This window comes from Dipodomys spectabilis, unplaced genomic scaffold (genome assembly GCF_019054845.1).
Source record: "Dipodomys spectabilis isolate Male_0828 unplaced genomic scaffold, ASM1905484v1 ptg000079l, whole genome shotgun sequence".
Classification (NCBI taxonomy): domain Eukaryota; kingdom Metazoa; phylum Chordata; class Mammalia; order Rodentia; family Heteromyidae; genus Dipodomys; species Dipodomys spectabilis.
In genome coordinates, this window is record NW_024870756.1 from 641,999 (window position 1) to 1,188,016 (window position 546,018).

Genomic DNA, 546,018 nt, shown 5'->3' on the forward strand with positions numbered 1-546,018 from the left:
TTACAGCATCACCATGCAGCATGGTGATTTTCAACTTCATTTTTCTGATGGGGTCCAGAAAGAGTCAGTTGCTTGTTAAAAGTCATCCAAATAATTATGTGGTTAAAAGCGTAATTGTCCTCAAGCTTAAAAGAAATTGTAGACATAGGAAGGGGAAAACCTGAGTTGGTATACAAACATACACAATTCTGAAGAATCATCATGACATTTGTATGGGTCAGCCCAGTTGAAATTGATAGATAACCTTAACACATTAAAAAAAAAAAAAAACTTCCTGCCTCAGTCTAGAATCACTTTGAACCTTTATCCTGTAGAGAGCTGATAATGTGTTCCTTACAGAGGAAGAATTTAAAGAAAATAATTTTGTTGGTATTGCCTACTATCTTCCTGACCTTTTTTTTTTTTATGATGCTTTAATCCTTGAGATGAAGAGGACAGAACAAAACCTCTAAGTAAGAATCTTGAATTTTTTTTTTATCCTTTCTATTAACTCTGAATTTTTCCCTTTTTTTTTAGTTTTTTAATTTTTTTTTCTGTTTTTTTTTAATTTAATTTAATTTTTTTTGTGCACATACTGTACAGAGGGGTTACAATTACATGGGCAGGATAATGCATACATTTCTTATCAAGCATTGCAGCCTCCTCCTTTGTTTACCCTTCACATCCCTTCCCTACCTCCCCCCTACCCCCTCTACCCAATCCTCTCCTCTCCCCCCCCCCAGAATCTTGAATTTTATTTTAATCAAAACTACAGTTTTCTATCTGAGAAAGGCACCCATTCTAGCTTTAGAAGTATTAATTTTTTTTCTCAAGCTATGTGCTCAAATGCCACTACAGAACATTTACCACTTCCTCAAAATGCAAGGAAGCAGACAGTTAAGAGAAAAAAAAAGCACGAAGCAGCAGTTGTTTATCACAACTTTGCTTTAGCGAGGCCTGAGATTCTGCTTCTCATGACACAGAGTTGTGTCAACTGGGATATTTCTGGTAAAACTGAAAGCAAGAAAAGCCGGTATCAGCCCCTGGGGACTGTGGGTAGGTGGTGGAAGGAGCTTAGGTGCCATCCTCAAGTGACAGATGGGTGAACCTTTCATCTGAGAAAGAGGAGGAGAAATGTTGGCAAATCAAACCTCAACCTTGGACTGGTTGTGAAGCCGTTGTAAGGGAGACACAAGAGACAAGCACAAAAAGAGGAATACTGAGCAGACAACAAGAAGGGCACGGATTGTAACACACTGGCTACTTCACTGGCTACTCACTCAAACCGGAAGCAAAATGTCCCTCAAATTGCCAAAGAACTGGGATTTCAACCTGAAAGCGGAGGCTGCAAAAATAGGTATTGTCTGGATTCAGATCTTTCTCTTGCCTTTGGGGTTCTTACACCTGAGTGCCCACCATTTGCATGTTGGTCTAAAACTCCCTCTTAAAGCCGGCCTGAGTTTTGGAGAAAATTTGCATTCAAGTTGATATATGAACTTAGGGTTTCCAAATGGTGAAAGGAGGCTCATTTTCATTTGGAAGTGAACTCCTTGATATGTAGGACTAGGTCACTTTGGATTGTCTTAGGCTATATAACACATACAAGATGGAGGTTTTCTATCAGAGCAAATTCACTTCCTTTTGATTTGGAAACTCATCCATATTTTTGAATGGCTTTCAATAGGAGCATAAACACTTGCTGTCTTTTGCCGTGCTCAGTTGGTGAGCAACTTCAATGGTGAGTGTCTTGTTTTGTGTGCCCATGGGCTCAAGGTGGACCTACCTGTAGCAAAAAAATTGATAAGGAGAACAAGATGGAAGTGTGTCGGCATTTTAAAGTACAGTAAAAGCAATTTTAAAGGAAGAGACTCAGAAGAGTTTTTTAGAAATATGTTTTTGATTAGTTACCTTAAGGGATAATTCTGGTATAGTCTACAATTTATATTCTTTCCCTGATGATGGTTCTATATTAGTTTAAATCTAGTATTTGTTGTTATGAAGTTCTTTATGTAGATTTTTTTCTATTATTAAATCATAGCAATTTAGAGTATAGCAATTGAGATGAAAGTATTTATTATATATAGAGAAATAATACATGTATATATATTAAGATAACTTCCTTGCTCTTAGACATAGATAAGTGTTAAGGTATTTCTAATAATGTGGAGGAGTTTTACTAGGAACGAAGCTTAGATCAGACCTCTAATGGTAGTTGTTGTGCCATAAAAAAATGATCTATTGAAAGATCACAAACGGAGAATGTTGATGAAGGTTTCAGAGAAGATTTGAAGGGAAAATGAGAATAATCAGAAAAGCCATTTATCTAGTGGTCAGGGAAAACTGATGTTCCCTAATCAGGTGGAGTCTTTGTGTTCTGAGTCTGATCAGAGAATAAGAAGGTACCTGCCTCTTACCTAAGCAAAAGCATTTTCTCTTAATCAGCAATCCCGATGTGCTTGGCTCATGTTCATTCTCTGTCATCAAAATTCATTTTCAAGGCAAAACCACCATGGCTCCATTTCTTTGACAATGTCCTGTTTCCTCTTACATAAGGTCATCCTGCCCCTTTTCAGTTTAAAAAGGGAAAATGGAGAAGACGAATAGTTGCTATTTTTCAGGCATATAGAAAATTATCACATTAGATTCTTAAGCCTGGGATTAGGTTGGGTGGATTTCACAATTTCTACTAGTTTCTCTTAAAATGTGGTTCCATGGATACTCTGATACAGAGTTACCTCCATTGCTGGTTAAAACGCACATATCTAGGCACCATCCTGATTTATGAAATCAGAAACTCTGAAAGAAGGCCCAGGATTCTACTTTTGAACCAGTTCTCACCCAATGAAGCTTTTCTCTGGGTACTGTGAGCTAAGGGCATAATCTCACAGTTGTCATCTAGCATACAGCCTAGTGCCTAGGACAGCAGGTCAGACAGTCACTATTTATTGCTGTATAAGGTTTATGAGAAGATGATGTCACTTACTATTACTTAATGAAAAAAATATAATGATTTGTTGTCCCCAAGGGACAGGACTGTAGCGAAATGTATTTTATGTGTGTCACATAAACTGGGATCCTTATGATGATCTGAGTCCTCTCGTAGGAAAGAGTCCCTGACTCATTCACAGGCTCCCAGGACTCCTCCCTTCATGCTGTGTCCAGGTGCAACAGTAGCAACTATCTTCAAAGAAGCCACCTGCATTTGAAATGCCTGTGGAACTGGGGGAAATCAACGGACCAGTGGCTTTTCCATCCTGGGTAGTGAGTTGTAGAACAGGGTTTCTCATTTCTCACCTGGTCACTACTGATATTTGGGGTTAGGTAATTCTTTGTTGAGGAGGAGAGGTTCCTGTGTATTAAAGGATATTCCACACTGTCTTTGGCCTTCATCCACTAGGGTTGGTAACACTTCTCTGCTACTCCTACTGTGACAGCCAAAATGTTCTCTAGGCATTGCCAAATGTCATCTAGAAATAAAGTGGAGGTAATATTTTTTTTTTAATTTAATTTTATTTTATTTGAGAACATACTGTACAGAGGGGTTACAATTACATGGGCAGGATAATGCATACATTTCTTACCAAGCATTGCAGCCTCCTCCTTTGTTTACCCTTCACCTCCCTTCCCAGCCTCCCCCCTCCCTCCCACCCAATCATACCCCCCCACGCCCCCCCCACCGACATTGTAAAGCTGGTTTTGACATGACATTTTGTACTTCTCATTGTTGCAACAGGTCCACCTGAATCCTTAAACGACTTGTTTGTCCCCATCTCCTCCACATGTTATACTGACATCAAATATAGTGAAAGCGGGGGTTACACTGTGGGGGAGGGACATACAAAGCAACAAAGAAATAATCTTATAAATGCGTTACAAACACATGCATGAAAGAAACAAAAACATTAAAATACATATTTGAGGGTTCGTTTTCCTAACATCACATTATCTGACTTTTTCCGCTTGACTCATACCTATACTAGATATTGCAAATAAGGGAAACCATGGGACCTATGTTTCTTTGCGCCTGGCTTACTTCACTTAATATAATTTTTTCCAAGCCTTTCCATTTCCTAACAAATGGGGCAATGTCATTCTTTCTGATGGAGGCATAGAATTCCATTGTGTATATATACCACATCTTCTTGATCCATTCATCTACTGAGGGGCATCTGGGTTGGTTCCATGTCTTAGCTATGGTAAATAATGCTGCAATAAACATAGTTGTGCTGGTAGCTTTAGTGTGGCCTTGTTTGTGATCATTTGGGTAAATGCCCAAAAATGGGATTGCTGGGTCATTGGGGAGCTCTATGTGGAGTCTTTTGAGGAACCTCCATACTGCTTTCCAAAGTGGTTGAACAAGTTTACATTCCCACCAACAATGAAGTAAGGTTCCTTTCTGTCCACATCCCCTCCAGCATCTGTTGTTGTTAGAGTTCTTGATTTTTGCTGTTCTAACTGGAGTGAGGTGATATCTCAATGTTGTTTTGATTTGCATTTCTTTTATGGCTAGGGATGTTGAACATTTCTTCATGTGTCTATTGGCCATCCTTCTTTCTTCTTCAGAGAAGCTTCTCTTTAAGTCTTTCGCCCACTTACTTATAAAGTGGAGGTAATATTTTCTCTACCTCAGAACTATTGGAATATATGATCACCAAAGGGGTACAATTATAAGGTCAACAATAGAACCTACATATCGCCTACCAATTTGCTTTCTAGCTTCATTTTTAGAAGGCTCTTATAAAGATATGACTTCAGAAGAATGCACTGTATCTTCAGAATAATACTGGGACAGGCATTTGCTGGGGAAATAGCAAGATGCTGACCCATAGTGTGGCCCAGGAAGAGGCCAGACTTTTCCTTGGTCAGCTATGCTTCCAGTTCCCCTACATCCTAAGTGCTAATCCAGGGCTGGAGTAAAAACCAAAGTCTCTGAGCATTGGGAGGTGGCGGGGGGGGGGGGGCATGAATCTGTGTTACATTTTCATTTCAGAGAAGACCCTACCCTTCGCTGGCAGGACTGCCCCAAAGACCACCACCATAAGCTTGGAGGGTCTTGTTGTAATCATGGAAGAACATGACCCTGCCTATCTTGCATCATAGAATACATGCTGGAAGGAAAAGGGAAAAGTAGAGACAACACTTTTGACTTGAGGTGGGACCAATCATGTACATTTCTTTGAATCTTTATCCTTTTTTAGTCTAGCCTCACGTGGTGTTCATCTGCAGTCACTCAAACACTTTACTCTTTTATGTATCTTTCTTTTGGGACTGAATAGTCATTCCTGGGGGTAGGTTCTGGGAATATCATCTTTTATCCCTGCAGCCTAGCACATCCAGTGTCTTACATGGGGGTATTCTATTGAGAGGATATTGACATCCAAGAAAAGCCCCTCTACTCTGTGGTCTGTGAATGTTTACCTGGAGCCCTATTGGATGGATTTTAAGACCATTTACATTGAATCAAATCAAGCACATCTTCTTTTCTCAGTTCTCTTAAATCAAATAGGGGAGAACAGGGCCTGGTAAGCATATAGTTATGAGGTACATAAGGAAAGTGACAATGGAATGGTGGTTGTTTTTAACCTTTTCCTCCTTGAAATTTAATACTGTAGGGAACAAAACTTTATTTGTTATTGTACTCATCTGGTAAAGTGAATGAAATCAAAGTGGGATTTTTCTCACTTGATTTCTCAGTTGATATCAATTGAATCATTGTTTAACTGACCTGGGTCTATTTTTGCCTTGTAGAAAATCACAGTAAAAGAAATAAAAATATTTGTTACTTAAACTTCTATAAAAAGACTTATTTGTAAAACCACAAGGACTTGCACAGTATAGCTTATTCTTTTTGTTCAAAGAAACCAGACTTGAAATTATAGTTTAAAATACACTCATAAATTCATACACATAGAACTGAATATTTTTTTAAAAATATTCAGGAGATGGTGGCTTAATTCTATAATACTAACTACTCAGAAGACTCAGATCTGGGAGATTGTGCTTCACAGTCAATGAGGGGAGAAAAGTGTACTAGACTCCCTCTTCAAAATAACCAGCAGAAGGCAGGGCTATAGGTATGGCACAAGTGATAGAGCACCAGCTGAACAACTCCACTACTACCAAAAAAGTACAATGAATTATTTTGAAATAGGTATACAATGTGAACAGGCACCACAAACACAACAAAAATAACACATGAACAATACACATATGAAAATATACTTAGTATAAATGAATATATACTTAATAATAGAATACAAATGAAAAGCATGATGATATACTTGCTCATACCAAATTGTTTGCAATAAACAAACCTGACAATTCCATATTTGTCTGGAATGTGGAGCATTGAGATCTCTCATTCACTGAGGATCCAAGTATTTTGATGAGATACTTAGTATGGTTTACTTAAGTTGATGATGTCCAAATCATAGAAAGTAGCACTTTCTTTCCTGAGACTATTCCCTAAAGAAGCTGTGTAGGTGATCAGAACATATGTGTAGAAGTTTCACAGATGTACCGTTTGTACTAAGTAGGAGACAGGAAACAATTCAAATGCTTGCCAATACTAGAGTGGGAAAGTCAATGCTAGTATCTAAGATGGAACGCTGCCCAGAGCAAAGTGTAATTAATTATAATTCCACACATAAATGAAATTGAATAGCAGAAACTTCATATTTGGCAAAAAGAAAGCCAAAGAATAGAATGGTATTCATTTATATTAAGTTTTAAAATAATGTATATATATATATATATATATATAGGTGGATAAATTGTAAAGACAAATTGACTGACATAATATTCAGGGTTATTGCTACTTCTGCAGGGGGACCTCCAAGTGCACCTAACTTTACTAACAGGCACGTAAGAGTTTATTGTATTATTGTATGTCAAATGAATTAAGAAGCACTGATAAATTAAATCCTCAATAACCTGTAAATATTTACAGCATTTTTGTAATAGTTAACTATGGGCAAAGATATACATACGTATTACTGTTTTGTAAATGTTTTAAACAATGAACAAGTATTAACTGTATTATTGAAAGTGTCCAAAGCTAAAACTCACTCCCGAATGATTTCTGGCTGTGGATACCCAAACCAATGACATCTCAACTTAGACCCAGAGACTCGGGCACCAAGAACCACCAAACTTGTTTTTGTCGATCCAAGCATACTTGGATTTTTATATGGACTCAGAGTCTTACAGATGCCACATGTTCTTTGGAAATCCCAAAGCCAGCTTCAAAGTCTTGGTCTAGCTGAAGAGGATCCACCACAACAGAACTCACACTTGGTGTTCTGTAAGATTCCTGATCTTGAGTTCCCAGGATACAGGGTTTTCTTCAAAGAGCTACGTGGCTTCATGTAGTCACTGGAATATTGCCTTCCAAATGGGAATTCAGAGCCTCCCTGAGCCAAAGTGGCTGATTTATGCATGCTTGGCACTTCTGCCTTGGTGAAAGCTTTCTTTGCATTCATTGCCAAATTTACCATGTACTAACCCAAATCAGTGTGAATTCTAGACCCAAGGTGGCCTATTTACTGTGGCCTAAGCCATTGTGCTCTGAGTAGCTCCTAGTCCCTGGTGGCAGCTAAAGGTCCCATGCATGCAGTCAGAGTCTGGATAAGAACACACTTTCCTTTGAGATGAACATTTTGATGCTTCCAGGACCCACACTCTGTCCTTTTTGCTAAAGACATAGCATTATTCCTTGTTTGAGTAAAAATGACTATTCCTCTGAGATGATCACTGACTTAAATTTAGGCATAAGTTAAATTTTTTCCCATGAGGATGTGTCTCCTATTGTCTAGGTCTAGAGACTTCTTACTCCTTGAGGAGTCAGGGTGGGGGGGACAGGGCTGAGGTCTTCTCTGGGCCTCAGGCAGCAAGAATAGTGAGGAGCAACCTACTAGTAAAGGGAAGACACACCTGTTTACTACCTATTTACTCAAAACAACCCTGCCTTCAGACAGCAGGCAAGATCTGCACTCTGTGCTATATTGGGCACTAAGTGTGCTGGAATTGACAGAGGTAAGCCCAGTAGTTCTGAATCTCAGTTGAGATGTCCCTAGCCTGGCTTAACCTAGCCAGAAGTCACTTGTAGGAATGATGGTGCTGTCTCTCTGTCTCATGTATCTTCAGAGTATCCTATAGTAGAATCATATGGAAACTATATACAGTTAGAATCTAGTCCTTTGAGTAAATAGTACTCACTTTGAGGGTGTGGGAAAGATCCTAGGGACAGATTGAGAGGAATAAGTTGATGATGGCAGTCCTTTTACACACAAAATAGCTTGATAAAAAAAACCAAAGAAATGAGTGCTCCATGTGATAATATCTGGGTGTCTAATTAGATATGTTGACATGCAAGGCATGGAGGGTATAAAGAGTTAAATGAAGGCTCGGTTGTTGGTCACAGCATGGGGCTGAAGAGTACTGGGGAGGGTGAAAACACATGGAGGGGGCCACAGTAAGACATGGACTGTTTGGAAGGATTTTATTATAGCAGTTGGCATGAAAATTCTGAAGAATCCCCAAGAAGGAACTGAGATATGAAAGTTACAAGGACAGATCATTTACATTTCTTGTCTTAGCCTTTACTCATCACAGTTTACTCTTTGAAAGCCCTTAAAAATCTATATATCCATATATATCCATGAGTGTGTAGACATATATATTTATACATGAGTGTGTATACATATAGATTTATATGTATACACCCCTTGGGTTAGCAACCAAATATAAAGGTAGTCCTGCTTTCCACATCTCTACAACACACAAGTAAGTGGAGGCACAGACAGGGAAAAATACTACAAGATCATGATAGGAACAGCTGTGCGGGCCACAGGAGGAGGCAGGGACCTGGAAGTCTGATGCCACCACTCTATCCCACTGTTCCTTTCTTTAAAATATGTATGTCCTTCAGCAACTCTGCACTTGCCATGGTTCCCATACTGATTTTTTTAGCACATAATCTACTTCTTAGGAGAAGCAAATTATCTATCTATCTACTATCATCTATCTATCTACAGCTTCTCTTGGAGAGATATTAAAATGTAAGGTGAAAGTCCTTGTGATGTGACCTTGGGCACTGGTCCACTTGTCTTTTGCCAGACTTTCCCCAGGGATACCTTTCTCACACAGAAGCTTTCAGCTACCCCCATTCCCCCTTTTTTTTCTATTGTTCCTCTTTTTATTGTCTACTAGAAGTTATTTTCCCATTCTGGGCTCAATTAGTGCTGCTCAGTTTCTACCATACTTGGCTAACAGTGTAGGTTTAATGTCTACTGAGTCTACTAATCACTGGAAAGGCAGTATAACAGCTGTATGTGCATTTATAGATCTCAAGGCTATGCATTTCCTTTGAAGATGATACCTGTGAATGTTTCTCAACTTGCATCTATGAGTCATATTCCTACCAACTAACAGATTACTTGTTTTTTTGTTTTTATTTTATTTTTTTTTTTTTATTGTAAAGCTACTATACAGAGGGTTACAGTTACATGAGTAAGGTTATGAGTACACTTCCTCTTGAACATTGTTACCCCCTCCATTGTTTTCCCCCTACCATCCCCTCCCTCCCTCCCTTCCCCGAGGTTCTTTTTTTTTTTTTTTTTGATTGTGATTAAATGATTACATAATTTCAAAGTCACAAGTTCATTCTAACTTCCCTGGAGCAAATTGTCTACCACAGTCTGTAATATATAACAGTGTTCACATGTTATATACCATATTTGTGATCAGCAGCATGAGGATATTTAGTAGTGGTTCAACCAGATGAGCGGGAGTTCTTTGTTTCTTAAGTCCTGTTAGTTTTGTCGTATCACTAACCTTTTGGATTTAGCATCCACTTATGAGGGAGACCATGTACCGTTTGTCTCTTCGTTCTTGGCTTACCTCGCTCAACATGATTCCTTCTAGCTCCATCCATTTCCCTGCAAATGCCATTATTTTGTCATTTCTAATGGCTGCATAATATTCCATTGTGTATAGATACCACAATTTTTGGATCCATTCATCTGTGGTGGGGCACCTAGGTTGTTTCCATATCCTAGCTATTGCGAACAGTGCTGCAATAAACATGGAGGTGCACGTGTCCTTGTATATTGGTTCCTTTTGTTCAGGGTAGATGCCTAGAAGTGGTATGACTGGGTCGTAAGGGAGGTCAATCTTTAGCTTTCTAAGGACCCTCCAGACTGCTTTCCAAAGTGGTTGTATAAGTGTACATTCCCACCAGCAGTGTAATAGGGTTCCTCTTTCTCCACATCCCCTCCAGCATTTGTCGTTGGCTGATTTGTGGATGTGGGACATTCTGACTGGGGTAAGGTGGTATCTCAGGGTTGTCTTTATTTGCATTTCCTTCACCACCAGGGATGATGAACATTTCCTCATGTGTTTCTTTGCCATTTTTATTTCTTCATTTGAGAAGTCCCTCTTTAGTTCCCTTGCCCATTTAGTAATTGGTTTGTTAGGTTTGGGAGGGATTAGTTTCTTGAGTTCCCTGTATATACAGGATGTTAACCCCTTGTCTGATATATTGCTGGTAAATATTTTTTCCCAATTAGTTGGTTGTCTTTCTAGCTTAGTTGCGATAGATTTAGCTGTGCAGAAGCTTTTTATTTTAAGGTAGTCCCATTTGTCGAGTCTCTCTCCAACTTGTTGTGACCCTGGGACTCTGTTCAGGAAGTTCCTTCCTGTGCCTATTAGTTCAAGTGTCTCTCCTACTCTGTCCTGCAGTAGTTTCAGAGATTCAGGTTTAATGTTAAGGTCTTTAATCCATTTTGAGTTGATGTTGGTGCATGGTGATAGGCTGGGGTCCACTTTTAGTTTTCTGCATGTGGCTGCCCAGTTTTCCCAGCACCAGCGGTTGAAGAGGCTGTGTTTCTTCCATTGTATGTCTTTGGCTCCTTTGTCGAATATCAGCTGGCTGTAGGCCTGTGGATTTATATCTGGATCTTCTATTCTGTTCCATTGGTCTTCGGGTCTGTTTTTGTGCCAGTACCATGCTGTCTTTGTGATTATAGCTCTGTAGTAGAGTTTGAAGTTCGGCATGGATAGCCCTCCCATATTGTCTTTATCCCCTAGAATTGTTTTGGCTATTCTAGGTCTTTTGTTGTTCCATATAAATTTTTGGACTGTTTTCTGTATTTCAGTGATGTACGTCATTGGGATTTTAATAGGAATTGCATTGAATTTGTATATTAATTTTGGAAGTATCACCATCTTTACTATATTAAGTCGGCCTATCCAGGAGCATGGGAGGTCTTTCCATTTCCTAGTGTCTTCTGCAATTTCTTTCTTTAACTTTTTATAGTTCTCATTAAATAGTTCTTTTACATCTTTGGTTAGGTTAATTCCTAAATATTTTATTTTTTGGGAGGTTATTGTGAATGGGGTTGCTCCCTTTATTTCCCTCTCTTCCTGTGCGTTATCAGTGTATAGGAAGGCAACTGATTTTTGTGGGTTTATTTTGTATCCTGCTATTTTGCCGAAGTGACTTATGATTTCTAAAAGTTTGGGGATGGAGTTTTTGGGATCGTGGAGGTATAGTATCATGTCGTCTGCAAAAAGGGATAGTTTCACTTCTTCTTTCCCTATGCGGATCCCTTTAATGTCTTTTTCTTGCCTTATTGCCCTGGCTAAGGGTTCTAGGACTATGTTGAAGAGGAGTGGAGACAGTGGACATCCTTGCCTTGTTCCTGTTTTTAGGAGGATTGGTTGTAGCTTTTCCCCATTAAGTATAATATTGGCTATTGGTCTGTCATAAATGGCTTTTATTGTTTTTAGAAATGTTCCTTCTATTCCTATTTTCTCCAGAGCTTTTAGCATGAATGAATGTTGAATTTTATCAAAGGCCTTTTCTGCATCTGTGGCGATAATCATGTGATTCTTGACCTTGGCTCTGTTGATATGCTGGATTACATTTATTGACTTACGTATGTTAAACCATCCCTGTGTCTCTGGGATGAAGCCTACCTGATCATAGTGTATTATTTTTTTTATGTGTTTCTGGATTCTGTTAGCTAGAATCTTGTTAAGGATCTTTGCATCTGTGTTCATCAAGGAGATTGGCCTGTAATTCTCCTTTTTGGTTGGGTCTTTGCCTGGTTTGGGGATGAGTGTGATATTGGCTTCGTAGAATGAGTTTGGGATAGCTCCCTCCTTCTCTGTTTCTCTGAAGAGCTTGAGGAGTATGGGTATTAGTTCTTCTTTAAAGGTCTTATAGAATTCTGCTGTGAATCCATCTGGTCCTGGGCTTTTTTTTGTTGGAAGACTTTTGATAGCTTCCTGTATCTCATTATAGGATATTGGCTTATTTAATTGGTTAACTTCTTCTTTGCTCAGTTTGGGTAACTTGTATTTCTCTAAAAATGCATCCATTTCCGCCAGATTTTCTTCCTTTAGAGAGTATAGCTTTTGAAAGTAGTCTGTTAGAATTGTTTGGATATCTTGGGTACGTGTTGTGATGTTTCCCGTGGCATCCCTAATCCTATTAATATGGGTTTCCTCTCTTCTTTTTTTAATTAATCTTGCCAACGGGCCATCAATTTTGTTTATTTTTTCAAAGAACCAGCTTTTTGTTTGGTTTATTTTGGTTATGGTTTTCTGATTTTCTAATTGGTTAATCTCTGCTCTCAATTTGGTTATCTGGCTTCGTCTAGTAGCTTTAGGTCCCATTTTTTCTTGTTTTTCTAGCTGTTTTAGTTGCAACATGAGATTATTTACTTGGTCTGTCTCCATTCTCTTGATGTGGGCACTGAGGGCAATAAATTTGCCCCTCAGGACTGCTTTTGCTGTGTCCCACAAGTTTCTTTGTGAGGTGTTTTCATTTTCATTGAGTTCTAGGAAATGCTTTATTTCTTCTCTGATCTCTTCTGTTACCCAGGCCTTGTTAAGGAGTGTGCTGTTCAATTTCCATGTATTAGAGAAATTTCTGCGGTATGCTTTGTTATTGAGAGCTAGCTTGATTCCAGTGTGGTCAGATAGGATACAGGGGATTATGTCGATCCCTTTGTATTTGCTTAAGTTCCTTGAATGAACTATGATATGGTCTATTTTGGAGAAAGTTCCATGAGCTGCTGAGAAGAATGTGTACTGTGTTGTTTTAGGGTGAAATACTCGGTAGATGTCAGTTAATTCCGCTTGAAGTATGGCCTCACTTAATTCGGTAGCTTCTTTGCCAATCCTCTGGTTGGTAGACCTGTCCTTTGGTGAGAGTGGCGTGTTAAAGTCTCCTAGTATTATCGTATTGGGATCTATTTTATTCTGTAAGTTTGAGAGCATTTGTTTAACATATCTGGGTGCACCGATATTTGGGGCATATAAGTTGATGATGGTTATATCCTCCTCTTGGATTGTTCCCTTTATTAATATGTAGTGTCCGTCCTTGTCTTTCTGTACTGATTTTAATGAAAAGTTTATTTTGTCAGATATCAGGATAGCTACACCTGCTTTCTTATTGGGGGAATTTGATTGGTAGATCCTTTTCCACCCCTTCACTCTGAGTTTGTTTGTATGTTTGGCTGAGAGGTGGGTCTCCTGAAGGCAACAGATGGATGGGTCTTGTTTTCTGATCCAGTCCTCAGTTCGTTTTCTTTTAATTGGCGAATTCAGCCCATTTATATTAAGAGAAAGTATAGAGAGATGCATTGTTGTCCCTGCCATTCCGTTTTCCTAAGTTTTTCTTCTTTCCTTTCCTCCTGTGCTTGCTCAGTTAGACTTTGAGTAATGCCTGTTTGGGGCAGGTCCCAGTTCCTGGTTGCTTTCTTCAGGTTGTGTCCCCCCTCTTAGAATTCTTTGTAATGCTGGCTTAATGTTTATGTATTCATTTAGTTTTTCTTTGCTATTAAAAGTTTTCAGTTCTCCATCGAATGTGAATGCTAGCTTTGCCGGGTATATCAGTCTGGGTTGGCAGTTATTGGCTCTCAGGGCTCGTATGGTGCTTTCCCAGGCTTTTCTTGCATTCATTGTTTGTGTGGAGAGATCTGCAGTGATTCTAATTTTTTTCCCGTTGTAGTATAGCTCCTTCTTCATTTTTGCTGCATGCAGGATTGTTTCCTTATTATTCAGATCCATCATTGTTACTATTATGTGCCTAGAAGTGTTTCTCCTGGGATCTTGCTTGTTGGGTGTTCGATAAGCTTTTGTGATGTAGTTAAGATGGTCGTTTTTGAGGTGGGGAAAATTTTCATTGACTATCTTGTTAAATAGGTGTTGCATTCCCTTGCTCTGGAATTCCTCACCTTCGTCCACTCCGATTATGCGAAGGTTAAATTTTTTAGCATTATCTGCTTGCTCTTGAATTTCCCTTTGGTTTAATTTGAGTGATTTTTCCATATCTGTCACTTTTTGGTCCAGTTGGTGTATTCTGTCTTCTGTATCTGACACTCTACCTTCCATTTCATTCACTCTGTTGACCGTGGCTTCTATTGTGGTTTGCATGGTGGAAATGGATCCCTTTATGGATTCAATGTTGGTTCTCAGAGTACTGATCTCACCTCTCAATGAGGTGATATCAGTATGCATTACCTCTAATTTGGCGTTTATCTCACTTCTTACTGAGGTTTGTGCAGCTTCTATTTTTGCATCCAATTTTTGTTTGATATCCTGTATATCTTTTGATAGTTCATCCTTGTGCTCTTTCAATTTCTGATCCATTTCTCGCTTTATTTCTTGAGTCATTGCCTCCAGCAACCCTTGGATGTAGTTTTTGTCTTCCATTCCTGCTTTGCTCCCACTGGGGCTCTCCCCTGCGTGGCTGCTGGCTTTTGAGGTGAGCTTGCTGTCCTGGGTAGTGGTAAACCTTGTGATTTTTCTCTGTGATTTTCGCATGGGGGTTCAGGAGACTGCTCTTCAATCTTGTTTTGGTGTGTCTGTCTTTGCTTGGTTGCTGATTCTCTATTGGTAGAGAGAGTCTGTGTCTGATCTGGATTCTGTTGGGAGCCTATTTCCAGCTGCTATTCACTTAGGATTCTCAGTTCTCTGCTGTAGCAATTCCCGCCTTTGGAAGGGTTGAGCAGCCTAGACTGCTTGTGTTTGCTCCTGCGGGTGCTCTTGGGAAGATCAGATGCTCTGGATGCACTCTCCCAAATACTGGAGTCTGCTATGGGCTCCTGATGTGTTTTTGTTTGTTTGTTTTGGGCTGGTTGTGGGCTTGAACTCTAGGTTTGGGTGCTGTCCCTCAGCTCTTCAGCTCAGGGCTGGCACCCTACCATTTGAGCCACAGCCCCACTTCTGACCCTTTTTGCTTTGTTCAGGCGCCGGTCCCCTGGCCTGGTTCTGGCCCCAGCCTGGAGCGCGCTCGTTAGGCCTGTGCTAATGTGTATACCACCTTGGTTATGCAGCCTGGAGGACACAGTTCAAATTTCTTCTACTGTTGGTAGTCTTGACCCAGGGGCACTGTTCCTGGCTTGAGCATTTAAGCTCCCTTCCCGGGGCGCTCTTGCTCTGGCCTGGCCAGCAGAGTGTGCTCCACCGGCTGGTGGGGCTCTCGAACAGTTCCCAGTTTTAGTGGGTCCTGTGGTCCGGGTGTTGGGGTAGGGAGTCTAGGTCAGGGTCTGGGGATTCCCTCCAGCTCTGGTCTCCCTTGATGGATTCCCTGTCCCCTGATGGGTACTCACCCTGTAGGTCGTCAGTTGTTGTTGCAGTCCGTCAGTTGTTGTTGCAGTCCGAGTTCAGTTGGGGTGGTTGCGGGCTGGGTTGGGCGGCCCCCCGCCGGGTCGTTGCGATCGCGATTGGGCGGGTGGTCTGCCGACAGGTCCCTTTGTGGCGCTGCTGGTGCCGGGCGGCTTTGGCGGGATGGAGCCTCTCCGCTCCGGTGGAGAGTGATGGGTGGGGTGGGATCCTCCTGGAGACTCCCGGCTGGTAGGTTTCTCTGTTCCTGGCGATCCGCTGTTCTGCAATCCGGTACCTGGTGATCTGCAAGCAGCCCCCTGTGTCTCTGTGGCTCCGGCAGCCCCCGCCGGGCCGGCTGGCCGGCGGCTTGGCGCACTGCCGCGCGGCCAGTAAAGGTTGGGGGAGGGGTCTTCGCTCTTCTCTGTTCTGAAATTCTTCTTTTCCTCTCTTTCTTTTTTTGTTATTTTCCACCTCTGGTTTTTCTCTGAGTGTTCGTCTTTTTGTTGTTGTCGGTCTCTTGGGGAGATTAAAGGTTGGAACTCGAACTCTCTTTTTGGTTGGAGAGAGCTGTGGCGTTTCCCTACTGCCCCGTCGCCATCTTGAGAACTCCTGTTTTTTTGTTTTTAATCAAAGGATTTGCTCTTAGTAAAAATTTGTAGCACCAGACTTCTAAGCTCTTATGGAGGAACCTAACTTCAAATAGGTTATCTAAAGACTGAGTTGCCCACTGACAATTCTTGTTAGAAATAAAAAGTAATGGCCTTTGGAACCTACTGCTAATCAGCAGCAAATCTAGGGCATGTGTTTAACTTGTACAAAGAAGATTCATGGAAAGAAGATGCTGATGAGAAGAAAATGTTTCATGCATATACCACATAGGTTAAGTGCTTAGCAAGCATCTGTTTCCTTTTTTTGTGGATGATCACATTTTCAGCCTCAACTCAGAAGAACAACCAAGATTGGACAGCATTATCCTGGTGCCCTCACAGCATAGGGCTCACAAGCTGTACTTTAGCATTATGCTTTCTATTTTTATCTTTACTGCAAGTGATCATTTCATATTTTTTCCCTAATTGTGTTGGAAAAATGAACACAGACCTCTTATGCATAACACCATGTGAGAAAGTTGTTTAAGAATACAGTGCACAGAAATAACTCAAGGATAGCTGTGCTTCCTCTTTTCTGACAAGACAGTGCAACTTACCGTGTTCCTTTCCTGTCTTGGCTGCCAGGAAACTGAGCTCAATTTGAAGCTTAACCAAAAATGACTTCTATCCCTTTGAATAGCACACTTATATTCTTTGCCTTTGATAAGAATTCATGTGTTCATTGAAAATGGTTTCCCATTTTCCCCTGAAAATCTCCTTAAGCACTTTCTTTAAATAAGGGAGTATAAATACACGTAATATATCAATCAACATGGAATCCTTCATCTAGCCTGTAGGTAGATTTCATGTGTTTTAGTGGCAGCTGGACATCACAAAATTTTAATTATTTTTTGTCAGTCTTGGGGCTTGAATTCTGGGCCTGGGCGCTGTCCCTGTGCTCTTCAGCTCAAGGCGAGCGCTCTACCGCTTGAGCCACAGCACCACTTCTGGTTTTCTAGTGGTTTATTGGAGATAAGAGTCTCACAGACTTTCCTGCCTGGGCTGGCTTTGAACCGTGATCCTCAGATCTCAGCCTCCTGAGTAGCTAGGATTATAGGTGTGAGCTACTGGCACCCGGCAAAATTTTAATATTTTAAAAGTTAATGTCTAATGTCTTAAAAGCAAAAACCCAAAAATATACTTCAAGTTTTTAAGTCTTTAATATACTATTTCCCTTTTTGCATTATTCACTTAGAGTTTTAAAAAAAATGTTTTTTACTATTATTAATTACACAAAAATGGGCTTTGGTATGAAATTTTCACACTTGCATATGATGCGCTTTCACCCCTTTCCTCCCTATCATCCCCTCTACCCTAAATAGATCACTTAATTCTTTAATGCAGTTCTTCTTCCTCCTCCTCCTCCTCTTCTTCTTCTTCTTCTTCTTCTTCTTCTTCTTCTTCTTCTTCTTCTTCTTCTTCTTCTTCTTCTTCTTCTTCTTCTTCTTCTTCTTCTTCTTCTTCTTCTTCTTCTTCTTCATCATCATCTTCTTCTTCTTCCTCCTCCTCCTCCTTCCCCCTCCCCTTCCCCCCCTCCTCGTCCTCCTCATCCTCCTCCTTCTTCCTCCTCCTCCCTCCTCCCTCCCTCCCCCCTGCTCCCCCCTCCTCCTCCTCCTCCCCCTCCTCCTCCTCCCTCCCTCCTCCTCCTCCTCCTCCTTCTTGTTGCCAGTCATGAGGCCTGAACTCTGGGCCTGAGCGCTGTCCCTCAGCTCTTCAGCTCAAGGCTAATGCTCTACCACTTGAGCCATAGTACCACTCCTGGGTTTTTCTGCTTATGTGGTGCTGAGGAGTCGAACCCAAGGCCTCAGGCATGCCCAGCTCCCCTTTTTTTCTTCTTAATCTAGATACCACACATGAGTAAAAATGTGGTGAATGTCTTTCTAAGTCTGGCTTATTTTGTTTGACACGATGACCTCCAGTTCCATCCACTTTCCTGCAGATGAAAAAATGCACTGTATATTATGGCTAAATAGTACTCCATTTGTGTACCTATAGCACATTAAAAAAAAAAAAAATAAAAACTATCCCTCTGTTGACAGGCCATCTAGGCTGATGACATGGCTTAGCTATTGTAAACAGTCCTTAAATTAACACATCAATACAATATTTCTAAGAGGTGTTCAAAGAACATCAGTGCGCGGAGGATCATTTCTTCTAGTTCATAAATGCAAATGAAATTCTATGAGCACTCCAACTTTTTGTCTGGAGTTACACAAAAGAATGGTCCCTTCAGGCCAGTGATTTCATCCATAAAATATCAGGTGACAAGTGAAGAGTACTCAGTTTTTGCTATTCCTGGGACTCAAACTCCTGGGCCCGGGTGTTGTCCCTGAGCTTTTTTGGGGGGTTGACTCTCAAGGCTAGTGCTCTATCACTTGAGCTACAGCTCCACTTTTGGACTTTTTCTTGTGTATGACTCTCCTGCCCAGGATCTGAACTTCAACTCTCAGCTCTCAACCTCCTGAGTAGCTGTGATTACAGAGGTGAGCCACTGGTTCCTAGAGTGGCAGGTGCTTTTTAAATAGCATAATCATACCTTTATCTTTCTTTCTTTTTTTCTCTTTGGCCAGTCCTGGGTCTGGGTTCTGTCCTTAAGCTCCTTTTGCTCAAGGCTAACACTACCATTTAACCTACAGCACCACTTCTGGCTTTTTCTGTGATTAATTGGAGATTAATTAACTGTATTTTCCTGCCTTGGTTGGCTTTGAATATCATTCCTTAGATCTCAGTGTCCTGAGTAGCTGGGATTATAAGTGCAAGTCACCAGTGCCTGGCTATATGTTTATCTTTATGAAGAAAGTTTTCTCAAGGTCATCAGCACCACATGCTTTTCATAAGCTGTGAGGTATCTGTCACCAGAATGGTGCCTGACTCGGGCAACACCTGACTTCCGCTCTCCCTTCCTCCCTACACTATTTATCCACTTCTAAAGGTGCTCAGCTAGAGCTTTCCTGCAGATGGTCTACTCGTCTGCTAGAATTCTAGTCTTTGGTGGCTGAGCCATTTGCTTTGTAGGTTTAGTGTTTCAAAGTGAAAGAAGAAGTACACTGCAGAGTTCCTGAGTCTGATGTAGAATAAATTTCAATACTTTAAAATAAATTTTACAAAGTTTACAAAAATAACTTTCCTGGCAAAATATAAATGAGTTATGATGGAGTAAATCAGCTGTGGTATTGTAGTTAGAAAGCTAGCATTAGAGCAGACTTGCCTACATTAGAATCCCAGGATTTTGTGAGTGATAGAACCTTGGAATTCAGCTTCTTCAAATGGAAAATGAGCACAATTAGGGTGGGAATGACAGGAGACCATCCACATCATCCACAGCAACATATAAGAACTTTGTAAACATTAGCTATCATCATCACTATCCTGTATATTACTATAATGTAGGTCTGCTATCAACCCCTTCCAATCAAGTCCTTTGTGAAAGTCACAGCCAGCCATACTCAGATTTTGTTTGTGTTTGTCAAGTTGCGTTCTTTCTTTTAGCTATGTGCTCTTTACAACATCTATAGCATCTACAACATTCCCTGCTTGACCTTGGTCCCTGGTTCATGTCTGACATGCTGGTCTGCAGTTGGATGGTCAGAGCATCTTACTCTTTATACTCCCAATTCTCGTATGTCTACTTTTCCTTTAATGCCTGTGAATTTTATCACTTTTGTTTGCATAGCTATCTTTGTTTTCTCTTATTTGGTTTTGTTGTCAGTTCTTCCTTCCTTCCTTCCTTCCTTCCTTCTTTCTTTTTGTTGGTCAAGAGGCTTGAACTCAGGGATTGGGCACTGCATCTGGGCTTTTCTGCTCAAGGCTCATGCTCTATCATTTTGAGCCTCAGCTCCACTTCTGATTTTCTGATGGTTAACTGGAGAGTCTCATGAACTTTCCTGCCAGGGCTGGCTTTGAATCATGATCTTCAGATCTCAGCCTAATGAGTATCTAGGATTGCTGGCATGAGCCACCAGCTCCCAGCTCAGCTCTTTCTAAAATCAATACAATGTCCAAGTTGTGACTTCCAGTAAGAGCGATGGCAGAATACCTGCTACATACAGAACATCACTGTCTCTGATGTTGTGAACAAAGCAGCTCCTCAAGCTTACTTACTTTGGTAGAAAGAGTGATCCTGGCCTGGAGAACCCTTCTCCATGACTCAGGTGCCATAGCTCCAGAGCTTTCAACTGTTTCTTGCTATCATGTGCACCCCTGGCCTCTGAAGACAGGTTGAGAGCTGTTAGCCTGGGTCTCTTTGGGACTCAGTGTTTACCTGTTTGTAATCACTTAGATGTAGGTTACAGTAGCAGCAGAGTAGTTTTCTTCATTTACTGTAAGAATCCTCCATCTGGCCTGCTGTACATATACAGATTATTATTGTTGTTGTTTTTTCTAGTCATGAGCCTTGAACTCCTATATCCTGGTGCTTTATTGGAGATAAGAGTCTCATTGACTTTCCTGCCCAGGCTGGCTTTGAACCGTGATCCTCATCTCAGCTAGTATTACAAACATGAGCCACCAGCACTCGGCTCAGATCATTATTTTATTTGCTCATTTATTCTTAAACTTCGATCAGCATAAATTAACTGCACAAAGGGATTTTACTGTAATATTCATATACATGTATCTAATTCCTGCTCTCTTCTCCTTTGCCAATACTGGAGTTTAAACTCAGGGCTTCACATTTACTTGGCTTACTTGCTGTTCTTGTGCTCTGCTACTTGAGCTACTACTTCTAGCCTGGCCTTTTCTGGTTATTTTGAAGGTGGAGTCTTGCAGACTTTTCTACTTGGGTTGGCTTAAAACTGTGATCTCCGTTTTAGCCTTCTATGCTATCAGTGCCTGCCAGGATTCTTCCTCCTTTCCAGCCATTTTTTTCATATGTACATAGAATGTAATTTTACAGATGATGATGATGATGATGATGATGATGATGATGATGATGATGATGATGATGATTTGGTGGAACTGGGAGTTGAATTCAAGGCCTTGTGCTTGCTAGGCTGTTACTTTACCACTTGAGTCATACCTTCAACTCAGAAGATCATTGCTTTTAGAGATGGTTGGAAGGGAACAGCAAAAGCCTTTGAAACAAGGCTTCTATCTTTCTTGTTCTCAATTCTGTGGTGGCCAGCCAAGGATTATTTTGTGTTCTTTCCCTCTAGCTACTATTCTAGGTTTTATTCCAGACTGCTGATTATTTAGAACTTAGAAGTCCCCTTTGCTGGTGGGTAAGGCATCTGATTCGGAAGCATGTCCAGAATCAGTTGTATAGGTGTCTTTGGTCCAATCTCAGCCCAGGTATTCTGTGCAGTTCCTAAAGTCTACCTGCTTCATCTTCACATTGGCACTGATCTTCTCACTTCAACATTCCAAGTCATTCATTTCAGTCAGGGTGAGCAGCTGTCTCAATTCATTGAAACTTAGTTTTAGGACTTGAGACTCTCAGTGTGAAAATCAGGAAAGTCACCCTAGATTCAGCTCTCCTAACCTCCGTAAATACCATGACGTTGACAGAGGCTTCTCATGTATCCTGAATTGAATTTTCCATGAGGACACCAGATTGTAGGTAAAATGGAATTGGGGAAATACCTTTTAACTAGGAATTTTTGTTCTTTCTGGTGCCCGTGGTCAGAAGTCCTTCCAAATTCTGCTTTAACTACTTGCATATGTTGTACTAGCTTCTTCCACCTGTTTTAAACAATCTTTTTTTTTTTTTTATCCTTGCTCACATATTGGCAACTACACCTGTCAGTAAATTTTGGAATCCTTTCCAAATTCTTGTCCGCATGGATCCTATCTTTAGCTCCTAAGTTTGTTATTGCACTGTATGTTTGTTTGTTTGTTTGTCTCCCAACTCTGTCCCCTCTGCCAATCACCATGCCACCAGTTTTCCTTCTCCTGGAAGGTCTGACTGAATTTCCCAGTAGGAGTAGTCCTTCTGGCTGCCACATTATACCACTTTGTTAAGCTTTCTTTTACTCTGGTTGGCACATATTTTTGGATAACTATTATGTGTTGCATACTCATGATGTAAGAAGGATGAAACCTTTAAGATTTTGACAATCTCTTAGAGAGTCCGAGTAGACTCCACCAAAGAGAATCGGATTTAAGCAGCGTAATTGGCCTCATGACAGGGTTCATTCTGTAATCCCAGTTTTCCTTGCTCCATGTGAGCCTTATAAGAGTTAAGTTTATACTTGTATTCAAGTTCATGAACTTCCAAAAAACAAGCCTTTTTCCAAGACCAGGCTGTCATTCTCATCAAGAACCAGTAGAGAGCGCGCACTGATAATGTACTGTTGCTTTATTTCTATGTATAAACTTGTTTCATTTCCATTATTTCTTTCCAGAAAGACTTGGATTTAATTAGTTCTCTCGCCTTCACAAAACCATCCTCATACCTCAACCTCCTATGGTCCCAAACGATCTACATTATAATGCAAGCCATTAATGTGATCACCCTTTCACCTTCACAGATTAAAAAGCAAGGTTCTAGAGTATATATATGAAAGAAAAAATTCTTAAGAAGCCAGACCCGAATATAGAAGGTAGGGTAGGAGTGAAAAATTTACAGCCCTTAAAGGAAGATAAACCTGGATTTGATCCCTAGCTCAACCTATAAGCATCTCTGACTTGGTCAAGTCATTTAAATTTCTGGGTTTCAGTCTTCTAATCTCCAAAATGGGGGAGGATCTCTGCAACAGAGTTGGTACATAATACTTCTTCTATTTAGCTCAGTTACTCACAGTCAGAAGTAAGCCATATTCTCCTCTGCTATTGTCCCATCTTTGAAATTTTCCTCTCAGGCTTTCCATTTTGTAACTACCATATCTTAAGCATGTAGCTCACCCACTCCACAGTTCTCGAATATCACCTCAATAAGCCACCATTGCATTTGTCCAGATACTTATTCAATACCCATCCCCCAATGCATCCTTCTTTCCATAGAATCTTCTTCTTCTCAATTTTTAAATTGTTATTATAAAGGTGATATACAGAAGGGTTACAGTTACATGAATCAAGAAAGGGTACATTTCATTTTGGACAATGTCACTCCTTTCCTCTCCCAGTTTTCCCCCTCCATCCCCACCCACAAGTTGTGTAGTTCATTTTCAACATAGTGTCCAGTGAATACCATGCACCCTTTGTTCCTCCATTACCGTGCCTTCCCTTATACTCCCAAAGGCATATAAAGGAACAAATAGAACAGCAACAACAAAAAGAAAACAAAAACTGCAAAAAAGGAAAAAATATCTTGTTTCCATTTCCTGGAATTTACTTCAATAAATATTATTTTGTATGGTCAGATGAACATAGGCATTGTGCCTTTCTGATCGTCTCCTAAGAGTATCCTCGTTTAGTTTCACTGTGTGATTGCCTAGAGACCTGTGTATTATTGTTCTGATGTATTTTTAGATCTGGCTTCTGTATATGAGAGAAAACATGTGCCATTTCTCTCTCTGATCTTGGCTTATCTCACTTAATATGATTTGTTCTAGGTCCATTCATCTCCCTATAATGGACATAATATTATTCTTTATAATGGTTGTGTAAAATTCCATTATGTATAGGTACCACATTTTTTTTTTTTTTTTGGGTCCGGTCGTGGGGCCTGAACTCTGGGCCTGGGCGCTGTCCCTCAGCTCTTCAGCTCAAGGCTAGACTCTACCACTTGAGCCACAGCGCCACTTCCGGCTTTTTTCATTTTGCTTATGTGGTGCTGAGGAATTGAACCCAGGGCCTCAGGCATGCAAGGCAAGCGATCTACCACTGAGCCACCTTCCCAGCCCCAGGTACCACATTTTTTGGATCCGTCCATCTATTGTAGGGTTTTCAGGCTATGTCTATAACTTGTCTATTGTGAATAGTGCAGCAATGAACATGGATGTGCAGGCATCTTTATGATATCCTGGCTTGTGATGTCCTGGGTAGATGCCCAGGAGTGGTATGTTTAGATTGTAAGGAAAATCTATGTTTAGTTTTTTGAGAAACTTCCAGAGTGGTTGTACTAGTTTATATTCCAGCAGTGCAGTAGGGTTCCTGCTAACATTTGTTGTTCAAATTCACTATGTTGGCCAATCTAACTGGGGTAAGATGGACTCTCAGTTCATTTTTTGCCATAGATTCTTAACTCTACCATTAACTTCATTGCTGACCAAACACCCTAAGAACCTCTGGCCCTGGAAAACTCCAATGATCCACTCCTTCAGTGCCTGCCACTGGGAAGCTGAATATTACTAGAGAAAATCAGACATCTGGGATGTCTAATTTGCAGCTGTGATCATAGGTACATAATCCACAGAGCCAGACAAGCTCACAACACCTACTGTCTTAGTTAATTTGTGATGTTATAACAAAATGTCTGAGGCTAGAATGGAAATTTATTGCTAACAGTTTTGGAGGCTGGGAAGTACATGACCAAGGTGTTAGCATGCTTAATATAAGTGTTCCTGATAGATGATGCAGACATGGCAGAAAGGACACAGAACAAAAGGGGAGGGGGTGAACACTGTGACCTCACATAACCGAAGAGCAAAAAAGAGTGAACACACTTCCTCAAGGGCTTTTTATAAGAGCACCCACTGGAATTTTGTTTTCCTTTTTCCTAAATTTCTTATGCCTATTGGAATGGTTAATCTTGATGATCAACTTTATTGGATTGAGATGAGTTTAGGAGATTAGGAAAACACACTTCTGGGTGTGTTTATTAGTATATTTCTAGAGAAGATGAAGCAGATAAGACTTGCCCTGCATGTGGGTGGAGTCATCCCATAGGCTGGGGATTTAGAAAGGATTTAAAAGGGAAAAGAAGGGAATCTTTGAGAATGTAGGCATTGTCTCTCTCTGTTTCCTAGCTTCCATGGCGTGAGCTTCTCTCCTCTACTATGCTTTCCTTTCCATAAGGGACTAAACATGTGAGAAAAAACACATCTTCCTTTAACTCTTTAGCCCACTTATTTATTGGGCAGTTGTTTCTTTGAAGATTTGTTGTTGGGGGATTTAATTTTTTGAGTTCCAGGTATATTTTAGATATGAGACCCTTGTCTGTTGTATGGCTAGTGAAGATCTTCTCCTAATCCATGGGCTTTCTATTGATCTTGCTAGCTATGTCCTTTGCCATGCAGAAGCTCTGCAACTTCATGCAATCCCATTTGTCCAACCTACCCTTGATTTCTTGTGGTTCTGGGTCTCTATTAAGAAAATTTCGGCCTGTGCCAAGGGTTTCTGTTATTTCATCCTGTAATGTTTTCAGGGTGTCTGCTTTGACTCGGAGGTCTATGATCCATTTGGAGTTGATTCTGGTGCAGGGTGATATATAAGGATCTAGCTTTAGTTTTCTACAAGTAGTTAACCAATTTTGCCAGCACCATTTACTGAAGAGGCTGTCTTTCTTCCATTCTATTTTTTTTTTAGCTCCCTTATTGAAGATTAGATGACTATAGGTCTTTATGTTCATTTCTGGGTTTTCAATTCTATTCCATTGGTCCTGAGGTCTGTTCTTGTGCTGTTTTGATTACTATGGCTAAACAACTGCCCAATAAATAAGTGGGCTAAAGACGTAAAGAGAAACTTCTCTGAAGAGGAAAGAAGAATGGCCAATAGACACATGAAAAAATGCTCAACCTCTCTAGCCATAAAAGAAATGCAAAACAAAACAACATTGAGATACCACCTCACCCCAGTTAGAATGGCTATAATCAAGAACTCTAATAACAACAGATGCTGGAGGGGATGTGGACAGAAGGGAACCTTACTACATTGTTGGTGGGAGTATAAACTTGTTCAACCACTTTGGAAAGCAGCATGGAGGTTCCTCAAAAGACTCCACCTAGAGCTCCCCTATGACTCAGCAATCCCACTTTTGGGCATTTACCCAAATGATCACAAACAAGACCATACTAAAGCTACCAGCACAACTATGTTTATTGCAGCATTATTTCCCATAGCTAAGATATGGAACCAACCCAGATGCCCCTCAGTAGATGAATGGATCAAGAAAATGTGGTTTATATACACAATGGAATTCTATGCCTCCATCAGAAAGAATGACATTGGAAAAAATTATATTAAGTGAAGTAAGGCAGGCCCAAAGAAACATAGGTCCCATGGTTTCCCTTATTTGCAATAACTAGTATATGTCTGAGTCAAGCAGAAAAGGTCAGATAAGTTGATGTTAGGGGAATGGACCCCAAGATAAGTATTTAAATGTTTTTTTTCTTTCATGCAATTGTTTCTAACATATTTATAAGATGATTTCTATGTTGCTTTGTATGTCCCTCCCCCACAGTATAACCCCTGCTTTCACTGTATTTGATGTTGCTATAATTTGTGGGGGGGAAGGGCAAAAGCAAATCGTTTAACTAGGGATACAGGTGGATCCATTGTAACAATGAGATGTACAAGTCGTTATGTCGAAAATGAACTTTACAACTTTTTTTGGGGGGGGGGAGAGGGGGAGGAGGACTGGGTGGTGGGGTGGGGGGAGGATTGGAAGGGATGGGAAGGGGAAACAAAGGAGGAGGTTACAATGCTTGATAAGAAATGTACTCATTATCTTGCCCATGTAATTGTAACCCTTCTGTATAGTATTTTCACAATAAAAAAAGACAAATGAACTTTATAGCTTTGGTGGGGGGGGGAGGATTGGGTGGGGGGAGGTGCGGGGAGTATGGGAAGGGATGGAAAGGGGAAACAAAGAGGAGGCAACAATGTTTGATAAGAAATGTACTCGTTATCTTGCCCATGTAATTGTAACTCCTCTGTACGGTATTCTCACAATAAAATAAATAAATAAATACGTAAATAAATAAATAAATTACAAGCGGGGGTGGGGGGACAAAAAATACATCTTCCTTTCTCAGATATTTTTCTGTTCTCAGTTATGAAAAGTTTTATTGACCATTTATGTACCTGTTTATTTTCCCCTCAAGGCCTTAACATTTCCTATCATCACTCACACTTTTGTATGTCACAGGGAAAGATGTGTACAGTTAAATGAAAATTGTTTCATTTTCTTGTCACAATAGCTGCTATGTACCCACATCTTTAGACATGGGCAGAGGGACCCTTCTCTGGAGACATACACTCTACAAGGTCTTCTTGTCTCACTCCCACTCATAGGATAAGGAATGTAGCCAAGGAGACATGTCTACCTAGACTCTGTGCTCTGCCTGCCCATTGTACCATCTGGGGCTGTGAGAGTCTGCACACTGTGACCAGGAGCTGTGTCAATGAGTACATTCCTGGAACAGAAAGCCAATGATATTTTCCTGGATTATTGCAGTGGTTGTTCCATGGATGGTTGATCTCTGAGAGGCACTAGAAGGGGCACTAGAAGGCACTGGTCTCCAGTGACCATGTGCATGCACATGAGGTCATCACAGTGAGGAGTGGATCTGGAAATCAGGAAAGAAGAATGGATTTTAAAACAATCTTTACATTCTTGCCACAGGCTCTCCAACATCTGTGCTGGTCCTGGTCACCTCTCACATGGCTGTCAGACTAATGAAGCATTGCTACATGCCTTTCTTCTAATCCAAGTCACTCATCATCCATACCAACAGTGGGTGGCTTTTCTTTCCTGTCTCACTCAGCTGTACTGCAGTATTGGATGCAGTCAGTTCAATAGTTTGGGCCAATAAAATAGTTTTTGCTAAAGGCTTCCTCGATTCCCCATCTCCTAGCTACTCTTTCTGAGATTGTACGACAGAGTGTCATTGACCAGACCTGAGAGCTCTGAGGTGGCCCTGGTAGTGCTGGGATTGATGATCTCATCCTTTCCTGTGGTTTCAAACTCTACTGGCTCTTGTGTCATTGGTTCCTGCCTATCTTCTGGGTTCTATACAGCTCAGCATTTTTACTCAGATGACATAGGGGCTTCTTGCTTCCAACCTAACCAGCACAGAATCCTGAATTCTGTCTTCACACCCCATTTACCTGACCCCAGTAAGTGGCTTAGCTACTCACCAAGTTGCTGCCAGGAGTTGACTTCTGCTCAGCTTTTACTCTCCTACAACACTTCCAATCCACAGAAAAGAACATTGGTACTATCACCAATGTATATGGTTAAACTAATTCTTTCCACTATTTTGATGCTGCAAATAAATCCCTCATTTCTTTCATAGTATCCTGTAGTAGTCTGCTCTCCCATGTTCCTGCCATCATCAGTGTTCTGTATCACTCCACAGACTTTAAAAGTGAAATTCAAACTAGGTTGTCTCTTCCTTAAAGCCACCAATGACTCATATGAAGTTCATCCCCAACTATGGGCTAGGTCACAGCACTTTTCTCCCAATCCATTGGCTGTTCTGTTGGCCAGCCATGCCCAGCTTCTGGCTCATGAAACAGTGCTTGGGCTATCTGGAGGCTGTCTGTGATTCTTTGTGACACCCTTCCCTAGATTTTCCTGAGGCCTCTCTTCCACTCCACTAAGAACTAGTCCAAGCATTATCACTCCTGACCCCAGTACCTAATGCAACTACTTCCCACCACTTCAGTTTCTCTATACCCCACTACCTCACTCTGTGTTGAGTTTAAAATGATCTCATTCACTTATCTATTCATGTACTTGGCTGAAGGCTCTCTAAAGTCAGGACTTTTGTCTATTTTGTTCACTTTTAGATCAACCCAAGGCAAAGAGAGTTGTATCTAGTACATAAAAAGAATTCTGTAGAGTACCTGGGGATCTGACCTGTACCTCCTAACTATCCTCCACCCTAATGAAGACCAAAACATATTTTAAGTTTTTATTATCTTTCTTCTTGCTCTCTTTATTCTTGACTGAACAATAGTTTAATGTAGGGAGAAAACTGTGACTTTCTTATAGAGAGAGGACTAGGGCTTTCAGCCTCTGGAAATTTGAAACAGCACACGGGTGATGAAGCAGTTAGCTGTTTCCAAGAAAGGTCCAGGCCCTCAGTCACAGGATTTATACTCCTGAATAAGATCACAGGAGGGTACATCCTGCTCTTACAGTCGAAGTCTTCCTGATGACTGAAACTAAAATGTGGGCAGAGAATCCCTGCATTTCAGATTTAGAAGGTAAGGAGGAAGGTCCTTGATCACCTTCCTCCATCTTCCCCCCACCAACTGGGCAGTGGTTCTCTTCTTTACCATCCAGGGAGCATTTGAATCAGGAATATAGAAGCCTTTTTATATTGGTGATATAGGTAAATGAGCAATTTACTTTGTGTTGTTCTCCTTGGAGAAAAATCCAGTTTACACTTACTAGTGTGCATGAAAAGAGTTAACTACTTAGGGTATACACAAGCAAAAATCTAAGTACCTATGTGATTTTTTTGTTTCTCTTGTATGTTCTTCCACCACAGTATAACCCTTGTTTTCACTTTATTTGATGTCAGTGTCCTGCATCTTGTATATACATTTTTCTAATTTGGGGAGGGGAAGGAAAATAATAAAATGCTGAAATAAGGATACAGCCTGACCCATTGTAACAATGAGATGTACAAGACACTATGTTGAAAACCAACTTTACAACTTGGGGGAAAGGGAGGAGTTGGGGAGATGGGGATGGAAGGGATGGTAGGGGAAAAACAAAAGAGGAGGTAACAATGCTCGATAGGAAATGTACTCATTACCTCACTCATGTAACTGTAACCCCTCTGTACAGTATTTTTTACAATAAAAACATAAAAATCTAAGTACCAGCTTTGTAGTGTATTCAGTTAGTGTAGGTGGATAGCTAAGGTGAGGGAGCAAGGTAAACCCAAAGATAGGAAACAAGAGGAAGAAAGGAGGGAAGGTGGAAAGATAGGAGGAAGTCAGGATCGCCCATATAAAAGAATACAAAGGCACACCAATGAAGGGAGGAGGAAAAGGTGTAGAATGTGAAGTGGGCAGACAGAGGCACCTCCATCTAGTTTTGTAGTTTAGGACGACACTATTTAAAGCTCTATAAGTCAACTTCTAATAGCCACAAAGCAATAGTGAATTGGAGCTTATCAACTACACAATCAAAAGTAATTACATTTTTAGTCCCCTGTTGGTGACAACCACAGTTGCAACTCTGGGCTGGCTCACTAAAACTTCACCCTACTATCCCTTTAGGCAGAGAAGTTGAAAATCTAACTAGAAACTCCTAGACTCCCTTGCAGCTTGGATTCTAGAACTAATCAGCAAACTACTCAAATGAGCCCTGGATGTTGGAAGTAAATGGAGGATATCTTCCTGTAGCTTTTTCCTTGATGGTGCTGTTGCTGTGCAAGATCAGAGCCTATGAGACTTCCCCAAAGCAGAGCTCCAGGGTCCTATCTTCAGTGTCCTGGGGACCCACCTCTGTAGCGAGGTCTGGTTTATGCAGTTTTCCCAATGGTGGCCTCAGAGGGATTGGCTTCTTGAGAATGTACCTCACAGGGATAGGAGCTCACATTTTCAGCCTCTCCAAATATTTGACAGGAATTTAAGTCCTTGAAAGAGAGATCCTACTTCCTGCACTGAACTCTACCTAATATACCAGCATATGTTACCTAATGCTCCATTCCATGAATTTCCTACAGAGTTCCTTGGGCTCCAAAACTTATATATCACTTCTGACCTTTTTGATGTCTGTGCATGGGTATCATTTCATTCCATGATGGAGTAAGGAAGGCTTGTCTTTTTCAAAACCCAGAAAGGCTGTTGGACTTTTTCACTCACATGGTGGTAGAGGCTGTTAGTCTCACTGCTACATCTTACTTCTAACTCAAACTTCATTGCTGATCTGCCAAGACTTTGGAAGGAAGACAGAAATAGGAGTGGCCAGGGAAACTCAAGTGTGCAAGACTGGGAACCAGTGTAAGGGTGAAAAGGAAAGGTGGATACCTGGCATGAATAAAGATGGCTAGAGCCACGTGGGCATTTTGTAACCTTAGGGGACAATAAAATACTTATTATTCTTCAGATAACAGTAGCTTTCCACTTCCTTTTCTTATACTGGGCCATGGCATTTCCTCCTTTCTGTCCCAAACAGTATTACAACTGTGAATTACAACTATCCCAACATTTATACCAGGCAAGGAAAGCCATTAATGTTCAGGGACTGGTTTTCAGTGACCCCTTACTCTTTTGCACTTGTATGAAGAGTTATTCATGTGTACTACAGAGTCTCAAAAATGTCTGTTATATGCCAAAGGTCAAAGCCACCACTTTTAAGTTTTTAAGTACAGAAAAAAATCCTCCCTCTTCCCACTTTTTAAAAATGATCATGGGGTCAAGTATGATCTCAGTGATGGAGAGATCCTTGATTCATTACACTGATGCCCTGGTTCTAGACTCTTGAATCTATAAGTGAAAAGAATTTCAAGATGACTTACACAGTAGTAGAAGTGTGTTTTTAAAAAGAGTTTTTGTTTTATTTTATAGTCCAGTTGTGGGGCCTGAACTCTGGGCCTAGGCATTGTCCCTCAGCTCTTCAGCTCAAGGCTAGCGCTCTACCACTCGAGCCACAGCGCCACTTCTGGCTTTTTTTTTCTTTTTGCTTATGTGGTGCTGAGGAATCGAACCCAGGGCCTCATGCGTGCAAGGCAAGTGCTCTACCACTGAGCCACTTTCCCAGCCCGAGAAGTGTTTTTTTTTTAAGAGACAAGATGAAGAATAAATCAGTAGAGAGAAAAGGAAACATGCATCAAGTGAGCATTCAGAGTGCAAGAATTAGGGACACAATTGATGATTCTTCCATTGTGTTATTTGTATTAGCTAAAACAGCTTTGGAGATTGTATCTTTAATTTTCTCTCAGATAGGTGATTTCTTTATACTAGGTACTTGGTAACATTCAATCACTTTGTTGCAATGGTTTGACATTATCACCCAAGCATGAGACATAGGGTCTTAGGTGATCTTAACAATCAAATCATCTTGTGACATGGGTGTCCATTTCTTGTAACTTTTATAGGCAATCTTTTGGTCAGAATAATTGCTGTTTCTGACAACTCAAGGCCAGAGAAATTGCTTTTGAAATTCTTCCTTAATGAAGAAATGGATAAGGACTGATGGGTGGGGGGTACTTAGAAAAAGAATATATATATATATTTTTCTTTTTTTTCCTTTTTTTTGGGGGGGGATCTGGTCATGGAGCCTGAACTCTGGGCCTGGGCACTGTCCCTCAGCTCTTCAGCTCAAGGCTAGCGCTCTACCACTCGAGCCACAGCGCCACTTCTGGCTTTTTTTTTCTTTTTGCTTATGTGGTGCTGAGGAATCGAACCCAGGGCCTCATGCGTGCAAGGCAAGTGCTCTACCACTAAGCCACCTTCCCAGCTCCTATATGTATTTTTCTTAAAGATCAGTTAGTACAATGTTTAATCATGTGGTCCTAGCAATTTTGTAGTCCTAATGCATGATTCTGGCTTGCTTTGAGTCTCATGCCCTTGACTTTGGCTTATGTTCATTCCTATGTCAGCTTCCCTGTGCTAGATGCCTCTCTGCAACCAAGATTAGTGTGATAATTTAATGACTCTCATCCTCAGATCTTCCCTTTCTGCCAAAGGTGTTTGGGAGATGTTACAGATAGAGGAATATGTAGGAAATATGTGGTTGGGAGCACAATGTGGTTTCTTTTCCAAGCTCACAGTTTTGACTTTTGCTAGTCTGGTCTTCCTGGTCTGGACCATTACTAGAGTAACGAGTATGAATGGAAATTCCTAGAATTGCTTCTTGTTGACTGAAGCACAGGTCTCAGCCAGACATAAGACAGCCCCTTGTTTTTTCTTGTGTGAACTGAAGCTGATAATGGCCACTAGAGGACAGCAAACCCAGTCAATGTGAGTGAAGTGAAAATGACAGCTATTTTGCTAGTTTCAAAATAAGAAATCTACTGTCAAAATACTAGAAAATAACATGGATTGGAAAATATTTGGAGAAACCGGAACTTCTGTGTACTGTTAGTGGAAATGTAAAAGAGTATATCTACTATTGAAAAACTATTTGAAGCTCCTCAAAAAATTAACAGAAAATCACTATAAAATCTAGAAATTCCACTTCTATTTATATGCATGCACAAGAACTGGAGGCTGGGTCTTAAAGAGAGATTAGTATATCATGGTCATATAAACATTATTACTAATAATTAAAGGTAGAAATAATTAAAGTACCCATTGATAGACGAATGATTAACAAAATGTAGAATAATAATATGGAGTGTTATTTTGTCTTTAAAAGGAGAAAATCTTGTAATATTATGGGTAAACCTTGAGGACATTATGCTAAGTAATATAAACCATTCACAAAAAAGTTAAGTATTATATGATTGCATTTATGTAAGTACAAAATCAGTTACTTGGCTGGAGAAAGAGAAAATGGGCAGCTGCTGTTTAATCATTCAAGAGTTTTGGTTTAGCTAGATAAAGGAGTTCTTGAGATGGACAGTAGGGATGGTTGTACCATGAGGTAAATGTATAGTGTACAGTTAAAATGACTAAGATGTATTTTATGTTATATGTATTTTACCATAAGAAGAAATTAGAATTGGGTTAACAAAAGTAACCCAAGCCAAACATTACAAGTAGTTTTTTATGTAATAATAAGATTTTCCCCAGGACCAACAGAAAAAAAAAAAAAAGATCTTATATGGCTAGGAACCAGTGGCTCACATATATCTGTAACCTTAGCTATTTAGGAGGTTTGAGGATCAAGTTTCAAAGCCAGCTCTGGGAAGACTATAGAATGCTTTGCAAGCAGGAAATGTGAGTCTTTCAACTTTGTTCTTTCTCATGATTCTTTTGGCGATTCAGATTTCCTTGAGATTCCATGAGAATGTTAGGATAGATATTTTCTTTTTCTGTAGAAAATATCATTGGGGGCTGGATGCTGGTAGCTCACACCTGTAATCCTAGCTACTCAGCAGGGTGAGATCTGAACACAGTGGTTTGAACCAACCCCCATAGAAAGTCTGTGAGACTCTTATCTCCAGTTAACCAGCAAAAAGCCAAAATTGGAGATGTGATTCAAGTGGTAAAGCACCAGCAAGAATGGGAGACTCTGAGATGAAAGCCCATTACTGCTACATGAGCGTGCGCGTGCGCGCGCGCACACACACACACACACACACACACACACACAATCTTGTACTATTAGATGGTCAGCTGGGGAGATTCAGAACTGCAAGTGAGTCCTGGGGGTCTTGATATCAGTCTTCTACTTCCTCTTTTGTGATTCCTTCTTCAGCCTCTGCAATGGCTCTTACAAAGTTTACTTTGCCCTTCAATGCCACCAGCTCAAGCAAACAAAGACTGGTGTTCCTTAGTTTTGTGAGAACGCTGAAGCAGTGGCAGCTGAAAAGAGACCCATGGGGCAAAGGCCAGCGTGTGAACTTCTGGAGAGCCAGGAGCAGGCAGAGGCTCTGGGTGGGCAGAGGCCTTAATGTTTTTGTGAGGACCATGGGTGATTAAAAAAGGGAAACCTCCTGAAGCATTTTTCAGACAGCTGATAAAGTTTGACAGCTTTGAAGCAGAATTGGAGCTATGGTGTCACTGGAAGAGTTACAAAGGAAACTGGCTGTACAAAGCCTCAACCCAAGACTGAGAAACGTAGCTTGAAATGGACAGAAATACCAGCAATGCATAATTTTATAGTAACAAGTAAAATGTCACTAATTCCTTACGAGTAGCTCCTAAACAGGACATTGACTTTGATTATTTTACTATGATTATGTTTCATGAATTTTCAAATGATTTCTTCTGACAAGCTACAATTATTTTTTTTAAACCCAGAATCACAAAATCCACAGAAATGGAAAATTTCACTAATTGCACAGCTATAATATGGCATGGGGAACACACCAGATATTTTTGTTGGGTCATTTCCTTCATCTTGGAAGTATCATCTGTATACTTACACAGAAATACCCCAAGTAAATACTTGACCTGATGCATAAAAATTTGCAACTCCTCCAATTTTTAGTACTTGAATTTTTAGTAACAGAGAATATTCTCTCAATTACGTTCCATTATTAGTTTCAGTTATGTTATTATTATTTTTCTTCTTTTTTTTGAAATAAGGTGTCTCTATGTAGCCCAATGCCCCTTCTTCCTGAGTGCTGGGATTACAAACATGCACCATCACAATTGGTGATATGTGTGTGTATACATATATGTATATATATATAATCACCAAGTGATATATATTAATACATATATGTGTTATATATGCATATATATGTTATATATATTCTTTATTTTTTGCCAGTCTTGAGGCTTGAACTCAGGGCCTGGGCACTGTCCCTGAGCTTCTTTTGCTCAAGGCTAGCGCTCTACCACTTGAGCCACAGTGCCACTTCTGACTTTTTCTGTGTATGTGGTACTGAGGAATTGAATCCAGGGCTTCATGCATGCTAGGTGAGCACTCTATCACTAAGCCAAATTCCCAGCTCCTATATATACCTTTTTTTCCTGGTCAGTCGTGGGGCTTGAACTCTGGGCCTGGGTGCTGTTCCTAAGCGCTTTAGCTCAAGGCTCTACCACTTGAGCCACAATGTCACTTCCCTATATATTCTTTAACACATAAAAATGCAGTCTTCTGCATCATTTTAACTTTTAATAGGTTCTAATGCTGAATGTGTCAAATAAAAATCCATAATCTTCTAAGAACCTTCGGCTTATTAAAAATTCTCTTAACTGTTACCTGGATGAGTAACTTATTAGTGTTTTCTGTACCTTTCGTTGCATTCTTGGAATATTCTAGTCATGGGGTAAATGACTGACAAGGTAAGCAAAAAAATCTCTAATGTTATAAAATATGTGGTCTATTTACTTTACAACATGTGTTCACAATTGCTTTTTTTTCTTTTTTTTTTTTATTTCTTTTTTGGGTCCGGTTGTGGGGCCTGAACTCTGGGCCTGGGCGCTGTCCCTCAGCTCTTCAGCTCAAGGCTAGCGCTCTACCACTTGAGCCACAGCGCCACTTCCGGCTTTTTTCTTTTTGCTTATGTGGTGCTGAGGAATTGAACCCAGGGCCTTGAGCATGCAAGACAAGCGCTCTACCACTGAGCCACCTTCCCAGCCCCAATTGCTTTTTTTTTCTACTCAGAGTTTTTTTTTTTAATAGAAAACTTGCAATGTGAATATTCTACGTGCAAGGTTAACTGTGTGCTCTCTCTCATATACACACATATATACCATCACTTCAGATTTCATTTTACCAATTTCAGATTCCCCTTATAATTACCTATCACAAGGGGAATAATGAGAATAATGAGAATTTTCCAGTAATTATTACTAAAAACAGAGCTGTTACTGGGAGACCACATTCTACCCCCTGCATCCTCCCAAATTCCAGGTGCCCTTTCTTTCTGGCCTTCATGGAAGAAGCCCTCTGGTGCTCTCTCAGCCTCTGCTGCTTCCTCCACTCTTTGTATGTGAGTGAAGTGTGATCTTACAGGAAATTCTCTCCACACTGGAAGCACCAGGAGTGCCTCATGATTCCCATTCATTACTGATTAAATGACAGCACAGGGGAGCCAGGGCTCCTCTGGAGCAAGGGAAACAACGTGCTGTGACATCTGGGTAGTATCATTGGCTGCTGGCCAGAGGAGCAACTAGCAGGTCTGCGAGTACAGGCTGAGAAAATGGGCAAGTTGAAGTTCAGGGCAAGAGATGATTGTTTGGGAAAAAGAAAGGCTAAGAGAATATTGAAAAAAAGATTTTATTATGCAGATGTTTCAAACACCACTATCAAAAGTGATTTATAACAAATTACCATGTGCAACCATTAGGACAATTCAATAATTTACTTGCATTTTGTCACATTTGCATTGATCACTTTCTTTATCTTTTCTTCGCTGCTATATGTTAAACTAAAAGTAAGATACCTTGTAATTTCCTTCATTCCTAAGTCTACATTTTTAAGAATATGTATAATCATTTCTTAACCATGTTACCATAAATATGTTTAGCAAAATTAATTTATAATAAATATTTTTTATCATCTTGTTCTATCCAGAAACTTGAGGCTTCACCCTCAGTTTTTCTCACTCAAGGTTGGAGCTTTACTACTTGAGCCAAACCTCTACTTCTGGCTTTTTGCTGGTTAATTAAATATAAAGGTTCCTTGCCTTTGTCTTCCCAGGCTGGCTTCAAAGTTTGATCCTCTACCACTCTCAACCTCCCGAATAGTTAGGATTACAGAGCTGGGCTACTGGCATCCAGAAAATTATTTCAATTTTTAATGGGATCCTTTCATCAACTTGTATTGGAGATCCATTTTATTTTAATCTCTGTTCATTGGTCATACACTTGGGTGCGTTCAAGTTAAAAATGATCATTTCCAAAGACCAGGAAAGGCCCCAGGACTTGATTGGAGAGACTCATCTTAGACTGGACATTGATTGTAGTTGCCAGTTCTGAGGTGGTATTACCCAGGCGGGTTTCTTACTCTGAAATACAGGGCCCTCGTTCATGCTTATAAAATATAACTATACCAGGTGCTGGTGGTTCAGGAGGCTGAGATCTGAGGATCATCGTTCAAAGCCAGTCCAGGCAGAAAAGTCTGTGAGATTCTGATCTCCAATTAACCACTTGAAAACTGGAAGTGGACTGTGGCTCAAAGTGGTAGAGTGCTGGCCTTGAGCTCAGAAACATTGCCCAGGCCCCATAACCAACAAAAAAAACAAAAACAAAAACCAATATTATGAGCACCCCATTATGAATGCTAATGGCTGATTTAGTAAATCTCCCTACCCCCCATGCTTACCTACAGTATGTGAGTAACTTTGACAATGGAGGGGCCAGAATCTCTCTTACTGCTCTTAATTTAGCACATGACTTATTGAACACATAGTGATGGCACTTACTAGGCCACAGTTCTATTTCCTTCCATTCATGCCCAGGGAAGCAGTTAGCTTCCACATAGACAGTTATCCAGCCACACTGTAAATGCAGGCTGAATTAACCACCCGATTGCCAAATCTCCATTTGGTTGTGCGCTGAGGAAGAGGCAATATTCAGTAGGAAACACACACAATTCTGCAAGCTTCTTGTTATTACACTTGGCTTCCTGTTATGCAGAGATAGGCGGAGAGAGCTGGGGGAGGTGTTGTAACCGAAACCCAGGGAGACCCAGAAGTAGCCCTCTACATTCCTAAGAAACACCAGACACCAACACCCAGAGGAGAATCCTCTCTCTCCCTCCTCTCCTTTCACTCCTTTCTCTCCCTCCCCATTTGTATCACCACCCTTCATACCAAGACAGCACACTTCTTAATTTAGACATAGTCATCCGTGCTACATTCCTTGCAAAATGGACTTTGCTTTCTTCGCTTGGCAAGTAAGCAAGGACATTGGTTAAAGCTATAGAACGTGGGACAAGTAAACCTGCTTCATTCCTGGGTACTGGGATAGGCATTCTGGGATCAGCTTGGAGATCTATCTATGAGTTAAGTTACCTAGATTTGTTTCAAGGATGACTATTCAGGGAAGGTGTATGGGGTTTTATTTCAGAGCACGTCCAAGAGTCCCAGCTTGTTTGCTTCTTTAAGAGGTGATGTTTTGTTCCTGCCAAAGTTAAAAATGAAATGTAGAACTGCAGAAAAAATCCACGAAAGTAATCACACAAATTTATTCTGAAGCCCAAATGACAGGTTATAAATTAGGAAGATTTTTCAAAGTCCCTTTACTTTCACCTCCCAGTACTGAGAGTTTTTAAATGAGAGGAAATTTGCTTTAGAGAGACACAAGGTATTAAAGAAAGCAATCCTGGAGGTTCTAAAATCAACAGCTCTAATTTTCTTCTTGGTTGAAATTGAGGGACTTCCTGTCTGACCTCGGGAGCGTCTGCACGGGTATGAGGATGTGTTCAGACACAAGTGCATGTGTGCACTAGGGAGTGTGGAGATAGAGTGGAGAAATGGTGTATATATGTTTCTTATACATTTCCAGCAACCCTTTCAGCTCTGCTAAGCAGATGGCTCCCTTCTCTGCCCTAGGGGCTGCTGCATGGGCCTGAGCCCTGGGCCCAAGTGCTGGACTTGCACTGAATTAGCTCAGTCCTCCACTGCCTACATCTTGGCCGCACTGGGTTTGATTAGCATCGTTATGTTTCTTCCTAAGAGCATGGGCAGAGAGCTGGTAAGATGTATAGCAGGATTACCTCACTTTTTCTGTTGGTTCAGCACAGCCTTGGTGAGGGCTTGAGGTTTCAGTACCATTTCTCGGTCACTGTTTTTTCTAGGTTTGCTGAGCATTGCAGAGGACACTTAGGGCGGAAATAAAAACAGGAGTTGTTTATGCACAATACTGAGGCATGCTGGGTGAGGCTGAGGCAAGGGTTCTATAGTCAGAATGTGTCCCTGCAGTGGACCTGTTGGAAATTAAATTGTAGTGCAACAGTGTTAGGGGTGGGAAAGGTGGGGCCTAATAAGGAGACATGGGGTCTCCTTGTGCATGGAATTATTTCCTTATCTAGGGAATGGGATAGTTTTCATGAGTGTGGGCTATTATAAAAAGTGAGTTAGGCTCCCTCTTGCTCTGTTGCTCCTTCCTCTGGACCACTCACCTTCTCACCGTGGTGTGAAGCGACACAAAGTTCCTTCTGGATACTGGCGCCATGCTCCTGAACTTTTCTACCTTTAGAACACTAAGCTTAATGAATCTCTGTTCTGTATAAATTGCTCAGCCCAAGGGCTCTTTACAGGAGGGGAAAACAGATGAAGACCAGGGGCTCCATGTAGTAGGTTAGGGATTGTGGGTGTGTTCCCGGCCTAGAAGAAGGGTGGTGCCATATCTGTCCACTCTGCTCTTACTCTCAAACCATGCTGATTCACAGTATGGACACCTATCTACACCACTAGCATCCATGCTAGAATACTTGGGCTGTGTGGCCTAAGGATGGATATTGGACTGTGAAATCAAGTTTCTAGCCAGATAGGTAGAGCAAATCATTTCACCTCTCTGGGCTTTAAGTACCTTGCTTCAAAAAAAAGAGATGTAATATTAATTATTACATTAATTAATATTAATTATTTCCAGAAAGAGTATTTGTGAACATAAACAAGGCTAGATATAAGGTGCTTGAACATGGTTGGTACAATAAATTAATATTATGTTTATTTGTATGAGGTTAGGATTTTATCTTGTACTGGCCACTCTGCTTGAACAAGAACAAGAGAACATACCTACAAACTGCCCTACAAACAGGAAAAATTGTCAGTGTTTGTTGTAATTGCTCTTCAGGTCTGTGAGCTCTTGGGCACAGAGCTGGGTCTGGCTGATCTCACACCCCCAGAACTTGATACGATTCCTGCCAGGTGCTCAGGCAATGAGGGGCTCACTTATCGAGGCCATGCAAAACTGAACCAGAGGTCTTCGCTTCTTTCTCCTCTTAGTTTAGCCAGTGTCTAAGGCCTGTCCATCTGCCACAGGGCTGCCTCTCAAGATCTTTCCTTCTCCATCAGACTTACCTAGACCAGACTGTCTGATTTGCACCTGACAAATGGTTCATTGTCAACCTTTTTTCATCTTTCTCTTTCCTGTCATCTCTGAATCTTTTCCTTCCTTCTTCTCATTTAATATAAAAGCTACTTCATATAAAGATCATATTAATACTAACTGCTCCTATTTAATTCCTATGTTTTAAAAAGCAGGCACTCACTGGGATATATCCACTTGTTGGCTAGTATAGATTAAGTTTTATGAAATAACCTATAATCCTGAGGGATGATTCATCCTGCCGTTCCAGGATATGGAATCCTGTGTGGTTCCATGACTTTATCCTGTCTGCTCCTCACTGGGTGCTATGTGAGGTGCCAGGATAAAAGGATGAGCAAATTACAAACATGAAGGCATCAGCTTTGTATACTGAATCTGCAAGTGGGAAAGAAAGACAGGGTAAGAAGAGTACCTACCCAGTGATTCATACTGTGATGCACATAGATATCCAGGGAATAGAGGACAGAACCAGAGGGCAATCAAGTCTTGCTTTTCTGTGCAGGCTTTTCATAGATGTAACTAGAAGTTCACCTCAAAGAATAGATAAGAATTGGTAAAGATATAGACTTGTGTATAGGTTGGGATGGGTGAGGAGGCCATTCTAGCAAAAGCATTTTATCAGCAGTTAAATGCAGGATGGGAAAATTTGGAACAAGGACTCGAGACTCCACAGTAGGGAGTCTGCCCTTCATCTTAAAGGAGGGAGGTGCTGGTGGTCACTAGTGGCTTTTAGGCAGGAGAAGAGGAAGAACTTGTGCATTAGCAGGATCACACTCTAAGCAATGTCGTCTGGGCAACTAACTGGTTTGGTTGGTTAGTGGATGCCACTCATAGCATTCTCTGTAGAGTACAGTTGTTAGTGTCAAATACGGGAATAGTAGATGAGAAGACAGATGACTGTAAGCTCAGCTGTCTACCTGGTCAGCTGGACAATCTAACTGCAAACAGCTGGACAGATGGGTCTGAAACTCAGGAGAGAAGTCGGGGGTGAAGCCGTGTAAACTCTTTCCCTTTTGCATATTCACTGAAATGTGGTTCCCAAATTAGTGTATAGAGTATTTAGAAAACATCTAGACTCTCCTTCATCTGTGAATGCTCCTGACAACTCTCCCACCTATTCAGAGCCATGAAAAACAGAACCTAGAGTAGACAGTTGAGACCCAGATGGGAGCAAAACTCCCAAGGAGACCCTCGGAGATTTTGTGATTGGTTATTTTCAGACTGTATGTGGGGTGGGGAGGGGTGTCATCAGAAGACAGGAAGACAAAGAAAGGAAGTGATCATGTTTCCTAGCTGACTTCTCTGTTCACACTTCCTTCTTTAATGGTCTCTTGTTCTGTGGAGCAAAAAAAAAAAGCAGCTAACTTCCACAGCAGAAACCACATCCTAGTAACATGTTAGCAATTCTTCAATCTTCTTCTTTCCCTTCTGGTTCACTCCCTCATCTGTAGTCTAAAATTGGCACTATGCACAGTCCAATTGAGTAATTTGTCTGTGTTTTATTATGGTCCTCTCTTGCTCTGCAACATGAAATGGCTCCCTGTTACCTCTAAGATCAAGGCTGAAATCTCCATCTTCCACCAAAATCTGGGCCCTGAAGTCTGGCTTCCTGATTTGGTGAAACAGTTAGTATCCTTTGTGGTTCATTTCAGCCCATGCTTTGTAATGATAGCACTCACATTCCAGGAAGGGCTAACCTGTCCAACAGAATCTATGATGATGGAAAAATATTCTCTTTCTCTGATGTCTGATACTGTAGCCATGCATTACTCAGGGCTCTAAAGCACTTGCAATATGGCTAGTGACTTAAGAAATGAGTTTTAATTTAGTTTATTTTAATCCCTTTGACTTTACACCGCCACTTATGGTGCATGGTACAGCTGGCTAGGGGCTTATTCTTTCTTTCTCTACATTGTCTTTATGGATAGATTTCTGGTTCCATCAAGGTCCACATGTCTCACTTGCTCCAAAAATGTTCTGCAAATGTTAAGCAATTGTATTCTCACTTCGGTCTGCTTGTTCACCTGCAGCTTCCTCTGCAGCCCAAACCTGGTTTTGACCTTCCAGAAAGGCTAAGAGCTTGCACTATGCAGTCAAGCATTGGCTTAGCCTTATTATTTCAGCATGAGAAACATTTCCATGAACAGTAACAGATCTTTTCATTTAGTTCAAGGGGAATAAGGTTCACACACAGAGAAGAGAGGGTGCTCAAAGCAAAGAGACTTGGAGATGAAAGTGAGTGAACACCAAGGCCCATCATCTTTCTTATCATTAGCCCTGGCCAGTGAGCAATGTTGATGGTCAAGAATGGAGCTGTGCTTCATATGGAACAGAAAGTAAAAAGATAGTAAAATGTTGACTGCTTCTCTGTTTTCTAAAAGTCTCACATGTGAAACACACCTTTCCTTTTTTAAATTTATTTTTGTTGTAAAGGTGATGTGCAGAGGGATTACATTTAGATAGGTCAGGTAATAAGTACATTTCTTTTTTAACTGTGTGTAACTAACCTCTTTCTAGTATGTGTAAAAATCTTTTCAGGATATTTTTTCTGACCTGGAGAGATCTAGAGCTGTATCCAGTCCTTCAAATTTCCTTCTACTTATTCTCTTCCTGACCAAACCCTTCTGTTGTTCTTTTGGGTCGCTTGTACAGTCTTTGAGTAAGGAATCAACTCCACCGAGCATCCTTGAAAACAGCAGATAGCCCAGGAGCAATATCTAAAATAAAATTCTTATTGAGGTTCCAGGGCACACAGATACCAAGTGAACCCTTCCTATCTGCATGTTGTAAAGTTGTCATCAAAATATGCAACCATTTTTCACTATAATCAAATAAATGAACTCTTGTGGTGATAGTCATCCAATGAGAGGGTGATATTTGGCAACCTATCTAGTTCCCTGGTGAGAATTGAGGACTGCAAACTGGAAGCCAGGAATAAGAGTATACGGAAGGAACACAGTTACCTTGTGAGGGTCCAAGGAGCCCTTTAAAGATAGATTACCAAGTTCTTTACAGACAGCATTGGTACTCAAGGGAGGGTTATTACCTAGGATGAAAACTCTGGACCCAACTGGAATCAGTGGAAGAAAGATTATCATTCCATATACATGTACAACATTTAAACGTAAGACACGAATGGGAATAAAAGTGTGAACATAGGCCTGAGGGAGATAAAAAGACAGAAATAAGTACATTGTACTATTTGCAGTTATTATTTTATCCCCCTTCGGTTTATTCCCTTTTGTCACTGTTTTTGATTTTTGTACCCTTTGTCACACATATAAGTTTATCTGATTTGGGGAAGGGAAGCACAGAAACATTAGGACAGAGGGTAGATCAATTCAGCAGTGATACTCACTAGACACTATATTGGAAATGGCCTATACAGTTTGGGAGTGAGATGGTCAGGAGGGGGAAAACTGGGAGAAAATGAGGGATGGGGTGATACTGTTCAAAAAAATATATTTGTTACCTGACTTATGTAACTTTAACCTTTCTGTACATCACTTTATAATAAAATTTAAACAAAAAAAGGAATGAGGGAAGAAAGCAAGTTTGCCTATGGAGTGACATTCTGAAGTAATAGAGAAATGGAGGAAGATTCCAAAGACCCTCTTGATAGCAAGAAATGAAATCACCTCCAAAGACCCTCTTGATAGCAAGAAATGAAATCACCTGTTGACAAGCGTAAGATACAGACTGCTGAGTGGTTTGTGAATTTAGTTTGATCTCCACAATGATTTCCACATAATAATGAATTAATATTATAAGCTAATGTAACAAGTGGAGAAATTGATTGAACTTAGGAGAAATTGCATAATTTGCCCAAGGTCAAAAACCAAGTAAGAAAATTAAAACAACAACAACAACAACAGTAGCAGCATAAAAAAACAAGGAAGAACTGATCTCGAATTGGGTAAAATGAACTGGGGTAGTTGATAGCTTCCTTCATCTATGTCATGAATGTCCCAGGGATTTTCAGAGGCTGGGTAGAATGATTATAAAAAGGGGACTTCCTCCCTTCCTGAGAGAAGAATGCTGACCCTGGATTTTTCAAGTGAGGAGCATCAGCACCAGGTCAAGGAACCAAGGGACTCTCAAGTGATTTCAGGATCAATGTTCAACTGGCTAGAAAAGAAGTCAGAAGGAAGCACTGAATGAGGTCCAGCGTGGTGGATGGTAGCTGTGGAAGTAAGAGAAGGAGAGCATCGCTCTGAGTGCGAATCACCACAGAGACAAGACATAGAGGCACAGATTGGGACCCAAATGGATGACAAGCAGAGCTCCTGTTGGAGGACAAGAGTTGCTTTTACCACAGTGTAGAGAGGGGTTCTGGCTTCCAGTGCTGCTTCTGAGTTCTGTTAGTAGTGACAATCTGAGGGGAAAGGTCCTAGGAGGGCACCAGACAAGGTTATTGGTCCAGCATGAAGTTCTCAGTGGGCAGGGGACAGAAGGTCACTCAATGATTCGTAGCAAGAAAATTCAAGACACGCAAACTCCCTGCCCATTGGCCACCGGAACAGAAGCTGGAGAGTTTCCTGGGGCTGGCTGACAGTGAGGTCCCAAGGCTGGCTCCTGCTTGGAATGGGCGGCTGTGGAAGAATGCTCGGGCAGCTTCCGGCGGCCTCTGCAGCTGCGTGGCCCTCACCCTGACCCCTCAGAGCCAGGCCATTATTTTCTTCTCTCTCTTGTCAGATACCAACTCCCACGCAGGAAAAGGAAGCACCTTTTGTCAGATGCTGTGGCCACTTCCTCTTCGGCAGGCTGCAGCCAATCTTTGTCTTTGCAGAATGTGGGGGCAGGCAGCAGCAGCAGCTGGACGACAAGTGCGTGGGTCTGGGTCCAGCCCTGGTCAGGAGCTGGACCCCAGCTTGGTTTCCTTCCAGGGCCTGTGTGTGTTGGGGGTGGGGGTGATTGTCCTTGATTCAGATCTGGACTCTTAAACTAAACCTGGCTATGACCCTACCCAGCTTCCTCTTTTATCTCCTCACTCACTCTTTGCTTACTGCTTCATGTCCTTCAGTCTGTCTCCCTATCTGTCTCTCTCTGTAGCTCGATCAAGAAGCGTGATGACCGGTGAACATATGGCGGCCTTTCATCCATCATCCACCCCCAACCCGCTGGAGAGACCCATCAAGATGGGCTGGTTGAAGAAGCAGAGATCCATCGTGAAAAACTGGCAGCACAGGTACTTTGTGCTCAAGGCCCAGCAACTCTACTACTACAAAGACGAAGAGGAAGTGAAGCCACAGGTACCAGTTGGGTATTCTTTATTGATAGACTCTCCATCGCTAGGTTTGGCTCAAGGCTGGGCCCAATTAGGCTCTCCAGACCTTCTCTGTAGAGCTAGGCACATCCATTTCTGGGGCGGTCGCTTTTGCTTCTTCACTACTTTTTCCATTTCTGAACTGTAAAGATGACATAGAGGTCAGACAAATACAGTGGACATTCGTAAAAAAATCACTAAGTCAAGGCTTATAATGTGGTGTTGTCATTAGTAGGAGAAAGTGTATTGGGTACTTGATTTGGGGGCTGTTCTATATATATATATATATATATATATATGTAAATAATACTATATATTATGTGTGTGCTATTCATTATGCATAAATATTCATACCAGACACTGCTCTAGGAATTTGAAATAAATATTAGTGAGTAAAATAGGCAAAAATCTCTCTGATAGGAATTGAGAATATGAGGAGAAAGAAAATAAGCATACCATAAGAAAAGTTTGTAGTTTATTAGGGTAAGATTAGTTCTATGAAGTAAAAATAAAGTGGCAAAGGAAGAGAGAGGTTTCTCCATTTTCAATTAATTAATTAATTAATCAAGTAATGCCTTCACTGGGTTCGAATTCTGGGTCTCGAGCTTTTGCTTGTAGTGCTCTTTCAAGTGGTGCTCTATCACTTGACCCACATCTCTACTTCTGGCTTTTTGGTCACTAATCAGAGATAAGAATCTCATGGACTTTTTGCCTTGGCTGGCTTTGAACCACAATCCACAGATTTCAGTATCCTAAATAGCTAGGATTATGGGCATAAACCACCAGCATCTGGTGAGGTTTTGTAATTTTTAGTGAAGTGGTTAGAGTGCCCATGTGAAGAGGGTGACATTTGAGCCAGGACTGACGAGGAAAGGGAGTTAGCCAGATGTATCTCTGGGCCAAGGACATTCCAAACCTGGAGACCATCTGCCCAAAGGCCAAGGGGGAGATGTTGGTTCTCAGGCAGATAGCTTGACGAGAGCATGGTGAGAATGGTAAGGACTGAAAACCAGAGAGGAGGAGGTTAGAGAATGAGGGCAGGAGCCCAGGTTGGGGTGCTGTAGACTCTGGGGAGGACTTAACTAGATAATACCTCAGGAAGGATAGCCGGAGTAGAGAGGTCATGTTTTTTAGCTAATGTTGAAAAAGGGTGATTCTTGTTACTGTGTTCTATTTAAAAAAGTAGGGGGCCTGAATCAGGAGGCATGAAACCATTGAGGTAAGTGGTTATGATGATGTCAAGAATCTCAGTGAGAACTATGGCCTGCAGGCAAACGGTCAGGCTGGGAATGTACTTTGAATATAGAATGAGCAGGCTTTCCTGACGGGGTGGATGAGGCTCAGGGGTGACTGCGGCTGGGAGAATGGGCTTTGATCATGGGTATCCTCCTTATTCCATAAATTCTTCATGGTCACTGCAGTGTGTAAGGTGGGAGGAGGCACTGTTAACAATGACCCTGGGATCCCAGGTGTAAGCTGGGTGTCTCAGGGCAACTATGACAACTGCATACTTACGTGGAGCTTTTGTCTATGCGAGGGTGGGCTTGACCAGAAGGTACTTACAGGAAGGACAAACTCTGGGACCTTCTGGAGCCAGAATAAAACTCAAGAAGGGTGAGGCTAAGACGTGTGGATATTGGGGGTAGATGAGCATGTGAGTGGAGCCAGAATGAACCACTTTGGAAGAATTCTTTAAAGGGAGACCTGAGGATCTGTAACATCAGCGCGACTTGGGCAAACCACACCCTTTGCTTGAGAGTGTATTGAACATCTGACACTGGAGACCTGGAAGGGCCTCAGAGACTCTACCACACACACCTAGTTTACTTTCTGATATACTGTGTGTGGTAACCAGACTTCCTGTCCTCTCTGAATGACCCAGACTTCATCAGAGAGGAGTAAGTTCAGGCTGAGGCTGTGGCTGGGTGTGTTAGGACTGTGTAGGAGGTCTTTTTACCTGTGGAGAGTAAGAGGATAAGCAATAACATTTGAAGGCCAGCCTAGGCTGCATAGTAAGACCTTGTCTCAAAAACCCAAATAAGAAACTTTTAAAAAATGTACTCAGCATGTTTGTATTGTTAAGTTAAAATATGAATTTATAAACTGATTATGATAAGGTTTAACTTTAAGCCTACTACAGCTTTTATGAGTTAAGTAGATTACCTCTATGTGTCTCATATTTTATGTTAGGAAAACAAGATTGTTCAGACTACTTGAAATAATTGTATTAAGTGTTTTCTTGAAGCTAAATGTTTACTCTGTGACTTCTTGAAAGGAGCCACTGTTTTACATGTACTGATTAAAGTAGCTTTTTGTGTGCTCTGTCCTTCTAAAAGGATACCAAACGTACTAACAACAAAGAAAACCTGGAAACAGCCCCTTCTCCACCATAAGAAAAACAAACTAATCATAAAGGCTAAAATAATCTTTTGAAGGTTCCTACTTCTTCCCAGTGTAGGAGGAACAAAGTCAAGGCCTTCTTAGGATTAAATTAGCCCAGAGTAATTAGGTAAAGCTTTGTCTAGGATGATAAGGATGATTTATTCTTAACAAATCTATTAATGTAACACATTAGATCAATAGGTCAAGTGAGAAAAACCACAGACCCCTCAATGAGTGGCTGAAAACAAAAAGCATGTGATAAAATCTTGCCATTCATTTCAGATAAAAACAAACTAAAAATGAAAATTTTAGGAATAAAATGATAATAATCTCTAGAAAGAATAAGCATATTTTTTGGTATGTTAATACCTATATTTTGATTACAAAAGCCATACATGTTCATTGTAGGAATTTTAGAAAATGCAGAAAACTAGAAATAAAAATAAAAATTATTGAGTCTCATCAACAAGAAATAGCCACCTTAATCTACCATCACCTATCCAGAGATATTTAGAAAAAACATTTAGAAAACCATATCATTTACTTAAAAATAACCATACCATAAATATTACTCCTTAATATTGAATATTATTCTACAATGGAATTAACAACAAATAATCTATTGTATGGATGCCCAGTAATTTAATTAACTAATTACTTGCTTTTGGGAATTTGAGCTGATGTTGATATATTATTGTAAACAAATTAAGTACTTGTCCAAATCAATTTCATACAGTCATGGTTCCTTTATTAAGATAAAATGATCTATGTTAATCATAAAATCATGTAACACTTTTTTGAGAATTCCAAGACATTGGTAATATCTAGAAATGAAGAGAAAGAGGCATGAGCTAAATTTTTGGAGCAAAGTAACGATGCATTCCCATGTTATTTCCCTACCATTTGTGATTCTGGTAAATTAATCACTGCAATGTAAAAAACATATTTAAAAAATGTAACTATCTTCATAATCTCTGGGTAGATAGAAACATATTTTTATAAACATCGACAAAGCAAAATGAAATTTCAAATGATGACAGCAAAAGTATGTACTTCATTTTTGGAAAACAAATACTCATAAAATATTTAAAGTGTTTCAAATCCATAAGAAAAATCCAAACAGTTCAGCAGAAAAATAGGAAATGGTATGAGTAGAAAATTATATGTATTCAGTCTCATTAATAATTAATGACATACAGTATAAGCTAATGAGATACCAGTGTTTCCTTATCGAATTTGGATAGCGCCCTTAGACATTTTAGTGAATGGGGGCCAGGAACAGGAATTCCCATGCATCACTTGAGGAAATGAAAATACAACTTTTCTGGTGAACATTATGTCTTTTAAACATAACAAACCCTTTGCCTCCCATTTCTAATTGCAAGAATTTAATCTCATAGGTAGTTTTCTGTCAGTGGTGTGTGCTGCTAAATGTTTTACAACTTATAACAGAATTCTCTGGTGGATGAGTTATGATTTGTGTGCAGTCTTTGGCAATTTCTGTGGTATAAAATATTCCCACTATGATAGATTCAAACTACCAAAGTGACATTACTAAATTCAAGATGTGTAGCAGCAGAATATTATATAGAATTTCTGCTACATGGATAAAACAAAAGTAACCACAATTCTAGAATACCAGAAATACTAGCAAATAATAAGGAAGTGATTTATTACTACTACTACTACTACTACTACTATTATTATTATTGTGGTACTTGGGATTGAACTGAGTTGCATTTGCTAGGCAGTTACACTACCACTTGAGCCACACCTCCAGCATTTGTTATTTTTGAGGTAGGGTCTTGCTCCAGTTAACTAGCATAGTAGGTGAAAGTAGCTATGGACAATGTGAAAGTAGTTATGGACATTTCCTTCCTCATCAGTGTCCTCACCCTCATCCTGACTGGTGCCCCTGTCCCCTAGATTACCTTCCTGTATCCATTTATGACCTCTGAAGGTCTCGTGCTTAGTATGAGGAAAGAGCATCAAATTCGTAATTTATGTCCACGTGAATGAGATGAATTAGAGTTGCTCCTTCTTTCATCAAGTGGGACTTGGAAGTTAACACCTTGTCTGTAATTTGTAATCACATTGACCACAGTTTGAATCATAGCTTTCCTTTGAACTAGCTTGTGATCTTGAGTCAGCTGACAGATGTCTCTAAGCTTTATTTCCTCATCTCTCTATTAGGGAGAATACAAATTCTTACAGATATCTTAAGGAGATAGAGATGTGCTGCAGTATTCAGGGCAATCAGCAGGGAGTCTGGAACTTAATACCTGCTCAATGCATGGAAATTGTGTATTGTATATTTAGTGTTTTATTTTTATTATTTTCTGATGAAATGACTTTGGTGATCAAATGACAGTTTAAAGAGGAAATGAAAGGAAGCAAGTACCTCTGAACTGGACTTTTCTTCCCTCCCTAGCAGCATCCTTTTTTTAAAAATAAAAATAACAGGACCTTCTGGCATCACAAAATAGCTTAGCACCATCCCCAAATGCAAAGATAATGCATCACTTCCATATTATATTTACTGTATATTACTATTATTTATTATTATTTCTGCTGTTGTATTTTCTTTTATCCATGTGGTAAAAATTCTGTATGATGCCATGTTGTTTACATACCTCAACTCTGAGTTTAGTAATATCATTTTGATAGTTTGACTCATATTTATTCTCTAGGTTAATTTTGGTTCACAGATGACAGAGCTACTTGTCTGAAAGGCCTCACTTTTGATCTTTCAGGGCTGCATGTATCTACCAGGAAGTACGATCAAAGAGATTGCCACAAACCCAGAGGAAGCTGGGAAATTTGTCTTTGAAGTTATTCCAGGTAAGTGCCAAAAGATGGGGGCAGAGGTATGCTACACTGCCCTGTTTCATTCAGTGAGTCCTTCCAGCCAACAAACCAACCAATCTGTTAAGAATGGCTCTGCAGACAGCTCACAAGCCTATGCTAGTTGATTAGGTAGTATCAGGGTTGGCATAAAGCCCATAAACAAAATGAGTGCTCATTCATTCAGTTCTATTGAGTATTCTGTAATGACATGCTTGGAGCCAGGTACTACACTGGGACACTGATGTGAAAAGACATCATCCCGACTCACTTGGAGGAGCTCAGAACCAAGCAGACCAATCACAGGATATAAATTGTACTGTGGAACTTTGCTTTGAGTTTGTGGAGGATGGTGGGAAGTTAGCAATCTCATACTGGGTACAACAGGACCTAATGAGAAAGGAGAGATGGACTTGTTGTATTTATTGAGTACGTGACCTGTGTGTGTTACCTTCTTCCAAGAATTGGCTGTGCTCCTGAATCTTCCATACTGGCCACTTTACTCTGTCTCTTGCTTAGACGCAAGCCCTAGCCCCTCCAGAAACTGCCAGGCTGTTGATTTGGCTGTGTTGTCTTGAAGCTATATCCCATGTTACAACAGAGAGGGTAACAAGTGTCCTTGGGGCCTTTTTCCTTTAGCATCTTCACATAACTGAAATCTAGTGGAGATTGGCAACAAAGCAAGCACATGAATAGATTGTGTGGCTTTCTGATGGGATAAATACTATGGGAAAGAATTAAATTGAAGAGAATGTCTTGGCTGAGATGGGGATGGTGGCAATTGCTTTGTCTATTATAAACAAACTGGAAGAACACACTACATTGAGAAACTAGCATCTAGGAAAATGCCTGAAAGTCCTGAAGGAGTGAACTAACTGCACATGAGAAGGAACAGCATCCCAGGGAAGGGGATGGGCCAGGGCTCAGTCCCTGGAGCCTGGTTTGCATGTTCAACGAATGCTAAGGAGTCCAGGGTGGTTAGACTGGAGTGGTGCTGAGAGTGGGGATTTTGCTAAGATGTGGACAAATACAATTACAAGGTACTTGGTTCTTGTGTTGAGAATAGAAAGCCACTGGGGGACTCTAAGCATGATAGGACTCAAAGTTGTATAATTCTGTTGAATTGACAGTAAAGCATGGGGGCAAGGACAGTGAAGGGAAACCAATGAAGAGACTTTTGCAAAAGTTCAAGTTGAAGACAGTGTTTTTTTTAATAGGGTTGTTTCTGACAGAACGAAAGGATGTCCTAGGAAGTGTAAACTGAAAAGGCAATGTTTTGACAAAGTAGTAGACTGGAACGCACCTATGGTAGGGAAGAATAACATATGAATTATATTCAAGGTCAAATTTGGAAGCAATATGGGCTACTGGAGTCTCTACCGGGAGGAATGAAACCTTGCTTTGAACTTACAATAACTTTCTGGGTACCAACGGGCAGGTGGCTTTGCATGTCTGGGCTTCAGTTTTATGATCTGTAAGATGGGGATATTATGTCTCTGTGCTATTTCAAAGGGATCTTATGGTTCCTGCAGCATTTTTATTAGTAGTGCCCTAAGCAGTTCTTGGATTCCCATTTTACTTTTAGCTCTCAGGATTTTCCTGAGCGGACAGGGATCCCATGGGCTGACCCCTCTGGTCAGAATTGCTGAGGATCCAATGACAAGATAAATTGAGACTCATTTTCTCAAAGTTTTAAAGAAGGTGAGGTTCAGTCACACTACAGGTCAGTCCAAGAGACTGGAACCAAAAGGAGCCAGAGAGGTCTTATTCCCTAAATCCCATGTTTGACCCTATATGGTAGCTCAAATGGCTTATTCCTGAGCATATGGGAAGAATGGGTTGAAAGTCATTTTGCAATGCAGTGACCTCTTATCATTAAAAGAGATTGTTTTCCTGACCCTCCTCAGGCCTCCTTGTGTTTTTACCAACCTCAAATGATTTCAACTTTATAGGCTTCCACTTGGAAGGAGGCCTATGAAAGACAATGTTCTAGTCACAGATCCATTACTAGATGGCCTATAATTGACATTCTTCCTTTCCCTATTTTCCATTTTGGGTCACCTTTCTGCATTCTTTTGGTCTCTGCTGCTTTGCTATTTTCTTCATCCTTTTGTCCATTTGAGAAAATGGATACCCAGGGAATACTGCATAGATCTCTACCATAGTTTTAAAGGGAAGATGCTAAACAAAGTCCTACCAAGCTTTATGTGTCCATTAACTAGATATTGATAGCCTATTGTTTTCTAGGTCTTTCATCACCAAGAGAATGATGATCTGAACAAGAAGCAATAATTTTGTGAGAAAGGCATACCTTTGCTCATTGCCCTTTCCACCTGAGGCTGCTGTCTCTCTCCAAGTCCCTACAGTTGAGTTTAAGGCTAACTTAGAAAGTATGTTCTTGTCTGGGTGCTAGTAGTTCATGCCTATAATCTTAACTACTTAGGATGCTAAGACTTGAGGATCACTGCTCAATGCCAGCTCTGGCAGACAAATCCCAGAGTCTCTCTCTCTCTCTTTTTCATTTTTGGTTGGTTGTGGGGCTTGAACTCAGGACCTGGGCACTATCCCTCAGCTCTTCAGCTCAAGGCTAGTGCTCTACCACTATGAGCCACATGCCACTTCCAGTTTTCTGGTGGTTAATTGGAGAGAAGAGTCTCGTGGATTTTCCTTCCCAGGCTGGCTTCAAACTATAATCCTGAGATCTCAGCTTCTTGAGTAGCTAGGATTACAGACGTGAGCTACTAGACCCTTGAGCCTCTTATCTCTAATCAACAAAAAGCTGAGGTGTAGTTTGAGTATTAGAGTACTGGGCTTGAGCAGAAAATGTCAAGCCAGAGTGCAAGGACTTGAGTTCAAACCCTGGTAAAAATACTCCCCAAAAAACAAAAAAGGAAGTGCCCATGGTGGGCATGATGGCCCAAAATCACTTGCATGGGCTGATCCCATTTCTGCTAATGCTGAACTTGACACTGTGTACTTTTTCTTCCTTTGGGTAAGAAATGGCTTCTGTCCCATGTGGAAGTAGCTTGCAGTCAAAACCATCTCAAGTGCAAACCACTGTATTCAGTGATTGGTATATAGAATGAGTGCTTTGATTAAAAAAAACCATAAGGACGTAGAGATTCAGATCTACTGAGGACAGTTAGCTAATGAATACACTATTGACTGGTAAGGCTTCATTGACCCAAGACAATAATTGAGTTCAGCCTCCCTTCCATTCCCCTTGCCTGAGTCTCCTGCCATTTTAAGGCCTTCACATTTGCTACTCTTTCCTGCAGCCTCATGGGACCAAAATCGTTTGGGACAGGACTCTTATGTCCTCATGGCCAGCTCCCAGACAGAGATGGAGGAGTGGGTTAAATTCCTGAGGAGAGTTGCTGGTATGCCTTCTGGAGGTAAGGACCTCTTTAGGCCTTTCTGGGCAGGTTGTAACATCTGGGGAGGAGGAGGGAGTTCTGGACATGATCTCTCCCTGAACGTGCTCGAGGGACAAATTAATAATGATCTTGGAACCATAGTCATGACCAAGACCTCTGCTGATTATGGAGAAAAGGGTTCAGAGCTTCTAGCTTTCCTTATGGGCCATCTCAGAAAGCCAATTCCAAATCTAAAGGCTAGATGGCAAGCCCTTTGCCCTTGTTAGCGAAGGTGTCAGCCAAAGCTGACCCTTGGCTTCCTGGCAGTGCTTACACAGCACTTTGGGTTAGCCCTACCATGGGGCTTTTGGGGGCTGAGAGGGTGGATAGCAAAGCTGTAACTTATGCCATTCAGCACAGGAAATATCAGAATGCTCTCCAGAGGATGAGGTGAGGCCAGAGAAGCCTTACAGGCGTGCAGAGAATTGTGCATTGAACACTTGCCTGGGCTACATACCTTAAATGTTCGAAATACTGGGAGGGAGTTTCAATAGTTCCACACAAGGTCCTGGTTGCAGGGGAGAAAAAAACAAAACACCTAAGCAACAACGAAGACAACAAAGCCGGGTGTTAAAAAAAAATCCCTGGGCTGGGTGCTGGTGGCTCACACCTGTAATCCTAGCTACTCAGGAGCCTGATATCTGAGGATCAGAGCCAGCCTGGGCAGGAAAGTCCCTGAGACACTTCAATTAACCACCAGAAAACCAGAAGTGGCACTGTGGCTTAAGTGGTAGAGTGCTCGCCTTGAGCTGAAGAGCTCAGGGTCAGCACCCAGGCCCAAAGTTCAAGCCCCATGACCGGAAAAAAAAAAAAAAGAGAAAAAAGAAAAAAAATCAACACACTCATGAGTCTAGTAAGTTTTCCCTTCATACATACATGAAATAAGTGTTATGTATGAGCCTACCATGAGCCTACACCATTTTCTATCTTTTTTAGGGACACTTTGCCTTGCATCAACTCCAGGATAACTATATAAATACATAATTATTTATTGACTTTTCAGCCTTTTATTTTAGAAGTCATTTGTGGAAGCTTTCGTGGCTTAAATATTAAATATTGATTTGGTCTCCCAACAATTTCTTTCCAAAATTATATGAATACCACAATAATTTTATGGAAATTTGAAAAAGCCCGTAAGCCATTAGAGCTATTTTTATGCTTTTTTTTTCTAGCCAGGGTTCCTATATACATGTATTTTCCAGAATGATGAGCAGAATATATGCAATTTGTATTTTATAACTTTTAAGAATTTATAACTAAGAATTTCTCCATATTGCGATAGAATTTTAACTGATACAAACAAGAGATTATTTAGTTATAAGGGTTAGAAATAATATCCAAAGATCTTAAAGGAACAGAAAGGTAGATTCAGTGCTAATGAGGCCAGGTATGGTGGTGCACTTGTAATCCCAGCAACCCAGGTGGCACAGGCAGGAGAATTACAGCCCAAGGTCAATCAGGACAAATGTGCAAGACTATTTGGGGAGCAAGACTATTTGGGGCACAAACTAAAAGCAAAATGTCTGAAACTCACAAATTTGAGGCCCTGAGTTCAAATCTCAGTACTTATCATAGAAGGCAAATAAATAAAGAAAAAAAGAAAGCTAAAAGAGAGGAGAGAAGGCAAGACTTTGGAACTCACCAGGGACAGGAGCTGAACAGTGGAGCAGGGAGTTGGAGCTTTTCTTGTTGATTTCTCTGGGGCCAGTTTCTCATTCTGCGTTTCTCTGCATACCTGCCTGTTTTCATCTTGTCAGCAGCCCCCATCCTGCCTGCACTTGTTCCTTACATTGTTGTGCCAACCCCAACATCTCCCACAGGCATCAGCTACATTGGCAGCCTCATTCCAAACTCCTGGGAAAGAAACTCCCTCACTCAGCTGAGGTTGGTCCCTCTGGATACTCAGAGGCCAGGCAGCTGTAGCTTGGGAACCATCCATGAGGACTTCTAAAGTGACCTGAGAGGGACTGCTACCGCCTTCTGTGACATCTGTACTGTAGTCCAGAAAGAGTTACATAGTTACATTAAACATCTTACAAGTTCCAAACACACATTTTACTGTGCTCAGTGGGCCACTTGAAGTTCTATTTTTAATCTATTAAGGCCTAGTTCCATGTTCTTTTAAAGCTGGATAATCTTATCTGTGACCTTCTGTATTGACCTGGACTTAGAGACTGAAGCTGTTGATGCTTCCTGCTCTCCTCAGCTCTAGGCTGTCTGACTAAGAGCAGGGGATAGGGCTTACCTATGCACCTGCTCAGGGTCTCAATATTGGCAATGTACTTTCAGTAGGATCTGAGCCTTCTGCAAGGCCTGGCTGGACCTTGCCTTGGTGGGCTGCATCCTGTCCTGGTACAGGGGGAATATTTCCCTCACCCCATCTCCAGGCTACTACCCTGAGAAGCAAAATAAGCCTAAGTCCTTTTAGGTAGTGCAGAGTCCAGGGAAGGGAAGTTCATTCAGCAGTGTTGGCTCTCGTGTAGCATGCTGGGTGTTAAAGTTACTCAATGAAAAAAAAAAAAAAATAAAGTTACTCAATGAAACAAAATCGTAGATTCAGAATAACAAGATGTTTTGACCCAGTAGAGCCCCATTGAATCAGATATTTGCCCTTCCTGTTTGTAAGTCAGGGAATTCTAGTTCTGAGGGAAAAGTGGGTGGCTGTCTGAGGAGGTTGGCTGATGATCAGGGCTGGGGCTCCTTTCCACAACACCATTCTTATTACCTCGGGATCAACAGAATGCACCCCCTAAATATTATAAAGTTACTGTTACACGTTGTTGCTGCCTATTTCTGGAACTTTATGCGCCTTTAGGAAATGTTTCCTACCCAGAAGCTGCCCACTTCTCACTACCTTAGAGACAAAATATTTTCTTGACCAAATTACAGCATTCACCTGCAGACACTTCCAGGCTTTCACCTCTGGTTCTTATACTCTGTTCACTCGGCCAGGGTGAGCTTGTTAAACCCTTCACTGCTCAACTCTTTCCACTTCCAAATTGTTTCATTTTTTCACTCTTAAGTAAAAATCAAGGGCCTTATTCTAACGTATAATGCATAATCACTCTCATCCATAAGTCTCTATCCTTTTTTCTAGAATCTTCTTCCATGTTCATTTCACTCCAGCACCACCAGCTTCCTTAGTGCTCTAGACTTGCTCCTATACAGGGCCCTGGCACCTGTTTCCTCTGCCCAGTGTCCTCTTGTCCCATCTGGCTGCATGGTTTGGTCCCATGTTTTTCTTAGTGATTGGATCTCTAAGCCTTTTTCTGATGATTCTATTTAACTCTATCCCCTTCTCTCCCTACCTCAGTCCTTGTTACCCTTATTCCTTTTCTTCCCAACACACATTCTCTTCTAACATGCTAAATAATTTAGTCATGTTTGGTTCAGTTAGTCTCTTCTCCCAGGCATGAAGGTTTCTACCTGTTTGGAAGAAATTGACTGTTTTAGTCAGCATTGCATCTCAGAATGCAAAGAGTACCTGCATTACAGACACAACAAATCCTATTCAATAAAGAGTTGAAGGAATGCCCCTTGTCCACAGCTATATCATATTCTACTTCCCCGGGCACTCAGCTCAGCTCACTAGACAATGGATTCTGTAAATGAGTTGCTCCTTCTAGAATTATCTTCTTGCAAGCAGTGGTGAGCTTTGGTGAAGCTCTTGATGGGTTGAAAACCTCTTTAGAAGGTCTCATAAAAAGCTAGATGTGGTGCCACATGCCTCTCATCCCTGCTACTTTGGAGGCCGAGAGAAGATCACTATAATTCTAGGGTACCCCAGGCAAAAGCTTGAGATCCTGTCTGTAAAATAAATTACAAAACAAAATGACTTGAAATATGGGGCTCATATTAAACCCAGAGAAGCTCTGGGTTCAATTCACAGTATGGCCAAAAAAATCTGATAGACGCCTTGGAAGCTCTCTAGATCTGATATCTAGACACAAGCAATTGATATTTCCAGGCATCTATAGTTCATCTGTATACCTTAGGTTAGTCAGTACCAGTGTTAAAATTATAAATGCTTCCTTGGCAACCATTCTGCAGAACTGATGTCTCTTCCTGCCCTCAACCACCTTTTGGCTCCTTTCATCCTTGACTGGAAAGATGACTGCAGGGTCTCCATGGCTCTCCCAGTTTCTTTTGATTGCCATCCTCCTGCCCCATAGCTGATTCTGGATATTCTCCATACCTTGGTGTGCATCACCTTGGTGTTTGACCAACTTCTCAGCAACCTAGCTTTTCACAGTCCTGTAAGCCCCTTCCCAAGAGGCTTGGATAAGAAAGTTAGACTGTCTCTTCCCTAGAAATTCAGGATGTGGCTCCTTGTTTTCTCAAGTAGGAGGAAGGGAACAGAGGCTTTCTTGGTCCATGTCTCATAACTGCTCCGTGCTGGCTCCTGCTCATTTTTTTCTGAACCGTGGGATCTGAACTTTCTCTTGTCTAGTCTCCTCTTAGACTGAAAGCTGGTTTCTATCCCACTTCTTGAAGGGAGTCCACATTGCTTTTCATTCTTCCTCCAGTGACTTCCATCTGATATTTCCTCAGGCCATTTCTGAGGATGTTCACAGTACATTAGATTGTTCATATCTTTGCTCTGCTTCTGGCAGTTTTAAGGTCCTGGGGGTAGTATTTTAAGACTGTGTTTGGCAATACACATAGAGCATGTAGGTATTGAGTTATTCTGTACCTGGAGTGTCTCCTCTTCCCCGAATTCTTGGAAATTGTTTGCACGCTTGTGTGTGTGATTTCATAGGCCTCCGTGAGTTCAGCATGCGAGTTGTTTTGTCTGCAAGATCCAATTGTGTTTTAACAGGGATGATTTTTAAACTTATTTCCACTATTCTTTCCTGTTTCCAATGCCCTTCAGCTAATAACACAGGGAAGATATTTATTCATTTAGCCAACAAGTATTTCTTGAATATATGTTACTTGCCAAGCCCTACACCCAGCCTGGGAGGCAAACCAGAAACAGTAAGAAAAGAGATAAAAGACAAAAAAATCCCCTTTTCAGGGTGCTTATAGTCTTCTATCAGAAGTAGAAATTAACCCCAAAGCCAAGGCAAAACATAAAATTACAGTTTTGAGAAAAGTGCCATGCAAGAAAACACATGCCATGTGGGGGGAAAATCTTTGTCACAAAAGTTGAAGAAGATTTTCTTGAACTAATGATTCATTGAACTCTGAAGGGCCAGTAGAGGCTAACCATTAGAGAGGGAGGGGAAGGAGTAGAGTTTCAGCAGGGTACAGTGAGTATGTGGGTCCTGTGATATGAAGCACAACAAACTCTGTAGGGCGAGGAAGGTGGCGAGAGTAGAGATAGATTTGTCAAGATATTGGTCTTCATCCTAGCTGGTGGGGGATTTGCAATCAAGAAGGTACTAAAATCAGATTATATTGAAAAGATCATTCTTATTGTACAGAGAATGGCTTGGACTAGAAGTAGTAGATCAGAGTGAAAGAAGGAGACTAGCAATAAAACTAGACAAGAAAGGGAGGACAGATGGTAGTTTGGACAAGCATGTTGATAGTGGAGTTGGTTTGCACAGCACTCCAGAGTTAACATTGCCAGGAGTGTCAAGAGAGAAGGTAGTTTCAAAGATGACTCCTCGATTCCCTCTACAATCTTGCTCCTCTTGACTATCTGAGATGCTGGAAGGCCAGTCCAGGGCTCTGGGCTGTGTCTGGTTAGGTCACAACACTGTTAGCGCAGTCTTTTCAACAGGAGGGGAAGCATCTCCATTTACCCAGCAACCCACCTCTACGATCATTATCTCTGCAGGCAGTGCTGAGCCCTGTGCAACTCTGAAAGCATTTCCAGGGAAGGGTGGGCTGGCTTCATAAACGCTAAGTGAAGTTCTGTGTTCCTGCCAGACACTGATATATGAAGCAATGCTGGGAAGGGCTTGTGTAGGGGATTTTTTTTTTTTAAACCCACCTCTGAGATATCTCTTGAATGGCAGTTGACAATTAGTGACTAAGTAAAAGGAGGCACTTATTTTTATTGAGGCCCTGACAGCTTTATGTTCACTCTTTTAAAGCCAAGAGTCATATGTATAAAGGTGAGCAGGGAGGAGAAAGTGGGGGAGTAGGAAGGAAGAAGCCAGGAGGGCTGGGCAGGTGCCGGCAGATCCCATGTTTCCTGCCAGGGAATCAGACTGAGCAGTATTTGCAAGCATGTGCTGATCTGGAAGCCAGAGAGGACGGGGCTCCAGTTCAGGGAGGAGAGGCTCCAGGCTGGCTCTTACGCTGTGAGTCCTGGCCGCTACCATGCCTCGTATTCCTAGGATGCCGCGCTGGGAACTGGGCTGTGGCTTTCCTGCCCTGGTGCTGCTCTTTTGCTGGGATTACAGAAGGAAAAGCCCTAGGCTCCGTAAGAAAGGTATTTCTTTTCTGTTTTGTAATTCAGTTCTAATACTTTCCGACACTTCACCTTAGCTGCTTGTCACTCTCCTCTCAGAGATGGGGGACGAGCCTGGAACTCTGAGCCCTTGCAGAACAGAGACCGGTGTTGGGGTGACAGGAAGAGGTTGGGCAAGGGGTCTCTCCAGGTCTGGAGGGGTAGGGAGATCGCTGGGGAAAGGGCAATTGGCCTGGATGCAGAAGAATTTGAGAACTGCTAAAGAGGAACAAGACTGGAAGGAAGTCACAACAGCTCTGTGTATTTTCACTTCCCTATACCAGCTCAGGACTCTAGGATTTCTAGACAATCTCAGGAGGAACCTTCAAGGGTAAAGGTAGAGGGCAGACTGGACAGCTCTATCCATGGTAATGTCATGTCATCCTTAAGTGGTTGTTCAGGATGGGGTCCCTTTAGTCCAATGCTTTAGCTCTGGGGGATGGAGAAGAACAAGAAGAGTATTGTACCAGAGGAGGTGGGGATGGCATGTCTAGCGTGGGAAGAACCTGTCCCTCTCCATGAGATAGGTGATACCTGAAATCTTTAAACAGAATTAACTAAACATAGGTTCCAGGGGTAAATATGACCTTAAGAAAAATTCCTAATCTGAGCCTTGGTTTTATTATCTGCAAAAATGGAACAGTGTCTGCTTGGTAGGGCTCTAGTAATGACTGGGATGTCACACATGAAAGCATCTAATTAACTTAATTAAATTGGTTAATCATTATAATTATCATATTACATTTAACGATGATAATAACTATGTCCATATAGTTATAAAGAACTAGTTAAATTTCATAACTGTTAGGGTGGAAATGCCTCTGTGATAGGGACTAGATTTAAGTTGCTTTTGTTTCTGCTGGTGTGTGTGTGTGTGTGTGTGTGTGTTGGTAGTAGGGTTGAACTCAGTTTCTCTTATTCTCTCTTGCCATTCTGCGCTACCACTTTCACTATATATCAACTTCTAGCCTTTTGTTGGTTAATTGGAGATGAGTCTTATAGTCTTTCTGCCCACTCCACCTCCATCCTTGGGCTGGTTTTGAACTGTGTTCCTCAGATCTCAGATTCTTCAATAGCTAGGATTTACTAGCATGAGCCATTGGTACCCAGTATGGTTATAAGTTTGTCATGAATGAGGTGATTAGAAATGACCCCACTGCAAGAGGGCAGGCAAAGCTGTGGAGCAAAAGGTCCTTCAAAGCAGGGGTCAGGTTAAGAGCACATGACACAGAACTAGGAGACTTGCCTCTGGGAGGAAGAATGATTTTTGAGAAACAACTGCCCTGCTTCGTCTTCCTTTGTTGGCCTCTGTTTTGTGTACTTGGGCTTCCTCTGTTCTTTATTTTCCCGTATCAAGCCTCTTGAATCAAAGGCTGGAGATAAGGATCCAGAGATCTGAAATCAATTCAATTCAAGATCAAGACCTTGAAGTTTCTTGGATGTTTAGGATTCTAAATTCCTCATATGTGATCAGACACAAATATGACTAAAAACCTGAACTAGACAAACAAACAAAAAATAAACAAGGATACTCTCTCTGTCATGTACAGTCATGAACACTGTTGGTTCTCATGTGTCCAGAGCACACAGTGGTGAATTCTTGTCAGAGGGAATAGCGTTGGCTGATTTCTAGAATGGAGATGTAAGGTTTGAGTGATGTTTAAAGCGGTGAGAGTAAGAGGAAGTACATGCAGATGGCGGGGGGGAGGTCCTGGTACTGTCTAACATTAGATGGGAGGAGGGACAGTCACACATTAGAGGGCAGGGTGAGAAGGAAGAGTCATCTGAGGAGGGTGCATGGGAGCAACCAATGAGGTCAAGGAGGAACTGAGAGAGGTATACCCAGAGTCATGTGACAAGTGACTGAGGAGGAGTGGCTTGTTGTATCACATGCTGCTGATTGAGCAGTTGAGATGAGGACTGAAGATTTAACTTTTGGGTTTAAAAATGCAAAGGCCATTGATCTCCTTGACAGGAGCAGGTTGGGAGAAGTGCTGAGCAGGGAGAAGGCATGGGGTACAGAAAGAATGGGAGACGGCAGGTAGTCATAGCTCTTTGAGGACTGGTCCATCATGTGCCAATCTCTGTGCCTGGAGATAAAAATAGAAGGCAAGCCAGACGGCCTGTCTGCCTCTGAGGAGCCCACAGTCCAGTGGAAGAGAGAGGAAGAGACGTTTAAATAAATCATCATAAAGCAAAATGACAGGTGTGCACCAGGAGCTCGATGAGTGCAGAGCAGAGAGGGCCCATGCCTTCTGAGAAGGCATCTACACCTAGGAAGTTTGGTCTCCTGAATAAAAAGGAGGAAGAAATCATCAGACGGAAAGGTTTTCAGGGCAAAGACCACTTTTTATTATTTGTACCATAATCTCCAGCTACCAAGGAGCTGGGCCCACAGCAGATTTGCTGAATGAATGAATTTTGGTGGGAGGAACTTACAAGGAACTTAGCTGCAAAAAGGCCAGAAATAAAACAACAGAACAGTATAATGATTTAAGGCAGCAACAGTGGGAATAGAGAGCCAACCAAATGTATATGTATTTAGGATGTAAAGAAATATTTGGAAGGAGAGGGAATCTAACTCTAAGGTTCATGAACTATGCTAATTGAGTTAGTTGAGTGCAAGTACCTTGTATTAGTGCCTTTGTATTCTCAGTGCCTATGAGAATAAGTACATGGTGTGATGAAGATTGAATACTGCTTCCTGTGAGGGAGTTAGAGGAGAAGCAGTGAGTTAGAGGTAGGATGAGTGAGGCTAGAGAAGACCCTGGGAAGTGGAGACACTGGAGAGATACCTAGAGTAAGATAAAGAGAAGAGAGAGGGAGAGAGATGATATCCAAATGTGTAAATTCCTATGAATTTTCACCAGGAGAGCACCCAGATGGGAAGAAGAGACCTCTGAGTCAGAACCCAAGGCAACAATACCTCAAAGGACCGAAGGAGTAGGCATAGGATAAAACACAGCAAAGGGGACTGAAATAAGTCATCAAGGAGAGGGGAAAAGAATGAGGATGGGTAGTTTGGATGGTTTGATAGCCTTGTGGGGAGAAGGTCTTAAAAACAACAGGAAATAATGCTATCAGTCTTCATATAAAGCAGTAATTAATGTGGAATTATCAGAGGCTGGACTCAGCCAGGGAATTTCAGCAGAAATCTTAGCAAGAACCTGAGATGGGGGGATATAGGCTGATGGAACTAGACTGATCAATATATCATAGTCTGTGAGGACAACCCACTGAACTAGACATATTTTATTTTTTATTGTGAAAATACTGTACAGAGGGGGTACAATTACATGGGCAAGATAATGAGTACATTTCTTATCAAGCATTGTAGCCTCCTCCTTTGTTTCCCCTTCCCATTCCTTCCCATCCTCCCCCCCAATCCTCCTCCCACCCCCCCCCCCCGCACCAAAGTTGTAAAGTTCGTTTTTTGACATAACGACTTGTACATCTCATTGTTACAGTGGGTTTACCTGTATCCCTATTTAAACGATTTGTTTTTCCCCTTCCCCTCCATAAATTATATTGACATCAAATACAGTGAAAGCAGGGGTTATACTGTGGGGGAGGGACATACAAAGCAACAAAGAAATAATCTTATAAATGTGTTAGAAACAATCACATGAAAGAAAAAAACATTTGAATACATATCTTAGAGTTCATTTCCCTAACATCAACTTATCTGACCTTTTCTGCTTGACTCAGACATATACTAGATATTACAAATAAGGGAAACCATGGGACCTAAGTTTCTTTTTTTTTTTTTTAATTTAATTTAATTTTATTTGAGAACATACTGTACAGAGGGGTTACAATTACATGGGCAGGATAATGCATACATTTCTTACCAAGCATTGCAGCCTCCTCCTTTGTTTACCCTTCACCTCCCTTCCCAGCCTCCCCCCTCCCCCCCACCCAATCATACCCCCCCTCCCCCCCCCCCAACGACATTGTAAAGCTGGTTTTGACATGACATTTTGTACTTCTCATTGTTGCAACAGGTCCACCTGAATCCTTAAACGACTTGTTTGTCCCCATCTCCTCCACATGTTATACTGACATCAAATATAGTGAAAGCGGGGGTTACACTGTGGGGGAGGGACATACAAAGCAACAAAGAAATAATCTTATAAATGCGTTACAAACAACATGCATGAAAGAAACAAAAACATTAAAATACATATTTGAGGGTTCGTTTTCCTAACATCACATTATCTGACTTTTTCCGCTTGACTCATACCTATACTAGATATTGCAAATAAAGGAAACCATGGGACCTATGTTTCTTTGGGCCTGGCTTACTTCACTTAATATAATTTTTTCCAAGCCTTTCCATTTCCTAACAAATGGGGAAATGTCATTCTTTCTGATGGAGGCATAGAATTCCATTGTGTATATATACCACATTTTCTTGATCCATTCATCTACTGAGGGGCATCTGGGTTGGTTCCATATCTTAGCTATGGTAAATAATGCTGCAATAAACATAGTTGTGCTGGTAGCTTTAGTGTGGTCTTTTTTGTAAACATTTGGGTAAATGCCCAAAAGTGGAATTGCTGGGTCATAGGGGAGTTCTATGTGAAGTCTTTTGAGGAACCTCCATACTGCTTTCCAAAGTGGTTGAACAAGTTTACATTCCCACCAACAATGAAGTAAGGTTCCTTTCTGTCCACATCCCCTTCAGCATCTGTTGTTGTTAGAGTTCTTGATTTTTGCTGTTCTAACTGGAGTGAGGTGATATCTCAATGTTGTTTTGATTTGCATTTCTTTTATGGCTAGGGATGTTGAACATTTCTTCATGTGTCTATTGGCCATCCTTCTTTCTTCTTTAGAGAAGTTTCTCTTTAAGTCTTTAGCCCATTTATTTATTGGGCAGTTGTTTCTTTGAGGATTTGTTGGGGACCTAAGTTTCTTTGGGCCTGGCTTACTTCACTTAATATAATTTTTTCCAAGTCTTTCCATTTCCTAACAAATGTGGCAATGTCATTCTTTCTGATGGAGGCGTAGAATTCCATTGTGTATATATACCACATTTTCTTGATCCATTCATCTACTGAGGGGCATCTGGGTTGGTTCCATATCTTAGCTATGGTAAATAATGCTGCAATAAACATAGTCATGCTGGTAGCTTTAGTGTGGTCTTTTTTGAGAACATTTGGGTAAATGCCCAAAATAGACATATATTTTACTATGAGAACCTTGATAGAGAGAAGCCAGCATTGATTATCTGCATGAGGGCTGGTGTGGAGAAGCGTTCTTTCCTAGCTTGATAAAGACCTAGACTCACATGGACTATTTATATCAAAAGAGAAAAATGTACGACACAAGGAGTAGAGGTAAAAAAGATGATAAGGGTAGAGTTGACTATTCTAGAAAGTATCACCTAAAGGAAAGACAGGGTTCTTTCTTCTCCTGAGACAGGATCACCAGGGAGGGCAAGAAAGAGGGACAGAGATTGTGGGGAGGGAGTCCATTCATCTCCTCTGCCTGTTTACCTGCTAAGACAGGAACAAATGATGATGAGCTCAGGGGGAGTGGTGAAGATCTGAGTTAACAAAGATTGATTGCAGTTACAAATTTCCAGGATATGGAGATGCCTAGTTCCCCCAGAGCTCTCAGTAATCTGAGGTGTGAACACTTGATTAGTGGGGACTGGCAAGGTGGAGGGAAAAGTACTGTTAGGAATGAATGTACTGGTGAGACGTGGGCACTACTGAGTGTGACATGGTTGGGGAGAAATCTCTGACATCTCTGTTCTCTATATGACTTGGGGTTATTGGCCTTCAGTGGGACCCAGTGAGCTCCCAGCCCAAGATTTAACATCTATGTCTCTGCGGTGTTCTTTGGAACCTCATGAGCTAAGCCCAAGCTTTAGCTGCTCCAAATTATATCTACCTATTTCTCTGGGGGTACTCTTCAAAAGAATTTCACAAATGTCACATGATCGTTTCAATTATGATATGCTGATACTTATTCCACACTATGTTTTGGTGTGATTCTTCTATTTTTCACACCTGGATGGAAAACTAATTGAATGCAACAAGTAGATCTTCTATGTCCCTTGTCTGTGGAGTCCATTCCATGTTCCATGTAGTTGCTGCTGGCACATGGTAGGACACTCAGTAACGTAAAATGGATCCCCTTTCTATGGAGATGTTTCAGTTACTAGTGGTTCAACTAAAGTGCTAAAACAACCATTAGTCATGGAAAATACTTGCTTGAAGACAAATTAATTCATTAAATAATTCAGTAAAGTTTGCTGACCATCTGCCTTGTGCTAAGCAGTATGCTAAACATTAGGAATGAGAAGATACCTTCCCTATGTCCCTTTATTCAGGGGCTTTATATTCATACAAAAGACACAGATACAAATGATGAATGTAGAATATATGACAGAAGATGGAAGCATAAAGAAAGGATATAGTTTCTGCATCTGGGGATCAGGGAAAGCATGGCAGAGGTGATGCTATTAAAGAAGCCACAAATAGAATTGCAGCAGACAGAAGAAGACAGAGCAGACTGAGCAAGGGGAAGCGCTTGTTGAGGATACAGAGACTGGAGAGCATTGAATTTGGGGAACATTGAAGGTGAAATTCTTTGGAGGCATGGCAAGTAGTCTCACCAAAAAGGTAGGTAGGTGTTGGGCTAACTACAGGGCTACGAATCTGTAAATTCTCACTTAAACCAGACAATAGCCAGGCAGCTAAGTTTGGGATTAAATCTAATATCTCATGATGATGGAGGGGCTCCAGGCTTTGAGGGGCAAATTGATAAATGCTGTTGATGAAATAGAAACCTACTCAAAGCTCAGGCATGGTGCTCAAGCAGACCATTGGTGAGTTAAAAACTAAGTAGTTGGGGATGGAGAGTTGAAATGACAAAAGAGATTGTGGCCGATATAGGTGGATGAGGAGGCCAAGAGAACACAGGGTCTAAAGATCTGGGTCAGCAATTTTCAGGTGGGATCCATATTAGTTGGCTTCTCGATAGAGGTGGACAGCCAGAAGGAAAAGGGAGAAAGGAGAAGGTGGGGGGGGGGGGCAAGAGCCACAGGGAGAACCTAGAGACTTTGCAAATCAGTGTCCTAGGATATCGCTGGGTATGGCAGAGCCCCAGTGATGACAGAGGGGAATGTTCAGACAGGACAAAACTGAAGCCATGGTCAGTCTTACAAACCTGCAGGACTCGGAGGTCATTGGGATCTGGTGGGAGAAGAGGTAGGCAGTAGTTCTCCTCACTTAGAAACTAATCTCATTACACGTAGAGGTAGGGAGATTACAGAGCCAAGTGCCTACTGGGCTGGGGTGGTGCTAGTCCGTACTTGCTTTGCTGGAGGCCGTGCAGTTTGGAAAAGAAATTTTTATAAAGCAATTTGCATACCCCCAGTTTATAAAAATGTTCAAACCACTTGACTCTGTAATTCTACATGTGGGAATTTGCCTTAAGGAAATAGTTCAAAAGAATGAGGCGTCTATGTTCCTTCATCCAAACATTAACAATTAATTAAGCCATTAATTAGACATTATGTATTTGTACTGCACATGTTCCAGGATCTCTGCTCGGCAAACAAGCATGCTTACTGTGGGGATGTTTATGAGACTAAAACATAGTGAACAACCTAAAGAATTTGAACTGCCACAGGGGTTTAACAGAGCAAGAGACAATCATGCACTAGGCTGTTTTGCTTCAATACTCAGGGATACCCAGTAGAAATCAGAATGGCCTGCCTGCTGCGGTGGGTTAGGCCACATTCACAGAACTGTGCTGTCTGAACTTGATTTCACAGAGTCCCTAAGAGTCAGAGTCAATGACAGTGAAGTGGGTATGATAGTGTTGCCACCTCATGGGGCTCCTGTTGAGACTAAATGAAGAAAAGATGTGCAAAGTGCTTGGCATACTTCCTAGCACATGAGTACTCAGTAAAAACCAAGCCAGCTGTTTTGGTTTGCTTGCTTTATGGTTTTTGTTAGTCCAGGGCTTGAACTCCTGGCTAGCACTCTACCATGTGAGCCATAGCTCCTCTTCTGGCTTTTTGGTGATTCATTGGAGGTAGGAGTCTCATGGACTTCCCCTGCCTGAGCTGGTTTTGAACTGTGATCCTCAGATCTCAGATTCCTGAGAAGCTAGATTACAGCTATGAGCCACCAGCATTCAACAAGCTGTGATTTCATCAAATATGGGAAAATGTGGGTCAATTGAAAGACACTGACAGAGGCTAACCAAAATTTTCACTCCTGGAAATATTATGAGTAATTTGTCTCCCAGGTTGTGTCTGCTATCCTTGCACTCAAATCTTTTCTTAATGAATATTTTTATTATGTTTAAGTAGTTGTACAAAGGAGTTGCCATTCCACAAATCACTTTTTTTTTGGGGTCCGGTTGTGGGGCCTGAACTCTGGGCCTGGGCGCTATCCCTCAACTCTTCAGCTCAAGGCTAGTGCTCTACCACTTGAGCCACAGCACCACCTCCGGCTTTTTTCTTTTTTCTTATGTGGCGCTGAGGAATCGAACCCAGGGCCTCAGGCATGCAAGGCAAGCACTCTACCACTGAGCCACCTTCCCAGCTCCAACAACTCACTTTGTGAATACAATGCATCTTGATCAACGTCACCCCTTTCCACATTCTCACCCACCCCTTCCCTCACTTTTCTTAATTTTTAGGACATGTATTGAGATTGTTTTGCCACTTAACAAATCAGTTTATGTATATAAATGCATCTTGCTCTCTGTCATCCCTTCAACATTTTCACTCCCTTTGATGCGCCCTTCCCCTTATTTTTCCTCAATTCCATGGTATATACAGTGAATTCTTAACTGCATTCTTCCTCCCCTTTCCTCTTTATTTTGCTAAATCTCTTCCCCTAACTCTATCAACCCCACCCCTGCTTGGATGTACCCCTCCCCTCCCATTTCTTGATACTTATTTCGTTTGGCTTTGCAAGTGACATAGAAAAATTCAGAAATGGGCCAAGCACTTTGACTTATCAGCTGATCTGAGGAAAGTCAGAACGATGGACAGGTTTCATTTTCTTTTTTCTTCCCAGCCGTGTTTGGTCAGCGCTTGGATGAAACTGTGGCCTATGAACAGAAGTTTGGCTCTCACCCGGTGCCCATCCTGGTAGAGAAGTGTGCAGAGTTCATTCTTGAACATGGTGTGAATGAAGAGGGCATCTTCCGTCTGCCTGGGCAGGACAACCTCGTTAAGCAACTGAGAGATGCTTTTGACGCTGGGGAGCGGCCCTCCTTTGACAGGTATGCTGTCCTTGCCTGAGGTGTGATATATATGCTGTCTCTTCTACCTCTCCCTGCTAGCTGAGCTACAGATGCACACAGACATATTCAGGAGTTCTGGCTCACAAAAGAAAAAGGTCTTTTGTTCTCACAGTTCTGAATTTGGGACCTGGAACCCAGCTAGGAGAGCTTAGGTAAGAGACAATGATCTGAACAGATTCAAGTGATGCTTCAAATATAAGGGAAGAGGCTGAAAGAGTAGGGAATACAGAATCTGAGACCCACCCTTTCTAGGAAAGCCTGGAAGAGAAGACTATACAGACAACGTGGTTAAGAATCTACTATATCCATGGCACTTAGGGTCTTCCTCTGTGTTCTAGAAGAATGAACATTTCAAATTAGTCTCCAAGACTATAGCACTCCCTGACTTACCTCAGTTCTGTGCCTTCTGTGGGGAGCATATATGACTGTGACAGCCTTGTGTTCTCCCAAGTCTCCTCTGTGGCGGCTGCCTACCCTCTTCTGGACATGTCAGGTGTAACGACACTTCCTTTCAACTCTTCTCCTCCTTCCTCCTCCTGCCACTTGGCAGGGCTTTCCCACTGGGTTGTGCTGAGCTGCTACACCCTCCACCCCTGTGCCTATTATGCAATGCCCATTCTGGGGTTACCTGCAGATACTTGTCCTACTGGCATCACATCCATTGCTCTTTCCAAATTACCAACCCACAAGGCAAGATTTAATATGATAAGCCTAAATTCCATTTCTTTTCAAACACTGAAGTCCCCCAAAGCTTATTTAGGACAGAGGGGAAAGCTGTAGACTTGAGTATTGGGCTTGTGTGGTCGTTGTCGGTGTTTCCCTTCTCCACCACCCTGCTTCTACCCCAGCATGGCCCATCTTTCCTCTGTAACATTTCTGAGGTCTATCTGTTTCTGTCTGTGCTCACTGCTATAGTCTCAGTTTGGAGCCTGCTCCTGGGCCCTAAATAAAGAGTAGATCTCATATCTTTTCCCCCATGACTCTCCAAGCCTCCTTCCCTTCCCCCTCTCTCCTGACCTGATCCTCACCATCTCCCACACACCACACACAGTTCAGATGAACATGATCCATGATTGGCCTCCCTCTCTGCTACCTCTAAGCCAGACTGGCTTTCTGAGAGTCAGTCTAACATGGGTCACTTTCCCTTCAGAGATATTTGTGCTGGTTTCATTGACCTCTTGTTTGGTTGTAGGGTTTGGAAACATTTACATCAGTTATAGACTCTTTTTTTTTTTTTTTTGCTGGTCCTGGGGCTTGAACTCAGGGCCCGGGCACTGTCCCTGAGCTTCTTTTGCGCAGGCTAGCACTCTACCATTGAGCCACTTCCACCTCTAGCTTTTTCCAATTATGTGGTACTGAGGAATCATACCCAGGGCTTCATGCTTGCTCGGCAAGCACTCTGCCACTGAGCCACATGTCCATCCCCATAGATATCTTTTAACCTCTTGAAACAATACATTTTAGAAATCACTGAGTGGCAGAGGGGGATTGGGAGGACAGAGCCCCTTTCTGATGTCCCCATCAGCAGGTCAGTGGATGCTTCCTTAGATCTTCTACATTGCCCAAATTGTGTGTTCCACCAGAAGAATCCCCCATTGGCTCACTAGTATCGAATCTACATGGGGACTCTTGTGTTGGAGATTCTAGCACAGGTGTGGAAAGTTCTTATTAGAGATAGAAATGTAAAGTTAGCATTTTCCTTATCAGTTCTGTGTTAGGCATGGGTATTTCCCATACCTATACTTCTGTGAGAAACAGGCCAAATGGATATTCCACATCATTAGCAGTCCTCTCCAAAGCAAGGGCCATCGGAGCCTTCTGAGGGGCCTAAGGTAACTTCGGGTGAATGAGTTGTTAAATTCAGAATCCACACAGTGCCTAGTGCTTGAATGTATACATCCATTTGAGGCTTTTCTGCTAGGTTGGAGGATAGCCAATTCAGGAAAAATGATGCTGGAAGCATCGAAAAGACTATCAGAATGACATCTGAGTCAGTCTTAATTTGGTGGGGCATAGATATCACATAAAAATGTGTAGAACCAACTGTAGAAGTTCCCTTGTGTTAAGAGAACTATGAAAACTTAGAACAGGGAACTCTTGACATGAGAGGTTGCTTCCGCCAAAAGAAATGAAGTTTATACTGAGATCCAATAACAAGAATGAGACGTTAGCCAGGTCATCAGTTGGCAATATCAGGCTGACAATGTGGAGGGTTCACAGTCCCAAGTGTGTGTGTGTGTGTGTGTCCGTCCGTCTGTCCTTTTATTATAATTCTGACCCATCTTATATTCATTTGTATCTTTGTATGTGGCTATAATCACTTTCTCTTTCTAGTGTTGAAGATTTTTATTGTCTTTAGTTTCTTCTGATCAAACTTATTATTTTTTTTAATGGATGGTATTTTTTTTTTTTTTACCAAGAATCCAGTTCTGACTTGTCATTTGTGTTCTTTTCCTCATCTCAATCCCTTGTTTCCTTTGTTCATTCTGTGTTTTCTCTGTGTTGGGGGCTGGTCCAGGCAGAGCATCAGTGAACAGAAAGCTGGAGGCAGAGCTACCAGATAGAGGCTGGAGCAGGATCCTGGGAAAAAAACCAAATGACCTTCTGAATAGGGCAGTTAAAGGATAAGAGGGGCTTCAAGGGTTTTGCATGAGTTTGGGGCTCCTATATTGAAGAGATTTTGGAAGTTAATTGGATGTGTGTTAGAATCCCTAGACTGGCTTGCTCATGGGGACATGAAGAGAATGCCACTCCTGCAGATTGTCAGCTGATTGTCTTTATGTCTATTCCTTGGGAACTTCCCATCATGTGTTGACAACTTTTCCCAGCTAGCTCTGTTCAGAGATATTTTTAGACAGCAATTCAGCAGGGTAGGACCTTTCAGAATCTCCATGTTAAGGGAACAGTTCCGCCCCAGATTTCCTGAGGGCAGCCATGGAGCGTAGGCAGGGATCTGTGCCAGCTCTGTGTTTTCTTTTAGAGGTAGAAAGTTCATAGGCTATGAAGGAGGGGCAGAGAATGGAGAGAACTGTCGAACAACAACTGGCTACCAAGAATAAAAACAAAATATCGTACACAAAGCTCAAGGCAGAGCTTTATAGACAAGTTCTGATGCTTTTCTTTCTCTTGGCCCAAATATCTCTCTTTTCCTTCTGCTGTCCAAACCTACCTCCTGTCCCTCCTCCCAGAGGAATATCATCCCAGTCGGCTTTCATTCCCCTTTGCTGAATGGTCCACTACAGACAGACAGATATATGGACCATAGAGCTTAAGAGCACAATAAGCCAAGCCATCTAGGTATGTGTAAACCCTCTGAGTTCCCATAGTGACTCAATTACCTGATGCACTTCTCAGAACATGTTCTCTTTGTTAAGCAGTATGTGAATGTACGTGGAGATTCAGATTTATTTTCTCTTATAATGCTGCAAAATAAATTCAGTTACCTCCAAGCCAGAGGTCAGCAAACTTTTGATAATGGGCCACATAGTAAATATTTAGATTTTTCAGGCTAGAGATCTTTTGCCACAGCTATGAGCAGTGTGTGCTCTTACATTTAGGAAGCATAGTAGAATTGCATAGATCAATGAGTATGTGGGGGTCTAAAACTTTATTGTGTTGAATTTCATAGAACTTCCACAAGCTGTGAGACAATTTTTAAAAGTATTTTTCCCTCGGCCATTTAAAAATGTTGAGAATCATTTTCCGTTTGCAAGCTACATAAATACAGGTGCTGGTCCAGCTCTACCTCTTAGCTGTGGCTTTTCAGACCCTGCTATGAGTTGGAGAAGCTGAACCACAAAGCCTTGCTTCTTTGCATCAACCAGATACTCATCTGAATGTTGGCTCAGTCCTTGTAATGAGGGACAGGACCTCCTTTCCTCCTCTCCAGGAAGACACACATGCCTTACGCTGTAACTCGCCACTTTTCAGATTTTATCTGGGGTGTTATTTTATCTGAGGAATCATCTATGGCTTCCCAGTTCTGGCTTGGGCATCACTTTCTTTTTTTTTTTTTTTATTGTAAAGCTACTGTACAGAGGGTTACAGTTACATGAGTGAGGTTATGAGTACACTTCCTCTTGAACATTGTTACCCCCTCCATTGTTTTCCCCCTACCATCCCCTCCCTCCCTCCCTTCCCCGAGGTTCTTTTTTTTTTTTTTTGATTGTGATTAAATGATTACATAATTTCAAAGTCACAAGTTCATTCTAACTTCCCTGGAGCAAATTGTCTACCACAGTCTGTAATATATAACAGTGTTCACATGTTATATACCATATTTGTGATCAGCAGCATGAGGATATTTAGTAGTGGTTCAACCAGATGAGCGGGAGTTCTTTGTTTCTTAAGTCCTGTTAGTTTTGTCGTATCACCTAACCTTTTGGATTTAGCATCCACTTATGAGGGAGACCATGTACCGTTTGTCTCTTCGTTCTTGGCTTACCTTGCTCAACATGATTCCTTCTAGCTCCATCCATTTCCCTGCAAATGCCATTATTTTGTCATTTCTAATGGCTGCATAATATTCCATTGTGTATAGATACCACAATTTTTGGATCCATTCATCTGTGGTGGGGCACCTAGGTTGTTTCCATATCCTAGCTATTGCGAACAGTGCTGCAATAAACATGGAGGTGCACGTGTCCTTGTATATTGGTTCCTGTTGTTCAGGGTAGATGCCTAGAAGTGGTATGACTGGGTCGTAAGGGAGGTCAATCTTTAGCTTTCTAAGGACCCTCCAGACTGCTTTCCAAAGTGGTTGTATAAGTGTACATTCCCACCAGCAGTGTAATAGGGTTCCTCTTTCTCCACATCCCCTCCAGCATTTGTCGTTGGCTGATTTGTGGATGTGGGACATTCTGACTGGGGTAAGGTGGTATCTCAGGGTTGTCTTTATTTGCATTTCCTTCACCACCAGGGATGATGAACATTTCCTCATGTGTTTCTTTGCCATTTTTATTTCTTCATTTGAGAAGTCCCTCTTTAGTTCCCTTGCCCATTTAGTAATTGGTTTGTTAGGTTTGGGAGGGATTAGTTTCTTGAGTTCCCTGTATATACAGGATGTTAACCCCTTGTCTGATATATTGCTGGTAAATATTTTTTCCCAATTAGTTGGTTGTCTTTCTAGCTTAGTTGCGATAGATTTAGCTGTGCAGAAGCTTTTTATTTTAAGGTAGTCCCATTTGTCGAGTCTCTCTCCAACTTGTTGTGACCCTGGGACTCTGTTCAGGAAGTTCCTTCCTGTGCCTATTAGTTCAAGTGTCTCTCCTACTCTGTCCTGCAGTAGTTTCAGAGATTCAGGTTTAATGTTAAGGTCTTTAATCCATTTTGAGTTGATGTTGGTGCATGGTGATAGGCTGGGGTCCACTTTTAGTTTTCTGCATGTGGCTGCCCAGTTTTCCCAGCACCAGCGGTTGAAGAGGCTGTGTTTCTTCCATTGTATGTCTTTGGCTCCTTTGTCGAATATCAGCTGGCTGTAGGCCTGTGGATTTATATCTGGATCTTCTATTCTGTTCCATTGGTCTTCGGGTCTGTTTTTGTGCCAGTACCATGCTGTCTTTGTGATTATAGCTCTGTAGTAGAGTTTGAAGTTCGGCATGGATAGCCCTCCCATATTGTCTTTATCCCCTAGAATTGTTTTGGCTATTCTAGGTCTTTTGTTGTTCCATATAAATTTTTGGACTGTTTTCTGTATTTCAGTGATGTACGTCATTGGGATTTTAATAGGAATTGCATTGAATTTGTATATTAGTTTTGGAAGTATCACCATCTTTACTATATTAAGTCGGCCTATCCAGGAGCATGGGAGGTCTTTCCATTTCCTAGTGTCTTCTGCAATTTCTTTCTTTAACTTTTTATAGTTCTCATTAAATAGTTCTTTTACATCTTTGGTTAGGTTAATTCCTAAATATTTTATTTTTTGGGAGGTTATTGTGAATGGGGTTGCTCCCTTTATTTCCCTCTCTTCCTGTGCGTTATCAGTGTATAGGAAGGCAACTGATTTTTGTGGGTTTATTTTGTATCCTGCTATTTTGCCGAAGTGACTTATGATTTCTAAAAGTTTGGGGATGGAGTTTTTGGGATCGTGGAGGTATAGTATCATGTCGTCTGCAAAAAGGGATAGTTTCACTTCTTCTTTCCCTATGCGGATCCCTTTAATGTCTTTTTCTTGCCTTATTGCCCTGGCTAAGGGTTCTAGGACTATGTTGAAGAGGAGTGGAGACAGTGGACATCCTTGCCTTGTTCCTGTTTTTAGGAGGATTGGTTGTAGCTTTTCCCCATTAAGTATAATATTGGCTATTGGTCTGTCATAAATGGCTTTTATTGTTTTTAGAAATGTTCCTTCTATTCCTATTTTCTCCAGAGCTTTTAGCATGAATGAATGTTGAATTTTATCAAAGGCCTTTTCTGCATCTGTGGCGATAATCATGTGATTCTTGACCTTGGCTCTGTTGATATGCTGGATTACATTTATTGACTTACGTATGTTAAACCATCCCTGTGTCTCTGGGATGAAGCCTACCTGATCATAGTGTATTATTTTTTTATGTGTTTCTGGATTCTGTTAGGTAGAATCTTGTTAAGGATCTTTGCATCTGTGTTCATCAAGGAGATTGGCCTGTAATTCTCCTTTTTGGCTGGGTCTTTGCCTGGTTTGGGGATGAGTGTGATATTGGCTTCGTAGAATGAGTTTGGGATAGCTCCCTCCTTCTCTGTTTCTCTGAAGAGCTTGAGGAGTATGGGTATTAGTTCTTCTTTAAAGGTCTTATAGAATTCTGCTGTGAATCCATCTGGTCCTGGGCTTTTTTTTGTTGGAAGACTTTTGATAGCTTCCTGTATCTCATTATAGGATATTGGCTTATTTAATTGGTTAACTTCTTCTTTGCTCAGTTTGGGTAACTTGTATTTCTCTAAAAATGCATCCATTTCCGCCAGATTTTCTTCCTTTAGAGAGTATAGCTTTTGAAAGTAGTCTGTTAGAATTGTTTGGATATCTTGGGTACGTGTTGTGATGTTTCCCGTGGCATCCCTAATCCTATTAATATGGGTTTCCTCTCTTCTTTTTTTAATTAATCTTGCCAACGGGCCATCAATTTTGTTTATTTTTTCAAAGAACCAGCTTTTTGTTTGGTTTATTTTGGTTATGGTTTTCTGATTTTCTAATTGGTTAATCTCTGCTCTCAATTTGGTTATCTGGCTTCGTCTAGTAGCTTTAGGTCCCATTTTTTCTTGTTTTTCTAGCTGTTTTAGTTGCAACATGAGATTATTTACTTGGTCTGTCTCCATTCTCTTGATGTGGGCACTGAGGGCAATAAATTTGCCCCTCAGGACTGCTTTTGCTGTGTCCCACAAGTTTCTTTGTGAGGTGTTTTCATTTTCATTGAGTTCTAGGAAATGCTTTATTTCTTCTCTGATCTCTTCTGTTACCCAGGCCTTGTTAAGGAGTGTGCTGTTCAATTTCCATGTATTAGAGAAATTTCTGCGGTATGCTTTGTTATTGAGAGCTAGCTTGATTCCAGTGTGGTCAGATAGGATACAGGGGATTATGTCGATCCCTTTGTATTTGCTTAAGTTCCTTGAATGAACTATGATATGGTCTATTTTGGAGAAAGTTCCATGAGCTGCTGAGAAGAATGTGTACTGTGTTGTTTTAGGGTGAAATACTCGGTAGATGTCAGTTAATTCCGCTTGAAGTATGGCCTCACTTAATTCGGTAGCTTCTTTGCCAATTCTCTGGTTGGTAGACCTGTCCTTTGGTGAGAGTGGCGTGTTAAAGTCTCCTAGTATTATCGTATTGGGATCTATTTTATTCTGTAAGTTTGAGAGCATTTGTTTAACATATCTGGGTGCACCAATACTTGGGGCATATAAGTTGATGATGGTTATATCCTCCTCTTGGATTGTTCCCTTTATTAATATGTAGTGTCCGTCCTTGTCTTTCTGTACTGATTTTAATGAAAAGTTTATTTTGTCAGATATCAGGATAGCTACACCTGCTTTCTTATTGGGGGAATTTGATTGGTAGATCCTTTTCCACCCCTTCACTCTGAGTTTGTTTGTATGTTTGGCTGAGAGGTGGGTCTCCTGAAGGCAACAGATGGATGGGTCTTGTTTTCTGATCCAGTCCTCAGTTCGTTTTCTTTTAATTGGCGAATTCAGCCCATTTATATTAAGAGAAAGTATAGAGAGATGCATTGTTGTCCCTGCCATTCCGTTTTCCTAAGTTTTTCTTCTTTCCTTTCCTCCTGTGCTTGCTCAGTTAGACTTTGAGTAATGCCTGTTTGGGGCAGGTCCCAGTTCCTGGTTGCTTTCTTCAGGTTGTGTCCCCCCTCTTAGAATTCTTTGTAATGCTGGCTTAATGTTTATTATTCATTTAGTTTTTCTTTGCTATTAAAAGTTTTCAGTTCTCCATCGAATGTGAATGCTAGCTTTGCCGGGTATATCAGTCTGGGTTGGCAGTTATTGGCTCTCAGGGCTCGTATGGTGCTTTCCCAGGCTTTTCTTGCATTCATTGTTTGTGTGGAGAGATCTGCAGTGATTCTAATTTTTTTCCCGTTGTAGTATAGCTCCTTCTTCATTTTTGCTGCATGCAGGATTGTTTCCTTATTATTCAGATCCATCATTGTTACTATTATGTGCCTAGAAGTGTTTCTCCTGGGATCTTGCTTGTTGGGTGTTCGATAAGCTTTTGTGATGTAGTTAAGATGGTCGTTTTTGAGGTGGGGAAAATTTTCATTGACTATCTTGTTAAATAGGTGTTGCATTCCCTTGCTCTGGAATTCCTCACCTTCGTCCACTCCGATTATGCGAAAGTTAAATTTTTTAGCATTATCTGCTTGCTCTTGAATTTCCCTTTGGTTTAATTTGAGTGATTTTTCCATATCTGTCACTTTTTGGTCCAGTTGGTGTATTCTGTCTTCTGTATCTGACACTCTACCTTCCATTTCATTCACTCTGTTGACCGTGGCTTCTATTGTGGTTTGCATGGTGGAAATGGATCCCTTTATGGATTCAATGTTGGTTCTCAGAGTACTGATCTCACCTCTCAATGAGGTGAGATCAGTATGCATTACCTCTAATTTGGCGTTTATCTCACTTCTTACTGAGGTTTGTGCAGCTTCTATTTTTGCATCCAATTTTTGTTTGATATCCTGTATATCTTTTGATAGTTCATCCTTGTGCTCTTTCAATTTCTGATCCATTTCTCGCTTTATTTCTTGAGTCATTGCCTCCAGCAACCCTTGGATGTAGTTTTTGTCTTCCATTCCTGCTTTGCTCCCACTGGGGCTCTCCCCTGCGTGGCTGCTGGCTTTTGAGGTGAGCTTGCTGTCCTGGGTAGTGGTAAACCTTGTGATTTTTCTCTGTGATTTTCGCATGGGGGTTCAGGAGACTGCTCTTCAATCTTGTTTTGGTGTGTCTGTCTTTGCTTGGTTGCTGATTCTGTATTGGTAGAGAGAGTCTGTGCCTGATCTGGATTCTGTTGGGAGCCTATTTCCAGCTGCTATTCACTTAGGATTCTCAGCTCTCTGCTGTAGCAATTCCCGCCTTTGGAAGGGTTGAGCAGCCTAGACTGCTTGTGTTTGCTCCTGCGGGTGCTCTTGGGAAGATCAGATGCTCTGGATGCACTCTCCCAAATACTGGAGTCTGCTATGGGCTCCTGATGTGTTTTTGTTTGTTTGTTTTGGGCTGGTTGTGGGCTTGAACTCTAGGTTTGGGTGCTGTCCCTCAGCTCTTCAGCTCAGGGCTGGCACCCTACCATTTGAGCCACAGCCCCACTTCTGACCCTTTTTGCTTTGTTCAGGCGCCGGTCCCCTGGCCTGGTTCCGGCCCCAGCCTGGAGCGCGCTCGTTAGGCCTGTGCTAATGTGTATACCACCTTGGTTATGCAGCCTGGAGGACACAGTTCAAATTTCTTCTACTGTTGGTAGTCTTGACCCAGGGGCACTGTTCCTGGCTTGAGCATTTAAGCTCCCTTCCAGGGGCGCTCTTGCTCTGGCCTGGCCAGCAGGGTGTGCTCCACCGGCTGGTGGAGCTCTCCAACAGTTCCCAGTTTTAGTGGGTCCTGTGGTCCGGGTGTTGGGGTAGGGAGTCTAGGTCAGGGTCTGGGGATTCCCTCCAGCTCTGGTCTCCCTTGAGGGATTCACTGTCCCCTATTGGGTACTCACCCTGTAGGTCGTCAGTTGTTGTTGCAGTCCGTCAGTTGTTGTTGCAATCCGAGTTCAGTTGGGGTGGTTGCGGGCTGGGTTGGGCGGCCCCCCGCCGGGTCGTTGCGATCGCGATTGGGCGGGTGGTCTGCGGACAGGTCCCTTTGTGGCGCTGCTGGTGCCGGGCGGCTTTGGCGGGATGGAGCCTCTCCGCTCCGGTGGAGAGTGATGGGTGGGGTGGGATCCTCGTGGAGACTCCCGGCTGGTAGGTTTCTCTGTTCCTGGCGATCTGCTGTTCTGCAATCCGGTACCTGGTGATCTGCAAGCAGCCCCCTGTGTCTCTGTGGCTCCGGCAGCCCCCCGCCGGGCCGGCTGGCCGGCGGCTTGGCGCACTGCCGTGCGGCCAGTAAAGGTTGGGGGAGGGGTCTTCGCTCTTCTCTGTTCTGAAATTCTTCTTTTCCTCTCTTTCTTTTTTTTGTTATTTTCCACCTCTGGTTTTTCTCTGAGTGTTCGTCTTTTTGTTGTTGTCGGTCTCTTGGGGAGATTAAAGGTTGGAACTTGAACTCTCTTTTTGGTTGGAGAGAGCTGTGGCGATTCCCTACTGCCCCGTCGCCATCTTGGTCCCCCCTCTCCTTGGGCATCACTTTCTACACATCTATCCAATGCACTTTCCATACCAGACAGAGTCTCATACCATGGCACCAGCCACACAATTTTGTAAGGATTTGATAACACTTGTGTCCCCTCTGTGGCCTGATGAAGCCAAAGGTCCCCAAATGTCCCTTGGGATTTACTACTGAAATCCCAGTGCTGTCCAAAAGCAAAACAATGGTACTAAAAAAATGTAGCAATGAAAACTACACTGCCTACTGATTGAATGAATTATGGGGAAAATACATGACTGGATCTCATTCATTATAAGCGCAGTGGGAGATTAAAGATAGAGGTGCATTAAGGATATAAAGAGGTTAACACGTAAACATCACAGACTAATTTGACAGTGCTGTGAGGTACTGAGTGACTTAAAGAAAGTAGAAAGCAACAAAGACCAAAATAGTCAAAAGAGGTTTCATGGGAAAGTGGGCCTTGACTTTACCTTTAAGAAAATGGGTTGGGGGCTGGGAAGGTGGCTCAGTGGTAGAGCGCTTGCCTTGCATGCCTGAGGCCCTGGGTTCAATTCCTCAGCACCACATAAGCAAAAAGAAAAAAGCCAGAAGTGGCGTTGTGGCTCAAGTGATAGAGCGCTAGCCTTGAGCTGAAGAGCTAAGGGACAGCGCCCAGGCCCAGAGTTCAAGCCCCACGACCGGACCCCCCCCCCCAAAACAAAAGAAAAAGAAAAGAAAATGGGTTGGAAGATGCAGAGAAAGAAGTGTGCAGGGTTGTTGCACTAAAAGTACAAATTAGCAAAAAAATGTTTGGCTGTGATGGCACTCAACCAAAACTGTCCTCTGGAGCCCATGGTTCAACGGAGTAGACTATGTAGCAGGTGGAAGAGAAGAGAGTTATGGAATTTCCTGTTCAAAGTATGTTGCTTATTTTCTTCCAGAGACACAGATGTGCACACCGTGGCCTCGCTGTTCAAACTCTACCTCCGAGACCTCCCAGAGCCAGTGGTTCCTTGGAGCCAGTATGAGGGGTTCCTACTCTGTGGGCAGCTCATGAATGCAGATGAGGCAAAGGTTAGTGTCTCCTTATTTAGTTGTTCTGCTTTAGAAGAAAGCAGCTGGTTTCAGAATACTATTGTGGTAGGTGACAATGGGTCAGGGATCCCTATGCACTTTGGTGAGATTCTTTATCTGGGACTTACCAGCAAAAGATGGTAGGTGGTGCTGATGGTGGTGACCAGACTCCATACTTCATGAGATGTCATAATCCAGCAAAGAAAAGGATTCTTGAAGGGATAGCTGGGGTTAGGATAGATGGAGAGGAGAATGATGGAAGGTGACACTGATCAAGATTCATTGTACTCATAAATGGACATATTGAACTGAAACTCCTTTGTATAATTAGTTAAAGATGATTTAAAATAAATTTAATAAAATAAAAAAGGAAAGGAATGGAATGGATCTTAATCACTTATGTCAGACTCACTTAAAAAATAATAGTAGAACTGGAGTTGGGCACCTATGGCTTAGTCCTATAATCCTGGCCACTCAGGAGGCTGAGATTTGAGAATCATGGTTTGAAAAGCCAGCCAGACAAGAAAGTCCATGAGACTCTTATTTTCAATTAACCAGAAAAGTCAGGAAGTTGAGTTGTCGCTCAAGTAGTAGAGCATTAGCCTTGAGCACAAAAGCTCAGGGACAATGTTCATGCTTAGAGTTCAAGCTTGGGGACCAGCGATGATAGATAGATAGATAGATGGATGGATGGATGGATGGATGGATGGATGGATGGATGGATAGATAGATAGATCTGGATGCTATTGGCTGATGTCTATAATCCTAGCTACTAAGGAGGCTGGGATCTGAGGAATGTGGTTTGAAACCAGCCTAGGTAGGAAAGTTTGTGAGACTCTGATCTCCACTTATCCACCCCCTCAAAAGCTGAAAGTAGAGCTGTGGTTCAAATGGTAGAACGACAAAAATTAAAATGAAATGATGGAAAAGGTACTGTGGTCTTGATGAGACCCACAGGGATACAAGGCCAAGCTGGCCAAGCTGGAGGGCAGCTCCAGTTCTGTGATGGACATGGATGTCACATGTGGTTGCTCAAGGAATGCATGTGCCCTAGAGAGGACATACAGGGAACTGTTCTTCGATCTTTTTCAGCTACTGTTGCTCATGGGTCAATAATCTCTGTCTGTAATATCATGCCTGAGAGTGCAAGCACTTAACAACTAGAGAACTAACAACTGATGGTAACACCTTCATGATGTGTGTGTGTGTGTGGGTGTGTGTGCGTGTGCATGTGTGTGTGTAGGTGTGTGTGTGCACACGCTGGAGCTTGAACTCAGGTCTAGGAATTGTCCCTTAGCTTTTTCACTCAAGGCTGTCACTCTATCACTTGAGTCATCTCTACTTTCAGCTTTTTGGTGGTTAAGAGTCTCACAAACTTTTCCACCTATGTTGGCTTTGAACTACGAACCTCAGATATCAGACTCTGAGTAGCTAAGATTATAGGCATGAGCCACCAGTACCCACCTTTTAATTGAGATTTTTAACACCAAGGCCCATAAATATATTTATGCCATTTTGCTATTATAACTAAGTGCAGTTTTGTTGTTGTTGGTCCTGGCAGTGTCACAAACTCTCTCTAGCAAGCTGGTATACAGCAAAACCTGTGATCGTTACCACTTAGATTTAACTTTGATTTTGCCATTTGACATAATGAAATTAAACTTATTTAGTTAGACCAATTGAACTCCCTTCAATGATGGAACTGTTGTATATCTGCAATGTCTAATGTGATCACCACCAGCCATATATGGCTATTGGGCACTCGGAATGTGGCTCATGAACCTGAAGAAGCAAAGTTGTACCTTTATTTAATTTTAATTTATTTCAGTTTTAATAACTGTTGTATTAGACAGCACAGCAACAACTTAATCTAATTCTCATATCCACTGTGATATGAGTTGTTAGGTGACCAAGGAAGGTAACACACTCGAGTGACGTTAGTTGCATAGCTTGCTTCACAGACTACATAAAAGTACATATGAAAAGATAAATAGTGCCTATCTCTCCTGTGAGAAAACACAGATGAAAGCATCTGTATCTTGAGTAACAGTAGGAAACATTATGATTTGAGTAGGTCCTGGCACAAGAAATAAGGCAATCTTACATTTGGAATTAGAACAGAAAGAGAACAGTAATGGTATCTAAGATGTTACAGTTATAAACAAAAATCAGATCACATAATCTGATAGAAGACACTTTATATAGGAGTTGTAAATTTTTTAGGGGAGGAAAAAGAAGAAGGAAAAGTCTTCATTAATACAGATGTATCAGTTCACTTTTGTGAAAGCAGCAACACATTAGAGAATAAGGCTTAAAATTCAGCTGCAAAGGCAGATATTCATCTCACCCCTCCATTCTGGGGAAAGAAAAGGAGACACTGAGATCCTTTTGGCAATATTCCTTCCCCACGCTTTCCCATGAGAGACCTGCTTCTTCCAATGTCTCCTAGCCTCCACCTACTTGAGATTATTTATTTATTTTTTTATTTTTTGGGTCCGGTCGTGGGGCCTGAACTCTGGGCTTGGGCGCTGTCCCTCAGCTCTTCAGCTCAAGGCTAGCGCTCTACCACTTGAGCCATAGTGCCATTTCCGGCTTTTTTCTTTTTGCTTATGTGGTGCTGAGGAATCGAACCCAGGTCCTCGAGCATGCAAGGCAAGCGCTCTACCACTGAGCCACCTTCCCAGCCCCTACTTGAGGTCTTTGACAGTCTGATATGTTCCCCTCTAGAAAAATCTGGCAGTGATGGTCTCTGGAAGGAGTGAGACATAGCAACTTTTGCAAAGAATCCATTGTCTCAGAAGAAGAGACTTCTCACCACACTTCTCTCCAGCACTCTCTCTCGGCTAGAGAGATTACATCACAGGAGTAGGGATGGGATGTGAGTGAATGAGATTTCAGGGCATGTTTTCATCATCATGGCAGCTCATTGGTGTCCAGGGAGTGCTGGGCTCTAAAGAATGCCTGTAGTACTCTCACAAGCAGGATAGTATAGATGGTGATTTCAGACCCAACAGGCAGCTGTGGATGAAAAGAGCAAAGAGTTCCCTGTCGCCTGCATTCCTTGAATGAGGAGACCTGACACTCAAAGCCACTGCAGAACTTTCCTCTCTCTTCCCACTGGGCCAATTCAGCCCTGTGGCCCAGCAGAACTCAGCAAGGCCACAGTGCTTGGAAATATTCACAAAGAATCTTCCTTTCCTCATGACTTTCTAAAAAATTCATTTTTATTTTCTTTAGGTAGTTATCCTCACAACTTTGAAAGTGATTCTTAGATAATTGATTGTCATCTAGTTCTTGTTGGATCATTGCATTTTTGCATTAATTAACCCAGGGTTTGAGAATGTAGATTGTCAGAGAATCTGTGCCTTAGAGAAGCTCAAGTTTGAGAGTAGGGTGGATAGTTTAATTACAAAGTCTGAAAACTATAGTATATAAAAGCTGAGACCAGGGCTGGGAAGGTGGAAGTGGTAGATCGCTTGCCTTGCATGCATGAGGCCCTGGGTTCGATTCCTCAGCACCACATAAGCAAAAAGAAAAAAGCCAGAAGTGGTGCTGTGGCTCAAGTGGTAGAGCGCTAGCCTTGAGCTGAAGAGCTGAGGGACAGCACCCAGGCCCAGAATTCAGGCCCCACGACCAGACCTCCCCCCCCCCAAAAAAAAAGCTGAGACCCTCTTTATACTATTTCTTGCAACTTTCTGAGAAGCTATCATATTTTACATGTTTGTATAATTTGTTGTTGTTTGTTTTTGTTTTATTGTTTGCGGTGGGGCTTGAGCTCAGGGCCTGGATGCTGTCCTTGCACTCTTTTGCTTGAGGCTAGCACTCTACAACTTTGGCCATAGTGCCTCTTCTGGTTTTCTGGTGATTAATTAGAGATAACAGTCTAATGAACTTTACTTCCCAGTCTGACTTTGAACTGTAATCTGCAGATCTCAGCCTTCTCAGTAAATAGGATTATAGGTGTGAGACACCAACTCCCAGCAATATATATGTGTATTTTTTTGTGTATTTTAAACTCACAAATCTGTAGGAATAGGGTGCTGGCCAATGTGTTGTATTCATATAGATTTACCAATTCTATTCCCAGTTCCCCTTCCTGGTGAATAACAACAGCTCTTAATATTATCAAAAATCTCTTCCCAGGCTCAACAGGAGTTGATAAAGCAGCTCTCCAACCTTCCTCGTGACAACTATAGTCTCCTGAGCTACATCTGCAGGTGAGATGCCACATCAGGAAACATTCACTGGGTAGAAGAAGAAAGAAAGACTCTCTCTGAGATAGCAGATTCCGGTCTAGGACTTTGAAAATTCATCTCTACACACATAGTATTGAGAAAGCTTTCTGTTTCCACAAGATAATTTCAAGACTCACTCATAACCTGATTGACACACAAAATGAAACACACCCCTTCTCAGTGCTGTAATCCTGGAATATGCAAGGCACTCCAGATTCCTTATATCTCTGGTCTTTCTCACTGGAGACCAACCTAATGCTTTGAATGAATTGATTTTGAGCTACCCTTTCTGGGACAATCTCTGTGCTGTCCCTGGAGAAACACCTAACAGACAGATTGACATAGGTCAGCTGGACTGGGAACCTGGGTCTTCCTCTCACACTGTCTTCAATTTTGTCTTTCATTTTTTTGAAAGAATAGTGACATATAGTTCCCAAATTAGAACAGTAGTTTTTGACCTGATTTGAAAACTAGGAAGATACAGCAAATCATAAACAAGAAATAAACATCAACTTCAACCCCTAGTCCAGCAATGATACCTGAATTCTTGAACATATGTCCTTCTAAATGCTTTTCAAACATAACTATAAAGTTGGTAGAGCATTTTGCTGAATTGGAATAAAAGCAAGATCAGCCTTTGTGTGTGTGTGTGTGTGTGTGTGTGTGTGTGTGTGTGTGTGTGTGTGCGTGCATGTGTGTGTCCTTTTTTTGGCTACTGTTATATTGTGAGCATTTCCCTGTGTCATAAAATAAGATTATATTTGGCTTCATAATTTTTCATCATTTTGATGTGATGATTTATTTCACTAACATTTTCTCCATATTTGGAGTTTACATTGCTTCAATCTATCCATTTTTTACATCTTTTGAAAAATATCTAGAAATTCTCTTTCAGTTTCTTTAACAGTGAATTTGAGAGATTCACGTCTCCAGTGAATTTTTAGTTACTGAGCACCTGCTGAGAGTTAGAGATACTTGTTACTCTAACTGAAGCATAGAGCAAAGAGGCCTTATCTCTAAGACTTCTCACTGATAACTTACTCCTCTCTGAAGACAAGATGCCTATAAACTCCTATATAAAAATATGCATATATATGGAGGCACTATACCTATAAAGTCTTTCAAAGTCAGGATCTAGGGGCACTCAAATACCAATTTTAGTTCTTCTAGTCACCTCTTAGTTCCCTGAACTGGATCTAGATACCTGCTTGTCTGATTCTCCAAACTCAGTCACTGACGTGCCTTCAGCAGCTTGGTAACCTGTATCGTTTCTCTTCCCTCCTTGGTCTTAGATTTTCCAAATGAAATATAAACTCCTGTGGGCAGAACAGTCCAGTTCGACTCTCCAAATGGGAGGGAAAAAAATTGGAATCCAATAAATACACCATTTGTACCTGGAAGTGCTTTCTTCTGGCAACTTCCTGTTTTCTATAAGGGATTTCTTGGCTAACCACAGGTTTCTACATGAAATCCAGCTGAACTGCGCTGTTAACAAGATGAGTGTGGACAATCTGGCTACCGTGATTGGTGTGAACCTCATCAGGTCAAAGGTTGAAGACCCTGCTGTGATTATGAGAGGTAAATAGGCTGGTTCGCGATGATGAACAGAAAAAGTAACAGTGACAACACTGCCCCTTGTGTTCATGCACTGCTCTGCAGTTTTCAGTCTGTATTTCATTTTCAGCTGATTATCTCCACCGCATAACTAGTCTTATGAGATGAAATTTATGGGTCAAGGATTTTTCTAGTGATCACAGAACACAGTAATCTTACTCTAAAATAGTTACTGAGTGTTTCCTAGTCTTTTATTATTACTGGTAGGTATCTTTAATGAGATAGAGCCCAGAAGATCTCAGAAAAATGTCTCCATTTCCCCCCCCCCCCTGTTAAATGGCCTATTTACCTGATCAAGAGGTTATATGGTACAGTGTAGACTGAGAATAATCTTAACAACTTTTTCATTAGCATCACTTCTGTACCCTTCCTCTCTTCCAGCCTTCTCATCATAATCTACTAAACAACTAGGAAGGGTCCTATAAGGGGATAAAATGAAATCTTTTGGAGTGTGTAGGGCCAAGTCTGCAGCCATCTCATTAAGTTCAACCCTGGAGAGCTATCTGCCTCCTATCTCTGGTCTAGCATAATACATCTTTTGCCTCTTTCCATCAGGAACTCCACAGATCCAAAGAGTGATGACAATGATGATCAGAGACCATGAAGTCCTTTTTCCCAAGTCCAAGGATGCACCACTGTCTCCCCCTGTCCAGAAAAATGATCCCAAGAAACCACCAGTGCCACGAAGTTCTGTAGGCTGGGATGCTACTGAAGACTCTCCAGTTTCCAGGACAGAAAGTGTCACTAACACAGTAAGACTCACAGAACTTTCCTGCCCCCTTTAGTCAGGTCATTCCACATAAGGCTACTCTGGGCTGGCAACTTGGGGAGTTATGGGTGATACTATGAGAGTGGGCATAGCTGGTACAGACCTATTCAAACATATCTTGGAAGCCCAGTCTCTTTCAAAATTTAGTCTCTGTCAGAAATGCTCTGGAGGTGAGATTAGTGGCATGCCAATTGTTCAAAGACTGACTAATGGGGTTTTCTCTGAAACCCTATGAGAGAGACCTCTCAGGCATGGTCTAGGGAAGTTCAGTGGAAGGAAATAGATAAAGCATTGCAGATACTTTGGTGAGAGTTGTTGAAAACTCTGGGTGGAAGTCCAGAGAGGACTGGTTTCCTGCTGAAACCCTGAAACGTGATTTCTTTCTCAGAGTTATGTGATGTGTTCGTGTAGTATTTCTCATTCCCTGATAAGCTTTCTCGGCAATGTCAGCCCCTCATTTGTACAGAAGGCTTGGAACTCACGTTCCCAATGTCCCCAAACTCTGCAGATTCCAAAATGTAGACAACTTGAGTGCAATAATTTGCAAAGGTCAAATACTTATATGTATTCATAGGAATTTTTTTTAAAGTAAAGAATGTGAACTTTGTATAGAAGCTTAATTTGTCATGTGTGGCCAAGGAATGTGTTCAGTGTTTCTGGTCAACTAGATAAGTTACCTACAGTGCTCTTGAAGATGGGAGTAAAAGGTAGTAGTTTTAGAGATAATAGTTTTTCTTAGTTGATGCTTATCTAGGTATATTTTACTAACTGTTCAAAATGAAACTGCAATTTAGAAAAGCCTGTTCTTTATGTAATGAAATCACACACACACACACACACACACACACACACACACACACACACACACACACACACACACACACATACACTCATACACACACACTCATATACACATGCAAAGTCCTTGCTATGCTCATTTAATAGATGTCTGTTATTCATTGTTTTTTTATGGGCACCCATTGTGCTGGGAAATTTAAATGTATCACCTCTAGAGTCTTCCCCATAAATGACACCCTTATCTACATTCTTTGAGAATCCAAAATCAGGGAGGTTGACCAGTTGTCCCAAGATAGCAGCACTACAGTTCTTTAGGCAAGATTTAAGTCTAGTTCCTTCTTTAGGGATCCAGATGCTTATGACAGGGAAGAAGTAGGCTGTTATTGCTGAAACAGGTAATGAATTGGAAGGCAGAAAGAGAGCTTGAGCCCCCTGTTTTTCCCATTTTATGTTTTAAGTTCATTTTTATCCTCTTTGGTGTTTTTTGCCTTTACAATTTACTCTTTAAAGTAGTATATTCACTTGGTTCAAAACCCCCAAAAGATAGAAAATAGGCTACCCTCAATTCTGTTCTCATATTCTCACACACAGTATCCATCCTTGTTGCCTGCCTTTAGAAGTTTCTTATCCTTCTAGTGTTTCTTTATGCAAATATAATTGTTCCCTTACTTCCCTGTTTACACAAATATACTAGTTTTCTCTCTTTCTGTGTATCTGTCTCTTACTTTTTTACTCTTGCCTTCTCTACTCTGAATCTTGCTGTAGGGGACAGGAAGTATTGGCATATGAATTCAGAGTTTTGTGCTTATATTTTGGTACTCTACCACTTGATCTGTTCTCCCCATCTAGCACTTGAATCTTGAATATTTTTAAATGTAACAATCTATCTTGGAGAGTTTTTCCATATCTATGCATAAATAGCCTACCCGTGTAACTTCATTTTTGGCCTGTATGTATATAGTGTTCCATTGTTTTCCTGTACCATAATTATTTTCAGTCCTACACAAGGCTTCAATATGTATGCAGGTAGATAAATTTCTGGGATAAATTCCCAGAAATGGGATTGCTGGGTCAGATAAGTAGACTTGAATATGTAATTTTAATGATAAATATTGAAAGAGTTTGTGCTATCTTGTACTTCCATAAGAAAGCAATGTATGAAATAATGTTTCCCTGCAATATCACAACAGAGTGTATTGCTAAATTTGAGGGTTTTACCAGACTGATAGGTAGTAATGATTTTAATAAGAATGAGTTTCCACCGTTATGAAAAGCTTTTTTTTTTCTTTTTTTGTCGGTCGTGGGACTTGAACTCTGGGCCTGGGTGCTGTCCCTCAGCTCTTCAGCTCAAGGCAAGCACTCTACCACTTGAGCCACAGCGCCACTTCCAGCTTTTTTTCTTTTTGCTTATGTGGTGCTGAGGAATCGAACCCAGGGCCTCAGGCTTGCAAGGCAAGCACTCTACCACTGAGCCACCTTCCCAGCCCATGAAAAGCTTTTTTTACATCTATGAGCCAGTTGCATTTTTCCTTTGGTGAACTGTCTAATCTTGTCCTATACTTGTATGTTGGTTGTTAGTCTTTTTCTTTCTAATTTTTATTAACTTTATATAATATGGAGAATAGCTACTAGGCGTATCCCTTTATATATTAGGGAAAGTTGCCTATGGTAGACATTGTAAATATTTTTGTCAGTTTGTCATTTGGCTTTGGGATCATTTTCATTTTACTGATTTAGTATGGGGTGATTGATTTGCTTGTTTCACTATTTTTTTTTTATTTGGGAGGTCATGGAAATCAGATCAGTGTCAGTTAAATTTATTGAACTTTTCTATATAATTCCTGGGCTGTGTGTCATAGTTACAAAGACCTCCTTAGTTATTCTTTCACCATAAGCAAACAAATTATTTTAGTCAGCACTTCATCTCTAGAGGATGAACAACTTTTAAGTGCAATATTCTTATGAAGAATTTCCATACAGATAATAAACTAAGGTGACAAGTAATGGTCTTCTGAGAGTAGCAACTATGCACATTTTCTTGCAGTGCTCTAATTCTTAATCTTGGGGACATAATATGTGAGTGGGAAAACCTATGTAACACTATGAATATTTTTTTCTAGACAAGTGATTTGGATGCTACTAGTCCCACTAGAATACAGCCAAGTGACCAGCAACAAGAGGACAGCAGCAAAGCCCCTAGGGAAAAGCCAGGAGATTGGAAGATACAATCTCGAAAAAGGACTCAAACTCTCCCTAACCGGAAATGTTTCTTGACATCAGCTTTTCAAAGTGCTAATAACAACAAAGTAGAGGTCTTTAAAAATGAGTTTTGGTCTTCAGGGGCCAAGGCAGGGGAAGGGCACAGGAGAACCATGTCTCAGGACTTGCGCCATCTTTCTGACTCCCAGAGGACTTCCACCTATGATAATGTCCCTGTCCTGCCAGAGGTCTCTGGGAGCACAGCAGGTGTTCCGTCTTCTTCCTCTGCTTGTGACTCCAGAACAAACTCTGAAATGGGGCCTGGAAGGAAAAACTCTGGAGAAGAAGAACTGGATTCTTTGCAGAGGATGGTCCAGGAACTACGGAAGGAAATAGAAATACAGAAGCAAACGTATGAGGAGCAGATAAAAAAGTAAGTTCCATGCAGAGGAGCACTAGGAAGCACTTGGCTTCCATCTTTTGGAAGCAATGGGGAGTCACATTATGAACTGTTTAGCAAAGACAATAGTCCATAGTAGTTGGGTCTAATAAGGAAGAAGGTGAGGAGTGCTTAAATGGCTACTTGAGTGAAAATCCTAAACTTATGATTAGATTTATGAAAATTCAAATATCTTGCCTAAGGAGCTTAACCAACAATTTCCAACAATTTCCAAGTGGTTCCTTAAGACTCAGTATATTTTAATGAAATCAGAAAAACTTACAGTGGTTTCATATTAATGTCATTCATTGATTCTTTAAATATTTTTAAAGCATCTCCAATGGGCCAGCAATAATCTAGACCTTGGGAACAGCACTGAAGAAGACAAGAGAGGAGTCCCTGTTTTATAGAGAGCTTTCTTCTAGTGAGAGTGGACAGGAATAAAACACATGTAGCAGAACATGTTATATCAGATGGAAAAAACTAAGTCAGGAGGTTAGAGAATTCAGGACGTCCATTTTCTAATGTTAAATAGAGAGACAGTGGTGATTAAGTAAAAGGCTAAAGAAGGTGAGGGAAGGTCAGGCCCAGATTGAAGAACATGCCAGCCAAAAGAAGCCAAGGTGCAGAGAATCACAAGAAGAAAGCAGGTCTGGTATGTTCATGCACAGGATGGGTGGAAGTATCTGGAGCAGGGGGAGACAAGGACAAGGAGGAAAAGTACAGGAGTCCAGGACCAAGTGGGGTTATCTTAACCATCAGAAAGCCTGTTTAAGACGGAAGCATCTGAAGTTTCCACCTGACATGTTTCAGCTACTCACCAGTTTCCTATTAAACACAGGCTACAGGGGGAAACACAAGTGGGAGCCCTTAAGCAGCTAATGCCCCAGTCTCATGCAGTTCCTAAGATGCTTATACTTACAATCTGCTCTGTGGAGTAGGTAGTATCTTCTTGGGACCTTTTATGACATTACCGATTTCTCAGCAACTTCTTTATCATGAGAGATAACCCCAACCAGTTTTGCCCATATCCACACTAGTAATAAGGCCATGAAATGCACCTTCATGGATTTCCATATTTATAGATACTTCATCTATAAGAATGATTAAAGAAGTCTTCACCCACTTAGGTACCTAAAAGGAAGATTATTGTTAGCCTGTACCCATTATTCCTACAGATCTCTGTCACCCTATAAGCAAAAGGCAGCTCTATTGTCTGAGACCCTGAAATCGATCATTTGTGGAATGATGAGTTCTGTGAAAGTTTGGCTATGATCAAAGCTATTACAGAGAAAGCTCCCATTTCTTTCTAGCAGAGGAGTATCATTGATAGGAAAAGAACCAGCTGCACCAGAGGTGGATGCTCTTGATCAGAACAGCTTTATGTGTAAGAAAGATCTTGAATATCCACAACAATTCTATAGAGTAGGTAGCAGCTTCATTTCCCAGGAGAAATGGAACTCAGGACGTATAAAACCATTCCTGAAGGTCATGTGACCAGACATTGATGGAGTTGGGATTTTAACATAGGTCAGCCAGACTCTAGAACCCACACAAACACTACCTGTCCACTAGAAGTAGTGCTTAGGTTCTAGCATAATATCTCACCTGGGGTTTTCTCCCAGCCAAAAGGGTTGGAGAACTTGGAGAAGAAAACTAGATTTGGAATGTAAAGGTCAAAAGGAATGAAATTAGTTTTGCTCTAAGAAGAGGTATAGAGGGACAGATAAGGCTCTGAGGAAAGGCTGTTACATGCAGAGTATGTCAAGGTCCTTAAAGATAATATCCGACTGAGATAAGGGCTAAAATGGGCACTCAAGTTTGAAGGACACATGTAAGTGGTTTAAGGAATAGGGAGGCAGTATTCAACAGAATGAAATTCTGAGGCAAATTTCCAATCATACCACCTGAATCCCCCAGAAATGTTGGGAATCTGGAATATGGATGTGGCCTCTACAGATTCTTTTGAACAGGACAGATGTTAAGTTGCTATAGGGGTAGACATACAAATCTGTCAGAAATGATCCCTTCTTTCAAAGATCTTATTATCTGATTGAAGATAGAAAACATGAAATGACATGCAGAATAGTAACTTAAGAGATGCCATAAGATGGTGTAAATGACAAAGGCGAGGCCTAGACCTGCTCTTTGAATCCAGATTGGCTGGAAAGTCTTCTGCAGGACAGAGAAAAAGGCATCCGTTGGATTTGGGTCTTGTGTTTTGGAAAAGAAAATGAACAAGAGCCTCTAAACAAGAGTATAGAGTTGCGAAGGGGAAAATCTACAATTAACACCCTGTTCTTTCTTTCATTTGTTTGTTCTTTCATTTGTCCATTCTTTCTTTCTTCTTAAGTCCTACTTCCTTTTTTATTCTCTTTATTTTTTTTAATTAAATTTAAGTGGTTGTACAAAGGGGTTGTCATGTAACAAAACAGTTATGAATACAACTTCTCTTTCCTTTGTAGTCTTGAGAAGGAAAATTACGATGTTTGGGCTAAGGTGGTAAGACTCAATGAAGAGCTGGAGAGTGAAAAGAAGAAATTTGCTGCATTGGAAATCAGCCTCCGCAATGTGGAACGCTCTCGGGAGGATGTCGAGAGGAGGAACAAAGTCTTGGAAGAAGAAGTCAAAGAATTTGTAAAATCAATGAAGGAGCCCAAGACCAAAACAGATGTTTGAGGGTTCCAGAAGTACTGCTAGGATAGCCTGAGACAGGCCCAGCATTTGCTGCTTCTCATCTACCTGAATGGAAAACCAAAGTACTCTCTGAGAGTCTTGAAAAGGACATTTGTGGGGAGAAACACATTTCGTAGTAAATAAATCAGAGGAATTTTCAGAAGATAAGGGTCAACAGAGACACATAGGGACACGTGTGACACGAGGCTTTTACACATGAGGCAATTGTGTTATTTCTGTATGGTCTCAGACAGTGAAAATGGAACTTCCCAGGGTATATTGGCTAAGGTCCAATGAAGACCCTTGGGGAAGGACATCTCAGGATTCAGGTCGAAGTGTGGGCCTGGCATAGAGTTAAGCTGAGGCATTATTTCTTTATTTTTTTTGTGTGAAATCATTTGCCTGTTAGATGCTGTAAGGCCTGCTCAGAGACCTAGGGACAGGTACTCAGCTCTGAAGCAGTCACTTACAGAGGTAATGATTGAGAAGCTGAACCTGCTGGAGCCAGAACCCCGTCCTCACATCCCCACCCTCCAAGAATTCCCAAACTTATTATTAGACTGAAAATAAGCAAGCCATCAACTTTATTTATAAATGGATAATTGTATTTAAATAAAGAGAAGAAGGAAGAAGAAGAGGAAGAGAAAGAGGAGGAGGTGGAGAAGAAGAAAGGCTATTTGTAATCCTTGCAAAACCTTCTTAAGAATTAGTAAAAGACATCCTGCCATTGGAGCAGGTACATCGCTGTCAGGGTATCTGGCTTGGTGAAGGGTGCATTCCACTTTTCTTTCAGTACCCCCAGTTGTGTATGGAGAGCCTGGGAACAAAAGCTTCCAACTGTACTGTGCTCTCCTGACAGACTCATTATGTGTTTTCATTGGATGTCAGTAATTCTTTTGTTTTACCAAAATGTGAGGGATTTTACTCTCACAAGGGTGAGGAACATTCATACTGCAGATAGTAAATGGCCTTCAGAGTGACTTGATGTAAGTATACATCTCATTGGCTCTTGTCAGAGCTGCCTGTGGCCTGTATTGATAATTTTTTGAATGATGTTTAATATTCAAATGGCAAAACAAGTTCCCTATCCTGAAAACTCAACAGGCACTAGACTAGAAGGACTTTCCCAGCAGATAACTATTATTCTTCATCGGAGGCTCCTGCTCAGGCCCCTTAACCCTGGATAGATTGGTTGAAGCTTTTATGTTTTCTGTTAATGAGTTGTTAAAAAAGCAGTCCTTAGACTTGCTAGCATCAGGGTTAGAACTGTTATCTTGCAGATATTAGTCTCTTAAATATCTAGGATTATGGGCATGAAATACTGGCACCTGGATTCTAGATGTTATTTTTTTATTTCTTTTGCTCAGGCTCTGCACCACCACCTGTAACCCCACACTGATGGGGTGGGAGACAACACAGAGCTCCATCCTAGAGTCTTGCTTGCAGAAGATTAAAAGATGGTCATTTGGGATATTGTTAAGAAATGCAATAAAATATTTGATTTCCTAGGTTCTACTTGTTTTTAATTACAGTTACAAGCATGGCATCATTTGTTGGATTCCTGATTTGGGTTGATGAGTGCCCACAGTTAGTTCTCTTAGCATGGATACATACATATGTTCCCTACAGATGCCTAATGTTTGACTCATTGGGTGCTAAGTGGAGTGCAGTGTGGAAGTGGCCAGTACCACAATTCCACAGGAGACAATTGCCTGAAAGTACAAGAAAGCCCTGAGGTCTATGTTCCAGGTCCATGGTGGGTCCAAGAGCACACAGTGACAATGCCATGTTGGAATCCCATCCCCCTCCTAGTCTGGAGATGCCTCTGATCCTATTCCTTCCACCCATATTCTGAGACAGCAGAGAGTCATTGGAGCTTCAGAAGCATGGGTAAATGAGAATGTTGACACTTTACTTCACGTTCCAGAGTTCTAGTTCCTCATGAGTCCAAGGAAGGGTCAGGGAAGATTTGGGATATGGTATCCATGTTCCCAGTGCCTCATAAAGGTAAGCACAAGTTAGATGATAGGATAGCTCCCTGTGTCACTGAGGCCAAGGAATCAGTTTCAGAAAGGCAGTCCTGGAGAATGATCTCTGCCAGCTGTTGGTCCCAGGGATTTCCTATGACAATACAGGACTGTATTTTTCTAGCCATGCCCTCATCTCCATACCCTCCTCTACTCACATGCCTGGAAAATTCTGCAATCTGCACTAAAAACTGCTTCCTTGACAGCATTCTTTTTTTTTTATTCCCAGACTCTAGCACCCCCGTGCACTTACACACACACATGCGCGCGCACACACACCCACACACACACACACACACACACACATATCAGGGCATGTTTCTCTTCACTTCAAGGCAGATATATGGTTTCCCACTGAGTTTACACTCTACATGGGACAGTTTGTACTAGGACACTATCTGAAATAATCTCCTCCCAATAGATTTTGGTCAGTGTCTGAAGCATGAAGAGACCAATGTGGAATTCTTTAGTACAGAGCCTGCTGCAAAGGATCTAAGAAATAAACACGTGTTCTTATTTTCACCAACTTCCCTGAGCTCTGATCAGAAAGGGCAGAAGCTGGAGATGACAGTGCAGCCTCGGGCTGCTGAGAAGGGGCAGGGCAAGGAGCACAGTGCCACAGCGACAGCTGGCTGGGCTCCACTGGCTGGGAACAGGAAGACATGTGGACACTAACATCTGGTAAACTTCCGCATTCCACCACTTCCTGTGCAGATAGCAGCAAAGAGCAGGCCATGTGCTTCCAGCAGAGCAGGGCAAACACAGATTCATCCTATAATTAAAATGGATGCCTTTTACAAGAATCATATGAAGTCTTCATCTTGCCACATAAGGCAAGGAGGAGAGAGACCTGGTGGACCTGTGACTGCCCCCAGCCCAGGCTAGCATTCAGAGCTGAAGGGCTTATGGCTCAGATTTCCCAGAGCAATTTCTTTCTTTCTTTCCCTTCCTTCCTTCCTTCCTTCCTTCCCCCCTCTCTTTCTCTCTCTCTCTTTCTTTCTTTCTTTTTTTTTAAATTTTATTTTATTTGTGAACATACTGTACAGAGGGGTTACAATTACATGGGCAAGATAATGCATACATTTCTTACCAAGCATTGCAGCCTCCTCCTTTATTTACCCCTCACCTCCCTTCCCAGCCTCCCCCCTCCCCCACCACCCAATCCTTCCCCCCCTCCCCCCTCCCCGACATTGTAAAGCTCATTTTTGACATGACAATTTGTACTTCTCATTGTTGCAACAGGTCCACCTGAATCCTTAATCTTTCTTTCTTTCTTTTTTTCTTTCTTTCTTTCTTTCTTTCTTTCTTTCTTTCTTTCTTTCTTTCTTTCTTTCTTTCTTTCTTTCTTTCTTTCTTTCTTTCTTGCCAGTCCTGGGGCTTGAACTCAGGGCCTGGGCACTGTCTCTGAGCTCCTTTTTCTCCAAGTTAATACTCTACCACTTAAGCCACAGCACCACTCTGGCTTTTTCTGTTTATGTGGTGCTGAGGAATGGAACTCAGGGCTTCATGAAGGCTAGGCAAGCACTCTACCACTAATCCACTTTCCCAGCCCCCAGGGCAATTTCTTATGAGAAGTGAGGAGGGAATTTCAACAGGGATGTGTAATTGCAACTCTCACTTCCTCTGATACTGGAAAACTCTCTTCGAGTCACAGAATAACAACATTGGAAGATGCTCTGGAGTATATTTAACCCGCCTACTCCTTCCATGGGCAGGAAATGTGTGGCTGAGACAGTGACTGAGCAGTATTCCCCTGACAACAAGGAAGGGAGCTAACGGAAGTGATGGGGGTGGGGGAGTGTCTCCTGACCCACAGCTCATATTCTCTTTGTTTCTTTTCACGACTTCCTTCTCAAAACACCAAGTTTATGTTAGTATGAATCAAAATAACCAATTACCTCTCGGGAGAGTAGGGAATCAGTCTCAAAGTGAAACGGAAAATTTTCTTGAGAAAAACAGGTTCTTTTCCTGAGGTTTTCTCCAATTATTAGTGATCTAAGTTCTATAATTCTAATCAGGGAAAGCCAAGTCCAAGCTGAGTGCTTCTAGAATATAAAGCAGGCGACACACCTTATTTGAGATTTTTCATCTGCTTGTGCTATCAATTGATGTTCTAAGACAGTGGCGCTCAGTCTTGGCTACACAGTAGAATCACCTCAGGAGGGGTAAAATAGAAATTCGGATGCTCACATCCTATCCCATACCAATTGAAGCAGAGAGCTGAGAGAAGGGATTCTAGGAATTCACTTGGTTCTAAAACTGCTGAGTTTGCTCCAAACCCATGCTAATAATAACATTGAATCCATGTGCTCCTCTTTCCCATTTGTAGTCATGGCAACTCTCCCTCTCTCTCTCTCTCACTCTCTCTTTCTCTCTCCACCTTAGCTAGCTTATTATGTGTTCAATCATTTAGAAGAAGAATGTAACTTTGTGTGTAAACAAATCATCCAAGAATGTTGAGATGTCCTTGCTTAGAAGGTTGAGTGGATTCATAGGCAAAGAAGGTAGACACTTGAGGGCGTGGTTTAAAGAGTTCTGGCAGGTATTGAGGAAAGAATCCCTAAGAGTGTCTTTTGTTACTCAGCAGCAAAGTAGAGCCACCTACAGGTGAAGACTTCTCCATGGCCCAAAGTCCTAACCATCTGCTTATTCTGAGGAAGGACTGGAATGGCCAGGTGTCACCAGGTCCTTGCAGGAAGTCATTCATGGTCTGGCAAATCAACTGTACTCTCAAAAGATAACTCTGAGGGACTAGGATATCCATGGAGTTTCTGATTCTTTGTGGCAAAGGAAGGATGAGGCTAATCTTTTAGACATCCATGCTGAATTTCCTCACTTACTCTCAACCCTTTCTTTCCACTCAGAGAAACCTTCCCTCTTCTTTGGAGATTATGATGGCCAAGCAGGGCACATTGGATAAGCCTAAAGGATGTGCTTTAGACAGAGAAAAATGTGCCTATTCCACATAAAGAACTCAGTAGGAATAATGTATTGGGGAAGAAAATAGGGTCATACATTCTCGATCTCTTCTTCATCTGGGATGTGTCATGAGTTAAATATAAGCTCTGTTCTGACTTGATGTAGAGTGTCTTCAGCTTTGTTTCACGTGGTCTGACTGTTTTCAAAACACTGTTGTGGGTTAGCAAGCAGAGGAAGCATTGCCACATGACCACTTTGAACAAGGCCCGTCTAACAGTGCATTAACATAAACTTGCCCTTTGCTTCTTGAGTTTAATCATTGCTCCTGGCAAAGATACAAAACTCTTGTTTTTCTTAGAAGTTGTTCCTTCCCAGGCTGTGAAAGAGTGCAGCAATTTTCCTGCTGGTCCCCTTTCAAGGGAAAAGCTAGATGAACACATGGCTCAGCTCAGCTGCTCTGGAGCTTCAGGACAGAAGCATTCTGTGGAAACTTGAACTTAATCACTAGGAAGCAAGTGGACTGCGTTAGGTACTGTGCATATTTTAGGACTGGATACCATTACCCCTTACTATCTTCTTGAGATTGGTTGATCCCAAGGCTCTTTGTAGATTCCAAAATCCATGGATGCTCAAGTCTATTAGCTATAGTGGCTTATGTGTATATATCCTACTAATATCCCCTAGTATACTTTAATTAATCTCTATATTACTTATAATATCCAAGCCAGTATGGATGTTGTTGTTATACTGTATTGTTTTGGGAAGAATTAAAAGGAAATTGAATGTGTATGTTTATTACAGGTGTGTTTTGGGGAGGGTAGGTTCTGTCTGTAGTTGGTTGAATTGTGAGATGTAGAGCCTTTGGATATGGAGGAGCAACTATATTATGAAAAACCGAAAAAAGAGAGCCTCCATTAAGAGAGTCTTTACTCTGTGTCACTCTGCAGTTGCTTACCTGCTGCAGTGCTGAGTACTAAGCAAAATTAATGCTCTCAGCTGTGGGCTATTGCTTTTATGTTCTCATAATGGATTTCATGTTATTGATCCAATGATGTGAAAGTCATGAATTTTACTTGCTGTTCATATTTTTTTTATTCATTGGCAGTGGTTCTTGTGTGTCCCCATGGCTCTTCTGAAAGTATTAGAATACACTTCCCAAAGAATTTGAGAGTAATTGGAGAAACAAAATATACAAAGAGCACATGGCATTTGATAACTGTTATGCCAATCTGAAAATAGTTGACTTCCATAAAAGATAATCTGTATAATGAGGCCAATGCTATGTTTGCATGGATATAAGAAAATTGTACCCATGATAGAACAAAATGTTATAACAGCTGTTCTTCTTTTGTCTGCTGGGAACAACAGAGCACACCTTGTCATCCCAACTACTTGGGAAGCGCCGATTGAGCAGATCATGGTGCCAAGCCAGCTGGGGTAGAAAAGTCCTGTCCTGTTGAAACCGGACATGGTGTTATGCATCTGTAATCCCAGTGATGGTGGGAAGCCTAAAATAGGTGAATTATAGTCCAGTGTACTTCTGGACTGGGACCCTGTCTCAAAAAGAACCAGCACGTCAAAGGGCAAGAGGTAGGGCTCAGGAGTGCCTGCTCAGCAAGCATGAGGCTCTCAGTTCTCTTGTGCCAGAAAGAGATAGTACAATTATTGAGTATTTTCTACCCTGTAAGTATGGAATTCTCTGCTTTACCTGGGATATCTTATTAATACTCATATACAACTATTAGGCAATTGACAGTATCATTCCCCTCTTAAAGATGGGGAAATTGGTTTAGAGAGGGTACATAATTTTGCCCAGGTTTACATTCCTTGTGTGTGTGTGTGTGTGTGTGTGTGTGTGTGTGTGTGTGTGTGTATGTGTGTGCCAGTATGAAAGCTTAAATTCAGGGCCCCCCCACTATGACTTGGCTTTTTTACCCACAGCTGGCGCTCTTCTATTTGAACCATGCTTCCAGTTCTACCATATTAGCTGATTAATTGGAGATAAGAGTCTCTTGAATTTCTCTGTCCAGGCTGGCTTTGAATTATGATAGTCAGGTCATCTTGAGTAGCTTGGATTATAGGTGTGAGTCACTGGCATCAGGCTAAGACACATTTTTTCACTTCAATGTTTTTGAAATTGGTATGCATCTTACAGTTGATTGGCATATTTCATGTGTAAGACTTTATGCATTGATTGCTGTTTGAGGGAGAAAATACAATAAATGATGACAGGAACAAGCAGCAAAACCAGATCCCAGATTCTTACCACAGATCACCCAGTCACAATGGCTTCAGTGTCAGAGGAATCGCCCTACCTGTGTCTAAGTAATGAGCACAAAAACAATAGCCAGCTTCCCTCTGAATAGCTGTTTGACAAGATTAAATCTGCTGAGCAAGTTGATCAGTTCATTTAGGTTGATCAGTTTATTTGCTATAGAGGAATACTAGTGTTTTATTCCCACTACTTAGAAAGCCTTGTTTTTTTTTTTTTTCTTTCTCCAGGCTTTATGGTTTAATCCTAACAAAAATCCCAGGGCTAGATTGGAATTCTTTTTTGATAGCAAAGTTACCTGTTTCTGCTGTTGCTCTTGCTTTTGTCAATAAGTTGACTCTGAAAACTACTGTGTGTCCACTGGAAATCTTTTTTATTTTTTTGTCGGCCATGGGGCTTGAACTCTGGGCCTGAGCGATGTCCCTCAGTTCTCAGCTCAAGTCAAGCGCTCTACCACTTGAGCTACAGCGCCACTGCCGGTTTTCTGGTGGTTTATTGGAGATAAGAGTTTCACGGGCTTTCCTGCCCGGACTGGCTTTGAACTGCAATCCTCAGATCTCAGCCTCTTGAGTAGCTAGGATTACAGGCTTGAGCCACTGGCACCCAGCTCAGAAATCATTTTTGTGGCAGCTATTAGGGCTGTAGATGGAGCTAAGGCAGTTTAGAGCAAAGTCAATACTTCAAAACAAAATCTTTAGCAATTGAACATATTGGCTATCTGACAAATTGGCTTTTTAGTGAATGAATCTGATTTTACATACTAATAGTCAACCTTGGCCAACTGGACACAGAGAGGTATCAGAAACTATCATGCAGTCAGGAGAAGGAGAGCAGCATAATTTCAGTTGCTGGCCAAGGGGGGAAAAAGGTCAGGATCAGGAACAAGGCAAGACAGGCCCACTTCCTGGACTAAGGAGCGGAAGTGCTGAAGAGAATAACTAGGTGTGTTTGGAGGATGCAGTTGGAAACCCCATGAAGAGATCACAGGGAGGCAGAAGGCAAAGGTAGTGTCTCATCTGGAGCTGTGTGTGTGTGTGTGTGTGTGTGTGTGTGTGTGTGTGTGTGTGTGTGTGTGTGTGTGTGTGTGTGTGTGTGTGTGTGTGTGTGTGTGTGTTGGAGGGTGAGTGCCTCCAGGTGGCTGCTGCAGGAGCAAGGGGCGACTCTAGTCCAGTCTGCATCCTGTTCTCTTGAGGCCCCACCCCAGAGGCAAGGGCCTGTTTCCTTTCCACCAAGACTCTCAGCTCACTAGGCTGAGCTCCTGCAAAGCTGCAGCATCCTGGAGGGGGTACAGTTTTCAGCTCATCCCAAGGAGGCTTATGAGCTGAAATGGCAGTGTAGCACCTCTAGAATGGGGAAATGCTAGTGTGTCACAATTGTCCCTTGTAGCTAGGTAAAAACTCATGCACATAGGGCCTTCAGGGATTCTAAAATCTCAAGAGATGCTCTAAGAAGCCCATCTGAAGATATCACTTTATTAATTTGCTTAAAAGGAATTTTTATTACTATAATAGATGGTAATGACTACTATCATGATGATAATGGTGATGATGATGGAGCTTCAAGTGGCTTCTGGAGCTGCTCAAAACCAGAACCCCAGGAGCAGCCAGAGCCAGCCATAGGAAGGAAGCAAGGGGCATACAAATGGCTATTCTGCAACCAACCTGCTTCTTATTCAAGACGGAAAACTTTTTTGAGACATCAGGCCTTGTCTTCTTTTTTCTTTTTTGATGAGACAGAGAAATATTTATTACATGCCTGGGCACACCACAGGGAGAATGAAGTAAGCATGCAGACCCAGCTTTGGAATATAGACATGAGCTTTAGAGGTAAATTGAAGAAGAGAGATGTGCAAACTGAAATAGTCTCCACAGGCAAAATGGATCCTTTTCTCCATTCTGGTCCTGTAAGGGGTTTGAATGAGTTATTCTGCCAGCACTTGTGGGAAGCAATCTGGTTTCTGTGAGATGATTCTTCCTGCTCCAGGATGCAACTTGATCGTCATAGGTAATTGTCCTCATGGGAGGGGTGGTCCATCCTTCTGGGTTCTGCTGTTCTTTTCCTTGGGTTGGTTTCAGTTCCTGATCATGATGATGTCGTTGATTAGACTTGTCCTTCCAGGTCTCCATGGTGATTGGAGGGCAGAAAGAGTCAGACTCAGAGACAATGTAAAATGGAGTCAGGGATGCCAAGATTTTCTCTTGGTTTAAGTTAGCTATGGGTCCAGTGCTTTTTAGCAAGAGTGATTTTTTTTTTATTTTTTTTGAACTCCAGGCATCAGGCTTTTCTTATGGTGCCTCAAAGGGCTAGCTATATGTGTTTAGCTATTTGCATGAAGACTAAGGTATTGTACTTGAACTACAGAATGAAGCATTCTCCTTAAAGCAGACTGTGTACCCTATTTCCCTGTTGCATTGTAGATGTCACAGTGAGATCCACAACCGTGCTGCATATTCCCAGCACAGAGGGGGGTGGAAGGGACAGAAATTCCTCCCAGTTACAGTGTGCACCTCAAAAATGAGAGTCTGGACCTTAGTGAGAGCATTGAGTGTCTGAAATAGCCTAAGAAAATAGAATCTTCCAGCACACAAGTCTACTATGGGGAGCTTCCTTGCATGAAGCAATGTTTAGGAATGAGCAAATACATCCCAAGGAACCACAGGACCTGTATCTACCATGTTTCCTCCAGGCTGATATTGAGGAAACAGCTGGACATGCAGAAGCAGGTCAGGTCTTTGGCTAGAAGACATAATGCTATAGGTAGCAGTGTTCACTGACAAATATGTGTCCTCCAAAATCTCCTTTAAATATTGTTTAAAGCCATCGTTTCAAAAGAGCCAAGGTGGTGGACAGTTAATTTTCCATTTCTGTAAAGATTCCAGAGTGAGATTTATCTGAATTGGATTCCCAGTTCTACTCTAAGTGCTATCATTTTGATGTTTGCATTTCCACCATTAAAATTGTAAAAAACAAAACAACAAATAAACCTTGGTGTAGCCTTTTCATAAAGCCATGACAGTGTCCCACATATTAGACAGCACTAACAACAGAAATCTACTTTCTCACAATCTGAAGGGCTAGAAGCTCAACATCAAAGTGTGGACAGGTTAATTAGTTAATTATTTCTTCTGGGACCTGTCTCCTTGGCTCGCAGTTGATCACCTTCTCCTGTGCCTTCACATGATTATTTCTAGGGTATTGTTTCCTACTCTATTCCTGTAAGGAAGGAAGCACCAATGACCTCATTATAGCCTGTTCAGAGGTCTCCATCTCTCAATAGGGTCACATTCTGAGGTCCTGCCTCATCAAATGACCTTCAAGTGACACAGTTTGATACAGAACACTTAATAAGCACGTAGTATTGTCATCTAGCTCTTCAATGCAGAGGAATCTTCAACTTTCAGAATCTCTCTTGCAATTCAGGTAAGAGTAATAGCTTCATAACTAGGAACAATAGGTTGATGTTTCATTTTTCATGTTCTATGAAAGGAGGTAAGATCAGAGTCCTGATGCCATGTATCCTAGACATGCCATGAGATGTTTACTCAGTGGATGAGAGAAAGGTTGGCTTTTAATGACAACATTCAGCATTTTATTATGAAATTATTTTTCAGCTATGAACATTTTTATTGGTTCATTGTGGTGCTGAGGCACTACTGACTTTGATCCAAGAACCCTGAGTGCCTAGCCTATGCTCGCCTAGCTATTCTGTGATGGGTTTGTGGGGATATGTCAGGCAAATACGATTTTTCTAAAACTGCTCTAGGGGTCTGGGCTGGACCTGGAGGCAGCACAGGGTCCCACTGAGCTGAGGCTCAAAGTAGATCTGCAGCCTCTACCCCAGGAAGCCAAGAGGCATCTTGAGCTCTTCATGCTGAGCTTCTCCATCACAGCATCCTGACACCCAGAAAGTCAGGGTTAAAAAAAACACATCATCTAGGGAAAGAGGGAGGGAAAACTCTTATTAATCCTTTGTACAAACCTGCTGAAGGAAGAGAGGGAAATGGACATTAGTCCATGATATGCAAATATGTATAAATGCATTCATTGAAATAAAGTAGGTTTAGTGGAGAACTCAAACAGTGTAATTCCTTAAAAAGGCAAAATCATAGTTCAACAACAACTACAAAACCCCAGCAGGAAACTGGCACTTGAAAAAGGTGAGGTGGAATTAAGAGGAAGGGGAGTAGATTAATGAAGAGCAGGGAGGAGGAAGACCGCAGCCAAGAATTCAATGTATATCCTACAAAATTAAGAAAAGCAAGGGAAGGCGTAGTTTGGGAGGGATGGGTGAGACAGTTTAAAGGGGTGACATTGATGAAGATAGATTGTATTTATAAACTGCTTGTTGAAGGGTAACTCCTTTGCACAACTACTTAAAGATAACAAAAACTAAGAAGAAGATGGGACAAAGGGTGATCAAATGTAGCAGTGACACTCAATAGGCACTATGTTGAAAATGAACATATAACTTGTGGAGGAGGTGTTGGGAGGGGAAAACTGGGAGAAAATGAGGCAAGAGGTGACATTGTTCAAAAAGAAATGTACTCATTACCTGGCTTAAGTAACTGTAACCCCCCTGTACATAACCTTTACAATAAATATAAATAAATGTAAAGAGGAGGAGGAGGAGGAAGATGTGGACGGGGGGAGGAGGAGGAGGAGGGGGAGGAGGAGGAGAACAACAAGAAGCAGCAGCAGCTTAGATCTGAGAATCTCAGTTTGAAGCCAACCTGGGCAGGCTTCAAATTATTAGGCTTCAATAGCCACAAAAAAAGCCAGAGATGGATGTATGGATCAAGCAGCAGAGTGTCAGCTTTGAGCAAGTAAACTTAGCGACAGCACCCAGGCCCTGCATTCAGACCTCAATACTGGCACAAAGCCAAAGTTGACTTCAAATTCTTTCCTAGTGGCTGAAGCTTTGGGGGTTACCAGTGAAGATACGTTTTATAAAGAAATAGACAACAATTGTTCCATAAAGAGTCCACAGAAAATTGTCAGTGCGTAGGGAAATGTCCTCATGAAGATCAAGACGGAGTGATGTGTCTGGTGTACTGTAGGCCTGGCTGTTAAGCCCAATATGAATTAGGTAGGTCAAATGCTGAATCAAATCATGGTGGTCGTCTATTCCTGCCGCTAGTGGGAGCTCTAGACTCATGGCTTTCCATCCACCCACTGCCAACTAGGCTATAGGTCTATGGTACTTTGGTGGGGCCCTAGACTAGATTTGGAGGCTGAAGTCAAAACCTTCTACAATGTTTTCTGTGGAAGTCCTATGACTTCCTAGGGCTAGTTTAACATAGAGGCCTGGGACCTTTCCCCTTTAGCCCCTAATCATTTTTATAACAGGGATTTAGAGCTAAAGATGGGGGTCTAAGACCCAGATGCCAGGAAACTATATATCCTGCTTCTATGTAGTAAACTAAAGCCTGCCTGGGACCTAGACAAAAGATACCTAAGATCAATGCCCTAAACTTCCAACCTGGCTGAATATCTAGGGTTTGTACAAAACCTTCATTAAAATAATGAAGTGATCTTGGAGAACTTCCCTTAAATATACTCCATGGAAACAAGACTTGTTGTATATGTAGACATCTTCCACCCAGTTCAGAAGCATTGCATTAACATAGTCATCACTAGTGACAAGGTTAATTTATTAATGTTGGTCTCACATATGAATCTCACAGAAGAGTAGAACACAGATTGTATCTTTCTGTGTCATTGATTAGACCCAAGTCATAACATAGGTCTTGGCATCCAAAAATAACAATTCTGGTGGTTCCCAACTGGTGTGCCTTTGCCTACTACCCCAGCCATCACAAACACACAAGGGCACTTCACTATTTTAGTTTTTTGAGGGGAATAGAGTGATACTTACTATCTGTGGGAATTCAGAAACGTCAACCAGCCAGAAGTAGTTTTCAATGTCTCCAATCTGCATCCCTTTCAATCATACTGAATTTTCTGGAACTGAGGATATAGGTGTGGTATGATAAAACATAGTGACACATGCAAATCATCGTGGAAGGGAAAAGGAAGGTGGAAATGTTCAATGTACTTCCAGGTGGAAAAACTACATAACACTCAACAGGAGTATGTGTCCTGTTAGTAATTGTGGTTATTTGCGAATGAAATCTTGAATCTATTGTTTTTCTTTCAGTGTACATCTGTTTTTACAAACAGCTAGCTACTAAGTTAAAACATAAATGCTTCTTAAATTGCTTTGACTTTAATTAATAACTGGTGGAACTATATGTTTCTTTTGAGCCAAGAATACCATAAAATGCTTTTTAAGGAAACCGTGAACTGAAAAATTTTAGAAACTTCTGGCTTGTTATTTGTGGATTGACTATTAGACTCAGGATTATATGCCTTTAATTAAATATTGTCTTTTTTAACTCACAAAGTAATCCGAAAGAACAGAAAAGAATCTTTGAAGAGAAAACATTACCTAGTTTGCTTCTTCCCTTATAAGGAGCTCTGCTATTGAGCTCTCTTTTTGAACACTTACTATTTAGTGAACTCATACTTTTATCCAGATTTTATTTATTTATTTTTAATATGACCTCAACATTCCCAACAATGTTTGATGATTACTGTTCATATTTATATATGCTGAAGGCTAAGGAAAAGAAGATAATATCTAGTCATGGTAACAAATAACAGGGTGATTTTTGTTTTGGTTTTGTTCGTGCACTGCTGTTTGAACTCAGGACTTCTAGGTTAGTAGGCAGACACCTCACTTCTCAAACTATGCCCTTAGCCCTTTCTCCACTTAGTTATTTTTCAGATATTGTTTTACTTTGGTGCTGGGGCTAGCCTTGGTCTGAGATCCTCTAATCTATGCCTTTCAGGTAGCTCGAATAATAGGCAGGTAGCACCATGCCCGGCTTACTAATAACACATTTATTGAGGACACAGTATTTTTTGAATACAATACTTTCCTGACAGTTACGTTGAGTTGGGAACGCAATTTGAGAAGTACCAGAGTCCTGGCTTGGAGATGGCATCACAAATATCCTAGCACTGACCTAAAGCATGCATTTTACAGCCACAAGAGAATGACCAAGGGGGTTTCTCATAGCTTCCTTTGAAATCCTTTTGTAAGAGTTCTAAAAGAATTTTCTTTGGCTTAGAGATCATGAAGAAGTAGACCCATCCAGAGGGTATGTAGTCATCATTAGGAAACACCACCTCTGGGGGCTGGGAAGGTGGCTCAGTGGTAGAATGCTTGCCTTGCATGCACGCGGCCCTGGGTTCCATTCCTCAGCACCACATAAGCAAAAAGGAAACATCACCTCAATAAAGATTCTGCCTGGTTTCCACACAATGTTATGGGCATTAGATTTAAAGCAAAATACATTTTCAACAACAATAGAAATAATTAGTTTGGGGAAATATATTCAGCAAAGCAGCTCCAGATTGTATTTCAAGCACTAGCTTTTTATTATTATATACCAGATATGTAATGATTGTTTTCCCTGGTTTAGCAAACCTTGAAAATTACAGGCTCTATGAGAAAGACAAGAAAGGAAGCAGCAATAAGAAGGAAAATAAATAAAAATCTGAAGGTCATGACTGACACTATTAAAGAAATAAACAAAATGTTCTGATAGAGAACAAAAACCAATTTGAAAATGAGAATTATGGGCACTTACCAGAAGGCATGTCAGAGGCAAGGTTTAAGTAGGTATGGAAATTAAATTCTTAGAAACACAATTCCAGCACATAGATTTTGTGTGATGGTTTCTTGAGACAAGGTTTCACGAGGTGAACCAGGTTGATCCGAAACATGGCAAGGCCCCTGCCTCAGCTCCCTCCTAAATGCTGGGATTGCAATTGTGCACCACCACATTTAGCTCCACTACATATGGATTTCCAAAGGGATTGGAGCAGGGCTGCAATAGAGGATGCACAGGATTGCTGTTGGGATAGGCATAAATGGAGCATCCAATGCCAATAGGGGAGTTGTATGTGAGAAGGTGGTGCTGGAGTAATATTACAATGAGAAGGAAATGGCAATAGAATGTTTTAGAAGATGGAGGGAAAGGATCCAGAACAGAGGAGCTAGGCTACCCAAAGTGGAATCATCAGACTGGAACCCACAGACAATTGGCTGCATGGAATCAGGTCCCAGATGTGACTAGAAAAGAATGGATTGAAATCAAGATGCTGGCTATTTTTTCCTTTTTTTATTGTCAAGGTGATTACAGAGGGGTTAGAGTTACATAAGTAAGGTAATAAGTACATTTCTAATAAGTACGTTTCTTGTCAAACTTGTTGCCCCTTCCCTCATTTTTTCCCTCTTACTTTCCCTCCCCTTCCAATCCCTCCAAGTTGTATAGATCAATCCCCACATGTTGTCTTGGGAATATTCCCCACCACCATGTCCCTTGCCTTGACATTCTGTTGTTCTCTTCCCTTCCCTAATTCAGATAAACGTATATACACTACCAGGGTACTAAAATCAAATTCAGTGACAATAGGGGATATACCATAGAGGGAAGAACATACAAAAGAAACAAGGAATCACATAGTAATTTGTAAAGAAATGGAAAAACTTGGAAAAAATCATATTAAGTAAAGTAAGCCAGGCCCAAAGAAACAAAGGTCCCATGGTTTCCCTTAATTGCAACAAATAGTATGCGTCTAGGATAATCTTAGCAGATAAGCAGAATGGCTCAATGGCTATGAGCATATGACCATAGGATGATGCTAAGCGAAATGAACTCCAAGACATGGACACAAGGGTTTTTCTTTGTTGTTGTTGTTGTTAATGTACTAAAATGGTGGCATTTTATACTAAAATGTTTCGAGCTCTTCCTCCTCCTCGTCCTTCACCTCTCTCTGTCTTCCTCTCACCCTCTTCCTCTTTCTCTTTCTCTTCCTATGCCAGTCCTGGGTCTTGAACTCAAGGATTCGCACTCTTGCTTAGGTTTTTCACCCACGTCTGGTGCTCTACCAGTTGAGTTTTGCTAAGAAATTGGAGATGAGAGTCCCTTGGGGGCTGTATAATGGGACAAAATGAGGGGTAACACTATTCAAAAAGAAATGTACTCATGACTTTACTTACATATCTGTAACCCCTCTGTACATCACCTTTACAGCAAAATTAAAAAAGAGTCTCTTAGATTTTTCTGCTCAAACTGGCTTCAAACAGGAATCCTCAGATCTTATACTCCTGAGTAGCTATGATTACAGGCATGAGCTACTTGCATGCAGCTTGGGAATTTCTTCTAACATGCTACAGATTCAACTAGTGTTGGCTGATGCTCATCCTTAACCATTCCTTTCTTTTTAGTCCCTCCATAATGTGGCAATTGGAGGGGTTCAAGAGCCAGACTAGGAATTCTGAAGAATAAATCATTCCTTTAGAAAGGTTCATGTGACGAATAGAAGCTCTGGATTTATTGTTATTACAAAATAAAGCTCTGAACTCCTGTGAGCTACTCTGTTTAACTTCTCTGGTCTCCATATGGTATCAAAGATAATGTAGAGGGATCCAAACTATTTTCCCATAAGAGAGAAATTCCTATATCCTACTTTAGTCTTGGAGAACATTTCCAGCAATATCTTCTTTATCCCAATCTTTTACATTCTACCTTCATTGGAATTAAATTCTCTATCTTTACTCCCAATTTTCTGTTTGTCAGTATGTTTAATCCTAGCTCCCTTACTTTGCCATAGGGATGAGCTGTATCAGGGTGCTGTTAGCAAATCATGAGTAAACAAGGAATCTGTTTTTATCCACTTCATGATGTTGTCATGAGGATTAGAGGAGGTGCCACCTTTGGAATGCTGCCTGGCACTTACTAAGAGCTTAGTGTTAGCTACTATTTTTTATCTTAATTAATTTTGATCCTGTCTCATCACTCTGTAGTATTCTGGAGTCTTATGGGTCACCATTTCCTGTTCACTCCTAGGCACGCATACTTGTACTCTATACAGCACAGACAAAGAAAATTCATTTTTGAGGGGGTAAAGCCACAGCAGTTGATGGGATCCACAGGAAGAACATAGCTTCTGGGACATGAAAAAAGAGTGAAATATTTGTAATACTCTTTTTTTGAATACTCTTAACTAAAAGAACATAGAGATGTTGGTGACAGTTGGAAGGATTGTTGGACAGTCTCATGGTCTGCATATTAGGAGACTTCAGAGTACCTGCATTCATTCCCCAGAGCCATCTAAGAACAAAGTGAGGAAGACAGAATCATATAAATCTAGCCTTGGAGCTTTGCCTTGGGAATACCATGAAAGTGACACGCACAGAATCAGAGAACATAAGTTGAAGGATGCTGGATCTGTGAAGAACAGATCAAATGATGATAAACTGGGATAAAGTAAAGAAAGGAGTCGAGACTCCTTAGACTGGTACAATAGATGAGAGAGAGAAAGAGAGAGAGAGAGAGAGAGAGAGAGTCGGAAAACAGAAGAGTTGATTCCTGACCAAGTTACAGTGTGATAGATCAAGCAGCGTCTGTGACAAACTGAAGACCAAGTAAGTCCAGTCCTGTCTGCCTATGCCACACATTGCAGTTGTGTACCTTGTTTGACAAATGTATTTCTATGAAGCTGTTTACTGATCTTTACTTTTCTAGCAATATTTGCAACTCCTCGCATATTTCTATTACACATTCACTGATGTATTCCACCTATGGAAGCATCACCATAGAGGTATGGCTCAGCGTGCTAAGATCCCTGCCTCTTCTTGGACTATCTTTGAGGAGAATCTTCAGTGAAGATGGGGAAATGCCAGTGCCTTGACCTGTGTCTCTGTTGAGGCTCTCACAGCTGCTACCACTTTGTCATGTTAACCCAAAAGTCATAGGCATAGTGGCATTGAGAGAGAGGATAGATTCCCTTGAGTCTGCACCTCCGGGTCTTGGGTGGAGAGACATGTAGTTGACAGTAAAGAAATGGCCTCCTGGTGTTCACTGGAGGAACAATGTCCTCTAGTTTCCCAACCTGAGTCCTCCATTCCTGATCTTTCTCCTCACTCCACATTCATGGTTCTATCTGATGGATACCTTATACTTAATTTTTCAAACTGGAACACTTGATGTTACCTTTCAGGCATCTTTCTGCCCTTCATCATTCTTGGTTAGTTGCCATTATTACCAGTCTCACTTCATACGGTTACCATCCAACCAGTTATCCCCACTAGAACACAGGGGAACCATCTGGTGTTCTCCACATCTGTCCTCTGTTCCTAGCATGGCCTTTTCCTCAGCCTGTATTATTTCTGAATATGTCTCTTGAAACCTGACCTCAAGATCTTACACTGATTTACTGCTTTTATAACTTATTTGCTGGGCTTCCTACTCCCCTACTTTATCTCTCAACTAGTAAGTAGGATAACTCTGGGGGTGGATGGACAAGCTGGGTCTCAGTAAGTAGCTCCTGGATCTGCAGTACAAGTGATTTACAGCTGTTTTAGCTTTTAGAAGTCAGCAGATGGAGTTATCAAGAATCAGAGCTGTGGAAATCTGACAGGCTGAGCATCCTTACCGGAGCAGGATTATCCAGATATCCACAACTTTTAGATTAATTCAAGAAATTTACTTCTGCTCCAATCAGACACTATTTACTAAGTAACTATCATGTTGTAAATCCTGGGAAAGGCAATAGAATTGTCAGGCAGCAAGTGAAGCCAACATAGACCATGCCTCAATGGGAAACTTAGTGGAGTGAGGAAGCAGATAGATTTACTGAATGTTACCACAAAGGTCAAGTTGAGGTGGACCATCTAAAAAATTAACCTACGCCTCAAAAAACAGTAATGCCACAATGAAAGATCTAAAGTGAGAGTGAAAGGGAAGAAAGACCAAATAATGAGCTCAATAACACAATGATAAAAATTGTTAATGAAATAAAAGAACAGATGCTTAAAAACTGGACAGATTCCAAGAGAAGTTAAACAAACAAGAAGAACAATTAAATCAATAATACAAACAAACATGTAGATGAACTAAAAAAATCAGTAGCAGTTCAATACTTGAGAGAGGTATTCAATAAAGAGATGAAAACTGTGAAAAAAATCCTGGAAATGAAGAATTCCATTACTCAAATTTAAAAAAGCCTTGGTAATCAAAAATAGGCAAAAGTTTATAATAGGCTGAAGAATTACTTAGAAGATACCAAAGAGACCCCCTGGACTCCATCAAAAGTTCAAATCTACACATAATTGGAATAGATAAGTAAGAAGAAATAAAATCAGAAGCCAAATAATGGCAGAAAATGTCCCCAACTTTGGAAAAAAAAACAGTGTCTGTTTGAAAGAAGCTTACAGAACTCCAAAAAAAGTCAAAGAAGGAACACCCCTAGGCACACTTTAGTAAAAACACTAAATATCCAAGGAAAAGAAAGAATATGAAGAAGCAAGTGACATTGGCAGTCCAACAGCAGATTTCTTGACACAAACACTAAATGCAAGGAAGGAATTGAAAAATATTTTTCAAGCACTGAGAGATGAGTATTGCCAAACTAGACTACTATATCCAGCAAAACTAGCCTCCGAAACAGAAGAATAAACATAAGCTTTCATGATAAACAAAAACTAAAGGAATTCATGACTATTAAATCAACAGTGCAAAAAATACTTAAGGGAATCCTACCCTCAAAACAAGATAATCAAACACAGAGGACTATGGGAAAGAATAAACCTTACTAGAAGCATAAGTGAGCAAAGTAGGAAGAAATTAACAAAATGACAAGAAATACAATACATGTCTCAAAAGTAACATGAAATGTCAATGGAGTCAACTCTTGTCAAAAAAGTGTAAAATAGCAGCTTAGGTTAAAAAAAAAAAGGAAGATCAATCTGTTGCCTGCAAGAAACATATTTCACTGTCAAAGACAAACATAAGCTTGGGAGAATAAAGTGAAAAAAAACTTCTATGCAAATAGTCTCTAAAAGCAGTCAAGAATAACCATATTTACAGCTTGTAAAAGACAGACTTTACACTTAAATCAGCCCTATGAAGCAAAGAGGAGGGTTACTTCATATTAACAAATGGAAGGAACCATGAAGAGAAAGTTACTGTTGTCAACATATATGTTCTAGATACTAGCATTCATTAGACAAATATTTCTGGAGTTACATGTGCTGATATACCCCAACAGAATGGTAATAGGAGATGTCAATACCCCATTGTCACCAATAGATTGGTCACCAAACAACTTAATAAAGGAATATCAGAATTAACTGACATCACAGACCGAATATACTTGGCAGACATCTGCAGAATATTTCACCCAGTAGCTGCACAATCCACAGCCCATGAAACTTTTTCCAAAAGAGATCATATCCAGGATATACAGCAAGCCTGAGCAAATATCCCTTGTACTCTGACCATAATGAAATTAAACTAGAACTGAATGACAAAAGACATTACAGAAAAATTTCAAATAGATGGAGACTGAACAACACATTATTGAACCATATGTGGATCACTGAGAAATAAAGAGAGAAATTTTTATTTTATTTTATTTTATTTTATTGTGAACATACTGTACAGAAGGGTTACAATTACATGGGCAAGATAATGAGTACATTTCTTATCAAGCATTGCAGCCTCCTCCTTTGTTTACCCTTCACATCCAGCCTCCCCCCTCCCCCCCTCCCTACCTAATCCTCCCCCCCCACACCACCAAAGTTGTACAGGTCAATCAAAGAGCTCAAAAGTAAGACCTGAAGCTTTAAATGTACTACAAGAAGATGTAGGGAAAACCTTGGAACATATAGATACAGGTAGCTTTTTACTAAATAGGTAAGATACCCAGAAGATGGGAGCAAGAATTGACAAATGGGATTATATCAGATTAAGGAGTGTCTGTACAGCAAAAGAAATAACCACCAGAGTCAAAAGACAAAATGGGATAAAATTCCCACTAAATATTCAACAGGTAGAGGATTGATACCCAGAATATACAGAGAACTCAAAAAATTAAGCAGCAAGAAAACAAGTAATCTGATCAATAAATGAGTAAGTGAACACAATAGTGTTTATAAAAAGAAAAAAAAAGAAATACAAATAACTAGTAGATATGTGAAGAAATGTTCTACATCTTTAGCCATAAAGAAAATGGAAAACAAAACACTATGATTCCGTTTCACTCCAATCTGCATGGCAGCCAAAATAAGTAAATACATGAATAAATAAACAAATGCAGACAATGATGCAGGGGGAAAGGAACCCTCGTGCTCTTTTGGTGAGAATGTAAACTAGTACAACCATTATGGAAATTAATCTGGAGGTTCTTCAAGACACTAAAATTGGATCTACATATGACCTCATTACACTACTATTGGGCATATATGTGAAAGAGAGTAAGTCAATAAACCAGAAAGACACCTGCATACCCATATTTACCAAAACACTGTTCACAATAGCCAAACAATGGAATCAACTGAGGTGCCTAACAACAGATCAACAGATAAGGAAGACATGATATATACATACATGTATATATGTATATGTATATGTGACAAAACAGCACCATATTGCCTATAAATCTACAAGTGAACACAATGGATGGTAAAAACAAAAAAAACAAAAAATATACTTGGATATGATCAATTAATCAATTAGTTTTAAAAACGTGGCACACAGTCTCAGTGTGGCATAGATGAATCCATAACATGGCACTGGGACTTTGGGTTAGACTAATTCACCTGGTATACAAGGATCAGAGGAATAGTGCTATGTTCCAACCACTGATTTTTAAGTTCTTTGTGAATAATAGCAATATTGATAGATTTAAAATGTTTAAACTAGTTATAAATGATTGATGGACTGCATCTTATTGGTAATTTGGGTTATTTCCAATTCAGTCTTCTTTCATATGGCACTTTGAGAATATGAACATATCAGTTAAATATGTCTCATAATGTCTTCTATGGAAATCTCCTGCTCTGTTGCCGAGTTTTCATATTTGGTCTTTGTCTGTCAAGCCAGTTAAGGAAAGCCACTTCCTCAAGTGTCAACTGTGGATCTAAAAACATCTCCCAAAGATAAGCAGTTGTCATAGCAAAGCACAACAAACCTAAGGTGATAGATCATGGGACTTGGTTATTGTACTTGCTGTGTGAATCTACACTGCCTTCCGCCTCAGCCTGCTCCACATGTAGCTTTTCAACACCAGGTCCTGGGCTGTCTCAAAAGCACTTTGCTTCTCACTTTGCAACTCCTCAAGCAGATGGCATCCATCCACATCATGTGGATGCCTACTTATTAAATAATTTTTCTTGGCAGCACTAATTTGTTAAAAGTCTGGATTTTATTCAAGGATACTCATGAAGGTTTAGAAAATAAAGGTTATAGAACCTGGAGGGTTTTGTCTGTCTGGTTGCCTGCTTGCCCTCTGCATCATTTAGAAAAATGTTTGGAGGAGGTGGTGCTGTGGCTCAAGTGATAAAGTGCTAGTGTTGAGCACAAAGAAGGTCAGGGACAGTGCCCATGCCCTGAGTTCAAGCTCCACAACCAGCAAAAAAAAATGTTGTGAGACAAATCTTAGGACAAGGGTTTACAAATAAGTTCTGGATTCATGAGCTTGAGTCCTGATGTGAGAAGCTGAGAAATCCAGGTCTTTATTGAATCCAGGTCCTTCTTTTGATTGGTAAGTTAAGTTAGTTAATTCTTTCATGAGTGCCTTTTTCCAAAGCACAAAAATATCAAATACAACTGTGAAATCAAATAAATAGAAATGGCAATTGTCTATAGCTATAGATAAAATATTTTACTTAGCCATCTTGGCATACTAAGTTAAAAAATAATTGCCATGCCTATATTAACTTAATCTACTGTTGAATATATCTTAATTTACTAGCTAAGCTTTAATCACTGGAATTGGGAGAGAAAAGAGTGGTTATCCTTCATCTCCAACTAAGCATTGCTTTAAATCAGAGAAACTAGTATGTGCTCCTTATGTTGGGGAATAGGAATCATATAAAGAACTTGAAGTTCAAGCCCCACCTAGGAAATCTGAGCAGTAATCAAGCTGGTGTACTGGAGAGGTGAGCAAGAAACATTACCTTTGAGCAGTGATTGACTTGCTCCTTTCAAATCCGTCATGGAGAGGAACCCAGGCAAGATTCCCATGGGCCTGCTATAGACAGTGTACAGAGAGAGAATTTGCTTAAATCCTAACTGTGGAAGATTTTTAGAAATGCCAACAATGCATCAACATCCCTGCCATCAAGACCAGAGTCTCTTTCCCCTCCCCTGGGTGCTGAATCGGCCTTGGTGACACTTCTACCCTCTAGGGTGTGGAGGAAGGGATGGTATAAGGCTTTTGAGGCTAGATGATGAATGTTCCAGCCTCTCTTTCTCTCAAAGCACACATTTTGGAAGGTTTCTGCTACCATACCAGCAGTGAGAACACCCTGACCTAGCCATGTGAAGAGTATGGTAAGAGCAGAATCAGGCCTAAGGAGCCCATCCCAGGTTCTGTCACATGATGAAACTCTGGTCTTCCTTTTACCATAGGACAGCTCAGAGAGGAAGCCCCTTCCTATTCTGGACCAACCCCAAATTTATGGGTTTTTGTAACTGTCCCAATCAATGTTGGGATACAATTTCTTATACACTGAAAATTAAAAATAAGATGTCATCCAGTCAAATTACTAGAGGACCAATGAGACATTGGCACACAGGTAACTAGGCTGCACTTGGGGTTTCCTGGACATCACAAGGGTCAGCAATCAGGATCACAGGAATTGAAGGGTTTCATTTATTTATTTATTTTTACTAGTCCTGGGGCACTGTCCCTGAGCTTCTTTTGCTCAAGGCTAGCACTCTACCACCTGAGCCACTTCTGGCTCTTTCTGTGTATGTGGTACTGAGGAGTCAAACCCAGGGCTTTATGAATAGTAGGCAAGCACTCTACCACTGAACCACCTTCCCAGCCTGGAATTGAAGGTTTTCAAAGAACTCACACAAAGTGTTAAAGTTCCTCCAGGCCTAGAAGAAATTGATCTATGATAATCCTGAGAAGAGACAGTGATAGAAGTTGGGCCATCAGAGTTCAGAGTTCATTGTGTGTGTGTGTGTGTGTGTGTGTGTTTGTGTGTGTGTGTGTGTGTGTGTGTGTGTGTGTGTGTGTGTGTGTGGTGCTGAGCCCTTGGCACTTGCTCAGTTTCCTTGCCTATTGGCACTCTACTTCTTACGTCATTCATTTACGTCATTCATTTAGCCTGACTTTTTGGGGATGGAGTCTTGAAGACTTCTGCCCAGGATGGCTTTGAACCATGACCTTCCTGATCTCTGCCTTATGAATATCTAGGATTATAAATATGAGCCAAATGAATATTTTAAGAAGAAAGCAGAATGATTTAGAATTCAATCCAAGTTTGGCTCTTTTCTGACTCTCTGATTATGCCCTCAGCCACTGTGACTCAGCTTCCCACATATAAAATGGGGAAGAAGATATGTTAGGAATGACTGCATTAGCCAGTATCATGATCAAGCAGAGTTCAGCATCATATCTCAAAGCTGTTCTTTAACAATGAGCCCTGTTTGGCTTGATTGAGATTGTATGACCAATCATTCAGAAGGGCAAACAACTTCATCTGCCTGTAGCTTCCCGTTTCCCACACACAATCCTGTAATTTGCATAAGTTCTCATACTTAGCAAAAGAAAACCAAAATCCAGTGAAATCTTAATTTCAGACAGTGAAAATGTTTTTAGTACAAGTATGTCCTGTGCAATATTTGAGATATACTAAACAAATTGTTCACTTTTTTAGAAAAATTTTTAGATAAAACTTTAGCCAGACATTCTACAGTTTGAGTAACCTGATGCCTGACCTAAAAATATACCAAGAAGACAGGCTTGATCCTTGGGAACAGAATGCAAAGACTTAACTCCACTGTTTATGCCTCATTCAGACTTACTTCGCAATTGCATTTTTGGGGGGTAAGAATTGGAAGAAAAAGAAAGAATAAAACACATAACAGTCACAGCAAAAGGCGTAATGGGAGCTAGACTCTATAAATATTATGTTAATTAAAATGGATGGGTCTAAAGCACAAACAAAATAACTGCAGGGGGCTGGTGTCTGTTTTGGCTGAGTTTCTTAATATAGTAACTCAGTTCCCATCCTGTTAGCACTCATTCCTTATCAAACATTGAACTGGGGTATAAGGAAGTTTAAATTACCAGCAATTGGAGATGTTTTCTAAACACTTGAACAGATGGTTTATTGCCTGAAAAGCATGTCTCCTTTCAGAGAACAGAGTGTTGAGTTTGATAATTTCAGGAGAAGCTTGTGTCATAGTTCTTTTATTGACTTTAGGTTTAACACATTGAAGACCACATTGTCCTAGGCTCTGTAGCATCCATGGAGTTTGACCATGTTTGGACAAAGACTCCATTTGTAGTGCTGTCTCCTTGCTTCATAGACACAAAAGCCTAGAGACGTTATTGACACAAAAGCCATTGAACAAAAGTCTAGAGACTCCTCCTCTACAAATTCTTACCAGTGCAGAAAAAGAGCCATAACGATGTAGATGACTTTTAAAAATGAATATCACTTGAGAGGGTACAAGTGGTTAAGTTGGACCTACTACCACTGAATCATTAGTGAGTGTAACAAACAGATAATGTCCTTTTTTGACAATTTTAGAGGTGTCTAGAATTCACTACAGTATGATTATATCAATACCTAGCTTCATGTCTTTACTCTCTCTTAATTTATAATAGCCCTTTTATTAACTTATTTTTTTCATGTGGGTACCAGTACTGGGGCTTAAACTCGGGTCCTGGGAGTAATCCTTTAGCTTTTTTTCCTCAAAACTAATGGTCTACCACTTGAGCTTTTCAATGGGTAAACGGAGATAAGAATCTCACCAAAAAAAAAAAAAAAAAAAAGAATCTCATGGACTTCTTTGTACAGGTTGGCTTTGAAATGAAGTTCTCAGATCTCAGCCTCCTAAGTAGATAGGATTACAAGAATGAGCAACTAGTGCCTAGCTTTTTATTTAGAGAGTATCATCTGTTTTGTAGAATGTTTTTCATGTGAATCAATTGGATATGTGTTTTATATGGTAAGGTTGTTATATATTTTAGGGAAGAAGACTAATAAAAGATTTTCTAGTCATTCCTATGATGTTCAAAGAAGTTGGCTCAGAATTGTATGTCTGAAAATTTTCTGCTGAATCTTGATTTGGCAAAAGAACTTCACATGTCCTGTCAAATAGTAGTTTTTTTCCATTTTATTAATGCATTGATTCTATAAAATGTAATCAATGTATTAATTGTACAAAAAGATACATTTCATTGTGATATTTTATACATGAATATAATGTACTTTGATGATACTTATTCTACTACTCTCTCTTGTCCCTGCTGCCCCTCCTGCTAATCCCTTTCTTTTTACACATAGCCTTTCTTCTACTTTCTCATCTTTTTCTAATGTAGGTTCTACATTTCAGAGAAAATAAGCAGTACTTTTCTTTCTGAATCTGGTTTATTTTGCCTAACATGATCATCTTCAAGTTCCATCCACTTTCCTGCAAATGGTATAATTTCATTCTTATTTATGGCTGCATGTGGCATATAGCACATTTTCTTTATCCATTCATTCATTGATAGGTACCTAGGCTGCTAAGCCCATGGTTTAGTTATTGTGGATAGTGATGCAAAATAAACATGGATGTGTGTATAGGTATTTATACTATATGTTGACTTAGATTGCTTTGGGTGATATAGCAGGACCTGTGGTAACTCTAGTTTTGGTGGTTTTCTTTGTAAGAACCTCCATACTGATTTTCATAGTGACTGTGCTAACTTGCATCCCCAGCAGTATTAAGGGGACCTCCATACCCTCATCATCATTGGTTGTTTGTTTTGTGTTTTGTGATTGGGGTAAGAATGAATCTGTGTAATTTTAATTTGCATTTTTCTGACAGCTAAAATTATCGAACATTTTCCTGTTTGCTTATTGGCCATTTTCACTTCTTTTTTTACATTTTTATTGTTATTATAAAGGTGATGCACAGAGCAGTTACAGTTACATAAGTCAAGTGAAAAGGACGTTTCTTTTTGGATGGTGTCACCTCTTCCCTTGTCCTCCCCCAGTTTGTACCTCACATTCACTTTTAATTCTTTTCATCAAAGAATCTTCCATTGAACTGAATAGTCTAAAATTTTAAACTATTTTCAAAATCATGTTTCAAAGTAAAAGCAGATTGAGGTGTCTCTGAACTTCCGGGGTGGGACTGTCGAGATAGGAAGAGTTACTTTAAGTCTGCATGAAGGAGGGGAAAAAGAGGGTAAGAACGATTTCAAGCTGACAGTACTAGAGAGTGAGTCCAAGATAATCACATAATTCCTTTATAACCATCCAAATTAACCAGCTCTCACCTGCTCCATACAGTCCTCTTAGTTATAAACAGTCACTTCTGTGCAAAAGAGAGCTCTCCTCCATGTGCCTAGAGTCCCATGCCATGACTCCCCTGCATGTTCTCATAACACCACAAAGATCAGTTACCATTCAGGCATCCTCACAGAACTTGGAATACAAGAGCTTTGAGCATAATTTTCTGCATGGTTTGTAAAAAAAAAAAACAACAACAACAAAACTACCTTCCAAGACAGCTTGCATGTATATGTCAACCCAAACAATCCCTAGCTACCTCAATAGAAAAGAAACCTCAGAACAGGCCACGGATCCAAAGTGACTTTGGATCTGCACAGGTCAGCTCACCTGTGCAGAATCTATCCAGGATTCCTACTGTGAGAGAGAACCCCAAGTGAAATTATTTATAGAAGAATAAACAAGTTGCTAATGAACTCAAAACTAAATCCTAATAATGGTTTTTCACACCTCTTTGGACCAGATCTATGGTGGGTATTCTGCTCCCTCTTCTCAAGGACTAGAAGTCTGCCTCACCTTGTCAGTGCTCATCCAACGGCAAGGGCTATGTTCCCAGATACCTGCCTGCCAGATATTGTTTGCCATCCAGGATACTGGAGGAATCCTCTCAAAAGAGATGTGGGAATAAAGGACTCATCTTCTAGAGTGATCTGACTCCATGCCCTTCAAATCCCACATTTTACAATGAGAATGAATTTCCTTCTAGAATAGTCATTAGGGTGTGTCTGTCTCGCAGGACTTTTGCTATTAAGGGGGAAGCTCCAGCTGATATGGAGTTCATTTATGTCTACCCACCTGTAGGAGTCCACTGTGTCTAACCACATGCCAGATATATACTACCCATTTCCCATTGTTATAACTGATTTCTCAGGAAGTCAGAGGGCATGGGATGGACATCTGGTCAGCATCTCTGATGCTTCTTGCTGCCTCATCATGTGGCAGAGGTCATCACATGATGAGACAGAGCAAGCACGTCAGAGACAGATCACTTTTACAATGAAAACATTTAGATCTGTGTGAATGGCCTACATTCTACCATTTCTACCTCTGAAATTGAGAGAAGTGTTCAAATCATAGCACACACCATTGCAGGGAATGAGGAACGGTGGGCTCAGAATGCGAAAAGGGCTGCCATAAGCCAGAAGGGCTATCATGAAGATGGGAAGCTAGACTTATATGGTAAAGCCTCAAGTGTATGGGTTGGGAAGTTATGAGATACCTGGAAAGACTTCAGTTCCATTTAAGGAAGAACCATGAACAACATTCTGCTTACCATGGTGCTTTCCCAGTGACTCGCACACATGCGACCCAAACTATTTGCTAAACTGAGTGCAGTTCAGATTGAGTCCCTCCAAACATGTAACAGGTACTCTTAAGTGAGTCCCTTTCTCATTACTAATATTTGCTTAGAAGTTAAAAAGTACATGAGTAGGTTTAAGTAGACCACATTGAATAGCTTGTAAAGATTCCTTCTTAAGCTTAAATTCTATGAGGTCCAATAATTAGTGACCAGCAAAATTTAGCCTAAATATTTCCCAGTAAGAATTTCTTTTCCATATGCTCAATTCAGAATTCAATGAAGACATATTTCCCAGTTATTGACAATGAAAAGCCAGTTTTATTTTCTGTGTATATTTCTGGCATTCATGAGGTTTATACATCATGTGAAATGCAATAACAATGCAAAAGCAGAATCCCCTTCTTTAATAAGAGCACTTAGAAGCCCAAGAGAACTTACCACTTCATGAGGACATTCTCTACTACTACTGAATGGAGTTTCGATGTGTATGCTGTGAAGTGGATGTGTCAAAGCAAGGAGCAGAGTGTCCAAAGGGAGACTTCGTCTCAAAGAAAAAATAAAGTGCCAATAATTATTGTCAAAATATTTTTTCCGTTTTATTTAACAAGATGATTCCGAATGTACACCTTTTGTTTATGAACACAGTGTAAACTATTTATTCCCATCTTCATTTTAGTCTAGTTACTAAGTAAATTTGGACATGATTAATTCTGTTTTATCCCAAGAATGTGATTGTGCTTCAGCAGGTTGGCGTGTCTGAACACGCACTGAGATTCCACATGCACAGAAGTCTCTTCTGTGAGGGGCTGGCATCTGTCTCTACTACAATCAGGCCAGGCTTTCACAAAGACAACAATAAAAAAGCAGTGCTTGTTGTGTGTGATAGAAACATACAGGCCACAACAAACGATATTCCTTCATGGAGTTATTAATTTATGAACACATTTCCACATGCAAAAATATCCTTCTACCACTACATTTGGTATCATCTACTTTCCTTCCATGTAATGTGTGAACTCGAGGGTCTCTGTTTGAGGACAAGGAAATACATCTGTACACATCAGCTCACAGATCTGCAAAGTATAATCCACAGTGTCTCTGAGAAAGAACTCTAGCCCTTAAAAAGGGTAATGTCCCTTCTGAGGAGTATATAAATGACAACTATTTTTGTCAAAACATATTCTCCATGTGAACATATATTTTACACAATCATATTTTTTACTCAAAGAATATACATTGGAAAGAATATTAAAGCATTTATTGACATTCTTGAAAGTTGGTCTTTTATCATTAATTTCCAAACCAAATATGATACACTGCAAAAAATTGGCCTTTGCGGTTGACCCTTTGATAAATCAATAAATTAATATTTTGATATTTATAGAGTCATATGGACTCATCCAATCAAATCTTTGAACTGACGGCTCAACAAAGACAATGGGAACATCAAGAGAAGAGAAACCTTCTTTGATCTATCTAACTAAATGTCATTTTGGTTCATTGAGCAGCAATTGTATTCAGTCATACAAAATTTACCTCACATGATAAAATGACAGTATCAACCTGTGGAATGACATGACATGACATCTATTGATAAAGTGTTTTATAGAGCATCTACACTTCAGTGAAAATTGTAATATTTACTAGAAGGGCTCACAGCATGCCTATAAAACACAAATACATAATGTTATGGCAAAACTCCTTGAAATAACAGAACAATTTGTTGCAAAAAGAAATGAAAATTCAGGACACATAATAGTCCAAGTGAGGCATACTCTGGGGAAAGGGTACTAGTCGTAATGCACAGAAGACTATTCTCTCCAAAAGTGACTCACAAACATAAAAATAAAATATTTCATATTCTACACTATATTACAAAAATAAATATGTCAATCAATAAATAGTAGGAAGCCTAGAAACCTTTACATGATGGTTTTGCTTGTGGGCTGCCTCTGCTACAATTTTCCTCAGGAGTCATTAGCTGTATCAACTACAATGACCATAATTCAGCTAAATGATAAAGAAAGAAAAGACAAGTATGGACCAGAGTGAAACCTCTATGACCAAAAAATAATAAGGAAGTTCTCCTTTCCTAAGGATCCAACTCTTCACTAGCTTCATGTTGAGGCAGAGAAGTAGAAGGGTTGCACGTGTGCTGTTGAAACCGTGCTTCTGTTTATGGTTTATATCATTTGTTTGGTGATAAGAAGAAAGCATGAAATCATAATTCAGCTAGCAATACTTCAATAAGTAATCCGTAATTTTTCTATACCCATTTCTAAAGAAGAACATCACAGAAATGCAGGCTGATATCTGGACAGGGTGACTAGAAAAACATCTGCAATATGTACAACCTAACTGCAGGCAATCAGGATGGCCATCTCTCTTCGATAGCAGAGTGATTACAGATGTGCAGGACAAGGTTTCTCCAGCAGCCTGGTAGAACCAGGTGGGGCACAGTGAGGTACTGGGGCTGGCACCTCCAGCATCAGCACTTATGTCAAGAGCACTGCTAGGTGTTCAGGAAGTTTGCAAGCCAAATGTGCATCACATTGGTACCTTGCAGTGGGCCATGGTAGGACCATGTGCAAACGTACAAAGCAGGGCTTTTTCCCACATTGGACTAAAGGCTATAAAGCATTTATCAGCGCACCATTATCTTATAAATATATTACACATAAAATAAATAAGAGCTACCAGAAATGATCCTGTTTAGCTGAGATTTTTACTATATGGCTATTGAAGTGTCCTTTGGAAAAGGTAAGTACCGTGGAATCTATGAATATATAGGGTGTACCATGAAGTATAAAGGATGTACCATCTTCTACTGAGGGCTCCCAGTATGTCTAGTGATGCAAACATAGTGCATGTGTATACTCATCCTCATCATAGAATATGAAGGCTAGCCTAGAAATGAAGGATTTGGAATTGCATGGCCATCTCCAATTACCACTCAGTGTGTTCCCAGTGATGGTTGAACCATCACTCTTCCAGGGTAATGGATTCTCTAAGACTCACCTTCTGGGCACCAGTGTATGTTTAGAGCTGAGGTTCAAATTCAGTTCAAGACAGTTTTCCTTGCCTCTGTTTTCTAGAGCAGCATAAGCTTATAGCCCTATGAGTTTCATGCAATACGCGGGCAGGTTTTATTTTTATGGGAGGAGGACAGATTTCATAAGAAAACATTCAGCAGGGGTCAGGAGTGAGGGGCAATGTCCTAGAAAACACATTCCTGATTCTAGAATTATCCCTATTGCCTGACTGGAGATTCCCAGATGGATTGAGGCCTATTCTGCTCTGGTTCCTCCAACAGAGGCCATGATCCTGAATGGGAGCACTGAAACTGCAGCCACGCTCAATGTTCATCTAACTTCAGTGGCCTGATAGACCGCTCCTGTAAGGGACACTTCCTACACCCTCAGCCTTGGTCAACTCCAAATGAAAAATTACAGCATTGGAAAATTGGAATTGCTGTAGTGTTCTTACCATGAGACAAATTCAATTTCAAAATTCAAGCTTAACTTTCAAGTCATTGGTTTGCAAAATTTTCCATTAATTCATGCATTTAAAATGTATTTTTTGGAGTCTGATCTCCTTTTCTTATACTTAAGTATTTTTCATGAGAAATCCCTGTCATAAAGGATCTTAGTAAAATAAAATCAAATTACACATTGGGGAAAGTAAAAGAAATATCAGATTAGTACCTCTTTATCCTGATTGAAAATGCTTTTAGGGATCCCCTGATAGCCCACAGCATGGAGGCAGGGGGCCCAGGAAAATGGAGAAATATGTGAAACATGAGGGTAAGGAAGCCCAGACATGGGCAAGAATGAAAACAAAAGTAAAGAAGCAAGGAAGACATAGTATGATGTGAAGAAAAATATGTTAAGGAATAATGAGTTCAACAAACAGGCCCCTTCTGATTTTCCTCTTCTTGGTCTTTGATTATTTTGTTTTTTCCAAAAGATTGAATTCTTTCCTTAGAACAGCTTATGAGTTTACAAATATATCTGTAGCCTTTCTCCTTTCTCCCTCTTCACTTCTGTCCTTTGCAGCCAAAAAAAAAAGTCCAATGCAAATGGCCTTGCTTTCGGTTATCTGAGGGGCAGAGCTCAACCTGAGTTCCCTTTTGGCTTCCTTTCCTCACCATCCCCTGCTTTCTACAATACATAACCCTCATGGGCTCATTGCTGTTGACCCTCTAGGACCACTTTCCTTTTCAAAACTGGTTTCTATGACCACCCCTCCCATGCATGCGTCCTCCTTTACCAGGCCTGCAGCTCTAAGCCATAGCAGAAACTCAAATAACAAAAACTACACTGGAACATCCAGAGAACTTGGGAAACATAATGTTAGAACTCTTAAATTCCTAATGCAAATTTTCATGACTTAAATCATCAGAGATGACTGAACACATGGCATTAGCTTTTAATATATTCACATTTCAGTGAGCCATGCATGTATGTGAGTATAACCTGCTTCTGTTGAACCAAAAGATGCTCATCAGTTCATGCACATACATATAGACATACGCAAATTAGTGTGTGTAGATAGCATATTTTTGCTTAGGGGTTGTTGTTTTCAAATTGTTGTGAAAGGTAAGTAGTGTGGGCCTGCCATTTGCTGTTACATGTAGCATTGTCAAGAAATGCAAGCCTAAGAAAAACAGACTGGAAGACTGGATAGCTAAATATGTTCTTCCTGCAACAAACTCACTTGTCCATTTCCCAAAGGCAAGAAGCCTCTATTATCTGTACACCCTCATTAAATAGTCTTATTAAATAAACACAAAATATACACATTTACAGTTATTAAATAAGTCATAGGATTCCTCTTCTATCTACAGCCACATTCAGAGACTGCCATGCCTTCATATTTGAACTTGTAGGTGACAACACCTTTGTCTAAATAGAGGATGGAGATGGGCTCCAGCTTTGTGGGCACACAGCAAGCTTTGGAAGCTTTCTGGGAATTCTTGAGGTGAACTAAGGCCTGGATAATCGCATGCTTTGTGGGTGTGAGATGCTCTGCTAGAGGATAATTACAAACACCACGGCATTCATAGGCTTCATATCCAGGAGGAGCAATGATCCAGGAGTCCCAGCCAATCTCCTTGAAGTCGATGTAGAGCGGGGTCTTCTTGCAGTAGTTTCCTTTGGCATTCCTTCTGATTCGAGCAGTAGAATCATAGATGATGTTTGACCTCATCTGCAGCAAAGCCTCTTCTCCTGGTTCTCTGGAAAAGTCATCCACATCCAAGTTGCCCATCTCCAGAAGTTGCTCGTGGGTGATCATTTCATTCATTTCTTCCTTTCTCTCCTTGTCACTACTTTGGTCATCAGAAAACACAACAAGCAAAGGGTCATGCTTATTCTGAGTACTGGTGTCTATTTCCAGCTGTCCTCTTCCAGCATCCTCAAGTTGGTCTTGAGTGCTCTCAATGTGGACCTCCAGCTGATGAGTGGAAGAGCCTAACTTTTGCCAACGTCTGACGGCATCTGTGACATCAAATGTCTCCCACTCACTGTTGAGTTCATAGACCTCCCCCGACACTAAGACCAGCATGCTTCTTTCATCTGTGTTGTCCCCTTCACTCGGTAGCACTTCAAAAATAGTAATTTTTCTCTCCACTCCATCATACATCAGGCGATCTCTCTGCACCAGTGTGTACAACCTGAGTTCTGCCATCATGACCTCTTCATGGTGAGGGATAGACACATTGAAGAGGAGAGGGTATTTTCGGAGCCCATTAATACTGACTGGTTGAGAAAACAGATCTGAAAAGAAAGATGTACAAAAAAATCAAACTCCCAGTATGTGGCATAGAAAACCAGGTGGCTAGTTATGTAGGAAGAGAGCTAATCCATGCAAGTAGCTTGACACTGGATGAGAAGAGAGGACCAACGAAGACAAACAAAATGTTAGCATTCTATGACACCAAAATATGATGAAGAATTGATATTAGAATGCTAAACTGCATTGTGATTGCAAAACTAACATCGAAAATGAATGCCAAAGGGTTAGAATTTTTTTAAAAATGTTCAGCCTTAACTGAATATGTTACCAAAGAACTGGATAGATATTGGCAGATGATCCCTCTATTTTTCTAACTAGTAATGTTCAAAAGTAAAAGGAATTTTATTTTTTGTGGGGCTATTACGAATGGAGTTGCTTTCCTGATTTCAGCCATGCTTTTCTCATTGTTGGCATACAGAAAAGCCATTGATTTTTGAGGGTTAATTTTATACCCTGTTACTTTGCCAAAGTTTTGAATCAGCTTGAGTAATTTGGGAGTGGAGTCCGTGGAATTCTTTAAATACAAGATCATGTCATCCGCAAAGAGGGAGAGTTTTACTTCATCTTTCCCTATTTGGATCCCATTTATGTTCGCATCTTGTCTTATTGATGTAGCTAGACATTCTAATACTAAATTGAAGAGAAGTAGAGAGAGTTGACACACTTGTCTCATTTCTGAGTTTAGAGGAAATGGCTTTAGTTTTTCACCATTAAGTATAATGCTGGCTGTAGGTTTGTCATATACAGCCTTTATTGTATTGAGTATAATGCTGGCTGTATGATGTTCCATGGTTCCCTAGTTTTTTCAGAGCCTTTATCATGAAGGGGTGTTGGATCTTTTCACTGTATTTGATGCTGGTATAATATGGGAAGAGGAAGAGGCAACAATGCTTGATAAGAAATGTACTCATTACCTTGCTTATGTAATTGTAACCCCTCTGTATGGTATTTTCACAATAAAAAAACTTATTAATAAAAAATAAGAAAATGAATAAAAATTCTGAAGTTACAATAAAAAAAATAAAAGGGAAGTATCAAAATAGTCTCTCCAAAATGAGGAAAAATCCAGAGTTGGGTATCCTTAGTGGCTATTTTATACTTACTATTTCTTAAAATAGTTAAGGGCTTATCCCTGAGGTGAAGTTATATGGAATGTATTTTGCATGTTTTTCAGTTGCTTCTAAGTACCAACAAAAATCATGTTGCACACTGGAGGAAGAAATTTTGACCTATGGACTAAATTTAAATTCATTGGCCTGGTTCTCCTAATCAACTATTAATTACATCTTATTTAACCTCTTGATACAAGCACAGCTCCCATTCAGACTTTACAATGCAGAGAACATTTCAAACACTCAGTTAATGTTTGTTGACCAGCAGAATGAAGCTGTAAACTCATCTTTGAAGATTAATACCTTCATCTTTTGCAAAAACATGACTCAGACTCCCTGCTGTATCTGAACCCTACCCTGAAACCTCCAACAGAGACAGAACTTCAAAGCTATTCATTAGTTGCTGATTCTGCCTTTCAGGTATGTCCTTGAAATGTCATTAATATTTTGGGTTAAAACAGCAGTAGTTTGGGAACTGTCCACTCAGTATAAGAATAGAGGACACACTTGGAGAAAATTATATTAAGTGAAGTAAGCCAGGCCCAAAGAAACATAGGTCCGATGGTTTCCCTTATTTGCAATAACTAGTATATGTCTGAGACAAGCAGAAAAGGTCAGATAAGATGATGTTAAGTGAAATGAACCCCAAGATAAGGACACAAGTGGTTTTTTTCTTTCTTGCTATTGCTTCTAACGTATTTATAAGATACCACATGTTTTTTGTTGTTGTTGCTTTGTATGTCCCTCCCCCATGGTATAACCCCTGTTTTCACTGTATTTGATGTTGTATAATTTGGGGAGCAGAAGGGAAAAAACAAATTGTTAAACAGGGATGCAATGAGATGTATTGCAACAATGAGATGTACAAGACGCTATATAGAAAAAAGAACTTTACAATTTAGGTGGGGGGTGAGTGTAGTTGTGGAGATGGGAGGGAAGGGATGGTAGGGGAAAAACAAAGAAGACAACAGCTCTTGATAAGAAATGTACTCACTACCTTGCTCATGTAACTGTAATCCCTCCTCTGTACAGTATTTTCACAATAAAAAACTTATTTAAAAAAGAATAGAGGACACACTACCTTTGGATAAGGAACTGGAGAAGACCAAAAATGGGAGAGTAGCCGGGCACAGGTGGCTCATACCTATAATTCTAGCTCTTCAGGAGCCTGAGACCCAGGGGTTGAAATTCAATCAGTTTGGGCAGGGAAAGCCATGACACTCTCCAAATAACCACCAGAAAGCCAGACGTGGAGCGGTGGCTAAAGTGCTACAACACTATCCTTGAACAAAAAAGCTCAGGGTCCAGGCCCTGAGTTCAAGCCTCAGCACCCTTCCCACCTCTCCCTCCACCATAAAGGAGAGGAGGCTGATAATCCCTCTAGGAGAAAAGTGCTCACTGCAGTGGGAGAAAGGTTACAAAGTCAAGGAAGTATTTGGTAGAAATGAATACATTCCCTATTTTGAGCCTGATGATGGTTTCAGTAGAATCTTATATATATTAAGACTTATCAAATCATACACGTTCAATGCATAGATGTCTCTGCAAAGGCAGACAGTGCACAGTCTATCCAAATTCCACACACGAGATGTTTTTCAAATGTCTTTTATGATTCTTACAATGATCCCACAATGCATGTTCATTTTGTATCAGAAGAAGTCCTACACACACACACACACACACACACACACACACACACACACACACACACACACCTGATTTCCCAGATGATAACAGAAGATTTCCCAGATGATAACAGAAGGGTGAAGTAGAACTAAGAATTGAAGGCCTGCTTTTCCCACCTTGGATGTAGCCCTTGTTTCCTCAGATGGAATAACAAGCTTGAAGTCTTTTTGGTCTTTATCTCCTAGGGGAGCTGCACTGAGCAGACTCAACGTGTCAGAAGAAAGTTAACAGCAGCTGCCAGGGTGAGCCTAGTGAGGGGATACATGTCCTTGAGTTGCGCATTTCCTCCCACCAACTTGAAGAGGTACATGGGCTGAATGGTCCAGGGAAGCCTGATCCTGACCCAGAGATCTCCGGTACTAGCAGCAAGCTTGGTGAATTCCATACCCTGACCTTCATACACGAAACAAGAATGATAGCTCAAACCTGAGCTATGGATGGAAGGCTCAGCAGAATGAGGGAGGCTTCCCACAGGTGGAGGTTACATTCAACTCAGTCTTCCCTCCAAAAGAAATCTGTAATCTTAGCTTGCCTTTCCCATTAGGAATGCACTACTGAACAGAAATTTTGATGGGTCATTTATTAAATCAAATTAAAATTGAAAGAAAATATTGTCTTGAGGATTCAAAAATACCTACTTCCTAGAATATTAAACAACATGGTAGCCATTAAAGTTTCTTTAGCACTTAGTAGTCTAATCCCTTCTTACTGGTATTCTCTTATGATTTAGTCAATGTATTATGTAGATACCGTTGCTCCCATGTTACAGGTGGGGATAATGGAGGCTCATATATTTGCCAAATGTTTATCCAAACTTCCCAAGTCAGCCAGCTCTCAGAATCTCAAGTCTTGACCAGTTTCTTTTACCAATGTTTTTCTGCTTTCAAAGAGAACTAGCCAATATTAGTCCAAACCTCTTTTATGCCTGCTTAAGGCATAAATGGTAAATAATTTTTAAAATAGTTTATTTGAGCCCACAGCTTCTACCACAGATACCAGAAATTTTTTTCCTACTAGTCCCACATTAAAAAGAAAAGACTAATTTACTAGCTTGTTAGGTCTAGTTACTGAATCGAAAGCTCATGCCATGCTCTTCATAATGGCATAGAAACAATCATCTGAATCATTGATTGTGTTGTTTATGCTTCCTGAAAACTGACTAGCTACCCTGATGCATCAAGGATAACACAACCTTTGGAGAAATTTCTAAAATGTAAATTTCTATTCTCCCTGAACATTTCTTAAACAAAATCACGTTAGAAACTCAGTGTCTAACCGAAAACACAGATCTCTAACTTCTCCCCCCCCCTCCCCCCCCCTCCCCCCCCCCCCCCCCCCCCCCCGCTCCGCCCCTTCCCTCTCTTTCCCATTTTCATTCTAAGTAGAAGCTGGTGGGTTTTGCAGTCAATTAAAATCCCAAATGAAAACCTAGGCCTAACTGGAAAATGGCAAACCTATTACAGCAGACCAATATTTTTCTTTGATTTCCAGATTAAACACTTTGTAAAGATTCAATTGAGTGGCCTTGTGTTAGAAATTGTTTTTAGGCCTTTCATCCATATGAATCATTTTAGAACAAGATGTTCACTGTTTCTGTGTCTGTGGGATGGATTCATCCTATTATCTTCAGGCATAAATTTGCTTATTGTTTCATGAGAAAAATCCAAGCCAGAGACTATCAAAGAAAATGCAAGCTTACCTTCATTCTTAAAGCTCCTGATAATGTTGGCAGAGGGAACGGAGGTCCTATCTGTGGCGAATTTGTTGTAGAGTTCCAACATGTATTCTGGTGGGTCAACCTTGGCTGAATCCTGCATGGGAATGTCAGACAGGTTCAATGTCTTGAGAAACTCATCCTTCATGCTCTGTAGAAGTGTGTTAAAGTCAACACCATCTTGCTCTGAGAAGACATCTTCGAAGAGGGGCATATCTTCTTCTAGGGGTGACTGATCAAGCCCTATGATGGGACTACCAGAAACAGAGTGAGTCACCAGGCATAAGGCAGCGCTCAGCTGCAGGACCAGAGAACCCATGGCTCTGCTCAAGCCTCCAGGCCAACCCAGGAAGGTTTAGCTCTCCTGGCCTCTAAGTGGCAGTTTTATCTTGCAGGGCGTAAATGTCTCGTGTCGCTGGAGACAAGTTTGGAAACTCTTCCTCTCTTTCCCCCTCCCCCTGCCATCTTCCTCTCTAAACCCCCTCCTCTCCCTCCAGCAAGTCAGGTTGCAGTAATTGGATAACAAAATCCCTTATAGGGGCCTAGCCTTTCTTATCTCCCTAGTATAAACTTGTTCACCAGATTTTGTTTTTATCTCACAATCCCTTTTTCTCTTAATGAGCATTTTGTAAACATTTCCACATTCTGACACTGGTTGAGAGATAGGGCACTTTTCTCCTTGTGAAGCTTCTGCTACTCTTCCTTTTAATTCATTTCCTTTTGGCAAAAATGCCAAACTGCTGCTTTTATGGGGTTCATTGTCATACATGGACACAGTAGATGCCCAGAAATAAATATAATATTCATTAGTGGTTACATATGCCAATTCCAGTCATGGGCTTACATTCTCAAATACATGCTCCTGAATAGCCAATATTTTTTCTGGTAATTGAATTTATATAATTTTTTTGATGTGTACACTTTTAGAACCAAGACAAGTGTGAGATTCATAGCCAATAGCCTCTGTCCTCCATATTTGATCAGGATAACATGACATTTTGAAAATAAAGTAAGTGCTTAATTATAATGGCTACTAAAGTTTATTAGATGCTTTCTTCTTGAATATTTTACATATATAATCTAATGTCCTTCTAATAACTCTATTCTTATTCCCATCAGATACTTGGACCATAAAGTTTCAGTTACATACAAGTGATAGAACAACAGATTGAACCCAGGTGAACTGACTCTTAAGACAAGAATGTGGTCCTGCTTGTAAATAATTATTCCCTTGCACAAGGGCACAGGTAATAGTGTCAAAAGGCTAATTTATCACACAACAGCACTGCATTGTGAAGGAACAGTAAGGAAGCAGGTAGAACTTTGCAGCTGGCTGTAAACCTCAGGTCCTTTGTCCATGTACTCACTCATTTATAGGACCCAAATCTCTGCCAAATTCAGCTTCACAACTAAATCAGGTTGCTCATCAAAAGACTCTATCAGCAATGCTACTAGGCTTATGACAAAGGCCAAATGCCTCAGCCTGGGGAAAATCTTGTAGAACCGATTGTCTCGTTTAGAGAAGACAGATTGTCTCATCACTCTGTCTACCCTCGTGGATGGCAGTAACAACTATAGTGCCATTATGGGGACCTGGAAACAAGTGTGTAGGATGACTTTACTGCTAGAGCAGTGACACTGATGCCTCTTCTGTCTTGGTTGGTACACTGCCTCTTCCCCACCCAGACAGCTTGATGCTGTGTCCTCAGGATATTTGCTACACTGGGATACTGTCTAATTTCAAAGGGAAATGTTCTTACAGTTACATTTTTTTCCAGGCTCCCCTAGGAGTCTAGTCACTTTCTGTTTCTTTGCTCCTAACATGTAAAATTTGAGTTGCTACAGAAATATATTTCATTTAACTGCTTGTTCATCGTGCATTTGACTAGTAGCAGGTGCTGATCTAATGTCTATTCTGATGAAAAAATTTGCTTCTATCGTAAAAAGACAATTGTAGACTAGATATAGATGACAGCCTGAATAGGCCCATTCATGAGTAGAAAGGCCATTATGTGATATATGGGTGGTACATTTTAACGTGAGATTTCTGACAACTTGCCAGCAAGGCCCCTGTATCGGGTCCTGATCTGAACAAGCACCGGTTTATCTTCATATACAGAGATGTCAATGCACACTCCAAAACTCTGAATGGCAGGCATGTGCATGAGCTGCCACACGATGAGAGAGCAAGTACTGGTACTTACAGCCCCCAGTGCAACGGTTTCAAAGGTCAGGAAGAGAGACATGCATCTTGTGTTGCAGAGTTCTAGTACTTCACATTCTTGAACGGAATGAAAAATGTAATGGAGATGTCACTGACATCCCTGTACTTGTCAGAGAAACTGTAGACAAATATTTGGGTCACTTCATCAAAATCTTTAAGTTTTAGGTTGATTGAAAGATAGAATAGAAAAAAATGATTATAACAATGTCTTACCACCTAGAATATCTTGAAGTGTTTGGTCAAGGTTCTTAACGCCACACATGTTCTGGGATGGATGAAGCAAGAAGCTGAGCTTTGTGTGTGCAGGAAGGAGAAACAAGCATCCTTCCCCTTCTGCAGTTTTACTGCAGGTTCTCTTTTTCCCATGCTTTTCTCTAGAAAGCTTTTCTTAATGACTCCCATGTGATGCTAAAATGTCCAAGTATCTTTTCCCCATCTTGATTTTCTTTTCTGGATACAATCTATCCTACTATTTTGCTGATGAGCTCATTCTTTTAGATCTGACCCATTTGAAAGGTATCACTATTTATCCAAAGTGACTGAATGAAGATTACTATGTTGCTGAACCAAATGCAGTAAAGGTAGGTGGTAGCATCTTAAGGAAACTCACACATGAAAGAGCAAAACACTAATTAGATCATTGCTTTTCAATCCTGCTGCAAAATACTCTTAAAGTTTAGGGCTAGTTTTCAAAAATGAGCTTCCTAACTAAAGGATTTAACATTGATCTTCCTTGGATTCTCAAAGGGATCTATGATCCTATCCAGACAAGGTTGAAAGCATTAGACAACATCCTTTGGAACTCTGCTATTCTCTATGAGGCTTGGTCAGAACAAATCTTAAGTTTCCTTGATTGACAAGAGGCCAAGAAGCCATTGTACACAACTCTAGGTTCTTGAAAGTGCTTGCATCTTATATCTTACTTCAGGACATTACATTATTTTTACTGCCTACTTAGAAATTATTGAGACTTTGGGGGGACATTCCAAAGCACTTGTGATAATAAAAATACTTTTTGCCAGATGTTGGTGGCTCACGCCTGTAATCCTAGCTATTCATAAGGCTGAGATCTGAGGATTGTGGTTCAAAGCCAGCCCAAGAAGCAAAGTCCATGAGACTCTTATCTCCAATTAACCACCTGAAAACTGGAAGTGGTGCTGTGGCTCAGAGTGGTAAAGTGCTAGCCTTGAGTACAAAAGCTCAGGGACAGTGTCCAGGCCCTGAGCCCTGAGTTCAAGCCCAGTGATTGATAGAAATGTGTGTGTGTGTGTGTGTGTGTGTGTGTGTGTGTGTGTGTGTGTGTGTATGTGTGTGTATTCAACAGAATATATATATATATATGTATATATATATATATATGTATATATACTGAAGATATTCTCTATGAAGGACAGCCAAGTAGAAGCTTCTGTTGTAATGGGAATGCCACTGCCACAGTCACAGGAGCTGCATGTAAACACCTTCCAAAAAGGTTCAGCTCAAGAACTAAAATTTTCTTTATTGTAAAAGCATTTTAATAATTTTAATTTTAGAAAATTATTCCAGATACAATGTAACACATTTATTATTTACCTTTTAGCAAATTTCAAAAATAGCTCTAAAAAGCTGCTTTTGTATAGGTAGTGGATAAAAAAGGTATTTGAAAGGACATTATGAGTATTTTCACATGTGAACAGTAGGTATGTATCATGAAAACTGGGACATGCTCTGTATAGTCCAAGATGGCATAACTATTACCACTGAATAGAATGACTGATGTCTACCTTAGTTCAGTATGAAGAGCAGCTTTTAAAACCATCAGTTCTTTCCAAAAGGAGAAGAAATTAGTTCATACTGTCATAAACTCAGTTACTAAATGTTTAAGCTAGAAAATCACTGTTAGATGTGCAAAAAAGGAGTTCTTTTGTTTTGTTTTGTTTTTTTGTCGGTTGTGGGGCTTGAAATCTGAGCTTGGGCTCTGTTTCTGCAGTCTTCAGCTCAAGGCTAGCACTCTAGCCACAGCGGCACTCCCGATTTTCTAGTGGTTTATTGGAGATAAGTGTCTCATCGACTTTCCTGCCCAGGCTGTCTTGGAACTGGGATCCTCAGATCTCAACCTCCTGAGTAGGTAGGATTACAGGCGTGAGCCACTGGCATCCAGCAGAAAAAGGAGTTCTTAGTTGGATTGAACAGTTGTCTCAAACTTTTCTCATACTTAAGAGACCATATGTAATTCTTAGTGCAGAATATAACTAGTATGACTGAGTTCATTAAAGAACTGAAATATCAACTAATTTTAATGTATACCTTCAAGTAACTAGTAACTACTATACAAGACAGCAAGTAAGGATTATATTTAATAAGAATAAATATGGGAATAGAATTGTTAGTAGTCAGAAAAGAATAGCAACTGTAGGTAATACTACAGTGTTTTCCCAATGAATTTCCTAACTGTTATTTCTACTAAGAGTATTTGTTATTATATATCCCTGTCAGCACTTGTGTGGTTGGCTTTGGGAACTGTGGTTGATCTGGGAGGTTCTGTCTTTTGTGTTTCTCCCTCATTCATTCCTATGGTTTGCAACAGTGCATGCAGACAGTCTGTGGACAAAAGAGATAGTTTGGATTGGCTCCCACACTCTATTTAAAGCTATTTGATCCCAATAAATCACAATACCCAAGAGCTAAAAAAAAATACTGAAGGATAGTAAAGCAGACCTACCTAAGTTCATAAATAGAAAAAAATCAATATAGTAAAGGTGTCAATAATTTCCTAGTTCATGCAGAAATTCAATAAAGCTTCATTGTAATCCTAAACAAAACTTGCAGTAGAACTTGAAAATTTATCATAAAATGTCTATATAAAGGCAAAAGATTTAAAAATTAGGTAGGGTATATCTGGGCACAATGGCTCATTCCTGTATCTCCAACCACTACTTAGCTAGGAGGATTACTGTCCAAAGTTGGACCCAGGCAAAAGGCATAAGACTGTACCTGAAAAACATAACTAAAGGAAAAAGGGCTGGAGGTGTGACTCAAGTGGTAGAATGAAATGGTCATCTACCTTAGAAAGCGAGAGCCTTTGTATTCAAAACCACAAAGAAAATTCCTTGGAATCATGAATTATCCATTTCCTTTTAAGTAAAGTTTGTGACATTCGCCCTCCTGCCATGCTTATCACCTGGCATGAGGCAAGTTTTACTTGTTATGAAATATTATATTATGTGTACTGTGTGTGTGTGTGTGAGAGAGAGAGAGAGAAAGTCATGGAGCTTGAACTCAGGGCCTGGGCGCTGTCCCTGACCTTTTGCTCAAGGCTAGCACTCTGCCACTTGAGCCACAGCTCTACTTCTGTTTTTTTCCATGTATGTGGTACTGAGGAATCGAACCCAGGGCTTCATTCATGCAAGGCAAGCACTCTACCACTAAGCCATATTCCCAGCCCCTATATATATTTTTTATTTTTTAATATTTTTATTGTAAAGATACTGTACAGACGGGTTACAGTTACATGAGTAAGGTAATGAGTACATTTCCTATTGAGCAATGTTACCCCCTCCTTTGTTTTTCTCCTACCATCCCTTCCCTCCCCACTTCCCCAACTCCCCCCTCCTCAAGTTGTAAAGTTCTTTTTGTTTTCAAAATAGTGTCTTGTATGTCTCACTGTTACAATGGGTCAACCTGTATCCTTGTTTCAGCATTTTGTTATTTCCCTTCCCCGCCCCAAATTATAAGAATGTATAGTAACAACAGGGGTTATACCATGGGGGAAAGACATAGAAAAGAAAAAAAACAGCGACAAAGATAAAATCTCTTGTGCCCCTATCTTGGGGTTCATTTCACTTAACATCATCTTATATGGTCATATGTACATAGCTTTTGACCTTTTCTGCTTTTATGCTAGACGTATACTAGTTATTGCAAATAAGGGAAATCATGGGACCTTTGTTTTTGGGGTCTGGCTTACTTAATATAATTTTTTCCAAATCTTTCCATTTCCTAACAAATGGCCCAGCCCCTATATTATCTATACTTTAAGAAATATATCTATTGTTCCCAAAGCCAAGAGAATCTCTTTTGAATGTGCTTCCAGAACCAGACATGCTAAAAATGAGAATGCCCACTGACCTAGGATATCCTGGGAATGGAATAGACTGTCCATCAACATGCTCTCAGAGTCACCAGAGGTGTTTGACAGCTGTGCTAAGCAATGACACAGAGTGCAAAAGACAAAGACGTAAACCCAGCCAGGGCACTGTGCCACCACACAGAGATAAGTCAAGCCCTTTAACACCAGGGGCTGCTAAGGGTTTATTCCTCACTCTTAGCCAGATAAGCTGCCATCCACGCCTCACAGCACACTCATCTAGAAAGCAGCCAGGACGAACGACTAAGAGACGTGAACAAACACAATTATTTTGCTGGGGAAAATGTGCAGATCTCAAGTTGTTTTGATTGTTTTGACTTCATTTCCAAGAGAAGCCAGCAAGCACATACTCCAGAATGCTGAGTTTTCCAAGCATGCCCACCCAAGCCCTATACTCACTCTTACTAATACCAGTCTCTTTGCACTCACTACCTGAGCCCCTCATTGTATAAATTAGCATTTATTTCCCCACTTTCCAAATGTATCTGAAATTCAAAGGGTTACCTGAGTTGTCCCAAGCACATGGTTGAGGAAACTTCAAGTGACATTTGCCACTTCTCACTCTTCATTCTCAAAAGAGCCTTTGCTAGGCTTAGTCTATCAAGCTAGACTCAGAAACACTAGATGGAATGTGATATAAACCTGTGCCTATATTATGGTTACACCATGTATTGGGAAAACAGGGCTTCTCCATAGGGACTAGTGCTGACAGTTTTTCTGAAGGCTGAATTAAGTTTCTGGTGATTTTAGATTTCTTAAGTCAGAAGAACAGGCACCATGAGTTCCCTTTTTCTTCTTCCTCCAACTCCTCCTTTTGTTTTAGTATGAAAAAAATGGTCCCTCCCTTTTGTTTTCAGAATTCAGTAATATACATTTGGAAAGAACAGCACACATCGCACACATTCTTTCTTTGAGCAATCATTAATGCAACCTTGTCTATAATACCAAGAGAAACTACACTCGTGGTAATGAACTTGAAAAAGTGTCCATTAAAAAATCATGGACAAAAAAAGTAATGTGCTTTCAAGAGTTAGCTCAGCCAAATGATTCTAGGAATGCTGGGGCCACAGTCTAAGGTAGTATCACTGTGAAGAATGCTGCAGCTGAACCTTGCTTCCCAGTTCACAACCCATGAAGGCAACTTTGTAACTTAGAATCATCAACGACTTTCAAAGCTGAAAGGACTAGCAGATCTCAGCCTGGCTAGCCACAGGACACTGCAGGAAGAGAGAAGAAAGGAGACAGAAATAAATAGGACCTTCCTTATCAAGGAGCAGCCACTTTTCTGACTACTTTCTCTTAACAAGTTCAGAAAAGTGTATGCCAAAAGAGCTTCTTGTCTGTTGAGACAGACAGATGCACCAATCATTATGAAAATAGAGCTTGCTGTAGCTCACTCATCTTCGTGAAATGCCATCCACAGAACAAAAGCAAAAAGAAAAAAACCTTAAAGCTTTAGGTAACCATCACTTTTAAATAATGTTGAAATGGCAAATCTATTCACAGAAACAGCCTTCTGATTCCTAAACATTACGAATTAGTGCCACTGTCTTTAAACCCTTAGTGAACTGTCAAGGACATTTTTTTCCTTTCTTTCCTTCAATGGAAAAAGGTCAAGATTCAAGAGTCAAATTCCATTGTAATCATGTGATGTCATAAGACAATAATTCTGCTTAAGCAATCCTTGAGCAATAGAAATATGTGACTGGATTCCCTTTTGTTGCTGTTTTTACTTCTGTACTTTTGTACATGTTTATCTGTTTGGAGGAGCAAAAGGGGGAACACAAAAATGATGGGACACAGGGTGAACTAAAGCAGCAGTGACACTCATTGCTCCACTATCTTGAAAATGAACTATACAGCTTGTGTGGGAAGGAGCAGAGAATAAGAGAACTGGAAGAAAATGAGGGAAGAGGTGATACTGTTTAAAAGGAAAAGTACTTATTACCTGACTTGTGCAACTGTAACCCCTCTGTACATTTCCTCTATGCTAATAAAAAAGGAAAGGCAATGACAAAGTACATTTTAGTTAAATGCCTTCAATTAAGCTTGCTGTGGTACAGTTTACATTGTGTACACATCCAGGAGACTAGAGCCATGTATCTGATCTTTCACATGGCCTCCAAAATTATTAATAAGTGATCTACCATAGCAGCATGGATAATTATTCCTGAGAGTTTTGTGTAATCAGTATTGATAACAGCACCTAAAGTGAATTCTGGTGAGGGATTAGCAACAGATATTGTCTGGCTATTAAAAAGCCAGACAAACAGCTATCTGGAGCCTGGATAGTTGACTTGTAGGAAAACTGGAGGATTATTTTATTTCCCTTTAAATTTCTGCAGTCTCCTTGATTCTACCACCCCTCTACACAGCAAGCATAGGCTTTGCTAGGATGAAATGTCCAAGCAAACTTAGTAATACAGACAAGTAGCCGAATTTGTGATAAAATCTGCATCCCCAAAGCTATTTATTCCAGGCTCAAGAATGGGTTATTCTCTGTTGCGTGGTTGGCATAGTTCTGAGTTGTATCAGCTTCCCCAAGATAAGGTTAGAATGTGTGTCTTCTCAATAACACAGACAACTTGAGGGCAGAGGTATATTCCATTTACACATTCCTACAACCCTGTAAGAAGCTTGGAATATAGCATATGCTCATTCAAGCAATAAAGACAGGTAGGTGTGCATCACCTGTTCATTTCCTTTAGGTTCCATAAGGTACACCACTGCAAATTAACTTAAAGTGACCAAATTGATCTATATTTAAGTTAAGGAGGCGGACATTCTTTTTTTTCTTTTTTAAAATTTTATTTTATTGTAAAGATGCTGTACAGAGAGGTTAAAGTTACATGAGTAAGGCAATGAGTACATTTCATGTTGAGCATTGTTGCCCCCTCCTTAAAACATCACAATCGTCTTCAAAGCTGTGTGTACATGCTAATCATAAAAGTACTTGCACCAATTATTTCTCACTATCTATCTACTGTCCCATGCCACCTCCCCCAATTTTCCTTCACTGATAATGTCACTTTCCAAAAGATTAGAGATTTTTTCCCCCTCTGGATGCATTTTCTCTTGGATGGTATTTTGAGATTATCTAAGTTGTTGATGAGAGGAGGGAGAGGGGGAGGGCAGATGCCCTCAAGTTAAAAAGACACATTCTCCCAGACCAAAGGCCTTTGAGAAAGACATCTGTGGATTCTCTTTTTTCTTAGTGCTTAGCATCCTCTTTCTTCTTTAACAGACTGAAGTTGGATCTAGAGAAATGAGATAGTGAGAGAGCTGCTAACCCTGGGTTCTTTCCCTCAAAACTGCTTCTAGCCAGAGTATACATTTCTCTGCCTGATCTAGTCTGTGTCCCCAGAAGATTACATTAGGTTGGAATAATTTTATTTCCCAACAGAAACAAAGTGATTTTGGCTACAGCACCCTGCTCTATATAAATGATCCTCTTTAGAACTTGTGGTGATGCCAAACAGCTCTGAGAGGAGCCAGAAATCTTGAGCCTCAGGCAGACACAAACTTATCATGGCAAATAATTCACCATTCATCACCACCACTCAAACAGATGCTTGTTAAGTACCTGCACTATGTATTTCACAGTGGAATTAGGCTGGCACGAAAGGCACATAAGAACCGTAATTAAAAGCTATTGCTTATTCGGGTTTTGCTATGTCTCTGGCATTTAGGTTTATGCTTTGTGGTCATTGTTTTATCAATTTTTTCCAAACCCTGTAACCATGGTGCTATCATCTCTATTATATAGATAAGGATGCTGTTCAAAAGTCCAGGAAGATCCAGAAGCTGATGGCTCACACCAATAATCCTAGCTACTCAGGAGACTGAGCTCTGAGGATCACAGTTCAAAGCCAGCCCAGGCAGGGAAGTCTGTGAGAATCTTATCTCCAGTTAATCACAGAAAAATCTGGACATGGTACTGTGGCTCAAGTGATAGAGCACTAGCTTTGAGTCAAAAGGAGCTCAGGAACAGCGCCCAGGCCCAGAGTTCAACTCCAGGACCAGAAGAAAAATAATTCCAAAAAGAGTAAGATCGAAGTATGACAGCAGCCCTGTTCAACCACACAAAGCCAAGTTGTTCAATTAAACCACTCCACACCTAAGAGGGCTGACTCAGGAGGGGGAACATGGCAGAAAGACACAGCTTGGAGGGGGAGAAGGCACAGCAAAAGATTGTTATATCTGTTTTGAGGTGTAGGGAGATGAGAGTGACACAGATTTGAAAGAGTAGGTGAGGAAGAGAATCTTTACAATTAATATCCTCAGTTTCCTCTGGAAAGTAGGAAACAAACAACTTGTGGTATAAGTAAGTGTAAAGGTTGGGATGGAAGTTGTGTAGCTGCTACTGTTGCTACTGACAGTGATAATGATGATGATCTGCTGAAACTGAAATCCAAGAGAGAAATCTGGGGGGCAGTCTCAATAGCAACACTAGTGACTCACAATGATTTTGTGAGTAGTATGAGTCAAAACATATAAAACATTTATAAATATGGCTAGAACATAATTTCCCCTGTGAAATTCAGAGTAACAACAATAGAAACAATCCTGCTAGAATCTTCACCAGACTTCCCAAGTAGGGCTAACCCCACTTCTACAGTTGTGAGAACCAACTGTGACTTGAATTCAGCAATAATCAAGTACTATTACATATGCCAGCATTCAGATGCCCTGGACCTACAGAACCACAGCAAGGATGGCAAATACTTTGAGCTGCTAAGTACGGAAAGCTGAGTGTACAGGTGAAGATTGAGGAACAGAATGGGTTGCAGTCTCATTATAGTGTGGTGAGGTCTCCTAGAAAGCAAGCCTTGAGAGGTGAAGAAGACACTGTAGGGGGGAGCAAAGTTTAGATCATATTTTGTAACTATCACTGGGAGTGTGTGACCTAAACCTTTTCCCTCCTTTAGTTTTGACTTTATCAGAAAAACATGTGGGCCTGCATATTCATTCACCTGAAGTTGCTGAGTTTGATGTTTTTCCCAAGTAGTATTTGACTAGTCAAAAAAGCATACTTAAGACAGGAGTTAGAAATAATACTTCATAAGGCCTTAGAAATAAGGTTCTTGTGGGAGGACTTTGGGAACCTTCCATGCCTTTCTTTTGAGCCTATGCAACACGTGGTCTTTGAAGGGCTCAGTACTCCATGGCTTGGAAATGCCTGTTTTTTTCCATTTGCATTTAATACTCCAACCTCTGACCTCACCAGGAAATGAGACGCAAACACTGGGAAGGCTGAAGGACTCCAGGTCATGATGAAAATCCATCTGTGGGATGAAGCAGCAGTGCCTGTATTTGAGACATGGCTTTACAAGGCCAGAAGCCAGACCTTGCTTCAGTATATGGCCATGGTTCTCTCCTGGCTGCTTTCTGGGTGTGGTGATAAGATTCCACAGAGTGTCTGTTTGGAAAGTTACACATTCATTCACCATCAGAATTTCAGAGCAGTTGACATTTAGACCTTTGGATGGGGATCATTTCAGAATTGGGCTATGTAGGGGGGGCACAGTGGCTGATTCCAGAAAAGGCAGAAATGAGGATGTCAGATTGGAAACTAAATTTAGTCATCATGCACATGCTCATCACACTCACTGTATCTCTCCTCTCACAGAATTGTTCGCTCATGTGGCAGGCAGCGGCTGATAGCATTTATGGGCATCTTCATGATGCGTTTCCAGAGTACTTTGGAATGACTTAGCAGTGTCCTTAGGTACCATGACTTTGGAGACTCATTGTATCATTCCATTTGCCCAAAGAGCAGAGATAGATGCCAGGATTGTAAGATAACCTCAAAAGGAGTGGCCAACACACATCTTACAAACAATACTTACAGCATGAACTTTGGGAAGGGTAGTTATCACCAGACGGGAATCCAGTGGTTCACATGTTGGCATTGTGTAAGCTGGTGGTGGTTAATGGTTTATCAAGAGGTATCCTATACCAAGATGACCTGAATTATAGACACTAGATTATATTAGTCAGGGAAGAATTATCACATATTTCATATGTCTTCTCTACTGATATTTCTCATTACTATTCAGTTTTAATGAGTTTATATCTTAGCTTTTTACTAACTGATGGTTGGAGACAGAACCATTAGCGCCCAAGAATTGAGGTTCTTGGTCTAGTAGGTTGAATATCATTGATCTGGGTCAGAGATAACTGATGAAAGAGAGAAGTGGAGCCTCCATCTTTCCAGAACTCTTGGAAACACAAAGGAAGAGACAGGGGGCAAACAATGGCAAATGTTGTAGCACATGGTGATTGTTCTGTATCCTTAGAAATAAGAATGGAAGATGTGGAGAGAATTTAATAATTCAGCTATTTTATTAGTCTTAATCTTCTTCTCTGTCCATGTTTTTCTCTAATGTTTTTTAAACACATTACACTGTGCATTAGATACTTGAATAAGAAATTCTCTGTAGTTATTATTTTCTCTCCAGACCCTTAAGGGTTTTATATTATACAAGACTTAAGAACATAAGGATTTTTGTCACAATAAGGCCACCTATTTGCCATATGTACTTGAACTGATTACTGAATCTATGATTCTGAAACTTTTTCCTATCTTTAAAAGTAAACATCAAATACTACATATCTTATAGGATTGTTGTGAGACTACATTAGATAATACCTATAAAATATTTTAAACCCAATTCTAGTCATTGTATGCACTTTTCATCATTATGTAGTACAAAGCATTTTTCCTTTATTAATACATGGACTCACTTGATATTGGTAACTTCATGTGAATCGTCTTGATCTATACTTTGCTCTTAATAGATTTATGTTGGTAACCATAAGAGTTAAGGAGACTGCTCTCTTTGGGAGTGCAAATAAGGAAAGATAAAAAAAAGCAACATGGCTTACAAGTTTTAAGTATATTTAAGCCAAGATTTTCCTTTATTGCTTGGGAAGTTAAGGGTTCTTTATATAGAGGATGGTTAATAAATGGTAGCATAATGAATTTATATGTATAAAATATTTGAAATGTAAGAAATAAGCAGTTTTTAACTACTCCATTTCCTTTGGTTATAGAATTCCACTTGGAATTCTATACCTAAGATCAAGCTGCCACAATTATTTCAAAAGGCAACACCTAGCAAATACCTATGGCCTGAGCTGACCTGGATGGCAACTAGATTTGTTGTCAAAAACTTTTTTTCCTTCCAACTAGTGATTCACATCAGAAAATAAGGTTGTGCAATGCCTAACATTGATGGGAAGTTTTCAACTGTATTGGAGAGAGACAGACAGACATAAAATGAAGAGAAGTTACAAAGCTCTCCAGGTGAACATAAGCGCAACATGAGAAGCTGAAGGCAGCTGTAATCCATCACCTCACCCCCCCCCACACACACACTAGTTTTAAAACCACTAAGCATAGCTATAAGTTTGGTCCCTAACCTGGTACAGAAGAAACAATAAGCCATGATTATTTTCATGATCACTGAAAAACAAACTTGGATCAATATAAACATGAATTTAAAACACAGATTAGCAAGATGTTTAGTCATCTCTATGGACAAAACCAGACTAGTGATTGGCAGGGAATGGGTGGGATAAGTTGGGGTAGGGGTGATGGCTAAAATGATGTGAGAGTTCTTGTAGTGCTGATAGAAACGTATTGACTGTTGTGATGGCCACAGAACTCTATTAGTATACTGAACATTAAATCACACCCTTTAAATTAAATGGTAAGCTGCATGGTATGCAAGTCACACCTCAATTCAGCTTTTAAGAACAGCCTGATTACAGCTCTATTTACCCACTCTCAATGCATGATGTGTGGGGTGAAGGGCATTCCCTAATTAGCCTAGAAATGGTGGTCCACAGAAGCCCATTTGGGGCCTACAAAAGCAAATCAACATAGGCAATCATGGACAACAAGCCAAAAATCCTACTGTGTCCCAATTCCAGTTAGAACTAAGGTGTCTCTTAAAAGTTCAGGAATGTAAGATGGTTGGTACTTCCTCATCAGCATAGTGAATGAACACCAAGCAGGAAGACTATCAAAGCATGGTGAGACTGTCACAACTCCTACAAACAACTGACTACCAAACCAAAAATATACTCTTTTGTTTTCTGGGTAGCGTACACTAAGGAAGTGCTCTACCTCAACACTCTGAGAAAAGGTCTATGTTGCCCAGGCTGACAAACTCCTGCAAATACAAGGATTTCCTGCCTAAAGAGGAAATTTTCATAAAACTATAACACATGACAAGTATTAAGATAGTCACTGTTCCCTCATACAATATCCAAAAGCAGTAAGTCACTTCACTTGGAATAAATGTCGATAAACACTTCACAGTCTTAGTTACCTAAAATGTGTTGGGTGTGAAATAGATACTCAGGCAACTAGTTCTTAAGGTCTTGCTGAGAACAGGTCTTATCACTTAATATTGTAGTATGAAGTCAATTTATGATCAGAGCCAACTAGCACAATTATGTCCATTTTTAAGGGTATAATGGATATGTTCTTTTAAAACATACATACTAGCTTTAGACTGCAGTTGTACTATGATTGAGATAGTTACCTAAAATGTGTTGGGTGTGAAACAGATACTCAGGGAACTAGTTCTTAAGGTCTTGCTGAGAACAGATCTTATCACTTAATATTGTAGTATGAAATCAATTTATGATCAGAGCCAACTAGCACAATTATGTCCATTTTTAAGGGTATAATGGATACATGTTCTGTTAAAACATACATACTAGCTTTAGACTGCAGTTGTACTATGATTGAGATATTAGTTACTATAAAAGTATGTTTTTGAAAAGTAAATGTAGTTAGGCAAAGAATTTATGAAATGAATGAAAGTTAGCTACTCTGTCAAGATCTTAATCTGATTTTTGAGGAGGGTATTAAGCTCATAGAAGTAATGCAAAGCTATGTATGTGTTTAGGGTTAGGGTTTCTTACTGGTAACATTTATAGACAAAATCAAAGCATATGCCTGTTGATACTGTGTTAAGATCAACAGTATTTTTTTAAACTTGTCAGTATTTGTTTTGAGAAGTATTGAAATAGATGATCCTTAATCATGTTGTTTTGTACTTCACCAGGATGAGATTGTAAAGTCCATAATCCTGAATTTTTATGTGTAATGAAACTTTATAATAAACTCCCTTTGGTATTAAAAAAGAGAGAGAGAGAGAAAGAACAGCCAGGCATTGGTGGCTCACACCTGTAAATCCTAGCTCCTCAGGAGGCTGAGATCTAAGAGTTGCAGCTCAAAGCCAGACCAGGCAGGAAAAGTCTGTGAGACTCTTATCTCCAATAAACTACACAGAAAAATCCAAAAGTGGTAGTAGGGCTCAAGTGGTAGAATGCGAGGCTTGAGCACAGAGAGGCTTAGACATAGAAACCAAGCCCAGAGTTTAAGCCCCAGGACCAGCAAAATAAAAAAGAAGAACAACAAAGGAAAGGGAAAAAGGAGTTTGTTTTATAAACCTTTAATTCTACCATGAAGAGAGACAGCTTCTGTAAGTACTTTAGTGTGTGACTTTCTTACATTTCCATGTTATGGACTCTGTTTACTAGGCCATTTTTAAGCCTAACAATATAACCTGAATATATTTTATGTCAATGTGCATTTATAAAAATTTCATTTAAATTGCTGCTTAATACCATACTTATTTACATGCAATTAAAATTGTTTAGCCAGTGTGTTATAAAATATTTAAATTGTTTCCTAATTTTTACTAATAATTGCTAAAGACTAAAAATTAGCGGGGAGAATTTATGACAGAGTGAGTGAACACAAAACATTGCCAATGATACAAGTGGAAGAGCTGACTTTACCTTAAAAGAAGATATGAGCTATAAAAATGTTTTTATTGGGGATGCAGTGTCTTCCTCTAAAATTTAAACCCAACTCTCTGAGACTCCACGTGCATTTCTCTATACCACATCTGCATCTCATAACTAGTAGTCTCTCCAGACTGTCTTCCTCATTAATAGCAGAACACTGAAACTTGCCTATCAACTCTGGGTTGGTGGAGGTTTAGACTGAAACAAAATTCTTTTTTCCCACTATTACAACTATCCATTTAAAGAAAGTTATCTGCTAATGTAATTAGCATAAAGGAGTTAATGAGAAGGGGTTAAATAATAATATAATTACATAATATATAGTATGTACAATAGAATATGTAATACTCTGCTTTGTAGCAGCCTTTGTCTTTCCCAAAGCCCCTGCTGCATCATAGGAGAATATTTACTGTTCAGACAGAGAAGCTAAGAGTGAAAGGTGAGACTTTGTTTCCCTGGACAGACTCAGCAAGTGCAAGGCAGAGGCAAACTTCCAGCTCTTCAGCTGAATCTGAATCTTGAGTTTTTCCCACTAATAAATTATCCAAAGGAATGGATCATTGTAAGCTTTTCCTTCCTTCTTCAAGAACAGGAGTCAAGCACGTGACTTGTCTACTTATTAGCATTAATACTGCTGTGAAGCTGGAGAATTTGGACTCCTTTGCTTGTGTATGACAGCTGCGAGAGGACAGTCTGTTCCCTTAGCTCCAAAGGAATGATGCTCTGTGCAAAGTTCATTAATGAACACAAGACAGTGTCAACTGTTAACTTATTTTAAACTCAACTTTAGGGAAACTCAGGTTAAAAATAATTAAAGGAAGACAAATTGGAAAGGTTAAAAAAGAAAAATAGATTTCATAATTCTTTTATGAAATGATACGAAGAAAAAGAAGAAGGAGGAGGAGGAGAGGAAGAAGATGAAGGGGAGGAAGAGGAAGAAGATGAAGGGGAGGAAGAGGAGGAAGAAGAGGAGGGTTTAGAAGAGGAGGGGGAAGAAGAGGAGAAGGAGAAGGAAGGAAGGAAGGGAAGAAAGAAGGAAGGAAGGAAGGAAGGAAGGAAGGAAGGAAGGAAGGAAGGAAGGAAGGAAGGAAGGAAGGAAGGAAGGAAGGAAGGAAGGGAGGGAGGGAGGGAGGGAGGGAGAGAGGGAGGGAGGGAGGGAGGGAAAGAGGGAGGGAAACAGAGAAAGGAAGAAGGAAGGAAGAAATGATACCCGTGAAGCTAAGTCTAATCCTTTCCACATTCTTCCCTATGACCCTACCCTCCACTTCTTGCCCACAGGAGGCTCACACCCTTTCCATCACAGTGAATCAGTTTCTCTGACAAGTCCTTGGTTCTGCTTCTCTTTCCAGCCTTTCATCACCAAATATTCGAGGCACACATTCCTTCAGAGCCTGCAGCAGCCACTGCTTCACACAAGTGGCTGCACATTGCAGATGCACACCACAGTCCACCCAGAGTGGTGGAGGGGTTATCGCAGACCAAATTCCTGAGGCGGTCACTTCCTCTCCTTATCACGGAATTGGGGATTTTTATGAGGGCTGGGTGGATGTAAGCATTTCCAGTGCTCCGGCTAGCCTATTAAGTATGACTTCCTGGCAATACAATTTGGGAGTGAGCTCTCCTCTGTGCTAACAGAGAGTGCTTCTAAAGAGGGCGATCTGACAAGTCTAGAGATATTCAGTCAGGCATTCAGTCACACAAAGGCCCACTGACTGCCTACATTGATCTGACCCAAACTGGCACAGTGGAGATGATGAGCAAGGCCGTCATGGGTGGACAATGTGCAAATGTGCAGAGTGCTGTGGATCCTGAGCTATCTGGCTGTACAAATACCAGGGATTATCTTGTCACACTCATTGGGCTTAGAATTCATCTCACACCTTTCCATGTCTGGATTGTTCAGCCAAGGTTAGGCCTCAGAGCTGTTCCAGTGTCTCTGGTGGGAGTTTAAGGATGAGAGTCAAACCACAAAGAGAGTCAAACCACAGGGTCTTTACTGAAAAGTTGCTTCTGTTTGTTCTGAGCCAGGTCAATGCAGATTGGGAATATCTACTTGGAAACATCTTTTGGTACAAAACTTTCAGGATAACATTCTTCAACTTAGTACTTTCAACTCCATAATTAAGAAATGCAAGCAGGAGAGAGCTACGATGGAATTACTCTTCTCTTCTTTATCTTGCAAAAAGTAGATATGCTTTTGCTAGTCTTTTTCCTTCCCTTCCTAGACAATGTCCTTAAACCCACTAGATGGGGACAAATCTATGTGCCTGTGCCAGGAGGATAGAGTCAGAGTGAGACCACCCAGCAGGGTGGGGTGTGAGCAGATGATGAGTGGGTCATATGGTATGAGAAGACAAGCCAAGGGGCAGAGCCGGAGTGTCCCAAGAAAGGTATCCCCATGGGGCAAAGGATGTAGTGGCAATGGGAGGTTGGTTGCACATAGAATGATTGCTCAGATATGGAAGAGAAGAGAGCATATAGTGTCACTAGCCAAACCAATCCCTGAGGTGCTGGGTTTGGATCGCCAGAGGTCTTGCATATTGGAGTTTCTGTCTGGAATCAGTGGGAGTGGTTTGCACTAAAATGGCATGGAGAATGGGGCAAAGGCTGCCCTCTGACTTGTCATGCACCAACAACAGTAGCCGCGACTCAATAGTCTCTTGAGACAGTAGCTCACATATAGAGCTACTTTCTGGAAGATATCCCCAGCTCCCTATCACCAGCCTATTAGTGCAGGTGAATGGATTCAGGTTTTGAGAGTTAAGAGAGAGATTAATTCACAGAAGACAAAAGATGATTCGAAGTGTGTGTGTATTTATAAGATAGGTAAAAAATACCATGTCCCTTGTTGGAGTGTGTTTATGTGCATGCATGTGTGTATGCATGCACGTACACAGATACAAACATGTGGTCTATATATCATTTCACCTCTTGTCCTCCACAGACCTCTTTGAGTCACAGCTCTTTCTTCCTGTAGAATTGTCTCCATTGGCCTTATAAGGAAGCACTGAGGGTTCTGTTTCTTCTTAAGGCTACAGGACATTGAAACAGTAGGTGCCAATAGGCATAGCCCAGGGTTATATTTCCATAGTGACTCAGCCACAGTCATTCTTGAAAGCAGGCCCCAGAAGGAGGTTCATTATTCTACAAGCTTTCTCATGAGAGATGATGGAAGACAGACTACCCTCTGCTGCCCAGGGGCGCTCTGAGGATCAGAAACTCTCAGGTGCTGCTTGGTGCTTGCCTCAATGCACTTGCCTACTCTGCTTATCCTCCGCTATTTCAATAATGCACTCTTCAGATGCTCCTTCTGTGTAGCTCAGGAAGAATCAAGAGAGCTACTGTGTAAGTAACCTTGGTGTCCTGTCCATTAATCCACCCAAAATGCTTCTCAGAACATTCCAGCCAGCTTTTGAAGTCCTAAAAGTTTCTCACTCAAGCCAAATTACCCTATTCTTAAGCAGTAACTTGGTTCATTCCCATTTTCCCTTCTTTGATCATTGAAAATGTCAGCCCTGGTGAGGGCCATGAATTGGGCAGGGATCTGGGGATCATGGGTACCACTAGGAAGTGAGGTGGAAATGATGGTGTTGGGAAGTGAGATGTACCCAAAAGGAATATGCATGGGCTCTCTGACAACTTTAATATTGAATGGAGATGAGAAGTGCAGCAAAGGGGAAGGAAAGATTTTGCATCTTGGACAAAGTCCTGCATGCATTTTCCTGGTGGTGCCTTGAATATATTTCCCACATACCATTGTTGTTGTTCATTCCTGATAATGCAGAGAAAGGAAATGTTGGTAAGAGATGACACAGAATTTGTGTATTCTCCATAGAGCTAAAGAAATCACCTCGTCTGTCTGGGCTTACCTTGTCACCTCTAAAATGAGGGATGGTGACCTCTTCAGCCACTTTAGGGAAATCATTTGAATGAAATGTTTGTAATTTATGCACAATGAAACTATGCTGTTATCCACACAAAAAATTGTAATCTTATTCTGTCCAGCAAACTCATCTTCATTTCCCTTTGTGTTTCTTACTAGTTCATACAAAAGCACACTATTGGGCTTGAGTCTTACCTTCCTTGCTCCTACACCCACCTGGTGGACACTTCATGAATGACATACTACACTTAAAGGGTGGCAAACAGAAAGGAACTGGGATGGTTTTGATCAAGAAAACATTAAATAAAAAATAAAATAAATGTTGCTTTGTATGTCCCTTCCCCACAGTATAACCCCTGCTTTCACTATATTTGATGTCAGTACAACTTGTGGAGGAGATGGGGAAAAACAAGTCGTTTAAGGATACAGGTGGACCTGTTGCAACAATGAGAAGTACAAGTTGTCATGTCGAAAAGGAGCTTTACAACGTTGGTGGGGGGGGGGGGGGAGGATGGAGAGGGAGGCTGGGAAAGGATGTGAAGGGTAAACAAAGGAGGAGGATGCAATGCTTGATAAGAAATGTACTCATTATCCTGCCCATGTAATTGCAACCCCTCTGTACAGTATGTTCTCAAAATAAAATAAAATAACATGAAAAAAATAAATAAAATAAAATAAAATAATGAACAAAAATAGACAACTAAATTTGGAAAAGTAAGAAAGAGAAGAATAGCAGCTAAGGTTATAGAAAGGTGGCAGATTTCTGATATTCTACTTTTAGCATTGCCAATCAGGTGTCAAGAAGGAAAAGCACAGCTTAGGTGAGGACACCAGGCAAAGTACTGGCAGACAGGAACTACTAGATATCAAAATGGTTGAATGTTAAACCGTTAAAAGGGGGTTAAAAATAAAAACAAAGAAAGTTTACTCAAACAGAACCCATACTGGAGGACGTCCTGTGCAGGTGCAGTTACAACCTCAGGAGTGCAACACAAGTCCTGAATACTTCATGTTTTTTATTTTCTTTTTCCTTGTTAAAAATTTTATCTCCTAGCATAACTCACACACCTGACACATTGACAGAGCACTTCCATTGTACAAAAAACTACAAGTCTGCCTTAGAAAAATGCAACGTATTGGGGCTGTGCCCAATGCAAAACAGCACCCAGCAGCTATAGCCTGAGGATGCCACTCTAGGTCAACAGTAAGGCAGCAGCTCCATGAAAACACCAGCCAAGTAGCTAGGCTGAGCTCCCTGATAGAAAACAGAGTGAGCCACAGCAGTAACTCCCCATGTTCCCACTGAAGCAAGGTAGAACAAGCCTGCCAATCATATAATCCACCTCAACCCTGAGAGGTTGGCCCACATTGACCCAGTGAGTCTGAGTGAGTGCAAGCAGAAGAGAATTTCAGCTGAGGCATGACACATACGTATGCATGAGAGGCAGTAGCTAATCAGATGGGCACCTCTTAGCCTGGGAAAATCTGAAACAGAGTGGCAGGGCTGTTTCTACTCCCAGAAAACAATAGCGTTAGAGACTTCCCAGTAACACGTTTTATTCTGGAGCTTGGACACACAGCACACAGCACAACCTGAGCAAGGCAAAGCATAGGCAGGCACAACAGTCAGAGTGCTCTCTCTCCAACTAGAGCACCTACTCCTACAGAACCAGATCCTAGGGTAGGATCTGAGACTGGAAATCTGGATCCATTTTGAAAATACAGCCCTGCTGCCAAGAAGCCTTAACTTCCTCAGAGATGGAAAACTGACTATTTTGGGAGTTGATGTGTGTGTGTGTGTGTGTGTGTGTGTGTGTGTGTGTGTGTGTGTGTGTGTGTGTGTGTGTGTTTCTTGGTATGTTTGCTTTTTTAAAAATTTCTTTTCTTTTTATCCTCTTTATTTTCATAACCACCTATCTAATTTTCCCCGACCTTACTCTGTTATATTTATCTTTTCTACCTATTTGCAACCCCTAGCACTATCACCACTCTCCACAACAACTGAATTAAATACCTTAACACAAGTATGTTAGCAATGTGTACTCATAACACCCATTCCCCTTCCTGCCATCTTTCTTATCCATATCCCTTCTTACCCTTCCTATTCTTAATAGATTAGTTGTAAACCATTTGGTACTGAATAAAGCCTCATCCCAGTGTGCATGGCATGATTGGTTGTGTAGATAAAGCTATCAATGGTATCTTATTGCATGTAAGTATTTCCTTGGGTCTTGAATTGGTACAGTTATTAAAGTTGAGATATAGCTCCACAGTAGTAGAGAGAAATAGCTCACCAACAATTAACACTCAGTCTCTTGACAATTAGGAGATACCCCAAAGGAAGTCATCAGACAATTAAAAGCTCAAATCATAAAGAGTTTTCAAATGAATAAGATCCAATCAGGAAATACAACACTTCCAGAAATCAACAATTATGTAACAAAAGATCAAAATAATAGTAGAGAAAAACTCTCATGCTGGGCTCAAAGAACTTCTGATAAGAATATTCAATGAAATGAAAAGAACACTTACAAGCAACTGCACAAACACAAAGAGCATAAGCAAAGACAGTAATTCAGTGAGAACACAGAAAAAAACTAAATGAATTCTAAGTAAATACAAATAGATGGCTAAATGAGCTCAAAGACAATACAGCTAAACAACAAAGAGATTGAAAAAGACAGATAAACAAATTAAGATATCATTGCAAGACATGAAAAAGGATCTCCATAGAGATAGAAATATTGAAAAAAAAAGCCCAAGGGGAAATCCTGTAGATAAAACATAAACTGAAAGTCTTTCCAGAAAAGTACATAATATTGAAGGTAGAATTTCAGATTTCAGACCTTGAGTTATAGAATAGAAACATACAAAATGTAGAAGAAAATAGAGGGAAAAATTGCAACAATGAGATGTACAAGACGTTATGTCGAAAAACGAACTTTACAACTTTACAGGGGGGGAGGGGAGGATTTGGAAGGGGGGAAAAGGGAAGGTATAGGAAGGGGAAACAAAGGAGGAAGCAACAATGCTTGATAAGAAATGTATTCATTATCTTGCCCATGTAATTGTAACTCCTTTGTATGGTATTTTCATAATAAAAAAATTTTTAAAAATTAAAGAAGTATGAAAGGAAATCACGGAAACAGGATGCAATTGAAAGACCAAATTTATGCCCAAATGGGCATTAAGGAAAAGAAGAGATGGTAACTAAAATGATAAGAAATGTATACAACAGAATAATAGTGGAATAGTCAAATTCTTCTGTCTTGAAAAAGAGAAGCCTATTCAAAGACAAGAAGCTTTCTACAACAGCCAACATACCTGGCTAGGGGAAAACTTTCCATGAGATTTTATGGTAAAAACAAACACAAAGAATAAGACAAGACTACTGAAAGCTACCAAAGAAAAAATAGTTTAACAAAATGAGTGACAGGGAGTTGCAATATGTCTTGAATAGGAGTGGATAATGAAAAGGTGTTGGGCATATGGAAAGAAGAATAATGGGTGAACACTTGTAATAATGTACATACTTGAACGTGTAACTAGAAAAGTTGATAAGACAGGTAGAGATAGGATATGTAGGATTGGAGTGGGAACAGGTAGTAAGAATGGTGGAAAGGATGATATTGCTCAAGACGCATTGCACTCTGTTTGTGTGTGTGTGTGTGTGTGTGTGTGTGTGTGTGTGTGTGTGAGAAAATACTGTACAGAGAGGTTGCAATTACATGGGCAAGAATGAGTACATTTCTTATCAAGCATTGTAGCCTCCTCCTTTGTTTCCCCTTCCCATCCTTTCCCATCCTCTCCCGGCACCCCCACTCAACCTCTCCCCCCCCCCCACCAAAGTTGTAAAGTTCGTTTTCGACATAACGACTTGTACATCTCATTGTTGCAATGGGCCCACCTGTATCCCTATTTAAACGATTTGTTTTTTCCCTTCCCCTCCACAAATTATAACAACATCAAGTACAGTGAAAGCAGGGGTTATACCGTGGGGGAGGGACATACAAAGCAACAAAGAAATAATCTTATAAATGTGTTAGAAACAATTGCATGAAAGAAAAAAACATTTGAATACATATCTTAGGGTTCATTTCCCTAACATCAACTTATCTGACCTTTTCTGCTTGTCTCAGACATATACTAGTTACTGCAAATAAGGGAAACCATGGGACCTATGTTTCTTTGGGCCTGGCTTACTTCACTTAATATAATTTTTTCCAAGTCTTTCCATTTCCTAACAAATGGGGCAATGCTATTCTTTCTGATGGAAGCATAGAATTCCATTGTGTATATATATCACATTTTCTTGATCCATTCATCTACTGAGGGGCATCTGGGTTGGTCCCATATCTTAGCTATGGTAAATAAGGCTGCAATAAACATAGTCGTGCTGGTAGCTCTAGTGTGGTCTTGTTTGTGAACATTTGGGTAAATGCCCAAAAGTGGGATTGCTGGGTCATAGGAGAGCTCTATGTGGAGTCTTTTGAGGAACCTCCATAGTACTTTCCAAAGTGGTTGAACAAGTTTACACTCCCAGCAACAATGCAGTAAGGTTCCCTTCTGTCCACATCCCCTCCAGCATCTGTTGTTATTAGAGTTCTTGAGGATAGCCATTCTAACTGGGGTGAGCTGGTATCTCAATGTTGTTTTGATTTGCATTTCTTTTATGGCTAGAGAGGTTGAGCATTTCTTCATGTGTCTATTGGCCATCCTTCTTTCTTCTTCAGAGAAGTTTCTCTTTGAGTCTTTAGCCCAAACATGGATACACACAAAAGAAATTACATTTTATCACCATAGTATTAAATAAAAATACTTAGTAGGAGAGACTTTTAAGTGAAAATAATATTTTGATATCCTTTCTTCAAGTAAATGATATAATAAATTACAACACAAAACAGAAAAATTCTGTACAAGACTGTAAAGAGGTTAAAAATAAGTGAAGTTCTGGGAGGAAAACTTTTCAACAAGGCAATAATAAATTTGTTTAAATTAACTTTAAAAATTAGCTTATTTTAGTTATGAGGGGGGATTTAACTGAGACATCTCCACATTTACTCATACTATATTCCAATCAATTTCATCCTCACTATTACAGTCCCTGCCATCCTCTCTCTCCCTTCAAAAAGCATCCCCAATAAGTTTCCTTGTTCTAATTTCATAGCTGAAAATAATTTATTTTGATGGTATTCAACTTCCTTCACCCTCCCCATCAGCCCAAATTTCTCCTGCTAGTCTTCATCCTAAGTTAATTTTTTAAACAGCCTATTTAAGTAGGAGAAAAGCAGAAAATCAATTCACAAATAAAATGATCTTATGAAAATGCTTACAATTTCATAATAATCTAGAAAATGAAAATAGCAATGCTGCCATTTTCTGACTCACAAAAACTGACTGTATCTCAATAATTACCAATGAACGTCTTGAAAAAATGACATTTCCTGCTGAAGAGTAGGGGGATTAATGCACTATGCTGGAACTTCACAATAAAATTAATATGTACAAACGCAGAATGATAAAGTAGATCTCAAGGGAAGGGATGGGTCAAGGGGAGTGAGTGAAGATGTTGAAGCAGTGACACAGATCAAGATGCACTGTATGCATAAACTGCCACATTAAATGAAAAAGATACAACTTAAAAATAAAGTATAGTGGGGGAATCGCTGGATTGGGAAGGGTGGGTGAGAAAGTTGAAAGGGATGATATTGATCAAGAGGCTCTGTATTCCTAAACTGCTATGTTCAATGGAACTCCTTTGTACAACTACCTAAAGGTAACAAAAATATTTTTAAAAATTAAATGGCCTGGGCTGGGAAGGTGTCTCACTAGAGTGCTTGCCTTGTATGCATGAGGCCCTGGGTTCGATTCCTCAGCACCACATAAGCAAAAAAGGCTGGAAGTGGCCCTGTGGCTCAAGTGGTAGAGCGCTAGTCTTGAACTAAAGAGCTGAGGGACAGTGCCCAGACCCAGAGGTCAGGCCCACAACCAGAAAAAAAATTAAATGATGTGAAGGCTTGGGGGGAGAAGTATGAATGGCAGGAATGTAAATTGTTGCTGCCACTATGGAAATCTGTGTGGAAGTTCTCAGAAAACTGAACATAGAACTTTCATAGCACTGTTGGGCATATATCTGGAGGACTGTAAGTCAGCATATAATAGAGATACCTGTACTCCCATCTTTATTACAGCACTACTTACAATGGACAACCTATGGAATCCACCTAGATGCCATCAAACTAGTGAATGGATGAAAAAGGTTTGTCATATATATACATAATAGAGTATCATTCAGCCATGAAAAAAATAATAAAATTATATCATTTGCAGAAAAGTGGATGTAACTGGAGATCATCATGCTAAGTAAAAATAAGCCAGACTTGGAAAGGTAAACATCACTCTTTTTCTCATATTCAGAATCTATACCTAAAAATTTAAAAATGACATAAATGTCAAAGGGAAATGGTTTGGGAGAAACCAATGGGATAGTTGGGAGCAAAAAGAGATGGTGAGAAGAGGTGAATATGATCGTAGTACATTGCATGCATGAAGAAAAATGAAATAATGAACCCCATTAAGTTGAGTGATTTCAAATAGAATAACTGAAGATGATTAAAGCATGATATGTATACATATAATCCCAGCTACACAGGAAGCAGAGATCAAGAACACAAGATTCAAGACTTGCCTGGTTAGTTCTGGGCCTTGAGTTAGGGAGACCCTATCTCAACAAACAAGCCAGTCATGCTGGTCTATATTTATAGGTCTAGTTACATGGGAAGATGTAAATAGGAGGGTCATGGCCTGAGACCAGTACTGAGCAAAAACATAAGGTCAAGGCCTAAAGTTGAAACCCTATACCATCAAAGTGCTTGTTTGTTCCCAGTGCTAGGGATGGAACCCAGTGCTTCAGTCTTGCTAGGTAAGTACTCCATCGCTGAGCTACATCTCTAGCCACAAAGCAAAATTTTAAATAAAAGGCAAAGTTATTTGCATGATGCTCATTTGCCTGCTGCTGTCTATTGTTAGGTCACAGCTTTTACCTTAAAGAGTCAAACCTAGAGAATCCTACCCTGTAGTCTGGCTTCTTCCTGTTCTCTTAGAATCTGAGGATAGCAGGCAGTAAAACACCCATGGCCACCAGGAGCTTATGTCCCTGCTTCTGTTCCCACTGCAGGGAGAGATGAGCCTGGAATCTCCACTTCTTGGTCATGAGCAATGACAGTTCTCATCAGCCAGGCCAGTCTGCTGGCAGCTGACATCCTTGATAGTTGGTTAATCTGCAGCAGAGCTTAGCATCTGACTGTAATTGGGTTATTCTGTTATCTAGATTGAGGATTAGCACTTCTAATGATTTGATGGAGAAAAATAGCTCCTAAATCCCCCTTGACAAGCTCTTCCTTTATCAAGAAACCACTAGAATCTCACACACTTAGCAATTCACAGAAGTGTCTGTGTTAACTGAAACCAGATAGATCCAGGGCCTGTTCTTCTACCTGTCTTCAAGAGACTAGAGCAGCAATGACAATCTACCTGCACATGCAAGTTTTGGCATGGACCTGAACACTCATGGAACCCAGACACCATTGTAGTCCTCATCTCCTGGAGACAACCATTTCTCATCCTTTACTCTCCACAACTCCAACCCACCTATTTCCCACGCAAGAGCAAAAAATGATTTTGCAAAGACTCTCAGGTAGCTTTTCATTGAAAAAGATGATGGAAGACCTTTGCTGCTTCAGCCTGCAAGATTCTGGTCAGCTTATCCCTTGCTGTCTCTTCAGCTAAACAGCCATCCTTTTCACAGCCTCTGAAAGACACTCCCTTCCCCTACCCTCCTCCCTGTCCAGCTAAGAAACCATGTTCATATCTGTCTCCTCATTCCTAGTATGATTCCACGCACATTGTAGATCCTCAACTCTATTTGGTAAGTGAAATGAATCAAGTTGAAACGTAAGAAAAAGAAACCCAGTAAACAAAGGTAGATTGTGTCATGAAAAGGTAGAGTAGGCCTTGCAGAAGCTAGGACACCCCAAGGGACAGGGAGTACTTAAGGGTTGGCAGTAATGGACTTAAGCCCGTAACATGTCAAATTCAATTTCAATAGGAGAAGCAGTTATGATTCCCAATCTATCTCAGAAATATGACAGCAAAGAAAGGCAGGGGGCATACTTGGTATAAAAACGGTGTTGGTGCCAGGAACAAAGGATATGAAGCCTGACCAAAAATTCAGGCTTAGGTTTGATACTTCCTCAACTCAGGGAACTAAAATAAAATTAACTACCAATGCATAATAAATTATCAAAAGCATGAACACAATTGATACAAACTTTATTCCACAAACATAGACGTCTGGAAGGCTTGGCTGGGTAGCTTGGTAGGGTATCTACTGAGGTTTTAGTCAAAATGTTGTCCAGAGCTGCAGTCATCTGAAGGTGTGACCAGATTGCAGGATCCACTTCCAAGATGGCTCCTCACATGGTTATTGAGACAAAGTCAGTTTCTTGCTGCAAAGGTCTCTTGAGGTTTGAGTGTCTTCCAACATAGCAGTTGAGGTTTCTGTAGAGTGAATAATCCATGATGGTAGAAAGCAGAAGTCATCAAGTTTTTATGAACTAGCCAGGAAAGTATCATACTATTATTCCCACAATGCATCAATGATTGCACAGATCTGCCCTGTTTGGTGTTGGAAGGACTTACCTAGGGACATGAGTTCCAAGAAGCAAGGATCATTGACAGATACCTGAAAGCTAGCTATTGCACACCCTCCTCTCATCCATAAGAGAGAGAAATGACTGAGTCACCCATTCAATCTGATCTTGATGACCAAAGGAGAGTGCAGAAGGTAGCCTTGGGAACACACGATGGAATGTTTGGGAGGTGTTGCACATGAATAGCATATATGCAGAGAACTGTTTTAGATCATGCCTGTGTTTGTGCACAAGTTGTTTCATGCATATGTGTTATGTTGTAAAATTATCTTGTAATAACTTCTTCAGGTCAAATTTTATTTATTTATTTATTTTATTGTGAAAATACTGTGCAGAGGGGTTACAATTACATGGGCAAGATAATGAGTACATTTCTTATCAAGCATTGTAGCCTCCTCCTTTGTTTCCCCTTCCCATCCCTTCCCATCCTCCCTCTGTCCCCCCCCCCCGTCACCCAATCCTCCCCACCACCCCCCCAAAGTTGTAAAGTTCGTTTTTGACATAACGACTTGAGGCAAGATCCTTCTAAGTAATAGGAATATGGATCCCTTATAATGAGCCACCTAACTCATAATGGCACAATGGGGTGTTGTAAGGGAAATAGGAAGAATATTGTCCCTCCTCTGTCTCCTGTATTCCTAAGTCATCACATAATTTTGCCAAGTTATAACCCTCAGAGGTCAAAATGTACTCCAACAGAACTGCAGGGAAGGTTGTGTCATCTCATGATTCAGATCTGCCAAAAGCTTACAAAAATCAGATTTCTGTTTGGCACATCATTAACTTTACCCAAATCTTGACTTAGATGTAACACCACTTGGATACATTCATGGAATGGAAAAAAAATCAGATTATTTGAATTTCTAGTCAGATAAAAAGTATAATAATAAGAGCATAAAGCTGTATAAAAGGTAAGGATAATGGCTACTTATTTACCCAAATGGATTTAAGGGAGAAGTGGAGTTAACCAGGTCATGGAAGGTTGAGAGGACATGGAGATGCTCCTCAGAGGTGTGAGGAGCAGCTAGATGACTGCATTTACTCAGAGTAGCTTGAACTAGACTGGAGAAGTATGAGAACATGGGGTACTAGACAGAAAGAACAGACAAGGAAACTAAGCTTGAAATAGAAGGGCTGACAGGAGTACAGTGGAATTGATGGACTAGAAGGTAGGATCCTGAGTTTCTGAACACATCTCAGAATGATGGAGGTAAAGGGGTCTGAGAGGAGAGAATCAAAAGGGTAGAGGCAGTCATAGAAAACAAATCATGGCGGATACACTTTGTGTCACTCTCTGTGGAAAGCACTGATTTAAAATAAAATGACAAAAAGAGAGAGTGTTCTATGCCCTAACAAAAATTCACTTACTGATTTATGTTTTGTATTTGCTTGGGGATCAAGGAAGCAGTCCAAGTATGTACAACCATGGGCAAAGCTGATTTGAAAAAAAAAAAAAAACTCAATTTGATGCTCATTGACTTCTGCAAAAGTGTGAATACAGAAGTCTGCACTTCAGAACATGTAATATGAGAATAAAGAATTTTCTGGTTTATAGCAGACAATGAGTATATTAAGGAGAAAATCAAAGCATGTTTAACAAACACCAAGCAGGACAAGGGATCCCGACAAAGGAGTCTTGCTCGTGCCAAAGGTTCCAGGATGCAAGATAAAAAGCAAACAGCTTTTCAAATGTTTGGTTCTTATTTTTCTATTATTAATCTCCTACCCTCAAATCCAGAAACAAAAACATTAGTGATACCTCTGTTGCCCTTAAGTAATCATTGGGGGTTATAAAAAAAGGACATTTTTCATGTTCAACATACTATCCTGTTCGGATTTTGTCTTCCTCATTCACGTTGCTACTGAATACTTCACTAATTTATTTGCCACTATCTTTTTCAAACGTTTACCAGATTCTGCTCTGCTAAGTACTCCAGGAGATACAGACATGAATAAGTCATTAGTGAAATCCATCCATTCATTCATTCATTCACATAACATATCTATATTATATATATATATATATATAGATATATATTCACATAACCTATTTTATATATGCACATATACATGTTAAACTGCATTCTCTGTGTTGGGTACTCTTCTATGTATTTTACATTAGAGATGTAGCAGACAACAAGACAAAGTCTCTGACCTTATGGAATATACAGTTAAGTGGCATAAATTTGCAATATATTGGCATGATCACACACTAATACAAAGATATATTTGTATGTGACTGTGTGTTTAGCACACACAGTTACTCACAAAGACATAGTGTTGTACAAGAGAACTATGATATTTCCAAGTAAAAAATCATACTGACTGAGGATGAAGGATGAGGAATGGCAAATGCCATTCAAATTTAGCTTCAAAAAGGGACAGGGGGAAGTAGGGTAAGGAGTCTCCAGGCTTGAACCAAGTATGGAGTTAGCAGTGAAGAGGCCGTTGAAGGTTTGGTTAGCATCGTGGGATAAGTTGGAAGGAGGTGGAAGATTGGGAGGCAAAGTTTATTGGCAGTCATATTATGAAAGTCATGGACTAAATTTTGAGAAGTACTGGTGGGAATGGAAGAGTTTGTGAAGTAGGGTAAAATATCAATGCTTTCTGAACTTTCTTTCTTTTCTTTTGGCCCAAGTGTATTCCTTAATGGCTGGATATATACCGAATATTCCTCTTTGTACCAGGAATGTCAATTTTAATGTGAGGCTGCATCATTATTTATTAACAAACTTACATGTCAACATTTTAACAAGCATCCAAACACCATTTGATTAACAATTTTGTTTCACCACAGCTTCATTTATATGACATATTTTATTGTAAAAATATTACATTATGCCAGCACTCAGTGGAGATCCCAGTTAACTGCAGAGTGTGACCCCAGAGGCTGGTTCTACTGGAAGTCATCTGAGGGAAATAATTGAATGAATGTCTTCCAGATATCTAAACCCTTTCACTACACATGATAGGTAAAAGAAGACCTTAAAGGTGGTGGAGGTCTTCTGTCTCTTCATGGTTTTCTAATTCCTTGAGGCCTTATCTTCAGATCTCTTTTTAGCCTGTCTCCTTATTTGGAGTCCTATCTAAATGCCCACTTTTACAGATCTTTCCATGGTTAGAAGTTCACTTGGAGCCAGTGGCTCATGCCTTGGAATTTCAGCGACGTAGGAGACTGAGATGGAAGAATCATGGGGCAAAAGCCTGTCTAAAAAATCTAAAAGCAAAAAGGGCTGGGCATAGCTGAAGAAATAGAGCATTTGCATAGCAAATGCAAAGTGCATCAGTACCACAAACAAGGAAAATAAAAAACTAATTTGGGATCATTAGCTGGTCCTTCTACTCCATGACACAGCTGCCTTGTAGGTAAACTTAGGAAAAATGGAATGGGGGTTGGCTGGGGCTTAAATGACCACTAATCTATATTTGCATAGAAAGAAACTCCAACAAAATTAGTTGTTCAGCATAGTTATCTGGGAAACAGAAAACTATAAGTGCAGACAAAAAAACAGAACATGATCTGGGCACCAGTGGCTCACGCCTGTAATTCTAGCTACTGTGGAGGCTGAGACCTAAGAATCATGGTTCAAAGCCAGCCCAGGCAGAAAAGTCCATGAAACTCTTATCTCCAATAAAACACCAGAAAACCGGAAGTGGTGCTGTAGCTCAAATGGTAGAGTGCTTGCCTTGAGCTGAAGAGCTGAGGGACAACGCTCAGGCCCAGAGTTCAAGTCCCATAATCGACAAAAAAAAAGCCACTGGACCCTTGGTCTTTCAACCTAACAACATGAAGTCACCGAACTCCAAAGGGAAGCATATTCATACTTCCATGGAGGGAAGATGGGGAGCTCAGTCCTGACAGGCCTTTCTGAAAATGAGCCATGAGATTTCAAACAGCTGGACTTTGTCTCTCAAAAAGAACTCTAATCAGTACAGAGTTAAGAGAGGAGCATGAATGGTGCTATTGGCAATAAGAAACAAATGAAATCCTGACCATGAATTGATTAGTAAGTCCTAAGGTTTAGAAATGAATGGAAATGTATTTGTATTTGTTTTGTTTTGTTTAATGAATTTTACTGTTTCTGTAAAGGTGATGTAATTTTTTTTATTGTGAAAATACTGTACAGAGGGGTTACAATTACATGGGCAAGATAATGAGTATATTTCTTATCAAGCATTGTAGCCTCCTCTTTGTTTCCCCTTCCCATCCCTTCCCATACTCCCCCCTCCCCCTATATGATCCTCCCCCCCCACCAAAGTTGTAAAGTTCGTTTTTCAACATAACGACTTGTACATCTCATTGTTGCAATGGGTCCACCTGTATCCCTATTTAAACAATTTGTTTTTCCCCTTCCCCTCCACAAATTATACCGACATCAAATACAGTGAAAGCAGGGGTTATACTGTGGGGGAGGGACATACATAGCAACAAAGAAATAATCTTATAAATGTATTAGAAACAATCGCATGAAAGAAAAAAAACATTTGAATACATATCTTAGGATTCATTTCCCTAACCTCACCTTATCTGACCTTTTCTGCTTGACTCAGACATATACTAGATATTGCAAATAAGGGAAACCATGGGACCTATGTTTCTTTGGGCCTGGCTTACTTCACTTAATATATTAAGTGATGTAATTTTTAAAAAGTTTTGCAAGTCAATCCCTCCTGGTTTTGTTTCTGCAACTTTCCATTACAGAAGCCAAATCACATTTAAAGATCCCTCCTTGCTTTCAAATTTGATGTTTCTCTACAGCTTCTCAAACTCCCTGAGCCTGAACGTTAAGGGTTTAACATTGATTTCTTCCCCGTTGCCAATACCTATTGAGAGACAAAGCCTGTCATTTTGTTAGTCTATGAAAGCCACTCTTCTATTTTTCTTATTCAGTCAATGATGACTTGGTCTGTGCTTGGTGGTTTCAAACTACTGACAACAATGGAGATGACTCTGGCTTTTTCTGGGCCCTCAATGATCTTCACAGTCCAACTCTTTGGTGTCTCTACGGCTCATTTCCTTAAGCCCTGTCAGGACTGAGCTAGAAAGATAGGTATCTTCCCTCTATGGATCACTCTAGTGCCCAGAATCACCTTTCCAACCCCTCTCTCAGAAGGAATACCTGCTTAGAATGCCCTGTGAGATTTGGCCTAGCCACTGCCTGTCTTCTTTTCAGAAAAAAATTAAGCTAGTACAAGAAAAGGGCTGAATTATTTCCCTCATGTCTCAGGGATTCCAAGGTTTGTAAAATGGTCATATATGAAGAAAAGCATCCCAACATGAAAGGTGGCAGGAGAGACAAGCCACATAGTGGGGGGGGGGGGGGAGGAGTGGAATCTGAAAGTCAGCTAGAGGCAGTTGTTTGAAGAGCTGAGGTCAGCTTGGTGGCTGGGCGTAGGGCAGTACAAAGACAACCGTGTGGTTGAGTCGGGTGAAAAGCTGGAGAAGTATACATCTCCATCAGACTAATCTTGCACCTCAGTCTAGGTCTTTCAGCCTTATGTGTTTGTTCCAACAACCTTCACTCATTAAAAAATCAGAAATTAAGAGGTCAAAACAGTGATTGTTTATCTGACCATTTTATGGGTTCTACAGTTTAAGATCTTTACCTTAATGGCTAAGGTCATGGGTATGCCAACCCACAAAGACTTGTTCATAGCCTATGTTTGTCTTGGAACCAGTGGAGGTATTGGAAGAAAAGGAAAATACTCAGAGATAGTGGGGGAAATGTGATAACAGTAATTACATAAACTTGCTCTCCCTCCTGCCCTCCCAGCCCCCAGCTGAAAGGTATTTCGATCATGGTTAACTATTCCCAGAGTCCTTTTCCATAGCAATAGCTAAAAGGACTATATAAATAAATCAGACAGAGAAAATCCTACTGTGCATGCAGTTGCATAAGGCCTTAAAGAGCAACAACATGAAATACCTTGTAAGTACATTTTCTAATTTCAAACATGAGTGATTATATTCTCGCAGTCAAAATCGTGAAGGAAAACTTCTCACCTCTTCTTGATCTCTTTGAAGGAAACCCAGAAGCAGTTTTATTGGTAATTCTCTCTATTTTAGAACATCTGAGTGAAAAGACTTATCCACAGAAACTAATAACTAATTTCTTAGAGGTCAAGAATCTTTGGAGATTTGGTAGATACTGATATTTCCAGGTCTTATTTTGCAGAGTTTATCTTAAATAACCAGTGAAGGCAAATTTCAGATATATGGTATCAACTTGAATAGGGTAGCAAAATAGTCTTTTCAAAGTGTTAGCAAAATGATCACCCCTCTGTACATTATCTTATAATGATAAAATATTTAATAGATGTATTAGCTTAAATTAATTGAAAGTCATATGGTCTTGCCCTCTGCATGTCAACTATCTCTGGGACTGACTTCACCATGTTAAGTCAATAGCTATTTTTTTTGCCTTGGAGGATGTGTCCCTCATCTTTTATTGTTGCAGTTGCATGTGGAATATTGCATAATATGCTGCGAAGTTGGGGGAGAGGAACAGTTCCTCTCAATTATCACTGACCTGGTCAGTGCTCTTGAGCTTGGTGAGCCTTAAATACACCACACAGTAAACCATGGGATGTGGGCAAGAGTGTGGGTTGCTGCACTTCTCCCCTCCCCCATTCTGTTCCCATCTCTTGTTCTCTTTTATTTACTCTCTAATGCCTGAAATTCCTTCAGTAGAAAAGGCAGGCCACACAGAGGGGAAATGATGAACAAGAAATAATTACATTTATATATTTTCTATTTCAAATTAAACTGTAAATATGGACACATTATCAGGCACAGAGAGAAGCTAAAGGAAATGAAATCAATAAGCTGTTAGTTTCCAGAAGGGTGGTAGATGAGTAGCATTTAGGGCCAGGCCAACCGTGTGAATTGGGGTTTGTACCAAGAGCTGTATCAGAGAGAATGTCCAGTAGTCAGAAGTAGAGAGGGAGGTACAGAAAAGAAGACTAAGGATTATGTCAACCTTTGTATTTTGACCCAGAATGGTCTTGCCCTATATGCAAGATTAAGTAAACAATTGGGTCACCTAATATTTAGCCCAGAGACTAAAAGCAGAAGCCACATTACAAAATATCCTTGAATAAACAATAATGTTTCTCCTTCTGAATAGCTAGCATACTCCATTCAACTATGCTGAACCAAATTGTGCCCCAAAATACATGGCTAACTCATGTAACTCATGGGCATGAGAGAAAATAAAACTTATAGATCACTTGAAGATGGCTGTGATGTCCATAGAGCTTTAGGCTCTGGACTCTGAGTTCATTTGCGGCTAAGGAGAGGGTACATTGATGTTTGTTCCCCTTTCAGATGGTAACTTCCATCCTTGTGATCTTCTTCCTAACTCCATCTCTGGCCCTGTTGGTGAGTAGGGTGGTGAGGGCTCAATCTGTCTAGAAATAGAAGTATTTCAGTAGTGATAATCAAGGGTGACATCCCTATAAACTTTTGTGAGTACTTCTTAAAACCTGCAAAAAATGGGCAAAGTAGAGGCTGGACTGTCAACTTTTTTCACTGTTGCTTCATTCCCCAGAACACCAAAGATAGCTTTCTCCTCGATGGAGCTGATGGGACTCAAATCATCCAGGTTGACGCTTCCCGAGGTATAGTCAGCATCCGAGACAACAACGCATTTAGTGAATGGGATGGACTCTTGGACTACAAAAATGTAAGATGTGCAACATGTTCATAACACTGCCAAAGAAAGCTCTTTCTGGTCCAAAACATAGCTTACTCCTTTTCCAGGGAGAAGTGGAGATTGCCTACATTGGCCTTCAGTATGTTTAGGTACTTGATGGGAATGCATGTCTTTAGGTAAGGGACCAGCTTTTTTTTTTTTTTAACAGATGTAGTAATTTCCTTTTGAACCAGATCCTACTCTTTGGCCTGGGCATTAAGAATGTCTTTAAAGAACCCCATTTCCTACAACTGGGATGTAGCATAAAAGTTGTCCTGGGTCCAGATTATAATGTTTGTTTCTTTAAAAAGAATTTTGCATTTTATCTTAACAAATCTATCTAGAACTAGTCCCTCTGCTTAAGTAGTAAGACATAGCTGATAGATGCAGGATCAGGGAGGGAACATCTATGCCTTGGGCTAGCTCTCTGATAGAAATGCACCATAATCACAAAGATATCACAAACCATCTCTGAAAAACAGCACTGACAGCTGCTTTCCTGCCTGACAGGAATCTGAAGGCTGAAATTAAATTAAAGCCACACCTTTTCTCTGGCACAGAGATCCACTGCTATCCAGCTCCTCTTCATCCATATCTCCCACTCTTCTCAGCCCACAGAGGAACAGACACCTCATAAACAGTCATCTTTTCTACTCCTGCCTCTTCCTGTCATGTTCTTTCCCTTGATCACCTCCCTCCCTCCTCACCAGCCCACTCAAAATTCCTCAACAAAATGTCCCCAAAATGCTCCAAGAGATTTCCAACTCCATTATTATGCTATGGACACTTTTCCTCAACAAAATATTCCACAGTGGGCCACGAGGTGGCAGAAGGCAGTCAAAACTCTTGCTGGAGAGAACTCCCTGCATGCAGGTGCATGGTGGACACAGTTAGATCCCACTGCAGAAGACTGCTGCTCTGATCAAACTGAGTGAGCTTAAATGACAGATCCAAAACAGCATGGGGGAAGGGCTTGGTCAGGACCTGTGCTAGAATCTAAGTCTAGCCATCCTAACCTAGGAGTATTCACAGACCTCTGTAACTTGGACAACGCATTCTCAAGCAGAAAGCATTTCATCGCACTCTCTTCTCGTGACAACTCTGGGCCAGGGAAGGGGGACTTGGAGGAATGAACCTTCTCCAGCAAGAGTAGCAGGAGACCGTTCCACAGGGGCCCAGGGAGCAGCAGGGCTCTGTATGTACTGCCCATCCAGATGCTGATTCTTGGCTCTGGAGTCTAGGGCAGCACAGTGCTGAGGCTCTCTGCATTATAGCTGGAAGAGCAGTAAGGTGCCAGCATAACTGAGCGGGTGCTGTTAATATTAATGACATGTTTCTACTGTGTTACTTTAAGAACCTCTTGGTAGCTAAGCTGTTTAGCAAGATGGTTTGTGTACTGGCTAAGATGGACCAAGCCATCTTCCCAAGTTTGGATGACATCAGCAGGGCCCTGGAAAAGAAGGTAAAGTGATGCCAGTTCACTCCAGCCCTTTCTTGCTGTGGTCTCCTCCTTCTCTTGGGTGTCTGAACTCAGTCAACTTCCTATAAGAATGCAGGATATGGGACAAGGGGTGTGGGAGAGGGATTCTGTGTGTGTGTGTGTGTGTGTGTGTGTGTGTGTGTGTGTACCGATAGTGAGGCTTTGAACTTAGGGCATTGCTTGGCTTTATCACTCATAGCTGGTGTTCTATCACTCAACTTGGGCCTCCAATTTTAACTTTTTGCTGGCTATTAGGAGATAAGTCTTCCAGAAGCACTGACTTCAGCCTGCAATCTTCAAATCTTAGCCTCCTGAGTAATTGGGATTATAGTTAGCCACAGGTACCAGGATCAGGCTTGTTCTTAATACCTATGAAATCATACCATCATCCAAAGGACTCAAAAAATTAAAGTACAATTTAAATCACATAAAAAAGTAACTTATCAACATGTATATTTGTATCTGTTACTAGTGCTTGAATTCAGGGCCTGGGCACTGTCCCTTAGCTATTGCACCTAAGACTAGCATTCTTCCACTTAAGCCACAGCTCGACTTTGGGATTTGGGTGGTTAATTGGAATAAAAGTCTCATGGACTGAATGTCTTTGAACTGTAGTCCTCAGATCTCAGCCTCCTGAGTAGCTAGACTTATAGAAGTGAACCACTGGCCCCAGTATTTGTCACAAAATCTTAAGAAAGAAGTCAAGAGTGTTCCATTCAAATATAATAAGTGTACCAAATAATTTTAAATTATTCTATATAATCACCAGAAATAAGGCAGCATCAAAGGGTAAAAACAAGGTAAGAAACATCCTGTGAACATAGGCGTTTACAGATTTTTCTAGAGTAATGTTGCCTTCTTGTGGTGAGATAGGATATTGCTGTTAAAGACTGTACCAGACAGTTGGCCCATGTGTGCACTGTCAACCTTTACTGCTGAGCCAGCCTAACCCCAATCCTAGCAATTCATTTCATCCTCCCCATACACGCTACTCTGTGCTGTCTCACTGTTTCTTGTGCATCTATTCCAGGCTTCCAGTCATTACCCAGCCACCCATGGCTTGACCTACACTGTTATACCCAGCCGGGTAAAGAATTTAGCCCAGTATGGAATGCCCATCAAGGACTTGTGCAGAGCAGTCCCTGCCTACTTTGCCCAGCAGCAAAAAGAAGGTTTGCTAACAATGTAACTAGAAACTTAAGACCAGGGACAAGTCAAAGTGCAAATTGCAGTGAGAGTCTAGTCTTATTACTAGTGGGAGCTTGGGATGTATTATTAACAAGGTAACATGAGATGTATTCTCCTTCTTGGAAAAGGTGGCTTTTTGACATGGGGGCTCCTTGAAGGAGGAATGAGCTTATCAGAAGGTCAAGGTCAGTTATCTCATCTGAGGGACTGATCGGTCGGTGGATAGTCCCTGCCTGAGCATCAGAGGGCCCAACATCCCATCATTGCTGTGCACCAGGCTAAGGGGAGGGGTCCTCAGTCTCTTTCTCAAGCATTTTGAACTTGGAAACTGAGACCCTAATAATTGTGTACTATACTGGGAAGAGGGTAGGGACATCTTAATGGCTGGCACTTGAGCTGGGGATGCAGAGGGGCCAGCCTACAGAGTTATCAGGTTAGGCCAAAGTCTGTCTACTACTGATCTAGTCAGTAACATCTCTCCATTGGTATGTTAGCACTCATTTACTTAACCTTAGTATACACTCCACAACCTCCTCCTCCCAGGGGGAAAACAGGAAGAAGTAGAAGGACCAGAAAATCAAGAAAGATCATTGAAAGTCAATAGAAAAAAAACTGTGAGGCGTCATTGACCCAGTGTCTACCAAGAGCCAGCAGGAAAGGATCTTCCATTTCTGCCCTGTGGTCTCTTGCTATTAGATATACTGAGTACCACATCCAGTGAGGTACAAAAATAGGTATATTCGGGGCTGGGAAGTTGGCTCAGTGGTAGAGCACTTGCCTTGCATGCTCAAGGCCCTGGGTTCGATTCCTCAGCACCACATAAGCAAAAAGAAAAAAGCCGGAAGTGGCGCTGTGGCTCAAGTGGTAGAGCACTAGCCTTGAGCTGAAGAGCTGAGGGACAGCGCCCAGGCCCAGAGTTCAGGCCCCATGACCAGACCCAAAAAAACAAACAAACAAAAAAAAAAAAATAGGTATATTCTAGGCATGATTGATTGTTTTCATTGTTCCATGTCCCTTATTTATTTATCTATCTGTTGCATGAGTTACATTAATCTTTTTTAAATTTTATTTTATTATAAAGATGCTGTACAGAGGATGATTGTTTTTTGGTTTTTTGTTTTGGTTTGTTCTTTTACAAAAAAATAAAAAAAACCTCTTTGTTTTTAAAGGTACTGCCTTGGCAGTGGACCCTAATTCGTGTTTTGAGGTCCAGCTTTTGTCCTTTATGGGAATCTCCATCTGTGGTGAGATTTCTGGACTCTGACCCTGTTAGTCAACTATATGAAGAAAACACTTGCCTGGCGTGGCTGCTGGCTGGGCTGGGGTAGGTGCCCAGGGACCTGGTCTACCTTCTGCCTGTGAGAAGCTGCTCATCTCAGACCTCTTCCTTCTGCCTTTCTAACCCAAGAGAGAACAATAAAGCTGCATCCATCATTGGTGTAGTCCACAGCTTCTCCTTGCCTTCCCTTGTCTTCTCTCAACACAGACAGCCATGTGTACCCCCAAAACAACACAAACAGCATGGCACAAATGATGCCTCCCCTAGGTTGGCTCCTTTGTAAGAGTCTATTGAGGCTAACCTTTGAGGAATCTCTTGAGAACTTTGACAATCAATATATAAACCAATGAAGACATTGATTGGTCAGAGGATAGACTGGACTGTCCAGACAGAGGCTGCCACTTTGTCTCCCCAGAACTGAGATTCTCAGGAAGCCCCTTCCCTGAGTTGACCCAGCTTGAAGACTAAGAAACCTGCCAGAAGTTTGAGAGAGCTCTACTTAAAGATGATGACACCCTGGTAATTGTCCTAATTACAACTTAATCAAGGACCTGGTGCTTAGCCCTCATTTTTTACCTGCCCCCTTTCCCCCTTCCCTTTATGAGGAAAGTCTGGCTTCCTTCTCTACTTCTTCCCTGTATAGTTACTTCGTGTCTCTGTGATCAAAATACCTGAAAGAACAACGTAAAGGGCAGAAGGATTTATTTTGGGTTCTGGGTTCAGAGGGTTCGGTCTATGGTTACTTGGCTCTGTGTGCTTAAGCAGAGCATCCTGGCTGTGGAAGCATGAGGCAGAGGAGGTTCCTCACCTGACGGTGAGCAGGAAGCAGACAGACTGGAAAAGATACCTCTCCCCAGTGACCCAGTTCCTCCAACTAGAGACTACCTCTTAGAGTTTTCACATCCCCCTAAAATCAGCACCACCGACTAGGGAACAAGTAGTCATCACATGAATTTGTCAGAAGTATTTCATATCCAATCTGGTGTCACCCCTCACCTCTCCAAAACTCCCATTGCTTACAAGCCTTGGGGAAGAGCTAGCTGGCCCTGAGCTAGCTCATCTGCCCCATGTAGAACTTCCCAGGGTCCATTTTCTGCATACTGCATCCTATTGCTTCTCCAAGGTATCAGGTGCAAAGCTGTTTAACCTGCCTTGAATGTATTCTTTGTTTGTGTTCTGTCTCATGCTTGGACTGGAGACCACCATCTCCCACATTTAGCCTGTGTCCCAGCAGTTAGTCTTGAATATCCTGCTCTGTCAGTGTAGGTGGGGCTTGTCATACAAGCAGTCACCCTGCCATCCACAAGGAGAGTCCCCCAACCTGGCTTTCGATACAAGACTTCATGGGCTAGAGTAATCACTAGTTGTGTGTCTGTATTTCTTGAGATGGCTATAAATGGGACAGGCCTTCTTTCTATTCATTGTCTTTGAAACGTTACAAATGCATCAAATTTTTCACTGAGGTATAACATGGAATGGAGAAGTTAAGAACACAACTCTAATTTTATCTAAACATATATCCCCATGGAGCCATCACTCTGAAAATACAGATCACCTGAGAAAGTTCTTGGGTGCCACTCAAGAATTGCACCTAGGGTGCAATACCCTAGCCATACTCCTCAGCTCTAAGGGAATGGTGGAGGCAGTTGGGAGCATGTGAAGATCTCTCAGCAAAGATCAAACATGGGATTCTTGAGGTGGAATCAACTTCTGAGTATGGGGACTAGACTCTCTCACTGTAGTGATAAATTTGGGCCAACAGGAAAACAGAAGCTAATAAAGATAACAAAAGGACAAGATGGTTAGCTGCTGTCAAAGTGTTGCATGGCAAGGCCATGCTCTATGGGTGGCAGAGGAAGGCTGAGGGATGGACTGCACCACTAAAGGCAGTGACTGGTAAATTCTCTTGAGTCCCTTCCCAAGGGTCCTTCCCTTCTACATGCTTCAGAACAAGTGGAAAGGGCCCACTTTGAAGCCAGGGACTCTTTTACTACTGTTTAACCTCATGCTAAGGAATGGGTTTGCCATCTTAAATAGATATAGACCTCAATACCCCAAATAACTCGATTTGTTTCTGCCTGTGTAGTGAGCCCTTAATATTAACATTGCTGCAGCCTCACGTATCTTCTGAGAGGTGAGGGGAATCTGAGGATAGCATCTAGCAGGTAGAAGTAGCAGTAGGCCAAGCAGAGCCCATCAGTAAGTATCAAATAACACTCAGTCCTTCTAGGTCTGAATTTCTGAATGAAAGTGCAGGAATGGGAGCTGCTAGGAATGGCGAAGGCCGTAGAACTGAGAAAAATGGAGGCAACCAATGCACAGTGGGGTCCTAGGGCATGTATGCTCACTGAGTTAGCTCTGGCCTTGTACAGGCACATATCTATAAGGAATGGTTTATAGGCAGACTCCTCCGAGACAGGGCTGATCTCTCCAGCCAGCTTAGTAACATGACCAGAGATATTCTAGCAACTCAAATGGGTTGCTGACAATCCAGGACAGGACCTGAGCATCCAGTGGGATGACATAATTGATATTTACTTTCCTCACCCTTAAGAAAGGTCTGTACGGTATTTTCACAATTTAAAAAAATGTTAAAAGAAAAAAAAAATGTCTATGACAAGAAACTGTAAGGGAGATGGAAGCCTGGCTTCATGTGACTTCCATTTGGACATGGTCTTTTTAGGTACCTGTCTGATATATTTCGCTTAACATTCCTATGGTATTCAGCCTAAACAACAGCAGGGATAGGTTGACTGAGAAAGAAAAGGTAGTTCAGAGTTCTGCTTCCAAAATGGAACAAATATTATAAAAAAATAGTATAAAAATCAATAAAGATAATATATCTCCAAGTAGTAAATATCAAAGCACACCACTAGTCTTTTTTTAAATACGTTTTTTATTGTGAGAATACTGTACAGAGGAGGGGTTAGAGTTACATGAGCAAGGTAATGAGTACATTTCTTACCAAGCATTGTTGTCTCCTACTTTGTTTTTCCCCTACCATCCCTTCCCTCCCATCTCCACAACTACACTCCTCCCTACTCCACCTAAATTGTAAAGTTTGTTGTTCGACATAGCGTCTTGTAAAACTCATTGTTGCAATGGGTCCACCTGTATCCCCATTTAAACAATTTGTTTTTTCCCTTCCTTTCCCCAAATTATACTAATATCAAATACAGTGAAAACAGAGGTTATACCCTGGGGGAGGGACAAATAAAGCATCAAAAAAATCACATGGTACCTTATAAATACGTTAGAAGCAATAGCAAGTAAGAAAAAACCACTTGTGTCCTTATCTTGGGGTTCATTTTGCTTAACATCATCTTATCTGACCATTTCTGCTTGTCTCAGACATATACTAGTTATTGCAAATAAGGGAAACCATGGGACCTATGTTTCTTTGGGCCTGCTTGCTTTACTTAATATAATTTTTTCCAAGTCTTTCCATTTCCTAACAAATGAGGCAATGCCATTCTTTCTGATGGAGGCATAGAATTCTATTGTGTATATAACCACATTTTCTTGATCCATTCATCTACTGAGGGGCATCTGGGTTGGTTCCATAGCTTAGCTATGGTAAACAATGCTGCAATAGTTGGGCTGATAGCTTTAGTATGGCCTTGTTTGTGATCATTTGGGTAAATACCCAAAAGTGGGATTGCTGGGTCATAGGGGAACTCTATGTGGAGTCTTTTGAGGAACCTCCATACTACTTTCCAAAGTGGTTGAACAAGTTTACATTCCCACCAACAATGCAGTAAGGTTCCCTTCTGTCCACATCCCCTCCAGTATCTGCTGTTATTAGAGTTCTTGATTATAGCCATTCTAACTGGGGTGAGGTGGTATCTCAATGTTATTTTGATTTGCATTTCTTTTATGCTAGAGAGGTTGAGCATTTCTTCATGTGTCTATTGGCCATTCTTATTTCCTCTTCAGAGAAGTTTCTCTTTAAGTCATTAGCCCACTTATTTGTTGGGCAGTGGTTTCTTTGAGGATTTGTTGTTGGGGGATTTAATTTTTTGAGTTCCAGGTATATTTTAGATATGAGACCCTTGTCTGTTGTATGTTAGTGAAGATCTACCAGTCCATGGGCTTTCTGTTGATCTTGCTAGCTATGTCCTTTACCATGCAGAAGCTCTGCAGCTTCATGCAATCCCATTTGTCCAACCTTTTTTTGATTTGTTATGTTTCTGGGTCTTTATTAAGAAAATTTCGGGGAAAAAAAGCAACTACAAAAGAAAAAAAAAAGAAAAGAAAATTTCGGCCTGTGCCAAGGAGACCTAGGGTTTCTCCTATTCTGTCCTGTAATGTTTTCAGAGTGTCAGCTTTGACTCCGAGGTCTTTGATCCATTTGGAGTTGATTCTGGTGCAGGGTGATATATAAGGATCTAGCCTTAGTTTTCTACAGGTGATTAGCCAATTTTGCCAGCACCATTTGCTGAAGAGGCTGCCTTTCTTCCATTCAATTTTTTTAGCTCCCTTATCGAAGATTAGATGGCTATAGGTCTTTAGGTTCATTTCTGGGTTTTCAATTCTATTCCATTGGTTCTGAGGTCTCTTCTTGTGCCAGTACCTAGCTGCTTTGATACACCACTAGCCTTAACAGCCCTTACTGTTTCCCCACTTCAACTCTTCTACCCTTGACAAAGCAGTCAGAAGATGACTCATGTGAGCCATAGGGTCATTCCTAGGGACTTGTTAGGTTAAACTTAACTTGAAATAGGAGCTGAGAGGAATCTTTCTTTCTTGTGATGAAGCTGGGGGGCAAGACCTTGGGGTTGACAGTGTGTTGGCGCTTGCCTCTTAGAGAAGAACTACTGTAAGATGCTGAGGCTGACAGGTAGACAGGAGAGCTGAGATATGGGAAAATGGAGTCTAGCCACCATCAAGCATCTGGTTCCAGCTACACGAAGCAGAATATCCCTTTTGATTTTAACTAGTTACATGAGACAGTAAACCCTTATCAGCCTCAGTAAGTTTAATCTGGATCCCAACACTTGCAAACAACAAGGTCCCAGTTACAATATACTACCATTTGCTTGTCACTTTATTATATATTATTCACTGTTGTTATAAAATGTCTTCTATAAATGCCTCACTTCCCCACTACTTTTCGGGGGGGGGGGGGAAGGAACTAGAGAATGAACCGAAGGCCTCATGATAGCTTGGCAAGCATTCTACCATTTAAATCATACCTCCAGTGCCTTTTCCTTTATTCTTTTCCCAAGCTGACTTAGACAATGATCCTCCCACCGCTGCCACCCCATACCAATAACCAGTATGAAAGATGTGAACTTCCATACCCACTTCGTTTTCTGAGATAAGATCACTAACTTTTTGCCTGGGTGGCCTGGAACCATGATCCTCCTATCTCCTATCTACCACCCAAGTAGCTAGAATTAGAAGGTATGCACAATCACACTCAACCGAAAATAACTTTTAGCTTTGTACTAGGACACAATAAACACTTAAAACTATTCTCATGGATGCCTATCAAGAAGTAGAAGAACAGAAGCTAGATGTTGATAGGTCACACTGTCATACTAGCTATTATATTGAGAGGAACACAATTCCAGCCTGCGCATATGCAAAATCTTTTCTCAACTAGTAACTGGACACAGTAGCATGAGCCTGTCATCTTAGCAACAGTGGAAAACCTTAAATAGGAATAAGGTCTTTCAGGTATATGGCTGAGGGAAAAAAAGTGAGACCCTATCTCAAAAATAACCAGTGTAAAAAAGGTTTGGAGGTATGACTCAGCACCTGTCTAACAAGTATGAAATCATGAGTTCAAACCCCAGTACTGCCAAACCAACCAAACACACAAAAAGATATTGATGAATAGTATTTAGAATCAAAGTAGTTGATGGCAGACAGGACTTCTTGTTAAAATATGACTGGCTAGGCACCGGTGGCTGATGCCTATAATCCTAGCTATTCAGAAGGCTGAGATCTGAGGATCCCAGTTTGAGGATCCCAGTTTGAAGCCAGCCCCGGCTGGCTCAAAAATTGGAAGTGGTACTGCAGCCCAAGTGGTAAAGTACTAAGCTGGAGCATAAAGAGACTCAGGGACAGCACAAAGGCCCTGAGTTCGAGCCACACACAACCAACTACAAACTAAATTAATAAAATAAAATATGCCTTTGTTCTGAACTTGAAGGCAGCTAGCCAGACTCTATTGGGACCCCATGATTTAATCTGGAAAATTCCCCACATAGCACAGTTATTTTTTGAACTTGGAAGTTGCTTTTCTGTTGTCTGTTTACTTAGATTCTCAGTTAGGTTGCCATTTATATTAAAATTTTCAGCTAGGCATCATTCCTAGATGTTAGATATATTCCTCCCTCCTTCCCTGTTCGCTCAAGGTCAACACATGTCTTAGTAGTGTTTAGTTAGGTGGAGTCTACTTCTTTGGAGAGTTAAATGTCATTGCGTAAAAAGCTGTGAATGGCCTTAAAAGCTGAAGGCTTTGTTACAGGGGAGAATTTCTTTCATTTGGGCAGTCAGGTTGTTTGCTTTAAGGATATGCATTTCCTTCCTTCTTGTCAGTCAAAGTCATCACCTGACCCCTGCTGCACCCAGGCTACCCAGTGCATTGGGACAGAGAAATGGGAAGCAGATTTGGTAGGAAAATGCAGCCAGAGATGGAGACTCAGGCCCAGATAGTTCATCTGCGGGTGACTCAGCTACATTAACAGAATTTTCATACATTATGCACCTTATTTGAAATGCTGGTGATTGTGTTCTATACATCAACATAAACATTCCTTGGCTTCCCCTTGTTGCTTTAAAAAAGAACAAAACCACTCACATATCTCTGTAAATATAGTCTGTATGCTTTATTATTGAGTCTCATAATTAGGTGGGATACTGAGAAAAAATTTAATTTGGCATCTGAATAGAAACCAGAGGCATATCTCTCTGAACTGATGGAAATGGTAAGCTAATCACCTAAACATGAGCACCTGCACAGATGGAAATTCCAAAGATGCCCAGCAGCCCAGCCTTTGCACAAACTCCAGCACCAATGGTATCTGAAAAGGAGAAAAGGTTTTCAAGAAAGGCTTAAAAATATACTAGGAGAAAACAAACCAATGCTTTTTAAAATGTATTGACATTACCAAAGATTTTAGTTATATCTGCATTGCCATGAATCATAATATATTAAACAAGATTGACAAATTCCTGGAAGTATTGGCTAAATCCTGGTTGATGGTATGATATTCTGTTTAGGTGGTATAGCTTTGTGCCTTTATAAGTGATCATGAGCACTTACTTTAATTTGTGGGTAGCAGAAATACAATGAATACTAATCTTTTTCTCTTCATCTACGTTTAACTATGCTGGAAGGTTCCATCATCATCTGTTGAGTCTGGCTACTCTTCTACATTTAAACACTTCATAATATTCAGTAATGACTCCAGTCCACTATGTTACCTGGAAGGATCAAGACTTTTCTTCTCTTGCAGTATATTTTGCTTATTCTTGCCTGCACTAATCTGGTCCTAGATTCTAAGAGCCTTTCTTAGTGTATCTTCAAAAGATGCCATTCTAAGGGCTCAGAAAATTTTTTTTTCCTTTTCCTTGATACAAAGGATATTTTGCTATTCCTTCAACTTTTCCATTAGACTATGTGTCCCAAGGAGGTGGACTTTTAGTCATTTTGGTATTCCTAACAATGAATACAATCACCATACTTAATAGGTACTTAACTCCTCCAGTCATCTACACTGAGTCATATTTTGACTTTTTGTGTGTTTCACATAGCACCTGGCAAAGTTCTGGTTACATAGGATCTTTCAGAAAACATCTGTAAGAGGAATGATTTATTAGTACTCACGTGATTCTTCAACCAATTTCCCCTCATACAAGGGGATGTGTTCACAGAGTTGCTTAATGGGCGACCCAAACAAGAACCAGTCCACCTTGGCGATCAGAGATTGCAGTGGGTTGTACTTGACCCAGGTGTACTCGCTGGAGGTAATGGTTTTCATCATCTATTCCAGCATAACAAAACACAGCATGAGATAAATTGGTAACTCTAACAGATCTTGTTTTAAGTTGTGAAGGTTTTTCTCCTCAAATTACTAGACAGAAGACAGCCAAGTCACCCTCTTTCTGACCTCTCTGTCTGTGGATGAATTCTGTTATGTGTCAGTGTTATTTTACTGCTATTGGCAATGAAGCCCAAAGTCCACCTCTAAAGGAGACATAGATGCAAAGTTAGGAGGAGGCTAAACCCCAGATGTCTAGCCCCTGTGCAGTGTTCATGTTCAATTGTTCACACAACTGTATGATTTCTCTTTTCATCATCATATCATCGAATATTATACATTTACTCCTATTTCCAGAATGTATGGCAAGCTCAAGGATTTAAGGATGTAAGGCTGGAAATCCAGCTGAGGTATCGTCCTCCTCTTTCATAGATAGATGGGTAGACAGACAAAAAAAACAGACAGATCCTTTAATGATGTGAGTACATGATCCATGGCAAATCATAATAGGTTCTTTCTCCTTCATTTCTCCACAGTTACCCATATTGCTTAGCTCTGACTCCAAATTACCTGCTTCTCATACATGTACCGTTGGAGTTTGTCCAGAGCAGGGATGGCTTTATGGTCCATCTTTAGGATGTAGCAGGCTCTTCGGGAGAGCACCCTGGAGGCGATGTAGCCCTGAGGAAGCAAAAGCACAGTTACTAGCCCTCTGCAGTTCCTGGGTTCTGAAAGTAATGATACTTGAACCTTGTGCAGTAAATGAATGTCATTGTTTTTCAATCTCCAATCAGCTCTGTCCACTCATCTTTGATATGGTATTCTAATATGTTGATTTAATCTTTCAGCCTCATTTGAAATTGTGCCAATTTACACCTACACTTAATGCTACAGAATCAAGATCTGAAGTTGAGAGTTTGAAAGGCTGAGGTATGGCAGCTGTCTCTTTCAAGTGACTTTATTCAGCCTCATCTGAAATTGAGAAATGAATATTTGTCTGGAAGTACTAGAGCTTGAATTCAGAAACTCATGCTTGATCAGCAGGCCCTCTTCCACCTGAGCCAATGTGGCAGCCTTGAGAAATGAAACCTTCCTTAGAACTGTGCTGTATATCATATGAACTAGTCATTGTATGGTTATTTAAACTTCAATTCAATTCCATAAAAATATTATAATAATGTAAGATAAATAAAATAAAAATATAAGAATATCTCATCAGACATTCCCAGTGCTCAGTAACTGCAAGTGGCTCAGCACTCCCCTATTAGAAAGCACAGATATAGAACAATTGCACCTGGCAGAAAATTCTGTTGGCTAGTACTAACTCTGGAATTCTCTAGAACTCTCTAGAACTCTATACCTATTGTACCCTCAACCCAAACATGCATGCTTCATCTGTTCTCCCTTCTTTACTATCTTCTCCCCATCTTTTACTCTATCCGTTCCCCACTGCAAACTAAAGCAGGCTGGAGAGGGATGTGATGGAGAAAGCTGGGATTGGAAGAGGAATGGAGGGAGGGTGAGGGTTTAACTCTGTCCACTAAAGTTTCATTTTGAATAAAAATATTCTATGCAGAGTTTCAAATAATTATATGCCCTTTAAGGTTGTACCTAACAGAAATCTTTCTAGCTCCTATTTTTCAATTTTCATAAATTTCCAGTTCTGAAAAAAAAAAGTCTGAAAAGAAGGTTGAAAGCGGCTTAAACCAAATCATTACCATTTGATTTTTTATGCTACTTCTTGGAATTTCTAGGCCAAATGTTTAAAATGATTTTACTACCATTTCCTTTTAAACTGTATCTTTCAGAGATTCACTTGTTTTAAATGTGCTAAGGAACTTCCAACACTAGTGGGAGATAGCCTGTGAAGATTTTACTAGGGAAAAAAGGAAGGGGGACAAGATAATCAAGTTTAAGCATTGAGTGAGATAAGCAACAACATACTAGTATCCATAGTAGTTAGTACTGGCACCCTGCCACAAATAAGAAGTGAATGAAGGACAGGTTTCTTAAACTTTTGGTTAATACTTGGAAGTAGTGCTGTAGCTCAACATGGTAGAGCACTAGCCTTGAGCAAAAAGAGCTCAGGGAGAGCACCCAGGCCCAGGCCCTAACTTCAAGCCCCATGACCAATAAAAGAAACCTTTTGGTTACTAAATTTTAGAAATGCCTTCTTAGAAAGAAGTACGAAACTATCACGTATACAGAATTAATGTGTGTGGATATATGATATATATGTTCTCTGGATTTCTGCTATTTTGCAATCTTTTTCTGCACAGTTTCATATTAGAGACTCATATTTATTTATTCATTCATTCAGCCAACACATTTTTTCAGAATCTATATGATGGCCATTGCTTTGGTCATTTTACTACTTACTTTCAGGGTCTGTAATGGGACAATCTCATCACCTTTCCAATTTCTACCCCAAAAGATCATACAAATGAATATTTTTCTTATCTTTTTCCCCTTAGATATAGTTGTGTTAATCAATCCCTTGGTTACTTAGAAGTTTTGAAAAGCAGAAGTGAGGAAAATGTTTTTTTGAATTGTAAATGTCTTAGAATTCAAATATATGGTAATAATTATTTCTTTGCTTTTTAATAAAGCTGTCTTGAAAAGTATAAAATAATCCCTTAGCTGCTTACGTGTTTATAGTCAAAAATTGTGGTAGAAGAGCAGGATCCTGCATGGATATCAACAGTGGCAGTATTTTCTTGGTTGTCAATTGTCACTGTCTCTTGAATGTTGCCCCCACTGTTGCTTGGGCTGAAGACATTATAAACCTAGAATTGATAACAAAGATATGAATTTTTCATAAACTACATACATTGAAAGGCAGCCTTCCCAGCAAAATAAGACATTCTACTTGCTATCAGCTATACTGAAGGCTCACTTTTCCACTGAGATCTCAGTCCAAAGCCCATGCTAACATAAGAGTACAAAGCTTTTTCCACCCAGTCCATGATGCTATATAAAGAAGCAGGACATCAAGGGAGAAATCAGATTCAACACCCTGTAAAGCCATGGGTTCCATATGTGAAGGTGTCACACTTGGAGAGAAATAACAACCCCATCATTTCCATTGTTGGTGATTTGTGGAATTCCACACATTTATGGACTCTTTATAGCCTTTCAGATTATTTTCATCTCCCTTTTCCTCTCCCAACATCTCAAAGGAAACAGCTCACCTCATATCCATGAGATTGTAGCCCAGAGATGGTCAGCACCGCCAGAAATGCCACCTGAAAAACAGACCAGCCACATCCATTCCCTAGGGGGTAGTCACTGAATGCAGGAACAGTAGGGGGCACTGGAAGCCTAGGGACACTCGTGAGTGGCTATGGAGGCTCCACATGGAAAATGCACACAGTCACTCACTTAACAGACATTTTTGAGCTCATGCCATCAGTCAGACATGTGGTTTTCCCTCTGCCACCATTTTCTAACTCTTCCACATCTTCACCAACTAGATAAGAGGAAAGCTTTGCCTGGCACAGGTGGCTTGCGTAATCCTAGCTACTCAGGAGGCTGAGATCTGAGGATCATGGTTCAAAGCCAGCCCAGGAAGGAAAGTCCATGAGACTCTCATCTCCAATTAACCACCAGAAAACTGGAAGCAGCGCTGTGGCTCAAGTGGTAGAGCACTTGCCTTGAGCTGAAGAGCTCAGGGACAGCGCCCAGGCCCTCTGATGGACCCCCGTCCCCTGCAAAAAAAAAAAGATAAGAGGAAAGCTTGGGACAGATGAGGCAAGAGGAAGTATTCATTTTACAGTTGAAATACAATGGTGTGATTCATGGTAGCTTTGGATTATAGTGACTGTATGTGTTCTGTTTGGAAATTCAGTTTTTAATTCCTGAAGACAGACAGAGAGTAAAACATTTAAAAGACTTATGAGGGAGACAGACACAAGGAGTCTTTAAGAGAAACTATGAAAGTAGGATTCTGGGGAGCATGGTTGACTTTGGAGACTAACATCAAGAAAACCCTCCATGTTCTGCTATAACCCATTGCTAAGTGATGCTGTCTAGATGTGCTGGGCTTATAGGCTGTGAGTTGAAATGCAGGTACTTTGGATATTTTGCTGTGAGAGTGACACTGGTTTGGTAATCTCTCTTCTGAATCTTGTACTAAACTTCTCTATCATTGCTTGCTACTGATGGAGGGGGGTTGTGAGAAAGACAGATATTTTTAAGGACTGTCAATGAGGTATTTCTACCTTCCTTTGTGTTCCTCTCCTAAAGTTTCTGTTCTGGTGCATGGGGTTAGGAGCATCTAATTAAGTCCTGTTTGCAATTATCCAGCATGGTTACATATGCAGGGACATGTCTTCTCTACCCTAGGCCAGCTCTAGGAACTGCTGATATTCCCATATATTTATTCAATAAGAATAAGAGTTTGAACAGGATGATGGACTAACCATTTCCATAGATGACCAGAAACGGTTTGCTACCCAAATAATTTCCCACCCAACACCACAAGTAACAACACATTGTGGTTATTAGTTTGTACTTTAGGTTTGAGTCTTCTCTTGGAAAATTAAGAGACCTCCAAAGATTTTTGCTTTCTCTCTTAGCAGATGAATAACAACAAAAGGCAGAAACTGGGGGAAGAGACTGCATTCTAGTCTACTGTTCATGGGCAAGGCAGTTCGTAACCATAGAGGCTAGAACCAGATGGAAGGGTAAGGCAGCCTTAGGAAGAATTTTAACATGATGACGTTATGATGTTATGATGGCTCTCTGCTTGCTTGATTGCTCTGATAAGTAGGGCCTAACATAGATAATTTGCATCCTAAATCACAAGGTGGGAAAAATCACATTCTTCTGTGCCTCACTCTCCTCAGTTATAGAATGAAGATAAGGCTACTTGGCTTTTAAGGTGAATGCAACAAACAAATCATATTATCCATGTGAAATTCTTAGCTTAGGACTTAGAATGTATTTGGAAAACCATAGCTGCTGTTATTACTACTAATAGTATTATTTTTCAATTACTGTAATTCAATTGGAGATAAGAAACACAATTGTTCTAAAATGCCTAAAAGAAATTATTTTTCAAATAAAAATTTTCTACTTCCAATTTTTTTCTTTATATTCTCTCAGCAAGAATCTCAAAAAAACAAACAACTGACACAAATATCCAACTTAATATTCAGCTCTATTCCTGCCAAGCACACAAAGCTTAAAAATATGCATAGTATTTGCTAAAGGCCTCTAAAATCCATGATATACTAGACATGAGCATTCACTGCAAGAGAATCCACCACAAGAGAATCAAGAAACACAACAAATACTCACAAGGATTTTCATTTTGTCTGCAGGGAAGAAGGTGCTAGAGCAACTGAAGCAATCCAATATGCCTTCTATCCTTTATATTGGTTTTAAGACATGGAAATTTCTTTTCTCAACGATGACATCAGAAAGATCATGACATACACACACCTTAGCAAACTCTGGTATCAGAACTGAGCTCCTGATATCAACACAGTTCATTAGTAATGAAAATTCACCACTTGGTCACTCTACAAATATTCCTTGCTTATCTGCTCTATGCATACTGGAGATTTCTATTCCACCCTTTAAAAATATTGCAAAATACTCATCCTAAACATATAGGCAGGTAAGCACATAGTCCTAGAATCTCCTTCTGAATGCTAAATCCTTTCTCATAACTGAATTGGGCCTCCACTCTACACTTTTCATCTCTGTCTTGTTTGTTGGTTCATCTACCTCAAAGGGATGACATGGATCAAGATATATTGTATTCATAAACTACTTTAGTGAATGGCCACTGCTTCGTGCAACTACTTAAAAATAATAATTTAAAAGAAAAGACTAGATATGAGATGTGAGACCAGAGGTGGACAATGTCTGGGAGCTCTGCTTTGAAAACAAGCAGCCTCTGATTTAATTTCTTCTTCCCTTTTAGAGTTGGCAACAATTTTCAACAATTTACAAGGAACAAGGTGCAGAATTACCAGGACAAACCAATTTATAATGAGCCTTGACCAAATGTCCATGGAATCTATGTGCTTTATATCGCCAGTTACCTTTAAGAACTTGGAGAAATTCTCAGGTATAAGAAAGAGATAAACATTAATTTGTATAAAGTACCTAGCATTACAGTTAGAAAGATTTAATTAAGATTAAGATGGGATGAAGAAGGAAATTTTTTAATGCCATGGTAAATCATAAAATATTGGGAATCACCACCATGAGCAAAGAGATAGCACAAACAATATTGTTGCTGAAACAACTTCCTCACTACTATCCCTTAGAAATATAATAATAGAGATTTTAAAAGATGGACATCTTAGGGTGGAGGGGTATACTGAGTGCTCTCCTGGGGTAGATATAAAATATGCAGTTTTATCAAATCTTTCTGAGATCAAAGCAGCAGAAAAGCTCTCAGTTTTATAGCACACCTACAATTGTGTTGTCATATGTGACTCCAGAGACGAAAGAAAGAAAGAAAGAAAGAAAGAAAGAAAGAAAGAAAGAAAGAAAGAAAGAAAGAAAGAAAGAAAGAAAGAAAGAAAGGAAAGAAAGAAAGAAAGAAAGAAAGAAAGAAAGAAAGAAAGAAAGAAAGAAAGAAAGAAAGAAAGAAAGAAAGGAAGCAAGCAGTCAAGTGTTAGGCATGAATGCTGATGGAGGTATTATGCCTTCCTCTCTGCTTATTTCCTTCCTGACTTAATAGCTCTGAGTCTATAGATCTAATGATGATAGTAGCATTTATAGAGCTTGTGGTCCATCTCAGCTTCTTCTAAACACTGCATACATTGATTTATTTGATCCTTACAGCCCTTCAAGTCACCTTCTAGTCTGCTCTGTTTTACAGATAGAAAAACCAAAGGACAGAGAAGTTAACTCCCTGCCCCCAAAGTCACACAACTGCTAAAGGCCAGAGTTGAGATTGGAGCCTAATCTGACTCCACTGTCCACCCTTTCAACCGTAAGAATTGTGTCTTTTCCACTTAGTTGCTGGGTAACTGTAACTTCTTGCCTTGCCAAGATGGAGGCATTTGCCAGGAGGCTTCTCTTTCCAGAATGTTGCTTGACAGAAGGGACAGATTAGGAAATTGTCAGGCCTACCTACTAGCAACTCAATAGCAAAAACTTTAACAGCAAGAACGAGAAGCTGTGTGTGTGAAACTTTCTATAAAGGACTCATCTAAAAGTTCTCCTGTCCAGCGTGGATATGACAGTCCTATGTTGAGTGTACCTTGGATCTTCGGTGTAGGAGGTGGTCTGAGAAAGGGTTGCAGACTTGTGAACTTCTAACACTTTCATGGTGTCTTCTGATTGAAAGAGTTGTTTATAATCTCCCCTCACATGCACACAACAAAGCTATTCAGGAAGCTGAAATCTGAAGGTTGTGGTTTGAAGCCAGCCCAGGCATGAAAGTCTATGAGACTCTTACCTCCAGTTAACCATAAAGTGGAGCTACAGCTCAAGTAGTAGAGCACCATTCTTGAGTGAGAAAGCTAAGGGTCAGAGCCCAAGCCTTGAATCAGAGTGCGTGCACGCATGCACACATACCCTCTCCTCCCTCTGGCTTTTGGCTTTGAGACAAGTATTTCACAGTACGTAAGGCAGTGATATTTTGAAATAATTCTTCAGTGAATGTGGGTATGGCTATTTATCCACTCTCTTATACAGCCTTTATTCTGTTGATGCAAACAGTACTGACATAGATGTTTTTGTACATGTTTACATGCTTTGGAGCACACACCTTGCTCAGGTCAATTATCATGTTCTGGCATCAAGTTTACCACATTTTGCCAAGATATAATGCTTTCATACATTTTTGATGACCATGAAGTGATACCTATCAAGATGATAATTTATACCTACCTAATGAGAGCCGTTCACTATCGTCATATAACTTTAAACCATTCAAAGTTTTTTTCTCTATAATTTACTGGTTTCTAGCCTCTGCCCAATTTTCGAATTTACAGGTATTTTAATTGTTGTGTAGGAGTTCTCTTCATGTTCTGAATAAGAATTCTCAAATAAATAATCTGCTACTCCACAGTTCATCATGCAACCTTGTTTACGATGTGATTTATTATTTAGACATTTTTAATTTTAATACCAAAATAAGCAATACAATCTTCTATAATTTGTGCTTTTATTCTTGCTTTAGAAATGTTTCTGATATCTTTAGTGTATTTTCCTACAGTTTCTTGAAGTATTGCTTCTCATCTTTAATTTTACTGTTATCTTTGAATACAGTATGAGGTTGCAATCCAATTTTCTTTCTATTTAGATGCAGTGATCTCTGCATCTATTACTAAATAATTTATCTCTTTTCCAATAACATAGTTATAATCATGTTGTTTCTCTGTAAATAGAAGCCTGATCATTGTCTGTTTCATTACCCAAATGACAATAATGTCTTAATTTCATTGTCCCTATAAGTAAATTTGATATCTAGTAGATCAAACTGCTCCAGCTTTACCGTGTTTTCAAATTTATCATAGCTATTCTTGTGAGTTTTTTCTATCACTTATTTATTTTCCTTTTAATTGACTGTATCCTGGTCCCTTAAGAATTACTATTTTGGGGAACCCTGTTACATTGTTGGTGGTAGTATAAACTTGTTCAACCACTTTGGAAAGCAGTATGGAGGTCCCTCAAAAGGCTCTACATAGAGCTCCCCTATGATCCAGCAATCCCACTTTTGGGCATTTACCCAAATGTTCACAAACAAGGCCATACTAAAGCTACTAGCACAACTATGTTTATTGCAGCATTATTTACCAGAGCTAAGATATGGAACCAACTCAGATGCCCCTCAGTAGATGAATGGATCAAGAAAATATGGTATATACACAATGGAATTCTACACCTCCATCAAAAGAATGACACTACCCCATTTGCTAGGAAATGGAAAGACTTGGAAAAAATCATATTAAGTGAAGTAAGCCAGACCCCCAAAAATGTAAGTCCCATGGTTGCCCTCATGTGCTGGGTGCTGAGCTCTTCAGCTCAAGGCGAGTGCTCTACCACTTGAGCCACAGTGCCACTTCCGGTTTTCTAATGGTTCATTGGAGATAAGCGTCTCACGGACTTTCCTGCCCAGGCTGGCTTTGAACCATGATCTTCAGATTTCAGCCTCCTGAGTAGCTAGGATTACAAGTGTGAGCCACCGGTACCTGGCTATGTCTTACTATTTTTAATGAAACCATTAAGTATATATTTCCCTCTAATTATATCTTATTTTCATCCCACAAGTATTTTGCCAGTTTTCAATATTTTTAATTTCCACTGTGCAACTCATTTATTTGTTTTGTATAATTAATATGGGCTAATAAAATGATTGAAATTAAATAAATAAAATCAGTAAACTTAAAAAATACAGAAACTTCAGAGCAATAGCCCTTATAAACGTAGATAACAGGGATCTTGAGAAATGTTAAGCTATTGTGTATGACAATAAATAAAAATAATAGAACATGACAACCAAGAAAAGATTTTCCTCAAATATAAAGTTTATTCAACAATTTGAAAATCACTCAATATACTCCAACATATAATAAACCACAATGAAATAATATGAGCATTATGATGACTACAGGCATGAATCTGAAAAAAATCAGTATCCACTGATGAGAACAACTTTTATAAACCTGGGAAAAGAAGGAGCTCCACATGTTGAAAAAGGACATCCGCAAAAAAGATTTTTAAATTCACCCAAAACTAATAAATTGGTCTTCAGTAAAGTTAAAACTTTTGTCTCACAGAGACAACATTTCTAAAATACATATTTGATAAAGGACTTACTACACTTAAAACAGGTAAAGAATTTTCAAATTCAGTGACCAAATAAAACCAAGTTTTAAAACAAGTAAAAGACTTGAGAAATTGTTTGCAACAGAAAATACACAGATAGCAAAGTCACACTGAAAAATTCTCCACTTCACTAGTGATTAAGGAAACAATAAAAGGTAATTACATACTATTTCTTATTTATTCACCTCCCTAAATACTTGCCTGATATTCCTTTAGGAAAAAAAATATATCAAATTTAAAGGTGCGTCAATCATGAAAAACCTAATTGAGATTGCTTTTGTAGACAAACACTAATAGCCACCAACTAAAATATTAATTTACTGGGAGGAGCTCAAGGTTACTGGAACACATGGGTGGGGAAAAGAGAGAAAATCTCCCAAACGTGCAGAGTAACATTGGACCAAAGAGAAAGGGCAGTCACAATCAATACTAAATCAATATTAAATCCCATAGTATCTCCAGCTTGTTGTTCATGATAAGTTGGATAAATATGGCTCTATTTTTCTCTATCTGTGATTAGATGAGATTTTAATGAACATAAAGTGAATCTGAACAAATGCTGTAAGATCTCCTCACAGACATGGAACCCATCCCTTCATGTATACCACCTAGATCAGCTGCTCCCCAGGCTGGGAGGGGGGGAAGAGGGAAGGCACTGCTCTTCCACCTGTACGTCCATACAAGCCTGTCCTAGATGCTCAGCAATGGCTCATCTGCAGCATGAAACAATGTAAGCACTCCAGCTTGGAGTGGTTGACCTTCTTCTGCTGGTGTCTACCAAAAAAGGATCAAGCGCAAGCTCCTGGGTGATGTGAATTCATCATACCACTTCCTCCCATTCCACTTGAATGGGTTGCAAGTCCTTTCAGAACCTCATTTTCCAAGTCTTTCCATTTCCTAACAAATGGAGCACTGTCATTCTTTCTGATAAAATTATATTAAGTGAAGTAAGCCAGGTGCAAAGAAACATAGGTCCCATGGTTTCCCTTATTTGCAATAACTAGTATATATCCGAGACAAGTAGAAAAGGTCAGATAAGATGATGTTAAGCAAAATGAACCCCAAGATAAGGACACAAGTGGTTTTTTCTTTCTTGTTATTGTTTCTAAAGTATTTATAAGGTACCACGTGATTTTTTTTTTGTTGCTTTGTGTTTCCCTCCCCCATGGTATAACCCCTGTTTTCACTGTATTTGATGTTGGTATAATTTGGGGAGCCGAAGGGAAAAAACAAATTGTTTAAATAGGGATACAGGTTGACCCATTGCATCAATGAGATGTACAAGACGCTATGTCAAAAAATGAACTTTATAATTTAGGCAGGGGTCAGGGGAATGTAGTTGTGGAGATGGGAGGGAAGGGACCATAGGGGAAAAACAAAGGAGACAACAATCTTTGATAAGAAATGTACTCTCATTACCTTGCTTATATGATTGTAACCCCTCTGTACAGTATTTTCACAATAAAAAACTTATTTTAAAAAAAGAACCTCATTTTCTTTGTACCTTGCTTTGGTAGTCATACTATGTGGTGTCTTGTTATTCATCAGACCCCAGTGCAAAATGGACCCCTGGTTGAAAGAACAGAAAAAGTTCTTACTTTTATCCATGGATCCTCACTTTCCTTCAACTTGTAATGATATTTTTATTTGTTATTTAAAGCAGACGTAAGTATCTAGGCTTAATGTTTTCTGTGTTAGGGCCTTAGAGCACTCCACTGGTCACATGTCCACATAGCCAGAATGGCCTTTCATGGAAATGTCAGTATCTTGTAGTAAGCATTGCTTCTTTTACATCCTCACATCATGCACAGCACTTCTTCTTAAGTGGTGCATTGCATTAGCTGTATTATAATGAATTGCTATTACTTAGTTGGATTCAATATGAGGAAATGGGTATCAGATTGCAGGCCCAATAATCCGCTGCTGAACAATAAACATGCCTGGCTAACATGCAGGAAGTTGGTATCCATTCAAAACCCATGGAACTTGGAAGAAAATATTGCAGAAAAAGTCACAAGGGCTGTGCTTTTGCTAAGTACTTCCAGGAGTGCATGGCATAGCTATATAATCGAAGCTCAGCCCTCCTGAGCAGCTATGGGATCCAATGTCTTCATCTGAGGATGTGTTTTCCCAGAAATCAAAAGATGCACATGCGGGCATATATTCTATTTCTATTTGAGAGGAGAAAAGGAAGCCAGTTCATCCTTCAGAAAACAAATTGTTCTCCACTGTTCAGTGGGGTTACTTTGTCCTCTTGTCCCAAGAAGCCATGGATTACAGAGAGGTGAATTTACTCAGAACTTTATGCAGGAAAAATTTCTCCAGTCCCATTTACAACACTGAAAGACTCATGGTATCAACTACTCCAGGCACTGTATGTCATTGCTCCTCTGTCAGCAAATCCAGGCTTGGCAAATGAAACTAGATCTACTTATTCAATCATCGACAGAAAGTCAGAGTCACACATACATTTGAAAGCTGATGTTCCAGAGGAAATGACAAAAATTAAAGAGCTCCCTTGTGGGCAGGGACATAAGAGGGAAAGCAAAAGAAGAGGTGACATTGACCAGAACGAATTACACTCAATTCTCCGATCTCAGCCTCCTGTATAGCTAGGATTAAAGGGGTGAGCCACCATTGCCAGGCCATCTTTTTTTTTAATTATTGTTATTGTGGAGATGATGTACAGTTACATAAAGCAGGTAAAGAGTGCATTTCTTGGTGAACAATGTCACACCTTCCCTTTTTATCTCCCAGTTTTTCCCATCCTTCCCCACCCACAGGTTGTATAGTTCATATTTAACATAGTGTCCAGTGAGTACCACTACAGCTCTTACTCATCCTTTGTCCCTCCATGTCTTTTACCCCCCTTTACCCTCCTAAAGACAAATAAATGAGCAAACAAGACAAAACAGCAACAAAGAAAAAAAGAATTATATTCATTACCTGACTTATGAAATAGTAACCCTTCTGTATAACACTTTAATAACAATACAATTATATTTTTAGAAAAGGAATAGCTCCCTCAGATTTGTCATAATTGAAAACAATTCCTCTCCTACGCAAAACCAGATACATAATAAATTAGAAATTTTTGAAATGAGAAGCTTTCTAACAATAATTATTACAAAACTGTTAAGGTGGCCAATACATTAGCATTGTTTGGAATCAGAACCTTTCCAGTAATTATTATTACAAAACTATTGATATGGTTCTATGGTATTTTTACATATGTTATTCCTGGCCACATGTACAGCTAGAAAGTTTGATGAAAGCCTAGCATCTCCCAAGCACCCGGGCTTCAGCAGCCATCACTGCAGTCTGAGCTATAGGCAGGTGACCCAAGATGCAAGAGAGCAGATGTTTTCCCAGACGTGAAATGTATTCAGATCTCATAGTGAGCTATCTGACTTGAAGTCACCACAAATGAGTTCATCCATTTCTCAGAGAAGCAATAAAAACAAAGAGGCTGAGACCATCTCTGCATGAAGAGGCTTCCCACACAAACAAATGATAGTTATGAGGGAGAATGAACTAAAAACAGGAAATCCTAAGTGCCACAAAATGGAGTAAGACTTCTAGAGAAGATGAGATTGCAAAGGCACAGGTGATCATACCTGCTAGACAGCCGTTTTTGGCCTAGAGAAGACCAAAACTTGAATAAGAGTGCCAAAGAGTATGTAACTAATACGCACATGGGAATGTGTCCAGCTCATAAACAATCCCTCTAAGTGGAGAGATTAAAATGAATGTAAAAAGTCTGGTTTCTGGGGAAATCCTCTGGATCCCTGAGCTGAACAGGTTGCATGAGGAATGCATCTTGTTTGTTTAAAATAAAGGCAGTTTTCTCTTTGCTTGACATGTCAGGGTGTGGAGTAAAACCCAGTCCTGATGTGTGTGTGTACTGGGAGGTAAACTAATGATAGGGGCTTCTGCATAGCAGGGCCCAGCACTCGCCTCTGGGCAGGGCAGACCCTATTTACCCAGGGTAAATATGGTTAAATACCTATGGTTTGACCCACACTTACCCCAGGGCACTGGATCCATGATACTAGCGGGGACTCCTTTAGTGTGTCATCACAGCCAGGGTAGGGCAGCAGGTCTCCAGCACACATCTAAACTATAATAGATCAGTACCATGAACTTTGCATCCTCTGCCTTCATCATCTCCTTTGTGATCAAGGTCTTCAAAATTCTAAAAGGGACCTAGTGAGCATTAAGCATGAGCCCTTTCTAGTTCTTAAGGAGGTGACAATATATCTACATGTTCTGTGTTCTTCACTGAAGAGACACACAATGAGTGAAACATAGCTCTCAGGATGAGAAAGAGCAAGGGACTTACACTTGTTCAGGACACTGGACAGAACTGAGGTGAGAGGAACCACTAAAACATGTACACACACATACACACATGCACACACATGTACACAGACTTGCACATACACATCTACTCACATATTACATCTCTATGTACACACACCACACAAACTCAGACATAGTCACACACTTGCTTACATAGACACTCACATAGCATACAAAGTACAAGAGAATAGGATCTAATTTTAGAGCTATTGAAATAACAGTACTATACGAGGAAGGAGTTTTTTCTCTTTTAACCTTAAAGCCAAGAAGGAAAATTGACTCTGTGAAAGAAGGTAGAACAGAATATGGGTCTTTAGAACCCTAGATCCAACCAGCAGCTACTGAAATGGATTTTCTAATGCAAGGAACATGCTCAGAGGTACCATGGTTATTGTTCCCTAAAAAAGAAAAAAAATGATTTCATTACGGAGATCAAGAAAAATAAGGCTATTAAGAAAAATCAGGTTTTTGTAACTGTAACCCACTTGCTCATCACCTTTTCAATAAAGATATTTTTAAGGAAGAAAAATCAGGTAAGAAAAAAGAGCAAACTATGTTTTGTGCTCGTTTAAATTGGGGAAAATCTGTATACAACATGTGTGGATTTATTCCCTATAGATTTCTTAGGCAATTGGATGTATGAATGTGAGTTGTCCAGCTCCAAGAGAGATACCTTGAATTAATTCTATCTGCCTAGCTATCTACCTACCTATCTACCTGTCATGGAGCATGCACCACACAAGCACTACACAGATCTACTATCGAAATTGTCAATTCTATAGTAGAGGCCCTGTGAAAATGTTTACATGTGGTGTGAACCAAGATGACCACCCAAGGCTGGGCCTAAAGGCAGCGCATGTGCTACTTCCTGTTGACTTCACTATGCTGTGACAGTTCTGAAAGTAGGTGAAGACTTCTTCACACATGCCTGAGGCTTACTGATGTTGTGCAACTGGAGTAGCTCTAAAGGTATTTGTCAGTGAATTTTCTTTAAATCCCTATCTTAGTGTTTATTATTTTTGGAAGAGAAGCTGATTTTGAGTCAAGCTATAGAAATCTGTAACCCGTTCCTCTGACGACAGTCCATGCACACAGGACAACTGTAACATAGGAAAGCTTCTGAAGTGGACATTTATAGGCCAGCAATTAATGAAGCAAAATTATCCACCTCAGCAAACTTGACTCACCAGAATTAGTTTACAATTAAAAAAAAACAAACTTAGACTTCATTTCACTTCCAAAAGCACTTTGATTGGCCAAGTGATCTTGAGCACTTACTTGATTGGCCAAGTGATAGTTTCTACCCCTTTTTTCTGATGAAACTTTTTACATTTTAATTTAATGTGATGTTTTAAACATAAATGCCCAGGAGACAAATAAAAAGATAGATCTGTCAGTTGAAGCTACAAGAGAAAAGGAAGGAAGCATCCAACTAAAAGATGTGGAGGAAACTGGTAGAGGGAGCAGTATCTGAGCTGGAATTTGAAAAGTGAAATGCAATTTGCTAGAAAGGCCAGGGAGCAGAATTCTGACACAGATCAGAATAAGAACCAGCAGGTGGAATAGCACAGCGGTGTGCAACCTCTCAAATACTGCCAGAATGTGGAAACTCTGGTTAGCTGGAATATAATGCAAACAGAACAGACTCAACCTTTCTATAGAAGACCCTGAATGCTATTCCCATGAGTTTCAGCTTTATCTTTAGTGGACAGTTAAAAGCATGGTAGTGTCATGTATACTTGCATGACAAGATTTAGGAAGACCAATCTAAGGGACAAGGAGAGAATGCACGAAATATGAAATATCCATGACTTGACTGGTCAATAAACAGCATGAGCTGTTAGCTAAGGCCAGAATTGAGAGGCATTTCTGATGTGCATTGACAGGATTGAATAACTAACTGGATGACGGACGGGGGGGGAGGTGGTACTTACAGTAACTCCAAGATTTGCTAATGAGGTAAGTGATAATACTATTGAGACATCTCAGAACTCCAAAAACTGGGATGCATTTAGTGAGAGAAGGTAAGAAATCATGTTGAATCAAACAGAAGTATTACAATGGGACCCGAAACAGCTCCCTATAGGAACTGGTATCTGAAAAGCCTGGCACACTTAGAGACTTTACCCGTTATCTTGTTAGCTTTTAGGGATTACTCTTTTCCTCAGTCTTTGTAGGATCAATCTATAAAATTCTCACACACATGATTTCAATTAGACCAGAAGTTTTCACAAATCCTGTTGATTTTGATGTGATAGTTGAGTTTAACAGGTGATGAGTCAACTGTATGTCAAAGGCTTTGATAACCAGGCAGGTGTTTCCAGCTTCCTAAAAAGTGAGGTGCTGATACAAGAAAAAAAAGAGATAAGTCCTTGACTCCACCTGAGTACACCTGTTTTGAGGAAAGCTGGTCAAGTACAAATAGGAGCGGGCAGCGTGGCCAGCTCCATGCTGCCTGCTTCCCTGCTCCACTGCACTCTTGAAGATATGAAGGTCACAGTAAGTCCATGTGTTTCTTTTGAATGTGTTACTATAACATTGGAAAATATTAATATTTTGAGATGATTCTAATGATGATATTATCATCATGAGAAAGTTTGGAAAGTATCCTCTTCTCATTTTTCTGGAATCATGATATCCACAAGCATCTCTATTGAGAAAGAAAACAATGCTGGGAGTAGACTTATGTCTGAGCATCTCTTTTAAATTATTCGGTAAAATTACTTATCATCTCCCCTGACTTTTCCTCATTGTTGTTTCTTCCTTTACCTAACTCTTGATCATGTTCATGACATATTAAAAGCTTATTAAGAAAAGAAGTTGGGGGAGAAGCCTATCACTTTTTTTGTTGTACAAGGAACCTCCAAGTGAAGAAGTCTTGTATGGCTCATTTCTGGGCATTTCTGCCAAAAATCCTCTGAACCCTGAAGCTAGCACAACTTTGCCCCTGCCTCCATATGGAGACCAGAAGCATTGGGATGCACCCTAAAATTCGATCAAAGGTTTTGGTGATATTAAGTTCCTTACAAAAGGATGTAGAGAGATTAGCATCAGATGAGCATTTTTCTGCTTCAACATATTACACAATAAGGTATATGACACAGACACTATTTTATAAGGAGAGTGCCAACATGAAATAGTTATCTAGAAATAAGTCTTCTTAGTAGCAGCATGGCTGGAGAAGGCAAAGAAGTGAAGACGTTGGACACAGGTCAGAATTGCTTTCTCTTCTAGCTCTGCCATAAACAAGATGACACTGCCGGGCCACTTACTTCCCCTCTACCGTTCAGCATCTTCAGCTGTACAGGGCTCACATTTCAGACTGCTGACATTTCATAGAATATTGTAACTCTTTCTTAGAGTAATAAGAAACAATAATGGACAATTCTTAAACTCATAAAAAGAAAAACATTCCTTCTAGAGGAGGGAAATATTCAAGATCAAATAGGAACAATAACTTAGATTGTCTTCAGATGTGATTTTCAGATCTATTTATAATGATTGTTTGCACTGTAGATCCCTTCATGTTAATGTTGATTCTTCATCCATTCGTCATAGGCCTATATTCAAATTTCTGAATCTGTATGTAATATTAATAAAATTATTGCTTACAATCAATCAACAATTCTATATTAGCATTAAAACTTTCTAACCTGTTAAAGATACAAAGTCAAAGAAGAAACATAGGTCATTGACACATTGGTAGAGCAGGTAAACATTTTCCTCAGTTGGACAGAAGCAGGAAAGAGAAGTGTTGTTGGGTGGTGTAACAGCAGGACAATGTTATCTGTGATTCCAGATGATCTTGCTCGGACTGGTTGGACTCTTCATAGCTCCTGGTTTGGCTGACTACGTAAGTCTTGTGTCTTAATGCTTGTTACTAAAATGTGTTTGCAAAGACACATGGTAATGAATCATTCTTAATTTTTTATAAACTTCAGAATATCAATGTCAATGACGACAACAATGTGGCTGGAAGTGGGCAGCAGAGAGTGAGCATCAACAATGCACACAATGTGGCCAACATTGACAACAACAATGGATGGGATTCCTGGAACGCCATCTGGGATTATGAAAATGTAGGTGGCCAGCGTGCACTTGCTAGTCATGGAAAATAATGTTATCTTTTACAAAGAAAAAAAATGTGCCAGCTAGCCATAGCTTTTTGTAAATTCTATCTGCATATAAGGATAATAGTTTTAAGTGCCTGCTTTGCTCACCTAATTTTATTCCCTAGATATAACTTCTATAACTGAGGATGGCCTGATCAGTTAAAATTCAAACCAACAAACATTTAGGTGACATTGGATTGAACAATTGTAAAGCTATAAGACAAAATACATCCTTTAAAAAAAATACATCCTTTTGTGTTGCTTAGAAAGCCAAAATATTGATGAACGATATCTACAATATCACCATGACAAATCATGTCCTACCATACAACTCAATGATTTCTATGTCATCACAACTTACCAATTGTACCACAAGTATGATTTCCACTAAAGCCTATCTCACTCTGTCTTTAATTTCCTTCTCAAAAGACAGAAATGGATATTTCACCTGCAACTCAAAAGGACCAACAGAAAAAGAAATAGCAATAGTAATTGGATTAAGAAGGAAAAAGAAAAGGAAACAATTAGACACTAGAGAAGATGACAAACATTTAAAAAGCAAAGTCTTTTCTTTCAATTTTGTTGTCTGATCACTTATTTCTGTCTTATCTGCCTCCTTTAGATGTTATAAAGATCAAAGAATAAAATGTAACAACTCTGTACCAATAAAACAGACATGTTAAATAACGTCTACTATTCTAGAACTGAGGATAATCCATGAGTTAGATGGTTCATCTCTGCACTCAAAAAGCCTCTTCCCTACACTCACAAACATTAAATATGTGTGATCCTAAACAACATCGAGTACAGGCTCCTGTTCCACCTCCACATGATCCTGGCATTCCATTTCCCTCTACTGATAGAAGGACTTCTGGTCAGAAAGAACGTAGACTGGGAGAACATAGACTTCCCTGTCTCCTCTTTTCTTTCACAGAGCTTTGCTGCAACCAGACTCTTTGCCAAGAAGTCATGCATTGTGCACAGAATGAACAAAGAAGTGATGCCCTCCATTCAAACTCTTGATGCACTGGTCAAGGAGAAAAAGGTAACTGTAAGTCTTCTGCTTTCTGGTGAAAGGAGGTGTGGTAATAGCTAGTAATAGTGTCTTATCTACCTGTATATTGTAATGTCAGGCACAAAGTGGGCAGAGTGGTTATTCATTGCCTGAGGGAAGGCTTCATCCACTATATTAGCTTCTGGGATTCAATTTATCTCCAAAGGGTTCAGCAGACATGTGATAACCTTGGCTGTTTGAAGAGCAAAGCTCTATTTACATCAATGAATTCTCAGTAATTCTTCAAGCACATTTTTCTGCCAGAACTACTTAGAGTCAATAGATATAGCAATGTTCAGTTTGAGAATATCAGCTAAGTTTGAATTTCAGATAAATCACAGATATTTCCTTTGTACATGAGGGATATTTTATCTCACAAGTAATGTGTTATTTATCTGAAAATCAAATGCAACTGAATGTCCAATGTATTATCTTGTAATCATAGTTGAAGTAAATAGGAAGAGGGGATCCAGTATGGTTACATTTTTTTTTATTTTGCCTGAGTTCATATTTTTATAACTTATAAATGTGTAATTTTCATTAGCATAATGGACTACACTAGTAGTCTATGTAGATTACATACTTAGATACTGGTCATCACAAAGCACCTAAGTTTATTAATACAAGTTTCAGAATAAATTTGTCTTCTGTTTGTATGAGAAGCTGAGATTTCATAACATCAAACTAACTTGAGATACGTCAAGATGAGCAGAGCTAGAATTCACTCTTTATCATCTTATGAGAAAATTGTAGCCAAGCAAACTCAGTTTTGATTTCAACCCATCCATCAACAAACCACTCACCTTGTCCTTCATTCTATCTCTTTCTCATTTCCACATCATCCCCATACTCAGCTTCAAGGTAAAGGGCCAAGGGGGCCACCTCCCAAGACCATGACCTTCTCTATTAACCCTCACAAAGTTGATGACCTGAGCCAGTTTGGAACAAACATTGCTGGCATGTGCCAAGGGATGCCAACATACCTTGCTGAGGAGATTCCAGGTGGGTCTTCTTCCTACTGAACATGCTGTGTTACTACTGGCAGAATTACTAGACAGTCCTGAGTACTGATCATGTGGGGTTGGTCATCAAGGCTAACTCTTGTAGAGCACTATGTCCATGCTAAGCACCATCCCAGGAACATTCACTATGTTGACTCCTTGTTTCTCACAAGTCCATTTGGATGGTTATTTGTTTTGTGTGTCAGTTCTGAGGCTTGAACTCAAGGTCTGGGCATTGTCCCTGAGCTTTTGTGTTCAAGGTTAATGCTCTACCACCTGAGCCACAGCTATACTTCTGGCTTTTTGGTGTGAGTTGGAGAAAAGTGTCTCCTCAGATCTCAATCTCCTGAGTCGCTAAGATTACAGGTGTGAGTCACCAGAGCCTAGCTTTACAACAGTCTCTGTTGCAGGTACAAGTGTTAGTCTCATTTGATGGATGAAATACAGAAGCAGTTGCAAATCCCTCACCTCGGTCACTCACACATGTAGGCTCAGATTTGGTGCTCTAACTTTTATAGTATTTTCAAGGGTAGACCCAGAGAAAACTCCACGTATATTCAAAGGAATGCATGAGAGGCTAAATGAAAGAAGAATGCTAATAAACCAGCCACTATATTTCTGAGCTTTTACAATTACTATTAAAAACTAAGTATCACAAAAAGAAAATGTTCAACTGATATTCTAAACCCAATATTAACTTCCTAGAACTCAGAACTCTAATGTGAATAATTTTATATTCATGGGTGGTAGGTAGGTAGGTTGATAGATTGATTGATTGCCAGATTATTTATAGATAGATAGATAGATAGATAGATAGATAGATAGATAGATAGATAGATTCATTGATAGATAGCAGATAGATTGATCTTAAAATTAGTACACATTGTTTGGAAAGTATATGATACTCATTAACACCCCCCCAATTGTCTTTAAATTGTCATTGATATAGACTTTTTTTATTTCTATCAGGAACAATGTCTTACGACACTGAAAAGTGCAACAATCTTAATGTAATCTGGATTCTGAACATATCCTTCTGTCGAACAATGGAGGAACAATTTTAAAGCTTCTGTGAATTTCATCATCAAATGATATGATATATTAAAATATAGGTTCTGATTATTTTTAGCAAGTAACTCTTGAAATATTTTCCTGTTATGTTTGGTTTCTTTAAGACTCAATAAACTGATCTAGCACTGAATTCCACTTATATGACCATTCCTATTATTTCTGTTTAAAATGCACTTACATAAAATATATTGGTGGTGAGTGTATTAACATGTATCCAGGACATGGACCCTATAAAGAGCCCCTTCTACAAAATACAGCCTGAGAATGGTTCCAAGAGCATCCAACTGCTCCGAAGGCTGCTCTACAGTTGGTGTGTGGCATTTCTGGTCAGCAAAGACAAAGATGAGCTAAAAAAAAAAAATAGCCTACCCTCCCCCACAGTATAATCCCTGCTTTCACTATATTTGATGTTGGTATAATTTGTGGAGGAGATGGGGAAAACAAGTCATTTAAGGATACAGGTGGACCTGTTGCAACTATGAGAAGTACAAGTTGTCATGTCGAAAACGAACTTTACAACTTTGGTGCTGGGGGGGAGGTATGGGGGGGGAGGCTGGGAAGGGATGTGAAGGGTAAACAAAGGAGGAGGCTGCAATGCTTGATAAGAAATGTACTCATTATCTTGCCCATGTAATTGTAACCCCTCTGTACAGTATGTTCACAAAAAATTAAAATTAAAAAAAAATAGCCTAAGCCAGGAAGGGAGGCTTACTTGTGTTGAAATAATTCAACACAAGACAAGTAGAAACTGAGACTAGGAAGCTCTATTAACACCAAGAAAAAACCACTTCTCTCTGTTCCTGAAGCTGTTATTTCATCTCTAAAGGGAAGCCTGTTGTGAACTCTGTTATTTCATCTCTAAAGGGAAGCCTGTTGTGAACTCTGTTATTTCATCTCTAAAGGGAAGCCTGTTGTGAACTCTACTTCTATCTTCTTTCTTTCCATTTTGTAGAATGCCTTTTCTGTGCCTATAGCAAGAGATGGATAAACCAAAATATCAGCCTCATCATTCATGCCTGCATTTTTGCAGTTCAAGAGGTGACAGCTAATGTTGAATTCCAATTCTAATTTTCTATTAGCATTATAAGGGCACCCTGTTTAGCTCAAGAATCCACATTTCCTTCCTTGATGGACAGGAGAATAAAGTCCCTTTGTGCCTATGGCACAAGGGTCTCCTCTGAACATAATAGCGCTCAGAGAAAAGAGATTCTAAATGTCATGGGTTCTGATATAAACTTACAGTTCATTGTTATTCCTATATCTGTTTGTTTTTGTTTTTGTTTTTGGTGCTAGTGCTGGGACTTGAACTTGGTGCCTAATCTCTTTTGCTCAAGGTTAGAGTTTTATTGGTTGAGCTATAGCTCCATTTCTGGCATTTTGTGGTTAATGGGAAATAAGAGTTTCATGGGCTTTTCCAGTTGGGCTGGCTTTGAACCATGATCCTTGTATCTCAGCTTCCTGAATAGTTAGGATTATAGGCATGAACTAGCAGTGCCCAGCTTATATATGTTATTTTTGAATCCCATATGCCATAAAAGGCTATCCAATCCACTTTCACAACAAAAACTGAAGATATTGGTTACAATCCCTTAGAAAATTCTAGTATAGATCAATATTACTGGGAGAAAATTGCAATTTTCTTTATTTTGATGCAGTTGTATTGTTTTTATATGTAGTATACTACCAAATTAGCAGTATTTTTCAAATGTTCTGAAACCCTGAAAGGTAGACATGGGTGTACTTGCTGATCACAGACTCTGACTTACGGAGACAGAAAAGAAAGAAAACTTTGTAAACTGTGTATAATACTTTGTCCTTGACTTTTAAGAAATGTTGATTCTTATCATTTGTAGTAGTATCTAGTCACTACCTAATGATTGAAACATTAAATTCACAGCCAGGTGCCAGTGGCTCACATCTATAATCCTAACTACTCAGGAGACTGAGATCTGAGACTCACAGTTCAAAGCCATCACAGGCAGAAAAGTCTGTAAGACTTTTATCCTCAGTTAAGTACCAAAAAAGCCATCAATACAACTGTGGCTCAAGTGATACAGTGCTAGCCTTAACAAAAAAAAAAAGCTCAGTAACAGTGCCCAGGCCCTGAGTACAAGACCCAGGACCAGCTAAAAAAATTACATTCACATAAGAACTAAAAAAAAATCAGAATCAAAATAGAATGTGTATTAGAACTGTGAGATACTGAAAACATGCATAGAAAAATCTGTGAGTAGGATCTAGGGTGCTATGTAGTGAAAATTTTATAGATGTTCCATTCTGTAAAAGAATGGCTGAACATTGAGTCAGGTCTTCATCTTCAAAAATGAGTTAAAAGAACAGCCTCTTCAAAGAAAGATGAAAGATACTTACCAATACTATTTGCTTCATTTATTATTAATAAATATGTTTTACTAAAATTATGAGAAATTAACTGAAAAGCAGTGCTAGGTGCAGCGGCTTCTATCAATAATCTTAATGTATTTAAAAGTCTAGGTCAAAACTAAATTTCTAAAACAGCAATTTGGTAAAGCTGACTCCAGAATAAATAGCCATCTGGAACAGTTCTACAATCAGTAAAAAAATAATAATAATTGGGTCAGAAATTGTAAAACCTCACATGAGAAATTTATAGGTCAATATTTTGTATGGGAGATGTAACAATTGAAGATAACACATTTTTCTAATATCATACAAACTATTCAAGTATATAAGAAAAAAAGAGCCAAGACTGTGTCCAATTCATTGCATAAGAGTATGAAAATTAGCTTTCTAGGTTGTTGACACATATTAGCAATTTACACTCCAAAAGTACATGGGTTTGCTTGTCCATCACCTGCTAGATGAAGAGGTGTGCTTCTCCACTAAGGCACTCATTGTTTACCAGTGTAAGAGAGTTTCATTGGTCAGGATGTTTCCACGTAGAAACTGAGTTTGGCAAGGCACAGGGCTCACTCAGAACCACAGAGATAATAAATGCTGACATATAGGCTTGAGGGTTTCTTTGGCTTTCTGGGTCCATTGTTTTTATCTCACACATTTAGTCAAATCATATTCACTTTGAAAACAAAGAAAGCTATCATCTGCATTAATATAAAAAGCTATATTTTCAATGATGGGTTAGCATTTCTCTGTGTTCATTTATGAGGAATATCAGAGTATAAAGTTTTAGGGTCCAGGTGCCTACCACACACACACACACACACACACACACACACACACACACACACACACACACATACACACCAACACTGTTAATCTCAACAAGACCCACCCATCTAGAGCCTTTGGAGTTCTTGAGCTAACAACACAAAGCAGTCAAATCAACATTGCTGTCTTTTATGCTTAAGCAAAGCAGAAAGCCCACCTACCTCATTCATCTTTTCAGTGAAAATTACTTAAGAAACTGAAATCGCATAGCCATCTCCCTCCCAACCCACATTCATGCCCAGATCAAAATCCTTTGCAATGTCTAAGATCTCCATTGGGAAGAAATATAGAAATTAGGTGCTGAGAAATTCAGAGCAGTGTAGGATCTTGGCCACAGCTGTCTTAAACTATCTGCTATAATACCTGTGCATCAGACTATGTGAGATGGTGGATTACGCAGATCTAGATTCAAATACTGCTCCCTGACTAAAATAATTAACTGCTCATGGCCTCAGGGTGGGAAGGAAGAGATGAAGCAGAGATAAAAGTGCTTACTCTCTTAGTCAATTACCACAAATAACCATATAATCTCAATAAAATTCAAAAATAATTATTTTCCCTTGATATAGTGGTACATGCTTGGAAATCTAGCACGTGGAAGGTAGGGGCAGGAAGATCGTGAGTTCAATGCCAGCCACATAGTAAGCTGTAGGCCTCTTAGTGAATTTAATTTTTCAAACATTGAATAGTGACGAGAGTCACTTATTTCCATTAAATAGAACCCAATTGGCTCCAGTCATCTCCATGAGTGTCTGCCTGGGCTCCAGGAAGAAGAGGCATGCCATCATGACCCAGAGAGAAGACTATCTCAGGATGAGGATGAAAGTTCCAGAAGACCTGCTCAACCATATATGCATAGTTCTAATCCTCTTTGCATCATATTTACTATTATCTCATTACCCACAGTAAGCCTAATGGTCAAGTTAAAGTCCAGTTGTAGGGAAGTCACCCTCTTGTGCTCCTCTCATGGGAGAGGTGCTGAGCAAGCTGACTCTACAGCAAAGAGATGGATCCAGAGAGCAGTGATGAATTGGAGGTGAAAATTCAATCTGCCAGCCTCCTTCAGAAGGTAGTTGTAACAAGTAAATGTAATAATGTATGCGACGGTATTGATGAGTGGTAAGCATTTAATAATCACCTATTTCCATCTTTTATGTACAGCCCTGGCCCATTACCGTCATGCTCTGAACAGAGTTCACCCACATGGTTGTAGACCATCAAATATGATTTCCATTAATTCCTTGTAGAAATACTTTTCTTATATGAATACTTTCATATGGAAATACTTTTCTTCCAAACAACAAATAGTCTTATTTTCTCCTTTGACTCTAAGCTGGCCTAAATGACTTTGCTTGATCAGTGGAGAGATGCAAAAGTGACATTCTGACACCTCTAAATGCAAGGTGAGATAACTCTTGAAGCCTCTGCCCATGTCCCTTGAATTACACTTGGGCTGGGCACCAGTGGCTCATGCCTGTAATCCTAGCTACTCAGGAGACTGAGATCTGAAGATCCTGGTTCACAGCCAGCCTGGGCAGGAAAGTCTGTGAGACTCTTATCTCCAATAAACCACTCAAAAACCAGAAGTGGAGGTATGGCTCAAATGGTAGGGCACTAGCCTTGAGCTGAGGAGCTGAGGAACAATGCTCAAGCCAGAGTTCAAGCCCCAGGACTGACAAAAAAAAAAGAAAGAAGAGAAAAGAAAAGAAAAGAAATACACTTGGGCCAATTCCTTTGGGAAACCAGTTGTCAATTGTAGGACACCCAAGCCACTTGTTCCTAGCTGATCTCACAGCTAACAATCATCATCAACAGTCATCAGGACAGTGGATTATCTTGGGCATACAGCCAATTCAATCTTTAATATGACTATAGCTAGCTCAGTTCTTGTCTTCTGCAACCACGTAGGTGACCCCAAGTCAATCCAGAGAACCGTACATATGAAATAATATAAATTGTTATTTTTTGTCATTATATTTGATGATAATGTCTTTCATAGCACAAGGTGACAACAAGCTAGCCAATGCTAATATGTCCAGTGTCCACTGAAGGACCCACATGGACAGGGAATCTGATGCTCCACAATTCTGGTGGAGCATCTGGTCTACCCTGACCTTTCAAGGACTGTCAAAGTCCTTTCATAAGTATAATGGCATTATCATCTCTGTCTCTAATGTCTTTCATTTCAATGGTGTCCATGATGTGAGAAGCACATAAGATTAACATGGCAGCGAGAAGCAGGCACACACGAGTTTAAGTTTTTTAGGGGCTGAAAAGCAATGATGGTGTTTCAAGTTCCATATGCTGGTACATTTTTCAACTTTCTTCCTTTAGGGACTCAATGATAAAAAAAAAAAGTCAGACCAGATTGACTCCCATTTTCAACTAGTACATAACCCTTTCTTTTGCCCCTATATGTGCCTGATGCCATAATAAAGACACATCTGAGAATCTGATTCCCCAGAGTTCTGCTCTGACCTTTCCTATTTTATCAACTCTGAGGCCTATGACAGATATGTGTAGCTGAAGAAAATGCCTGAGTAGTGCTGAAAAGTTTCTGGTGGATCTGGGTCCAGCTTAGCCACCCCTGAGAACCTTATCTATAATAACACGAGGAGTGCTTACAACAGTCACTCAGCATTGTAGGAAACTAAATGCAATTAATCTCTTATTAATTCATCCCTGTTTGCTTGCTTGGCATATTGGCTCTGTAAAAAGCGGTGTTATAGTAACTAAAGTGGTAATCCTGTGTTTGAATTCAAGGATCATTCAACTTTATGTAACTCAAAGGTTACAACTTTGTTTAAAGGATTTAGGTGGATGATAAATTCACAATACAAAACCTACTTCCTGGAAGTAGAGTAAAATGATGACAAAACTGAGCTTGGTGCTATAACCTTATCCAAAAAATCTAGTTCCCTGGAATTCCAGTACCAGGAGAATTTTTCACAAAGGAAACAATATCATCATATTATCTTTTAAAACTTCAGGTCCTTCCCTTCCACTGCCAGACTTAGCAACAGGTTTCCTTCGGTTTCTCATCAGTCTTAGTCATTATCCACTGCCCTTTCAATTTAGAGATTATTTACGTCTTTAATGTCAACCATTTTAAGATTATTATTCATGTCCCTTTTCTTCCTTTAAAAATCTTCATTCTCCTTCTATTTATATGTACTGTACTCTAGACCATCCGCACAGCCATCTTTCTGGGACAGGATTTGACTACAAACCTGATTCCCCTTTGGCTGTCTTTGAATTGGTATATCAGTCAGGGTTCTCCAAAGAAATGGAAATAGTAGAATGTGTACATAAAATTCTGTTATGGGCTTGTGGATCATTTGTTTAACTTAATTGAAGGGAGAGGAGAGGAGAGAAGGGGAGGAGAAGAGAAAAGAAGGAAGGAAGGGAATAGAGAAGGGAAGGGAAGAGAAAGGAAAGGAAGGGAAGGGAAGAGAAGGGAAGGGAAAGGGAAAGGGAAATGGAAAGGGAAAGGGAAAAGGAAAGGGAAAAGGAAAGGGAAAGGATGGAAAGATCCCAGGGCACATGAGGCTGGTCAATGGATTTTCCTACTATGTTTATGTGGTTTCCAGTTCCTACACTTAAAGGTAGTGTTGCCTCATCCTCCTTTCCTGTTCTTGTGGGTTTGTTATTATTGTTTTTACTTGTATATTGCTACAAACTATACGGGTTTATATACCTTCCTTTCTAAGTGCCTGATATTGCTTTGTGAAGACACTAAATCAATTATGAAAATGACAAAGTAAAGTGAGGTTGTTCTTCTAGACAAACACACATGTCCACAAGTTGAAATATTAATTTATTGGGTGGAGATTCAGGGTTTTGGAACTTATGGGTGTGGAAAATAGGAAGGAGTCAGACTTGATGACTCATCCTTGTAATCCAGTGACTCAGGAGGCAGAGATTGGAAGGATCACAGTACCAGAGCAGCCACGCAAAAAGTTAAAGAGACTCCCACCTTGATTAACACCTGAAATCTCACTCATATAGGAACCACTATCATAATCCCAGGTCCAGCCCAGGCAAAAAGAAATGACCATGCATTCATGATTTGTAAACGCCTAAAAGGGTTGGGGTATTGCTCAGAGCAGGAGAGCACTTGCCTAACTTGGATGAAGCCCTGTGTTCTAACCTCAGAACTACAAAGGGAAAGGAAGGGGAGGGGAGAAAAACAGAAAGAGAAAAGCAGAGCTCAAGACATGCTGTTGGACCAAAGAGAAAGGGCAGTTTCAAGTGGTTACTGGTGAAGATGAGATCCCTGTAATATCTCCAGCTTGATGTGAAATAAATTATATGTTCTTGATATACTAGATAATTCTGACTTAATTGTTCTCTATTTTTTTTATTGTGAAAATACTGTACAGAGGGGTTACAATTACATGGGCAAGATAGTGAGTACATTTCTTATCAAGCATTGTAGCCTCCTCCTTTGTTCCCCTTTCCCATCCCTTCCCATCCTCCCCCCCGCCCTCCCTCCCAATCCTTCCCCCCTGCCCCCCCCCTCCCCCCCCACAAAATTTGTAAAGTTCGTTTTCAACATAACGACTTGTACATCTCATTGTTGCAGTGGGTCCACCTGTATCCCTATTTAAACTACTTGTTTTTTCCCTTCCCCTCCACAAATTATGACAACATCAAATACAGTGAAAGCAGGGGTTATACCGTGGGGGAGGGACTCTATTTCTTTGTGATTAAATGAGATATTTAATATCAAAAAGTTCAATTTGAACATGATAAAAAATGTTATAAGATTGTCTCATAGACACTCATACACACACACCACACACACACACACACACACACACACACACAGATGAATATACAAACACACCATACCTGGGTCTGATGCTCCCCATGTAGGAGGGGCTCAGTCCTTTCACCTGTATATCCATGTTCTGTCCCATAGTGCTCACCAAAGGCCCAACTGCAACAGGAAGCTTGGAACAATCACGTTCCTCTGAACACTCCTCTCTATTGTTGGTATGGCGAAACTGCAAGGCACAAAAGAATGAATAAAGGCTCCAGGGTGATGCGAATTCATCATTTCATTCCTACCTGCCACATGACTTGAATGAGTTACAAGTCCTTTCAGAACCTCACCTTCTTATCCCACTTTTTTATCCAGATCATATGGTGTTTGGCCTCCCATTAGGGTCCAATACAAAATGGACCCTTTGTTGAAAGAATAGGAAAAGTTCTTCCTTTCATCCATACATTCTCGTTTTCTATCAACCTGTGATAGTTTTTAGTTGTCATTTAATATCATACTCCTTGGGCATGGACATGTTTGCAAGGAAAAGAAAAATCCCCAAAGTTATCTGGGGCCTGTCCCTAATTAACAGGTAGGTACGTGTTCAGGCTTGATGTTTCCTGTGCTACAGTATGGGCCTTGATACATTCCACTGGTCATGAATCCATACAGCCAGTACTGACTTTCAAGAAGATTTCAGAATCTTACCATGAACACTGCTTCTTTGATGTGAATCTTTCATAGCACTTTTTCTTAAGTGTGGCATAGCCTTAGCTAGAGTATAATAAATTGCTAATAATTGACTGAATTTCCATATGAAGAAATGGGCATAATGTTGCAGGCCCTGTGATCCATTGCTGAGCAGTAAAGGAAACAACTTTTCTGGCCAGGATAAGAGAAAATTGTTTGCATTCAAACCCTATGGGTCCTACAAGGAACAGCATACTGTAGAGTAAGTCTCAAATGTTATGTTTTTGCTAAGCACTTCCAGGAGCTAAACACTGGGCATATTGGTGGGAAGAGAACACAGGTACACCATGGTGGGAGCTCAATGCTCCTGAGTAGCTCTGGTGATCTAATGTCTTCACCTGAGTATGTGTTCCTCCAAAAGTCAAAAGATGGATGCATATATGTACATTTTATTTGGGAGTAGAAAAGCAATCCAGTTTACCCTGCAAAAAACAAACTGTACTCCACTGTTAGGTGAGGTTAGTTTGGCCTCTTACTCCAAAGAAACCATGGAAGTTGGGGAGGTGTAGGGACAAAGAGTCCTCACAAGTTATTGGTTCCGGATCCAGATGTGGCTCTGCCAGCTCTGATACATTGGTTCTAATCATAACAGATACTCAGTTTCCAATGAGCAATTCAGTTCTTTCCAGGCCTGAGTGTTTTATGAAGTGATCATAACTGCTTCAATGTGGATGTCATTTTAAAATAGCTCATTTAAAATTACATTTACTGCCATCTTAAATTTAAAATAATTTTAAAATAACATTTTAAATAACTTTTACTACCTTTGAGTGGTATTTAGTCCTCAGATAGGCATTTTTTTAGAAATCTTTTTCAGAACAGAAGCTCTGGCTATTTTTCATGATGATAAAAATGAATTTATTGATCATCATTCTTTTTATCTCTAATTTCATATATTCATACAAACAATGAATTTACACAGGAGGTCTTTAAACACTCACTCACGATAATATCTCTTCTGAGCATCATAGATCATCACTTGCCTCTGATGGGATCCAGAAGGTTTGGCCATACAATTGGATAGATTAATTTAACCAGCAACATAAAGCAGAATTGTATGTACATTGGAAGGCAACGGTCCCAGAAGAAATGGCAAAAAATAAAAAGTTCAATGATGCCATAAAAAAGAGCTCCCTCAACTTTGCTGTAACTTGAAAGGGATTTTTCTTCTCTATACAAACATAGCTACATAATGCCTTTTCTGGAACTAGAATCTTTCTAAACAGTTATTATAGTATTATTTCATATATTCCTATTGGTATTTTTACATATATTCTTCCTGGCCACAGACATGGACGGTTTGATGAAAGCCTGACATCCCCCAAGCACAGGGACCATCACTGCAATCTCAGCTACAGTCAAGTGAACCTTGCAAGATGCGAAGCAGATGTTTACCCAGAGGTGAAATGTTTCAGATTTCAGTCAGGGGTGGCCTGAACAATCATATAGGGACACCAGTTTCTCAGAAAAACCAAAGGCAAAGGGGCTGAGACCATCTCTGCATGAAGAGGCCCACACAAACAAATGCTAGGATGAAGGATAATGGACTAAAGACAGGAATTCCTAAGTGCCACGAAATGGAGAAGGACTTCTAGAGAAGATGAGATCGCTAAGGCATAGGTTATCATACCTGCTAGACAGCCCCTTTGTGGCCTACATAGAAGACAGAAATTTGAATAAGAGTACCAAAGAGTATGTAACTAATACTCACATGGGAATGTGTTCAGTACATAAACAATCCTTCCACTTAGAGGGGAAAATAAATGTAAAAAAGTCTGATTTCTGTGGGAAATCTCCCTCTGGATCCCTGAGCTGAGCAGGTTGCCTGGGGAAAGCATCTTGTTTGTTTCAGACAAAGGCAGGCAGGGTGTACAGTAAAATCAAGTCTTGGTGTGTGTATGTGCACTGGGAGGTAAACTAATGATAGGGGCTTCTGCATGATAGGGCCCAGCACTTACCTTTGGGCAGGGCAGACCATGTTTACCCATGGACTGATGTGGACCAACTAATCCTGATGCACTGGGGCCATGCTGTTAACCTCTCTCAGTGTATCACTACAGCCAGAGTAGGGCAGCACCTCACCAGCACACATCTAAACTAGAACAGATAAGTATCATGAACTTTGTATCCTCCAGCTTGATCATCAACTTTGTCATCAAGTTCTTCAAAAATTTTAGAAGGGACCTGAGCCCTTTCTAGTTTGAAAGTAGGTGATAAAGCATCTACACCTTCTAGGTTCTTCACTGGAGAAGACACACAATGTGTGGAACATAGCTCTTAACCATCCATCATTTACCTTGCGATGGCAAGGTAATAGTTGCAATGGCAACTAATAGTTGTAGAAGAAAGATCTGATAGTAGCTATTGGGTCTTCTAACCTGATATATGGTACAGAAAATGAGATAGAGTTGGTGAAAGAGGCTCATGATAGAAGTTCATCCCAAGCAAAACATTACAGTGCAATCATGACAGGTAAGGAAAGAAAATTGTTCCCGCATTCCTGAAGAAGCTGATAACTGGAAAGCCAGGAGTACTCACGGATTTATCTCTAGCCTTATTTGTTTTTAGGGATTATTCCTTTCCTGAATTTGTGCAGTATCAATGTACAAACCCTCACGCCCACGGCTGCAAGTTGGACAAATCATGTTGAATTTGATGTGATATCGTTGGCTTTAACAGGTGATGGGTCAGATCAACTCCATGCCAAAGGGCCTTGCTAACCAGGTAGCTCTTTTGAAGGGCTTCCTGGTATGTGAGCTGGTAGTGCAGATATGGGGGAGGAGGAGATAAGTCTTGACTCCACCTGAGCACACCTACTTTGAGTAAAGCTGGTCAAGTACAAATAGGAGAGGGCAGCCTGGCCAAGTCCATGCCATCCGCTTCCCTGCTCCACTGTACTGCTGAAGACATGAAGGTCACGGTAAGTCCACGTTTTTCATTTGAGGGGTTTACCATAAAATTGGAATATGTTAATATTCTGAGATAATGGGCTCTGCTTCTTACAAAAATATCACCATAATGGGCAACTTTGATCAATCATTCAAACTTTCTTGTCCATGGAGTCATGGCATTCATACACATCTTTACAGAGAAGGAAGACCCTGGGAATAGATACCTATCTGAGCCTCGTATACCACGCTATCTGATAAAATGACTTGCTATACCCCCTGTTTCAGCTTTCTACAAGGCAGCAGTCCCTAAGCATTAGAAAGTACCTAGCCTTTCTTCATTCTTGATTTCCTCCTTTACCCAAACCCTTCATGACCAATAAAAGACTTAGGAAACAAGTAGGGAAAAGCATATCACATTCTTTGCTGCATGGTGGGCCTCCAGGTAACAATGGTTGGCTTTGGCTTCATCCCTGCTTTCTGTGGGAAAGCATCTGACATTGGGGTTTAGTGCAGCCTCTCACCCACACTCACACAGAAACCACAGAGAATCCAGATGCACTCCTAAATTCTGTCAAATGTGCTGGAAGTACAGAGTTCCTACAACACTTTGAAAGAGGCTTGATTCAGATGAATGTTTTCATGTTTCACACATTGGTATATGATGGCAGATTCTTTTTTAATAATGGGTTGTAAATGCAAGATTGCTATGCAGAAATTAGTCTTCTTAGTAGTAGCAAGTTTGAGGGATAAAAGCAGTGAGGGCTCCACACTTGACTTAACTCCCAGCTCTACCATAAACAAGAGATAGATCATTGGCCCAGTCACTTTCCTCTGCACCTCAAACCTCACCTTGTACCATGAGTTCTCCACACCTGCTTCTACTTCTGACATTTTATAGAATAATGGAACTCTTTCTTAAACCAATAAGAAAAAATTACCAAAAAAATTTTAAAGTGATAAAAAATAATAATACTCCTAAAAGCTTGAGCCAGTGACCCAAGCCTATAATCCTAGCTACTCAGGAGACTGAGATCTGAGGATAGTGGTTCAAAGCCAACCAAGGCAGGAAAGTCTGTGAGATATTTATCTTCAGTTAAATCACAGAAAAAGCTGGAAGTGTCACTGTGGCTCAAGTGGTAGAATGCTACTCTTGAGCAAAAGGAGCTAAGGGACAGTGCCCAGGCCCAGAGTTCAAGCCTCAGGACTGGGGGGTAGGAGTGGGGGACTTCTTATAAGACAAAAGTATTCGAAATCAAAAAGGAACAGTGACTCAGATTGTTTTCAAATGTAAATTTCAAATCTTTTTATAACTAATTTTTGCTCTATGTATGTCTTCATTTAAATGTTGATTCTTCATTCATTTTCATAGATATACATTTAAATTTCTGGATCTATACATCACATTAATAAAATTACTCATAATGAATCAACAATTCTATATTAGCATTAAAACTTTCTAACCTGTTAAAGATACAAAGTCAAAGAAGAAACATAGGTCATTGACACATTGGTAGAGCAGGTAAACATTTTCCTCAGTTGGACAGAAGCAGGAAAGAGAAGTGTTGTTGGGTGGTGTAACAGCAGGACAATGTTATCTGTGATTCCAGATGATCTTGCTTGGACTGGTTGGACTCTTCATAGCTCCTGGTTTGGCTGACTACGTAAGTCTTGTTTCTTAATGCTTGTTACTAAAATGTGTTTGCAAAGACACATGGTAATGAATCATTCTTAATTTCTTATAACCTTCAGAATATCAATGTCAATGACAATGGCAATGTGGCTGGAAGTGGGCAGCAGAGAGTGAGCATCAACAATGAACACAATGTGGCCAACGTTGACAACAACAATGGATGGGATTCCTGGAACTCCATCTGGGATTATGAAAATGTAGGTGGCCAGCGTGCACTTGCTAGTCGTGGAAAATAATGCTAACATCTTTTTAAAGAAAAAAATAATGTCCCAGCTAGTCACATTTTTAAAAAAAATTCTAAATGCACATAAGAGTTATAAGTGAGGTATAAGAGTTATAAGTAAAAATAGTGGCTTTACTCACCTAATTTTATTCCCTAGATGTAGCTACAATAAATAAGGGTTGCCTAATCAGTTAAAATTCAAACCAATGAACATTTAGGTGACACTAGATTGACCAACTGGAAGACTATTAGACAAATAAGACATGTTTTGCCTTATCTACAGAAGCCAAAATAATAATGAAAGATATCTACATTATCACCACTGATAAAGCATGTTCTACCACAAAAATCAATGATTTCTATATCATCACAATTTACTAATCATAACTATCCCTTCCACTAAATGCTGTCTCACTCTGTCTTTAATTTCCTTCTAAAAAGGCAGAAATGGATATTTCATCTGCAGGACCAAAGGAAAAAGAAATAACAATAGATAGTAATTGGTTTATAAAGGAAAAAGAAAAAAACAACTAGATACTACATACAAGATGACGTGCTACCACTTAAAAAGCAAAGTTTTTTTTTTCGTTCAGTTTCATCATTGAACAGTTAGGAAATTATTCCTGTCTTAATTGCTTCCTTCAGATGTTGTAAAGATCAGAGAAGAATAAATGTGACATTACATCAATGAAACAGATATATGTTAAATAACATTCTAGAACTGAGGATAATCCATGAGTTAGATGGTTCATCTCTGCACTCAAAAAGCCTCTTCCCTACACTCACAAACATTAATAATATGTGTGATCCCAAACAGCATCAAGAACAGGCTCCTGTTCCACCTCCACATGATCCTGGCATTCCATTTCCCTCTACTGATAAGAAGGACTTCTGATCAGAAAGAACATAGACTGGGAGAACATAGACTTCCCTGTCTCCTCTTTTCTTTCACAGAGCTTTGCTGCAACCAGACTCTTTGCCAAGAAGTCATGCATTGTGCACAGAATGAACAAAGAAGTGATGCCCTCCATTCAAACTCTTGATGCACTGGTCAAGGAGAAAAAGGTAACTGTAAGTCTTCTGCTTTCTGGTGAAAGGAGGTGTGGTAATAGCTAGTAATAGTGTCTTATCTACCTGTATATTGTAATGTCAGGCACAAAGTGGGCAGAGTGGTTATTCATTGCCTGAGGGAAGGCTTCATCCACTATATCAGCTTCTGGGGTTCAATTTATCTCCAAGGGATTCAGCAGACATGTGATAACCTTGACTGTTTGAAGAGCAAAGCTCTATTTACATCAATGAATTCTCAGTAATTCTTCAAGCACATTTTTCTGCCAGAACTTACTTAGTATCAACAGATTTAGCAAATAAAAATAGAGAATATCCAGTTATTTTAGATAAACCACAGATCCATGTGAGTATTTTGTTTTGGGTATTTGGAATATTCTTACCGTAATATAATTTATTATTTAACTGAAAATCAAATGTAACTGAGTGTCTAATTTTTATCTAGTAGTCGTAATTGAAGTAGAAAGGAAAATGGAATCCATGGTGCTTTCCTTTGTAGTTTTTCCTGATTTCATAGTTGTAGAACTGACAGAGACCTTTCATAAAGTAGAAAAAGACTATATTCTTAGAAGTTGATAATCACATGGTCTAAACCAAGGCATCTAAGATAACCCAGAGAGTATAGGTTTCAGAGTAGTTATTCTCAGACTCCTGTTTGAATGAAAAAGGCTGAGAGTTCATACCATCTAACTAACTTGAGACACTTAGAAATATTGAGATATGTTATCCTGCCCATGTAATTGTAACCCCTCTGTACAGTATGTTCACAAAAATAAAATAAAATAAAATAAAGAAATATTGAGATATGGCTAGAATTTACTCTTCATCATCTTGATTATGAGAAAATTCTAGCTAAGCAAACTCTTTTGGCTTTCAACCGTTCAATCAACAAGTTGCTTACCTTGTCCTTTATTCTATCTCTTTCTCCCTTCCACATTTCTCCATACTCAGCTTCAAGGTAAAGGGCCAGGGGGACCACCTCCCAAGACCATGACCTTCTCTGTCAACCCCAACCAAGTCGATGACCTGAGCCAGTTTGGAACCAATATTGCTGGCATGTGCCAGGGAATTCCAACGTATATGGCTGAAGAGATTCCAGGTGGGTTCCTTCCCTTTCATACACCCCCAAGTTAGTACTGGTATTTAAGACCATCTTGAGCTTGTCCACAGAGGATGATCATTAAGGCTAACATTTCTAGAGCATTTACTCCATGCCAGAGACTGTCCAAAGTGTTATCAATATGCAGACTCATTTCCATTTCACAAGTCATCTACTACAGGTACTTACTTAGTCTTACTTTATGGGTGAGGAAAATGTACAGAAAGTGGTCACGAAGCCCTTAACTGGGCTAGTCCTGAGCATTTGGCTCATATTCTACATGTCAAGGGTAAATCTAGAGTGAATTTCAAGCATATTCAAAAGAAGGTAGAAGTGGCTAAATAAACGAAAAAAATCTAATAGCCCAATTACTAAATTTCTGAACACTCAAGGAGAATAGCTTACTCAATAGCTTACTAGTTGTAAGCTATTGTAACAACTTCCCAGATCTCTTTAGTGAATAATTTTACCTTGATATGTAGGAAAGCAGGTAGGTAGATAGATAGATGTGTGCAGAATATATACATACATGCATACATACATACATACATCTTGCTACCAGTACATAACTAATTTGGACATTATGTGACATTCTACTACCACCCCACAAAAAAGTTCTTGAATTGTCATTGAAATAGAATTCTTCTTTTATTTTTTTCAGGAGAAAATCTGCCTTTGTACTCGAACAAGTGCTATGATGCTAATATTTTCTGGATTCTGAACATCTCCTTCTGTCGAACAACAGAGGAACAATTTTAAAGCCACTGGATTTGGTCATCAGAGTACACTTAGTGTTAAAACATGGGTTCTAATCATTTTTAACAAGTCATTCTGAAATTTTTCTTTTGGTTGTGATTATATTTGGTCTTTACCTAAATTCAATAAATCTCTTTACATTTGGATTCCATTTATACAAACCTTCCTATGATTTGTATTGAAATGCACACACTCACAAATTCAATGTAGAGGTAGAAAGTTGTGGGGGTACATTAGGTACAACTGTCAATGTATATTCAAGATCTGGCTCTTATAAAGAGGGCCTTCAGATGTTCCAGATACTGCAAACTGCAGCCTAGAAATGCTCTGAAGGCTGAAGGCTGCTCTACCGTTGATGTAAAAGTGATGTTTCAAATCAGCAAGGACAAAAATGAAGTCAAAGCAACCTAAGCCAGAAAGTGAGGTGAACTCTAAGGATACAGAAACATCTAAAGTAGTTCAACAGTAAGGCAAATACCTGATTATCAGAGAGACTTCATCCCTCTTTAAGATATGTTTATGTTTTTCTAAATTTTTTCCAATAAGTTTTCTTTCCCTATTAGTATTATTGCTTCATATTCAGCTGCAAAATTATATTCCAGAAGGTACATGAATTTTACACCCAGAAACAAAAACTGAGTAGAAGAATTTAGGAAGTCATGAGAGTTTGTGATTTACAGTTATGCTTAAATATTTCCTTGGACTAAATGAAGAGAGTGATAAGAAATGAGAGTCCAAGATGTAATCCAGAAAATTGTTGGTACTTTTTAGAGGTGGATAGTGACACATGAACCAAAAGCAAAAATAAGCCAAGCATGGAATATGCCTGTAATCCCAGCACTCTGAAGGCCAAAGCAAAAGGATCTCAAGTTCAAAACCAGTCTTGGCTACAAAGTGAGATTCTTCCCCACAAATCCTCCCAAAACGAGAAGATAAGCTATTTCTAGACATATTATAGTAAAAACATCAGACATGAGTAGCAAGGAATTGATTTTAAATGCTGCAAAATTAAAGAAGAAGTTGTATTACAATGGAAAGAAAATCAGAATCACTGCAGACCTCTCCACACAAACCCTCAACACAAGGAGAGCCTGGAACAGTATAATCCAAGCACTGAAGATCAACAACTGCCAACCCACACTTATCCACCCAGTGAAACTGAACCCAAAACCTTCATGACAAACACACATTAAAGAAATTCATGATCACTAAACCAGCATTACAAAGAGTTCTAAAGGGAGGAATACAATCTGAAGAAACAAATTCAAAAATACACATCAGACAAAAATCACTAGAAGATCAATTTAATAAACACAAGAAGAGAGAAAAAAACAAAATACAAGAAATTAAGAATATGGAAGGAAACATGACACATCTCTATAATAAACCTAAATATTAATGGACTGAATATGGACTAAATATTAATTCTCCAATCAAAACAAGAGGAATAGCAGGTTGAATAAAAAATAAGATTCATTGTCCACATTCATTTTGTTTTTTTTAATTGATTAAGGCTTTCACTAATTATGATATATGCCTTTTAATATCTTACCTGTATGTCACATTTATAGAATAAATAAAAGATATTTATCTGATTCAAGATAGAAGAATTCAGATAGAGACATTTGCACAACATAGCATACCTTTAGATATAAAGAACCATCAAGAACATCATAAAGGCCGCCAAGCTAACTTATAATGGAATATAACCCTATTGCAAAAGAAGGAGGAGCGGGGAGGGGGGAGCAAGGGAAGGAGGAGGAGGAGGAGGAGGAAGAGGAGGAAGAAGAAGAACAAGAAGAAGGAGAAAGAGGAGAAGGAGAAGGAGAAGAGGAAGAAGAGGAAGAGGAAGAGGAAGAGGGAGAAAGAAGAAGAAAAAGAAGAAGAAGAAGAAGAAGAAGAAGAAGAAGAAGAAGAAGAAGAAGAAGAAGAAGAAGAAGAAGAAGAAGAAGAAGAAGAAGAAGAAGAAGAAGAAGAAAGAAGAAGAAGAAGAAGAAGAAGAAGAAGAAGAAGAAGAAGAAGAAGAAGAAGAAGAAGAAGAAGAAGAAGAAGAAGAAGAAGAAGAAGAAAGAAGAAGAAGAAGAAGAAGAAGAAGAAGAAGAAAGAAGAAGAAGAAGAAGCAGCAGCAGCAGCAGCAATGCTATCCCAAGCATAAGGTCTTTCTTTTCTCCACCACCACACAAAAAAAGGACAACCTAAATCAGGTAGATATTCGATTAAAATTGTTATGTTAAAAAATATTTCAAGGAAGTTCTGTCCTTTTCGCATTCTTTTCAGAAGAAAAAAGAGCCCTGGAAAAGTTTTTGTAAATTTAAGAGGACAATATTGAATACAAGTGGACACCTTCTGTAGCTGTTGAGTAATGAGATCTATTTTAACAGTTGATTAATATTTGAGAGCCTAGCAACAGCTAGACACTTGGGAAACTTTGTGGAAGTTCAAGGAATTCTTAAGAAAATTGGGTCTTGTAAGAGGAAACTAACAGGAGTCCAGGTAATACTTCTGTTTAATTCTTTTTTGCTGCTATGGGCAGAACTTCAAAAAGTGGTATTTCAGAATAGTTATAAGTACCAACCAAGAGAGAGAAACAGAGAAAATAACTGAAAATTGCACATTAGATTTAGCAACCAGGAATTCCTTGATGATTTTCATGAAAAGAACTTAATGGAGATGTGGAAGAAAAACCCATACTCCATTGGACAGGAAAGTATATTCTGCCTGAAACATGCATGTATGAAAATGTCATGACCAACTCTCATCCAATTTAATATATGTCAATAATTTTGTGTGTGTGTGTGTGTGTGCCTATCCTGGGGCTTGAACTCAGGGCCTGAGCACTGTCCCTGAACTGTTTTGCTCAAGACTAGTGCTCTTCCACTTGAGCCACAGCTCCATTTCTGGTTTGTCTGGGGTAGTATTGGAGATAAAGATCTCATGGAGTTTCTTGCCTGGCCTGGCTTTGAACCATGACCCTTCTATCTCAGCCCCCTGAGTAGTTAGTATTACAAGTGTGAGCCACAGGTGCCCGCTGCCAGGAATTTTTTTTTCTTTATGAAAAGCAATAATGGATAGAACCCACTTAAGTTTACTAACACAGAATTCCACTAAAACCAAAGTATGGAAAGTAAAAGCAACAACGACAGATCCACAAGAACTGTAAAGGAGGCTGAGAGAACGGCATCTTCAAATGTAAGACCTGGAAAAACACAGTACATTGACAGTGGGGAAAGCATGGACCATCCAAATCCCTGGGACCTCTCCATTATCCAGGGATAAAGAATGGGGCTGACATGGAAATGTGCTTTGAAGACTGTTTAAAAACAGCATCCCCAGCTGCCTCTGGACAATCACCCTTTGCCAGCCTCAGCAGAAGATTGGGTTGGTATTCACAGAAGACGTAGCACAGAGGTTTGCTGAAGGCTGTCAGTACCTTACTGAAGGTAAGGGACTTGAGGGCGTTGTGCTCAGACATTGGGTCTGATTCCTTTACTGGGATCCCAGAGTTTTGGTAGCCACACTTGTATTCTCATAGCAGGAGAACACAGAGAAAGATTTAGGCTTCACCTATGCCTTAGATTTTTATTTTGATGAAGAATAAATTTCCCTCTTCCATAACCTACACTTTGTCTCCCAATGATGGGTATTATTTGAATGAATATGTGGGAGAAAAACACTGGAATCAAAGAGCCAAACAGTACTGGTTCTTCGGTTTTTACTATGTGTTTCTGAGTAAGCCCTGTGCCTTACTGAGGCTCAGTTTCCATACAGAACCCTCATGTCTGACCAAATTCCCTTACATCATGAAGGGCAATAACAGCCTCACTGGAGAAATGCACACCTCCATCTAGCAGGTGAAGAATTTCTGGAAAAAGTAGTTATTTTATTTTAGTGATGATAGAACTGTTTAAGTTGTCTATTTCTTCCTGAGTCAGTTTTACTGTTACAATTTTTAATTTTTTAAAAAAATTAGCAAGTACAAAGCAGTTTCAATCCAACATGTCAATCGATGAATACAATGTATCTTGATCAATGATATTGCTCGTCATTCTCCCCATCTCTCCTCACCCCACCCCAAGTGACAGTTTTGTTATCTGATTGATGTAGACTTTCAAATATGTTGATATAAACTTATTCATGATGTCATTATTAACATCTTAGCATCTTTGTCATTATATATGGCTTAATCTCTTTGATTATTCCTTCTGTTGTTGGACTTGTTACTTGCCTTTCTTTCTTTCAATTTTACCTAAAGTTTGTCACATTTATGCATTTTCGTTTGTCAGCTTTATGCATTTTCAAAGAAGAAAATTTTGTGGTCAGGTGCCACATGACTATATTTCCAGCTACTCAGGAGGCAGAGATGGGAGGATCATGGTATGAGACCAACTTGGGCAAACCAAAAGTTACTTAGATCCAGTGTCAAAAACAACCCAGGTGTGGTAGGACATTCCTGTGGTTCCAGTAACTTAGGAGTTGAAGGTTAGGAGGATCACAGTCTAAGATCCCAGCCCCAGGAAAAATGTGAGACCCTACCTAAAGAATAAACAAAAGCAAAAAGGGAAGGGATGTATTGCTCAAGTAATAGAGAACCAGGAGACTCTGAGTTCAAAACCCCAATAGCAGAAAAAAGAGACAAATTTTTATTTCACTGCGCCTTAGAATGTGTTTTCTGTTTCCTTACTAGTTTTTGGAGATAGTCTATTCCCTTGTTTACTTTTTTAAATTTTCAAATGGAATAATGTATTTCCTTTTCAAAACATTTTTATCAGCCTCAATTAGTTGTAATTGATCTGTACATGTCCATACATGAATGCAATGTATCTTGATCAAACTCATACCCTGTATCACTCACTCCTTCCTCTCGCTTTTCCAAAACCAGTCTCCAAGGTTCCATGTGAGGACGGGGTGACTTCACTCTCCTGACCATGAAGGAATGGAGAATGTGGATGTGTGCAACAAACAGGGTCAGGGAAAATGGAAAATGATATTCAACATTAGATGTTTGTTATCTCTTGAATTGCAAAATCATATCAACACAAAGGATTTGGCTGACATTTTGGTTCTGCCGTCGTTTACTATAATCACAGAAAAGACTATCTACAAGATTAAAAGAAGAGAGGAAAAGTGGAGTTTGGAGAGGGCTTCTCCTTAGAGAAAATATAACACATGCTTTCAGAGAGAGAAACGATGTCTTGGGTTGTCTTAATCCTATTGTAAACTGTACATACAGCTTAGTACAATGAATATGAAGAAATGTGGGAATTTCCTAGCATAATTCTATGTTAGGAGAACATTATTAATCGAGAACTGTTAGCATGTAGAAAAGCATTCCATAAATGTCTATTGCAGGGTATTTCTGATTGCTAGATTTGGCTGATTTTCTTTCCTTGTTTTTCTTTCCCACAGTTACTGAACTGAGTACATGATTGAGAACTGTGTTTTAAGCTGACCCCATTACATACTAAGTTTGTAATGAATTCCTATCATGTTTCTATTTTAGTGTTCAGACAGCAAATTAGCCTCCTTAATCTACCATCCCAAGGTTTTCCTTCTGGCAGATCTGATTTCTAGAGGTCTTTATTTATTCTTCTGAGTATGAGTCTTTATTTATTCTTCTTTGGCTCTTAGATTGGCAATAATTCTACTGAGTGTTTCCTCCATTTCAACCTAAGATAATAATTCCACTATGGTAGAGCGGCCCTTGGTTTTCTTTAGGTGTGTAATTATTTACTCAATATTTTCTTTGGGTTAAAGTCACAATTTAAGTGACTAAATTCATGATATGAATAAAATACATTATAGACCAGTCTTCACCCACGATGAGAAATACAAAGAAGAGGAAAACAAAGCCTGAGGTTGTAACACTAAACCCGCCTTGAGATCTGTACCTTATATCAGGGGACTTAGAGACTCTCGTACATGAGTGACATAGTGTTTGGGTTTGGTTTGTTCCCTGTTACTTTGGTCCCAGAAAGAGCAAATGGTTTACATATCAGATTCCAGGGTGACTCTACTTCTTAGACTTGCATCTTGCTTGGACACACATTTATTTCACTCTATCCCAGTTCTGATTGCTCTCAAATAGTCTCTAAAGGATTTAGAGCACAAAGGCAAACTCATCAAATAAATGTATACTGTTACTAGCTATATCTCGGTTCCCAAACTTACTGTGCCCTGCTGAGCTCTGATGTCATGAGTAGGGCAAGCATCATGAGGCTCCCTTTCCCACAAGCTGAGGCAGTTTAAGTACTCTACACTAGTCTCATTGCCATATGCTCTTTCAACATCTCTTTGGAATCTCCTCATCAAAGAGTATCCCTTATTTACCCACTGAGAGACTTCTGGTATGTCTTAATTCATCCACTCCACCTCCCCCCTGCCTTCCCACCAAACATTCTATTACATCAGGCCTGCTTCTCTTGGAATTGGCATAGCAGGGTTGATGGCACATGCTGAGATTCCTCTAATAGACAGGCTAACCATAGTTGGTACCAATGCTTATACACTGCTTATATCCCATATAAGCACATGGTCTTCTAGAAAGTAAGTATCTGAAAACTGCTTGTTAAGAAGTTAATAAGTTAATGAGGAAGAATAATAAGGGGGTCTTTCCTATGGATCCCTGTGTCTCACTTACCAATAACAGAAAGAATCACTGGATATTAAATGTCTTCAGACATTTCATTAGGGTTTAACAATCTAGCATTCTTGGCTAGCAGAAACAGCATTGTTTCCAGTAGATTATTTATTGATAGTACCAAAGAGTGTTTTTTTGTTTTCTGCATGTTTCCTAGGAAACCACCAACTCCCAGTAGTTCCTGGAAGAGCTGCAGACTTCATCTTTGCAGTTTTCAAAGTTGGTAATAGGAGTATCAGTAGTTCAGGAACAGCTCTGGTTCACTAGTAGTAGAACAATCTAATGTTTCAGCGAGTGGTTATTTTAAATATGGTCTCATCTGTAGAAGAAATTCAAATGCATTTTCCCAGAATCTGCCAGTATCTATCTACTGGGTGCTACAGGAGGGCATACCTGACATATCCTATCTCATTAGAGGTGCTAAAAACCCAGGAAGGTAGTTAATAGTCATCATCTCCATTTTTCAGGTCAGAAGTTGAGGTAAGGCAAGGTCAAGTAATCGTCACAGTCTACCAGTTAGTGCTGGCAGAGCTGTGCTGTTTCTCTCAGAGCCAGATGGGAGATTATGCTATTCATCAGCAAGTCATCCTATTTGGTGCTCAAACTGTTTGTGGGAATTACTCCACCTATTTCAATAGATCTCACAGGGGGGAAAGAGGATAGGACAAAGGGAGGCAGACAAAATCAGTCACTATAACATTGTATTTAACTATGTGTCCCACAAACTCCAGTATCAATTTCTGGTACTCTGAAGCTATTTATAGTTTGTAAAAGCTCCATTGGGTGATTCCACAGTGAGCAAGTATCATTGTTTCCACCTTCACAGTACACCTCTGCACATCCCTCACACACACACACACACACACACACACACACACACACACACATTCACATGTACACATACATATATAACATGCTCTGACACATTCTCAGAATGATGGTCCCTCTGGCTTGTAACCTGGATGGTAACTATTAGCAAAAGAATTGAAGATGTCATAGACTTAGCAAGTCGGATTAGATTTTCCCTGGCTTCTTCATTCGGGGTGGGGGGGGGGTTGTCTTTCAGGATGACACTAGTCTTAAATATGCTCAGTTTGAGTAGAACTGGCTGAATTGCTCTTTTGTTTAGCTTTGTGTTTTCACTGGGATAATAAAGTCGTTTACTGAACATTTGTAATCTTTGGGCTTTTTAGGGTCCTGGACTATGTCAGCCTTCATCTGAGTTTTGAGTTTCATTGGCTTAATCTCTGCTCTAGGTGAACTGTTTGTACAGCAAGGGTTTGAGTCCTTTTAAGAACTTGGGATGAACCTTTTAAGACATGCTGTTATAAATCATGGATTATTTTCATGACTAAGTCCTTCAAAGAATATGTTTTTTAGAAGGTAGAGCTAGGATGGTGCATGGCCTTAGCTGAGCTGGGTTGTTAATCAAATTAAACAGGATCTTTCTCTGGGTTGATACTGACTCATATATAATAGGAACTACTTTTTTGTGGAAGGCTCTACATTAGTCAGAATTGGGTTTCAGCCCATTTTGAACGGGATTTATGTTTTCATTTCTCAGGGCTATTTTCCTGACTTCTACAGCTTGAGGCATTTGTTAACTACTTCTCCTCCAAAAACTCTTCCCTGTCTTGGCTCCCAAATGTGTGGTTTGTTTTCTCTTGTGTATCTTCATCCTTAGAGATATCTGTTCATAGACTGGATGTTCATAGTTTCCTTGTTCTCCACTGTCTTAAGTTTCTAATTCAAGGCACCCAACAATGCCCTACCTTCCCACTGAACCACCAGTCTGGGATCATAAAAGGGGCTTCCTTTACCAGTGTTAAAGACTATGGACACTCTTTTATTTCACTTTTTTTTTTTTTTTTTTCTGTGAGCAACTGTATTCCGGTAATGCGATGTCAAGTTCACTTTGTGGGAATATTTAGGGCACATTCCTCTACACAAAGCCCTCTAATTATAAGAGGCAACCAGAATGGATTCCTCTGGGACAGACTGAAAAGGTTAGAGTCTTGTTAAGATGTAGAGGCATTCAGCTTGCATCAATACTCTTCTTTCTAGAATTTTGGTCAAAAGGCATAAGCCACTGGAGCAGTCAAACTCTGAATCACCTCAAATACCTCCCTGCCCTGTAAGGAACCACATTTGTTGTAGAAGAGACTCTTACACCCTCTCCCTTCCCCATAAATGTATTCCACATGGTATATTCTCTCTCTCTGAAGTCTGTGCCTTGCCTATCTTTGATAATGACATCTCTAGCTTTGAAGAGCTCTTAGTAAGACATCTCTTAGTTCCATCCCAGGAGAATATTCTAACTTGCTTTTCTTGGGCAAAGAATGTGACCTAGTGGTCAAGTGCTTGCCTAGCATGCATGAGGCCCTGGGTTTGATTCCTTAGTACTACATAAAACACAAAAATAAATAAATAAAAGTATATAAAAATAATAAATTGCTTTTCTTATAAAAATTCCAGTCAGGGCTGGGAAGGTGGCTCAGTGATAGAGTGCTTGCCTGGTATGCATGAGGCCCTGGGTTCGATTCCTCAGCACCACATAAGCAGGAAAAGCTGGAAGTGACACTGTGGCTCCAGTGGTAGAGTGCTAGCCTTGAGCTGAAGCCCTCAGGGACAGCGCTCAGGCCCAGAGTTCAGGCCCCATGACCACCACCACCACCAACAACAACAAAATTCCCATTATTTAAATGCTTAAACAGCCTACAAGGCCCTGAGAGTATGAGGAAGAGAGAAGACATTCTGCACATCTCCCTGATTCCTCCTGAGCCTCTGCTCTCTTCAAGGATATGAGAGCCCTTTCCATTCCTTGTAAATCCCACAAGCATTTCTCCACAACTTTGTCCTCAAATTACTTTCCTTTCTTGACCAGCTCCCTCTGGTTTTCTGGCCCTCATTTACCCAGTTCATTTCAGTAAAGCTTTCTCTCTGTCTCTCTCTGTCTGTCTCTCTCTGTCTCTATCTCTCTCTGTGTCTCTGTCTCTGTCTCTGTCTGTCTATCTGTCTCTCTCTCTCTAATCATTCAGCAGCAATGGGAACAGAGTAAGTTATAAGCCGCCCCACCTCCCTCATCCTTGGGCTTGAAGTCTAGGCCTGGGTACTGTTCCTGAGCTTTTGTGCTCAAGGTTAGCACTGTACCACTTGAGCCACACAGCTCAACTTCCAGTGTGTGTGTGTGTGTGTGTGTGTGTGTGTGTGTGTGTGTGTGTGTGTGTGTAATCAGACATAAGAGTTTCATGGATTTTCCTGCCCCAGATCAACCTTCCCAGTAGCTATGATTACTGGCATGAGCCCCTGGCACCTGGCTCTCTCTCTGTCTCTCTCTTTTTAAATTGCCATTACTGGGGCTTGAACTCAAGAGTCTTGTACTCTTGCCTAGCTGTTTTGCTCAAAGCTGGTACTTTACCACTTGAGTCATAGCTCTACTTCTACCATTTTGCTGATTACTTGAAGATAAGAATCTCTTGGATTTATCTGTGTAGGCTGATTTGAACCTTACTCCTCAGATCTTAGCTTCCTGAATAGCTAGGGTTACTTGTGGGAGGCACCGGGCCTGGCTGAGTTTTCCATTTCTTGAGGCGACAGAAGTGAAGAAAAGGACATCTTAGACAGGAAAGGACAGTTTCACAGACAAGCAAATCTGGAACAATTTAAATACTTTTCCCCCTACAGAAATTCTCCAAGCTTTACTCTAATAATAGGCATTTATTAGTTGTCTATTATTGCCAAACAAAGGCTGACTTAGATGGAGCTGGAAGGATCAAGGGACTCTCAAGTGGAGGGGCTATGTTGATCTGAGAACTGGGGTGCGAGTGTGTGCTGAGGACTCCCAGAGTAGAAGATACAAGAAATGAGGTCAGGAGGGGTCTGACCTGGAAGGGGAGCTCAGAGGCCAAGCTAAAGAAGACTTGCCCGTTTAGAAAGGCGAACACAACACTGCCCTGCCAGCCACAAACTGCTTGAACTGTTTACACTCTTGTTAGCTGTTTATTTCCTCTGTCCTACATCAAAGATCAGAATAAAAGCCAAAGTTCACGGACTGAAAGGAAGAATTGTGTCACAGAAGCCCTAAAATGTAGAGAGATGGAGCCGATCTAGTGGGCTCAGCTCTTCCCAGCCTGAGAAACGCCACAGGCCCTGAGCTGGCTGCACGTGCTTCTTTGAAAACAACCCCTTCGTGGTCTGCACTCAAGACTACCTAAGGTCACTTGGATGATTCAGAAGACCAAGCCTTGTTTTTCCCTACTTGATGTGCACAATGGACTTGATGTTTGTAAAAAGGCCCCAGACTGGAGTCGGGAGCCACTGTGCTTAGAGGAAACGAGTTCTATCAAATATTTACAATGTCTCTATCCGCAGGGGCAGACATGGAAAACCAAGTGTAGGAAAGCTAGAGAGAATGGAGAAGGGGCCATGGGAAAGAAAGGAAAGGGAAGGTACATGACCCCCAAAGAAGGACCCAGCGTGCGTGGCGGACCTGAAAACTGCTCAGGCAAAGGAGACTGACACCCTGGATGGGGGCCAGGGGAGGGGGGCCAGATCGAGCCGCGCTCTCGCGGACCCCAAGCCGCCTTTGCCGCCTTTGGCCACCAGGTGGCACTCTTTAGATGTTCCTTTCCCCAAAAAAAAATTAAATTAAATTTAAAAAAAGAAGACGCCGACGCGGGGGGAGAGGGGAGGGAGAAAGGGCCGAGCGCGGCCCCGGCCGAGGAGCAAGTTGAAAACCCACCCCAGAAGACTTGAAATCTGGGACAAAGAGCCGTCCAGACGGAACTGCTGCCACTGCAGCCCGGGGACGCAGCCCGGGGACCGGCGGCGTGGGCCCGGCCCGCAGCAGCCCCTTTAAAGAAAGCGGAGCGACGGCCGTGGGATTCCTGAAACCTGAAACCCAGGAGCCAGCCTCGCAGCGGAAACCCCGAGGAAAACCTTGAACTCCGGCAGACAATTGCTTCCGGGAGGCTGCAGGGCAGCCAGAGGGGGACCGAGAGGACCCGCGGGAAGGGAGCCCCCCCTCGATGGCGCGTCCCTGAAGGGCCGTGGCGAGCGCGCGGCGCGTGGGCAGCAGCGGACCCCGGCGGGAGAGCGAGCGGCGCACCGCGGGCATGGCCACCGCGCAGCGGAAGGCCCTGGGCGTGGGTCTCCAGTGCCTGTCCCTGGCTGCCCTGGTGCTCCTCTGTGCGGGGCACGGGGGGCGCAGGGAGGACGGGGGACCCGCCTGCTACGGGGGATTCGACCTGTACTTCATCCTGGACAAGTAAGTGCTGCGAGTCCCCTGGGCTAGAGAAGCCGGCGAAGATGCCTCGCGCTGCGCCCCGGGCGCGCGCCCCCCGGAGCGACCCACGGTGGGGACCGCGGGGGGCGCCGCGTGCCTTTGTTGGGGGGCCGCACCTCCCACCCGGGGAGGCGACCCCGGGTTTGTTTTGGGGGAGACACAGACCTCGCTGCCTGGCTTACCGTCTGTGATCGGTTGCCTGCCAGAGGATGCTGTGGATCGTGTGTGTGTGTGTGTGTGTGTGTGTGTGTGTGTGTGTGTCTTGAGGACTTAGACGCTTGCTCTTCTAAAAGTAAGAGGCGTGGTGGGCATCTCAAAGCCGGAGGTCTCTTTTGGAAAAGGCTGGCGCCCAGAAGGCCCCCTCTATGATCTTAAGAATGCCTTGCCCCAGCGTGAAGAGGAAAAATAGAAGGCAAGAGTTCCCCGCCTTGGCCCACTCTTGAGATCTCAGCTTGATCACGGTGTGGAGCCGTCCCCGGCAGTTCGTTTCTGGATGTTTCAGAGCATCCTTGGCCTCGACCTACTCCGTGCCAGTCACCTCAAGCCAAAATGTCTCCAGGCATTGTTTGCTGAATGTTCCCAGAGAGTAAATTCTCCCTCTTCCTGCACTGGAGATCCCAGGTGTAAGGGAATTCAGGCCTGATGTCTGGTAGGCTACCAGGGGGTTGCAGGAGCCCTGGGTTTCTTAGCTCAATGCCCTGGCAGCTAGACTTCAGGATTTTGCTCAGAAGAGAGCTGAACTCGGAACCAATTAAACACTCCCCAGTTATCTGCTGAAAATCAGCTACTGCAATTTTTTTAAATTTAGAATACAATTTTAAAAGTCCCTTAGAGAAGATCCCTGCTTGTTATAACGGTGCCAGCGCTCCTCGGTGCCAAGGGGGAGAGGTTCTTGCAGTTTACGGTGGTGAGGAGATGAGTTTCACAGGCTGGAAAGTATTTGGGAGTTGGAAAAAAGAGTCCTGCAAAATAAGCTGGCCACTAGACACCAAATGTGCTCTGCAGTTGCTCCTGGAGTTCGGTTTTTCCGTAAATGCTGTTTTGGACTCCAGATTCCTTGGATGAAACGCGAGATCTCTTTCTTGCAGATTTATGAGAAGGTGGATAGTGAAAATATAATCTCATGCTAAGAAATGGAAATTCTTTGGTTGCTTCTAGTGAGTAAGAGGACTTGCTCCCAGACTCGGGATGGGGGGTCTAAAAACACAGAGTTTCATTAGTTTGTGTTGTTTCAACAGTGAGTTTACAGGAACACAAAGGGAAGTTTGGGGAAATGGACACAACCACCGTTAAAAGAGGGACATGACTCCACACTGTAGAGATCATCAATTCTCCCCAAATTCATTTCCAAGTTGAATTAAATCTGGCAGCCCAAATTCTGCAAGAACTTTTGGGGAAGCTGGGAAGAATTAGCAAAATGAATCTAGGCTGGTGTTAGATGGAAAACATGGTTGGAAAAGAATAATGAAGCATACTTTCTCTCTAAACAAAAGCTGCATAGTAAAATCCAAAGAATAGGTGGATAGACAAGGAAATGTTAGACAAGTATATGTAATCATGTGTTGAAATTTAAAATCAGGAGGACAGGAATTATGTGGGGAGGAGTGTGGGGGTGTGGGGGTGGGGGAGGTTGATGTGCTATTACTTGAACTCAGGGCCTTGCACTCTTGATTAGCTTTTTTGCTCAAGGCTGGTACTCTAGCACTAGAGCCGCACCTCTACTTCTAGTGTTTTGCTAGTTAATTGGAATTTAGAGTCTTGTGGACTTTTCTATCGGGCCTGATTTTGAACCACAATCTTTAGATCTCAGACTTCTGAGGAGCTAGGATTACAGGCATGATCTCCCAGTACTGGGCATGAATTGATTATTTTTTTAAAATGGTTTTTGCACAAATGGTTTGTAACAGGGGGAAAGAAAAAAAGATCAGTTTCTACTTTACACCCCACACCAAAATAGATTCCCAGAAGAACTGAAATTTTAAACATTTTAAAAGGAACAATCAAAGAATTATAAGGTCATTTTAGTGAGAATTTTGTCATCTCAGGTTTAGAGCTTGCATGACAGCCATTAAGAAACACTAAAGGAGAATAAAACACTTTTGAATATAGTAAAATAATCCTCATCTATAGGTGAAAAAAATTCTATAAATAAAGGATAGTTACAAAAAGTTAGGCAACATAAATTACCCTGTAAAGACTGAAGTGGTTTCAAAACTCAGCACCGTGAAAAGAGCCTTCCTGCATAATTCACAAAAGAAACATGTATATGAAAGACAATAAATTAGCAAGATGTTAAATTTCAGTTGCATTCAGAGAAATAAAAAAAAATCTAACCAAATCTAATTGATATGATGATATTGTGGATTGGCCACCTTGCAGAAGGTGAGCACTGTCGGTCCTTCCTACAGAAAATATAAATTTGGTACAGTCTTTGTAGACTTGCACTGTCCAAGAGAACTCTCTGGGATGATAAAGATATTCTGTAATTATGCTGTCCAATATGGTAGCCACTATATAACTAGTGAGAGCTTGAAATGGTTTAAATGCTATGGAGGAAATAAACCTTTCAGTTTATCTAAGTTAATCAAAATTGAAATAGCCACACGTGCCTGCTTTATGAGTAGTGCCAACAAGACAATTTGGCAGTGTGTATCACATGGTTTTGAAACAGTGAAAGGTCTCATTTCCATCCAACAATGCCATATCTCAGAGAAAAAAAGCCCAAATAGTCATGTAGAAGTTCCTCATAACACTGGTGTTCATAATAATGAAAAGATAAAAATTACCTAATTGGCCTGATACAGATTAAGAAAGACATGACAATGCAGTATATTATGTGTGTACATACTACACATGTTGATACTTTTATAGAAACAAGTAATTCTTATAATATACTCGTAAGTGAAAACAAAACAGTCATTATGTATACTATGATAATATCTTTATTTTAAAAATTCAGCAGGTTTTATCCCAGTTCAGGAAGCTGCCTCAGGAGACTGAGGTAGGAGAACTGTGATTTTGAAGCCAACCTGAACTACGTAGCAATACTCTGTCAAAAAAATTAAACATACACACACGTATATAACTAAAATGATCAGACATGATAGCAATATTATTTCTAGGAGTTTGTTGTTGTTGTTTTCACCAGTACTGGGGCTTGAACCCAGAGTCTGGGCATACTCCCTGAGTATTTTTGATCAAGGCTAACACTATAACACTTGAGCCACAGCTCCACTTCTTGCTTACTGCTGGTTAATTGGAGATAAGAGTCTCATGAACTTTCCTGCCTTGGCCAGCTGGATCTTCAGATTTCAGCCTCCTAAGTAGTTAATTACAATTGTGAGCTACTTACCTCTGCCAGAGATTTTTAAATTATGATTTTATGTTTCTCTGAATAAATTTTTCTATAATAAACACATAACAATTTCATATTTTAAAAGTTGTTTTGAGGCTGGGTGCCAGTGACTCATGCCTCTAAGCCTAGCTACTGTTTAGGCTGAGATCTGAGGATTGGGGTTCAAAGCCAGACTGGACAGCAAAGCTCATGAGACTCTGGTTTCCACTTAACCAGCAAAAAGCCAGAAGTGGAGCTGTGACCCAAGTGATAATACACTAGCCTTGAACAAAGAAGCTCAGAGACAGTACCCAGGCCCTGAATTCAAGTCCCAGGACCAAAAGTCCCACAAAAGAAATAAAAGGTATTTTGAGTCAATTGCCTTTACAATCATTGTGCTGAGCTTCCAGCCCCTCTCTACCACGAAGGAAGCGGCTTCTTTGCTGTTTAAATTTCTAAATGTACTATGGATCTTTTGAAGCTCATCAGGAATATGTTGAACAGACTTCAGAGGCACATGAGACACACATGTGCATGCGTGCACAGTTGCCCTAGTGCCTGAAGATAGGGATATTTTCATGGTGAATAATGAACTTGTTAGAACTTGGTATGATCATGTGCGTTCATCCAGCTTGCTACCTTCAGTCAAGCAAATAGATATGATTTTTTTTTAAATCTAGAACTGGAAGCAGGGCAAATAGGTAGCCATAAAAAGCAGGCCCCATGGCAATACCTAAAGACATGGTAGAAGACCATGTCCTAGAAAGAACCTCCTTAGACTTTGCTGTCCAGCACCCAGCCACAGCAGAATGGGAAGGAAAGAATGCTGACTTGACCTTTCCTTGAGCTTCTGGGATCCTTTGACTGGTAGACACAATCTACAGATGGAGACCAGTGGGTCTTAGAGGACCAAGTCCACCATTCTTCTCCCTACCCCACAACTCCCTTTCCTCTTGGGACTGGTTCCCTTTTCCATTACATTAAATCTCACATCATTTCAGCTACAAGTAAGATGTCTCTCTGGCCTGAAGGGAACCCAGATTATACATTTAATGGAACGTCATGTTTTCTCAACCAGGAGCAAAGACTTGGTAATAATAACCTAGAACACCACAGAAACACAATAAGGCGTTATTAGAGGCTTTGGCGAGGGGACTGCACAAGGCTTTATACTGATGGAATTTCATGTTCATTTAAACATGCTTTTCTGGTTATAGTCAGGAAAAGTAGCTTGCTGGGAATTCAATCAGGGATTTGAAAAGTCTGATTTGGAAAGCTTTTATCCAGAGAAAAACAGTAAAGTCTCTTTTGAAGTCTCCCAGGAAGTTTTCAAAGATTCATGCATCCATTTGACCAACCCATAGACATGAAAGCACCTTTCCTCTCTTGCAGGGCTTTTCTATTATTATTCATCACATATTGGTCTCTGTTAGGCAGTTAATGAAGAAAGTAGATTTTCCATCTTGAGTCTCAAGGAAGCGCTGGCTATGGTATATGTGCCCTAAAGATTTCAAAAATAGAATGTGGGGAAGAGAACAGGAAAGTGGAGGAGGTGGTGAGCTGAAGGGTGGGAGGAGACACTAAACAGCTTTACTTAGAAGACTTCCAAGAGCCAAAGCCTGTCATTTGTTTCCTACACCTAATAAATCCTTACATGTAAAAGGCTCCCCACGTTTCACCATGAGCACCATGAAGGCCTCCAGCTTCCCTTCCTTGTTTGTTAGGCATCATTTGTTCACCCTAAATTATCACTCTCTCACCCAGATTTCCAAATGTAGAACTCACCATTGAGCGTCCTGTGGTGCTGCCAACCAGTGGGGCTAATGCAGTGTTTATATCCCAGGTACACAGACACGAAGTAGACTTTAATAGTACTGTACCTCATTACCAGTAAAGTATTGATTTTTCTGGGAAAATACCTTCTCATCTCCCAACAACTGACTTGCAAAAGCAAGAAGGAATTTAATAGGAGTCTCACAAACTCTTTTGTCCCAGAATCAACCTCGTTTGGTAGTTAGGGCAGGCAGGATTGTTCCTAACTTATGGATGGAAAAACTTTGTTTAACACACTGGGCTGCATGAATTGCCAGAGTTCTAGGATGAGAGTATGGCAAAGCCAGGACAATATCTGCTCCCGGGTCTCGGCCCAGTGCTTTCTGTTCATTTTTGTCCTGTGTAATTGGGCTATAATGAGAAACCCATGGCAATACAACTAGAAAAAACAGGTGTATTAAAAATCTCTGCATCAAATTGGGTGCCAGTGGCTCAGGCCTGTAATCCTAGATATTCAAAAGGCTGAAATCTGAAAGGGAAAGGAAAGTGTGTGACACTCATCTCCAGTTCACCATCAAAAAGCCAGAAGTGGAGTTGTGGTGCAAGTGATAAGAGAGCTAACCCTAACAATGCTCAGGTACTGAGTTCAAGTCCAAGATGACATGCGTGCACACAGGCATGCAAGCACGCACACATATGCGCATGTGCGTGCGCGCACACACACACACACACACACACACACACACACACACACCTCTGCATCAAAATTTCAATAACTCACATGCATAAGGCAATCAAGGTTCCTTAGTTGAGAAGCTACTACTCTCTCAGTTGGCTGAAAGTTTCAGGTACTTCAAGCCCTTGTGGCCCATTGGGATGTAGCGGGACTGTTGGAGTCAAGCAGTGAATAAGACCCGGAGGTATGTTTGGGGTATCTGGTTCTTCTGCTTTTAAAGATCAGGCTGAATCTGATTAAAAAGAGAAACTTGTCTGTAGAGGTGTTAAAACACACAGTGTAGTCTGTTTTCAGAAATACTTTGGAAGAAGACTTAGAGTAATAAAGATGCAAACCTTACTCTGGATAAGGAAACAGTCCATTTGAATATCTCCCAATAATAACTTTAAAAGACATCAGGACTTTGTTAAACATAAATGAACCTCAAGATAGGGACAAAAATATCTTTTTTCTTTCTTGCTATTATTTCTAATGTATTTATAATGTACCATGTGATTTTTTTTTGTTGGTTTGTATGTTCCACCCCTGTGGTATAACCACTGTTTTCACTGTATTTGATGTCAGTCGGGGAGAGGAAGGGAAAAAACAAAATGCTTAAATAAGGATAAGTTGACCCATTGTAACAATGAGATGTACAAAACACTATGTTGAAAATGAACTTTACAACTTGAGGGGGGGGAATAGTTGTGGAGGTGGGAGGGAAGGGATGGTAGGGGGAAAACAAAGGAGGAGGCAACAAACAATAGGAAATGTACTCAATACCTTGCTCAATAGGAAATGTTCTCATTACCTTGCTCATGTAACTGTACCCCTCTGTACAGCATTTTTACAGTAAAAAAAGTACAAAAAAAGGGCATCAGGACTGTGTATGTGGATCATGCCTGTAATCCTAGCTACATAGGAAGCTGATTTCTAATGACTGAGATTTGAAACCAGCCCAGGCAAGAAAGTCTGTGAGACTCTTATCTCCAGTTAATCAGCAAAAAAGAAGTGGAGCTATGGTTCAAGTGGTAGAGCATGCACACATGAATGTGCATATGCCCATGTACAGACACACACACACACACACACACACACACACACACACACACACACACGCACACACACATAGACATCAGGAAAATTTTCAAGGGATAGGACCTTTTATTTTTTCTTCTTTTTCTTTTCCATGATTGTTTCCTGCTGTCGTTTTTGTGTTTTGTGCCAGTCCTGGGGTGTGAAGTCAGGGCCTGGGTACTGTCCCTGAGCTTTTGTGCTCAAGGTTAGCACTCTACCACTTGAGCCATAGCTTCACTTCTGGCTTTCTGGTGGTTATTTGGTGATCAGCGTGTCGCAACCTTTCCTGCACGAACTGGTTTTGAACTTCAGTCCTTAGATCCCAGCCTCCTGAATAGCTAGGATTACAGGCATGAACCACAGGTTCTCAGCTTCATGACTGGTTTATGTCCCACCAATTATTCAGCAGATTCGGAACAGCCCTGTCTGGCCAGGCAGTACATGGTAAAATTGCTTACAAGTCAAGAAGCTTGGTGTATGGGTTAAAGATAAAAATAAGTAAGGTGAAAGTGTTTTGTTTTGTTTTGTTTTCTGTCTGGGTCAGCCAAGTAATTACCTCACTTTCCTTAGCTGTGGAGACCTGGTAAAAGTCAGTGTAGAGCTGAGAATAGAATCCAGGAGTACTGGAAGAAGATGTCTGTCCTGACATAACCTGTAATTATCTCCAAATGCTAGGGACTGTTAGTGGTCTAGGTACTAACTCTGGCATCCCTTAGGCAGTCTTGGCTGTCATATAAATGCAAATGAGATTTGCTTTATGCTATTTGAGAACTTGTGTCGGTTTTGGTGTGAGGCCAAGAGGCTGGATCTCAGTTCTCCCTCTGATATCTCTGCTGTGAGACAAAGAGAGTATTTGGACGTTTCTTGACATGTTTTTCAGACATGTCAGTTTTGTATTGAAGAAAGCAATTCAGTTTCTAAAAATAAACTCAGCTGAATCTTTACATGCATGCAGCATAAACACATTCTCAGTACTGACTCTAAGTGGCTGAATTACTTGATGTTCTAAGAAAAGAGGTGGGTAACATAAAGACTTACTGCAAGCCATATCTTGTTCTGGGAGGTGCAAAGAATGCAAAAGAATTAAGAAGCAGTCTTAGAGTGCTGGCTTTTTAGTCAAAGGACTTTAAGAGACTTTAACCAAAGCTAAAGGCTTTAGTTAGGACTTGAGGCAGTGGCAGACACAGTATAGTTTAGATCAATAGGAAGCTAAAAAGTAAGCTACTAGGCAGGAGCTGGTGGCCTGTAATTCTAACTCCTCAGGAGGCTGAGATCTGAGTATCATGGTTTGAGGCCAGCATTGGCACCTAAGTCTATGAGACTCGTCTCCAATTAATCACTAAAAAGCTGGAAGTGTGTAGCTATCTGTCAAGTGATAGAGAACTAACCTTGAGCAGAAAAGCTCAGCAACAGTACCCAGGCCCTAAGTTCAAGCCGCAGGACACACACACACACACACACACACATGCACGCACGCACACACACACACACACGCACGCACGCAAGCACGCGCACACACACAGTTAACGAGACCTGGCTTCCTGCCTAGCACTGTGGTAAGCACTCTGCCTGTATGATCTCTTTTAGTCTTTGTAGTCCCCAGGAGGTCTACACAGTCATAAGGACCATTTCACACAGATGAAAACTAAGGTAAAGGAGTCTGGCCAAGGTCACTCTTAAGTGGTAAAAACAAGCCTCAAACCCAAGCCTCTTTGACTTATGCTCAGCACAAAAGGATGGAAAGAATCTGAACAGGCAAAAGAACATAAAAATCAATCAAAGCAGGCTAGGTTCCACTGCGGTAACAAACAACCCACAAAATCAGTGGTACAAAAGAGCAGAGGTTTATTCTTTGCATGTGTTCCATGTTTGACGAGGGCAGCTGAGGATGTACTCATGTCTGTTCTGGGAACGAGGCTGGTGGAGACTTCTTGGTACTCCAGGAAAACACTGGGGAGGATCTTGCTGGCAGTGATATGCTCTGGCCACAAGTAGTATATAATGTGTGTGTGTGTGTGTGTGTGTGTGTGTGTGTGTGTGTGTGTGTGTGTGTGTATATATATATTTCCACTCACAGCCCATTGGTCAGAATTAGTCATGTGACCTTATCTTATAGAAAAGGACTACTAAAGGAATACATTCTGAAGGAAATCAAAGCCAGATGTGCATAGGCATTTAATGCACTGCTTTAACCTGAGTCAACAAAGACGTGGTCAAGGAGGTAGGCTAAGGAGGTAAGAATTTAGGGGCGGACAATTCGGATCTATGCATTGGGTGTTTCATCAGTCTGAAATTACTGTCAGACATATTGGTTCAAATCTGCTCAGGAAGCAGTGATGTCTCTTCTTTTCTTCCCTTCCCATAAGCTCCATACATTAGATGAAATCTTCAGGGCAGAGAAATTGGATTAAATGGATGGTTGAAAGAGGCATGTTTCTCTACCACCTAAATTCACAGGAATATATTTGCAAGATAAGAATCTCTCTTCCCATGAAGCAGAAGATCACAGATTCTAGGTCAGCCTCAGCTACACTGACAGACCTTGTCTTAGAAATTTAAAAAAAAGAATCTGTCTTCCCATAGTAGATGGAATACAAGGGAAGAATTGGACAGATTAAGGAGAGAGCAACCCCTGGAACATGGTAGCAATGAAGCTGAGATGCCCACGTACTGGTGAGGTTGACTCCGGGTCTGAATTGAGAGTGTCTGGGCTCTAATCAGTATTTCTCAATATGGGTACAGTTGGAAAATTTGGTGAGACAGATATTTTTCAATTCAAGGGAACGACAGGATGCTTAAGATGATAAACCATAACTAAATGTCTCTACATTTATTTCTGAGTCTGCTTTTAGGAGTGATGCCACCTTGGATGAAAACCCCTGAGTAAATGATGGTAGGGTAGAGCTGTGTATGTCAGCAATTAGGTTTTTCACATCCAAGGACCACATGTGAGCAGGAACTAAGGGAAGAAGTGGGGATAAAAGGACCAAAGTGTAGATCTTGGAAGTAAATATGCTAAACAGGAGATTCTCAAACCTGGACCAGATCCAAACTTCAGAGAGCCAGCAGACGTATATGCATGTTGTGGCTTCCAAAATTTAGCTCCCTGGCTCCCACAGTCACAGGGGTGGGTGCTCTTTTTTTCCTGCCAAAGGACATTTGGTTATCTATAGTATCTTTTGTAAGCCATACAAAATTATCAGGATAAGCAGCAGGCCATAGTCAGCTGGCAAGAAACATAGAAGAAGCATATGTGCTGGGCACAGGTGACTCATGATCACAATCCTAGCTACTCAAGAGGCTGAAATTGAGCCAAGTTGGGCAGACACTTGTCTCTAATTAACCAACCAAAAGCTGAAAGTGGAGCTGTGGCTCAAATGGAAGAGCACCACACTTGAGGGGGGGGGGGGAGGACAACTAAAGAGAACATGAGGCACAGAGTTCCAGCCCAGTACTGGCACAAAAGAAAGAATTAAATACAATAAAAACTTAAGGATAGGTTAAACATGTCTGTCTAGTAATATACCAAATTATTTTTCAGACTTCATATGACCTAGAAGCTAGATATTTTTACCCTACCAGCAAGACAAGAAAAGCTGACCCATAACAATGGCTTTTTTCCTCTCTAATGAAGACGTAGCTGAGGGAGCCTGCACTCTCAAAGGAGTTCTTACTTTCAATCGTAGAAAGAGCATAACATGATATGGAAGAAGAGGCAAGGTCACACAGGTAATCCAAGGTCACACAGGTAGGCCAACATCACAGATAGGCTATGCTTTGTCCTTCCATGTTGCCAATCATACATACGTATACATCAAAGCTAGGGTGCTTGCTAGCTTAGACAATTATTTCTTCCTGGTCCATCATGACTTCCAGCATAAACTGGGGTACTGGAGCTCATGCAGATGAACTGAGCCTCACTCACAGAAGTTAATAGTGTCAGTGCTGAAAGCCTACAGTATCTCCTCAGCTTCCATCATCAGCTCAACTTTTCATCGAGCATGATAATCTGGAAAAACTATCCTCTCTGAACCCTGGTTTTTCGTGTTAACAAAGTGGTTGTTAAAATGTATACTCAGAAATATTGTAAAGATGAAATAAAATTAAAATCAAACATTTGACACACGAGAGCCAGTTGATAGATGGTGTTGGTGATGGTAGTGATGGTGGCAGCAGTGATCATGATAGTAGTGATGTTGTCAGTGAAGATGTGGTCAGTGATAATAACACTGGTGATGATGTTAGCAATGGTGAGTATGATAATGACAGTAGAGGGGGGATGGTGATGATGGTGGGGGTGGTGATGGTAGTGATGATGAAGACAAGTTGGTGTCATATTGGTGGTGACTGTAATGATGATGATGATGATGATGATGGACTTAATGGCAATGGTAATGGTAATGGGATAATGGAGGAAGGATGATAATAGTGGTGGTGGTATTAGTGATGGTAATTACCCAGAGAAAAACAACAGATTCTAAGCAAGATTCTAGGTAAGACTACCTGGTTAAGGGCAAGAAATATATTATTTCAAATGGATATTTATCAAGTTGTGCTAGACTTCTGGAATTACAAGATGCCTGTACCATGTATGACTCTCAAGGACATCACAATTTAGTGGGAGAAATAAAGAACTGGCGAATCAGTTGATGGAATGATTTGGTTGATCTGAGAGAGGCTTAGAAGATTTCATAGAGGAAGTATCTATGGACCAGCATCTTGGAAACTGAACAAAATTTGGTCAGATTATGAAGTTCAGAAAGAGCAACAGACAAGAAAACAAATTGACCTTTGTTCTTTTTTACTCAGATGTGATGGGGAGACTCTAGGAAGAGTTTGAATTTTAACTCATCAACAATAAGTTTCAGAACCAGGTACCAGTGGCTCACACCTATAATCCTAGCTACTCTGCAGGCTGAGATCTGAGGATGATTGTTCAAAGCCAGTCTGGGCAGGAAAGTTCATGAGACTAATCTCCAATTAATTACCAAAAATCCAGAAGTGGAGCTGTGGTTCAAGTAATAGAACACTAGCCTTGAGCAAAGAAGCTCAGAGATAGTGCCCAGGCCCTGAGTTCAAGCCCCAGAACTGGCACAAAAAATTTTAATAAGTTTCAGGACTAGAGGTTTTTAGAAGCCAAAGTTCAAGCGTATATATGTTTTAGAAATATAAATATATTGACTAGCAGAGCAGGAATGTGGGAAAAGGAGGAATAAAAATGAGAAATCTTTGGTGTAGAAGAGGAACAGGACTTGAACAGTTAAGAGCCATTGAACAGACCAGGGAGGAAAGAGCTGCAAAAGTAAGGAACAGGTTTCAAAAGGAAAGAGGAGAGCTCCCTGTAGTGTTGTCTGAACATGTGAGGATTTGGGTGGAGTGCGGTGAGGAGGTGATATGATTGATGTTTGGAACTAAAAACAAACACTTCAACGTTGCTAGCCCAAGGGCCATAGTTGAAAATTTGAGTATGGGTAGTAAATAATATCAAGAAAATATCCAAATAATATTGTATTTCAAAATGTCAAGAAGAGGTGGAGTTTAAAGAGGAAAATAGCCAAGTTCCAAACCAGAAAAACTGCCAACAGGAATTGTCTGGGCACAAAGAAGAAATTCCATTAAACAGAGCTGGTAAATAAGCAGTTGAAGGAGAGGGGAAAAAACAGGTCAGACTTGTACCACTGAGGAGTGAGGAGATAGCATTTTGCTAGAAGGATGATCATCTAGGTGTTTCCCCTACTGAAGTTATCTTTGCTTCAATTTCTAGCCTCAGTAAATGGTGGTAACTTAAACCTAGGTTAATGATCTGTGGCTAATTCTTTTTCTCACACTGCAATACCTGATGGTGTTTGAGAAGAGCAACTCCCATATGATCTTGGGTCTATTCCATTCTTCACCTAATTCTTGCGTTAGCTCAGGACTCCAACGTCTTCATCAGTTTGCTAAAACGTTCTTAAAATTGTCGCTGTCTCCTCTCGTTTTTCTCCTCTTCCTTCTCTTACTGCTCTTGTTCAAATTTCTAGGATTTCCCCCAGGGCCTCACACTTGCTGGGTGGATACTATATCCCAGAGCCATGCCTCCAGCTTCCTTTTGTTTTTATGCTGGTTAATTTTACAATAATGTATTGTTTTCTACCTGAGAATAAACTTAGAGTGAAATCCTCCTATTTTTCACTTCCTGCCAAAGCTGAAATGCCTAGCTTCTTCCATTGGGATGGAGTCTCACAGATTTGGGGGAGGCTGATGGGTAGTGAGGATTAAACTCAAGGTCTATAGAAGCCTCTTGCAAAAGATGACAGAAGGATTAAAAGCAGAGTCATATCTATCTTGCTAACATCCTTACATAAAAATAGTGCAGGAGCTCGGGCCGGTGGCGGAGTCTGTAATTCTAAGCATGTTGGAGGTAGAGATTGGAGGATCTTGGTTTGAGGCCAACCTAGGCACACACACACACAAAGTTTTCTTGACTTCATTTCAACCAAAGGCTTGGCTTGGCATAGTGATACACGCCTGTCATCTCAGTGACACAGAGATTTAGGTAGGAGTATTGAAGGCCTGGCTAGTATTGACATAAATACCCTATCTCAATATTATATTGCAGATACCAAGTTTCCAGAAATTATGTATTCAATGAGATAAAAATGAAGAATCCTGCTTGTAACTGTACAGTAATCACAATAATAAAAGTAAATAATAAGCTAAAAAGAAATACAGGGGGCCGGGAAGGTGGCTCAGTGGTAGAGTGCTTGCCTCGCATGCATGAGGCCCTGGGTTTGATTCCTCAGCACCACATAAACAGAAAAATCCGGAAGTGGTGCTGTGGCTCAAGTGGTAGAGTGCTAGCCTTGAGCTGAAGAGCTGAGGGACAGCGTCCAGGCCCAGAGTTCAGGCCCCATGACCAACAAAAAAACAAAACAAAACACAAAAAAAACCCAACAACAAACAAACCAGGATGACAGTGGATAGCACTAAGTATAAACACATATACGTGGGATAGTAAAGATCTTTTTTTAACAGGGTAACCAAACAGCCTGGCATGCCCAAGACAGCCCTGCTGTGGTTTTGTTGTTGTCTTATAATATTGCCCTGTTATGCTTAGAAGTAGCTCTGTTCTTATTTCAGATTCTATGCCCGTCCTGACATTTATTAATTGTCATAAAAGGTAATGCCACAGGAACAAGAGGAAAGAGGATCGGAAGGTGAAGTGCCTTGTACACTGGGTTCCATGACAATGGGTAACCAAATCAGTACTCCTAACATCCCCTAAGTGCCCTAATTTTAAGCCTTTTTTGGAATCTGCCTTCTCAAATTCTTACAACAATTCATGGGAATTCTCTGCCAGGCCTAATGCTGTACCTGACAGAAACTGTCATCATACATTTCCCGACCCCTCCATTGGGAGGCAGTGTTGCACAGTGGTTAAGAGCAGAAGGTTAGCCCACCCAGGCTTTGAGGACCCTCTCCAGAAGGAGAATATCATTACTTTCTTTCGCAGCTTTCCTTACACTTTCAAATAAGCTTACTCTATTTACCTTTCAAAAATAAAAACACAAAATTAAACAGGAAGAAGACTTGATGAGCATAGTGTTTGGATCAAGAGTATGGATTTGAAGGCTCAAACCCCAAATTGATCACTTGATTGTTGTGTGTCTTTGAACAAGTGACTTAGCTTCTCTGCAAACTCAGATTCCTTATCTGTAAAACTGGAGATAGTATTTATGTATTATAAAGAGTTGAGCTCAGAATGGAACTGGCCACATTGGAAGTGCTAACTGTAAATGATCATTGGTGAGGAAATATAAAGTACTCTCATCACAGTACCTTCTTTTCCATATTCCTCAAAACAGGTGAAGTATAACTATTCATCTTTGTAGATTCCAAAACACATGGCTGGGGCATTCACAAGTCAGCTAGCCCAATCAATGAATGATAGAGTGCAAATAGGTCTGGCAAAATTAAAAATGGAAAGTGCTTTCGCAGAAATAAAAGTGTTGGTGGCTTTTGGAAGTGTTTCAGGCTCTTATTAGTGCAGACACTAAAATGAAATGAGCTGAAGTATTTAATGAAAGGAACAGAATCTAAGCATAGATAGTTAGTGGGGCATCTCCCTCATCCACTATCACCTAAAGCCATCTTGTTGCATCCCTTCCACATTGAAGGTCTTGGGAGGTATCCAGAGGAACATTGCCTCAAATCAAAAGCATGGCAACATTGACAGAAACAAATTGGGTAGGCTGAGATTGAAGGAGTCAACCAATAGGCCCTTACTGAAAAATATTACTAGATATTAAAACAGAAAATATATATGAAATTGAATAAAAATATGTGGTATAAAATAAACAGAATAAACAAACTAAACAAAATCTAGATTATATGAGGGAGACTACTTTATCCTTATGAAGCTATATTTGGTTTCAGACCAGTTGGCTTCATGAAGAATTGATGACATCCTCAAACAAGACTTCATACTCCTATAGAAAACAAAAAGATGATACTTTTCAGTTTATTAAAGAAACTACCATGTCTCTGAAGTAAATATCTACCTCAGATAATAGGTTCATACAAAAAATTTCCTACCAACTTTTGTATGAAAACTTACAATCCTTAAGCAAATACATTAGAGCAAAACTAACAGAATAGTAAAGGAATAACGTTCTAAGACTAAGTCAATTTGTCCTAGGAATGTAAGGGTGCTTCAGTATTCAGAGAAATAATAAGATAACCCAATTGAATTCAGCTACTGAAGATGGCAGTCATTATGTCAGCAGAATCTGAAATACATCCTTTTGAATACTTACACATCCCAAGGACAGAGGATTTGAATAATAATTAATGAGGCTGATTTAACAAATATGTTTTGAACCCTATACCCCACAGAGAATAAGCTTTCCTTTCAAATGCCCATGAAATATTTATTAGGTCAGAAAGAATACCTCCAAGTATATCCCAAAGTACAATTTTTCCTGTCCACGATTTATATCCTATTAAAAATGACTGCATAATAAATAACAGTAATAAATAACAGGAAATGAATAGCAAAATACAACTAGAATTTCTGCTTTCAGAAATGCATCTATATGTATATGTATGTGTGTGCATGTGTTTGTGTGTATAGTGTGTGTACAGCTTGTAGTGAGAAAGAGAACAGTAAATGCAAGAGTTAGAAGAACATGACTAAAAGAGACTATGTAGGACAGAGGTTGCCAGACAATGGCCTGCAGCTTGTTGTTGTAAGTACAATTTTATTGTAGCACAACCAGATTCATTTTCTTCTTGGACTGTCAATGAGTATTTGCTGTGGAGACAATATCTACCCAACAGCACCCCCCAAGCTAAAATATTTACTGTGTGGCCTTCACAGAACAAATTACCAACTCCTGGACTAAGGAAACATGGGCAAAGAATGCAGATACCAAGGTTAGCTGCATGGGTGTGGGCCTCATTTAGAAGGGCCTGGCACTCACTCAATGCCATGCTGTAACATCTTGAAAACTTTAATAATTTTACATAAGAGGCTCTGCATTTTTACTTTGTACTTAGCTCAGCAGATTATTTAGCCAATCCTAATACAAAAAAAAAAATCAAAAGGACGATAAATATAATTTTTTCACTCTGTCACTTATAATGAAAGAATCCAAGTTAAAACTAACAAGATCAGTTTGTCTTTTCTCCATCCACCCTGACTGTAGTTTCCCATTTACCTTGATGTGGTGGGCCCAGTCTGCAGGGCAATTGCCTCCTTGAGACTCAAAGATGAACCTCGCATTCTTTTTTTTGGGAGGGGGGGGAGTCCGATCGTGGGGCCTGAATTCTGGGCCTGGGCGCTGTCCCTCAGCTCTTCAGCTAAAGGCTAGCGCTCTACCAGTTGAGCCACAGTTCCACTTCCGGCTTTTTCTGCTTATGTGATGCTGAGGAATCAAACCCAGGGCCTCATGCATGCAAGGCAAGCGCTCTACCACTGAGCCACCTTCCCAGCCCTGAATCTCGCATTCTTGACATCTGCTCTACTCTCCATTTTCTCTTCACAATTAATTCTCAAGGAGGAGAGGAGAGAGCTGCGAGATTTTTTTATTCCTCTGCCATATTGCCTCCCCTCAAGGTACATATTTCTCCACCCAATGACACAAGAGAGGGTTAGATCCTCTCCACACTGTATCTGAATCCCCCATTTGGTTCTTTCACTGCTAAAGGAATTTAGAAAACCTCTCTTGTCAACGTCTTGTGTCCAAGCCACTTATCTTCTGGAAAAATGATATTTGAAATCCCAAATATTTAATTTTTCCTTTCGCATCATGGCTGAAAAGGCAAATCATCCGCCCTGCCACTGTTCCCCTGGCAGATGGATGTTTTGGACTGACTGTGTTGGGTTATGTCACTTTCTGTGCAAATGCAATGAGAAAAGAACAGTAAAAATTACAAAATATGATTCCCATTGTACATGAAAAGATACTGCTTTTGCAAAAGTGCTGTTACAAAACTACAACATGAAAACCATCCAATCTACAGAAAGGATTTGTACCAAAAATGTATCTGTAATATGAAGAAAACACAGTTATTATAAGCAATGCTAGGGAGCATTATCTAATGAAATGAAGATACATTTGATAACCACAATAATATTAGGTAAAGAGCAAAGAGCATAACCTATAAAGAGCAGGCATCACCATAGCCATAACGTTAGGTAAAGGGCAGGGACCAAGTAGGTAGATATGCTTGGAGAAAAGTGTGAAAACAGTCACAACAATGTGGGTGACAGGTGTGTCGATTGTGGCATGATCAGTGATTTTAATTTTCTGGCACTTGTGACTGATTTTTTGCCCCACTTAGCCTCCCCTCCCAGAATTTCCAACAGGCAACATGCTGCTTTGGTAATACAGTACTTTTAAGCCATCTCCAGTGATGCCCTCACTCTGAGTCACTTCCTCCCAAGTGACAGCCTCCATCACCACTCAGGAGGGGATGGTCCACCCCATTCTGGCATTCAGAGGGTGGACAGTGGTTCTGTGGCTTAATTTCTGAGTCTAGAGAGCGTGAGAAATGGAGCCGCAGTTGTAAAGTTCAGCTATGAGAACAACTTTTCTGGGCGATTAACCAATTGCCTGTTGTTCTTAATAACAACACCGCATTTGTGGTGAATTTTCATCAAAAATACCAACAGTTGATATTGGAAAACATTTGTAGATGTTTCCATCTCTGTGTGGGTGAGTGTGTGTGTGTATATCTGGCTGTCAGTCTATCTGTCTAGCTCTCTATCTGTTAGAAAAGGCAGAGCAAACGCAAAAGGAGTAAATATGTTGTTATAATAATATAGAGTCATCATGACAATATAGAAAAGACGTATTTTACATCTTGAGGCTGCATGTGTATGTGATACTTATATAACTGACTGTAAGTTTCATGTGGCATTGCTTCTTGTTACTTTTAGTAATCTATTCTAATAGTTCAATTTTAATAGTTTTAATTTTTTGAAAAACATTGTTGGCCACACCCCTAAACTGACTTCCCAACTCATGAATAGTTGCTGCTTTCAAGGCTCTCAGTTAGATTGACTAAAGGAAAATTCATCAGAAGTTAGAGGTGAACATTTTGAGCTTCATGACACAAGAAGCAGCAGAGTGGGTGACTCCAGACTCCATATACAGTGCTCAATGACTTGTTTGGTGTCTGGACTGTATCTGGAGGAGTTGGAATAGACCCAAAATCCAGGTCAGCCTTTGTGAGTAGGAGGGAAGCTTGACTCTGACCCCAGACAGCAATAGGAGGAGGACAAGAGCTAAAGGTCTGGGCTGGATTTGGAGTTCTAGCCAGCTAATGTGCAGTATGAGATGGGAGGAAGGAGGCGAAGGCTGGGGAAGAGACTGAAATGAGGAGGAACAATGAGAAATGGATATGGGTCCTTGGACTAATGGTGGGTCTACCTTGTAACTCCACAAGCTGCTGAATGTATCTGTATCCTTGCCCATAACCTTCCAAGGTTGGATGAGGACCTGAATACTCACTAAAGATGTGAGTGGACTGTGATAGGGGATGGTGGTGTCTAAGGAAAAGCAAGGGCTGACAGCTTTATAGTTTCCATCTTTAGAGCTACTCTGCTGTTCTGAATTAAAAGACCCCCAGATAATGCCTCCAATTGCAAACTTTTTGTTGTTTCCTTTTCATTATATTCTAATCCATATGCAAAAGAAAAGGGGCAGTTTAAATCCAGTTTGGCCACTGATTCTGGTATACTGTATGTGTGGCTAATGGAAAGAGGCTGTGTTTTCTGAGGCGTTTAACCACAAGGAAGCTTGGAAACTCTCATAAACATGGAAGAATGCATTTTTTTCGGAAAACAAGTCAGAAGGAGATTTAGGGTTCCTATTTTGCTCCTACCCTTTGCATATTAGCTCTTGAACATAATTGAACAATAATCTGAGGGCAATGCCAGGTTCCATGTGTAACTCCTTACCAGGAAGAGGTAGTAAATGCAATGTCACAGACATTTCCTGACTCTTTATACCGTGTTCCAAACTCTGGAAGAAAACATGAAGAAACAACAAAATTAAGCAGTGGCCTTCTTCAGGACTAGTTGTAACGACTGATTCTTTTTTTTTTCTTTTTCTTTTTTTTAATTTTAATTTTTTTTATTGTGAAAATACTGTACAGAGGGGTTACCACTGATTCTTTCTATCTTGTAGTGTAGTGATTCTTTCTGCACACCCAGGTTAGAAGATGCTATGAGGACTGTGGGTGTGGCTCAGTGGTCCATGGCTTCTCAAACATGCACAAGGTCCTAGGTTCGATTTCCAGTTTCAAAAAAGAGCTGGGTGCGGTGGCTCACACTTGGAATTCTAGCTACTCAGGAGGCTGAGATCTGAGGATTACCATTCAAAGCCAGCCTAGGAAGTAAAGCTGGAGAGATTCTTATCTCCAATTAACCATCAAAAAGCTGAAAGTAGCTCAAGTGGTGGACCACTAGCCTTGAGCATAAAAGAAGGCTCAGGGACAATGTTCAGATTCTGACTTCAAGCCCCAGAACTGGCAAAAAAGAAAAGAGAGAGGGGGGAAGGAAGGGAGGGAGGAAGAGAGGAAAGGAGGGAGGGAGGGAGGGAGGGAGGGAGGGAGGGAGAAAGAGAGAGGACATTGACTCTGACTCTGAATGGACCCAGGCATACTGAATGAATCTTCTAGAAGTGAATTCTATAAAACTGTCTTTAGGCAGAATTCTTGGGAAGCTACTCAAATTTCAGATATTGCTTAGATTTATTTTTGTGGAACAGAAGCAAAAAAAAAAATCCTAAGGGTCCAGAAGCCTCCACACCATCCTGACACCAACCTGGCCTATGGAACTGACAGAGGCTAGGACTGCATTTGAGGTAGGGTTTTATTGGTTAAAAATCAGAAATTGTACACAGGCAAAAGTTTCTAGCACATGACAGTGCAAAACTGTCTGTGACTGTAGTTCTCTGTGTAATTATGTGTTCAAGGCAATTCTGAGGGGAAAAAATATCCACAATGCAATATTTTCCAGTTCTGTTTATATTTGGGCTTGGAAAGAATCAATCTTTTCTTTTCTTTCCTTTCCTTCCTTCCTTCCTTTCTTCCTTCCTTCTTTCCTTCCGTCTCTGTCTCTTTTGCTTTATCTTTTCTTTCTTCTTTCTTTCTTTCTTTCTCTCTTTCTTTCTTTATTTCTCTTTGCTTCCTTTCTTCCTTCTTTCCTTCCTTCTCTTCCTCTTTTGCTTTATATTTTCTATTTCTTTCTTTTTGGCGGTACTGGGGTTTGAGCTCAGAGCTTCATGGTTGCTCGGCTGGTGTAATACTGTTGAGACACACCTCCAGCCCTGTTTTGATTTTTAAGACAGGGTCTCACTTGCTGCCCAGGAATGCATCTGAGCTGCACCACACCTACTTTGAAGGTTCCCATCATCACTGGGGTCAGAGGCCTGCTCTACAATGTCCTAGCTTCCCTTCCATTGAGGAGTCATGTGGACTTGGCTACCCAAGCTGACCTGGACCTATAATCCCAATCTCAGCCTCCCACATAGCTTGAGATAGCAAGTGCATGCTACTGTGCTCAACTCAATCTAAACAGGGTGAGATGGAGGTGGAGTGGGGAGATACTCCTGAATATTTCTGTCAGGGCTGGCCTCAAAGCATGATCGCATTCTCAGCTTCCCAAGTAGCCAGGATTATGTCTTAAGCCACTTGCACTGAATAAAGGAATTTCTTGTTTCGACTTACAGCTTTGGATCACCAAGGCTGGGTGAGTCTTGCAGTCTGAACATATTGTCGGGACTCCTTAGCTAGGATCTAAAATCATTCATTCTTACACAGATTGGCATGATAAATGTGGTGTTTTATCCACCGTAGAATGGAAGGAAGCTGGAATTGGATCCACCCTCTGCCATTTCCCAAACCAATGCCTGAGCTGACCTGTTTGTGATTGGTAGTCAGTTTAGCTCCTCAAGATTTCAGGATCACCTAGAGAAAACAAAACTAGCCTGGTTCTCGAAACTTTAGAAAGTTATGATTCCCTTCAATGCTTGGGAAAACAGGCTATGAATAACTCCACTGTGACTCAAGATAGACAATTATGTAGAGTTATCATCTCTATATAAGAAACAGTGATCCATACCCCAACAGTGATAAGGCAGCTGTTTGCAGAGATGGGATTATAGAAGGAAGCCTGTCAGTACTGCCCTGTCTCCAGTTGGTCTTAAAGTTCTTTAAAAAAAAAAAAAAAAAAGGCTGGGCCTGGTGATGCATCTCTATAATTTTAGCACTTGGGAGGCTACAGTAGGTTAATCATGAGTTTAAGGCCAGCCTAGACTATACAGCAAGGCCCTGTATCAAAACTAAAATGACAACAATAAAAGAAACAAACAGAAAAAGAAATCTCAGGGCTGGGAAGTTAGCTCAGTGGTAGCTCAGAGTGCTTGCCTTGCATGCATGAGGCCCTGGGTTCGATTCCTCAGCACCACAGCCAGAAGTGGCACTGTGGCTCAAGTGGTAGAGCGCTAGCCTTGAGCTGAAGAGCTGAGAGACAGTACCCAGGCCCAGAGTTCAGGCCCCACGACTAGCAAAAAAAAAAAAGAAAAAAAGAAATCTCACTTTGTTCTTCAGAAAACTCAGTAGTTGCCCATTAGCAAGAAAGGTCTTGAAGGTTCTAGACCCTCAACACCCAAGAAGTATATTTTTGCATCTTCCTCCATATCTAGCATCAATAAACCAGGTGAATATCAAACTACATAAATTATACATTGTTAGCCTGATAGAACAATAATGAAAATGAGTGTTTTAAGTGAAAGAACCTACCTAAAGAAACAACTTAGAGCAAAACAAATGTTGGAGTAAAAGCAAAGTGGTAGAGAGCCTGCCTAGCAAATGTGAGGCCCTCAATTTAAAACCCAGTACCAATACACACACACGCGCGCGCGCGCACACACACACAAACACACACACACACACACACACACACAGAGGAAATGCTAGACTGGTGATGCTCAATGGGAGAGCATTTTCTTGACATGTTCAAAGCCCTCACTTTGAGCCTCAGAACATAAAAAAAAAGAATATTAGGAAATAAGTAAAGTTCTTAGTAATTAAGAAGTAATCTAAAATGGACTTTAAATGCTTGCTCCTCAAGAAGGCAGTCAAACGTAATCTCCGAATTTGAGATTAAGTTCCTGAATCACTTTCTTGTCTCTTTTAAGTATAATTTCCTCACTGTAGAACTTCTCTCTTCATGAGGAAATCGGACACAGTAGAGAAAGTGTGGGACTTTCCCTCTCAGCATTAGGCATCTCACCTTATCTCTCCAGAAATTTTAGAGGATGATTGTCCTGGTTATATAGACAAAAAAAGAAACAAGAAATTGCATTACAGATGGTGAGTGTTCAAGGAAATATCTCAGTTCTAGTGGAAAAGTAAAGTAGAATTTTGGATAGGCTGAAAACTTGTCATGTGATGCCTCTTTTGAGGCACCCAGACAGCACCGGGCAGTGCCAATGCCTCTCCCAGGATTCCCAGGACGAGAGCCTCTACCCAAGGCTGAAGGGGATCAGCCAGGACCAACCTTTAAGGTTTCAAATACACAACTGAATCCTGTCTAAAAGGATGGCTGAGGTCTTAATGATATGATTTTAATGCTTGCTAAGATGTACAGCTGTGATGAGCCCTTGGCAGACTCACAACAGCTTTTAACCTATTGTTGATTGCTGTTGATCTGTTGTTGATAATTTGGTGGGCCAAGTCACCCGGGACCTGTGGGAAGGCTCCTTAGGGTCATGTCAGTCACAAGAGATGGATGAAAATGTTGAAAGGGGTGGCATTGATCCAGATATATTACCTTCATAAACTGCCTTCTTAAATAGCAACTCCTCTGTACAACTATTTAAAGATAATTATAAAAAGAAGCAAAAGGCAAGACAAAAAAATATAAAGCAAACAAAACCATCCCAGGGATTTGTAGAAAGAGACAGTTTTCTAAATTCAATAAATCATGGTTGATCTGATGAACCTATTTTCCCCTCTGGTAATTTGATCATACTCAATCTCCAAGCATAAGCAAAATAGAACGATAAAGAAATAACCTTTGTAGAGAAGTTGAAAATTAATCCTAAAAATTAAAAAAGAAAGAAAGAAGATACAGATGTTTATCCAAGCCAGGTGGAACAGGCGGCATCTCATCTACAGAGGACCAGGAGGCTTCCGTAGCAACGAAGCTGTGTCTTTTTCACACTTCTTTTTCTTTTCCTCTTTTCAAAATGTATTCACTTTTATTATCAAAGTGTTACAGTTATGTGAGTCAGGTCATGAGTAAATTTCTTTCTGAACAGCCTCACCTCTTCCCCTGTTGACTCCCAGGGTTTCCCTCCTCATCACCCTGCCTCACAAGTTGCTCAGTTCATTTTCAACCTAGTGTCTACTGAATATCATTGCTACATTTGTTCACTCTTTGACCCCTATTTCTGTGCTCCTCCTTACCCTCCCCAAATAAGATAAACTTATATACAAGACCCAAAGTACAGAAATTTTAATTGTGTTTGTGTGTACAAACACAACAAAAGAAGGGGGGAAAAAATCACATTTTGTGAAGGCTTTCACAAAGGGAACTTGGGGGTGTGGGGGTTGGGGGGGAAATGACTGCATCCCAGCATCAGAAGCTGATGACAACCTAATGCCCTGAGATTACATGTTGGTCCATAACAACAGAGTCTTGAAGAATAGATTGGAGTTTGCCAGTGGAGGTAAGGAATGCCCCACACATAAAGACCCACTCCTTTCCCCCATTTTCCCACTTCTCACCCTCTCCTTAGTAGGCTCTGTGGTGCTGTCTCATGAAAATCTTTGTTCTTGGCTAAGCACAGGTCTCACCGGTTGCCTTTATCCCTTTGGCTTCTTAGCTTTACCGATCCAGATCAAAGCTTAAGTGTATCTGTCTTCAAAGCCTGCATAGAAAGAGCATGCCACTCCCTTTTCTTTGTTCTCAAAGTCTAAACCTCAACCACATTTCTTATCATCACATTGACATCTTAATTATTCTGAGTTTCTTGCTCAACTATGAGTGGTTGGAGGGGAATAACACTTCGTATTCTGTGTACCTTGGACAGCTAGAATAATGCCAGCAAGTAAGATATTTTTGCAACTTAATTAAGAAATATGACACCTATAGTATCAGTCCCTTGCTGCTAGTTATGCCAGATACTATTACAAACAAGTGAGAAAAGCATTTAATGTCAGAGCATGACATTACAACCACAACAACTTTCTCTAGATGTAGAAGAATCCAAGACAGACTACTTGCCTTTTGACTCTTCCTATAAGCCCTTTGTAAAATTCTAAAACAACCTAGAATCTTTGGAAAAGGACAGAAAATAACATAATAAATGCCAATGAGTTCTTGACATAAACTGAGCAAATGTTAACATAGTTTCACATTTGTTTTACTGTTTCGTGAAATAGGTAGTGTGTATTAGCATATTCACAGCAATTACCTACCAATGATATTAGTTATTTTTTCTTCGATCAACAGCATGTCAATCACCATCCTTATTATACAAGATTCTTATACACACTTCCTTGTATGGGAGACTATAAATGTAGAAGCAAAATTGCTGGTTATAGGCACTGTTTGGCTTCAACCTCATTGCCAAATTGCTTTCCAAAATATTTTCATCATTTCTCATATCTCAGCAATATATGGGCATTCCTATTTTGTTCATGTTCTCATCAGCACTTGGTATTGTCAGACATTTTGATTTTTGCTGAATCTGAATGGCAGAAAGTAGTATTTCTGACATGCTTCAGTTTGCATTTCTGTGTTTCGAGGAAGAGCTGAATATTTTTTTCTTATGTTGATTTTATTTCAGGAAGGTACTAAGAGTTAAGCATTCATAATGTGATTAGTCATATTAATCAGAACGCTAGGAAAAAACTACAAAGTTCATTATTAAAAAGAAATTCTCTTGAGGAATCACCAAGGGATAATTATTTTGTATTTCTACTGTATTTACTTTGCTGACATTTTCTTTAAGGAATTTGCATCCGTATTTACAAATGAAATTGGATTCTCAAGGCGGGTGTCATAGGTCTTTGTTTTTCTGTTTGTGCTAATTTCATTTGAAAGAATTATAGCTGGGGGGGGGGGAGGGGAGGGGCAAAAATCAGGAGCGTGGTGTGTCAGGGCTGGCCTAGGCAAAAAGTCTGTGACTCCATTTCAATCAATAAAAATTGCTGAGCACAGTGGCACATATGTGCCTGTCATCCCAGGTGCACGGAAGTATAAATAGGATTACAGCCGAGGCTAGTCTGGGGGGGGAAAAAAGGAGCCTATTTGAAAAATAACTAAAGCAAAGAAGGGCTGGAGGCTTGATTTAAGTAGTAGAGCATCTGCCTACAAAGCATAACAACCTTAACTGCAATACTGCAAAAGAACATATTTAAAAAATAATAAATTAAAAAGAATAGCTCTTCTTTTTCATCAGGGAAAGAATGACAGCCTAAAGATTTAGAACTAACTTGTGAATCTTTTAGGGCTGGAAGTTCTTGGTTTATTTGTTTTGCAGCGTATCAGTGTGGCATAGTGGTAGTGGCAAGAGGAGATAGCATGGAGAAAGTTCCTTAATGAAATTTTGTAAGAATTTGTCATGGCTGAAATGAATTCATAACAGAAAGTTGACACAGCCATTCAAAGAATTCCCAGGCTTATGTTAGCTTCAGGTGATGAGCCCAGCTAATAGGTTAATGGAACCAGTAGAATGTGAAGAGAAATACTACAAGGCAGAGACAAAAGAACACTGGAGTCAACACCACCTGCTTTTGTCTTCCCAGGTCAGGGAGTGTGCTGCACCACTGGAATGAGATCTACTACTTCGTGGAACAGCTGGCTCATAAATTCATCAGGTGAGCAATGCTAAGCATTTGCGTCTCTCATACCTCTCGGACATGCGTAAAACCAGTCCATGTTTGCTGTTCTCCCTGCTTCTAACCACTTGGATGATGATGCTGTTTGACAAAATTGGACTCCTCATCCTCTGACTCAGGGCGGGGCCGGGGGAAGGGGGCTATTCTCTGTTTTGATCTATGTCACATATAGTAACTTTGTCTTAGAGCTACCAGGAGGAGCCAGGTTTGCTTTGAAGACGAAAATGGTTCATCTTCTTCCTTCTTTGTCCAATAATATAATCTTGTAAAAGGATCATTGACAAATTTCCTACACAGTGTCATCATATCAGGGCAATTAGCAGATACTAGTGCACCTGTGTATAAGGCACAGAATGACCAACTCATCTTAGTCTGCCCAAAGTTCTCCTAGCTTAATACTGAAAGTCCCGTATGTATGCTAGGAACTCTGGTTATTCCTGAGAAAATCATAATGATTGGACATACCAGCCACATGCTCTATCTGGTAGACTCCCCTGAATATTCTCACCATCACTCCAGACATATTTGAACATAAGTCACTGTAATATTTCAAGAATCCCAGAGGTACTACTTCCTAGGAAGTAAGGATACCAAGTAGGAGAAAGGAGAGTTGGGTCATCCTCTGAGGTATCACATGGCTGTGACAGTGCTCATGGATGTGCTGGAAACAAGTTGTTAAGGTCTTTGGTAAAACGGTCTAATCACTGTACATTTGAACATAGCTCCACTTCATGTCCAGCCTGAGCTGACTGGTTTTTTTAAAGTTAAGAGTCTTCATCTCAGAATACAGGGTGACCTCTTCACTCAGGTTAATGACAGTTTCCTCTCAGACTCATTTATTGACCAACACATCCCTATCTGCTTAATTAAGGGCAGAAGTTAAGGAAGACCTCTCTGTAATGCCCCAAATTGGAGCTGATGGGAGGGAAGGAGTTAGGAAGTGACTTCTCATAACGCCCCAAATTGGAAGCTGCAGCAGGAAATCAACTAAAGCCATATGATCAAGAGAACAGAGGCTGAGAGAAGAGGGTGGGGGAAAAAACAACAGGGAAACTAGAGAAGCAAATATAGGAGTGGCATTTAAAAAATAGGGGAGTCTTTGAACACTGAATGGAAAGAAATTACTTTTCAATCAGAGGAGGCATTCAGGAGCTCCCATTTTGAATATCTCCAGTGAGAATTTCTGCTTTCTTGCACAAACAGTCCAATAATAATTGAACAATTTCAGTTTTTTTCAGGAGTCTTTTTGCTGTGGAGCCAAAATGTCCTTTCTTGTACTCTCATCCACTGGCCTTTTAGAGTGACATAGAATGCATCTGTGTCCAGATACTTGGCAGGATCTGCTGTGCCTCTACTGCTGTCCTTGTCATCGCCTTCTGGAGTCCAGTCCAGTGGAAAAGTCTCTGAAGTTAGATAGATGTGCTTTTGAATCCAAGCTCCATTGTGCAACCATAGCAAATTACTTACATTGGCTGAACACTGGTTTCCAAGTAAAGATTATACAAAGAGAGCATGGGCACGTTAATTAGTCTAGCCCCTGCCTCAGGGTGGGTACTGGGCATCTCCTGCCTAGCTCAAGCAGTTCCTCACTTTCCAAATCAGAGGAAGGAGAGGGGTGTGGACTAAGGCAGAGTCCTTGCTTTACAAATGAGGAAACTGGGGACCTCAGAAGTGAGCTTACTCCAGACCCTTAGGCTGTCCTCCTGACTCCCTGGGTGTGGACTCCTCAATGTGTGGCAACAAGACATCATGCAAACCCTTTGAGGCAAAGACTGCATTTTGTTTCAGAGTGTCAAACATCAAGTTCATGCTTTATCAATGTATGTGTATAAATACTAGTACTGGGGCTTGAACACAGGGCCTCGGAAATGTCATTTAGCTTTTTTGCTCAAAAGTGGCACTCTGGCACGTGAGCCACAGATCCACTTCCAGCTTTTTGGTCATTAACCTGAGACAAGAATTTCATGGACTTTGTTGCCTGAAGTGGCTTCAAACTTTGATCCTCAAATGTCAGCCTCCTGATTACCTAGGATGGCTCCATCAATATTTTTGAATCAATAAATGATTGGATGACTTTTACTTAGCCATTTGAATAAATAGGCTAAGGCAGCTGATACTGCAAAAAAGAAATCTGTTCAAGAATAGTGGTGATATTTATCAAATGTGTAACATTCCCAATTTCAGTGAGGTTCTTTTTTTTTTTTTTTTGTCGGTCGTGGGGCTTGAACTCTGGGCCTGGGCGCTGTCCCTCAGCTCTTCAGCTCAAGGCGAGCGCTCTACCACTTGAGCTACAGCGCCACTTCCGGTTTTCTGGTGGTTTATTGGAGATAGGAGTCTCACAGTCTCTCCTGCCCGGGCTGGCTTTGAACCGCGATCCTCAGATCTCAGCCTCCTGCATAGCTAGGATTACAGGCGTGAGCCACCAGCGCCGGGCTTCAGTGAGGTTCTTAACATACCAAGTCCTATTATTTGCCTTTAGCCTGACTCCTGTCTTCCTAATAATGATTCTAATTCTTCACCACTTTCCTTAAGTCCCCAAGCTACATCTCATACGTTTCTTTCTCAGCAGAGAGTCTCATCACCTATTCTATTCAGAACCCAGAGAAGAGCAGATGATTGCTTCAAGTTCCAATTCTGCTCCTAACAGTTTCATGTAGGTCCTGAGGGCTAAATGTTTTCCCTTTTAAAAGCCAACTTCCCCATGTTAGTCCCATTTTGTGCCATCCCTAGACTCTCATAGGTCTTTGTTTTTCAGATTTTTCCCACCTTTCCCCTGGCACTTTCCCCCACAGACTTCAGTTAAACACTTCGTTCTTTGTCCCCAGAAGAAATGATGACAAAAAATTTGGTCATGTCTTTCTATAGCTACAACTCTTATTTCTTTCCTTGCTGTCTCCATACTCTTTCCTCCCATTCATTGCTTAGCCACTACCATCTTGCCTCTGTCTCCAGCTTCTACCTCTTGAGTCTCATCACCACCACTAACGATGTCCTCAGCAAGTACATTGTATTCCTTAGTTTGCTGTATAGAGATTCCTTAACTAATGCCAATTTATCCCTCCTTAAATTTCTCTCCTGCACTAGCCCTGGCGTTCCTTTCCTCTCAGTAACATTTGCTCGTTCTTTCAGTCAGTGTTGGTTCTATTTGGCTCACAGTTATTCTCACTGATGTCAGTTTCTCTAAACACCTTTGCCCATATCCGTTGACAATTCCTAGTTATCAATCTCCAGTCTGGATTCGTATACCAGTTATGTCATGACCCACATTCCCCACATTTCAAATCTGTTCCTTTCAGAGCTGAATTCAGGGGTAAACACAGCTATGTAATAATGACTTAGAGCCCAAATTCTAGAAGGAGAACTTTTATGCCCCAGTCCACCATTCCCTGTTGCATAACTTGGGGAAAGCTGCTACATTTTTCAAGGCCCATTTTCCTCTTATAGAAAACAAGAATTCATGCCTACCTTATGCATTTGCTCCAAGGGTTAAAAGATCATAACTTTAATCAAGACAGTGCATGATACAGGCAACTTTTTAAGAAGTTGAAAAAGTTGGCCTTTGATATATTACAATGATGATTGCTTTCCTCATTTAGAACATGGTATCCAGTGCCCTAGCATTGATGAGATGGTAGCAGTCAACTTAGGTGCCAGGGGAAGGTGCCAGTCAACTCAGTCAGCTCAGGACAAGGAACCAAAGTCTTTTTCAAAAGATCAATGTTCAATTCACCAGGTATTACATGAGCCCTACCAGGTTCTAAAACATGCTATATTTTCAGCGATGTGTCAGATACAATAGAAATAATTTAGGCAATAGGAGCCATTAGAGGTTTTGTAGCAGATAAGTGATTGGATCTGACTTATGCTTTAAAAAATAATTTAGAGAGCAGTGTGACTAATACATGGGAGCAAGAACTGCCACCAAGAAAGGAGGTCAGCACCGGCCAGATGACTGAGGCGAAGGTCTCTAAGGGATAGGAAGGGAGGACCAGGTGTGAAGATCGCTTAGGGAAGTGGGAACTATGAAGTTTGGAACTAGGTCGAGTGTGGGAGATTATTACCTTGCGAAGACATAATGTGATGCTAGCATAAGTGAACTAGTTGGGCCCAGAGAGAGCCACACAGGTGGCATTGCATTGCTGAGCCCACTATAGTCTGGCATCCAGCCTGCCATCTGAGAAACATGTTTGGTCCCCAGCTGAGAGTTGTGCTTCCTACTAGAGTGTGAGTTTTACATTGGCAATGCTCTTGAATACTGCCACCTAAAAACAATGCCAGACTACTCATTAAAAGTGAGACCAACTGGAATACATACTCTGTAGCCAGTAAATTCATTTTCTCCTTAAAAGATAACATTCTGGGAAGCCAGGGAAAAATTAAAAACTCATTGTAATCCTACTTTCAGATGAAAGGAAGGTTGTTATAGGATGTTAATGGCTAATAGCATCAAGCTGTGACAGTCTAACTCCTTTTCTTCACGTTAGGTTTTGTCAGCTGTGTATATCAGCATTTCACATTTTATAGACATTTTGCAGACCAGGCCTCTTCTAGAAGCATCTAAGGCAGGGATGGATTTTTCTCACTTGTGACCCGTGTTCCCTGAGAGATCATATCCAAGCAGAAGGGGTCTCCAGGAAGACACAGCAGACCTTCTCTTTGTTAACAATTTTGAATCTAGTGGCCAAGTGCTTGAGACACCAGTTGTTCCCCTCCCCCTCCCCCTACTTGATTTTAATTCCTCAGCTCTGGCAGCCATGGTGCAAAGCAAAAACAAACAGTAACGACAATAACAACAAAGGGTAAACCTGGAAAGGAACACAACACCACAGGTTTTCTGTCTATCCTAATGGAGTTTGTTTTCCTTACAGTCCACAGCTAAGGATGTCCTTTATTGTCTTCTCTACTCGAGGAACAACCTTAATGAAACTAACCGAAGACAGGTAAGGTGACTTCTCATTCTTGTCATTAGAACATCTATCTCTTCCTGTGGAGCTCTGAGATTTGCACACCATTGTTCCCTTCTACATACCCAAACTTACTGGCCTATAGAGGATATTTGGTAAATGATATCTCTAAAATACTGGCTGAAAATCAGGCTTACAGATCTTCCAGATTGGTGCTGCATGTGACTTACAGTGTTGTAATTGAGCAAAAGAGTCTATTTGTTTTTTTCTTTATTGTATATCTTGTTTGATCTTCACAGTATCTTTACAAGACAATAAAAGATTCATTATTATATCTGTGTAACATTGAAGTAAATTTATAGGGTTAAAAACCTGTTCAAAACAAGGTATGGATTAGTGAAGATTCTCGTTTCAACAGGAACAAGCTTGTAGTTGATTTGAAGGAAATAATATAAAAGATACCCAAACAATTTGCAGTGTATGTGTGCATACATCATACATGTGTTTGAACACAGTATAGATCAATATAAATATAGATGTCATAGATTTAGATATAGATATGGTCTAGTGATCAAGTATGCATAGAGGAAAATTATGGGAAGGTTGAAGGAGTAAGATAGAAAATATAGTGTATTAAGATGAATTAAAGGAGATATAATTAGAAAAACAACACATAGAACTTTACATATCATTTTATATTTATCCTCATAACATTGTTACATCAATTTCAGCTGGTAAAAACTGTGATATATGTAATACACTGTTTTTTTCCTAACTTCTTGTAAGATTTCTTCTTTATCTTTAGTACTCACTGTTTGTGATGTGTTTGGGCAGGTTTTGAGTTTTATCTGATTTGGGTTTTACAAAGCTTCTTGAACCTATAAACACAACTTTTACCAAATTTGAGAAGGTTCTAGCCATTACTTTTCAAGTTTGTTTTTTTTTTTAAGTCTGTACCAATCATTTCCTCCTCTTTCTGGGACTCCAATGATGAAAGTATTAGATCTTTGGATCTTATTCCAGATTCCCTGAAGGTCTATTTATTTCTTTTTCAATTTTTTCTCTGTTTTTCAATTTGGTAATTTCTGTTGCTGTTTCTTCAGCTTCACTAACTATCCTGTCACTCCTTCAGCTATTTACTTAATTCACTACATTTTTTGGGGGGGTGGGAATGCTAGGAACTGAACCCTCTTAGGTCCCTACACAGGGCAAGAAAGTATTCTACCACTGAACACCTACATTTCTCTAGCCCCATTCAATATATCATTACAGACATTGAGGTTTTCAATTCTAAAATTTTACTGTTCTTTTCAAGCTTTTTTATGTCTCTGCTTCAGAGATTTCTATATTCCTGTTCATTTCCAGTGTTCTCCATGATCTTATAGAATACAGTCATTGTAACTGTTTTCAAGTCTGTATTATGCTTCTAACATCTCAGAATCGGCATCTTAATTGCCTTTGCCCTTGAGAATTGATCTTATTTTCTAGGTCTTTTTATTTGTTGAGTGATTCTAGAGGATAACATGAAATTTTTGAATTGTATGCTGTTTAGACTAAGGATCATGTTTAAATTTTCTGGAAAACGTTGAATTTTTTTTTTCTGTGTTTGCTGCGGTAAGCAATAACTCCCATTATACTCAGCCCACAAGTGCTATCTCTTCTGTGGATGGTGGTTTCAGTGTCAGCACAAACACTTTGCTTAACTTTTCGTTTCTGTCCAAAGTCCAAAGCTGTGCATGTGTGGCTCAGGGTTGATTCTGGGACTTACCACTTTCATATCCAGAATCCATCCATCAATCTGGCCCATGGAGGACCCCTCTCCAAATACTCTGGCAAAAAAGATGGGTTTTCTGTGGGAGCTTTGGCCACCCTAAATGCTGATAAACAACTCTCCACTGAGGCCACCCTTGGAGAAACCTTTTTTAAACCATGGGTACGGGGGACTTTCCCAGAAATATGGGGATTTTTAGACAATCTCTTAGCCCCTGCCACGTGACTAAGATTTACCTCGGGTTGAGAACATAAGAAAAAAGAAAAGGGAAAATCTGGAACTCAACCTTGTATGGGTTGTTTTGCTAGGCTTTAACTGTCTTACCCAATCTACCAGCTGATCTTACTCTATCATCTTCATGCAACTGCTTTTTGACTTAAATTAAAAGTTTTTGCTGTGCTCAGCCAGAAGCATGGGCACCACAAAACATGCTTTGCCTTGTCTGTTATTACTTGAGTTTTACAGATGAAGACAATAGGTTGAAACACTCTTCTGAGGTCAAAGAAGTATCCTGATGGCTGAGTTCTGAATGTGGTCCAATTCATGAACTTTCCATCATACCATGTTGCTCCTCTCATACTTCTGAGCTTCTTCAGTTTAAATAATTGGCAAATTGTAACAAAGTCTGCAGCTCATTGCATTAGCATTGCAGAGTGTGAAATGATAAGTTAAATATTATTGGAATAATATAATTTACTGTTATCTACTACGTATGATTCCCCACATACTACAAGGACAGGCCCAATATTAATTGACATACCTCAAATGTTTCATTGTCTCAAAAGGAATCGGGAATCAATGTTCAATGTAATCAAATGCATTTCTGTCATTTGTTAAAATAGTCACAGATTTTCCTTTATCTACCAGAATAGTGATATTCATTAGAAACATTTAAAAATATTGGGCCATTCTTGTATTTTTGTTCCCACATGGTTATTATGTTTTTTCCATATAAATGTGGACTCTATTTTCTATATGTTATTTAGAAATTCAGTATCCTGATTCAAAATTGTGAGTGGGCTGCTGTTGTTCTTGTGATGGCTACTTTTCTTTTTCATTTAAATCAATGCTTTTTCTAGAATTTATTTTATGTTAAAAGATCAACAGCCAGCATTCCATCACCCTACTGATTAGCCATTTTTTCCACTCCAATGGTGGACTAATCTTTTACTAGCCACTGAAAAAGTCAGAATCTTTGATAGCCTTGGGTCCATTGCTGGGTTTTTTAATCTGTTTCTGTACTATTTGTTTTTGTGTGTCTATTTCTATACTCAGACCACATTGCCTTAATTAGTTTTAACATCTGGAAAAACAAATACTTCTTCATTCTAATACTGAGCAAAAATCCCCTTTGTCTTTAGTGAATTATTTTCCTAACCCTGTGCATTTTAAATATTTTTTGTGTTCCAAAATACTTTTAGAGTTTCATTTTCATTGTAAGAAAAGTATGGGTAAATCTTAGCAACAATACAACTACATTTTGGCTATATTTTATTTATTTTCTTAGTTAAGGATATAACATTTCTTTTTATGTCCCTAAGTATGGATGTGTGTGTGTGTGTGTGTATGTGTTTGACTAAAGCTCATGCAGTGTTTGGTAATACTATTCCAAGGTATTCAAAGCTGTGCTTCCAGTGTGAATGAAATATTTTCTATTATATTTCCTAGATCATTGTTGTTTTTCTAAAGCAGTGAATTTAACAGTTCGAACTCCATAAATTCCATTGAACTGAGAAATGTTCATGTCAGTGAGTTTCTTATAGAAAGACCTCATAGTGGTCCATGACTCACTTCCACAAAAGTTTGAAAATAATGGGAAAAATTATTGGTTTTTGGAAGTGTTTCTTATCCTAATGTTTTGATGAAACATTTTATTAGCTTAATACATTTCCTCATTATTTAATGATTTGTGTCTTAAGTGTATTCAACACTTCAAATGCTGATTCAGTGTTTTATTCTTTTAGTTATTAATTCCTTCTGTGTTTTGTATTTCATTATTTCCAAGCATCTTGACATGAAAGTTTATTTTGTATATTTTATTTTATCTTAATAATAAAAGCAATTCTTATACAAATTAATAGTACTTATGGGTGTTGAACCTCACATATTCTGGTAGGTCCTGCTTTCCTTGCTGTTTATTTCTGAATAGCTTATATTTGTAATTTTGTCTTTAAATTAGAATGACTGAAGAAGGTAGATTCCAATTTCCACTGGGAAATTTTGTTTATTCTTTTCTTAGCCACGAGCTATTGCATTTTTTCAAAGAATGTGATACAGGTTATTTTAATTTTTTAATCTACCAATTTTCACTGATGAACTACTTTGTGATTCAATTTTAACTATTATTAAGGAATACTAGGAAAATATGGATAAAGATAGAGAAAGCAAGGGAGATAGAAATGATAGATAGATAGATGTAAGAAGTTTGCTATAAGAAATATTAAAACTTTAAGTATTTTATATTGTTATTGTGAAGATGGACATTTAAAATGTTCTATCCCAACTATTTATTTGAATTTCCAACACATTTGTTAGAATTTACATAGTATTATTTAGAGCATATTTATTTTTATTATGGAATGTGCTTCTAATTATTATAAAATAGTATTTCACTATCTTTTATGTTTTATCTCCTTTGTCCAAAATTATTAAACTTGAATTTTATTTGTACTCCCCTGCCATATCTTTGCCTATTCATTGTTTTTTATCCTTCTGTGCTTTTTGGCTAATTTTTCAGTGGCTTCAAAAGTATAATTTGATTTTCATTCTAATAACAGTTGCCAGTGAATTTGGCTTGACTTTGTAATGGCAAGAATTAAACAATACCTATGATTTTCCTCACTTCATTTTTAGGAAATACTTACATTTTATTTTGTAATATGTAAAAAATGATGTTAACTTAATGTAATACCCACTGGCTTAATTGAATATAAACACACACATACATTTCCTTTCAAATATGTGAATGTTGTATGTTTTATTGCTTTAAAAATTTTTTGTTATCTTTAAGTGGTTGTACAAAAAAGTTCCCATTCTACAAAACAGTATATGAATACAAAGTGTCTCTAACATTGTCACCCATCACGCCTAACCCACCCCTTCTCTATTTCTTTTCTTCTTTTTTTTAAATTGAGATTAGGTGATTACATAAATTTCACATATTTCACTGTATTATGGAATAGAGATACCTAGTTAAAGTCACAAACACATTTAAGCCTTCACAAGGCAAATTGTCATTATCATGGACTATAAAGTTGGTGAATCCTATGAGCTTTGACAATACAATTATTTCTTCCACGTCAGGTGGTATTTTCATTTCCTTTCAAATACGTTTCCTTTCAAATACTTGAATGTTGTATGTATTATTGCTTTTTGGTTTTCCAGTTTTCTCTTCTTTTTCTGAAAACATGTGAATACTCAGCTTTCTGTGTCACTACTGATCTGAATGTAAAATTCTTACATCTTAACTACCATTTTCCTAAACTGAGAGTGACACACTATTGATTTGTACATATTAGAGAACAATGTAATATCTTTTTTCTTAGTAGGTAGATTGATCTTTTTCCTCATGGATGCCTGTAGGATCTTTTTTTAAAAAATCCTAATTCTTTTAAATGTCAACAGAATATATCTGGGCCTGAGTCTTTTCATTAAATTTGTATATGCTTTTTAAAAAAAAAACCCTTCCATGTGAAGACAAATTTCTTCAGCTTAAACATTTTTCTTCTATTATTTTTATTGTTACTATTCTTCTGTCTGTACATTACACTTTTGAAATCTATCCCGTATCTCTTCTATTCTAAGTATGATTTTTTAATCTCTTTATCATTTCTGTTACATTTCTGTGGCCATGTGTCAGTCAGGTCCTGCAGTTTACTAATTCAAGTCAATTATTCTCATTTTGATTTTAATTTTACAGTACTCAGTTTTCTTTTCACTATTTCCATTGCATTTTCAACTGGCAAATAGCTTTCATCTCTATGGATACTTTCCTATTTCTAAACTTTTCCGGTTGTGTGTGACTTACTATTATTTCAGAGATGGAATGTCTTCATCATAAATATGAATTACAGCGTGTTATATGTGTGCCCCTTTCCCATATTACTTCAAAGGGGAATATTTTCTCAAATTCCAAAAATAGGTCCTTTCTTTCCATGCTGCTGAGACTTTCTCTCAGTAGTGTGAAAAAGGGGCCAACTAGATTTTTCAGTATTAGGACTTGAGCTGTTGGAAATCCTGTGGGTTCTTGTTGAAAATATTACAGATCTAGGGCTAAAGAAAATGGAATTCAGAGACAGTGTAACTTCTTTCTGAGAGACTCAGCAATCTTTGCAAAGTTTAGAGGAAGGAGAGGCCAAAGGAAGATGGTGAGGTCTGGGCGCTGAGTGCTGGGTTCAGATGGAAGAGCTCATCTCCCATCCACCACAGGCCATTCTTCTAATGACCCTGAATACCAGAATACCTTGTCTTTCCCTTTCTCTAATCTCAGAACTCTATTTTATATGGAAATTTTTAAATTCTGCCTTGAGAACAATACCCTTCCCTATCTTTCACAGCGATTTTTTTCTCTATTATACTAGTTTAGTTATCTCTGTAGCAATTTTGAAAGAGAAGTCAGAGTTAAAAGTGTGAAAACTAAGGTCACTCTTTGACCAGATATCCCATCTTTCTTCTAAATTCTGCAAGATTCAAATACAAAGAAAGCATAACAAAACAGGCATGGGTCAAGGAATTATTATACTTTATCCAACCCACTGGCTATGTTTTACAGCTGAGGAGAATGATTCTTTAGTTGACTGAATTATTTGCCCAAATTCATTCATGTGCTCAGATATAACAGGGTCTGTTTTTTAATTCACAAAGTATTTTTGTTTGTTTGTTTTTGTTTTTTGTCGGTTGTGGGGCTTGAACTCTGGGCCTGGGCGCTGTCCCTCAGCTCTTCAGCTCAAGGCGAGAGCTCTACCACTTGAGCCACAGCACCACTTCTGATTTTCTGAGTAGTTTATTGGAGATAGGAGTCTCATGGCCTTTCCTGCCTGGGCTGGCTTTGAACTGTAATCCTCAGATCTCAGCCTTCTGAGTAGCTAAGATTACCAGAGCTCGGCCACAAAGTTAAAATTTTTAACCCAATGATAAATCCACTTCTTTACACAGCCTGCCCAGCATACCCTGCTTCTGCATTGTCCTCTTCTTTGTCATCGGTGGAAGGCTCAAATGGAGGCCACCACTATCTATATGTGCATATGTTTGCCTTATGCCATTTTTGTATGGATTTTATTATTATTATTATTTGGTTGTGAGGCTTGAACTCTGGGCCTGGGCACTGTCCCTCTGCTCTTCAGCTCAAGGCGAGCGCTCTACCACTTGAGCCACAGTCCACTTGTATGGGTTTAATTATATACCAATGAACAATAGTATCTACCAGTAGGGAAGTTATGAGAATTGCATTATCTATTTATATACATATTTATTATTATTATTATTGAGAAATCTCAAAGTCTAGCCTATATAAGTATAGGACCTGGATTTGAATACAGGAAGCATAGCCCCTCTGTCCATGTGCTTTACTATACTATAGGATGGTTCACCATTTTACTATTATGTACAGTTCTAAATTTATTTTCAAAAATAAATCTAAGAGTACACAATTCACCACCCGAACACTCTTGGACTTCTTCAGAAAAAAAAAAAAGTTCCCTGAAAGCATATGCCCTTCACACATTTCATGCTCATAGTTTTGAGGGGAGCTTGGCAATGTTCCTGCCCAAGCAGTAAAGAGGTAGCATCAGCATTTCACAGAGGGGTTCAGAGGTTAAGTATCGTGCTTATGGCTTCAGGAGGTAGAGTAGAAGCCAAGAATGTTTGGCTCAAACTGCTGAGTGGAAACCAAGAGACCACACTTCTCTATCCCTCAGTCATATTTTGGTTTGGTTTACAGTGTGGTTTTGCCATTAGTGTCACAGGGGAAAATGACATGTTCTGGACACATCACTTGATTCCTGGAGCAGAATGATTACAGGCTGCTATTACGAAGAGACATAGTTCTAAAAGCCTTTTCTAAATTTAAAAAACAATGAGAGAGAAGAGGCTTGGGTATTTAGTACTTCATTCCATTTTGAGGTAATGTTCATTTAGTTGTACAGAGCTTGATGGCAAAATTAAGAGAAATAGTGAAAGAGTGGGTTATTTGTTTATTTTCTTGCCCTATTGGTTGTGAGGTAACAGCATGGAGCCAGGTCCATGGGCAAGTTTCCTATGTCTTTCTACCTCTGCTTCTTTATCCATAAAATGATATAATGAAGCTGGGCTTCATGAAGTTGGTGTCTTATGCCTGTAATCCTAGGTACTCTGGAGGCTGAGATCTGAGGATCACGGTTCAAAGCCAGCCCAGGCAGAAAAGTCCATGAGACTCTTATCTCCAGTTAACCACCAGAAAACTGGAAGTGGCACTGTGGCTCAAGTGGTAGAGCTCTTTTCTTGGGCTGAAGAATTCAGGGACAGCGCCCAGGCCCAGAGTTCAAGCCCCATGACCGACCAAAAAAAAAAAAAAGAGAGAGAGATAATGATAGCCCTACCTACAGAACTGTGGAAAGGATTAATAGTGGAGAAACAATTGTAATTATGGTTGATTTTAGGTTTTACCTTCTTTCTCCTCCCTCCTCCCCCCCCCTGCCCCGCCCCAGTCCTGTGGCTTGCACTGAAAGACTGAAAGCTTGGGCACTGGCCCTGAGCTTCTTTTTACTCTACCACTTGAGCCACAGCACCACTTCTGGCTTTTTCTGAGTAGTTTATTGGACCTTTATTATCCTTCATATTTTGGTTTGCTTTACAATATGATTGCACCATTAGTGTCCCAGGGAAAAATGACATGGACATTCCTGCCCCATCTAGCTTTGAACCACAGTCCTCACATCTCAGCTTCCTGAGTAGCTAGGATTACAGGCCACTGGCACTCAGCTATTTTTTTTAAGGTTTTGATGAGCAGCTGTCACGTAAAATCCTCCTAGACAGAAAATTGAGGGGAGGGATGGGAATGAGATGAGCAGGAGAGAATGATGAGAGGGATGGCATTGATCAAGATGCATTGTACTCATAAGCTGACATGTTTAATGGTAGCTCCTTTGTACAACTGTTATAAGGAAACCCAGTTGTAAGAAACAGAGAAGCCACCACTTAAGAGGCCAAATTATGAGTCTTTATTAGAGAGCCAGAGGACTGCTGGTGGACTCATGTGTCAAAGACCAGCAGCCTCGAATGCAGCTAGAACAGAGTCTATATAGGCCAAAACCACATGAGGTGTGTGGAATCAAACCTAACAAAAGTATCATACATGAGCAAAGCAAACCAGATGAGGACACTTAAATCTAATAGAAAAGGAAACGATCCCGGGAAACAAACAGGAGAAATCAAGGGCCAACTATCTATGGGAAGTATAGACCCAGTCTCCTTACTTCACAACCACTTAAAGATAATAAAAATAAGTAAGTAAAATCCTCCTAGACAGACTCTACCTCACATTATGACAGTAAAATCTAACAGTTAAATCAGAGTGAATTCCCTTGACTCTCGATGGCTTATGTTCTTTTCTGCAGTTTTTTTTTGTTGGTCATGGGGCTTGAACTCAGGGTCTGGGCACTGTCCCAGAGCTTTTTTGCTCAAGGCCAGCACTCTACCACTTCGAGCCACAACTCTGCTTCTGGTTTTCTGGTGGCTAATTAGAAAAAAGAGTCTTATGGTCTTTCCTGCCTAGGCTGGCTTTGAGCTGTGAACCTCAGATCTCAGCCTCCTAGGATTATAGGCATGAGCCACCAGTGCCCAGCTGTTCTGCAGTTTTGAACACTGGGCCAGTATATCTTTATTTAAGGGGTATAGGTAGAAATAAGTTCTTCAACATGGGTAGAGAGAAAAATGCTTTCTTGCAATGGTCTTCATGGTCTAATTATCCTAGTAAATGTTCTTCCAGACAGAAATGCACAGGACCTGTCTGTAGAGGGTGTTTGTCTAAGAACTTTCCAAGATGAGTCCCAGCAATGGTATCAAATCTCACCTTGGAGTAAAGGAGCAAGTCTGGCAATACATTGATTTGTGAGTGGTATATTGGAATCTAGTGTTTCTCAAATTCTTCTCTGTTAGTAGAAGAAAGTAAAATTCCACCTTGTGGGGCTCTAGGGTATTGTTGATATAGCTCACTGGAAGCAAGAACTTTCTTCAAAGTACTTTCACCTAAAAAGGGCATATGTATTGGATTCTGTTTTATGATATTTATAGGATATGTATCATGCCAATAATATGCCAGAGTTTGATTTTATGTCGTCACGTTGAGTTCTTTTTTTCAAATTTTTGGGTATAATTTATGCTCCAGAAAAAAAAACTTTCATGTTTCTTATATCTTTGTGTATAGGAGTCTACTACAAACCTTATTTGGGCACTGCCAATGGGATAGACAGAAAATAGATTTTGCAAAAATCCAGTCTGGGTTCCAATCTAGAATCTACCCCCATGCCCATATGAGTACACTTCTCAGAGTCTGCTTTTTCCTGTATATAATGAAGCAAATACTGCCAACTGTGTGGTGGTGTTACAAGTCACTCGTGAATAAATGTATGGGAAGTGCCCATCAGGCATGTCCCTCACAGCACATATAAATAAATAAAAGCTGTTAATGAACGGTGGTACTCAGAAGCATTTCTGTTGTGTGTTGAAGGCAGCAAGGTAAACTTGAGAAGTTATCAGAGCTTAAGAATGGTGGCACTATTGCATCCCAAGACAGCAGTCCAAATCAAGACAGTTCCTGTGGCTCAATACAAAGGATCTGGTATTGGTCATCATTAGATGCTGATGCAATTTCTTACTATCAATGAATCACATAAAACCCTAGGGAGTACCTGGAATTGAGGCCTATCATTTTAATGGATGCCATATACTCTTTCACACAAGATATTTTTTCACATAAAACCTTGTAAAGTGTGGCCATAATATATATTTTTTAACTTGCTTTTTACACGGAACATCATGTTTTGGCACTTCTTTCATTAAACATATAGATGATTCAGTTCATTTTAACTATTCAATACTTTTCTAATAAACACATTCACAGAATATGTTTTGATCCTTTTTGTCCCCCATTACCCTGCTTTGTCCCCTTTCCTACCTTTCTACAATCCGTTGTCCCCCAAATAGCCTTCTATTTATGTTTGTGTCATTGTTTGTTTGTATTTGTGGACAGAGACTTCACATATGAGAGAAAACATACATTATTTATCTGAGTATTGGATGTTTTGCTTAACTTGATCAGATCTCCAGTTCCATTCGTTTTTCTATAAATGATATAATTTCATTCTTCTTCAGTACAGCAGCGTTCAGAGTTGGCCTTGAGAGGTGATTAGGTGCTCTGACTTCATCAATGGTTAGTCTATTAATGAATTCACAGATGAATGAATTACAAGGTGGGGCCTCGTTTGAGGAAGTGGCACATTGGTGCACTTAAAGGCATATCTTTTTCTCTATCTCTCCCTCTTCTTTTTTCCTCTTCCTCCTTTCTCACTCTCTCTCTCTCTCTCTCTCTCTCTCTCTCTCTCTCTCTCTCTCTCTCTCTCTCTCTCTTCCTGGCTACCATTAGTAGCAGCCTCTTCTAACACATATTGCTCCCACCATGATCTATAGCCTCACTTCAGGCCCATCGTAATAAAGCTAACTGACCTCAGACAGAAAACTGAAATTTTGAGCCAGAATGCATTTTCACTCCTTTAAATTATTTTCTCAGGTATTTTTCACATGGCAAAAGCTGATGAATGCTTCTTCCAACTCTTTTCTCCAAACAGATTTGCCATATATGACTTGTGGGTTAGATTTTCTTGTATGAACCTACTTCCCACCTCCAGCCTATCATTGCCACAGAGTGTGATGACAGGAAAGTGACATCATGGGAAGAGAACTGTCCATACCAGCATGCACTGAAGGCATGTCATTTGTCTAAATCAAGAGTGTTGCCTATTATCCGCATTAGGGCTCTCAACTGGCAGATTCCACACTAGAACACGACGCTGACTCCACAGGTCCTTATTACATAGGACTCTGCAGAGTGCTACTCTCTCCTTTGCCCCTGTAGAAATCATTATGGTTAGGGATGCTGAGCTCCAGAACATCATCCTGATCATTTGAGATACCTACCAGCACCAGGGAAGACCACACTCTACTAAGCTAAGAGTAACATGGAACTGAAGCCATGCAGTAGGGCAGTGGTGAAAATAGAGTTCCCTCTCTGTTACTCCTATCTCCTGCATAATGTGGCTCAGATGAGGAAAAGATTTCCTGAGGAAGGTTCTTGCTGGGTTTGTGTCAAAAGCCAAGAGGGACTATGAGAAAACCACATGTTGAAAACCACTGCACCAATAGAAGAGGAGTTTGAACAAATATATCATGTTACCCTATGAGTAAATTATCACTCTTGTCCTTCATGCTAACTTTTAGAAATTCCTTGATGGGCTTATATTTGTGAACTTAAACTACCGGCCTACAGTTGACTCTGTATCACATAATAGGATATTCCTGTCTTATTGAGTGTGGCCTGTCCATATTTACCAGATGCTCAGTTTCGGTTAGCTCTCCTGTCCTGGGTAAAATTATTTGCAATGCTCTGAGCTGGAAGGGACCTAATGGAACCTATTCCAAGCTTTCATTTCACATTTGAGAAAAATCAGATTTCAAGAAAGTCTGCTGACATGCTTAGAAGGTGGTGGGGCCAGAACACAATTACAGCTTTGTCTTCCACTAAAGTGGCACTAATGCCATGAGTAAAGAATATTATCTTATAAAACTGTGCAGGTGTAAGAATAAGGGAATGTGGTGAATTCTAGAACACTCCAACCTTTAAAATTTTAGAGGAAAGACCTACATAGAAATATGAGAAAGAACAGCTAATGAAGGGAAGGGTGTGGTGAAAATGGGATTAGAAAAATTTGAAGTGGTGAAGGAGTCATTTGTATCATGCTGCCAGAGTTTGAATAATATGATGCTGAAGACATTACTATTAGGCTGGCAATTGACATCAACAGGATAAGTTTCAGTAGAGTTGTAGAGATAAGACACAGCAGAATGGGTAAAGACTTTCAATTTTCAGATAAGAAATTAAAACAAAAGCATCCCAAACCAGGAAAACATGAAACAAAAGTACAAAGTACATCACTCAGGAAACTAAGAAATATTTAAACTGTGATGTCACTGCATAGGAGGATAGAAAGAGAAAGGAGGAGTGGCAGTGACAGATGAGTGCAGAGAGAAACAATATAATCTTGCATAAGAGGATACTGAAGAGGAGCCAACGACAGCTTCCCAGAACCTTGCAAAACCTGAAAGAGTGTTTGAAATTGTGTCTAAGACGCTGTTCAATCACCAAAGCCGCCTCCTTTCTCACCTCCTGCTATAGTCTAAAAGTTACCCCTTTACAATCTGAACCAGAGATTGCACAAGCAAAATTGCACAAGAATGGTTTTATAGTCAAACACAGATATATTAAGAGGACATGTTGCTCTTTCTAGTCTTCCCTCTTGCTTAAGTGTGAAAACATTTCGCTGTAGAAGTAGCTACATTAGAAGGAAAAATGTACATAGATGATTATTTGAGAATCCTTAAGGGGAAAGAGAAGGAGAAGGAAGAGGAAAAGAAAAAGGAAGAGGAGCAAGAGGAGGAAGCTGTTGACAAAAGTCATTTATCCATTGGTATATCCCACCATGACCAAGAGACCAAGTCTTTTGGTCTTATTCAATATAGAAATATATCCAAAGATCACTGAATAGTTGAAGGAAGATTCTACCAGGAAACAGGAGAAGTAAGTGAATAACCAGAATCTATATTGTAATCAAAATACAAATAAGCCAATAGTTACAGGTAGATGTGGGATCAAATAAGTTTTTGATTATCACAGTATATTTATATAGTGGTACTCAGTCTCTAGTATTTGTCTTCCTTTTTTTTTTAAAGACAAATGTGTTCCTAACATTTAGAAATAACTTGAATAGTATGTCTGGCCTCTGGCTAGAATATAGAAGGATGTGAAAACTTTCATTTCCATGGTCAACCAGAAGAGTCCAGACAAAATAAGATTCATATGTTTCAAAGGGGTTGGCAGAGACACAGGAAGCCCTGATTAACTGAATTAGAGGGAAACTAGCCCTTTATAGCTTAACAGATCTGCAGAATCCTCCAAACTTGAGGTTGGATGCCTGGTCTTGATATGGGAAGTTGGAAGAGCTGGTCTTCTGTGGACAAAGACTTTGCAAAAATGAGAAAAAGTCAGCTAAATTCTAAACAATATCCTATGCCTAGAGAAAGGATTCGAATCTGAAATGGGGAGAAAAAAAGACTTAGCCACATAATTGCTATCCACACATACCTCTGCATTTTCCCCAAGAAAGTAACAGTGAGAGAGTTGCTGAAAAGTAGAGAAAAATCACACTCTCATGAGTTTTCTTAGTGCTTGGATTCTAGAGTCTTATTGGAGTTAATGCACAAGTCAGGCAAAGACATGTGAAGCTGCATCTCATCTCCCAACTCAAATACTGGAATGATCCCAAAGGGTGGGACAGAACAAAAAGCCAGAAGTTGAGCTTATGACTGGGGGACTCTCTAATTAAAAGTACAGCTCAGCCTAAGTTCAGCTGAGCTCAGAGAGGAATCCAAATTGCAGCCCCTCACCCCACCTAACAAAGAAAAGGCTCATACTTCAATGAGTAAACAAAACAAATCAATCTTTTTTTATTGTGAAAATACCATACAGAGGGGTTACAATTACATGAGCAAGGTAATAAGTACATTTCTTATCAAGCATTGTTGATCTGGGGTGTGTGTGTGTGTGTGTGTGTGTGTGTGTGTGTGTGTGTGTGTGTGTGTGTGTGTGTGTGTGTGTGTGTGTGTGTGTGTGTGTGTGTGTGTGTGCTGGTACTGTGTCTTGAACTCAGGGCCTTGTGTTCTCTGCCTTTTTGCTGGCTACTCAGAGATAAGACTCTCTCAGATTTGTCTGTCTAGGCTGACAAGGATCTTCAGATATCAGCCTCCTGAGTAGCTGGGATTATAGGTTTATGCCACCAGTACCTGGCCCTCACTACTTTTTTATACAAGTTTAAAACATACAAATCAATAGCCAGGCACTATAATCCTAGCTACTCAGGAGGCTGAGGCCTGAGGATCACAGTTTTAAGCCAACCAGGGCAGAAAAGTCCTGTGAGACTCAAAATAATATGCTGGTTCTATGTAGACTTATTTATGCAGTCACATTTCTCTGTAGGACCAGCTGGGGACATTGGGCTCAGCTAGAGAAAATAACACATCTGGAATAGCTGAGTCTCAGTCTCTCTCTCTCTCTCTCTCTCTCTCTCTCTCTCTCTCTCTCTCTCTGTCTCTCTCTGTTTCTGTGTGTGTGTATGTCTCTCTCTCTCTCTCACACACACACACACACAGACGCACACACACATACACATCCTTCACTCTGAAGGAGTCTAGAAAATCAATTTTCCTCTTGGTAGCTACAACATTCCAAGAAGGCAACCCTCACTAACAAGTACAAATAGAATTTTGGCTTTTATCCTGAGTACTGATGAAGCAAGTTAGTGCAGAGACAGGATAGGAATACTGGGAGGTATGATCTCTTATAAACAATCATGTATGTTTACAAGATTCACACTAAATATAAATAGGTTAAAGTGAGAGGACTGAGAAAATGGTACACAGTGCAAGCACTAATCAAAAATATTAAGGGATGATTATATTAATATCAGACATAGTAGAGGTCAAGCTAAAAACTAGATATATATAAAGAAATCAAAGAAAATCCATGGCTCAAAGAAAAATCACACAGGATAATGTTTCTAAGTGATAATGAGAATCCAAAACATTAGTATTTATGAGATGCGGCTAACATGATGCTTAGGAGGACCACATAGCTCTGTTATATTTTACAAAAGGAGGAAGGTCTAAAAAAACTTAGCAGTAATTTGCTTCTCTACTTGGTGAAGCTAAAAATGGATGGTCTTATTAAACTCAAGTAAGTGGGAAAGAAAAAGAATAGTAAGTGAATCAATAAAATTGAAAGCAGAGAAATAGAGAAACCAACGAAACCCTAACTTGAGTATTTTTAAATATCTATGGTGAACTTACACTCTTGCATGCAACTACTTAAGGATAAATGAGAGGAAAAATAGATAAATAAAATTTCTAGAGACTGATTTTACTAGAAGAGAAAAAATGCAACTTGCAAATAACATCAGTAACGAAAGAGGGGATATAACTAAAGATCCTACAGATGCTAGAAGGTAAAGGGGCAATATGAACAACTTCATAGAAATAAATTCAGTAATTATAAAGGAAACAAGTAGAATATATATTTATATTTACATACATATTGCATATAAACTATACCTCACTAAGATATATTAGAACAGTACATTTGATTCAGCAAGCATCTTGTTACCACTAATCAAGTTGGCCTATTCTTAGGGCAAAACTTTCAAAATATGATGTCTATTTACAGATTACTGAAATACAGTTCCTTGTGGCACTTCATGATGTCAGAAGTATCAGCAACATTCCTTTAATTATGTGTTCTGTTCATACAACAAAAGGAGTCACAAAGCTATAGGGAAATGTAGTGTGAGTGTGATCAGTGTTAATAAATAGTGGCATGTTGAATATATAAGTTAAGACTCCAAAGCCAATGACTTGAAAGCATTTGAGGAAAGTCTAACTCTGCAGGAGCTTTACTACAAGGAGGCAAGGAACTCCTCAATACAGAACCTATGTCAGGTTATTTGGGATGGTTTCAGAAGTTGTTGTTTTTTCTAAAATAGAACAAAAATCTACTACTGCTGTGTGACTTAAGGGAAATTTTACAGAGGGAATGTGAGTAGGATCCTTACTTGTTAAAGTACTTCATGATCTGACTGTATGTGTTAATCTTTTAATACTGTCATTAGCAAATATAATCAAGGTGTCACAGGAGAACCTCAGAAAGTAATCCTCCTAAAGTGGAGAAAAATTTCTCCAACAAAAGACATGGACAGATTTTCCCTACCTATTACTTCTATAAACCTGGAAGTTGCTGGGAGCTTGGTATCTGCTCAGTATAGTATCTATGATTAAATTGTGCCCCCAAGTTGGAATCATTGACTCAACAATCATATATCAATGCCCGTCATTAAATGTCGAGGGATTGCAAAAAAAAAAAAAAAAAAGGGTGATCTGAAAAACAAAAAATGTGATCTGAAAATACTTAACTTCCAAGTAAGAACACTGGCAGATGTGTGAAACCACCAAGGAAAAAAAAGACCTTTGGGTAGCAGCCTCTTGTGTAGGATTCCCAGCCTCTGTCATTTCCCAGGAAGATAGCATTGCACTTGATAATGAGTTCCCAGAGGGGTTCTTATCATTCTTTAAAAGATCTCTCTCCCAATTTTCTTCAGTTTCTAAGACAGTATAAAGAGTATTAATAGTTCTGGTGGCCCAGAATTACAACAGGTTCACGATTCCCACTGATCCATCTGCTTTGTTTGTTTGGGTGTTATAGGTGCTTACAAGTGGGCAGGGTAGTGGGTGAGGCCAAAGATACATGATCTCTTGAGAAACTGGAAGAACAGGAAGTTGCCATCACTGTCGGCACCAATGAGTTCATAGCTTGCTAGATACAAAGCATCAATAAGGACATGTTCCAAAGAGCCTTTGCCTTTTCTGGTTTAAAAAAAAAAAAAAAAGCTCAATAAAATACTTGTAATGAAAAGGAAATAAGCTTAGAGGAAACTACTTAGTTCCCAGACTTTATTTGGCAGAGCAAAAGTTCAGTGCAGCCCAGGAACCTTTTCCACACCCCCACATGCCTATTTTTTAAGGCTTCTTTTTTTTTAAGCTTCTGTATTAACACAGGATTCAGTTTTAGTGTTACCAAAATTTCCCAGACTTCTCTAGTCTCTAACCAAAGAACAAGATCAAATTTAGTATCTTAATCGTGTGTATTAATTTAGAAAGTAATGGGGTTATTGTGATGGTTTCATATATGTATATACCATACTTAGATCATATTAATCCATTCTGTTACTCTTTTTACTCCTTCACCCATCCCCTTTCATATCACCAATAATCCCTCTGATTTGTATGTCCCTTTTCTCCCTCTGAATTCTACGCATGAGAGAAAAACATGCATTATTGGTCTTTCTGAAGCTAGCTTACTTCACTTACTAAACAAAACAACTCAATTCCATCTATTTTTCTCCAATGACATAATTTATTTTCTATTTTTCTCCAAATGACATAATTTATTTTCTTTACGGCTGAACAAAACTCCATTTTGTGTATATGTGAGACATTTTCATTAGCCTAGGCTGATCCCATAACCTTGCTGTTGCAAACAGTGCTATAGTAAACACAAGTAAGTAGGTATCTCTTTGTGTGCTGATTTACATTCCTTTCAGTATATATCTAGGAATGGCAGAATAGGATCAGTTATTCAAACGATAGTTTGAATGTTTTGAGGACTCTCCATACTGATTTCCACAGTGACTGAACTAATTTACATTCACACTAATAGTGTCCCCCTGCCCCTCAGCAGCCTCATTGGGATTTATTGTTTATTGTCAAACGAGACTATTGGCAGCCACTTTTATATGGAGTGGAGAGTGAACAGAAGAGAGGGTAAGAGGACAGATGACTGGCCCTGTGTCTCAGCAGGAGATGATGGCTCAGACCATGGTGCAAGCAGAAGGGACTGAGCCATTTCTAGACTTCTCTGGAGTGAATCCAACATAATTTGCTGATGGTGAATGTAGGGGAATGATGGTGAATGAAGGAGAGGGAAAAGTCAAGATAAGGGATCAAGGATGGTTTCTAGTTTCTAACTTGGGCAGCTGGCATGAGGTCTGATATCTGAGCACTAATAAGATTAGTCAGTGCCTTTTCCAAATGGCTGATGTAGTCTTAAATATCATCCCTGAGAAGCATCAGCAGCCTAGGGAACAGGCCTGGGCTAAGACCCTTTCAGTTTGTCTTTAAAACTTGTTAACATCCGGGTGCCAGTGGCTCATACCTATAATCCTAATTACTCAGAAGGCTGAGCTCTGAGAATCACAGTTCAAAGCCAGCCCAAGCAAGGAAGTCCATGAGACTCTTATCTCCAATCAACTTCCCCAAGCTGCAAGTAGAGCTGTAGAGTAGACTGGAGCTTAAGTGGTAGAGTGCTAGCCTTGAACACAGATGCTTAGGGACATTACCTGGCTAGGAGTTCAAGCCCCAGGAATGTATACACACACACACACACACACACACACACACACACACACACACACACACACACACACACACACAGAATCTTCCCAACAGCCTGGTGATCCTATCTCACTCATGGCTACCCATCACATCATTTGTCACTTAGGATTTGGTTCATTCAATTACTTTCCAAGCAATTGCTAGGATAAACCAATATTATTTCACTCATTCACTCACTGAAGAAATCATTTATCATACCAATCAGGAGCAAGACCTCTTGTTTAAATCCACACTCCCACCCCCCACCTCCACCACTGACTAGTTGTGATGCCTTAGACAGATTTCTTAGCCTTTTGCGACTCCATTTCCTTATCTGTGCAATAAAGGACATAGTAGCTTGTACCTCAGAAAGCTATCACAGTCTAAACTGGATGAAATACATTCCAAGTGTTAAAAACTAAGCCCAGAGCTGGGCACCAGTGGCTCAAGCCTATAATCCTAACTCCTCAGGAGGAATACAGTTCAAAGCCAGCCAAGTCAGGAAAGTCCATGAGACTCTTACCTCCAATCACAGAAAAAGCCAGTAGTGATACTGTGGCTTAAGTGGTTGGGCAGTAGCCTTGAGCAAAAGGAGCTCAGGGACAGAGCCTGGGCCCAGAGTTCAAGCACCAGAACTAGCAAAAAAGAAAAAGATAAAAGAAAAAGAAAAACCTGAACTTGGCATACAGGACCCAGCCGTGTTAGTCATGGCCACTGCTCTTCGTGATACAGGTGTTACTGAGAGCTTCCCAGTCTCAGTACTGCTCCAGGCCAGAGGCTGCTTTGAATAATAGAAAGCATGGTGAGAGTCAGATTTGACATCCAGTCTCTGCTCTTCTACCTAAGCTGTTGGAGTCTGAGAGTTCTCTACAGTATTAGAGGAGCAACAATACCAACAGTGAAAGGTTTTCACGAGGGGAAATCAGAAATTTCTAAACAGTGGTTTGTAGATGGTGAGGTTCTTTCCTGACCCAGGAGGATTTTTCTTTCCTAATATAAATAGTGTCTCTGTGCCCTCTGCCACTGGAAAGATCCCGGTAAGAGGAAGACAGCTTCAACCCCTCTTATGGCATATGGTTTAAAAACCTCTTATCAGGTTATGTTTCTCAGAAATTACACTTTTACAGCCCAGTATGGAACTGTATAAAAGCCAGGAACAAGAGTGTGGACATCTTACACAACAGAGAAAATGCTCCACAAGGATTTCACTTGGCACCCACACCATTGGCGTGTCTCACCCACCATTTGCTCTTTCCCATGAGCTGTACACTTCCTCTTCCTACCCCTACAGTCACCTTCAGCAACCAGAGTGAGAAAACACAGGCACCAGCCACAGCAAACACTCTAGTTTGTCCTGGAAAGCATAGATTCCCTGGACTTTTATTTGCAAACCGACTGCATGGTTTCCTTTGGCACAGCCATGAGCATGGCAGGCACAACTTGGTCTGAGCGTCTCTGCTTCTCTCCCACGTCCTTGCAGTGGCCTCTGGCTGCTGCTTCTCTACGCTTCCTGACTTATGAGAACCTTTCACATCTTTGTCTACATTTGCTGTGTGTCCCGTCAGGAGCAATGCATTTTAAGATTCATTGTGGACATGGAGGGAAAAAGTTGTTATTGTTACAGAAAAGGAACATCTTCACAAGCAAATAAAGATTCCTGCAGGAAAGTCCTTTCCCTCAGTCCATGTAATGTCACTCATCTTATCTATGGCTCACCCTGGATGGATAATATTGTACAGACTTTCCATCCTATGACTTTAGGAGGATTGTTAGGACAATAGAACAGCATGTAGGTAAATAAGAGGGCCAGTACCACTGAGCTCTGATGGCTAATTACACCTGTAATCCTAGTTACACATCAGGCTGAGATCTGAGGATTATGGTTCAAAGCCAGTCCAGGCAGGAATGTCTGTGAAAGTCTTATCTCCAATTAAGTGGGGGTGGGGAAGCTGGAAAGTGGAGTGAGGGCTTGTGTGATAGAGCACCAGCTTTGAGCAGAAATGCTCAGGGATAGCATCCAGGCCCTGAGTTGAAGCCCCAATACAGGGAAAGAAAGAAAGGAAGAAAGACAAGACAGATAGACAGACAGACAAAAAGAAAGAAAGAAAGAGAGAAGGGGAGGAAGGGAGGAAAGGAAGGGAGGGAGGGAAGGAAGGAAGAAAGGAAGGAAGGAAGGAAGGAAGGAAGGAAGGAAGGAAGGAAGGAAGGAAGGAAGGAAGGAAGGAAGGAAAGAAGGAAGGAAGGAAGGGAGGGAGGGAAGTAAGGAAGGAAGGAAGGGAAGAAAGGAAGGAAAGAAGGAAGGGAGAGAAAGAGAAAGAGGAAAAGGAAAGAAAGAGAGAGAAAGAAAGAAAGAAAGAAAGAAAAAAGAAAGAAAGAAAGAAAGAAAGAAAGAAAGAAAGAAAGAAGAATGAGGAGGGAAGGAAGGAAGGAAGGAAAAAAGAGACCAGTACATATAACTATCAATAGCCACAGAAAAAAATAATTATCTAATATGACTAACAGGGTATTTTTGGTTTTCAGAGAACAGATCCGTCAAGGCCTTGAAGAACTCCAGAAAGTTCTGCCAGGAGGAGACACATACATGCATGAAGGATTTGAAAGGGTAATTTCAAGACAGTTTTCAACTCCAAGTATAAAGTGTGATATGGAATGTCCCCATAGGGGTAGCTGCACATGCATTAAGGGGGCTGAACATACCCAGTGACCAGAGAGTACAATTACACTCCCCACCATGAGCTTAGACAGTGACAACTACATCCAAAAGCACTGAGGAAATGGATTTCCTCCTTCCATCACTGATACCAATGGAGTTTTTGTGACCTGATGACTCACACATCATGGTGCACACAAGTCTCCTCAATTCCCAGCATGATCTTTGTGATGGCAGCTTCAGTAGTCAAGACAGAATTTCAGTGAGTTCAACTAAGCATTGAACATGTTCATGGCTATATGACTGAAGTATGAGTGTAATCGTATGTGAAGGTCATCCATTGATATTTGAGTGAATCCTGGGTGGATCACATAAAGATGGAGACTGAGCCTGGCAACTGATGAACATCAGAACCCAATGCCCAATGTGCTATTTGCAGTGATAAACAGTAGTTCTATGTCTAATAATTTGTTCGTGTGTTTTTCAGGCCAGTGAGCAGATTTATTATGAAAATAGCCAAGGTAAGCTTGCTGTATAAAGCACCATTTTGAGATATTTAACATTTTTCTGTTTGCTTCTGAGAAAGCAGAGCCCTACTTTTCAGAATGCACATATGATATTGTCTGTAAATCTTTGGTACACATAGCCCAAGAATGCATAGAAAGATGGCAAATAGCAGGTCGAAATCCAAAAGTTATGTAAAAGTAATTAAGAACCCATTGTGACTCCAGCCTGCAATTCCCATGAATAATTTTACATTTTGAATTCATTAAACTAGGAAATACTTGGATAAGTAATGTAAAGTCTTGAATTTTTGCTTCAAATCTCATTATCTTGACCTTCTCTGAGATCCAAACCTCTTTATTATATCCTGCGTTAGCCTGAAGTTAATAAACAATCAACTAATGGTGGAATGAAGAAATTATAAAGAGAAAATTTATTATTTTAAAACCCAGGAAGTAGTATACCCTATGAGAATTCACATGTACAAGGTTAATCATTGAGGTATTCATTAAAATGAGAGAGATGTCCGAAAAGTATGACTGGGTATAATATTAAGATCTAGATACCAAGCCAGATGAAGTAGCCCAAGCCTGTAATCCTACTTACTTGGGAGGCAGTGATTGGAGGATCAAAGTTCAAGACTAGTCTAAGTAAAAGTTCATGAGACCTGATCTCAACTAATGGTTGAGCAAGGTGGTATAACCTGTCATCCTAGCTATAAGCAAAGCACAGTGGCACAATGGTCCAAACTATAAGGAAGCAAAATTTGGAGGATCACATCCCAGGCCAGCTTAGGCATAAAATCCTACCCTACCTTTAAAGTAACTAAAGAAAAAGGAGATGGAGTTGTGGCTGCAATGGTACTGCACCTGTCTTGCAAGCCCAAGACCGTGAGTTTGATTCCAGTACTGGAAAGAAAAAAAGAAGAGTCAAGGTTGGTTTAAATTTTGCTTCGTTTAAGTGCAAGACATACTTAGCAAAAAGCCTAGAAATAACAATAATAATTATTGTTATTATTTTAGCTATTATTACTATAGTGTCTTTCATGGAAACCTTTCAGGCAAATCTCTTAAAAGAGGTTCACTAGGCTGAGCATGTGAGCATGGGGGCTCACATCTATACTTCTAGCTATTAGGGAGGCAGAAATTAGAAGAATTGAGGTTCAAGGCCAGCCCCCACAAAAAATTATTGAGACTTCCATCTCCATCAATAAGCCAGGTGTACTGGTACAAACCTGAGATCCCAGCTACCCAGGAGACTGTACATTAGAAGGATCATGGTGTAAGGTGGGCCTGAGTAGGTATTTGCTTCCTCAGAAGCATCTAGTTGCTGTTTGTTTTAAACCACAATAAATAGAATAGTCCTGGTATCACTATCAAAGCTTGCTAATAAATCAGCTATGAGCATTGTTGCTAGAAGTCTAAATATCACTGAAAGAATTCTAGTAGATTTTGCCAATTGCTATACTACTTCCCATCAGCTTGTAAATCTCGGTAACTATTACCTTCTGTCAAACTGTCAGGAGGTGGCACATGTGCTCAACTACAATATGAGAGAAGGACCAATAAAGCTCAAGCAGCTTAGTTTACTCTCAATGGATAGCCATTAAGAGAACTGCTACTAGAAGAGGATCACCAAGTATAGCCATTTGTTGAAAAGAGGCTGAGAAATCCAGAAGCAACACCAATTCCCCCTGAATGTCTCTAAGAAATATTCTTCATGCTGGAGTTGATCCAGACCCCAAAGGAAAAAAAATGGATATTTTCACACTGTTGACTTCAGGAGGTTGAGCTTCAAAGAGATAAAACCCCAGGGCTGAGACCTTTTCCTGGAAGAAGCAGTGTAACTGAATGTTTCTTTGTTGCTTTGGGCAGGGTACAGGACAGCCAGTGTCATCATTGCTTTAACTGATGGTGAACTCCATGAAGATCTCTTTTTCTACTCAGAGAGGGAGGTAAGTAGGGGTCTAGCTTGTATCTAAACAATCTCTGGGATGGTTCCATGGTAAAACATATTCTTAGCCTGTGTGGAGGCCTGGGTTTGATCCTCAGAACTTCTTCCTCCCCACCTACACAAAAGCAAAAGCATGGAAACAGGACTTCTCCCTGAACTGGGTCACTCTCTTCTGCACTCAGGCAAAATGATAAGTATTCTCTGTAAAAAAACAAAACAAAACCCTGAGTGAAACAGTGTTTCATATATAAAAGTAATCATAACTCTTTTTTTATTTTGTCATTCATAGGGCTTGAACTATGGGCCTGGGTGCTGTCCCTGAGCTCTTTGGAGCAAGGCTAGCACTCTACCACTTGAGCCATTGTGCCACTCCTGACTTTCTGGTGGTTTATTAGAGATAAGAGTCTCACAGACTTTCCTGCCCTGGCTGGCCTTGAACCGTGATCCTCAGATCTTAGCCTCCTGAGTAGCTAGGATTACAGGCATGAGCCACTGGAGCCCAGCTCATAACTCATTTTGAGCATGAATTTTTGTGTTTTATACATGGTTGATGTTTTTCATCAATTATGAATTTTTTTACATATCATTCTATGCTGTGAGCAATAAAAATGCCAACTACACCTTTATTAAAGGTATTGTATTAGCAGTTTTCAAATGCCATATGTCATACTGGTACCATTTTTCTTCCATTTTCCCCCATATTTTTTTCTACTAAAGCAAGAGAAGGAGGAAGAATCACTTAAAACATTTAAATCAATCTTCCCAGAATGTACTAACCATTGATGAGATTCTTCTCTAAGAAACAAAGTAGAGCACTATTTGCTAGCCGAGTTGATAGTAATCTTTCCTATATTTTTCTTTTTCTTATGCATGTATTATACTCTAATCAGATTAACCCCCTCTATTACTTTTCTCTCCTCTCTTCCCCCTTCTCCATATTCAGCAGCTTTCAGTGAGATTTTTTATGCCATCTTCATATTTCCATGCAATATATTTTCACCCTTCATCATTCCCTTCCCTCTTCACCTCTCCCTTGCCTTCTCAAACAGTCCCAAAACTACAATCATAGTGACATATTTTTTTTCTCAAAAGCAAGCAAACTAATTCTCTGAATGAAGCTTTGGGATCATTAAATGAGACTTAGAAAAGACATTTAGTCAAGAATGGTAAAGTTATATTTCTACTTAGAAAATCTTCACACTGAAGGTTTGAGTTGAATTATATGTGCACTTAGCCTAAGGAAACAAATTATGGGGATGTTTTAAGCCTTATGATTGATACAGGCTCGTTTTGACCAAGCTAGAAACACAAGAAGGAAGCAGGCAGTAAGAGATGGAGAGTCTAGATGCTAAGAGAAGTTAGTCAAAGCATTAGGTTTTCCTCAAGTTCATGACTAGTATTCAGCCCTCTCTAGATGTATAAAGTATATATTCATTCATTCATTCATTCATTCATTCAGAGTTTGCATATACTGGGTAGACACTAAAGACATAGGTGATTGAATATCTTAACCATGAAAAAGCATCTATCTTTCACTGATTTTAGCACAGAGGATTACTCAACAAGGGGAACATGAAAGTTAGCATGACAGACATCCCTGAGCATTTGGGAAATCATGCATTTCTGTATTCTAAAATTGAAACCCTGGGATGGGAACGTAAAATGGCTTATTTGGGCACTAAATAACAGCCAAGTCAAATGAAAAACCTAATAAGGAGAGAAATGGAAATAAAACAAATTATTTATGTCTGCGGCTTAAAATAGGGGTTAGCAGAAAGGAATGTTAGGTATGGCACATACAGACTTGAAAAATATATTTGGAATGCCAATGCCAATAAAGCAAGCTTTCTGGGAAAGAAAGATAAGTCTCAAATTATAAAGAAATGGCTCTTGTTAATTCTATAGAAACCCCAATTAGCAGAGAGGAATCACAGAGCTCTTAGTGATAAGGTTGAGGCAACACTAAACCTAAAAGATTCTTTTCTCGTGAAAGAAGTGGGGGATATTTCCAACACTGAGGAGGAAAAGGCATGTGTCTGTCCCTTTCAGAATTCAGTGTCAGACGTCAATGGGTTTGTGTCCTGAAGAGGAGAGGACAATAACACAGTTCACACCAATATGTATATATTGAGCACTTACTGTATGCATAGTATCAGTTATTTATTGAGCACCTGCAGAACTAGATGCTAAGAGAAGTTAGTCAAAGCATTAGGTTTTCCTCAAGTTCATGACTAGTATTCAGCCCTCTCTAGACGTATAAAGTATATATTTATTCATTCATTCATTCAGAGTTTGCATATACTGGGTAGACACTAGTTTGTCCAATTTTTGTTTTCTATTCTGAAACAGAAGAAGCTGGAAAACAGATACCACAGCCATTAATAAAACAAATATTAAAATCAAGCCCAGTCCCAGGTGCTTTCAATGGTCTCTTATACAGAAGGTCATGGCTCACCTGTTCAAATATATCCTACATGCATTGCACAGGCTTTATTGCTAAAGGATGCTAGCATCCGTGAACATCTGCAATGTTCTAGACTTTATGTGAGGAGCTCTGTGTATATTTTCTCATTTAATCCCCAGAACACTTTACAAAGTAAAATCAAGCATCCAATTCAGGTCCACCTGGTTCCAAAAGCCACATTTTTGTGTGATATCATGCTGCCATTACAAGCAACAAAAAGTATACCAATAAAAAACACCTCAGAGCAATGGAAAAGGTAAATATTTCCCAGAATTGTTTATGTGATTTGTAGCCCAATGTTTCCCTTTCCTCCTTCTTTCAAAGTCAGCACTTTTCTCAATACTCTTCTCCAGGAGTCCTTTCAGCACTATCTGGACTACCTGCTCTCCTCTGCTCCACCTTGCATTGTGTTAGATTGCACTGTTCACTGGCATAGGAGCTCCTTGGGAACGGGGATTGTTTTCTCCAGTATGATATCTGGCACATAGTAGATGCTGTATAAATAACTGGCACTACTACTTGGTAAAGCCAACAGAAACACGTTTGTCATGGCATCTCTTTCTAATATCCTTTGTTTTCTTGATCTAGGCTAACAGATCCCGAGATCTTGGTGCAATTGTTTACTGTGTTGGAGTGAAAGATTTCAATGAAACACAGGTATGATCGTGAATTTCTTTTGGCTTAAGAATATACTGACCGATGAATGGTAGAGAATATGTGCATCCAGTACAGGGAGCCTCCAAGTATAAACCTTAGGTATGTTATTTTTGCAGAAATACTCAGCAGGTGGGGATTACTGGATGTGTAAGGGATATGAATTCATTTGGGGAAGCACCTGGGGTCTTCAACACAGACTATCCAGGCAGTATGTTTCTTAGTTGGCCTTCTTAGTGAACATTGACTTGCCAAAGTATCAAGACCAGATATGGGAGCTGGGCACTGGAGGCTCACACCTGTAATCCTAGCTATTAGGAGGCTGAGATCTAAGGATTACAGTTTGAAGCCTGCTCCAGCAGGAAAGTCTGTAAAACCCTTTCTCCAATTAACTGCAAGGAAAAAAAATTAAAGCCAGAAGTGGAGCTGTGGCTCAAAAGGTAGAACACTACTAGTCTTGACCATAAATGCTCAGTGACAGTGCCCAAGCCTTAAGTTCAAGCCCCAGGACCAGCATATAACAAAACCAAAAAGTCCAGATATGCGTTAACTTGGAATAATTGTTTCTTAAAAGAAAATAATTTGGCAAGTATGATTTTCTTACTCAAATGACAAGCAATCCTTTTCACCTATTAAAAATGCAATGCATTTTCAATACAAAAATACGGAGATAATTGGCCACATAAGCCAAAAAGTTACTTACAAGTACTTGTACTTATATGTACAAGTAAATTGTGAAAACCTATTAAACTAAACAATAGTTTCTCAGGGTAGTTTATAATTTCTTTTGTTATAATAACACATGAAGCCGGGTGCTGGTGGCTCACTCCTGTAATCCTACACAGGAGGCTGAGATCTGAGGATCACGGTTCAAAGCCAGCCCGGGCAGGAGAGACGGTGAGACTCCTATCTCCAATAAACCACCAGAAAACCGGAAGTGGCGCTGTAGCTCAAGTGGTAGAGCGCTCGCCTTGAGCTGAAGAGCTGAGGGACAGCGCCCAGGCCCAGAGTTCAAACCCCACGACCGACAAAAAAAAAAAAAAAATAACACATGAAAACCCTTATGGCACATTGCTAAATGAACAAGATTACAAAGCACAGATAATAGTATATGCTCCCTTTTAAGTATGTATGTATGAGCTTGCATTGAAGAAGCATGGAAGTCTGTATATATGAAATTATTAATAAATATAGACATAGAATGATTGATATGGAAGGGGTGTGAGTGACTTTTGTTTTGTTTTAACACATGGAATTTTCCTTGTTTCATAGTAAGGATATTTTACATTTGCATTCAGTAAAAAGAGTAAACCATGTGTGTGAAACCATAGCTACACACCAGCACAGGCTATGACTGGTGTAATCCCAGAACTACACAGAGATGTGCAGGGTGGAAAAGCTCACAGATCTGAATCTCTGCCCTCAATCCTCTGCTCTATAAAGCCAGAGCAGCCAAAGTAATCTCAAGCCCCCATTCCTCCCTCAGCAGTTCAGGTGAAAGGTTGGAGGCCTTGCCAACAACAAAGCCTGACTTTATTTTTAAAGTTGCTCTAAAGGAAGCCTGAGTCTGTTTGATTTGAATAAAGTTGCAATCAGGAATTTGGGTGAATGGGAGAAAACTGGGCCAATGGCCTACCCCCAAATCCATAAATATATCAACCTATCAATATATCATCCAATTGGGTGATCTTACCTCTGCTCCTGAGGAGGAAAGTAATAAAACAAATGTAAAAGCTGGAGCCTCCCCTGGGGCCTGCTCCACAGAACCCTGGAAAGCTCTTGGTGATGAAGGCACTTCATTGAGGCCTATAAACCCAGGAAGACATCATGTCTCTCCTTTTTTAAAACTAAGTGAGGCTCGTACACAGTAGCATTCCTAAGCACTCCACACTGGACACATCCTTATCTCTGTGTGCATTTTGTGTCTGTCCTGTTCTCAGCTGGCTCGGATTGCGGACAGTAAGGATCATGTGTTTCCGGTGAATGATGGTTTCCAGGCTCTGCAAGGCATCATCCACTCAGTGAGTAAATAGCTTCCTCTGGGGTCCTTTTCTGGCTCCAGCCTGCAACCAATCCCCTTGTCCTTCTTTCTGAGGCTGCTCTTTTTCTGCTTGAGAGAGCGTACTTTCCTGTATCTTGTGTCTACCATGATCCACATTCCTCTTCAATCTTCAATTCCTGTTTCTTTTCCCCTTCTGTGCTAACTCGACCCAACAATGGAAAATTTAAAATTGAGAGGGGTCCTGTTCCCGCAGTGAGCCAGACTTGAGGCAGTCTTTCTCACGCGCGATAAAATGTAGCTGATGGTTTGTATCTGACCCATTGCTACACTCCTTCTCGGCTTTTCTCAGCCATAACCAAACACAAGCCGCCATCAGAACATCAGCAGGCTGAACCTTAATCTCTTGCCATTGGAAGCACCTTAGACCAGGTTGTCTACTGAAATCAGCTGGAGAGATTTTTTTTTTTAATATTGATGATTAAGTCTCTGGTCTGAGGTGTAACCTAGGCTTTGGGAATTTTTGAGATTTCTTCAGGTTATAATGGTCAGCCAAGATTGAGAGCTACTGACACAGACCTCCAAAGAGGGTGGCTTCACTGTGCTTCAGGTGTTCTCAGTTGCCAGTTCTTCTTCACACATGCAGATGGGTTTCTGGAATCCTATTCCTGGATGGTGAATAGAATATTGGATTTTGAGGTCTTTCTTATATACCCTTCAGTCAGAGGTCAGACCCTTGGTCCAACTGGGAAACTGAATGTTTCTGATCCTTAAAACCTCAGCTGGTAGGCCAGTGTGTATGCTACACATGTAATGCTATCAGAAAATACCACATCCTCCATCTTTAGGTGCTGTGAGGTATGCCACTGTGAGCAGTGAGAGCTCACAGGCTCCACACTCGATACCCAGGATTCAAGTTCAGAGTGAAATTTGATCATCGTCCTCTTTAAGTTTGATGTCTTAACCCAGGCGTTGCTCACCAGAGCTTGGGACCTGCCAGCTTTCTCAGAAATCTAGGAAGCTTCCACAAGGCTGTGCCTCCATGTAACATGAGACCCTTCAAGGAAAATAGTAGAGCAAGAAGGACAAAATCTGAGAGCTGATTGCCTAGAACTTAAATACCAACCCAAGCACTTATCACTACTAGATCCATAAATACTTCCTTTTTTTCTAAAAAGTAGCTGATGATAAGACTTAAGGAATGAACTAATATGAAGATTTCAAGGATTATTGGTTAAAATACCTAATTTCCACCGGGCACTGGTGGCTCACGCCTGTAATCCTAGCTACTCAGGAAGCTGAGATCTGAGAATTACAGTTCAAAGCCAGCTGAGGCAGGAAAGGCCATGAAACTCTTTTTTTTTTTTTGGTCGGTTCTGGGGCTTGAACTCTGGGCCTGGGCACTGTCCCTGAGCTCTTCAGCTCAAGGCAAGCACTCTACCACTTGAGCCACATCGCCACTTCCAAGGCCAGGAAACTCTTATCTCCAATTAATTACCAGAAAAACCAGAAGTGGTTCTGTGGCTCAAGTGGTAGAGTGCTAGCCTTGAGCTGAATTGCTGAGGGACAGCTCTCAGGCCCAGAGTTCAAGCCCCAGGACTGACAAAAAAAAAAAACAACCCAAAAAACAAAAAACTCTGATTTGCAGACATGGGAATTACTTTCTTTTCCTCTTTCTACCTTCACCATATCAAACACTTGAGTGTCAGTATCACCCATCCCCTATGTTTTTTGAAGGATATCTAAAGATCACCTGGGAATCATGTCTACAACACTGATTCGTAGGGCTCTTTTCCAAAAGATTCTTTGACAGATATAGAAATAGGTGCAAGGAATCTGCATATTTTAAATGAGCATTTTAAAAAGATAAGTGCAGCCAGTATTGTTTTAAAAGATGGATAGATGTGATTACAAAGTTTTGGAATTATGAAAAATAATCCCATGTCGATTTGGTAATTCTTATCTTAAGTGTATACAAATGCTATCTGCCTTATTCAAGCTATATTTGTTGTCAAAGAACAAAAACCCATTCAATCTACCTTCCAGAAAAAGGAAACTACTGAAAGGATAAAGAATGATCAGATCCAGTACAAGTCCACCGGTGAGGGACCCTTACTCTGATTTCTGGAGTCACTGACACCTACCTAATAATGTAAGAAACAAAACAACAATGCTGTGTAAAGAAACAGTCCAACAATGTGAAGCATAACTAACAGCAAGACTTGAGGCTGATTCTGAATCCTGTGGGAGCTCAGAATTGGATCCTTCTGCATATGAGCCTTCATGAGAAGGAGAGGCAGACCTGGCTCAATGAAAATCCAGGGGAGGTGGTGGGTGATGTAGAGGAGGGATAGCATGACCTCAGCCTTCTTCCCATAGGCTGAGAATCATTGTCAGGAGATGGGAGTCATGATGTCTGGCCGTCTGGTGGGGCAGTTTCAGGAGTAATAGAAAATAAGTGTGGACACTGGATTTGAACAAATTTGTAAAGAGCTTTAAAAGGTTTTAGCAGTGGGTGGTATCAGTGAGACATTTGCTTTAATTTTATTTTTAATTAAGTATAAGTAAACATATTATGGGGTTTGGTTTGATATCTCAATACGGGTCAGAGTAGTGTAATTAGCATTTCCATCACAACCTGATTTATGTTTGGAGGCTTTGAACCTCTTCTAGTTCCTCATGAAAGAACTGAAACATTCGTTGACATGCATCAAGTAATATTTAAGAAGAGGATTATTGGCAGTGTCTGTATTATAAGAGGGAGATTGGAGACATCCAGGTGTTAGTTCAGTCAGAAGACTACAAGGCAAAGCTAGACCTTCCTTCAGGTAGTTCGATCCTTCTACACAGGGACAAATCTTTCTATTTATTAAACATTTCTTCTGAGTCATGTGCCTAACATCCTTCAAGAGTTGGTTTCTACACAAATAATGAGAATCTTTTATCTATGTAAGGCAGTGTTGTCCCTGAATATTTTAGTCTGAGCAACTTACCCAAGTGCAACATGAGCCCGGATGTTTGTAAAACTTCCCTTACTTCCAAATGGAAATAATTCCAAGGATGTGTTAGAAGTTTTAACAGAGCAGCATCCCGAAAAAGGAACAAATAAATTTGAGACTTCAGTCTCCAGACTTTTAGCTGAATGATAGCATTCTTAGGAACTTTTATCTGGGAGTTATACTAGTGGTTTTGATCCTCCTAGGACTCAAAACCCATGTTTATGGAAGTTGTTAATTAGTTTGCTTGGACAGAGAAACAGAACAAACCTAGCAGGGCTCATCTTTCTCAAATCAGACAGAAATAATTATGGCCTAAAAGCTGGCTAACTTATTTTTAAGAAGTAGGTTTATTTCCCCTTTTGGACACTGAAATGAAAGCCCTTATTTTCTTCTCATCTGAAACATCTATTCCGGCTTATTCCCATAGATGTTGTTTTGTGGCTGAATATTTTTCTCACAATTAAATAGAACTGTGTTTAATTATGTAAAATGGGATTGCAGCACAGCTTCTAATAAACTCAAAATAGTTTCTGCTTATAGAAACTGTATTTCTAACCTCAGATGATATAGGCGCTAATACTACTCATTCATCAAATACCCACTGGAAAACTTTTATGGTAGATTCTGACTGTTCAATTACAAGTGAAACAGGAAGAAACCTTTTTTCAAAAGGGCTTATAATCTAGTGGGAGAGACACATAAGAAAGTAAATACATACAGATAATTAAAATTATGCTAATTGATATGAAAGAAATATGTTCCTGAGATTAAGAGTAAATGGGGTTGCCAGAGACTCCAGACTTCTTCAAAGACATGATCTGATCTGCAGGGTGGAGAAATGACACCATCCATCAGAAGAGACTGGATAGCAAACTCTTGGCCAAGCACAGCCCTAAGATGATATGTAGGAGAATTAAAGCACATTGCTTAGTGAACAGTGACAAAATATGAGGTGAAGCAGCAGCAGACTCAATGGTCGTCGTATTTCCTTAAGAACAGTGGAGCATGGTAGTCAACTGCAAAGTCTCACAGTAGAGCAATCATGCTGGCAAACAAGACTCAAAAATGTAGACCCAGTGACATCTTACTCATCTCTCCACTAGATAATGAATAAATAAGCTCTCAGAGTCATTAGCAAAATTCTGTATCAGTGTGAAGTCACGATTTTGATCATCTTCTTCCACCAGCTTCTCTGCTAGCTCCCTCTCAACAACTCTCTAAGAAATTTGTTGCCCCCGTTTTAGAGGTGAGAAAACTGAGATGAGAAGGTTGGATAAACAGCCAGATCTGCCATACATAATGATTGAGTGGGAAATCTGAACTCAGGTCTTAGAAGAGTAAAAATAAAAGCCACCATTTAGTGCATTCTTATCATGTGCCAGCACTGTGCAAATCATTTTACATAATCATCTCATCAACTTTCACAAACACCATTTGATGTAGATACTGCTACCCCTTCCATAAGTAGATTTTATACTGTTAGAGAAATTCGCCAACTGGTCCAAAAGCCACATGGAACAATGAGTGACCAAGTCTGTCAAATAAGGATTATCACAAACTCTACTGAATAATGTGAAGAGGCCAGGAAGCAGCTTCAAAACACTGAAGACCAAGACTGTAAAATGACACAATTCACACAGTTGCAGCACACTTCAGGCAAGGCATTTCTCCTGAGCCATTATTTCTGTTCAATGGATTAAAAAACCCCAATGTAAGCAAATTTCCTATAGCACAAAGACTCCAAAGACTGCCAAGGGTTCATGCAGAAAGGACTATCTTTCCTTCCACACTTATATAGAGTGCAACCTCCGATAACCATGACAGAGTTCTACTTGGTTTTGCAGACAATATCAATAAAATTTTAAAGAAAAATCTGGATGGTTGGAAGATGATGAATCTTTCTGCCAGTGAAACTGTAAAGGAAGAAACTATTCCTTTGCCTTCTGTGATTGTGGCTTCCTTGGGGAATTTCCACTAACCACAGCTGGTGAACTTAAGACCAGCCCTCAAGTGAAAATATGAAGCAAAGGTCCAGCAAAGGCTTCTGGGTCTTTGCTTTTTCCTCAGAGCTGCAGGCAGTAAAACTGGAACACACTTGAAAGCTGAGTTCCAATAACACTAACATGGATTGACAACTTTGAATCCCAACACTTGACCCAGTTACTGTGGCACCGCTTCCTCCCAGCTATCTCCACTTCATGTCCAGTTAAGGGCAGTGCCTGGAACCAGGAATACTGTCTACAAGAAAGAGAACTCAGCTCCTGGTACCAAGCTGTCATCTCTACAAGGAAGATTTTCTTACAGTAACTGCTTAAGCCTATGCTTGGCTTCCTATGAATGTGGGGGTGAGTCAGCACATGGAGCTTTCTGTGTGTTTGATCAACAATAAACAAGTATTGAGCAAACATACCATGTTTGCAAGAATTTCTTGTAAGCTTTGGCAAGCATGCCCTTGTTATCAGGAAATCTGTCAGATCAGCAAAACAGAAATAGAGCTATTCCGTGGTGTACATAAATTTGTTTTTATTTATGAAAACCAAATCCTGTGCTGGTTTCTCTTTCCTTCTCATAGGAAGGTAGAAAGAAATATGACTCACCAATCTCACCCAGACCCTAGCAAAATTATGACAAAAGGCCAAATTTGTCTTCTACACTTGTCTTCCCCCACCCCAACTTTTCTAAAACTACACTTAGAAATACTAAGGGTTTCCTTCCTGTCAAAATTCACATTGAAATCCTACAATCCTGGAATGTATTTAACTTTAACTGAACCAGTCCTCTCAGTGAGGTGAAACAGAGGCACATCTTAGCAGCTCCAATCCTCTTAAATCAGACGCATCTATGATTGTGGGAAGAAGTCCTCTTCTCCTTGGTCCCACCTGAATCCTGTCTCAAGGCCATTCTCAACCCCAAGACGCTGCTCAGTCTTCTCTATGGAACCTCTCCTGATCTGTGCTCCAGCATAAGCTCTCACTGAACTCCAGTGGCATCCATTGTTGAAGCCTTTTGTTTGATTCTTGGATCTCTTCCCTGCTCTATGCCACTCCTCTTGGACAGATGCTGAGTTGTGCAATCCCAGAGATTGCCCCATGTGTTGGATTTCCAGAGATCTGCCTTGCATATTTGTTAGTTATAAAGCAACTAAGAGGACTGTGAAGCATTCATGACCCATGGAAGACCTACACTGCCCAATAAATGGGCAGTTCTGTGGCTCTGTTTCTTGTAAAATCCCTTCAGTCCTGCCTCTAGCCTCTTTTTCAAGATTGCATCTATAAAAGATGGCATTCTGAGTTCTGCTCACATTGCCAGGCCTGAATACAAAACATAAATAGAATCAATTGTAGTTGCCGGACCAGAGGAGAAAATCTTTTTTTAAAAAAAATTATTTGCCTCAGCAGTCATTAAGTAGACTTTGCAGACATTCAGGCCAGACATTTCTCTTAAATTCTTGTTTCTATTCAGCTTATTAGAAAGCCCCAAACTAGCCAGGCGCTGGTGGCTCACGCCTATAATCCTAGCTACTCAGGAGGCTGAGATCTGAGGATCACGGTTCAAAGCCAGCCCGGGCAGGAAAGACTGTGAGACTCCTATCTCCAATAAACCACCAGAAAACTGGGAGTGGCGCTGTAGCTCAAGTGGTAGAGCGCTTGCCTTGAGCTGAAGAGCTGAAGGACAACACCCAGGCCCAGAGTTCAAACCCCACGACCGACAAAAAAAAAAGAAAGCCCCAAACTAATACAAGTTCCCCTAGATTAAAGAGGCTACAAAGATGAAGGAGTGTGTTTAGTTAATCCTCAGCCTCTTCCCCCTTCTCTGCAGCTATTCCTATCTAGGAAATCTGGCCTACTGCAAAAGCAACAGCAGAAACTTTAGATAAAATCAGCACCCAGAGAGGGCCGCTCACGTCGCTGTGTGCAGCAGGTCAACAAGCTCAGCTTACTAAATAAACCACATTTTGGGAATTTGCAGCTAGCTGAGCTTTCCTTCTGAAAACATGAGAAGAAAGTAGTTCAGTGGAAAAAAGAGAATTTCCTCCGTTTCAGAAGCTTGTTTGTCATACACTCCTTCAGACCAGACTCCCATTGGGAGTCATTTATTCAAGCAGACTATGTGTTTTGCTTAAAACATTCAGTTGTTTTGAGAATAATTATTTAAATTATTTTTTATAATTATTATTATTTATTATTTAAAAATCTAGTAACTTCTTATGTTTCTTGTCTAGAAGGGCCTTTATTTACCAGAACATACCAATATACATAAAATCATTGGATCCCAGAAAGAGGTGCATATCACTCAGAAAAACTTTTTAAGTATATATTTTTCATTGTAAAGATACCGTAGAGAGGGGTTACAGTTACGGGATAAGGTAATGAGTAAATATCCTATCAAGCATTGTTACTCCCTTCTTTGTTTATCCCCTACCTCCCCAACTCCCTCCTACCTTGTTTTCAACATAGTGTCTTATATACCTTATTGTTACAAGAGGCCAACTTGTATCCTTATTTCAGCTTTTTGTTATCCCTTCCCCTCCCCAAATCAGAAAATCGTATATACAAGATGCAGGGCACAGGAATCAAATACAGTGACAACAAGGGTTACACCATGGAGAAGTCAAAAAAAAATGTTGTGCTAGTACTGAGGCTGGATTTCAGAACCTAAGTGCTATTCCTTAACTTTTTCTGCTCAAGGCTAGCACACTATTACTTGAGCCACACTTTTAGCTTTTCAATTGTTAAATGGAGATAAAAGCTTCATGTATTTTCCTGCTCAGGCGGGCTTGGAACCATGATCCTCAGATCTCAACTTTCTGAATAGCTTGGATTACAGATGTGAATTACCAGCACCCAACTCATAATACTTAACTTTTACTTTTAAGTCAGATTCTGTAGAAGCCACGAACTCTGGATACAGTCTATTGTTAACAAAAGGTGTTTCTTTTTTTGTACTTTTTTTATTGTAAAAATGTTGTACAGAGGGGTCACAGTTACATGAGCAAGGTAATGAGTACATTGCCTATTGAGCATTGTTGCCTCCTTTGTTTTTCCCCCACCATCCCTTCCCTCCCACCTCCACAACTCCCCCCCCACCCTCCCAGCCCCTGCCGAGGTTCATTTTCAACATAGGTTTTGTACATCTCATTGTTAACAAAGGGTATCCTTATTTAAGCATTTTGTTTTTCCCTTCCCCCCCCCCAAATTAGAGAAGTGTATATACAAGATGCAGTGACATCAAATACAGTGAAAACAGGGGTTATACCATGGGGGAGGAACATACAAAGCAACAAAAAAATCACATGGTACGTTATAAATACGTTAGAAACAATAGCAAGAAAGAAAAAAGATATTTGTGTCCCTATTGGGTTCATTTCACTTAACGTCATCTTATATGGTCATATGTTTGTAGCTTTTGGCCTTTTCTGCTTGTCCTACACATGTACTAGTTACTGCAAATAAGGGAAACCATGGGACCTATGTTTCTTTGGGCATGGCTTACTTCAATTAATATAATTTTTTCCAAGTCTTCCCATTTCTTAACAAATGAGGCAATGTCATTCTTTCTGATGGAGGCATAGAATTCCATTGTATATATTTATATACCACATTTTCCTCATCCATTCATCTACTGAGGGGCATCTGGGTTGGTTCCATATCTTAGCTATGGTAAATAATGCTGCAATAAACATAGTTGTGCTGGTAGTTTTTAGTATGGTCTTGTTTGTGATCATTTGGGTAAATGCCCAAAAGTGGGATTGCTGGGTCATAGGGGAGCTCTATGTGGAGTCTTTTGAGGAACATCCATACTACTTTCCAAAGCAATGCAGTACGGTTCCCTTCTGGCCACATCCCCTCCAGCATCTGTTATTAGAGTTCTCGATTATAACCATTCTAACTGAGGTGAGGTGGAATCTCAATGTTGTTCTGATTTGCATTTCTTTTATGGCTAGAGAGGTTGAGTATTTTTTCATGTATCTATTGGCCATTCTTATTTCCTCTTCAGAGAAGTTTCTCTTTAAGTCTTTAGCCCACTTATTTATCAGGCAGTTGTTTGAGGATTTGTTGTTGGGGGATTTAATTTTTTGAGTTCCAGGTATATTTTAGATATGAGACCCTTGTCCATTGTATGACTAATGATGATCAAACAGGATTCCTTTTAGGGATGCAAAGCTGGTTCAATATACGTAAATCACTTAATATAATTCATCACATCAACAAGAGCAAGGATAAGAACCACATGATTATCTCAATAGATGCAGAAAAAGCATTTGACAAGACCCAACACCTCTTTATGATGAAGGCCCTGGAAAAATTCTCAATTGAACATTCCTCAATATAATAAAGGTTGTATATGACAAACCTCCAGCCAGCATTATACCTAATGACGAAAAGCTAAAGCCATTTCCTCTAAAATCAGGAATGAGAGAAGGATGTCCACCCTCTCCACTTCTCTTCAGTTTAGTATTAGAATGCCTAGCTACAGCAATAAGACAAGATGCAAACATAAAGGGGATCCAAATAGGGAAAGCTGAAGTAAAACTCTCCCTCTTTGCAGATGACATGATCTTGTATTTAAAGAATCCCATGAGCCAGGCGCTGGTGGCTCATGCCTGTAATCCTAACTACTCAGGAGGCTGAGATCTGAGGATCGAGGTTCAAAGCCAGCCAGGGCAGGAAAGTCCGTGAGACTTATCTCCAATAAACCACTCGAAAACTGGAAGTAGCGCTGTGGCTCAAGCGGTAGAACGCTCGCCTTGAGCTGAAGAGCGCAGGGACAGCACCCAAGCCCAGAGTTTAAGCCCCATGACCGAAAAAAAAGAATCCCACGGACTCCACTGATTCAAAACTTTGGCAAAGTAACAAGGTATAAAATTAACCCTCAAAAAGTGTTTCTGTATGCCAACAATGAGAAGAGCGTGGTTGAAATCAGGAAAGCAACTCTCTTTGTAATAGCCCCACAAAAAATAAAATACCTAGGAGTAAGCTTAACTAAAGAAGTGAAGGACCTCTACGATGAAAATTTTAAAAACCTGAAAAAGGAAATCAAAGCAAAACTTAGGAAGTGGAAAAACATCCATGCTCCTGGATTGGAAGGATCAACATCATGAAAATGACAATACTTCCAAAAGCTATCTACAAATTCATAGCGATACCTATCAATATTCCAACCTCATTCTTCAATGAAATAGAAGAAGCAACCCAAAAATTCATATGGAACAATAAAAGACCCCAAATAGCAAAAGTGATCCTTAACAGAAAGAACAGTGCTGGAGGAATATAAATACCAAATTTCAAACTCTACTACAAGGCCATAGTAATCAAAGCAGTGTGGTACTGGCACAAGAACAGACCTGAGGACCAATGGAATAGAACTGGAAACCCACAAATGAACCCACAGACCTATAGCCGCCTAATCTTCAACAAGGGAGCTAAAAAAATAGAATGGAAGAAAGACAGCCTCTTCAGTAAATGGTGCTGGCAAAACTGGTTATTCAGTTGTAGAAAACTAGATCCTTGATACATCACCATGCACCAGAATCAACTCCAAATGGATCAAAGACCTCAGAGTCAAAGCAGACACCCTGAAAACATTACAGAAAGGAACAGGAGAAACCTTAGGTCTCCTTGGCACAGGCCGAAATTTTCTTAATAGAGACCCAGAAACACAACAAATCATAGAAAGGTTGGACAAATGGGATTGCATGAAGCTGCAGAGTTTCTGCATGGCAAAGGACATAGCTAGAAAGATCAATAGAAAGCCCACCGACTGGGGCAAAAGGTGTTTCTTTTGCTTAAAGTGTGAATTGGAATTTAACTAGGAACAATGACTATGCCTTTTTAAAAAAATATTTTACTAATAAACTTTGGGTTAAGTCATGTCAAAATTCTTGGGATCAACATTAATGATCTTGAAAGTGTAAATGAGCAAGTTGTTTATTCCAGGCTGCTTGGTAATTTCTAAGAGCAAAGGTCTCCAGCCTATCCAACATGCTTTCTGCCTTCAGTTGTAATAATGCATATAGCCCTTTCCAGGGAGCCTGAGCACCATCCTCCAAGCATCATACCTGTACAAGATACACAGATGGCATTACTGTTTAGAAGACTAGCCATTAAGGAATTGGAAGTGATCGAGTTGTCTCCTGGGAAGGCAGTCCCCAAACACAAAGATGCTAACTTAATAAGAGGAAAGAGGTGTCATAAGATACAGAATATGGCCTTGTATTCAGAAGACCCCAATATTATACTATTTAGAAAAAGCTGTAGGCTAATGTATAATGTGCTATAATACACATTTTTTAAGTCATGCAGAAAATCTGCCTTTTTTTTCCACTGAGGAAGCTAGTAAATACTTATTTAATGTCTAGTATGTGCCAGGTTAGGTCTTGTAGATCTAGCAGTGGGCTAAAACAAATTCACTCTTTGCCCTTGTAGCATTTATACTCTGCAAAAACAATGACAAAAACATCAAAAACCAATTGTGTGATAATAAACTATTGTAAATCCTCTGAGAAAAAGTTTATATGGAATTGTGGATGAACATGAAAATATTTCACTGATCAGACCACCCAGACTTAGGTAGCAAAGTTTGTATTAGATTAGGGGAAAGGGGGGATTAAAGAAACAAAACTGCTAAGTTTTAGTCTTAGAAAACTAGACATACATATACTGGTCAGAAGATGGTTCACCTTTGGGCTGGCCTACTTCAAGTCTCAGATGTCTTAAAACCATTGTGTTCTCTTCACAACATATAAGACATCAAGGAATGTGATTGGAAAGCCATGTGGGAGAAAAAGGCCTATACTGAGAGTGGATAATAAGGGAAGATTAGTTTATTATTTATATGCTCCCAAAAATCCTTCAACAGAAGATGATCTAGTAAATATGGACTGATTATTTATTAGGAAAAAAGTAGAGCAATTATTGTAAAGGAGAAGTTCCTAATCACTTTGCAAATATTCACAATTCTTAAGAGAGAAATCCCTACATAAACTGAGAACTTTATGACAAAAGACATTAGAATTTTGGAACGCAAAAAATAAAACTCATATCCAACTTTGACTTCTCCACAATGGATTTCAGTTTAAATTTATTAAACAGTTCTTATAACTTGGCAAAGTTCTTTTCCATCTGCTGTCTCTCTTGTTCCCCCAATAATCAAGAAAGTTTGCAAAAGTAACCCTGCCAGTAAAAAAATATCACACTTATTTAGTTCCTTAAGGATTTTAGACATGCTTTCTCATGTAATTTCTCTTGGAAATATATCCAAAAGTCAACAGGAAAACAGTATGAACTTTGGTTCAGTTTGTATCAGTAACTATGATTAAGCATGGGATGGAAGTGTGTATGATCTTTGGGCCTTTTCTAGGTGTCATAAATATAGTATTAATAACACACAACTACCCATTGTTTGAATATATGTAAGACTTCCTTCTAAGTACTTTACTCCCAAAAGTCCTTCTGAGCCCTTTTCTTGAAGTCCATATACTGACCAGTGGCCCAAGAATTAATCATCTACTGATCAACCTCATCTGTCTACTTTTATCTACAAGACAAAATCTTCTTCTTGTTTTTTTAATCTCCAGTCTCTTCCTCACTTTCCATCCATTAGGGATTTTGTCAGTAAAGTCCAATTGATTTGACAAACAGCTCCTCATTCCTGTCTACTATTTCATTTAACCTTTACACAGCCCCTTGAAATCAGTTTTTCTTATCCCATTAAATAGAAAACTCAGATTCTGAGATGTAATAACTTCTCCAAGTCCATGTGGCCAGTAAATAATGGGGCTTGAATTTCAGCAAAAGAAAAAAAGAAGAAGAAAAAAACATTCAGAGCCCAAGTCTACCTTACCTGTGTTCAAAACCCAAGTCTTTAAAGATAATAGCTACAGTTAGTAGAAGACTTAACAGTTCTAAGCCCTGTGCTGTGCTTTGGCCTGCAATTATCTTATTTAATCTTGCCAGCTTTGCCTCATGGTAGTGTTGTAGCAGAATATCATTATACCACTTTTGTAGATGAGGAAAAGAAACTCAGGGAGGCTATACAATTTGCCCAAGGTCACATTGCTCATATGTGAATTGACCCAAGTAATTTGATTCCAGATTCCAAGTAACTTATGTTATATTTCTTCTTTAACTAGGGATTCAGAAAAGCTCAAAGAATTGTCAAAGAGCCTAAACGAATGATGTACAGTACAAGGACTAAGACATTGTGACATTCTACATGAATCATGACCTGGTCTCTATGGACCAGTCAAACCTTTACCTCACCTCTGACCTCACTCCAATGACATGTGACTCTTCCACGCCATCCAGTGACTTCCCTTAGCAATTCCCTAGTGCCTTAGAGCTGTGTCTATTCCTCCTCCTTGGCTACTGCTGCCTAGACACGGGAGTGATCCTCAGACTCCTCACTCCCTTATAGTCTTCGTCCCTCAGATCATCCGCAGAAGTTTTCATACACTGCTTCCCAGACACTCTGGGCTGCTAATGATCACAGGAACCCCTAAGTCACACCTACCTTTTGAAGCCAGACATTTTGAACTAATAGGAATCACAGTTCCAGACAAACCCTGCCCATCCCCCACTCTGATAAATTTTACTGTATTGGCTATACTGCATCCTTTCCAGATGTTTTAAATTACAATTTGGAAAACTGTGTTTTTCCTTGATTGAAATAGCAGCCCTTGGCTGACATGTTTTGGCTCTTTGTGCGCTCCTTGGATTAATCAGCTAATTGTAGACACTCTGAGAGACTAACACACATGTGTTTATGATGACAAACCCTGTTAGTATGTCTTTGTGGTCAAAGATTCACAAGTGTTTCATTTACTGATCCCTGGTTAAATGTGAAGAGTTGGTTCCAAAAATGTTGATTGAAGCTCAGGAACTTATGTAGGTGAAATGTTCATGTACATGTTTTGGGAAACGGAAGTAGGAAAGAGCTAGTGCCTTAGTTTTTATTCCTGGACTGTTTTGAAATCTTTAGTTGTGGCCAATAAAATGATTTATTGGAAAAAATCAAATGCCTTATCAATTTAATTTTAAATATCAAAAAGTACCTTGGTGTTATTAAAACACCACTGTTTACAGAGATCTTCCCCTTCGATTATTTCTGTTTCTTGATGGGCCAGTTTGGAGACTCATGCCCAAGGACATGTCACAAGGGTGGCTACTTCCGAAGGTCATAGCGTCCACTGGCTTAGGTGACCCATAAGGCAGGAAGAGTCCAATGGCAAAACATGAGGGGGGGAGGAGAAATGGGGGGAGGAGAATAGGTATCATTATGCATCAGGATCCTGGAAAGCTACAGTTCTAGGACATTTCTACAGCCATAAGAGTTCAAAGACTGATGGGCTCATAGGAAAGGGAGGAAGGAGAAAGCAACAGGGAAACACAGATGCTCAGATGTATCTGTTGGGTTCCTGATGTCAGGTCAGACTAATAGTGAACGGGAAATAGACACTCAGCATTGACACCAAGAATCCATAGTCAGGTGAGTGAGGGCCTCAGTTGACATCACAAGGGATGTGAGAGCCCAAAACATTTCCTTCCTGCTACGGTCAGGACACACTTGGAGAGTAGTGCAAAACTGAAGCTGCACCTGTGTGACTTGGGGAAGTGGCTGGCTAAGCAAGAAGCCAAGGAAATGAGGCAAAATCAGGAGGAACAATTTCCACATGCAGAATCAGAGGAAAGCTGAAAACAGATTGGGAAGCAAAGAAAGAAAATGCCAAGAAGTTATACCAAATGAAGGAAAAGTGGCTGGAAAATATAGAATTTTGCTTTTTATAATTCCTGGTATACATACAGTGTACCTAAGAGATGTGTTATGAAAAACCCTGTTTGAATTGTTTTTACTATGTTGTCACCTGCACAGCCCATAAGGATTTTTCTTATGCTTGTTTGTTCATTTTCTTTCACAATGCTTCTCTACAAGGGCACCCTGATTTCTGTCTGGAATGGGTAAATATTATCTCTTCTCAGAATCAATTTGTTTTTGTTCCACAGATTGTGATCCTCGTTTCTCTGTCTTTTTCACTTGCTACTAGAAAGCTTGGGCCACTCCACAGTAAGCTCCTTGCAAACTGTATTTCTGTTCTACTCTCACTCCTCCCATCATCTTTCTTTTATTTTCCCTTGAATCCATCCCTTATTGCAATCTACTACATTTTTTTATTTAACTGTATCTTAGAGTGTCATGCATCACTTAAGATGGGACAAGATGCACAGCTAAGTAAATATACAAAAGCAAATAAATGGGCACTTCCCAGTGCTCTGAAATCATTCCTCCTTCTACTTTTTTTTATTGTATGATTAGTTATCTTAACAAATACCCTCCATGGATGGAAAAAATGATTTCCTTCAGCCCTCTAACCATCTCAAATTTCAAATTCATAAGCACCCCCATCAAAAGATACCATATTTGCTTAATAAATGGACTCAATATCCCATACTTGTTTAAAATGCTTGGTTCAGATTTTAGAATCAATGTTGATTGATGGAGAGAAGCTTACATTCTACCAGCCAGATACTCTTCTCTGGGCCAGGGTCTTCCTTATAAATCCCTGCCTGGGAACTCTCCGCTCAGCTTCCAGAATTCACTGCCAGAGGATTTGTTTCAATGAAGTTCAGGGGGTGAAAGTTCTACAGACTAGGCAGAGCAAATAGTCTCTCCAGCCCAATTCTACATCATCTCTCTCAATTTTTTCTACACAAGAGCTCTGAGTAATCTGACTACAACACCCCAGGAGAGATAATCACCTCCATCTTATCCTTCACAGACCTGTTGTCATGATTTTATTCCTAATGTCTCCTTTTTCAAGCATGCATGAGCATTGTGCATGTGCACATGTGCACCAGCTAAAGAGGTCTATGCATTTCTCCTGTGTTATCTTTGGTCATACATACCCTGACGGGTCCCTTATTCTGTACCTGACCCATTCCTCTCCATTTGAGTTAAACTTCAGCATCCATCTTTTTTTTGAAGCCCTTCGCAGTGCCCCACCCCAGTAGATTCCATAGCTGCTCCCTCATACATGCTGCCACCACAGATGACCAGTCATTTATCAGATCAAGTCAGTGTTGCTAAACTTCCCCAGAACTATGACTGGCATAACATGAACTCAATAAATGCCCAAAATAAATGCTAACGGATTAAATGAATAAATAATTCTTATGGCCTTTAGGACATCCAACAGTGTCTAACACAACTTGACAATAAATGTTTGGCAGTGATGATAATAGTAAAAATGACCCTTCTCCCTATCCACTACTGCAACCTGTTATCCTTGAGTTTTCCTACTTCAGTAGCCAAAGTACTATCTAAATTCTCTCTTTCAACAAAATAAACTGGGCGTTAACAGTTTATTTCTTTTCCTTCTAGATTTTGAAGAAATCTTGCATTGAAATTCTAGCAGCTGAGCCATCCACCATATGTGCAGGAGGTAAGATTAAATGGAGTGCTAATTGCTTTTGGTTAGATATTTCGAGTTAAAAAAATGACATGTTTACTTTGTTGGTAGAAAGGAAGAAAATATGGAGTAAGAAGAGAGTGGGTAAAGAAAGCAGTAGAAATTACCGGGGATAACTATGTTTGCTACAGGGACTCATCTAGGAGAAGAATCTCTTTAAGGAAAGAAGTGCATCCAAGTGTGGTGGCATATACCTATAATCCCAGCACTAGGAAGAAAGAGGCAGGAAGATCTAGAGTTGAAGGTCAGCCAGAGCTATTGGTTAGTTCAAAGTCAGCCTAAGCTATTTAGTGAGACTCTGTCTCAGAACAAAACAAAAAAGGCCAGACTGATTGGTTCCAACCTGGAATCTCTGCTACTCTATATTTGAGAGATAGAGATTGGGAAGATCATAGTTCAAGGCCACTCTGGTTTGGAATACCTTATCTCAGCCAACAAAAAAGCTGAGCATAAGTGGTATGCATGTCCTTAAAAGTATGTGGAAAGTGTAAACAGGAAGATCACTTTGCAGACAGGCTCCAGAATAAATTTGAAACAGTATACAAAAAAATAACTAAGCAAGCCAAGTGGCAGTGTCTCACACGTGTAATCCTAGCTACTCAGGAAGCTGAGATCTTGGCTCAAAGCCAGCTTAGGCAAGAAAGTTCATGATACTCTTAGCTCCAGTTAACCACCAAAGAGCAGGAAGTGGAGCTGTGGCTCAAGTGGTAGATCACTGTCCTTGAGCAAAAAACCTCAGGTACAGCACCCAGGCCCTGAGTTCAAGCCTTAAGACTGGCACAATCAATCAATAAAGCAAAAGGAATTGAGGGCATGTCTCAATTGGTAGAGTATCTGTGTGGCAAGCTCAAAGTCTTGACTTCAAAACCTCAGGAAAGGAAGAAAGAAAGAAAGAAAGAAAGAGAGAGAGAGAGAGGGAGGGAGGAAGGGAAGGAAGGAAGAAGGAAGGAAGGAAGGAAAGAGAGAGAGAATGAGAGAGAAAAAAGAGGAAAGGAGAGAAAGAAAAGATGGGTGCTGGTGGCTCATGCCTGTAATCCTAGCTACTCAGGAGGCTGAGATCTGAGGATCGAGGTACAAAGCCAGCCCGGGCACGAAAGTCCGTGAGACTCTTATCTCCAATAAACCACTCAGAAATCTGGAAGTAGCGCTGTGGCTCAAGTGGTAGAGCACTCGCCTTGAGCTGAAGAGCTGAGGGACAACACCCAGGCCCAGAGTTCAAGACCCACGACTGACACCTCCCCCCCCCAAAAAAAGAGAAGAGGAAAGTAAGAGATGAGGGACAAAAGAAAGAAATTCAAAAACTACAAACTTGATAAAAAATATATTACCACATGAACACTGTTTTGTGACATGACAAGCCTTCATTAGATTCATGAGCTTCAAGGTAAATCACCTCTGAGTTTTGTGTTTCTGGTAGAATAAGTAAGTAGGTAATTTAGACTAATTTAATCTTGTGTTGTATTTGTGATTATAACACCTTTTAATAGTTACCTAATTTAATAGCAATTAGAAAACAAGGAAATCCTTTCATTATGTAATTATCTCTTTCATGAAGAAAATCCAGACTTTCAGTTTAGCAATCCTGCTGGATGTGTTACAACCTTATAATACATCAGAATGTTTGAGAACAATGAACACAATTTATAATTCACTAGCATAGTAAGCCCACCGGCTGGAGGACTCAGAAAGAACTTCATTTTCACATCCCACTGCATAGCACAGTACCTGGCACTAGTCAATAAAAGTTGGCTGACTATCTTGATTCATCTACACCTTCAAAATACAATACTACAGTACTGACTTTTTTCTATGGGCCTTATTATCTCTTTCCCTCTATATTAGAAAAGTTAATATGTCTTGAACTGTCTAATTAAAGTGAAGCAGAATTAGAAATAAATAGCCAAAGACAGAACAAGATCAAAATTATTGTCTACCACTTAGACAGTAGAAAATTTTTCCCCACATTAATTCTGGACTCAACAAAATAATCCAAACTCTTCTTCACATACATTACAGAATTCAAAACAAAAACAACATCATATGTATATTCTTCATAAGCATTGCATGGAAATACTAGGGCCCACAAGATCTGATCCTGGCAGATTCATAGATTTGAATAATGTCCTCATAATTAAATGAGAAAGGAAAAAGTGTTTTTTTTAAAAAATAAAGTAAGGCTGGGAAGTTGGCTGAGTGATAGAGTGCTTGCCTTGCATGCATGAGGCCCTGGGTTCAATTCCTCAGCACCACATAAGCAGTAAAAGCCAGAAGTGGCGCTATGGCTCAAGTGGTAGAGCGCTAGCCTTGAGCTGAAGAGCTGAGGGACAGTGCCCAGGCCCAGAGTTCAGGCTCCACCACCGACCAAAAAGAAAAGATCAAGTAAATATAAGGTGGGAATACAAAAATACTTTAATAAATTTAAACAAATTAAAGCAAGTCAACTAAAAGTTATTCCAAAGGATGTCTCTTTAATATAGCCAATAAAATAGACAAGTAAATCCAACCTAATGAACCTTTCTTTAAAATCTCTTACAGTTATGAAACGTTATATATATATATATATATATATATATATATATATATATATATATATGAGTAATGTGTGTTCTGCCTCAATGTAAACTTTCCAGTTTTATTCTCTATATTTCTTCTGAAACACAGTAATACAAAATACAATGCTAAAGCTAGCCCTAGGCTTTAAAAAAGGCAAGCTCTCTACTTCCTTTGAATTAGAGCCAGAAGGATCAAAACATGCTATAATGAGCATACTTTATCCCTTAGATATTTGAAGGAGAAAATGAAACTTCCAAAAGATATCCTTACATCAAAACTTCTTCCATAAATTTCCCTGAAGGACAATTGATCCCCATTGTCTGGGGTAGACAGGCCTCTTCTAGAGCACCACAGCCTAGTTACTTGTCCATTGCTCTGAGCACCTGCAGGGTAGAGCCAGCCATGACTCCTGATTTGCACTGAAGGATTTTGGGCTTAGTAAGGATTTATACAAAAGTGCCTTGGAAAACATAAACTGTTACACAGAACAAGGTACTATTATTTTCATCAGCATCTTTTTGTTGGTGGTTGTGGTCATGGGGCTTGAACTGAGGGCCTGGGCGTTGTCCCTCTGCTTTTCAGCTCAAGGCTAGCACTCTACCACTTGAGCCACAGTGCCACTTGCGGCTTTTTCTGTTTATTTGGTGCTGAGGAATAGAATCCAGGGCCTCTTGCATGTGAGGCAAGCACTCTACCACTGAGCCACCTTCCCAGCCCTTTTTTTCTTAATACTATTATCTTTAAGTACTAGTACAAAGGAGTTGCCATTTAACCAAGCAGTGTATGAATACAATATATCTTGATCAATGTCATCTCTTTCAATATAGCATCATTTTAATGAAAACTGAAGGTCAGTGTTACATCATGATGTAATAGGTGGATAAGAAAAGCATGTGTGCTTGCCTATTTCTCAATTGAAAGAGAATTAGGAGGATACCGATTGAATTTAGAGTATCCCCAAAACAATTAGCTCAATATGTGTTGAGGAAGGAAGTATATGAAGAAATTTTGTTCCCATTTCTAAGTTGCCATGGTGGGATCCAAATCCTAGACAGATCTGTGAGGAAGGCAGACTTAGTCTTCATGGGAAACCTTGCCTCTCAGCCTCCTCCCTCTCAGTCTGTGAATTCTGTCTCTTCCATGGCCCTCAGCTAGGGAGCCCCACCCAGGCCTCTACCTCTCAAGGCATTCTTTGCTGACCAACTGCATTCCCCCAAGATAGTGACCTCAGCTGGCTCTACTCCAGCTCGGCTCTAGCGAAGTTTCTGACAGCAAACTGAATTCAGAAAGACACAGAGAGCTAATGCACTGGATGGACAACCCAAATCCAAGTTATGTATGTGTGTGTATATAATTTATATATTATATAATATTACATTAAATTACATATTTATATATGGTGGGCTGAGAAATAGGGTATAATTTAACAGGACAAATATAAAAATGTTTAACTTGAGATCAAATAGCCAGTTTCACATAAAAGCAGAGTTAGGAAAACCTGGCTTGATAACAGTTTATTTGGGATAGAGAGAGAGTAAATGCAGAATAACTCAGTATGTATTGAGGGACAGAGTAAGTCAAGAAACAACTGTTCCCATTTCTAAAGTGTAATGTTGGGATCAAATCCTAGACAGATCTGTGAAGAAGGCGGACTTTGTCTTCAAAAACCTTTCCTCAAACTGCATACCAGTGGCTCACATCTGTAATCCTAGCTACTATTGAACACTGAGATTTGAGGACTTCAGTTCTAAGTCAGACTAGGAAGGAAAGTCCATGAGACTTTTCAATTAACCAGCAAAAATCTGTGGCTCAAGTGGAAGAGGACCAGCTTTGACCAAAAAAAAAAAAAAAAAAAGCTTAGGGACAGCACTCAGGCCCTGAGATCAAGCCCTAGAACCAGCACCAAAAACAAAACAAAAGAAAACCCTTCCTCCAGGCCCATTCTCATTACGTGTATTTCAAGAGAAAGAACATATGAATAAATGATCATTTTTCCTTCTTCCTTTTTTCTTCCTTTCATTACCTCTTCATGAGTTTCTACTATCTACTAAGCAATGTGAAAAGCTCTGAGTACAAATATTCATTGGGCTCCCCACCTTTTCCCTCCCCGCTGAAACCCATCTGCTCTGAGGACCAATGGAATAGAACTGAAAACCCATACATGAACCACAGACCTATAGCCACCTAATCTTCAATATGGTTGCTTATTTTTTAAGAAACAAGTTCTCCTGGAACTTTTTCCCCCCATTTTAATGGGAACTCCTACTAGAGGAACACAATGGAGAACGTATCTAACACCCTCAAGTTAAAAAGAATCCTGGTAAAAGTCATTGATGAAACTATCTGCGGAGAGATTATCCTTCCCAGAATATCTCCACTCTCAGATTATAAACTGGCAGTCTGTGAGCCCCATCCAGTCTGTCCTTCTTAGATCCACACTGAATGCCTAAAAGTTAAACTGATTGCTAACATTTTAAAGATCTTATTTCCCACTCAAAATTTATATCTCAAATTTCTTGAAAAAATCAGATATAGTGACACTGGGTCTGTATTCATTCAAAATAGCAACTACTGGGTTCTCGAGAACTTTTCTTTGAAATTAATATATAATCTTTCCTGTTGACTTTTCTCCCATCCTCCCTGTTGCAAGTAAGGAGTCATCTGCTGTGAGAACCTGGATAGTAACTTAGACATTTCCTTCATTTAAATAATTCCACTTCCCTTCCAATCAGGACCATTTATAAAAGTACTTGTTAAACTGTTTTGTAGATTAGACTCAGTAGGATGAGGGAAATCCACCCATCCATAGACTGTCCCTGCCTAATTCCTCTCTAGAAATTGTCCCCCTGGTACCTGAGCACAGTTTATTCTGGTCTCACAAAGTTGGCCTCAAACTCGCATAGTTAACAGCTTGCTCACAAGCAGTCCAGGGAGGAACTAATTGGAACCGCCAACTCTTTTACATTGGAAGCTTTTACAAGATCTTTCAGAAGCAGAAGTTATCATTGGCTCCTCACCTTGTCTTGTCAGAGGCAGTTTTATTATTCCGACTCTATTTGCCCCTGATAACACAGGGTGAGCTGTCTCAAAGGGAAGATGATTTTAAGCTTCATCTTTGCCATTTGAGAATTAGATTATTTGCATAGACACATCTGGGCAGTATTAAGGACTACTTTCATTGTGCTCACTACTGTGGTTTGCTGAAGTGTGCATAAAAACCATCAGGTACCTCCTCAGAAGGACTGCTGTGTCTTTCCTTTCCTTTAACGTTATGTTGCCCTGGAAGGTACACTCTCCTCTGCTATTAGTGGGAATGTAAAATAGCACAGCCACTTTGGGAAACAGTTTGAGGAAATTGTTTTAAAATTAAACATATATCTACCATTTGACCCAGCCATTCTAGCCCTAGATTTTTAATCAAGATAAAAGAGAAAATTAAATCCATGGCCAGACAAGATTTATACATAATATTCATAACAACATCGTATTTTTTAGTAGCCAAAAACTGTAAGAGCTCACTCTGTGAATGGAAGCCATGCAAGGTGGTGCACACTTGTAATCCCAGCTACTTGGGAGGCATAGATCATAATGTTCAAGAGCAGCTTGGAAAATGTTAGTGAGATTCCATTTCAACCAAAGCACCAGGTATGGTGGTTCATACCTGTAATTACAGCCACTAGGAAGGTATAGATAGGAGGATCCTGGTTCAAGGCCAGCCCTTGCCCCAAAGTGCAAGACCCTATCTGAAAAATAACAACCAAAACAAACAAACCAAAAAACAAACAAAAAAAAAAAAAAAAAAGATGAGCATAGGGCTATAGCTCCACTGGTAGAAAGCCTGCCTAACAAATGTAAGGGCCTGAGGTCAAATGCCCAGAATTGGACACAAAATTATGGCTTATCCAATTTAACAACAACAATAAATAAATAAGCAAGTAAATAAATAAATAAGATTACCGGCAGCCAATGGCTCACCAGTAATCATAGCTGCTCAGGAGACTGAGTTCTGAGGATCCTGGTTGGATAAGAAAGCCTAATAGGAAAATCCCAGCCCTGATAGGAAAGCTCCTGAGACTCTTATCTCCAATTAAACTACCAAAGGGCAGAAAGTGGAGGTATAGCCTAAGTAGTAAAACTGTACCTTTGAGCAAAAAACGCCCAAGGATAGCACTCAGACCCAAGGACTGACACAAGCCCCAGGACTGGCACAAAAATAAACAAACAAACAAACTCACAATAACTAAGATCATTGCCCAAATAATTATGCTGCATAAATAAAAGAGGCAACATTTCTCATGAAAAAGTTTGATTTATGTAAAATTCTAGAAATGCTGCATGCCACAGTGAGCTTCTTGGAGGAGAAAATATTCAGACTGACTCACCAGATAAATGGTGCTAGCAGTAATTTAACACAAAAGTCTCCAGTGACCAGAGAAGCAGAGAGTATACAGATTTCTCCATTTCTAACACAGTAAGTGATAGATAACCTTTATTGAAGTCATCGCAAAACTATGTCTTCCCCATTTAAAAAAAAAGAGAAAAGTGAATAAAGAAAAGGACAAGATAGAGTAAGAACAGCTTATCAAGCTACTGACATTTTCTCCTTCATATTAAATTAAACAATAATTCCCTAACCATCAAATTTACTCCTTTAAACTATACACTTCAGTGGTTTTTAACGTAGCCCAGAGTTATACAACCATAACCACTATCTAATTCCAGAAGGCTTTCATCACCCAAAGAAGAAACTTTACACCCATTAAGCAGTCCCTCCTACTTCTTCCTCCCTGTAGCTCTGACTGTCATTAATCTACTTCCTGTCTGAATGGATTTGCGCATCTGGATAATTTATATAAATGGAATCATGTAATACGTAGCCATTTCGTCTGGCTTCTTTTATTTAACATAGTGTTTTATTAATGTTCTATACTAGTGGGTTTTTTAAATTAAATTTTATTTTATGGTAAAGGTAATGTTCAGAGAGGTTACAGAGAGGTAATGTTCAGAGAGGTATTCTCAAGATACCTTAACAATACACATCGTGAAAAATTAAGTCAAAGAGTACTTTCAGATAGAAACTACTTCCTAAACATCTACAGTTCCTAGCACTCCTTATAGGAGTGTTAGCTCAACATGCATTTTGCTTAAAAACATTGAGCTAGGGGCTGGGAAGGTGGCTCAGTGGTAGAGCGCTTGCCTTGCATGCCTGAGGCCCTGGGTTTGATTCCTCAGCACCACATAAGCAAAAAAATATATATATATATATTGAGCTATATGCATTTTAAAAGTAGGTCTAGGACTTTGTGGACAGATGAAGATCAAATGAAACATCCTGGTTCCAGAGTGCCCTGGTTCTCACGGGCTGGCAGATTCATTCAACATTTTATTACATAACTTCTTTGCAAAATGAACTGACATTCCAGTCAAGCTGCTGGGTCAGATGTCTGGGTTCCTCTATTGGGAAACCAAATGTGTACAAATTGTACCAGGTTCTCCTGTGCATCTCAGAGCATCATTTCTTCCATATTATCCCCAAAGCCTAGAAGGTTACATGATGTGGTTTCCACCATGTCCAGATCATGTAGATTGCGCCAAGCAGGCATGTGTACAGCCTCTTTTATAGTGAACTGGTAATATGCTAGAACATGGTGTTAGGGAAGAGCTTGGCATGCAGCCTGTGTTTCCAAAGTCTTTTCTCCCTTTGCTGATCTTTGAGGAAACAAGAGAAGTAGGCCCAGCACTGAGGCAGAAAACATTTGAGATCAGCAAAAATGTCAAACAGCAGATGTCTCTATGTCTGGCACCCAAACTGGAAACAGAAATAGGTTTCTATAGGCTTTATTGACGGAGCAGATACAATCAGATTATTTCGCAGTGCTTGACAACTTAATAAGATCTTTATTGAACCAAGAATGTTCAGCATCATGCCTGGCAGAAGCATCTTCTAATAGATAGATGAATAGATATATAGATAGAAATCGATATTGATATATTCATATCAATATTAATATAGATATATAGATGTATCAACATGCATATATAAATCCTTATATGCATCTATAAATCCTTACTGTTTAATTTTTGGTCATCTGCTCATTGCCTTAATTAATACACTAAGGCACTGAGCTCTGGGATACTAGTCCCAGGGATTTTTGTTTTGTTTTGTTTCGGGTTTTTTGCTCACTAATTAAATGACTTAACTAGTCATCAAAATGTCAAAATCTGTTTCTTTATTGTTAGGGTCCTTCATGCCTATAAAAGCATTCTGTTCTTCCTTGTACTCTTTACGGTACGTGTAGTGCCTCTGGGTTCTTTTACTTAGATTTCAGTATCTTGCTTCACCTCCAAGCCAGTTCTACTTTTCTTCAAAACAAGCCAAAACTGCCTGGAATTAAAACAAAATAAAATGAGCTCCTAAAAACTCACAATTCCTAAGTTCTAAATTACTCATCTGTCACAAGACAGCAAGCATCATTTCAGCATCACGGTGAGGAGAATATTAGCTTGCTTCTTGCCTTTGGTGCCTGACCGACCTGAAAGTTATTATTTCTGTGAGCTTGGAAAAGTTACTTCACATCACTAAGATGAGTTTCTTGTTTGCATCCTCCTGATGCAGAGGCTGAGATGATATCACCACATACAGTTTTTAGCACTGGGCACACGACACACAATGAGGGAGCAATTAACCAGCAGTTATTATTATCTTGGCAAGCTCAGCCTCTCACTTTGTTTCTTGGGAATAAAAGTAACACAGACTCATGACATTTATTTCACTTTGCAAAAGTCCCATATGCTGGTTTTCTAATTTTATTTTTCCTCTAATCATGTCTCCATGTTAGTTGCAATTTACATCTTAAGATCTGCTTTTACAAATATTGCACTTTTCATGTGGCATTTAGTCTCTCTCTATTTTTATATACCACATAAAATTATCCTGAGCCCTACATGTTACATATACAGAGACGATCAAAAGGAAGTTGAACATTGATCATTAAATGCATAAAACTAAAGCAAATATTGTGAAGCATTTAGCTAATTAAGTAGTTGGGGTTTTTTCCATTAGTGGAACTAGTATAAAGATTTTTTACTTTATAATTATATTAATTGAAATACATTAGATCAGTGTGAAATTAGTATATTTCCCTGACCTGCGTCTTCTCTCTTCTATTCAGAGAAAAATGACTCTACACTGAAGGGTCAATGTCAATTCAAGGAGATCATGCTTGACGTTGACCACTAATATACATGACATTTGTTGCTAAGTATGATTCCTGTGTAAACCTACACAGTACTTCTGTGTGCCCTGCCGAGGAGAACTGCAGTCCTATCAAACAACAACAACCTAAAGGAATCTTTTTCTAGTTGGGAGACAGACAGACAGACAGACAAAAGAACACCACCAAACATTACATAACTACATGCTGCATTGTTCGGCACAAGCTATAAATACTGTTAGGCAGTGGTTTCCAAAAACATGTTAGGCACCCTGAGCTCTAAAGAAATCTGTTCAAGGGATTTCAAAATGTAAAACCGACCCAAGAAATGATGAGATGATTGGAAAGGAAGTGGAGAACTCCTCTCCTGGGTCCTCTCTGGTTGTTTTTAAGGATGTCTGGATTTTTTTTAATGGGTCTAATTTGAATGGGCAGAGAAAAGGGAGGAAGGTAGGCCAGGATGACCCACAGAGCAAAAGTAAGAAGGTGGGCATTCAAGGCAAGAGGTAATCGCCCTTCCCTACAAATACCCAGTAAGAAGGAATTAAAGTACAAGGTACCCACATGGTTGCTCTTGGTTTACAATGTGACCTAATTTTTGAGTATTTGACTAGTGGGTGAAATGGTTAAACAAGTTTGGAAACTAGTGTTTCCCATCTGGGAAGTGTAAGGTGAGTTGGTCAAGTAACGTATCCTGTCACCATTGTTCATTTCAGAATCATTTCAAGTTGTTGTGAGAGGGAATGGCTTCCGACATGCCCGAAATGTGGACAGAGTCCTCTGCAGCTTCAAGATCAATGACTCGGTCACACTCAGTAAGTCCTTGTATGACTGGTAGGTTTCTTCAGCCAGAGAAAGATGTTCAGTGCTAGACAGGCCCCCCAGCAAGGGCACAGCTGGTCCCAACAGGCCTTGGTTTCAACCAGAGGTTCCCCTCTGGATGAGCACAACTCTGAGGGTGCCCAGTTTGGACAACAGAGCAAGACTGGACACAAGCCTCCAGATTCCCTGTAGTTTTCATTGCCACCAGCAGCAGCCCTGTGCTAGCTCAAGGAGAAAGTTGGGTGCCTGTTACCTCATCTGTTACTATCTACCAAGTCATTCTCTCCCAGCTGGCTGTGTGGGTGCTGGTTTATTGGAGATTGTGGAGTTAAGATTTTATAAAAAAGCATCAGAGACTCTCCTGGATAATAATAATAAATAAAAAAAGAAATAGCTTAAATTATTCATCCTAAGTAAAGCAAAAATTATTGGGTTAGCATGTGTAGATCCTAGAACTTTCCTCAGTCTGGATGACTCTTGCTTGGAGCCGCCAAGAAACTTTCATCAGGATGAATACCTTACATGAAATACAGGAATATGAAAGTAAAACTAAATGCGTTTCATGAGAAAAATTATGGGTTGTCATAACATTGGAACTTCCAAGAGACATTTGCAGCAGGCAAGTTCCTAATTTAAAGACATGTGTGATTCATGTGGCTGTCCAGGAGAGATAGGGAGATCTAGTTATGGGAGGACTGATGCCAGGAACCCTGGTTATTATTTGCATCTGGCATCCGTCGCATGGATGATGATTATTGATTCTGCATCTGCAGTAATAAACAACAGTCATAACTTGGTGCATTTTCCATAGTGCGGTGCTCACAGTGCTTCATCTTTCTGTCATAACGGCCAAGTGAGAGAAAGAACAAGAAGACAGGAGGACCCACATTTAACTAACCACCCACACTAATCTTGTCCTCCTTACAGCCCTAGAAGGGAGATCTGCTCCTGATTTGAAAGAATTGAGAGGCCATTTTTGCTCCCTGACATCTTTCTTCCTGAAAGCTTTCTTGAATATCTAAACAGAGAGTCAGTGGCTTCCTCACAAACATGTGGATTTCCTGGCCTTGGAATTAATATCTAACATTGGAAACATTCAATTCATTTTCTTAAAATGTGGAAGTGCTCTCACATATCCGAAAAGTACATGCTGTCTGAAAACATTTGGAAATGTCCCGGAGTAGTTACAGTGTAAAAGTTGGCTCCCTAGAAAGCTTTTCCCACCTCTCTTGCAATTGTAGTATCATTTAGGTCTGCATTCCTTCTCCTCAACCAAAACCCTAAGTCTAGTCAGTAACTACTGAGGAGTCAGTTCATTTTCCAGACAATTGCGCTTCCAAACCCACCTTCTGTGGAGATAAATGGAGGGCAGAAAGATGACCTACCCTGTAGTCATCGCTGGCAGGGTTACAAAAGGTGCTGTAGATGAATTTGACACAATACACATTTACTGTAGATTGGTAGAGTGACATTTTGGAAGCTTGTCTTCTAACTTTTCTGTGAAATTTGACTTCTTGGGAATTCAGTTCATTCTCTTTTCCCTCCTTTCTTCCTTTCATGATATTTATTTGTCAATATATGCATGGGCTCTGCACCCTATAATAGTCATGTTCAAAAAGAAGTGAAGGATATTGGGGTAGGGATTTGGTTTAAACTACAAATATGATTAATTTTCCAACAGTGTTAATCATTTGAAGACAAAGGCAGTGAATTGGTACTACTGTAGCTGCGGGTAACACTCTTAAACATAGTTATTTAGTATATTCTAATGTGGACGTAAATTAGGGTTGGAAAACACTTGACCTTCATTTATTAATTCGTTTGTTCATTTCTATTCAGTAAGTAACATGGCTAAGAACCAAAGAAAATTTAAAATACACTGTATTTACATCTCTAATTTTCTTCATTTCAGTGATTGTACCAGTCTCTGGTGAACACAGAGAATAAAATACATTTAGATTCCTTCATTTTTCACATTCTCCTTACTGGAGTTGTAAAATGTCTGTTTTTGGTACTAAATAGTAAGTTTCTTTCTTCAGAATTTTTTTTCCTAAGTGTTAGATTCTAATTTGTAACAACAAAAACATGAGTAGTATTATTAATCAGAAGCAAGCTAATTGAAGATCTAGTAATGAAAACTGATGTGGTTGCAGCCACATCACACAGGATATCCTCCACAAGAAAGACAGTAGCAATTTTATGAGCAAAAATGGTAAAAGGAGGAAATTTTTTTAAATCATATTTATAGCTGGCAGTATTAGTAAGATTTTACAAATCTTTGAATGAGCTTATCAATAAAACCAGTTAAAGGCATAAAGCATTTATGTATCCATATAACACCTTCAGAAAGGACTATGAGCAACCTAATAAACATATTAAGAAACAGATAAAAACTGGGTGTCAGTGGCGCATCCCTGTAATCCGAGCTACTCAGGAGGCTGAAATCTGAGGATCATGGTTCAACGCCAGACTGGGCAGGAAAGTCTGTGAGACTTTTATCACCAATAAATCACAGGAAAACCAGCAGTGGTGCTGTGGCTCAAGTGGTAGAGTACTAGCTTTGAACTGAAGAGCTGAGAGACAGCACCCAGGCCCAGAGTTCAAGTCCCATGACCAACAAAAGAAAAGAAAAGCAAAAAGAAAAAGAAACAGATAAAATGCTAATGTATTAGTAATAAAAATTAAAAATTGTTTAGATATATTCTAATAATAAATATAGCCAGAAAATAAAACCATTCAGTTCATACCTATTCCTTTTCACTCTTCTTCCCTTTGCTTAAAAGTAAAATCAACCAATCTGCCTCTTGGAAATCTAAAAGAAATTCTAGGCCTGTGGTCACTGTAACAAATGAGTAATTCTAAATAAAATGTGATTTTAAAATTGGAACATGTTGCCTAGCCCAAAAAAAAGAAGGAAAACTCTCCAAGTCTAAGACATAAAAAGGGAAGCTAATCTAGACAGGAAGTAGAACACTGAGCTCCAGCCTGGAGATCTGCAGGCTGCAATCCCCATTTTCATGTAGATACAGGACCCTTAATCCTGTCCTGTTCCACACACTAGGCATGAGCCAAGTCCCCTACAGAAATGGGGCTCCAGTAGTAATAAAAAACAGCTTGGTACTGGCATAAGAACAGGACTGAGGACCAATGGATTAGAATAGAAGACCCAGAAATGAACCCACAGACCTCTAGCCATCTAATATTTGATATGGGAGCCAAAAACACAGGCTGGAAGATAGACAGCCCCTTTAACAAATGGTGCTGGCAGAATTGGCTATACACATTCAGAAAACTGTTTTTCAATCCTTATATATCATCCAGAATCAATTCCAGAATGGATCAAAAACCTCAATGTAAGGCCAGACACCCCGAAAATATTACAGGGAGGGATAGAGGAAACACTAGGCACAGGTTAAAACTTCCTAAGAATCACAACAAATCAAAGAAAGACTAGATAAATGGGATTGCATCAGACTGAGGAGTTTCTGCATGATAAAGGACGTAGCTAGCAAGATAAATAGAAAAGTCACAAAATGGGAGATCTTTACTAGCTGTGCATCACAAGGGGCTCATATCTAAAAATATACTTAGAACTCAAAAACTTAAACCTCCCCAAAACAAATCCTCAAAGAAACAACAACCCAATTAATAAGAGAGCTAAAGACTTAAAGAAAGACTTCTCCAAAGAAGAAACAAGAATGGCCAATAGACATAACATCTCTGGCTATACAAGAAATGTGACTCAAAACATTGAGATTCCACCCACCCCAGTTAAAATGGCCATTATTAAGAAAACTAACAATAATATGCTGAAGGGGTGTGGCCAAAAGGGAACACTACTACAGTGTTGGTGGGAATATAACTTGTTCAACCACTTTGGAAAGCAGTATGGAAGTTCTTCAAAATACTAAACACAAAGCTTCCCTATAATCCAGCAATCCCACTCCTCATCATTTATCCAAATCACCACAAACCAGGCCATACTAAAGCCACCAGTACAACCATGTTCATTGCAGCATTGTTTATCATAGCTAAGATATAGAATCAATTCATATTCCCCTCAATGGACAAATAGATCAAGAAAATGTGGTGAGATAGATAGATAGATAGATAGATAGATAGATAGATAGATAGATAGATAGATAGATAGATAGATAGAGATAGAGATATATACACACAAAATGGAATTCTATACTTCTGTCAGAAAATATGATATTGCCCATTCATAAGGAAATGGGAAAACTTAGAAAACATTATAAGCCAGACCCAAAGAAACATAGGCTGCATAGTTTCCCTCATTTGTAATAATTAGAATGTGCCTATACGTCTACAACAAAACTCAATGAAGAGTAAAAGACAAATAGTTATTCTTAGGCATGATTAATTAAACAGCATTCTAAACATCCCCACAGTGTGATTAAAGGAGGATATTCTTGGGAAAGGATCACAAGGACTCAATAACTGTTGTTGTTGTTTTTTGGGTCCGGTCCTGGGGCCTGAACTCTGGGCCTGGGCGCTGTCCCGCAGCTCTTCAGCTCAAGTCTAGTGCTCTACCACTTGAGCCACAGTGCCACTTCTGGCTTTTTTCTTTTTGCTTATATGGTGCTGAAAAATCGAACCCAGGGCCTCATGCATACAAGGCAAGCGCTCTACCACTGAGCCACCTTCCTGGCCCCAGGACTCAATAACTGTATGCATATGACCATATAAAATGATGATTTATCAAAATGAACTCCAAGAAATGTAAGCAAGAGATGTTTTTATTGTACTGTTTGTGGTTCTTTTTTTTCTTTTTTTCTTTGGTTTATTCCCTTTTGTTGCTTTATTTGATTTCTGTACCCCTTATCTTGTATGTAAGTCTATTTGGTTTGGGAAGGGGAAGGGGAAGCACAGAAACGGTGGGACAATGGGTGAGCCAATTCAGCAATGATATTCACTAGAGTTGGAAATGAACTATATACAACTTGATGGGGAGGGGAAAAACTGGGAGAGAATGAAGAAGAGGGGTGCCACTGTTCAAAAGGAAATGTTCTCATTACCTGATTTATGTAACTAACACCTCTGTACATCACCTTTACAATAATTTTTTTAAGAGAAGGAAAGAAAAAGTAATGGGGCGCCACATGACTGCATCATACATTGAATCGGGCAAAGAAGCAAGCAGGGGAACAAAATCCACAGGTGCATTGTTGCCATAGATGGTTGGTTACATGGCTTAAATATGACAGGAGGGGCTTAGAGCAGGGCCTGGCTGTAAGTAGCTATAGTTGGCTTCTAGTCTTACATTGTTGTTGTTGTTGGTATCATCATCATCATCATCATCATCGCCATCACTATTACCAAGTGGGGCAGTAACTAAATATTGTAAAGACATAAGAGATCTTCAAATTCTTTTCACTTTTAATATGATCTCAATGAAAATTACCATGGAGCTTTTTAAATTAACAAAATAATTCCAAAGTGGAAGAATAAACATGCAAGAGTAACCTCCTCCCCCCACCCAAAAAAAAAATGTAGAAACTTTACCTGGCAGATTTTAGGATGTACAAAAGGCTGCAAGCCAAGTCCTGGAACAAAGCCCATAAACACTTAGGTGAATTTTGTATAAAATAAAGTAACCTTTCAAATCCATGGGGAAACTGGGTTATTCAAAACATGGTGTTCAGACAACTGGCCAGCCACTTGGAAAAACAATTAAGTTTGATTTTTATCTTACACCTTACACTTAAACAATTTCCAGATGAACTACAAATTTTTATGTGAACATGAAACTTTAAATTTTCTAGAAGGAAATAAAAATAAATATTTGCCTAATTGTTCAGAGAGCTTAAGGCTTCTTGATATACCATAAAGGAGAAATTTGATAGTCTGAGCGTATATTTTTAATTCTCTTGTTACCTAGCCCAGTTAAAAAACAAAAGGGAATAAAAACAGTGGAAAATTATGTATATGTGTGTATAAATAATTAAGCTCCTAAAGTCAGCTCCTTAAACAATAGAAAAATAGGTAAAATATATGATAAGAAAATTTACCAAGAAAAATTAATAGCATATAGAAAATGTTCAGTGTAAGCCAGGAAATGCAAGCCAAAGCAATCAATTTCTATGTTTACTGTAAATATAAACAAAATACTAATATCTGATATTGGTAATGATGAAGGGGAGGAAGCATTTTTATTTATTATCAGTGAGATGTCATTAGAAGTTCTAGAAGGTAACTCTTTTTTTCCTCTTTTCTTTCTTTCTTTTTCTTTTCTTTTTTTTTTTCAGTACTAGAGTTTGAACTTAAGCCTTGTACTCACTTGGCAGGCACTCTGCCATTTTAACCACATTTCCAGTGCTTTTCTTGCTCTGGTTTGTTTTTAGATAGTATATAGTGATGCACCTGGGTAGCAATTGCTTATTTTTGAAGTCAAATGACAGGTGTGTGCCACCACACCCACCATTAGCTGAGAAGAGGTCTCAAAACCTTTTCTACCCTGGCTGGCCTCAAACCACAGTCCTCCCAATCTCAGACTCTCACATAGGATTACACGTGTAAGCCACTGGTGTGGGGCCTGAACTCTGGGCCTGGCGCTGCCCCTCAGCTCTTCAGCTCAAGGCTAGCGCTCTACCACTTGAGCCATAGCGCCACTTCCAGCTTTTTTCTGCTTATGTGGTGCTGAGGAATGGAACCCAGGACCTCATGCATGCGAGGCAAGCACTCTACCACTGAGCCGACTTCCCAGCCCTAGAAGGCAATTTTTAAACTGAATCAACTGTTTTTATACAGAATTTCAATTTCAACTTCATCAAAAGGAAATGATCAAGAATTTCTAATATGACTTGGTGAAATGAACCTATGTCACAACATTGTTCATGACATCAAAAGAACAAAAAAGGATTACAGGGGGAAACATTTTAACAGTAAAATAAATATATTAAATAGATAATCTACTATTTTTTATTTTTATATATTTTATTGTAAAGACATTGTACAGTTACATGAACAAGGTAATGAGTCCATTTTCTATCAAACATTGTTACTCCCCCTTTGCTTTTTCCCTACCATCCCTTTCCTTCCCACCTCCCCAACTCCCCCCTCCCCCCTCCCAAAGTTGTAAAGTTCATTTTCAACATAGTGTCTTATGCCTCTTGTTGTTATGATGGGTCATCCCATATCCTTCTTTCATCATTTTGTTATTTCCTTTCCCCTCCTCAAATTAGAAAAATGTGTATACAAGATGCAGGAATCAAATACGGTGACAACAGGAGTTATACCATGGGGGATAAACATACAAAAGAAACTAAAAAAAAAAATCACAGTACATTATAAGTACATTAAAAAGAACAGCAAGAAAGATAAAAATCTCTTGTGTCCCTATCTTGGGATTCATTTCATTTAGCATCAGCTTATATAGAGAGCTATGTATAGCTTTTGACCTTTTCTGCTTGTCCTAGACGGATACCAGTTATTGCAGATAAGGGAAACTATGGGATCTATGTTTCTTTGAGCCTGGCTTGCTTCACTTAATATAGTTTTCTTTTCCAAGTCTTTCCATTTCCTAACAAATGGGGCAGTGTCATTCTTTCTGATGGAGGCGTAGAATTCCATCATATAGACCATTCACCTACAGAGGGACATCTGGGTTGGTTCCAGATCTTAGCTATGGTGAATAATGCTGCAATAAACAGTTGTGCTGGTAGCTTTAGTATGGTCTTGTTTGTGATCATTTGGGTAAATGCCTAAAAGTGGGACTGCTGGGTCATAGGGGAGCTCTATGTGGAGTCTTTTGAGGAACTTCCATACTGCTTTCCAAAGTGTTTGAACAAGTTTACACTCCCACCAACAATTCAGTAGGGTTTCTTTTTGGCCACTCCCTCCAGCATCTGTTATTATTAGATTTCTTATTATAGCCATTCTAGCAAGGATGAAGTGGACTCTCAATGTTGTTTAGATTTGCATTTTTTTTATGGCTAAAGAAATTGAGCATTTTTCATGTGTCTATTGGGCATTCTTATTTCTTCTATTCAGAGAAGTCTCTCTTTAAGACTTTAGCCCACTTATTAATCATGTGGTTGTTTCTTTGAGGATTTTGTTGTTGGGGATTTAGTTTTTTGAGTTCTAAGTATATTTTAGATATGAGCTCTTGTCCATTGTATGGCTAGGGAAGAGCTCCCATAGATAATCTATTATATAAATTATACTTCACCCCTGTACAATTAAATAGTGTAGAAGAACAATTAGTGATGTGAAACATGTTAATGTTATGTCATTGAGTGTTACAAACAATTTATGGAACAGTATATCAAAGCTATTTTTATTTTTCCATACACGTTTCCACAGAGAGAGACTTGAAAGGCATTCATTGAAATGTTAACAGCAGGACCCTCTGAACGAGGCTACCATTAACTTTCATTTCTTTCTTCCTGTCTGCATTTTCTAAGGTTTCTACAATCACGTGGCTTCTGTGCTACCAGAAAAGGACTCACTAAAATTATTTAAAATTTAGTTTAATTTTTAGCATAGGTCTTCAATTTAAATTTGGTTGAGTCTTAGTCACCAGACTCAACTAAGTTCTGGCCAAGAAAGTATCTTGGAAATCTTCATTCGAGTCCTATTTATTCTGCATGCACCAGAAAAAGTGCCAGAAAAAGATCCACTTTCAACTGAAAATCCATTGCGGACAGATTAGAATATTAAAAAAGGAGACCCAGGTTTGAGGTGAGAACAATAAGTTTTTTTGCAGAGTAATTTAAAAAAAAAAAAAAAAGGATGTTTTGCTAATGTAATCATGAAACACATGCTGGACTATCCCAGTGTTGTATGGGAGCATGTGATATATGACTATAAAGAAGAGACTGAATGAAGACAGTAAGGGGGATATAGTCATAATATTCTATATAATGCATATTTACCAAATTAAGAAAGAGGGAAGGGATGTTTGGGAGGGAGGGATGGGATATAATGATGAAAAAGGGGTGACATTGATCAAGATTCCTTGTATTTATATACTACTTCATTAAATGGCAACTCCTAAAGATAAAAATAAAATTAGAAACAATAAAAAGGATCAATGAACAGCAAAAAGAGAGACCGATTGACTTTTCAGTCACTAAGATTCCATTTATATAGGGCATGTAAGAAATCCATTATCCATGTTTTACTTCCTAGCTTGATTTCCAATCGTATTCACCAGGCCTTGTCATGATTCACTTTTTGAAAACTCCCAAGGATAAAATGTTTCCTCCTTTGAAACACTTTAAGTGAACATTAGTAACAGAGGCAGTTAAGAATTCCAAAGATTGGTGAGACAAAGGACAAAGGGTGAACCAATGCAAAAGCAATACTCACAACACACTATGTTGGAAATGAACTTTACAACTTGGAGGGGGCAGTGGGGGAGAGAAAGAGGGAGGAAAATGAGGGAGGGGGTTAACACTGACAAGAAATGTACTCATAACCTTACATATCTAACTGTAATCCCCCTGGACATCACACTTACAATAAAATTAAATTTAAATTTAAAAAGAATCCCAAAGAACTTTCCAAGAGAAAGAAACAATGCTCATTTGTATATGGAAGTTCCAGTGTGTTTGTTTTAAAGGATTTTGTTTTGTTTTGTTTCTGGTTTTTGTTTTGGGTTTTGTTGCTGGCTCTGGGGCTTGAACTCAGAGCCTAGGTGCTGTCCCTGAGCCTCTTTGTGCTCAAGGCTAGTGCTCTACCATTTGAGCCATAGTGCTACTTGGGGGCTTTCTCTAGTTTATTAGAGCTAGAGTCTCATGGACTTTTCTGCCAGGGCTGATTTCAAACCATATTGCTTAGATCTCAGCCTCCCAAGTAGCTAGAATTACAGGCATGAGCCACCCATGCCTGGCTTTAAAGATCTACTCTTACTGTATTTATTTGATCTTACAACCAACCATCTGTGCATCAGGGCTGCTGTGGAAGATTACTGGTGCACTCCTAGTGGTTGCTGGGGAGGAGAGGCAAAGGGAAGAAGACACCTAAAGGTTCCTATACAGAAGCCGGTTGTTACTTTGTCATGCAAAGTATTGCTTATAATGGTCAGAGATACTTACTGCAATTTGGATGCATCTGTGGGGATTTAATGTCACATGATGATGAGTTATCACTGTGGAACTCAAAATGAAGAGACACAAAGGAACCAGTAGCCTCCTGGTTCTTATTTGGGATACACATTTTCATCATCAGGGAGATTTATCTGAATGGTAGAAGTCACTGATTGCTTTGTACCTGCCCCTGTACAGTGCTCTCCCTGTGTCTTTATCACAACTGCTGTGACAGAGGGGTATCTGGATCCCCAGTTTTGTTGATGAAGAAAGGGTCTCAGAAAAATCAAGTGGCCAAGGTCACTCAGATACCGGAGATGAAAACAATTTTAACTTGGGCAGTTTGATTCCAAGCCTTTAGAGCACATCTCTACATTGCCTCTGGACCACAGATTCCCCAGGAGTCCCGAGTCCCCCTAACTTCTGATGCCCAGGAGGCTGATGAACACTTGCTTCAGCACTGTTTGGCTGATGTTGATGTCTATAGCTGATGATGTGGAAAGAGGTGAAGCACTCTCCTGGTTCCCTGAATGGCTCCTTTTCTTATATCTGGTCAGGTTTCTCCTTTCCACTTGTAGACTAGGTTCTGGTTTGGCCCATTGGTTTGTGAAGTGGAGAGGGTGTGTTCATGTATGTTCCTATCTTTAGGCTCAGACAAAATATAGGTAGGTTGCAATTTACTGCTATCTGGAATGGTGTGAAGATAAAAGGTGATCTGGCCAACAAGATCTTCATTTGGAGGCAAGCAAACTGGACAGTACAGTTAGCAGTGTGTATGGAGTCAACTTTGATGTAGACCCTACTCTACCAAATAAGCAATGACCTCCAGGGGGAAACTGCATGCTTGTGTAGACTCAGCCACACAACACTCTTCTTTGGAGTGTGGTTTGGGCAAAAATTGGCTTATTTCTTATCTCCACCTAGCCCTGCTGTCCTGAGTATGGAATCTGGCATTCTCTTCTATTCTGCCCCATTTGGCTGGGCTTTCATGCATGATGGCCAGCGGGGAATGGCACCTTTCCTCCTTCAGTACTGTTGCGATTGCAAGGATGGAAGTAAATGTGGTTACCCTAGGGAAGTCTCGGCAGACTAGTAATATGTATCCCCTCAAACTGAGATTCTTTGAATATTTATTCATTTTGGGGAAGTTGCTTGTTACCGATGCAAGGAAGAAATCATTTCTGGTAGATCTCTCCGTGCAACTTAGCTCCGGCCTCTAATGTGCATACCATAATAGCTTAGCACACATTATTAGCTAAGTATGTGCCCAGTGTCACCTTCCTACTGCAGATCTGAATTTCTATGTGGGTTTCATCCTTTAAGAGCATCAGTATCTGACATAACCTGTGATTCTGATTGTGTGGAAGACCTTAGCCATTTTGGTCTGTTTACCCCCTCAGTCTCAATTCCAGAGGTAACATCCTTCCAGTGCTAATTGTGCACAGCTGCAAGAGTTTACATGTCAGAAAGCACATACCTTCTGCATGAATCCTGAGTTGTCCTTTACCAAGCAAAAACAAAGCTTTAAAAAGTACACTTATTCTTAGTAAATTACAACTGTTTGGAGTGCAGCAATTATTCTGGCTTCAAGACTACAAAAAATTTTAAAGCCTAATGCTTTGCTTAGAAGATAATTTGTAGCTTTTACGCGTGTCAACGGTCAAGAATTTTTTGGTGTGGATTTACTGAGATGACAAAATGCTTCACAAGAGCCCCGAGCCTCATTATTCCATTTAGTTTTCTTGCAAAACCTCAAGCTTCTCTATTAACTTTAGAAAGAATTAAATACCACAACCCCATAAAATCATGTGTCATATGATCCCATTAACTAAAAACTATTATAAATAGGAAAAATCCAAAATTGTTTACCCCAGGGCATCAACAGTGTTTATCATTAAGAATTAGGATTATCAGTAATTTTCAGCTTTTCATCAGCTGCATTCATCTGCATTCCCCAGGGTTCTTACTCTAAACATATATTACTTCTATCATCAATGAAAACAAGAGAAACTATGGACACATAGTAATTTACATGCTGAAAAGACAGTCTGACTGTGCCCAGAGCTATGGGAGAAGAAAGGGTCATAACCTTGTGGGAGACTCAAGAAATTTTAAGCTCAACAGAGACAATCCAATAGGCCTCTGCATCCTATGCCTGACTCCTCTAGGAATGGATTTGTGGTCACTCACCCTGTTCTTTGTCCCTTGTCCTTCATGATTCTCCTGAGCACAGTAACTGAGATAATATGCATCATTTCCTTCTAAGAACTGCCTCAACTCTGCGTTCTGTGATCTTGCTTATATTTAGGATCCTCTGAGTTCTATACTTACGTTTATATAGAGAGTGCTCTGACTCTACAACCCTTCCACCCAGGACTTGTTTTCCAATGTGTCTCTTTTACCCCTCTGCCTCTTTTACCCATCATCTTATAACCACTCTGAACTTTCTTGACTTCACTCCAGTTCCCTGGAAGTTGTGGACTCCTAGTAATATGTACAGTGGGCTAAAGCAAACTATGAAAGTCTAACTATGGCAGTATTAACATTTGGAGCTGGATAATCAATGGTTGGGGTGAGAGCTGTCCTATGCATTGTAGTTACCAATACCATTCCTCCCCTGTTGTGGCAACCCAAACTGTCTCATTGCTGAGGGGAAATCACCCCCTTTGGAGATTCATTGCATGATATACATGTCCACAGATGCTACCTGGATAGATATCTTGCTTCTTGTTACACTTATACTGTATTGCCCTGATAGAACATGGTAGAAAGTTGGAAGACCCAGTCCATTTACAAACATATTCACCGTGACACCTTGTGTTTAAGGGTGATGGGCCCAACAGAATCCCACCTCAGTAATAAAATTTAACATATGTTGAGTACTTTATAAATGGTACACATATAACAATATTATTTACAATATAGGAAATGAGTATTATGCTCATCTTCTGGATGAGAACTCTGAGTTATGAATAAGATGAAAAGCTTTGCCCCAAACTAGATACAGAATGTAAGTTGCTGAGCCTTGATGGATCTCCATAGCACAAATTTTGTGTGTTTACTGTTCTCCATCTACTGCAGCCTGCCAAAGAACAGAATGGGAAGTCAAAATACTTACCCTGGATACCTACTATAAGCAGGTACTGCTGAAATAGTTGTGTGTGCACCCAGAGATTTTACCTGGCCATTCTCATGGCACCCAGGTGGTAAGGGCTTCCAAGAAAACTTTAGGCTAGAAAAAAATGCATACGGAGAGGGCATGTTAAGGAAAAAGGTGATGGTCAGCCTGGTTTCACTTAATAGGAATCCCTCTGACCTCAGAAGATCATAAGAGGAGACTTTACAGTGAGTGAACTACATTTTCAAGACGTTTTCCCCCAATTTGTTCGATGCATCTACCCTATCTCCCTCTCTTTCTATTCTTTTTTGACATTCATTTCTCACTTTTCAGACTTCAGAACCACATTCAACCTTTCTCTGCTTTGTTCCCCCATGTAGAGATATATGTCTTTTGTCAAAAGAATTCTGGGTTTGTTCTCATACCTATCAATGAAAACCTTCCAGCCCTGGCTTGAAACCCAGTACTACTACCCTCTCAGCAGTTGGTCCCATTGAACTTTGTGATAAGACTCCCACATCTGTGAATTAGCATTGAGCAGCCCCATTAAGAAAACTAATCACTTCTTGTCTGGCTGGAGATCCAGAAAGTTCAATCCAGATGCTTTGAAGTTTGTCAACTTGAAGTTCTACCAGATTATAACTGTAGCTCAAATTTTTCACAATATTTTAAGCATAACTTTTTTTCAAAGCTGTTTACTTTTGAAAGCAGCGAGAAGGTGGAAATGTCTACTCTCCTCTAGTTTGGAGCCACATTCTCAACCAGCAGATAATTTGGTGCTGAACAGTTATACTTGGCTCCAAGCAGCCATGAAAATGCCCCCTAGGTGCAGGAAACATGAGGGAAAACAGTGGGGTGAGCTCATTCAGTCCATAACCTCTACTGTTTTTTCCCCACTGCCTAATGCAAATGTTACAGTAGGAATGTAAACTCTCTACTTTGGGGCATACATCAGCTTTGGGAAGGATTCAACAAACTCCCCCCAGATAAGACTAGAGGTTGTTTTTCTTTTCATTTTTGCCAGATATAAATATTTATATCAAGAAAAGATTGCCAAGACTTGGGAAGTATTTAAATGATTTAATCAGCCCTGTGGAAGGATTCACTCTGATTGGTGTTTGAATTTGCTAATGAATTTTAATCCTGGTTTTATCCCAAATCTATTAGTCACCAAACTACTAGAGGAAATTCTGGGACCTTCCTTCTTCATAGTTTGAAAAAAGGGGATGTTGTCCCAAGGTAAAAACCATGGAAATGTATGCATTTACCTTTATAGTTTCAGAATATGAGTTCATTCCTGTTAGATCAGAATACTCCTCTCAGAAGACTCCAGAGTCTTGTTGCAGAGTTCTTCAACCCCAGACCTCTTTCCTGGAAGGCATGCCTTCTGCTGGCATCCATTTTTGCCCATTGAAAGTCTGCTGACCATTCATCTCCAACGTGGGTGGTGTGAAGCACTTCCATTTTTGTACTACTGATGGTTACTTCTAGGCCCAACTAGCTAGGCCCAGTAATGATTACTCATGCCTATAATCCTAGGTCCTGAGAAGGCAAGGAATGGGAAGATTTTAGTCCAGGTTGGCCTGGGAATGAGCAAGAGATCCTACAGCAAAGGGAGCATAGCTCAAGTAGTAGAGCACCTGCATGGCAAGTCAAAACCCTAAGTTCAAACGTCATACCACCAGGAAAAACATAAAACAAAAAAGACTAGGTAGATTGATCTTGAGCAAGCCAGTAGCACTAATTAACTCATATCTCTGAGCCTCAGTTTCTCAAACTACAAGTAGTAATATCTCTCACAGGATCATCAAAGCATCAAGCAGATCATGGCTATATAATGTTAAACACAATCAGTACGTGTGTGTGTGTTTGTGTGTGTGTGTGTGTGTATGTCTGTCTATGCACACACAAATTCTCTTAAGCCTTTTATTTTCTGAGGAATTCCTGATGTTTAAAACGATGTTACTTTAGTAGAATGATGTCATTTAGCAATTAGACATTTTGAAAATTGTGATCTTCAATTCTTTTGTTTTAAATTCTTTTGTTTTAAATAAATTGGTGCCATATAATCAAGTGAAATATTTCCTAAACCCTTATTAACGTGAAGTACCATGCTTATTTACTCATACAAAACTCTCCGCAGTAATGTCATCACCATTTACAGATAAACTTGACTCCAGTCACCCACCAGTAAGAGAAAAACTTGGGACTTGAACCTGGACTTTGCAGGCCTCAGAGTTTCCTCAGTCCTTCTCTGTGCCCTATATAGCCAGCTTCCAGTTTAGAGGTAATTTTCCTCTGTCAAGACAAAGGAAGTGTTTACTCTTTCTTGTTTTCTAACAGTTCTTGTATTGAACAAGTAAATCATTCTTCTGTTTCTGATATTGTAACTGTGTGATGAGAAATGACTACTATTACTATTATTATGACTACCATCATCATCATCATTATTTGGTTGTCCTGGGGTTTGAACTTGAGGCTTCATGTTGAATAGGTAGGCGGCAGCTTCTGACCTCCCAAGTCTGAGGTGTTCAGCAATTTAATATAATGGCATTCATTGATCTTTAAATCACATTTCTGTTTCCTCTCAACAAATGCTTGAGGTTAACCTATCTCAGAGTAGCACAGAATTCTGAAATAGCTTTGAGAATTCAAGAGAATTTCTATGTCAAGATCATTCCCAAATTTCATTTAATTTCTGGTCTTTCACTCCCACACCTTCCCAGTTTTCCACTCAGTTGAAAACAAAAGTCAGGAAGGTTAGTCCAAGCTCCTGGTCTCCATTTCTCTTGGCAACTCAGTACTAATGGCCGCCCAGTAGGCAGAGGCAGAGATTTCATTGTCCTCTCAGTAGATTACAGCCCCATAAACAGCACAACACCCTAGTTTTTGGTGGAGATTATAGTGAGGCTGGCATAGCCTGAGAGCCAGTCATGGAGGGCCCGATGAAGAAGCTTTTTGTGTCCTCCTTCCCAAATGGATATTCCAGGAAGGAGTCAGATGATGTGAGTTATAGAAACCAAATGGCCCTCTTTTGTTTAGAAAGAGAGAAAAGAAAAGCCACTCATTTTTGTGGTAAAGTGAAAACAGGCTCCAAACCAAACAATCCCTCTCAGGGCAGAAAATGCCAGCTCACAGAGCAGGCCTACAGCCTCAAACAAAGTAACTGAAGGAAGTGTCAGAACTGTCCTGTATCTGTGGCCAAAGCTTTCTGTCCTCCCAGTGAGGTGCTCCTCTGCTTTGTCCCAGAAATGTGTAGGAAAGGAAAATGAAAAGGGAGACAGTGAGAAATGGCTGCTTGACGAGGCCATGCCCACTGCCCTTCCCACTCCTTTCCAGTTAGCAGGAGGGAAGGAGACAGGCACTCTGAGGAGGGAGCCTGCAAGCTCAAGCACTAATGGGAATATGGGCATGTAGCCTCTGCATTTGCCCTGGCTGCATGGCTGCTCTGTGCCACCTCAAATGCCCTTCTCATTGTGACGCAGCTCTTCCCACCAAATGGAGTCAAGAAGCCTCTTGGGCCTGCTGTGTGGCTTCCCAGGGCTCTGTGGGCAGAAAGCTGTGTATCCCCAGGTACTACTAGTTTGTGTGCAATGGGATAGGCAAATAGAAGTGCTAGTCAGCCCTGCCTGTCTCAAGTTTGATTTCTCCCCTGATACAAGCCTCTCCTGGAATGCTGAGTCTCTTAACCAGGAAAGAATAATGCAGCATTCATTTATAATCCTGGCTTGCCTCTTGCTCTGCAACCAGAGATCACTGTTTAGAACCTTTGTTTGGCATCTGAAAAAAAGAAGAGCCTGATGATTCCTGCCTTTGCTCAAAAGGTACTCAGGAGGAAAGAGAGTGCTGGTGCTACTGAATTGAAAGACAGTTTATTAGCTGGAAAACTGCTTCCAGAATGCCTGATGCAGACCCAAGAAAAGAATGTTGTCCCTCTTGACAACTCTGCCAGATTAAATTTAACTAAATGAAGTGCTTGGAGAGCGCCCACATTGCATGCCCAGGTGAGGCTGGCTGTCATCCTTACCATATATGGAAAGGCATCTTGAAAGTTACAATGCTTCAGTAATAATGGCTTCAGGCTCTGAGTGATCCTCTACTATCATCATAAGTGTCATAGCTTCACACCACATACCCTCTCCATTCCTGCATAGTCCATAATCTGCCAGCAACTGGTGCTCAAAACAGGGGAACGTTCCAATAGCACCCTGCTGCTTTTAAGTACAATCCCAGAAAGCCTTATTTTGTCCTCTACAGCCTTCATCCATTCTTGCTGACTTTTCTGGTATCATTTTGATCACCCACTTCATTGGCCTTCTTCTACTTCTCATGAGCTCTGGCCTCCTTCATACCCCAGGATGTGTATATCCTCTCCTCACCTGGCCTTTGGGTTTCAGCTTAAGTAGCCTTTCCTTGTGGAAGTATTTCCTGACTTCCCAGATGAAGAGTAGCCTCTCTTCTGGTATGTGTGTGCATCACAGTTATAATATGTGTGATTGCTAGCATGGCAACTCCATGGACAAGAGGCTTTATCTCATATTCATTGTAAAACCTAGCACAGTGCTTGGCCCATGGAAAACACTTAAATTTTATATATGAGAGGGGAGGGAGAGAATAACTCTTTCCTGTAGCTCCTGTAAAACTCATAAAAGCAGGAAGTTTCTATTTTCGAAGCCTTTATCACCAGCCCCTAGTAAATCTTCAGTGAATATTAGTTGAATCTATGAATAAATGAACAAATGACTTGGAAATACCCTTCTTAAGCTTTCACCATGCCAGGATTTTCCAAAGCAGCAATCTTCTCTCTTCGTTTTCAGTAAGCACTAAGCACAGTGCTTAGCAAGTAGATAGGTCCTTTATTCCCATCCCAGGTAGCAGAACCCCATAATTCCAGCCATAGAGGACACAGGGCTTCCTAATCGCTACTCAGGCAAGCATTTAATGTCAACTGTATTCTCTGCAGTCATGACTGGCACATGTCACAGGAGGCATTGATTTCACAGCGAAGACTGATAACAGAATAGAATCTTTCAAACATATTTGTATCCCTTTGTACCTTCTAAGTGGTACTAGTGGTGATGGCTTGACTGAAGGAGAAATATTGCTCATCTTCATCTCTTCAGTGGGTCCTACCACAATCTTCTTTACATATCCGATAAGCAGTGAGGCATGAAGGGATGACTCTTTTATCTACTGAGTACACAGGCTTTTCTGGGCCCAGACCCTGGTTACAATGAAGTTAAGCTTTTTCCTAGATGTCCATCAGAAAAGGAGCAAGAACTTCACTACCTCTTAGGACTATGCCACTATTATCCATCTTCCATAACTACATCTGCCAAATCCTCCAACTGCATCATTTCAGTTTTGTGCAGAAATCTTCGGCATTTCTTTCCATGGCTATAAAACTCTGCCGATCCCCCTGTAATCCCTGGACCAATTCAGAGAAAAAAACTTGGGCCCTACTTTGTTTCGTGCTGCTCTTTTAAAGTCCTGCCCACTTCCTATGTTGCAACACCTTTGCTTACCCTGTCTTTGCATTCCCTCCCAGGAATGCCTTTTTCCCACCTTTCCACTAAAGCACAACTCTTGCAGATCTCCCTAGGATGTGATCATGTCACCCTTGTAAAAGAAGCCCTTTGTCTCCTGAAGCCCTTTTGGTGTTGCCACTTCTTGCCTTTGTCACTGATATGGCTATGAAGTTCCTTAGGACCAATTAAATGTTTTCTTAGTTCTTCTCAGTTATTCCTGAGAAGAAAGGAGGCTCATGATGTAATGTAAGAGACTCTAGTTCCTCAGTGGTTGACTTCAATGGACATAGAAGCTCAGGAAACTAATATTCAGGCTTGAGTTCACTGCTAATGGATAGTATGGTACGTGAGTTTTTATTTTAGAAAGCTCTTGGCTTCTGTCTGTCTCCCTAAACTTCACTGAAGGTCTTTTAAAAGTCACAGAATTTGGAATTATAACTTTTTTGCCTCACTCCTCTTAACCCAGTACTTCTTCTTTACAGATGAGAAGCCCTTCGCTGTGGAAGACACCTATTTGCTCTGCCCAGCACCCATCTTAAAAGAAGTTGGCATGTAAGTTTTCACCAGCAACTGAGCCTCATAGCCAGGAAGGAGAGAAGAGGTAGAGGGGGCAAAAAGTATCACCCTGAACATTCTCTAGATTCCTTCAGTCATGATGGTACCAGTGCCTACAGCGAGCTAGGCACCTCGATAATATTTTACAGAGTATCCACTCATCTCTCCCCTTCCCTTGAACCAGACATCCCCATTCAACAGAGGTAAGAAGGGCTGAGAATTTAGGTCACCTACTCAGGGTCATGCAGCAGTCAATGGAAGAACCAGAGCTTAACCCAAGTTCTGTCTGACTTAATACCAGCTATGTTTCTAGAATGTTCTCCCATGTTTTCTCACCCTGGCGTCATCGATACCCTGATAAATGAATGTTATCTCCTTCCTGGAGAGAGAAAAACTAAGAATGATGAAGGAGGATCTTTACTACTTGGTGAAGGCTAAGAATGCACATTCATACCTGCAGTCCATCTTCCTCACTCCTCCACAAGCTTCCCTGAACTCATTTATGGGAGCTATCTCCCAGTGGTGGCATTATAAATAACTGCCCATCTGATATGGTAAAAATACTCAATAGGAAAAAAATGATCCTGCTACTCAGGATCTGTGATCTAAGGATCACAGCCATGGCAGGAAAATCCATGAGACTCATCACCAATTAACCACCAGAAGATCAGAAGTGGTGCTATGGCTCAAAATGGTAGAGTGCTAGCCTTGAGAAAAGAGCTCAGGGACAACGCCCAGGCCTTGAGTTCAAGTCCCATGACCGACAAATAGAAAAGAAAAGAAAAGAAAAAATAATTTGCATCTTAAGCTAGAGAAGAATTATCTAGGGATACAAAGAGATAGTATTGGTGTGGAGTCTGGAAAACCTGCTCCAAAATGAAGTGTAACAGGCTCAAGAGGGTTAGGGCTTTTAGGAGAAACAGTTAAAATTGTTTGTTAAATCCTGCTTTTAGTTATTCACTCTCACTGTAAGACCATCATCTCTAGGTACCTGACATTGACCTGTGATTCCATAAACTATCCCAGTGCCTTGTGGGAAATGTAACAAGATGGGAGCTCATATTTCAGTGAGTTCTTATAGATGAGAAGGGATAGAAGGAGAGCTGGTACATCTACTGCTGTACCTCTAAAAATAACCAGACACCCCTTTTATCCCATTGACTTAGACTACTCTGTGTGTGTGTGTGTGTGTGTGTGTGTGTGTGTGTGTGTGTGTGTGTGTGTGTGTGTGTGTGTGTGTGTGTGGTGATAGTGATGCTTGAACTCGGCCTCAAGCTCTTGAGCTACATTTCTACTTCCAGCTTTTTTCAGATTGATTAGAGATAAGAGTCTCCAGGCTGGCTTTGTTCCTCGATTAGCAAAACTTGTATCTTACAGGTATGAGCCACTGGTCCCTAACATTGGACTACTTTTTAGGCATGCTTTGTCCTACAAAGTGTGGCAAGTAAGTGAAACAGAAGTAGAGTTTGTGACTCAAATGCAATATGCTGCTACACAAGGAGCTCTGAATGCCCGGCCTTGACACACCAGCCAAGCACCTCTAACGTTTCTCTAGAATGTTTAAGAAATACAGGCCAGGAAGAACATCCTCCAGATTTTTCTAGAATAAGCCCCAATCCCACAGGAAGGACACTGCAGTCCCCAGGGTTGTTAGGATCAGAGCCCAAAGCAGACCTGTGTATCTGGCTCTCTGTCCATTGCTCACTGTACACCACGCTAAGTATCTCTGGTTGCCTTGTCATTTCAGGAAAGCTGCTCTCCAGGTCAGCATGAACGATGGCCTCTCTTTCATCTCCAGTTCTGTCATCATCACCACCACACACTGTGTAAGTCACATCTGCCCCTGCACTAAAGACTTCATCGTCATTATCATTGTCAACAATGTTCTTAAACGCCATTTTCTCAAAAGTTTCTAGATCTTTATTTTATTCACTTGAGCTTTGACTACAGCACTGAAAGGTCAGACATAGGCTGCATTAGGGTGTGCTAAATGTGGAATGTTGTAGGCATGACTATGGCCAGTCCTCCATTAGACGATGCCTGTTTCAATACCCCCTTTTCTGGCGTTAAAGAAGAGCTCTGATATACAGCCCACCCATATGGTAAGATGGGCTGGCTGAGAGAATGGAATGGGTCAATAGATCTTAAAAAGTTTTTCTTTAAAGGAAAGCAGGAAAATGGGCACTGGTTAGAAGAAGATGGGGAATTGATAGAGGATTTCTTAAGGATAGGAAAAATGGAAACTAGTTTGTGTGATTGTGGAAATAATCCAGGGAGAATGGAAATCTGATGAAGCAGGAGGAAGGGATAGTAGGGGAAGGGTACTGGCATTAGGAGTGGTAAAGCAGAAGGGAGTACTACTTTCCCCCACCAGCTGCTCTGGATTCCTTCTCTGATCCATTGTGTCAGGCGGCTTCACTTCTGGCTACACATAAAATCACCTGGAGAGCCTTTATTTACTTTTATTGATGTATAATAATGGTACACAGTAACGGATTTTATCGTGACATTTTCATACATGCATTCAATGTAGTTTGGTCATACTCATCCCTCCATTGTGCTCTGTTACTCCTTTTCCCAAGTTTTCTTTTCTCTTCCATATCTCCCATAATTCCCCTTTATTTCCACGACCTTGTTTTATTTTTTCTCCTGGTTTCCTTAAGTGAGAGATACTTGCCTCTGTCAGACTAGCTTATTTAACTTAAAAAACATCACCTTCCTGGAGAATTATTTTTAATGATTCCCTCTTCTCAAGCCAGACTCATTGAAGCAAAGTCTCTAGCATGAGCTTTGTTGGTTTGGGTGACTCCTGGGGAAGGTGGTAGCATCCAGTCTTGCCTGGAAACTCTTTAGCCTCAGTACTTGCTCCTATCTATGATCAGTGTGTCACAGCCCAGCCCTCTGCCAGGCAGTCAGAGCTCAGTTAGCTCATGGAAGGAACACTGCCTCATGAGCATTTCCAAAGCAACCCTTGTCTGAATATTGAATTTCTTTAAGTGAATGAGTTCTATTAGATTGTTCTAATAACTAAGATGTTTAAGTACTTGCAATGATCACTTCATGGTTGGCTTTTGGAAGGCATGTTGATAGAACCCCTCAGTAACTAGAATCTTGTCTTTACTATCAACATTGGTGGGGACAAGAAACTGCAGCCATATCCTGAAGCCAGATGAGGTAAAAATGAGTTTTATCTTACAAATGCACAGGAAGTCAGACTTCACAATGGACAAGACTGTCATCCAGTGTTTGTGGCAAACTAATTGTCTTGAAAGGTAGTAAACTAATGATAGAAAAGTTTAATTTTAACCAAAAGCATACTGTACAGTTATCACTAGGAAGTGCCACGAGTGAAAAATGCTCATGTCTCCGACATCTGATCAACTCTTCATCCTGGGTGCCTGAGTGGGATTCCAGTTTTGAGAACAGTATGCAGAGTGAAATTTCTTAAAGGGTATTTTGCCTGATTCTTTTGGAAAGTAACTCTATCACAACCAGCCTTCGGGAAATGATTAAAATATCCCCAAATCAAATAACTCCATTCCTGATCCTCCCAGTTTTTTTTTTTTAGTGATCCAACAATGCAGACCTGTATTTCTCATTATGTCTGATCATACCACAGAGAATTCATTATTGCCCTTGAGACTACAAGGATAGGGAAAGTGGTAAAGGAGAACATCTTAGGACCAAATGAATTATATGGCAAATACATACATATATACATACATACATACACACACACACACACACACATTTTTTTTCTTTTAGCAGACTAGGGATTGAACTCAGTGCCTTGTACTTGTGCTCTGTCACTTGAGCCATTGCTCTAGTCATTTTGTTTTCAATTTGCTTCTCAAATAGGGGCCTCTGATTTTTCTCAGATCAGCCTCAGACCTCTTCCCATCTACCTCTGCCTCCCAAGTAATTGAGTTTGTCGTCATGTACCATCATGGACCAGCCAAACTTACAAATGTAAATCTGTCTCAAAAAAAAGTACTCTTACAAATGTATTGCAAAATTAAAAGAATTTGTTTTCTTGTCAGGCATAGGGCTTGAACTCAGGGCCTGGGCGCTGTCCCTAAGCTGTTTTTCTCAAGGCTAGCTGTCTACCACTTAGAGCCACTGGGCCACTTCTGGTTTTCTGATGGTTAATTGGAGATGAGAATCTCATATTTTTCAGCCCAGGCTGGCTTCACACCATGGTCCTCAGATCTCAGTAACTAGAATTACAAGCATGAGCCACTTTAGCCCAACTAAAAGAATTCTTAATGAAATCCCACTGCATTTTCCCAGATCATTCACCTAGCCTCTACTTACATTAGATATTATCCTCATCTGATTACATGTCACAAGGTTTGTGTATAATCAGTCCTTGATTAAAGGCATGTTATAATATATTCTATACTATTCCATTTTCATTCAGAATGCTTTATTAGTACTCTAAATTATACAACAAAATTGTAATAACCACTCAAAGACTTGAGATCCAAGACCATTCATTCACAAATATTCATACTCAACAAATATTCATTGATCACATGCTAGGTACCCTCCTGGGTGCTTGGATAACATTAGACAACAAAACAGAAATCTTAGGAGATTGGGGATGAGGGTAGACAGTGAATAGTATCGTGAAAATAAGTTATGTATTGTGTTGAAAGTTAGCTGCTAGCCTGGGCAGAAAAGTCCATGAGACTCTTATCTCCAATTAACCAACAAAAAGCTGGAAGTAGAAGTGTAGCTCAAGTAACTTGGGTGAAAGATAACTACAACCTCCAAGGGAAACAGACTTATATGCAAATATAAGATTCCAGTCCCAGTCCAGGCCCTTTGCAAAGTTCAGATTAAACACTGAAACTATCATGAACTAAAACAGAGATGTGGGTAGAAAGTGTGTCCATTCAGAAGATGAACTAAGGTCTTGGATTTGAATATGTTTGGAGAATAAGGTTTTTAGATCAAAAATAATCCCCTGGGTCTGAGCAAAAGGTTAGATTTGTCAAATGCCAGTCTCAGCCTGCCCAGTCCCTCACCTGGAACCAAAAATCATCTTAAAATATGTAGTGGAGAGTTTTCTCACTTTATTCAGTGCCCATTTGGACAACTGTGTCACAAGTTTTCAAGAGCCACAATGAATAACTGTTACCCCTGCCAGAAGCAGAAAATTCCATGAAGTTTTACAGGAAAGAGATTTTTTTTCCATCCAAGAACTAAAAGATTCCTATACGAATGGTAAACTTCATTGTGCTCCATGGCTATAGAAGTTGGTTAGACATCCAGAATGCTCTCTCACCAGAATTTTTAATACCCTCCAGCACGGTCGCTTTCATCACTCTCTCCTCCCCTCCCCAACCTCAGGATGAAAAAGCCATTATTATACAACATAGGGAGATCTGAACAAAGCAGGACTTGGTAGTACCTCAAAAAACTTTTTGTGAAGATTCTCTTCTTTTCAATAAATATTTTGCAATTCTGTAATTTCTACCCAAACAGCATAAAACTTAGGATATCATTCACATATATTTTTGCAATTGCTACTGCGTCTCCGATGTCATTTTACTGTTGGAGAGACGAACCCACCAAAAGCCTATAAAAAGTATATAAGAAAGAACAGGATCATGTGAATCAGGTATAAATGCCACAGGGTTTCTGAGAAGGAAAGGTAGGATTGGAGCCAGGAAGAGTCATAAGATCTTTATGGAAGTGGTAATACTAGAGTGGTGGGGTTTTTTTTTTTTAAAGATTCTAAGTATAGGTAAAGAATTGAGAAGATGGCATTCTCTGAGGAAAACCAACCCAAGCAAGGATAGATATGTCTCTGGCAAAGTTTTGTCTTGGTCTTTCTCAGAACTGTGACTCTACTTTCTTTTCCTCTCCTTTTATGCCTGTGGATTAGGGGTCATTTCTCAAGTTATTTCTCCTAGGACACACACATTCCATACCTGTGATTTTGTGACCCAGTATGACAGAGGGAGAGCACCGATGCTATTCATTATGACCTGGATTTGATTTGTAGTCGATTGCGGGGGGGGGGGGGGGGGGAAATCACCATTTCTCAAGAGTTTCTAAACTATTTTATCCTTCAGATTTTCCATAAATGCAGGCTACTCTTTCTCTAAACTGGTAATATTTTACTGTAAAGCAAAATGTTGCTTTGAGAGAGTAAGCATCTGTGTCTTTATGTATCTATGTACTTGCAATAAAGAGAGATAGCAACCTACAATGATCTTCCCAATAAAGAATTATCTGGTCCAAATAACAATAATGCATTAGTAGAAAAATTCTTTTTAAAAAATCAGAATTTCTTGGAGGAGAATACAGGATTGTGAGTTTTAACAAGCCAGCCAGGTAAATCTTAAATACGTAAAACTTTTACCATTTTTCTCACCTGATTTATCCTCCAAAAATAAGTCAGTAACATCCATTTAAGAAAAATGAGTTATTCTCTTGATTCACTCCTAAGCCCATTCATGTGACAGTTCCAAAGTTTTCAGTTCAGAACATACTCTTACATTTTCCTTCTTTAGGGACCCTTTTAATATAAAGATAAGAATTTGCCTGAAACAATTATTTTAACCCAATATGACCACATGACCTTTTTACTATTGTATTGCCCAAAGATTTCAAAATTTTCTCTCCAAATTATTTTTTCCCTATCCCGAATTCTTTTCCACATTCCAAGTTCACACCAAAACTTGGTGAGCGCATACGTGTTCTTCATTCCTTTTTGAGCAGAAATAGCCCAATTAATACTTCATGGATCCTTATTTCTCTCAAGAAGGTGAGCTCCCAGCCCTCCAGTTAGGGCCCCCTAAGGTTATAAATTTGAAAAGAATGGGAGGCTGAAGGAAAAAATAAACATTTTAAAAAGCAAGTATCTGAGGCACCATATACCCACATGCCTCTAGAGAAAAGACATAATTATGTCTTCTTGTCCACTACTGCAATCCAACAGCTGGCACAGTGTCCATATGTAGTAGTGACTGGGAAAATAACTGATGGCTACATTAAATGACTCCATGAGATTAGGATGGTGCCTGCTAGAAAAGAATAAGGAAGCCAGGATGAGGAGGCTATAAGGATGATGGCCAACAATCTGATCCTCATATCCAAAGAGTTTGGACATAACTTAAGAAATGCATTTACCAGATGAGAAACTGTAACCAGCAGTCTTGAGAAAGACAAAAGTCAAAGACATCTTCGGAAAAGCACAGCTACACTTAGGTACAATAGACTGGAGGAAGCAACTAGCCAGATTCAGGACAGACTCCTAGACTATCTGTAAGATTTGCAACCTACTGGAAAGACAGGCAGACTTGCAGACTGATAGAATCCAGGTCATTATAGAAGAGTTGTGACTTGGGGAATATGGGCATGGCTTGAGCTTACCTTAAAATGTCAAAAACTTAGTCTACAGCATCTTAAGCTACAGCCTTAGCTTCAGGGGAAAGTGCAGTCTGCCTGTTTTGAGGCTAGCTAAGAAGGAGATATATTTGAACTCCTTACAGAGACAATGGTGATGAAGAGATAAGAGGCAGCTGAGGGAAGGCCTGGACCACCAGCTAGCACTGTCTGCAAGTTTCATCCCTGGACTTCCCATGTCCAGTTTCTATGTCAGTTTAGTTCCATTACCAATAGCTTTAAAGTAACTTGGGAATGAAAATTCAGCCTGATTTTGTAGTCAAGCAGCTCTCTAGGTAAACAGACAGCTGGCATAGCTGCCCTTGCAAAAATCCCTTGAATTTCACCAGCATGGTAGGGAATGCATCCAGTGGCCTATGCTAAGTGGCAATCCAAGATAATAAAAAATTATTGTGCACTCTTCAGAAAAAGTAAAAATCAGACAAGAGTTTTTTTCTTCTATTTCTTTTCCAAGGTCAGAAAAATAATCTATCAATTAAAATATCTGTCCTTGGGATAAATAATTCATGCCAGCAACTATAACCATGAGGGAAAGATATCCAGAGACCAGGGTACAATGAAAGAGGCCAACCACATGGTAATACTCAGGACCAACATGTACTCAACCAGAGTTATGCTCAAAGGGTTAAAGGCTCCAGAAAGAATAGTCTATCCCTGCCCTCCAGAAACCTACAATGTAGTTGCCAAGACAGGAGAGATACTCTATAAGATTAGCACAGTCCTGTGGCTTCCAAACACATCCTGATTTCTCATTGCAGTAACAGAAGTGTTGCCCTAAGACCGAGGAAGTGGTAAAACCTCAACTCAGTGAAGGTAAAATCTTTATCTGAGTATTGTGTTCAGGGTGAAGGATCTTCTCTAGGGAAAGACTAGAAACTGAATAATAGGGATATTTCCAAATACGACCTGTTGCGTAGAATATAGAATCAGAGCTCTTTAGCTCTTTAGCTTGGAGATCTTTCTAATTAGCTACGTCATGTAGGAGTAAACTCTCTATTCAAGCATAGGCAATGTGACAACTTCGGCAAAATGCGCATCAAGTGGCATTGACGTATCAGATAGATGACTGAACTAGAGAAGCTGCAGCCTGCTTCCCAGTACTGAGTCTTTGCTAAAGACTCAGAAGTCTATCAGCAACGGAATCGGTACATATGGTCTGTCCACAGCTGAGTTTGACTTTTACCTGGGCTCAATCCCCAGAGCCATTACAAAGCAGACAACTAAATTTAAGAGTCTTTGTGGATGTTAAAGGCAGCTTCTCTTAGTGCATTGCAGATTGTTGAACCTTCGCCTAAAACACATGTGGTCACATTTCAGATGAGAGAGTGCCTAAAACTCCTCCTGAGAATAACCTGTATTCAAAATACTCCCTTCCATTTTCAGACAATTAGTACATCATTCTCCTTTATTTATTCAACGGAGTCCCAGTAGAACTATACAAATTCAAGAGTTTCTATTTTGAAAAAATATCCTGGCATTTTTTTGTTATTGTTGTTTTAGCAAGATAGCCTGTGGTTTCATGTACTGTCATTGGAAAAGGCAAAAGACCACAGAAATATCAGAATGCAGAACTCAGATCTCAAATATTGTTTATGAACTAAAATAAAAGGAATTTGCCAACATGTCTGTTTTGATAACCCTTGTATGCATAAAAATGTCTTTTCAAATATGTTTTGGAGGATTTGTGCTGATTTGTTTCTCTTGGATATTTGAGCAATTGACTTTTCAATATTTTTACCTCTAAGTGTTTTAAAGAATGTTTGCTCACCGTTTGAAATTTCCTTGTTTTAAGAGTAAATGAGAAAAAGGTTTTCTGAAACTGTTTTAGAAAATTCTGAAATAAGCACATAATAAGCTGGTAGAAATACAAGTTAAATCCAAATAACCTATAAGCAAAATAAATTTAATGGAACAAACTCAATAGTTTAAAAAGTCATACTGACAGATTGTATTTTTAAAGCAGTTTATTATATGCTCTTAATGATAAAACATAGGTTCAATAAAAGGTATGGCTACAGAAAGTTTGAAAATAAAAAATATAAGAAAAGTTATTTCAAATAAATATCAAAACAAAGTCAATAAAGGTCTATTAATACTGAATAAATAAAGCTTTTAGCCCCCCCCAAATTATTGGTACCATAACATAATGGTAATAGAAACTAATTTGCACTTAATGACATGACCCCAACATACATAAAACAAAAATTGATAAAATTGTAAAGAGAAATTGAGAACCTCACCATCTCAGGTTTACATACAATTTTCTTAGTAGTTAATAGAACAGCCGAAAATTAATAAAACATAAAGGATTTAAATAATACAATTAAATATAAGCTATTGCGCACACAATTAAACTCTAACATAACATTCAAAATAGAACCCTAACATTTATGGTACATTAAAATGAATTACAAGATGAATCACAGAAATATATTGCTTCAATTAGAAGACATACTTCCTGCCCACCCCCCCACACACACTCATTTTAATATCTCTGAAATTAAGATGTTTCAGTTAATCAGTAACATACCATGACCTACTGGGAAATGATTTCCCCTAATACTGTATAAAATAATGAGACATCCCCACAATGGATAAATCGAAATGTAGTAAGATGTTTTCCATCAATCTGTATACTACCAAAGCAAAACTAATGAAACACATGCTGAACAAAACAGATTAGTCACTTCCTGACAACCACCTACCCCTATGCATACAGGAAAATAAAAGCTCTAGCCATTCCCCTTGAGGGAACAGCCCACTGTACATGGGACATTTGCACCCAATAGAAAGTACTTATTCCTTTTCAAGAACACTTTTTATACTTTTATGAAAAGTAGTCATGCACAAGGTTATAAAGAATTGATCATATAGATTACATACTGGAATGAAAAAAACTTAAATCAATAATTAATCAAGTTAACAATCAATTTTGAAAAGTTCCTGTTCCAAAATTTCAAACAAACATCCAAATCATTGTGTGTGTGTGTGTGCGTGTGTTTATGTTCATACGTGTGTGTACACACACTGGTACTAGGAGTTTAACTTAGGACTTTAGAATCTCACGTGGCTTTTTTGCTCAAACTAGCACTCTACCACTTGACCCACACCTTCAGTTCTGGCTTTTTGCTAGTTAATTGGAGATAAAAGTCTCACAGATTTGTCTGTGCAGATTGGCTTCAAATCAAGTTCTTAAGATCTCAGTCTCCTGAGTAGCTAGGATTATAGGAATGAGCCACCAGCACCTAGCTTCCAAATCCTTTATGAGTCAAAGTAAGTTCATTATGTAAATAAGAAATACTTAGAACATCCATTACAAAAATGACATACCAAAATTTAGAATGCACTAACATGGTTCTTAAAGAGAAATTTATCATTTAAATGGTAAAGTCAGTTGGTTCAGCATAGAACTTAGGAAGTCAGAGAAGAAACACAAAAGTAATAAAGTAAGAGTGGAATAGAAAACATGATAAATGGAATAGTAATAAAAGTGTTAGTTGAGTGCAGAGGAGGTGAAAAGAAAATAGACTTCAATCCAAAGAACTGTGTTATTGCTGGTGAGGCTTGATAGGAAGATGAGCCAAATTCAATGCTATCATGGGGTTAGGGCAATGCTGGAGTGAGATCATCAATCCAGGGACAAAGAAAACACACACAATATTAGTCATCCCTCACCTACTCCTGAGTCTTTCTAGGAGGACCTGGACACAAAGGGACTCTGTAAAATAGTGCACAAAGTCTGCATTTCACTTTCCCTAATTTTATGGCCAATTAAAAATTGCCAAATTGCAATGAAAACTTCCAATATGGCAAGTCTTTGACCTTAAACCAGGCTGTGGTCACTACTGTATATTTTCTTGTTTTGTTTATTCTTGGTTCTAGTGATAGAGCACAAGACCTTAAGTGTGCTATGCAAAGTGGTCTACCATTGAGTTATCAGCCCTTACTTTTTTTAAGCATATGGTTCTTTGGTCTCTCCCTTCTTGATATTATGCATGTGTTTTTCCATTTGAAATACTGTTTTCACTTTCCAATTTGACTATTGAAGCTTGTGAATGCTCAAATATCAGATAGCCAAGATAAGTAAATATATGAAATAAGTCTTAGTCACTGAATAAGAACTTGATAGAACATGTATATGCTTTAAGTCCACAGGCCATAGTTAATAACTAGCATGTCTATTCAAACCTGCTCCTAAGTTAGTAGTGCTATTAGAGATAATTGAACCTTTTGGGTTGAGCATTCTGGATTAACAAATCCAGTTGTGAAAGAGACTTGCTTTGGGGAGTGCACAATTTAATGAAGGTCCAAAAAGGTGGTAGGCAGAGACATACAAATAAGAAAAAAGAGGGAGAGGACAGATTATCAGTTTAGGAAATGGAATCAAAATTAGAGAGAACACAAGAAGATCTCCTTTCTACCCGCACTAAAATAATTACCAGCTCTATAAATGGTCCAAAATTTACAAAATCAGTGCACTGAACTATCATTATAGAATGGGAGGAGACCCAGCCTGACCCAGGTCATATTCTCCTAGTTGCAATTGATAGCCATATTTCACTAAAATCCCAAGTTGCCCCTGAGTCTTGATGTGAATGTTTTAATCAGGATGCTATGTTTGCACTCCCAACAAGTAAGCAAACTTTTCTCTCTTTTTCCCATAGAATGACAAAGTCCTATGAGGGCAAATCACTTTTCCATACTTATTCATTAGGGCACCAAGGAAATGCAGAAGGCAGTGTTTTTTTTTTCTCCCGAGAAAACAAGCTTGCAGCATTCCTTTACCATCACTATGGCTGCTAGAACAGATGTTAATTTACTCATTGCTCAAAGCAGTAGGCTGGATGGGTTTTTTTTCTTTCTTTTCCTATTGTTACTTAAAAGCACTTGAAAATGACAGCAAAAATATTCCTAAGATTCTTTATATAACCTAACATCAGAAAAATTGCTTTATTTGTAGACTGAGAAAATATGAAAGGTACAAGCAAAGGCAATTTTACCTGTGTTAATCAAGTTCATGGACTTGGAAACGATATACAAGATTCTTGAGATTGTATATTAAAGGTACAAACTTAACCAAAACAAATACCCACAAAATGCCACTTATGATAGCTCTGCCTAGCACTCTGGATGAATTTCACCATTGGCCTTAAAGTATGCCAATACACAAATGCCCAATAGATAAAAATGTGTGCTGACCATCCCGTATTTCATATTTCCTCGCACTACATAAAAGTATGCCCATTCCTACCTCCTGTACCTTTGTTCACACTTTATTTTCCCTCTGGAATGCCTTTTCTTCTTTCCACCCACTCCATCTCGCCACGGCGGCAAGGCCGGCCAAAGGTTGTCTGGACATGTCCCAGGATGCATCACTACCTTCAGCAAACACTGTAACCTCACTGTGTTTTGAGCTCTGGGCCTGTGGATTGTGGCATCCTCTAGAATTGAACTGCAATTAACCTATGCATCAATCCTAACTTTCTAGTACCCAACAACCATTTCAGGATTAGGAGATGACTTGGTTACTTTTTCTGAGTCTCCTCTTGCTGAATATATGTTAGAGACTCAATAGGAAATGGTTTATTGGTTTTCTGATACCCTATTATTATGCAGTTTAAAGACATTTCAAAGAGTGCTCATCTGGGTCACCTCTAGTCAAGATTTATCTTCATGAGGTACCACTCAAACTTACCCTAGCAAGCTGAAAATCTAAAGTAACAGCTAACAGGGTACAGTATGTTCACTTTCCAATAACAGGTAATAGTGATGCTGGCTCACACCTGAGGGTTGATCGCTAAGACCAGTTGAGCATACAACATTCAATAGATAGCTACATGAAATGAAAGTAGATAAATGACCATTCTGAATGAGACACGAAAAAATTAAAATTAGAAATTATCCTTTCTCTTTGAGCCTTCTAACAGTTGAGCATTACTAAGTAACTTTCTTTGTAATAACTAACCCCTTTTCAGTAGCTAAGACATTCTGCATACTAACGAGTTACATCTTGTCTGCATTTTCTCTAATAACTGGTTCTGATTAACACGCTCTATGCATTTTCTGGAAAGAAAGGAAAGTGCTGAATGAATCCAAGATTTACATTTCATCACCCTGGCCATTAAGTGACATGAATTGTCATTACTGGGTCAGTAATTGACATTACTGTGATGCTGCTATAAATTAGGAAGAGTATAATGCCCATGACAGGACCTCACAGCTTGAGACTATAGTAGTATGGTGCCAATCCTCGCCTTAATTGCATACTAATGATGGCTTATCTAAGTCCTTCTGGTATTGTTCATATAAAGTAATAAGGTTTAGCACAGGCTAGAATTTACACATACAAATGATTTCTGCTCCTTCAGAGTATTTATCTTGGAAAGCCAGATGATTTCCCCAACAACACTGTCACTATTCCAACTGCACTCCATACTCTTGCTTGGAATTGCTAGAATTTGAAGACATGATAACTAAATGTCCTCATTTTGGAACTAAAAGAGTAACAATATCATTTAATTTCAAAAACATTGTAAGTTATGTCTCGGGAGGCCTGGATTATCATCAAGCTGGGAACCAACTTGGTTTTAAAAAAAACAAGACTAATAAATTATAAGATTTTGTCTGGCCTATAAATTCATTTTAGAAGCTGTTCAAAAAGGGTGAATATCCCAAATCGCCACTCATTTGGATGCAACTTGATTCATTTGCATGTGGGAGTTCTGTTATGTCTACTTCATGAACAATCTCATTGCTTTATAACTATGCTTTTTTTTTTTAAGGAAAAATCTTCCACAAAAGCTAATGTAATTTTCACTTAATACTTCTATATCCCTTCTTGTAATATCTTTAGTGCTTGTTAAATTTATTGCCATTTCTTGCTTCTCAGGTAGCAAGAATCCTCTCAACACGGGGATGGAAACTTAGAGACTCATGTTTCTCAAATACATAATCTAGAACCCCACCCACTAATGACACACTCCAGTCATTGTTAACATGAGATTACTCACAGAAATCAAATTCATTTATCTGGACCAAGCTGGGCACAGACTTGGGCAGAGAAACAAGGGGAGAATGGGAAAGGAAGTCACGTGTTTTGAAGGATGATGTTTACACATTTTGCCTTGTGTCATCATAAGTAGGAATTGTCCTGACAAATAGGAATCATCTTCATTTCACACAGAAGATGGATAACTTAACCAAATTTGCCTATTCATAAGAGGGAATTGGAATATATTTTTCTAATTCCAAAGCTCTTTGCAGTAATGTTGGCCCACCTGTTTCTAGTGATGGAAATGGAGTAACCATGGAGACCTCTGCTCCAGTGCCATTTCTGACACATAGTAGCCTGACCCATGGCCCTGGAGGTAAAGATAACAGAGGGAGATTTAATTAGTATTTAAGTCAGATGAACAACTATATTGATGGAGGGTATGACATTAGAGAAGAGGGAGGGGCTGGGAAGGTGGCTCAGTGGTAGAGCGCTTGCCTTGCATGCCTGAGGCCCTGGGTTCGATTCCTCAGCACGACATAAGCAAAAAGAAAAAAAGCCGGAAGTGGTGCTCTGTCTCAAGTGGTAGAGCACTAGCCTTGAGCTGAAGAGCTGAGGGACAGCGCCCAGGCCCAGAGTTCAGGCCCATGACCGGACCAAAAAAAAAAATAGAGAAGAGGGAAACAGAAAAAGAAAACTCAAATTAACTTCCAGTTCTCCAAGTGAAGTTACTAAGGAGTATTATTATAAAGATGAGGAGAACAAGCAAGTTTGAAGGGAGACTAGGAGCTCAGTATGAACTGTTGGGGTTGACATATCATTCAGACCTAGAATGGGAAGAGATCTAGGTTAAAGATAAAGGTTTTAAAAAAAATAAAGATTTAAGTGTTTAATATCCAGATGAGAATTTAAAATAGAAAAGCAAATGAGACCATTCACAGAGGATGTTAGAAAGGGAAACAGCAATGAACCAAGAATGGATCCATTGGTTATACAATTGTAACACACTTAATTCCAACTTGATGCCACTGAATAAAGATGGAAAGAATGGAAATTTTTAAAAATGAATGATTCTATAGGGTACATTGACATGTAAGTGTCTAAGTATGAGCCATTGAGGAGGATGGAAAGGAATAACCAGAGATAGAAGAGGGATCTGGAGAGTAGTCTTATAAATGCCAGGAAATGGAATTTTAGTAAAATGCAGGATGAGATGGGTGGGTAAACTAGTTAATCCAGAAACAACATTCAGAATATATAAGCTGTGAAAGAGAGAGAATTTTGGTCTCCAGCCTTGTCCATCCAGAATTTCTCAGCAGCAATAAAATGACTTGAATTTCATCTTTCAAAAGAAAACTTGCCCATGCACTGCCAGCTTTGTCTGGGCAGGAAACAGAGCTCTGAGCAGCTGCTTAGAAAGGTTCAAAATTCCACTTCAGAGCACTGGAATGTGACACCTCCCAAGCACCAGCTCTGGCCTACAGAGAGGAGGGGGAGCAGATTGCACAGCCCTCCTGCATCCCTCCACCCAGCAGGAATACGCCTCACTCTGCCCCCAGAGACTCTGATGGAACAGGGCAAAGATAACTTGCTTATAGTCTATTATCTTGTTATGTCCTCTGCACCAGGATCAGCCCTGGCATCTACAGCAGGCAGATGGCCATGAAGTTACAAAGCAGAGGGTCCAGAACCACTCCTGGCTGAAGGGTTTCCCTTGATGGCTCACAAGCATGCATACAAGACAGCCTCACCTAGTGGCAGAACAAGGAAGAGAGAGGGTAGATGTTAGATAGGGTAAGGAAGAAGGGAGAAGGAGACTCTGGAAGCTTCAAGTCATTAGCCATGTCCCCGGGTGCCCTGTGGAGGGGACAATCTGGAGAAACAGCTTTCAAGAAGCACTAAAGCATCAGCAGCTCTTTTCCTGTCATATTTTTGCCAGTGATTGGCTAATAACCCTTCAAACCTTAGTAATTCATTGTTTCATGTAAGATGTTTACAAAGACAGTCCAACCATATGAAAGCATCTGGGTGGCTTCAGCTACTCAGTGGGAATACTAAGACTCTGCACAACTTCCTGCAGCACACAGAACTACCACAAACCTACCACTCACCAGTGAGAGCTTTGTTAACAGACTGAGCATACTGTTGGTAAAATGTAAATTATTGCAGTTGCCAACACCTATCCTGGGGTTAGTGACAATAAACAATATTGGGGGTCTCTATACTGAGGACAGCAAAGCATCCCTTGGTTGTGAATAAAATAAGACAGAAGGCCAAGAATGATATCAGAAACCCTCTGTCTCACCTTTTTGACTTCAGGCTGAAGACTGGCTGAGTATGGCAGCAATCCAGCTGGAAACAGAAGCACAGAATTAAATAGATTTACAGGTGTCTCCCAGGCACAGGATCTGGCCAGGGAAGACACTCAGCCAGGGGCTGTTACCCAGAGCTGATTAGTTTGAGTCTTAGGACCTCCTCACTTGAGTGGTCCTTTGTAGGCTTTTCTGATGCCGAGAGGATTTATTTTTCTTCTAAGAGACTCTACCTCCAACTTGTGGAAACATCAGGTCTCATAAAACCCTTTTAAATAGAATAGCCAAGAGTGAGCTTTACTCTGGGACTGTACACACCCAAGAGAGAAACAGAAGGTCCAAATATGCGGTTGAATCTAATTTACTGAATGAGTAGCAGGAAGATACAGGCCTAGAGTTAAACACACACTGGGGCCCCTAACATGGAAGGAAACATCGGCACTTAAGAAGTGTTTCCTGCTTGACCCACATAGTTTTCAAGGTCCAGTAGGAAGAGGACATTTTATTGGCTATACCAAATGCCACGGGCATTAAGCAATATCCCCATCGCTAGCCCGACAGGAGATTCAGGATTTCACAAAGTTTCTTTATGTTGAATTCCTCCCAGTCTCTCACAAATTCCTCTCCATTTTATCCTCCTCCATTTACTATGGCAACTCCCAAAACAAAACAGAAAAGGGCAGCAATGTTTGGTTTTATATGCAGAGACCTGGCTCTCTTCTATCATTACGAACAAGCCCAGACATGATTCTTCACCCCCAGCCCATGCCATGTGTCAGAAATCCAAAATCCCTAGATTCTCTCTACCAAATAAGAGAAGTTCTCAATGTTCAAGTTTCCAAATCTATATCTTTGAGAACAATATCCTCCTTTGTCTTAAGCAAGATGCCCTCATTTCCTGAGCTGGAGCAGAAGGAACTAAAGAAAGCTGTGATGCAGCCAGCCTTCAGAGAAGGTCATCCCTAATAACAAATCCCTGGAGAAGGAATAGGGCTGAGCACTTGCAGCCTTCAAATTTAATATTACCTGTTAGCAGGCTTAATAGCAGGCCTCTGGGTAAGCATCTTATACATCCTTTGCTATTTGACAAGGTAATGAAGGCTGAAAATCATTCACTGAAGAAAATGAATGTTCCCCCAAATGGAACATGCGTGGACAGTTTCTGTGACTACCTGTTTCCTTTCAGCGCTAGTCACAAATCTGAGCACCTAACTATCACAGTTCTTTGGGTTTTTGTTTGTTTTTTGTTTTGTTTGTTTTGTTTTGGTTTAGAAACAAAGAGCCATCTTTTTTTCTTTGAACTTTATTTCCACTTTGAAATTCAGTAAGAGTTTAACCGTGTTGATAATTAGACCGTTGATTCTGGTGATGAAGAGGCTGAGCACATATTGATCTGCAGTTGGGCTGTCCACTCTCCTGGGTGCCAATCCTGAAAGTAGTGGTTAACACAGGGGGAGCTAACAGTGACCAAGACAGAGAGGGCAGGTCAAGGTCAGCACCCAAGATCTCAAAGCAGTTTTCCCTAGAGCAAGAGAACAGAACCGGAAACAGGGCAAGGCTCTATAAGTTCCTGCAAGTATTCTATGTCTCTTGGACCTTTCACATACCTCCCAACAACAGGCTGAGCCTGCTCTGAGGATATGGGAAAGAAGGTGGAGAAAGGAAGAGTTTTTATCTAGAACTTGAAAGATGCAAAAGGTCTGAGTTAGAGCAACTGAACTTTGTTAATGAAGCAGATACCATTTATTAACAGCACAAAAGTCTGTTTATTTCTGTACTGTGTGTTGATATTTATTCGACAGAAAACACAGAGCCATCCTTACATTGGGTATAAATTGCTCTGCACAGGTTTTTGATTAGAACTCCAAGGAAGGGCAGCTGTGCCTTGTGACTCTGACTTCACTCTGAATGAAATACATGGCACCTTGGCTCACCCTCCCCCCCACCCCGGGCCATGTGAATAAGTGCTTTCCTCAGAGCAGGGAAAGTAAGTACAAAGCCTCAGTCCCTAATAGAGCTGTGTAGCCTGCTAGGTAAACCTGTGAGCCAAATTTCCCATGTTTAGATTCTGGCTTCTCTGTGTGACTGTGGGCAAGTTTCACCACTTCTCTTTGCCTCCATATTTTTACCTGTAAGACGGAATACTAAAATTATTAAATTCATGTTAATGTGAATGAGACTAAATGGGCTAACAGAGGGATAGCATGTTATTACAAAGGGAAAAAAGACTCCCTTTACATCATAAGTGCTCAGCAAATACCAACTCAGTTATCATCAATATTGTCGTAACCATCATCTTTATCATCATCATCATTCTTCCAGAATGTGTGCTCTTAAAAAAATAGAGAATATTTAATTTATTCACTATCTCCTACATAAAACAGGCTGGAGGTATAGGTGTTGAGTAACATACATCCCTGCATAGTGGTTAGCTGTTTAAACAGCCCAGTCAGCAGACTGAACATTTGGTGTCCATCTTATACACCTGAGGTCTTCTCAGTAAGCACAGATAGACCCTCAATAAATAATTTCTGGATGAATTAATGAATGACCCTCAGAGGTTGTATGCACTATCTCCATATGAAGCCTAGCCTCAGGTCTAAGTTTATGGAAAATCAAGTTCATGCCCTTTGTTTGATGGTAACTCTTCTGAAAGGAGCATGGAGAAGGTTTTCTAGATCTTAGAAACCAGCCTAAGGCTCTATCCCTGGGCTGACTCCAGGGCATGAGAAAGTTTCTACTCTTACACCATACTTAACACCCACAAGAGACTTCCTCCATGTATGCCATGTATGTAATGTGCCTGGTCCCTTTCCTGAGTCCCGCCCTTCCTCTTTCTCTCTTCTACAGCCCGGTAGAACTGACTTCTCAAGGTCAGATCAAAAGTGGCTAGAGAAAAAGCTAGTCATTATTTTACCCAGATCTGGCTGTGCAGACATGCTTTACCTGGCTGCACAGGAAACCTCCTTCCCCTAAAGATGGGAAAACATGTCTACACAGCTTTGCTTCAGTTTATCTACCTGAGTTGAAAATATAAGCTCAGGGAGGAGGAAATGGTATAGAATATAAACTGTTGTAGTCTATGGTCATTACTATGAAGCTGCTGCTGTTTTATAAGCCTCTTGGTGACACAAGCCACTTATTATTCCAAGTGCAGACAGGTTTATGATCTGAAATGCTCACTGTATTTACTGTCATGAGGAACTAGAGGAAAAGAAAGTTACAGCTCCATGTTGGATGAGGTCTTGAAAATCAAATCACTTGGCCCCTGCCACTCATCTTCCACTCTTTGCATCCTCCCAGACAGGCATTAAGACGTCTTCCCTCCATGTTAAAGGCCTAGAGCACAGAGACAAAGCAGCCAGGAGGCTTACCTTTGATTAACGATGTGTTGTGTTGACTAACAACCTATTACACTGTTGCATACAACAGCATTCCAGCAATCTGCTATGCCATGGCCCTGTCCATTACAGGCTCTGTGCTGTCTCCCTACCCCTCACCTCAAGCTGCCCAGCCCTGCATCAGCCCTGTGACCCTTGGCTCCCTAGAGGGCCATCTAACATTGCCAGTCTAGGTTTCTTGGCTGGGACCAGGAGTGTTTAGTTCCCAAAGTACTTAGTCAAAGACATTCCAGGGAAGTTTGGGGAGTAAGGGCTACCTTTATACAGCTTCCAGGAGCCCCTGCTGAGCTCTCAAGTGGGGAGTGAATCTCCTGTGGGCTCTACCATGAACCTGCCATCCTATCCTGAACAAGCTACCCACCCTTCTTTACCTGTACATGGGGAAGGAACAACTCAAATAGGAGAAGCAGGTGGTACTGCGAACTGCCTCCAATGAAGATACTGAAGATTGTGGGTATAATATAAAGAAAGCTACAACTTCTGTGCTCTTGAGCCCATGACCTACTGAGCTAGATGCTCTGGAATTAGGACTGCCAAGTAGGAAGCTCCATGTGCTCTGTGTGTGTGTGTGTGTGTGTGTGTGTGTGTGTGTGTGTGTGTGTGTGTGTGTGTGTGTGTGTGTGTGTGCCAGTCCGGGGCCTGGGTGCCCCTGAGCTTTTTTGCTCAAGGCTAGAGTCCACCACTTGAGACACATATCCTCTTCTGGCTTTGTGATGATTAATTGGAGATGAGAGTCTCATACTTTTCTGCCTGGGCTGGCTTTGAACTGTGATCCTCAAATCTTAGCATCCTGAGTAGCTAGGATTAAGGTGTGAGCCACCAGCTCCTAGCAGGCCCACAGAGAGCTGTTACCCACCCCCCAAAAAACTCCCCATCATCAGGGGAAATGGTCTGGATTCATGATCTCCAGTGGCTTTCTTGAATGCTGCTTTAGGATGCTGAGTACATGTGAGACTTCTTCGCTAAAACCCAACAACACCCTCAGACCACAACCATGGACTGGACAAGGAGGAGGACAGAATGGGTGTTGGGTGTCTCAGTCATCAACTGACATGATCTGCTTTCTGGCTGACTCAGCCACCTCACCCTCACCTGGAAGGCTCAATGGCAGCTGCCCTGACCTCACACTGTCATTAGCAGGCTGTAGACTGCATCCACAGCACAAGAGTCACCTCTGTGACTAGGATTGGGCAAGCGGGCTTATTAGCCCAAATGGTAGACAGAACATGAGGCTCGGTGAACTGGAAGTTGTCACTAGGCAGAGATAATACTCCAGAGGCTCAAGGGGAAGTATTAGGCCATCCTCCTTTGAAATGGTCATCAAGGAGACCAGAGAAGGCAAATGCATTTCTCTTGGAGATTGGCTCAAATGAGTGTGTTACAAGGCTATGAGCCCAATGCATGTTGGCACACAGTGCTCCTCTCTGAGCCTCAAATCTGCCATGGATGATGGGAGTTGGGAGGGAAGACCATGCATGATCAGTGCAGTGCTGACTGACTTGCTCTTCTCTTGGCTCTACAGTCAGACGGTTCCATCCTGGCAATTGCCTTGCTGATCCTGTTTCTGCTCCTAGCCCTGGCACTGCTGTGGTGGTTCTGGCCTCTCTGCTGCACTGTGGTAAGTACCCCAGCCTCAGACCATACAAGAGAAGATGACACGAAGTCTTGGGAATCACAGTTGGAAAGAAAAGGACCAAAACTGTAGCAGCAGGGGACAAATTATACATTTTAAAAATATAATTAATGTAAATGGCATAAAACTTGCCTTGGACACTGGAACTTTGAGGGATGAGAAGTCGTGAACAGAAGAGGCTGCTCTAGATCCAAAAAGAGCTAAAATAATATGCTATTTAACATAGAATACACAGGCAATAGGCATGTATGGGCATGGTACACATGTGTTCCCACACATGCACATAACATACTTGTTGAATTTCCCTAATTGGCATTCTCGTAAGACCACTCTGGCCTTAGCGACTATTCTGTCCATCTGACAGAGTGTATCAGGCCTCTAACTCCCACCATAAAGAAAGGTATCATCATTATTTCATTAATTTTAGCTAACTTTTGTAGGACACACTCTGTGTCCTCTAAGTGATGAGTTACCACTGGTCTAAGTACTTTGGCTCCATAATCAGGAATAGCTGGCTTTTTCCCCATCACAGTCACCTGGGATCACCACAGAGCTCCAGAAAATGTCCCTCAGATAGCATAGGTCCTAGAATAACCTACCCTACTAATAATCTTGTGTTCCCAAAGGAAGTATGTCTGTCTGTTCACTAGTTTCTATTCTTTGGCCCCTAGACTGGAAAAATTCTTAAATGAAGTAGTATCAAATAAAGAGGAAAGTATCGATCTGATATGTCTAGTATTTCATGTGAGTTTGAAATGTTCACTGCTGGGCTACATAGTATTTCCGCTCTCCCAGCGAGGAACTCATGATGGGGAAATAGGCAGTGAGCTTCATTTTATATCAGAAATTCCAGCATTTAGCACAGAAGCTAGGGATTTTTAACTGTGTATGGAACAGAACTGGACCAGGACTACAAATACATAGAGCACTGAACTTAGAAAGGAGGGGTAGATGGCTTCCAATTGAAAGAGATGACAAAAGTAGGAGATAAGAAACCAGACCACAATGGGGACTCTGTGGCAGGGACTTATGGAAAAGATGATGCAAGGCAGATTAACACAGGTGTTTCTAGGCATAGACCTAGGATAGGAACAATTCTCAGTCAAATAGTAGTATCTCCACTGTACTGATTTACCAAGATGTTGAATAGCTCTCCTCATGGCAGCCCCAAGAGTTAAGTATATTTTTAAATACTTAAGCCTTTTATTTTCAGGGGGAAAAAAATCCCCATAATTCAACTAGACTACATTCTGTGTTGATTCAAAACAAGGACACTTTCAAGTTCAGAATTCTGAAGGAAAAATAAAAAGATAGAAATAAAATATTTTGCAGTAGACTCTTGAAAAGTGAGTGGATAGGGCGGTGGCAGCAAACAGTGAACACCAGGGCATCTATTTTGATCTTGTTCACTTAGAACCTGGGATTATCATAAACCGTTCCCTCTGGATGGAGCTGCTAGAAACAATATAACAGCCAAGGAAAACTCTACCAACTGCTAGCTGAGTGAGCGTGGACAAATTACTTAATCCCTCTGTCTTTCTGTACTGGTACAATAAAAGCCCTGACCCCCTAAATAAAGATAAAAGAGTTTATACATAGAGTTGTGAGAAAGCAAATAGCAAGTGCTATTCATTATTCTTTTTTTTTTTTTTTTTTTTTTGTCGGTTGTGGGCCTTGAACTCTGGGCCTAAGGGCTGTCCCTCAGCTCTTCAGCTCAAGGTTAGCGTTCTACCACTTGAGCTACAGCATCACTTCCGGTTTTCTGGTGGTTTATTGGAGATAAGAGTTTCACAGAGTTTCCTGCACGGGCTGGCTTTGAACCTCGATCCTCAGATCTCAGCCTCCTGAGTAGCTAGGATTACAGGCGTGAGCACCGGCCCAGCCTCATTATTCTTAATAGTATTAGTATTAAATATTCTAATGTAGTAGGAGATGTACTGCTATACTGTGTGGCAATAGATTCACAGTGGTGGAAAATGTTTCTCAAACCTTTAATTATGGGAAGCAGCATCACCCAAGGCAGGATTGTTTTTGCAATATCCCAAATATTTGTCAATGAATATCTGGTTACGTCCCTATTGCTTTGAGAAGCAGTCCCAAAGCAATCTGATTTTGCAAGTCCCAAAGGATTCCTTACTAAGGGAAGATTGTGGAGATTAATTTTCCTGCTTATGATGTCTATTAAAACAGACCCCATCCCCCACTGCTGAAAGCTGGCCTAGGCTCCAGTGCTTGATGTGTCCCCAAAACTCTGTTGATCACTTGCTTCTGTGATGAGTGATTGTTCTGATGGAACAGAATAAAGTCATGTGTTTTCTGAATGAAGTAAACAGGAGGGAAGGCAAACATGAGTTTTCCCAAAGGACCTTGTTCAAAAGATTCTGGAAAGCTCCTCTATCCTGAGTAGCAGCATCTCTCACTACACTCCTCTAACCAAGGGTCTCTTTTTAAACATGATCTCTAAATTTCCCTCTGTCACTCCCCCTAATTTGGCAACTGTCCCATAACCTGAGAGCAATGTCACATCTCAAAGCTGGGAGAATAGTCAGAGAGCAGGAGGGACCTGCAAATTATGGGACACATGTGATAACTGCACTGCCACCCTAGGATTCGTATTGACAGTGAGTGCTCCTTACTCCACCCCAGCCATGCTGAGTTTAACCCTTCAGTGACTAGATGACATAAAGTCCTGGAGAGTGGCTCGATGGAATAGGAATAGGCCCTCGGATGCTGCTTTACTAGCCATAAAAAGCAATCTTGTTGAACTGCAGTTGGAACTGCCATCTCAGCCTCCTCTTATTTCTTCCTTGTCATGTCTAGAAAGAGAAGTCCAATAGGAGAGGGAGACTGGGGATGATTTCCCATCCTATTTGACCAGTCTCAAGGAATTTCTCTCAACCCTCCCCATTTGCCTGGAGACCTCCATTCTTCCTCTGACCCTTTCCTGCTTAGTAGAAACCTATTTTTGTAGCCTTGAAAAAAAAATGGAGGCTAACCAGTGATAACTCTTCAACTTCCAGCACTTTGCCATGTGTGTCCTCCTCCAACAGGGGGATCTGGTCAGATCAGAGGGGACCCTCTCCTGCTGTGCCTCATACTCGCTTCCCACGTGTGATGTCCTTGAGCCTTTCACTCCAGCTCTTCCATCTTCATCCTTTATGTTCACTTCTATTCGATGAAGCCTACTCTTCCTCAATACATGTGCCATTGCCCTTCCTGCTGCCCAAGATGGAGACTATCGAGTGACCACTAGTGTCCTCTGTCATACTTAGTGTGCCTGGAGATGGTCCTCCTATCCATTTATCAAGGAACTTAGAAATTTACTGAGTAGCAGTTTTGATCCAGGCAATCTGTTAAGCTCTGGAGACCTAAGGCCCTAGCTTTATCAGCTTCATTTAACAGATGAAGACAGACACGTACAAGTATGACAGTATTAACAGTGCCACAATGAAGCAAGCACAGAGCTAAAGGAGCCCATCCCCACAAAGGAAGGGTGAGAATTAAGACTGGAGCAGTTGGGACAAGAGCTAGAACTTTGTTTAAGAGCCATTGAACAGGCAGGAGCAGGAAGTGAATTAGATCATGATCTGATTGCTTTTTAAAATTATTTATTTATTGGGGCTGGGAAGGTGGCTCAGTGGTAGAGTGCTTGCCTTGCATGCATGAGGCCCTGGGTTTATTCCTCAGCACCACATAAGCAGAAAAAGCCGGAAATGGTGTTGTGGCTCAAGTGGTAGAACGCTAAACTTGAGCTGAAGAGCTGAGGGACAGCGCCCAGGCCCAGAGTTCAGGCCCTGTGACCGACTATATATGTATATATATATAATTTATTTATTTTGTAGTACTAGCTTTTGAACTTTGGGCTTTATTTCTCTCTTGTATGCAGGTCCTGTAGCACTTAAACCACGCCTCCAACATTTTATTTCATAAGGTATTTTTCAGATAGGATCTCACACTTTTTCCCAGGCCAACAGTGATACAAGATCCTCCCACTCTGACTGCTGAGTAGCTGGAACCACAGTATCTACCACCACACCCAGCTTTCTTTTGAGATAAGTTCTCACTAAATTTTGCCTTGGATCACCTCAAATTGAGATCCTTATAACTCTTCCTCCCTAATTGCTAGAATTACTGTCATGTGCCACCATGCCTGGCCCAGTTACTCTTTTTTTCTGTCATGGGGCTTGAACTCAGGGCCTGGATGCTGACCCTTTTGCTCAAGGCTAGATCTCTACTACAGCTGAGTTACAGTGCCACTGCCAGTTTTCTGGTAGTCAACTGGGGATAAGAGTTTCACAGACTTTCCTGCCCTAGCTGGCCTCAAATCTCAGCCTCCTGAGTAGCTAGGATTCTAGGCATGACCCAGCAGCACCAGGCCAATTGCTTTTTCATGAGAAGATTCTCTTTCATGAAGTTGAGAAATACTAAAATAACAGAAAGTTATTGGTGTTTAAGCAGAAGAACCCTAGGCTGAGACAATTGCATTCCCTCCTTAGTTCCACAATGGTATTTCAAGCACCTACTGAGCACTAGGTATTGTGCTGTGCTAGAACTGAGAGGGGTGGGGCATGAGTAGTATATAATTTATACATTGTCCTAACTACACCAGAAAAACTGAACCATCGTGGAAGAAATTATACACAGATGTACAGTATTTTCATAATAAAAAAAGAAATCAGGCACAGAAGGAAGCCACCCACAATCTGATGGAACTGTATTTGATAGTGGTTTCTTAAGTGTTTATATTAATATTTCATAGCTTGTGCCTATAATAGACAACTTTTATTTGTATCAAATGTTGTATAACAAAAGACATGTCTGTTTCTTTGACTCCTAAAAATATGTCTACTTATTGGAAAGTTATTAGCATATCAGGAATCTAAGTGGAAAGATCTTGCTATATTTTGCAAGATGGAAAAGTTCTGGAATTTGTTGCACAACAGTGTAAATAGAGCTAATGCTACTGAACTGCACACTTAAAATGATAAGATGGTAAACTTTAGATTTTTAATGCAATTAAAAAGAAAAGAAAAGCCGGGCACCAGTGGCTCACACCTGTAATCCTAGCTACTCAGGAGGCTGAGATCTGAAGATTGAGGTTCAAAGCCAGCCCAGGCAGAAAAGTCCATGAGGCTCTTATCTCCAATAAACCACTAGAAAACCAGAAGTGGCGTTATGGCTCAAGCAGTAAAGCGCTCGCCTTGAGCTGAAGAGCGCAGGGACAGTGCCCAAGCTCAGAATTCAAGCCCCACGACCAACAACAACAACAACAAAAAAGAAAGATCTCTTATCAAGTTATACCCTAATTATATCACCAAACTATTTAGATCAAATTAAATAATTATATTTCCGCTCAAATAAAAGCTAATATTTTTATTTGGTTTTTCAAGATCATGTACATGCATTCAAAATTTTCCTCTGTGTAAACAAATTCTATTCCCTTTGATTCTCAAAAGTCTTGTAAGTACTTTTCAAGTAATTATATAAAGAATCATGTTCGATTCACTATTGAATTTCAAGGATAGTTCAATAAATAAGCCCCTTGGACATCTCCAGTGACAAATCATAAGGACAAAAATTAGTGAAAAACGTAAAATGCCTTAACTTGAAATAGAAATAAAGTCTTCAAACAATGCTCTCCCACACCTTTAAGCATCACATTTCATTTGAAGGGCCGGACACCCAAGCCTAACATCACCAAAGGGATTTGCTGTTTGTTGAATTAAAACATGACTTCTGCAAAGCAGCTCTTTATCCTGGCAGGCATCTTGGACCTAAACTGATGTACATCTTGACCCCCTCCCAGCCTCCACCCATTCCCATCTGAACACTTCTCATCGTAGTGCTTACAAGCTTGATTTTCACTAGCACAGAGAACTCTACTGTGACCTACCCTCCCTTCCTGAGCTCAGTGCCCTACTCCCACACCCAGTCCTTACTCATCTCTACCTTCTCTTGAGAACTTCTCTCCTCCCTAGTGAGCTGATCTCATTATTTGTCTTATAGACCACTCGTTGTGTCCGTGTGCCTGCAGGTGAAATGAGAAGGGGCTGGCTATCATTAGAGATAATATCTCCCAACATCTGTCAAAGGGAAGAGCAAATCCTTTCACTTCCAATTCCATGTGGAAAAAAAAACTTAAAAATTGGAACGCTATTGTGTCTAAGGGTGATTCCCCATGTTCTTAGCTTCTATAGGTGAATCGCTTCCTCAATTTCAAGATTCCCTGACCCTATGCGAATAGGAGATATGAACGAGAGGCATTTAGATAATAGGTCTGAAAGACAGCACTAAACCAAGTTGAAGAACTTTCTGTTGGAGGGCTTTTCCCTTCAAGAGGATTGTTTGCATTGGAAATCTTCAAACTTATTGTGAACTTGGAATTCCTCCTTGGCCTATCCCTGCCCCCCACCCTCACAAGCACCTATTGCCCAACTCTGGCAGGACACTGGCATTCTACCCACAATCCTAGGGAAAGTGGAAGTAACTGAAAGAAAGAGTTCCTGGATTATGAGACACAGTCTCTTTCCTCTCTTTCCTGCTCTTCTTGGAAGCTACATTAACCCTGAAGAATTTGAAAATATCTTGAGCATCCTAAGCACACATCTCGGTGTGCCCTGCACCTGCTCAGATCCCACTGGCTGCTAATGGCTGGGCTTAGCTCATATGTAACACAGGCAGAGGCCAAAGGTTTCTCTTCCAAGCTGCAGGAGTTGTAAACTTTTATTTGAACAGAATTCTGTAGACACTTGCATGTCATCTAATTGTGACTATGTACTATCATTCTTCTATATTACCACATAGATCACTTAGGTCCTATCAATTCGTTATCATTCAGCCATGACTGTCACTGTGATACATGTGGCCATTTAAACTGTCCCATCTTTTGGAAAATGAGATAAGGGAACCAAATTTATTTGAAATTTGAGCTCCAAATGAAGAAGGAAGAGAAGGAAGAGGAGGAGGAGGAAGAGGAAGAGGAGGAGGAGGAAGAGAAGGAAGAGGAGGAGGAGGAAGAAGAGGAGGAGGAGGAAGAGGAGGAGGAGGAGGAGGAGGAGGAGGAGGAGGAAGTAGTGTAGGGGGAAGGACAGGGAGGAGGGGGAGAAGGAGAAAGAGGAAAGTAGCTAAGCACATTTCTTTGAAAATCTCCTTTGCTACAGTCCAACATCCTTGGCATCAGCCTTTGCCTTGCTTTCACAATAGAAATGCTGCAGTGGGCCAGCATTAATCAGCCCCTCAAGCCGTCGTGAGGTTTCTATAAAACTTAATCAGTCTGCATCCTGGAAAGAGTCATTGGTCTTCCAACCATTAGCATTTCAACTTTCCTGAAAATTTTTCCACGTCAGGTTGCCATTTTCCATTGGTTTCTTGACTTTTATTAGAGTACCTGTTATAAGATTCAGGGATCAGAATGCAAGGGAGTACAAAAAGGCAAGACCCCCTCTTATCTGTGTTATTAAACCCTTTGGCAGATTTCTTTTTGGACATGGAATAACATTTTTTCCTCCACACAACTCTCTTCCAATGCCCTCCTCATGAAGAACCTTCTAGCAGCAGTTGAGTTGGCAAAGAGATCAAGCCAGAAGTCTAGTATGAACAATGTTTTAAATTAAAGGCTCCACAAGGCCTTTACCATCTAAAAACACCATTTGTTTTAACTAATCCTTAGTGTAGGCCAGAAATAATGATTTATGAACAATCTGCTCCTCTTGATTACACAGCAAAACAAGAACACAAAAAAAAAAAATTCCTGGATAAACATGGTAAGAGCTGCTTGGATGCAGAGTCAGACTCATAAGAAAATAAGGGACATTTTTAAGGCCAGAGTCAAAAGAATCAGATGGTCAGCTGACCCAAAGCAGTGTCTGTCTGGGGAGAGATTTTCTGATCTCAATAACATATAGGTATGCCTTTCATTTAGGTCTCAGAATTGAGTCTTCTGCCTAAAATTAGGTCCTTGAGTGAGTGGCTGAGTTTTATGTATGTGTTCCTCAAAAGTCATGACCATAACTGTTCAGCATTTTAGAGTTCAAATTTAAACTACTTAGCTAGGCATAGTGGATCATCCCTATAATCCCAACACTAAAGAGGTTGAGACAGGAAGACCCAAAGTTCAAGGCCAGTCTAGAATATACAAATGAGACCCTGCAAAATAAAAGTATATTTGTAGCTAACAAGAGAAAGTCTGAATCCTCTACCCAAGCCTCGCAGGATTCCAGAGATGAATTCTAGAGGATTTCTTGATTGATCTCTTCCCCTGCTCAGCTGCTGCTCTTAGGTTCCTTGTCATTGGAAGAGAGTTGTCTGGAGGAGAAATGTTACTCTTAATCTGAAAGGCCATGAACTCACAATCCAAAATTATTCAAAACTTAGTTTATTGTTCAGACTTCTTGGAATTTTACTATACACATGAAAAAATCAAGAGAGCAGAAACTGGCTGGAGAAGTCAGGCTCTATCAATAGTATTGTCTTTATGCTCTCCAAAGCTATTGATGGTCATTCAAGAGCAGATGCATGTAAGATTCCCAAAGTGTCACCACTTCTCCTGGGCCAGAAAATGGGTGTCTAAGACATCACCGCATTTTGGAATTGGAACCCATAAAAACCATAGGATTAGGGCTGGGAAGATGGCTCAGTGGTAGAGCGCTTGCCTTGCATGCCTGAGGCCCTGGGTTCGATTCCTCAGCACCACATAAGCAAAAAGAAAAAAGCCAGAAGTGGCGCTGTGGCTCAAGTGGTAGAGTCCTAGCCTTGAGCTGAAGAGCTGAGGGACAGCGCCCAGGCCCAGAGTTCAGGCCCCACGACCGGACCCAAAAAAAATTAAAAAAAAAAAAAAACCATAGGATTACTTATTCAGAGCAGAGCACTGAAAACTGTAATCCTAGCTACTCAGGAGCCTGAGATCTAAGGATCAAAGTTGGAATCCAGTCCAAGCGGGAAGTACATGAGACTCTTAGCTCCATTTATCTACTAGAAAGCAGAGATGGAGCTGTGGCTTACAGAGTAGGATGCTACCCTTGAATAAAAAAGCGAAGGGACAGTACCCAGGCCCTGAGCTCAAATCCTACTACCAGTACAAAGCAAAAATTAAAACAAAAACTGTACAGGCACTAAAAGGAATAATGTGCTCTATAAAAATTCCACTATTAAATATCTTAAGTTCTTAATTAAAATTTTATATTAAGTAATCCTTGTATGATTTGGGATGTTAGAAAAATGAGCCACGCAGAGTCCTTGTGGACAAGAGTGTAGTGCAGGCCTGTTGTTTGGTAGCAGGGCCAATAGGAAGGAAGGACATTATTAGGGTGAAATGTCACCACACCAGAGGTGCAAGGCTGTGACTCACGATCCTGTTACTCATTCTGCAGAGGCTAAAAATAAAAAATTGACTTTTGTTGTTTTGCCTCTTTTCACTACCAAAAAGAAAAAGAAAGAAAATGAGAGAAGAGAAGACTAAAAGAAAGGAAAGGAATTAGGAAGGGAGGGAGGGAGGGAGGGAGGAAGGGAAGGAGGGAGGGAGGGAAGGGTAGTCTGTGTACTCGTGGACATCCCGTCCAGCTTTACCATTTGGAATAGCCATCTCTTTTTTATCTATTGGAATAGCCATCTCTTGACTTCACATTTTGCCTGTCTGGATCACACCCTTTAAGACTGCCCCACTGAGGGTCAGCTGCTTCTTTCTCAGGGCAGGCTGGTAGTGTTTGGGCTCTGAGCAGTGGGAAGACCTCTATCATCCTTCCTGATAGACCATCCAACCAGATGGGAAGGGTCTACTTCCTGTTTACCTAGACATGAAGACGTTGCTTTCAGAAGCTGGAGTATCCCACTTACAGTGTATCAGTGTAGAATCTAGATTACCAACTAATTCTCCTGTAGTTAGTATTTAGCAAGTCATGAGTTATCTTTTGAGTTCTCCTCTGGGTCTGGCACACTGTCAATCTAACGTAGACATTCAATAGATACCTAATAAATTAAACCAAGCAGCAACCCCACAAATGAGCTGGTCTGAGTGGTAAGCTATTTTATGCCCCCTGACCACTATGTGGACAGCAACAGTTTTATGAATCACTGGCTTCTCTGTATCTCCATCTGGAATCCACCTTACATAGTCATCTGGTATATGGCAGGATGGGGGAACAGCATTGGTCAAAGACATAACAAAGGCAGGAGCAGATAAGAAAGGAAAGAGAGATCCTCTCTGTACAGTATTTTCACAATAAAAAATTTATTTAAAAAAAGAAAAGAAAAGAAAGGCAAGACAGAATACTGATCATACATATTATCTATGGAATGCCTCCTCTGTACCAGGCATGTAACACACAATTGCTCATCATGACTTAATTCCTGCAAGGTTTGTGTTCTACTTGACAGTAGAGCTCAGGGAGGTGAAGACATGTCTCAGATCTTCACAGTCAGGAGAAGGAAGGTCTAGGGTTTACGTTTGATAGCTGTGCTGGGATTCTATGCAGAAAAGGAGCCAAAATAAAACTGCTGCTCTAACCAGAACCTATTCATAGACACAGATTTGACATGCCTCAAAACTCTGTCAGCTGCTGTGTTCCAAACATTTGGGTCTTCTACTCACTTTCCTGCCTTTCTTTCAAATCACTGCCTGCCCCCCCCCATCCTCACCCCTTCCTCCAGTTTCCAAGCATTTCCTGTTTCAAAGCAAGTCACTGCCCCAGGGATGATGGGAAATCAACATTGGACAGTGATGGTTCTCTCCAGAGGTTTCCTTAAGGAATTCTAAGCCAAGGTTGAGTGGGTGAGAAAAGCATGGCTCCCACAGTGGCCAGGAAGTGGAGGAAGATGAAATGATAGTTCAAAACCTCAGGAGCCCTTTATCTCTGCTTCTTCAATTAATTGAATACTGGGCTTTCAGATACTTGGAATTTCATTTCACTGGCTGAAGTTGGTAGTCTGCCCCATTGTACAGAGATAGCATTATGGATAATGGGTAGGGTTCCCGTCTTCATTCTCCGACTGACCCTACTGAGGTCTCAGAATTATAAAATCCCAAAGGGAGATGAACTTGATGTGGACATATGAGGAAGAGCTTGATACTAGTAGAGGGTCCTGTCTGTAGCCAGAGATGAGCTCCCTGAATTGATGGGTCTCATGGGCAGTCCCCACTCACCTACACTCAGCCCTGATGCTAAGACATCAAGTTATCTGTGATGAGTTCAGGAGTCCTCTAAAGAAAAGTGATGCTTTAGAGGAGCCAAAATTCCAACAAGTTTGGAGTGAGGGTCAGAAGCTCCCAAGGGATATATTGGGTCACAGTAGACAATAGCCCAAACTGCATGTAAGAGACCCTAACTCCAGCTAACTTCAAGAGCATTTCTTTTATGAGTAGGATGAACAGATTGGAGATAAGCATACCACCCAGCCATCTTTATTCCCTATTCTTCTCCCCTGGGTCATCTATCCTCTCATGGGGAAGAGGCTCTCCATTATAAACCTGTTCTAAATGTCCATGTATCTCTTGACCTTGATGATGGGGCCATTGCGGAGTACCCTCTTACAAAATGGTTGTGAAATCTTTATGTCTCTAAATGCCAGTGGTCTGAGAGAGATCCATGGCCATTCCTCCTTCACTGCCTTCAGTCAGGGATTGCTCAGCCTGACCATCATACCTTCTCTCCATGAGAAGAACACTGGAGTCAGTGACAGAGGATTTCTGGTCACCTAGGTATAGCCCATACTCAGCTCATTTTTGTAGTACAGTCGTAACTTCCATTGTGTAGTTATCCTTCATTAGATGTATAGATGGTTGGATAGATGGGTGACTGATTTAGTGCATAACTATCTAGACAAATAAATGAATGAATATATTTGTAAGCTAACTACCTAAAGGAAGTAAGAAATTAAAAATATCAATTTGGGAACATTTGTCTCTATACAAAACTTACACATTATAACCAACAAATGGTAGTGCTAAGGGTGAACAAATGCAGCAGTGGTACTCACTAGACACTTGAAAATGTGGTGAGGATGGGAGGAATATCTGTAACTGTACTGTAACCCCTCTTAACATCACTTTTATAATAACGAAAAGCTATAAGACAATATAACCATCAATCTGGGTCCTACTCTAACTAACTGAGCTACTCTGTCCAGATAGTTCATGACACAGATTGTCTCCCTTGCTTGAGCCATCCCCAAGGTAATTATGGCCACACAACCAAAGACCAAAGCAAGTTAACCAAAGAGAAGGCTTTTAGAAAGCAGATGGCTGAAGACTTCCATTGATTTGTCCCTTTTCTTTTTCTTTACAGATTATCAAGGAAGTCCCTCCACCCCCTGTAGAGGAGAGTGAGGTAAGTAGCCACATGGGCAGGGTGGCAGAATGTGATGGGAAGCTATTTGGACCCTTAGTCCCCTGCCAAGCAGGATCTGGACTCCACTGTGTGTGAAGCAGCAGGAAAGGAAACTTTTATCCATATACTAACAAAGGATGAACAAGCACTGAACTAAAGACAGAATGGTGTCCTCCCGCACAGAAAAGATTTAAGATGCAAACACTGATGTTTTCAGTACAGTTATTTGGAGTTGTGAGGATCTGATTTTTCCTCTAAAACACTTTAGAGAAAAAAATCTTCTCAGTGCAGATTTATGCTTTATGTATGCAAATCAGTGCAAATTTGCCACATTCTCCAAATAATCGTTGGTTCTAGGAACAGCCCGGTGCTAAAGTATTCCAGTTTTCTTTAATTTAAAACAGCATTACCTAAAGATTTGCCAGGCAGTAATGAAAATATGCTGGAGGAGGATATGCTAATATCCTGGCCTCACTCTCAAATCCTCATCATCTAGAGGAAAAAAGAAATTGTATATCCTACTACCAAAAGGACCAGTAAGCAGTTCTGATGCAGAAATGGCCTGGCATGGAAAATAATGGGGCATGGAAAATAAGGGCCAATCATGAAGAAGATCATCTCAGGGCAGGAATGCCTGGATTAACTGGAGTTCCCCAGAACAATGCTCACCAATTTAAAAGCCAGACAATGGAGCTAGGCACTTACTAGGACCAAAAGATACACTGATAAACTTTCAAGTTCTTACCTCAATCCCTGAAGCCTACCATTGCATGTAAACCTGCTCATCTCTCTTTTTCCCAATGCTTTTGTCCAATTTCCTGCATACAGAAAGGAAGATGATTAGATTTAAAATTCCATGTGTCTCTTATGTGCTAGACCATATGCATGTAAGCTCAGGGATTTAATAGCTGCAATCAATTAAAGCACATCTTGGTGGAATGCTAGCTTTCTGCCCAGAAGTCAAGGGAGGAAATTGCACTGCTGCGCAAAGTGGAGGGAGAAAATAAGAGAGGAAAAAAAAAAAACTTTCTTAACATCCACAAAGCCTTTCCTTAATCCTTCAAGAGCAGGCAGCACACTAGGTCCATGGTTCCTGTTTGGCTTTAACTCTGTTGTATGCAGCTGTCTCTTAGACTCCCAAAGAAAACAGAGCTAGAGGCTGTCTCAATGGGGCTGCTGTGTTGGCCCTGTGGTGAAGAGTTCCCTCCCTCTCCTAGTTTTAGTTAGAATTGCTGCTCTTTCTTCTGCTACTGGCTCCGCATTTGCCTTTAGAAGGTGATGTGGCAGCCTCAGTGGCCAAAGTATGCCGGGGGATTCAGACAGGAGACTATGGGGTCTGATGTGCCCCAGATCCAGCATCTAACAGAGCTCCCCATATTCTACAAGCCCAACACATATTTGTAGGATGCAGCATTCTATCCAACCACACAATCTTGGAACCAAACAAAGAAAGAATAGCTTAAAGCAAAGGGGGTGGGGGGGGGGGGAATAACTGAGTTTTTCCAGTTTCATCTACCACACTGACCCAAAGAAGGTAAACATTGTATCTAAAACAGAACAACAACCTGGAGAGAATTGAGACCTGCAGGATTGTATGTAGCTGGCCAGGAACAGGTTGATTATTTTAGCATGTGTGTTGGCCCCAGTGGTTCCTTGGCCCCAATCCCCTTCTTAATAGATTTTGGCAGGGAAAAAAGAAAGAAAGAAATCTCACCGAAACAAATAATGTAATTTATCCCAAGCAAAAGTATTTTATACAATGCCCTGAAAATTTCAATCTGAGCCTTAGACAACCTTCTCTACTCCAGTTCTCCATGTTCAGATCCCACCAGGGTCCAAGCTTAGCTTATTGCAGCTCTCTTCACAAAACATACTGTTATCCCTTTCACCAAGCTAACTCCTCCTTTCTCCTTCTCTGTATGTGTTAACTTTTCCTTCTAGAAAAAATCATTAGCCAAGTGCCAGGGGTTCAGGCTTGTAATCCTTAGCTACCAAGGAAGCTGAGATCTGAGAATAGTGATTCAGAGCCAGCCCAGGCAGGAAAGTCCATGAGACTCTTATCTCCAAAAATTTGGGAGTGGTGCTGTGGCTCAAAGTGGTAGAGCACTAGCCTTAAGCAAAAAGCTCAGGGTCAGCAGCGCCCAGGACCAGAGTTCAAGCTCCATAGAAAGAAAGAAAGAGAGAGAGGGAAGGAAGAAGGGAGGAAGGAAGGAAGGAAGGAAGATAGATTAGACTGCTGGCTTTTTGAAGGTCACAATCTATATCTAGTTAGCCTTTGTCAATCGTCAAAGCACTTAACACAAGCAGAGAGTGATGGCGCCATCCTATAATCTCAGCACTTGTGAGACTAAAACAGGCAGATTCAAAGTTCAACACCGGCCTGGGCTATACAGTGAGAGACTATCTTCTCAAAAAAATAAAAAGAAAAAATTTTAAAGATCTTCCCATAGTTTCTAACAATAACTATATAAAGCCAAATTTTCTCTCTGCCATGTTTCTGAGTAAGTTAAGTACTAATTATCTAAGCATTTATCAATTCTATAACCATCAATCCTAAGGACGACATGTCTACTCTACAAATAACTTAGAAAATTCTGAAAACTGTATCACTCTTCATAATAAGCCTATTTCAAGTGGAATCTTCTTTGATAGGGAATATCAAAATGTACAATGCAAAAAGGAATTACTTTCTGAGATCCTGTGAAGCGAAGTGCCTGGAATTTGGAGAGCTCAACAAAAGCAAGGAGCTCTATGTTAACTAAGAGGATGCTTTTGGAGTTAAGAGTCTTCAGTAATTTGCATCAGAGTGGGGATTCTTCACTAAGTCCCTATTCCAAGTAACTGGTGATATATGAGAAAATGTAGTAATGGAGGACACCATTCAATGTCTTCATTCAAGTGTAATCACTTTCCATGGATTCTCCAACTGCATTTGAAGTTTCTATCAGGCTCTTTAGGCTGAAAAACACTCAATTAATAGTTATTACATTATGGATGTTGATATTTCCTATTAAAGAGGACCAAAAGCTCATGATAGAGGTGAATGAAGTTGTCTTCATTCTCTAAGTTTAGTTATTTATATAGTAGCTATGTCTTCCTTAGGTTGTGATGGATACAGAACTAATGGGTGTTTTAGTAATTAATACTTAACTATTACATGTTAAATATAGTACATAATATAAATAATATAACTTATAATGTATGTGGTATAGGGAAGGCTTGAGTTCATTTTGTTATTAATTGTAGTTGACACTACTTGAAGTATTAATTGGAACCAGTTCAAACTAGCCCAGGATGAATAGACCCAGATAGACTATGGTTGAAGAATTATCAAGAACTGAGCAGCTCCAGGCACCAGACTCCTAAAGGGCATATTTTGCTCTCTTAACATCTCTGATTCATTCCATTAATTCCTTTTCCATGAATTCTTCATTCCCTCATTTCTCTGGACCGTTCTGATTCCCCAGGCCTTTATTTCTGCCCCCACTACATTTCAGTCTCTCAGTTTTTATCTCTCAGTTCCCAGCAGGGGGGATATTCTTACCCCTACTGATCTTTTCCCGCTACATTATAGATCATAAATCACAGTTCACAGCCAACCAATGGGCTGGCTGCACTTGAGTCAGGGCCCCATTCCTGGTCCAGTCAGCTATGACCAAAGGGAAGAATCATTTTCTTCCTAACAAGCCACAGCCATGATCATGGAGAGAATAAGTTTCCTTGGAATGAGGAGTAGTTTGACTTACTAACAAACTGTAGTCTAAGGAACCACCAAAATACAAACTACTGCCAGTATTCCATGCACCTGTCACTCATGCAGGATCCCAACTTCACACACTTGAAAGAAAAGACATAACAGGAAGCCCCTGACTGAGTGGAAATTTGGTTATGGCTGAGCCTTAAGCAGTTACATGTCTCAGACAGAGAATACACATGGAGTAAACATGCTGGGAAAGAGAAACCTCTTCTCATGCCCACTTTAGATATGTAGCTCACATCAGTACCTGCTGTGCTCTTCCGAATCATGCTGCTTTGGCCAGACCCAGTTTGGACTGATGAAAACCAAAACAGCCCCTTTCTGGGACCTGGAGACCCTCCCCCACATTAAGTTGGACACCAGTGATTTATACCTATAATCCTAGCTACTCAGAGGTCTGAAATCTGAAGATCATGGTTCAAAGTCAGGAGAGGCAGGAAAGTCCATGAGACTCTAATCTCCAGAGCTGAGTCGTCTTCCTCCTTCCACCGCCTCCCCAGCCTCCAGCGGGGATGGCGCAGCAGATCTTCACAACGAATGTCATTCCTGGCCCCTGATGCCAAGGACTCAGCCGCTAGGTCTTTATTTTTCAACTTAACCCCAATGATGACCATTTTACCATCATGAATTCATGCTCAATGGGAACTTCACATGACCTCTCCAAACGAGCGTCCCAAGCACTGTCGCAGAGGGCAACCTTTTCTCCAAAATGCCCTGGGAAAAGAAGGCTGTGAGAGCACACGCCTGGCTAGGCAGGGCTGTGGGAAGCTCGGCTCGGGTTTGTTGGCAGTAAAAGACCCTTAAATAGAAGGTAACTCAGTGGTAGAGCGCTTGCCTTGCATGCATGAGGCCCTGGGTTCGATTCCTCAGCACCACATACGCAGAAAAAGCTGGAAGTGGCGCTATGCCTCAAGTGGTACTTGCCTGGAGCTGAAGAGCTGAGGGACAGTGCCCAGGCCCAGAGTTCAGGCCCCATGACCGCCAAAACAAAAAACAAAAAACAACATGACTCTTCCTTCCATCTATCTTCCATTCTCACAACTGGGAGCTTTTGCCACCATCCCCTCAGGATGTCCTCGAAGCAAATAGCTCATTTCCACTCTTTCCTATGTATCTCTTAGCAATTGCCCAAAAGCCCCAGTTCTGCTACTTACTCATACAAAGCAGTTTGCATTAGCCAGATCTGTCTTCCAGTAATCGTAGAGGACACCAAAGCCTCTGTATTAAAAACAGGATAGCTGAGGATTTTTATGCTTGCTGGCCTTACCCATCTGTAGTCTATCTGTGGAGGGTAAAGGGTGGGTTTTTTCAGGAGAGAGGTAGAAATTCACCCTCAGGTACTGCTGTTGTGGATTCTCTGGAGTCTGTGTGTTTACTCCACCAATTTTGACCAAATGAAAATATATGTCAAAGCTTCCCTTCTCTTCCTGTGGATTGCAAAACTCTCCCAGGTTCTAGAATGTGTAAACACAGACATATTGGAGGGGAAACTCTGACTCTCCCTTTGGTCAAACCCTAAGGCCTTTATGTTGGTTTTTTTTTTATTGTTGTTGTTATTTGAGTTTGTCAGGCAAACTAGGACCAAGAGACTAAAGGATAGCCTTGATGGATCAGGAGTGAGCATGTGCACACATTTCTTCGGTCTAGGCATTGCCTGTTGTGAGACAAACGCCACTGGAGCTGGCCCATGACTGGAGGGATGGCTGAGGAATACAGGGAAACCTGGGAAAGGATCGGGACAGGCTTTATGCATTTATTATGTCTAAGTTCTGGGAAAGTTTGCAAACTAGAGAAAACCAATGGTAAATCTTTTAAAATTCATATAGTAATGTATGCCAGTGGTGGAGGGAGAGGGTGTTTCCTGGAGAAGACATCACAAACCAGGCCAGAACTTGACCTTTAAGTCACTCCTTTGCTCTGGATCTGATGATCCTCTCCATGAAGGCCCCATCATCAGTTAGAGTTCAGAGGTGTCAGGATTAAAGTTATAAATTCACAAGTCATCAGTATGTGGATGAGGTTACATGAGATCCCGCCATGACTGTTTCTATTTTCTGCTGCAATAAAACAGTGGCTGAGAGTGAGTAACATAAAGAAAAGACCCTATTTCTTACAATTCTGGAGAGTTCTATTTCTGGGGCACATATCTAGGGACCACCTTTTGTTGAGTCATGTCATGTCAAAGTAGAAGGAAAAGAGAACATGTAAAAAAGACAGCAGTAGAATGAAGAGAGGACCAGCTGGCCCTTTCAACAAGGGCAGTCTTGAGATGACTAACTCACTCCCAAGAAAACAACATGAATCTGTTTGAGAGGGTCTACAGTCATCTCTTTTTTTATTCTTTTTTTTGGGGGGGGAGGGGTTGTGAGGCCTGAACTCTGGGCCTGAGTGCTGTCCCTCAGCTCTTCAGCTCAAGGCTAGCGCCCTACCACTTGAGCCACAGCACAACTTCCAGGTTTTTTCTGCTTTTGTGGTACTGAGGAATCGAACCCAGGGCCTCATGCATGCAAGGCAAGCGTGCATGAGCACCCTACCTCTAAGCCAACTTCCTAGCCCTCTAGTCATACCATGGCACTGGGATTATAGTTCTACATCAGGAACTCTGTATGACACACTTCAATCATATTATTCTGAAAAAGGAGTTAAGATACAGTGGACAGCAGGTTCCAAGATTGTGCCATAGCCTTACCTGGTAGAACTGCTATTATACCTACTTTATTAATAAGGAAAATACCATTGGATGGTAACTGCCTCACCCAGTATCAAGTGAACATTGGGACTGGGATTTAACCTGGGTAATCTGACACACAAACTGCTCCCATCCGTTTTACCATAGTGGACACATACATGCAGCAAGCTGCTTTGTCTTCAGGTGCCAAATCTCTTTACAGGAAGAAGACGATGATGGTCTGCCTAAGAAAAAGTGGCCTACTGTAGATGCCTCTTACTATGGTGGGCGAGGTGTTGGAGGCATAAAAAGGATGGAGGTAAGCGAATAGCCTAGTGCACATTTAGCTATGGAGACCCATGGCAAATGCTGACATGGGATCTGGTGCCTGAGATTCTGGTGAGAATGTAGATTGTGGAAGAGATGGGAAATAGCAAAGTGGGAGGTGTAGCCTTTACTATGCACCTCCATGTCTGTGGGAGTCAGAACAGGTCATTCACTTGCTCAGATTCCTTCATGGTTTCCTTTCTTACTTAATAAAATCCAAAGTTTTCTGGCCTTTACATGCTTTGTCCATTGTCTGGACAGTTCCTCCTCTGAAAATTGATCTCTCTTTCTCTCTCTCTCTCTCTCTCTCTCTCTCTCTCTCTCTCTCTCTCTCTATTTTTCTCTCTGTGTGTCTTTCTTTCACTCTCTCACCCTCTAAGCAGTTGAGGATTGGATAGTATGTGTGTTGCACACTGCAATCATACGCATGCTTGTCATTCCTACTCTCAAAGGGCAGCCTATTATATTTTGTCATTTTATTTTATTGTATTTTCTTTATTTTAGGTTCGTTGGGGAGAGAAGGGCTCCACAGAAGAAGGTGCTAAGCTAGAAAAAGCAAAGAATGCAAGAGTCAAGATGCCAGAGCAAGAGTATGAATTCCCTGAGCCTCGAAATCTCAACAACAATATGCGTAGGCCCTCTTCTCCCCGGAAGTGGTACTCTCCGATTAAGGTAAGTCTTTATTTTTTTTTTTTTAATCCCTCTAGGACTCTCTTTTCCTGGCTGTGAGTGATCTCCTTTATTCTCCACCACTTCTCTTTCCCACATAGCTTAAGACTTTAAAATATGCCAGTTTATTGGGAACTTTTAAGATGTGACAGCAATTAATGTTCCCTGAAGGTCTCTTTTCCTCCTCTGGAGTGCAAATGGCTTTAAATACTTGGAGTGGGTCAGTACTTGCTTTTCAGCCTTGCCTTAATCTTTCTGTACTCTGCCAGTTTATAATCATAGAAACTTCCAACTGAAAAGACTGTGTCCCCACTCACCTACTTCATACAGAGACATTTAAAAAAAAAAAACAAGAAGAACAAAGACCCTGCTCTGCTGAAGTTTGGAACCCAAAACCCAAGTCAGAGCCACAGCCCAACTTCCATGCTGCAAACAGAACCAGACCCAGTGCAAAATCTGAAATAACAGACTCACTGTGGGAGCCAGCCTCTATTCCCTGCCCACATCCAATGGCAGCAAAAAAATATTGCTGTCATTTTTCGAGTTACTTGCTAGTGTTATAGCAAGTTTTCTACAAAATCAACAGAAATGTCATTTCTTTTGGAGTGGAGTAAAACTTCATTGATAGTTGCCTTTTCTCAGATGAGCTAGCTCTAGTCACATGCACTGTAGTGCAAGTTCATTTGGAATGCCATGTTTTAAGCAATGGGATTCTTATCTTACATAAGCCTCCCTAGGGCAATGGATTGAACTCGGGGTAGATGTGGATGACAGACAGCTTAGAGGAGCAGCAGCTGTGAGCGCCCAATGCTTGTCTAATGAGTAACAGGCAGTGACATGCAGACACTTGCAAACTGGGAGGAGCCAAATGGACTGGGATTTTTCTATTCTGTCACCTTTAGGAATCTGTACATGGTTTCTAACACATCTTTGATTGTAGCTGAAACTCCATTTTTGTAATTTTGGGTATTGAGAGCACATAATCATTTGAAGAACTGAATTTCTCTTTGAGAGCATGTTATTACTTTATTCACTGAGGGTTTAGAACTGAGTTTTATGAAACAAATGAGGATATAGACAAACACATTTAAAAATCTAAGAGTATTCCCAACACTGCTCGGAATTAGTATCAACTTAATGAGTTCTGTCATGCAGCTACTATGTGCCAGCCACTGCTGGGTATTGAATGTACAGAGTTCTCAGACCTTTCAAAATGCAGACTCCCAGAAGCCCTCCTAAATCACATTAGATCTTACAACATGTCCATTTTGTCTCACTCACTGAGAAAACTGCTTTTACTGTCCAAGGTCTGCATTTTCAGATTTCACAACCAAATTCCCCAACTGATGCTCAATGACACTTCCCCAGGGACATTCTCCTTTCCCCCTGAGAACCGCTGGTTCTCAAAATGCGGGCCCCAGAACCCGTGTCATTAGCCTCACCCAGAAACCTACTAGAAATGCCTATTTGAGGGTCCCAAATAAGATCTGCCAGATCAGAAACTTCAGTATTGAGGCTCAGACATAGTCTGAGGTTCTCAGTGGTAGCGCCTAGATAACTAAAACAAGCAGAAACTATGTCCATGCCCCAAGGATTGCAAACTCACCACAGCAGATGTGACATTGGGGCCATGTTCACTCCTCACACATGTTGCACATGTGCACATGCCTCGTGCCTAGTGGAGCAGACAGTGCCAGCACATCCTCACTCTTTTGTGAAGCAGATGTGCAAGTACCCACTGGTGGCATCACTCATGCTTATGAGCCTTCTCTCTACTAGATTTCACCCCCTGTTGGTACCATTTATGCTTTGAAGCCCCAACAAATAGCATTGTACCTAGCACAGAGGAGAAAATCCACCAGCTCTTGTTGAAGTGCTGAGACATGGAGGTAATCTTGAAACCCTTCTCAGAGTGCCATGCTGGTGGACACACCCTGTTCAGGAAGATGACATTCCTCTTACCCTTTCAGAGGGAAGGGAAGAAAGGCTCATCAGATATGTACCTGAGCTGAGCACCTGACGGTTCTTGAAGAAAGATAGAAGCAAGAACAGTAGTACAAAAGGTATTCTTCCTCTAGAAAAAGGGCAGAGTTTTTCCCCATACTGTTTGACAAGACACATGCTCCCTGCTGAGCTCTGTTTTAACTACAATGCCTGCAGGTATATGCCAGATCTTGGACAAAATAAAATTGAGTCTCATATGGCATCAAAAATGCTACTGCTCCTTCCTGAATCTTCTCAGCATTCATCACGGTCCTGTTCTGAAATGGAAGACATGCTCCAAAGGGTTCAACTAACAGAGGGTGGGCAGGGTCAATGCCCTCCACAGAGGGGGTGATAGAAAAGGGACTTGCCATAGGAGCAGGTGTCACCCTATGCCTCTATCGCAAGGGGAAAATGGAGTCAGTAGACCTAATAAAAGCCGTACCCCTGGGGAAGAGACTGAGTGCCCATCAGCAGCTGTGGCCTGGGGCATCAGTGGTCAAGCTAAACCTGCCCTATCATTTACTTACGTGTAACCTCCAAGTAATGCGTGGCTTTTATACTTTTAAGTGGTTTGGCGTTTGGGGGGAGGATGTTCATTTAATTTATTCTGTTTTGTTTTTATCAGCATCTATGAATTGTACAAAGGCGTTTTATTGCCATATTTACATACATGTGCACAAGACACCCTGGTCAAATTTACCCCTTCTTCCTCTCTCTCGTCCCTCCTTCCCCCTTCTTAAAACAGCTTCTGTAGGTTTCATTTTCATGGACTATGCTCATCTTCTTGAGCAATCTATGCTGACCCTGTCCCCTTCCCTAGTACCTGCTCTTCATCGGAACCTATTTACATTTCTCCTTTTTTGTTGTTATTTTAAAGGTAATGTACAGAAAAGTTACAGTTACATAAGTCAGGTAGTGTCTGTCTTTTTTTTGGGGGGGAGGACGATCAGAGACATTGTACCTGTGTGTTCTCCCCCTAAGAATATCCTCCTTTGGTCTCATTGTGCTGTCTTACATTTCTGTCATTTATTTTGTAGTGTATAGTATTTATACAAAGCAATTCTACCCTGTTATTTCATACTTGCTTATATTATACTTTAATCACCATAACCTGTTCTGTTGTCTCTCTTTCCTGCCCCATATACTGTAGCCTCAACAGCTTTCAGTGCATTTCTTTATGCTATCTTCATGCATAGATGCAATATATTTTTATGTAATTCGCCCTTCCTCATTCTTTTCCCCTCTCTTCCTTCCATTGGTCGTCCCAAACAATCCCACAGTTGTGATCATGCTGGTTATGTTTTAAATAGTTCTATAAGTACTTGCTAACAAAATTTTGCCCCTCCATCTGAAAAGCTTGCAACCATTACTCTGTGGCCCTTTCCTGCAGATGTTCACAGGCCCCTAGCCTAGGAATGCAGCTGCTGCTGAGGACAGGGAGGCAGAAGGGCACAGAAGGAACAAATACCCCAACTTATTCTCATCTCCTTTTGTATCTACCTCTTGACCAAAGGAAGCCAGCTAATATATAGGCAGGGAGCAAAGGAGGCAGAGAAATGCAGATAGTGCATAGAGACAAGCAATTCGTTTAGAATGACTCACTCAGGCTGTGCCTGCCTTCTGTGCCCACTAGAAAGAAGAAAAGCAGCTCTACCTAATACAAAACTTTTAGCAGAGCAAAGCTAGACATAGTAATACACACCTGTAATCCTAGTACTCCGCAGACAGAAGCAGGAGGATTAAAGAGTTTATACCAGCCTGGGCTATGTAGGGAAACCCTGTCAAAGAAAAGGAAAGGAAGGGAGGGGAATGAGATGGGGAGGGGGAGGGAAGGGAAGAGAAGGGCATTCTGCAGGTCCTGTAAAGATTACTAACTCCCCAGCAAACAAGGTCAGAGGCATAGACCTTTCATTGGATTGCACTGAACACACTTTTTCCATGCATTCCATGCAAGAGTTGAGAAGCAGGTGAGCACAATCACTGAGGCAAAGCCCAGTGGGAATTCAAGGAGGAAGAGGACCACAGTGGTCCTCCACCCACCGTAGCCACCCACCATAGCCCCCAGTCTAATTTCGGGCACTGACCGCACCAACCACACATCCCCATCATTCCAGGCCCATGATCAAAATATTTTCCCCTGATATTTAGGCTACATTTTCCTTTGCTTGGTTTTTCACCTCCCGGATTTACAATACCCCATGCTTCTCATTAAATTGGGACTGACCATTTCAGACAAGTTAAGTCATACCCAGCTATAAAGCCACCAGCTAGATTAAAACCAGAAGTGGTTGCAAATTTGTTGGAAGGCTTGTGACCTTCAAGAAACCACTTTGTTTTTTCTCCAGGAGCTTCTTCTCTACATGACTACAGGTGACAGAAATGACAGCTGAAGGACAAAAATTTGATCCTGGCTTCCCAGGCAGGAGGGAGTAGAGGATGGTTCCAGCAAAAGAGGCAATCTGGAAGAGGCAGTTAGTTTGTTCTACTTTTGGATCAGAAAGGGGGGTGGACTTCTGTTTATTTTCACACCTCGACCTTGTAGACAAGCAATGTTCAGCTTTAGCACTGTGCCACATGAAGCTGTATATGGCAAAGCAAGACATAGATACCAAAGCACAATGTGTCCTCAGACATGCTGTTGAAGTTAAACAGATTTTATGTGTCTCTCTCTGGCTACTTTGTGGAATAATTCTAAACTTGTCATAAAGATCAAACTTTTAAAAAAATCAATTACGTTATGTGTGCACAAGTAGGGAAATCTTCCAGCTTTACTGATCAAATTAAATTTATTCATTAATCTCATTTGAAGAGAAGCCTGGGTCACACTTAGCAGACATTCCAAGGGATGGAAAGAAATTCAGGTGTCACTTGCACAACAGCTCTCTAAATGGAACTGCCCTCAAAATTCTCAATTTCTTGCTATCTTCAAAATAGCTAAAACAGATCAGAAGAGAAGACACAGCTGCTGTCTGGCACCCATCAAAAGAGGAAATCCAGCCCCTAACACCCAGGCATCAGGGGGCTTTAAACAACAGTTTCAGACACATTCCCAGCCAAGTCTTATTGTACAGAAAGAAGCTGGCGTTTGCATAGAACTTTCAGTCTATGGATTAAAATTATTGTCTGAGGTTGAGTGAAGCAGTTTAGGAGCCTAGAATGGTAAATTTTTCATTTCATAGTCTAATCACGTCAGCAGCATAGGGAAGAGAGCTATTTTTAAATGTCAGCTAATACAGTCTGGCAGAGGGCTCCGAGGTTTGTGGTGAAATCTTTGTCATAGCTTCACAGGAGCAGCTGGGCATTTTGCCTGGGAAGTGAGGTCCAGTGTCTTCAGTACATCCTGTGGAGAGGCTTGCGCCTGATGGACACCCAAATCAGAGATAAACAGAGTGGTGTCAACCCCAATGTCTCCTCTCTGGCATTGGGAAAAGCCTAGGGACCAGTGGGAAGAAACCTCGGAGACACTTCTGGCTTCAAAGAAATGTAATGAATACATCCATTTACTACTGTGTTTCAATGCACACTTCGGCCTACATTCAGAAAATCCAGGCTCTAAAGGCCTTTCATGTTCTTGTTCTCTTCTTTGACTTCAAAGGTCTGTGGAGGTTTTAAAATCCTTTTCACCAGTTGTACCTATCTTTTTTCTATAGCTCACTTCAACACTTGCATTAAAAGCCAGGCACTGGTGGCTCATGCCTGTAATCCTAGCTACTCAGGAGGCTGAGATCTGAGGATCACAGTTCAAAGCCAGCCCCAGCAGGAAAGTCATGATACTCTTATCTCCAATAAACCACCAGAAAACCAAAAGTGGTGCTGTGGCTCAAGTGCTAGAGCACTCGCCTTGAGCTGAAGAGCTGAGAGACAGTGCCCAGGCCCAGAGTTCAAGCCTCACAACTGACAAAAAAAAAAAAAAAAAGTTACTTCAAAGCCAGTGGCCTATAATCCTAGCTACTCAGGAGGCTGAGATCTGAAGATTGTAGTCTGAAGCTAGCCCAGGCAGGAAAGTCTATGAGACACTTATCTCTAATTAATCACTGGAAAAAAAGCAAAAACAAAACTTAAAATAGTGCTGTGACTCAAGTGGTATAGTACTAGCCTTGAGCAAAAGGAGCCCACGGACAGCACTCAGGCCTGGAGTTCAAGCCTCAAGACTAGCAAAAAAAAAAAAAAAAAAAAAAAGTGTACCACAAAAGGAAGTATTCAATCAGGAAAGTGATTGGAGAAAACACCTAATTGAATGTATAACAGAAGATAAAGGCTTGGGAAAGAGCGGCCATGGAGATGATGGAACATACCTGGACTGGAAGAAGTGACCAACAGGAGAGCTTCTACAGAGAGATAATCCCCAAGATATGGTTGTTGTTGGACAAAAGGACGTGACCGAGAAAGAGGCCAAGAGTGATACTCTGATGTCCAGCTTGACCACACAGGAGCCAAGACAGGGTGTGAGAAAGGGGAGCAGATTTAGGAAGAAGAAAGTTTGTTAATTTGCAGTGGTTAATTTTTGATGCCTGTAGAACCAGGACATTACAGTGAACCTTAGATAAGTCATTTGATGCCCAGAGCTAGACCTTAAGAGAGAACCAGAATGAACTAGAATGTGTGAGGTATGACTAGATGAGTTTGTAGACCACCACTGAGTCAAGCATCAGCAGAGAAAAAAGGAGACAAAGAAGCTGAAAGGACTAAACAGAAAGGGAGAAGGGAGTAAGTCAAAATTGGCATCCAGGCCACGGGAAAGTACCCAAAAGGGATAGCCCAGTGCAGCAAATCTCACAGTGAAATGGGTATCAAGGCATTTGGCAGTCAGGATGCTATGGGCAGCCGTAGTGAGAGCAATTTTGGTGGAGTGATTGGGACAGGAACCTATTAAAACACCATGGAGAGGAACCAAATTGTGCTCTGGGAGAAAGGGCCTGAAAGAACTCAGAACAGAACAGAAGGCAGGTAGATCTACACTTACAAACCTACATTTATTGAATTTATGTATTGGATTATAATCTTATCTACAGTTCATGCTCTAAAGATTCTTTTAATGACTTTACTAGGTTCACAAATAATATATAGTGAATATTTTCTCTGAGACAAGTATCTATCTTCAATATTTAATTTTTAGACATTTCTAAGTCTGAAGAATAGACAATATTGTCCCCATCTTTAAAATAAGAATGGAAAAGCCACATTTTTTTTCAGGCTCTCTCAACTGTGTGTAAGCCTATTATATTTGTGCAGGGTGAATTTGCATTTGTTCCAGTGTTAACTTTTCTTTTTTTCTTTTCTTTTTTTTTTTTGGGGGGGGGGTCCGGTCGTGGGGCCTGAACTCTGGGCCTGGGCACTGTCCCTCAGCTCTTCAGCTCAAGGCTAGCACTCTACCACTTGAGCCACAGCACCACTTCCAGCTTTTTTCTTTTTGCTTATGTGGTGCTGAGGATTCAAACCCAGGGCCTCATGCATGCAAGGCAAGCACTCTACCACTGAGCCACCTTCCCAGCCTCCAAGTGTTAATTTTCACATATGCTTTCTCAGAAGGGATTTATTCTTGTGTGATTTACTTACATTTTGATTTCATTTTTTAAATGCTTAATCAACTACTCAGATACTTGGCAATTCTACTCTTCCTCCAATTCACCTGAGTTATTGATCAATAGCTTACATATACTTTTGTCAGTTTGTATGTTGCAGTCACCCTAGATATGAACTTCAACGAAATAATAATTTTTTTAAGTTGAGTGTAGAGGCAGTAATATAAAGGAGAAACAGATGCACAAACAATCCATATTGAATTTTTTAAAAACAAACATTGTTTCTCAAAAGAGGAAGAGGCGGGCTGCATTTCCAGTCATAATATATCTTTCTATAGCAATATGCTTGTTTTATATGTATGTAAGTGGTGACAGTTTAAGGAAAAGTTCTTGTAAATTATTTCCTTGTAAAATTTATTATTATACTAAATTTTCTATGCAAAAAAATAAGAATGGAGAGATGACTATGATAGAAGTACATTATATATGTATAGGATAACAAAATCCACTAAACACTTTTGGAAAGGGGAGGCGGGCTTTACAATATAGGTTGTCTCGGCTCATTTGCTATACATATAACTTCAAATTTCTCTGAGTTAGTTAATGCACTTTCTTAACAGCAAACTTTTCTTCTTTCAGCCTCGTTTGCTTCTAGTTTGATCAAGGAGTTGAGGGATTAGCACATAGATCCAACACTGTGGGTGGGCTGATTTACCAAGCCAAACACAGAGCCCCTCCTTCTCTAGCCAAGAAAAAAAAAAAAAAAAAGCAAGAAAAAGACGGCATTCATCCAAGAAATCCACCTGGCTATACCCTGAACTATAAACACTTATCCCAAGAAACCTTCAAAAAAAATTAGCTGATGATGGAAATTGTTTAATGCAGAAAACCATGCTGAACCCAGCAGCGGCTCTGTCCAACACTCTAAAATCATTTCAAAATATTTTGAGAGGTTTTTGTAAATTCCTTTCCAGAGGAGATGAGATACATTACACTTGGAAAGATAAAGCTTCACCCACACAAACTCATGCAATAGTTGACAAAGGTTCAGGAGTACAGTTGTTTTGAAGGTGTGTATAATGCACCAAAGAACAATTTACCAACATCGTGATGATGGTTGGTAAGTTAATGCCACCACTGTGAATGCTTTGTGCTGAGCAACTTGAACTATCTAGATGCCCCAGCCTCAAACATTCCTAACACCACTGTAGGAAATTCATTTTACATTTTAGTTCAAGATATATTCCTTATGTATAAATGCATACTCATACACACACCACTGAAACAAAATTTTTACAAAATAATACATATCCTCACCATATACAATTAACTATTCCATTCTTTCTATGCTATATAATGCCATGCCATACCATTCTATACAAATTCTAATCCTAGGTCATGAAATTGGTCTCAGAAATACTTAGAGTTTCAGCCCACAATATAGAAAGCATATACTGAGGGTTCCACATCTCCAATCAGAAGATCTTCATGAGGAAGATCACTGTGAATCATCCTGACTCTGCCTCTCTCCACATATCTTCTCTGACCCTCACCCATCCATCTCCCTTTATGAAGGATTTGTATGATGGCATTGGGTTCACCTTGGTAGTCTGGGTTATTTTCTTCATCTCAAGGTCCTTAATCCTATTTCCTACGGCCTTTTTGCTTTGTGAGGTAAAATATTCAGAAGTTTCAGGGAGTCGGTTTTAGGAGTCCATTTTATCATATACTTTAAAAACCTTAATTCAGATATATTTGTGCTTCTTAGACTCAATCAATATGTTATTACATAATACATAATCCATTATGTTATTACATAATCTCCAAAATGGTTTTGATGTGGGGAATCTGTGATACTAGGACTTTTGTCTCCAGAGCCAAAGCAAATTATAGCTGATGACTGAGCCGAGCAGACGTCCATGGATCTGTATCCCACGGGTCTTGCCATGTCAAGGGAGTAAGGAATATTCCTGGTTTCCTGAAATTGTCATTATTGCTTTCTCCTATGATCTTTGGTACCAAGAAGAAACTTTAGTGAACGTGCAAAGGAATGACTTGTGGTGTTAAGAGGGCACTAGGAATGTGGTAAGGAGAAAAGCTAAGACCCCTGAGTGAGCTTTGGTTGGCAAATTTGTGGTACACTTCGCTGTCAGGCTCTCTCCTTCACCAGCATCAGGTTCTTCTTCGTGTGTCTCTTCTCCACAGTCCCAAAGCCTGAATTTTTCATTTAGGGATGGAGGGTCACAAATGCTACCACAAACATGTTGCCAGAGTTTTACTGTTCACATGATAGGAGAAGAGTAGAATTCTATGTGTCCACAAAGCTACTGGTTTGCATGTGCCACTGATATGCATTCATGATCTTGGTGTATTTGTTTCATTTCAGGGAAAACTCGATGCCTTGTGGGTCTTACTAAGAAAAGGATATGATCGTGTGTCAGTAATGAGGCCACAGCCAGGAGACACGGTAAGATTTGCTATTGGTCACACACACAGAGGATTTTGACAGATATATGAATGTGTTGGGTTGCACTTCCTAGAACTTGAGTTTCTCAGTCTACAGATGGAGCGTGGCTGACTCATTCTTCAGGCAGTCCCATGAGGGAGGCCTGTGGTCTTCAGCCACTCTGGTCAGCGGTAAGGCCTAAGTGCCAGCTCACAGGACAAGATAAGGAACTAAGTGCCCACAGAGAACCCCTGCCATCTGCCAGCAAGTGTTGAGCCCAACAATTCAGGACCTGAAGGGGCACTTCCACCCTGGGTGTGGGTTTACCCAGAACTGTCTAGGCTAAGTTTAGAGTGTCTCCACCTAGGAAGAGTTTTACAAGTGGAGCTCACAGAGTTCTGGGAAACTATCCATCCCATGTCTTCATTTTGTAAATGAAGAAATGGTCAGAGGTTCCTGTTCAGAAAATAACAATGCTGGAAACAACCTCAGTTCTCTTGAAATCACACCATTGTTATTATCTTTTGTAAGAGATAAGAACAGAGATAATACAGAGCAAGGCTTGGGACCAAATTTCCCTTAAACTACCTCAGTCTTCTATCCACTTTCTTAGGAACCAGGCCTATTTACCAAAAAGCAAAATAAGAGTGTCTGATTTAGAAGTCTTTTCAAAACAGGCAGCCGTGGGTTTGAATAATCTCTCTACATTTCATCTTTATAAAGTTGATTACAATTACTGCTTGGTAGTATGGCTGGTGGGAGATGGTTAACATCTGTGAAGCATGTTGCCCACTACTAAACTTGTAACTAACTCTCAGTCCATAACAGATCATGATTATTGTGTGTTTCCCCACTCACTGTGAAGAATTGATGTAAAAATGTAAGCAATAATACTGTTGGTATGGATCACAAGGGCCATAGATATGGCCCTACCATGGTATCACTAATACACACTAGACTAGAACCTCGTAGACTGACCTCATCACTCTACTTCCCTTTGATTTAGTAATAGAGGGTGGTTTGGGCTGAAGGAGTTTGATCTAAAGTTTCATATCTTATGCAATTCACAGCCCAGCTAGCTCTTCTTGCTCCAAGTTCTAGCAGAAATGGCAAGCTGATATGTTGTGAAGCCAGGTCAGATAAATGTTGGGTCAACTTGGTCCCTATGGTAGACAAGAATTGAAAGCTTTTCCTATGAAAGCCAACAAGAAGCAACTTCTTCAGCACATTTTAAAGTGAAAACTCCACCGGTAACAAAAATGAGCACAAGCCATAAAGTTAGTACTCAAGGAGATATTTGGTTTTATAGGTTATATATCTGGTTTTAGAACATGAAATTTTTGTAGCAGTCATGAGACTCATCTAACAAATTAAGAAAAGTAACAAGATATCTAAGTAGGCATCCATAATAGTATTTTCATGGCAGAACATGTTGGTATAATATATAATCATTTTTTTCTTTCTTTTATTTTTTATTTTATTATTTTTTGTTGTTGTTCAGCAACTGGAAAACATGTCCATTAAAACATATTAACATTCCATTCTTCACTGATCAGTTTGGCAGAAATAAAGTCATAAACTGGGTCAACCTAAGAAATGGGAGGGGTGTTGAAAAGAGGAAAGCTAGAAAGACATACCATTTATATTCATAGTTTAGAGCCCAGCGCTGATTGTAGAAATCCAAGAACAATGGAATCAAAACTGGTGGAATTTTCTCTATTGAGTCACACCTAAATTAAATATCTTAATTACTAATGCTTCATGAACATTTGTACTAGCATTTGAAGATGTTCCATGGGCTTCAAAGAAATATCACCTTGAATACTGGCTTTCAATCACACAACTAATAGATTTGAGGCACAGGAGATCTAAGAATTACAATGCATTTCAACATATTCTCAGCATGATCTCCAATTAATACTGCCCAGTTTACTTCTAAACAGATTTTCATTGAAATCTTGCTAAAATACACAAGCAGTAGATTGAGAGAACTGTATCCTTGCAGTCAGGGCAACAGCCGCAGACTCCCTGTACACACAAAGCTACAGAAGAACAGTCACCAATGAGTAGGAGTTGGAGTTCAGGGCTTGTTCATGGTTGGCTACTCAGGAGAGAATTCAGGAACAGAAAGGACTACATTGCAGCTTGAAATACATGCTACGTTGTTTTGTTTTACAAAGGAGACTCACTCTCCTTACAGTGATGACTGAAAGAATTCCTCAGCACTGATTTATGGGACTGACCACATTTTCCATAAACTCAAAATGACCACATCCAGCCATGTGCTCATGAACAAGAGTCACAGGTTCTGAGTATTTCCTTTAAAACAAAACAAAAACAATAATCACCTAATTACATTCTCAGTTGCTTCAAACACATGTTGACCTTGCAGAAACCTGGCAATTCTTCCTCCTCAGTTCCTGTCTGTTACCATCCTCCTCCCAGAAAACACACCCAGACATAGGGATTCAGGCCTAGCCCACCAACAAAGCCTCTGAGGCTGTTGAAAGTCCTGACTAGGACTGAGAAAGCCTGAGCCCAGAGCCACCACCTTTCCCTGGGATTGGCACCCACCTCCTCAGAGCTGACCAAGGTCCAGGTCAGGAAAGACTGGAGTAGGATGACAGCAGAAGACAGGGCTCTTTCCCATCTGCTGTCATTTGGCACCCTCTTTCTGCCTGGGGTGGACTCATAGTTGTTCCTGGGACACCCCTCCCAAATCAGGAATCACTAGTGCCAACATAAATAAAATTGTACCCAAAGAAACCAATTAAATGGTAAATAAGTAATATGTCTAAAATAGTAAATGTTTATTAATTGTATGTGTCCCTCTACTTAAACCAGCCCCTGTATCCAGTAAATAAATAGCTTATGCTACAGGGCTTTTTCTGAAACACACATCTCAACATGCCCTTCTTGGCTTCCAACTTGCAAAAAGTAGAGAAAAGCCAAGATTCCTTAACTTGGCTTAGAAAGATATTCTCTCTCTCTCTCTCTCTCTCTCTCTCTCTCTCTCTCTCTCTCTCTCTCTCTCTCTCTCTCTCTGTCATTCTCTCTCTTTCTTTTTTTGGTGCCACTTCTGGAGCTTTAACTCAGGGTCTCTCATTCTTGCTTAGCATTTTCACTCAAGGATGGTTCTCTGGCATTCAAGTCACAGCTCCACTTCCAGCTTTCTGGTGGTTAATTGGAGATAACAGTCTCTCAGCCTTTCTGCCAAGGCTTGTTTTGAACAACAACCCTTAGACCTCATTCTCCTGAGTAGCTAAGATTATAGCTATCAATATTGTTGGATCAATTAATTAATAACCAAGCCCTGAAAGATGTCAGGCACTCTTGTATCTCAGAACCTTTGCCCATTCTAGTTTCTCTTCTCAAAAATGGCTTTTCCAACCTCTCTACTGAATAAAATTCTGTTAGGGTGGAATATTGTTTATTATCTCCATGGCATCCCTGTAAATGTTTGCTGGCTAGATCCATGCTTTTTAAGTGTGACATTGCAAAACAGAACACATTTGACAAAGACTAAGTAAAAAAGGGGTCCTATGAGCCCCAATGTTTCCTACACAACTGGGCCACTCTTTGAGTTCAGAAAGTTTGCTCATCTTTCAGAGACAAATGCTTGAAGGACTTTAGAATATTTGATCTGAGAAAGAAAATGTAAAGATACCATGAGGGTCATTTCTTGGCATGTTACACATCCCACTTTGCAATGTTTTTCTTTTACATCATAGTATTCAAGAAGTAAGGTACGAGTAGAAGCTCCAAGGAAGATCAACTTCAGGAACTGATGGGTGTGAATTTTAACAACTACACAGTTTGCACCAAGGTTGATATTCCAGTAATAGACATGGCCACACAGTGATAAAACAGGCTACCCCTGAGGGAGAGCACAGTTTGGGTTTTGGTAGCAAACCAGTGATTCGTAGACTGGAGCAGCTGAAGTACCTAGGTTTGTTAAATGTAAATTGCTGGTCACCACCCTGAGAGTTTCTGATTTAGGCATACAGGTGAGGCTTGGGGATTAATACTTTACTTAGCAGTCACTGCTGTGATGCCGGTGCTACTATTCTGAGGACCGCACTTTGAGACTCTGAGATGAACCTAATCACAGGACCTTCACGCTTCCTCTCACTCTGAGAGCCTAGGATTCTAAGTCAACTTCTCTCTGACCACCAAAGTCACTATTCTCCTGCATTCCTCCACAAGTCACCTACTGAAACAATCAAGGAAGCATTAATTTAGCTTAAGTAAATATTAATCCCTAGTCAGTGGCAGACAGCTCTGTTCTAGCTAGATTACTGATTTCAAAGACAAAAGGCTAAGGAAATTCAGATAACAGAGCTCATGAATTCCAGTGATTTCCAGCCAGGCTTTAAAGCATCAGTGCCCAAGTTCTAGTCCAAAACTTCTATTTAATTATGTAGGATATGGTCTGTGAATTTATTTATTCATTCATTTTATTTATTTATGGTACTAGGGGTCAATCTCAGGATTTTATTACTGCTAGGCAAGCCATATACCCCAGCCCTTTTTTGTTTCAGTTGTGTGTGTGTGTGTGTGTGTGTGTGTGTGTGTGTTTCAGCTAAGATATTGCTCTTTGTGCACAGGGACAGCCTCAAATCATGATCCTTTTAAGGCCTCCAACATAGCTGGGATCACAGGTGTTAGCCACCATGCCCCCTGCCTGCCATTCAGAATTTAAATCTCCTCCACTGATTTTAATGGGTCCCCAAAGCTGAGAACCATTGAGCTGGTCCAAGTCCCTGTTTTCCACACAGGCAACAGCATATTTTCTCCCTGACAAAATCTTTAGAAACCCTAGAAGCCTCGTGGGCATAAGAGAGGTGTGCTTTCCACAGCACCTTACCTCCCAAGGAACATGCTCAGCTGGATATGGCTGCTGTTATTATAACTATTATAACTATTTGGGCACAAAGGATTGAATGGAGAAAATATAACTCTGTCATCTTTTCTGAGTAGAGTTTACTCTATCAACAGCCTAAGCCCTCCCCAAGCTTTTGCTCCAGCATGAACTCCATCCCCTGGCACATTTGTACATGACCCACTAGGGTTGGACTTCTTTTTTGTTTTTAGCTATTTGGCTGCTCTCAGATCTGGCATCAAAAGACTGGTACATTCCTTTGCTATCTGCACACAGAATACCAAGGCACACTCTGAGCCCTTTTGACAAGCCTGAAAGTCCTTGCAATCTACACACACACACACACACACACACACACACACACACACACACACACACACGCGCGCGCGCGCACATAAACAATGTTTGTAATTCATCTGAAGCACTGCCCCAGAGGTTGAGAAATCCTCTCTTGGAGAGAGCTCCAGCCTTAGGGCTGCAGTCTGCAGCTGTTTCCAATAATGAGTGACACTGGTTACATGGATACCATGTCCCTGCCTGGGCTGGCTTTGAACCATGATACTCATATCTCAGCTTCCTGAGTAGCTAGGATTACAGGTGTGAGCCACTGGCACCCAGCTTAGATGTTTTTGTTTTGGGTTTTTTTTAATAGATCAAGTTAGCAATATTAATAAGAGATGGCCAGTAACAGGTAGGGACCAGGCAAGGCATCTAGGGAAGAAACTCCAAGGAGATTCAGGGACTGTACAACATACAGGGTTAGAGCCTCAAGAAGCACTTCCTTCAGTGTGGGGCCTTGGGCCCCCAAATGCCTTGCTCTTATCCTGATCTATTCATGGAGGAGATGGTACTATTCCAGGGACAGTTCTGAGCTGTAGGCAAATTTGAATCAGTGGCATCATATAGAGGTCAATGTATTTAGGCAGGAAATCAGGCAGAGAGGGGCAGGGAGAGATAGATTAAGCCTTGAACCTGAGGTGTCACATCCTTCAGCACTGAAGCCACTCTTTGAAGATGTCTATTTCCTGTGATGAGACTGGAGGAACAGGGAAACTAGGATGGAGCATCCTAAGGAGAGAGGACAGGAGGACCTACCAGATACTCAGGGGGCCCCTGTGGCATCTATCAGAGTGATGTCTCTACATCAAGCAGGAAACATGCTTGTTGTCTAATTCAGCAAAATGGTAAGTATAAATCATTCACTAGGTGGGAACTGGTATTCCTGCTTTCTTCCTGCTTGAAAACCACAATTATTTTCAGGGAATTTTAGTTTATATCTCAATATGTATGGGAAGATTTTTCTCAGAATTATTTTATATCTTCACTTGGTGTATATTAAATTGTACATCATAAAGGGTTTCATGCCTGCATGTAGTACACTTCAACCATATTCATCCCCTCCCTCTATTACAATTGCTTATAAATCAAAACTTTTTTTTTATGTTCCACTCAGTAATAATGAAGAGTCAAGTGGTCTTCAAAATGAATGTTTTCTTACACAATATATGATGGGTTTCTATTGGTTTTAAATAAACAGAGATCTTTGGACTTCCTATCAGTGTCTAAACGCCACACTGTAAGGCCCCAAAAGACCTGGAGACAAAGTCCAATTTGCAGGCCACAACTCTTGACCGCTTATAAACTTTTGTAAGAAGTGGGTCATTTAAGAAAAGGGAAAGAAAAAAGCAAACTATGGGAACTATTCCTAGAGGGTGTCATTTATTTTGGCACAGCCTCTCCTTGGATGTTTCAATTCTCAGTAGTGTTTACTTGGTTCTCACTCGTGGAAATCTTTCCTTTGGTGTCTCATTGGAAGCAGGAGATGAGTATTTAGAATGCTTGGCTTGCTTTTCTGAATTTAGAAAGAACAAATTCAGAATACCTTCTGTCCATACAATAATCAAACTGTGCCCAAACCCTGCAAGATTATCTTTTTCTAGAAACATAAAGCCTAAAGTTGATGCTACAAAATATACTATTGAGATTTTTTTCCTTGTACCAACTTCCTTCCATAGTAGGATAAGTCTTTGAATATGAAGATAATTGATGTGTATGAGTCCTCTCTCTTGTCTACCCTCCCTCTTCCAATCTTCACAAGCCATTTTCAACAAGCATATACATTTACACCCAATTCTCCTCCATCTTCATTATTTTGTAGCTCTCTCGGGACTTTCAGCTTCCAATTGCCTCATCTCCCAAGCAGCTGCAACAACAGGTCAAGTCCTAGTATCAAGTTGCAAATAGCAAACAAGGGGGAAATAAATGTTCCAGGCTGGACTGGACTAGATAGTAAAGTAGCCCTGTTCAAGTTCCCTGACCTAATCTTTTTTCCTTCCAAATAGAATGTGGAATGAGGGAAGTAGGGCTTGGCTCTAAGGTTAGAATTTTACCCAAGTGCTTCATATTTTAGGAAGTTTGCTACTTTGTCCAAATATGATGTTTGTGTCTGGTCACTTGTTTTCTGTGGACCTATTCCTTCAACTGATGACACTGAAAAGCAGCAAGCATCTCTAAGGACATTCAGTAACTCTGTGACAGGTCTCAAATGAAAGTCATCATAAGCCAGACTGGCAGAAGTTCTGTTCTGGCCTGAAAGTGTTAGATTGAATGATAGATGGCAAAACCTGGTCTAGGAGAATACATTTTGAGAATTCAAGTGTGGGGAAGAGCTAGCCTACTGTAGACCATCCACACATTCATGTCCTCAGAATTTCCAAGACCACCAAGTTACATCAACCAAAATTGGACTGACTAGTAATTCCTCTTCATCCCAGTACCTTGATTTTAGAAGTAAGGAAACTGAGGTCTAGAAAGATGCTGAAGATCCCTCCCAGGTCTGTTTTCTCACTTGTTCCACATCATCACCATCCTCTCACATATAAGAAAGAAGAGGTTCAAGTTAGGCCCCTATGCTGTACTATTCAAGATGCAAAAAATGCCAGTGGAAATGGCACTTTTAACCCTACACTGCCAGCTCCTTCTTGAGTCTTCACCCCATACCAAAGGGAATAGAGAACAGTGGATCAGGTTTGGTCTCTAGAAATGACCAGTCTCAGTTTTGGAAGACAAAGTTGTTCCTTACTATCCAATCACCTCCTTTCCTGTCCTCCTCCCTTTTCCCATGAGCACTTTCCTTTTTATCTGCCAGTCCTGGGGCTTGAACTCAGGGCCTGGGAGCTCTCCCTGAGCTTCTTTTGCTCAAGGCAAGTGCTCTACCACTTGAGCCACTGCATCATTCCTGGATTTTTCTGCGTAGTTTTTTGGAGAAAAGAAACTCATGGACATTTCTGTCTGAGCTGGCTTTGAACTGCAATCCTTAGAGCTCAGCCTCCTGAGTAGCTGGATTATAGGCCTGGGCCACCAGCCTCCCTGTTGTAGTTTCCACTTTTATACCCTACCCAACTAACCATAACTGCTAATGGTATCCCACACAGTCCTATTGTTCTGCACATAAGCTGTGCTTTCAAATTACCCAGGTTCTTTTATTCTCCCAGCTTTTACCTTTCCATGCCTCCTTTTTTTTTTTTTTAATCATTAACACTGTGCCTAGGGCAAAGTATATTCACTTACTCAGTAAAGAGACCTTGGGCCTCTTGGTCATTAGACTAAGAAGATATGACTTCACATGAGCCAGCAATGCCCTGGCACTTGTGGTGTGTATAGTGGATTAGCTGGGAAAATCACCAAATTAAAACTCTACCTGACAAGTTTGAGGTTCTACAAATGCATAAGTAAGATTTAACTCAAGCCAGGTGATCAGGGAAGTCATCCAAAAAGAAGAGCCCATTTGGCTGTGACCTAAGGATGTTTCCCAGTGAAGAGGAAAAGGACTTCAAGGTGAAAGGGACCACTTATGTAAAGAACCAATTGGAAAAAGGAACTAAAAGAGGAGGTATAAGCTGGCACTCAAGAGAAGTGTGGGAGAGCAGCCACACCCCACTCTTGATTCTGCCTCCCCATTCTTTAGTCTCATCAAATCCTTCAGGTATACTTAGCTGAAGTTTCATTTCTACCACGGCCCTCTCCTAATTAATGTGTATTGTCTGAGTCCTCCTTTTGTGCTTCTTCTTCCTCCTCCTCCTCCTCTCCTTTCTCTCCTCTTCCTCCTCCTCCTCTTCTCTTTCTTCTCCTCCTTCTTTTTTTCTTCCTCCTCCTCTTCCTTCTCTTCCTCAGAACACTGAGAAGGTAGCATGTAGCTCAGGTCATTTCCTTGTCCTAAGGACTATGGCTTTTATTTTTTTAAAAAGGACACAGCTGTTTGTAAACATTTATAACATCCCCTTCATAGGCAGCTGCATTTTCATAATGAGCAAAGTGACTCTGTCTTTTAATAAGGAAAGCCCCCAAGTCTACCAGGGCTTCCTCTAGATACAAAGCAGGTTGGTGGATGTTAATTTGAACACTGAATGTTCCTTACCTTTGCTCTTCCCATTTCTGTCATATTTAATATTAAGATTGATTTTCAGAACTTCGTTTGAAAATAGGAAGTTGATTTTGAAAAAAAATTCTTTGAAACTTGACTAGTCTCACTTAAACAATTTGATAAGAATAAATTTGTCATATTTAGAGTTTTCCTTTTTTTTTTTCTTTTTGATGAATGCCATTAACAGCAAAGCATTTTCCAAATGCACAGTGACAAGAGAGTTAACCAGGGAGCTTGTGCCACCCCTCCAGTCTCCAGCACCTATGTTTCTGAACTGGATCTGCATCTGAACTGGGTTGCCCTACCAGAGGCTCACATTAGGCATCAGGGAATACCTCTTTTTTGAGGATGCTGGGCTCCTACTTGACTGAAAGCTTTGTGAGGGAGTAAATCTTTTCCACACTCTCCTGTTGCCAAAGGTGAATAGTAATGGGAAGGTTCTAAATGTCAGAGTCTGGAAAATTGAACATAGTAATATCTAACCATTCCTCTTAGTGGTGAAACCAGTAAGATTGGATTTCCTCAACGGTGAACAAGACAGAAAGTGTTCCCTCTCTTTGTCTTCCTAGCAAGGGAAGTAGCTGTGACCAGAAGAGTTTGGTGGTAAAAAGAAGAAGAAGAAGAAGAAGAAGAAGAAGAAGTAGTAGTTAAGTAGGGAGGCAAGGGTAGCAGAACCTACAAAGTCACTGCCTTAATGCCACATCCTGTCTGTAGGCCTAGGGGATGCCAGGTAGGGCTTGCAATTGCAGAACTGAACCCACACCCCCAAGCCAAGACAAACACAGGAGTTCCTCATAGCCTGTGGTATGCCAACTGTAGCCCATAGGCCACCTTTATCTGTTCTCCACTTGATCCTTTGCCAGGAGGGTCTTGGAGAGGGAGGAACAAAGTAAAGGTAGATGTTGCAATGAGTTTACTAGTACATTGAACAGAATCTCCTGCTTTGGCAATAATCGCTTTCCTGATGTGTGAAAGGCAACTTTCTATACCAAGCCCCTCATAAGTAACTTAGAATCTTTCAAAAGAACCAAGCTGCCAGGTGCCGGTGGCTCACACAGGTAATCCTAGCTACTCAGGAGGCTGAGATCTGAGAATCACGGTTTGAAGCCAGCCCGGGCAGGAAAGTCCATGAAACTTTTTTTTTCATGAAATTCTTATCTCCAATAAACCACAAGAAAAAAAAAAAACAGAAGTGGCACTGTGGCTCAAGTGGTAGAGCACCAGCCTTGAGTTGAGCTGAAGGACAGTGACCAGGCCCAGAGTTCAAGTCCCATGACTGGGAAAAAAAAAAAAAAAAGAACCAGCCTGCTCATGAGAAAATAATGCTCATCATCGTGCCTTCTTTCCAAAGATACCAATGCTGAGCAGAATGCTTTGATTGTGTGTGGCATCTGTAACCAGGTAGTCATGTCTGTCCTTTATAAAACGCCCAGTCTACGCTTACCAAAAAAAAAAAGCCCAAGACTAATCTGATAATAGATTTATGGTTCAGAGGAGGACACAACACATTTGGACAACTTTATAATAATTCTTTTGCTCTCTCAAGCACATTTTTTGATAACATGCTTGGTTCTAACTAATTTCCAAATCTGATTTTTGCTTTAATGTAAACAATTTCATTATTGAAATTATTTAGCTAAGTAAGCCATGGCAAAAAAAAATATTCCTCTAGGAAGAAATTCAGCATCTCATAAATCTTCCCCAGAAATAATAACAAGAGGAGAACAGGATTTTATTTTAAATGAGAAATCTCCTATCACTTAAAACTTCTAGAGTGATAGATGATAAACAGATAGGAAGATGGACAGACAGACAAACAGACAGAGATAGATAGATAGATAGATAGATAGATAGATAGAGTTTTTCATGCCTTAGCAAGTATGAAGAGCTCAAAGGATTTCTATGACAGTAGTTCTATGACAGTCTTAAGGTCTTATAAAGATTTTTTCAAATTAATTAGTAATTTTTTATTGTAAAAATACTGTACAAAGGGGTTACAGTTACATGAGCAAGGTAATGAGTACATTTCCTATCAAGCATTGTTGCCTCCTCCTTTGTTTTTCCCCTACCATCCCTTCCCTCCCACCTCCACAACTACACTCCCCCAGACCCCTCCTCCCACCCCCCTGCCTAAATTGTAAAGTTTGTTTTTCAACATAGTGTCTTGTGCATCTCGTTGTTATAATGGGCCCACCTGTATCCCTATTTAAACATTTTGTTTTTTTCCCTTCCCCTCCCCAAATTAGAGAAGTGTATATACAAGATGCAAGGTACTAAAAAAAAAAAAAATTAAGATAACCAAAACAACAACAACAAGATGCAAGGTACTGACATCAAATACAGTGAAAACGGGTTCTACTGGGGGGAGGAACATACAAAGCAGCAAAAACAATCACATAGTACATTATATAAATACATTAGAAACAATAGCAAGAAAGAAAACCACTTGTGGTCCTATCTTAGGGTTCATTTCCCTTAACATCATCTTATCTGGTCATATGTACATAGCTTTTGACCTTTTCTGCTTGTCCCAGACATATAGTAGTTATTGAAAATAAGGAAAACCTTGGGACCTATGTTTCTTTGGGCCTATGTTTCTTTTTTCCAAGTCTTTCCATTTTCTAACAAATGGGGCAATATCATTCTTTCTGATGGAGGCATAGAATTCCATTGTGTGTGTGTGTGTGTGTGTGTGTGTGTGTGTGTGTGTGTGTGTATTATATACACACATATGTGTGGTGTGTATACATACACATATACATGAATGGATTAAGAAAATGTGATGTACGTATAGAGATAGATAGATAGATAGATAGATAGATAGATAGATAGATAGATAGATAGATAGATAGATAGATCTATATGTACCCCACATTTTTCTGATCCATTCATCTACTGAGGGGCATCTGGGTTGGTTCCGTATCTTAGCTATGGTAAATAATGCTGCAATAAACACAGTTGTGCTGGTAGCTTTAGTATGGTCTTGTTTGTGATCATTTGGATAAATGCCCAAAAGTGGGATTGCTGGGTCATAGGGGAGCTCTATGTGGAGTCTTTTGAGGAACCTCCATACTGCTTTCCAAAGCAGTCGAACAAGTTTATACTCCCACCAACAATGCAGTAGGGTTCCCTTCTGGCCACATTAATTAGTAATCTTTATTGTATATCCTAGATATAATTATAATAATTATAACTCTAGTTATAATATAGTATAATAATTATAACTCTAGTTCTTTGTGATGGATACTTTCATTCTGAAATGTAGCCATGATACAACTTATGCAACTTGTGGGTGGGGACAGGAAGAAAAAACTGAAAGAGAGCAAGGGAAGGGATGACATTGTCAAAAATAAATATACTATTTATCTGACTTTTGTAACTATCATCCCTCCACACATCACCTTTACAATAATGATAAATAATTTTAAAGGGTCTGTATTTGCATTCCAATAGCACACTCTACTACTAAATAGTATGTGTGAATTTTGCAGAATAGGCCTTTCTCAATATTTTCACTGAACTACAGTAAGTCAGAACAGAATATGTTTTGTTGTGAATCCTACTTTTTAAGCACTTCATGGAATGTTACTCAATATGTGTCACATCAAGAGCATGACCTGCTGCTGATTCTTATACTGATGTCAGTGGAAAAGTTGATCAGATTTTTTTCTCTTTATCTGTAGTACATTAGGCAACTTGGGAACATTAAAAATGGTTGGACATTTTAAAAAATTATTTGTGATCTCTCATTTTACTCCCACAAGTAGCAAAAGGTGTTTACAAATCCTGAACACCTCAAATGTGGAGCAGACTATCAGTTCAGAGCCGACTATCTGATATAGTGAGACTAACCACACATAACTGCAGAGCACTTGTGGCTAGTCAGATAGGACATGTGATGCAATATAAAGTACATTGAATTTTCCAACAGGGACATAATGGTGGATACATTGGGTTTAAGCAGCTCTATTATTAAAATTAATATTTCATATTACACTTGGCAGATGGGGCAACTAACAAACTTGAACTTGCCTACAGTGCTGGTCTAGAGGACTATTCTAGAAAACACTCTGTGAGCAGGTGATAACTTCTCCAACCATTTTTTATTTTGTGAATGAAATAAGAATCTCAGAAACTGTAGTCTCTGCTCTTTCCAGCTTTCTATTAGGTCAGCTGTGACTTTACCTTTCAGGGCTAATTCATAATCAAAGTTCTTATTCTTCACCAAAAAGTCGTACATGCTCTAAACTAACATTTGGTTTGGTTTGGTTTGGTGTCTTGTTTTAAGCAAACAATACTAGTGCTTCTTCACATAATCATTACAGAGAAGAAAAGGTTATTGGAATTTTTTGGGGGGGTGGGGTCCGGTCGTGGGGCCTGAACTCTGGGCCTGGGCGCTGTCCCTCAGCTCTTCAGCTCAAGGTTAGCGCTCTACCACTTGAGCCATAGCGCCACTTCCAGCTTTTTTTCTTTTTGCTTATGTGGTGCTGGGGAATCGAACCCAGGGCCTCAGGCATGCGCTCCTGCACTGAGCCACCTTCCCAGCCCCAAGGTTATTAGAATTTAAAACTTTGTTCCAATTATTTGTACATTTACTGGATTATATGCTCTACTTTATCTTTGAAAAATTCCTGGAAAGCAAGCATTATTTCCATTTTACCAAAAGGGACACTGACTTGACTTGAGCAATATCGGTCGCTAATGTTTGCCAAGAACTATATCATTTGCTACTTCCTAATGCATTTCTTCCAGTTTCTTCCAATTACTCTGTGATGTAGGCATTCATCTGTACAAGCATTGTACAGATGAAGGCATTCTCTTTTCAGAGAGCTTCAGTGCAAGAAAGAGAAGGCCATTTATTTATCCAATGCATATTTTTTGGTTGTACTCAGCCCTGGTGAACAAAGAGTTTTGTGGTCCTTTTATGAAATTTGCTCCCTAAAATTCACAGCACCCAAATGTTAAATGCCACACTAAGAATTAAAATAGGGAGTGAGTATAAACAGGATGGATGTCTAGCCTGTGTAGTCAGAAAAGTTTTCTCTGCAAAGATGACACTGAAAGTGAGATTTAGATGACAGGAGGGAGCTGGCAATGTCAAGATCAAGGAACCCCTGGGGCAGGGCCTGAAAGGCTAGAGCTGGACATGCTGACAGAACACAGAGACTCCGCGCTGGTCAAGTGATGGAGCTAGGTGGGCATTGAACTGAGAGAGGAAGCCAGCAACAGGCAGGGCTGGTAAACCAGAGCAAGGGATGTGGCTTCTTCTTTGGATGTCACATGAAAGCTTTAGAGTAGAGTGCCTACCAGAGGAGAGATATGATCTAATTGATATTGGACAAAGACTGCCATTGACATTGATACCATGGAAAGAATAGATGGAACGGGGGAAGAGTAGGACAGGAGGTCAAAGAGGATGTTGGTACAACCATTCTGGTTGAGAAGCAGATGCCAGTGTGCTCCTAGTGAAAGCTGCCAGAAGTGGATAGATTCTGGGAGTATTGTGGATAGATTCTGGAATATTGAGAGGGGAAAAGTCAAGGAGACTGGCTGATAAATTCCTTGTTCCTCTTTATACCTGATTGTCATCCCAGTCTTTCTCCAAATGCTTTGCCCTGGGAAATCTAATCCATTATTCCATAACAATAGCAAGAAAGTAGAATGAAACTAAGACAGCTTGTCATTAATTATCACCCCTTCATTTTACTTTTTAACCTCATTATCTACCAAGCCATTAGAAATGTATCCATGATCAATAATGATGTGTTGGTATCCCAGAGCCTCCCATGGAACTAAAGGCAAAGGGATTCTATTGTCTCCATCTTGTTTTGGGTGGTAGAAATTAGAGCTGTTTACACATTCATTTGTCCTTCTCCTATCTGAAAACCAAAAATGCAATATCTCATATGCCAATTACCAGCAAACATACCTCACACCCTGAAGTGTGTATCTCCTGAGCAGGGGATGAGGGAGGGAAATTGCATTTAAAAGCCAGATAGTGTGTCATAACGTGATTATTTGTTAGCTGCTGACAGCAATATGAAGAGAGAGACCATGGGTGGAGGGGCAAGCTGGAGGCCAAGGATGGTTTACAAAAGACTGCAGAAAGAAGGTGTGGCTCCAGTATTAGAGGATGCGCTCCAGTATTGACTAAACAAAGAAAACAGGGAAGATTGGAGATTAAAATGGATGGCAAGTCTGCAGAAGTTTACATGTGCTTATACATATGTATATGCAGCCCTTTCACCAGCCAATGAAAACATTTTCTTGGCCTGTGCACCAGGCTTCATTAATACCCAAAGGCAATAAATGTTCTCAGTGCTGAGGAATGTGAACTCGCCCTTGTTGGCTTACCAATACAGCCACTTTCTTCCCAGGAACACAGAGAGGAATCCACGCTGGCAGCAGGCATTCAGGCATATCTGCTTATACTCCATACCCACCTCTCTGACACAGGGGAGGTTTACACCTCTATATCAACCACCTGCCTTACCTTGCACTCTTAGTGCCCCACAAACTACCAACATAAAGTCTATTTTATGGAACTCTTGCTCTACAACTGCTCATAGGTATTAAATAGTTAGAATACTGTACTTAACAATGTTAAATGAGCTTGTTGTGGTTTGGTTTGTTCTATGGAACTGCCATAGTAAGCAGACACATGTTGTGAATCTTCAAAGAAGGGATATAGTATGCAACATTTCTTTTTTTTTTTTTTTTGTCAGTTGTGGGGCTTAACTCTGGGCCTGGATGCTATCCCTCAGCTCTTCAGCTCAAGGCTAGCGCTCTACCACTTGAGCCACAGTGCCACTTCTGGTTTTCTGAGTGGTTTATTGGAGTTAAGAGTCTCACGGAGTTTCCTGACTGGGCTAGCTTTGAATCACGATCCTCAGATCTCAGCCTCCTGAGTCGCTAGGATTACAGGCATGAGCCACTGACGCTGGGCTATGCAATATTTCTTAAATGTGTGAAATACTGATGGTTTTCATAGAACATCACTTAGGACTAAAATTTTATGGAAGGTACTTTAGGAAGTACAGGGCTGAGTAACTTGTCCCTGAGCACCTTCTATAGTCCCAGCCTGCCTCTCAGGAATCTAGACGAGCACAGACAACCCCTAAGGCCTTGTTATATCCCCAAACTGGATCACTGCTCACATCACTCCCCAGCCAGATTGTCCTAGGCCTTCTTGTCTTTCCGTTGGAACTCAGCCTAGGTCCTATCTCCTCTAGAAGACTTTGCAGGTCGCTTCCAGGAATTGAAGATGCCTCCTCAGCCGGGCACCTGTGGCTCATGCCTGTAATCCTAGCTACTCAGGAGGCTGAAATCTGAGGATCGTGGTTCAAAGCCAGCCCGTGCAGGAAAGTCCATGAGACTCTTATCTCTAATAAACCAGTAGAAAACCAAAAGTGGCTCTGTGGCTCAAGTGGTAGAGTGCTCGCCTTGAGCTGAAGAGCTGAGGGACAGTGCCCAGGCCCAGAGTTCAAGCCCCATGACGGACCAAAAAAAAAAAAAAAAGGTGCCTTCTCCCTCAGAGCCAACATGACATTTCCTTATCCTACTTGGTAGCTGGCTTCTACCCCTTTCTATCTGTAATCCCCTTGAATGTGGTAGGCCATCAGTAAGTAGTCTATCAAAGAAGAAGAGAGGGAAGAAAATAAAATAGGAGAAGCATAAAGAAGGAGGCAAGGGAATGTGAGGAAGAAGGAAAGGAGAGGAATCCAAGAAAGGATGGCAAATGCAAAGAAAATTTCACAGGACCTTAAACATGGGAGTTAGAGGCCAGGAAAAGCAGCCTTGATCACTTTCCTGGAAAAAGGACCCATGCAGTTCTCATTACAGGAAAGCTAAGGCAGTCAGAAGGTGGGCCTGGCCCCAGGCCACCCTTTGCTGAAGGCCAGTGACCATTGCAGACATCATCCCTAAGTGGTAGCTGTGCTAAGAGGAAACAGACTGTAACCTTTAACCTTAATAAGAGATGAGCATATATACCCATGTCTGTTGGGGTTTTTGTAAACAATATAATACAATATACAGTGGTAGTAAATGTTAAGACTAAGCCTACTTAAAACATGTAACTTAGTAAGTGTAGTACTGCTGCTACCAGAGCCAATGCCGGCCTTTTCACAGAGGAGATTCGAAACACAACAGGCAACTTAAGCCCAGTGAACTCCTATGTAGCTTGCTGGAGCCCTACTTCTCAAAGGTGGCCAGTCTGCAATCTCATTCCCAGGAAAATGGCCAACTGCCAGAAATGGACATACAGAAACATTCCCATACTTCCTTCATACTTACACCACACACAAAAATGGCCACCCCATTTCACAAACTTGTTTTCCTCAAGGGAAACAAAGTAAGGTTTGCTTTATTCCCTATGCAAGAGCCAGGTGCTCGTGTCTTATGCTTATAATCCTAGCTATTTAAGAAGCTGAGATCTGAGGATTAAGCTTTGAAATTAGCCTAGACAGAAAAGTCCACAAGACATCTCCAATTAGCCAGCTAAAAAACAAAGCTGGAAGTGGAGATATGACTCAAATGGTAGAGTATCAGCCTTTTTCAAAGAAAGGCAAGTTGGTATGTGTGGCCATGAGTTCAAGTCCCAGTATTAGCACACACATAACACACAGTCAACCAAGAGTACATATTGTCAATGAGCTATCCAGTCGCTCCTAAAAGAACCTCTCTTTTGTATGATGCCAGCCTTTGCGCTGTCTTAATTACCATCTACACAGGCCAACAGCCTTGCCAGCATTCCACTCTGGAAAAACACAGTATATGGAAGCCCCTATGGGTGAGTCCATCACTCTCCACTAAGTGCCCAGCTGTATTTCTTTCATGCTTGTGATAAATTCCAGGTCAGAGTATCAGGACAATACCTAAGTTAGCCTCTGAAATGTAGTTCATGGAAAGAGCTGGGAACTGGACACTAGGAGGCCTAAGTTCTAGTCAGCATTTCCGCTGATTTTTATAAGCTGCAAGCAAATGCCCATGGGCCAGGTACTAGCATGAACAAGCCTAAGGAGCCATGCAGAACACAGGGGAAAAAACCAGCTCAGTTCCTCTGGTCCCCTCCCGGCTCCCAAACAGCTCAAACGCAGACAGGCTTAGCCAGGGAAGGTCTGAGACCAGTCAGAAAACAAACCCACATTGAGTCAGAATCAGGCCTAGAGGGGACAAGGCCTGAGTTCCTTCATGAAAGCATTTCTCTGGTCGGTATGCAAAGGAAGAGAAAGTGACAGTGCGGTCACCAAGTTCCTTGGCTCCCAGCACTTTTGACATTGCCTTTCTTTCTCCTTTTGAGCACTGATGCTCAGTTTATGGCCATGATCAAAATATAACTTCCCTCCATTGCTGGTAGAGAGATTTTTCTCCTCCTCTGCTTCATCTGGTGTATCCACTAATATATCTCAATTTATGATAGACATTCATTGGTTAATTACTGAATTAGTGAATTAACTGCTAAACAAGCCAATCCTGTTATCCCTAATCTGCAAGTTTTAAGCGTATGAATAGAGATTTTTTTTCAACATTTACAACCCATATTCTGTACCAGTTGGTAGATACTTTAAAAAAATTACTTGGGGCCACGTGTGAAGGCTCACTCCTCTAATCCTAGTTACTCAGGAGGTAAAGGTCAGGAGGACTGAGATTCAAAGCTACATCAGGTGAAAAAGTTATAAAGACCCCACTTCAACAAGTAAGTCAGGATAGTGGTATGTCCTTATAATCACAATTATGCAAGAGGCATAGGTAGGAGGATCACAGTCTAGGCTGGCCCAAGCAAAAAACTTTCTTATCTGAAAAATAATAACTAACAACAACAAAGCTAGGGGCATGAATCAAGAGGTAGGATACTACTTCCAACCACAAGACTCTATTTTAAATGAATTAATGAACCTAGGCAGATGACCACATTTCATTAGAAAGGATTCATGGAAGTTCCATTGGTCCAAAACATCTCTCCCAATCCCTACCCAAATTTGTCACCTGACCACACTGCTAAAAATGTGCCAGTGGAAGAGTTGTACCCTTTTTTTGACAGTACAGATATCTGCATTTGAAAGCCATTAGTCATTTCTACTCAAGAATGCATTTGGACACAAGGAAACACAAGGAACCAAGACAGAACCTATACAGCCAGGAGATGGCAGGTCTGGAACTAGAGCCTGGGCACTTTGAGAGGTTGGCAAAGAGACTGAGTGTACCAGGAGGCTAAAGGGAAATGGGAGACAAGGCCAGTAGTTTTCCAAGCTTGCCTCTACCACTCCATCCTCCCATGCAATTCTTTTTTTTTTTTTTTCTCCCATGCAATTCTTAAGAACCAGTTCATGTTTAGAGCTAGAAGGAATCATATATATGATCAAATTCTGGTTTTTCAAACAGCTTTGAGCCAAAGAAAAATCCTTATTTTATTTCTGTGTGTGTGTGTGTGTGTGTGTGTGTGTGTGTGTGTGTGTGTGTGTGTGTGTGTGTGTGTGTGTGTTCATCCTGGGTGTAAACTCTGGGCTTATGCACTATATATGAGCTTCTTTGCTCAAGGCTAGCACTCTTGAGCCAGAGTATCACATCTGGCTTTTTCTGCATAGTTTTGTTAGAGATAGAGTCTCATGGCCTTTCTTGCCCAGAGTGGCTTCAAACCAACATCCTCAGATCTCAGCCTCCTGAGTAGGTAGAATTACAGGTGTGAGCCACTAGCACCTGGCTTGAAAAATTATGTTTCAATGAAGTCTTACCAGAAGTCAATATGAAAAACAGATAACTGGACATCATCTGGTTATAGGTGGGCAGTAGGCACGTGCATACACAAACATGCATATATACACATCCATACACACATACATATATACATACAACATGCATGAAAACACATTCATAAGCAGGTATGTATGCACATACATATATACTTGCATTCACATTTGCCCATACATACACATATATATGCATGCAAACATGCAGTAGGCGCGCACAAGCATACATACATGTACATGTGAGCACATACATATGCATGTAAACATACACATAAGCACACATAGCTGCACATGCACATGCATTCAAATATGCATATGCATATACATATAGATACACAAAAGCCTATATATATGCACAAACATTTACATTACACACAAGCACAGTTTTCCCATTTTGGTTTCCAGATTTGCCCTTATATCCCCTTAAGAGCTCATAAAACAGTGTCTAAACACAGTGACAAACCTGGGGTCACCCTCCACCATGCTGTATCCAAAAGATGGATCTCCAAAAGTTGGAAGAAAATGGATAGTGAATGGCTGGGAATGTGGCTTAGTGGTACAATGTTTGCCTAGCATGCAAGAGGCCCTGAGTTCAATTCCTCAGTACCACATAAATGAAAAAAATAAAATAAAATTAACTTTTTTAAAAAAATCAACATTGGACCCTATTTCTCCCTTGATCAAATAGCAGACTTTGTCCCTCAACTTCCCAAACTCTTCATCTATTTGGTAAACATTTGCTAATTTAAAGAAGGAGCTCTTTCATGGAGTCAGTAAAGACTTCCCTGTGAGTTTAATGCGAGCAAATGTTTTCTGAGTGCTTGCTATATCCTTGATACCCAGAACAAACAACGATTGTCATTGCTACATTTGCTAACACTCTTAGAGCCCTCCCTGCACCATCTGAATTTCAGTTAAGCACCCAACCCCCGTCTTCCTATCTTTCCCTCAAATGTGCTTAGAGACACTGTGTGAAATGATTTGCTGAGATGCAGATAAACTACATCTGTCAGCGTCCCCCTATGAATTCAGTAAGCCTTGCAGAAAAAAATGAGGTTTGGCACAATTCCCCCTGAAAACCTTTGCTCGCTGGGATGACCACTGCTTCCTGTCTTTGAGACCTAGAAGCCATCTGTTTAATCATTTGTCCTAGCTTCCTGCCAAGGACTTATGTGCATCTCTTCAGTCAGCAATTCCCACCAAAAATGCCTAAGGCCTCAGGGCCTCCTGTCTCTGCTGCTGGCCAATGTCCAGGTGACAGAAATGGTTCCCTCATTCCTCATCCCTCCAGGCTTCATGGGAATATACAGCCATCCATCCTCTAACAGCAAGAGGTGAAGCTCGAAGATCTCAATATAGTGCGGTCATTTCTATATCAAAAGAACTCATCCATTCAGGACCGCAGGATGTTTCACTGTTAGTATAAGAACAGACCCACAATGAAAGAGAGCTGGGCTTGTAAGCTATCTCTACTTCTCACTGTGGTTTTCACTAAATGCCCTCCTCTGAACCTTAAAAAAAAAGAGCTTGTAAAAAAAAAAACTGTGAGGATTAAATGCAATTTTGTACATGAAGTGGTGAGCACAATGACTTGGTACACAACAGCACAATTGTTGTAAGAAACGATGTCATCATTCCACTCCTGCAAGTTGGGGTAGGAATAGACAGAGGAAAGGCCAGGAGGCAAGGAGTACGTGTTGGGTAGAGGCGGGGGGTGGGAATGTCCAGATGTGCACAATTCAATTCACATCTGTCTAGGTACTAGGAGATAATCAGAAAGACCTTCTGTAAAGAAACTGGATTCTCCCCTAAAGTCAGGGAAGGGAAATCATGAGAGAATGCCTGACCCCTTTCCTTCACCTAAATTGTGAATTTACTGCCCTGAGTCAGGGTGAAGTCCTAGATGACTGACCCTGGGTTGGTTCCTCCTCTTCAGAGGCTCATGGGCAGGTACTTCAGGGGTGTCTTCTAGCCCAGAGGACTCAGTGCAAGGGGTTAGATACTCTGTAAAGCTCCCTCTTAAAGAGACAAGAGTGAGTCAAAGGAATCTCAAAAGAACATTGCAAATTAGAAAAAGGTTACTACAGGACATTTCCCAGCCTTGTGTGAAAACTTAGAAATATCAGTCCATTCCTTTGTTGATGCAAGATTCATCTGCAGTAGGTTTTAGATGCCCTGGACCACTTTCTAAAGCTAATTGCTTTGCAAAGTACTGAAGCTACAGGCTCATAGTAAGTGACAACTAGGAATTCATTTATCTTTTTTTTTTAGCCTCTCTGTACTCAAGGCTAGCACTCTACCACTTGAACCACAGCACCACTTCCAGCTTTTTCTGTTTATGTGGTACTGAGGAATTGAACCCAGGGCTTCATGCATGCTAGGCAAGCACTCTACCACTAAGCCACATTCCCAGCCTGGAATTCATTTATCTTTAATTCTAATTCTAAGTAATAATAATAAGGGAAGGTATCCTTTTGTGCACTCAGACTAAAGATAAGTGAATTGCCAGAGTCCTGTGTATAGTTTGATCTGGTGTGCCATAGACATGGACTTATGCTTAGACAGCCTGTAAGAAGGTGGTCCTCACTGGATGAGGAGTCCTGTGAATGGGTTAAAAAGAGACAGTTGCTGGGAAATCCCCCTGAGAGCCAAAGGTGCTTCCAGGCTGCTCTTTCATAAATGTCCCTACTACCCCTTGGGTGAATGGACTGCTCCCTGAGGGAAGCTACTTCCTGCTTTAGCCCTGACCAGCTTTCAACAAGAGTCAGAATACACACTGAGAACAAAACCACCACAGCCAGGAGCCCAGCACCAGAGGTGAAACCCTGCCCAATGCATCTGGCCTCTGTAACTTACAGCGTTAATAAAAGACTTACAGAAAACCAACGCCTATTAAATATCCATGCCCCACCTACACTCACCAATTAATTGGGGTGGGGGCCCTCAAGGCATAAACGGTGCCAAAGGCCTTCGTCTGAAAGGCCCAGCTCCAGTTAAAACAAGCCAGAGCTTTAATAACTGCTCTGTTTTGACATCAGAAAACCATTCTGAGTTCTGTTAATGGTTATGATAGAGTGATTGTGCTTTTTTTGACTGCCTTAATACTTAAAAGAATTAAACATCACCTTCCTCATCTGCCACAGAGAGCTTTTTTAGAGCCTCTCTCTTATCTAGATCTCAGATCCTTATCAAAGTTCTGGCGATCCTATTAATTTGGGGCTCAGAGCATGCATAAGCAAAATGAGCTGCAGGCCCTTGCAGTGGTTAGAAAGGCTTCTCTAAGTATCTCCCCAGCCTACCTGCAAGTAATTCCCCAAGAGGAAGGTTCAGCCTTTAACTTAAGGGCATTAAGCCTCGTTAACACCCTATATCCTCCAGAGGAAGAAACATACATACATACGCACACACACATGCGTATCCCCACTGATGGGTGATACACCATAATGAGACTTACTGGAAAGAAACTGTAGACAACATCTTCTTGCCTTTTATTAACTCTACTACTAGAGTCATGATGTAAAGAAAAAGGATGCCAACTAATTTGAAGTCTCTTTTGATTAACATTTATGTTATTAATGGTTCCACCTACTGGAAAGGCCAACATACTTAACAAATAGCTATGCAGAAAGTTCCAGCAGTCTTATGGCTGCAAGGAAACCTTGGAGCTACGCCCTAACTTTCCCTTGGTAGCTCCATTTTTTTCCATCCACACAAAGGCCAATGGTTTTTGCTACCGCCTCTTCACACCGAGCTGCAGAAGCATCTGTGAGACAAAGCTGTACTGGGAAAATCTATAGCTGTAATTGTACTTATCACAGTCTGAGAGACAGTTTTCTTATACAACTCTTAGAGTGATGAGAAATGTTTAATACACATCTAAAACAATTATTGAGTCTTCCCATGTGTTGTCAATAGGACAACCAATTATTGATCACAAAAAGCCTCTTTGCAGAATATAGTAGTGATAACTTATGATGATAATTCTTACGCCCAGTATATATAGATATCGATATCTTTAAAACACTTCTTCAAAAAAATGCATTCTTTGTCTTGGCTTAAGTTAAATTTCTTTCTTTTTTTCTCTTCTTGTTTTATTATTAATAAGTTTTTTATTGTGAAAATATTGTACAGAGGGGTTACAATTACATGAGCAAGGTAATGAGTACATTTCTTATCAAGGATTGTTACCTCCTCCTTTGTTTCCCCTTACCGTTCCTGCCCTCCCATCTCCCCCTTCCCAAAGTTGTAAAGTTCATTTTTCAACATAACGTCTTGTACATCTCATTGTTGCAATGGGTCCACCTGTATCCCTATTTAAACAATTTGTTTATTCCCTTCCACTCCCCAAATTATACCAACATCAAATACAGTGGAAACAGGGGTTATACCGTGGGGGAGGGACATACAAAGAAATCATCTTATAAATATGTTAGAAACAATAGCAAGAAAGAAAAACCATTTGAGTCCTTATCTTGGGGTTCATTTCGCCTAATATCCCCTATGACCCAGCAATCCCATTTTTGGGCCTTTACCCGAATAAACACAAAAAGACCATACTAAAGCTACCAGCGGAGCTGTTTATTGCAGCATTATTTACCATAGCTAAGATATAGAACCAACCCAGATGCCTCAGAAGATGAATGGATCAGGAAAATGTGGTCTATATACACAATGGAATTCTGTGCCTCTGTCAGAAAGAATGAAATTTACTTCTTAGAACCAGTTGATTTCTGGTAGGTTGTAAAGCCAGAGCCCTTGCTTCTTCCTGAGCAGGGATTGTTGGGGTCAGACCTAGCAATCCATGGGCCTAAATGATGGAGCAGTCAGTCCTGGGAGGTCCCTACCCATCATTCTTTCTTTGAGTCTTTTAAAGAGATTATTATTACTCCAAATGTAAAGAGTAGTTTTATTTGATATATACTTTTGCCACAGTTCCTAAGGGCTATCCTAATAAAATGAAGACCTATTAAATAAGGCATTCCTTAAAGAAGTGAGATGTGTCAAATGCCACAGAAAAGACTTAAGCAGCATTCATTTGGTCTTTGAGAAGTAGGGACTATAGGAAGATGTGTTTTGCAACAATGTGAGCCTCTTAAATGCCCTGATACATTTATAACAGCTACGTATTAATCGGGATATAAAGGAATCCTCTAATTACAGAGGAACAGGACCCCAAAACAGTCACCTCCCATTAAGATCCACTTAAACCTTGCAAAAGGTATCTGTACAGTTTGATGTAGCTAAAATACAGTAAGATCTCAAATACAACAATATCAGAGTATGGGGGGCTTATTATCCCACATACCAATATGAAAGATCATTTCTTTTTAATTCTTTACATAAAATCCCATCTTGTCCCCCCCTCTTAATTCAACTTTTAAAGGGGGGAAAATAGTTCAAAAGAATTGTACTGATCATGCCTGATTCATGTAACTGTAACCCTTCTGTATATCAACTACACAAAAACAAAAAATTTATAGTATTTTTTAAAAAAATAATTCAACTTCTAATGTGACTGAAAATCAAAGGACAATCTACAAATAAAAGGAATTCAGCATAGTTCTCTTTGATGAGACAGCTAGCAAAGAGAGACTCTCAGAAAGTCTGTTACATTTTGCCTGGGAGGGAAAAAGTGATTTCTTCTGCATCGCCTGAAAATTGTGGATGCATTGACATGTGGAACCGGTGGAACGTGGAAATAGATATAGGGCTTCCAGATATTAACTGTGGTTGTGTTGGGGAAGCGGGCTTAGGGTTTTCTTTTTTCTTGTCCATAAAGGTTTTAATTGTCTTAATTTGCCTTCATTTAAGGAGAAGGAGTAAAGGGAAAGAGAAAGAGGAGAGAAAAAAGTGGGGACCAGATGAGAGCTTTAAGGGATGATTTTAGAAGCACATCTCTGATGTCTGAGCTAGATTCCCTAGTGGGTCGGAAAATGTCCCAGCCCATTGCATCTAAGTGCAAGGGAGTGTTCACATAGAAAACACAGGACTTGGGGGCTGGGAAGGTGGCTCAGTGGTAGAGCACTTGCCTTGCATGCCTGAGGCCCTGGGTTTGATTCCTCAGCACCACATAAGCAAGAAAAAAAAAAGCCGGAAGTGGTGTTGTGGCTCCAGTGGTAGAGTGCTAGCCTTGAGCTGAAGAGCTGAGGGATAGCATTCAGGCCCAGAGTTCAGGCCCCATACCCAACAAAAAAAAAGAAAGAAAAGAAAGGAAGGAAGGAAGGAAGGAAGAAAGAAAGAAAGAAAGAAAGAAAGAAAGAAAGAAAGAAAGAAAGAAAGAAAGAAAGAAAGAAAGAAAGAAAGAGTTCAGGCCCCATACCCAACAAAAGAAAGAAAGAAAGAAAGAAAGAAAGAAAGAAAGAAAGAAAGAAAGAAAGAAAGAAAGAAAGAAAGAAAGAAAGAAAGAAAGAAAGCACAGGACTTCTCTGCAGTAACTACATCCACTACATTCACCACCACCTTCATTTCTACGGCCCAGATCTCCAAAGATACTCAAGATTCCCATTTGCAAGCTCTCCATTGAAAAAAAAATCCTCTGGTGTTCTTTGTGGGCTTGTTGTTGTGGTTGTTGTTGTTGTTTTGAGCATTCTCCTGATCAAATGATCTCCCAAGGTTTTTGAACTTTGGTATGAAACTCAATCTTATTTAGTTTATTATTTTTTCTCTTTACCTAGTAGCAGAGCATGAGGAGGTAATGTTTTTTGGAAGACTAGCCAAGATTTGAACCTTTAAAAGCCAGTGCCTTTAATAGCCAGTGCTCAGTATTCCATGAGTTGACATCCATGTTATCCACGATGTTAATTCCTGCAAGACAGAACTGCCTTTGTCCCCATCTGTCCCTGCACATGGCTATGGTTTCTCATTCTCTATAACAATGGGAATAACTCTCTAGTGATAAACAAATAACCCAAGAAGAATTTCTTTCTCCCCCGAGACTGTTCAAAGAGGCTTTTCTAACATCAAGGAAGGGGGTGAATAGAATAGGTGTTGGAAGAGGTTTTGTTTCCTAGACTGGGTGTCTAGCCCCCAACATAACAAGATGAGAAATTTAAAAATCCTTCTCATTCATTAGGAAGGACTGTCTTCTGCAGTGGTGGGTCCCTGACATTTGAGATCTAAAACCTTTTACATGTCCCAGAACCTTCCATGGGGATTCCACTTGCATCAAATTACAAGTTCATAATCACTTTTTATCACTGATCCTTTTAGTACTCTTTAATACACATTCAGACATGAAGGAGAAGGATGTCCTCTTATTTACATGAACAAAGTATGCTTTTATTACTTGCCTTCCGAAAGACTCCCTTTGCTACCAGCATGTCCCACCCCTTTTTTAAATTGCACATTGTATCTTTTAAATCAGAATAAGTCATCTGAGATGCCAAAGAATGAGTATTGCAAAACCAAGCAACATCCTGTACAGGGAAATATGAATTTCCTAAAGCAGGAAACAGCTAAAACTCACAAATTATTTCTTCAGTAGAAAATATAGATGCGTACTCCATTTCAGTTAACCACTGGGTGGGCGGGGGGAGGGGAAAGGTTCCACTCGTCCTCTTTGAGTTTTAAATGCTGGTACATAAACTGTGTTCTAATTTCTACCTGGTCCTGTTGACAGCCACATTGGGTGCAGCTGTCTGCTGTAGCAATATGGCCTGAACTTCTGCATTTAAGGTGATTTTTTTAAAAATCTACTGTGGCCGGGCGCTGGTGGCTCACGCCTGTAATCCTAGCTACTCAGGAGGCTGAGATCTGAGGATCGCGGTTCAAAGCCAGCCCGGGCAGGAAAGACTGTGAGACTCCTATCTCCAATAAACCACCAGAAAACCGGAAGTGGCGCTGTAGCTCAAGTGGTAGAGCGCTCGCCTTGAGCTGAAGAGCTGAAGGACAGCACCCAGGCCCAGAGTTCAAGCCCCATGACCGACCAAAAATAAATAAATAAATAAAAAATAAAAAAAAATAAAAATCTACTGTGTTAATAGTCTTTGAAAGATAAATTTTTGTCAATATGGATTCCAACTTAGTTCTGACATGTGCAAACAAAACACAGAATCTCCTCAGAAGTTAATTTCAAGCCCTGTGAAGTTTGAGGAGTTCACTTCTCATCCCATAGAAGACACTGTTCTTGTAAATTGTCAAAGTCATGCCTGACAATTACTTCAGCCTCAGTAAGAAATGATATTAACATGACTGTCAGCCTTCTTGAAAGCAGTGGATTGAAATCATTGTCAGCTTTGCCAGCGTGCTTTGAAAATGGGTCAAGGTAACCCAGACAGTCTTTGACTATAAAGTTGTTCTGTTCATACAAAGAATGAAGAACTATGTCCTTTCTCTGTTCTTCATTTGAGCTTTATCACCTCTTTCTTCCCTGTTCTTCTCCCCTGCTCCCAAATCCTTTTCCACCAGGAAATACTCTACTTTCCTTCCTACTTACATTACAGCCCATTTGAAGGGCTTGCCATGCCCCAGAGTTAGCTTATCAAGAACACGAAGGAGTGTCTGGTGTGCTGGCACAGTCCTACAGAGAAGTCCTGACCCAGGAGATTCTCAGTTCAAACCCCATATAGCTGCTCCACCATCCTTGAACATGAAAATCTGTGGCTCCTAATAGCTTTGAAAACACCTTCTTTCACTAAAAATGATCTTTAGTGCCACCCTCCCTCTTTGTCCTCTCCTGACCCAGGTGAATAAGAAAATCATGTACTCACCTCTAATCCAGCCCCCCACAGCCCTTCCCTTAGTGCTCTGCATATTTTAATCACTTTGCCTCCCCATTGCCATGAAGATGTGCCCGTTCTATGTCCCTTTGTCCAAGCTCCACCATTCCCCTAATATAGTAGTCCTGCAGGCCCTCCCAGAGCTTCCGAAGGGTAGTTATGCTCTTAAAGCCATGTGCTATTGGGTGACAGTGCCCCAGGACCTCCCCCTCTGGATAACATTTTATCATTTAAGAGGACTCTCTATAAGAAGCCCCCAAAGGATCCTTAATGTCAAACATATCTAACGTTGAAGTAGTCTATGCATACTTGTGTGGAGAGAACAGGAGGGTGTTTCAAGGTAAGGAAATGTCAGCATCCTGCCAATCTTCTTTCCTGGGTCAGTCACTTTCCATCACAGGAACAAAATACCTGAGAAAAGAAACTTAGAGGAAGAGAGATTTATTTCGGCTCAGTTTCACGGGTCCCCATGCATCGTCAGCTGATGTCATCATTTTGAGCCTGAGACTCAGAATATCACAGCTAGCTACAAGAACACATGGCAGAGGGAGCTGCTCAGCTCATGATAGCCAAGAAGCAAAGAGAGAGAGGCAAGGGCCAGAGACAAAATGTACCCCTTAAAAAGCTGTCCCAGTGACCCATTTCCTCCACCACCACCCCCCAACAGCCGATAAATGCATCCCTGGAGAAACTGTAGGGATGAAGTTGGCACACTCCTAAGCCAATCTCTTCTCAATAGCGCCACTACCTGGAGACCAAGGCTTTGATACAAGTCTTTGGGAACATTTTATATCCAAACTGGAACCAGACAATACCTCATGAAAGAGGCAAAAAAGGAGGTAGGATAAACAAGAGAGATGCGCTAAAAAAAGGGGTTCCGAGAAAGCAACTCTGCCACACCCCCACCCCCTTTCATATTCTCTGCAACTCTGCAATGTAGCCCTTTCGGTAGCCTGTTTATTGAATACCCAGAAGGTGTATCGTGCCATACTAGAAGCTTTTGCTTTTAACCAAATAATAGGACAGATCCCTAGACTTCAAAGAATGAAGGCTGGAAAACATGAAAGGACCAGGTGGAAATGGCAATAGCCAGAAAGAAGAAAAGGTATTTGCTGGGCTTTTTGTTTATTCATAATTTTACTGCTTCACCATTAAAACTCCCAGAAAATAATGGCAGTGGTGTCTTCCCACCCCACCTCACAGCTGCAGTCCCCGCCTCCACCCCCCGGCAGCAGCTCTCAGCCTCAGGAATCTCCCTCAGTGAAATGGGAGAGAGATGGTTACTAGAGAAGGGAGACAAAGCTAATGTACTATACTCCACTCACTGTGGGGTCTTTGGAGGCTGAACAAACACTGCTCTTAGTAAGCATGAGGTCATCTTTCCACTTTCTGGATTTGCAGAGCTATTTGGGTTCTCTGGCTAAGTTGCTTCAGAGTTGACCTCTGTGAGCAGGCCCTGGGAAGACCCATCTGGACCCCTGTCCCCTAAGACCAGGGACTAGTGAAAGGCCAGTCAGTTGAGAACGGACATGGAGGTAACATGAAGCCAGGGAGAAGCCAAGGTCAATCCAGTCCCAAAGGTCTCATTCTGTAAGAATAGGAGAGTCTGAAAGCCAAAATGGGAATAAGGAAATAAAGAATGAAGAAATAAGGAATAAGAAAATAGAGAATATTGTACTGAAAGGCAGAAGCAACCACTCACCAGTGAGAGAAGGCCAAAGCCCAGACACAAACCTGAGAAGATTTTTCCCCTCCTGATAAGAGCTTGTGAAACCAGAAAAGGACCATTTTAATGGACAGAAATGTGGCAGGCAATGTTAGTCATGATCTTTCCACGTAGAGCTCTCTGCTGAGTATACTTTTAATGAACAGATAAAATTAATAGGTAATTAGCAATCACCTTTAAAAAAAAAAAAAAAAAAGGCTTTACTTGGTGCCAGTGGCTCACACCTGTAATCCTAGCTACTCAGGAGGCTGAGATCTGAGGATTGCAGTTTGAAGCCAGCCTAGGCAGGAAAAGTGAGTCTCTCGTCTCCAATAAACTACTCCGAAAAGGCTGGAAGTAGCTTCGTGGCTCAGATGGTAGAGCCCTAGCCTTGAGCAAAAGAAGCTCAGGGACAGCACTACTACCCTGCCTTTTCCCAAAGGCTTTGTGATCTATATTTCTCTTGAAGATTCTCCCTATGATCTCATTCCATAGTAGTATGATAAGCCATTGTTGCCCAGATCGTATAGAGCATAAGCTTAATCCAGTATAGGGAGAAGTATTCCAAATACTACGTTAGTGAGGTGCTTCCTGAGCCATGGAAATGAAGCATTTTCATACTAGGTCACAGTCTCATTCCGGGTCCAACTTTACATGGTTTCATAATTAGGCAGTGTAGTGGGGCCTAGTGGAGGCCTGAAAACAATTTTGAGGTTGGATAACTTAAATTAGTGCTCCTAAATGAATCCCAGATTTTGAATGTAATAAATTTTCCATTTCTCTGACTGACCCGTTTCAAACATCAGCCATGATATGTCATGGCTCTGTCTCATGTCCTCCTTTTATTTCAGTTTGGGAAGCAATTAGGCCAGATCACATTAGCCCTTACCTGGAAAGCAGATAAATCCAGGCAACAGATAAGGGGCTCTTGGATCCAAATGGAATCATTTATTGAAAGTTGAAGTGGAAAGCTGACTACCTTTTCAAAGCCCAGAATGACCCTAGAATTGGGACTTCTCCTTTAGAAAATACTGTCTTTAAAAGGCTCTTGAGGGAAGGGGTAACAAGGTTGACAAGAAATGTACTCATTACCTTATGTAACTGAAACCCCTCTGCACATCACCTCAACAATTAAAATAAATTAATTAATTAAAGTTCTTTTCTTGGGCTGGGAAGGTGGGTCAGTGGTAGAGCACTTGCCTTGAATGTGTGAGGCCCTGGGTTTGATTCCTCAGCACCACATAAGCAAAAAGAAAAAAGCCGGAAGTGGTGCTGTGGCTCAAGTGGTAGAGCGCTAGCCTTCAGCTGAAGAGCTGAGGGACAGCGCCCAGGCCCAGAGTTCAGGCCCCACGACCGGACCCAAAAAAAAAAAAAAAAAGTTATTTTCTTAAGCTAGGTGCTGGTGGCTCATACCTGTAATTCTAGCTACTCAAGAGGTTGAGATATGAAGATTATATTTCTAAGCCAGCCCAGTAATATAGAAAAATTCATGAATCTCTTATCTGTAGGAAAAAGCCAGAAGTGGAGGTGTGGTTCAAGTGCTAGAATGCCAGCCTTGAACAAAAAAGCCAAGTAAGAGGTTAAGGCCCTGCATTCAAGCCCGAGTAGTAGCAGGTACATATATACTCTCCCCCCCCATTCTCTCTCTCTCTCTCTCTCTCTCTCTCTCTCTCTCTCTCTCATACACACACACACATATGCATGCACACACAAAACCAGGTTCCTTTCTTCAGTTATATGATACTGGTTAGATGATCAGCTAATCTAGCAAAAGCTCAAAATAATCTAACTTTAAAAAGGTGCCAGACGCTGATGGCTCACGCCTATACTCCTAGCTACTCAGGAGGCTGAGATCTGAGAATCATGATATGAAGCGAGCCCAGGCAGGAAACTCTGTGGCACTCTTATCTCCAATAAACTACTTTTTAAAAGCCAAAAAGTCAAAAGCAGAGCTCTGGCTCAAGTGGTAGAGTGCTAGCCTTGAGAAATAAAGAAGCTCAGCACTCAGGCCCTGAGTTCATGCCCCAGGACTGGCACAAAAAACAAAGTGGACAAGTTTTTCTCACACAAGCAATCCCCTGGGGACAATCTCCCCAGGGTCACTATGGTACCTCCATATGGGCCCCAGGCCCATTCTGTCTTGTTTTCTACCATCTTCTAGAATGTTGTCCTCATCTACATAGATTGCAAGTAGCCATGGGAGGGTAGAATTTGTGTGTTATCACTTCTGTCTACATCCTACTGGTTACACCTGCATACAAAGGAGGCCATACTCATATGCAGTTCATGTATCACTAGGTTAGGCCTTTCCACATCATTTACAGTCTCTTAAGCCATCTTATTCAAGGAAGGCTGGGAATTGTAGTCTTTACTAAATTCTAGTATCCAAATTCTAATACTGAAAGAAAAATGGATGCAGTAAACAATTATCCATCTCTGTCCCAGTAAACTTTCCTTTGTGTCAATGGAATAGAGTCTATTAAGAAATAAACCAGGGTCTGGGAATGTGGTTTAGTGGTAGAGTACTTGCCTGGCATGTGTGAGGCCCTGGGTACTACATAAACAAAAAATAAATGAATATGGAAAAATAAAGAACCACTGTAGAGGATCCAGTTCATGCATCAGATTAGAGCTTCATCACTTGGAAAAGCAAGGAGAAGAAGGCACAGGAAAGTTTTATTACAAGGAAATATGGGAATGCCTAAGGCACTTTTCCAAGAAAGATAGCCAGAGAGTATTGAAATTCTGAAGAAAGAAGAAATGGCATAGGAAGCTGGAAGAGAATAGTGGAAGCCAAGGAGTGTCTGTACCCAAAACAAATCCTCAAATGTATCATATTACTGGTGGTCAACTCCCAGTGGCTATCCTTCTTTGATTTAGTCTATCCTAGGTTGATTCTGATCTAAAAATACATGTCATTTAAAAGAAAGAACATAAATTTAAACAGACCTCTATTTAAATCTTCGCTCACTTTCACAGTGAGTGATGTATACAAATTACTCACAAATCACTTACAAATTACTTAGCCTTTCTGAGCTCATGCATACACTTTTTAAAATTATCTTAAGTAGTTGTACAAAGGAGTTGCCATTTAACACTTTACAAATACAATGAATCTTGATCAATGTCACCCCTTTCAACATATCTGTACACTTTAAATCAACACTAAATAACTATTAACCATCCACGCTGTTAGAAGGACAAAAGGAGATGATCTACAAGAAGCAGCTAGAACAAAGCCTGGCATGGGGTAAGGTCCCAGAAAAAGTTAGATGTGATTAATATAGAATGTTTTACCTCCAAACATGCAACTAGTCCCTCAAATGAACACATGTGACCAGGGAGACTGGCCAGAGTGAAAGGTCATGGGATGAAACTAGTACTGAAAATCTACTGGGTACATAGCTAATTAAGGTGCCTGTCTTCGTCTGCTTAGCCTGCCATACAAAGTATTATAGAGTGGACAGCTTACATAGTAGTCATTTGTTTTCTCACAGTTTTGAAGTCTGGAGGCCCAAAATGAGGGTACCTGCTCACATCCTGATATGAAAGCTTCCTTCCAGACTATGAATTCACATGGCTTTTTCTTGCTGCATGCATGTAGAGAAAGAACAAGAAGCTTTTTGACGCCTCCTCTTAAGAGGACAGTAACCTGTTCTGAGGACTCCGCCCTCATGACCTCATCTAACACCCTCTGCTTTCCAGCATCCTCAACCCATTTGGGCAGGTGGTGGTTCACCATTTGAATGTGAGAGGACATGAACACCGCCACTCACTGGCTGCAATATAGAAATCATAAAAACTAAACTGTTCTTTTTGTAATTAGCATTATTTCTACATTATGAAAAGCACTTTGATAGCTACATGAATAAGAAAAGCACTCACTCTGAAGAAGGTATTCCCTGTGCTGTACAAAGGAAAGAAACAACCCTTCACCCACAAGTTTTTTTTATATATGGCATAGGATGAGGTTGAGCTATGCAGCACATGAAAAAGTAATTTCATAATTCTACATTTTCACTTCCAAGCTAAATAATGCTCTTGGCCAAGCAATTTTATTCAGTTTATCTACTGGCACCAGTTTTTTTGTTTTAAGGCAAATACCTCAACATAAATAAAGTAATAAATAGAAAAGCTACAGTAATGATGGTTCTAAGTCAGAGTAACTTCACTGGAGACATGGGGAAGGACAGGAAAAATATCCTACAGATTGTTAAGGGAGAGACAGAAAGGGAGAAAAGGAAGACTGAGTAAAATTAGTTCATCCTGGGTCAGACTTTTCACTCACTCAGCATGACTACACCACATTGTTTTTCTAAATCTTAGAAAAGTGCATTAAAGCAATAGTATTGCTGAGATCCATCCAAAATGTCTATTGAAACCAGGCTCTTTGGCAAAGTAATTGCTCTGCTGCTTGGCAGTACCATAGAATGTACTGAGTGTACATTGTACAATGTACAGAGTGTACATTGAGCTTCGTGTCACCAGTGAAGAAAAAGGTCAGTGCCAATGGCTGATTTTGACAAAATCAAAGTTAAGAAATGGTGTTGAGGGTATGCCAGGCTGAGATTTTCTTCCTCTTCCTCTTTTTCTTTGGTTTTCAGGTTTTGGAGGTTGGGGTTAGAGCTGGGTTGTTTTTTGTTTTCATCAGTACTGAGACTTGAACTCAGAATTTCACACTCTTTTTTCGTTACTTTCTTTTTTATTATCTTTAAGTAGTTGTACAAAGAAGTTCCCATTCTATTAAACAGTATATGAATACAAGGTGTCTGACAACATTGTCACCCATTTCTCTTAACCCATCCCTTCTCTCACTTTCTTTCTTTAATTGAGATTAGGTGATTACATAAATTTCACAGTATTAGGGAATAGTGATACTTAGAGTCACAAACATATTTTAACTTTCACAAAGCCAATTGTCATTATCATGGTCTATACAGTTTGTGAATTCTATGAGCTTTGACAATACAATTTATTTTTTCCACATCATGTGATGTTTACATTTCTTTCCTTTTGCTTAGTGTAGGCTGTTCCCACTTATTTTGTTCCTCCTCTTGTCTTCCCTTTGTTGTAGAATCTCACACTCTTGATTAGCTTTTCACTCAAGGATTGCACTCTACAATTTGAGCCACATTTACACTTCTGGATTTTTGCTGGTTAACTGGAAATAAGACTCTCTCAGATTTGTCTGCCAGGACTGGCTTCAAGCCGTGATCTTCAGATCGCAGCCACCTGAGTAGCTAGGTTTATGGGTCACTAGTGGCCAGACTTGATGTTCTTCCCCTTGAGCACAGTACTTACTTTCAAGCTAGTCTACCTGTGACTGTGACTTTAGTGTCTGTACACATCTTCATCTTACCACCTTGAAAGGTTGACACTTTAGATCCAATTCTTGTTAGTGGCAGCACTGTGGTTCCTTACCACTTTTCTTGGATCTCCTGTCTCTGGCATTACTACATCTTCTCTTTCATTTGTCAAAAAGTAAACAACTAGAGACATAACATGCCACAGTTTTGTATAACCATGAGATTTAAAGAGGGGATCTAGACAGGAATGTTCAGTTTACAAAATAGCTGTCATGTCACCCAGTATGATCTGGTCTTTGTTGGCTACAGTCACTTATAGACCATCCATCAGAGAAAGTTGTTCTCAATGTGTTCTTATACTACACTTCATTCATTCATTCACTCATCTATTTACTGCTAGTACTGGGGCTTGAACTCAGGGCTTCAAGCTTTTGTTCAGCTTTTTCATTCAAGACTAACATTCTACCATTTGAATCATACTTCCACTTCTGGCTTTTTTGCTGATTAAATGGAAATAAGAGTCTCTCAGATGTGTCTTCCTAGCCTGACTTCAAACTGAGATTCTCAGATCTCAGCCTCCAGGATAGCTAAGATTATAAGTGTAAGCCACTAGTAACTGCTCTGAGTACACTTATTTATATGAGAAATAATGTAACTTGAGGCCCATGTGTCCTATTATGTGTAAAACAGCCTTTCACATAATCTTAGAAGAGAATCCATTTATCTCTATTCGAGGTATAAAACCACTTTATTTCCCTGTATATTTTTCTCTGAGTATTTATTAAGATATTTTGAAGATGTCTGGGTTTGTGCATATATATTTCCCTTGGCTGCAGAATCAAGGGCGACCTGCAATCTTGAGCTACCCCTGTTAGCATGGGAGAAGATGGTAGACAGTTAGGGCCAAATGACCAGACTCAGCTTGCACAATTGTGCCACAGCCGTCAGCATTACAGCAGCATTCCTAGTCCTCCCTCAGTGCTGCGTTCTCAACACTATAACAACCTGTATTTCAAAGTGCGCTGTGCAGGGGACTAACAAGAAAACAGAAAGAGAAATGGGACATGATGAGCTTTGGGGTTGTACGTGTCATGAAAATTCTTACCTTTCTCCTGAAGGCCCTTGGACTCCATTGGTGAAAACTCTCAAACAGTCAGGGAGTGAGTAGAGCACACAAATCTGCAACCTAGCAGCACCTTTGCCAAGGGGTCCAAGTTCAGACTCAAAAATAAAGAACAACTCCTACACTCTCCTTCCACAAACCTTAGTTCAGCATTATTACATAACACACCTCTCCAAAATATAGTGATTTAAATCACAATTTGCTATGTTTTTCTCCCAAGTTCTGTGGCTTATGCAGGTTCGGTTGGGTTCTTATTTGGGATTTTTCATGAAACTACAGTCAGGAAGTACAGAGCTGAAGTCCTCAGACAGTTGCCAGGCGTCTGGTCCAGGCGTCCAACATTTCTTCATTCACCTGTGTGTGCTTCAGTGAGGAACATCTCCAGGGACACAAGAAAATACAAGTAGGAGAACTAAGGATTACTTCAAGGTCATCAATACAATCCCCAGTAATAGGTGGAGGGAAGGTTCTACAAGCCATCCCAAATTTAAGAGAGTAGAGGCTGGACAATGAGGAGGAAGGCATTGAGGACAGCCATCTTTGCAGACAAGCAACCACCACAAACAGGAAGCAAGGGATCTTTGGAACAGAGGAATTTTCTCTGCTCAGCTGGCTCTACTAGAGGCTCCTCCCTTCTGCTCGTGGGTGGCCCAATGACAGACGCAGCAAAGCCAAATTTGAGAAAATATAATTGTGCAAAATATTGAGGGGAAAAGTTAACAAACCCACACTACCCTTGGACCTCAATAGATTAAGCAGATGAAATTTTAAAATATACAAAGGCTTTAATCTAATTTTAAAACTATGAGTAATGGAAAATTATTGAGCAACACCCTTCAATAAGAGAATTTACCTTTTTTGAAATTTGTAGAATGGATCTAAACAATGCCACAACAACAACAACAAAAAAAAAACAGAAAAAAGAGAAAAGAGTAAAAATTTTATAGGCCATATTTTCCCACAGAACCACCACCACAAAACAAAACTATAAATTAACAAAGTAATTAAACACTTGAAAAAAAACATTTATAAACTTTTTAATGCTCTCTAAATTACTGTTGGATCTGAGAGGAAATCAAATTGCAATTTATTAAGATTCATTTTAAAAAATTACAATTGGAACATCACATTATAAATGTAGGGTTTTGGAATTCTTTCATTACTAAACAAGAAAAAATGAAAACAAGTGAAGTAATCATCAGATAAAATTTAGAAAATAATAATACAAAACATAGAAAGCACAAACAGGAATCTAGAAATTGAAGAACAAACTAATTAAGCAAAGAAAAATCAATAGAATTAAGAAATAAGTCTTTAAAAACTTTTTTAAAAAAATACAAAGTCATTGATAGATCCTGAATCAAAAAAAAAAAAAGGACATGTAAATACATATATTAAGGAGTGTCACAAGTAAGGAAATGTTACTTGCAAGAATTTCCTGTGGACAGAATAATGCTATACAAATGCTGTAGCAGTCTTGATATATGATGGAGAGGATAAATTATGGGAATAGATTTAAGAACTAATAATAATAATGATAATGATACGGGCCAAGCACCAGTGTTACACACCTGTAATCCTAGTACTCAAGAGACCGAGATCTGAAGATCATACCCAGACCCAGAGTTCAAGCCCCAGGACTTATCTCCAAAAAAAATCAACAATAAAACAAGTCCAGGGGCTGGGAAGGTGGCTCAGTGGTAGAGCGCTTGCCTTGCATGCATGAGGCCCTGGGTTCAATTCCTCAGCACCACATAAGCAGGAAAACAAAAGCCGGAAGTAGCGCTGGACTCAAGTGGTAGAGCGCTAGCCTTGAGCTGAAGAGCTGAGGGACAGCGCCCAGGCCCAGAGTTCAGGCCCATGACCGACCAAAAGAAAAAAAAAATTTAAAAAAAAACCATGCCCAGGAATCAATTATTTAAATTAATGTGGATCTTGTAAAGTAAGTCATAAAAAAACGCTATTACCTTTCCTTGAATATCTATCTTATAAATGAGAAAACATAGCAATATAAAAATCTACTTTTGTGCCAGGTATGATGGCTCTTGCCTACAATTCCAGCTATGCAAGACACATAGCTAGAAGGATCAAGATGCAATCAAGCCTGAGCAAAAATTATAAGACATACCTGAAAATAACTAAAGCAAAAATAACTGGGGGCTTGGTTCACCTGCATAGCAAGCTTAAGACCCTGAGTTCAAACTTTAATACAGTTTTTTCACTACCATTTTTCCAGCTTATTTCATAAATCATATTATTCTCATAATCAAAATCAGAGAATAAAATGACAAGAATAGTGTAGATAATCTTGAAAAGGAAGATAAAGATATTCTTACAGTTCTGATAGCACCAGTATTAAAAGTAATTGGAATCTTGTGCTATCAATACAGAAACACATCAGGGAAATGAAACAGAAATACAAAAACAAACATAAGAATGGTCAGATGGTGCTGACATAATTGGTTAGAAGAAAATAAAATAAATTTGAATTTGTATCTCTTACCTTAGGCCAGTATATTTGAGATAGCAATATTGATATTTATTTAATTATGTGTCAGACATTGTTTGAAGTTATTCAGGTATCAAAACGTCCTTACCCTAATCTCATGAGATAGAAAAGTTACTTAGCCCAGTTTTACAGAAAAGGAATCAAACAGAGATTTGGGGTCCTGGTAGTTTGACTCTTTAACATAGGCGATACTATAAAAGTAACTAGGAGAAAAGGAACAATGAAGACTTTTCCAGTGCATATGAAAAGTAGACTATGGTTGATATCAATGAACACATACAGAAAAATATTTAACATCTGTGCTTCAACAAATACCACCAACAGACAGGTGTGGTGGTACCACCACATATAATCAAAGCATTTGGTTGGATAAGGATCATACATTCAAAACCAGCCTAGACTACATTGTAAGAGTCTGTCAAAGAAAGAAATGTACTCGTTACATTGCCCATAGCCCCTCTGTATGGTTTTTTCACAATAATAATAATAATAATAGAATGAAAGAGGGAGAGAGGGAGGGAGGGAGGAAACATCATGAACAAGCTTCAAAAGCAAGTCATAAGCCAAAGGAAAAATAGCTTTACATGCCTAGTATTTCATCATTACTTGACAAAGAGCTCTTAACAATCAGTCAAGTCAAAGCCTCAGCAGAAAAATGGCCACATATGAGCAGGCAAGTCATTACAGATAAAGTACAATGATCTACCACTGTGCATGCACATAAAACTATCCCATCTCACAAGTGGGAGAAAATAGATCATTCCTTTTGACTAATGGCAAAATTTTTTCAATTATAAACTTATAACAAACAGTAGGGAAATCTAACCCTAGCTACTCAGGAGGCTGAGATCTGAGGATCACATTTCAAAGCCAGCCTTGAAAGGAAAGTCTTTGAGACTCTTATCCTCAGTTAACTACCAAAAAAGCCAGAAATTGGGTTGTGGCTCAAGGCACTAGCCTTAAGCAATTTGTTGGAAAACTGTTGGAAAAGTTATAAGAAAGTTGATATGTAAGTATTTTAATTACAACATTGTTTATAATTCAATTCTTAATGCCCACAATAAAGAATGTAAGACAGACACAGGTGACTCACAGCTGTAACTATAACTGCTTGGGAAGCTGATATCAAGCAAATCCTAATTCAGGGCTAGCCTGAGCAGAAAAGTTTGTGAAACCCCTTCTAAACTCATAGGTTGGTGATGTAGGGTGCACCTGTCATCAATCCCAAACTACTTAGAGACTAAGATTGTAAAGATGACAGTTCTGAAGCCAGCACAAGCAGAAAAGCCCATGAGATTTCATCTCCACAGATGAAGGGTAGACATGATAGCTCACACCTCTGATTCCAGTAACTATGGGAATCCTAAAGTAGGAATATGCTCAAGTAGGAAACTCAGTCTCAAAAACAACATGCGAAAAAATAGGACCAGAGGCATGGCCTAAGTGGTAGAGTTCCAGCCTAGCAAACATGAGGCCCTAAGTTCAATCCCCAATACTACCAAAAAAGAGTCCACGTGATAGAAGATTAGGCAACAACTGAAATGGTCTACAGTATATCATTTAAAATTTTATATAGAGTAGTTGCATTTATGTGATAGATGTGCCTCTGTGTGTGCATTTTCTGAAAAGAGAAGCACAAATGTTCTGAGCACTATTACCTAAAATTCTTCTCCCTTCCTCTTTCCTCCTTCCCTCATATATTTTCCACTTTCAACAAATATAGAACTTCATAATTCAATGAAAAGGGAAATTTTTATTGCTAAATAAGTTATAACTCAATAGTGATTCTTGACAAATCTTATATTTACATATGTCCCACTAAAGATATGCCCTTTTTATTTCTACCATTGCCTTCATTTTTCTAGTTTCCTCCTGTTAGCAAATATTTCCTTTGTGCTTTCATCTTACCCTGGTTTTGGCATCCGAAAGACATTATTATGGAGAGCATGCCAGCTTGTGCGTCAGCAGAATGAATCAAATAACCAAGAGAGTTGACCTTGGATCATTTTCCATGGACCGCACATAAAAGGCAGCCTACGATATGGGACTTGTGATAGACACGCCAAGTTTGAGGCGGAGAAAAGGGAATCAGAAGGGACTCTGGCGACGCCACTCACAATACACACACCTTCTCTTGGCCTTAGGCTCCAACTTCAGAGTAGGGGGAGAAAGCAAGGCAAATGTCTGTGCCATCTTATTTCTGTCACAGCACTGGACCTGTGACATCAATGCCATCACAAGAAAAGACAGAGTGTGTGAGCTTTGTTTCCAGTGAAGAGCCCATATTGGAGTGGAGGGTTCAGGAAGTGGAGGTATGGCTCCAGGGAGACAGTGAGGCCCTGAATTCAAGCCCTACTACAAGCATAGAAACAAGAAATTGTTGGAGTATAGGGTTCAAAGAAAGAACAGAAAATGGAGTAGCTGAGAGAGATGCAGAGGGAACAAGGGCCAGTAGATTGGGCTGAGGAATTTGGGTATCATCCTGTAGAAAGTGGGGGATGTTAAAAGGCTCAGAGGACAGCTGAGTAAGTGTGTGCTTGTGTATTATATGTGTGATATAGGTATATTTATTTTTATATCCATGTGCATCCATGCACGCATATATAGTACATATATAAATATTCTACGTGTGTGTGTGTGTGTGTGTGTGTGTGTGTGTGTGTTTAAACCAAATATCAATGTAAGAAGGAAAGGCTCAGGGCAAGCAACCCCAGGTTTAGAAGGAAGATGGTAAGAGCAGGCAGAAGTGAATGGGTATAAAAAAGCTCACAGAAATTGAATCACACCTTCCTTTGCTCCTTCAACTATGGCTTCTTCTCCAATGAGTAAGCTCTCACTGACTACCCATTACCTAGTAGTCATTCCAAATTCCCAAGAGAGAGAATCGTATTGGCCTTGCTCTGATCCAATTAACTATGGCCAAGGGCAAGGTCATGGATTATAATTCTGGTTATGAGACCAATCTGTTTGTGAGATCATCTGATGACTAACTACCTCCACCTCTAGACAATATTGCCGGTGATCTTGAGGCCCTCACCATTGACTCAGGACTGCCTGTAGCACCTTCTAAAGTGCATAGGACACAGTTGGCACTCCGAAAGCATTGTGGGAAGGATGCACAATGATTTAACAATGGAAGAAAATCCTGCACAAGGGAGAAGTCACTATGAAGTCATCCAGTCTTCCCTGGACCAGGTGTCTGATTCATCACACAAGCTCCAACTTCAGTAGATTACATCAGTTGCCTTTCATAGATCAATAAGCTTTTGTGGTCTAGCCTGAGAACCATCCCCTATTTATTTCCCAGATGGATTTAAATTAGGAACTAGGCCCCTCATTCCAGATAACTGACTTCTAAACAAACTTTGGAAACCTGCTTTATTTGTAACCTGAGAAATACAGCCCTTCAAACATGACAATCAATAGGAGAACTAGGTCAAAGGGAAAAAAAAGGTATTTGTCAAAGGAAACTTGGCATATATGTGATACTTTTTCCATCTGATTATTTTAGTATTTTCTGTGAAATCCAATTTCCTTAAATGACCTCTGTTCATAGGAAACTATTTAGTTTAATCTGTGGGATCCATGGCATATTTTTAACCATCTTCTTAGGCCAGATCCCTCTCCTCTGAGCGTGCCTGATACCCAAACAGATGTTTCATAACACTCAGCACACATGAGCTCACCACTGGCAAGGCCTTCTCACACAAGCAGCCTGCAGCTCTTCTTACTGTCCCCTGTCATTCCACAAACCTAAATTCAGAACTCACAGGCAAGCTCGATCCCATACCACAGTAACATAAGAGCAGAAGGTGAAGCCTCCAATGTTGAATTTTCAATTTGCTAGTATTTCAAAAATCTAATGAGCAGCTGGAGACAATGCAGTACAAAGAGGGAGCCAAACTAAGTAATATAAAAAGATGTGCAAGCTGGCTGCCTCAAAAGAATCAAATTAAACCATCCAAGTAAAAGGTTCCAAAGCCACTCAGTTGTTGATGGAATTATAAAACATTAGGGCTGAAAGGCCCCTGAATGCCATCTAGCCTGAGCAAGGGTTTTATTTTACAGATGTGGAAGGTGAGGCCTCCAGAGAGAGATGATCACTTGCCCCAGGTTTTTACAATGAGTGGGTCACTAGCAGAACAGAAGTAGAGCCCTAACTCCTGGCTCCAACCAAAGGCAGACCACAACCACATACCGCAAGCTTCCTGTCTCCATCCTCCCTGAACTGTTGGTCCCTGAATTTCAAACCTGGGTAAAGACCAGACCTGGCTAACTAAACCTTTCATCCAAACCATACTGTAATTGTGTCAGAGTATTTCACCTCCAATTTAGGCAAAGAGTTTTGTGGCAATTTTATTGATGAATCAATAAAAACTTTCAGAGATAACATGTTAGCATTTGAAATATAGAAGCCAATGGGAACTCAGAAGCTTTCCTTTTCTCCTTAGAAATGTCCACAGGTGTCCTAAGATCTTTAAACTCCTAACCATGTTTATGGCCTGAGCTGCTTTCGTTGTTGGTGTTCTAGTCTAGGGGCTTGGACTCAGGGTCTGCATACTGTCCCTTAGCTTTCTTCTGCTCAAAGATAGCACTCTACCTGTTGAGCCACAGCTCCACTTCTGGTTCTTTGTTGGTTAATGGAAGATAAGAGTCTCACAGAGGTTCCTGCCCTGGCTGGTGTCAAAGCACAATCCTCACATCTCCACCTCCTGAGTAGCTAGTATTACAGGCATAAACCAAAAGCACTTGGCAATGGTTGAACCTTTTAAATTCAATTTTTTTCCTTATTTTCTTTGGGTAATTGTGCAAAGGGGTTTCAATTCAGCATATCAGTTTGTAAGTATAATTGCATCTTGATCAGTGTCATTCATCATTCTTCTCCATCTCTGCCAAATTTACTGTGGCTTACACTTCTAAGAACCCAAACTTGCAGAAGAAAATCTGAGCTAACAAATTTTGCTCTAGTCAGAGACCCACAGGCATATGAGTGTCATTTGTCAAGTACCAACTTAAATTTGAGTCTTGAGATATTTATAGCAGCATAAGATTCAAGAGGAAAGGCCCTAAGGCCACCTCAGGGATGCTTACCAACCAACTGGGGTGTAATGCTGATATGAAAAACTTTCAGAGAAGATCACCAAATACATTGTACATTCCTTCACTGAACATGTATTCACAGAGCGTTTGGCGTAGTCCAGGCTGAACATCAGGCAGCAAAAGACTGAGAAATAGATTGAAAAGTATATTCAAGGACAGGACCACAAAGGACTCTATTGCCAAATGTTTAGATTTTATTTTAAGGTAAAGAGCCATCGAAGATTCTTGACCTGGAAAATGAATTGGCCAGAACAAGCTAGGTTCTGGATGAGTCCTTTGACAGCTGGCTCAAGAGCTCATAGAGTATGGCCAACTGCTGCATTGTGTAATATGAACTACAAGTGTTTCAAGAAAGTCTTTGCATTCAGTATCTATATGCAGGATAATCCAGTTAAAAGAGGGTGAGTTCCTGAGGCAGACAGAGCCATGTTTTAATCCCACCCTACCTCCTCTTGGCTGTCTAATCTTCAGCAAATTATTTACATAGTTCTGAGGCCTTCCGCTCCTTCTCTACGAGGGAGGAAAGGTTTCTTGGTTCACGAGGATTTGATCATGAATTAAGAAGAGCATGAGCCTGGATAGTTCTACTAATTTTACTAACTTACTAAGTGATACTATTGCATTTTCTTCTTAGAATTTTACCAGAGCATATTATCAGAGTTACTAATGTGTAAAAAAAAAAAAAAAAAAAAAAAGGCATTTATGCTTTGTCAATGAGGAAGGCAAGGTAACCTCAGGTCAAAGCCCAATCTTGATTCCGAATCAAATGACCCAAAATCAATACTGTAGAGAATTAAACAGGGTTGCAAAGACCAGTGTTATGAAGTGAGCGCTCCAATCGTCCTAGCAACCTTTTAACCAAACACATTTGCTGGCATATATGACACTAAGAACATCTGGCCTTGCTATTATCCTCTTGCAAGCAAAAACTGATGTCGTGTAAACTGATCTTTAGGCCAGTTATATGGTCTAAGTGTTACAGTGCTTGGGCTGGTGCCTCTGGCTCCAGGCTTTAAGAACTTAATTTCGAGCCACACTCCTCCTAGGAGGACCATGTGTGTTCCTGTAAATTGCCCTGTTTTTTATTTCTTTCTTTCTTTCTTTCTTTCTTTCTTTTTTGTGGGGGGGGGGGGCGCATTTATGCTGAGTCTACACCTTTCCTCGAAGATACAATAAATGTATCACCAATCAGCTGTGCGTGCAAAGTACTATGGGAGAACCTGTAAAAAATATATGACAGGAGTTAATGTAGCAAGAGAAGGCTGAGAAGAGGAAATACAAGAAAACAGATTCAAGGGCTGCTTCAGTCACATCCCATGCAATATTTTTTCCTACTTATGGATTTTATTATAGAAGGCAGATGTGAAGTGCAGATGCTCTAGCCTGCAGCAAGCATTAAAATAAGAATCCAAACACCTCATACTATTTCCAACTGTCTGTCTACCTGAAACAAGCCATTACCATGTCTAAGCCTCTGATTCCATCTACACAGAGACATCAAACTTGCATGGCCTATCTCAATCTTTGGGTGATCTCTTGACAAATCACCAAAGCCAATGATTTCTTTGTGTACTTAACCCATTATGCAAGTTCAGATGAAATAAAAGGAAGTATTTTCCAGGTTAAAAATAAATCGACTGCATTTACCAACTCCACCCACCCATCAGATACTGTTCCAGACCCTTCCTCAGCAGCGATTGTATCATGACAGAACCCTCATAATGCCTGTAAACAGCAGGTGGTGTAGTTTCCCCTCCCAGGTCACACTGTGGGATGCCCCACCAAGGGAGTAAGGCTTAGGCTGTGATCTTGTCCCTCCCTGCTAGGTATTTATAGAGCGATAATATACTGGAGTCTATAATACACCACAGTCCACTACTTGGGTGCAGGAAACCTGTGGGTGCACATTTACTAACCATAGGAAAGGGACTCTTTGCCGTCATCAGCTGGCAGCTATTAGACATTATCTCTATTCTGTGGCTCCTTTCAGACATTTTAGAAACTGTTTGAGATATGGATGATGAGTAGAAGTATTGGTAGATGAAGGCTAAAAGCTGCTTCCTGTTTCTCTCTGGTTAAAAAAAAATAGTAGGGCTGGGAAGGTGGCTCAGTGGTAGAGCGCTTGCCTTGCATGCCTGAGGCCCACATAAGCAAAAAGAAAAAAGTGGGAAGTAGCGCTGTGGCTCAAGTGGTAGAGCGCTAGCCTTGAGCTGAAGAGCTGAGGGACAGCGCCCAGGCCCAGAGTTCAGGCCCCATGACCGGACCCAAAAAAAAAAAAAATAGTAGAGCCACTGTTGCATGGAACAAGCAAATGGACTTTCAAACTAATTAGCATCCTTGTTTGCCACAACCTAGTAACCAGCTCTGCAGATCTGCAGCCGGATGGGGGACTGGCCCAGGGTACCAGCAACTCTTTGGCTACGCTTGGAATTTCCCTTCATCTTTAAAGGAAATGAAGCTCTTGAGCCTCCCGGTACATGTTAGATGTCCAGGAACAAAGCCCAGACTAGGTAGTACAGTAAATCCCGACTCTGAGTTGTCATGACAGGAATTTATCGCAGATGGTAATCATCAGACTAGAACATCTTAAAGGAAAACGCTTTATCTAGCATCATAAATAAACTGTAACCAAGGCTTAGATTTATATAGCCATAAAAGAAAGCTGTTGGACAGTGGGGAATTTACACTACTGGGTTACAAAATCAGTGTGAACTGGGAGCTCAGGGTGAGGCATGAGAGAAGACAGTAATTTATTTCTGCAGGGAGTGGACTCCCACTTGGAACCTAGCAGATAAGTTTGCAATGCAAACTCAGAGGAACTGGAGCGTTGGTACCCACACACAAGACACTGACATTTCTATAAGTCAACTACAGTCCAGTCAGGTGTGGCCTTACCTCACCGAAGCATTCTCTACCTACTGTGATGGTGTATAAAGGAATTTTCAGCTCATTGCTCACATTACCCATGTTCCTACTTTCCCCATAGAACTCCACCTGACCAAGAATCGCCCTACTGTGTAGTGCAACACAAGAGGCTCTGGCTGGTGAAACAGCAAAGGCTGCTGACTTCTAGAAGTTTCTCATCTGTCTGGGGGGCAGAGGGCAAGGGCATTTGCAGATGAAACAACTGCAGTGTGCAGGCTGCACACCGTGGACAAAAGAAGTCCAGAAAGCAAAGCGCAAGAGGCCCCTGTCATGAGGGAAAAGTGTGTGGAGGGCAAGGGACTTGGGTGTAGGACTTGAGGAAAGAGTGGGGGGGGGGGGGGGGTGAGAAGTGATGGTGGCCATGGGGAAGGATTTGGCTTTTCTGAGTCCGTAAGTGAAGTATAACATGTCCCTGCCCACATTTCCCTCTTGTCCTAGAGCAAATCAGCCCCTTGGATTCCACAGCCTTGTGCCCTTTGTCCCCTTCTGAGTCCTTGCCAAAGGCCTATTAGGACAACTTGGGGTGTTCTGCACATATCCAACTCTGTCTGGACCCCCAGCACAGGATGACTGTCCTTGAGGAGGATGAGGCCAGGCCCCAGGTAGCTCAGCATTGTGTCTGTGGAGTTAAAATGAACAGCAGGAGGACGAGGAAGGGTAAGCTCAAAGGTGTGGTCCTCCCTGTCCTCTGTGGGAAGAGATTCTTTAGGCATCCAGGTCACACAGTGGAGATGAACTCAAAGCCAAGAAAGGCTAGGAGCACACAGGGTAGCCATACCCTGGCCAGCAAGAGAGGAAAAGTCTAAAGGGGAGAGTGAAGGAGGTACATATCTCACAAGGAGAGCCTAAGAAGAGGAGATCCCATCCCAGGGATTGAGCATGGGATGGATGACTGGAGTTCCTGCTGAGGAAGGGCAGAAGTTCCAGGTCTCTAGAAATTCAAGAGGCTGCTGCGAGGGCTCTGGGAAGTTCCCATTGTTGTCTTGTTAACTTACCAGGAAGTGGCTCAGAAAAAGCAGAATTCAGTATCCATGCATGTTTGGCAGTAAAAATGTTCCTCAGTTGCATTTCCTAAGAGTGTAAGTGTCCCTGAACAGATGCAGAACATCTAGAAGATTCTCCCACAACCAGATGGAGAACAAGATAGTTTGTGACAGAGCTGTGGGGAAGTCATGGTCATGGAGAGAGAAATGTATTGATTTCCGTTTTCTTCGCATTAGTAGAGAGAGCTACCTCCATAGCATGCTGTCCAACCCCGTGATCAAAGGGGGACAACACGCAAAGCTGATATCAGATGCCACGAGTACCAGAGGAGTATCAGCCCCCAACATCAGGTCTACTGCCCGCCACCCTCCCACCTGCCACTCACAAGCTCATGTTTCTTTCTCTGATTTTCTTCTAGGGACGCTGTATCAACTTCACCAGAGTCAAGAACAATCAACCAGCCAAGTACCCCCTCAACAATGCCTACCATACCACCTCCCCACCCCCTGCTCCCATCTACACCCCCCCACCTCCTGCCCCCCACTGCCCTCCCCCACCCCCCAGTGCTCCCACCCCTCTAATCCCCTCCCCTCCTTCCACCCTTCCCCCTCCTCCTCAGGCTCCACCTCCTAACAGGGCACCACCCCCCTCCCGGCCTCCTCCAAGGCCTTCTGTCTAGAACTCAAAAGTCTGTGTTCTGGGCTGTCTCAGAAACTTCGGGAAGGAGGCCCCTTTGCACCATTCGAACAAGTCTTTCCAGCTAGAGGGCCGAGTGGTGATTAAGCCCACTGATGTTCACATACTTTAAGAATTGGTTGGCAGTACCAAAATACTGATGGTTGTGATCAGCCGAAAGAAAGGGAAAGTTTTACTTGCCTGAGGACAAATTTTTGAGGCAACTACAGTCACATTTATAGCCCATCATCTCTGGAAGGTTCCAGACACAGCAAAACTGCCAAGATGTTCCCAATGGGCTTGTGTCTCATGAAGACCAGGAAGAAAATCAGTTCCCTATGAGTGGAAAGCAGAGTCAGGTAAGAAATGACATTGCCAGTTTTATGGATGCCATCTTCCCTCCACTCCAACACAGTGACTTGACGTGGACCTGTGGCTGGGAAACAAAAAGAACCTTCACCCTGGAAGGTGGAAATCTTTACTGATGGTTTTGGAAAAGCTTGAGAGTCCACAGGGTGGCAAGAAACTCAGTTTCAAACAGGTATCCAAAAAGATGTTCTCCTTGGATTGTCAGATAGATTTTAAAAAATGCCTCGTTGGCTTTTAAAAGTCTCTCCGTTTCTAAGTGAGGAAGGGAGCGGGAGTTTACTGATGGGAAAGGTATGTTGCCATGTTGATGTGTAAGTGAAATCAGTCACGTGCTTTGACAGGGAAGTATTTGTGAAAGCATCAGACAATTTCTAAAGCCCAGAGACCATCAGCTGCTAGAGGTGGCTGGCTTTGGTCATACATCCTCCCCTAAGTCCAACAGACCATGGGATTGTCCAAAGCAATCTGTTCATGATTATCCTTGAAAAAAAAAACTCAAGGTTTAACGTTGGTTTAAATCACTTGAGATAAGTGATTGGTGCTGTTTTCCAGAGACAAATACAACTTGATCTTCATAAAATAGCATCCTTAATACCTAACACACATTATGAATCATTGTATTCTTTCTCGATAAAGTTGTACACCAGAGATTTCTAAGTGAAGGTAAGAGTCAATGGTACAGACATAAGAAAAGTATCCCCAGGTTCTCTGATTAACCCTGAAAATGGCATATGTGTAGATACAAATGTATTTCCCCTTAGCTTTTCAACATACACCCCAATATTATTATCTATTAAGCAAGGGGAAGTATACAAGACATGCCATACAGAAAGGTTCTGCTTGAAACTCCCACTATACATGGGGCTCTGAGTCTGTTTCATCGGTAAGTCCTGCAATCACTTTATAAACACTGAGTTTTACCACCTAGGGGTAAAAACAGTGGTCATCGACAAAGGCAATGTACCACCTTGTTGGAAATGGTCTCCCCCCTCAACTTTCCACAAGCCCTACAATTCCTGTCTCAACCACCTTCAAATTCTTAAATCCTTTCTGGAACAAAGCAGAATATAAAATTAATACAAACTTGATGTTTGGGGATATGGTTTTTAAAGATTCCTCAAGAACCCATCAAGCTAACCTACTTCCCTCCCCTTGCTTAGAAAAGAGATATTAAGATGTGGCATATGTTCCATAAACACACATTTTTGTGTCTGTGACAGACATTACTAATCAATCACAGCATTATTTCCCATTAAAATCAATAGTGTTTTTATTTCCAACCATCTTTCTCAAATTACAACCCTAAAAACTGACTCTTCATTGGTCAGAATTGAGAGAAAGAGAGTAACACAATTTGCAATCCTTACCTTAAAAAAGGCAAACACAAGTAGGAATTGTCAGGGAGGAGATGGGGAAGGCTACCAGCATAAAAGATATATTCAAAGGAAAATAGCCCTAGAAAAGTGCCTCAGTTGGGGACCATGGGCACTGGTCTGCAGTGCCAACTGCCAAGCTTGACAACTTCTCCAAATGTGCCTCAGGCCCTGCCCTTCTCTCATGGCTGCCTTCCAGAGAATCCCCAGCTTTCTCGGAAAGCTTGAGGTCAGAGATGGTTTCCAAGACTTAGGAAAGCAGCCTCCCTCCCCCTCATCCATCCCTGCCACACTGTCTGCTTTCAGAACACAGGGCTTCTTCTTTAGTCTCAGCTCTCCTCCGTGACATTGCTGATCCCCAGGAAACCATTTCTTAAGAGAGTGGGTTTCTCAGGCTCGCCGGGCCCACAGCAACTGTTTTGACTGCTGGCAGTACAAAACAGTCCACCCACCTCCCATGACTCAATAGACAATGCTGCCGACATTCAGGTGCCACAAGCTGGCGGGCATCCAACCAGAACACAGCATCCAACCAGAACACCGCATCCCAATATCCCAACAGCACGTCCATCAGATCCCTGTGCAGTTTCCAAGGTGCTGTGCCCAAGTGTTCTGATGAGATAGGGAACTGCAGACATGGATCATTTTGAAAAGGATTAACAGGACTTGTCCTTAAAACTGGCCCATCATACCATCCCTTAGGAAGGAGAAGTCACTGTGTGAACAAGGTAATACTTGCATGGTAGACTTATAGGCAGGACAATTCTTTAACTGGTTTAGAAGAAAATCTATGAGTTCAATGTCTTTTGCTGTAAATGAAAAGGGGAGATGAGATCATGATTAGGAAACTGCACCAAGAAACAAATTTAACCCTCCTGTTATTGTCCTTATGAAGTTATTTTTTAAAAAACGAAAGCCAAATTTTTTGTTGTATATATTCATATTCCATGTGTTAGGTGGAAACATTTCCTATGCAGTGTGAATACAGAGAACAGGTGTAGTAAATTATTATAAAGCCAGTGATATTTCATGGCAGGTTTTTCTACCAAGCTGTGCTTGTTGGTTTTTCCCATGACTGTATTGCCTTTATAAATGTATGAATAGTTACTGAAATGACGAGACCCTTTTTTTGCACAGCATTGATAACAATTGCTAAGAACTGTGGTCCCCTCTGTTGGCAACTTTTTCCGCAAAGTTTCTTAACTGCAGCTTGGTTTATTCTTCAGTGGGACACAAACACCTCTCTTACTGAGGTTAAGGACAGAGTTGGTGATGAATTAGTTCATAGTTTCGGATAACTTGCTATAGGTAACCTCCCTGTAGATGCCATTCAAATGGTCAAAGTTGATGTTGAAAGGCTAAATTTGCTCAATTGCTAATTTGCTAAATTGCAAACACTATCAGATGGGGTGGGAGCCTCAACAAAGAACTACAGAGATAATAAGATGGTAGGCAACACTCTCAGCCCTGTGTGGATGCAATTTTTTTAAAAAGTCAATGCTGTGTGGAATGGGTTGAATTAGTTCACAAACTATATAAAGATAGATGCAGTAAAAAGCCTGTTAATGCTCACCAGGTGGGGATGGAGTTTTCTAGCAATTGCCTTTTCTAGTTATCTGAGCTCTGCATATCATCATACTTGGATAACCAGTTTAAAAGAATTAGAATATGATTTTTGAATACACTTAACATTAAACTCTTCTAACTCTTCTTGTTGTTCTGTGATAGTTCTGTTGTGGATCTTTTGTACATCTTTGTCATTGCTATAAAAAGAATCAGTTATCACTGCACCATGCTGTAGGAGACGGGACTGAACCTGTACAATGTCAAACCCTGGAAGTTGCTTTTTTAAAAAAATAATAATAAATTCCTAAAATCAGCTGTTTTACTGTTTATTTGTTTATTTGTTATGAAAATAAAGTGCGTATTTTTCAAGTACTTAGCATATAGATCACAGCATAGCTGTACATTGATGTACATTTCTCAAATCATTTTATAACCTCCACTAAACCACCTAGATTATTATTTCTTCTTTATCTCTCCAACATTCAAAGTATTCTATATTTATAGTAATAATTTCAAATAAATCAACAATTTCCATGTGTTAAATGACCAATAGACATGTGAAGAAATGCTCAACACCTCTGGCCATAGAGGAAACACAAATCAAAGCAACACTGATTTTCCACTTCACCACAGTTGGTGAAGTTGACCATTATCAAGAAAACAAACCATAACAGATGCTAGTAAGATGTGGCCAAAAGGGAATAAGATTCCTAATACACTGTTGGTGAACTTGTTCAACCACCCTGGAAAGCAGTATGGAGGTTCCTCAAATAACCAAACATAGAGCTATCCTATGATCCAGCAATGCCCACTCCTGGACATTTATCCAAAAGATTACAATCCAGGATACAAAAAAGCACCAGCCCAACCATGTTTATTGCTGCACTATTAACCATCACCAAGGTATGGAAACAACCCAGATGCCCCAATGGACAAATGGATCAAGAAAATGAGATGTGTGTGTGTGTGTGTGTGTGTGTGTGTGTGTGTGTAATAGAATTTTACTCATCCATTAAAAAGAATGATATTATTTGTAAAGAAATGGAAAGACCTGGAGAAACCCCGAGACAAAGGTTGCATGTTTTCCATCCTATGTGGAAGCTAGCATTAGTTTATAAACATATTAGTAAATCCATTTAAAAATTTAAATATACTGGTGGACTGACTGAAATGTGATAGATTCAAGGGAGAATACAAAATACTGAAATTCCTTAGAAAGACTAAGTTCAACAAAATAAACACCAAGAAACAGGTACTTGAAGGGTTAGGGTAGGGCCAAAGGGAAAGTGCTATACAAATGGCGAGAAGACGGGAGCATGCAGTTAAAATTCCAATGTGTATCTTACAAAATTAAGAAAAGAGGGGCTGGGGAGGTGGTAGAGCGCTTGCCTTGCATGCATGAGGCCCACGGTTTGATTCCTCAGCACCACATAAGCAGAAAAAGCCAGAAGTGGCCCTGTGGCTCAAGTGGTAAAGCACTAGCCTTGAGCTGAAGAGCTGAGGGACAGCGCCCGGGCCCAGAGTTTAGGCCCCACAACTGACAGAGAAAAAAAAAAAAAAGTAAAATAAAAAGTTGAAGGCAGATCCAAGAACCAGAGGGTCACAACCATAATCCTAGTTATTTAGGAGGCTAAGATCTGAGAATCACAGTAGAAGCCAGCCTGTATAGGCAAATCCACAAGATTCTTATTTCCAAATAACCAACAAGATTGGAAGCATGACTCAAACCATAGAGCACAAGCTATGAGCAGAAAAAGCCAAGCAAGAGCTTGAAAACCTAAATTCCAACTCTGATGCTGACCAAAAAAGAAAGTAAAGGCAGAAAAATATAGGCAGAAGATGTGCTTTATCAGTTAAGATTCTGTTTGGCCATCCAAACAAAAGGCTTACTGCTTCTCTACATAGCAGGGTCACATGGCTTGCAGCTGCCCAAGAAAGACTGTAGAAATATTCTTCTGGGCTGGGAAGGTGGCTCAGTGGTAGAGTGCTTGCCTTGCATGCATGAGGCCCTGGGTTTGATTCCTCAGCACCACATAAGCAGAAAAAGCCAGAAGTGGTGCTGTGGCTCAAGAGCTAGAACACTAGTCTTGAGCTAAAGAGCTGAGGGACAGTGCCCAGGCCCAGAGTTCAGGCCTCACGACCTGACCCCCCCAAAAAAAAATTCCTCTGTGGACATGTTCTTTCTCTGGTACAAGTCAGTTCATTTCTCTTAACTACATCAGTTCAGCTCCTCCATTTATAATTTTTGTCAGTAGAAGAGTGTCTCTTTCTAGTTCCAGAATTTATTTCTTATGAGGCCTCATTAAGACTTGAATCCATCTTAAGTGGAATAAAACCATCTGTAAGCAGAAAGACATGCTATAATTTTTCCAAGTTTTCATTAATATTCATTTTTAAAGCTCTGGGCACAAATATAGTTTTCAATTGCATTCTTAATACATGATTTTTGAGATAATCGGTTAGTAATTTGAAAGGAAAAAGAAAACCTTGGAGCCCTACCTTACTCCCTGAACCAAAATAAATTCCAACTATACTGAAATGCAATAAATAAAACCAGGAAAGTACCACACGTGGGGAAAAAATGCTAAAGGTATTGTGAAAGTTCTATATACTGCTTGTGTGAACAATCAACTTTCTCATGAAATTGCTTTCAAATACTCTTGAATACTGCTTCATTACATTTGGTTGAATAAACAAAAGAGAATCATCAATGGCCTGGAGGAAGATTATTTATCAGTTGCTGACTGAAGGAGAGTTGAGAGCTGTAAGTGTTCATCCAAAGTTCCATTTTTGTCTGCATGTCCCAGAGTTATCCTTTACCTATAAAGCAATCAGAATAACATCTTTGTCCTCTCCACACCTTGTAATCAAGATCAATGTTATAATTACAAACCATTGGATACCAAGGTATAGATCTGTCTATGCTAAACAGATGTTTGTTATTCTAAACACAATTTTGTTACATTTATCATGACCACCACCACACCCCACTCCCAAAGTTAATTGCATCTAAACATGTTTAACCATATTTCCACCTGGTGTGATCTTTGAACGCTCTTATTTTATTGCCATTATTCAAATTGTTGCTAAGTTATGTCTCGTCTTCCTTTCTCTGCTTAACTTAGGACCTTTTATTTTAATTTTTAGAGATCAAAACTGTGCAACATTTTCAATCATTTTCTAGTGCCATTTCACAGTGTGTTTGTAAAGCAATAGTAGCAGCTGACAAAATCTGGCCTGTCACTAAACAACTCCAAGTATAACTCTGTTAAAAGATATTAGATTAATTGTGTCTATTTGCTTCATCCAGCATCTTCAGTTGGGAGTTTCTTATAAACATTAATATGGATGTAACTCATAAGATGTTCTATTGTGTAATAAAGCAGTTTACATTCTTGCAAAACATTTTTAAAGTAATAAAAATGCTGCAAGTGCAGGAAACAATTCGCTTTCTTTTCATGGAGAGGTCGTAAGTCAAGAGACCTGTCAATCACTGATGAGTAGCTCCTTCCGAATCTGTGTACTCCCAAGAGTAATCAAGCAAGCCTCTTCAGCCATACTCCCTTCCTTCCCTTCCCGTCTTTTTTAATATATAGTACTACTGCTAAGATCATGAGAAAAAGTTGTATTTTAAACTCTTGCTACATAAGTTTGTTAATTTGTTAAGATGTAAAATACATGTTAAAGAGGATATTGCTACTTGGGGGGGGGATGTTTTGTTTTACTTGGAGGAATTAATTTTTAATTTCCTATTATATCTGAAGCATTCATATGGAAATCATTTCATTCCTCCAAATCTTTATGAAATCTGCAGATCAGAACTAGAAACTAGGCTCCAATGGCAAGGCAAAACACAAAGAAACAAATAGCTATGTAACCTAAAAGAAACATCTGATTATATAGTTGCAAGGTGACATTTCCCACACTAAGAAGCTCATTGGCCTTCACAGTGTTTGGAGAAAGGAATCTAAAAGAGGGGGAGAAATGTACACAGTGAACACAACTTCTTTTTTTAAAATACAAGCACCTTGTCACTTTTCCCCATGGGTGCCAGCCCAATGGTGCAGAATTCCAAGTTCATAGGTTTTGGCTTAGTGTTCTAAAACATGTACAGGATACCTGTAATGCTTTAAAAGATGAGTTTGAAATTAAAGATAATTTGAACTTCTACCCAAGTTCATGTGGAGAAAATTACATTATGCAAATCTGAAGAATGGTTCGTAGATGAGATGAACAGAAACATTCCCATTCACCTGAGTGCAGAAACAGCACTGGATTCTGATCAATTCCTCTTACACTAAATGATGGCAAAGATGATGGAGCTCTGACAGCCAGTGAACAAATTCATACTTCAGGGTCCCGATTATCTCTCCAGGAGGAAAGGTGGGTGAATTACAGTCAGGGAATGGGTGAGGTTGAGAAGAATTGGGGAGAACAATGGAAGGGTGATATTGATCAGAATACATTGTACTCATAAATTGATATCCTGAATTTAAATGCCTTTATACAACTGCTTAAAGATAATTTTTTAAATTATCTCTCTAGGGAGGGAAATTTCTGTTCTCACTTCAAATAGGCATGTATTTTCTGCAGATTAAGTTTTCTAGATGGTCCTCTCCACTCTGGATGGAATTAAGTATGAGGAGCATTTCTTATATAGCTGGTGTCTGTTCTGTCATCCCCAGTAGTAGAATCTCCACAGAGAATAAGTCCTACAGAGTCCAGAAGGACTTGGCTTCACTTCCTGACATTCCACTTCTCAAACAGTTGCATGCCCCAGACAGAGCTACTGAACCAACACTGGCTCTGAATGGACCCTGGAGACTCTGCTGTTATTGCTGTGTCTGATGACTTACACAGCATTCTAGTGGTTTAATCAGCACCTTGAGGGGCTCTTCCAATATTTTCTTTTCAAAATATCTTTATTTGGGGGGGCGAGATGGTGTTTTCCTAGAATTCCCACACTCAGGAGGCAGAGGCAGGAGGATTGAGAGTTTGAGGCCAGGCATAGCTCTGGGGTAAAATGCTGCCTCAAACTAGAGATAATTAACAAGTTCTCATTTCTCATTGCCTTTGAGCCAACCTTCAAAAATGCAGACTCTCACTTGGTGGCATTTCAGGATCCCTCTGAAAATTCATTAACTTTGTCAACCTACTAGATTATGTTTCAGTGCACTCACATTCTTCCACATTTTATGTCAGTTGAGGTCAAGTCCTTTGGATTTTGACTTGGGAGGAAAAATAAAAGTAGATGCCAGCACTGGCAATCGTCACCAAAAAACAACTCCAATTTTCCTCATTTGTTTGTCAAATACTCTGTGACAGGACATTTGATCTCCTGCCATCGTATGAATACATATAGCAACACATAACTCTTCTGTCATGGCTCATTACAGAGACAGCAAGAACCTAGAATTCAGTCAGGCTGTGGTGATACCCATTAATGCACCCATAAAGAAAGCACCTGCTTATTTGAAGATTTGTGTTCTGATCCAGGACACAAATGCCTGGAATGGGTTTCACTCAGCTGGTGATAAGGAAGTCTCTCCTCTGCTTGCTGAGCTCCCCTTCTGTTAAAATCAGTCGCAGCTAAGCCATAATCCTATAATCCTAGCTACTGGGGAGGCTGAGATCCGAGGATCACAGTTGGAAGCCAGTCTGGGCAAGAAACTCCATTGGACTCTTATCTCCCAATTAACCACCAAAAAGCCAGAAGTGGAGCTGTGTCCTAAGTGGCTGAGAGAAAAAAAGGTTTGGAAACAGCATCCAAGTCCTGAGTTCAAGCCCTAGGACTGAGACCAAAAAGAAATGAATGTTTCTGGAATAGAAATGAATGCCCATTCTCCCTCCCCTTTTAAAATTAATAGACTTTGCCGTGCGCTGGTGGCTCACGCCTGTAATCCTAGCTACTCAGGAGGCAGAGATTGGAGGATCGCAGTTCAAAGTCAGCCCGGGCAGGAGAGACTGTGAGACTCTTATCTCCAATAAACCACCAGAAAACCGGAAGTGGCGCTGTAGCTCAAGTGGTAGAGCACTCGCCTTGAGCTGAAGAGCTGAGGGACGGCGCCCAGGCCCAGAGTTCAAGCCCCACGACCGACCAAAAAAAAAAAAAATTAATAGACTTTAATAACAGAGAAATTGAAGAAATAATGCAGAGCTCTCTAATATCCCCTTCCCTGTCAATCACAACTTCCACTAATGTTACACTTGAATCAATGTGAACACTTTATCATATCATGTACCATAGGTATTTATATAGCTTGGAATTCACACTTTGTTCTACTCTTCTACGGGACACATGAGTGCTTTAACATGTGCACATGAACCCACCATGTCTCATACACTAGTGTGCAGAATAGGCTCATTGCCCTACAAATCCCCTGTGCTGCACCTACTCCTCTGCCTCCTCTTCCTCTGTGTGTTAAGTTTCTCTAAGAAGGTAGAGCCAGTGTACACCCACGTTTATGTGAATGTGCATGTAGAAGAGATGTATTAGGAAACTGTTCTCTAATCTCCTGCAGACTAGAGAACCAGGGATGCTAGTAGTAGGGCAGAGTCCAAGACTGAAGATCTTGAGACAGAAGAAGCCAAGAGTGCTCTCAGTCCAAGGTAAGAAGCCTGAGAGTCAACGGGGAGTGGGGGGGAGCAGGAGGAGGGGGCGGCAATGGAGGCCCTAACAGAGGGAGCGGCCGTGATCATCTGGAGGAGAGAGGACATTTTCTACATGACAGCAGTTCAAGGGATCCACTACAGCATCTCCTGGGGCTCCCATGTCCTGATATAAAAGTAAATGGGCAAAGAAAGAAGCCACGCCCTGAGAAACAGGACTCAAGAGCCCAAAGGCGATAAGGATATGGGAAATCTCATCCAGTAAGCCTTCTGGACCAGCAGAGATGCTGGCAAAATCAACAAAGGAAGAGCATGATGAGGAGCCATATCTGCTGTACTATTAACTAGAGCAACACTAGTATTTCTCACCTAGGTTCCCTGGGAAATGAGACAAACCAGAATGCTGGCAAAGTGGCCCCAGACATGGTAGCAAGTGACCCAGGCAACATGAGGTCTGTGGCAAATACTATGGTGCTCTTCAAAACCAGTACTCTATTCCCAAGTTGTTGGTAGTACCACCTACTGGTGGTTCATAACTGAGTCCTATCTGAAACTTCTTCTTGGTCAAAGAGGATTGCTTTGGCCAAGGAAGGATAAGTTATCCTCTAATAGAACAACCCAGAGACAAAGACTGGTTGAGGAGGCCCACCAAGAACCAATCGTTTGCCTTGCCTTGCCTTCAGATGATCTGATGTGCTTTCCCAGCTCCAGAGCTCCTTATAGGATCAGCTGAGGCCTCCTTTGCAGTCTTATTACACATCTGCCTTCTAGAGTTCATACTTGTGGAGCTCCTTCCACAATAAATCTCCCACATGCAACTCTGACTCAGTCTCTTCCAAAGAACCCAATCTACCACGAATGTTCCTAGCATGGGAAAAGATCTGCAAATGATTTGGAAAATCATCTATTCTGACAGCATGTAACCACTCTCCAACATCTGCACATTTGCTCATCTCTATGTGCCAGGAATTAGCCTACACTCTTTAATATTTATTATTTCACTTAATCTTTAAACCTGTTAGGTAAGTGAGAAGTATAAATGCTTTGGACTATGCTACAGCTTACATATGATTCGAGTATGGCCCCCACAGGGCTTGGCCCCCCAGCGTAGACATGTGGAAAGATAGTAAGATCTTTAAGAGCTATGGGGGCTACTGGGAGATCACAAGACTCATCCCTATCCTGTAACCTACCTTGTGGTCCACGATACTTCCTGTCCAGGTTAACTATGGAAAAGTGTAATAAAACTTTACAACAATTACAAGAATGTAAAAGGGGTGTTCAGTACACCATTATCCATGATAAAGTCATTGTCTTGGTTAGCAAGAATTAACTTGGAAGTATCAAATAATTTAAACATAACCTTAAAAAATTAAGGTACCCATTAAGTAATATATCTATACTTTCCAATTGGCAAAGGAAAAAGAGAAGGAAATGTTGATAGATTATTAATCTGATAGAGGGTAGAAAAAAAGGGACTTGCTATCAACCCTTTCCCCAAGTCCATTATTCAGCAGTTGCATTTTTTAAAACATAGTGAATAGACTTTGCTGAAGATAAGGCCTTCCATATCTTCCCTTCTTTTCCCACCTCCCTTTCTCTTTGACATATCCCTAAATTGCAATACTTCCAAAGTTGCATTTAATTTGAAATTAAAAGACATAGACTCCTACACTAACTATCCATTGCAACTTAACTCATGCCCTGAATATGATATGCATAAGAAACAGTCTTCATTTATTATCACTAAATAGCATTCATTATCTTTAAAGTTAATATGACATAATATATTTCTCCATTCTCTGCAAAATGAACATTTGGGTGTGTGTGTGTGTGTGTGTGTGTGTGTGTGTGTGTGTGTGTGTGTGTGTGTGTGCACCCCAGTTCTGGGGCTTGAATTCAGGGACTGGATGCTGACCCTGAACTTTTGGGCTCAAGGCTAGCACTCTAATACTTGAGCCACAGCTCCATTTTTGGTGGTTAATTGTAGATAAGAGTCTCACAGCCTTTCCTGCCTCAGCTGGCTTCAAACCTTAATCCTCTGATCTCCGTCTCCTAAATAACTAGGATTATAGACCTGAGCCACCAGCACCTGGTCTATTTTTAAAACCAATTAATTAGCATATGTTTACTATACAAGGAAGTTTCATTGTGGTATTTCCAGATAGGTATACAATGTACCCCAGTCAAAATTACTCCCTCTGTCACTCTCTCTTACCTACTTCCCCTTCTGAAACAATTTCAACAGGTTTCTTTGTCCTATTTTCATACATACAAATAAAGTACATGGATCACAACCTTAATTCACCTTCTTGCTTGGCGCACTGGTACCCATCCCCAATATTTGGGTTATTTCTAACTCAAACAGTGCTGCTATTTGAGATCTTCTCCATCTTCTGGTGTCTACTTGTAAGATATCCTAGAGCAACATTGTCCAAAAGATGAGCAAGGTGATTGCATATTAGGGGCACAGATCGAATGTAAATCTTACACTGTTTTCATTTAAAAACTAAAAGTAAAGAGAAGTTCATTTTTAACACTATATTTTACTTACACCAATATATTCAACAATTTTTTTTCTTTTGTCAGTTGTAGGGCTTGAACTCAGGGCCTAGAGATTGTCCCTGAGCAATTTCAATCAACGCTAGCATTCTACCACTTTGAACCACAGTGCCACTTCTGGTTTTCTGGAGGCTAATTGGAGATGAGTCTGGTGGTCTTTCCTGCCTGGATTAGCTTTGAACCACGATCCTCAGATCTCAGCCTCCTGAGTAGCTAGGATTACTAGCATGAGTCATCAGTTCCTGACTCAAGATACTTGTTATGTTAAGATACAATCAATACTTCGCAATAAAGTTAAATGAAATGTCTTAAATATTTTTATAGCAAATCTTCAAACTCTGGGCATTTGGAGCTGAGAGCGTATTTCAGTGAAGTCTAGACACATGTCATGGAATCATGAACCACATGTGGCTGGTGGCTACTGCATTACACAATGCAAGGGTTAAGTATGTGCCAAAAAGTAGAACTGCTAGGTCACAAGATATGCACTTTTTCAACATCAGTCAATAATGACTAGTTTTTCCAGTTATTGTACCCATTTATACTTTGACCAGATGCCTTTTAAGAGTTCCTGTTATTCCATATTCCAGTAAAAAAAATATAGCCTCCTTCAGAGCCCTCGGTTTTTGCCAGTCCTGTGAATATGTATAGATACTTCATTGTTAGACTTGCATTTCTCTCATTTCTCATGAAATCGACGATCTTTTTGAATGTACATTGGTCATTATGTTCCTGTTCTGTAGCATTGTATCTGTCAAGCCATTTTTTCATTTTTTGATTGGGCTGTTCGTCTTTTTAGCACCAGTTTTAAATGGAGCGTAAATCATCTAAATGCTAGTTTTTTCATAGTTACAGATGCTGAAGATATTTTTGTCTTATTCTATCAATTGCCTCCTCGGTCCCCATGAGATTCTTTCAATAGAGGATAGAAGAGAATAGTGGTTACCAGAGCCTTGGAAAGGTATTGGGTATGGGGTAGAGAGAAAATGGTGTCAGTCTCAGCCAACTACAGCAGAGAGGCAAGATGAAATTATCCTCCATGGGCCAGCCACTCCCTTGAGAATGGAAATGTTCTTTCAGAAGTGCACTATATAAACAGAAGAAGAGGATAAACCCCCTGCACGCCATCTGAAACAAAGTTAGAGAGCATTACACAAAGGGAAGTGTTCCTAAAGCCATTCCAAAAATGTTTGCTATAAAGACTTGGGTTGAGTATGTTGTGGAATACTTTAGCCTTCACTCCTCTGTTCTCAGCAAATGCTGGAAACTGACTCCAAGGAAAAAGAGCAAAAGAAGAAAGAAAACCTTCAAGAAAAACATTGCAAAAGTTGAACTTTAAGGAAAATGCTCTGAATCATTTCGAAAACTCAAGCTTTGATAGGCCACACTAAGATTTTTCCTTTGAATCCCATGATAGTATTTATTTAGTAAACACAATCTGACCCTGTGGATGAGTCACAGTTGTTCTGATCCTCATAGTGTAGTAACTTGTGGTCTCTGTTGAGAGTTTTCCTAAGCTAAGCTAGAATTTATTATGCTACAAACTCTCTATAACTGACTTAGTAGTCACTTGTATTTTACAGCTCATGTACTGAAATGAAAACATCCTGTGGAGGGAAATGACTCGATTATTAAATGGCTAGATTATGAATACTATCCAAATGGTGATTTCGGTTGTTGTTGAGTGTTGTCAAGCTTTGAACTCAAGGCCTCTTAACTCAGGGCCTTGTGCTTGCCAGGCAAATTTTCAAGCCATGTTCCTGGATATTTTTTTTGCTTTGATTTTTTTTTAGATATGGTCTGGCATTTGTCCTGGAGTTGGCCTCTATCCTCCTACCTACAGCTTCTCACATAGCTGGAATGACAGGCAGGGATCAATATCCCGGCACCAGGCTTATTTGTCTTGCTAATTTTTTGCCTAGGCTGGCCTGGAAATGTGATCCTCCTGATCGCCACATCTCAAATAGCCTGGTTTGCAGCATGAGCCACTGAGCCTGGCTCCTCGTGTATTTTTAAACAGTGAAAATCAAAATTGTTCTTTCAGAGATAGAAAGTGAGCTTTGGCTCGACACAAATACAGTACATTAATTATATCTCTTTTCATTGTTGCTCATTCCTTGGAAAAGAAACATTTCTGGCTTTCCCAAAACAAAATGATATTAACCGAGGAATAATTCTATTGTTCTACTGTCTACATTTTTCTCCAATTTTAGGTTTTCAGATAATGTCTGCTGAGGCAACTCTGGGTTTGGATGAGACAAATCAGCTGTTGTTTAGCGGGAAGATGGGGAACCACAATATAAAACAACCAGTCCTTGACCATGCGATGGATAATTGGTTCAAAAACCAGAGGTCCTACAGCTCACTGGCTTTATTTTCTCTTTACTAAATAAACTCTTTACAACTGTGAAAAAAAAAGCATTTGGTATATTAAGATTTGTTAACTATCAAGACAGTTTGAATTTTTAACCTAAGTTTACCAAGATTTCTCTTTAGTTTCTTGACTATAGACTACCACCTACTAGATACAACTGCTTATGAATACTGTTATCTTCTTAAAGATGATTTGTTGAGAAGAACAGCCTTATGATTTCAAGCTTTCAGTAAAGATGTCAAATGCTATAGTTAAATTTAAAAAGAAAAAGAAAGGAGCCAGCACCAGTGGCTCATGAATGTAATCCTAGTTATTCAGGAGGCTGAGATCTGAATATCCCAGTTCAAAGCCAACCTGGACAGGAAACTACATGAGACTCATCACCAATAAATTACAAAAAAACCCTGGAAATGGAAATGTGATTCAAGTGGTAGAGCACTAGCCTTGAGCAAAAATAGCTCAGGGACAGTGCCCAGGCTCTGAGTTCAATCCCTAGGACTGGCACAAAAATAAAAAAGGAAGAAAGAAGAAAAGAAGCAGAGAAAGGGAGAGAGGGCTGGAAGGAGGAAGAAAGGTCAGAGAAAGAAAAGGAAAAAGGGAGGTAGGGAAGGAAGGAAGAGAGAGGGGAAATCTATTTATTGTCACATACACACAACACATATACAACATCCAGAGAGAGAGAGACATGGATATGGATGTAGATGTAGTTATAAAGATGTATTGTGGAAATAAAAACAGATATAAATTAGATCTAAAGAGATATAAATGTACAGAGAAGAAGCTGTTGATGTACATATAGAGAGAGGAGGAGCAAACATAGCAGCTGTGGTAGAAAGCCAGCTATGTTCAAGTGTGAGAATCTGGAAAATGATACTTCAGGATTCTTTGTATCAGTGTACTATTTTAAATGTTTCTGTAAGAATAAAGTTATTCCCCCAAAAGAATTTTAAAGAATGGAAATCAGTATAAACAGAATCTAGGAACTAGGTCAGGAACTAGATTGGTCCTGGTATCTTTTTATGCTCATCCCCTAGACTGAGACCGAGGCTGGGGCAGAGGAAGTCAAGGATTTCCTGGGTTAAAGCAATCAGACTCAGCAGAGCTGGTGAGGGGGTTGTGGTAAGTGAGCTGAGGAAGGGGCACAGGGCAATGGTGGGAAGCAGGCATCTGTGCCACCGATGTCTACTGCTCATTGAAAACCACACCATCATAGCGTTGTGCTGGTTATAAGCAACAGAAATAGCAGCAGGTCTTGGAGAAGCAGTGGTCTGTCTCCAAGCTGCCTACTTTATTATATCAGCTTTGGATTTAGGGAAAGAAAGGGCAAACAAATCAGTTACAACTTAATATGAACTCATTTGATATGTTAAAGAAGACTTGCCTGAGGCTCCACCTACACATGTTTGGTATAAATCTCCCAGGTCAGGGGTAGTAGACCACACAGTAGTCACTAGCTGAGGATGGCCATTCTAATTTAAACTATATGAAGTTGAAACTCAGTTCCTCAGCACCGCTAGCCGTATTTCAAGGGCTCACATGTGGTTAATGTCTACTGATGATTACTACACAGCCCAGAGAGCATTTTGCTCCTTGTAGAAAATTCTAGACATCTGGAATTCTGAGGTCAAAAAAAAAAAACCACTGCGCATCACTATTCTAAAAGCCAAAGTGCTCAACACTAATGAAGACTGCTTCAAGTGTTTATTTCCTAGTCTTTGACTCATGGAAAATATCAGGCAACACATAAGAAAGAGCCTTCAAGAAAACCCAAACATCCCACTTCCTGTTGGGTTCAAAACCAGAAAAGTGTTTTGTCAAATGGAAGAGATTTCATCAAGAAGAAATAGGAGTGGAAAGGACCCGAGGATTGCCGCAAAGCTGTGGAGAAGATCCTCAGGTGGCTACATCTTCTGAAGCCATATCAACTTTATGCTTGGTCTCTATTTTCCATTCCTTTTCACACCACCTCCACATTGTGGAAAATACTGTTCATGTTTCATTTATTACTATACCACATGGTTTGGCAAGAATAATTCTTGACCAAGACAAACTTCCAATAATAAAGCCTGTAATATTATCCAAGGAAGTGAGGAAATTGACCTACACATCCACAGTAGGTCGTAAGAGGTTAAAGCTGTCAGGTGCCAGTGGTTCATGCCTGTAATCCTAGCTACTCAGGAGGCTGAGATCTGAGGATCACAGTTCAAAGCCAGCTCAGGCAAGAAAGTCCATGAGACTCTTATATCCAATTAAGTCACAGAAAATGCCAGAAGTGGCCCTGTGGCTCAATGGGTAGAGTGCTAACCTTGAGCAAAAGGCACTCAAGGACAATGTCCAGGTCCAGAGTTCAGGCCCCAGGGAAGGCAAATAAAATAAAATGAAACAAAACAAAATAAACAAAATAAATAAATACTGGCATGGTAATAATAAATACCAACTTGAAGTCACCAAGTGATGAGTTCTCAAGAAGAAAGATCAGGAAGGGAAAAACACAGCTTACGCATAGATGTTAATATTTCGTTTTCTTATCGAATATTTTATGCAGCACTGTCTTCATGCTGGAGGATGGAAGCTCTATTGAAGGGTACAGAGGTGTCAATTACATTCATCTTTGAATATTTGTTTGCTTAAAGTATTTTATAACAAGAGAAAAGTTTATTAAGACAAGTCCTACTCGTCCTATTTAGTATTTGTGTGATCTGAAACATCTCTTATTTATCTAGTTGCAAATAAAGTTAGCATAATGCCAGCTGGACAGGGAGTTATACAAAGCTTAGGAGAAGAGGGACACACACAGAGACACACAGTGGAATTGTCCAGATGCCCAGCATCAGCAGGCTGATAAGACAGCACAGGTACAGAAGTAGCATCAGGTATGCCAGGGTCCAGACCTGTTGATCTGACTCATGGCACGCAGTGTTAACACTTTCCTCTAAATGCAAGGCATGAAGCACCTCGTTTTCTTTGGGGCTGGAAAGGATTGGAGGAGTAAAGCTGGGCCTCCGCGTTCCAGTGAAAACAAAAGGAAGGTTTGGATTGTCAGCCTCTCTGCTTACTTTGGCTCTCCAGGCTTGCTTTCTCCACATCTGTCCACAGGTCAGGAGAAGCAAAATATGTGGGTGTTAAACACGAGCAGCGATTATTGCGCATCAGCACTTCACGAACCCTCCGCATTCTACCCTGCAGGTCTGGGCCTCCCGCCACCTGCAGGGGCAGGCCATTTGAGCAGACTTGGTGGCTGGAAATCTCTGAGAGTAAACAAGTCAGCATGGAGCTCCTCTTAGCTTCCTCTCACCCACCTTTCACCCAGGAGTGTGTCCACCGTCCCTGACAGCAGGTTCTCAGTTCCTCCTGGAGCCCTCACTTCTGGAAGGGCTCCTCTCGATCACTGCTGCTACACTGACTTCCTGCTGCTGCTCTTACAGACCTGGGCAGCCTCGCTGGCAGCTCCTGTCCCTCTCCTTCCCCCTTAGCTCACAGTGCAAGGATCAGAGACAATACCAGAATCCTCCTACCCCTTCCCTTCCCGTGACTCCCTCCACCTCCACTTCCCCTAAAAGACAGTATTAACCCTACATTGCAAGTTGATCCCTCGTGAGTTCTGATACTTCCAGAGCTGATAAGCTACCAAAAAGCTAGAAGTAGAGCTGAGGCTAAAGTGGTAAGAGCAAAAACGCTCAGGGACAGTAAGCAGGCTCTGAGTTCAAGCCTCAGGACCAAAAAAAAAAAAAAAAAGGCAGATTTCTTTTTTTTTTTTTTTGATCTGGTCGTGGGGCCTGAACTCTGGGCCTGGGCGCTGTCCCTCAGCTCTTCAGCTCAAGGCTAGAGCTCTACCACTTGAGCCACAACGCCACTTCCAGCTTTTTTCTTATGTGGTGCTGAGGAATCGAACCCAGGGCCTCAAGCATGCAAGGCAAGTGCTCTACCACCGAGCCACCTTCCCAGCCCCAGATTTCTTATTTGAGGCTTAAAATTGCTTTCCCTGTTGTAACTTTTCATCTCGTCCTTCCCTCTATCCTGACACATCACCATTATGTATCTCTATCATAGCACTCATGGTAAAATCTTAGCTTCCAGCCGCTTCTCAGACTCCCTGCTATCTACCTGCCAGGAAGAGACGATGTCTTATTTATCTTTTGTTCTCCAGCATTCCCATGGTTGATTCATGGAAGGTTGCAGGACCGTGTGCCTAGCTAACTCTTCCCAGAGTTGTCTCCAGTTGTCCACCTAATGGCAGGGCCACAGCTAAAGCAAATGGCAGGACATGAAATGCATTGGCCTGTCAATGAACCCAAGAGCTTTCCATGAAAGCCACTGAAACTAAGGGAGAGTTTCTAATTCAAGAAGCATGCTCACTTACAAAGAATTTGTCAAAATAACAGTAAAATTACTTTAAAGTTCATTACAAATAAAGTAGGAGTTGCTGCCAACAGATGTTAATAGATCTTTGGGGGGAAAAAGATACGTGAGGAGTTGGCAATCGATGAAACCAGGGGGATGGGACTGCAGCTAAATAGAGAGACCTGCCCTGGACAGCCCCAGAGGGGCTCCTGCTGAGAACCGCAGGTGGAAAGAGTAGGAGTAGATGAAGGGCTGAAGCAGGGTGATTACTGGAAAGTGTACGGTGAGGGCCCCACTCCACCCCTGCTGGGCAGAACTCCCTGCAGTCCGGTGTTTTCTGTAACCCCACCCTCCTTCAAACAAAGCAGAGTTCTTGAAGAGTAAAAATGCTAAGCAGAGCATGGAGGAGCATGCCTGTAATCCCAATACTCGAAGGGGAAGACAGGAGAATCTATAGAGCTCCAAGTCAGCCTGGACTACCTAGCAAAATGCTGTCTAAAATAATTTTTAAATCAAAGCAGCAATTTAAAAAAAAAAAAAAGCTAAGCTGAGTACTTGTAGCTTGTGCCTGTAATCCTAGCTATTATAATCCTAGGCTGAAATCTGAGGTTCCCAGTTAAAAGACAGCTTAGGAAGATAAAACCAATTAGCCAGCGAAAAACTTAAGGTGACGGTAAGGCTCAGATGGTAAAGCACCAGCCTTGAGGGGAAAAGCCAAGCAGAGTGCAAAGCCCTGGTTCAAGAGAAAAAAACAAACACCGAAAGAACTTGAGGAGAGTCTTTTTGGTGAGGTTCAACTCTTGCCCTCCTTGGTTGGTAACAAAGTCTACCTAAGCTAACAAGCTCTTTTTCTATTGACTCATTCTGAAACACAACCAAACATCTAAAGTCCCACTGGACATTTGAAGGAAACATACAGGTGAAAGAAAAAGGCCTGTGTGCAGAAGCAAAGAATGACACTTATAAATATGTACCTGGGGTCAAGCGTGGTAGCTAAGTTTATCATCTTAGCATCTTGAGAGATAGAGATCAAGTGTTCAAGGTTCAAGAACAGCCTAAGCATAAAAGTTAGAAAGACTCCATCTCAAACACTCTTGTTACTCCAAGTGATGAAGTAGCCTAATGTTGGTGCAGTGCACACACCAGTCATCTCCAGCCATGCAGGGAAGAACTTCAGCCCAAGCTGGCAAAAAGTGAGACCCTGCCTCATAAAGAACCAAGGCACAAAGGGGCTGGCAGTATGGCTCAAGCGTTAAGAGCATCTGCTTTGCAGGTGCGAGAACTCCAAGGTCACAAGATGCTTTGCAGTTCATGTGCTGCTGCCCAAGAAATGTTGGCCTACCCTTCAATTCAGGGGACCTGCCCTGGCCAAACCAATTCGTGTGCTCCAGAGACTTGGGCCTGAATCCATTTGCACCACTGTGTCACAGTAAAACATGACAATGGCCTAGCCAGATAACACTTGGCAGAATATTCATTAACATAAACCAAAGTTATACAGCTTCAGTGGGGATAAATCTCCAAAGCACAGAGTAGAATACAAACCACCGGGGGCATGGCTTAGTGGTATAGTGTATGTGTGAATCCCTGAATTCAATCCCTAACACCACACACACGTGCGTGCGCGTGCACGCGCGCACACACACACACACACACACACACTCATGCATGCAGCAATGTATAGAACCATGTATGTGGTATTCATTTATAGAACATTTATAAGCATGCAAAACAATACTAGAACAATGTTATATATTTTCTACAGCTAAACATTATAATTATAAATCTCTGAAAATATCCCGGTCTTAGGATAGGTACCAACTAGAGGGTGGGGGCAGTGTGGGATGGGGAGGGGTCATAGGACGTTTCAGGTGCATTTTTCTAATTTTTTTGTGCCATTCCTGAGGCTTGAACTCTGGGCCAGGGAGCTGTCCCTGAGCTCTTCAGCTCAAGGTGAACACTCTACCACTTGAGCCACAGTGCCGCTTCCAGTTTTCTGGTAGTTAATTGAAGGTAAGAGTCTCATAGATTTTCCTGCCCCGGCTGGCTTTGAACCACAATCCTCAGATCTCAGCCTCCTGAGTAGCTAGGATTACAGGTGTGAGCCATCAGTACCCAGCTCCTGAGCTTCTTTTTGCTCAAGGCTAGCAATCTACCGCTAGAGCCACAGCTCCACTTCCAGCTTTTTGGAAGTTTAGAGTCTCACAGACTTTCCTGCCCAGGGTGTCTTCAAACAATAATCCTCGGATCTTAGCCTCTTGAGTAGCTAGGATTACATGCGAGAGCCGCCAGTGCTCAGCTTTTTTCCTAATTTCCTAAACTATGTGGCAGATATATAAGTATCAATTAGATTATCTCTAACCTTTGAATAAGTTTGAAACTTTTCATAGTAAGAAATGAGAATTCTTTCTTTTTTGTGGGGGGATGGGGTCTGGTTGTGGGGCCTGAACTCTGGGCCTGGGCGCTGTCCCTCAGCTCTTCAGCTCAAGGCTAGTGCTCTACCACTTGAGCCACAGCGCCACTTCCGGCTTTTTTCTTTTTGCTTATGTGGTGCTGAGGAATCGAACCCAGGGCCTCATGCATGCAAGGCAAGCGCTCTACCACTGAGCCACCTTCCCAGCCCAAGAAATGAGAATTCTTCCACTGAGAATTCTAAGACCTGACATGTGGTGGGTTCTTGGGGGAAACTGGGTAGGTAAACAGTGAGCCTGGCCCGGGGTATTTGAATGGAGGAAAACGGTGGAAGAAGCTTTAAGACCCAGTGCGTCCTCAGATGGGGAAGGCTAAAATAGGTGGCAATACCAGGTAACAGTGAAGTGACAACAGCAAGGCCACACTGACAAGCAGCCGTCAGCTCCCCAGCCGCCGCCGCTGCACACAGAGGAGAGCAACTTGTCCTGGGAAGGAGTCTCAGGGGGCCATCAGAGTTCCTGTCTCTCATGTCCACATTCCTATATCTTCTGTGTGTATGTGTATATGCATGTTTGTATGTGTGTGCGCATTCACGCACACACAGGCACACAATACCGAGACTTAAATTTAGGGCTTGGACTCTGTTCCTTAGTTTTTTTCACTCAAGGCTGGCCCTCTACCACTTGAGGCACAATTCTACTTGGTGTTTTGGTGATTAATTGGAGATAAGTCTGTCAGATTTGTCTGCCTAGGTTGGCTTTAAACCATTCTCCTCAGATTTCAGCCTTCTGAGTAGCTAGGATTATAGCATTTGCCACTGGCAACCAACATTTCCATATCTTTTGACATTTTGATATTTTGTTAATTATTTTTGCCAGTCCTGGGGCTTGAACTCAGGGCCTAGGCACTGTCTCTGGGCTTCTTTTGCTCAAGGCTAGCACTCTACCACTTGAGCCACAGTGCCGCTTCCAGCTTCTACTGTTTATGTGGTACTAAGGAATCAAACCTAGGGCTTCATGCATGCTAGGCAAGCACTCTACCACTAAGCCTCATTCCCAGGCCTATTTAATGTTTTTATTTTGATTGTGGAATATCTTCAGCACTTGGATATACACTATAAATAATACTCTAATAGGCATTGTGAGCATCTTACACTTAGATATTCCCATTTGACTATCCATCTCAGATACATTTTGTCACTTATCGAGATAGATGAAATAAAATCTTTCACACCTCTTTCCTCCCTCTCCTTGGTTTTTTTAATCTTTCTTACACTTACTTTAGGATATTGATTAGTGCGCGCCCGTGCACGCGCTTGTGTGTGTGTGTGTGTATGTGGGGGGGGGGGGGGGCTGATACTAGAACTTGAGCTCCTGATTTGGGACCTTTCCCTGAGCTTCTTTTGCTCAAGGTTAGCATTCTACCACTTGAGCCACAGCTCCACTTCTGTTTTTTGTTTTATTTTATTGTGAAAATACTGTACAGAGGAGTTACAATTACATGGGCAAGATAATGAGTACATTTCTTATCAAGCTTTGTTACCTCCTCCTTTGTTTCCCCTTCCCATCCCTTCCCATACTCCCCCCTTCCCCCCACCCAGTCCTCCCACCAAAGTTGTAAAGTTCAAATTTCGACATAATGTCTTGTACATCTCATTGTTGCAATGGTCTGCCTGTATCCCTAGTTAAATGATTTGTTTTTGCCCTTCCCCTCCACAAATTATACCATCATCAAATACAGTGAAAGCAGGGGTTATACCGTAGGGGAGGGATATACAAAGCAACAAAGAAATCATCTTATAAATATGTTAGAAACAATTGCATGAAAGGAAAAAAAAACATTTGAATACTTATCTTGTGGTTCATTCCCCTAACATCAACTTGTCTGACCTTTTCTGCTTGACTCAGACATATACTAGATATTGCAAATAAGGGAAACCATGGGACCTATGTTTCTTTGGCCCTGCCTTACTTCACTTAACATAATTTTTTCCAAGTCTTTCCATTTCCTAACAAATGAAGCAATGTCATTCTTTCTGATGGAGGCATAGAATTCTATTGTGTATATATACCACATTTTCTTGATCCATTCATCTACTGAGGGGCATCTGGGTGGGTTCCATATCTTAGCTATAGTAAATAATGCTACGATAAACATAGTTGTGCTAGTAGCTTTAATATGGTCTTGTTTGTGATCATTTGGGTAAATGCCCAAAAGTGGGATTGCTGGGACATAGGGGAGCTCTATGTAGAGTCTTTTGAGGAACCTCCATACTGCTTTCCAAAGTGGTTGAACAAGTTTACACTCCTACCAACAATGCAGTAGGGTTCCCTTCTGTCCACATCCCCTCCAGCATCTGGCACAAGAACAGACCCAGGACTAATGGAAGAGAATTGAAAACCCAGAAATGAACCAACAGACCTATAGCCATCTAATCTTCGATAAGGGAGCTAAAAAAATAGAATGGAAGAAAGACAGCCTCTTCAGTAAATGTTGCTGGCAAAATTGGTTAACTACTTGTAGAAAACTAAAGCTAGATCCTTATATATAACCCTGCACCAGAATCAACTCCAAATGGATCAAAAACCTCAGAGTCAAAGCAGACACTCTGAAAACATTACAGGATGGAATAGCATAAACCCTAGGTTTCCTTGGCACAGGCCAAAATTTTCTTAATAGAGACCCAGAAACACAACAAATCAAAGAAAGGTTGAACAAATGGGATTGCATGAAGTTGCAGAGCTTCTGCATGGCAAAGAACATAGCTAGCAAGATCAATAGAAAGCCCACAGATTGGGAGAAGATTTTCATTAGCCATACAACAGACAAAGGTCTCATATCTAAAATATACCTGGAACTTAAAAAAATTAAATCACCCAAAAACAAATCTTCAAAGAAACAATTGCCCAATAAATAAATGGGCTAAAGACTTAAAGAGAAACTTCTCTGAAGAGGAAAGAAGGATGGCCAATAGACACATAAAGAAATGTTCAACCTCTCTAGCCATAAAAGAAACGCAAATCAAAATAACATTGAGATACCACCTCACCCCAGTTAGAATGGCTATAATCAAGAACTCCACTTCGGTTTTTTTGTGCTTAATTGGAGATAGGAATCTCTAGAACTTTTCCTGCCTAGAACGGCTTCTAATCGTGATCCTCAGATCTCAGCCTCCGGAGTAGTTAGATTACAGGCCTGAGCCACTGGCACCCAGCTCTACATGTAAAATACAGCTTTCAAACTTTTCTACAACATTTGCTTTAACAGTTGCATTTCATACTCGTCACCATACAATACAGTTACTTACATAGCATTTACATTGTACTAGGTTTTATATCAGGTGGGTATGATTACATATTTGTAAAGGACTTGAGCATCTACAATTTTGAATCTACAGAAGCTCTTAGAAACAATCCCCAAAGACACTAAAAGATAACTTTATGAGCCACGTACTAGTGGCTCAGGCCTTAATCCTAGGGGGCTGACAGTTGTATAATTGTTTTCAAGTCTAGTCCAGTCAGAAAATTCCAAGAGAGTCCATCTCAAAAATGACCAGCAAGGGCTAGGAAGGTGGCTCAGTGGTAGAGTTCTTGCCTTGCATGCATGAGGCCCTGGGTTCCATTCCTTAGCACTACATAAACAGAAAAAGTCAGAAGTGGCACTGTGGCTCAAGTGGTAGAGCACTAGCCTTGAGCTGAATTGCTGAGGGACAGCACCCAGGCCCAGAGTTCAAGCCCCCACAATTGACAAAAAAAAAACCAAAAGAAAAGAAAAGAAAGAAAAGAAAAAAGAAAAATGACCAGAAAAAGAAGCTGGGTTGGAGACCTGGCTCACAAAAGGCCCTGATTTGAACCCCAGTACTACAAAGAAAAAAAAGCATTTTATGCATGTACCTCTGTGTATGTCATATGTAAACTGAAACAAAAATAAATTCTACGAGCTACTTGCAGCACAGTCTAATATTTTGTTTGTATTCTAACTTTATTTTGTAATGCTGATAGTGACCCATTAAATTGAATTCACAACCAACAAATGAATGACTCACAACTGACAACTGAAAAAAAAAAACCAATATCCCATTATAATACCATTTTCCAGTTTTGCATTGTTAAATAATCTACTTTCACAGTTTTATCTGTTGTGATTCAGATCAGCATCATTCATTTTAATGTTTGCCTGTTGTTGGATACTTTACCCTTCTGTTTTCAGATAACTAAATTGGTTCCAATTTTGACTATTCTTGCACATAACTACAGAATGCATTCCCAGAAGCAGAGTTGCTGGGGTGAAAGCTTACTGCTCCTCCCCATTTGCAGATACTTGTGAGTTCTCCTAGGGCTCGGCTTCCCATGACCTCCAGCACCCAGAAAAGCTTCTGCTGCCCCCATCCTAACCACCACTTTTAATGTCTTCCAACTTTCAGTTGCTGTCAGTCTGGTGATGTAAAATCACTTCTCTCTTTTTTTAACTTCTTCCTTCAATTGTTCTTTCTTGTTTGTTTCTATTTTCACTTTCTGTCTTTGACTCCTTCCTATAACTTTGATGGGGCATTCACCATCCAGTCTCATTCTTTTGTTTTCTGTGCAGTGCGCACAGGCTGCCTGTCTCTACCTTCGTTGGTTTTTTTGTTTGTTTGTTTGTTTGTTTGGGGTTTTTTTTGTTTTTGTCGGTCATGGGGCTTGAACTCTGGGCTTGGGTGTTGTCCCTGCACTCTTCAGCTCAAGGCGAGCACTCTACCGCTTGAGCCACAGCAACACTTCCAGTTTTCTAGTAGTTTTTTTTTATTGGAGATAAGAGTCTCACAGACTTTCCTTCCCCGGGCTGGCTTTGAACTACGATCCTCGGATCTTAGCCTCCTGTGTAGCTAGGATCACAGGCGTGAGCCACTGGCGCCCGGCTCTAACTTCTTTGCTAATACACTGATTCCTCATTAGCTACCTACATTGCAAACATCTTCCCCTTTCCATGGAATCAAATTTATCAAGCCTCTCTTTAACTTTTTGTCTACTTTTCTTGTTTAGAAGCTTTATCCTTACAATATGCAGTTTTCACTATCCAAACATCCTGTTACAAACATCATACACCAAATTCTTAGTGATCCTAAGTTTGCCCCCACAGTTGCCACTCTGTTCCATGGGTTTCTCTGTTTCCAGGTCAATATCATTCAGTTTAAATCATTGTAGCATTTTTAAAATTTATTTTTATACTTTTTAAATACGTGTACAAAGGGGTTTCAGTTCAACATGTCAGTTTATGGGCACAACGCATCTTGATCAGTGCCACCTCTCCCATTATTTAAATCAGATCACTGTAGTTTTGTATACCTTTTTGAAATCTGGTATGGTAGCAGTCATTATTGTGGTTATTAAGGGTTGGTTTTTTGTTGCTGTTGTTGTTTTGCTATTTCTTCTTTGGCATAAATCTTTTTTTCTATTTTGTAAATTTCTGTCAATTAACCTGGAACTGAAATTATTTTAACTGATTTTGGAAAAATGATTGCTTTCAGTGCTGGGGATCAAACTCAGGGCTTTGTACATGTGTGGCAAACACTCTTAGCACCAAGCCACAGCCTCAGCCCATAGATTTTTCAAGACAGTCTCACTCTATAGCTCATGTTGGCCTCAAGTTCATGATCTTCCTGCCTTGGCCTCCTGAGTTCTTGGATTTATAGGTATGTGCCACCATACCTGGGGGAATAATAGTATCTTTTATATTAAGTCTTTGATCCGTGAATATAGCATTATGTCCTCAAATCTTATTTTATGTCTTGCAATGAACTGCTTTGACCTTTCTTCCCCATAGAAGTCTTATGTTCATATATTTATTGTTTCATATATATTCATATATTTATTTTATGGAATTTCTGTTGTTGCTGTTCATATCATATATTTCTATAGCTGTTCTAAGTTTTGTTCTATGCAATGAGCTTGTTTCTAGCAACCTTATTAACTTCTTACATAACTTCTATAACTTTACCTATCATTTTTATAGAGGTTCTATATTGCTCAGCATATAATCTCAAACAATGAGTTTTAATTTTTATATTACAAGTTTTTTCTCCTTTTTTTCTGTAATCACAGCAACCCCAACACTGCTCAAAAGTAGTAAGAGTCCACTTACCCTTAGCAACAGTAGAATAGATGAAGCCAAACTAATGTCAACTCATTGTATTGGTGGGAACTGATCAATCAGGCCTGTTCAGCGTCCATATTCCTTGACATGCATGCTTGAATGTGTGTGCAAACTCATACAAATTTTAGTCTTTTCACTTTTTTTCCTTTTCTTTCTTATGTTTTTAATCTTTAAGTAGTTGTACAAATGGGTTTCAATTTAACTTGTCAGTTTATGAGTATAATGCATCTTGTCCATTGTTCTCCATTTGTCCCAATTAACTTTCCCATGGTTCCCCTTTGGTTCTCAATAAGTACTTCCTACCATGGGATAGAGGCTTCTTACCCAGGAACTCTACTGGTCTAGTATTCCCAGTTCCTTCCATTTTCATGTCATTATAAAACAAAGATTATTTTCATGTCTAGACAACAAAATTTGATGTCTGCATTTTTGTTCGATCAGGATAAACCAAACTCTATCTGGTGTATTTTACAAGGATGTGATGTATGAACTATGAAACTTCAGTCCATTAAAATGTGCAAGAATAATATGTAAGTTTCTTAGTTTCTCTCTCTAAGGCTAGATTTGGAAGGACTTTTTTGTACTTTGAGTATTTTCAGAGTATAAGGAGGTCTTGTTTGGTTGTTGGTTTTGAAGGAAGTGTTTTTATTGGGGGGTGTGGTGGGGAGAATACTGGCAGACCGCTGCTTTCCTCGGTTTTAGTGTACTTGTCTCTAAAATCTAGCCACGAGCACAGGTATGTTTCATTACTACTGTTACTCCCATAGTTTTTCCTAATGTGCTAGTCTTCCATTGTAGCCTCTTTTTTATTGTTATTGTCTTATCTCTTTAATAATTCAAACATTCCTACATTTTATGGTCTCTTTGGGGTTGTTTTTCCGTGATTTCATGTTTGGAGTTGCTGACTCTTTCAGTAAGCCTATTTGCAGGCTGATCCATGGTGGATTTTCCCAGACGTATTGTAACTTTTTTCCCCAGGGGAAGCTCATCTTCATCTGAGGTTTTATTTTTCTATGAAAATCTCTTAGTATTAAAGTCATTTTCACTCAACATCTACAGATAACTAGCAGCAGCATAGCCTGGACTATTCTTTTTTTAAAAAAATTATTGTAAAGACACTGTACAGAGTGGTTACAGTTCCATGAGTAAGATAATGAGTACATTTCCATATCCAGCATTGTTACCCCCCCTTTGTTTTTCCCTACCATCCCTTCCCTCCCCACCTCCCAACACCTCCCCCCCCCACTTCAAAGTTGTATAGTTCATTTTCAACGTAGTGTCTTGTACGTCTCATTGTTACAATGTACCCCAGAGTATTCTTTATGTGCATTTTCAAACTTAGGATGTCTACAGTTCATGGGCAATATAAATTCAGTCTTCAAAACCTTTCAAAAGTAAGCTTGGAATTTTTTTTTTCACAAAAGGCTTATTTTCTTTTCACCAGCAATCCAGGCAGAAACAAACTTTCTTGTCATCTTCCCAACAATGGGTGTGTTTATTATTTTTTTCCTCTAATTTTCCTTTCATTGAGAGTTCAGCCCTAGACTTTTGCTTTCTTGTTTGGGTTCCTGCATGACACTGACCTAAGACCTGAACTCTCCTCCCTGCATGGGTCCCACACATCAGCCTAATAACAGGACAGACAGACACACCCACACCCCAGACTTGCTATGGTCCCTGGTCACCATGTCTCACTGTTTTTCCATCCCATCTTCAATTCTAGCAACAGGACTAATTTGGTTTTCTTTCATTTCTAATTTCTGCGTGTTGGTAGTAGGAAGGTGCCATATTCATTCTCTTCTCTGCATTCTTTTTAATTCCTCAGAAGCTCTGAAAGAAGCCAGGAGTCGGCTACACCCAGCCTGCAGACAGCATCGCCAGAATCTGACCTTCCTGTGAAAAGGACTGATGAGGTCTGCTTGATTACTGACTGGATGATTTCTGCTTCACCACCACCTTTCTGTTCTTGCGCAGCATAGGATTGGAATGCTTCTTCCCTGCCAACTTCATGGAATGAGATCAGTCTTACAAGGGTCTTTGGGGAGACATTAATTAGATCAGGAATCCATTACAACAGAAATGCCTGTAACATGTTCTTTCCTTAAGAAATAACCAGAGAGAGGCTGGGAAGATGGCTCAGTGGTAGAGCACTTGCCTTGCATGCCTGAGGCCCTGGGTTCGATTCCTCAGCACCACATAAGAAAAATGAAAAAAGCTGGAAGTGGCACTGTGGCTCAAGTGGTAGAGCGCTAGCCTTGAGCTGAAGAGCTGAGGGACAGCGCCCAGGCCCAGAGTTCAGGCCCCACGACTGGACCCCAAAAAAAAAATTAAAAAAAAAAAGAAAGAACCAGAGAGATTGTGCTGCTCTGCTATTGCTGCTGTGGCTTTAGGAAGAAAGCATTTCAGGTTTTAGTTTCATTAGGTTTGAATCTGGGAGGTTGGCTTGTCATGCAGCAAACACACACCTTCAGGGATCAGCTGGCTGAAGGTCACTGATGCACACTGACCATGCTGGAAACTGTCTCTTTGAAATAGGATTGGTGTGTGATATCAAGCAAAGTCAGTAAGTCTCAAGGAAGCACCATCATGGAAATCGGAGCTCAAACTTCAAAGTCCATGAGAGAGATTCGCCCCTTACAAACAGCCCGAGGGGTGACTTTCTGTGACAGGATATAGATACTAAATTGAAAAGCCAAGGGTGCTGTGCCTACACATCTAGTCTTGAGACTAATGGGCCCAAGGTAAATGTGTACAAATGTCCTGAACAGGCTTCCTGACCTTTGGATTTAGAGCTGTCTTCCCTGCACACCACATTCACCATCCTCCTTTGCGAAGGGCTGTGGCACCCTTCTGGCATCTGAAGCCAGTTCAGGGAAAACTTTGGGTAGTCTCTCATGCACAATTTATTGTGAATTTAACAAAAGGTATCATCCATCTAGAGATACTGTCTCTTGTGTGATACAATCTCCAGGAGATGAAGATTTACTTAAAATCTTCTGGAGCAGAGCTGGGATTCAAACAAGACCTTCCAACTCCAAATCCCAAGTTCCTTTCTTTGGAAAAAATGAGATGGAGTGAGAAACCCAGCCAGATTTATAATCTATGATCTCTGCTTCCCTTACCTCTGGGCAGGCAGCAATGACCAACCCCCCACCCCGCCCCCCAGGGTCTCCTTCTGTCATCTCATTCTCCAAATTCACACACACACACACACACACACACACACACACACACACACACAACAGGTGCCTCTGGGGGTCTCAGAGACACTAGGAATTATGGGAAAGTTCACTTCTCTCCTCTTGAGGAGCTCCACCTCATGGTCCAGTGTCTTTGGGAGCTATCAGCTAATCCCTTGCTAACCCTTAGGGATCTTTCAACATCCCAGAGAAATAATGTAAGGAATTTTTCTAAAATTATTTCATTCATAGCAGCTCAAATCTCTGGGTCTTAAACTCTCTTGAGGGTGTCCATTTCTCTAGTAGACTCTCCTATAGAGTTGTTTGAACACTATGACAATTCCTGCCATGAATAGGTATATGAACCATGTTTATAAGTCCACATTCTGGCCAGAGATCATTGAAACACAAATGTATACCTGGCCCAGGTGAAACCAATTCACAGCTTGGGTTGACCTAATAGGATTCTTCCTCTCAAAAGAGAAAACCGGAGAATAAGACAAAGTTGTGCACTGGATGCACAATTCCAGATCTGGCCGGAGTTGTGCTTTGGTGAACCGAGCCAAACACAAGGCGTACACAGATTCCCCAAAACTTGAGAAAATGGAGGTCATCCTCTCCTTCAGGACGACTAAAGGCAACACACAGAGCACCTACGGACTAAAGTACTTTGTCTTGGATTCAGATGCCAGGGTGAAACAGAGAAAAGACAGAAGAAATTCTGCAGGACAAGGTGTCACCCAACAGCAGCAAAAAAAACAATGACACCACATTAAGTATTGGCTGCATCCATGGAAGTGGCTGGGGCAGGGGGAGGGGAGAGAATGAGCAAATACAAGCGAGGTGGCCACATGGTGTGAGGGGGTTTGGGACCAGCTGGGTCTTCAGCTCGGTCACTTATAAATAATAGAAATGCCCAAGATTAAGGCATCAGAGGATGAGGTGTCTGGTAAGAGCACTCTCTGATTCAAAGATGGTTCCTTGTGTTGCACCTCTACCTGAGAGGAAGAGGAAGATAGCCACCTTCAACATCTCCCCAAGAACACTAATCCTACCTGAGAGCAGGGATTGTGCTAACCGGTCCCCCAAAGGCCCTCCTTCTTATATTACCACACTGAGAATCAAGTTCCAACATGGAAACCAATATGGGGGACAGATACCAGCATTCAGCCACACCACATGACATGGGTCAGGCTATTTGACCGTTATTTCTCCTTCCTTTTTATTCTAGATATTTCTATTTCTTTCCTTATAGTAGTGTTTCCTAAACTTCCTACCCCCATTCCTTTCACTTTCAGATGAAAATCTGACCCTTCTCAGCAAGAAGCTCAGATCCCCAGAGGCTCTGTCCACAGCCCTCTCTCTTACTGCCTCTCATCACCCGCCTTCCCTTCCTTCCTCCCTTCCCTGTGACAGAGGAAGCAGCATCCTGCTTTACCAAGCTATCTTTAGGTCCCTGAGGCTCAGTTTATTGATCTGGAAAGTGGGGAGATAGTGATCTGTCCTTTATAATGTTTCTGTGAGGATTAAATGTATGTAAAATGCATAAAACATGTTCAAACCTGTGTGGGCAGGGCCCCCACAAATTCATTGGATGAAAATAGGAAGGTAACAACGCTGAGCCTCAAGTCCCTGGGAAGGAAAATGAAGATTACAGCACCAAGTTCAGTCACTGTTAGTTCCCAGATCCCCTCTCATTCCATGTGCTCCCACAAGTGAGCAAACATGAACTGGACACACACACACACACACACACACACACACACACACACACACACACACACACACACGACAGTCAGCAGGAACTTGGTCCCACCCCCTCATCTCTTGCTGGGCCTTCTGTCTGGAATCCCTCACCTGTGTGACCACAGAGTCATAGTCTGGGTATAACCAAGGCTGTGTCCACCCTCTTGGGTTCTCTCCACACAGACCACAGTCATTGTAAAACACAAACCTATGTGGCGCCAGCCTGAAACCCTCACAGACAGCTGGAGCAAACTCCCACAGCCCCTCTGAACACATTGTGCGTTTTTCTGCCACCCAGCCTTAGTACCCACAGTCTCCTTGATGGAAAAGCAAGGCTTAGCAGACTTGTCTGCTAATTGCCAGGACCTGGTAGACCTGTCTATCTGCCTGGCTCAGGCTGTCTCCAGCTTTGCTAAGTACCTCCTGCCTGATGCCTCTGGTTTGAGCTCAGATGGAGCACCAAACCTCTGACAGGATGGTCCATCCTTGTCCCAGAGTGGGGGCAGGAGGGGGGGGAGGGGGGAGAGGTGGAAGTCTGCCACATCTGGGCCTGTACAATCCTGGTTCCTGCAAATACATTTACCGACTCAGAAAAAAGGGCAAGTAGTTTTCATTAGCCACACAATGATTACACCCCACTCACTGGGTAGTGGAGCAAAGCAGCCAAGCTCGATCACAGAATGGCTTATAAAGGAAAAGGCCACATGCAGGTGGTGGTGTATGTGACAGAACAAAATCAACAGTCAATAATCACAAATAGCAATTTCCAATAAACAAAGCAATAAGTCGGAAGCAAAGACCACATTCTGGATTTTCCCTTTGTTAGGGGGTCTAACTCATGTTTACCAAAACATGTTCCAAGCTTCCTATTTACCAAAACACATTTTACACATCCCAAGCTTCATATTTACCAAGTCTATGGCCAACGCTCCTTCCGGGTATCCGGGCTTTTCCTGAATTCTGCTGTTATTTACTATACTTCAGTAACCTGATGTTTAACTTGTTGCTTCACTCCCTAATTCATTCTCTCTACAAAGAGGTTCTGCCTTACACGCTTTTCCCTATTTCTAATCATCAATCACTTTGTTCTGTCTCTGATTTCGCACGTTACAGGCCTTCCACGTTTAGCCTCCTCTCACTGCCCTTTAAGCAGCCACCACCCAAAGCCTGGCCCCCAGCAGGCTCAGTGTGTTCTGGGTGGGGCTGGCTCTGCTCCCCTATTGCAATCACTGGCAAGCTCAGCATCCTGATACTCACAGGACACACAATTCCACCACAGCTACCTCCCCTCCTAGTCCCAGAGCCACCCAGAAGCACCAGGGCCTGCTTGATCTTGTTCTCAAAGTTTGGAACTGCAGAGTGGATCACAGGTGCTATCCAAGCAAATGCTACAGACTCTAGCAGACTATAGAGTAAAGGGAAGCCCGAGGGACCAGGCATCCTAGGAGGAGACCACAGGGGAGGAAGGGGGTGCAGGGGAGAGAGGGGGCTGCAAATACAAGCCATGCACACCACTTTTCCCAGACCTCAGAGCTGACCCCGGCTCAGTCCCATCCACAGTGGGTCTGAAGGAATTACACAGCAACTGAGGAGTAGGGTGGTGGGGGTTAAGGCCTATACCAAGGAAAGAAGCCCACAGGGAGGATGCAACCAGGAGCTTCCCTGCATAGTCCAGACACTATCTGCTCAGAAACCTCAGAGAATGAAGGTCAAGCCTGTGTGGACAAGCACAAGCAGACAGGCTTAGAAGAAGTGGCTGGAAGGTGGAGAGTCAGGAAGGCAGGTAGACAGGGCACTCAGGTGGAGAATGGCATGGGCAAAGGTCCTGTGGGTTTCTGCTCATGTACTGGTTGAGACTTATTTTGGTGAATGAGTGAGTCACTTAGAAAGCTTCCCTGCAGGGGCTTCATGTGATGAAGGAGCTTAACCATGGAGATCCTTTGTGCACAAAGCACAGAGAAACCAAGCCACCAGCAGGCCTCAGACCGAAGACAGAGAATCTTGGCTCTTTCCTTCCATGAGAATCTGCCTTCCTGAAGCTGCATGCAACTTTAGGTTAAGGTTTTTGTTTGTTTGTTTTAATTTTGGGGTTTTTGTTTGTTTGGTTTTTTGGTTTTGCCTTAATTGGGTTTGAATTCAGGGCTTCATGCTTGCTAGGCAGGTGCTCTGCCGTTTGAACCATGTTCCTAGCCCTTTTTCTTTTAGGTAGTTTTTAGATAGAGTCTCATGTGTTTGCCAAAGGCTGATGATGATCCTGCTACCCCTACGCCTGCCTCATGGCCCGGATCACAAGCACACGTCATGAGGCCCAGTTTATCACCTGTATTGTACACCAGCAAAGCTGACACTGGTGGGTAAGGAAAGCACAGGGTTACGGAGCAACAACGGCTCAAACACTGGCCATTGGACTGCCGGTCAGCAGAGTTCCTGCAAAATGGAATTCACAAAGCCAAAAGGAAATTTTCGGTGGTTATTTTAGGTGCTGTAATAGGCAGCTCCTAAAATTGCACCAAGGCCCCTTCTGTATCTTCCGTGGGAGCTAGTCTTTTCTACAAAGTGGCTGAGATTCCTTTGTAAGACTCCGTTTTTTTTTGTTTTGAGGGTTTTTCTTTGGTTGGTCGTGGGTCTTGAACTCTGGGCTTGGGTACTGTCCCTGCGCGCTTCAGCTCAAGGCAAGTGCTCTACCGCTTGAGCCACAGCACTTCCTCTAGTTTTCTAGTTGTTTATTGGAGATAAGAGTCTCAGGGACTTTCCTGCCCCGGCTAGCTTTGAATTGCAATCCTCAGATCTCAGCCTCCTGAATAGCTAGGATTACAGGCTTGAGCCACGGGCACCCAGCTGGTAAGACTCCATTTTTTTTCTATTGTGAAAATACTGTACAGAGGGGTTACAATTACATGGGCAAGATAATGAGTACATTTCTTATCAAGCATTGTAGCCTTCTCCTTTGTTTCCCCTTCCCATCCCTTCTCATCCTCCCCTCATCCCCCACCCAATCCTCTCCCCCCCAGCCCCCCACCCCTCCCACCCACCCACCCCCGCCCTGCACCAAAGTTGTAAAGTTTGTTTTCAACATAAAGACTTGTACATCTCATTGTTGCAATGGGTCCACCTGTATCCCTATTTAAACAATTTGTTTTTTCCCTTCCCCTCCACAAATTATACCGACATCAAATACAGTGAAAGCACGGGTTATACTGTGGGGGAGGGACATACATAGCAACAAAGAAATCATCTTATAAATACAATCACATGAAAGAAAAAAAACATTTGAATACATATCTTAGGGTTCATTTCCCTAACATCAACTTATCTGACCTTTTCTGCTTGACTCAGACATATACTAGTTATTGCACATAAGGGAAACCATGGGACCTAAGTTTCTTTGGGCTTGGCTTACTTCACTTAATATCATTTTTTCCAAGCCTTTCCATTTCCTAACAAATGAGGCAATGTCATCCTTTCTGATGGAGGCATAGAATTCCATTGTGTATATATACCACATTTTCTTGATCCATTCATCTACTGAGGGGCATCTGGGTGGGTTCCATATCTTAGCTATAGTAAATAATGCTGCAGTAAACATAGTTGTGCTGGTAGCTTTAGTGTGGTCTTGTTTGTGAACATTTGGGTACATGCCCAAAAGTGGGATTGCTGGGTCATATGGGAGCTCTATGTAGAGTCTTTTGAGGAACCTCCATACTGCTTTCCTGCCGCGGACCGGCTCTGTCGGGACGATGGAGGACACCTAGTGGAGGAACTGGAATAGGGGGGGAGATGGCAAACAGACAACTCACACACAAGAGGAGTGGATGCTGAGTGCGATTTAATGCAGAGGATAACAAACTTTTATAGCAAAAAGTCTCCATAAGAAAGGGCAGAAGGTTACACAATCTTGCTGCATGGCTTTATTTTTGGGTGGTCACCAGCTGGTTGCCTGATAGGCACTTGTTTCCGGCTTATCTCTAAGAAATACAACGGGTTTCGATGTTTGTCACCAATTAACCATTACCTATTTTTATAGAGGCCTTAACTGTCCCATAAGATCTTTCCTGTTCCTTCTTTAATAGTAAGCGCCACGGAGGCCTAGATCTAGCAAGTCTCTTAGTAAATGAAAGAGAGTAACAGGAAATTCTTTCTCCTAAGTAGTTCTCCCAGCAATTGCCATACATTCTTTCTGTTCTAGCCGAGCCTACAGCTTCTTATAAATCTCTTACAAAAAATTCCTTCTGCTGAAGTGACTTTGTGAAACCCCCAATACTTTTATATTTACTTATGACTTGTCTACTAGCCTCCATAAGAGGGGCTTTCAGGGTAGCACTTAACTCTGGTGAGTTAGTCATATTTTTAAGACACTCATCAGATGTTGGAGTCGTCAACACTCTTAAGAAAGAGCTTTAAATAAGGGAACGTTGAGCATGAGTAAGTACAATGAGCAGCAGAAACAGTAAAAGATTAATAGGCACTCTTATACAGTGAAGAAAAGAAAAGCAGAAACACATCTTTCCCAGGGGTTTGCCAGCCTTTCCAGGTAGACTTCGGTGAAGTCCCATTCTCAGAGATAGGTCTCTGAAGCCTCATTCTCAGGTCTGAAAGCTGGTTTCCCATGCTAAGCAGACTCCACTGGAGTAGGCGTGGCACTTTCCAAAGTGGTTGAACAAGTTTACACTCCCACCAACAATGCAGTAAGGTTCCCTTCTGTTCACATCCCCTCCAGCATCTGTTGTTATTAGAGTTCTTGATTTTAGCCATTAAGACTCCATTTTTACTTGCACTTTTTCTAGGTTCTTACTTTGCTAAGCCTTTCCTCCCCTTGTCTGTAAAATTTTCCCACCAAGATGTAAGGCCCAGTCTCTTTTCTCCCACCCTCTGCACCCCTCCTTAGACCCTAGGTTTGTGAAAAGCCAACCAACAAGACTCCTGTCCATTGGCTTAACTGTTAGGCATGAGTCGCAAAGGAGTGTGAAGCCTGAGTCTGACCAATCTAGGTAAGGGGGCAGGGCTCACTGTGTCTGGATTTAAAAAGGTGGTACAGTGCCCGCTGTATGTATGCATACTCCTGTTGGAGCGCCCATGTGCCCTTCTGCACAGTAGTAAACTTTGCCTTACCAAGTTCCATTCAAGTCAGTGTCCTCATTCCTAGACGACACCCCAATATCTTGAGATGTCTCTAACACACTTGGGGGTTGTGCCCTGCATGTGGCTGGACCTAATGATGATGGCTGCCTCTAGGCAGAGAATACAGTAAGAACGATGGGACTTCATTGCTGAGATTAGGTTAGAGATTATAACAGCCAGGCGAGGTAATTCATGCCTGTAATCCTAGCTATGCTAGAAGCTGAGGAAGAAAAATCATAGTTCAAGGTCAGTCTGGGCAAAAAGTTGGTGAGACGCTATTTCAAGGAATAAAGTAGGAGTTGGGGTTCATGTCTATAATCCCAGTTAGGTGGGAAAACACGAGGTAGGATGGTCACTGTTGTGGTCCGACAGCACCAAGACAAAAAGTTCAAGACCTTATCTAAAAAAAAAAAAAAACTGAAGTGAAAGGGACTGGGGCATGGCTTAAGGGGTAGAGCACTTACAAGTTAGCACATTGCCTTGAGGTCAAACCCCAGGGCCACAGAAAAAGAAGAAAATCCTGAGATGCCTCTCTCTCACACACACTCACTTACCTTTCTCTTTTTCTCCCCCCTTCCTCCTCTAGCTTACTAGCTTGAAGAAGCCAGCTACCCTGCAGAGAGGCCCACTCGTGACAGGGAACAGAGACACTGGTCAACATGAACTGCTCCTGCCACAAACCAGTGAGAACACTTGGAAGTGAGCCCTGTCCAGGTAGGCCTGTTGAAGATGGTAGCTGGGCCTGAGCCTAGCCCTGGAGCCCTGGGCCCAGAAAAACCACTCTATGTCCTGACCCACAGAAACTGAGACCATAAAGATTGTTCTGATCCGCTAGGTTTCAAGACAACACAACTTGCTATGCTACAAAATACAATTGAGTCCCCGTTCCCACTAGGCTTGTGTTCAGGTGGAATAAATAAGAAGCCCATCTCCCAGGGAGCTCGAAGTGAGGTTTCCTGATGGTTCCCCTAGAGAATGGCCTTGGGTGTTTTGGGGGAGAAGTGCTGGAGGAAGCAGAAACGTTTACACGGCCCCACACTTGGAGATGCAGGCAGGAACTATGACTCCATCAGGAGCAGCCCTTTATTCTCAGGGCCATGAGCTGCCTACTGCTGAGATTCTGTTCCCCCCTCCTTCCTCACAGCCCAGGCTGAGATAATTATCAACACATTTAATAGTCTCCGACCAGGCTGGATGCTGGCTAATAGGGCCTACCCAAGGAAAGTCCTGGGGTGTGCCAGGACCCCAGGCAGCTTGAACAGGCTTTTTCCTCACTAAAATCGCTGACAGGCAGAGCTGTGAGCTCTAAAGGGGAGCTGAACTCCTCGTCCCAAACCTGGCAACAGATATAGATTGTTCTTCACTGAGCTCAAAGCAGGAAAAGACACAAGGCTCAACTGGGAACTCATAGAGGGGAGGAGGTATTGGGTCTGGGACTGGAAGGCTGCAGACACTGAGAGGAGGGAGGACCCCTGGGCCTGTGGCTGAGGAGGAAAGCCCCACTAGGCCCCCACCCCACACACACACTTCTGACCTGACATGGGAGCTGAACTCTCCCAACCCAGTAGGGTATAGAGCTTTGCAGGCCACTGATTAAGCTTGGGAACGGGACCTCAAACTGAGCCCAGTGTGGGATGTCATACGCTCAGGTCTCAGGTGACTCTGGATTGCCAAATGGTGAATTCCAGGTGACATCATCTGATTCAAATGTCCAGCGCTCAAGTAAACAGGGCTTGCAAGCATGAGGGTTTAAACCTGAAGGTATTAACTTTTGGTTATCCCTATCATAAAATGGGCCGATTTCACTGTTTTCAAGAATACACCCTGGACAAGAACAAAAAAAAAATGTACTAAACTCTGCCATGCTGATTGCTAGCTTTGAACTGCAATCCTCAGATCTCAGCCTCCTGAGTAGCTAGGATTACAGGCGTGAGCCACTGGCGCCTGGCTTCTGTATTGTTACTGTATTAAGTAGTTGTACAAAGATATTACAATTCCATGAATACAATGCCTTTTGAACAGTCACCTTTCACTTTCCCTATTACCCTCCATTCCTATCTTTAAGTTATGTAGTTCAATTTTTACATAATGTACACTGAATATAATGACTTTGTGTGTTCCATTTTTAAAGAACTGCTAGAATGTTTTCCACAATGGCTGTACATTTTACTCTCCACCAGTAATGCACAAAGGTTCCTGTTCTGCACAGTCCAACATCCTGATGTGCACTCTGTTTTTGTTCTTCTCCTCCTCATCAGCTCCTGCTGTGTAGAAGTGCTGCCTCATCCTGGCTTTGATTTGCATTCCCTAATGATGAGTGATGGTTAGCCCTGAGTCAGGTGTTAATGGGTCATTTGTATGAAAGACAAGAACAGGTGTGAACCCAAGGCCTTGCTGCTTCCTCACCTGCTCCTCTCTGCTTCTTAACAACTCCAGTTTTGTCCAGGTCTCCATTGGTTCACCTACATTACATTCAGTCTCTAAGTAAAATAGTCATGTAAAAATAAACCTTTACATATAAATTTAAATATACTTTGAAAGAAGATGCCTTTTAGTTTGAGCTTACATAATTCCTAATTTTTTTGTATTGAAACATTCTTCCTCTTAAACAGATCAGGGGTTGTTTGGGGGCTCGGGTTGGGAGGAGTAACCTTGACTGATAAGCAAACATTTTCTAATAAAGACAAAATTCTATATTTTGAGCCCTGTTGTTTATGATTATTAAATTCCTCCCACTGAAGATGGATGAATTCCATTCTATACGAGTGACACTTTAAAAAGCTGAAACTATTTCTTGTTTTATAAAAAGAATGAGCAAAAAGAATGTTATTTTAAAGATGTATTGATAAAATAAAAAGATGGGTAACTTATGTAAATCCTTAAAGTTTTCTAATATTTTCAGGGCTAAGAAATTAATAAGTTTAATTGATGTGTGTATGTGTGTGTATATGAAATGGATAAACTACTCCCAAATCTAGCAGCTGAAAATAAGAACCATTTGATTTCTCACAGACCCTGGGTTGCCGGACCCTTTCACTCCAGACCTCTCATGAGTGGCAATCAGTGAGGAAGCAGAATGAGTGGCCTCATGTGAAGGCTCAACGGAGGAGGGGTCATTGCCCTCAGTACATTCACCTGGCTGTTTACACAATTTGGGTTTTTTTATTTGTTTTTTTTTTTTTAAACTTTTTTAGCTGTTCATCTGTTTTTTGGTACCATGGCTCATAACCAGACCCTTGTGCATGTTAGACAATTACTGAGCCAGGTTTGCAGGCTTTTGAACTGAGAAACTGGGTTCCCTAGCTTCTGTCTCCATAGGGCAGCTCACAATACAGTCAGTGGCTTCCAGTAGAACAAGAAAGTCAAAGAACAAGACGAGAACAAGCAAGAGGAAAGCCAAGTCTTCATAGAGGCTATCTGTGCAGTTGCCCTCGAGCCAGATTTGGCGGGGCTGCGAGCCTTCTTCAATGCAGCTGGTGAAAAGGACAAGAGGTAGAGCCACTACCTGCATAGCTACACTGATGGGAAACAGAGGGATGCTGCTTCTGCCTTCATTTCCTGCCTCTGATTAGGTTCACTACAGAGAAGGAGGTGAGGACAGGCAGTGGAGTAGGAGGCTTGAAAAGAACGGAGAGCCTTAAAATAGCAGGGCTGGAGAAGAGGAGATACACGAGCAGAGAGGCTCACATAAAGTAAGGCTCTCTCTGGGACCCGAGCGAGAAGAACTTTTTTTAATTCCACATAAGCTGCCCTTTAAGGCTCCAAGCAGTGTATGTGCCTACAGGGGTGGGGGTGGGGGTCACACTTAAATCCACCCAAGTCAGAGGTGCCTCTTCCTAGGAAAATCACGTCCAATGAAGCAAATGCTGGCCGTGGTATCCCTGCAGAGCCCTGTGAAGTCACAGGACCCCTGAACGTGGATCTTGTAGGCAGACATGCACTCTGATGGCACCGAGGGAGATGGAGGGAACCCCGGGCAGTCTATGTGCGGATGGCACCCAGCACCTTGGTGTCGCCTAGGGGGAGGGGGGGGGGACGGGGCAGGCTCCTCTGAACATGGGGCTGCCTTGCTTGCAGGAACTGGATGAATGGTGCCAGTGCCACGTATCCTAGCAAAGGGAGATCCTGGCACAGGCAACAAGAAGACGGGAATCCTGGCTCTTCTCTCCAGCGGGGCCATGGTGCATGAAGAATCTGGCCTTAAGTGGGACCTGCAATGCCAAAGCCACCTCAACGCCAAGGAATTCAGAATTGTTTTTGAATCACCGCATCCACTCACTTTGGACCCTCTTCCTAGTTGCCATCCTCATCACCCCTGAGGCCAGGAGCCCGAGGCTGACCGTGCGCTTCCCAGAAGGACGCGTGCACCCGGCTGCTCCCTAAGGTGCTGGGACCAGGAAGGAGCCCAGCCCCGCTGATCTCAGCTATGTTCCTTGCGCCAGAAAGGAATATAAGACGGGGAAAAAGGGAGAGAGGGAAAACACATTGTAAAGAGAAAGACATATGCAAAGGCTCACCAACCCCTGAGCTATGAAACTTTGCAAAGATGCCATTTTGCAATCGGATGTCCAACATTCAGCCCTCTGGGCTGCAGGAGAAAGTCGTGCCAGCTTCCTGAATTCTCCTCTCAAAATCAGCAGAAAAGAGAAGGGCAAGGACAGGACGTCGCTGGAGAGAACTTTCTGGGTGTAATTCCGATAACTCATTCAATCTGTTCATCTATGGTGGTCTAAGGGCCAGGACCCGCACGTCCCCGGCCTCTGGGGCTTCGGGCGCAACTCTCTCAGGCCACTCGCTATCACCCTAGCTCTAGATCTTTAAAAAAAAAAAAAAACAAAACATAAACGATAGAAATCTAGAGCAAGGAGGGGAAGCTGCCTTCGGATCAGCGCAGAGGGGGCTGGTCCAGAGGAAAGCCCAGCTAGCCCTACAGGAGGCCCCAGCGTGTGCGCCCCAGGATCTCGCCCCGTTCGTGTCTCGGGCGCCCCCCGGTGGTCACAGCGCGCCCCTGCAGCTTCGCCCTTCCGCCTCGGCTGATGCAGCCACGCCCGGGAGCCCAGGACAAAAGATGCTGCGGGCCCCGGGCTCCTAGCGCCCGGGGCGAGAGCAGCACCTTCTGCAGTGGGCTCGGCACGATGGGGTCCAGGAGTCCGGGTGAGGGAGGAGCTGCTGCGGGGCAACCCCTGCCCACTAGGGAGAAGGAACGCTTCGGGCCGGCGGAGCATTCCAGGCCTGCAGAGGGCAAGATCTGGTGAGAACCTAGCACAGGCCGCCAGACAGATCCAGACAGACGCAGCGCCGGGCTGTTTCTCCTCGCCCTCCAGGCGCCCGCAGGCCGGCGCCGCGTCGGGACCGAAAGGCTGGTGAGGCACTGCCCCCTGCCGGCCGAAGCCCGTCACCGCCACTGCGGCGCGGCTCCGGACGGCTGCGTCCCCGTCTCGCCCACCTAGGGGTCCGCGCAGAGCGTCCAAAGACCACCGCAACAGCATTCTTTCTTCCAGTTTGGCCCCAGCTGCGAAATGACCCATTCCGAGGACCCCCAAAACGTCCGACCCATTACACTCCGTAAATTCGAGGGCGTTGTGGCTGCGCTCTGACAGCACCCCGACTCTTGTCCCCTCTCCTCGGTAGTGAGGTCTGAGCTCTGCTGCGGCCCCCGTCGGGACTTCGCCTGCAGACCTGCTTCCTCTAGAGCAGCCCCGGCCCTCCACGATCTCTAGGTCAAGTTGATGTCCCCTCCCAGGTAGTTTCTTCCCACTAGGTTCCCCAGTCCCTTTGGCAGCTAGCTGGGGTAACATTATTCCACGGGCAAAAGCCCCTGCGAAGTTTATAAGGGAGGAGACTTTTGTAACATTTACATTGTTATTGTTATTACACGCAGTTTTCCCCTCCCACCCCCACCCAGAGGCTGCGCAGTTCATGTTCAACATGGTGTCTAGTGAGCACCACTGATGCATTTGTTCACCCTATGTCCCTCCATTTCTGTGCTTCCCCTTACACTCCCGCAGACATATAAAGGAACAAATAGAACACAAGAGAAAACAAACACGGCAAAAAAGGGGGGGACTCGTTTTCACTTCCTAGAGTTCATTTTTAAAAATACTATTTTGTCTGACCAGATGCACATAGGCCTTTTCTGTCCCTCTCCTAAGTGGATCGTCCTTTGGTCACACTGTGTGACACTGTGTGAATGCCTACAGTCCTGTAGAACGTATTATGCACGGATAAAATTTAATTGACTATAAAGAAAAGGCAAAGAATGAGGATCTCTAAAGCAGCCAAGCCTTGGTCAACTAACTCTGTTCCTGGAAGCCACATTTGTGGAGAATTCTGGCTCCTGCTTTGGGGTTTGAGATGGACTTTCAGTATTAGCAAGGGACCCCAAGGGCAGTGAAGACAAACATGGCAGAGAGAGCCTCCTGGGCTTCTCTGAGAGGTAGCTGGACCCACTGATTCCTGTCCCTGCCTTTTCCAATTACCAGACCCAATAATAAATTCACTCTGTGCTTCAGTTCAATAAAGTGCAGGTTTGTCATTTATAACCAAATAAGCCCTCTTACAATGCCTGAGCTTGTGGAGACATCACAAATGATTAGCTCTCTTGAGCTAACAAGAAGGCTGACCTCTCAGACAATGGCAGTACAGAGGTTGCTGGGGCTTTGAAAAGAGACAGAGAAGTTAGGAAGTTGGAGTCCAGATTCCACCTTGCCAGTTCCACCTTGTCAGGCTCATGAACTGAAGTAGAAATTATGTTCCCAAATGCTTAGTGGTCCTGTCCGGGAGACTCTGGCTCAGTGGAGTCTGGTTTTGCATTTTCACACTGGAAGTTAATCATCCCCACAAACACTTCCCACTCTCCCCTCAAGACACCAGTGCTCAACAGCTCATATTGAAGTGCTTTTTGCATGCAAGAAAACCACACATCATAATAGAATTCTACACAAATCCAAATGGCATGAGCTAGCTACACACACAGAGAAGAGGCCCCTGTGGGTTGAGGATTATAAAATATGAAGTATGTTTGTCAGAGGGAAAAAAAAACCTTTGTTTATATAAACATAGAAGTGCCACCATGGTAACAACTTGGTTTGTTCTGCAGCCCGTAAAAGTTTCACAGCCAAATTACCACCTCCTTTTTCATTGCCTGCCTACATTTTTTTAATAAAAAAAAAAAAATCTCCAGCCAACATTCCATGATCTGCCTGCTTAGTATCCAAGATCAAAAAATATCATTTAAAAAATACTGGGAAGCAGTGGATACTGCCAAAGCTTTTAAATGAAAGCTTCTCTTACACACACACACACACACACACACACACACACACACACCACAAAGATGCATCCTATTTGCAAAACTACAGTATGCTTTCCCTTTTTTAATGTAACCCAAGTTTCTAGGGGCCTCACAGGCTTGCAAACCATGTGCTCTGGGGTTTTGCCTTACCAAGGTGTGAGCCTCTGTGAATTGCTCTTGAGCACTCAAAGGGGTGTGCTCAGCTGTGGTCCTCACCAATCCACTTCCGACTGCAGTGACCTTTGTCCAAAGTGATGCCAATCAGCCCTCCTGACTCCAACACTTCTGTGCTTTCCTGGGGACCCTGCGCACTTCGTATGTGAGCCAACCCAGACGAGCATCTCACTTGGCTGTGACACACAGTGTTCTGTGAGCACTGTCATTGCCATTTTCAGTGGAAGCTCTTCAAAGTTTCCTCACAGTTCCCTGCCATGTGAAGACTTCAGCCAGAGCCTAGGACCAGTCCAAGTGGTGCCTCTTCTGAACTGGACTCCTCTCCACAGCTGAGAACCAGCTCCTCGCGTCTGCCCCTGAGGCCATTCATGCCTTCACCCTTTACCCTTGCTCATGTCACAAGAGACCATCTGGGGCTGGGAAGGTGGCTCATTGGTAGAGTGCTTGCCTTGCATGCATGAGGCCCTGGGTTTGATTCCTCAGCACCACATAAGCAGAAAAAGCCAGAAGTGGCGCTGTGGCTCAAGTGGTAGAATGCTAGCCTTGAGCTGAAGAGCTGAGGGACAGCGCCCAGGCCCAGCATTCAAGCCCACGACCAGACCCCAACACCCCCACCCCAAAAAAGAGACCATTTGTAGGGAAGCTGTGGCTCAAATGGTAGAACACCAGCCTTGATTGAAATAGCTTAAGTTGAAGGCTCAGGCCTTGAGTTCAAGCCCTAGTATGGGTATTAGACAGACAAAGATCACTAGAAAATGCAGGGTGGAGGTGGCTGCCTGCGGCAGCTGCAGAGAGCTCTGCCCAATCACTGGGGGGAAGGATTGCTCCACTGCAAGAGAAAAACAAATTGACATCAGATTATTTTCCTACAGCTTTTCCCACATTGCCTTCCCACATTTGCCACATTGCAGTCCACTTTCCAGTTTTCAAAAGGACAGGAGCATTAATAATATAGAAGAAATGTAATGAACTGGATTAGAGAACTTTATTATTTTCAAGTATATAAAAGATGAGGTTTGTGGCTGAGCATCACGTGTGGCTTTGGCCTGAAATGGTCTGAGATAGCAGGGAAGTAGACTGCATGGACACAGACCAACAGTGACTCTGATGTGACACTCAATCAAAGCTGTTATTAAACTGGGTCAAATTTCACATTTCTGTTATTCTTGTTATAGTTTTGCTTTCTCTTTGAAACTTTTCAAAGGTCTTAATTTAACAGTGAATAAAACTTCCTGGGCTGGGAAGGTGGCTCAGTGGTAGAGTGCTTGCCTTGCATGCATGAGGCCCTGGGTTCAATTCTTCAGCACCACATAAGCAGAAAAAGCTGGAAGCGTTGCTGTAGCTCAAGTGGTAGAGTGCCAGTCTTGAGTAAAAAAAGTTAAAGGACAGTCACCAGGCCCTGAGTTCAAGCTCCAGTACTGCCTATTATGTTCAAAGAAGACAAGCTTAAAATAACTTCAAGGAAAAGAAACCAAATAATGACCAAAATAAATAGAGGACACCATGACATATGCCTATAGGTTCAGTTACTTGGGGGACTGAAATAAGAGGATCAAGAGTTCAAAGCCAATTTGGGCAACATAGTGAATATATGTGTGTGTGTGTGTATATATATATATATATATATATATATATACATATACATACACATATTTATGTGCACATATGTATATATGCATATATGTATGTGTGCATGCATGTATATACATGTAACTGATATTTAAAACTCTTATCTTGCCTGCAGTCAGGCACCAAGGAACTTACTGGAGTGGTAAGTGATGGAATCTATAACTGGACTGTGGTTCTTACACAACTCCATGAAGTCATTATAGTTTATGGAGTTATGCAATAAAAATACTCAAGTTTCCCTCAATTGACCTGTTACCAAAAAAAAAAAATCCAGAAGTTGCTCTAACAACACATTAGACAGAATTTAAAGAAAATTAATGAACTGGAAAGCAGATTAGAAAAATTATTCAAATGAAACCCAGAGAAGCAAAAAGATGAAAAACATGCAGGAGGGATTAAGAGATATGGAAAATGGGGGACATCATCTAGCTCATGTCTAGTCAAGAGTAGCAGAGGAAACTAATTGTTCAGAGGAAACAAGTGAAAAATGTCCAGTGTGAAATCTATTGATCCAATGAACTGCAAGGATGGTCAATACAAAGGACTCCACACTTAGGTACAACGTAGCAAAGATGCAGACCACCAAAACCAAGAGAGGACCCTAACAGACACAACAGAAATAACTGATAACCTAGGGTTAGTCTGATATCTAAACAGCCATGTAGAAGCCAAGAGATAAAAAGCTAAAAGAAAACAACTAGTTGCTCATCCATATAAAAATATATTCAGACAAGGGAAAACAGTTTGCCTCCAGCAGTCACTTAGGGACATCCAAAGGAAGTGACCTCAGACACAAGGCATGACAAGCAGGAAAACTTAGACATATGAGGAAAAACCTAAATGAGTATGGACTGTACGAAACAGTAACTTTTTAAGTCTTAAATAAAAAATAATTTATCTAATAATACATATGAATAAAAATGAGAGCTATAAAGTCAGTTTTCTTAAGGTCCTTCCATATTCTGGAAGGAAGGTAATAATATAAATTCAGACTTTGATAAACATAGTTTCTACTACAGTAACCCAAAGGAACAGAGGATAACATCCAAATAGATAGAAAGGAAAATGAGATGTTAAAAAAGCATCTAATCCACAAAAAAGCAAAATAGAGAAAAAAACATAAATAGGTAATACAGAAAGGTACTGAAGACATGAGCCTAAATTATTTTAAATGTAAATATATTAAATCCTCCACTTAAATAACAAACTCAAATTGAATTTTTAAAAATCCAATGACATTATTTACAAGTTTTTATCTAAAATAAATATTCAAAAATTTGAAAACATATGAAAAACATAGTATGCAAATGTTATTCAGAGGAATTGTTGCTACTGTATCCTAACTAATTAACTAAAAGTTAACATTCTAAGTGGATTAAAAAGGGTCCTTTCACAAGAAAAAAATTCAGCTAACAACTTTAAATAAACCTAAAAATAGTATCAAAATATGCATGAAGCAAATAGCAAAAATATGTAAAATAGTAATATGAGAGAAAAATGAAACAATTCCATGATGACAGATGTGGAAACACTTCTCTCAGTAACTGACAGAACAAGAAAATGGAACTTCAGTGAGGGTCCACCTGAGAGAACACCATCACCTAATGCACATGGTCACAACACTGTGACCAGCAGCAGCAAAACCCAGACGTGCACGGGAGCAGGAAACCTGGAAAACCAACCATATACCACAACAAAAGCAAATATGCAACAGTTCAAAGATGAAGACATCTCAGAGCATGTTCTGTAACCATACTAAGTTTCAGGAACACAGAGATAACTAAAACCTTATGTCTGATGAAGAAATTCCTCTAAGGAACTCATGAGGCAAAGCAAAACACATAATGGAAATTAGAAGATATGAGAATTGAACAACTCCAAGTCTGAAAGCCTGAATTCAAGCCCTTGTATCAGCAAACACATGTGCACGCGTGCACGCGCGTGAGCACACACACACATACACACACTACTCCAACTTTCCAGTGTGGTGTGGTGTGTGCATGCGTGTATCCTGGAGCTTGAACTCAGGGTCTGGGTGCTGTTGCTGAGTTTTTATGTCCAAGGCTAACGCTCTACAACTTGAGCTACAGTTCCATTTATGGTTTTTTGCTGGTTAATTGAAGATGAGTCTCAGGGACTTTTCTACCCAGTCTGGCTTCAAACTCAATCCTCAGATCTGTCTCCTGAGTAGCTTGGATTGCAGGCATGAGCCACAAGTGTCCAGTTACATGTCACACTTTTTTTCTTTCTAGTATCTTCCAATCGTCATCAATTCCCTTTCTGCTAACCTCCCCACGGTGGGCTGCACTGCCTCCATCTAGGAGCTCAGCTGCCTGGCAAAGGTCACTGGGGCACAGTCCCATCCTTCGGGGACTGTGTGTGTCACTCTCAAGAATGCCTCATGTAGGGGCTGGGAAGGTGGCTCAGTGGTAGAGCGCTTGCCTTGCATGCCTGAGGCCCTGGGTTCGATTCCTCAGCACCACATAAGCAAAAAGAAAAAAGCCGGAAGTGGCACTATGGTGACTCAAGTGGTAGAGCGTTAGCCTTGAGCTGAAGAGCTGAGGGACAGCGCCCAGGCCCAGAGTTCAGGCCCCACAACCCCCCCCCCCAAAAGAATGCCTCATGTCACTGTTGATAATATTTATGCAATTATCTCTTAGCTTCAAGTAGCAGAGAAGCAGTAATAAACTTTTAGTATCAGAAATGTTTACTACCAAGTAAAATGTTGGGTACATTCTTAGTACAGTACAAATTTCAAAACAAGTACATACATTTATATGCTTCAAATATTAGCAAATTCCACAAAATAAAATACGCAAGGGCTGGGGAGGTGGCTCAGTGGTAGAGCGCTTGCCTTGCATGCATGAGGCCCTGGGTTTGATTCCTCAGCACCACATAAACAAAAAGAAAAAAGCCGGAAGTGGTGCTGTGGCTCAAGTGGTAGAGCGTTAGCCTTGAGCTGAAGAGCTGAGGAATAGCGCCCAGGCCCAGAGTTCAGGCCCCACGACTGACAAACAACAACAACAACAACAACAAAATACGCAAGAGTTTTTGGTAGTTTATTTAGTCTGGCTTGGAGTCGTCAGGCTTAACAAGAGGACAAAATGACTGGCTCAGAAATTTGAACACTCATCTCAACGAACACAAAAATCAAAACAAAACAAGGATGATTCTAAAATCTCCTACCCACCCCTCCCCAAACAGAAGTGTAATTTAAACAATCCAAAAAGTTTCATTTAAGCAAAAATACATTCAACCATGGAACATTCAAAAGACTAAAAGGAACATTTCAATATTCATTTTGAAACTAGTATAGAAAATAAGGGAATCTCCATTTTCTACGATATGCTAGCCATTACTTGTGAATTATATAACATTTTGATATCAAACTATTTTTAAATTAAGATGGCAACACTTACTGGTCTGCTGGTTAACTATGGTTTTAACCCTGGATATTACTGTTTTGTCTTAAGGTCACTGTCCTATATTTGAAGGTAAGTTTAAATTCATCAAGCTAGGAAGATCTGAGATATATTTAAAAATCATCAAGCTAGGAAGATACTGAAATGTTAATAACCTTTTAGTAAGGAAAACTGGTTTGCATGTAAAAACTTCTAAACTCAAGACAGTAAAACAAGACAATCTGAGATGTTTTCATAGTTAAAACATTGCCTGATATTATAACACACAATTTACTAAGTACATGGATTCTATAAAGATAATATACTTTAACCATTTCCTTCAACTTTTTGCCCTTCAGAAATTCAATGTTATGAATTCTTTTTCAATAAATACTTTTCAATGCCATTGTGCTTTATTTAGAAAAAAACCAGTGAAGATACAGCAGATAGTAAATAGGAAACACGAGTCTCTTATTGCTACAGAATATCTTAATTTAAAAAGATAAAAGAAAAACTGACCCCAAAACATTAAAATAAACATTTCAGTGAGTTTTCCTTTGTTGAAGAGAAATATGAGTAATAGAAATTACATCAGATAGCCGGGTGCCAGTGGATTGTCCATGCAGGAAAGTCTGAGACTCTTATCTCTACCAGATAAACCAGAAGTAGCACTGTGGCTCAAGTGGTAGAGTGCTCACCTTGAGCTGAAGAACTGAGGGACAGCGCCTAGGCCCAGAGTTCAAGCCCCATGACCAACCAGAGAGGGGGAGGGAAGAGAGGGAGAGAGGGAAGGAAATTACATCAGATGAATATTACAAAGGAGTCTGTAACAGGTTCTTTTCCTCCAATCCTCGGCACTAACTTTGGATGAGACCTACTCCAAAAAGAACACACACTATCACCTCAGAAACCACCTGCAGCATCAAAGAGAAAAGCTTGTTTTAGCTCTCCGCACCACCGGCCTGCCTCCAACAGAACCCTATGTCCACTCTATCCAAGGAGTGCACTCCCTCTGAGGAGCAGGAACAAATGACTCTACTCATCCTGGCAGACTGTTTCTTAGAGTATCACTGATCTGTTTCATTTATAGGCCACGATAAATACCTTACTGGGAAAATGCATTTTACTTATGAACCTATAGTATGCCTCAGAACTTGGACCATTATTTAAACTAATCTCCTTTCTGCATTTAACAACAGCTCAGCTCAACTCCATCTTTGCATCCACTCACCCTGTACCTTCCAATGAATGTAGTCTTCCCAATTGATTAGTTCACCTGGCGACAGATGGATACTGCTCAAAAGATGTGATTTCAAAACCTAGCACAGTAACTTGCTCATAATGGGCTATTATGACTTATCTCGACATAGTTACAACAAATTAAAGAGTTAACATTAAATTTTCTCCTATCCTTATTTCTGTCACAGGAACAGGTAGAAAAAGCAAACTCAAAATTAGTAATTATGTAATTCCTTAGAAAGGCTCACAGTCCAACAAAATAAACACCAGGAAATAGGTACTCAAAAGGAGAATCAATTGGAATGAAGAGAGAAAGGTGGGGGGGATATGTAGTCATAATATTCAATGTATAATTTACAAAATTCAAAAAAAAATGAGTAAAGAGGTGGGGTTGGAACAGGAATAATGAAAGGGATGACATTGATCAAGATTCATTGTATTCATATAGTACACTTTGTTGAATGGCAACTCCTTCATACAACTGCTTAATGATTAACATTTTTAAGAAGTAATCATTTGTTGGGCCATGAATTAGAAATGTATTTCTGCCTAAAACAGGTTTGTGGGGGATGGATATATGAACTTAAAACTTCAAATGTATTCCAAGAAAGAACATTTTATAGAAAGGACTATCTTTCCTAAAAAAATCAGATTTCTATATCCCACATTACATTGGTTTTAACTGGAAATGCTGATTTATTTAGTGCCTTACCTCACTGTAATCTCTTTTGTGTGTTAATTTATAAGCTGGTCATTATGGCATATACCTAGAATCCCAGCAGTTGGGTGGTAGAGACAAGAAAATAATGAGGTTCAAGGCCAGCCTAGGCTACATCAGAATTCTGCCTCAAGGACTGGAAGAGTAGCTCAGCAGAAGACCCTGAGTTCAAACCTCAGTATCTCAAAAACAAAAACACTGGCTCAAAAAGCCAAAGGGCCAAGCACCCGTGGCTCATGCCTATAATCTTAGCTACTCAGGAGGCTTAGCTCTAAGGATCATGGCTCAAAGCCAGCCAGAACAGGAAAGTCCATGAGACTCTTATTTCCAATTAATCCAGGAAAACCAGAAATGGTGTGTGGCTCAAAGTGGTAGAGTACAATCTTTGAGCAAAAAAGCTCAGGGACTGTGCCCAGGTCCTGAGTTCAAGCCTTAAAACTGATACAAAAAAAAAAAAAAAAAACTGGCCGCTCATGCTCATGGCTGTAATCCTGGCTACTCAGGAGGCTGAAATTTGAGGATTGAAGTTTAAAGCCAGCCTGGGCAGGAAAGTCCGTGTGTCTCTTATCTCCAATAAACTACCAGAAAACTGTAGCTCAAGTGGTAGAACACTCGCCCTGAACTGAAGAGCTGAGAGACAGCGCCCAGGCCCAGGGTTCAAGCCCCACGACTGACAAAAAAAAAAAAAAAAAGCTAAGAGGCAGAGATATAGCTCAATGGTATAAGATTATAACCCCTTCATACAGCTACTTAAGGATAATAAATATATGATTTTAAAAATGAGAAGAGTGATTGCTTAGCATATACAAGGCTCTAGGTTTAATTTCCAGCACAAACACAAAAAAGGGAGAATTCATAAAAGCATTTAAAGTCACTACATTCAGTAGGCTAGAGCATGAGATGAGGAGACAATCTTTACTGTTTGAAAAATTCCTCTTTGTTTTTCAGTTCTAGTTCTTCATTTGTGTTTCTGGTGTTCGGTTTAGAAGTTACCCTAGCTTAGAGGTAAGGGAAAACAGAGACAGAATGTGTGTGTAAAAGGGGAGACCAATGAATGTATAGAACCAGACAGGTTCAATTACACAGAAAGGGGCTTACAGCCAACAGTATCAAATCATACAATTCAAAATATCCCGAGGAAAGGATTCTGAATGCTCTCACAAAGAAACGATAAATGCTTGAGGTGATGGATAACCTAAGTAGCCTGAGTTGGTCATTTTACAATGTATAAATGTACCAAAACATCACACTGTATCCCATCAGAATTCACAATAATTTGTCAACAAAATAATTTAAAAAACAAAGAAATTTCTACAAAACTATACACATCACAAATGTCTATTAGACAAAACAAGAAAAGACATTGTACATATACTAAAGCCAGGAGGTATAAAGAAAATCTCATAAACAGAGTAGATAGCAAAATAAGCTGTGGACATGATAGAAAAAAGTAAGTCAGGTTTCTTGTCTCCATTAGTGAGAGCCCTTGCAAGTTGCCTCAAAATGCACCCTCCCATCCTAGCAAAACTGCATGCTTCTCTTGCAGCAATACTTGTTACTAGATAATCTTAACCTCATCAAGTTCAAATAGGAAAAAAAGACTGCATCTATTAATAATTGTGTTAAATAGTTCACCTTCACAATTTAACAGGGAAAACTTTTGAGAGAATAGGACTTAACCAAAATATGCACACACTCGTCTACAGCCACAATGATCTGGTCAAAAAAGCAGTGGGAAGGAATTATCATTCATACTTTTGGGCTGTCAAATATTCTATTTTAAATGTTTCGATCAAATTGTTGACTACCATTTTGACACTAATCAGCAGAAGGCACCTCAGTATCACTTTATTTATTCTGTCTTCATTCCCAAAAATATTTAAAAGAACACAGAAAACACAAAGATAAAAATGCTAAATACTCAACGATGCCATTATTCACTAACATAAGTAGAAAGCACTTAATTCTTCTGAGTCCAGTCTACCATATATATTTAGAGTCAAACGATTAATCAAAGTTCTGCAACCTCCACACTGGCACTAAGGGTATGGGTATTAGTCTATCAAAAAGGTAGAGAACAAATTAAAATTAACTGCAAGAAAATCCTTCCTTGAATGAAGTTGAAGAGAATACTGAATTATTAATATTTATTTAAGACATTAAATAGCAGCTGTAGGTTGTGATTTCAGATAATGAGATAAAAGGGTCATTTACCAGGTATTAAAGAAGTAAATAACTTGTAATTTCTACTTTTAGGAACACCCAATGTTCCATCCTCAAATTTAAAATCATATTGTCAGTTGTCCTATATAGTTCAAAGTTAACGTTTATTCTATAAAATTGTGCATGTGTTCTAGTTAGGGTTGGAGGACATTGTTGCAATGTTATATTTTGCTTCCTAAATTAGCTCCAGCTACATATAATAGACAAGAACTAAGGTTAAATGAACTTAGATACAAATCCCAAGGAAAGTGTTTAGTCTATGTGTTGTACAGATTGATTTAAAATGAAACAGAAGCAAGTTTCAAAATAAATCACAGTATCTATTATATATCTTCAGCAAATCTTCAGTAGATGTCCAAGAATTAGCCTATATTGCCACTGGCTTTAAAAATCAAATTTAAACACACTGCTCTTTCACTAGTCTAAATGAATAAAAGCAAATGGTAATAATTTTAAAAAACAAAAGAATTCCCTCAGACTGAAGTGGAGGGCTCAGAAACCTAGTACCTAGTTCTTGAAAGAAAATGATTGCTAAAATCTTTTGGAGATAGATTCCAATACAGATTCCACTCATCAAACTCATTCATTATAGTACTGGAAAATTTGAGTCAATTTCACAAAATCACAAATTGAGTGATACATAAATAAGGATTTACTAAAAACAAAAAAAAAAAGTCTTCCAAAGGTGATATTTTAAATCAAAGTTTTAAATATGAAAGGTGTTTTATGTTGCTGAATTTTTCCATGTTTCAAATGTTCTTCACTCTACAGTTACAGATTTGGCAAGATTCCGTGGAAAGTCAACCTAAAGAAAAAAAAAAGAGCAAGAGTTGAAATCACACACACTGGAGAAAAAGCATTTGCTATATGGAAATTACTTTTGTTTGGAGTTTGGCTTCATGTTGTGTTTCTACAGTCACAGCTATGCAGGAGGATGAGATGAGATGGGAAAATAGTTTGAGCCTAGGAGTTCATGAACAGCCTGGGAAACATAGCAAACGTGGCTCAAAGAAAAAGGGAAAAGAATATCACGTTATCTTGAAATTAAACTGAAGTGAGGAAAAGGAATTCTAAATTGTAAAGGAGCCAGGACCTGTACTTCTATACAGTTGGCAGTCCTCACAGGGGGAATGGTAAATGTAAGAAAATGATGAGTGCTTGATAAGAAACAAACTCATTACCTTATCCATGTAATTGTAACCCCTCTGTACGATATTTTCACAATAAAAATAAATAAATAGGGGCTGAGAAGGTGGCTCAGTGGTAGAGCGCTTGACTTGCATGCATGAGGCCCTGGGGTTCTATTCCTCAGCACCACATAAGCAGAAGAAAAAAAGCGGGAAGTGGTGCTGTGTGGCTCAAGTGGTAGAGCGCTAGCCTTGAGCTGAAGAGCTGAGGGACAGCGCCCAAGCCCTGAGTTCAGGCCCCATGACTGGACCCAAAATAAATAAATAAAAAACTATAATAAACTCAAATATCAATTAACTTCAAAAAAAAAAAAAAGAAAATGATAAGTTATTGCTACAATAACTGGGAGACAGGAACACTAAATGCCTGTAACATCCATTGTAGTGGAGTTTTAAAAAACAAAGGATTGCCTTATCCAAAATATCAATGGCTACTCCGTTAAAAAACACATACTAAGAAAACAGAAAATTCCCCAAGGAGAATCCTAGTCTTGGAAGAAATCTCTAAGATTCCTTCAAGTTCTATAAGAAAATATGGTGATGGGCCTTGGAATGTGGCTTAGTGACAGAGCGCTTACTTAACATGCATGAAGCCCTGGGTTCGATTCCTTTGTACCACATAAACAGAAAAAGCCAGTGGCACTATGGCTCAAGTGACAGAGCACTAGCCTTGAGCAAAAGAAGCTCCAGGGCAGTGCCCAGGCCCCAAGTTCAAGCCCCAGGACTGGCAAAATAAATTTTTTTTTGGTCGGTTGTGGGGCTTGAACTCTGGGCTTGGACACTGTCCCTCAGCTCTTCAGCTCAAGGCAAGTGCTCTACCGTTTGAGACACAGCGCCACTTCAGGCTTTCTAGTGGTTTATTGGAGATAAAGAGTCTCACAGAGTTTCCTGCCGGGACTGGCTTTGGCTTTGAACGGAGATCCTCAGATCTCAGCTTCCTGAGTAGCTAGGATTACAGGCGTGAGCCACCGGCACCTGGCTAAAAATTTTTTAAAAAACAAGATATGGTGATGTAACCTAAAAATTGGACCCTGAAAAGATAATTTATGACAGACATATTAGGTGGATTTCTCAAATGCTATTATTGTTAAAAGTTTAGAAGAAAATACCAGGATGAATCCAGGGAAAAACCAACCACAGACTTAGGAGAGGAACCCAAAGGTTCTCTGAACATTTGAAATACTATTTGTTGAAATGAAGTCCAGGAAATGGAACTATACTTGTGTTGTTCTTATTACTGTTTGTGGTGATGGTGGTGTTTGTTTTTTTGGGTTTTTTTTTAAGGGGGTGTAGAGGGGAGGGGCAGAAAGGGAGGAAGGGTGAACAAATGCACTCACATTATTCAGTATACACTATGTGGAAAATGACCTATGTAACTTGTAAGCACAGATGGGAGGGGGAACTATGGGAAGGGGTGACGTTGTCCAAAAAAGCAAAGTACCCATTACCTGACTTATGAAATGGCAATCTCTGTACAACACCTTAACAATAATAAAATTGAATCTAAATTTAAAAAGTCCTAAATGTCTGCCATTGGTGGATCACTTACATCATAGCCTCTGAGCACAGCAAGATGGAAAGCCAGCAACTGTAAAGGGATCACACTGAGAATACCCTGCAAGCAGTCCACCGAGTGGGGAACCTTGATGGTTCTCTTTGTGTTCTTGATGGTCTCTGTATCCTCCTTATCACAGATCACTACAGGACGCCCCTGGGAAAGACAATTGCCCACACAGACACAGTCACTAGAAAGCAAATACGGGGCTCTAACACATGAATGTACAAGTTTTATACTACATAATCCACATTCAGTCTCACTGGTAGATTTCTTTTTTGATAGTACTAGGATTTGATCTCAGGATGTCATAGCTTCCTTGGCTGACAACTCTAGATAATTTGAGCTGTTTCCCAGACGTTTTTACTTTAGTTTTTGTTGTTGTTGTATGGTTTTGTTGTTGTTGTTGTTTGGTTTTTGTGGCTGCCCTAGGGCTTGAACTCAGGGCCTGGGCACTGTCCGTGAGCTTTTTTGAAGTCTAGAGCTCTACTATTTGTGCCACAGCTCCACTTATGGTTTTGTTGGTTGGAGGGGGAGGGGGTTGTTTGTTTGTTTTTGGGGGGGGTTTTGGTGGCTAACTTGGAGTCTCAGAAACTTTCCTGGCTGGGCTGGCTTTGAACCTCAATTCTTATTATCAGCCTCCTGGATAGTAGCTAGGATTACAGGTGTGAGCCACCACCCAGGCTGCTTTAGTTACTTTTTAATAGGGTTTCACATTTTTGTTGCTTTTGGTTTTTCCTCTATCCCGTCTTCCACCCCTCCTCCCCACCTCCTCACCACCCTTACCCCCACCATAACAAGCTGACCAGTATTCTCCTGTTCACGCTGCTAAGATGACAGGCACATGCCCCTATACCCAGCTATTGGCTGAGTTGGGGGTCTTACTAACATTTCTTTCTTTTCTTTTACGCAGATTGGCTTTGAACCATGATGCTTCCAATCCCTCAAGTAGTTTAGATTATGGTGTGACCCACCAAAGCCTGACTGCTCATAGATCTTTGTAAAATCCAGAGTTTTATGCAGTAAGTCTGGTTGATATCACATAGTGACAGAAACAGAAGTTTATGGGATTAAATAAATTTTAAAAATTCACATAACTAGAAGATTCCAAGTCTAATAAAAAAGAGGATGGGAGGAGAGAGGAAAGGAGAAGAGAGGTCAAGATAGAAAAACCAAACAGCACATTCCTTGCATTAAACCTCAAAAGCCATATTCCAAAAGCAAAAAAGTTAGCAAGTAAACATGTTTTTAAGTCAACTAGTACTTTTCTCTCACTTTAAATGTAATACCCAAATAAGCTTTTATAACCTAACTTCTAGATCCCTGAGATGTCCTCACAGTCACCTAACTTACCTGCCGAGCAATTACTTGCTGAAAAGCATTCTGACACTTGGCATAAGTGTGATCTCTCATGATGATCATGATGACAGGCATTAACTTATCCACCAAAGCTAGAGGGCCATGTTTCAATTCACCAGCAAGGATGCCCTCAGAGTGCATATAAGTAATTTCTTTGATTTTCTAGTAAGAAAGAACCAGGGTAAGTCCTTCAGTCCATTTTTCAAAATTTATCTTAAAGTAAACATTATACAAACATGGATAAGGAAAGTCATTGTCAATTCAGAAATATTAAAGGACTAGTGATCTGTAAATGTACCTAATAAGTGATCATTCTTTCTATAAAACCAAACAAGTATTTGGAAGTTTTAAAGTTCCACAAAACTTCCTCAAGGTTTCAGAGGATATATCAGGAATATTTCTTTTTTTTTTTTTTCTGTCCAAGACTGAGACTTGAACTCAGTATCTGTCGCTTTTGCTCATTAGCTGGTGCTCTACCACCTGAACCATGCCTTCACCCCCCAGACTATCAAGACTATATGCACATTCCTAACTGTTCTCCTACCAGCATTACATTGAATTTCAAGTTCATTCCTTATCTAGAGAACCTTAATCTTTTATTCATATTTGGACAACACATAAACTCAAATCATTTGCTAAACTCAAGTAATCATACTAAAACATCTTCTTGGTTTTCACTTTTGAATTAAGTTCTACAGCACTCCCCAAAGTAAACAAAGCATAAGGAATTAATACAGTGGTAATTTAAAAAGTTCCACCTATTTCATTCATTTATTCTAAGAGTTCAGTTGGTGCCGGGGTATGGCTCAGTGTTAGTGATTGCCTACCATGTGCAAGGCTCTTGGTTAGATCCCTGAAATGCAAAATAAATAATAGTATGACTGTGCCACATCTGTAATTATCACATTGAAACAATTGTAAGTGAGCAAACATACCAGGGCCCCTTCAAGACAAGTAGCATAATGATATCCTCGTCCCATTATCAGGACTGACTTCTGATGATATAGTTCTGTAGCCAGTTTCTGAATTTCATCATCCATGCTCAGCACTTCCTTAATCAAATCTGTTAAGAAGTGAATATTAGAGCTGAATTGTACTCATAAACTGACATGTAGAATTGAAACCATTTGTACAACTAAAGATTATTTTAAAAGAAAATAAATATTAACAAAATGTATAAAAAATGGACCACAAACTGAACAGCAGTAACATACAGCAGCAACCAACAAAAGATCAGTATTTCTATCCTTACATGGTATCAGTATAGGAATTTTTTAGCACATGGAAACAGAAGCAAAAAACGTACTAAGTAGCTACAACGCACATCTTTAAGAAGAAGAGAATCTCATTCACCATTCACTCCTTCAGAAAACAAAAGTATGTATGAGTATCTTCCTACCTGGCAGCTGTTTCAATCCAAGCATGATTTCTTTGCGTCTCTCTTGCATGGAGATCCTGTCATCGCACATCATAAGGGCAAACATCACAAGGGCAACAAACTGGCTGGTGTACGCCTGAGACATCACACATATACAAACACACAAAAATACACACACAAACAAACAAGCAAAAGCAGAAAAATAACTTGGAAACTTTAATCTTTAAAAAAAGAAAATATAATCCCACTACTTTGACACTTTACACTGTCTTTCAAAGCAACACTAGAAACTGCTAAATGACCCAGTATTTGGAAAACTACCACCGTTCTCCTTTTCTTAATCATGAGCAAATGACTTAGCATTTATTTCTGATACAAAAGCAAAACCCCTTTTAATGCACTGGATGCTTGTGAGATCCCTAACACTGCTAACGCAGGACAGAAAAGAAACATGCAAAGGAAGGAGAGAAGCCAAGGAATCTGCAAATGCTTGAGGAGATGAAGACTTTCCAGCAGGTGGAAGACTAAGGCTTCAGAGACTATGCCAGGGGTACCTGGCACTGGTACTGTTGAATTCCTTTCCATTGTTCAGTTTTTTTTACTTTTACCTATGCCTGTTCCTCATTCACATTTTTTACAACAAAAAGTTTAGCTAACAATAAAATCAGAAAGTTTAACTGTAGGAAAGTAACAAGAAATGAAAATAACCTCTAACCCTATTAATAGGAATAATTACATTAACAGCATATTATGAATGGCATGTGTGCCCTCCAGTTAAGAGCACAAGCAACGAGACTGTCATTAGAAGTAATCAAGATTACTGCGTGCTCACTCCTGTAATCCTAGCTGATACTCCGGAGGCTGAGATCTGAGGACTGCGGTTCAAAGCCAGCCCAAGCAGGAAAGTCCATGAGACTATTATCTCCAATAAACCACCAGAGAACCAGAAGTAGCTCTATGGCTCAAGTGGTAGAGTGCTCGCCTTGAGCTGAAGAGCTGAGGGACAACGCCCAGGCCCAGAGTTCAAGCCCATGACTGACCCCCCAAAAAAAGTAATCAAGACACATATAAGTCCTTTGCCCCATACTTACAGACTGAAACTATATTTTATTGGCAGAAGCTTAAACTAAAAGTCATTTTCTTTCCTATGCAAAGTATTGTGACTATTTTAAAAGGTGTAGTCATAATGCCTAGACCACTTTCATTCTTATTAGCTGTATGCAAATGTGAGATGTACCTGTACCTGTTTTGCCACATGCTGCAATTAACTCAGAATTTTGTTTTTAAATAAATGTATACCATTTTGACTGCTGGACAATAGAAGTAGACAGGAATTCCCTATGTTACTTCAAGGAGTCTCAAACACAAATGTTCTTCCCACTTCAGTCTACCAAATAGTTGAGACTACAGGTGTGAACTCCCATGTCCAACTACACTATGCAAAGCTCAAATCCAAAATATTAAGATTTTGTGTGGTTTAGTCACTTATGTTTTTTCTTTTGAGAATTAATTTTGTTGTTCTTTACCTACTTTTCAATTTAGGTTTTGTTTGTATTTTTGTTTTATTCTGAGACAGGTTCTCACTGTATAATCCAGGCTGCCTCAAACTCTCAGTCTTCTGACCTCTACCATCCAAGTATTGAAAGTTTCCAGGGATGATGAGGTTCAAGAGCAATGACATAAGCTGCTCTCTTCACTCAAGGGACTATAAGTAGACAGACTGTCCTTTAGGTCTGCAATTGGGAAGCCTGCAGCTCTGCTGTTAGGGAGCTTTCTGAACACTGGTTGACTGGTGTTCTCTTTTCTACTTTGGACTGTATCATATCTTTCTACTAATGTGCTTATTGATGTACACATTTTTGTGTTTTTACAGTTAATCAGGAACTTCTTCTAATAACCAAGAAAACCAAGAGATAGAAGAACCCTAATAACTGATAACATAGACAGAAATTCACTTAAAGAAACTTACATCAGCTAAGCACTAATGGCTTGTGCCTACAATCTTAGCTACTCAGGAGAGTAAGCTCTAGAGGATCCAATTTTGTAACTGGCTGGGGCATATTTGTTAGATATTACAACTCCAAAAAAACTAGTAAGAAGAGAGCTAAGTGCATGGTTCAATGATAGAGCAATAGCCTAACAAACATTAGACCAGGGGTCAAGCCCCAGTATCTCCACAGGAGGAACAGGAAAAGCAGGAGAAGCAGAGAAGCTATAAACCATTTAGAATATTCTGAGGTCGGAAACCATTTAACCAGGAAAATGTTAACTGAACTTTTAAACTCAGTTTTCTTTTGATCCAGCCAAAAACAAAGTTAGATGAGTTTATTTTTTTAAATCAACTTACATCGGTGGTAAAATTTTAAGCACCTGCAATAACATAAAAAACTCTTGAGCCTGCACATTTGTACCCATCAATTATCAACTTATTTATGGTCTGATATTTTTTTTTTTTTTTTGGGTCCGGTCGTGGGGCCTGAACTCTGGGCCTGGGCGCTGTCCCTCAGCTCTTTAGCTCAAGGCTAGCGCTCTACCACTTGAGCCACCCAGCACCACTTCCGGCTTTTTTCTTATGTGGTGCTGAGGAATCGAACCCAGGGCCTCAAGCATGCAAGGCAAGTGCTCTACCACTGAGCCACCTTCCCAGCCCTTCATGGTCTGATATTATAAAAAAGTCAGCAATATTCCTCTAATCCAAAAGTGTTTTTAAGACAAAGCTGGAAATTCCTAACAGGATTACAATTAAGTTTCAGTCCAACGATCAACTTCACAGATCACCCATTGACATATAACTTAAATTTGCCATTTATAAGTATCTATGACTAAATATCTCCAAACTCATGTTAACTAATTCCAATGTGGATTATCTAAGAAAGCAAAAAGTGAAGAAAGCTAAGGGTTTTTTTTTGTTTATTTTGCTGTAGAATTCAAGACAAATGGAAGGAAGCAGTACTAAATTGCCAAACTTACTAAAATTTTTAAGACAGTCATTTTTGAAAGAAATCAAAATGTACAAAAAGATATACATTTCCTTATATGTGATATAAGCAGACATAAATTGGAGAACAACATAAGGGATTTCTCTGTTATAGAACAGATTAATTTTTCCCCAAAGTTCTGCATGAAAGGCTTGGTCCCCAAGGTGGCACTAGCAGATGAGGAACCGTTACTAAGGCCCAGAATGAGGTCCTTTAGTCACTGCATGGTGGGGGTGGGGGGGGGGGGAGGTGGAGAAGGGGGGAGAATGCACTTGAAGGAGCTTGCACCCCCCCCCCCCCCCCGGCTCTCAGATTGTTAGTGTTTCACAACTCATAATGTAAACAGTTTGTTTCTCCACAGAATCTCACTGCCATGCGAACTGCCTAATTTTGGACCTTCCAGAACGATAACCCAAAATAAACAATTTCCCATCCTAAGTGCATTTGGTATTTTGTTATAATAATGTGCAGCTGAGTAACACAACTTACTAATTTCCTGTAAGTCCATATTTTTAAAAAAATTTTAAAGAACTTACAAAAGAAGTATTATTGATACTAACAAGATAAATGAACCTTAGAGACTTCATGCTAAAAGAAGGAAGCCAGATTCAAAAGATATGTATTATACAACCCAGTCATCTGCTGGCACCTGGTGGCTCCTAGGTATTCAGAAGGTTGAAATCTGAGGGTCACAGTTTGAAGCCAATCCCAGGAAAGTCTATGAGATTCTTATCACTAACTAACCACCAAAAAAGGCTGAAGTAGAGCTGTTGCTCAAGTGGTAGAATATTAGTATTGAGTGAAAAAGTTCAAACAGCACTGTGGCCCTTGAGTTGTCCCAGTACTGGCACCAAAAAAATTTTTTTTAATTCTAGAAAATAATACATAGTAAAAGAAAGCAGTATTTACTGAACATGAGCGCTAGTGGACAGGGTCAGAATTACTATTAAGAAGAACAAAGAACTTTGTCATATGACTCAAGTCTTCTATTATAACTAGGTTGTGGCAACAGCTACACAGTCAAATTTACTACAGCTGTACATTTAAAATCAGTGAATGTATCAGTGAATGTTATGATTTGAAACTAATTTCTCTATAAAATGTGAAAAAGGTCAGTGGTAGAATCTAGGTAATGGGTATTTAAGTATTAATGTGAATGTATTTTTTATTTTTATTTATTTAATTTTTTTTTTTTTGTCAGTTGTTGGGCTTGAACTCTGGGCCTGGGCACTATCCCTGAGCTCTTCAGCTCAAGGTGAACACTCTACCACTTGGGCCACAGTGCCACTTCTGGTTTTCTGCTGGTTAACTGGAGATAACAGTCTAATGGATTTTCCTGCTCACACTGACTCTGAACCATGATCCTCAGATCTCAGCCTCCTGAGTAGCTAGGATTACAGGCGTGAGCCACCAGCACCCAGCTTGTGAATTTAATTCTGCTGTTCACATAAAAATTATAATAAAATAACAAGGAAAATTAAAGAATTAAAAGTATGTAATCAAACAGTTCCCTTAGCAGATGAGTTCAAAAAATTTTATAAAAACAGAGTTATCTTATATCCCACATATGCCACGTTTAAGTCTTTTGTTCAAAGCTGGACTCATTTGTGTGGACATAGCGCTGAAACCCAGTCAGATGCTGCCAAAAGCAGCCAGAAGATGAAAATCCAAGCACAGATCCTTAAGAGTGCAACTGCCATGTAAAGGATAGCGTAATATCAAGATTCCCCAAAATAAAGGCTTTATTCAGTGTTTTTACATAAGGATCAGAAATTTACCACAAAATTCTTATTAGAATCTTGACAAGGAAAAAAACTATTCAAATATGCTTAGACAAATGTTAACAGCATTTTCACAAACTGTTAAATTCAAACCCAAGAATATCATTCAAAAATTTTAAAAAATTAGGTGTACGCAGAAAAACACATGAGAAACTGAAAATCTGAAATCACTAGAAGCAAAACATTTGTACTGAGATAAATCTTCTGTCATTATAAAACTTTTTTACAATTACTACATCTGAACAAGGTCAAAGACCAAGGTAGTGTCTTAGTGAGCCTTAAAAAAAAAAAAAATCAAAGCACTTTAAGCCTCCATAGATATAATAGTAAAAAGAAACAGATATTGTCGTCTAATGCTCATTTTCTTAACTGTTCTTAAAGTCTTTTCTAAATGACAATTTTTATAACTAAGGTGTATTCTTTACAAGCCTTCAAAAACAGTATAGTTATAAGAAACCAGGAATATGTAAATAAAAGTATGTTAAAAATATTTAAACTAAGTTTTTAATTTATTACTTTTTTATTTCCCAAATACTCATAACAAAAGAAAAGTATGTTTTTGTACCATGTGTCTCACTGACCCAGATAGAACTGTTAAGTGGGGATAAGAAGTCATTTCCTAAGACTTATTTCTTTTAGCAATTACAAAAAGACAGACTGATCTATATACTAGTCAGTTTTACCATATTATAATTAAGTCATCATCAGATAAAGAAGGTAAGAATTTACCTTTGTACTGGCCACACCAACCTCAGGACCAGCATTAATGTGAACTCCACAATCTGTCTCCCGTGATATTGAGCTGCCCACTGTATTCGTGATCCCCACAGTTAAAGCTCCTCTCTCCTTACAGTAACGAAGTCCCATTAGGGTATCTGCTGTCTCACCTGTGTAAAAAGTAGGACAAAAGTAACAGATGGAATAGTTTCAGCATCTGATGGTTCTTAGATACAAAAATTATCAGACTGCTTGCTTAAATAAAAAATAAAATATGTACCAAATAAATTTATAGGATCTCTTTTCCTTCCCTATCTGAAAATTCAGCTATTCCAGCATAAAAGGTATTCATTTTCACTAATTCGTAAAGAATATATTAAAGTAAATTTGTTTTTGACAATGGATCAGCAATACCAATGTATCTTTAAATACCAGTTCCTGACAAGATATGCTAAATTAAAAAAAAACAAAAACCCAACTACTTTAAAGCCAGGTACCAGTAGCTCATGCTTGTAATCCTAGCTACTCAAATAGTTCAGATCCAGAGAAACACGGTTCAAAAAGTCAGTTCGGGCAAAAAAAAGCCTGCAAGACCCCATCTCCAATTAATCAGCAAAAAGCTAGACTGCAGGCATAGTTTAAGTGATGAACCAACAGCTATAAACAAGAAAGCCAAGCAAACATGAGACACTGATTCAAACCCCAGTAGGGGTTTGGGAGGGCAAATAAGAGAGAGTGAAGAAGGTTTGATACAGTCAAAAACTTTATGTACGTCTGGGAAGGTGGCTCAGCGGTAGAGCGCTTGCCTTGCATGCATGAGGCCCTAGGTTCCATTCCTTAGCACCACATAAGCAAAAAGAAAAAAGCTGGAAGTGGCGCTGTGGCTCAAGTGGTAGAGCGTTAGCCTTGAGCTGAAGAGCTGAGGGACAGTGCCCAGGCCCAGAGTTCAGGCCCCACGACCGGACCCCCCCAAAAAAAAAATCAAAAAACTTTATGTACATCTATGAAAATGGACAATTGTTTTAAAAAGGGGGGAGCAGAAATGAGAGAATGAGATAGGAGGTTAATTTGAATTTGTATGCATGAATGGAAATATCACAACAACTCCCCCTCACCCCCCGCACAAGTAATATATGCTAATAAAATGTAAAAAAACTAAAAAACCCAACCAACAAAAATAAAAAGGAAAAGTGAAAAAATACTTTCCTTCCTTCCAAGTCTTTAAAAGAAACATACCTGACTGGCTAATGAAAAAGCAAACATCATCTCGAAAGACTGGCGTGTTTCTATCCAAGAAATCACTGGCTAGTTCCACCATCACTGGCAATTCAGTCAGCTCCTCAAGAACCTGACGTGTCTGTACAGAAGAAGTGACAAGGTTATACAATTTGCCCTCATATACTTTCTAACTGGACTTCATTGGATTCAAATGTACAGTTTTCATGTTTTCTGATTATAAAAAGGACACATGGGCTCAGATGTAGCTGAGTAGCTGAGCACACGCAAGTTTCAACCCCAGGCCTGGGGGAAAACAAGTATAACACAAATAAATTTAGAAAATACAAACAATCTAGGTTAAAGAAGAAATAAATGCTGTTAACATTGTAGTATAAGACTCCTACAACAATTATCATTATATAAGCAAATAAACTCACACATCTAATATGATACATAATATTGTGAGCCAGGTGCTGTGGCTCATGCTTAGAATCCTAGCTACTCAACAGGCTGAGATCTGAGGATCGTGGTTCAAAGCCAGCCCCGGCAGGAAAGTCCATGAGACTTTATCTCCAATTAACCACCAGAAAACCCTAAATGGAGCTGTGGCTAAAAGTGGCAGGGTACTAGCCTTGAGTAAAAAAGAGCGCAGCGACAGTGCCCAGGCATTGAGGTCAAGCCCCACAACAGCCAAAAATATTGCGAGACGTAGAAAAAGCATTGTTCCGAGTCAGGTTGTGATTTACCTCTAATTTCATAGTTTTTTATCTTTAAAGTGAAAACTATGTAACACCCAACTCCCTAAAGAATTTCAAATGAGGAAATAGACTGCACAAATATAAAATTAAACATTTTGATCAGGTATGTCAGTAGCTCACACCTATAATTCTAGCTATACAAGACACAGATCCAGAGGACCAAGATTTGAAGCAATCCCAGTCAAAAAAGTTTATATTCCCAAAGTAGTCAGCAAAAATTTAGACTATAAAGTCAGGCACTGGTGGATCATGCCTATAATCCTAGCTACCCAGGAGGTGTAATCTGACAATATTAGTTGAAGCCAGCCTGGGCAAACAAATCAAGACTCTAAGCTCCAATTAACCAGCAAAAAGCAAGGAACTAGAGGCATGGATCAAGTGATAAAGCCACTAACCATGAGAGAAAAGCCAAGCAAAAGCATAAAGCCTTGAGTTCAAGCCCCAATACCAACTCCTTCCCCCACAAAAAAACCTCTGGGCTAGAAGTATGGCTCAAGTGGTAGTACACCAGCCAAGCAAGCAAATATGTCAAGTGCAAGGCCCTGAGAGGCCCTGCATTCAATCTCTGGTAGCATAAAAAATTAATTAAACACCTTGAAAGCATGATGTATCTGTAAATACTATCAAAAAAAATCAATATATTTTAGAAAACCTGCTTTAAGTGGCTATTTGCAAACTTTGGGGTAATGAAGTAGCATGTGGAATGAGACAGAGGAGAAGTATGCTTCTGCTTAGAGGGCACCTTAACATTCCTTTTACTAAGTTTTAGTTCTAATTAAATTTCTCCTACCCTAAACATCAGAAAATTACAAACAAAAAATAAGCTTCCAGGCACCAAAACCTTTAAGTCCTACAGATGTATAGTGTTGCTTTAACACTAATGCTAGAGATCCCAATCCCAATACCAGCCTCTTTGAACCAGCCATGTCACCTCTCTTGCCTCACACTTCAATGAAAATTGTAAAAGTGTCCGTACTTCATAGCCCATGAACTTTTGCTTGCCCACAAGCTAAAAAAAAGTTTGTGTTTGATTCTCCAACAGCTATGATTGGGCACTTGTTAGCAATATTCTAACAGCATGGACAGAAAGTCTTATAAAATGAAATGTTTCTACTTTTATTTACCCCTTTCCATATTTACTTAATAACTGTACATAAAGAAGTCACTGACAATGAAATGCTAAGGATTTCCCTCAAATAAATGCAATCTATTACAAACTTTGTAACCAATTACATTAAAATTACATTCCTTAAAAAAAAAAAGACACAACTCTGACAACCTACCAGATCCTTTTGTATTTTAAAATAACATACCCCAACAAAAGGGGGAGGTAGGCAACAATAAAGGAAGGGGTAAATGATCAAGATGTATGAATAGGCATGTCAAAACAATGAGCCCCCCTGTATAACCAAGTAAAGCTTTTAAGAAAGTTAGAGCGCTTGCCTTGTATGCATGAGGCCCTGAGTTCGATTCCTCAGCACCACATAAGCAAAAAGAAAAAAGCCGGAAGTGGCGCTGGGGCTCAAGTGGTAGAGTGCTAGCCTTAAGCTGAAGAGCTGAGGGACAGCGCCCAGGCCCAGAGTTCAGGCCCCACGACCTGACCCCAAAAAAAAAAAACAAAAACAGCTAATCTGGGCTGGGAAGGTGGCTCAGTGGTAGAGTGCTTGCCTTGTATGCATGAGGTCCTGGGTTCAATTCCTCAGCACCATATAAGCAGAAAAAGCCGGAAGTGGTGCTGTGGCTCAAGTGGTAGAGTGCTAGCCTTAAGCTGAAGAGCTGAGGGACAGCACCCAGGCCCAGAGTTCAAGCCCCATGACCAATAACAACAAAAAAAACCCAGCTAGTCTACACTCTCCAGCTAGTCTACACTAAAGAGTTTGTTGTGGGAGGAAGCAATTCTTTATAAACAGAATGATGTATTCTTACCATAAGAGAATAACAATGTTACAAATGTACTATGCAACTGTTAAACTAAGAGATTATTAAAATCTTGAGAAGCATGCTATAATCCAAATGCTTTGACTGTAGTCAGTTTTTATTTTTTAGTATACACAGAGTATGTGAAAAGAAGTTATACTACATGTCATTCACATATAAACACATTCATTCGCAGTTAAACACATACCAAAAAACACCAATTAAACAGAACTGGAGTAATAGCACTACTTTGTATGATAAAATGACTAAAAGAATTTCTAATCCTTGTCCATTATAATAATTTTGGCACCCACAAAACAAAACAAAAACTGTATCATGTCACATTTAAAGACAATGGACAAAATGGCCAATTTTTTTTTTTTTTTTGGGGTCCGGTCGTGGGGCCTGAACTCTGGGCCTGGGTGATGTCCCTCAGCTCTTTTAGCTCAAGGCTAGCGCTCTACCACTTGAGCCACAGCGCCACTTCCGGCTTTTTTCTTTTTGCTTATGTGGTGCTGGGGAATCGAACCCAGGGCCTCATGCATGCAAGGCAAGCGCTCTACCACTGAGCCACCTCCCCAGCCCCTGAAATGGCAAATTCTAACACAACATATAATTTAGACCCCAAAATTAAGGCTTATCGTTAAATGAAGCATTTAATCAATTTTTTTTTTTTATTTCTAGCTTGGCACTAATGCCTCACACCTATAATCCTAGCTATTCAGAAGGCAGAAATCTGAGGATTATTCAAAGCCAGCACAAAGTCTGGAAGACTCTTAACCTCCAACTAACCAGCAAAAAGACAGAAGAAGTGGAATGTGGAATGTGGCTCATGTGGGAGAGCACCAGCCATGAGTGAAAAAGCTGAGAAGCATGTGGCTCTGAGTTCGAACCCCAGTACTGGGTGGGGGAGGGGGAAAAGGGGAAATATACATATATGTGTGTGTAATATATATATATAATATATATTATTAATATATATATGATATATATAAATATATCATATATATATATTACACACACACATATATGTATATGAGACAATGCACCAGTGAATTAGTTCAGGTCTTCTTTAATTTTCACTAGTGTCTTTAGCTTACTCTCCTTCATCTTCTTAGACCTCTTCCTTTCAACATTGCATAGTCTTTCCTTTTAGGACCATGTAATATTTGGAGGAAGAGGCTTTAGAGATTTAAAAAAAAAAAAAAAAAAGCTTGCTTTGCAATGGCTAGTGATCAGACACCTTCATATACTCATTAAATGATTGGTTCCCATAGTGTAAGATACAAGTATGTATATTTCATCAAATAAAATTATTGCTAGGTGCCAGTGGCTTATGCCTATAATCCTAGCTACTCAGAAGGCTGAGATTTGAGGATCATGGTTCAAAGCCAGCCTGGGCAAGGAAAGTCCATGAAACTCTTATCTCCAATTAAGAAAACCTAAAGTGGGGTTGGGAAGGTGGCTCAGTGGTAGAGCGCTTGCCTTCCATGCATGAGGCCCTGGGTTCAATTCCTCAGCACCACATAAGCAAAAAGAAAAAAGCCGGAAGTGGCTAGCGCTCTTGAGCTGAAGAGCTGAGGGACAGCACCCAGGCCCAGAGTTCAGGCCCCATGACCGGACTCAAAAAAAAAAACCTAAAGTGGTGGCACTGTGACTCAAGTGGTAGAGCACTTGCTTTGAGCTGAAGAGCTCAGGGACAGCACCCCAGCCCAGAGTTCAAGTCCCACTACTGACCAAAAAAAAAAATTATTGTCATAAACTTTGGAAATCAATTCTAAAGGCAGAAACTGAAAGGGTCATTTGTATATCAGCAACACGTAATATGTTTGTTTATAAAGAAACTACATGTGGAGCTGGTTTGCTTGTCTAAAAGGACGTTCAGCTCTATAATTTCTACAATGTCAACTAGAAAATTGAGATCTGAGGATTATGGTGCAAAGTCACAAAGACAGGAAAGTCCGTAACATTCTTATCTCCAATTAGAGCAAAAATACCAGAAGTTGAAATGAGGCTCAAGAGGTAAAGTGCCAGGCTTGTGCTAAGTGACAGTACCCAAGCCCTGAATTCAAGCCCCAATACTGGCACAAAAAGAATCAAAGCAACACAAAAGACCCAGTGACTACTCTAATAAAAGTAGGTATGCTCCCTAGGCTATTATTCTAGACAGAAGACTTCCCTCTCAGTCTTTTCATGAAATCAGGTGCACAATTTATCTGTGAGTGTAAAGACCTTCTAATTTGATAAATAATCCAAGCAGCTATGAAAAGCCCCTCTATCTATATGGTGTCTGCCATGGAAAAATAAAAATATAGGTATACTCTGATACCTGACATAACATAATGTAAATATTAAAAGGTCACTTACTGCTACACCAGCATGGTAACTTGTTCCACAAGCAATAAGAATCAAACGCCGACACCTCTGGATCTCCTTAATGTGATCCTTTAAACCACCCAAATTCACTGAAATAAAAGTTTGTGTACATCATTATTTAGAAAAGAACCATGTAAAACAAGCACTCACTGATTTTGAGTGTCCATTGTCAATATGAGAAATAACTCTACTGCTTTAAACAATTCATAGTCCTTTTAGGAAGCATGGTGCTTCACAGATATGAAAAGTAGGGTAAATTTATAGATCACAACTTAAAACTTAATTAGCACCTACAAAACTTATACTCATCTTATTCAAATTCTGAATTTATTTGGGTTTTTGTTTTGTTTTGTTTTTGGTGCCCATCCTGGGGCTTGAACTCAGGGCCTGGGCACAGTCCCTGAAGATCCTTTGCTCAAGGCTAACACTCTTGAGCCGCTGCTCCACTTCCACTATGGAGGTAGTCTCATAGATTTTGCTGCCCGTGATGAGTTTGAACCTGGAGCCTCAGATCTCAGCCTCCTTAGTAGCTAGGATTACAGGCATGAACCACTAAAGTCTGGCCCTTTTTAATTCTTTTTTAGCCATTTTTACATTCCTCTCTTTACATTAAGTTATCTTAAAAACCAAATTCTAGAAACACAAATCAGTAGATGTTGAAGGCTGTAGTTGTAGAATGGGTACAGGAAATTCTAATGAAATGGAACTATTCTGTATCTTGAACTTAGTTGAGGTGAAGAAAATGACTATGTTTCAGAGGCTTGTCAAAACTCACAATTTTATCAAGAGGTTGTGGCAAGGGAAACCATTTAAAACCTGACCAACATAGCAAGATTCCACTTCAAAACAAAAAAAAAGTAAAACAGAATTTTACAATAAGAATGTAATAGTATTTCTAGTTACATTTCAGCAAACTCATCTGAAAAAAAAAGATTATCTTCATTACATTTATTATCCTCACTTCTCAAGGTGACTCAGAATAAAAGACTAGAGGAAATGCCATTATTAGAGGAAATGGCATTGAAGAGGTAACCAAGAAACACAGAGAGGGTAAGTCACTGCGATTAAGTGGCCACCTATTTCTCAAAGTGGATGATGAGGGTTGGGATAATTCTACAAGGTCTAAAATAGGGTCTTACTTAGCTCAAGTGGGCCTTCAACTCATCATCCTCCCTGCCTTCCAAGTGCTGGGATTTCAGGTAGGTACTAGCACACCCCAAAGTTTGTTTCTTTTTCCTAACATCTATTTCTCTGACCTTAATTTCACAAATACTGTAAGTGATCTTTACCACTATTTCCCACTGTTGCTTCCCTTAACCATTTTCACCAACCCCTCCCCAATACTGGGAGAGTCCTGGCTTATACTGCTCCTGTTTCTCTCCTGGTCACTACCTCCTTCTCATTTCACTGTACCCCAGACAGAACAACTTCCCAACTGAAAACTGTAACTTGACCACTCACTGCTGACTAGTATACAGCTCACTTAAGTACAGTTAGGGTCAGACCTGACTCCTATGCCATTGAAAGCTTTTCAGTTTCTGTAAAAGGAAATATCCTCATCTAATCCCTAACTAAGGATAGATTCAAGGCCTCCACCGCAGTTTCTCTCACCTTCTTTCCTAGACTTAATTTATTTTCATTCTTCTTCAAGTAAAAGATCTATGTGGCAGACAAAGTTGATTATAAATTATTCCTGCAGGATACCTATGACTCATGCCTGTAATCCTAGCTGATCCAAAGGATGAGATCTAAGACGGAAGTGGCGCTGTAGCTCAAGTGGTAGAGCGCTCACCTTGAGCTGAAGAGCTGAGGGACAGCGCCCAGGCCCAGAGTTCAAGCCCCACAACCGACCAAAAAAAAAAATGAAGGAATGGCATAAGGATGAGATCTAAGAATCACAGTTCAGAGGCCAGCCTGTGCAGATAAATCTGAGAGACTCTCATCTCCAATTAATTAGCAAACAGCTAGAAGGGGAGTGTAGCTCAAGTGGAGAAAGCAAGATGTGAGCAACAAGAGCATAGATATCTGAGTTCAAGTCCCAATATTAGCATAAAAATAAACAAATAAGAAAATAAACCCGGGCTGGGAAGGTGGCTCAGTGGTAGAGCGCTTGCCTTGCATGCTCGAGGCCCTGGGTTCGATTCTTCAGCACCACATAAGCAAAAAGAAAAAAGCCGGAAGTGGTGCTATGGCTCAAGTGGTAGAGCGCTAGCCTTGAGCTGAAGAGCTGAGGGACAGCACCCAAGCCCAGAGTTCAGGCCCCATGACTGGACCCAAAAAAAAAAAAAAGAAAAGAAACCCATAAACAGCTATCTAATAGTTTATTATTTCCCTTTAGCTAATCCTCTTTTAGTGAGATGGATGTTCCCATCTGTTCTTCACCTGCTTAAGCCTTCCCAATCCTTCAGAACTCACACTTTCTTATTTATGAGTCCTCCATTCACTTCAAACCCCCTCCAGACTCATTCTTCACTTTTCCTTAATTCAGCACTAAACTTTCAACATCAAAATGTGTGCCATATGCTATACTTTACCTTTTTTATATAGCTAACTGTCCTTTTAGATTATTAAAACCTCAAGGGAAAAACTATATCAGACATTACTTTGCTATGGTTCACTTCTATGAGTTCTTTAATCTCCTTTGACACATGGTCTAGACAGAATTTTGATAAACAAGACTAGAGTTGCACCTTAAACATGGAGGAGGGTATAGGTTACTTCACATGGTGTCAGAAGCACATGAAAAATCTCTGGTAAAGTTTACACCTTTGCTTATTTATGAAGAACAAGCTAGACTAGAAAGACACCCCCCCCCAAGCCTCTCAGTTCTCCTAGAATTTACCATGTCTAGGAAAGAGTCAAAAACTGCCTCTGACAGAAACAGTAGGTGCATAAACATAGAATTTACCATTTTAACTATTTTAAGCACACAATCCAGTGGCATTAGGTACATTCAGATTGTTGGGCATCTATCACCACTACCTATCTCCACAACTTTTTCATCATCCCAAGTTGAAACTGTACTCATTAAATGCTAACATTTCATCTCACTTCACTTAAGCACCTAGTAACCATTAGGCTATTTACTATCTAACTAGAATCTGAGTTTCCTAGATACTTTCTGAAAGTAGAATTATATACTATATATATAGTAGGCTCTACTAATGGCTAAGTCGCCATAAGAGATCCTGAAATAAAAATAAATCGTATGTTATTACCTGTGTAGTCATCAAAGTTAACTCTTCCTCTCATTGTGTTCACAACAGATTCTGGTTGTTCAAATATTTCCTTCTGCATAAATGAACTAAAATTTCCTACAATGAAAAAATCATTAAAATTAAAAGTAATATATTAAAGGATAAAAAATTACACACTAGCTCCTTTAACATAATCTTGATAAACTGAATAAGGCAAAATATCATATGATAGAAAACAATATTCCTGTTTGAGTATCTACAGGACTGGATGGATATGCCTCACTCTTGTGAGAAAACAGCAACTGGGGCAGAGCCACTAAATAAATTCATAGCTAACTAAAACATAATACAGTTAGAGCAAAACAGGAATAAGTCAAGAGTTTTTGAGTCAGGTCTAGGTTAAAAATCATGGTATTATCCTTCACTATCCCAACTGGGGAAATTCCTTTCTCTGCAAAAACAAGCAATTAATTACTTCACAGTGTGGGCTGTAGTACGGATTAATATAGAAAAAACTTCACATGTGGTAGTTTTACAAGAATGTTATTCCTACCACAACCGAGTCAGAAAGTAGAAAAAAAATTATAGTAATCACATCAGTTAATAACAGCCAACATTATGAAAGGGGGCATGAAGTTTGCAAGGTACTATGCTAAGGGCACAGTACTCAACAGTTATCTTAATGCTTAAAACACACTTAAAACATTCTTAATGATTGATTTTAGTATCCCCACAGTATATATGACAAATAGAATAGGGAATAGAAGAAAAATAGAAGAAAAAGCAACATAATATGAAACTTACAAGTTATCTATAAAACATCAGATTCTATTAAGATAATCTCCTTTTTTACGTCAAAAACAACAGATCAGGCATTAGAATAAAGAATTACTCTAAGACCAAGAGGTATGTTCTCCAAAGAACCATCCCTTTTTCTGGGGCTACCCCTTCATCAGTTCAAGAGATTCCACCTAGCATTATTAGGTTCAATGGCAGGACAGGAAATAGAATGTCTCCTGCCTCTAAGGACACCAAGCTAGGACATAACAAGAACTATCACCCTTCATGATCTGCTGGAGTTCCATCTGGAGGGTCTGCACAGCTCGTCCAGGGTGATCTCCTGCAGTTCGTTTAATTCGATGGATAGAAAGACGGCCATCTACCACTGCTGCGACATCATCATCTTCTAGAAAGATGACACGGTTGGTGTGTTCTATGACAGCACTATAATATTCAACAAGAGATTACAATCAATAACCAAGATTGTTATCACAAGTGGATCTGTCATTAGGACAAGAGGATCAAATAAAAATACATACTATCATCTGCAATACCTCTACTAAACTTTCTGGTTACCAAAATGTCATCACATATGGAACACTGATGGGGAGGTGGTCCCTGAGAACAAAAAAATAAAAGGATCTCTGTGCAAAAAATCTAACAAAATTAGATTAGGTCAGGAGACATGGCCATTTCTGTCTCATTCTACTTATCAACAAATGCTGTAATTTTAATCCTGAAATATATCTTAAAGCTTTCTTCTTTGTCCACTGACACATACCGATACAAGCTGCTTTTATCAACTCTGTGGCTGATTAACTCAGCATCCTCCTAACTACTCATGTTCTCCCTTATTTCCCTCCACCCCTTCTTATTGTCTGCCAAAATCCCTACCAAAAGGCATACTAAGCAAGATGTTTCTCTAAACCAACAAACTACTTGGTACCTCTTTGGCTCTGAGGAAAACATCCATGCCCCACCAAATATCATCTCCCTGTGAGTTCTAGCCACTTATCTCTCTCCTTAACTGTAACAGGACAAATCATGTTCTGAGAATGTTCTGTCTACTGCTTAATCTAATTACTTCTTAATCTCCTCTAACTCTCAGTTCAAGCTTCAGTCCTTTTAAAAAAAAAAACCTATGTACCGGGGATAAATAAACCTCTAATAAGCATTTTGTAGCTCTTGTCATAGTGAGAATTCTATAATTATGTAAGTGTTTAAAATCTGTCTTCTCTATTGTGGAAGAACTCCATAAAGTCAAAGGTATTTTTATTTCTTACAGTTATGCCTGAGGCTAGCATATGGCTTTGCTCAGAGTATTCACTATGAATGTAAGAATGAATGAAAAAAGGCTGATAAGCTTCAGCAATTTCCAGTTATTTAAGCTATAACTATAAACTTAGTTAATGACAGCAGTGACACATATTAATGCTGATTACACATCTTACATATCTGCAACACTTGGAAACCAGCAAAGCTCATTTTCCCTCTGAGAGAATACATTCCTTTCTTGTCTGAAATGGTATCTTTTGATCATTTTTTTATTACTTCCTCTTATTTTCAGGTACAGTAAATGAAACAATACCTATTGGTAATTCAAGCAATCCCAATTTATCTTCATTTCTATAGTATTTCATCTATAAGTGCACCTAAACATTCTACCTTATTTTCTTTCAAAATGTCTTAGTCTAGTACTGTTTCTTTAAAGACTTATGCTATAAGTTCATTCTAAATGTAAAAGACAAGAATCCATATTACACTAAAACTACAGTGGTTCAACAACTGTAATGGAATTGATGAGATACCAATTAAGGTATTCTCCAATCCTCCTCCCTACAAAACCTGGATAATCTTCCTGAAGAAACAACACCCTGAAGCAAATGTGTTGGAACAAGTCTCCTACCTCTTTCTCACATAGTTGGGATTACAGACAAGTACCACTTCACTCAGATTGTTCTTTAAGATTGACTCTTAATGACTTTTGCCAAACCAGCCTTGAGCTACAATCCTCCCTTCTCCACCTCCCATAAATACAAGATCACAGGCCACTATACTTGACTACCTCTACTCTTAAGAAAATTCTAACTGAGCACTAGTGACACACCTATAATCCTGGTTATTCCGGAGGCTGAAATCTGAAGATTACAGTTAGAGCCAGCCCAGGCAGAAGATTCCATGAGACTCTTGTCTCAAAATAACCACTCAAACCCAAAAATAGAGGTACAGCTCAAATGGTAGAGCATTAATTAGCATTGAGCAAAAGGGCTCAGGGATAGTGCCCAGGGCCTGAGATCAAGCCCTACAACCAGCACAATAAAAAGAAGAAGATACTCAGGGTTGATGTATGGCCGAGTAGCAGAGTACTTCTAACATAGAGAGTATATCCTCAGCACAGAGAGAGAAAGAGAAAGAGAGAGAGAGAGAGAGAGAGAAAGAGAGAGAACAAGAGAGAGAAAGAGAGCAAGAGAGAGTGAGAGAGAGCGAGAAAGAGCAAGTGAGAGAGAACGGGGGGCCGGGGGAAGGATTGAAAGAATTCTCTTATACAGTATGACTAGATTTATACAAAATGACTTCTCAATTTCTTGCAGCATGAGAAGTTTTACTAAAAATTCTCTTTAAATCAATTACAGAAGCTAACCTTGCATCAGAAGCAAAATAATATTCTACTGCTTTTTCTTCAACAGGGAAAAGACAAGTTGTACTGTCCACACGAGGCAGATTGCAACTTCCTTTCTTGTCTTTGCCTAGAGCATAAAATTAACTTGAGTCAAAAAACATGTAAAAATGATGGCCAATATAGAAAATATATATAAATCAACTAAAGTAATTTTTAAAACCCATAGCAACACAAAAGAATTTTAAGTGCTAGGTAGATCATCTTTCTTTCCATGCAAAACAACAGTGAAAAACAAAAAGTATAGGGTGAAATAGCAACTATTAAAAATGCAGAGCAAAGCTGGGTGTTGGTGCCTCATACCTGTAATCCTAGCTACTCTCGGAGGCTGAAATATGACAATCACAATTTGAAGCCAGCTTGGGCAGGAAAGTCCAGGAAATTCTTATCTCCAAATAACCACAAAAAAAGCCACAAGTGGAAGGGTGGCTCAAGTGGTAAAGCATGTCTTGAGCCAAAAAAGCTAAGGGACAGCACCCCAACTATCCTGAGTTCAAGCCCCAGTACCAGCACAAGAAGAAAAAATACACATAGTGCATATAACAGTGCTACATTATAAACATTTCACTGTAATATTCTCAGCCATGTAAAAGTTTTATTCTTTATCATTAACTTTTAAAACTGGAAAGTATATACTAATTTTAATGGAATGTTACATCAAGCTTTCTGAACTTAATACATATAAGTTAATATGCCTATACTTATCACAGGAATTACATTAAAAATATTAAAATTACAACTGTGCAGTGGAAAATAAAATGTGTATGCTGTTACCAGAGCTTGAACTCAGGGCTTTTCACTTGTCTTTCTTCCATATGGTTCAAGCTGTTTTACTTTCCTGTGTAATTATGTTAATAAAATGGCTCAGAGTTTGTATAGCTAAAAGACTTATTTTAAAAACTAACATGTCTAGGGATACAGGTCAGAGATAGAGCATTTACCTCGCATGTGTAAGGCTCTGGGTTTAATTCCCAGTTACACGAGTAAATATAGAAATAAACTAACTTCAAACATGAACAGTAAAAAAGAACTCCAAATAATGCCAATCAAAATATCAAATGTAAGTGTAAAAGTAAAATATCATGCATAATGACCATGTAAGTGCATTTCAATTAAAAGCTCGGCTAAGTTATTCAAGTAACTAACAGTGAACTGAGTGAACAATACTCTTCCCTTATTCTAAGCATGTAACCTGCATGACTATTTTTGAAACTGAAAAAAAAATGTACAATTTCAACTATTTCCTCAAATATTAGATTTTAATAAAATGAATTACAAAAAGCAGTTTTCTAAATGGGGAAAGCAAACAGACAAAATATAATACTGCAAATTAGAAAAATAAATTGTCAAAATATATTTTCCCATAAAATAAGCAGTTTTAGAGGCTCGGCACATTCATTCACTCCAAAAACAAAGAATTAGTAAAGAATGAACAAAAGAGGGTAAGATTCCTCTCCATCCATGCAATTCCCACCTCTTTCTCCCTGTGATCCCCACCGTGTGAATTTTGATCCAATCTGAGTCCTAGCTAAGGATATACAACAGAAAAAAAAAAAAAACTACTTGTCAGAGAACTCACAAAACAAACCTTTTTCATGTTTATATGTGTGTTTGTGTATGTGCTATATACATATACATGTATACAACCAAAAAGTATTTGTTCTCACTTAAGGAAGGTAATTCTTACAGCTACAACATTCAATTTCTACATTTCCCACAAGCATGAGATAAGAGCGGTTTACCTGTCCTATAGAGTATTGGAATGTGATCAGTAGAAAGCTTGTGTTCACTCCGCACACCAATCAATAAGGGGCTACCTCGCCTACAAGAGCAAGATGAATCACAATTAACCATTTTTACAAAGAATGCACTAGCAACTTAAAATTTAAACAGTTAAATGTGAAATTTAATACTCAAATTATGTTTTAATTTTTCCTCCAAACTCAACGTTAATTAACAAAATAACTAGGCTGGCAGATCTATATACCATGCTTGTCTGTTTTCGAACAGCTTTCATTATTCTTTCTCAACTGATAAAATTTAAATTGTATTTGGCTCAAGCAGTAGAGCACTCGCCTTGAGCTGAAGAGCACAGGGACAGTGCCCAGGCCCCGAGTTCAAACCCCATGACCAACAAAAAAAAAAAAATTAAATAGTATTACATAAAGTTTTACTGAAACATATCCGGTTGCATTCTTTCACATTAGGAGAGCAAGTAGTAACTAAGAGGCTATGTGGCTCAGAGAGCCTAAAATTTTCAATATTCAACCAATACTCCCCAAAAAACCTGCCAACTTCCATTTTAGAATCTTGTTCTCTCTTTTAAGATAAAAATGAAACTTTTTCCAATTGTATAACTGTCAGCATAAATGAACGCATGGCACTTTCTCCTAAATCACCTTTGCCTTCAGATTAAAAGCATCTTTCTCCCCAAATCTTCAAGTGCCTCACTTTATCATCAGTCTAAATGTCTTAGCAAAAGTAATCATGGTACTACTAGCTAGGAATCTGTCTGGAATGTTTCAAAAATATTAAGAAAGCTAATGCTTCGGACTTGAAACTGGAAAATTTTCAATATCTATATTCACAAAGTTACACAGTTCTCCCACAGAAGGCCAATCTTAAATGCCAAAATATATTTGCTTTATTAAGGGATCCTGTTAAAAGTGGCATCACAATAAACAAAAGTAGTATGTGGAAATAAATATACTTTGTAGGAACACTAAAGCCAAGCTGTGAGACCAGGAAAGGGATAAGAGGCTGGAATGCTGCCTCATCAGTACTCAGAAGACTGAGAACTGGACCCTGGAAAAGTTACGAAAGACAAGGCAAAATAAAGGTGTAAATTACTATCAACTGGAACCTCTGATGTCTAAGTCACAGTTGAATGGACCTTATGTTTAAGTTAGAGTTGATTGGATCCTATGAAGGTTCAGACAATGTATGTTTATATTAGTTATGGATTTCGAAAATGTTTGCTGCTTCCCTCTGCTCCCTAACAATAGGGAGTAAATTATTACTATATACACAAAATATGTCTCATGTTAATGCCTGGAATCACAAGATAAATTGATACCTTCTTTTCTGAATGTACCTATAGTAACCTTCCCTGTACTAGTGAACTAAATAAATAGGCTTGCTTACAGGAGCTCAGTGTTCAAGAGCTGGTGAGCCTTTATAACCCTTGGTCCCCAATTGTTTAATTTTTCGCTCCAGTATCCTATCATGTTGTCCTGGATTATGGAGAGCAACAATACTCATACAAATGTATCTAAGAAAGGGCAGGGCCAGTAAATCCAGTAAAGGATTTGTCCCAAAATACATATAAGAATTCATTCTTAATAGATTTATATGTACCTTGTGCCAACTGCTTGCCCAGGAAAATGAACACTTTTAAATACTAGTGCAAAAGCACCTTCCTATGGAGGCAAAAAAGCAAATAAAAAAGAATTAGCAATACTTAGCATAATCAATTATCAGAAATGAAATGCTGAAAATATACTGGCTTTAGCATAGGAATTTATTGTTCACACAAGTGCTTTTCTTCATTAGTTCATAAACACATTTAAATTATACCTAGACAGCCAGGCACTAGTGTAATCCTAGCTACTTAGGAGGCTGAGACTTGAGGAGCATGGTTCAAAGTGAGCCCAGGCAGGAAAGTCTGTGAGACTCTTATCTACAATTAATTGCCAAAAAGCCTGAAGTAGAGCTGTGGCTCAAGTGGGAGAGGGCTAGCCTTGAGCAAAAAAGCTCAGGGGTAGCAATCAGACACCCTGAGTTCAAACCCCAGGACCAGTAGAAAAGAAAAATTTACCGAGACATTCCTGAGATGTGGCACAGAAAAGACCAGCTTCTGTCACCAGGCTCACTTTCAAAGTATGCTTAACAGTTAATAGCTCAAAAAATCGATCAGTTGAAAATTCGCCTTTGTATATGCTACCAAAATTTCTCAATAGATACACCATCTCTCATAATATAAGTTCAGTAGGAAGACAGAATTAAAGTTAAACATCCAAAGTTAAACATCCAAAATCCATATTCTGGTCTAGTAATTATTCATCACATTACCTTCCTTTTTTTTTTTTGTACCAGTCCTGGAGCCTGAACTTAGGGTCTGTGCACTGTCTCTGATCTCCTTTTGCTCAAGGCTAGCACTCTACCATTTGAGCCACAGCTCCACTTTTGGCTTTTTTGGGGGGTGGGGGACAGGGAGTAGTTTTGGAGGTAAGAGTCTCATAGATTTTCCTGCCTGGGCTGGCTTCAAACTGTGATCCTCAGACCTCAGCCTCCTGAGTAGCTAGGATTATAGGCATGAGCCACCAGCACCTAGATCCTCCCATTCTTTTTGACCTCAAGATTAAAGACATAAATACACATCCCTCACAATGATTAACAATCATCCCACCCTATCAATCAGCCTCCTCAGGGATAATAGTATCTAAAAAGAAGGAAGGAAGGAAGAACATGAGGAGGAGAGCAAAGAACCACTACAGAATAAAGTAGACTTCACAGGGAACAGGAATAGGAATAGGAGTGGAATAGAAAGGCATGCAAATCTGCCTTGTGTAAAAGAAAAAACAGATCTATTCTGTTTTCCTAACTCCTGCTGTAGATGTCAAAAGATCTAGTGGAGGTGGAAAGGAGGGGTACATCTTAGTAGAGAAAATGGAAAAGGTCTAAGCTTGGGGAAGAAGGTAAAGGCATCACTATGAACTTGGACTTTTGAAGTGGAATCAAAACAATACTTTTTTGGGGGGGACTTTTCTTTCTTCTTTGACAATACTGGGATTTAGGGTCTCATGCTTGCTTTCTAGGCAGGTGCTCTACCATTTGAGCCATATCCCCAGCCCTTTTTTGCTTTCCAGATATTTTTGATAGGGTCCTGCTTTTATACTAGAAGCCAGCTTTCGATCTCAATCCTCCAATCTGTGCCTCCCCATGGCTGAAAATATATAGACATTCCCCTACCACACCAATTATTTATGGAGATGATGGTTGTGTAACTGGCTAACTTCAAGCCACAATCCTCTCTATAACGATTTCCCAAAAGGTTGGAATTACAGGCATGAACCATCATGTCTACCTACAAATATAGGGCCACAGAAATGTAGTTTATTGTGCTAGTATAAAAACATGTAGACATTATCTCAGACTACATTTTAAGCTGGGAGCCAATGGCTTACACCTATAATCCTAACTACTCAGGAGGCTGAGATCTGAGGATTGCAGCTCAAAGCTAGCCCAAGCAGAAAAGTCCATGTTACTCTTATCTCTAATAAACTACTCAGAAAAAGCCTAAAGTGGTGTTGTGGCTCAAATGGTAGAGCACTAGTTTTGAGCACAAAGAGTCTCAGCACCCAGGCTGAGTTTAAGCCCAAAACTAGCAAAAAAAAAAAAAAAAAAGACTTTGCGCTGTTATTGGCTGAAAGCAAGAAAGTGATAAATTTTCCATTGTGTGCCCTGTGTACATGTTTGTGTGTGGTGTGGATAAATTTGGATCTGTGTAGTTTGGGGATATAAAGCTTTTCAATCTCATGACCACAAACTATAGTGGAATAAATAGAATTTTAAGTGCTAGTGAAGACAGATCAGTAAGACTCTCAAAATTATTCAAGTTGAATTGTATGCATAGGAAATAAAACATCAAGAAATTAGCACAGTTCCTGATTATCAGATTTCTTTTTCATTAAGAAAGTTCTTCGCAGTTAATGTTGCTATCATTATCTTTAGAAGTGTGGCTTAGCCAAGTCTTGATGGCTCACATTTGTACTCCTATTCAGGAGGCTGAGATCTCAGAATCTCAGTTCAAAACTATCACAGACAGACAAACCCACAAGACTCTCTTATTTCCAATGAACCAGCTAAAAGCTAGAACTGTAGGTATGGCTCAAGTGTAGAGCACCAGCTGCAAGTAAAAAACCCAAGTGAAAGTATAAGCTTCAGTATCGACATCATCCATTTATCTGTATACCAATTGTTGTATAACTCTCTCCACCAATGTAGTAAAACTGATGTCTTGACTTTCCCAGTTGTCATACATGTACTTCACCAGCTTGGCAATTGTTTCTGTATCTGTTTCAGATTCAAAGTCATAGCCTTTGCTTTCCTGCAAGTAGAGGTAAAAGACAAACTTCAGGAAATATCCATGATAACCAAATCTTCTCTACAGAATTTTTCCCTCAAAAATCTCCCTAATTTCTAGTATTTTTTTTATTGTGAAGATACTGTACAGAAGGGTTACAGTTACATGAGTAAGGTAATGAGCACATTTCCTATAGAGCAGTTACCCCCTCCTTTGTTTTTCCCCTACTTTCCCTTACTTCCTCACCTCCCCAACCCCTCCCTCCCCATCCCCGAAGTTGTAAAGTTTGTTTTCAACATAGTGTCCTACATGTCTCATTGTTACAATAGGTCCACTGTATCCTTGTTTCAGCATTTTGTTATTTCCCTACCCCTACCCAAATTTGAAAAATGTGCATACAAGATGCAAGACACCGAAATCAAATACAGTAACAACAGAGATTATACCATAGGGGGAAGAACATACAAAAGAAATTTTTAAAATCACATAGTACATTAAAAACAACAGCAACAAAGAAAAAAACCTCTGTGTCCATATCTTGGGGTACATTTCGCTTAGCATCATCTTATATGGTCACATGTACATAGCTTTTGACCTTTTCTGCTTGTCTGTAAGATTATCCTAGATGTATACTAGTTATTGCAAATAAGGAAAAAGACGGGACCTATGTTTCTTTGAGTCTGGCTTATTTCGCTTAATATAATTTTTTCCAAGTCTTTCCATTTCCTAGCAAATGGGGTGGTATCATTCTTTCTGAAGGCACAGAATTCCATTGTATATGCATATATCACAATTTCTTGATCCATTCATCTACTAAGGGACATCTGGAGTTGGTTCCATATCTTATTTGTTTTTTTTTTTTGGGTCCGGTCATGGGGCCTGAACTCTGGGCCTGGGCGCTGTCCCTCAGCTCTTCAGCTCAAGGCTAGCGCTCTACCACTTGAGCCACAGCGACACTTCTGGCTTTTTTCTTTTTGCTTATGTGGTGCTGAGGAATCAAACCCAGGGCCTCTGGCATGCAAGGCATGTGCTCTACCACTGAGCCACCTTCCCAGCCCCGGTTCCATATCTTAGTATGGTGAATAATACTGAGATAAACAGAGTTGTGCTGGTAGCTTTAGTATCTAGTATTTTTGAATACTATAATGCATTTACCCAAAATTAAGGTAATCATCTGACTATAGTGACCTCCAGATAAGTTCTATATTGCTGAACACTTTAAAGTTACATAAATATATGCCACATATGAATTAAATAATTAAAATATGATATATAAAACACTCAAAGCTGGGTGCCAGTGGCTCATACCTGTAATATTAGCTACTAATAAGGCTAAGATCTGAGAATAATGGTTTGAAGCCAGCCCAGGCAGTAAAACCTACGACACTGTCATCTCCAATTAACCAACAAACGTGGAAGTAGAGCTGTGGCTCAAGTGGTAGAGCACTCTCCTTAAGCAAAAAAGTTCAAGGATGGAGCCCAGAATCTTAGTTCAAGCTCCAGGGCCAAGAGGAAAAAACAAAAACACTAATTTCATAATAAATATAACAATTCTTTCATTGATGATGCTACCGTACACTCTAGTAAAATTGCCATTAACTATATGTGATTATTTAAGTCTAACTAAAACCCCGTAGAGTTGAAAATCTACTTTTTTTTTTTTTTTTTTTTTTTTTGGGTCCGGTCGTGGGGCCTGAACTCTGGGCCTGGGCGCTGTCCCTCAGCTCTTCAGCTCAAGGCTAGCGCTCCACCACTTGAACCACAATACCACTTCCGGCTTTTTTCTTTTTGCTTATGTGGTGCTGAGGAATCAAACCCAGGGCCTCAGGCATGCAAGGCAAGCACTCTACCACTGAGCCAACTTCCCAGCCCCAAAAATCTAGTTTCTCTGTCATAGTAACTTGACAGTCACTTGTGCCTGGTGGTTACGGCATTAGCATAAATGCACAATGTTGCATCACTGCAGAAAGCTTAATTGGACAGCCCTGAGAAAAAGGAACTTAGAAAGGTAACAACATAGCACATATCTGTTTAGGACATAGATTTTTCTTTTAATCTGCTCCAGTTATCATACATTCTAGAAATATTTTAAGTTTTGTGTGTGTGTGTATGTGTGTGTGTGTGTGAGAGAGAGAGAGAGAGAGATACTAGGGAATGAACTCAGGGCCTCACATTTCCTAGATAAGCACTCTACCACATGAAGCACACTTCTTTTTGCCCTTTTACTTTTCACATGAGGCACACTTCTTTTTCTTTTACTTTTCAAATACGATCTCTCTTGGCCAAGCCAGCCTCAGACCTTGATCTTCATAGCCTGAGATTACAAGTATGTACCACTATACCTGGCGCTAGAAAACTCTTTTATTAAATACTGAACAAGGTCTATCACAGAGTAAAAGATGCTGTGGGGGCTGAACTCTGGGCCTGGATGCTGTCCCTCAGCTCTTCAGCTCAAGGCTAGTACCCTACCACTTGAGCCACATCACCACTTCCAACTTTTTTCTGCTTATGTGGTGCTAAGGAATTGAACCCAGGGCCTCCTGCATGCGAGGCAAGCACTCTACCACTGAGCCAACTTCCTAGCCCTAGCTCCAAAAACTTTTATTTTCCCCATGCTGGTGGATCAAACTTAGGTTCTCTCGTGTGTTGGTCACTAATAATAAAGTCAAATTATTACTTCCCTTTTTTTTTTTTTGTATTTGGTCCGGTCGTGGGGCCTGAACTCTGGGCTGGGCACTGTCCCTCAGCTCTTCAGATCAAGGCAAGCACTCTACCACTGAGCCACCTTCCCAGCCCCTTACTTCCCTTTCTTGAGAGGAGGCAGAACTGAGGTTTGTACTAAGGATTTCACACTTGCTCAGCTGCCACTGTACCACTTGAGCCATGCCAGCAGCTCTGCTTACTGCTAGTTCTTTTGAAGCTAGTCTCATGGACTTTTCTGCTGGCCTCGAACTATCATCTTTTGGACATCAGCCTTATTGTAGCTAGTATTATAGGTCAGGGCCACTGATGCCATTAAAAAAAAACCAAAACAGTATTTACATAAGAAAACAGGATTATTCCAATGCAGTCAGAGAAAAGTCCAACAGACCACAACACCCTTACAATTGTTTTAGGATTACTCAATCTTATATAGATAGTGCTGCACATCCCAACACACCATTTCATGGATTCTCAAGCTAGACACCAGTGGCCCTTACCTAGAATCCTAGCTACTCAGGAGACTGAGATCTAAAGATCTCAAAGCCAGTCTGGGAAGGAAAGGCTGTGACACTCTTATTTCCAATTAACCACTTAAAAAATAAATAAATAAGCCGGGTGCTGGTGCTCACGCCTGTAATTCTAGCTACTCAAGAGGCTGAAATCAGAGAATCACAGTTCAAAGCCAGCCTGGGCAGAAAAGTCTGTGAGATTCTCATCTCCAATTAACTACCAGAAAACTGGAAGTGGTGCTATGGCTCAAGGTGTTAGAGCACTAGCCTTGAGCTAAAGAGCTCAGGGACAATGCGCAGACCCAGAGTTCAAGCACCATGACCAACAAAATAATAATAAATAAAGCCAGAAGCTGTGGACCTTGGCTCAAGTGGTAGAGCACTAGCCTTGAGCACAATACCTCAGGAACAGTGCCCAGGCCCTGACTTCAAGCCCCAGGACTGGCATACACAGCAAAGAAAGTATTCTCAAAGATTAGTATATTCTTTACTTACCAAAAACTTTTTCAAGTCTTTGTAATTGGTGATGATTCCATTATGAATAACAATAAACTCTATAAGAAATAAAAGTATTAATGACAAAAATTAGAAGCCTGATAAATGCTAGTAATGGCTATTGTTATGAATAGATTTTTGTCAAGTCAAAATGTTACAATATACTATCACCTACTATTCATGATTAGATACCTACCATCACCTAAATTACAAAATAGCAGTATCAGCTATGTGGCTTGTCAGAAGCATACAGTGTTTACAAGGAGTAAATAAAATGAACTGCTGTCTAGAAACATCAATTTCATCTGTGGCTAGAGTTCCTACGTTAATACAGGAAAGGGTCAAGTTTACTGGGCCATTTCCCAAATAAAACATCTGAGGTAAGTAACTGTCATCTTCATGTCTCTTTGATTTACTCTTGATATGAGTTTCAAACTAGAACAATTACCTAACTTACAATAAACAAGTGTAAGAATCTGCCAAAAATAATGATGCAGCTATTTGGATCTACAACTAACTTTACTTGCTCAAGCAAGCAAATTTCTGAATAATTCCTGAACTGTCACATAAAAATGTTAAAACATCATTCCAAGAGAAAATAATGTTCTTGGGATTATTTTTATCTCTTTCTTATTAAATGACAACACTGAAAAGTATAAGGATAATCAAAAGTTGGTAATACAGATTCTTATGTATAGCCACTTAAATTATAAATTTAAAATTCATACATCTAAAGAAAAATTACTACTAAATCCAAATTTTTCTTCTTCTATGAAATAGGATCTCACTATGATGCCCTAGCTGGCCTCCAACTTCTGTGTTCAAGTGATCCTCCTTCCTCAGCCTCCCCAGTAATCGGAGTAATAGATATGTGTCACTCAAGCCTGGCTTGAATCTAATTTTGTATCAAATTTTAAAAATGTTATTATACCTAAAGATCTGATTTTGGTTTGAAAGTGAGTGAACTTGAGCTGAATGTATTACAAATTATATAACAAAACAAACATTTTAAGAGAGAGAATACCATATCAACACTAAAAATGTTATATCAGGAATACATGAATTGTATCAGGAATACGTAATTCACACACTGCATAAATGAGAAAGCTGGATAATGAGTTAGGAGAGTCAGGATCTCTATACACTATTTGTCAATGAGTATGAAATTTTCCAGATAGAAAGAAAATTAAAATAACAAAACCATTACTGGCCCCCTGCAATCATCTCAAAGCACAAAGAATCTGTTCAAACCATTATTTTTGTCAGAGCGCTGGGGATGGCTATTAACAGGATTGGGTTCTCCATGAGTTGCCCAACGGGTATGAGCTATTCCAAGGTGGACATCAAATTCTATATCCAAATCCATATCCTGTTGTTCTGAAAAAGAAATTCTGTATTTAATAAAGTTGTAAAAATGCTAGAAGCCATGTTAAGTATAAGTAGTCCTCTGCCTTATCCACAGAAATGTTTCAAGGTACTCATACATACACAAATGCTATACCTTTTCCATCTTCACTAAGAACTTATCATGCATGTCCTGTGGCTGGAACACTTTAGCCTGAGACGTGACAGGCTGCTTTTGGCAGCCTTGGTATATTTTTCTTCTTTCCTTGTTAAGCACAGAACTATTAACTGTCCTATTTATAGGCAGCACTGATGGCTTCCCAATGGCACATCTGAACCTCCAGCAGCAAGCAATGCTCTTGCATTTGGGGCATTACTAAATAAGAGAAAGTTACCTCCATATAAATAGTACTTACCTCCATATAAGTAGTACATAAGTAGTACTACCAAAAAAATACCAATGTATTTAACTAAGTTCCTTCTCTAATTGTTGTGACTTTTTTTTTTTTTAGTACTGAAGAATTTAGTCTTACACTTGCTAGGTACATGCTTTACCACTTGGACCACATCACAGCCCTTTTCTGCTTTAGTTATTTTTCAGATAGCATACTCATTTTTCTAATTTGTCCATTGCTAGCCTTAGACGTGATCCTCCTACCAACAGCCTCCCACACAGTTTGGATCATACCATCTGCTACTAAGAACATTTTGCTGTTTGAGTTGAGGTATTAGTAACTGTTCTCCCAGTCTGTGCTCAAACCACAATCCTTTCAATTTCTACTTTCTGAGTATGTAAGATTACAGACATGTGCCAATGCACCCAGTACTATGACTATTTTTACAGCTCGGGCTCAATTTAAAGCCAGTCAAGCAATAACAAAATCACTTTTTATTTCTTCCCTTATACTTTAAATATCATCCTCAAAATGGATACTAAAATATGAGGTATTGGCAAGAACACAGAACAGGAAAAGGACAAAAAGCAAACTAAGTATATTACTGTGAACTTCTTCATCCAGTGCCTTAACTTTTCCTTTCTTCTTAATGAGTTGGATTTTACAGGCATTAGCTTCCCAGTCTTTGTCATTGCCTCCATCAAATCCCACACCTAAATCAAGAAGAAAGAAAGCAAGATTTAGAAAGTAGCTTCTGCTAAAATTATCGATATAAGGCAATTTTTAATTTAAAATTATACTTTCATCTAATTAATTTAACATTTATTGAAAACACATTATGCACCAGTCATGACAGCTGCTCCAGACAAAAACAAAAACAAGGCTGGACTGTGTGGGTCAGCAGACAAGCCTAGAAGGCATAAGGTTGAGGAGGGGAGAAGAGAGGGTAGGAAAAAGAGAATAGAGGAAGGGAGCAAGGAAGGAAGGCAGAGAAGGAGAAAAGAGAGAGATGGAGGAGGGGAGGGAAGAGGAAGGAGGACTCAGTTACTGTTGCCATTTTCCAACAGTCTTTAAAAAAACAGATAAGAAAGGACTAATTGCTACAGAAGTTATTACATGTACAAGCAATTACAATACACATTTACAAGTTATAATGAAATATTTCAAGTCACAGCTGAAGGAGGATGGAGAAATGAAACAAGGGGGGGGAGGCATATACCTTAGAAGAAGGATAAAGAGCAACATGAGAAAAGCAACTTTTGAAACTACCTTTTAAGTTGCTAAGGATCTTAAGAATTTATCTTTGAAGAGACAGGAAAGCAATGAGTCATTTCAACAGAAAAATAATACTGCAAAAACAATTAGCAAACTGAAAAACAGTGCAGAGGATGGGTTGGGGAGAGAGAGGACAAAGCAAAAATGAATAGGCCTGAACGAAAGAATAGCAATGAAGATAGAGAACGTGATCATGAGGACTAGAACTGACTGGATATGCAATGACAGTGCAAGACAGTCTAAGATACCTGCTAGGCTCAAAGGAGTTATGAGATTAGGGAACTGAGAGGTAATTAAATACATTTTGTCATTCTGAAAAAAAAATTGTTAGACAATAATGATTATTAAAGGAATGTGGAGGGAATTGAAGGGGTATGGGTGAATAATACAATGTAATCAGTTCAATTCCAAACATTCAAAGGCTGTAACATGTGCTTTCCACAGGAAGAAAGTCTAGAAAGCAGGTGGAAACATGAGTCTACACACTTGGGAAATACAGCTGGAAATACACTTTCTTTTTTTTTTTTTTGTCAGTGTGGGGCTTGAACTCTGGGCCTAGGAGCTATCCCTCAGCTCTTCAGCTCAAGGCAAGCACTCTACCACTTGAGCTGCAGCGCCACTTCCGGTTTTCTAGTGGTTTATTGGAGATAGGAATCTCACAGTCTTTCCTGCCCGGGCTGGCTTTGAACCGAGATCCTCAGATCTCAGCCTCCTGAGTAGCTAGGATTACAGGCGTGAGCCAACAGCGCCCAGCTTGGAAATACACTTTAGAAATAAATAAGATAGCTAGGCACTGGAGGCTCATGTTTATAATCCTAACTACTCAGGAAGCTAAGACCAGAGGATTGTGGTTCAAAGTCATCAGGGGCAGAAAAGTCTATGACACTCATCTCCAATTAACCACCAAAAATCTGGAAGTAGCGCTGCGAAAGTGGTAGTGTCAGCCTAGAGTAAAAATAATGAAGGGACATTGAGTACCCAGGCCCTGAGTTTAAGCCCCTCTACCAACAAAGAGGAAAAAAAAAGCCGGGCGCTGGTGGCTCACGCCTGTAATCCTAGCTACTCAGGAGGCTGAGATCTGAGGATCGCGGTTCAAAGCCAGCCCGGGCAGGAGAGACCGTGAGACTCCTATCTCCAATAAAACCACCAGAAAACCGGAAGTGGTGCTGTAGCTCAAGTGGTAGAGTGCTCGCCTTGAGCTGAAGAGCTGAGGGACAGCGCCCAGGCCCAGAGTTCAAGCCCCACAACCGACAAAAAAAAAAAAAAGAGGAAAAAAAAAAATAAGAAGCGGGCTGGGAAGGTGGCTCAGTGGTAGAGCGCTTGCCTTGCATGCATGAGGCCCTGAGTTTGATTCCTCAGCACCACATAAGCAAAAAGAAAAAAGCCAGAAGTGGCACTGTGGCTCAAGTGGTAGAGCGCTAGCCTTGAGCTGAAGAGCTGAGGGACAGCACCCAGGCCCAGAGTTCAGGCCCCACGACCAGACCCCCCCCCCAAAAAAAAAAAGTAAGAAGCTAAATGTGGTGGCTCCTGCCTGTATTCTTAGTACTTTGAGAGGCTGATGCACTTTGAGATCTGCCCAAGCTACACAGGAAATTCCAGGCCAGCATAGCAAGAATCTTTGTCATTAACTTTTAAAAAATGCTACAGGGCCAGGCTCAGTGGCTCATACCTATAATCCTAGCTACTCAGGAGGCTAAGATCTGAGAATTACGGTTTGCAGCCAGCCCTGGAATGCAAATCTTTTGAGATTCTCATCTCCAATTAACCAGAAAGCCAGAAGTGGAGTTGTGGCACAGGGGCAGAGAACTAGCCTTGAGAAAAAAACTCAGGGACAGGGTCAAAGCCCCGATATCAAACCCAGGACTAGCATGCACATACACAAATGCACACAACAATTAAAAAAAAAAAAAAACCAGTAGAGCTGGGAAGGTTACTCAGTGTAGTGTTTGCCTTGCATGCATGAGGCCCTGGGTTTGATTCCTCAGCATCACATAAGCAGAAAAAGCCAGAAGTGGAGCTGTGGCTCAAGTGGTAGAGCACTAGCCTTGAGCTGAAGAGCTGAGGGACAGCGCCCAGGCCCAGAGTTCAGGCCCCACATCGACAAAAACAAAACAAACAAACAAACAAAAAACCACTAACAGATGAAAGAAAGGGAAGGTAGATATTTAGACATGTATTATAAATTGCAACATATGGGAGTATGGGAAAAAGGTATGTCAGAGCTCACCCATAAAAACACAAAGTAACACAGTGGGCTGAAGAAATAACCTTAAAGACATTCCTTATTTTTTTTCAAAAAACCCAAAGCATACAGAAAACAAATAGCATCCACATGGGAAAGATACATTGCCAGAAAAGGAAGGAAAACATTAATAACAAAGGACTTGTAGGATTGAATTTCTATCACTGAGCAGTTAAGCAAGTTAAATACACAATATGAAGCATACTAAATGTTAAATGTAAAATGTGAAGTGTACAGGAAAGGGATGTGTCGCTGCTACTCTTACAACTCCCTACTTCCAAATTTGGCCCTTGGCTGGTATCTGGGGGCTTGAGTCTCAGAATTCCCATCACCCTCAAGGAGTAAGAATGGTTCATTATACCTTTGTTTTGTGCAACTATTCAGTCTGTCCCAAATACCTGCTTTATCCTGGTGAATTAGGAATTTTGTTGCATGCTAAACATATGGTAATTATGGGACCAGATCCAATAAAATCCTTGGGCACTAAGTTACTAATGAGTTCCCCTCACAAGTGACACTTCATGTGCTATACAACTCATTGCTAAGGACGTTGTAAGTACCACACACTGGAAGTTCTTGAAAGCTCATGCCTAGTTTCTTCCTCATTTCACATCATATACCTGTTGCTTTTGCTGATATTGCTTTGCATTACTTTGCTGTAATAAACTGTAGCCATAAGTTAACTATATGCTGGGTCTCATAAATCACCCTGGGGAATGATGGAATCTGAGGATCTTGTGACTCTCAGACTTACCCATGATGAAAAAGTAATGAAAGGCAGAATTTGTAGAGTAAGACTCTTTAGAATTTGCTCCCATAAAAATGCCTGTGTGATTTGTGTTTTTACAGTAAAGATCATCTCAGAAGCAATGCTACACATAGATAGCAACACTGTTGAAACACATAAACCCTTTAAACATGAAAAAAAGACAAAAATTCTTCACACTGGAATCTATAACACAACAGACATTGCTAGAGTCAAATAAGAAAAAGACTAAATTCAACAATCAAGCCCACCCATAAGACATTTAAAAGGAAATACCAGCAGAATCATATCCTCTGTATTCCAGTCTCTGAAGGCCTTTGATTAGGGTCTCTAAGATTTCTCGTCTTGTGCGAGGAACATGGTAATTTAAGTAAGCAAATATACCTGCAAACAAACATTTAACAGAAAACTCTGATTAGTGAATAATTGACATAATTATGTTTAGGATACATAAAATAACAAGCTAAATCCTTTTTGTATACCTGTATGTGACACTGAAGTTTGAACTCAGGACCTCATACTTGGTAGGTAGGCCTTCTACTTTTCAGTAGTCAGTCCTTTGCGTTATTTTCAAACAGATATCATGTTTTTCATTTATCCTCTATTTACAACTCCTGCATAGATAGGATCAAAGGCACCACCATGCTTAAGTCTCAATAGCTTTTCACCTGGGCTGGCCCTGAACCATAATCTTTGCAATCTCTGCCTTTTGAGCAGCTAGAATACATGCATGAACTACCATATTTTCCCTCTTCATTTTTGTTTTAAAAAAAATCTTCATTTCAAATTGTTTAAAACAAGTGAAAATTTTCAAAGGTAAACTTCTTGTACATATGTTGAAATAAATGTTTAGTGTGTATGTGTGTGCGCGTGCAAGTGTACTATGTCAGTTTTGGGGCTTGAACTCAGGACCTGAGCCCTGTTCCTGAACTCTTTTGCTCAAGGCTAGAACTGTACCACTTGTGCCACAGCTCCACTTCTGACTCTGTGTGTATGTGTGCTTATTTGGAGACAAATCTGTGCATGTATGTGCGTGCATGCGTTTATTTGGAGACAAGTATCACTGGACTTTCCTTCCCAGCTGGCTTCAAACCACAATCCTCAGAGCTCAGCCTCAGAGTAGCTAGATTTAAGAGGCATGAGCAACCAGGATGTGGCTATGTTCAGTGCTTTTAAAAGAAGCTTATAAGGGTGGTAACTTATTTTTCTTGACTGCCATTTTGCCAAGTAAAATTTTTAAAAATTACCAAATTTAGCCAACCGCCAGTGATTCACACCTGTAATCCTAGCTCTTCAGGAGGCTAAGATGTGAAAATTGTGGTTCAAAGCTAGCCTAAGCAGAAAAGTACATGAGATTCTCATCTGCAATCAATCACCAAAAAGCCAGAAGTACAGCTGTGGCTAAAAGAGGTGGCACATTAGCCTTGAGCAAAAAAGCTCAGGGATAGCACCCAGGCCCAAAGTTCAAGCCCCAGTACTGGCCCTGGCCGTACTCATGCACACACATGTGCGCTCACGCATGCACACACACGCACGCACACGCACACACATACACACACAAACTATATATGATTGGGAGTTTCACCTGGTGGTAAAGCAAAATCCTAAGTTCAATGACGAAAGAAAACAATATACAGAACATAATTCTTCCACAACAATACTACAGCTGGTTGGGTCTGGCATCCCAAATACTCAGGTTGAGAGGCTGACCAAAAGGCTGAAAATCACTGTTGAGAGACCCATTAAAATTAGTGCCTAACTCTAAACTGGAGAAAGAAAGAAAGAAAAGAAAGAAAGAAAGAAAGAAGGAAATGAAGGAAGGAAGGAAGGAAGGAGGGAGAAAGAAAGAAAGAAAGAAAGAAAGAAAGAAAGAAAGAAAGAAAGAAAGAAAGAAAGAAAGAAAGAAAGAAAGAAAGAAAGAAAGAAGGAAGGAAGGAAGGAAAGAAGGAAGGAAGGAAGGAAGGAAGGAAGGAAGGAAGGAAGGAAGGCAGGAAGGAAGGAAGGAAGGAAGGAAGGAAGGAAGGAAGGAAGGAAGGAAGGAAGGAAGGAAGAGAAAGAAAGAAAGAAGAGAGGGGGAGGGAGGAAGGGAGGGAGGGAGAAGAAGGAAGGAAGGAAGGAAGGAAGGAAGGAAGGAAGGAAGGAAGGAAGGAAGGTAAGGCAGGCAGGCAAAACAATCCAGGTGCTGGTGATTCATGACTGTAATTCTAGCTGTTCAGGTGGCTGAGATCTGAGAATCATGGTTCAAAGTCAGCCCAGGAAAATAAATCTGAGTTATCTCCAATTAACCATCAAAAAATGTAAAATAAGTGTGGCTCAACTAGTCGAGTGCCAGCCTTGAGTGGAAAAGCCAAGACAGAATATGAGGCCGAGTTCAAGCCTCAGTATGTACACGCATGTATGCGTGTGTGTGCATGTGTGTATTGTGTGTGTGCCAGGGCCAATACTAGGGCTTGAACTTAGGGCTTGGGTGCTGTCCCTGAGCTTTCTTGCTCAAGGTATGTCCTCAAACATGTCATCAAATCAGCTTTTTATTCTACCACCAGGCCTCAGTTTTCCCTTCTGTAAAATGAACTTTGAGATGATACAACATTCCCCAGGAAGCACCAAGTTATAAACATAGATTCAGCAGCACTATTTTCTAAATAGGAAAGGAAACTATAGCTGGGCACCAGTGACTCACACCTGTAATTCTAGCTATTCAGGAGGCTGAGATCTAAGACAGTGTTGTCAAAGCCAGCCCAGGCAAGGAAGTCCATGAGACTCTTATCTCCGATAAATTACTCAGAAAAGGCCAGAAGTAGCACTGTGACTCAAGTGGTAGAGCACTAGCCTTGAGCACAAAGAGGCTCAGGGACAGCACCCAAGCCCTGAATTCTAGCCCCAAGATTGGCAAAATGAAAGAAAACTATGACTGATTCACAACACCTATGAGGCATACTAACACAAAGGCTGTATTTGCTACCTCTGATAATCTAGGTATTGTACAATACCCCTTAGCTCATTATCTGTGATATTTGAGGCCTCCTTCATTTGCTTTGAAGCCATTTCTGATGGCTCTGGCACTTTTTTTTTTTTTTTGCTAGTCCTGGACTTGAACTCAGGACCTAGGCACTGTTCTTGAGCTTCTTTTGCTCAAGACTAGCACTCTACCTCTTGACCCACAGCGCCACCTCCAGCTTTTTCTGTTTATGTGGTATTGAGAAATCGAACCCAGGGCTTCATGTATGCTAGACAAGCACTCTACCACTAAGCCACCTTCCCAACCCCTCTGGCACTTTCTCGTACCTGACAGACTATACCTCTCTTCTGTGCCTCAGTTCTTTGTAACACCACTTACATGATTTTGAAAGCTCTTTAACTACAAAACTAAAGCTGAAATCCTGGCAAAAGAGCATACTGCTTTCAGAATATTTTATTAAGGATTAATAACAAGTAAAAATATTAAGAACATTCTTCTACAAAGCCACATTATCTTGCACACCTAAGGTGGTAATAAGGTTTTCATCACTACCTAACACAATGTTTACATTCAAATTTTTCCTACTACCAAAAAAAATCCTTTTACAGCAGCTTTGTTTATTCAAAGATCTAAAAAGGATCTCCCCTCACATTTGGTTGCTAAGCCCGTAAGTCTCTGTGATGCCTGAATTTGCACCCCCTCAACTGCCCCATTTTCCCCAAAACAAGGCATGACCAATTTTCTTGATGAGTGTCACACCTCCAGGTTGTATCCAACTGTCTCCAAAATGTTATCTAAACAGTTCCTCTAACCCCTGAATTTCCTGCAAAATGGATCAAAAGACTTGATAGTCTTAGGTTAAGAACTAAGCCAGGCATTGGTGGCTCACCCCTATAATCCTAGCTACTCAGGATGCTGAGATCTCAGGATTATGGTTTCAAGCCAGCTAGGGCAGAAATGTCCATGAGACACTTATCACCAATTAACCATCTAAAAACCAGAAGGGGCACTGTGGCTCAAAGTGGTAGAGTGACAGCCTTGAGTGAAAAACCTCAGGGCCAGCACCCAAGCCCTTAGTTCAAACCCCATGACCAACAGGAAAAAAAAAACAAACTAGAGTACAAACAAGAATGGTTCCAGGAGTGTATGTATATTGTCTAGTCATCCCCTATTGATGAGGGTAGGATTCATCACTGGTTTCAGGTAAAGGCAATCAGATTACTAAATCTATGAAATTCTGAAACATCTTCAGAATCCTTTGTAGGTTTAGAGACTGATAGCACTGATCTAAAGATATGAATGTTTTCTTTCTCTGTGATCCATAAAATAATGGTGCATTCTCCAATTAGGCATCTTAGACTCAATGAAATAGCATCTATTATATTACAACTTAAAAATGCTTTTTATTTGATAAAAGTAGCATTACTGCAATAATCATTACTGTCATTTTTTGGTTTGCTACTGAGAGGGGTGGGGGAAGGAGGAGGAAAGAGGATACAGAGGTGCAAGCAACATTTTTCCTTCTAAGACTGGGCAGGAGCTGAAAGCAATAAAAGGATGAAGGAGGGGCTGGGAAGGTGGCTCAGGGGTAGAATGCTTGCCTTGTATGCATGAGGCCCAGGGTTCCATTCCTCAGCACCATATAAGCAGAAAAAAACAGACGTGGCACTGTGGCTCAAGTGTAGAGCGCTAGCCTTGAACTGAAGAGCTGAGGGACAGCACCCAGGCTTCACACTTCAGGCCCCACGACCATCCAAAAAAAAAAAAAAATGATGAAGGATACCAAGAAAGAAATTTTCTAAGATGGAAGTAATACAGCTGGGAGAAGATAGGATAAGGGATTTGCCTAAACAATATCTACTAAGGAAAATCAGAACTAATAAGTCAGTCTGTCAGTTTTCTAGACCTGCTTTTAGAACTATCAGTCCAAGACAGTTCATTAGCTAAAATAAGGGGATTATCTGTCATCTCAGAGTGGCTGGAAAAGTATAATGGCAGCAAGTCACTAGCTACCACACAAGGTGCTTTCATAGGGATGCTTGTCAGAAAAGAAATCACTAGTTCAATCTTTATTTTCAGATCTCTGATCTAGCATATCAAACTTTCAAATGAACAGATCTTCTCAAGGCATCTATGAAAGTCTGGAAATCTATGGGATAAATGCTTCAGTATCTCACACAGAAGCTGGATGAATAGAGCCACTGTCTACCCCCAGACAGGCATGGGCTTTCAGTGTAAATTTTCTTATTTATGACTCATACTTGGGATAAAATTTTCCTTTGGTGAAGCAGATGTTTGTACTCCATGTATCATTCTCCAAGAACAGGAACTGAATGGACTCCTTGACACTCACCAGTCTAGAACTCAAACCATCATTTAAGCTTCTACGTTCCTAATCACACGCTCCCTCTCAGTCTTCCTATATCATGTTTCCCAAGAGAAAAACATGCATTTCCTCTCAGCTTTCAGAGTTCACCTCTCTCTCCCATTCTCTATGACCACTCACCTCAGATGACTTTTCATCATCCTGCCATGTCAGCCCCCTCTGGGTCTACTGTGCTTAATCCTGAGCCCCACACCTGTACTGGACCGTGAAACACATAGAACTCATTCATCTACTACTGTCCACTTTCTTATGAGCCCTTCCAATTGCTAAGCAATCCCATTCTCTTGTCCAACTTCCAAACTTTCCCCATATATTACTTTTTATTTTTTTTTTGCCGGTTGTGGGGCCTGAACTCTGGGCCTGGGTGCTGTCCCTCAGCTCTTCAGCTCAAGGCTAGTGCTCTACCACTTGAGTCACAGCGCCACTTGCAGCTTTTTCTGCACATGTGGTTCTGAGGAATCGAACCCAGGGCCTCATGCATGCAAGGCAAGCACTCTACCACTGAGCCACCTTCCCAGCCCTATATTACTATTTTTTGTGTACAAGTACTGGGGCTTGAACTCAGAGCCTGGGCACTGTCTCTGAGCATTTTTGCTCAAGACTAGTACTCTACCACTTGAGCCACAGCTCCACTTAACAGCTTTTTTGGTAGCTAACTGGATATAAGAATCTCATAAACTTTCTTGCTCATGATACTCCTATCTCAGTTTCTTGAGTAGCTAGGGTTACAGGCATAAGGTACCAGCACCTGGCCCATATATTATTTCAGAACTTAGAATATTACTATTCTCAAATTTCTCATTTTCTCTTCTTTCTCACTTTTAGTAGATATGTACTATAGAACTGAAGCCTTTATCTTCAATTCAACAATTGAATACTCTAACTCTAATCCTTTCTGAATTGCTAAAAAAAAAGAGAGACATATTCCACATACTACCTTCTGAAGCTGATCTCTCTTACCTGCAATTGTATTTACACTTTTTAAAATTTTAATTTTATTGTCAAGTGATGTACAAAGGGGGTTACAGTTATATACATAAAGTAGTGAGTACATTTCTTGTCAAACATTGTTTATCCCCCCTCGTTCTTCTCTTGATAAATGCTTCTCCAACCCTATAAACATTCAATCTTTTGTAGATTAAAGTTTCATTGAGCAATGTTCTAGAACAATTTTTATTTAGAGTATTTAGAATATAAAACCACACAATGGGCACTCTGTAGTAAATAATCTCTCACTTAACAGGTCAGAAACCACTCAACTTTTCAAAACTCTCAGAGGACTTCTAAACTTCATTATTACTCACTGACCTTTTCCTCCACAAAACTCAAGCCTTTCTACTTTCATATATGGGATTAACAATGACTTCTTCATATTCAAGTGCAACAATCTTCTCTGAAGCATTAAACATGAATGACTCAGACTGGGAGTGTAGCTTAATGCAGCATTCTTGGCTACCATTCACAAGGCCCTCAGTTCAATCCCCCACACTGAAGTGAGAAGTAGGAATGTAGAAGAAACAGAGTAGGGGAAAAATGGAGAGAAACAGAAAGAAGAAAAAAGAAAACCTACGAACGCCCTCTTTTCTACCCTTGTAGACTATGCAATGGTAAAACAATTTCACTAATTAGACCAAGCAAAAGTCTGATTATAAAATCAGCTCTACTTCTGCCACTACCCACTATACAACTGTCCTTTGGTTTCTTTCCTTGCACTTTTATTTCTTCCTTCAACTTCCTTCTTCCTTAATGAGAAACTCATTATTGTACACTAATCTCTACCAACCAACACCTTCTCTCAAGAGTCCTGCCCCATCATCTAGAATATTCTTGGTCTCACATAGATACCCCAAGTCCAGAGCACTCCGGCCTGAACTTCTACAGTGGTCTATGAAATGGCAATGAATAAGGATGTGCATTCACTTTGCTTCCTCTGACCAGAGAGCAATTCCTTGAAGGCAATACCTTGTTTTAGTCACCTCTCCACAGAATGCCAATGCATAAAGGCCATCTTCATAGTATATTCTAATATTTTCTAGATACCTGACCATACACAGTCTAAATTTGCAGCTTCTGAAAAGCTTCAGCCAGCATCTTAAAAAGTTATGAAGTGAAAAAAAAGATTTCATAATGAAAAGTTCAAAAGATACCAAGTTTAGCAAAGTAATCAGGTTTGTATTTGGAGTTTTCTGGAATCTCCTAGAACTCTTTTTTTTTTTTTGTCGGTCGTGGGGTTGAACTCTGGGCTTAGGCGATGTCCCTGTGCTCTTCAGCACTCTACCGCTTGAGCCACAGTACCACTTCCGGTTTTCTAGCGGTTTATTGGATATAAGAGTCTCAAGAACTTTCCTGCCCAGGTTGGCTTTGAACCTTGATCCTCAGATCTCAGCCTCCTGAGTAGCTAGGATTACAGGCGTTGAGCCACCGGCGCCCGGCTTCCTAGAACTCTTATGTTACAACACCTTCCACCTTCTGCTTCTCATTACTAGCATCTATTTACTTCTCCCATTTTAGGAAACAAAATACAGGAAATGCTTATTAGGCAATTAATTATCTTCTCTTACAACTTTATATCCAGTATGATATCTAAGGATGTGTTACTAGTACTGGTTTTATGACTCATTCCAGCAACCAGTTTCAAAATCCTTCAATTACCACCAAGACCATTAGACAGTATAATTACAAAAAAAAAAAAAAAAAGGATTTGATTTCCAAATACATTGTTTTATCTTATTTTGAGAGCAGGCATTACTAGAGTTTGAACTCAGGGCCTCAAGTTTACTAGACAGGCTTGCTACCACTTGAACCATGCCATACTACACCCACTCCCGCACCCACCCCCTTTTTGGTACTTACTTTTCAAATATGGTCTTGGGTTTTTGACTGTGCTGGCCTCAGCCATCTTCCTACTTATGCCTTCCACAAAACTGTTATCACAGTTATGAGCCACTAGACCTGACTTGTTTGCTGAGATAGAGTCTTGATAACTTTTTGCCTAGTGTGGCCTGCAATCTTCTGGATCTCTGCCTCTTGAGTAGCTGGCATTATAGGTGTGAGCCATCCCTCTTATCCTTTTGTAAGATACTTTTAAATTGCAAGTCCCCTTGCAGCTTTTTTTTTTTGGGGGGGGGGGGGGTCCGGTTGTGGGGCCTGAACTCTGGGCCTGGGCACTGTACCTCAGCTCTTCAGCTCAAGGCTAGCACTCTACCACTTGAACCACAGCACCACTTCTGGCTTTTTTCTTTTTGCTTATGTGGTGCTAAGGAATGGAACCCAGGGCCTCATGCAAGCGCTCTACCACTGAGCCACCTTCCCAGCCCCCCTAGCAGCTTTTGAGCAAAATCTCAGTTGCAAAACTCCAAAAATCAAAAGGGTATAATTCATTTACTTCATTTACTTAATAATCAGAAAGACAATTTATGAAAAGCTAGTAGACATTTAAGTGACCTGATATTTGATACTTCAGCAAAACCAAAGCCATCTGGGTACTACTCACACCTATATTCCGAGCTACTCAGGAGGCTGAGATTTGAGAATCAAGGTTCATAGCCAGCCTAGCAAACAAATCCTGAAAATTCCTATCTCCAATTAACTTGAAAAAAGTCAGAAGTGGAAACATGATTCTATGAGTGTGAGGCCCTGAGTTCAAACCCAAATATAGACACAAAAACAAATATACAAAGACCATAAAAAGAAAAAAACTATTTCTTAGCGTAAAGAATAAGCCAGGATTGGTGGCAAATGCCTATAATCCCACATGCTAAGAAGGCTAAGGGCAGGAGGTTTAGTATGTTGTAGGCTAGCCTGGATAATTTAACAAAACTCAGTCTCAAATTAAATAAAAAGGACTGGGAACTGGGCACTGGTGCCTCACCCTTTAATCCTAGCTACACAGGAGGCTGAGATCTGAGAATTACAGTTCAAACCAGCCCAAGTGGTTAACCTCCAGTTAACCACCAAAACGCTGGAAGTAGAGCTATGGCTAAAGCAGTAGAGGCTAGCTGTGAGAAAAACAACTTGAGTTCAAGTGCCAGGACCAGCACAAAAATTAATAAACAAATGTGGGAGGAAATTAATTGCACATATCTTATTTTTGAATTTTTCATTAGAGAGGAAATTTTGAGTACTATTCTGTGTTTTGTTTTTTTTTTTTTTTTGGGTCTGGTCGTGGGGCCTGAACTCTGGGCCTAGGCATTGTCCCTCAGCTCTTCAGCTCAAGGCTAGCGCTCTACCACTTGAGCCACAGCACCACTTCCGGCTTTTTTCTTTTTGCTTCTGTGGTGCTGAGGAATCGAACCCAGGGCCTCGAGCATGCAAGGCAAGCGCTCTACCACTGAGCCACCTTCCCAGCCCCTTGAGTACTATTCTGGAATTAAGCACAACTATGGGCTAGTTAAAGCTAGACGTTGGACATGCCTCAAATTGTCTGGCCTATTTATTCTTCATAATCTTATTTCCTTACCAGTAAAACTTTTGCCTAATGGTTACCTTGACTGGCTATATAAAAATTCCCAGTACTTCAGACAACACCCTAAAATTCTTCCTTATCTGAGCCCATCTCTAAACCAGATCTGATTTTCTTCTTCTATAGTACCTCAACACCCTTTTTTCCTGGAGCAAGATGAGGAAATAACCTGCAACCAGAATGTCAGGGTACTTTACACACACACACAATTAGTCACTAAAGAACAGTTAATTACCAAATGAAGCACACTGGCATTTAACCAGTTTGAAAATTCTCTATATTACAACACTAATTTAAATCATGTGTTTTACAAAACTATTCTACTTAGACACAGCAAACGTATAACTGATTCTGAAGCCAACTCTAATAATAATTGCACTAAGCTATTTATAGGTGTTTCTGTTTTTATGTTTTTTTTTAATCTACTCTAAATTTAAACCTGTTCCTCACTTCCAGAAGCTGAAATTAACATAAAGTGAATACAGGGGGACAAAAGACATTAATCAGTACAATCTTACCCAGTTTCTTCATGTCAAAGGCTACACAGTTAACTTTCCCAAGCAGCTTCAACTCCATTACTACCTTACCTCTCTTTAAAAAGTGTTCTGAGTTCCAGAAGGTAACATCAATGGTCAATTTCAAAAAAGAAAAGCAATTTCAAAAAGAAAAGACAAATTTTAAAGTATAATGTCACGTCGGATGTCATTCACACAACCTCTTTCAGTAACACTTTTAGAAGATAATAAAAAGAACTCTCAAGCCGGGCGCTGATGGCTCACACCTGTAATCCTAGCTACTCAGGAGGCTGAGATCTGAGGATCGCGGTTCAAAGCCAGCCCGGGCAGGAAAGACCGTGAGACTCCTATCTCCAATAAACCACCAGAAAACCGGAAGTGGCGCTGTAGCTCAAGTGGTAGAGCGCTCGCCTTGAGCTGAAGAGCTGAGGGACAGCGCCCAGGCCCAGAGTTCAAGCCCCACGACCGACAAAAAAAAAGAACTCTCAACACATGGAATACAGGGATCTCGTAACTGTTCTAGAAAAGCCATTGGTTAAATTCTTTTGAAGTGACTATTTGAAATGGGTACCCATCGCAAATGATAGACGATAAATATTACTCATAACTAAGCATGTTTCCCCTAAGTACATGCAAATAAGCCAGGATGTGTGGTCTGTTCCCAGGAACAGTTCTGAACCTCTGCCACGCAGGGATCAGGCAGTTCTCAGCCCGCTTCTTGGAGCTATCGATTGGTGAGGCTTTCTGGGGAGGCGGGGAGTGGCAGGAAGTAAGATGCTATGCATAAATGCCATTGTGATAGGACTCCGGTTAGTTCCAGAGGGCCTCTCAGGAAGGCGGCGGCTGCAATCCGCTTTTCCTCTCGCAGAATGAGGGCTAAGTTTGCGGATGCCACCCTAGGTTCCACAGGTTGCCTCCTGGAGGCCCATTTCCAAGGCGCCCCGTCCACACCTCAGTGCCTCCGGCCCGAGAGCACGAGCCGCCTCTGTCCGCCGCGCTCGGCTCCTTCCCGGTGCAGCCCGCTCCCGGTCCCGCTCAGAGGCCCACCCAACCTCCCAGGTGTCTTCTGGGGACCCCCACCTCCCGCGGCTGCGGCCGCAGCCGCCGCTCAACGCCCCCTGCCCATCCCAGACACGCGCCCGGCTTCGGCAGCGCCGCGGGCCTCGGCGACGCGCGCTCCGCACCTCAGGACCGCCCGGCAACACGCCCCCCACCCGAGGTCCCCTTACCGCACATGCTGCCGGAGGCGCGGCCCGCTGGGCGATGGGGAGAGCGGCTAGCGAGACCCGGCGTGCACACACGAGCGCAGCGACGTGGAAAGAGCTCCGGAGTCTGGGTAGGCGACCACACGACTCCCTCCGGGATGCGGCGGCCGGAGCAACGACAAACCTCCGCCTCCCGGGCTCAGCCCCCAACCGCCGCCGGCCCCGCCCCCCAGCGCGCACCGCGCCGCCGCAGGCAAGCCCCATTGGGCCGTGTCCGCGCTACTCACGGTAGGTCCCGCCTCCCCGCGCCGCCCCGCCCCCTGGGCCCACGTAGGCGCTGGATTACTAGCGGTGGAGACGTGGCAGCGGCTCGTGGCTGCATCCGTCTGAAGTTCCTGGAGCCGCCCGCCTCGAGGCAACACACCAGGACGTGAGGGAGGGGAGGAAAAAAAAAAAAAAACAGAACTCAAGGCCAGGCAGAGAAGGATGTAAATGTTAGCTAGGCAAATAGCTCGCCCAAGGAAAGAAAGAGGCTTTCAAAAGCGATCCTGAGGGACAGACAAGGAAGGACGCAAAAGAAACCTAAGGCTAAAGAACCGCAGCAAAGGTAAGGTCAGGAAGACAGGAACCAGAATTCTTGATTGCTGAGCGCCATTCACGCGCAGCCCAGCCTTCTGGTGACCGGCCATTCAACAACCTACTACCTAAGTCCCACACATTACAGCTGTGCTCAACCTCATCCTTTGCCTTCCCCAGCACCCCGCCCCCAGGCCTGCACCCCCCCCCCCACCCCAACCCCCGCCACACACACACACACACACACACACACACACA

The 546,018-nt window shown here is 40.5% G+C and overlaps 8 protein-coding genes, 1 long non-coding RNA gene and 1 other non-coding gene across 14 annotated transcripts; 6 read left to right on the forward strand and 4 right to left on the reverse strand.

The window, feature by feature from the left end:
• Positions 1-937: 937 nt before the first annotated feature.
• Arhgap25 (Rho GTPase activating protein 25) lies at positions 938-96,309 on the forward strand. 5 transcript variants are annotated; one of them, XR_006147883.1, is made up of 12 exons: positions 938-1,336; positions 45,699-45,898; positions 51,048-51,135; positions 54,417-54,533; positions 70,005-70,212; positions 81,924-82,056; positions 86,200-86,273; positions 87,748-87,869; positions 88,461-88,657; positions 91,593-92,104; positions 94,576-95,772; positions 96,154-96,309. XR_006147883.1 is itself a non-coding variant. In XM_042683072.1 (11 exons), the coding sequence occupies exons 1-11, from the start codon at positions 1,276-1,278 to the stop codon at positions 94,787-94,789; spliced, it is 1,926 nt and encodes a 641-aa protein (XP_042539006.1). In that variant the 5' UTR covers positions 938-1,275; the 3' UTR covers positions 94,790-96,309. The 5 variants fall into 5 exon arrangements, 3 of the variants coding, with proteins under 3 accessions (XP_042539006.1, XP_042539007.1, XP_042539009.1); XR_006147884.1 differs by having other exon boundaries at positions 94,576-95,522; XM_042683072.1 differs by having other exon boundaries at positions 94,576-96,309.
• A 3,599-nt stretch (positions 96,310-99,908) lies between these two features.
• LOC122110503 lies at positions 99,909-132,821 on the forward strand. Its single transcript, XR_006147885.1, has 3 exons — positions 99,909-100,261; positions 130,858-131,009; positions 132,461-132,821. It is a non-coding gene; the product is annotated as an uncharacterized LOC122110503 (long non-coding RNA).
• Bmp10 (bone morphogenetic protein 10) lies at positions 128,518-134,308 on the reverse strand. The gene is made up of 2 exons (XM_042683076.1): positions 133,975-134,308; positions 128,518-129,458 (listed from the first exon to the last, which is right to left on the reverse strand). Exons 1-2 carry the CDS (start codon positions 134,306-134,308, stop codon positions 128,518-128,520), a joined length of 1,275 nt encoding a protein of 424 aa, XP_042539010.1.
• Positions 134,309-168,719: 34,411 nt separating this feature from the next.
• LOC122110530 (gastrokine-3-like) lies at positions 168,720-174,543 on the forward strand. The gene is made up of 6 exons (XM_042683110.1): positions 168,720-168,812; positions 170,092-170,145; positions 170,315-170,449; positions 171,813-171,920; positions 172,969-173,110; positions 174,296-174,543. Exons 1-6 carry the CDS (start codon positions 168,720-168,722, stop codon positions 174,388-174,390), a joined length of 627 nt encoding a protein of 208 aa, XP_042539044.1. The 3' UTR covers positions 174,391-174,543.
• A 6,813-nt stretch (positions 174,544-181,356) lies between these two features.
• Gkn2 (gastrokine 2) lies at positions 181,357-187,712 on the reverse strand. Its single transcript, XM_042683123.1, has 6 exons — positions 187,701-187,712; positions 185,591-185,644; positions 185,048-185,185; positions 182,970-183,080; positions 182,246-182,402; positions 181,357-181,439 (listed from the first exon to the last, which is right to left on the reverse strand). The coding sequence occupies exons 1-6, from the start codon at positions 187,710-187,712 to the stop codon at positions 181,357-181,359; spliced, it is 555 nt and encodes a 184-aa protein (XP_042539057.1).
• Positions 187,713-199,046: 11,334 nt separating this feature from the next.
• On the forward strand, positions 199,047-203,790 carry LOC122110531 (gastrokine-1-like). The gene is made up of 6 exons (XM_042683112.1): positions 199,047-199,058; positions 200,359-200,412; positions 200,501-200,638; positions 201,606-201,716; positions 202,580-202,745; positions 203,711-203,790. Exons 1-6 carry the CDS (start codon positions 199,047-199,049, stop codon positions 203,788-203,790), a joined length of 561 nt encoding a protein of 186 aa, XP_042539046.1.
• An 11,640-nt stretch (positions 203,791-215,430) lies between these two features.
• Gkn1 (gastrokine 1) lies at positions 215,431-220,252 on the forward strand. The gene is made up of 6 exons (XM_042683108.1): positions 215,431-215,442; positions 217,021-217,074; positions 217,163-217,300; positions 218,281-218,391; positions 219,346-219,493; positions 220,155-220,252. The coding sequence occupies exons 1-6, from the start codon at positions 215,431-215,433 to the stop codon at positions 220,250-220,252; spliced, it is 561 nt and encodes a 186-aa protein (XP_042539042.1).
• An 11,405-nt stretch (positions 220,253-231,657) lies between these two features.
• Positions 231,658-443,127, forward strand: Antxr1 (ANTXR cell adhesion molecule 1). The gene is made up of 18 exons (XM_042683107.1): positions 231,658-232,152; positions 258,378-258,449; positions 263,339-263,410; positions 284,949-285,030; positions 285,566-285,599; positions 287,457-287,536; positions 290,588-290,656; positions 292,594-292,674; positions 309,029-309,089; positions 319,600-319,698; positions 338,886-338,955; positions 340,706-340,784; positions 360,604-360,699; positions 372,993-373,034; positions 379,683-379,778; positions 380,291-380,458; positions 390,350-390,430; positions 439,250-443,127. Exons 1-18 carry the CDS (start codon positions 232,001-232,003, stop codon positions 439,508-439,510), a joined length of 1,695 nt encoding a protein of 564 aa, XP_042539041.1. The 5' UTR covers positions 231,658-232,000; the 3' UTR covers positions 439,511-443,127.
• Positions 443,128-494,651: 51,524 nt separating this feature from the next.
• Positions 494,652-545,359, reverse strand: Gfpt1 (glutamine--fructose-6-phosphate transaminase 1). The gene is made up of 19 exons (XM_042683096.1): positions 545,209-545,359; positions 533,934-534,041; positions 529,980-530,087; positions 528,887-529,012; positions 527,636-527,694; positions 523,818-523,952; positions 521,201-521,262; positions 519,586-519,665; positions 517,808-517,913; positions 515,447-515,610; positions 514,408-514,503; positions 511,181-511,278; positions 506,157-506,277; positions 504,933-505,090; positions 499,466-499,580; positions 499,002-499,129; positions 498,061-498,228; positions 496,702-496,863; positions 494,652-494,770 (listed from the first exon to the last, which is right to left on the reverse strand). Exons 1-19 carry the CDS (start codon positions 545,213-545,215, stop codon positions 494,726-494,728), a joined length of 2,046 nt encoding a protein of 681 aa, XP_042539030.1. The 5' UTR covers positions 545,216-545,359; the 3' UTR covers positions 494,652-494,725.
• Trnaa-ugc lies at positions 509,324-509,392 on the reverse strand. The gene has a single exon. It is a non-coding gene; the product is annotated as a tRNA-Ala (tRNA).
• Positions 545,360-546,018: the final 659 nt, after the last annotated feature.

What these genes read in the sequence shown, in the direction of transcription:
- Arhgap25 (XM_042683072.1), top strand. Translation starts at nt 1,276, where the DNA reads ATGTCCCTCAAATTGCCAAAGAACTGGGATTTCAACCTGAAAGCGGAG. An exon ending in AGCGGAGGCTGCAAAAATAG is followed by an intron (nt 1,337 to 45,698) that starts GTATTGTCTGGA and finishes CTCTCTCTGTAG; the next exon opens with CTCGATCAAGAAGCGTGATG. An exon ending in AAGAGGAAGTGAAGCCACAG is followed by an intron (nt 45,899 to 51,047) that starts GTACCAGTTGGG and finishes TTGATCTTTCAG; the next exon opens with GGCTGCATGTATCTACCAGG.
- Bmp10 (XM_042683076.1), bottom strand. Translation starts at nt 134,308, where the DNA reads ATGGGTTCTCTGGTCCTGCAGCTGAGCGCTGCCTTATGCCTGGTGACT. An exon ending in CAGGAGCTTTAAGAATGAAG is followed by an intron (nt 129,459 to 133,974) that starts GTAAGCTTGCAT and finishes CTTTCTTTTCAG; the next exon opens with ATCTGTTTTCTCAACCAGTC.
- LOC122110530 (XM_042683110.1), top strand. Translation starts at nt 168,720, where the DNA reads ATGAGTGATTATATTCTCGCAGTCAAAATCGTGAAGGAAAACTTCTCA. An exon ending in GACTCTTGGACTACAAAAAT is followed by an intron (nt 170,450 to 171,812) that starts GTAAGATGTGCA and finishes TGTTACTTTAAG; the next exon opens with AACCTCTTGGTAGCTAAGCT. An exon ending in TGCCCAGCAGCAAAAAGAAG is followed by an intron (nt 173,111 to 174,295) that starts GTTTGCTAACAA and finishes TTGTTTTTAAAG; the next exon opens with GTACTGCCTTGGCAGTGGAC.
- Gkn2 (XM_042683123.1), bottom strand. An exon ending in GGTACATGTATGAGAAGCAG is followed by an intron (nt 182,403 to 182,969) that starts GTAATTTGGAGT and finishes ATGCTGGAATAG; the next exon opens with ATGATGAAAACCATTACCTC. An exon ending in GAAATTGGTTGAAGAATCAC is followed by an intron (nt 181,440 to 182,245) that starts GTGAGTACTAAT and finishes TCTCCTTTTCAG; the next exon opens with ATACCATTGGTGCTGGAGTT.
- LOC122110531 (XM_042683112.1), top strand. An exon ending in CTCCTGGTTTGGCTGACTAC is followed by an intron (nt 200,413 to 200,500) that starts GTAAGTCTTGTG and finishes TATAAACTTCAG; the next exon opens with AATATCAATGTCAATGACGA. An exon ending in AGGTGGGTCTTCTTCCTACT is followed by an intron (nt 202,746 to 203,710) that starts GAACATGCTGTG and finishes CAATGTCTTACG; the next exon opens with ACACTGAAAAGTGCAACAAT.
- Gkn1 (XM_042683108.1), top strand. An exon ending in CTCCTGGTTTGGCTGACTAC is followed by an intron (nt 217,075 to 217,162) that starts GTAAGTCTTGTT and finishes TATAACCTTCAG; the next exon opens with AATATCAATGTCAATGACAA. An exon ending in CCATCTGGGATTATGAAAAT is followed by an intron (nt 217,301 to 218,280) that starts GTAGGTGGCCAG and finishes TTTCTTTCACAG; the next exon opens with AGCTTTGCTGCAACCAGACT.
- Antxr1 (XM_042683107.1), top strand. Translation starts at nt 232,001, where the DNA reads ATGGCCACCGCGCAGCGGAAGGCCCTGGGCGTGGGTCTCCAGTGCCTG. An exon ending in TCATCACCACCACACACTGT is followed by an intron (nt 340,785 to 360,603) that starts GTAAGTCACATC and finishes TTGGCTCTACAG; the next exon opens with TCAGACGGTTCCATCCTGGC. An exon ending in GGCCTCTCTGCTGCACTGTG is followed by an intron (nt 360,700 to 372,992) that starts GTAAGTACCCCA and finishes TTTTCTTTACAG; the next exon opens with ATTATCAAGGAAGTCCCTCC.
- Gfpt1 (XM_042683096.1), bottom strand. An exon ending in AGAGAGTTATACAACAATTG is followed by an intron (nt 521,263 to 523,817) that starts GTATACAGATAA and finishes TTGCCTCCATAG; the next exon opens with GAAGGTGCTTTTGCACTAGT. An exon ending in GGGCAAGCAGTTGGCACAAG is followed by an intron (nt 519,666 to 521,200) that starts GTACATATAAAT and finishes TTGCTCTTGTAG; the next exon opens with GCGAGGTAGCCCCTTATTGA.